The sequence below is a fragment of the Pristiophorus japonicus genome, chromosome 3 (assembly GCF_044704955.1).
Source record: "Pristiophorus japonicus isolate sPriJap1 chromosome 3, sPriJap1.hap1, whole genome shotgun sequence".
Lineage (NCBI taxonomy): Eukaryota > Metazoa > Chordata > Chondrichthyes > Pristiophoridae > Pristiophorus > Pristiophorus japonicus.
The window spans coordinates 37,746,050-38,314,326 of NC_091979.1; the positions used below are offsets into that span (position 1 = coordinate 37,746,050).

The window sequence follows — 568,277 nt, forward strand, 5'->3', positions numbered from 1 at the left end:
GAGAGAGTGAGTGAGTGAGTGGGGGAGAGGAGAGAGAGTGAGTGAAGTGAGTGGGGGAGAGGAGAGAGAGTGAGTGAGTGAGTGGGGGAGAGGAGAGAGAGTGAGTGAGTGAGTGGGGGAGAGGAGAGAGAGTGAGTGAGTGAGTGGGGGAGAGGAGAGAGAGTGAGTGAGTGAGTGGGGGAGAGGAGAGAGAGTGAGTGAGTGAGTGGGGGAGAGGAGAGAGAGTGAGTGAGTGAGTGGGGGAGAGGAGAGAGAGTGAGTGAGTGAGTGGGGGAGAGGAGAGAGAGTGAGTGAGTGAGTGGGGGAGAGGAGAGAGAGTGAGTGAGTGAGTGGGGGAGAGGAGAGAGAGTGAGTGAGTGAGTGGGGGAGAGGAGAGAGAGTGAGTGAGTGAGTGGGGGAGAGGAGAGAGAGTGAGTGAGTGAGTGGGGGAGAGGAGAGAGTGAGTGAGGGGGGAGAGAGAGAGTGGGGGAGGGGGAGAGGAGGGGCGAGAGAGAGTGGGGGAGGGGGAGAGGAGGGGCGCGAGGAGAGTGGGGGGGGGGAGAGGAGGGGGCCGAGAGAGTGGGGGGGGGGCGAGAGAGTGGGGGAGGGGGAGAGGAGGGGCGAGAGAGTGGGGGAGAGGAGGGGGCGAGAGTGGGGGAGGGGCGGGGCGAGAGTGGGGGAGGGGCGCGAGAGTGGGGGAGGGGCGAGAGAGTGGGGGAGGGGGAGAGGAGGGGCGAGAGAGTGGGGGAGGGGGAGAGGAGGGGCGAGAGAGTGGGGGAGGGGGAGAGGAGGGGCGAGAGAGTGGGGGAGGGGGAGAGAGAGTGGGGGAGGGGAGAGTGAACGGTGGGGTGGGGGGGAGGGGAGCGAGAGTGAAGGGTGGGGGAGGGGGAGCGAGAGTGAAGGGTGGGGGGAGGGGAGCGAGAGTGAAGGGTGGGGGGGAGGGAGAGTGGAGGGGGGAGAGTGAAGGGTGGGGGTATGAAGGGGGAGAGTGAAGGGTGAGAGGGGAGAGTGAAGGGTGGGGGGGGTGAGGGGGGAGATTGAAGGGTGGGGGGGGGTGAGGGGATAGAGTGAAGGGTGTGGGGGTGAGGGGGGAGAGTGAAGGGGGTGAGGGGGGAGAGTGAAGGGTGTGGGGGTGAGGGGGGAGAGTGAAGGGTGTGGGGGGAGAGAGTGAAGGGTGGGGTGGTGGGGGGGAGTGAAGGGTGGGGTGGTGGGGGGGGAGTGAAGGGGGGGGTGGGGGGTGTGAAGGGTGGGGGAGGAGTGGGGATAGTGAAGCGTGGGGGGGCAGGCTGGGTGGTTGAGCGGGGAGGGTGAGGTGGTTGTGGGGGGAGGGTGGGTGGTGGGGTTTGAAAGGTGGGGCGGGGGGGAGTGAAGGGTGTGGGGGGTGGGGGGAGTGAAGGGTGGGGGGGATGAAGGGTGGGGGTGGAGGTGGAGGAGTGAAGGGAAGGGTGGGGGGGAGAGTGAAGGGAGGGGGGGGGGGGAGAGTGAAAGGTGGGGGGGGGAGGGTGGAGAGTGAAGGGTGGGGGGGAGGGGGGAGGGTGGGTGGTTGTGGGGGGGAGGGTGGGTGGGTTGTGGGGGGAAGGTGGTTGTGGGGGGAGGGTGGGTGGGGGTGGAGAGTGGAGGGTGGGTGGTTGTGGGGAGAGAGTGAAGGGTGGGGGCGGGAGAGGGGAGAGTGAAGGGTGGGGGGGGGAGAGGGGAGAGTGAAGGGTGGGGGGGGAGGGTGGGTGGTTGTGGGGGGAGGGGAGAGGGTGGGTGGGCGGTAGAGGGAGGGTGAGGTGGGGTGGGTGAAGGGGGAGAGTGGAGGGGGTGGAGTGAGAGTGGGGTTGAGGCGAGGGGGTGGAGTGAGAGTGGAGTTGAGGGGGTGGAGTGAGAGAGTGGAGGGGAGGGAGGGGAGTGAGTGTGGAGGGGAATGCGTGGAGTGGAGCGGGAGTGAGGGAATGAGGGGGGAGTGAGAGTGAGCGGGGGGTGAAGAGTGAGGGAATGAGGCGGGAGGGAGAGTAAGTAAGTGAGTGAGGAGAGAGTTGCAATGTGGGCTGGCCCGTGCTGCCCCAGATTCACGCCTCTCCTGGGCCCCAGATTCACGCCTCTCCTGGGCCCCAGATTCACGCCTCTCCTGGGCCCCAGATTCACGCCTCTCCTGGGCCCCAGATTCACGCCTCTCCTGGGCCCCAGATTCACGCCTCTCCTGGGCCCCGGTCACTTTCCTCTACAAACTCCAGCCGCTCCTTTGCCCCTCCTGCTGTGCCATCCCGCACTGCAATCAGCGACCTGACTTTGCAGCCGTCGCCCTCCTGCAGCAGCTTGGTCTGTGTAGCAGAGCTGGTCTACAGTTAGTCTTGGGTAATCCTGCCACTGGACCAAGACCTAGCTCTGTCAAACCCGTGTGGTGGCTGGTGTGTAACGGCCACCCCATGTTTTAAAAAAAAAATCCAAGCACAGGCATCTTCCACCCTTCACGATATAGTTCGGGACCTGGAATGAAACACCCGTGAACTCATCCCTTTTTGATGTGGATGCAAGTCATCCTCGCTTTGAGGACTGCCTATGATGATGATGATGATGAGGAGAGAGTAAGTGAGGAGGGAGTCTGAGCTCAAGCTGCAGCTGCTCCCCAGGCCCTGGGGGAATCATTCATTCATTGGATATGGGTGTCACTGGCAAGGCTGGCATTTATTGCCCATCCCTAATTGCCCTTGAGTGATGGTGAGCCGCCGCCTTGAACCGTGAAGGTACTCCTACAGTGCTGTTCAGGTGTCGTGTCGGAAGGCGGTGTCAGGTGCACCGTCTGGTTTTATTATAGCGGTTTATTACAACTGAGTGGCTTGCTAGGCCATTTCAGTGGGCAATTAAGGGTCAACCACATTGCTGTGTGTCTGGAGTCACATATAGGCCAACTGGGTAAGGACGGCAGATTTCCTTCCCTGAAGGGCATTAGTGAACCAGATGGGTTTTTATGACAATCTGGTAGTTTAATGGTCACCATTACTGATACTAGCTTTTTAATTCCAGATTTATGTAATTAACTGATTTTAATTTCCCCAGCTGCCGTGGTGGGATTATGAATCGGATTATTAGTCCAGGCCGCTGGGTTACTAGTCCAGTAACATGACCACTATGCTACTGTACCTGGAGTGCATGCCCCCAGACCTGGGGACCATAAGAGCCTCAGCTCCAGCCCTGCAAGGTTTCCAGGAGTGCATTTCATCTCCACAAGCTCCCCCACATTTTTGCAATGCGGCTTTGTACTGGGTCTGATGCATGCTGCAGATTCAATGGAGGAAAAGAAGGACCTGCATTACTGTGGCTCCTTTCACATCCCAAAACGTTTTACAGACAATTAACTACCTTTTTTTTAAAAAGTTGTAATGTGGGAAATGTGGCGGCCAATTTGCGCATAGCAAGCTCCCACGAACAGCAATGCAATAAAGACCAGGGTTTTCTTTGTGATGTTGACTGAGGGATAAATATTGGCCAGGATACTAGGAATAACTCCCCTTCTCTTCAAAATAGTGTGACTACACTTCAAAGGTGCTTCATTGGCTGTAAAGAGCTGTGGGACGTCGGTGATGGTGAAAGGCGCTATATAAATGCAAGTCTTTCTGGTGTCATGGGATCTGTAACGTCCACCCGAGAGAGCAAACGGCCTCGATTTAACGTCTCATCTAAAAGACGGCACCTCCGATAGTACTGCACTAGAGTGTCGGCCTAGAGTTTTGTGCTCGGGTCTCTGAAGTGGGACTTGAACCCACAACCTTCTGACTCAGGCGAGTGTGCCACCCACTGAGCCACAGCTAACAATGATACTGGGGCGTAAAGGTTTAAATTATTAGGACAGTTTGCAGTGACTAGATTTGTATCCCCTTGAGGTTAGAAGATTGAGGAGTGATCTGCTCGAGGTGTTTCAGATGTTAAAAGGAGATTTGATAGGGTACAACTGGAGAAACTATCTCCTCGACATTGCTGCAGATGCTGGAAATCTGAAATCAAAAGGTGCTGGAAACACTGAGCAGGTCAGGCAGCATCTGTGGCGAGAGAAACAGAGTTAAAGTTTCAGGTCGAGATGACCTTTTGTCAGAAATGGATGCTGACTGGCCTGCTGAGTACTCCCAGCATTTTCTGTTTTAATCTATTTCCTCTAGTGGAGGAATCAAAAACATAAGAACATAAGAAGTAGGAACAGGAGTAGGCCATACGGCCCGTCAAGCCTGCTCCACCATTCAATAAGATCATGGCTGATCTGATCATGGACTCAGCTCCACTTCCCTGCCTGCTCCCTGTAACTCCTTATCCCCTTATCGTTTAAGAAACTGTCTATTTCTGTCTTAAATTTATTCAATGTCCCAACTTCCACAGCTCTGAGGCAGCGAATTCCACAGATTTACAACCTTCGGAGAAGAAATTTCTCCTCATCTCTGTTTTAAATGGGCGGCCCCTTATTCTAAGATCATGCTCTCTAGTTCTAGTCTTCCCCATCAGTGGAAACATCCTCTCTGCATCCACCCTGTTAAGCCCCTTCGTGATCTTATATGTTTCAATAAGATCATCTCTCTTCTGAATTCCAATGAGTAGAGGCCCAATCTACTCAACCTTTCCTCATAAGTCAATCTCCGGAATCAAGCTAGTGAACCTTCTCTGAACTGCCTCCAAAGCAAGTATATCCTTTCGTAAATATGGAAGCCAAAACTGCATGCAGTATTCCAGGTGTGGCCTCACCAATACCCTGTATAGCTGTAGCAAGACTTCCCTGCTTTTATATTCCATCCCCTTTGCAATAAAGGCCAATATTCCATTGGCCTTCTTGACCACTTGCTTTACCTGCATACTATCCTTTTGTGTTTCATGCACAAGTACCCCCAGGTCCCGCAGTACTGCAGCACTTTGCAATCTTTCTCCATTTAAATAATAACTTGCCGATTGATTTTTTTTCTGCCAAAGTGCATGACCTCACACTTTCTGACATTATACTCCATCTGCTAAATATTTGCCCACTCACTTAGCCTGTCTATGTCCTTTTGCAGATTTTTTGTGTCGTCCTCACACATTGCTTTTCCTCCCATCTTTGTAGCGTCAGCAAATTTGGCTACGTTACACTCAGTCCCTTCTTCCAAGTCGTTAATAAGATTGTAAATAATCGGGGTCCCAGCACTGATCCCTGTGGCACCTCACTAGTTACTGGTTACCAACCAGAAAATGAACCATTTATCCCGACTCTGTTGTCTGTTAGTTAGCCAATCTTCTATCCATGCTAATATATTACCCCCAACCCCGTGAACTTTTATCTTGTGCAGTAACCTTTTATGTGGTACCTTGTCAAAAACGAGGGGACATCATTTTAAAATGAGATTGAGGCAATTTAGGACTGAAATTGGGAGGGTTTGTTTCCCCCACACACCAGGGGTAATATAAATCTGGAAAACTCTCCTGCAAAAGGTTGTGTAGCTGTGCAATTGGAGCTTTCACGACTGAGATTGATGGACTGTTGGGTAAGGGAATCAAGGGATATGAAGGAAAGGCAGGTAAATGCAGTTGAGGTGCAGATCAGCCATTTAATGGTGGAACAGGCTCAAGGACTGAATGTTCCTGACGTTCCTAACTCCAAGTGGTGTGAGACCCCTTTTGGAAGGGTTCTTGCATATCTTGGCCTTACTGTGCTGAGCGGTCAGAGCAGGACCTGAATTCTCAATGTTTTTTTTGTATTAATTCAGATCCGAAAATGCACTCTCAAAAAAAAAGTGACAGCTTAAGGTTGTATTTATGCAGCAATTTTAGCATCACTGCAAATTTGTAGCTAAATACACAGGTGAGCAACCTAACTCTGAATTGTATATGGATCTGGAAAGTGAGACCCACAGCAGCAATGTGGGAGGGGTGGTTTCAAACCCGATCTGCAGATCTGTAACCACCACCTTCTCTAGGGCAATTGGGGATGGACAATGGATGGTCTCCTTATCTAAGGAAGGAAATACTTGCCTTGGAGGCTGTGCAATGAAAGTTCACTAGATTGATTCCTGGGATGAGAGGGCTGTCCTATGATGAGAGATTGTGGAGAATGGACCTATACTCTCTGGAGTTTAGAAGAATGAGAAGGTGATCTCATTGAAACATACCAGATTCTGAAAGGGATGCTGAGAGATAGTTTCCCCTGGGCTGGAGTGTCTTGGAACTCGGAGGCACAGTCTCAGGATAAGGGGTCGGCCATTTATGACAGAGATGAGAAATTTCTTCACTCAGATGGTTGTCAATCTTTCGAATTCTCTGTCTCAGAGGGCTGTGGCTGCTGAGTCGCTGAGTATATTCAAGGCTGAGATAGATAGATTTTTGGCGTCTAGGGGAATCAAAGGATATGGAGATCGGGCAGGAAAGTGTGGTTGAGGTCAGTGATCAGCCATGATCTTATTGAATGAAGGAGCAGGTTTGAGGGGTCGTTTGGCCTACACCTGCTTCTATTTCTTATGTTCTGAAAACTGCTGGCCTTGCCAGCAATTCCCACATACGGTGAATGAATACATTTTTAAAAAGGCAGTCTTGTAACATCATGGTGCATGAAAACCATCTTTAGAAAAATGGATGCGTTTTGAAGACACAGTAAGTTGGCACTCCAACTACGCAGCACACTTGAATGCAATGCATTCTCAACTCACTGCACAGTTTAAATGCACCCTGACCGCACCCTTGCGGGCTGTTCAGTCTACACAGTTCAGTGTCTAAGGGATTGGTTATTCTATAGATAATAGTTTCCATTCAATTCAATGTCTGTGTTGTCGAGCTGGCACACCCCAGTTCTCGTCCCCCTAGTCCTCAGTTACATGTTAGAGCTGTGAAACCATCTGACAACTTTTTATCTTGACTTCTCACTAAGCTATAGTTTCATCCAAGTGGTGTAGGACCATCCCATTGAGATGGCTTCCTACAACTTGGCTTTAGTGAGCTTGCTTTGACAAATATGCTCGACAAAGAACTGGCAGTACCAGAAATCACTTCACAGTTCCCTTTGTGCAAATGTGATAACATCACTGCCCGATTATGGTACAGTTATACTGCTGGTACTAGTGTGGCACCATTTGTGCAGAAGTGCAAGTTGACCGTGCCAAGTTATATCGGCCCCTGGCAAAGCTTTGCTCGGGGAAAGCAGAGTTCCGTATATATTTGTGTCGTTGAATATATGCACCGAATTCTATTCAATGGCCTCCACATACCACTGACAGCTTTGAGTTGTTGACTTTTGTTCTAATGTTATGTTCTTCAAAACTGCACCGAACTGGATGAAGTTACTGCAAGGAATGTAAAACCAGACATTTTGTGAGGATATTTATCCACACACCACTATGGAAAAAAATGGCAAATCAGTGGCAGTTTGTGGAAGTCGAACTGTAGTCATATTGCTCATCGTTCTTTGCATCGATTGAACAAGAAAAATGGTTGCATCATCTTGTTTAAATAATGGAGAAGAAAATTCAATTGATAGAGCTTCCAAATTATGACTCCCTTCCGCTGATCACTCCGAGCATTTCACTGATGTAGCTCAAATGAACTTTAATTAAGAGTCAGAAGCGCTATCAAAGTGAGTTATTTTCCAAAATGACTGAAAGCTATACAGGTAGGAAAGACATGTTTGTAAAGAGCAGGAAGGTGTTTAATTTGGAATAACTTCATTTTATTTCCCCGAGTGTAATGGTTTTGAGTTTTTACTTTTATATTTACAGTATTTGGTTTACTCAATAGCCCCTGTCTGAATATTATGTTTTATTTTACAGATAGACCAAGCGATTGGTGATGGCAAGTCGATTTGTTCGGAAACTTACTGTATTTGCCAGCAAACATCGAATAAAGTTGTTGGCTGTTTCCTGTGGCGGGCTATTTGTCGCCAATGCCTTCTGCCACGTTTTCCCTCAGCGGACGTATGGAAAGTTGTACCAAGCTTGGTCCAGAGGAGACCCTGCTCAGCTATCGGACAAGTTGCAGGCCACTTTTCAAGAGGTGCTCAAAGATGCCGGAGTGGGTTCGGCACAGAATTATACAGCGTTTGCTGCCTTCAGCTTTCAGCCGGTGAGTGCAGGAGTTCCTTGGTTACCCAGCGGGGCCCTCATTGGCATCCCGGTCAACTTCAATAGCACAGACGACGAGGGGCAAGGGATAACCAATCGGATTGTCATGATCAACGGCAGAGACGTCAAGTGGGACAGCGAGGTGGGGAAAGCCCTGAGAGAATCCCTCACCTTTTCATCTAACGCACAGAAGTTTGCCATTGCAAGAGAGGTTATGTATTTGCAGAGTCACAGCCCCATCATTCATTCACTGATCGGATCAGCCTGTTTAGCGGGCACGTACATGATTGGGTTAGCGGCAAAGCAAGCCCTCGGCCTTTACTCCGGCCCTGTATTGCTGCGCGGCTTTTGCAACCTGGCCGTCGCAGCAATGGGACTCGTGGGTTACTTTCTTGTTTCCGATGCAGTTAGTCACTGGCTTGACTACAGATCAGACCATCGCACAGCTACGATATCAAAGAATTATGCCAAGGGAGGCATTGAGTTTTATGATAAAGTTCTTGCGCGGAACAGAACTTTCCGTTCCCTGCTGGGCAAAAAGGGAGTGGAAATGTACGCAATGAATGGAAACCTATTCCCAAAGCACTGGTTCCGACTAAAACATGCTCCCTACACCTCCAGAAAAGAGATGATCGAAAATACCCTGAAAGACTGCTGGATGTAAAATTGATCTGATGGTATATATTTGCACAGTGTGTCAGTGAATTCTCTTCAGTTCCACTTTGCCCTCTTCCGTCTTTCTGAACCAGTTTTACCTTCTCCCCTGTTTACCCGGCTTTCCTGTGGGAGGGGGAAAGCAACTCCATGCCACCTCCCAGCATCACCAAAACAAACTCTCAAAACTCTGTCCCAGCACTTTTACGACGAGGCGCGACAGTGCAGTAATTCATAGTGACGTCAAACGCGGTAGTGTTCTTAACTTGCTCCTTTCAACCAGTTGTGTTTCTAAGCTCTGCCTTTTTTCTTGATTGGGAGACGACTCACTTTCTTATTGCAGAGCTGAATTCACATTAATAGAGAAGAGGCACATAATCGGCCCTTTGATTTCATGAAATTCAGACACAAAGTATACGGGAAGCAAGAAAGTGACAGACTGGTATCCTGAAGTTTTTCTTTTTGTTCAATTACCTTTGGTGATCTGGAAGAAATTTCAGAGTTTCTTAATCTTTGATTTTTCGTGGTAACCAAGTCCATGAACGTGAAGATTTTGCATGGTCTGTTGGAAGGTGTAAACTTGATAAGTCGGTACAGTTTTTTTCATCATATTTTCTTATGTTGGCCAGTGAGGGGAAAGTTTTCGTTGGCAGTAATGGGGAAGATCCAGCGGAGATTGACAATTGCTGGGTTAAATCTGAGTTTAAAAACAAACATAACTAGGAGAGCTGAATTTGAATGCCAGCCTTAATTGATACTCACACTTGAACCTGCCCAGTAGGGTGAATTTCCTCTGACAAAGAAAGCCAAGCAGCAGCTCTACCCACGTTGAAGTATCTAGAGTGAAGAGAGACATGACGTCCGTGGGGTGAACTGCCCCTGTTGTCACTATCAAAGCTGCATAGATAACTTGGATATGGGAAATTAATGTGGATGGGAACATTGTAAAGTATTAACTTTCACACTTTTCCATGGTATTTGAAATTTTAACGGGATTATGAAATCGATCAGGAATGTTCAATCGGTGCCTGTGGATCAGGGATGTACATGCCGAACGAGCAAATAAATTGGTTGTATTGTTGGTTGAGACTATAGAAAAGTAATGGGTTGCAAATAATAGGTGCTCTCATTAAACAAAGGGCCAGTGTGTAAGTGTGCTCGGAGGCTGAATGGGCACATGCTGTAAAACCTCTGATAATGTGCAGAAAGAGCCTCTAACTTGATTGATTTGCATGGTGTTTTCCTTGTTCCCACTACTAGTTCTCATTGTGATCATTGGTGCAGGCTTCGTGGGCATGTGCACATGTCCTTCCTTTTTAAAGGTGCTATACATCACCGTTAAAATCATTAAAGCTTTGGTAATGCTGAATCCTACCTGAATAATCTGTGTTTCAAAAAAGGTTAGAGCTTGGTGATGCTTCCCCGGGGCTGGCTCTTTCACTCTTGTTGCGCTCTTTATTTGCTTAAGTTAAAACTGACTAACCTCCGTAACTTATTTGATACAAACCCTTTACAGTCAGCATATAAGGAAGTATTTCTTCTAGCACTCTGGACTGTATTTGTTCCCACGTCTCAGTTGAAAGGCCAGTGTGTTTAACCACCAAAACTCAGTGGCCCAGGAAATAACAGTCGGGATGACGGCAAATGCCGTTGATACTGACCGTAACTTCGGGATTTGGTACAAGTGCATGTGGACATACAGAACTTGCGGTCTGTCTGGGAAACTGGCTGTTGAGTCTCCCTCTCCCCCGCTCCGGGACTGGCCGCGCCGTGCCCCTCCCCCGCTCCGGGACTGGCCGCGCCGTGCCCCTCCCCCGCTCCGGGACTGGCCGCGCCGTGCCCCTCCCCTGCTCCGGGACTGGCCACGCCGTGCCCCCCCCTTCCCCTGCTCCGGGACTGGCCGCGCCGTGCCCCCCCCCTTCCCCCGCTCCGGGACTGGCCGCGCCGTGCCCCTCCCCCGCTCCGGGACTGGCCGCGCCGTGCCCCTCCCCTGCTCCGGGACTGGCCGCGCCGTGCCCCCCCCCTTCCCCTGCTCCGGGACTGGCCGCGCCGTGCCCCCCCCCTTCCCCCGCTCCGGGACTGGCCGCGCCGTGCCCCCCCCTTCCCCTGCTCCGGGACTGGCCGCGCCGTGCCCCTCCCCCGCTCCGGGACTGGCCACGCCGTGCCCCCCCCCCCTTCCCCCGCTCCGGGACTGGCCGTGCCGTGCCCCCGCTCCGGGACTGGCCGCGCCGTGCCCCCCCCTTCCCCTGCTCCGGGACTGGCCGCGCCGTGCCCCCTTCCCCCGCTCCGGGACTGGCCGCGCCGTGCCCCTCCCCCGCTCCGGGACTGGCCACGCCGTGCCCCCTTCCCCCGCTCCAGGACTGGCCACGCCATGCCCCCCCCTTCCCCTGCTCCGGGACTGGCCGCGCCGTGCCCCCTTCCCCCGCTCCAGGACTGGTCGTGCCATGCCCCCCCCCTTCCCCTGCTCCGGGACTGGCCGCGCCGTGCCCCCTTCCCCCGCTCCGGGACTGGCCGCGCCGTGCCCCCTTCCCCCGCTCCAGGACTGGTCGCGCCATGCCCCCCCCCCTTCCCCTGCTCTGGGACTGGCCGCGCCGTGCCCCCTTCCCCCGCTCCGGGACTGGCCGCGCCGTGCCCCCTTCCCCCGCTCCAGGACTGGTCGCGCCATGCCCCCCCCCCTTCCCCTGCTCTGGGACTGGCCGCGCCGTGCCCCCCCCCCTTCCCCCGCTCCGGGACTGGCCGCGCCGTGCCCCCCCCCTTCCCCTGCTCCGGGACTGGCCGTGCCGTGCCCCCCCCCTTCCCCTGCTCCGGGACTGGCCGCGCCGTGCCCCCCCCCTTCCCCTGTTCCGGGACTGGCCGCGCCGTGCCCCCCCTTCCCCCGCTCCGGGACTGGCCGCGCCGTGCCCCCCCCCCCCCCTTCCCCTGCTCCGGGACTGGCCGTGCCCCCCCCCTCCCCCGCTCCGGGATTGGCCACGCCGTGCCCCCGCTCCGGGACTGGCCGCACTGTGTGCCCTCCCGCCCCCAAACGGATTAGCTGTAACTGAACAGGGATGTTAACAGCATAATGAGTGCTAAATAAATGTTAAATGCCTGAAAAAATAATTTAAATTTTGCGCAGTGTGAAATTTGTCCATTTTAATAAAAATTAAAATTTTAACAAACCTTAAAAAAAAAAAGTTTCATTTTTAAGTTTGTCCATTTTTATTTCAGGTTTGGCCTTTCCCCATGTGAGAGCCCCAACCTTTCTTTTGCTCTCAACTATTTTTAAAAAGTTAGAATTTTAAGTGCTTACTCATGTACTTGTTTGCTGTCTGTGAGTATTCTGCCTTTTGATTGGCTGCTTAGATAGGCTGTTAATGTCACAGCAGTTCGCACAAGGGGATCCTCATTAAGTTACATTGAATTGAAATCGGGTCGGAAAATGTGAAGTTCCCGACACCAGGATTGCAAGATCCTTGTGCGCAGTGCACTTCGGGGCCAGTAGCGAGCATCTTCGCTTCACTGCTGATCACAAATTCCGAGCCATTATGTAGAAAATCCTGGATAGGAAATTAGTTATGCCGCAAGATGATGTAGCGCTTAAGCTAGACCAGCAGACTGTTTTGAAAAGGGACACTGCCGTTAAGCATTCTTATCAAAACAAACATCTAAAGTACTACAAACTGGAAGATGGACCATCTATATTTATGTATTGTTCTGTCTCTGACGACGGTGCACTTGGCCAAGATTGTAGTACCTGAAATTCCACACTGAGTTGTGCCCTCTGTGGAGCTGAAACTGCCAGAAATTTGTGGGCTAGTTCATTTGCTTCACCATTGTAGATGGAGTGCAGAGCTTGTGTAGAACTGAAGTAATTGGCTACGGTGGTTGGAAATTCGAGTCTAGCTGTAAATAAGCCAAGTCTGAAGATTACTCAGGAGGAGCAGGGTGAGTAGCAAAGTCAATGGTTCAATGCCAGGTCATGGTACTGGATGGCTCGTGTCATTTTATCTTGCTTTTCAAGCCTTTCATTGGAGCACCGAGCACAGATGGCTGAAGAAGTGACCAGGGCATTGCATGCAGGAACAGAAGAGCTCACACTTTTAATTCATTCCAGAAGGCATTTGAGAAGGTGCCAGATAAAAGTTTACGTGGTTGGGGGTAATATATTAGCATGGATAACTAACAGACTAACTAACTAATTGGCTAACTAACAGAAAATAGAGTGGGGATAAATGGTTCATTCTCGGGTTGGCAACCAGTAACTAGTGGGGTGCCGCAGGGATCAGTGCTGGGACCCCCAACTATTTACAATCTATATTAACGACTTGGATGAAGGGACCGAGAGTAACGTAACCAAGTTTGCTGATGATACAAAGATAAAAGCAATGTGTGAGGAGGACACAAAAAAAACCTGCAAAAGGACATAGGCTAGGTGGCATTGGCAGATGGAGTATAATGTTGGAAAGTGTGAGGTTATGCACTTAGGCAGAAAAAATTGAGGAGGAAGTTATTATTTAAATGGAGAAAAATTGCAAAGTGCTGCAGTACAATGGGACCTGGGTGTCCTGGTGCATTAAACACAAAAGGTTACCATGCAGGTACAGCAAGTGATCAGGAAGGCCAATGGAATCTTGGTCTTTATTGCAAAGGGGATGGAGTATAAAAGTAGGAAAGTCTTGCTACAGTTATACAGGGTATTGGTGAGGCCACACCTAGAATACTGTGTGCAGTTTTGTTTTCCATATTTAAGAAAGGATATACTTGCTTTGGAGGCAGTTCAGAGAAGGTTCACTAGGTTGATTCTGCCGATGAGGGGATTGACTTACGAGGCAAGGTTGGGCCTCTACTCATTGGAGTTCAGAAGAATGAGAGGTGATCTTATTGAAACATATAAGATTATGAGGGGGCTTGACAAGGTGAATGCAGAGAGGATGTTTCCACTGATGGGGGAGACTAAAACTAGTGGGCATGATCTTAGAATAAGGGGCTGCCCATTCAGAACTGAGATGAGAAATTTCTCTGAGGGTTGTAAATCTGTGAAATTCGCTGCCTCAAAGAGCTGTGGAAGCTGGAACATTGAATACATTTAAGACCGAGATTGACAGTTTCTTAACCGATAAGGGGTTATGGGGAGCGGACAGGGAAGTGGAGCCGAGCCCAGGATTAGATCAGCCATGATATTGAATGGCGGAGCAGGCTCGAGGGGCCGTATGGCCTACTCCTGTTCCTATTTCTTATGTTCTTATTCTCTGGGTGTGGGTGACACTGGCAAGACTGTTCATCCCTCGTAGCCCTGACAACTGAGTGGCTTACTGAGCCATTTCAGAGGACAGTTAAGAATCAACTGCTTTGGTGTGGAACTAGAGTCCCATATGGGCCAGATCGGGTAAGGACAGTAGTTTCTTTTCCCTAAAAGTACATTAGTGAACCAATTGGGCTTTTACAACAATCCAGTAGCTCAAAGGTCACTTTTACTGATACCACCTTTTTACTTCCAGATATTTTTTGTAACCAGTCAAACTGCTGCAGTGGGATTTAAACTCGAATTCTCTAGATTATTAGTCCAAGCCTCTGGGAGTTAAGGCACTGGTGACAAAGCTAGGCGAAAATAGAAGACTTTGGTGATCCTCTGATGCCGTGCCTTCAGCTTGAGGCACTGGAATCCCATCCTTAAACTTCTCTGACAAATGTATGGTATTCCTGCCCTTGAGGTGCTCTTGCTGTGCATGGGAAGGGATTCTAAATTCCTGGTGGGTCTTGCATGTCCACATGCAGTCCGAACGAAGTCCAAGACTGAGCCCAAAGTTAGCACTCCGAACAAATTGTTCCCAGCTGCAGTAATCACCACTAAAACTTACAGCAATCTTCAAACTCAGAAACTCCTCACTTCTGGCCACCTGATCCTGGCAACAACAACACCTTGTATTTCTCATAACATCTCCCTAGTGCTTTACTGGAGTAAGACCTGCAAATTCATGGCTGCAGTGCCACTGGCCTTATTTAATGTATGTTAATTGCGTGAGTGGGAACCGGCAAGTGAACCACAGAAAGCTCCATAAAAACCTGTAGAAATTTGGTGGAGGAGGGGTGGGGTTGATGTTGGCACAGAAAACTGGCTAAGGTGGCATTGCCCCATTTTGCTCGCAGAAAAGTACTTGCCCCAGCAATTCCAGGCCATAGTCTTTTATCACTGGTATAGGGCCTTAGTGAGGTCTCACCTGGAATATTGTGTTCAGTTTTGGTCTCCTAATCTGAGGAAAGACGTTCTTGCTATTGAGGGAGTGCAGTGAAGGTTCACCAGACTGATTCTCGGGATGGCAGGACTGATATATGAGGAGAAACTGGATCGACTGGGCCTGTATTCACTGGAGTTTAGAAGGATGAGAGGGGATCTCATAGAAACATAAAATTCTGACGGTACTGGACAGGTTAGATGCAGGAAGAATGTTCCCGATGTTGGGGAAGTCCAGAACCAGGGGATAAGGATAAGGGGTAAGCCATTTTGGACTGAGATGAGGAGAAACTTCTTCACTCAGAGAGTTGTTAACCTGTGCAATTCTCTACCGCAGAGAGTTGTTGATGCCAGTTCATTGGATATATTCAAGAGGGAGTTAGCTATGGCCTTTACGGTTAAAGGGATCAAGGGGTATGGAGAGAAAGCGGGAAAGGGGTACTGAGGTGAATGATCAGCCATGAACTTATTGAATGGTGGTGCAGGCTCGAAGGGCCGAATGGCCTACTGCATCTATTTTCTGCGTTTCTACATAAACCGACCTTTTGCCCTAGCAACATTTTTGATCTTTTCTTCTACCACCAAGTGGTGCTGGTGTGCTTTTTGACCCATCGTATCCAAGAGACTTGCACCATTTTGGATTGGCACAATTGCAGCATTTGGTTCGTTAACACCGTTATTCAGGCTTGCCCCATCATTTCCTGGGACTTTCGGCAATACCCTCGCTGAAATGGTGCAACATTGATTATCATAGCTCCGGCTCCTGCTCAAGTCCGATAAGGGGTTATGGGGAGCGGGCATGATCGTATTAAATGGCGGAGCAAGCTCGAGGGACCGTATTGCCTACTCCTGCTCCTAATTCTTATGTTCCTACGTTCTTAAGTCAATGACGATCGCAAATTTCCTGGATTTACGCAGTTGTTTTGCCACAGCCCCTTCGCCTGAAAAGGAATGGCGCAGGTGAATGTTTCAACCTATGAGTTCAAAGTAATTGATTGAAGTAAAATAAAAATTTCAGCAGAATTTTAAATTCCGAGCTAAAACCTATTAAATTTTGCCAGTGTATGCTAGGTTTAGTACACAAACTATAGGCACTAAACTGCCTGCACATGCCATTGAGATTTGAGGAGAAATTCATTTTGGGACCCGAAATGGATAACAGGTTCGCAGCATGTCCCAGAATCCATAGGCTCGAGGATCCTTTGAAATTGGTCCTCAGGCCTCATCTGAATAGTTACGACAAGCTCCGTGGGCCTATTGGGCCTCCTAAAGCAACTTGTCTGTTTCCTCTGAACTAATTTGGACTGGCTGCAGCGCCAATAGAGGCAGTCACATAGGTTCTGGAGGGGAGGCTAGGGGCACGAGTGTGGGCCAGCAGCTGCCTACAGTTGTGCTGTAGAGCCTGGAGAAACACTCGTGCTCCTGACTCCACAAAAGGTAGAAGAAAGATCTTGCATTTCTGTAGCACCTTTCTCAACCTCAGGACATCCCAAAGCACTTTACAGCCAATGAAGTATTTTTGAAATGTAGTCACTGTTTTATTGTAAGAAACATGACAGCCAATTTGGACAAAGTGAGGTCCCACAAACAACACTGTGATCATGACCAGATAATCTGTTTTAGTGATGCTGGTGTATGGATAAATATTGGCCAGGATACCGGCGAGAACTTCTTTGCTCTTCTTTTCAATGGCACCACAGGATCTTTTACGGCCATCTGAGAAGTCATTAATGTCTCATCTGAAACACGGCACCTCTGACAGTGTAGCACTCAACCGACAACATTCTGACTCAGGCGAGAATACTACCATTGAGCCATGGCTAATACAAATTAAAATTTGTACTTGGGTTTTTCAATGTGTGCCGTAGCTTGTGTTTTGTGTTCAGAAAATGTAGTAAGCTGAGAAAATGATCGTGTCTTTCCTCATCCTAACTTGAGTTCATTTTTTCAAAAGATAAATTTTGAAGCAAACGGAAAGCCTATAATTATCTCGGCAAAGGAGGTGTGTTTGAAGTAAGTGATGGTGAAAGTTGATGGCTGTAGGCCCCATTTTCTGCATAACTTCCACCAGAGTGCAACCTGCAGCAGTTGGTGGTTCCTTCCCCTATCACACCACACCGCTTCCACCCAAAAGGATAGAGAGAGAAGCAATGAGGGATATGGGAGTACAGGGGAGAGAGAAACAAGTGAGGTGACAGAAGCAAGCAGAAAGGGGGAGACCAAGAAGGAAACAGAAACAAAGACTACAGAGACAAGTAAGCAAGCGACATGGGTAGATCTCCGTCTTCACTTCCTGGCAGTAATCTGACATAGTGGATCTCCCATCCACTATACAACAAGCCTGGTTTTCATTCCACACAGGGTTTGTATATAGAAGAGAAAGCTCAGCAAGTAATCCGAGAAAGGAATTGGAAAAATGACACTAAATCAGAGAAGAGATGGTGATCTGAAAGGAACTGAAAAGTTGGAAAAGGTGTACCCTGTGAAAATGTAACTCAAGTGCTAGGACTTTCTGTGGCAATTCTAAACAAATTTGATATAAAAGCATGGGTGAGTTTAGCGTTGCTTTAACCGTTTGTTTTTAAATCTGTGTGTAAGGATTAGTTTTTACTGTAAAAACACAATTGCAAATCGTCCTGGCTTAGTTGACAATTCGGTGAGTTCCAGCTGGCTCCAATGCAGATCTTGTCTTCAATGTTTGATACGATAGAGTAAATGTGTATCAGAGATTTTTTGAAATGTGAACAACTGCCGATATCCATCAAATGACTTCAGAATTATTAGTTTTATATCATTGGGATCTGTACTGAGCAGTTTTTATTTATGGAATATATTATATTCTGACCTGTATATTTTGGATGTATTGTATTTAATAATTTATGTGTATGAATTGTATGCAGAAAAAATTATATCCCGGTGATCTAAAAACTTGATAATACCTGCACCACATTCTGAGAAAATAATCCTTATTTTATACGACCTTTTGTAGGTATAAGTTCACTCCCTAATTGGATTTCCCATTCTAAATTGCTGGAATGGTGTGTTTCAAATCAGCCCAGCATCTTCTTATAGGCACACCCTCCCCGTCTATACTAAAACAAGTGATGGAAGAGCATCAAGGGACAGAAAGTATAATACAAATAATCAATATGGATTCCAAAAGGCTAAGTCATGCTTAACTAACCTAATAGAACTCTTTGAAGAGGTGACGGGAAGTGTAGACAAAGGTAATGCAGTAGATACCATATACTTAGATTTTCCAATAGGCTCATGACAAAGGTTAGGATCATGTGGAGTCAGGGAATAAATAGCTGAATGGATAGCAAATTTGCTATAAAAAAATAGAAAGCAGAGAGTAGGGGTAAAGGGTAGTTATTCCGATTGAGGGAAAATAGAATGTGATGGTCCACAAGGATCAGTGCTGGGACCACTGTTATTCATAATATACATTAATTATTTGGACTTGGGGATAAGTAACTCACTATCAAAATTTGCAGATGATACCAAACTGGGGAGTCTAGCAAACACTGAGGAAGAATGAAGCAATACAAGAAGGCATTGGAAAACTTGCAGACTGGGCATTTAAGTGGCAAGTGAACTTTAACATAGATAAATGTAGGTGATGCACTTTGGTAGGAAAAACAGAAACATCACCTACACCTTTTAAGAAACTGGGGTAGAAGAGCAAAGGAAACAGGTGAACAAAACATCGCAGGTCTGCAACGCAATTAAAAATGCTAACAGCACTGGGATTTATTTCTTTGGGTGTAGAATTGAAAAGTAAGTAAATTATGTAAAACTTGTATAGGACCTTGGTCAGAGCACACTTAGAGTACTGTGCACAGTTCTGGTCTCCATTATATTAAAAATACATCTAATTACTTGAGAGAGTGCAAAACAAATTTACAAGGATAGTACCAGAATTGAGATTGAGCTATTGGAAAAGATTGAATCAGTTGGAACTTTTTTCTTTAGAAAACAGGAGACCTGTTAGAGGTCTTTAAAAATTATGAATGTGTTGGACAGGGTAGATATGGAGAGACTGTTTCAAGTTCTGGGAGAATCCAAAACTAAGGGCGATAAATACAAAATCGTTACTAGCACATTAAATAGGGAAATAGAGACTACTATACTCAGTGGCTAGAATGTGGAGCTTGCTATCACAGTGGTTGAGGCAAACGGCTTGGATATCCTCAAAAGGAAAGCAGATGAGTAAACGAGAAAAGAGAATAGAAAGATGATGAAGTAGCTGGAATGGGAGGAGGCTCGTGTGGAGTATAAACACCAGACAGACTAGTTAGGCCGAATGGCCTATTTCTGTGCTGTATATTGTATGTAATCTATGTCCCCTTCCATAGTTGCTGCGTTCCTCCATACTGCCTAGTATATGAGCATTTAAAATTTTTGTTGTAATAAGTGTGTGTGTTGGTATGAAAACTGATTGAGAAATGAGAGCTGCTTAGCAGTGTAAATGGGACATACCCAGTTTATCCACTTAGCCGCTTCTGTTGCTGAGCCTGATAGAGTCTAACTGTGGCATAAAGTCTCTCACTTTACGGCTGTAGTTGATGTAAAACAGATCGGTTGCACATCAACAGTTGAAAGTAAATTCCCGATCTAACTGTCCGATATACTAAATCCCAAAATTCTGAGATTCTCCTCCTTAGGAGGCCATTGCAAATTTGCATGAGATGTGGCATAACTCCAATCTGAAGCAAACCCTCGGCATTTGGCAAATTTAATTTTCAATGGTTTTAATGTTGAGACAAAGTAGATGCTCCCACCCATTCTCTGCTCAGCCAGCTGGGTAGCAGAGGTTTGTATGTCTACCAAAGTTGATGTGCCCACAGCTCCTTTTGAGCTATGCTGTGGCGGACTGCTGTGATGTACAGTCAGCAGTATAATTCTGGTCTGCCTACTCCACACTCAGATATTGAGCTGAGAGCAGTCGCTTTAATATAACGGCACTGCTAAGAATCGCCTTTGTTTTATGCATGATACTTTTTAAGGGGCTTCAAAGGGGGCATTTGAAATCTCACCGGGGATGGAAAGGGAGTGGCAGTGGCTCAACCATTATACACCACTCTTGATTTTCCTTTCCATTGACATTAATGGAACTGAAGTCAGGCAGCCAATCCGCTACTGCCTGTTTTCTGCCAATGCAAAAATTTAAAATTGGCCCCATTGTGCTGTATTTATATAGAGCAGGCTGCAGACACATTATGTTGACAAGCAATGCAAAAAATACATGGGTGCTTCAAATTAATTTTATTTCTAGACTACACCACATCGAGAAGCTGGACTGTATTGTACCAGAAACTGGTGTCATAAAAGAGCATTTTCATTTTAAAGTGACACTAGTATTTCATCTGCGATTTCTTGTCTTCACGGCGGCAATACATATCGACGGGTCTGACCATGAGAGTAACATTTTTACAGTTCTTGCAAAACGGTTCCCAGTGAATGTTCTCTTTTTGGGTCAACATAGCAAAAGGGTTTGGAGTAGAGCAAGATTTAAACCACCACCCACCACCATATTTCAATGCACAGTTAGCTTCATCAGAATCATGGTCCTCATCTCTTGAACTAAATGGTAAATTATCAACCATGTTCATAGGAATTGCCAAAGAATCACCAGCATTGCCATTGTATGCACCAAGATGCAGCCTATAGTTTGACTGCTTATTAGCTATCCGGAACATGGCATACTCTGCATATCTCTGACCACCTGTCGTCTCCTCGATAACTATTCTTGCTTTATACCACTTCTGGTTGGTTATGAAATGCATGTATTCATTGCCAATATAGTGGTCACCCAGAATGTTGCCAAACCCATACTTGTATGTGGTCCATGTCTCGTTCCATGTCATTTCACTCTGCTTGGTGTTCTGCTGCAGTATGGTCCATCCACCACATTCGTATCCCATCTGACAGTTGACCACGATTATGGGTGCACCTGGATTCGGTTCTGGCTGGATCACATACAGGCCATTGTTGGTTTCACCTTGTTCAAAGAGTTCTCTGCAATCTTTCGAGTAATGCGCTGCAACAACAAGCATTTAATTTCATGTTGCTGCATAATTTAATCTATGTTTGCATGAAAATAGCCTTGCATGATTTACCTTGTGTCTTAAATACACTCTATAGCAGTTTAAGAAGTTGGTACTAAGTTATGAATAAACAATGAAACCCAAGGTAAAATAATGTAATTTAAAAAAAATCTATTTCTACTTAAGCTTGTTATTTAGTTAATGCTATTTGTAGATCGCTTTTATTTTCTATTGTACTGTAGTTTAATTTGGAGAAGTTCTTTGCCTTTCATTTTAACAATTACTGGTAGATCTCCTGTGGTGTTGCTCAGGATAAACTGCAGAATATATTATTTTCATGAGGACAGGAGCGTTAAACCATTGATACAACAGCATGATTTTTCTGCTACCCAGGGTACTCTGTAAACTGGCATGTCCCTTTAAGGCCACAGGATTTAATTGCTGTCCATAGGTACAACCTGAGGTCAACTAGATATGATCAATATGGCTCAGTTGATGTCACTCCCCTCTGAAGATGTGGGTCCAAGCTCCAATCCATAAGCTAGGTTGACAGCTCAATTTAATATTGATTTGAGTGGGTGCAACGTCCGAGGTGTTTGTCTTTTTGATGAAACCTGAACAGGAAGATAGGCCTTGGCTAAAAATCCATGTGAAAATCCCTTGGTGCTATTCCCACTCTTATTCCCCCAAACTAACAGCACTAGCCATTTATCTGATCAGCTGTTTGTGGGGTCTTGCTATGCACAAGTCAGCTGTTGCATTTTCCAAAAAAATACCTGGTGACTACACTTCAACTGTAACTCGTTATCTGTGAAACGCTTTGAGCCACCCTGGGGATGTGAAAAGCATTACAGTCTCGGTTCAATTAGTGACGAACTACCGGGGAAGTTTCTTTGTAGGTTGCCAGATGCTTGTATTCCCTCTGCTTCTACACAAAGGGGCAAGCTTGCTTTCTCTTGTTAATACTTTTCTTTTAATGCGAGACAGAAACTTACACTTGTAGCAACTAAAATGTCACTGCATGTATGGTAACATTGACGCAATACCTTGCCCCCCATGAATATCAGAAAATTGTACGCACCACGGCCATAATTTTCTTGCACTTTCAACAGCCGAGGACTGGGAAAGTCTACCTCTGGTATGTTGTAATTTTATATCTGTGCTAACAGGGTTGCAGTGTAAAGCAACATTTTGTAATTTGTTCTTTATTCGTTAACCACTTTACACAGGAGTAGGCCATTGGGCCTTGGAACATAAGAAATAGGAGCAGGAGTAGGCCATTTGGCCACTTGAGCCTGCTCCGCCATTCAATAAGATCATGGCTGATCTGATCTTGGCCTCAACTTCACTTCCCTGCCCGCTCCCCATAACCCTTGACTCCCTTATCATTCAAAAATCTGTCTTATCTTCACCTTAAATATATTCAATGACCCAGCCTTCACAGCTTTCTGGAGATGAGAATTCCAAAGATTCATGACCCTCTGAAAGAGGAAATACCTCCTCATCTCAGTTTTAAATGGGCGACCGCTTATTCTGAAATTATGTCCCCTAGTTCTAGATTCCCCCACGAGGGGAAACATCCTCTCTGCATCTACCCTGTCAAGCCCCCTCAGAATCTTGTAAGTTTCAATAAGATCACCTCTCATTCTTCTAAACTTCAATGAGTATCAGCCCAACTTGCTCAACCTTTCTTCATAAGAAAACCCCATCATCTCAGGAATCTTCGAGCCTACCTATCGAATCTCTATCGATATCCTGGATTAAATTTGAAATTTAATAACCTCAATCTCTGTATTTACAGGGGCCATTTACAGAACTCTTTTTAAATATTTTTTCCATTTGGGAAATTTTGTAACAAAGGAAAAGTAATTTCAAACTGGGACAGAACGAACTAAAATTACACAATTTGCATAATGCATGGTGATGTGATTTGTGTCCCAGTGCTCGCCAGTTACTAACCAAATCCTTAATTGAGTTATTGGTCAGTGCCACCAGTGGGTTATCATTGTATTCTCCAAACAGCTCTTCCATCTATTCTGTTCATACCATACTTCAGATAAGTAGTTAAAATGAAAAACAGTTAGTTTTATTTTCATTTCAAATTGGAACCACAGAGATGTTCAGATCACATAATGACACTTTAAAACAAAACCACTGCTTGTTCTCAATTGTAATATCTCCTTGAAAACGAAACAAAGTGAAGCTGTGTCATTACATATGTACAGTAGTTGTCTATCATGATGCAACCAAAATATCAGTAGTTTTGTTATCTCACAAAGGGAAATCATGTTTACTGGAGTTCTTTGAGGATGTAACGAGCAGGGTGGATAAGGGGGAACGAGTGGATGTGGTGTATTTGGATTTCCAGAAGGCATTCAATAAGGTGCCACATAAAAGGTTACTGCACAAGATAAAAGTTCATGGGGTTGGGGGTAATATATTCGCATGGATAAAGTATTGGCTAACTAACGGAAAACAGAGAGTCAGGATAAATGGGTCATTTTCCAGTTGGCAAACTATAACTAGTGAGGTGCCGCAGGGATCGGTGCTGGGACCTCAACTATTTACAATCTATATTAATGACTTGGATAAAGGGACTGAGTGTAATGTAGCCAAGTTTACTGATGATACAAAGATGGGTGGGAAAGCAAATTGTGAGGAGGACACAAAAAATCTGCAAAAGGATATAGACAGGCTAAGTGAGTGGGCAAAAATTTGGCAGATGGAGTATAATGTGGGAAAATATGAGGTTATCCACTTTGGCAGAAAAAATAGAAAAGAAAATTATCATTTAAATGAAGAAAAATTGCAAAGTGCTGCAGTACAGAGGGACCTGGGGGTCCTTGTGCATGAAACACAAAAAGTTAGTGTGCAGGTACAGCAAGTAATCAGGGAGGCAAATGGAATGTTGGCCTTTATTGCAAGGGGGATAAAGTATGAAAGCAGAGAAGTCCTGCTACAACCATACAGGGTATTGGTGAGACCATACCTAGTGTACTGTGTACAGTTTTGGTCTCCATATTTAAGAAAGGATATACTTGCATTGGAGGCTGTTCAGAGTAGGTTCACTCGGTTGATTCTGGAGATGAAGGGGGTTGACTTAGGAAGATAGGTTGAGTAGCTTGGGCCTATACTCATTGGAGTTCAGAAGAATGAGATGATCTTATCGAATCATATAAAATAATGAGGGGGCTCGACAAGGTGGATGCAGAGAGGATAGTTCCACTCATAGAGGAAACTAAGACTAGGGGGCATAGTCTCAGAATAAAGATCCGCCCATTTAAAACTGAGATGAGGAGGAATTTCTTCTCTGAGGGTTGTAAATCTATGGAATTCTCTGCCCCAGAGAGCTGTGGAGGCCGGGTAATTGAATATATTTAAGGTGGAGATAGACAGATTTTTGAGCAATAAGGGAATAAATTGTTACGAGGAGTGGGCAGGGAAGTGGAGCTGAGTCCATGATCAGATCAGCCCTGACATTAAATGGCGGAGCAGGCTCGAGGGGCCAAATGGCCTACTCCTGCTCCTATTTATGTTCTTAAATTATCTTTACAAATTTGTAAAAGTAATTTGTGACAGTTAACAAAAGAGCACTAAATTAGCAATTTTTTTGAAAGACCTTAAAGAGTCTTACATGGAAAATGTATACTTTTGCAGTAATGAGTGCTCTTCTGATCTGATTAAGACAGAACATAGAAAGCTCTACTCCATAGCTGGCTGCACCATTCCACACATTGGAATGCTTGATGGCAGCTCTGAGTGATAAAAGTGTAATGTTGCCCCTTATTGAGCGCAATTGTTTTAATCGAAGTATAATAAAGTTAGAAGGGAAAACTCAATTATTTTCAAAGCTTTGAGAATATTCTTATTGAAATAGCTTACCTTTTTTCAAAAGTAGATCTCTCACATTTATGATCTCGTCCACTTTGTCTGCAGGTACCATATCAGCGTTAGCTACCTTAAGTTTCAAGCCTTTGTAGGTCAGTGTACTTCCAGCTGCCTCAGTAAAGCTTTGGGCAGACAGCAGAATAATTGTGAAAGCCAATAACTGTTTGTGGACATCCATGATTGAAAACCTGCAAGAGGATAAAGCACATAAGTTAATCTTTTAAATTTAATTTTAAATTTGCAGCAACTTTCTCCAAACTTACTGAGAGTCTTGCTGGGAGAAGATTAATCAGCAAATAAATTATAGGATTCACTGTTCGCTTTTATACATGAGATCTGAATTTAAGTCATCACAGGCCATTAAAAATTAACTATCAGTTCCTAGATAATGAAGTTTATATTGAACATGTCCTGAATATGTAGTAAAAGCCTTAACAGCTGGAACATGTTGTAGGGACTATTTGTTCTTATCTTTCATCTGTAGGTAAATGGTATACCACTCATCTAAAAATTAGCACATATGTTTACAGAAGCCAAATTAAATGCATCATGGGTGTTATTTTAGCTTTTTTTATATAGAATAATTTTCTCTAAACTGTTCCTATTAGTGGACCTTGTCCTCTATAATTCAGAAAGCTACTTTTTACTGTAATCTGGCCTTGCAGAGTTGTATTACCTGAGGGTTAACAATTACCCTTACCAGCAATAATCTGCTTACTGGAATGTATGTGGTTTAATGTTACACGATCAGTCTCACTTTTTGGAATGACTGATATTCAACTTAAGACTACAATAACTAATGCAAAATAGGAAGCCCAACAATGTCAAAACTGCTAACAGCACAATCTAAGCATACATAAAGTGAGAAAAAGTCTGTAATGGGTTCATGTATTCAGATAGAAACATAACCATAACCAGTTCTTTTGGTTTGGTTTTCTCACTATCAGGATCACTGCACCATCTTTTTCAATCGGAGTTAAAAGTGAACCTTCCCTCTGATCTATCACCAGAAGTTGAAAGAATCACCAGCACTTTTCAGTGTCCTGGTTTTAATGGGTATCTGAGCCAATCATTTTGGGAAATCTCTCATCAATACCTTTCCTAGAATAAATCAAAGGATAATTCAAAAATACTGGAGGTGGTTTGTAAGTAATTTCCTGGTTGTAGTGCATTAATATTGCAATTGTTACATACATATGAAGTTATATGCAACTAAGATATTGAATGCAATTCTCGCATCCAGATCAGGAGCTTCCCTTTTGGTCTGAATGTTCACTTAAGTTTGGTCCGGTAGTGTCCGGGCTATGGTACGAGACTAACGGTATGTTGTGAAATTTAATTCAATAACTTTTAACAGTTTATGGTCTGGCACCAGAAACAAATGACCATGAAGCTCCCATCCCTACCTGCTCTGGTCCATATGACTCCAACCTCAAACTATAGGGTTGACTCGTAATGCTATTTGAAGTACATAGAAAACCACTCTCTTGTAAAAATACTACATGAGGTCTACCACCACCTAGGGCTGGGGTGGACAATAAATGCAGCCTTGCCAATGTTGCCCACATCTTTGATCGGCCATATTGGATTCTTAATTAAAGATGAACTGAGAAAAATGCTCACTTTTGTAACATTACAGTAACTTAAGTTCAAATGCAATTGAGCCACTTAAAGGCAAGAAGGATTATACAGCACTGCCAATCTTCCTAGCAAAATTCACTATCAACTTGCATGAATAAGTCCATTTTAATTTAATAAAAAGTCCCCAAGGTGCTTCACAGAGGAAATAATTGATGCTGAGTAGAAATAGGGGAAATATTTAATTTAGATGACGAAGTATGGTCGTGGAGATGAATCTCGAAGAGGCTTTTGAAGATGGAGGAAGAATGTTTCAGAAAGCTGAAGGTTGTCACATGAAGATATGGAAGTGGAACAGAGATGCAAAGGGGCTATACTTGGAAAAGTGGAGGGTGGTGCCTGGCACATAGGACTTGAAGAGTGTGGCGGGGTTAGTAAAATGAGGGTAGGGATTTTGAGCTGACTGCATTGAGTCAGTCAAGCAATCTTATCAGCACAGTCTTAGTCATGGAGTTGATGTTGGTGATAGAAAGGTAGTGTCATCTCTATACATCAGAAACTGACTCAATGCCTATGGATAATGTCAGAGGGACAGCATGTAGATGAGGAATAGGAGGTGGCTGAGGGTGATACCTTGGGAGACTCTTGAATTGACTGTGCAGGGATAGAGGGAGATGCCTGTAAAGGAGGTGTGCTGGCTGCATCAGGACAGGTAGGAATGAAAACAACAGAAGTTTAATCAATGGAGATGAACAATACAGAAGAGGCAGTTGACCAAGATGAACCCGTCAACTCTGTTGCCCATTACCGAGAGGTCAAGGAGAACAAGAAGGGATAGCACAATGGGTTCATGGTCACTAACCGTGTCATTGGTGACTTTGACCAAGGTGGTCTTGGTGCTCCATGAAGATCAGAAACCAAACTATAAGGATTTGAACAAGGAATGACAGGAGAGATGAGAGTGCAACTGGGTGATGATGATCAGTTCAAGATCCCTGGACAGGAAAAAGATTAGCGGGAGGGTACTGGTTCAAGAGATAGGGGGATCAAGGCTAGATTTTTTGAGGAAGGGTGACATTGGCAGTTTTAAGGGCAAGAGATTCGAGCCCAAGGAAAGGAAGTTGTTGATGCCCTCCAGCATGAAACCAATTGGATAAATACTTGAGGGAGAAAAAAATTGCAGGAATAAGTGGATTGCTCTCCAAAAGAGCTGGCACAGACTCAATAGGCAGAATGGTCTCCTTCTGTGCTTACTATTCTATTATTCTAACCTGATAGGTTGGGGGAAAAAAACTTGGTCTTGGGTAGATGATGGTTGAAGGGAATTTGGATCCTGTAGTTGGACTGCAGGTCCTGGTAGGCTGACAATTGCGGCATGGGCTTCTGGATTGCTGGCTAGAAGTTGTGATCCAGAGCCCAACTGATAGTATAGTTCTAGAGCCTGATGGGCAGACAGTCAGTGTCTGGGACCTGATTTACGGGTGCATTTGGAGCCTGGTTGGAGCTCGGGGTCCAGTCATGCGTGGCAGTTCAAATTGTTGGTTGGTTCAGGCTTAGTTAGTAAGCTTGAGTTTGTGGTCTGAGGTGTGACTGATATGATTAGTTTGAGAGTCTCGCTAATGGGCTCCAAATCCTGGCTGATGGTGTCAATGATCTGGCTCGCTGGTGGGCTTCAAGTCTGTGCACGTGAAAATCTAAGGTGAGCCTGTGGTCAAAGTTCACACTCTCCCCTCGATCATATTCCCTTTTTTAAGAGTTCTTTTGCAACATCCAGTTCTTTTAAGGCACTTGAATCTATAAAGCACCTTGTACATCCTCAAAGCACTTTCAACCAATGCATTACTTTTGAACAATCACTGTTATATAAGTAAATGTGGCAACCAATCTATGCACAGCAAGGTCCCACAAGCAACAAGTGAATGAATGGCCAGATAATCCATTTTAATAGTGTTGGTTGAGGGAGGAATGTTGGCCAGGACCCCAGGAGAACGTCATGATCTTTGTCAAATAATTACATATTATTACATAGTAGTTACAGCACAGAAACAAGCTATACAGCCCAAAAGGTCCATGCCGGTGTTTACGCTCTATACAAGCCACCTCCCGTCCTTCTTCATCTAACCCCATCAGCATATCCTTTTATTCTTTTCTCGCTCTTGTATTTATCTAGTTTCCTCTTACATGTATCTATGCTATTCGCCTCAACTACTTGTGATTTCGCCTCAACTACTTGTGGTAGCAAGTTCCACATTCTCACCACTTTCTGGGGAAAGACGTTCCTCTTGAATTCCCTACTGGATTTATTAGTGACTATCTTATATTTATGGTCCCTAGTTCTGATCTCGCCTATAAGTGGAATCATCTTCTCTACATCTACCCTATCAAACCCCGTCATAATCTTAAAGACCTCTAACGAGCCCCAGCCCGTTCAAGTTTTTCTGATAGGTGTAACCTCTCAGTCTGGTATCTCAGTAATGCCATGGGATCTTTCATATCCACATGAGAAGATATATTAGTGCCTCAGTTTAACAACTCCAGCAATGGCGTACTGCTTAAGTAGTATACTGAAGTATCAGCCTGGATTATGTGCTTAAATCTGTAATGGTATTTATGTTCTGGTTCGGAGGCATGAGTGCTACCAACTGAGTCAAACTGACACAATAAACGCAGAGTGAAACATTGTTATCTCAATCCTGAGGTGTGTTACTGCCAGAAAACAATCTCCGTTGCATGCAACCTGTATAATATGGGGAAATTTAATGATTTTTTCTAAAACTCGAATTACTGTTTCTGTTTTTTCTGTCCTTAATGCTATTATTGCAGACAGCCAAAAGCATGCTGCAACTTGTGTACAATGTCATTTGTCCAGAAAGTTATATTGGGATTTAATTTCATGATTAATATTGAGGACTATATCAACTGTTGCAATATTGTAATATTTTAACACATTGGAAATAAAGAAAGAATGCTTGCGTCTTTCACAACCTTAGGCTGTCCCAAAGTGCTTCACTGCCAATGAACCACTTTTGAAATGTAGTCACTTGTAGGCAAAAGGAGTACAGATATACAAAAATATTCACAATTATTAGTATCTTATTATTTCAGTATTCGTTGCATTGAAACATAATTCAAACACATGCTCTGTTGCCGAGCTCTTAATTTGCAAGCAGACTCTTGTAGATTTTAATTGTCTATCTTAAAATAGTAAAACAGTGTAAAACAAAAACAAATTGAAGACAAGGTAATAGCATCATAAACCATTTTAATGATTAAAATTGTATAAATTGTGGCAATGTTCAGCTGTACATGAGTTGCGTGTTGGAATTTGATGCTAGTCATTTATTTTTAACATTACTAATGCAATCCTCGTTTACAGCCTGACAAACAGTATAATTAAGCATTTGGTCAATGCTGCTTAAAAGTCATTTGTCAATGATTGTCTTTGATTGTGATCATTACTTTCTTGCAAATATTTGAACACTTCAGCTACCTTATGTGCAATTCATTTTCATAAAACTTTTATACCAAATTGATTAAATTTATTCTATTCACCTGCTGGTTTTACTAACCCTCAATTATGTACATAAAAACATGGCTTGCAGTGATATGTAAATATTTGACTGGAGGACATCCTCTCTAAGCACTCAAATACCATGACCTGAAAATTCCACAGGACCAATGATGCCATTTTTGTGCCACAGAACTGGGATTTACACTTACCATTGCTCTGCAGTGCTATGCCTGTCCTAATGTGTGGGGTCAGCTCATTTAAATATCCACTGGCAGACACTCTCCGTGCAAATCTTGTGTAAAAAGAGGAACACGATGCTGGGAAATTAGCGTGCAGCCTTTTAAAAAGCCAGCTGTAGCAGTAGCTGGTTGTGGGGAGCATACGAACAATGACAGACAGGTAAAGACCATTTGGTCCATCAAGCCTGTCCCAAACAATTGCAATACCTTGTGTATTACAGCATATACACTCCACCCACCCGAAACCATGGCACTGAAATCCCAGTTCTCTGATTCCCGCGGGCGCTCAGCAGAAAATGGTAAAAAAAGATGCGCACCTACCTTATCCTGCTGTGCCCACCAGCGATTCCGATCCTGAAGCCTCCTCTCCCTGCGCATCGGAGCGCGTGCACATCGGGACATCCGTATGCTGGAGCTGGAGTTACATGGCACTGGGCAGCCAATCCAGGTACAGTATTTTCTCATTTATAATAATGGGAACTCACACCCCCACAAACACCAAAACACAAATGAAAAAATAGAAAAAATACATCACATATTTAAGATTAATTTAAATTAAAATTAATAAATGTCTTAGGAAAAATACATCTTCCGATTTTTTTTAAAAGTTCTTTAATTATGGTTTAAAATAAACTTACCTTAGTGGGCAAGGTTTTTAACATGAAAATGTGCTTTTTAAATTTTATTTTACTGTGTTTTTGTATGTTTTAAAACTCTTACACTGGTAAAAGTAGGCTATGCGCCTGCTTTTACTAGGCGCAAGAGTTTCCAGGACATTCGTTGGGAAAGATATGGGTAAATACTGCAATCTCATGCGAATGTGAGGATGGGGAGGATCTGTCAAGCCAGAACTTGACAGATTGGAAAAGCCGGTTTTCGGTGCATGCACATTGCCACCCCCCAGCCCTTCCATGCCCCTCCACTTGCTTAAAAATCTGTCACATCTCTAACTTTTTCCCGTTCTGACGAAGGGTCATCGACCTGAAACATTAACTCTGTTTCTCTCTCTACAGATGCTGCCTGGCCCGCTGAGATTTCCAGCATTTTCTGTTTTTATTTCAAGTTTCCAGCCTCTGCAGTATTTTGCTTTTGTACTTGTCCTTTAATCTCATCACCTGCTTTTTCACTTCTGTGAACCACTTCAGATAATTTTGCGTGGGGGTAATTAGATTGTGTTGGTGAGGACGGGGCACGAGATGATTAACAGGGCGTGAAGGAACCTGGGGAGTGGGTGGAATCTGCAAACTTTCCAGCGGAGGCTGCGGAGAAAACTGTCCATGGCTTCCAAATCTAGGACGTGGATCATATAGGTTCTCGCCTCTTGCCTGAAAAGAAAAATCACACCTCCATTGAGACTCCATTGATAGTCTTTAAGTGTGAACGCAATTAATATTTGTGACCCTGAAAGAAAGAAAAGAAAGACTTGCATTTATATAATACCTTTCACGACCACCGGATGTTGCAAAACGCCTTACAGCCAATGAAGTACTTTTGGAATATAGTCACTGTTGTAATTTGGGAAACTCGGCAGCTAACTCACGCACAGCAAACTCGCACAAACAGCAATGTGATAAAAACCAGATCATCTGTTTTTGTTATGTTGATTGAGGGATAAATATTGGCCAGGATACTGGGGATAACTCCCCTGCTCTTCTATGAAATAGTGCCATGGGATCTTTTACGTCCACTTGAGAGAGCAGATGGGGCCTTGGATTAATGTCTCATTTGAATGACGGCATCACCTCTGACAGTGCAGCACTCCCAGTGCAGCCTGGCTTTATGTGCTCAAGTTCTTGGAGTTAGACTCGAACCCACAACCTTCTGACTTGGAGGCATCTAGAGTCCTCGTGGGAACATCAGGCAAGCTTTTTCTTTATTGCAGGCATCAATGGAGCATGTGGCAACCTTTGACTTGCTTCAGATTGCTTGTGGGACTGCGAGACCACTGGATATTTTTCCCCTCCTACACAGTGCGATCTTCTTGAGCAGGTATGTGATTCCTGATGGGCCTTCCTCTCTCTGCCATTATCATGGAGCAGAAGGAGCAGCAGAGGATGGAGGAAAAGACCGTGAGGTATTATTTGAGGAGGGAGCACTCTTTCGTTCCAAAGAATATGTAGGCAGTGTGGTTCACAGACCTTAGTGAGGACCAGTGTATTGGAAGAGTTAGCTTCACCAAGAGGCAATAGGGAACTGTGCATGAAAACCTGCAGTCATGCTCATGTGCCTGGAACACTCTGTGGCTGTGAATTGTCACAATCGCACAAAACCAAGCTATTTTAGGCAGCTAGGGCACTGTCCAGGTATTTATTCATCAAATAACTGAGACGTTTTTGCAGAGAGCTGGTGAATTCATCCAGTTTGGCGTCAAAGCAAAGGGAGCAGTGTGATAGGGTCTCCATGTTTTATGAGGTTACTGATATTTCCAAGCTCCAGGGTGCAATAGATGCTAACCACGTTTTGTGAGCTCCAGCAGTCAATCCTGTTAATTTCCCCGAATGTACTGATTGTGTGATAACAAGCAAAGGATGTGAAAATAAGATTTGCTGCCAGCTGTCACTATGCCTCCATCCTTTGAAATTCACCCTCCTTGAGCTCTTCTAAATGGCCTATTCCTGCTTCTATTTCTTATAGTTACATAGAAACATAGAAAATAGGTGCAGGAGTAAGCCATTCAGCCCTTCGAGCCTGCACCACCATTCAATAAGATCATGGCTGATCATTCCCTCAGTACCACATTTCTGCTTTCTCTCCATATCTCTTGATCCCTTTAGCGGTAAGGGCCATATGTAACTCCCTCTTGAATATATCTAACGAACTGGCATCAACAACTCTCTGTGGTAGTGAATTCCACAGGTTGACAACTCTCTGAGTAAAGGGAGTTTCTCCTCATTTCGGTCCTAAATGGCTTACCCCTTATGGTTCTGATTTCCCCAACATCGGGAACATTCTTCCTGCATCTAACCTGTCCAGTCCCGTCAGAATTTTATATGTTTCTATGTGATCCCCTCTCATTCTTCTAAACTCCAGTGAATACAGGCCCAATCGATCCAGTCTCTCCTCATATGTCAGTCCTGCCATCCTGGGAATCAATCAATAGCAAGAATGTCCTTCCTCAGATTAGGAGACCAAAACCAAGGTGTGGCCTCACCAAGGCCCTGTACAATTGCAGTAAGACCTCCCTGCTCCTATACTCAAATCCCCTAGCTATGAAGGCCAACATACAATTTGTCTTCTTCACAGCCTGCTGTACCTGCATGCCAACTTTCAATGACTGATGTACAATGACACCCAGGTCTCGTTGCACCTTCTCTTTTCCTAATCTGCCACCATACTGAAGTTGCATGATCAGCCATGATCATATTGAATGGTGGTGCAAACTTGAAGGGCAGAATGACCTACTCCTGCACCTACTTTCTATGTTCCTATGTTTCTATCTCCTTTAATGCAACAAACTCTAAAATTAACAAAAACCAAACAGATTTCTCCTTAAACTGTGCTTCCCCTGTTTACATATGCCTTTCTTTCAGCTGTTTTAGTGCTTCTCCTAGGTAAAACTTGAGGGCCAATATTATGGGAGTTTTTTGGCTCTCCTGCCCTACCGAGGTCCTGGGACTGAGGTGGTCTTCCTCTTATGGCAGTCTGCTCTTGGGAGTAAGCCACTGCTTTGGGACTTGTGTCTGGAAAGCCTGACATGGTGTTCTTCCTGATAGACCGGATGCCTGGTGTGTGTTGCTGTTCTGAGAAACAGCAGCCTCAGAAGTGTCTACTGTCACTGGAGAAGATGCGACAAAGATTTACAAGGAAGTGGGAGGTTATAACTATCAATGAAGATTGAACAGGCTTGAGCTCTCTTCTTTGGAAAAGAGAAGGCTGAGGAATGACCAAATAGAGGTCTTTAAAATTATGAAAGGGTTTGGTGGGGTAGACGTAGAGAAGATGGTTCCATTTGTGGGGAGTACAAAATGAGGGTTATAAATATAAAAGTCACTAATAAATCCAATAAATAATTCAGAAGACACTTCTTTACACAGAGAATGGTAAGAAAGTGGAACTTTCTACCACATGGAGTAGTTGAGGTGAATAACTTAGATGCATTTAAGGGGAAGCTAGACAAGTTCATGAGGGAGAAATGATTAGGTTATATTGATTGGTTTAAATGAAGTAGGGTGGGAGGTGGCTTGTATAGAGCATAAACAACAGCGTAGACCAGTTGGGTCGAATGGCCTGTGCTGTAAATTCGATGTAATTCTATGTATTTCAACTGCCGCTAGTCCATTGGGCCTTGGATCTTGGTCCTCGCCGATCAGCGGTATGACGGGTCGCATCGGATCCTTAAAGCCCCGAGAGAAAGCGGCGTGCATCTAAGCTGCCATGATCTGGGATTTGGTTCCCAGGGTAATGTCTAATCTGTCCCTGTTACCACCAGAGCTGCTAATTGTGCTATTGTGGTGGAGGAGAAACCACCGACTGGTCCTGGGCTAATTCCAAGGTGGGGATCTGCTGCAGATTACAATGAGGCTGGCACACGGTCCACTGATGCCTCAACAGAGTAAAAACTTCCCTGATGTTGGCACAAATGTTGGCAGAGTCCCAGCTCTCATTTGGTAAACATCCTCATAGGCTGACCTTAGAGCCTGCACGTAGTTGGGATGTTCCTCAACCATCCTTTTCAGGCGAGTATCCATAAGACCTGGATCTACTGACTCCAAGGCCAGGGGCAGCTTACTTCTCGGTTGGGTTGGTCGCACATTTTCACACACTCTTCTAGCTCCCTCATGGTATGTGAACCACCTGGTCCCACATCCTCTCTAAGACCATTTAAGACCACAGCTGTGGCTCAGTGGGCAGCATACTCGCCTCTGAGTCAGAAGGTTGTGGGTTCAAGTCCCACTCCAGGAAAGTGAGCACAAAAATCAAGGCTGACACTGCAGTGCTGAGGGTGAGCTGCACTGTTGGAGGTACCGTCTTTCAGATGAGACATTAAATCGAGGCCCTGTCTACCCTCAGGTGGACATAAAATATCCCATGGCACCATTTTGAAGAAGAGCAGGGGAGTTATCCCTGGTGTCCTGGCCAATATTTATCCCTCACTCAACATAACAAAAAAACAGATTATCTGACCATGATCACATTGCTGTTTGTGGGAGCTTGCTGTGTTCAAATTGGCTGCCATGATTCCTACATTACAACAGTGACTATACTTCAAAAGTACTTAACTGGCTGTAAAGCGCTTTGAGACATCCGGTTGTCGTGAAAGGTGCTATATAAGTGCATGCCTTTCTTTCTATCTTTATTTATTTAATTCCCCTCGTGTGAAAGTATCTGAGCTGGTGTGTAGAAGTGAAAAAGCAAAGGATACTTTAGGTAGGGCGAGATCGAAGAGGTTGTCGCAGAGGAAAATAGGGCAGGAACGAGGTCTTGAGACTCGTGGATGGGTTTAAACCTCATCTCTCCCTCATCGTCATTGTCAACAATATCTATGAAGTTGATTTTTCTGCTCTCCTGCTACTCTTCCTCCTGCATCTCCTCCTCATCTTCCTCAGCTGCTTCATCCTCTCTCCTCTTGCTCTCATTCCCATTGCTATGATGGTTTTGTGGGAAAGGAGAAACAGAGCTAAGAATAGGTGAGAGTAAACATAGAAACATAGAAAATAGGTGCAGGAGCAGGCCATTCGGCCCTTCGAGCCTGCACCACCATTCAATAAGATCATGGCTGATCATTCACCTTTCTCTCCATACCCCTTGATCCCTTTAGCCAGAAAGGCCATATCTAACTCCCTCTTGAATATATCCAATGAACTTGCATCAACAACTCTCTGCGGCAGGGAATTCCACAGGTTAACAACTCTCTGAGTGAAGAAGTTTCTCCTCATCTCAGTCCTAAATGGCTTACCCCTTATCCTTAGACTGTGTCCTCTGGTTCTGGACTTCCCCAACATCGGGAACATTCTTCCTGCATCTAATCTCATGATTAAGGAGACAGAGAAGGGTCTGGAAGACTGTGCCTTGGTGCTGCTTCATAGGGATTCCAAAGCAATTGAGTAGCTGATTCCAGCACTGTGGCATTAACCTCACGATCCTTCCCATTCACACCATGACCTGGCCTCCCTTTCTCCATACTTTAGAAACATAGAAACTAGGTGCAGGAGTAGGCCATTCGGCCCTTCTAGCCTGCACCACCATTCAATGAGTTCATGGCTGAACTTTCAGGGAGTAAGCTTCTAATGTCAGCGACGCCTCCTCCTGTGCCCTGCCTCTCACAGGATTTGTGCACAAATTTCTCTCACAACATAATTGGGAGAATTAGGTAAAGTTGGCGTCCCGCAACTGATGTGAGGGAATTGGTGGAGGAAGTGATATTTAATTCTATGTGTCTGTAATGGTTGTTAAATCCTGATCTAGGGTCCCCTGAACCAGACTGCAGTCTGAAGGGTTAGTTGTATAGCATTGATTTTAACAGAGTGAAGAGTGTCGGTACCCAGAGTTCATTTAGAAAGGCACGTTTTAATCAAGACACTCAGCTTGGCTTTGTTAAGGGAAGGTCCTGTCTGACTAACTTGATTGAATTTTTTGAGGAGGTACCAAAGAGGGTCAATGAGGGTAGTGCATTTGATGTAGTGTATATGGATTTTAGCAAGGTTTTCGATAAGGTCCCACATGGCCGACTGGTCATGAAAGTAAAAGTCCATGGAAACTAGGGCAAAGTGGCAAATTGCATCCAAACCCGAAAGCTGTATCCAGTGGGGTTCTGCAGAGCTCGGTGCTGGGTCTCTTGCTTTTTGTGGTATATACCAATGACCTGGACTTGAATGTAGGGAGTATGATTAAGACGTATGCAGATGATACTAAAATCGACTGTGTGGTTGATTATGAAGAAGAAAGCTGTGGACTGCAGGAAGATATCAATGTACTGGTCAAGTGGGCAGAACAGTAGCAAATGGAATTTAATCTGGACAAGTGTGAGGTAATGCATTTGGGGAGGGTTAAAAAGGCTAGGGAATACATATTAAATGATAGGACACTGAGAAGTGTAGAGGAACAAAGGGACCTTGGAGTGCATGTCCACAATTCCATGAAGATAGCAAGACAGGTAGATAAAGTGGTGAAGAAGGTATATGGAATACTTGCCTTTGTTAGCCGAGGCATAGAATACAAGAGCAGGGATGTTATGTTTGAACTCTATAAAACACTAGTTAAGCCACAGCTAGAGTGCAGTTCTGGTCAATACATTACAGGAAAGACCTGATTGCACTAGAAAGGGTACAGAGGAGATTTATGAGGATGTTGCATACACTGAGGAACTTTAGCTATGAGGAAAGATTGGATAGGCGGGAGTTGTTTTCTTTGGAACAGAGGAGGCTGAGGGGAGACCTTATTGCGATTTATAAAATTATGAGGGGCCTAGATAGAGTGTGTTATGCTCATAATAAAGTAATGCAACTGAGTACTGTAGACAATGAGTAAGTGTGACCTTAGCTCCTTTATTCGGACTCCAAAGTGCTGGTACAGCATGGGAGGCCTGCTTATATGCAGTGCTCCCTCTGGTGGCGGTATTATACAGGTTGCCTGGGGTTGCAAACATAACACCACTCCTTCCCAAAGTCAATAGTACTCTTATTTACAGGGTGAGACAATCTGGGGCTCTTCGCTCCCTTGTCGATCGTCTTAGTACAAATGCAGGTGTGGGTGAGTTGGTTGGTTCTTCGCTGGGCTGCTGGCCTTGCCGGGCTGCTGGGGATGGTGAGTTCAGTTTTGTGGTCAACCGTGATGTCAGTTGCCACTTGTGTGTATGTTGGAGGGCCGAAGTTGGTGGTGTCCTCATCGGGTTGCCTCGTGGCTGTTTATGAATCGCAGTTTAGTTTGGTCCAAATGCTTTCTGCAAGTTAGTCCATTGGCAAGTTTGACCTGAAACACCCTACTCTCTTCTTTGGCTATGATAGTGCCAGCAAGCCATTTGGGACCATGTCCATAATTGAGTACAAATACAGGGTCATTGACTTCAATGTCACATGACAAGTTTGCACGATCATGGTGCATGCTTTGTTGATGCTGCCTGCCCTCGACGTGATCATGGAGATCAAGGTGGACAAGAGAGGGCCTTGTTTTGAGCGCCCTTTTCATGAGAAGCTCGGCTGGGGGAACCCCGATGAGCGAGTGGGTCTGGTGCGGTAGCTGAGCAGGACTTGGGACAGGCGGGTCTGCAGGGAGCCTTCCGACACACTTTTCAAGCTTTACTTGATAGTCTGGACTACCCGTTCTGCCTGACCGTTGCATGCAGGCTTGAACGGGGCAGATGTGATGTGCTTGATCCCATTGCGGGTCATGAATTCCTTGAATTCAGCACTGGTGAAGCACGGCCCATTGTTGCTGACAAGGACATTGGGCAGGCCGTGCGTGGCAAACATGGTTCGTAGGCTTTCGATGGTGGCAGTGGACGTGCTTACAGACATTATTACACATTCAATCCATTTTGAATAAGCATCCACAACAACCAAAAACATTTTGCCTAGGAACAGGCCTGCAAAGTCAACGTGAATCCTCGAACACGGTTTGGAGGGCCATGACCATAAACCTAGCGGTGCCTCTCTGGGTGCATTGCTCAGTTGAGAGCAAGTGTTGCATTGGCGCACGCACGACTCTAAGTCTGAGTCAATGTCAGGACACCACACATGGGATCTGGCTATAGCTTTCATCATTACTACGCCTGGGTGGGTACTGTGTAGGTCGCGTATGAACGTTTTCCTGCCTTTCTTAGGCAAAATCATGCGATTACCCAACAAAAGACAGTCCGCCTGTATGGACATTTCGTCTTTGCGCCGCTGGAATGGCTTGATCTCTTCATGCATCTCCGCTGGGATGCTGGACCAACTCCCATGGAGGACACAGTTTTTTACAAGGGACAGTAAAGGATCCTGGCTGATCCAGGTCCTGAACTGGCAGGCCATAACGGGTGACTTTTCGTTTTCGAATGCATCCATCACCAAGAGCAAGTCTGCAGGCTGTGCCATTTCCACTCCGGTGGTGGGCAATGGTAGCCGACTGAGTGCATCAGCGCAGTTCTCTGTGCCTGGTCTGTGACGGATTACATAGTTGTATGCAGCCAGCGTGAGCGCCTATCTTTGGATGCGGGCAGAGGCATTGGTATTAATCCCTTTGCTCTCTGAGAATAGCGATGAGCAGCTTACGGTCAGTTTCTAGCTCAAACTTGAGACCAAACAGATAGTGGTGCATTTTTTTCACCCCATAAATGCATTCCAGAGCTTCTTTTTCAATCATGCTGGACAAACTCCTGGACGCATAGGCGACCGGTTGCAATGGTCCCTTTGCGTTAGCTTGTTGTAACACACATCCGACCCCGTATGAAGACGCATCACAAGCTAGCACTAAACATTTACATGGGTTATACAAGACAAGCAGTTTGTTGGAACATAACAGATTTCTGGTTTTCTCAAAAGCAGTCTATTGTGATTTCCCCCATACCCAGTCGTCTCCCTTGCGTAGCAACACGTAGGGGATCTAGCAAGGTGTTTAACCCGGGTAGGAAATTACTGAAATAATTGAGGAGACCCAGGAACGACTGCAGCTCTGTCACGTTATGTGATCTCGACACGTTCTTGATGGCCTCCATCTTGGCGTCGGTGGGTCTGATGCCGTCTGCCGCGATTCTTTTCCCGAAGAACTCGATCTCTGGTGCCAGGAAAACACACTTCGAGCGTTTCAACCTGAGTCCCACGCGATCTAGCCAACTCAGAACCTCTTCCAGGTTCTTCAAGTGTTCGATGGTGTCCCGACCTGTGACCAGTATATCGTCCTGGAAAACCATGGTGCGCGGAACCGACTTTATCAGACTCTCCATGTTCCTTTGGAAAATTGCCGCGGCCGATCGAATCCCAAACGGGCATCAATTGTAGACCTTTGTGCGTGTTGATGCAGGTGAGGCCTTTCGAAGATTCCGCCAGCTCCTGCGTCTTTTAGGCTGAGGTCAGGTCCAACTTGGTGAATGTCTTTCCTCCAGCCAGGGTCGCAAATAGGTTGTCTGCCTTGGGTAGCGGGTAGTGGTCTTTAGCGAAAAACGGTTAATCGTTACTTTATAGTCCCCACAAATTCTGACCGTGCCGTCGCCTTTGAGAACAGGAACAATCAGACTGGCTCATTCGTTGAACTCCACCGGCGCGATGATGCCTTCTCACTGCAGCATGTCCAGCTCAATTTCCACTTTCTCTCGCATCATATGTGGTACCGCCCGTGCCTTGTGGTGGATGGGTCGTGTACAGGGAACCAAGTGGATCTGTACCTTTGCCCCTGAGAAACTTCCGATGCCTGGCTCAAACAATGATGGGAATTTGTTAAGAACCTGGGCACATGAGGCATCGTCAACGGACGAGAGCGCTCGGATGTCGTCCCAGTTCCAGCGGATTTTTCCCAGCCAGCTTCTGCCGAACAGTGTGGGGCCATCTCCCGGTACAATCCATAGTGGGAGTTCATGCACTGCTCCATCATAGGAGACTTTTACTGCTGCGCTGCCAATTACAGGGATCACCTCTTTGGTGTAAGTTCTTAGCATGGTATGAATGGGGCTAAGCTTGGGCCTGTGTGCCTTGTTGCACCACAGCCTGTCGAAGGCCTTTTTGCCCATGAGAGACTGACTCGCACCCGTGTCCAGTTCCATAGATACTGGAATTCCATCCAGTTCGACTTTTAGCACGATCGGTGGCCATTTCATGGTGAAGGTATGTACCCCGTACACTTCTGTCTCCTCGGTTCAAGTCTCTAGTTCAGCCTGATCCTCCATGGATCTGTTCTCTGCTGCAACTTGGTGGTTTGCAGGATTTGCAGCTCGTCTGCACATTCGCTGGAGGTGTCCCATTGTTCCACAGCCTTTGCACACATAGTGTTTGAAACGGCATTGATGGGCTCGATGATCACCTCCACAGCGCCAATAAAGTGTTAACTGCCTCGCATTCACAATTGATGGCGGACTCTGGGTCATCTGAGGTCATGCAGCTGCCAGCGTGTACGTTCTGCCTTATGCATTCCTGTGTTACTTTGTGTGCAGTACTTGCCGAAACCTCTTTATGTTGCAAATTTATTTGGTGTTATTGCTGGTGGACATAAATGCCTGAGCTATCATTGTGGCTTTGCTCAGATTTGGTGTTTCAACAGTCAATAGTTTCCGAAGGATAACCTCATGGCGAATGGCAAGCACAAAAAAGTCTCTTAGCATTTGCTCAAGGAATCCATCGAATTCGCAATGTCCTGCAAGGCGCCTTAGTTCGGCGAAGTAGCTTGCCACTTCCTGGCCTTCAGACCACTGACATGTGTAGAATCAATACCTTGCCATCAGAACGCTTTTCTTTGGATTTAGGTGCTCCTGGACCAGTGTACACAGTTCTTCATATGATTTGGTTGTTGGTTTCACCGGAGCGAGAAGATTCTTCATGAGGCCATAGGTTGTTGCCCCACAGACAGAGAGGAGGATCGCCCTTCGTTTGGCAGCATTCTCATCCCCTTCCAGCTCGTTGGCCACGAAGTATTGGTCGAGTCGCTCCACGAAGGCTTCCCAATCATCCCCTTCTGAGAATTTCTCCAGGATACCAACAGTTCTCTGCATTTTCGCAAGGTTGTTCATTATCTCATCGCCAATTGTTATGCTCATAATAAAGTAATGCAACCGAGTACTGTGGACAATGAGTAAGTGTGACCTTAGCTCCTTTATTCAGACTCCAGAGTGCTGGTACAGCGTGGGAGGCCTGCTTAAATACAGTGCTGCCAAGGGATGCTGGGACCCCTTGGGACTTCAACAGGTAAGCCCCCTGGTGGTGGTATTATACAGGTTGCCTGGGGATGCATACATAACAGATTGGATAGGAAGGACCTATTTACCTTAACAGATGATATAGATTGTAAATGTCCTGCACTGATCCCTGCGGCACCCCACTAGTTACTGATTGCCAACCCAAGAATGAACCATTTATTCCGACTCTCTGTTTTCTGTTAGTTAGTCAATCCTCTATCCATGTTAATATATTACCCCCAACCTCGTGAACTTTTATCTTGTCAGTAACCTTTTACGTGGCACTTTGTCAAATGCCTTCTGGAAGTCCAAATACACCACATCCACCGGTTCCCCTTTATCCACCCTGTTTGTTACATCCTCAAAGAATTCCAGCAAATTTGTCAAACATGACTTTCCCTTCATAAAGCCATGCTGACTCTGCCTGATTAAATTATGGTTTTCCAAATGTCCTGCTACTATTTCTTTAATAATGGACTCCAACATTTTCCCAACCACAAATATTAGGCTAACTGGTCTATAGTTTCCTGCTTTTTGTCTGCCTCCTTTTTTAAATAGGGGCGTTACATTTGCAGTTTTACAATCTGCTGGGACCTCCCTAGAATCCAGGGAATTTTGATAAATTACAACCAATCCATCCACTATCCCTACCGCTACTTCGCTTAAGACCCTAGGATGCAAGCCATCAGGTCCAGGGGATTTATCCACTTTTAGTCCCATTATCTTACAGAGAGTGGTGAACCTGTGGAATTCTCTGCCACAGAAAGTTGTTGAGGCTAATTCACTAAATATATTCAAAAAGGAGTGAGATGTAGTCCTTACTACTAGGGGGATCAAGGGGTATGGCGAAAAAGCAGGAATGGGGTACTGAAGTTGCATGTTCAGCCATGAATTCATTGAATGGCGGTGCAGGCTCGAAGGGCCGAATGGCCTACTCCTGCACCTATTTTCTATGTTTCTATGTTTCTATGTTTCTATGTTAATACCACCTCCTTAGTGATTGTGATTATGTTAAATTATTCCCCCGCTATAGCCCCTTGACTATCCACTATTGGGATATTGTTAGTGTCCTCTACCATAAAGACTGATACAAAATATTTGTTCAGAGTTTCAACCATCTCCATGTTACCCATTACTGATCCCCCAGTCTCGTCCTCTAAGGGCCCAACATTCACTTTAGCCACTCTTTTCCTTTTTATATACCTATAGAAACTCTTGCTATCTGTTTTTATATTTTGGGCTAGTTTACTTTAGTCTATCTTCCCTTTCTTAATCACTTTTTTAGTCATTCTTTGCTGGCTTTTAAAAGCTTCCCAATCTCCCGTCCTCCCACTAGTTTGACCACTTTGTATGCCTTTGTTTTTAATTAGATACCGTCCTTTATTTTTTAGTTAGCCATGGATGGCTATCTTTTCTTGACACCATCCAGGACAAAGCAGTCTGCTTGATTGGCACCCCCTCCACCACCTTAAACATTCACTCCCTCCCATGAATGAATAACTAAAAAAAAATGTCTCACCTCAATTTCCCTTTCACCAATGCAACAAGTGCAGCTCCATTTGTCAGTCAAATCTCGACAAAAGTATATGGTCAAACTGAGGGGTCAACAACCAGGGAGCATAGATTTATTATAATTGGAAGGAGGTTTAGAGGAGATTTGAGGGGAAATTTCTTCACCCAGAGGGTGGTGGGGGTCTGGAGCTTACTGCTTCAAAAGGGTGGTAGAAGTAGAAACCCTCACAAATTTTAAAAAGAACTTGGATGTGCACTTGAAGTGCCTTAACCTGCAGGGCTATGGACCAAGAGCTGGAAAGTGGGATGAGGCTAGATAGCCCTTTGTCGGCCGGCGAAGACACGATGGGCTGAACTGGCCTTCTTCCATGCTGTAAATTTCTATGATTCTAGGTCACATCTGCTGCAATCTTGCAGACAGAGGAAAGGGTTACTGAGGAATTGATAACCTGGTAAGAAAATAAGAACATAAGAAATAGGAGTAGGGTAGGCCATTTGGCCCATCGAGCCTGCTCCATCATTCAATAAGATCATGGCTGATCTGATCCTGGCCTCAACTCCACTTCCCTGCTCGCTCCCCATAACCCTTGACTCTCTTATCAGTCAAAACTTTGTCTATCTCCTTCTTAAATATATTCAAAGACCCAGCCTTCACAGATCTCTGGGGTCGACAATTCCAAAGGTTCACGACCCTCTGAGAGAAGAAATTCTTTCTCATTTCTGTTTTTAAATGGGTGACCCCTTATTATGAAACTATGCCCCCTAGTTCCAGATTCCACCATGAGGGGAAACATCCTCTCTGCATCTATCCTGTCAAACCCCCTCATAATCTTATATGTTTCAAAAAGATCACCACTCATTGTTTTAAACTCTGATGAGTATAGGCCCAACCTGCTCAATCTTTTTTCATATGACAACCCCTTCACCTCAGGAGTCAATCAGTGAACCTTCTCTGAACTTCCTCCAATGCAAATATATTCTTCCTTAAATAAGGAGACCAAAACTATACACAGTACTCCAGGTGTGGTCTTACCAACGCCCTGTACAGTTGGAGCAGCACTTCCCTACTTTTATACTCCATCCCCCTTGCAATAAAGGCCAACATTCCATTTGCCTTCCTGATTACTTGCTGTACATGCATGATAACTTTTTGCATTTCATGTACAAGAACCACCAGATCCCTCTGTACTGCAGCATTTTGTAATTGATCCCCATTTAAATAATAATTTGCTTTTTTATTTTTCCTAACAAAGTGGATAACCTCACATTTTCCCACATTATAGTCCATCTGCCAAATTTTTGCCCACTCACTGAGTCTACCTATATCCCTTTGTAGATTCTTTGCGTCCTCCTCACAATTTCCTTTCCCATCTATCTTTGTATCATCAGCAAATTTGGCTACATTACAATCGGTCCCTTCATCCAAGTTATTAATATAAATTGTAAATAGTTGAGGCCCCAGCACTGATCCCTGTGGCACCCTGCTACTTACAGTTTGCCAACCTGAAAATGACCCATTTATCCCAACTCTATGTTCTGTGTTAGTTAGCCAACCCTCTATCCATGCTAATATATTACATAGAAACATAGAAAATAGGTGCAAGAGTAGGCCATTCGGCTCTTCGAGCCTGCATCACCATTCAATAAGATCATGGCTGATCATTCCTTCAGTACCCCTTTCCTGCTTTCTCTCCATATCCCTTGATCCCCTTAGTCGTAGTTACATATAGAATCCAAAGGTTTTTGTGAATTTTCAGTCTTTCACAAGTATCGAAGAGCAGCTATTACGCACTTGTTGAGGTTAAACACAATTAAAAAGTTCCCATTGTAAGATACGCAAAAATAAAAAGTGGCATCAAGTAGAAAAGATTTTGGATGGTTTGTGCAGTTGTTTCAAAAATTGAAAATAATTTGACTCAACTTTTTTCCTCTTAACTCCCTCTTGAATATATCCAATGAACTGGCATCAACAACTCTCTGCGGCAGGGAATTCCACAGGTTACCAACTCTCTGAGTGAAGAAGTTTCTCCTCATCTCAGTCCTAGATGGCCTACCCCTCATCCTAAGACTGTGTCCCCTGGTTCTGGACTTCCCCAACATCGGGAACATTCTACCCGCATCTAACCTGTCCCGTCCCGTCAGAATCTTATATGTTTCTATGAGATCCCCTCTCATCCTTCTAAACTCCAATGTATAAAGGCCCAGTTGATCCAGTCTCTCCTCATATGTCAGTCCTGACATCCCGGGAATCAGTCTGGTGAACCTTCGCTGCACTCCCTCAATAGCAAGAACGTCCTTCCTCAGATTAGGAGACAAAAACTGAACACAATATCCCAGGTGAGGCCTCACCAAGGCTGTGTACAACTGCAGTAAGACCTCCCTGCTCCTATACTCAAATCCCCTAGCTATGAAGGTCAACATACCATTTGTCTTCTTCACCACCTGCTGTATGCCAACTTTCAATGACTGATGAACCATGACACCCAGGTCTCATTGCACCTCCCCTTTTCCTAATCTGCCGCCATTCAGATAATATTCTGTCTTCGTGTTTTTGCCCCCAAAGTGGATAACCTCATATTTATCCATATTATACTGCATCAGCCATGCATTTGCCCACTCACCTAATCTGTCCAAGTCACCCTGCAGCCTCCTAGTCTCCCCCTCACAGCTCACACCGCCACCCAGTTTAGTGTCATCTGTAAACTTGGAGATATTACACTCAATTCCTTCATCCAAATCATTGATATATATTGTAAAGAGCTGGGGTCCCAGCACTGAGCCCTGCGGCACTCCACTAGTCACTGCCTGCCATTCTGAAAAGGACCCATTTATCCCAACTCTCAGCTTCCTGTCTGCCAACCAGTTCTCTATCCATGTCAGTATATTACCCCCAATACCATGTGCATTGATTTTGCACAACAATCTCTTGTGTGGGACCTTGTCAAAAGCCTTTTGAAAGTCCAAATACACCACATCCACTGGTTCTCCCTTGCCCACTCTACTAGTTACATCCTCAAAAAATTCCAGAAGATTTGTCAAGCATGATTTCCCCTTCATAAATCCATGCTGACTTGGATCGATCCTGTCACTGCTTTCCAAATGCTCTGTTATTTCATCCTTAATAATTGATTCCAACATTTTCCCCACTACTGATGTCAGGCTAACTGGTCTACAATTACCCGCTTTCTCTCTCCCTCCCTTTTTAAAAAGTGGTGTTACATTAGCTACCCTCCAGTCCATAGGAACTGATCCTGAGTCGATAGACTGTTGGAAAATGATCACCAATGTATCCACTATTTCTAGGGCCACTTCCTTATTACTCTGGGATGCAGACTATCAGGCCCCGGGGATTTATCGGCCTTCAATCCCATCAATTTCCCTAACACAATTTCCCGCCTAATAAGGATATCCTTCAGTTCCTCCTTCTCGCTAGACCTTTGGTCCACTAGTACATCGGAAAGGTTATTTGTGTCTTCCTTCATGAAGACAGAACCAAAGTATTTGTTCAATTGGTCTGCCATTTCTTTGTTCCCCATTATAAATTCACCTGAGTCTGACTGCAAGGGACCTATGTTTGTCTTCACTAATCTTTTTCTCTTCACATATCTATAGAAGCTTTTGCAGTCAGCTTTTCTGTTCCCAGGAAGCTTCTTCTCGTACTCTATTTTCCCCTTCTTAATTAAATCCTTTGTCCTCCTCTGCTGAATTCTAAATTTCTCCCAGTCCTCAGGTTTGTTGCATTTTCTGGCCAATTTATATGCCTCTTCCTTGAATTTAACACTATCCTTAATTTCTCGTTAGCCACGGTTGAGCCACCTTCCCCTTTTTATTTTTACTCCAGACAGGGATGTACAATTGCTGAAGTTCATCCATGTGATCTTTAAATATTTGCCATTGCCTATCCACCGTCAACCCTTTAAGTATCATTTGCCAGTCTATTCTAGCCAACTCATGCCTCAAACCATCGGAGTTACCATTCATTAAGTTCAGGACCCTAGTTGGGGTTACCCCCAACCCCAAGAGCTCTTATCTTGTGCAGTAACCTTTTATGTGGCACGTTATCGAATGCCTTCTGGAAATCCAAATACACAACATCCACTGGTTCCCCTTTATCCACTCTACTCGTTACATCCTCAAAGAACGCCAGCAAATTTGTCAAACATGATTTCCCTTTCATAAAACCATGTTGATTCTGCTTGATTGCATTATGATTTTCTATATGTCCTGCTACTACTTCCTTAATGATGGACTCCAGCATTTTCCCAATGACAGATGTTAGGCTAACTGATCTATAATTTCCTGCTTTCTGTCTCCCTCCTTTCTTAAATAGGGGTGTTACTTTTGCGGTTTTCCAGTCCACTGGGACCTCTCCAGAATTCAAGGAATTTTAGTAGATTACAACCAATGCATCCACTATCTCTGTAGCCATTTCTTTTAAGACCCTAGGATGCAGGCCATCAGAACCAGGGGACATCCACTTTTAGTCCCATTGGTTTGTCTAGTACTTTTTCTCTAGTGAAAGTGATTGTTTTAAGTCCCCCCCCCCCAAAAAAAAAGCTCCTTGATTATTGGGATGTTTTTAGTGTCTTCTACCATGAAGACCGATACAAAATACTTGTTCAAAGTCTTTGCCATTTCCCTGTTTCCATTATTAATTCCCCAGTGTCATCCCTCTAAGGAACCAACGTTTACTTTAGTTACTCGCTTCCTATTGCCTGTTTTTATATTTCTTGCTCGTTTCATCTCATAAGCTATCTTTTCTGTTTTTATCATTTTTTTAGTCGTCCTTTGCTGATTTCTAAAAGTTTCCCAATCCTCTGGCCTTCCATGTTTTTCGCAACATTGTATGCCTTTGTTTTCAATTTGATACCATCCTTTATTTCCTTATTTAGCCAGGGATGGTTCATCCTTGTCTTAGAATCTTTTTTCTCACTGGAATAAATCTTTGCTGAGAGTTATGAAATATCTCCTTAAATGTTTGCCATTGCATTTCTACAGTCTTGCCCTTTAATACATGTTCCCAGTCCACTTTAACTAACTCTGCCTTCATATCTTTGTAATTACCTTTATTTAAGTTTAAGACCGTGGTTTGTGACCTAGCTTTCTCACCCTCAAACTGAATTTGAAATTCTAACATGCTATGATCACTTTTCCCAAGAGGATCCTTCATTACAAGATAATTAATTAATCCAGACTCGTAACACATTACTAGATCTAAAATAGCCTGCTCCCTGGTTGGTTCCACAACATATTGTTCTAAGAAACCATCCCACATACACTCTATGAACTCTTCCTCAAGGCTACCTTTGCCAATTTGATTTGTCCAATCAATATGAAGATTAAAATCGACCATGATTATTGCGAACCTTTCTTACTAGCCTCCATTATTTCTTGATTTATACTCTGTCCTACAGTGTGGCTACTGTTTGGGGGCCTGTAGACCACTTCCACCAGTGACTTCTTTCTCTTATTATTTCTTATCTCAACCCAAACTGATTCTACATCTTGATCTTCTGAGCGAATATTATTTCTCACTACTGCACTGATCTCATCCTTTAATAACAGAGTTACCCCACCTCCTTTTCCTTTCTGCCTATCCTTACGAAATGGCAAATAACCCTGAATATTTAGTTCCCAGCCTTGGTCACCTTGCAACCACGTTTCTGTAATGGCTATCAGATCATACCCATTTATTTCTATTTGTGCCGTCAACTCATCTATCTTGTCATGTATGCTTCGTGCATTCAGATAAAAAGCTTTTAATTTTGTCTTATGTGTATACGTTCTGTCCCTTCTTGTCACACTCCTGTTATCATTACCCCTATCGCTACCCTGCACTTTTGCCTTCTCCTTTCTCTTTGACTTTTATAATTTCAGCTCACTGGATCCTTCCCCTCCACTATTTAGTTTAAAGCCCTATCTACAGCCATAGTTATTCGATTTGCCAGGACACGAGCCTCAGCCTGGTTTAAGTGAAGTCCGTCCCGACGGAACAGCTCCCTCCTATCCCAGTACTGGTGTCAGTGCCCCATGAATTGAAACCCATTCCTCTCACACCAATCTTTGAGCCACGCGTTCATCGCTCTGATCCTATTTACCCTATACAAATTTGCTCGTGGCTCAGGTAGTAATCCAGATGCCAGGGGCCTTCGATCAAATGGAAAGTGAGTTTACAGTTTTGCTACAAACAGCAAAATGATGAAATGTTCTATGTTCAGTGACTCAATAGATGATGATAACATTTGCAGTTTATCGAACAAAACCTTCCACATTACTCCATCGTTATCATATTGATCATTCGTGCTAGATGGTCACGAGATGCCAATTTTCCAAAAATAGTCAAAGCTTGTGAAGCACTGCCTCATAAGTCAACACCGTTATCACCAGGATGAAGCTGAATCACTTTTTATGGGACTGACAATGTTTTGTGCCAAAGAATACTAAAGGGCATAATTATAAAGTGAAACAAACATGGCACCATGCTAAAAGGTTACATTTTACTCAACATTTCTGCTTATTTTGCCCTTTTCAAGTCCTGATGAGCTTTTGGTATGCACTGTTTAGTAACTTACAAAATGTGGTAACTTTCATTCATCAATTTTTCATTGATGGTAAGGCCATCACTATCTCTGCTAAGACTAAGGGCTCACTTTTGCCCAAGCCTGTTTTCTGGTATATTGCCAGAGTTACGTCTGTTTTTCTAGGCCAGAAATGGGCCAGAAATATTTTGCCAAAGTTTCTCCGATGTATAATTCAAATTTGTCACCGCGCAGCGTGTCCAATCGCCTCGGGGGGTAGAGCTTGCTGTCTGTGCTGAAAAAAACGATGCCGCACTTTCTGCGCACGCGCGACAAAAAAACTGATGTTATATCAATGGACACGCATGTGCAGTACAGCTCCGGGTTGACAGTCGGCCATTTTTAAAGAGCCAGTTGTGTTTGGGAGAAGGAGTGCTGTGTGAGAGCGTTGGAAAAATCAGATCTGCAGCAATACAAGATGCAACACGGTGCAAGGACCAAAAATTTCTTACAGGATGAAGTGGAGGCACCAGTTACTGTGATTGAGAGCAGATGTCAGGAGCTGGACACCAGCAGAGGTCACATAAAAGCTCCACCAAAAGAAATTAAGAAACGCTGGAACCAAGTTGCAGAAGATTATTGCGCAGTGGTAACCACCACGGGATCTGGAGGCTTGTGTAAAAAGAAGTGGCAGGACCATGGTCAAGTAGTTAGTGTAAGTAATATTTTCATTTATTCAATGGAATTGCAATTGTAAATGTGACCAGCTGTATATGTCCCACCCAGCAGAAAGCCATCCTTTCGAAAAAGTTGCATTTTCATCTTTGCAGAGGAAGGTGACACATTATAAAAGGGAAAGAACTCGAACAGGAGGAGGCCCGGCAAATCTGCACCCACTGACACCCTTGGAAGAGAGCATCACTGCTTTGATGGGTCCTGCCTGGAGAAAAGCAACCACCACTACACAAGCTGGGCCCACACTTGAGGAAGAGGGTAAGTCCTGCAAATTCCACAGTTTGGCTCTGCTAAATGTTAAGTACTGCGCGAGTTAGCCATGCTTCAGTTCCTGGGGATGTCTCCAGCAGCTACGCTTCGGTTGATGCAATGTGCTATCATTCATCGTGGTTCATCAAATCAGCCTGATGCCTGCGCTGTATGAGCCTACTCATGCCACCCATCCTGCCCCCTCCTCTGCTGCGAACCATTTGTCTGTTGTGTTATATTTTGCAGAACTTGAGGCCAACCCTGACGATGCAGAAGAAGATTCAGACGAAGACGAGCCTGAAGAGGAGAACATCTTCCAATCCCACCCTCCAGACCAAGAGCATGTGGGTGAGAGGGAGGGGGAGGGGATGGAGATAGCTGAACCCCTCACTGTTTTACTGACTTTGGTGGAGGTGCAGGTGCCGCCCATTGAGGTGCCAGCCCCTTCCATGACTAGTGGCTTGAATGTTGGTGGGACATTCCGTGGTTTCCTGACGTCTGAGGCTGTGGGTCCCAGTGGTAGGGTGCAGCGAGGCACACCCATGGCCCCACCTTCCGAGGCTGCGGGTTCCAGTGGTGTGGTGCAGCGAGGCACACCCAGGGCCCCACCTTCCAAGGCTGCAGGTCCCAGTGGTGGGGTGCGAGCCACACCTGTGGGGAGGAGGTGAAGGAGAGCTCAACCGCGGTCTCCTGAGGTGCAGGATCCAACAAATGTGGTTCAGACGATGGCAATGAGTGCGGAGAGCATTGACCTTACTCAGTCACTCCTGGACACAAGCAATGGGGTGGGTGGTGAGGTATCGGGACTGTCGGGAGAAGTAACAGCAATCTCACGAGAAATGGGAACGATGTCCTGGACCATGAGTGAGGGAATATCTCAGTCAGCTGAAACCATGTCAGTGAACATGAGGAAGGGAATGTCATAGGTAGTTGACATAGTTTTTCTCAACATGAGTGGGGGAGGGAATGTTGCAGGTCGTTGAGACACTGTCAAGGCGCATGAGGGACGGCATGTTGGAGTTAGCTGCTGCAATAAGGGAACACACCCAGACCCCGCGCCCATTGACAGAATCAATGACCACTCCCACTCCAATCCCCACACCAGCCTCTGAAGAGCCTCCAAGCCAGGCCCCCCACATTGCCACCTGTCCCCGCCCCCCCCCCCCATCCTCCCCCAACAGGTGCGCACTACCCGAGATCTTAGAAAGAATAAGCTTGGTACCAATCCCAGAAACACTGCGCCACCGCCTGCGGGCAGGGGTGGTGGAGTCACCAAGAACAAGCGCGGCGGGCAGTCTTAGAATAAGGTGGAGGAGAGATGGGTACAGCCTTTCCTTGCTGCAGTTGTTGTTGTTACTATTATTGTTACTGTTGTAACTGTTGTTCTCAATTTAAAAGATTTTTGTAAGTTATGTAAATTTATAAGTTTAAAAGTTAGTAAGGGATCTTAAAGTTTTTAAGTGATCCTCCATTTCAGATGCCCCCAAAAGGTCATCAACATGCTCCGCCTGCTCCATGACAATATGCAGGCCGTGATCCTTACCAACGGATCCATTACAGACCCAATCCAAGTCAGGATCGGGGTCAAACAGGGCTGCGTTATCGCTCCAATCCTCTTCTCAATCTTTCCGCCGCCATGTTCCACCTCACAAGCTCCCCGCTGAAGTGGAATTAAACTACAGAACCAGTGGGAACCTGTTCAACCTTCACCGTCTCCAGGCCAGGTCCAAGACCACCCCAACCTCTGTCGTCGAGCTACAATACGCGGTCGATGCCTGTGCCTACGCACATACAAAGGCTGAACTCCAGGACATAGCCGACGTATTTACTGAGGTGTACGAAAGCATGGGCCTCAAGCTAAACATCCGTAAGACAAAGGTCCTCCACCAACCCTGTCCTCGCTGCACAGCACTGCCCACCAGTCATCAAGATCCATGGTGCGCCCCTGGACAACGTGGACCATTCCCCATACCTCGGGAGCCTCTTATCAACAAGAGTAAACATTGATGACGAGATTCAATACCGTCTCCAGTGCGCCTTCAGCCGCCTGAGGAAAAGAGTGTTCGAAGACCAGGCCCTCAAAACTGCCACCAAGCTCATGGTCTACAGGGCTGTAGTAATACCCGCCCTCCTGTATGGCTTAGAGCTCAATAAGAACAGCGCCTTGGCCGCGCTGCTATAAAACATCTTGGGACTACCAGGGATAGGGGTAGGGATTTGGGTAGGGGCAAGGCCAAGGGCAACAATGGACGAGGGGGGGGAGGTTCAAATTAGTGGGAGGGGGGGTATAAAAGTGGCTGCAGTTGAAGGATGTTTGGTGCAAGGGTTGTCATTTTGTTGTTCTTTTGTTGTTTTGATGTTATTTAAGTAAAGTTTACATTTCTAAAATTTTAACATTCAAAAATTTTATTGAAGTTAATAAATTAACATTTATAAAGTGTCATTAATGTATAACTGTACAAATGTTTAATACATTTAAATATATTTTTTCACCTAAACCAAATGTGCAGTTTCATTTGCAGAATAACAGGGGGAAATAGTCAACATGGTGGGATAGAGTGGACAGTCAATGATGAAAGTGCCATTCAGCCGTCATGCAAAGCGTCCAATTATCAGCTGCTGACGTAAGGCTTTTGCAGTGGGAAAAGCTCCATGAGGCCTCCTCTCCTGTCATCGTGGGGGTGGTGGTGGCATAGGTTCCTCATCCTCGTCCTCTTCCTCCTCCTCCTCCGCCTCTCTCTCCTCAGGTGGTTCTGCAATCCCCAATGGCAAATCCTGTCCTCTCATGATGGCTAAGTTGTGTAGCATGCAGCACACCACAGTGAACTCACCGACCTGCTGAGGGGAGTATTACACGGAGTCTCCAGAGTGATCCAGGCATTGGACTCCAATTGTCTTTTCGACGATGTTGCGTGTGGCTATATGGCTGTTATTATAGCGATGCTCGCCTTCTGTCTGAGGGTTGCTGTTGTATATGCAATAACTGTTAGACTGAGTACTGTTTAACTCCAAGAGGTATGACCTTGGTTCTGCTTTATTAAGGCCCAAAGTGACTAATATACAAAATGGCTGGCCTAATATACAAAATGCGTGCAGCCCAATGGCCTCCAATAGTGACGCCATCTAGTGGCTAGTGATTCCAAAAGCACATACATGACAGTTGCGGAGGTGTGTCATGAGCCAGGTGGCGAGCCCGTAACCTTTATCCCCCCCAGCATCCAGCTCTGGCCTTCTGGCTTAAACAGCTGTGAGACATTGCTCTCATGCAAGATGAAAGCATCATGGATGCTCCCTGGAAATTGTGCATTTGCTGCCATGATGCACTGAGTATGGTCACAGATGACCTATATGTTCAGGGAGTGGAATCCCTTTCAGTTTCAGTAAACCTCTGGATCCTCAGAAGATGCTCACAGGGCGATGTGTGTACAGTCAATGGCAGCCTGTACCTTGGGGATGTCAGCAATTCATGCAAAGCCTAGAGCACTCTCATTCTGTGCCTCCCTGGTCATTGGTAAGCTTATGAAGTCCTTCCTGTGTGCAAACAGTGCAGTAATCACCTGGCAAATGCAGCAACATGTAGAGAACTGCGAGATGCAGCATATGTCCCCCGCTGATGCCTGAAAAGAGCCAGAGGCAGAGAAAGCAAGTGACACAGCCACCTTCACCTCGACGGGCAGTGCAGTACTCCTCACGCATGTAGGCTGTATGTCTGCCTGTATGAGCTGGCACATCTCTGTGACCACCTCTTTTCAAAAGCGCAGCCTTCTAACGCACTGTGCCTCAGAGAGCTGCAGGTGTGAGCGATGTTCCCTGTAAACTCGTGGGGGGTAAGGCCTCCTCCCCATAAATCTGCGAGCTCTGTTGAATAATGTTGAATAAGCCTTCTTCCAGATTTCTGCTCCATAGAAAAAGCAGCCAGCAATAATGGCAGAGATTGCATTCTTTTTAAGGTCCTTAAATGTCCTTAAAAATGACGTATAAACTTACAAAAAGCTCAAAGTGTAAAACGCAGCCTTCCCTCCAAATGCTTTCATTCACTGAATTATAGCTCCGTTTTTCAAGATGGTGCTGTCAGCGCCGGTTTCTTCGTGAATCCGACCCGATAAGACTTGCATTATTTGGGGGGTATTTTTCGCAGAATTTAAAAATGACGGTTATTGGCCAATTTTTCAAAAACGCCGATATCGGAGCGTTCAATGCCAAGTGACATCACAAAAGTGGTCCAAAAAAAAGGCAGATGGTATTTTTTACCAGTGGCGGTAAACTGCTGACCAATATAGCAAAATGATGGAAAAATATTTTCGCCCAAAAAACACACTTTTACTATGAAAAATGGCGATAAAATGGGCGCAAGCCTGGCCAATTTCTAGCCCTGGACCTCTATTAATAAAGTCAAGGATTCCATATGCTTTTTTAACAGCCTTCTGAACTTGTCCTGCCACCTTCAAAGACTTGAGTACGCAAACCCACAGGTCTCTCTGTTCCTGCAACCCTTTTAAAATTGTACCATTTAGTTTACATCACTTTGTATTTCTCTGCATTAAATTTCATCTGCCATGTGCCTGCCCATTTCACAGTCTCTCTATTTCCGCCTGAATCTGCTACTATCTTCCTCACTGTTTACTACATTTCCGAGTTTTGTGTCATCTGCAAACTTTGAAATTATATCCTGTATACCTAAGTCCAGTTCATTACCATATATCAAAAAGAGCAGTAGTCCTAATACTGACCTATGTACACCACTGTATACTTCCCTCCAATTCACCATTCCTCTCTGCTTTCTGTCCCTCAGTCAATTTCATATCCACACTGCCACGGCCCCTTTAATCCCCTGGACTTCAATTGTGCTTACAAGTCTATTCTGTGGTACTTAATCAAACACCTTTTGAAAGTCTAGATACACAACACCAACCGCACTACCCTCTTCAAGCTTATCCATTAATTCAACAAAGTACTACTTCATCAAAGTACTTAATCAAGTTTGTTGGACATGATTTGCCTTTAATAAATCCGTGCTGGCTGTCATTTTATCAACCTATGTCTTTCCAACTGGCAAATAATTTTGTCCTGGACTACTGTCTCTAAAAATTCCCCATCACTGACATTAAGCTGACTGGCCTGTAGTTGCCATGTTTATCCCTCTCCCCGTTTCTGAACAGGGACTTGTTTAATTTTAATTCCAATGGCCTAGAAATTCAGATCATTTACGCTTCCCATTAGCAACGTGTAGTAATGGGGCGCAAACGACTTTTCGCCCGGGTACGTCACCGCTAACGACTCCCGCTAAACACTGCAGCGACGCTAACCCATAGCGCCCCGTCCTGCTGCGTCGGCGATGAAAACGTCATCATTGTGCGCAGCCCCCCGTTATTGCCCCGGACCCTAAATTGGGTATCACCCCCTGAAGCTGCACCGAGCGTTGCCAGCAACAGCTTCAGGGGACTTGAATCGAGCGGGGCGATAGTTAAAGGGGAGATGGTGGTCACTGAAAAACGAATGTTGCCAGTCTTTTTGCCGTTTTGATCGTCAGGGGTCCATGCCGCGATCAGTCAGCTGGCACTCTGCGTGAGTGCTGGGCTGTTGGCACCATATCCCCGTTCCCCGGTGGTCCAGGGAGGCCCATTTCATCAGTGCAGAGTTTGCAGCTTGGGCCCTTCCCTTTAATGAAGCTAGCGTCCACTCCATTAGCACCCCAGAAAGGAAATGGAGCACGTCCTTTCGGGGATGGTAACCCGAAGTTCGCGAGCGGCGCAAGACACCCACATCTGGTGCAAAAATGGCCCGCCTCCTGGATGTTACCACCCCCAAACAGGCCCCAACGGAATTTTTCCCCCAATACCTTCAGTCATCCAGGGAGCTCTAGCTTTGAATGCCTTTCCTTTCCCCTTCATAGGAATGTGTCTGGTCTGTACCCGAACTATTTCCTCTTTGAAGGCTACAACTGCGTACAGTTTTGGTCTCCTTATTTAAGGAGGGATATCTTTGCATTGGAGGCAGTTCAGAGAAGGTTCACTAGGTTGAATCCTGAGATGAAGGGGTTGTCTTATGCAGAAAGGTTGAGTAGGTTGGGCCTATACTCATTTGGAGTTTGGAAGAATGAGAGGTGACCTTATTGAAACATTTCAGATTCTGAGGGGGCTTGACAGGGTAGATGCAGAGAGGATGTTTCCCCTCGTGGGAGAATCTAGAACTAAGGGGCATAGTTTAAGAATATGGGGTCGCCATTTAAAACGGAGATGAGGAGGAACTTCTTCTCTCAGAGGGTAGTGAATCTTTGGAATTCTCTGCTCCAGAGAGCTGTGGAGGTTGGATCATTGAATATATTTAAGGTGGAAATAGACAAATCTTTGAACTATAGGGGAGTCAAGGGTTATGGGGAGCGGGCAGGGAAGTGGAGTTGAGACCAAGATCATATCAGCTACGATCTTATTGCATTGGCGGAGCAGGCACGAGGGGCCAGATGGCCTATTCCTGCTCCTATTTCTTATGTTCTTATGTTTGTATTGCTCATTTACTGCTTTACCTGCTAATCTTTGTTTCCATTGCACTTGTGCCAGATCCCTTTCCAGCTCATTAAAAGTAGCTCTCTTCCAGTTTAAGTATCTTCACCTTTGATTATTCCTTGTCCCTTTCCATAACTACTCTAAACTTTATGATATTGTGTTTCCCAAATGTTCTCCTGCTGAAAAATGCTCCACTTGCCCCATTACTTCCATGCTCATTGGGCTGGAAACACAATGATCGAGAAAGTTCGCCTGAACACATTCAGGAATTTCTCCCCCTCCTTGCCTTTTACACTGTCTTTATCCCAGTCTATATAGAAACATCGAAACATAGAAAATAGGTGCAGGAGTAGGCCATTCAGCCCTTCAAGTCTGCACCACCATTCAATATGATTATGGTTGATCATGCAACTTCAGTACCCCATTCCTACTTTCTCTCCATACCCCTTGATCCCTTTCGTCGTAAGGGCCACATCTAACTCCTTTTTGAATATATCTAACGAACTGGCCTCAACAACTTTCTGTGATAGAGAATTCCACAGGTTCACCACTCTCTGAGTGAAGAAGTTTCTCCTCATCTCGGTCCTAAATGGCTTACCCCTTATCCTTAGACTGTGACCCCTGGTTCTGGACTTCCCCAACATCGGGAACATTCTTCCTGCATCTAACCTGTCTGAACCCATCAGAATTTTAAACGTTTCTATGAGGTCCCCTCTCATTCTTCTTATTAGGATAACTGAAGTCCCCTGTTATCATGATTCTGCTGTTCTTACATTTTTCCAAAATCTGCTTACAAATTTGCTCCTACATCTCCTTCCCACTATTTGGTTGCCATTCATGTACACCCAGCAGTGTAACAATTCCTATTTTGGTATGGCTATTGCTTTTGAGATCTTAGTTTTAAAATTGTTTAATCTCTATAGTTTGGAATTTTTTGAACTCAAGGAACTCGTATTTTATATTACAGGATATAGGCATAATTTATCAGTAACTATTCTCAAGCTGTTAAGGTGTGTACTTGACAATAAAATTTGCAGATGCTCAATATAACTTATGTAAATATTCAATATGTTAATGATTTTACATCCGACATGACACAGGTATAAAATGTAGGAAGCACTCAGTGCTTCATATCTTTTCCATCACCCACTTCACAAAGGAATTGCCTTTCGTAAGTCTTAGCTTTGGTTAAGTTGAAATAAGAACTAAACATTGAATTGCTTAATCAAAAGTATTTTCATCTTTTTCAGAGTCTGAAGCATGTTTTGCCACAGATCATTGAGTTTTCTGGTTCTTGCTGTCTTTGTGATCGAGAAGTGTTCTTCCTTGAGTATTAATCCCGAATTTAGGAACTTCCTCAAAAGAATTAAGAATGTAGATATATTGACCGAGGAGCAAAAGCAGAGAATTGTGAACGTCAAACCAAACACAGATGGAAAAGGTAAATGATTACAAAAGGCTTTGGTTATAACGCATGCATTTTTACATCTTAACTCTTAACTTAACTAAGTAATCGTCTTATCAGCAAGGCTGCAGATGTACTGAAATTTCTGTGTCAAATCCAAGCATTTCTAATTGTTCATTGAGACAAAAATGGGTAATGTAAAGTGCAAAGTCAGAACCTGATCTAAAGCCAAGCAGTGTGAGATCCCTTTTAGGAGGGTCTCTCACAGATCCTGGGCAACACATGGAGTGGAATCTAACTCCAATTTAAGAGGCTGTTTTTTTTTTATTAAAGAGCTGAACTAAATGATATTTAGGGCATTTTACTTGTCTTGGCGACAATGCACGGTGACCAAATTAGTAGGATAGTCTTGATACCAATAAGGAATCATGCAGGAGGCAGTGTATATGTCATGTTGACGTTTCAGGGATAGATCTGATTTTTCTCCTCATGTTACACTGGGCTAGAAAAAAAACATAAGCCATTTGTCTGGGTTGAATCTGAACCAGAGTAGACGTGAGAGGATATTTCTGTGGTACTATGAAAATCATCTGCTCCTTTTTCAAAATGGACATTTTTTTCAATGTTATCTATGCAAGTAGTATTTTGCACCTTTTTGTAACCAATCGGGGGCGGGGAATGGGAATGACCTGAGTATTTGAAAATATATTAAAATGAATACTTTTTAGAAGTGTAAAATATAACCATTACCCACATTGTGGAAAATTTGTGGAATTCGCTGCCTCAGAGAGCTGTGGAAGCTGGGTCATTGAATAAATTTAAGACAGAGATAGACAGTTTCTTAACCGATAAGGGAATAAGGGGTTATGGGGAGCGGGCGGGGAAGTGGAGCTGAGTCCATGATCTGCTCAGCCATGATTGTATTAAATGGCGGAGCAGGCTCAAGGGGCCGTGTGGCCTACTCCTGCTCCTATTTCTTATGTTTGTATGTTCTTATTGGTTAAGATCTCGCATTTTAATCTCAAACAATCAGTGACACAAAAGTGATGTGCATGAGCAACCGTTGATGGTTTTTAATTGTGACAATTTTTAAATAGACTTAACTCTCGTAATCATCATTGATTTTACAGTGCATCTTCACCGAGACTGCAAGGCACTGAACCGTTTCAGACCTATGCCCAGTGGTATCTACGTTATCCAACCCAAAGGCAGTCCTCCTTTAGCAGTCTACTGCGACATGAATACTCCAGGCGGTGGCTGGGTGGTACTGCAAAAGATCACGAAGAACAGTAAAGTTTCTTTTGCAGAAAAGTGGTCTACTTACCAGGGTACCTTTGGCGATGTTGAAAACGATTACTGGCTGGGAAATGACTACATTCATCTCATCACAAAGCAGGCCCATTATGAAGTGAAATTTGTCCTTCAGAACAATAATAAGAAAATAGAGATTGATTACGCTAGCTTTAAAGTTGCGGGTGCAAAAGATAATTACACACTGAGTCTGGGCTCTCCCATTGGTGATAAGTCTCATGATGATTTGATCAAAGTGGATCAAAATGGCAGTAATGATAACATGATGTTTTCGACCATAGATCATGATAATGATAATGACAGCACAAAGAATTGTGCAGAGCAAGCTGGAGGGGGATGGTGGTTCGATCACTGCTCGTCCGTAATACTCAACAGCAAACAAATTCACTGGCCGGATGTTTGTGACGACTGCCAATCTGCCACCATTTTAATCAAGCCTAGCTTTGAAAATTGCTAGTAATTTCTCTATCAAACAGGTAACATGTCACTGAATGAAAAAGCGCATGTTGAGCTCTTGATTTGCTGTTAACTGTAACAAACAATTGCTTGATGCAGTTCTGTAGTATAGTAATAAACTTATCAAAACAATAAACACACCTGTTTCTTGTTTGAATGACTGAAATAATTTAAAAAAAATATTCTGATTGCACATTGAAAACACTGAGCTAGTGTGAACAACATGAATTTTTTTAGACTTTTCTTAAAAAGACCTGCATAAATATGGATACCTTATTCTCCTTAACATGTTTAAACTCCGGCCAGTAGCATAAAACATAGATAAATATGAAGGAATGCATTACTGCAAGCTTTCCCAAAACATTGCTGGAGAATTATTTGTTCTTTTTAATAATAAAAGACAAAAAAGAAAGATTTGAATTTATATAGCACTGGACGTACCATATCTTTTGGAGTGTAGTCACTGTTGTAATGTAGGAAATGTGGCAGCTAATTTGCACACAGCAAGCTCCCACAAATAGCAATGTGATAATGAGCAGATAATTTGTTTTTGTTATGTTGATTGAAGGATAAATATTGGCCAGGACACTGGGAATAACTCCCCTGTTCTTCTTCAAATAGTGCCATGGGATCTTTTACATTCACTTGAGAGACCAGACGGGGCCTCGCTTTAATGTCTCATTTGAAAGATGGCACCTCCGACAGTGCAGGAGTCCCTCAGCACTGCACTGGAGTGTCAGCCTAGATTTTTTTGTGCTCAAGTCCCTGGAGTGGGCCTTAAACCCACAACCTTCTGACTCAGAGGCTACCCACTGAGCTACAGCTGACAATAATGAATAGTACACAGGTTTATTCTCTACTTTGCCTAATATTCAAAAGTTTTTCTAAATAAACAAATAATAAATAGAATTTTGCTAAATAAAATTAATGGGCCATAGTTTGCTGTAGCAGGGCATCTGATGACGTCTTACCCTTGCACAATTGGGCTTAATTTTTTTTTTGCGTGGCAAGTTGCTGAACGTCGAACTGATAATGCGCAGCGAGGGTAAATGGGCACCTGGAACCTGAGCGAACAGGGCAAACAACAGGGTATCTCCTTAACCAATCAGATCAAAGGATTATCAAAGGATTATCAGATTATCAAATCAAAGGGTTAACAGTGCAAGCACTGAGAAGGAAGTGTCAATTCGAGTGCGTGAATTCAATGTCAAATCAGGTCCAGAACGAGAAATAATGAGAGGGAAAGAATGATTACATTAAGGGAGAGAGAAAAAAGAGACAGGAAAGAAGAGGTTTTTTTTAAGACTACATTTTAAATTTGACATTTTAAAAATTTCCAACATACCTGAAGGAATAAGGCATCATAATTGTGATAGTTAACTTTCAGTGCAAGAGAGATTGATTGGCAGTTAACACTTAGCACATTGTTAAAAGGGTACTTAAACTGGAATGACAAGACTTAATTTTCTGTATGGATGCAGAAAGGGTATTTCCACTCATAGAGGAAACTAAAACTAGGGGACATAGTCTCAGAATAAGGGGCCGCCCATTTAAAACTGAGACGAGGAGGAATTTCTTCTCTCAGAGGGTTGTAAATCTATGGAATTCTTTGCCCCAGAGAGCTGTGAAGGCTGGGTCATTGAATATAGTTAAGGCGGCGATAGACAGATTTTTGAACGATAAAGGAGTAAAGGGTTATGGGGAGTGGAACTGAGTTCATGATCAGATCAGCCATGATCTTATTAAATGGCGGAGCAGGCTCGATGGGCCAAATGACCTAATTCTGCTCCTATTTCTTATGTTATGTGTCGAGTTCACATCTATCGCGCAAATACAGCAACTTCACAAAATTCAATACATTGCAATGGCGAGGTGGACAGTGAGGTGCCGTTGTCATGATGCTAATAACAGAGTAGCACAACTCGGTCAGCAACATTTGGATGCGCATCTGCCCCTTGCCTGAAGTTGCTGCACCATTTACCCATAAATTGCAATGAGGGCTATTAGCCTCACCAGTATTTACATGACAAATTTTGGCCCGTCAGCGCACGATTGCCACCCCAAAAAACTCTAAGGCTGGGAAGATTATCGCCGGCGAAAACTTCCCGAAAATTTTTTTTTTAAATCAACACAGCGAAAAATATGGGCCTCGCACCCCGAATCTGGGCATGAATGTGCAATTTCAGCTAGATTGGGCGATGCCTAAAAAAAATGGGCGATAAATTTTAAAAACCTATAAAAATTTATCTCGAGGCTGCAGGTTGGGCCTAACACGAGAAAAAGAATAAAAATAATTTTTTTAAAAACCTAATTGAAAAATCAAAAAAACATTCCCAACACACTTAAATTAAATCACCCCAACAGATTTTGAAAAGAAATAATAAAAAACCAATCACTTACCTTTCTCTTGCAGACCGACTTACCTACCACCCAGCTCTGATGATCCTTGTAGGCGCTTTTAAAAAATTGTTTTTAATACTTACCTACAGGTCCCTGCTCAGCCAAAGATCTGTGGACGGTGCACGCCGGCAGTCCAATCCCCAGCGGTACTTTGAAACCGTCGGCGTGCCTCAGCTGGGGAATTTTCCGCCGACCCGGTTTTCACCCAAAACGGCCATATCGCCGACAAACCGGGCGATGAAACAGTGCAATTTCTAGCCCTTTCTCATTTGAAAATTATAGGTTTATAAAACTCTTAGTGGTATGCTCATACAGTTGTGCGCTTTGGTTCAGTAACTGTAACTTTCCTTTCAAAAGCTGACTGACTCCAGTGCATTTTTCTGTTGTTATAATAAGTGGAATATACTATTTATGTTATGACAGTGCTGTGAAATATTAGCGCTTTCATCGCATAAAGCTGATTTCCATATTTCTTTACAAAGTTTTCAGTGTGACTGTATACTTTTGTCAAGACGTGACTGACAAATGGAGTTGCATTGCATTGAGGGGAGATTTTTTTTTTATTCGTTCATGGGATGTGGGCATCGCTGGAAAGGCCAGCATTTATTGCCCATCGCTAATTGCCCTCGAGATGCTGCTGGTGAGCTGCCTTCTTGAACTGCTGCAGTCCGTGGGTGAAGGTGCTCCCACAGTGTTTTTGGGGAGCGAGTTCCAGGATTTTGACCCAGCGACGATGAAGGAACGGCGATATCCTTCCAAGTCAGGATGGTGTATGACTTGGAGGGGCACTTGGAGGTGATGGTGTTCCCATGTGCCTGTTATCCTTGTCCTTCTAGGTGGTAGAGGTCATGGGTTTGGGAGGTGCTGCTGAACAAGCCTTGGCGAGTTGCTGCAGTGCATCTTGTAGATTGTACCCACTGTAGCCATGGTGTGCCAGTGGTGGAAGGAATGAATGTTTAAGAAGGTGGATGGGGTGCCAATCAAGCAGGCTGCTTTGTCCTGGATGGTGTTGAGCTTCTTGAGTGTTCTTGAAGCTGCACTCATCCAGGAAAGTGGAGAATATTCCATCAGACTCCTGACTTGCATCTTGTAGTAGTGGAAAGGCTATGGGGAGTCAGGAGATGATGCACTCAACACAGAATACGCAGCCTCTGACCTGCTCTTGTAGCTACAGTATTTATGTGGCCGGTCCAGTTAAGTTTCTGGTCAATGGTACCCCCAGGACGTTACTGGTGGGGGATTAGGTGATGGTAATACTGTTGAATATCAAGGAGAGGTCGTTAGACTCACTCTTTTTGGAGATAGTCATTGCCTGGCACTTGTGTGGTGCAACTGTTACTTGTCACTTATCAACCCAAGCCTGAATGTTGTCCAGGTCTTGTTGCATGCGGGCACGGACTGCTTCATTATCTGAGGAGTTGCGAATGGCACTGAACACTGTGCAATCATCAGCGAACGTCCCCACATCTGACCCTATGATGGAGGGAAGGTCATTGATGAAGCAGCTGAAGATGGTTGGGCCTAGAACGCTGCCCTGAAGAAATCCTGCAGCGAAGTCCTGGGGCTGAGATGATTGATCTCCAACAACTAACTTTGTGCTCGGCATGACTCCAGCCAGTGGAGAGTTTTTCCCTGATTCCCATTGACTTCAATTTTACTAGGGCTCCTTGATGCCACACTCAGTCAAATGCTGCCTTGATGTCAAGGGCAGCCACTCTCATCTTACCTCCGGAATTCAGCTCTTTTGCCCATGTTTGTACGAAGGCTGGAGCCGAGCGTTCGTCGCGGAACCCTAACTGAGCATCAGAGAGCAGGTTATTGGTGAGTAAGTGCTGCTTGATAGCACTGTTGATGACACCTTCCATCACTTTGCTGATGATTGAGAGTAGACTGATGGGGCGGTAATTGGTCGGATTGGATTTGTCCTGTTACAATCACAGCAAAGTAAATTCTGCATTGGCCCAAAGAAAATGCAATTATAATGGGGAAAACTAAGTATAGTTCAAAATATCATGTGCTTGACCGAGTAAGACAAAATTATTGCAATAAAGAACTGTAAAATAGCTCAGTGGTATTGAGGAAAGTGGCTGGCTCACTGAATTGACCATCAGATAGCTGGAGTGGATAGCTCATGTGTGATTTTATCCCAGGTATGGAGAATTTAGCAGAGGCAAATTTGACGGGATTGGGTCATTTCAAAGATGTGGCAGTGGCCCAGAACCAGTGCCAGTAAATGTTCAATGACTTGACTAGAGTAGGCAAGATAACACACAGCTACTCTCCTTTTCTCTTCCATGGGTATAGAATCATAGAATCATAGAAATTTACAGCTTCGAAGGAGGCCATTTCGGCCCATTGTGTCCTGCCAGCCGACTAAGAACTATCCATCCTAATAGAAACATAGAAACATAGAAATTAGGTGCAGGAATAGGCCATTCGGCCTTTGAGCCTGCACCACCATTCAATAAGATCATAGCTGATCATTCAACCTCAGTACCCCTTTCCTGCTTTCTCTCCATATCCCTTGATCCCTTTGGCCGTAAGGGCCATATCTAACTCCCTTTTGAATATATCTAACAAACTGGCCTCAACAACTTTCTGCGGGAGAGAATTTCACAGGTTAACCACTCTCTGAGTGAAGAAGTTTTTCCTCACCTCGGTCCTAAATGGCTTACCCCTTATTCTTAGACTGTGACCCCTGGGTCTGGAACTCCCCAGCAACGGGAACATTCTTCCTGCCTCTAACCTGTCCAATCCCGTCAGAATTTTATATGTTTCGATGAGATCCCCTCTCATTCTTACAAGCCCAGTTGATCCAGTCTCTCCTCATATATCAGTTCTGCCATCCCGGGAATCAATCTGGTGAACCTTCGCTGTACTCACTCAACATCCTTCCTCAGATTAGGAGACCAAAACTGTACACATTATTCCAGGTGTGGCCGCACCAAGGCTCTGTACAACTGCAGTAAGACCTCCCTGCTCCTATACTCAAATCCCCTAGCTATGAAGGTCAATATGCGATTTGCCACCTTCACTGCCTGTTATACCAGCATGCTAAACTTCAATGACTGATGTACCATGACACCCAGGTCTCTTTGCACCTCCCCTTTTCCTAATCTGTCACTATTCAGATAATAGTCTGCCTTCCTGTTTTTGCCTCTAAATTGGATAATGTCACATTCATCCACATATACTGCATCTGCCATGCATTTGCCCACTCACCTAACCTGTCCAAGTCACCCTGCAACCTCTTGGCATCCTCCTCACAGCTCACACCACCACCCAACTTAGTGCCATCTGCAAACTTGGAGATATTACATTCAATTCCTTCATCTAAATCATTGATGTATATTGTAAATAGCTGAGGTCCCAGCACTGAACCCTGCGGCACCCCACTGGTCACTGCCTGCCATTCTGAAAAGGACACATTTATTCCAACTCTCTGCTTCCTGTCTGCCAACCAGTTCTCTATCCACGTCAATACATTACCCCCAATACCATGTGCTTTAATTTTGCACACTAACCTCTTGTGTGGGACCTTGTCAAAAGCCTTTTGAAAGTCCAAATACACCACATCTACTGCTTCTCCCTTATCCACTCTATTAGTTACATCCTCAAAAAATTCTAGAAGATTTGTCAAGCATGATTTCTCTTTCATAAATCCATGCTGGCTTGGACCGATCCTGTCACTGCTTTCCAAATGCGTTGCTATTTCATCTTTAATAATTGATTCCAACATTTTCCCCAACACCGATGTCAGGCTAACCAGTCTATAATTCCCTGTTTTTTCTCTCCCTCCTTTTTAAAAAAGTGGTGTTACATTAGCTGCCCTCCAGTCCATAGGAACTGATGCAGAGTCAATAGAATGTTGGAAAATGATCACCAATGCATCCACTATTTCTAGGGCCACCTCCTTAAGTACTCTGGGATGCAGACTATCAGGCCCTGGGGATTTATCGACTTTTAATCCCATCAATTTCCGTAACACAATTTCCTGACGAATAAGGATTTCCTTCAGTTCCTCCTTTTCGCTAGACCCTCAAACCCCTAGTATTTCCAGAAGGTTATTTGTGTCTACCTTAATGAAGACATACCCAAAGTATTTGTTCAATTGGTATGCCATTTCTTTGTACCCCATTATAAAGTCACCTGATTCTGACTGCAAAGGACCTACATTGGTCTTCACTAATCTTTTTCTCTTCACATATCTATAGAAGCTTTTGCAGTCAGTTTTTATGTTCCCTGCAAGCTTCCTCTCATACTTTATTTCCCCCCTCCTAATTAGACCCTTTGTCCTCCTCTGCTGAATTCTAAATTTCTCCCAATCCTCAGGTTTGCTGCTTTTTCCGGTTAATTTATATGCTTCTTCCTTGGATTTAACACTATCTCTAATTTCCCTTGTTAGCCACGGTTGAGGTACATTCCCCTTTTAATTTTTAGTCCAGACAGGGATGTATAATTGTTGAAGTTCATCCATGTAATCTATAAATGTTTGCCATTGTCTATCCACTGTCAACCCTTTAAGTATCATTTGCCAGTCTATCCTAGCCAATTCACGTCTCATATCATCGAAGTTACCTTTCCTTAAGTTCAGGACCCTAGTCTCTGAATTAACACTGTCACTCTCCATCTTAATAAAGAATTCTACCATATTATGGTCACTCTTCCTTAGGAGGCCTCGCACAACAAGATTGTTAATTAGTCCTCTCTCATTACACAAAACCCAGTCTAGGATGGCCAGCTCTCTAGTTGGTTACATAGAAACATAGAAAATAGGTGCAGGAGTAGGCCATCCGGCCCTTCGAGCCTGCACCATCATTCAATAAGATCATGGCTGATCATTTCTTCAGTATCCCGTTCCTGCTTTCTCTCCATATCCCTTGATCCCTTTAGCCGCAAGGGCCACATCTAGCTCCCTCTTGAATATATCCAATGAACTGGCATCAACAACATTCTGTGGTAGGGAATTCCATAGGTTAACAACTCTCTGAGTGAAGAAGTTTCTCCTCATCTCAGTCCTAAATGGCTTACTCCTTATCCTAAGACTATGTCCCCTGGTTCTGGACTTCCCCAACATCGGGAACATTCTTCCTGCATCTAACCTGTCCAGTCCCATCAGAATTTTATATGTTTCCATGAGATCCCCTCTCATCCTTCTAAACTCCAGTGAATACAGGCCCAGTCGATCCAGTCTCTCCTCATATATCAGTCCTGCCATCCCAGGAATCAGTCTGGTGAACCTTCGCTGCATTCCCTCAATAGCAAGACTGTCCTTCCTCAGATGAGGAGACCAAAACTGAACACAATATTCCAGGTGGGGCCTCACCAAGGCCCTATACAACTGCAGTGAGACTTCCCTGCTCCTATATTCAAATCCCCTTGCAATGAAGGCCAACATACCATTTGCCTTCTTCACCGCCTGCTGTACCTGCCTGCCAACGTTCAATGACTGATGAATCATGACACCCAGGTCTCGCTGCACCTCCCCTTTTCCTAATCTGCCGCCATTCAGATAATAGTCTGCCTTCGTGTTTTTGCCCCAAAGTGGATAACCTCATATTTATCCACATTATACTGCATCTGCCATGTATTTGCCCACTCACCTAACCTGTCCAAATCACCCTGCAGCCTCTTAGCGTCCTCCTCACAGCTCACACCGCCACCCAGTTTAGTGTCATCTGCAAACTTGGAGATATTACACTCAATTGCATCGTCCAAATCATTAATATATATTGTAAAGAGCTGGGGTCCCAGCACTGAGCCCTGCGGCACTCCACTGGTCACTGCCTGCCATTCTGAAAAGGACCCGTTAATCCCATAAGAACATAAGAAAATAAGAATTAGGAACTGGAGTAGGCCATCTAGCCCCTCGAGCCTGCTCCGCCATTCAACAAGATCATGGCTGATCTGGCGTGGACTCAGCTCCACTTACCCGCCTGCTCCCCGTAACCCTTAATTCCCTTATTGGTTAAAAATCTATCTATCTGTGACTTGAATACATTCAATGAGCTAGCCTCAACTGCTTCCTTGGGCAGAGAATTCCACAGATTCACAACCCTCTGGGAGAAGAAATTCCTTCTCAACTCGGTTTTAAATTGGCACCCCCGTATTTTGAGGCTGTGCCCCCTAGTTCTAGTCTCCCCGACCAGTGGAAAAAACCTCTCTGCCTCTATCTTGTCTATCCCTTTCATTATTTTAAATGTTTCTATAAGATCACCCCTCATCCTTCTGAACTCCAAGGAGTAAAGACCCAGTCTACTCAATCTATCATCATAAGGTAACCCCCTCATCTCTGGAATCAGCCTAGTGAATCATCTCTGTACCCCCTCCAAGGCTAGTATATCCTTCCTTAAGTAAGGTGACCAAAACTGCACGCAGTACTCCAGGTGTGGCCTCACCAATACCCTATACAGTTGCAGCAGGACCTCCCTGCTTTTGTACTCCATCCCTCTCGCAATGAAGGCCAACATTCCATTCGCCTTCCTGATTACCTGCTGAACCTGCAAACTAACTTTTTGGGATTCATGCACAAGGACACCCAGGTCCCTATGCACCGCAGCATGTTGTAATTTCTCCCCATTCAAATAATATTCCCTTTTACTGTTTTTTTTCCCCAAGGTGGATGACCTCACACTTTCCGACATTGTATTCCATCTGCCAAACCTTAGCCCATTCTCTTAACCTATCTAAATCTCTTTGCAGCCTCTCTGTGTCCTCTACACAACCCTCTTTCCCACTAATCTTTGTGTCATCTGCAAATTTTGTTACACTACACTCTGTCCCCTCGTCCAGGTCATCTATGTATATTGTAAATCCCGACTCTCTGCTTCCTGTCTGCCAACCAGTTCTCTATCCACGTCAGTACATTACCCCCAATACCATGTGCTTTGATTTTGCACACCAATCTCTTGTGTGGTACCTTGTCAAAAGCCTTTTGAAAGTCCAAATACACCACATCCACTGGTTCACCCCTGTCCACTCTACTAGTTACATCCTCAAAAAATTCCAGAAGATTTGTCAAGCATGATTTCCCCTTCATAAATCCATGCTGACTTGGACCAATCCTATCACTGCTTTCCAAATGTGCTGCTATTTCATCCTTAATAATTGATTCCAACATTTTCCCCACTACTAATGTCAGGCTAACTGGTCAATAATTACCCGTTTTCTCTCTCCCTCCTTTTTTAAAAAGTGGTGTTACATTCGCAACCCTCCAGTCCATAGGAACTGATCCAGAGTCGATAGACTGTTGGAAAATTATCACCAATGCATCCACTATTTCTAGGGCCACTTCCTTAATTACTCTGGGATGTAGACTATCAGGCCCTGGGGATTTATCGGCCTTCAATCCCGTCAACTTCCCTAACACAATTTCCCGCCTAATAAGGATAACCTTCAGTTCCTTCTTCTCGCTAGACCTTCGGACCCCTAGTACATCGGGAAGGTTATTTGTGTCTTCCTTTGTGAAGACAGAACCAAAGTACTTTTTCAATTCGTCTGCCATTTCTTTGTTCCCCATTATAAATTCACCCGAATCCGACTGCAAGGGACCAACGTTTGTCTTCACTAATCTTTTTCTCTTCACATATCTATAGAAGCTTTTGCAGTCATTTTTTTATGTTTCTGGCAAGCTTGCTCGACATATTGGTCTAGAAAGCCATCCCTAATACACTCCAGGAAATCCTCCTCCACCGCATTGCTACCAGCTTGGTTAGCCCAATCTATATGTAGATTAAAGTCGCCCATAAAAACTGCTGTACCTTTATTGCACGCATCCCTAATTTCTTGTTTGATGCCATCCCCAACCTCACTACTACTGTTTGGTGGTCTGTACACAACTCCCACTAACGTTTTTTGCCCTTTGGTATTCCACAGCTCTACCCAAACAGATTCCACATCATCCAAGCTAATGTCCTTTCTTACTATTGCATTTATTTCCTCTTTAACCAGCAACGCTACCCCACCTCCTTTTCCTTTCTGTCTATTCTTCCTGAATGTTGAATACCCCTGGATGTTGAGTTCCCAGCCTTGGACACCCTGGAGCCATGTCTCCGCAATCCCAATTCTTTCATAATCGTTAATAGGTGCCTGCGCAGATCCCACTTTCCAGCTCTTGGTCCATTGCCCATAGTTCACAGCACTTCAAGTGCACATCTAAGCACTTTTTAAATGTGGTGAGGGTTTCTGCCTCTTCCACCCTTTCAGGTCGTGACTTCCAGACCTCCACCAGCCTCTGGGTGAAGAAATTTCCCATCAAATCTCCTCTAAACTTCTAACCAGTTACTTTCAATCTATGCCCCCTGGTTGTTGTCCCTCTGCTGAGGGAAACAGGTCCTTCCTATCCACTCTATCTAGGCCTCGCATAATTTTATACACCTCAATAAGATCTCCCTTCAACCTCCTCTGTTCCAATGAAAACAAACCCAGCCTATCCAGTCTTTTCTCAAAGCTTATATTCTCCCATCCAGGCAACATCCTCGTAAATCTCCTTTGTACCCTCTCTAGTGCAATCACAATTTTTCTGTAATGTGGTGACCAGAACTGCACACAGTACTCTAGCTGTGGCCTAACTAGTGTTTTATAGATTTCAAGCATAACCTCCCTGCTCTAATATTCTATGCGACGGCTAATAAAGACAAGTATAGCGTATGTCTTCTGTAAGATTTCTAAATCTCTGGCTGTAATTTGACAGCAAAACTGATTATTTTAAAACAATTTGGAATAGTTTATTAAACACACACACACACGCGCATCTATCAGCAGTCGTCAGCTACCCTATGGATCTACTTAGTTACAACAGATACAATGATATTACAATAATGATTTATACAAAGGTATACGTCACTTCCCTCTGGCAAAGCACATGGCCTGCTTCTTTGTCTGCAGAGGAAGGTCTTGCTTTTGCAGTGTGCTTAAGAAAAGAAGAGACCCAGTAATATTTGGCTTGATTTATTATACCCCTTAAGGCCATTGTTTCTCAGGAAGCCTCAGGAGGGAAGGAGCTGATTGGTGAGTAGCTGGGGAATGTTTTTTTTATGTTTTAAGTTTATTTATTTTTTTTAGTTCTTAGTCTATTAAATAGAGGCATGGCAGGGCAACTCAGTCCCATGGAGTGCACATCCTGTGCAATGTGGGAAGTCCTGGATGCTTCTCGTGGCCTAAATGACCACATGTGCAGGAAATGCCACCAGCTACAGCAGCTCGAGATCCATGTTTTGGAGCTTGAGCGATGACTAGAGTCACTGTGGTGCATCCGCGAGGCTGAGAACTTCTTGGATAGCATGTTTCTAGAGATGGTCACCTCACAGCTTAAGAGTGTGCAGGCAGAGAGGGAATGGGTGATTGCCAGACAGAAGAGGAGGACCAGGTAGGTAGTGCAGGAGTCCCCAGAGTGCATCTCGCTCTCCAACCAGTATTCTGTTCTGAGTACTGGTGAGGACGATGGTGCCTCTGGGGAATGCAGCCAGAGCCAAGTCCACAGAACCATGGGTGACTCAGCTGCACAGTGGGGGAGGAAGAAGAGTGGAAGAGCAATAGTGGTAGGGGATTCGATCGTCAGGGGAGCAGACAAGCGTTTCTGCGGCCATAGATCTGATTCCAGGATGGTATGTTGCCTCCCTGGTGCCAGGGTCAAGGATGTCACCAAGCAGCTGCAGGGCATTCTTGGGGGAGAGGGTGAACAGCCAGAGGTCATGGTCCATATTATTACCAATGACATAGGTAGAAAGAAGGATGAGGTCCTGCAGGCAGAGTTTAGGGAGCTAGGAGATAGATTAAGCAGCAGGATCTCAAAGATAGTAATCTCCGGAGGCATTGGGACCATTTCTGGGGGAGGTCGGACCTGTACAAGCCGGACAGGTTGCATCTCAACAAAGCCGGGACCAATAACCTTGCGGGGGGGGGGGGGGTGGGTGGTTTGCTACTGCTGTTAGGGAGGGTTAAAACCAGCTAGCAGGGGGATGGGAACCTGAGAATAGGTTCAGAAGGGAGAGAAACAAAGCTGAAAATGTAAAGCAAAAAAAGTAGAAAGTGAATTTCGAAGACAGAGGAAACAAGGGCTAGAAAATAGACAACTAGGGAGTTTGGCAGTGCTAAATGGTATATACTTCAATGCAAGGAGTACAGGGAATAAGGCAGATGAGCTGAGAGAACAGATAGACACATGGGAGTATGATATTATAGCTATTACTGAGACATGGCTGAAAGACGGACAGGTATGGCAGCTGAACATTACTGGTTACAGGGTTTTCAGATGGGATAGAGAGGGGTCAAAAAGGAGGGGGGGTCGCAGTATTAATTAAAGAAACAATTACAGCTGTGAGGAGGGATGATATGTTAGAAGGATCATCAAATTAAGCCATATTGTTGAATTGAAGAACAAAAAGGGGCGATCACACTGCTGGGAGTGTACAGCAGGCGGTGAAGAAGGCAAATGGCATGTTGGCCTTCAAAGCTAGGGTATTTGCGTATAGGAACAGGGAGGTCTTACTGCAGTTGTACAGGGCCTTGGTGAGGCCTCACCTGGAATATTGTGTTCAGTTTTGGTCTCCTAATCTGAGGAAGGACGTTCTTGCTATTGAGGGAGTGCAGTGAAGGTTCACCAGACTGATTCCCGGGATGGCAGGACTGACATATGAGGAAAGACTGGATCGACTGGGCCTGTATTCACTGGAGTTTAGAAGGATGAGAGGAGATCTCATAGACACATATAAAATTTTGACATGACTGGACAGGTTAGATGCAGGAAGAATGTTCCCGATGTTGGGGAAGTCCAGAACTAGGGGACACAGTCTAAGGATAAGGGGTAAGCCATTTAGGACTGAGATGAGGAGAAACTTCTTCACTCAGAGAGTTGTTAACCTGTGGAATTCTCTACCGCAGAGAGTTGTTGATGTCAGTTCGTTGGATATATTCAAGAGGGAGTTAGATATGGCCCTTACGGCTGAAGGGATCAAAGGGTATGGAGAGAAAGCAGGAAAGGGGTACTGAGGTGATGATCAGCCATGATCTTATTGAATGGTGGTGCAGGCTCAAAGGGCCGAATGGCCTACTCCTGCACCTATTTTCTATGTTTCTATGTTTCTATAAACCTACAAACAGTCAGAGGGAGATAGAAGAGAAAATATGTTGGCAAATTTCTGAGAAGTGCAAAAACTATAGGGCAGTAATAGTAGGGGATTTCAACTACCCTAATATCAACTGGGATAAAATTAGTGTGAATGTTATAAAGGGTGCGGAATTCCTAAAATGCATTCAGGAGAACTTTTTTAGCCAGTATGTAACAAGTCCAACAAGGGGTGGGGGGTCGGTTCTGGACTTAGTTTTAGGGAATTAAGTTGGGCAGGTGAAAGGGGTATTAGTCGGAGAACATTTTGGTGTTAGTGATCATAATTCAGTTAGATTTAGGGTCGTCATGGGAAAGGACAAGGATAGACCAGGAATAAAAGTCTTCAATTGGGGAAAAGCCAATTTTGCTAAGCTGAGTTGGGATATAGCCAAAGTGGGCTAGAAACAGCGACGTGAAGGTAAATCAGTGTCAGAACAGTGTGAGGCATTCAAGGAGGAGATCCTGCGGGTTCAGAGCAAGTATGTTCCCTGAAAGAAAAAGTTGAGACTAACAAATCAAAGAGTCAAGCGACATACAGGGTTGGATAAAGAAAAAAAGGGAGGCTATTGACAGATACTGAGGGCTTAATACTGCAGAAACTCTAGAGGAGTATAGAAAGTGCAGGGGTACAATTAAAAAGGAAATTAGGAAAGCAAAGAGAGAGCATGTTAAAATGTTGGCAAGTAAAATCAAGGGAAACCCAAAAATCTTTTATAAATACATTAAGAGCAAGAGGAAAGTTAAAGAAAGAGTAGGGCCTATTAGAGACCATAAAGGTAATGTGTGTGGAGGCGGAAGACGTGGGCATGGTTCTTAATGAATACTTTGCATCTGTTTTCACAAAAAAGAGGGGTGATGCAGACGTTGCAATTAGAGAGGAGGAGTGTGAAATATTAAATGAAATAAACTTAGTGAGAGAGGAAGTATAAGTAGCTTAGCAGCTTTGAAAGTGGATAAATCCCCAGGCCCGGATGACTGCTAACATTGTACCTTTGTAAGGGAGAAAGGGATAGACCAAGCAATTACAGGCCAGTCAGCCTAACCTCGTTGATGGGAAAATTATTAGAAAAAATTCAGAGCAACAGGATAAATCTTCATTTAGAAAGACACAGATTAATCAAAGAGAGTCAGCCCGGATTTGTTAAGGCAAGGTCGTGTCTAACTACCTCAATTTAATTTTTTGAGGAGGCTTCAGAGGTCGGAAGCAAAGGGTAATGGTTGATGGATGTTTTTGTAACTGGAAGGCTGTTTCCAGTGGGATTCCGTGGTGTACATCAATGATCTAGACCTGAACATAGGGGGTATGATTAAGAAGTTTGCAGATGATACTAAAATCGGCTGTGTGGTTGATAATGAAGAAGAAAGCTGTAGACTGCAGGAAACATAGAAAACATAGAAAATAGGTGCAGGAGTAGGCCATTCGGCGCTTCGAGCCTGCACCGCCATTCAATGAGTTCATGGCTGAACATGCAACTTCAGTACCCCATTCCTGCTTTCTCGCCATAACCCTTGATCCCCCTAGTAGTAAGGACTATATCTAACTCCTTTTTGAATATATTTAGTGAATTGGCCTCAACAACTTTCTGTGGTAGAGAATTCCACAGGTTCACCACTCTCTGGGTGAAGAAGTTTCTCCTCATCTTGGTCCTAAATGGCTTACCCCTTATCCTTAGACTGTGTCCCCTGGTTTTGGACTTCCCCAACATTGGGAACATTCTTCCTGCATCTAACCTGTCTAAACCCATCAGAATTTTAAACGTTTCTATGAGATCCCCTCTCATTCTTCTGAACTCCAGTGAATACAAGCCCAGTTGATCCAGTCTTTCTTGATACGTCAGTCCCGCCATCCTGGGAATCAGTCTGGTGAACCTTCGCTGCACTCCCTCAATAGCAAGAATGTCCTTCCTCAAGTTAGGAGACCAAAACTGTACACAATACTCCAGGTGTGGCCTCACCAAGGCCCTGTACAACTGTAGTAGCACCTCCCTGCCCCTGTACTCAAATCCCCTCGCTATGAAGGCCAACATGCCATTTGCTTTCTTAACCGCCTGCTGTACCTGCATACCAACCTTCAATGACTGATGTACCATGACACACAGGTTGCACCTCCCCTTTTCCTAATCTGTCACCATTCAGATAATAGTCTGTGTCTCTGTTTTACCACCAAAGTGGATAACCTCACATTTATCCACATTATACTTCATCTGCCATGCATTTGCCCACTCACCTAACCTATCCAAGTCACTCTGCAGCCTCATAGCATCCTCCTCGCAGCTCACACTGCCACCCAACTTAGTGTCATCCGCAAATTTGGAGATACTACATTTGATCCCCTCGTCTAAATCATTAATGTACAATGTAAACAGCTGGGCCCCAGCACAGAACCTTGCGGTACCCCACTAATCACTGTCTGCCATTCTGAAAAGTACCCATTTACTCCTACTCTTTGCTTCCTGTCTGCCAACCAGTTCTCAATCCACGTCAGGAAGATAACAATGAACTGGTCAGGTGGGCAGAACAATGGCAAATGGAATTCAATCTGGAGAAGTGTGAGGTAATGCATTTGGGGAGGGCTAACAAGGCAAGGGAATACACATTAAATGGTAGGACACTAAGAGGAACAAATGGACCTTGGAGTGCATGTCCACAGATCCCTGAAGGTAGCAGGCCAGGTAGATAAGGTGGTTAAGAAGTGTAAGAATAAAAGTGTTTAGTAATGATAAAATTGATTCTGTATAAATATAAATGTTAAAAGTGTATGGAAAGGTTGCAGTGTTAAAAGAAACAAAATGGATGACTTCCCTAAGTTCATGTCAGCGTGGCTTTGAAACTCACTGAACGAGGAAAGATGTTAATTGGAAAGCCATTAACCTAACCAAGGAATGGCACCAGCCCTCCAGACAGACACATGTATGAGGAGAAGCCAGTCAGGAGCAGCCCTGGAAATAATACCCAATCGTGAGGCTTTCTGAGGAACAATGGCCGTAAGGGATATAATAATCCAAGCAAACATTTCTGGGTCTCGCTTCTCCTTAGCACACGGCAAAAGCAGGAACCTCCCTCCACACCAGAAGTAAGGATGAACGCCATCTGCTTGTGCTTTACCAGAGGGAAGTAAAGTAAACCTTTTTTATTGCAACATCATTGTATCTGTTGTAACTAAGCAGATCCGTAGGATAGCTGAGGACTGCTGTTTCTCTGATAGATATGCATGTGTGTGTGTTTAATAAACTATTCCAAATTGTTTTAAACAAATTGGTCTCACTGTCAATTTAATGCCAGAGGTTTAGAAATCTTACACAAAGCCACACGCAACCTCATCCTGATGTGCCACGCATCACATCCCCGTCACTCTGCCTTCCCTACCATACTCCTGCACATCCTTACTCACACCAACTTACCTTGCACCTCCACCCATCCCTCTCCCTCTATCTACATTATCACATCCCCAAATCACTAGCCACCCCTCACACTCGCATTCATCTTGTCCAGTCATACGAATTAACAACACACAAGGGTAGGCACGTGAGTCTTTTAGCCAATGTTTATGTGAAGTTTCTGTTAATGTGTTATCAAACATTGAAATCTTTATTTTCAACACTTTGCCTTCTTGGACAGATTTGTGTGCACTTTTGGAAGTGGCTTAGTGAGTTGTAGTGAATGGTGAGTCATAACGGTACCATCCGCAATGGTCATGAGTATGAATGGAATGGTTTGGGCATTGCGGGGATGCTTTATGGAGCTGGTGTGGGATAGTTTCAATCTGGTGCATTATGTGGCAGCCAGGGTCTACAGAGTCAAGTGAAGTAAATCTGACCATGATGAGGCCATCCCTGGCGTCCCGGGCAGCAATGTGGCCGGGTGCTGAAGCCCTGTGTCCTGTGCTGCATCAGCTGTTTGCAGAGAAGGTTGGTGGTGTTGTTGGTGCTGCTCATGTGCCTGGTGATGCTAGTGTTGAGGCTGATCATGGTGGGATTCTATGGACCAAAGTCAGATTTTTGTCAAGGACATCGATGCTGATGGAATAGATGGCAGCTGAGGTTCAGATGACAAAAGTGATCTGTCAATGGAGGTGACAGTGGATATATAGTTTACTCAAAGCACTTCCAATCTCCATAATGCTGAAAAGTATATTGCAAATCCTGAAGGCTCCAGCTTCTAAGGTTGGAAAGTGAACAGCTGTGAAATGGTAGCTTTTATACCACTTTTGATGCTGTCAACTATTCAGAAGAATGTACTCATTGAAAACCCAACCTACTTACCTGACGTGATCCTGAGCGCCGTGAACCTCATCAAAAAGCTGGAAAAATGGTAACAACATGGTAACATGCTGTTTAAGTACCTTTTAACAAGCTGTTGGTGTCAGGTTTGTAAAGCACTGACAGACCCGACACTTGGGAAATTAACGTGGTTGCAGGTTGACAGGGGGCAGTCGACCTACTGTCAATCTTTTATATTTTGACAGCGGATCCACCTCTAAACCCATCCTCTTAGCATCGGGAAAATTCCAGTTTTAATTTTTTTTTAAATAAATTTACATATTTCAAATGTGCTACCTTAGTGCACAGGGTTTTTAATGCTTAAATGAGTGATTAAATTTTATTTTTATATTTTTTTAAACTCTTACTCTGGTAACGCCTGCTTTTACCAGGCGTAAGAATTTCACGGCCATTCGCTGGACAGATGTTGGGCAAATAGCCCAACTCTCCGCCCGTGAATGCCCTTTTCCCATGCATTGGATCTGTCAGGAAATACTTGACAGATTGCAAATTTTGGGCACTTTTGCACAAACACTTCACACGCAAAAATCCAGAAGGTACGTGGCCCTTACGGGTGGGTGCACAACCCATAGGCACCCGTAGGGGCTGCAAATTACGGCCCATTGAAAATGCTGCCTGCCAACATTCCTGCTCAGCTGCGCAGCCATGCAGCGGTCTGGAGGTCCCGCGCAGGCCGCTCACCATATTTTCAATGCAAGAAATTGCGTAAGCGCGGAAATTTGAATGGGCCAGTTAGCGGGACCGCGCATCAAAAAGATTAGAGGGAACATTGCTGGCTGCTATTTTTAGGAGCACAGCTAACAGCCCACTTCCACACCTACCTTATGAACTGCCATTTGATTATATCATACTACAACACCTTTATATCAAGGATCATGCAGCAATTTTAACCATTAAACCGACCCGGCATATAGAACCATGAAGATGTAATAGTCCGGAATTTCCTGGCACCATCTTATCAGCACATAAACAGCATGTGCCAATATTCCAGCATAGGAGTTCCAAGAAATAATGGCCTGAGTTATGCCATAAATTACACTGCCACCATAATTTGTGTAATGTCTGTAAGTTTGTTTGTAGCTCCACACTGTGGATGTGGACGTATTGTGTACTGCAACTGCATAGTTAATAATAAACAGAACGAGGCAGATTCCGGAGGCTTCCAAGAGAGCTACCTGCCATGTTAGGAGCTGTGTGTGCTGTGCTCTGTGAATATATCACATTTTGGCAGCGAGATGGGATTTTTCAGATGATTTAAAGCTTAAATTTTGTCGGTGAAAGATTTAGCCAGCCAACAGAGAGACTTTGGAAGTTTCTGTCTTTGGGAAAAAGCTACAAAATCCGAGGTAAAATACAGCACACAGTGTGAACAGCTAGAGATTAAAATGGCAGGCATAATGGGACATTTGGAGGAATATAGATATGACCGGGAATGTTTTAAAGCGTATGTGGATCGGCTAGAAATGTATTTCACTGCAAATAACATAATCGAAGTTCCAGACAATGCAGTCCAGAACCGGGCTGTGTTGGAACGTAAGAAAGCGATCTTCTTATCGGTGGCGGGTCCAACATTGTACGAGACCTTTGTAAATCTGTTTGTGCCTGACGAGCCAAAGGACACAATGCTTAAAGAGATTTTAACAAAGCTGGAGCAGCACTATAACCCCAAACTGTTAGAAATTGCTGAAAGCTATCGTTTTGGGATTCAGAATCAAAAGGTCGATGAAAGTATCAGTGATTACATCGTAGCATTAAAAACGTTATCGATGCACTGTAATTTTGGAAACTTTCAAAACCGAGCATTACGGGATCATTTTGATTGTGGGGTGAAAAATGATGCGATCAGAAGGAAGTTATTGACAACGGATGACTTGACTTTTGAGATTGCTTGTCAGACAGCGAGGTCAATGGGCATGGCCAAACAATATTCCCGAGAATTAAATAATGATTACGGTCGTCAGTCAACCGAGATAAATCACCTGCAGGTTCAAAGTAAAAGACGGTGGGGGCCCAAAGTCTCAGAAACTGGAAATTCTACCAGAGCATCGAAGTCATGCTATAGGTGCCTGGGACAACATATTGCTCAAAGTTGTCCATACGTGAAGGTAGAGTGTTTCTTCTGCAGAAAGACTGGGCATCTTGCGAAGGCATGCCGACTGAAGGGTAAACCAGCTAGCAAAGCTATGAGTCCAGCGTTCAAAGCTATGAGTAGAAATCCCAAGAGACTACATAGCATGGAAGAACAACAACAGGACAAGGAAATGTTAGAGTTACACGTCATCAGGAGCACGAGGTTAACGGACAGCGATTCGGAAAGCATCAAAATCCACATAGATGTTGCGGGATTCAAGATACCAATGGAAATTGACACGGGTGCATCCGTGAGTGTAGAACCGGAGTCGCTATACCTCGACAAATTGCGTGATTTTCAACTGGAGAAATCCAAGATAGAGCTGCGACGCTACTCAGAAGAGAAAATTCCTGTGGTAGGTCATATCACCGTACTGGTGAAATATAAAGATCAATTTCAGAACACGCCTCGAATAGTAGTGAAAGGAGACAAGCCTGCCTTAATAGGAAGAAATTGGTTGAGCTCACTGAAGCTGGATTGGAGTAAGATTTTCTGTGTGGAAGCGAGATTTTCATCAACGGATGAGGTTATCAAGAAGTATCCGAAGGTGTTCTGTGAAACGGATAGTCCGATCCAAGGCTTCAAGGCGAGTGTCAGGGTACAGAAGGACGCTAGATCGGTTTACTACAAGCCACGTTCCGTACCATATGCACTCAAGGAGAAAGTTGAGCAAGAACTCAAAAGACTGGAGACTGAGAACATTATTTGTAAGATAGATCGATGTAATTGGGTTACACCCATTGTTGTTGTACCTAAGTCCGATGGTAAGGTAAGATTGTGTGGTGATTATAAAGTAATCGTAAACCAGGTTCTAGAGGGTAATGTCCCCAATACATTGCTGAATATAGAAGATTTGTTCACAACACTGACAGATGGTCAGATCTTCTCAAAACTGGATCTTACGAATGCCTATTTACAGCTTGAACTAGATGAGAAATCCAAGTCATGTTTGACTATAAATATTCATCTAGGCCTATATCAATTTAATAGGCTGCTGTTTGGAGTATCTTACGCTCCTGCCATATTCCAAGGGGTGATGAACCAGATTTTGCAAGGTATTGAAGGGGTAGTATGTTATTTGGATGACATGCTAATTTCAGCACCAAATAGGCAAATTCATAATAAAATATTGAATGAAGTCCTCAAACAGCTAGAGAAGCACAGAGTACGAGTGTCTGCTCGTAAGTGTGAGTTATTTAAAAGCTCAGTGGAGTACTTAGGGTGCAGAGTAGACAAAGATGGTTTACATCCAACCATGGAAAAATTGGATGAAATTAGAAATGCACCGACTCTCAGGAATGTCACTGAACTTCGTTCATTCTTGGGTCTTTTGAACTATTATGGGAAGTTCCTACCAAATTTGGCTACAGTATTACATTCACTGAATGGACTTTTGAAAAAACAGGTCCATTGGAAGTGGTCAAAAGAATGCGATACAGCATTCAAGGAGTGTAAAAGCAAATTGGTAGAGAGCACCATATTAGTTCACTATGACATATCTAAGGAGATTAAGCTAGCATGTGATGCCTCTCCGTATGGAGTTGGGGCAGTAATCTCTCATGTATCACGTAGTGGGGAGGAGAGACCAATTGCTTTTGCTTCACGCACTCTCAGTGCCAGTGAGAGTAATTATGCGCAAATTGAAAGGGAAGCTTTGGCATTAATTTTTGGGGTCAAGAAGTTTCACAAATACTTGTATGATCGTAAGTTTGCCATCGTTACGGACCATAGGCCTCTAACAGCAATCCTCCATCCAAAGTCCCCAGTTCCAACATTAGCTGCAGCCTGAATGCAGAGATGGGCTTTGATTTTGTCAGCATATGCATAAGATATTGAATACAGACAATCAGCTGATCACAGTAATGCTGATTCAATGTCTAGATTGCCTTCCCCATCACAAGTTACATCCGTTGGGAAGAAGTGTTTTATTTTTCATACATTGATTTTTCAGTCACAGCTGAAGAGATTGGTAGAGCAACCAAACGTGACCCAGTGATGTCAAAGGTGTATGAGTATATTGCAAATGTTTGGCCAAACCAGGTAACAGACAAAGATACACACCCATTCTTCATTTGTAGGAATGAATTATCAGTCGATAAAGATTGTATCATGTAGGGTGCAAGAGTGGTTATACCAAATAAATTCAGGTCCAAATTATGACCAGCACCTGGGAATGTGCTTGACCAAGAGTTTTGCATGCAGTTATTTATGGTGGCCAGGTCTTGATAAAGATATAGAGTACATCATGAGTCAGTGTACGACATGTCAATTGGTAAGCAAGCAACCACCACCAGTACCATTACAGACATGGATTTGGCCTCCCAGGGTGTGGCAAAGGCTACATATTGATTTTGCTGCGTTAGAAGGACAACAATTGTTCATTGTGATTGATAGCCATTCGAAGTGGAGTGAGGTGTTTCCAATGTGGAAAATAACAACAAGTAAAACATTGGACATTTTATGAAAATTGTTTTCTTCATTTGGCCTCCCTGAAGAGATTGTTTCGGATAATGGACCACAATTTCATTCAAAAGAATTTGCACAATTCACGAGCAAAAATGGTGTGAAACATACCAAGGTTCCACCATACCATCCTGCTTCGAATGGTGCAGCAGAGCGCACGGTACAAATTATAAAACGTGCCCTCATAAAACAAATGTTAGATCCAAATCCAAGGAAACGACAGTTGTCATTGGATCACAAATTTGCTAATTTTTTGATTACATATCAAAATACTCCTCATACAACTACTGGTAGAACACCAGCAGAGTTGTTTCTCAAACAACAGCCACGAACCAGATTCTCGTTGTTAAAACCAAATTTGGCACAGTCCGTAGAAGAGACACAATTAAGACAGAAAGAGAATCATGATAGAGGTAGAATAAAAGAGAGAAGTGTGAAATTAAACCAGAAGGTGAGAGTGAAGAACCATTACCATAAATGGTTAAAGTGGTTACCAGGAAGAGTGGTGAAGATATGTGGTCCTCGCACATATTTGGTAAAGATGTTTGATAATGGACAGGTGAGGTTTGTTCATATTGATCATATTTTACCTACAGACATGGAAGGAGTTGAAGGTGAGAATGCTTCAATTATTTCTGACTCATCAGATAGTTTTGATACACCAGTAGCAAATCCTAAATCCAATGTACTAGAAACAAATCCAGGAGAGAATCAGAATGAGAGTCTGAGTCCGAGTCAGGAAAACAAAGAGTCTGAAGTTAGAGTGAGTTCAAATGAAAATCAAGGAAATTCCGTGGAGAAAAACGTTCCTCAGGATGAGCCTCGAATGAGTTTAGATTCAACACCATGTTTGGAAGGTTCTGTTCGAGAGCAAAGGTATCCTCTTCGAAACAGAAAACAAGTGGTAAAGTTAAATTTGTAAATATGGAAAAAAATAAGTCTATATCCTGTGTTATGTATAAACATGAAAGTTATGTATGATGTTTGTTATAATAACTTCTTCATTAAGGAGGGAGAAGTGTAATGTCTGTAAGCTTGTAATGTTTGTAGCTCCACACTGTGGATGTGGACGTATTGTGTACTGCAACTGTATAGTTAATAATAAACAGAACCAGGCAGATTCCGGAGGCTTCCGGGAGAGCTGCCTGCCATGTTAGGAGCTGTGTGTGCTGTGTTGTGTGAATATATCACAATTTGCCGAGACTTTTGCACTTCCACTGATACCCTCACCGAAACCGAGAAAAGTTTATTCTTGCACTTCTGCCCAGTGTTGCAGTCACTGGCAATCATGAATTTCCTGGATTTACACCCGTTTTATCGCTGCAGCCACTTAGACTGAAAAATAATGGTGCAGGTGACCTTGCATTGACGTGATTTATGGCCCTCACATGATTGTCACTTTAGGGAGGTCAACAAATGGAATATTAAAGCTGTGGAGCCTCTTCCCTGCAGGCTGGAAATTGTTCTTGGATTCTCTTCACTGATTCTCTCAGTTTGACAGTCTTGCCAATTTTGCCATCCAGAGTTCTGTGAGTGTCTGAAGGCAATACCTTCAGGACCCCAACCACTCTTTATGTGTTAAAAAGGTTAAAGGATGGCAATGGACTATCCACTGGGCATTCCCATGATTACCATGGATGACCTGCAGGATGAATGGAAAGAGGAGGCGTGGCACATGAGTCACCATGGCACCATTTTATTGGAAGAAAACACTGAGGTCTGAAATCTTGGAAACCCCAAAGGCTTACCTTGCTTATTCTGGTCAGGTCATTGTCTGATACTGGTTCCCCAAAATATGGAATCACTCAGAGCCTTGGATACCTCCCTCCATGCCACCTCTTTCATGTTCAGGGGAGCCCTCCATCCTGGTGTCCCTAGTAGCCTGTCTCATCTCTACTCCACCTCATCAAGGCGGGCGCACATGACCTCATCCCTGAAGTTCGTGGCCCTTTTCTTGCTTATTCTTCACTCTGTGACATATCTGTGGAAAGGGAGAAGTACAGACACAGGAAATTACTTTATAGAGTGTTTTGAAACCATTTTCAATTAAAATTAACTTTTAAAAATTAATTCAAGATGATTTTAGAAGAGATAGCTCAGATACCTCCCAATACCAAACCTCACTCTAAGTTATGGCATCTGTTATGGTTCCACATGATAGTAGATTGGTAAACCATTGGATGTGGTGTAAACAAGGTACCTGAATCTTCACTGAGCTCGCTGTGCCAGCGTCTGATGGATACTCCAAGAAATTCTGGCATAGCATCCCCCCATCTCCGCCCCTGCCTCAGCTCATCTATTGAGGAATCCCTCATCCATGTCTTTGTTACCTCTAGACAACTAGCTGGCCTCCCACATTCTACCTTATGTAAACATGAGGTCATCCAAAATTCAGCTGGCCATGTCCTAACTTAAAGTAAGTCCTGTTCACCCATCACCGCTGTGCTCGCTGACCTACATTGGCTGCCGGTTAAGCAACGCCTCGATTTCAAAATTCTCATCCTTGTTTTCAAATCCCACCATGGCCTCACTCTTCCATATCTCTGTAATCTTCTCCAGCCCTATAACCCCGCAAGATATCTGCGCTCATCTAATTCTGCCCTCTTGAGCATCCCTGATTATAATCGCTCAACCATTGATGGCCATGCCGTCAGCTGCCTAGGCCCCAAGCTCTGGAATTCCCTCCCTAAACCTCTCCACCTCTTTACCTCACTTTCTCCTGGTTAAGACGCTCCTTAAAACCTATCTCTTTCATCTGCCCTAATTTCTCCTTATGTGGCTCAGTGTCAAATCTTTGACAAAATACTCCTGTGAAGCGCCTTGGGATGTTTTACTACGTTAAAGGCGCTATATAAATATAAGTTGTTGTTGTTGCCAGTATATTCCAAGAAAGTCACAGAACATAACTAATTTACTGTGAGTGTCATATATCGTGCCATTCCAGGAAATTCCAGGTCCATGACCTACCACTCTGAACCACAATATATTGGTATATTCTAAATTAAAGGCGCTATATAAATTTAAGTTTTTGTTGCAATGGACTCTTCCCGAAATCGACACCTAAATTGGTGTGTTTAGATGGATTTTCTATTGTGCAATTTCTATCCACCAGCACCCCTGACCTTGGGAGTCTCCCAAGGTTCCATCCTTGGATTCTTCATCTACATGCTTCTTCTTGGTGATATCTTCCACAGACATGGGGTCAGCTTCCACATACATGGAGCTCTACATCTCCACCGCCTTTTTGAATGCTTGTCCGACATCCAGTCTTGAATGAGGCTCAGTTGCCTCCAGCTTATTATTAGAAAGGCTGAAGCCATCATCGTCAGCCCCCACTACAAACCTTGTAGCCTCCCTACCAACTCCATTTCCCTTCCTAGCCACGATCTCAGCCTGAACCATAATGTTCATAATGTCAATATTCCATTGAATCCCAAGCTCAGCTTCTATCCTCATATCTTATCCATTACACAGGCTGCTTACTCCACCTCCATAAATCAACTCACTCCAAACCCTAATTCTTTCATCCATGCCTATGTCACCTCCAGATTAAACTATTCGATTGGAACTATTGTATTGTTCTCCTGGCTATCTTCCCTCTGCCCTCCATAAACTTCACCTTATCTAAAAATCTTCTTCCCACGTCTTATCCCACACCACATCCTGCTCACCCATTACCCCTGTCCTCCCTGATCTACATTGGCTCCTGGTCCCACAATGTCTCAAATTTAAGATTCTCATCTTTGTGTTTAAATCCCTCCAGGTCCTTGTCTCTCCCTATCTCTGTAACCTTCTCCAGTCCAACAACTCCCCAGCTCCCCCCCCCCCACCCCCACACAAACTCTCTGTTCCTCTGACTCTGTCCTCTTGTGCATGCAGCACCCTCTCTCCATCCCACTATTGGCTGCCATGCCTTCAGCCGCCACTCTGAAATTCCCTCCCAAACCATCCACCTCTCCATCTCCTCCTTTAAGATCCTCCTGAAAACTACCTATTCACATTGTTGTTGATGTATTTTTTTTAAATCCATCATATTTGAGCTCAATTGGAGCTAGAGTATTTCTACATTTTTATTCATGAGACATCTTATATATGGTTGGAAAAATGTGTAACAGTAGTTTTGGCCTCAGTACTGTCCCATCATTGTCAAGGCTTTAAATCAGACTTGATTAACGTAGCAACCTTGAATTATCTTTGTAGCACTGTTCACATTGGCTTGCTGCAGTTTAATGAATAGGCCTGATTACAATATATTAATGTTGGCTTTTAGTGAAATAGTTCAGGTAAATGGTGCCACCTGGTGGAGCATGTGTCTCAGGGCCATGCCACCTTATCATTTTGTTCTTGTGTTCATTAAATACTGCATAATACTGTATGATAAATGTAGACTAGAAATATAGAAACATAGAAACATAGAAAATAGGTGCAAGAGTAGACCATTCAGCCTGCACCACCATTCAATATGATCATGGCTGATCATGCAACTTCAGTACCCCATTCCTGCTTTCTCTCCATACCCCTTGATCCTTTTAGCCGTTAGGGCCACATCTAACTCCCTTTTGAATATATCTAAGAACTGGCCACAACAACTTTCTGTGGTAGAGAATTCCATAGGTTCACAATTCTCTGAGTGAAGAAGTTTCTCCTCATCTCGGTCCTAAATGGCTTACCCCTTATCCTTAGACTGTGACCCCTGGTTCTGGACTTCCCCAACATCGGGAACATTCTTCCTGCATCTAACCTGTCCAATCCCGTCAGAATTTTATAGGTTTCTATGAGATCCCCTCTCATTCTTCTAAATTCCAATGAATATAAGCCTAGTCGATCCAGTCTTTCTTCATATGTCAGTCCTGCCATCCCGGGAATCAGTCTGGTGAATCTTCACTGCACTCCCTCAATAGCAAGAATGTCCTTCCTCAGATTAGGAGACCAACACTACACACAATACTCAAGGTGTGGTTTCACCAAGGCCCTGTACAACTGCAGTAAGACCTCCCTGCTCTTATACTCAAATCCACTCGCTATGAAGGCCAGCATGCCATTTGCTTTCTTTACTGCCTGCTGTACCTGCATGCCTACCTTCAATGACACCCAAGTCTCGTTGCACCTCCCCTTTTACTAATCTATCACCATTCAGATAATAATCTGCCTTTCTGTTTTTGCCACCGAAGTGGATAATCTCACACTTATCCACATTATACTGCATCTGCCATGCATTTGCCCATTCACCTAACCTGTTCAAGTCACCCTGCAGCCTCCTAACAACCTCCTCGCAGCTTGCACTGCCACCCAGCTTGGTGTCATCTGGAAACTTGGAGATATTACATTCAATTCCTTCGTCTAAATCACTAATATATATTATAAATTGCTGGAGTCCCAGCACTGAACCCTGCGGCACCACACTAATCACTGCCTGCCATTCTGAAAAGGACCCGTTTATTCCTACTCTTTGCTTCCTGTCTGCCAACCAGTTATCTATCCACGTCAATACATTACCCCCAATACCATGCGCCTTAATTTTGCACACTAATCTCTTGTGTGGGACCTTGTCAAAAGCCTTTTGAAAGTCCAAATACACCACATCCACAGGTTCTCCCTTATCCTCTCTACTAGTTACATCCTCAAAAAACTCTAGAAGATTTGTCAAGCATGATTTCCCTTTCATAAATCCATGCTGACTTGGACCGAACCTGTCACTGCTTTCCAAATGTGCTGCTATTACATCTTTAATAATTGATTCGAGCATTTTCCCCACCATTGACGTCAGGCTAACCGGTCTATAATTCCCTGTTTTCTCTCTCCCTCTTTTTTTAAAAAGTGGGGTTACATTCGCTACCCTCCAGTCCATAGGAACTGAACCAGAGTCCATGGAATGTTGGAAAATGACCACCAGTGCATCTACTATGTCTAGGGCCACTTCTTTAAGTACTCACCCCACCCTCCCTTAAGTACTCTAATCCAAGAGGCCCCTCCCCATAGACATCTTTAACCCATCTCTGATTATTTATTATTTTGTCGATAAAGGCCCAATTTTACACATGCTTACCCCACCCTCCCATATCAAACAAAACTTAGAGATCAAGTGGTAAATATCTGGGGGCTGATAATAAGGTCCAATAGCAGAGTGATCACTGCTCTTAATAAGAACATAAGAAATAGGAACAGGAGTAAGCTACACAGTTCCTCGAGCCTGCTCCGCCATTCAATAAGATCATGGCTGATCTGATCATGGACTCAACTTTACTTCCCCGCCCATTCCCCATAACCCCTTATCCCCTTATCATTTAAGAAACTGTCTATTTCTGTCTTAAATTTATTCAATGTTCCAGCTTCCACAGCTCTCTGAGGCAGTGAATTCCACAGATTTACAACCCTCTGAGAGAAAAAATTTCTCCTCATCTCTGTTTTAAATGGGCGGCCCCTTATTCTAAGATCATGCCCTCTAGTTCTAATCTCTCCCATCAGTGGAAACATCCTCTCTGCATCCACATTGTCAAGCCCCCTCACAATCTTATACATTTCGATAAGATCACCCCTCATTCTTCTGAATTCCAATGAGTAGAAGCCTAATCTACTCAACCTTTCCTCATATGTCAACCCCTTCATCCCCGGAATCAACCTAGTGAACCTTCTCTGAACTGCCTCCAAAGCAAGTATATCCTTTCGTAAATATGGAAACCAAAACTGCACGCAGTATTCCAGGTGTGGCCTCATCAATACCTTATATAGCTGTAGCAAGACTTCCCTGCTTTTATACTCCATCCCCTTTGCAATAAAGGCCAAGATACCATTCCTGATCACTTGATGTACCATGCATACTATCCTTTTGTGTTTCATACACAAGTACCCCCAGATCCCGCTGTACTGCAGCACTTTGCAATCTTTCTACATTTAAGTAATAACTTGCTCTTTGATTTTTTCTCCCAAAGTGCATGACCTCACACTTTCCAACATTATACTCCATCTGCCAAATTTTTGCTCACTCACTTAGCCTGTCTATGTCCTTGTGCAGATTTTATGTATCCTCCTCACACATTGCTTTTCCTCCCATCTTTGTATCGTCAGCAAATTTGGCTACGTTACACTCAGTTCCTTCTTCCAAGTCGTTAATATAGACTGTAAATAGATGGGGTCCCAGCACTGATCCCTGCGGCACCCCACTGGTTACTGGTTGCCAACCAGAGAATGAACCATTTATCCCGACTCTCTGTAAATGTGTCCGCAGTGCACTGAGTTGACCTCTTGCTTTAATGTAAGATCAGCTCATTCACATATTATTACAGCAAAAGTAGTGTGGGAAGTACAGAGGTTGTGGTCAAGAGGTGGGATATTTGGACTAAAGACTGCCTTAATACTGGGCTGCTGAGGGGAAGAAATGACTGCAGCAAGGACTAGTAGTTTGATGGCATTTCTACATGCATCTGGAAAGGGCTTGCTGCAGGAATTATTGGCCAGGAAGGTAGTCCCTTTTGGTGAGAGGCATCAGCCAAAGCTTCTTCGGCAGCACCTTCCAAACCTGCGACCTCGACCACCGAGAAGGACAAGTGCAGCAGGCGCATGGGAACACCACCCCCTCCAAGTCACACGCCATCCTGACTTGGGAGTATATCGTCGTTCCTTCATCATCGCTGGGTCCAAATTTTGGAACTCCCTTCCAAACAGCACTGTGGGAGTACATTCACCACATGGACTGCAGCGGTTCAAGAAGGTGGCTCACCACCACCTTCTCAAGGGCAATTAGGAATGGGCAATAAATGCTGATCGTGCCAGCGACGCCCACATCCCAGGAACAAATTTTTTAAAAGATAGAGGCGGAAAAAAGGGTCAATGGAAAGTGCAAGCACACTACCAACACAAGCTGTCTGCATACAGTGTGCTGAATGAGGCTACTACTGCTCTCATAAGTCCTCCATCCAGAAGAAGCAAGAAAGACACGAAACATAGAAACATAGAAACATAGAAAATAGGTGCAGGAGTAGACCATTCGGCCCTTCTAGCCTGCACCGCCATTCAATGAGTTCATGGCTGAACATGCAACTTCAGTACCCCATTCCTGCTTTCTCGTCATACCCCTTGATCCCCTAGTAGTAAGAACTTCATGTATAATAAGAGATACCTATCCAAAGGGTTGTAAGGCAACTACAGTGTAGAGGCGGTGATCTGGAAACTCAAAACACCCCTGGAAATCCAGACAGCAAAAGATCTTATGATCTAGTGAGCTGCAGCTGAGAGCCCCATTTTATAGTGCTTCAGAAGCTCTCCAACACCAATCCTGCTAGATCTTGCTGGCAGGTCTGAGAGTTGGTGGAACGCCTGCCAATGGGAATTAAAATGCAGTGGTGATTTTGACCTTTAAGTTAGGACCCCACTTTCATGGCATGAACACCTGACATGCAGCCGCAAACAGGTCAGTTAAAATGATGATGGGCAGGAATGGTGTGGGTAGGATGCGGACACAGACACGACTGTAACCCCTTGCGTGCACTGTTTCCATAGGTGGGGTTAAAATCGTTGCTCTGCCCTCTGCTGCTGACCTGTCGCATTATATATTAACCGAGTGATGCTTGATGCCGGAGCTGGGTGATAAAAGGGGAAAATTGTTTCTTCCACTGGTTATTGATAACCCTCCACTCCTGAAGCACAGAAACTGACACAGGCACGTTGGACCGAATGCCCTCCTACTGTGCTGTATCATTCTATGATTCACCTCAAAAAGAGGGAAGAAGTTGCCAAGTGAATTGTCTTGCTTTGAAACAATTTAATGAAGTTCATAAATTTTACCTAGACTGTATTCTTTCACTATGGACTGGGAGAGAAAGCGAGAGAGAGAGAGAGAGAATTATCTGTAGAAGCAATCTAATTTGCTAATGGATGACATGGCCAGCAAACTCACAGTGTGGAATGAATTAGTGTGAGTTATGTTGCTTGCCAATGGTATTGAAAGAGTGTGGGGCTGCACACTGATAGAGGCTTTATTTAACACCACCAAGGAGAGCAGTTTGTTGACTGTAAGCTTTTTGCAGTTTGTCTACACCAGTTTGACTGGTGCAAGTTATTTTACTAAAACATATAATAATCCTTCATGTTAATGACAACTAATAATACCCAACATTTTTTACTTTTTATTTGGCCTGACCCACTAGGATTTCCAGCATTTTGTGTTTTTATTACATTTTTAAGGTCAGCTCCCCACTTTCCCACAATGTATAAGACATTGTATTCATGCAGCTATTTTGGGTTTATTTTTTCCTAGATTGCAAAATCTTCCTTATTTTCTATAACAAAATGAGCACTGCACACAAATGATAAAAAACACTTTTTTAAAAAGGAGGCTTTCATTTTTTTTAACTTGGAAAGAAATGACACTCAATGAAAGAACGGAAAAGATCTTTCTTCTGGAACTGAGTATGTGAGGAATGCTTGACAAAGTACACAAGTAAAATATGAACACCAGCTCCAAGAAACGATGGTATGAACTAGCTGAGCTAATATATAACTCATATGTAGCACAAGAACTGAAGCTGATAGAGTTAACTGAGTGAGAATCCCAAGAATCAAAGTAAAAGGATCTGGCATGAAGTCAATGATGAAGTAGGACGTTCCAATGAAAAAGAAAGCACAAGTCTGGAGTGTGATGGAACACTCTCTACTTGCCTGGATGAATGCAGTTCCAACAACACTCAAGAAGCTCGACATCATCCAGAACAAGACAGCCTGCTTGATTGGCACCCGATCCACCACCTTAAACATTCACTCCCTCCACCACCGGTGCACCGGGGCTGCAATAATAACAACAACAACTTGTATTTATTTAGCGCCTTTAATGTAGTGCAACGCCCCGAGGCACTTCACAGGAGTATTCTAAGATGAAAAATTTGACACCGAGCTGCATAAGGAGAAATTAGGGCAGGTGACCAAAAGCTTGGTCAAAGAGGTAGGTTTTAAGGAGCGCCTTGAAGGAGGAAAGAGAGGTAGAGAGGCAGAGAGGTTTAGGGAGAGAATTCCAGAGCTTGGGGCCCAGGCAACAGAAGGCGATTATAATCAGGGATGCTCAAGAGGGCAGAATGAGAGGCGTGCAGACATTTCAAGGGGTTGTGGGGCTGAAAGGAGATTACAGAGATAGGGAGGGATGAGGCCATGGAGGGATTTGAAACCAAGAATGAGAATTTTTGAAATCAAGGCATTGCTTAACTGGGAGCCAATGTAGGTCAGGAAGCAGAAGAGTGCTGAGTGAGTGGGACTTGGTGTGAGTTAAAACACAGGCAGCTGGATTTTGGATCACATCTAGTTTTCATAGGGTAGAATGTGGGAGGCCAGCCAAGAGTGCATTGGAATAGTCAAGTCCAGAGATAACGAAGGCATGGATGAGGGATTCAGCAGTGAATGAGTTGCGGCAAGGGCGGAGACGGACGATGTTATGGAGGTGGAAATAGGCGTCTCAGTTATACAGTGTGTACTATCTACAAGTTGCACTGCAGCAACTTGCCAAGGCTTCTTCGACAGCACCTCCAGAGCCCACAACCTCTAGTTCCTAGAAGGACAAGGGCAGCAAGCACATGGGAACACCATCACCTCCATGTTCCCCTCCAAGTCACACACCATTCTGACTTGGAAATATATCGCTGTTCTTTTATCGTCGCTGGGTCAAAATCTTGGAATTCCCTCCCGAACAGCACTATGGATTGACTACAGCGGTTCAAGAAGGCGGCTCACCACCACCTTCTCAAGAGCAATTAGGAATGGGCAATAAATGCTGGCTTTGTCAGCGGTGCCCACATCCCAGGAATGATTAAAAAAAAGAAACTTTGAGTGAAAGCAAAAAGATCTTGGAACTAATCGACAAATGCCTCAAATATTTCTGGGGTCTGCTGATTCTAGAATCAACAACTTCACTGCCATCTTTCCCTGCTGGGCTAATAGAAGTTTGCCATTGGTACAGACCCAGAATCACTGCACAAAATAATTCAAACCACTGAAAATGAAAGTGCCGCGACAGTTTATTTTAAAGCTCCAAACTCTTGAAGTGCAGCACAGAGGGTATTTTGTATAAAACACTTTGCAATACAAGACAAATGTATGTAGTTAATGACAATAAAACAACAAGAGAAAACTGAACTCGTCGGCACAGTCTCATGACCAAAGATCGAGAACTTGCATTTCCATGTGTAGAATAATTAGTCTCTTGCCAATAGTGACCAATGTGTATAAAGGTGTTCTACTGAGTAAATTCTGCCAAATTTAGATGGGCAGAAGAAACAACCAGATGTTCTGAGCAAATTTACAAGCTTTGTTTCCTCTGAAATAATTAACCAAATATTGTACATCCACTCAATGCCATTCATCAACTTCAAGACTATTGAATAAATTAGAGAAGGATTTTACAACTGTGAAACACTATTGCATCCAACTTAGCATGCTTAAGTTCAACAAACTCAAAGAGCTCAGTCTTTGCAGATGACAGCTAACCAATTAATTCCAGGTCATAAATGCTATACTTCAGGGAAACAAATTGGCCCCATTCACTTTTATTACTGTAACTGACTACTTCTTGTACAAATTTGGATTTCTATCCTACATTCGTAGATTCAGGAGGTAATAATGCTGCCAAAATCTCAACACCGCCTAACCTTTGCTAATGACATAATTTAATTTGATAGCAACACAGAGAGATCCCAAGGACTGATTAATTTTTAACCCTTAATACTGAGAGGATTGAGAGAATGCATAGCAAACTATCTCAGGTCAAGAGTTGAATTATCACAAGATACCCTTTGCTTAGCCTTCATTCATTTAAATGGAAAAACTAGGAAATGCAGTGCAAGTGCACTATAAATGTCTGGTTGTGAAACATGGCCACCAACACAATTCTCATCAAAATACTTTGGATTTCTCGTATTTAAAACATTATGCAAATTAGACATAATTTACAGATCTTATGTCGGTTCATTAGAAAATAGATTTTCTATCATAAATCAAATAATACAAATGCTAACTTTATAAAACATTGGGGTAGATTTTCGCTTTCGGTGGTGGCGTTAAACGGACAGCAGTTGATCGTCCGTCCATTATACACAACGCCTGGTTTTCTTTTCCATTGAAGATTATTCCAAAATCGCAATGGTTGAATTGGGCTTTTTAACCTCAATAGTTGTTAATTTTCTGTGTCTGGAATTGTCTTAGTTGACACAAGTTGTTTACCGGTTTTTAGTACCTCGTAGCTATCTCTCAGATTAAGTTGATACATTCACCCAAAGAAAACTTCCGCCATTTGTTGGCAGCCCACATAATATCAAAGGCACCGTGGCTGACGGCCCACACGCTGCACACTAATCTGGTCTCAGCTTTAATACAACTGCAGCAACAGCAGGAAGAGGCCTGAAGCGCCCTTCTGCTATTAATGAAAATGCTGCTGATCGTCATTCTGTAACTGTGAGATGTACAGTTACAGCCAGCAGATTCATTTACATAATTCTTTTAAGCAAGTCTGACTGGTGACCTAACAGACCTTCCAACTTAAAATTGCAAAGTCACCGGGAATCTTGAATCACTGCAGTGCGCCCTGCCGTACAATTGCAGTGCCATATGGTCTTTTAAATCGCCACTGGTTGTTCTCCAAGAGATCCACAGCTTGCTGACTGTGAAAATGTTGTAATGTGCTCATGCCAGCAAAATGTCCTTACTTCCAAGTAGAGTTAGTGCTCTGATTGGATGGTAGCTGAGAGGGCAGTCATCACATTCAACCCCTACCCTAGTTGGCATCCTTCACCTTGATACGGACAAAAAGAATATAAGAATTAAAATCTGTCTTTCGGATGAAACGTTAAATCGAGATCCGATCTGACTGCCCAGGTGCAAGTAAAAGATCCTAGGGCACTATTTCAAAGAAGAATAGGAGATTTTCCCGGTGGCCTGACCAGTTTTTATCTCTCAACTAACACCACTAAATCAGATAGCTTTTCATTTATCTTATTGTTGTTTTTGGCATACTGCATGTGCAAATTGACTACAAAACTGCAACTATACTTAAAATAAATTATTGATTGTGAAACATATTGAGACATCCGGAGGATATGAAAGCCGTTGTATAAATACAAGTCCATTCTTTCTGAAAAGAATTGAGGGTCTCATTCACTCAACTGGATTGTTTATATTGAGTTCCTTCAAGTTTCAGGGGCCGAAATTGCCCCTTTGCACAGGGTCAGTTAACGCTGTCGGCCGGTACCACCAGAGCGTTAATACGTTAGCGGCGGCCACGTCGACCTGTGCAGATTTGCCTCTGGGGACTCTGCCAGCGAAAAGTGGTTTGCACCTCGCCCTGCGATTATAAGAACATAAGAACATAAGAACATAAGAATTAGGAACAGGAGTAGGCCATCTAGCCCCTCGAGCCTGCTCCGCCATTCAACAAGATCATGGCTGATCTGGCCGTGGACTCAGCTCCACTGACCCGCCCGCTCCCCGTAACCCTTAATTCCCTTATTGGTTAAAAATCTATCTATCTGTGACTTAAATACATTCAATGAGCTAGCCTCAACTGCTTCCTTGGGCAGAGAATTCCACAGATTCACAACCCTCTGGGAGAAGAAATTCCTTCTCAACTCGGTTTTAAATTGGCTCTCCCGTATTTTGAGGCTGTGCCCCCCTAGTTCTAGTCTCCCCGACCAGTGGAAACAACCTCTCTGCCTCTATCTTGTCTATCCATTTCATTATTTTAAATGTTTCTATAAGATCACCCCTCATCCTTCTGAACTCCAACGAGTAAAGACCCAGTCTACTCAATCTATCATCATAAGGTAACCCCCTCATCTCCAGAATCAGCCTAGTGAATCGTCTCTGTACTCCCTCCAAAGCCAGTATATCCTTCCTTAAGTAAGGTGACCAAAACTGCATGCAGTACTCCAGGTGCGGCCTCACCAATACCCTATACTGTTGCAGCAGGACCTCCCTGCTTTTGTACTCCATCCCTCTCGCAATGAAGGCCAACATTCCATTCGCCTTCCTGATTACCTGCTGCATCTGCAAACTAACTTTTTGGGATTCATGCACAAGGACCCCCAGGTCCCTCTGCACCTCAGCATGTTGTAATTTCTCCCCATTCAAATAATATTCCCTTTTACTGTTTTTTTTCCCAAGGTGGATGACCTCACACTTTCCGACATTGTATTCTATCTGCCAAACATTAGCCCATTCGCTTAACCTATCCAAATCTCTTTGCAGCCTCTCTGTGTCCTCTACACAACCTGCTTTCCCACTAATCTTAGTGTCATCTGCAAATTTTGTTACAGTACACTCTGTCCCCTCTTCCAGGTCATCTATGTATATTGTAAACAGTTGTGGTCCCAGCACCGATCCCTGTGGCACACCACTAACCACCGATTTCCAACCCGAAAAGGACCCATTTATCCCGACTCTCTGCTTTTTGTTCGCCAGCCAATTCTCTATCCATGCTAATACATTTCCTCTGACTCCGCATACCTCTATCTTCTGCAGTAACCTTTTGTGTGGCACCTTGTCAAATGCCTTTTGGAAATCGAAATACACCACATCCATCGGTACACCTCTATCCACCATGCTCACTATATCCTCAAAGAATTCTAGTAAATTAGTTAAACATGATTTCCCTTTCATGAATCCATGCTGCGTCTGCTTGATTGCACTATTCCTATCTAGATGTCCCGCTTTTTCTTCCTTAATGATAGTTTCAAGCATTTTCCCCACTACAGATGTTAAACTAACCGGCCTATAGTTACCTGCCTTTTGTCTGCCCCCTTTTTTAAACAGAGGCGTTACATTAGCTGCTTTCCAATCCGCTGGTACCTCCCCAGAGTCCAGAGAATTTTGGTAGATTATAACGAATGCATCTGCTATAACTTCCGCCATCTCTTTTAATACCCTGGGATGCATTTCATTAGGACCAGGGGACTTGTTTACCTTGAGTCCCATTAGCCTGTCCAGCACTACCCCCCTAGTGATAGTGATTGTCTCAAGGTCCTCCCTTCCCACATTCCTGTGACTAGCAATTTTTGGCATGGTTTTTGTGTCTTCCACTGTGAAGACCGAAGCAAAATAATTGTTTAAGGTCTCAGCCATTTCCACATTTCCCATTATTAAATCCCCCTTCTCATCTTCTAAGGGACCAACATTTACTTTAGTCACTCTTTTCCATTTTATGTATCGGTAAAAGCTTTTACTGTCTGTTTTTATGTTTTGCGCAAGTTTACCTTCGTAATCTATCTTTCCTTTCTTTATTGCTTTTTTAGTCATTCTTTGCTGTTGTTTAAAATTTTCCCAATCTTCTAGTTTCCCACTAACCTTGGCACCGCGAGCGCCGTGCAAACGCTGATGGAATGCCGGGTGAGCGCAGTCAACATTTTCTTTGCACAAAGAGCCCAAATCCGCGCCAGCGCAAAAAAATCTCCATCAGAGAAATGACCACCTCAAACCCAGTGCAGAGCAATTTCGGCTCCTTAGTTTTTGTTTTCCTGTAGTATTATTTACACAATTCTCTCTCTCTCTCTAAAAAAATACATTTATATAACACCTTATCACAACTTTCAGAAATATATATATTTTAATTTGTATGCAGTACATTACTGGGAAGACCGAAGCTATTATCTTTGGTCCCCGCCACAAACTCTGCTCCCTAACCACTGACTGCATCCTTCTCCCTAGCATCAATCTGAGGGTGAACAAGATTGAGTTTCTAGCCACATATCCGTGACATAACTAAAACCGCCTTTTTCTACCTCCGTAACATTGCCTGCTTCCGCCCCTGCCTCAGATCTTCTGCTGCTGAAACCCTCATTCATGCCTTTGTTACCTCTAGACTTGACTACTCCAACTCACTCCTGGCTGGCCTCCCACATTTTATACTATGTAAACTTGAGGTCATCCAACACTCAGCAGCCTGTGTCCTAACCCACACCAAGTTACGATCACCCATCACCCCTGTGCTTTCTGACCTACATTGGCTCCCAGTTAAACAACGCCTCGATTTCAAAATTCTCATCCTTGTTTACAAATCACTCCATGGCCTCGCCCCTTCTGATCTCTGTTATCTTTTTCAGCCTCACAGCCCCACAAGATGTCTGCGCTCATCAAATTCTGCCCTCTTAAACATCCCTCATTATAACTGCTCAAACATCTGTGGCTGTACCTTCAGCTATATGGGCCCTAAGCTCTGGAACTCCCTCCCTAAACCTCTTCACCTCGATACCTCTCTTTTCTCCTTGAAGACGCTCCTTAAAACTGATCTCTTTAACCAAGCTTTTGTTCATCTGCCTTAATTTCACCTTTTGTAGCTTGATGTCAAATGTATCTGTTTTGTCTTGTAACACTGTTGTGAAGCGCCTTGAGATGTTTTACTACGTTAAAGGCGCTATTTAAATAAGTTATAATTATTATTTTTGAATTGCAATGATGGTTCTGGAATGGGAGGGTAAGCAGCCAGAGGTTGTCATTATTATGGTAACCAATGACATAGATAGGAGTAGGTGTGAGGCTCTGCAAAGGGATTTCAAAGAGTTAAATTCTAGATTAAAGAACAGAACCACCAAGTAGTAATTTCTCGATTACTCCCACTGCCATGTGCTAGACCAGTCTGGGAGAGAAAGATTAGGATTGTCAATGAGTGGCTGGAAGAATGATGTAAAAGGGTTTCAGATTCCTGATTTTGACAGTTGTGCTGCCAGTGTTCTACAGCATTGAGGTGCTGCAAACACTGACAAGCACTGCACAGAGGTACACATCTGCACCCAGGCTCTACCATGACTCCCTCAATATACTTATGGAGAGGATCCCAACAGACAGGGAGGTTCTCTTCCCTTCCAATAGGTGGAAAGACCTCCTCAGGAGACCAACTGGGAACTCAACATCCAGGGATATTCAATATTCAGGAAGGATAGCCAGAAAGGAAAAGGAGGTGGAGTCGGGTTACTGGTTAAAGAGGACATTAACGCAATAGTAAGGAAGGACATTAGCTTGGACGATGTGTGATCTATATGGGTAGAGCTGCAAAACACCAAAGGGCAGAAAACATTAGTTGGAGTTGTGTACAGACTACCAAACAGTAGTACTGAGGTTGGGGATGGCATCAAACAGGAAATTAGGGATGTGTGCAATAAAGGTACAGCAGTTATTATGGGTGACTTTAATCTATATATAGATTGGGCTAACCAAACTGGTAGCAATACTGTGGAGGAGGATTTCCTGAAGTGTATAAGGGATGGTTTTCTAGACCAATATGTCGAGGAACCAACTAGAGAGCAGGCCATCCTAGACTGGGACTTGTGTAATGAGAGAGGATTAATTAGCAATCTTGTCCCCCTTGGGGAAGAGTGACCATAATATGGTAGAATTCTTCATTAAGATGGAGAGTGACACAGTTAATTCAGAGACTAGGCTCCTGAACTTAAAGAAAGGTAACTTCGATAGTATGAGACGTGAATTAGCTAGGATAAACTGGCGAATGATACTTAAAGGGTTGACGGTAGATAGGCAATGGCAGACATTTAAAGATCACATGGATGAACTTCAACAATTATACATCTCTGTCTGGCATAAAAATAAAACAGGGAAGGTGGCTCAACCGTGGCTAACAAGGGAAATTAGGGACAGTGTTAAATCCAAGGAAGAGGCATATAAATTGGCCAGAAAAAGCAGCAAACCTGAGGACTGGGAGAAATTTAGAATTCAGCAGAGGAGGACTAAGGGTTTAATTATGAGGGGGGAAATAGAGTATGAGAGTAAGCTTGCAGGGAACATAAAAACTGACTGCAAAAGCTTCTACAGATATGTGAAGAGAAAAAGAATAGTGAAGACTAATGTAGGTCCCTTGCAGTCAGAATCAGGTGAATTCATAATGGGGAACAAGGAAATGGCAGACCAATTGAACAAATACTTTGGTTCTGTCTTCACCAAGGAAGACATGAACAACCTCCCAAAAATACTAGGGGACCGAGGGTCCAGGAGAAGGAGGATCGGAGGGAACTGAGGGAAATCCTTATTAGTCAGGAAATTGTGTTCGGGAAATTGATGGGATTGAAGGGCCTGAGTACTTAAGGAAGTGGCCCCAGAAATAGTAGATGCATTGTTGGTCATTTTCCAACATTCCATGGACTCTGGATCAATTCCTATGGATTGGAGGGTAGTTAATGTAATCCCACTTTTTACAAAAGGAGGGAGAGAGAAAACAGGAAATTATAGACCAATTAGCCTGACATCAGTAGTGGGGAAAATGCTGGAATCAATTATTAAAGATGTAATAGCAGCGCATTTGGAAAGCAGTGACAGGATCAGTCCAAGTCAGCGTGGATTTATGAAAGGGAAATCATGCTTGACAAATCTTCTAGAATTTTTTGAGGATGTAACTAGTAGAGTGGATAAGGGAGAACCAGTGGATGTGGTGTATTTGGACTTTCAAAAGGCTTTTGACAAGGTCCCACACAAGAGATTAGTGTGCAAAATTAAGGCACATGGGATTGGGGCTAATGTATTGATGTGGATAGAGAACTGGTTGGCAGACAGGAAGCAAAGAGTAGGAATAAACTGGTCCTTTTTCAGAATTACAGGCAGTGACTATTGGGGTACCGCAAGGTTCAGTGCTGGGACACCAGCTATTTACAAAATATATAAATGATTTAGACAAAGGAATTGAATGTAATATTTCCAAGTTTGCAGATGACACTAAGCTGGGTGGCAGTGTGAACTGTGAGGAAGATGCTAAGAGGCTGCAGGGTTACTTGGACAGGTTAGGTGAGTGGGCAAATGCATGGCAGATGCAGTATAATGCGGATTAACGTGAGGTTATCCACTTTGGTGGCAAAAACAGGAAGGCAGATTATTATTTGAATGGTGACAGATTAGTAAAAGGGGGGTGCAATGAAACCTGGGTGTCATGGTACATCAGTTATTGAAAGTAGGCATGCAGGTACAGCAGACAGTAAAGAAAGCAAATGGCATGTTGGCCTTCATAGCGAGAGTAGTTGAGTATAGGAGCAGGGAGGTCCTAATCTGAGGAAGGACATTCTTGCTATTGAGGGAGTGCAGCGAAGGTTCACCAGATTGATTCCAGCTATGGCAGGACTGACATATGAAGAAAGACTGGATCGACTAGGCTTATATTCACTGGAATTTAGAAGAATGAGAGAGGATCTTATAGAAGCATATAAAATTCTAACAGGATTGGATAGGTTAGGTGCAGGAAGAATGTTCCCGATGTTGGGGAAGTCCAGAACCAGGGGTCACAGTCTAAGGATAAGAGGTAAGCCATCTAGGACTGAGATGAGGAGAAACATTTTCACTCAGAGAATTGTGAACCTATGGAATTCTTTACCACAGAAAGTTGTTGAGTCCAGTTCGTTGGATATATTCAAAAGGGAGTTAGATGTGGCCCTTACTGCTATCAAAAGGGAGTTAGATGTGGCCCTTACGGCTAAAGGGATCAGGGGGTATGGAGAGAAGGCTGGAGTGGGGTACTGAAGTTGCATGATCAGCCATGATCATATTGAATGGTGGGGCCAAATGGCCTGCTCCTTCACCTATTTTCTATGTTTTGATGGATTAATGTTTGAGGTCACTAGACACCAGGGGGCGCCACTATCGAAGGTCATCGGGCTATATGCGCGTGTGTGTAGGCCCTGGTATATAAGTGCTGATATCATGTCTTGTGGTCACTTTGGGTGCGAATAAAGTGGACTAGGTTTACACCTGAGTGAGTTTACACTAACAAGTCTTTTGAGTAATTATACACTTAATATTTGGCGACGAGGTAACTTAAGAACCTTCGCATGCACAATGGGCACCATTGGGATTCTGGAGAGATTCATGGATAGCGAGGATTGGGCGGATTTTATCGACCGCCTGGGTCAGTATTTTGTGGCCAACAACATGGCGGGAGACGATGACGCAGTTAGGCTCTGGGTGGTTTTCCTCACTGTTTGTGGTTCAAGAATATATGGCCTCATGAAGAATCTGCTCTCGCCTGCATGTCCTATGGACAAAGAATACAAGGATTTGTGTGCTTTGGTACATGACCATCTCAAGCCAAACGAGGGGATCACGGTATCGCTTCTACACAAATGTTCGTGTTGAGGGCCAGGATGTGTCGGGATTTGTTGCTGACCTGCGACGTCTTGCTGAGTCGTGTAAGTTCGAGACCGTGTTGGAAGACATGCTGCGAGATTTCTTCGACCATAATGTGATTCTCCGGAAGTTATTGGCTGCAGAGACGCTGGATTTGAGCAAGGCCATCACGACTGCCCAGGCATGCATGACGACTGATGATAATTTGAGGCAGATATGATCCAAAAGTCGGAGCTCCATAGCAAGTACTGTAAACAAGATTGTGTCGTCGTCTGGCAGAGCTGCTTATGGCAGGACCTACTCAACTGCTTAAGTGAAACCTGTAGCTGCTTAAAATCCGCCAACTGGTACGAATCCTATTTCACCCTGTTGATGTTGTTGGGGCAATCATTGGCCTCATCAGTGTTGGTTTAGGCAGCACATCTGTAACAGCTGTTCCAAAATGGGGCATCTTCAAAGAATGTGCCCACAACTGAGCAAGCGTACTGCCGCTCATCACATTGGTGGCCCTGATGCACAACCCGAGGAGGAAGTGTATGGTGTGTATTCGTTCTTGGGAAAGAGCCAGACGATAATGGTTAACGTGAAACTGAATGGCGTGCCGGTAGCGATAAAGCTGGACACAGTTACGAGTCAGTCGATAATGAGCCAAAGGATATTCGACAAGCTGTGGGACTCTGAGGCGGTGAAGCCTAAGCTGAGTCCAGTCAATGCCAAGTTGCGTACTTACACTAAGGATCTCATACCGGTGATTGGCAGTGCAGTCGTCAAGGTGTCATATGATGGTGTGGTTCATGATCTTCCGTTATGGATCATCCCAGGCAATGGTCCAACGCTGTTTGGCAGGAATTGGCTCGTGAAAATCAAGTGGAATTGGAACGATATCAAAGCGTTGTCATCGGTGGATGACACCATGTGCTCAAGTGTTGAAGAAGTTTCCTTCTTTGTTTGAACCGGGCATTGGAAATTTTACGGGAGCCAAGGTACAGATTCATCTGGATTCTGATGCAAGGCCTGTCTATCATAAAGCTCGTTCTGTTCCCTATATGATGAGGGAGAAGGTTGAAATTGAGCTTGACAGACTCCAACGTGAAGGGGTCATATCATCGGTTGAGTTTAACGAGTGGGCCAGTCCTATTGTTCCTGCGTTGAAGAGTGATGGCACTGTCAGGATTTGTGGAGACTACAAGGTTACGATTAACCGATTTTCAAAACAGGATCTGTATCCGTTACCGAGAGCTGATGACCTATTCACCATGCTAGCTGGTGGAAAGTCGTTCACTAAACTGGATCTGATGTCGGCCTATATGACACAGGAGCTTGTCGACACTGCGAAGAAACTTACCTTCATCAACACCCATAAAGGACTGTCTGTCTACAACTGGTGTCCTTTTGGAATTAGTTCAGCTGCAGCCATATTTCAGAGGAATATGAAAAGTCTATTGAAATCTGTCCCTAGAATTGTCGTGTTTCAAGGTGACATTCTGGTTACAGGTTGCGACACTGTTGAACATCTGAACAACCTTGAGCAAGTTCTACATCGACTGGACAAAGTGGGACTCAGGCTGAAACGTTCGAAGTGTGTCTTCATGGCACCTATGTTGAATTCCTAGGGAAGAAGATTGCTGCTGATGGCATCAGGCCTACGGATTCAAAAACCAAGGCCATCAAAAATGCACCCAGGTCTCAGAATGTGACAGAGCTACATTCATTCCTTGGGCTACTCAACTACTTGGGTAATTTCTTACCCAGATTGAGCACTTTATTAGAGCCACTGCACATGCTGCTCAGAAAAGATGACAACTGGATCTGGGGTGTATCTCAAGATGGAACTTTTGAGAAAGCTAAGATCTGCTCTGTTCAAACAAGCTGCTGGTTCACTATGATCCGTGTAAGCGTCTTGTATTGGCCTGTGATGCTTCATCATATGGGGTTGGCTGTGTACAACGGTAAAATTCCGGCCTAGGGATAGAGTTAAGGAACAGGGAAGAATGCAAGTCTTCCTAATTACTTGCTGTACCTGCATGCTAACTTTTTGTGTTTCATGTACGAGGACATCCAGCTCCCTCGGTACTGCAGCATTCTGTAGTCTCTCTCCATTTAAATAAAATTTTGCTTTTCTATTCTTCCTATCAAAGTGGATAACCTCACATTGTCCCACTCCATCTGCCAAATTTTTGTCTACTCACTTAACCTATCTATATTCCTTTGCAGACTCTTGTGTCCTCCTCACAACTTGCTTTCCCACCTATCTTTGTATCGGCAGCAAATTTGGCTACAGTACACTTGGTCCTTTCATCCAAGTCATTAATATAGATAGTTGAGGCCCCAGTGGCCTGTGGCACTCCACTAGTTACATAAGAAATCGGAGCAAGAGTGGGCCATTTGGCCCCTCGAGCCTGCTCCGCCATTCAATAAGATCATGGCTGATCTGATCATGGCCTCAACTCCACTTTCCTGCCTATTCCCCATAACCCTTATCTCCCCTATAGTTCGAGTATCTGTCTTTCTCAGCCTTAAATATATTCAATTACCCAGCCTCCTCAGCTCTCTGGGGCAGAGAACTCCACAGATTTACAACTCTCTGAGAGAAGAAATTCCTTCTCATTTCAGTTTTAAATGGGCGACCCCATATTCTTAAACTATGCTGCCTAGTTCTAGATTCCCCCATGAGCGGAAACATCCTCTCTGCATCATTGTCGAGTCCCCTCATTATCTTATATGTCTCCATAAGATCACCTCTCATTCTTCTGAACTCCAATGAGCACAGGCCCAATCTGCTCAATCTTTCTTCATAAGTCAACCCCTTCATCTCAGGAATCAACCGTGAACCTTCTCTGAACTGCCTCCAATGCAAGTATATCCCTCCTTAAATAAGGAGACCAAAACTGGCCTCATCAATACCCTGTACAGTTGTAGCAGGACTTCTTTGCTTTTATACTCCATCCCCCTTCCAATAAAGGCCAACATTCCATTTGCCTTCCTGATTACTTGCTGTACCTGCACACTAACTTTTTGTATTTCATGCACAAGGACCCCAGGTCCCTCTGTACTGCAGCATTTTGTAATTTTTCTCCATTTAAATAATAATTTGTTTTTTTATTTTTCCTGCCAAAAGTGGATAGCCTTTCACATTATACTCCATCTGCCAAACCTTTGCCCACTCACTTAGCCTGTCTATATCCCTTTGCAGATTTTTTGTGTTTTTCTCCCAACTTGCTTTCCCATCCATCTTTGTATCATCAGTAAACTTGGCTACATAACACTCGGTCCCTTCATCCAAATCATTAATATGGATTGTAAATAGTTGAGGCCCCAGCTAAAGTTTGCCAACCTGAAAATGACCTATTTATCCCGACTCTCTGTTTTCTATTAGTTAGCCAATCCTCTATCCATGTTAACCCTGTTCATTACATTCTCAAAGAACTCGAATAAATTTGTCAAACATGATTTCCCTTTCATAAAACCATGTTGACTCTGCTTTGATTGTATTATGATTTTCTAAAGGTCTTGCTGCTACTTCCTTAATAATCGATTCCAGTATTTTCCCAGTGACAGATGTTACGGTAACTGGCCTATAGTTTCCTGCTTTCTGTCTCCCTCCTTTCTTGAATAGGGGCGTTACATTTGCGGTTTTCCAATCAGCTAGGATCGTTCCAGACTCTAGGAAATTTTGGAAGATTACAATCATAGCATCCACTATCTCTGCAGCCACTTCAGAAGAATGGAGAGTTCTGGGAGGGTTGTAGGGCTGGAGTAGGTTACAGAGCTAGAGAGGGGCAAACCCATGAAAGGAATTTAGACTTGAGATGATAATTTTAAATTGGAGTTGTAGGAGGACTGGGGGCCAATGTAGGTCAGCAAGGACATGGGTGATAAGTGAGCGGGTGCCTATTACAGGATAGAATACCGGCAGCAGAGTTTTGGATGAGTAAAATTTTGCAGATAGTGGAGGATGGGAGGTTGGTGGAAGTAGGTATTCTTAGTGGTGGAGAGTATATGGGGTCAGAAGCTCAGTTCAGGGAGAAACAGAACATCAAGATTGTGAACAGTCAGGTTCAGCCTAAGACAGTGGCCAGGGAAGGGGATAGAATTTGGCTTCAGTTGTCACAATGTTTAACTGGAGGAAATAACGGCTTACCCTTGACTGGATATTAGACAAGCATTCTGACAAAGCAGAGGCATTGAAGAGCTTGAGAAAGGAGAGGAGGGGTAGAGCTGGCTGTCATTAGCATACATGTGGAAGCTGACCCCATGACATCACCAAAAGGCAGCATGTAGTTAAAGAGGGAGTCAAGGATAGATCCTTGTGAGACTCTTCAGGGTAATAGTGCACGGCTGGGAACAGAAGCCATTGTTGGAGATGCTCTTTTGATCAGAGAGGACAAAATTGGCCAGACTGGTTAATTTTCAGTGACTTCTGTTAGAATTATGTGTAAGTGTTGAGCGAAGACAAAATTTGTTATGTATGCAACACCTTGTAACCAGCATTCTACCGCCACCAGAGGGCTCATCTGTTGGAGTCCCAAGAGATCCCAGCATCCCTTGGGAGCACTGCATATAAGCAGGCCTCCCATACTGTGCCAGCACTCTGGAGTTAGAATAAAGAGACTAAGGTCACACTTAATCAAGCCAACCGTACTCAGTCACATTGTTTTATTTGAGACGTAACAACTGGCAACGAGTAATAGATAACGAACTATCACACGAAAATGCAGAGAACTGTTGGTATCCTGGAGAAATTCTCAGAAGGTGACGATTGGGAAGCCTTCATGGAGCGACTCGACCAATATTTCGTGGCCAACGAACTGGAAGGGAATGAGAACGCTGCCAAACGAAGGGCAATCCTCCTCATCATCTGCAGGGCAACAACCTATGGCCTCATGAAGAATCTTCTTGCTCCCCTGAAACCCTAACCCTAACCCTAACCCTAACCAAGTCATATGAAGAACTGTGTACGCTGGTCCGGGAACACCTAAATCTAAAGGAGAGCATTTTGATGGCAAAGTATCAATTTTATACATGTCAACGGTCTGAAGGCCAGGAAGTGGCGAGCTACGTCGCCGAACTAGCGCGACTTGCAGGACATTGCGAATTCGGTGGATTCCTGGAGCAAATGCTAAGAGATTTTTTTGTGTTTGGCATTGGCCATGAGGCTATCCTTCGCAAACAGTTGACTGTTGAAACACCGAACCTGAGCAAAGCCATAACGATAGCCCAGGCATTTATGTCCACCAGCGATAACACCAAACAAATTTCGCAGCATAAAGATTTGGCAAGTACTGTACATAAAGTAATGTCGTTTTCAGGCGGGAATGCATATGGCAGAACCTACACGCCTGCAGCTGCACGACCTCAGATGACTCAGAGTCCGCCATCATGCGTGAATGCGAGGCAATTAACACCTTGTTGGCGCTGCGGAGGTGATCATTGAGCTGCTTCAAACACAATGCACTCAAAGGCTGTGGAACAATGGGACACCTCCAGCGAATGTGCAGATGAGCTGCAAACCCTGCAAACTATCACATTGCAGAGGAAGACCGATCCATGGCAGATCAAACTGAACTAGAGACTCGAACCGAGGAGGCAGAAGTGTATGGGGTACACACCTTCACCACGAAATGTCCACCGATCATGTTAAAAGTTGAACTGAACAGAATTCCTGTATCCATGGAATTGGACACGGGTGCGAGTCAGTCTATCATGAGCAAAAAGGCCTTCGAGAGGCTGTGGTACAACAAGGCATAAAGGCCCAAGCTGAGCCCGATTCACACCAAGCTGAGAACTTACAGTAAAGAGCTGATCCTTGTAATTGGCAGTGCAGCAGTAAAAGTCTCCAATGATAGAGTGATGCACGAACTACCACTATGGATTGTACCAGGAGATGGTCCCACACTGTTCGGCAGAAGCTGGCTGGGAAAAATCCACTGGAACTGGGATGACATCCGAGCACTTTTGTCCGTCGACGACGCCTCATGTGCCCAGGTTTTGAGCAAGTTCCCGTCGTTGTTTGAGCCAGGCATCGGAAATTTCTCTGGGGCGAAGGTGCAGATCCACTTGGTTCCCGGTACACAACCCATCCACCCACCCAGCACAAGGCACGTGCGGTGCCATACATGATGTGAGAGAAAATGGAGATTGAGCTGGACAGACTGCAACGAGAGGGCATCATCACACTGGTGGAGTTCAACGAATGGGCCAGTCCGATTGTTCTAGTTCTCAAGGGCGATGGCACGGTCAGAATTTGTGGGGACTATAAAGTAACGATTAACCGTTTCTCGCTGCAGGACCAGTACCCGCTACCCAAGGCAGACGACTTATTTGCAACGCTGGCAGGAGGGAAGACGTTCACCAAGTTGGACTTGACCTCGGCCTACATGACGCAGGAGCTGATGGAATCTTTGAAAGGCCTCACCTGCATCAACACGCACAAAGGTCTGTTCATCAATAGATGCCCGTTTGGGATTCGATCGGCTGCGGCTATTTTTCAAAGAGTCTGCTAAAGTTGGTTCCGTGCACCGTGGTATTCCAGGACAACATATTGATCACAGTTCGGGACACCATCGAACACTTGCAGAACCTGGAAGAGGTTCTAAGTCGGCTAGATTGTGTGAGACTCAGGTTGAAACGCTCGAAGTGTGTTTTTCTGGTGCCAGAGGTTGAGGTCTTAGGGAGAATAATCACGGCAGACGGCATCAGACCCACCGACGCCAAGACGGAGGCCATCAAGAACGCGCCGAGACCACAAAACCTGAAGGAGCTGCGGTCGTTCCTGGGACCCAATTATTTTGGTAATTTCCTACATGGGTTAAGCACCTTGCTAGAGCCTCTTCATGTGTTGCTACGCAAGGGAGATGACTGGGTATGAGGGAAATCACAAGAGAATGCTTTTGAGAAATCTGTTATGTTCCATAAGACTGCTTGTTCTGTATGACCCATGTAAACGGTTAGTGCTAGCTTGCGATGTGTCTTCATACAGGGTCGGGTGTGTGTTACAACAAGCAAACGAATCGGGAACATTGCAAACAGTTGCTTATATGTCCAGGAGTTTGTCCAAGGCCGAAAGGCCCTACAGCATGATTGAAAAAGAAGTTCTGGCACGCGTTTACGGGGTGAAAAAAATGCACCAGTATCTGTTTGGGCTTAAGTTCAAGTTAGAAACTGACCATAAGCCGCTCATATCGCTATTCTCAGAGAGCAAAGGTATTAATACCAATGCCTGTGCTCGCATCCAAAGATGGGCGCTCACACTGTCTGCATATAACTATGTAATTCGCCACAGGCCAGGCACAGAGAACTGCGCTGATGCTCTCAGTCGGCTACCATTGCCCAGCATCGGGGTGGAAATGGCACAGCCTGCAGACTTGCTCTTGGTGATGGATGCACTTGAAAACGAAAAGTCACCTGTTACGGCCCGTGAGATCAGGACCTGGACCAGCCAGGATCCTTTACTGTCCATTGTAAAAAACTGTGTCCTCCATGGGAGCTGGTCCAGCCTCCCAGCGGAGATGCATGAAGAGATCAAGCTGTTCCAGCGGCGCAAAGATGAAATGTCCATACTGTCCTTTGTGGGGTAATCGCGTGGTTTTGCCTAAGAAAGGCAGGGAAACGTTCATACGTGACCTGCACAGTACCCACCCAGGCATATTAATGATGAAAGCTATAGCCAGATCCCATGTGTGGTGGCCCGGCATCGACTCAGATTTGGAGTCTTGCGTGCGCCAATGCAACACTTGCTCTCAACTGAGCAATGCACCCGGGGCGGCACCGCTAAGTTTGTAGTCATGGCCCTCCAAACCATGGTCTAGGATCCATGTTGACTTCGCTGGCCCATTTGGAGGCAAAATGTTTTTGGTTGTTGTCGATGCTTATTAAAAATGGATTGAGTGTGTAATAATGGGCCCAAGTTTCCACATGATTCGCGCCTGATTTTTAGGAGCAACTGGTGGAGAACGGACTATTTTAGAAATCGCAATTCTCCACATTTTTTTTTCTGCAGTTCTAGTCAGGTAGAACAGTTCTAGTTTAGAACAGAATTTTTTCTTCAAAAGGGGGCGTGTCCGGTCACTGACGCCTGATTTGAAAGTTTCCACAGTGAAAATGTACTCCAAACTAAAGTAGAATGGAGCCAGTCAAGATTTTTGTAGAACTGAAAAAACCTGTTCTACACATTAAAAAATCAGGCGCAGGTTACAAATTAGGCGTCCAGAACGAGGTGGGGGGGAGGGCGGGGGAAGGGAACTCATTAAATTCGACAATAAATCCTTATTTATACTTCTACAAATATTATACAAATAGATCCAACCTGAATAAACATTTATAAGCCAAGAAAAGATTAAATAAACCATCTTCCTACCTGTGTGAAAGTGCTTCAGCCAGGGAGAATTCTGCAGCCGTTCGTGCCGCTGAGCGGGAGGGGGAGAGAGAGAGAGAGAGAGAGGGAGGGAGAGGGAGAGGGGGAGGGGGAGAGAGGGGGGGAGGGAGGTGAGGAGAGCGAGCGGGGGGGGTGAGGAGAGAGAGCGGGGGGGGGGGGGTCGGGTCGGGGAACAGGAGCGCGGGTCGGGTCAGTCTGGCCGTGGGAGGAGCCTCATTGACGCAGCCCCAGTGAGGCCATTCAGCCAGGGCTAGGGGCTGCGTGCTTTTGGCCCCTCCCACACAGTTCGGCGCCTGGAGCTACTGCACTTGCGTGCCGACTGTAGCGCGCATGTGCAGAGGTCCCGGCACTGTTTTCAGCGCCGGGACCTGGCTCCGCCCCCCACACAGCTCGTGCTGGCTGCGCCGAGTGCCAGAAGACCTGTAAGTAGGTGGAGAATACCGAGGATTTTTTTAGGCGGCGTTTTAGGCACGAAAAACGGGCGCCCAGCTCGGAGGGGCGCCCGTTTTTTTTCTTGTGGAAACTTGGGCCCATAGTCTGTAAACACGTCTACTACCACCGTTGAAAGCCTATGAGCCATGTTTGCCACGCATGGCCTGCCTCGGATGTCCTTGTCAACAAGGAATTCATGACCTGCAATGGGATCAAGCACATCACATCTGCCCCGTTCAAGCCCGCATCTAATGGCCAGGCAGAACGGGCAGTCCAAACCATCAAGCAAAGCTTGAAACATGTGTCGGAAGGCTCCCTGCAGACCCGCCTGTCCCGAGTCCTGCTCAGCTACCGCACAAGACCCCATTCGCTCACCGGGGTTCCCCTGCCAAACTGCTTATTAAAAGGGCACTCAAGACAGGGCTCTCTCTAGTCCACCCTGATCCCCATGATCATGGTGAGGGCAGGCGGCATCAACAAAGCATGTACCATGATCAAGCAAATTTGTCACGCGATATTGAAGTCAATGACCCTGTATTTTTACTCAGTTATGGACATGGTCCCAAAATGCTTGCTGACACTGTCATAGCCAAAGAAGAGAGTAGGGTGTTTAAGGTCAAACTTGAAAATGGACTAACTTGCAGAAAGCATTTGGACCAAACCAAACTGCGATTCACAGACAGCCACGAGCAACCTGAAGAGTTCATTGGATATATTCAAGAGGGAGTTAGATATGGCCCTTACGGCTAACGGGATTAAGGAGTATGGAGAGAAAGCAGAAAAGGGGTACTGAGGGAATGATCAGCCATGATCTTCTTGAATGGTGGTGCAGGCTCGAAGGGCCAAACAGCCTAATCCTGCACCTATTTTCGATGTTTCTACCACCAACTTCGACCCCCCCGATACACACACAAGTGGCAACTGACATCACGGTCGACCACGAAGCTGAACTCATCATCCCCAGCATCCCAGCGAGGCCAGTTGGGCAGCAGCCCAGCGAGGGCCCAACCAACTCACCTGCACCTGTGTTTGTACCGAGACGATCGACTATGGAGCAGAAAGCCCTAGATCATCTCACCCTGTAAACAAGTGTACTATTGACTTTGGGGGGGAGTGAAGTTATGTATGCAACACCTTGTAACCAGCATTCTACCTCCACCAGAGGGCGCATCTGTTTGAGTCCCAACGGATCCTAGCATCCCTTGGGAGCACTGCATATAAGCAGGTCTCCCATGCTGTGCCGGCACTCTGGAGTCAGAATAAAGAGACTAAGGTCACACTTACTCAAGTCTACAGTAGTCAGTCACATTGCTTTATTTGAGACATAACAGAATTGGTCTTGGCTATGCTTACTTTCATGGTTAGATAGGTTCCCGAAACTCATGATCATGCCTCAGACATGAATAATGGACATTTACATGACCATCAGACAATCATCATCACATCTGGGGCTGGGAGTAGTGTAGAAAATTGGAAAAGAAAATAATGCTGTAACAAGCCAGTGAAAAAGGAAGTAAACCAACAACATAAATTCAACCAGAGAACGAGATATACCTTGCAGATTTACAAGCTGTAATTTTCCAGGTTTATTGGTATTTTCCAGGTTTTTTTGAGCCTTGCAGAAGCTGGATTGAAAATCAAGGCCTTTTTTTTGTAGAGATGTGCTATTTGTACCACTGGGTGGTGCTGTTACAAGCAGCTGCATCTAGGATTTACTTCGCTGGTCTAATGTGAAATAATAGGCAATAGTGCAAGCTCATAAATCAGAGCACATGATGCAGGCCCTTGAGTTTGGATACCATGCCAATTGTTGGTCCAAAGGGCATGAATGCAAGAAGCTTAGTACTGAGTCCTGATACTCTGCAGTAATCAGCAGTCGACATTTAACCTGAAAACATTTGGAAACATTTCTTTTTGGACAATGCTAGTCTTGTTTTTTTTTCAGATCACAAAATAAGAAAAAAATGAACTCGCAATCATTATTTGCTTCTCTTTTTCTCACACATTATTTCTGATTTTTTTAATAAATATATTTTGAATGAATACTGGAGAATAAGGTCATTGCAGGGCCTTATTATGGAAGTTTCATTTATGATACATTGTATACATTCCAATGCTCTCCTGACTGGCATCCCACCTTGCACTATCCACAAACCTGAGCTCATCCAAAACTCTGCTGCCCGTATCCTAACTCGCACCAAGTCCCGTTCACCCATCACGGCTGTGCTTGCTGATCTACACTGGCTTCCAATCCTGCAACGCCTCAATTTTAAAATGATCATCTTTGTTTTCAAATCCTTCCATGGCCTCGCCCCACCCTATCTCTGTAACCTCCTCCAATTCTACAACCCACCAAAGATCTCTGCGCATCCTCAATTTTCATTGCTCCACCACTGGCAGTAGGAGTTAAATATGGCCCTTACGGCTAAAGAGATCAAGGGGTATGAAGAGAAAGCAGGAAAGGGGTACTGAGGTGATGATCAGCCATGATCTTATTGAATGGCGGTGCAGGCTCGAAGTGCCGAATGGCCTACTCCTGCACCTATTTTCTAAGTTTCTAAGTTTAGCTACCTAGGCCCTAAGCTTTGGATTCCCTCCCTAGACCTTTCCGCCTCTCCATCCTCCTTTAAGTTGCTCCTTAAAGCCTACCTGCCATCTCCTTATGTGGCTCAGTGTCAAATTTTGTTTGATAACGGTCCTGTGAAGCGCCTTGGGACATTTTACTACATTAAAGGCCCTATATAAATGCAAGTTGCTGTTGTTATACATTCACATGCCGGACCTTGTAGCCATACATGTATTAGACAATCAGAGTACCAGCAGTGTGGCTAGGTGAAGTGAGGGATGGAAGCAATTCCCATTATGAGTTTGGCTGTCAATTTATTCCAGCAATGTCCAGATGATCCTCAGGTGACCATCTACTTCTTGAGGAAGGAATTGTTGATTCAAGTGCAGGTTAACATTTAGAAATTTCAGGCTTGTATTATGACACATGGTGGTCAGATTACTGGGTGTTTCTAACAGGCTGTGGCATTTTAGAATAAATGTATTCTTTTCTACAATTCATTAGCTGATACAAATTGGAAGCAGTGGCGGGAAGCAGTCAATAGCTAACAGATCATAAACCAGAACCAACCATCCTTCCATTATATGGATTCAGTGGTATTCTTAGTAACAGTCTGCTGGCCTTTGAGATAAATATTTTATGAAGAATCGTCAATTTAAAAAGTGTGCTCGCGTCTCTCTAAGCTAACAGTTTAAAATGAAATGAAAAAGAACAATATATTAAATATATTAAAATCTCACTCTGTCAAGGGAGAAAATATGCAATGTGTGGTGATAATTAGATCAATTATTAAAATACATTTATTCAGCACTTTTAATGTCATCCTCCCTCAAAGTGCAAATGATCGCTATTTCTTGCAAACTTCAAGAAACTGTGACCTAGGGTGTTCAATATCAGGGAAATGTTCGAAGTGGCATTCATGATCTGTAAATTATTTGAAAACATAAAACCAGGTTTGTTTTGCAGTGAAACATGTCAGGATAAGTTGTCCAAAAGAGCGAATGTCATGTCTACAGATCTGTTAAGATCAAGAAACAATTCGAAATGAGGTTTTTGATCAAAAAAAGTGACCACATATCCATTTAACTGAGCTTGTGTTTATTTTTAAGAATGAAATACATCAAAGACTGAGCACTGAGAGTTCTACACCCAAAGGGTGACACTTGGCAGGTCAGGGATCCTTTGATTGACTGGGTTAGAAACCCAGTGTCACCAACCAAAACACTGGGGGAGAAAGGAATAGAAGGATATGCTGAATGAAGTAGGGTGGGAGGATAAACTCGGGCATAGACCATTTGGGCCGTATAGCCTGTTTCTGCGCTGTACACTCGATGTGTCACCCTTTTAAAGAGTACAACTAATAAAGAAATTGACCACAAAACCAAAGGAAACAATAATGTATTACTATTATAAAAGCAAAATACTGCGGATGCTGAAAATCTGAAATAAAAACAGAAAATGCTGAAAATACTCAGCAGGCCAGGAAGCATCTGTGGAGCGAGAAAGAGGGTTAATGTTTCACGTCAATGACCTTTCATCAGACCAGGAAGTAGTTAGAGATGTAACAGGTTTTAAGCAAGTGAAGGGGCAGTGTAAGGGGAGGAAAGAACAAAAGGAAAGGTCTGTGATAGGGTGGAACGAAGGAGAGATTAAATGACAAAAGGAATGATGGTGCAAAGCGAAACGAGATGGTTATGGGTCAAGTATCCACTGTGCACTCCAGTCCCTATGATGCCCACTGGAAGGCCTCAAGCGTACCGGAGGACACCGCGTGCTCCTTCTTCAGGGAAGAAGAGCGGGGGAGTTATCACCAGTGTCCTGGCCAATATTTATCCCTCAATCAACATTACTAAAAATAGGTGATGTGTTCATTATCACATTGCTGCTTGTGAAAGTTTGCTGTGTGCAATTTGGCTGTTGCGTTTCCGACAATTATTTTTCTTTAGTAAAACAATAAATCAAGTGCCCCGTTAAACCGACAAATTAAACTTTGAACTTAAAACAGTCAAATTAAAATTTGGTTGCCAGGGGTGATGATGCACTCCGGTCCATGTTTCCTACAACAGTGACTGCACTTCAGAGAGTACTTCATTGGCTGTAAAGCGCTCTGGGATGTCTGGTGGCCGTTGGAAAGGCGCTATATAAATGCACGCATTACTTTTTTTCTTTCGGGGCCAGACATAGGCCCCCGCCCCACCTGCAGATTGCCACCGAGGCCACCAGGCCCAGGGATTGACTTGTATTTGGGAAGATCCACCTTTACAAAGATGGCCGCCACGTGGCTTCAAATACAGATCACGTGCGCTAGCTTTTTATTGGGGGGGGGGGGGCACCGCCCCTTCCCCAAGCCTCGCTTTCACCGCACCGAAGACGGACGCCGCGATTGGAGAGCTGCGCGCACGCGCCCTCCACCGCTGAAACAACTCGGGCTGGAGCCTGGCAGCGAGTGGCGTTGGGATCGTTTTAGGCCGAGTTCAACCCGGAGCAGCGGCAGCGAGCCAGCCTCCCGAGTAACACACACCTTGCTGCTGCATCCTCCCCTTTCCCCCACCCCATCCTCTCCAACTAACCGGCAGTGCGGGAGCCATGATGTAAAAGTGAAAACAGTCTAGTGGTGGTGGTGGAGGAGGAGGAGGAGGAGGAGGAGGAGGAGGACGACGACAACGACCGGACGGAGAGTGGGCGAGAAATCAACCAGGTATCTGAAGGAGGAAAGGGATAGTGAGAGCGCGAGCGAGCGAGCGAACGAACGAAGCGCGCGGTGGCTCAGCCCCCAACGGTTCCCTCTGGGGGCTCGAGGGAGGGGGAGCGCGAGCGAGCCAGCCAGCCAGCCAACGGCTCAACCTATTGGATCCGCGGGGCTCCAGGCAACACACAGAAGGGAAAGGGGGCGGGGCGTGGGGGGGAGCGCGCGCGCGCGCGGCGGTTGAGCCCCGCGCATCCGCGGGGTTCCAGGCGGCGGCAGCAGCAGCAGCAGCGCGAGGGTGGGTTGAGCGTGCGTGCGCGAGCGGAGCGGCTCAACCCAGCCCATCCGCGGGGGCTCGAGGCGGCAACAGAGGGTGAGCGCGAGAGCTTTGCACGGGGCTGGGTGCCGGGGCAAATATGGCTCGCAGCCTTGCTGGCTGGAGGAGTGCAAGTTAGCAGAGTCAACATTATTCTTAGTGTTAACTGCATGCTTAAAAGTGTAAGAGGAGGGAAAAGAGAGAGAGAGAGAGCAAATGAGTTAGACAGCCCAAGCTGAGGCACGGATTAAAATGTGGGTGTGCGTGTTATATATAAAGGGATCAAGGAGTATGGAGAGAAAGTCAAATGGCCTACTCCTGCACCTATTTTCTATGTTTCTATGGATGGTACTTTGAAAACAAAATAGCGCTTGTGCAGCAAAATGCATTTCAAAGGGTGAAAATGGTTTGCATTGCAACCAGCAAAGAGTTAATGGTGCAGTGTGGAGATAATAGGTCAAAACTGGTTAATGATTCTTAAAAAAAAATGTGTATGATATTATTGCACATGTTCAGAATGTGTAGTATTAAATATGTTGCAGTATCGTGAGGTGAGCGAGAGAATCACAGACTTGAATACAAAATAAGTGAATGAGATCATGTTGATACTATTCACAGCAGGAATAATGGTGCAGTGGAAGAGAGTACAGGTTATGAATTTTTTTTTTGGGGGGAGGGGAAGAATGCAGTGTTAAAATGTAATTTTTTTTTTCCAACGGGAATGTAGCAATGGTGAGGAGGAAAATGTAAAATGCATCTGAGTGGTACTTTGCTAGCAACAGGAGAGAGGGTGGTGCAGTAGGACAAGACCTGCAGTGTGCTACAGAAGCTGTCATATGTACGAGAACAACTGTATAGGTATGAATTAGTGGTGATGTGTAATGACATTGGCAGTAGCAGAAGAAAAGAGTGTGCAAAATTGATGGTTTATTAAAACAATTCCAGTGAGGTGCCGAATTGAATAAAGCTGGAAATAAGCGTACATGAGATAATTGAACATAGTGACCTCAGTGAAGTTGGAAACGTGCAGCGACAATTCTGGAATGGATGAATGAAAGATTAGGTGATGTAGTGGCTATGCCAACAGTGGTGCAGTAAAGTCGTTGCAGCGTATGGAGCAAATTTCTGGATTTTTAAAACAAAGCAGCAATAGGGCAATGATGTAAAGGAAAATGGAGAGGCTGTGTGGCTACAAAGATTCTGATGGCAGCAGTGGGATTAATAGGGAGGAAGCGATTGGAAATGTATGAATGAGAGTGGGAGGTACTGGCAGAAATTGCTAGTACAGAGGAAAAAAACTACACCCGAGCCATGGGGGAAGGGAGATGCAATGGGAGGGATGTTGCTGCGTGGGATTTGGAGCAGGAGCCAGCTTGTATGTAGTACAAGCAGGAATACTGCGATGGAGAAATGCTGAGGAAGGAAACTGGAAGTGCACGAACTGAAGTGTACGTGCAATAGAATCAAGAATATTGCTGCAGTAAGGGGGCAGAGAGAGCGAGCGTGGCAAAGCAAAAATGGTGTGTGATTAAACGTACAAGAAGGATACAATAGGAACTGCAGCCTTGGAAGGACTGATGCTGGGAGGGAACATGGGCAGTGGAAATTGTATGAATGAAAGGGATAGTATTCTGAATGGAACAGTGAGATGACAGTGGATATTAATGAAAAGGGAGAAAGTAAGGTTAAAAATCAGGAAGAACAAAATATTGATGTGCTTTTTGCAAATGAACAGCAGAGATAACCTACAGGCAGTAGGGCTGTGGATTTAAAAGGATTTTTTTTGAACACTGGTAAGGCACCAGTGGACAAGCGGAAGAGAAATGCAGGCAAGCAGTATTGTCTAGCATATTTAAAGGAAATGGAGATGAGCAGAACTTTGCTGGCAGTGGAAATGGGGTAAGTTGAAGCTTTTAGGAACAAGAATGATCTTATAATTGAGCCAGTTATGAGAGTAGATGGCTAGGAAGACTAGAGGGTAGTTGTTCTAATTTTTGTTCTTTAGTTTCTATGTTTTTTTTTAAGTGAAATTTGATTCATTTGCTGGTGACCTTGAGGCCTCCGATTAGACCATGAAAAATATCTGACCTTTTGATTCCTGCGTTTCAAAATGTGTCTCTGTATTTTGAATAGGGGCACACATTTCAGACTTGAACTTTTTTTTTTGTGCTGGAGTATATAATGTGATTCCCTCACAACATTGTACAAATTCTTAACGAATGAGTTTCTTTACGTGACTTCCCCTCTCCCCTGCTCCTAGCCATGTCTCCAAATCATTGAAAACTAAAAGAGGGTCAGGGAAACAGTGCTGGTAATTAAGATTGTGGTGCTTGCCCGAGACTAGTATGGTTTGTGTGAGTTTAACCCGTCTCTGCTTCATACTTTGCAGGCTTCCAATGTAAGGTGCAGTATGTAAATTTGTAGTTTCTGTCTATTGTGTTTCAACCCTAGGAAGAGTGCAAAGACTTTTTGTGAGGGTCTATTAGAGTGGAGACAGAGAATAAAAAGTCAGACATATAGATGTTGGTGATGGGTGAAATGAAAGCAGAGGGAAAATGGATACTTGTGAATATACAAAAAAAATTCTGGAAGATTGGATGACAGCTTCACCTCATAAGTTTTACCTAGGTTCAACCCATCCGAGCCAGTGGGATGAAAGTATCTTTTCCAGCTGCAAGAGCCCTTTGTGAAACGAGCCTCAGCCCAGTTCCTCGTTGATATGGGATAATAACACGGAACTGTCTAACAGTACAAATTGTCATTCTTCCCTCAGCGGAGATCTACAGATGATGGAACTCGGAGAATTAAGCCTGGTGTAAGAGCAGGCACTTTACTAAGATGGAGATTAAAGCAAAACGTTGGAGCAAAATTGAGTGAACTTTACATTTGATTGCACTGCCATTCTCCCAGGAGTGCTTATTCCCCAGCACCGATCCTTCACCTTGATGAGTTTTTTTTTAACTTGCAAAAATGATGTTCCAAAGGTAGAAGAATGTTGAGCTTTCATGCTCTATTTTAAAGGAGAACTTAATACTACTGAACCCTTTTTAATTCTGAATTTTTATTAGAGCTGATAATCCTAGCCTTGTTTTGAATATTGTTCAAAAGGTTTTAATAGTTCACCTCAACTGATGAATCATGGAAATGTAAAAGGGCAAGAACAGTGCCAGTGGATGGAGACCGTACTTGTGTGAGTCACTGCCATGACTTTGTCCTGATAAATTGCCACTTTTCCAATAGAGACAAAAAAAAGAAGCAAAGGGAATTTGATATGCTGGCCTTTGTACCTCCCTGGCAGCTATAGAGCGACATTTGCACATGTTTGCAAACAGGCTGCATACCTGTTGTCTTTGTTTGGGAAGAGTGCAGGTGAGAGTGAGAATAATGAACCCACATAATTCAGAAATCACCATGTACATGCATACAATAAAAAGTATTAAAATGGTAAAGTGTAAAAAATGCTGCAATTGGAGTACCGTAGTCAAATTTTAGTAGTATCTCATGCTGGTCTGCCTTGAAGATCAAGACTTGCCTCCAGTGACAAACTTTGTCAACGAGCCATGTCATTTTGGATGGTATGAATAGAAATTGAGCTTGAGGCTGTAACAGTAGATGACGTGCGAGCATGATTTCAGTAATTTTTCAGGTTGAGGGCAAATAAAAACGGGCAGCTGAATGCATGATTGTTCGTTCAGCTCATTGAGAATCCTGCATTGTAAAAAGTGGGGAGTCAAGTAGACAATTTTCTGTTGAACAATGAGACTCTTGAGTACTGTGTTGTATGCTGAAGGGAAGAAAGTGGATGTAGGAGAACATTTATTTGTCCTAGTGGGTAGAGCTAGGGTGGGCTGTTAATTCAAACAAAGTCAATCTTTCTAAAATGAGAGGGAAATGATTTGGCAAAGCCTTTTGGCAATATTTCATTGTAGTAACTGGTCATGAGATTTTCTCAGTTGGAATTTAAAAAAATCTTAATTGTTTTGTAATGGAAGCTGTTCAAGTAGAGAAACCACTGTAATGTTGTGTTGGTTTGGGCTGGATTGTGCCACCTACCAAAATCTGAACTGGAATACTTTGTAGCAGATGTTTTCTGAACCCGGAGCTGTGTAATAAGGTTCCTTTTCAAAGGACTTAATTGACAGCTCCTGGGAATAAATGAAGAAGTTGTAGTTTAGTAGTGAAATGTCTGGGTAAGAAATAGAGTATCAGTGACCGTTCTAATTGGGTAGTGGTGACTGGTCTGTCACTGGGACCTCTGCTTGCAATATTTCTCATTTATAGTTTAACAAGAAACTGTTAATTTGTGGATGTCATTGAATGGGAAACCAGGATGCTCTGAGGAGAGAGAAAATTCAAGGAGCTATAAACTTATCTGACTGAATAAATATTGCAATTTAAAAAATAAAAATGTCGAGTTCATAAGTGCACAGTGTAGTAGATCAGACATTGAAAGCATCATTTGTGCGAAAACAATTATCTCTAAGTTTAAAGAAGAGATACGGGTGCTGTTGTAAGTGTTAGACCATACTTGGAGCATTGACACTATATATGCCTCAGAAAAGAGAAAGGTAGCAAGAATGACCTAAAAAGCTGAAACATTGAGGAAATTAAAGAAGGTAATTATCACTTCTGCAGGCTCTGTAAATGCTCAATGTTCAAGTAAGGTTTAGTGGTGGGGCCTGATATTGATGGAATGTATTGCATGCTGGAAAGAGTGCATAATTTCTAAAGGAAAATGAATAGGATAAACATAAAATGGGTTAATCTGTAACATTGCAAATGGAACAGTAGCTAGAAAGGTTGACTTTCAAACTGCCAGCTATGGCACTTCCCCATATCTGGAGCATGCAATGGAGCTGAAGTATGGATTTTGTTTCTGCACAACAGCCAGAACATTTTAATATACTTAAACATTTTAAAATAAAATCTGGTCACCTAAGCTTAAACATTTTCTGTAGCTCCTTGAATCAATGCTAATTCAGTTTGTGTCAGAGAAGTTGGCTTCTGCTAGATTCCACTCCAGCGTTCTATCTAGGATAATCCGAACCCATTGAGCTTTCCTTCCATAACAGTTGACTTAAGGAGAAGGATAACTAAATTGTTGGTGTCATGGCTGATATATGCCAGTGCCCTGTGTGTTTCATGTCAATTGTGTGATCACATTCACACTGATGGATTGATGTGATTTAGTCACTAAGTTTGAGTGATTTATGGTTGATTACTAGCAATAGTGAATATATTAAAGTAAATCTGGCTTTATGTGACTGCTACGAACTTCCCAAGCTTCAAACTCATTTGATAATACAGGTTGAACCTCTCTGGTCTGGAAACATCTGTGGTTCGGCGTCCCTACAGGAAATGCCACTTTCCTGGGCTTGGAGCTCACTGTTAAGGCCGCTCCCATGATGCTCAGTATCTCGCTGCTTCATTGTGGGACTTGACAGTGCAGTGAAGGGGCGTCAGACCCGAGACAGACAGACAGACAGACAGAAATGACCAACATTCCCCGCCTCTTCTCCCTCACTCGGCGATCACCAGCACTGACCTCCCGTGGTTTGGAAAATTCTTTGTTTCGGCACCGGTCAGGTCCCGAGGGTGCCAGACCAGAGAGGTTCAACTTGTACTGCTAGACTTATCACTCTAATGCGTCCATTATCCTCCAAGTGACCACTGACATTATGACAAGTGTAGTTTTAATAATTGCTTTCTGCTTACCATAATCAGTGCATTAAATAGTCTATAACTTCACAAATAATTATTTCTTGGCTCTGAATAAATACTCCTGTCTTCACACACCTTCCAATCTCTTAATTTTATCTTTTGTGTAAAATGACTCAGAATTTGGAGAAGCTGAGTCTATCAACAACTATAGCTTTCATTTTCATTGCACCTTTTTTAAAACAAAGCAACAGCCCAACCAAGGCACTTCAACTATGCTTGAAAACTGACCAAGCCCTGTTGAACCAATAGGTGTGGCTGATGTTTTTAAGGGAGAAGAAAGATGTAGAGGGGTTTAGGAAGCACCCTCTGGAGAGTAGCAGCAGCTGGAAAACTATACCACCAGTGGTTGGGCAGGAGGAGAGGTGTGGTACAGAGCATTGAGTGTCTTTTGAGGCAGATGGCTTTTGAAGGGCTGAGGTGAAGTGCCTGAGGGAAAAGAACCATTGAAATTGGCTAATGAGCTGAGTTGAGTGGAGCAGAGATGGGTTTAATAGACGATTAGCTTGGAGGGGGTGGGAGATGGCTGAGAGGCTGAGGGGAATAGATAGGCGTTTCTGCGGACGCAACCGAGACTCCAGGATGGTATGTTGCCTCCCTGGTGCAAGGGTCAAGGATGTCTCGGAGCGGGTGCAGGACATTCTGAAATGGGAGGGAGAACAGCCAGTTGTCGTGGTGCACATTGGTACCAACGACATAGGTTAAAAAAAGGGATGAGGTCCTACGAAAAGAATTTAAGGAGCTAGGAGCTAAATTAAAAAGTAGGACCTCAAAAGTAGTAATCTCGGGATTGCTACCAGTGCCACGTGCTAGTCAGAGTAGGAATCGCAGGATAGCGCAGATGAATACATGGCTTGAGCAGTGGTGCAGCAGGGAGGGATTCAAATTCTTGGGGCATTGGAACCGGTTCTGGGGGAGGTGGGACCAGTACAAACCGGACGGTCTGCACCTGGGCAGGTCCGGAACCAATGTCCTAGGGGGAGTGTTTGCTAGTGCTGTTGGGGAGGAGTTAAACTAATATTGCAGGGGGATGGGAACCTATACAGGGAGACAGAGGGAGACAAAAAGGAGGCAAAAGCAAAAGACAGAAAGGAGATGAGGAAAAGTGGAGGGCAGAGAAACCCAAGGCAAAGAACAAAAAGGGCCACTGTACAGCAAAATTCTAAAAGGACAAAGGGTGTTAAAAAAGCAAGCCTGAAGGCTTTGTGTCTTAATGCAAGGAGTATCCGCAATAAGGTGGATGAATTAACTGTGCAAATAGATGTTAACAAATATGATGTGATTGGGATTACGGAGACGTGGCTCCAGGATGATCAGGGCTGGGAACTCAACATCCAGGGGTATTCAACATTCAGGAAGGATAGAATAAAAGGAAAAGGAGGTGGGGTAGCATTGCTGGTTAAAGAGGAGATTAATGCAATAGTTAGGAAAGACATTAGCTTGGATGATGTGGAATCTATATGGGTAGAGCTGCAGAACACTAAAGGGCAAAAATCGTTAGTGGGAGTTGTGTACAGACCTCCAAACAGTAGTAGTGATGTTGGGGAGGGCATCAAACAGGAAATTAGGAGTGCATGCAATAAAGGTGCAGCAGTTATAATGGGTGACTTTAATATGCACATAGATTGGGCTAGCCAAACTGGAAACAATACGGTGGAGGAGGATTTCCTGGAATGCATAAGGGATGGTTTTCTAGACCAATATGTCGAGGAACCAACTAGGGGGGAGGCCATCTTAGACTGGGTGTTGTGTAATGAGAGAGGATTAATTAGCAATCTCATTGTGCGAGGCCCCTTGGGGAAGAGTGACCATAATATGGTGGAATTCTGCATTAGGATGGAGAATGAAACAGTTAATTCAGAGACCATGGTCCAGAACTTAAAGAAGGGTAACTTTGAAGGTATGAGGCATGAATTGGCTAAGATAGATTGGCTAATGATACTTAAGGGGTTGACTGTGGATGGGCAATGGCAGACATTTAGAGAACGCATGGATGAATTACAACAATTGTACATTCCTGTCTGGCGTAAAAATAAAAAAGGGAAGATGGCTCAACCGTGGCTATCTAGGGAAATCAGGGATAGTATTAAAGCCAAGGAAGTGGCATACAAATTGGCCAGAAATAGCAGCGAACCTGGGGACTGGGAGAAATTTAGAACTCAGCAGAGGAGGACAAAGGGTTTGATTAGGGCAGGGAAAATGGAGTACGAGAAGAAGCTTGCAGGGAACATTAAGGCGGATTGCAAAAGTTTCTATAGGTATGTAAAGAGAAAGAGGTTAGTAAAGACAAACGTAGGTCCCCTGCAGTCAGAATCAGGGGAAGTCATAACGGGGAACAAAGAAATGGCAGACCAATTGAACAAGTACTTTGGTTCAGTATTCACTAAGGAGGACACAAACAACCTTCCGGATATAAAAGTGGTCAGAGGGTCTATTAAGGAGGAGGAACTGAGGGAAATCTTTATTAGTCGGGAAATTGTGTTGGGGAAATTGATGGGATTGAAGGCCGATAAATCCCCAGGGCCTGATGGACTGCATCCCAGAGTACTTAAGGAGGTGGCCTTGGAAATAGCGGATGCATTGACAGTCATTTTCCAACATTCCATTGACTCTGGATCAGTTCCTATCGAGTGGAGGGTAGCCAATGTAACCCCACTTTTTAAAAAAGGAGGGAGAGAGAAAGCAGGGAATTATAGACCGGTCAGCCTGACCTCAGTAGTGGGTAAAATGATGGAATCAATTATTAAGGATGTCATAGCAGCGCATTTGGAAAATGGTGACATGATAGGTCCAAGTCAGCATGGATTTGTAAAAGGGAGATCATGCTTGACAAATCTTCTGGAATTTTTTGAGGATGTTTCCAATAAAGTGGACAAAGGAGTACCAGTTGATGTGGTATATTTGGACTTTCAGAAGGCTTTCGACAAGGTCCCACACAGGAGATTAATGTGCAAAGTTAAAGCACATGGGATTGGGGGTAGTGTGCTGACGTGGATTGAGAACTGGTTGTCAGACAGGAAGCAAAGAGTAGGAGTAAATGGGTACTTTTCGGAATGGCAGGCAGTGACTAGTGGGGTACCGCAGGGTTCTGTGCTGGGGCCCCAGCTGTTTACATTGTACATTAATGATTTAGACGAGGGGATTAAATGTAGTATCTCCAAATTTGCGGATGACACTAAGTTGGGTGGCAGTGTGAGCTGCGAGGAGGATGCTATGAGGCTACAGAGTGACTTGGATAGGTTAGGTGAGTGGGCAAATGCGTGGCAGATGAAGTATAATGTGGATAAATGTGAGGTTATCCACTTTGGTGGTAAAAACAGAGAGACAGACTATTATCTGAATGGTGACAGATTAGGAAAAGGGAAGGTGCAACGAGACCTGGGTGTCATGGTACATCAGTCATTGAAGGTTGGCATGCAGGTACAGCAGGCGGTTAAGAAAGCAAATGGCATGTTGGCCTTCATAGCGAGGGGATTTGAGTACAGGGGCAGGGAGGTGTTGCTACAGTTGTACAGGGCCTTGGTGAGGCCACACCTGGAGTATTGTGTACAGTTTTGGTCTCCTAACTTGAGGAAGGACATATTTGCTGTTGAGGGAGTGCAGCGAAGATTCACCAGACTGATTCCCGGGATGGTGGGACTGACCTATCAAGAAAGACTGAATCAACTGGGCTTGTATTCACTGGAGTTCAGAAGAGTGAGAGGGGACCTCATAGAAACGTTTAAAATTCTGACGGGTTTGGACAGGTTGGATGCAGGAAGAATGTTTCCAATGTTGGGGAAGTCCAGAACCAGGGGTCACAGTCTAAGGATAAGGGGTAAGCCATTTAGGACCGAGATAAGGAGAAACTTCTTCACCCAGAGAGTGGTGAACCTGTGGAATTCTCTACCACAGGAAGTAGTTGAGGCCAATTCACTAAATATATTCAAAAGGGAGTTAGATGAAGTCCTTACTACTCGGGGGATCAAGGGGTATGGCGTGAAAGCAGGAAGTGGGTACTGAAGTTTCATGTTCAGCCATGAACTCGTTGAATGGTGGTGCAGGCTAGAAGGGCTGAATGGCCTGCTCCTGCACCTATTTTCTATGTTTCTATGTTTTTCTAACAGGCAGGGATTCTGGACTAGAATGATGAGGGGGCTGGGGTGGTGGTGATGGGAGGCAAGTGGACGATGTGGCAGAGGCAGCTGCAGTTATCATTTCTATTTTGGAGACAGAAATCCATGCACTTTTGATGTTTTGAGGTGAGGTTATAAAAGGCAGAAGAGAGGTTCAAGGAACTGGTTGATTGTGGAGAAAAGGAGTCTGGGGCTGTCCTTGTCCTCTGGGATCCTGAAGTAAAAATTGATTTTGGCCAAGAGTAAACCATATGGTCCCTCGAGCCTTCTCCGCCATTCATTAGATCATAGCTGATCTTTGACCTCAACTCCACTTTCCTGCTCCATCCCCATATCCCTTGATTCCCCTGGAGTCCAAAAATCTATCTAACTTGGCTTTGAATATACTCCGACTCCGCATTCTCAGGCCTTTGCGGTAGAGAATTCCAAAATATCACTTCCTCAATTTTGCATTACAATCCCCTTGAGATAAAGGCAGGCATTCAATTAGCCTTTTTAATTACTTTTTGTGCCTGTGCATTGGTTTTTAGTGATTTGTGTGCATGGACACCTAAATCCCTTTACCATTCCACAGCACCTAGTATCTCACCATTCAGAAAACATTCCGATTTGTATTTCACAGATCCAAAGTGGATGACATTGCACTTCAACATAATAACATAAGAAATAGGAACAGGAGTAGGCCATTTGGCCCCTCGAGCCTGCTCTGCCATTCAATAAGATCATGGCTGATCTGATCATGGACTCAGCTCCACTTCCCTGCTCCCCATAACCATTTATTCCCCTAGCGCTTAAAAATCTGTCTATCTCCACCTTAAATATATTCAATGATCCAGCCTCCACAGCTCTCTGGGGCAGAGAATTCCATAGATTTACAACCATCAGAAGAAATTTCTCCTCATCTGTTTTAAATGAACGGCCCATTATTCTAAGACTATGTCCCCTAGTTCTAGTCTCCCCCATCAGTGGAAATATCCTCTCTGCATCCACCTTGTCGAGCCCTCTCATTATCTTATGTTTCAATAAGATCACCTCTCATTCTTCTGAACTCCAATGTGTATAGGCTCAACCTATCCTCTATAAGTCAACCCCTCATCTCCGGAATCAACTTAGTGAACCTTCTCAACAGCCTCCAATGCAAATATATCCTTCCTTACATACGGAGACCAAAACTGTACGCACTACTCCAGGTGTGGCCTCACCAATACCCTGTACAGTTGTAATGCATTGAACTCCATGTGCCATAGTTTCCCCCACTCATTTAGTCTATCTATACCCCTTTGTATCATCCGCCTCCCATCCACACAACTTTCTGTGTCTCCTAATTTAATGAAGCACAGTAAACTCATGTGGTCAAGCCGGATATGGCGATTGATGACTGAGCCAGCTGTGCACCAGGTACACTTGAGTTTGCATCCTCCTGACTTGAGGAAGATGGGTGCTATAGACCAGGGAGACAGATTTAATTGGCTGGTAACAAGGGTGCCAGCAGTGAGGGTTGTTAACAGGTCAACAGTGTCAGGTGCAGTGAAAGGCTGAAGGAAATCTGAGTCAGTTCCAGCATGTTTTTCATTGAAAAGTTTGGCCATCTTTCATTCTGATCATCTATATCTGCTCTCCAGCTGCACTCTAACCTGAGTGAAATGTAGAGTGGATTGTAGGGAGTTGCCCTGACTTGTAACAATCTTAGATTGTGGAGGTAGCACCTGCTCCATAATTACCCAGGGTTAGAGCTCCAAATGCACTGCAGAATGGCCTGTAGCCGGACTGACGGTTAATAATACATGTGGTATAAGAACATAAATAGGAACAGGAATAGGCCATATGGCCCCTCGAGCCTGCTCCGCCATTCAATAAGATCATGGCTGATCTGATCATGGACTCCGCTCCATTTCCCTGCCCGCTCCCCATAACCCCTTATCGTTTAAGAAACTATTTCTGTCTTAAATTTATTCAGTGTCCCAGCTTCCACAGCTCTCTGAGGCAGCGAATTCCACAGATTTATAACCCTCAGTAGAAATTTCTCCTCATCTCTGTTTTAAATGGGTGGCCCCTTATTCTAAGATCATGCAATCTAATTCTAGTCTCTCCCATCCTCTCTGCATCCACCTTGTCAAGCCCCCTCATAATATACGTTTCAATAAGATCACCTCTCATTCTTCTGAATTCCAATGAGTAGAGGCCTAACCTACTCGGCCTTTCCTCATAAGTCAACCCCCTCATTCCCAGAATCAACCTAGTGAACCTTCTCTGAACTGCCTCCAAAGCAAGTATATCCTTTTTGTAAATATGGAAACCATAGAGCTGTGCTTTCTGTTTTTCCGTCCCTTCATCTTGTAATACAGCTGGAGCCACACCAGTTGAATAGAATGCCTGTTTGCATAGAAACATAGAAAATAAGTGCAGGAGTAGGCCATTCGAGCCTGAACCACCATTCAATAAGATCATGGCTGATCATTCACCTCAGTGCCCCTTTCCTGCTTTCTCTCCATACCCCTCGATCCCTTTAGCTGTAAGGGCCACATCTAACTCCCTCTTGAATATATCCAATGAACTGGCATCAACAACTCTCTGCGGCAAGGAATTCCAAGGTTAGCATATCCAGTGATCTGTTAGTGGAAGGCTCAAAAGAATAATCTGGAAATATATACTGGGAGCTTTTAAAATGCAGTACAGTTAATAGGTGATTTAGGGGAATATATTTATCCTGAGAAAATGGATTCTGTTCAACCAAGATGAGTAGAATGTCAACAGTTCAAATTGTTCCAACTAATTCTCAGTGTTGTAAGAAAAATGGCCTTCCAGAGTTTCTGGAAGCCAAGTGCAATTTGTGTACCTAAATATTTAAAGGCAGACTTGGAATGAAGATTCTGAATGGCAAGAATGTATCGGGGCCCCAAATCATGGCCTCCAACTTGACGGAGCCCTTGGAGAACTATAATGCTCAATATTGTCCATGATCGCAGGGAGGGAATCGGGTGAGGGTCCAAGAGATCCTGTATTATAAGACAACATCTGCACATAAAAGGATCTTTACACTCTCCCTTTCCTTGAACATCCTGAGCAACTTATTTCAGGTGCACTTTACCTGGGGTAAAGTGATCTTATTATAATTCCTTGAATGTCCAGAGGCTCATTTCTTGGCGACAAGAGAAATGATGAAATAGAGATAAACATATCAAATAAAGGTCTTGTTTGAAATGACAACTGCTTAGAAAAAAAAATCTCTGCATTTGATCAAGGCCTTTGCTTTAAGAAAAGAAACTACCAATGCATCCTTGTTAGTCTGATCTATATGAATGATAAAACCAGGAGATACTGTAAATTACATAAATTTCTCCCCCAAGCAGCCCTTTTAATACTCATTAAAATGCACCTTTTTCTTGACAGCAGTCTTAAGTGGAATATCGTGGCTGACCAAGATTAGAATAAATATCTCTAGTGGTGAGGTTGACTGTCAGCCACTCGTGACTTACCTTGGCCAGCCACACTTGCTGAGGGATGCATCATAATCACATGGCTGGTCACGACATGTCTATTTCTGTGAAATGGGAAGAACATCTGAGCTGGTTGGACCTGCACAGCATAGCTGCATCATACATTTGTCAAATATAAGTGCTATACTTTGTGCTATTTATAAGCAATTGGTGTATAAATGGGACCCAATGTTCATTGGTCATCAACCTACTGTAAGTTATACTTTTATATACTAGGTTTTACAATGTATATTGGGGGGAAAAAGTGCTACTGCAAATCTAATTTAAGACGATTAGCATACTTGGTGTTTTGGGTGTGGGCATTCTTATGGGGACTGCCTGGTTTTATTTGCTGAGTGAAGTGAGATAAGCATCAGCAGCTTCCCCAAACGAAAGACGCTCATGACTTTTTAATGCAGCTGGTGCAAGACTAATAATGATCCTTGTAGACTAGTTTTGTAAGATGTATATTTTTGCAGGTTTTTAAAAAAAAATCCTGCAAAACTGATTTAAAAAAAAAAAATCATCAGTTAACACCGAAGGTACTTAAATCAGTAATGTTGTAGGCATTGCTTGTCCGAATATGGGTGTTGTAATCTGAACCTTTTGCACATGTCAAAGCTCTTGGTATGTTTTTTTTGGTCTAAACGTTATTCAAATTTGACGCCTTTTTTTATTTTCAGGTTTCTTTTTGGTCATAAAGTTGAGATCATTGTTGAAATGAATATTTTCCATCTTTCCAACCGATTGGTAGCATTGAGCACTGCAAGGAGACAAAGTGTAGGACAACCAGATTGTTACAAACACTCTGTCAAACATTCAGTCCCAACAATATGCCTCTGGGTGGTCTTGCATTAGACGTGTACAGCTGCTGCCAGATGTTGTACTTCCTGTGTTGGCAACACTTCTAAATATAATCGACCTGACCTGCAGAAAATTGGCAGCTTTGGGTGTACAAATCTGCCATGCGATCAAGTGCCATTGTGCAAGATAAACAGTGATAGTCGCACATGGCCTTGTAATCTGGTCCCTGTTTACTAATGAAGCCCAGCTATGGTGACTGGTATCAGTGAATCTAACTAAGAGTGTGATGTACCAGGGTGGTAGAATACACCAGCTAACCTTAGTGACTGAATCAACCATGCCACTTATTGCCTGCTACAGACATGAAAAACATGCTGGACTTCAACATGGGTTGGTAAGATCTGGAGTCTTGTGTTTCCAACCTGAGAGCTTTAGATAATGATGGAATGGATTGCAGAAAGGGACAGGGTGTCTGAAGATTTCTAGGTGGAATTAAGAATTTAACTTGTGCGTTTTTTTTCCCCCTTCAAATCCCAATTGGCCCCTAGTCCACTCCTAAAACCCATGCTTTGCAGTATCATGTTTCTACATCCCCCCCCCCCCTTAGTTACTCGCTATTGTGTATAGAAAATGAAAGCTTCTGATTTGAAAGCTGCTATCAGATTCTTTTACTTCAAAACATTTTTCTTGCACAAATCATCGTGCTTTTCTTTTGTCCTTCCTATTAGCAATGGGTGGGAGGAGAGTCTGAATCTTCCTGTGAATCACTAGTATGTTGGACTTCCAAGGACTATCTCTTGCTAGTGTGGACCTTCAAAAGGAAAGTCTTTGACCTCAGACCAGCAAAGATTTGTGTGTTACAAATGATGATCAAATTAATTATTCACCAGTGGCAAAGACAGGCTTCTCAGAGATTTGCTTCCTTTCTAATAGGAAAAATATATTGGTTCCACACTGCTTTCACACCACAGATTACTTTCAAATCAAGCCATAATAATCTGTATTTAATTTCATGTAAATTATATTCCTGGGGCATGTAGACATTCCTAAATGAACCTGGATGCAGAATATGTGTTGCATAGGGGTGGGGTACCACATTAAATGTCAGATAGTATTTTTACGATCTGCTATTTAGATTGTTTCATACCCTTTGCAGTGGTAAACCATAGCCGTAGGCAATCAAAACCACAAATGAGATGAATGTTATGTCTTAATGCATAAAACGTAACTATTTCAACTATAATTTTTCCTTAAGGTGGGGAATCTATTGCACAATGTTTATCTGGGATCAAAGTAGTTGGAAGTTGCAGGTGGTTTGGAAAACCAGAAGTTTGTTTCAATGTATTTACTTTTATTTAAAAAAAAATGTACTTTGAAGTTTGGGTGACTCAGTGGGTTAGCACATATTCCTCTCTACTCAGTGCTGAGCTTGGGCTATGGGACTATCCAGATTTGGTAGAAACATAGAAAATAGGTGCAGAAGTAGGCCATTTGGCCCTTTGAACCTGCACCACCATTTAATAAGATCATGGTACATAAGGTCCATTGGCTACATGTCTGATATGTAAACATAAGCCATAAGTACTATACTCTCTGGGGAAAAATATAATTACATTTTTTTTAAGAATATTTTAATGCATTTAATTTTATTAAATTGAACTGACTTTTGTGGGGAGGAAGGGATGGTTCAGACTGAGACTGCCAACAGATTTGCAGAAGATGTAGTTAGCTGGTGAAGTAAAGGACCTTCTCTTCCCTGCTAATCCAGACAAGGTAGACAAGAACAACCACCTGAGGAAAGCCTGAACATGCATGACAGAACTCGGGAGGGAGTGTTGGTCCATAGTGTAAAATCCTTTTACTGCTGCCTCCTGAAATATGTTGGTGCCTGGGGAAAGAATGAGTTGCAGTAGAGGACACTGTCAGAACAATGGCTTCAGTTATGAAAAGAATATTCAGTTATTGTAGAGACTTAGGTGAGCATTGAGGAGGAATGAAAGAGGAAACCAAAGTATTTGGAGGCAGCTTTAGTAATGGAGAAGTTGGAGTTCCATTTCAGGTCAGAGAAGTTGGTGAGGAATGATGAATTTTACAGAATAATGCAGCACTTAGTAAATTTCCTCTGCCGTATCTGGAACAGATTCTGATCACTCCCCTTGTGTAATTGTGATAAATAGTAAGTCCTTTTTTGTAAATCTAGTGACCTGGGATACAGATATTTCTGACACTTTGCCAGCAGTATATTTGGATCAGAAACTGATTAGATTTACTGTGCAACTGCATTATCCTAAACTTGGTTTTGTCTTTTAGGAGGTATGAAAATGCTTCTGAATAAAAGTTATACTTTCTACACAAGCTACTTGTTGCATAATTTTACAGCCATAGTAATGTTTAATTTGATAAGTATTTGCAGGAAATGCTTTACATATCATGAAATGTGAGGGGTTGATGGGAAGACATCATGATGCCACCTTTTTCATTGCTAGCATCAGTGATCTGCACCTGGAATAATTTGGAATAAACTAGTTAAATTGCCACCACTACATTGTACTTGGGTTCTTTTGATCATGGGATGGGGAGTTGCTGGCAAAGCCAGCATTTATTGCCCTTGATGATTTGGTGGTGAGCCGCCGCCTTGAACCGTTGCAGTCCGTGAGGTGAAGGTGCTCCCACAGTGCTGTTAGAGAGGGAGTTCCATGATTTTGATCCTGCCTTGATGCAGGAAGGGTGATGTATTTCCAAGTCAGGATGGTGTGTGACTTGGAGGTGATGGTGTTCCCTTGTGCCTACTTCCCTTGTTCTTCTAGGTGGTAGAGGTTGCGAGTTTGGAAAGAACCTTGACGAGTTGCTGCAGTGCAACTTTTACATGGTACAAACTGCAGCCACGGTGAACTGGTGGTGGAGGGATTGAGTGTTTATGATGACTGACAGCCAATCAAACGGGCTGCTTTGCCTGGATGGTGTCTAGCTTCTTGAATGTTGAATGCAGTGCTTGGTAAAAAGGAAGTTGACAGTTCATTAGAACATTTGGCTTGCATCAGCTACATTTTTGGGTACTAATTGGTTGATAGCATCACTGAGCATCTTTGTTTAATGGCAGTGAATTAATAATTGGGACAGTTTTAACTGGTTGTTTGAATTGTTGGGTTTCATCGCTATCTGAAGTTTTAAAGCTCTTGTCTACTGTTCAGGGATTGGATTGAAAGCAGCTCAAAGCACCAGAGTAGCCCAAGGTTCCACATAATTGACTCTTATAAACTGAACAGTCCTGTAAATGAGCAGCACATGGGCAAATTGAATCGTTAAATGTGGCAGCTCAATTAGATATGGTCATTTTTAAAAAGGCTTTGTATCTACAAGTATAAATGTAAAAGCAAGAGATACTGGTTTCAGCCTTAGCTTAGTGGCTGCACTTTTGCTTCAGTCAGAAAGTTGTGGGTTCATGCCCCAGGTGCAAGTCTTTGGATTTGAACAGATAATCTAGATTGATACCAGTGCAGTACTGAAGGAGTGCTGCATTGTTCTGTTTTTCAGATGAGATGTTAAACTATGGACATAATAGATCCCATGGAAGTGTTAAAAGAGCAGGAGAGTTTTCTTCATTCTCTGGCCAACGTCATTACAGCAGATAATCTGGTAATTTATCACATTGTTGGAAAGACATTATAGGAACGATCTACAAGCAATGGAAATGGTTGACTCGGACATTACGAAGGATGGAAAAAGATTATGTAGTCGTATTTGAGAGTTCAATTCCATTCATGGCAAGTTGTGGGACCTTACAATGTGCAAATTGATTGTCCTGTTTTCCCACATTACAACAGTGACTAAACTTCAAAAGTAGTTACATTGGCTGTAAAGCTCTTTGGAATATCCTGAGGTTGTTGTAAAAGGTGCTATATAGATTTAAGTTCTTTAATGTTAAACTTGCACAAGACCTTATTTAAGTTGCAGTTGGCATATTATCTAAATAAGTGACTACACTTCAGAAGTAATTCAGTGATTGTAAAAAGTTTTCAGATTTCCCGAGGATGTAAAAGGTGCTATTTAAATACATTTATTTCCTCCTGTTGCATACAGTTTTAGATAGACATTATAGGAAAGATATACAACCAATGGAAAAGGTGTAGCATGGATTCACTAGGATGTTACGAATGATGGGAAAAGATTATGTAGCATTGTAGTTGAGTTCGATTCCAAGTTGTGAAATTGAATTCAATAAAACTGGGGATTTGTGGGCTAGTAGCAGAAGAAAAAGTGGCCATTAAAGCTTCTAGATTATTTTAAGAACCTGACTGTTTCTTTTAAGGAAGGGAATTTGCCATTTCTATCCAGTCTCATCATAGGCAGTCTCTCGGAATTGAGGAAGACTTGCTTCAACTCCTAAAGTGAGTTCTTTGGTGGCTGATCAGTCCAATATGAAAGCCACAAACCCTGTCACAGGTGGGGCAGACATTTGTCGGGGTGGGGGGTTGCCACACGCTCCTTCCACTGCCTGCGCCTGACCTCTTCACGCTCGCAGCGTTGAGATTTGAAGAGTTCAGCATCCTCCCGGATGCACTTTCTTCACCTAGAGCGGTCTTTGGCCAGGGTCTCCCAGACGTCAGTGGTGATGTCGCACTTCACCAGAAAGGCTTTGAGGGTGTCCTTGTAACGTTTCTGCTGCCCACCTTTGGCTCATTTGCCATGAAGGAGCTCCGCATAGAGCAGTTGCTTGGGGAGTCTCGTGTCTGGCTTGTGAACTAAGTGGCCTGCCCAGCAAAGCTGATCGAGTGTGGTTAGTGCTTCAATGCTGGGGATGTTGGCCTGGGCGAGGACACTGATGTTGGTGCATCTGTCCTCCCAGGGGATTTGCAGGATCTTGCGGAGACATCGTTGGTGATCTATCGTCAGCAACTTGATGTGTCTTCTGGAAGTCGTCCATGCCTCTGATCCATACAGGAGGGTGGGTATTATTACAGCCTTGTAGACCATGAGCTTGGTGGTAGGTTTGAGGGCCTGGTCTTCGAACATTCTTTTCCTCAGGCGGCTGAAGGCTGCACTGGAGGCAATGTTGAATCTCCGCATCAATGTCTGCCTTTGTTGACAGGAGGAGTCTTCAACAGTCTTCTCCCTGTGGCCGAGTCACCCGGAGTCACAGTACGGATTTCGGCCCCTACGGGGAACAACGGACATGATCTTTGCAGCATGACAACTGCAGGAAAAATGCAGGGAGCAGCATCAGCCCTTGTACATGGCCTTTTTCGATCTTACAAAGGCGTTTGACGCTGTCGACCGTGAGGACCTATGGAGCGTCCTCTTCCGTTTTGGGTGCCCCAAAAAATTTGTCAACATCCTTCGCCTACTCCGCGACGACATGCAGGCCATGATCCTTACCAGCGGATCCGTTACAGACCCATTCCACGTCCGGACCGGGGTCAAATAGGGCTGCGTCATTGCTCCAACCCTCTTAATCTTCCTCGCTGCCATGCTCCACCTCACTGTCAACTAGCTCCCCGCTGGAGTGGAACTAAACTCGAGAACTAGTGGGAAACTGTTTAACCTACGCGCCTCCAGGCCAGGTCCAAGACCACCCAAACTTCTGTTGTTGAGCTGTAGTACGCGGATGACGCCTGCGTCTGCGCACATTCTGAGGCTGAACTTCAGGATATAGTCAATATATTCACCAAGGCATATGAAAGCATGGGCTTTGCGCTTAACATCCGTAAGACAAAGATCCTCCACCAGCCTGTCCTTGCCGCACAGCACTGCCCCTCCCAGTCATCAAGATTCACGGCGCGGCCCTCAACAATGTGGACCACTTCCCATATCTCGGGAGCCTCTTATCAACAAAGGCAGACATTATCCAGTCTGGCCTACATGTGACTCCAGTCTCTCCCTGCATGATTGACTCCTGCCTGACGTCTGATGTGGCCCAGCAAGCACTGGAGCCAAGAAGGTTGAAGTGGGACCTTGCGAGGTCTTTAAGATTATGATGGGATAAATAGTAGTTTGCTTCCATTGGCTGGTGAAACTATAATGAGGACCCAAATTTAACATCGCAAAAAGAATAAAAAGGGAGGTTAGAACAAAATCCTTACAGGGCAGTTAGAATGTGCCACACACTGTTGTTGAAGTATTTTCAAAAGTTAATTAACTAGCTGCTTGAAAAAAGAGGCATGTTAAAGGATATGGAAGTGAACAGAATTTTAGACTACATGAAAAACACCAATACAGAAAAGATGAGTCAAATTGCTAGTGTTTCTGCTGTGATGTTGTGTGATTTCTAAATGCCTGTCCTTGGCAGCAAGATTGTAAATCTGAACTTTCTATAGTGGATTTTTTAAAAAGGGGTTTGTGGTCCTGACTGCTTGCAAGGAGTGTTCCTCTTCACTCAAATTCCACCCAATGCAAACTAGAAGGGTTGTGTTATTTATTTTGAGCATAATTGCACATGATTGCAGGGTTGAAGTGAAGACCAAGAGTGACTAAATGTTTAAGAAGTTTGCCTTTGCCTTGGTTTATGTTTTGCTGGGTGGTTTTCTTTGTAAATCTGAACTTTTGTCATGCTATTTTTTTTTACTGTACTTATTATGCATTATTTTGTTTTTCAGTGTTTAACCTGTCTCCTCATCTTTATTTTTTTTTGATGGACTCTTCATTTTTTTTCTGGCTCTACCCTTTGTTTAAACCCTTAACTTTAGTTTTTCAGCTCTCCCCATGTACATTGGAAGGCGAATTTGTTAAATTTCATCCGTTTGTATGTGAGCTAATAGGGCAGCTGGCAAAGTCCTGTCACAGATTTTCAACTCGATGAAGCCACCCAGAGACGATGGGTGCAGTCATACTTCGATAGAACTCGGCAATTGATTCTCTAAAATTTAATCTGAAATTGTAGGGCGTCCTCGGATATCATGATGTAACAACACAACAGCAGCTTGCATTTATGTAGTGCCTTTAACATAGAAAAATATGTTCAGGAGCTCAATAGTCTGAACAGACAAATATTGGCAGCAAGCCAATGAATGCGATATCTGGTGGGGTGACTCAGCTTAGTCAGAGGTAGATTTTAAGGAGAGTCTTAATGGAGTGCAGAGATGATTAAGAAAGGAATTCCAGAGCTAGAAGGTTGAAGTCACAGCTGTCAAAGGTGGGGCAAAGGGAATTGTGGATGCACAAAAGGCCTAAATTAGAGGAATGCAGAGTTCTCGAAGGGTTGTACAGGGAAGGACGAGATTGGAACGCGAGCATGAGAATTGGAAATTGGAGGCATTGGGGAACTGGGAGCTAATGTAGGTCAGCAAGCACACGGGTAATGGGTGTGCGGGCCTTGATGTGCATTAAGATACAGGCAGCATTGTTTTGGATGAGCTAAGGTTTATGAAGGGTGACGGTTGGAGGCTGACCACGGGAGCATTGGAATAGTCGAGTCTTGTGGTGACAAAAACATGGATGATGGTTTAGCCAGCAGATGGGCAGAGACAGGGGTGAGATGGGTAATGGTATGGAGGTGGAAGTAGGCAGTCTTTGTGATGGAGAGGAAATGGGATCAAATAGGATGGCAAGGGTGTGAACAGTTTTAACCTAGGACATTAGCCAGGGAATAGGATGGGTACGGTGGTGAGAGCTTGAAGTTTGTGGTTAGGACCTAAGAATGGCTTGGGGCTGCCCAGTGTTTAACTGAAGGAAATTTCAACTCATTTTGGAGTGGATGTCTGGCATTTTAGAGCTGCAGCAGGAGCAGATTCACACATGGAGTTACATAACGTAAGAAATAGGAGCAGGAGTAGGCCACCTGATCTCGAACCTGCTCCACCATTCAATAAGATCATGGCTGATTTGATCATGGACTCTGCTGCACTTCCCTGCCCGCTCCTCATAACCCTGTATTCCCCTATCGCTCAAAAATCTGGCTTTCTCCGCCTTAAATATATTCAATGACCCAGCCTCCACAGCTCTCTCGGGCAGAGAATTCCATAGATTTACAACCCTCAGAAAAAATTCCTCCATCTCAGTTATAAATGGGTGGCCCCTTATGTCCCCTAGTTTTAGTTTCCCCTATGAGTGGAAATATCCTTTCTGCATCCACTTTGTTTAGTCCCCTCTATCTTATGTTTTGAGAAGATCACCTCTCATTCTTCTGAACTCCAATGTGTATAGGCTCAACCTATCTTCATAAGTCAACCCCCTCATCTCCGCAATCAACCTCGTGACTCTTCTCTGAACAGCCTCCAAAGCAAAGTATATCCTGAAATATGGAGACCAAAACTGTACGCAGTACTCTAGGTGTGGTCTCACCAATACCCTGTACAGTTGTAGCAGGACTTCCCTGCTTTTATACTCTATCCCCCTTGCAATAAAGGCCAACATTCCACCTGATTACTTGCTGTACCTGCATACTAATTTTGTGTGTTTCATGCAGAAGGGCCCCCAGGTCCCTCCGTAGTGCAGCACTTAGCAATTTTTCTCCATTTAAATTAAAATTTGCAGAAAAGATGGGCATGGATCTGGGAGTTGACAACCCATTGAAGGACTTTGGAGAGGAAGAGGAGGTTGAAGATGTGGCAGCAGTTTGCAAGGACAGATGAGTCAAGGTGGGTTTTGTGAGGAGGGGGATTTGAAAGGAAAGGAGAGAGTTCCTGAGAGACAACCATTACAATGCCAGCTAGCATGAGCTCCAGGAAGGGAAGCTGGATGGTCAGCACTTTAGCGAGAATGGGGTTGAACGAGCAGGAAGTGGTTCTCATTTACAGGATGAACTTGGAGAGAGCATGTGGGAAAATGGGAGAGTAGCTAGAGAAAAACATGATTTCAAGACTAGGGCAGGAGGAATCTTTGGGGAAGTTGATTCTTGGTGGGGTGGGGGTGGGGGGATGCTGTAGAGGCAGCTGAATGAACGATCTTAGTGACAAGTCCATGAGGTGGAGTCGAGAGCAGTGGTGAGGGAGGGCTAAGTGTCGTCAGAGTACATATGGAATCCGACATGTCTTTGGATGATTTTGTCAAGGAGCAGCATGTAGCTGAGAAATGGGGAGATGCATGACATTGCACTCTGCTTTATTATATATTTGCTTGTCACTTAATTTCTGATTTCTTCAAAATAGCTTAATCATTTTTATTGTACATCGAAATATCTGGGATTGACCTATCTTACCCGCCAATCATAAACGTTTTGCAGAATTTAATTTTTTTTACTTTTTTTATACGAGTGAATTAAATTTTTCTAATTTTCTAAAATTCAGATGGCATTCATTAGCTCTCATTCTTGTAGTTTATGATGCCATTTACATCCCTTCAGCTGTGCTACATCAATGATGTTGCGAAGTTGCAAACTGTAAAGTAAAGTAATTTAGTGGCCAAACAATTCACAATCATCACCAGTGTGACTAATACAAAAGCCATATAGGAGGGCGGGTATCACTACTGCCCTGTAGACCATAAGCTTGGTGCTAGATTTGAGGTCCTGGTCTTCCAACACTCTCTTCCTCAGGCGACTGAAGGCTGCGCTGCCACATTGGAGGTGTTGTACCTCGTCATCGATGTCTGCCCTTGCTGATAGGCTCCTGAGGTATGGAAAGTGGTCCATGTTGTCCAAGGCTGTGCCATGGATTTTGATGTCCATGGGGCAGTGCTGTGTGGCAGGGTCAAGTTGGTGGAGGACCTTTTTGTCTTAAGGATATTTAGTGTAAGAACATAAGAATTTGGAACAGGAGTAGGCCATCTAGCCTCTCAAGCCTGCTCCGCTATTCAACAAGATCATGGCTGATCTGGTAGTGGACTCAGTTCCACTTACCCGCTCGCTCCCCATAACCCTTAATTTCCTTATTGGTTAAAAATCTATCTGTGATTTGAATACATTCAATGAGCTAGCCTCAACTACTTCCTTGGGCAGAGAATTCCACAGATTCACAACCCTCTGGGAGAAGAAATTCCTTCTCAACTCGGTTTTAAATTGGCTCCCCTGTATTTTGAGGCTTTGCCCCCTAGTTCTAGTCTCCCCGACCAGTGGAAACAACCTCTCTGCCTCTATCTTGTCTATCCCTTTCATTATTTTAAATGTTTCTATAAGATCACCCCTCATCCTTCTGAACTCCAACGAGTAAAGACCCAGTCTACTCAATCTATCACCATAAGGTAACCCTCTTAAGGCGCATGCTTTTGTACGCCTCCGTGAAGATGTTGACGATGGTGTGGAGTTCAGCTCTGCAGACACGTCCGCATCCTGTAGTTCGATGACAGAGGATGGGACGACTTTGGATCTAGCCTAAAGACGACGAAGGTTGAACAGGTTCCCATTGGTTCTATAGTTTAGTTCCACTCCAGTGGGGAGCTTGTTGAAAGGGAGATGGTGCATTGCAGCAAGGAAGATCGAAGAGCATTGTCGTGATGATGCCAGCCCTGCTTGACCCTGGTGCGGACGTAGATTGGGTCTGTGGTGGATCTGTTGGTCAGGATCACGGCTTGTATGTCGTCGTGGAGCAGGCGGAGGATGGTGCCCAGAGACGTGGACCATATACAGTGGATATCTCATAGCGCTGGAGAAATATCAGCAGCGCTGCCTCTGCAAGATCCTGCAAATCCACTGGGAGAATAGACGCACCAACGTCAGTGTTCTCGATCGGCCCAGCATCGAAGCACTGACCACACTCCACCAGCTCTGTTGGGTGGGCCACATCGTCCGCATGCCCGACACAAGACTCCCAAAGCAAGCGCTCTACTCGGAGCTCCTACGCGGCAGATGAGTCCAAGCTGGGCAGAGGAAATGTTTTGAAGGGCACCCTCAAAGCCTCCTTGATAAAGTGCAACATCCCCACCGGCACCTGGGAATCCATGACCCAAGACTGCCCGAAGTGGAGGAAGAACATCCAGGAGAGCGCTGAGCACTTCGAGTCTCGTTGCCGAGAGCATGCAGAAACCAAGCGCATAGCAAAAGGAGCGTGTGGCAAACCAGACTCCCCACCCACCCTTCAACGACTGTCACAGGTGGGACAGACAGACTGTAATTCCTGTATTGCACTGTGGAGTCACCTGAGAACTCACTTTTAGAGTGGAAGCAAGTCTCTCTTTCGAGGGACTGCCTACGATAATACAAAAGCAAAATACTGCAGATGCTGGAAATCAGAGAAAATGCTGGAAATATTCAGCAGGTTGGGCAGCATCTGTGGAGAGAAAGAGTTAATGTTTCAGATTCTGTTGAATGGTCATCTGTTTTTATACCAGTGTGACTAAGTTGGCTGAGCCACAAGTAACTATCTTTTACAATTTAAGGGATATGTTGTACAAAGTCATGTTGTTTTTCTATTTTCTTTGCAGCAAGAGGTTGTGGTTTGGTACTACAGATTAGACCTCTCTGGTCTGGCATCCTTGGGACCTGACTGGTGCCTGAACAGAGAAGTTGCCGAACCACGCTGATCCCAGGCTTACCGATACCTGATGACAGCGCTCGGGCTCCTGAACGCCTCCGATACGCTCCGGCTGTGCAACTCTGGCCTCGTGCTCGCTCTCTCCCCGTGCTGGTTTGCTGTACTTGTGGTTTTTTTTAAGGTTATGTCTTTCTCTCCTCCACCCTGTCACCCCTCCTCTGTACTACCCCTGCACCCGCTGCCGGACCTGCACCCACCGCCACTCCTCCTCTGCATCCGCCACACCCCCCACCCTCCCACCTCCGGTGCCGGACCCGCACTCACTTCTGCCGCTGATCACACTCCAGGCAAGGGACGGACCATGGTTGGTTCCGGCTCAGAGTCCCGGACTGGAGAGATACAACCTGTATTAGTGATATACTTTATACTCTGCTGTGGGAGAATAGAGAATGAGAGCCTATGTTGGTGGCCTGTGTGTGTATCTAACTTAACCCATAGGACCGCAGTGGCCAAGGGCAAGTATAATTGAACAGTGGCAGGTGATCAAGGCCATCGGTGTTTTAGTGTGTTAGAATTGTATCAGAGGGTGGGGTGGCCCCCTCTGCTAGGGTGGATGCAAACCTCAATGTGACTAAGTAGTTTGCATTTCTGCTAAACACTCTGCTTGAGTCTACAGTATTGTTCATGCCTTCAGCACTCCCTTTTTGAGTGCAGTCTATTTGTGTGCAGTTTGTTTTCTGACCCAACAAGAATATTAATTTGTCTCACGAGTGTGCTCATTATGGACTGTTAAGTTTTTTTTTCACTAAGCGTCCCAGGAGAGCACACCTATGGCCCAACAACCCCTGCCCCCATTTACCTCTGTTGCTGCTGCTGTGTCAAATCAAAATCTGTGGACTTGCTTGTAAGGGGTTTTCTCAGGAAGTGTTGTTGTGCCTTGGGTGTGTCTCTCTGGGCTTCTGCCCTCACAGCTTATGCCTGGCCTGTGAGGTATCCTGAGTGCTGCAAGAGCACCCCTGGAGAGACTGTGTCCACAGCTTATGAAGGGGGTTTTGAGACTCGAGCGTCCCCACAGCTTATGCCTAGCCTGAGTGTCAAACCCCTTCTTCCCTAGCCTGTGACACACAGTTGAGCGTTTTCGAGGCGCTCCTAGCTTCCCTTACACTGTTCTGACATAAGACTCACGATCAGGCGATGTAATACAATAGAACTGAGACAAGGTGATTCCAAGAGGAACTTTAGGCTTCCAATTTATTTGACAAGGTGTATCTCAACAAACAGCAATACACCAACAAAACAATCCCACTAAACGGACACAATGAAAATCTTTACACAAGTTTAGCAGTACAATGCCCAACCTCTCACCTTTCCTGGCCTAACTGAGTTGGGAGTTCTGGGGACCAGAGGTTATACTCACTACTGTGCCTTCTGCAGTCTAGTGGTTTGTTTCTTCTATCTTTGGTGTCTTCGGACACTGGTTTTCCTTCAGTGTCGAGAGTCTTGCTGGTTGTGGTTGTTGGATGACGAGGGCAGGGAAAACCACCCACACTGCGTCAGAAACCCCTTTTTATAGCCAGATTATCCAGTCCGCCTCCTGCTGAAGTCGATTCTTCTCATTGGTGGACTTTGTGATTTTGAAAAATGCAGCAGTTTTAGATTATTGCGGGTTTTTTTCCACTGATGTTAACCTACTCAAGGTTTGAGTGGGTGTTGATTGCATTGGCCTCCTGTAGCCATTGTATAGGCCCTTGGGTTGTTTTGGGTTCCCTGGTTTCTAAGGTCTGCATAATTTTCCTCCAATTCAGTTTTTCTAACCTACTCGAGGTTTAAGTAGGTGTTAGTTGGGTTGGCCTCTTGTAGCCATTGTGTAGGTCCTTGGTTTGTTTTGGGTTCTCTAGTTTTCTGAAGATCTGCATAATTTCCTTCCATAGTGTAAACATGGGGAAGACAATAGTCCGATAATGGCTGTGAGTCAATCCCAGTTTTCGAGCAAGTGCAAGTGCATTGAAAGCCCCATGCTTCGGGCTGACTCTGTCTCACCATTGGCCCTCCGGTGTCCTCCCCCGTCCAATCACTGCTCTGCCAAGGTCAAACTGTTATCGGTTTCAATTCACAGCACAGACTGATCCCACAGCCCTTTTCCTTCTGGGTAAAATGAGGGGTTTTCGTCCTCTCCTACAGCTGATGACCAGTAGTATGACTTTTTTTTTATAAAGAGATTTCTAACTTTGTACTGGAACCTGCTGACTGCTCTCAACATAAAAATGCCTCAAGATTAGACTTGCACAGTATAGATTTTAAAGGGAAAATCACTGTTTTGAAATGTACCAGAGGATTTGGAGGCAATGAAACATTTCCCTTCGAGTGTCTGTCTTCCCTTCTACTCAGTCTTTGCTCAAATAACAAAAGTGGTCAATGCATCAACAAACTGAATTTGCTATAGTCGGTCAACGTAGGCTGCCTGCCGTTAGATTTGCCCTTGCCCGTTTAATCTCCATGGTATTTTGTGCTGGAAGAGAGATGGAAATGGGGCATCTGGGGGCGGAGTGAAAAGGCCAAAAACAATCAGATTAAAGGATAGCGCAAGGACTGAGAAGGGATTTGTAAGCAAGAGTACAGAAAGAGAAATGGAGAAGGAAAGATTGGATGAAGAGAATGAGAAAAGAGACAAAGATAAAGTACAGGCGCAGCGTCAAGAAATCCAGAGTTCCGGAATCGGGACTACGGACCGATCTGTGGCAGGGTCGTCCGGAATCTGGACCAGACAGCCCTGCTGACCGAGGGGGAGGGGGGGAGCTGCTGCCCAACTTCAGGCCTCGCCCCTCCGCTCACTCTCCTCACCCCGCTCGCCTCACTGCCGCCCTTGTCTTTGGACCTCCCCGATGGGGCATGCCCAACGGACCGAACAGCTCCTCGGCGGGAAACGCCCGCCCTTCTGACGTTCCAAAATTTGGAAATACCCAAACCTGGGTTCGGGGTGTTTCTGGATTAGTGACATTAAAGAAAATCGAAAGCCCGGAATCCGGAAACCCTTGGGCCGACTTTCATGAATTTCTGGATTTCAGAGCATTACATCTGACTGCCCGAATCCGGCAATCTCAAGGCCGGGCTGTGCCGTGCTGCGTATTTTTTTATATTCATGCTTGGAAAAAGGTATGTACAGCTTAAAAGTCCGTTTTTTGGGAAATATGTCCGGATTCTGGACAACGACTCTTGCAATCTGCACAGTTTTCGGTTTTCGGTTTTTAGAACTCCGAAGTTCGGACGTTCTACCTGTAGTTAGTTTTCAGTGACAGAGGTTGACTGATGGTGATTAACACTTATCACATCGTTAAAAGGGTACCTAGACTTGAAATGGCTTGACTTAATTTTGTGGCGTTTAATGCCTATGTACCATGCAAATACAGGAAATTCAACCTGTTCAATACATTTTAATGGTGAGGCAGGCAGCAAGATCTCGTTTTTGCGAAGCTTATGGTGGAGAGGCACATCTCTGGCAGAAAAATTTGGATTTCTGTGTTTGACTGGAACTTGCCCTTGCCTGAGGTTTGCTGTGCGTTTTGCGCGTAAGTAATGGTGAGTACCGTTGGCCTCACCGTTATTTTGACAGGAAATTCTTGGCTTTAAAATTGGTTGTATTAAGATTATATTCTCATGAAACATTTTACCTTGTCAGTCGAAAGGTGAAATTTTGCCACTATGTGCTGTACTTGGTTTGAAACATTGATGGTTTCTGCTGTTACATGTGTATAATACTTAGTGTAATGTGAACTTGCAGCACCTAACATTACAACACTTGAGCTTTTCAGTAAAGGCTCTCGGTATCTGAAATTGCCTGAAATCATGTGAAGAAAACAATGACACTATCTTGACGGTAAAAGAAAATCCTATTGGAGGGGCCCTCCCAGAATTCAATTCAGTATAGCTACCCAAAGCAGCCACGTTGTGTTAAACTAACTGCACATTACATTTAGCTTACAAAGTTCCATGTCTTCGTGGAGAATCTGTACTGCTGTATACTAATGTGGAGGGTTGAGAGTTTTGTGGAAGAAACAACAGGAAATGGAAACCAGTGAGAATGTGACCATAAACAAAAAGTAGAAACCGCAGTAAGAACCATGTCTAAATGAAGACTAATAAATGATGTTGTGTTTATATTTCTATTTATGATAAAATACATGCAATTTTTCAGGGCAAAAATGTGCTTTTGTGTAAACTATTTTTCTTAACTAATGCTGAAATTAAGGGCCCAAGTTTCGAGCTGCACCTAGAACGGCGCAGTCCAGACCTGTGCGCCTAAAAAAAACCTCCGTATTCTCCACCCTCCTGCAGGTCCTCTGGCCCTCGGCACAGCGCAGCAGGAGCTGTAGGGGGCGGAGCCAGATCCCTGCGCCGAAAACAGTGCCGGGACCTCTGCACATGCGCGCTACAGTGGGCACGTAAGTGCAGTAGCTCCAGGCGCCCGAAACTGTGTGGGAGGGGCTCGAAACACGCAGCCCCTAGCCCTGGCCGAATGGCCTCACTGGGGCTGTGTGAATAAGGCTCCTCCCACGGCCAGCTCCTGCTTCCTCCCGACCCGACTCGACTCCTGCTTCCCGCCCCCGGACCGGACCCGACACCCGCTCTCTTTTTCCCCCCTGCCTCCGGACTGGATCTGACCTGACCTCCCTCCCCCCGATTTGACCTCCCTCCCTCCTCCCCGACCCGAACCGACCTCCCTCCCACCACCACCCACGACCCGACCAATACCACTTACCTGTAAATCTGGTGCTGGGGACGGGCCCTGCCCGAAGTCTTGGGCCCGGCCTGTTCAGCCTTTCTCCTTCTTTCTCCCCCCCACCCCTCCCACCCATCATCTCCTTTCTCCCCCCCTCCCCCCCCTCTCAGAAAGAGAATGAGACACAGACAAAGATAGAGACACACTGAGGGGTGGGGGGCATCCCAGCATGCTGTTGGAGGGCTCCCGGTGCTGCAGTCGGTAAGTAGAAAATGTTTTATTTATTGATAAAATCAAATTTATTTCTTATTAATTTTTTTTGATTTATTGATGTATTTATCATTTATTATTGATGGCTCTTTATTTGTAAAACTGAAGTGTTTAATGTTTGTAAACTTCCCTTTAAACCCCCCCCCCCCCCCACCATTCCCTACACCTGATTTGTAACCTACGCCTGATTTTCTAAAGTGTAGACAAGGTTTTTTCGAGCGTACAAAAATCTTCACTTACTCCATTCTAAGTTAGTTTGGAGTAAGTTTTCACTCACGAAACTTTGAAATCAGGCGTAAGTGGTCGGACACGCCCCCTTATGGAAAAAAAAGATTCTGTTCCAAAGTGAAACTGTTCTAACTGACTAGAACTGGAGCAAACAAAATGACGAGAATTCCGATTTCTAGGATACTCCGTTCTACACCAGTTGCTCCTAAAAATCAGGAGCAAATCATGTGGAAACTTGGGGCCTAAGTTTTAAGTTTAGTAAAGCAGCCATTTTGATCAATTTTGGGGGGGAATCAAGATAAATCCAACTGAAGCAAAATATCGAATATAACTTGTACTGTTCTGGTTTTTGATATTGCCTGCTCAGTGTTCCATGCTGCTTTTGAAATATTTTCACACCTGATTTATGGGTGCTTTTTGTAACTACAGACTACAGTAATCTTTTCAAAAAAATCTATAAATATGTCCATCTGTGGCTCTTTGATATTGGAATGTGGCTTTGAATCCAGCCAAGATAAATGGAATGAAAGTCTGCCATCTGTAAGGATCCTAAGTAAAATATGTTTGAGAAGCTTTAGTCCATTTCCTTGCGGTGTGAGCACAACACAACTTGGAACTGAATTGTTAATTGTGCTGAATGTGACAAAGCTGGCTGCTTGCTGGTGAAAATGCCACATTGATGCGTTGCAATGCCTGCCTCTGGCTTTATAGTAGGATTGAGATGCATTGTTTGGGAAATGTAGAGGCAGTTTTACAGTGAATCAACCTATAGATGTGCTTCGGTGAAAGAGTGCTTGTTGTTGACACAGGGTGCCAAAGTGGCCAAGTATACCATTACATCACTTGGATTTTGTCACCTCCGCTTCCCCATCAACGGCAACTGAGAATTATTTGATCATGGATGACTGCTATAACGAGCTGTTGTCTTGTGTGGTCCAAATATTGCAACTTCGTGGTCACTTGCTCGAGGAACAATAATTTACTGTTCTAGCCCTCAGTCATTATTTGCATGCAACATTAGTACTATAACCTGGGCATTGAAGTAAGTGCATGACTACTTTATAGTCTGAATACTGTTTATAATTTCTTTTTATTGTACCTGTGAGATAAATATTATTCAAATGAGAAGCTATTGATTTTGTGACCTCTTCCGCCCACTTATTTTAGAAGGCCAATAATTTCAGTTTCTTAATTTTCAAATAAAATTCCATGTGGAGTTCTAATTTACATAACATTTATATTTAACTTAAAAATGGCATCACTTAACTTCCTTCTGTGAGCAGACAAGGCTCTTGAATGGTGAAAATGAGATGACATGTCTGCTCCGAATGTCAGTTGATGATTTGAAAAGTGAAGTAGCTATAATATATATCGCTAATCTATAAAATGCTAGGGCTGACACCTCTGGCATGTTTGTTCCAATGATGATTTTGTTCTACCCCGAAAGGTTTCTGCACTCATTCCAGTACGGTACTTTAACCATGGGACAGAAAAATGAGAGGTGCTCCCCTACACTAGGTATGTGCCTTTTGATGCCCGCTTGCATAAGAAAGGGGTCTTATGAGGGTGGGATGCCATTCAAAAGTGTGCAAGTTTTATTTTGAACAGTTAATGTAACATTTTTAGCTTTTCTATTGGGGTTGATTCAGGAGCTGTATTACTAGTAAACTGATACTTTGCAGAGTATTTGATGTTCTTCAGGAACAATTGCTGTGAAATAACTCGACATTAATGAGATGCTGACACATTTATTTTCAGTGTTCTCCACAAGTACTTTAGCACGGGTGTTGTTTAATTTACAGAGCCAAGCCTAAAATTGAGGAAGATTATAACTGTTCAGTTTTAAAATACCGACATTCAAAATCTGTTAACGTTGCCTCGGATGAGACTTAACATTTCTCGTGTGTACAGTGGAGAATCTGAGACTACAATGTATTCAGCTTGTCATTTAGGGTGGGAAGGAATGCAACTCGAGCAGTGTTTGAACTTGGGTATGCATGAGTGCTTAAATGGCTTTAAATTAATTGCCAGTCGTGTGTCAGTTTAGCAACAATTGCATGTTCTGTTGCAAATCAGGAATGTATGTACATTTATTGCTACTTTTCAAAATGTTCTTGAATAGAATCTGGTCTTTTTGCTTCTATGATCTCCCTTCAAATGTAGCTGTCTTTTCCCTGCAGTCTCATAAGGGTTCTGTGCAAAGAGCATGGCCAATTCCAGTCACTAGGCAATGTTTCTTTTTTAATTCAGAGACTATAATAAAGAGCCAAGACCCCATCGTGCCACAAGTTGAAAAGTGTAAAAAGAGAATGCTAGGTAAATTGGGAAGAAGTGATTAGGTGATGCCAAAGTTGGGTTTTGGCATGAACTTTGTAGGAGGAGGCGGGGAAGCCAATAAGGTAAATAATTTCCCAATTTTGAAGTTCTCTGAAGGAATTAATTTAATTAGGAGACGTGAATTAGAACTAAACCATTTAGCGGTGAAATTAGGAAGTACATTTTCACAAAGGGTCGTGGAAATCTGGAACTCCCAAAAGGCTATGGCTGCTCGGCCTATTGAAATTTTCAATACTGATATCAATAGATTCTTGGGTAATTGAGATCAAGGGATACGAATTAAAGGTAAATGTTGAGATACATGATCTTATTAAATGGTGGAGGAGGCTGGAGGACCTGAATTGACTACTACTGTTCTTATCAAACTAATTAGCAGTTTCACTGAGAATCTAGAGAGTGGCACGTGCTATTGGTACTGTTTTTGAGCTAGTGGTGCATTGTTGGAAAGTGTAGAGACAAGTGTTACTCAATATCTATCCTCCACTTTGCCGAACGGCCAGTGTTTATTGCTGACATCAGTTCAAAGTGCTAACATCCCTTACCTTCACAATCTCAAACTTCACAGCTCCATCAAATCTCATGCCTTCAACAAATGTATCTCCTAATAAGGTATGATACCAGTTGTTGGTTAGCTGCTGGTCAGCATGGAAATAGTGGGCTGCAAACATTACCAAAAGTAAACTTCACAATTTGAACCAATATATGGTTAGAAACATAGAAAATAGGTGCAGGAGTAGGCCATTCGGCCCTTCGAGCCTGCACCGCCATTCAATGAGTTCATGGCTGAACATGCAACTTCAGTACCCCATTCCTGCTTTCTCGCCATACCCGTTGATCCCCCTAATAGTAAGGACTACATCTAATGCCTTTTTGAATATATTTAGTGAATTGGCCTCAACAACTTCCTGTGGTAGAGAATTCCACAGGTTCACCACTCTCTGGGTGAAGAAGTTTCTCATCTCAGTCCTAAATGGCTTACCCCTTATCCTTAGACTGTGACCCCTGGTTCTGGACTTCCCCAGCATTGGGAACATTCTTCCTGCATCTAACCTGTCTAACCTGTCAGAACTTTAAGCGTTTCTATGAGATGCCCTCTCATTCTTCTGAACTCTAGTGAATACAAGCCCAGTTGATCCAGTCTTTCTTGATATGTCAGTCCTGCCATCTCAGGAATCAGTCTGGTGAACCTTCGCTGCACTCCCTCCAATAGCAAGAATGTCCTTCCTCAAGTTAGGAGACCAAAACTGTACACAATACTCCAGATGTGGCCTCACCAAGGCCCTGTACAACTGTAGTAACACCTCCCTGCCCCTGTACTCTCATCCCCTTGCTATGAAGGCCAACATGCCATTTGCTTTCTTAACCGCCTGCTGTACCTGCATGCCAACCTTCAATGACTGATGTACCATGCCCCCCAGGTCTCGTTGCACCTCCCCTTTTCCTAATCTGTCACCATTCAGATAATAGTCTGTCTTTTTACCACCAAAGTGGATAACCTCACATTTATCCACATTATACTTCATCTGCCAAGCATTTGCCCACTCACCTAACCTATCCAAGTCACTCTGCAGCCTCATAGCATCCTCCTCGCAGCTCACACTGGTACCCAACTTAGTGTCATCTGCAAATTTGGAGATACTACATTTAATCCCCTCGTTTAAATCATTAATGTACAATATACACAGCTGGGGCCCCAGCACAGAACCTTGCGGCACCCCACGAGTCACTGCCTGCCATTCTGAAAAGTACCCATTTACTCCTACTCTTTGCTTCCTGTCTGCCAACCAGTTCTCAATCCACGTCAGCACACTACCTCCAATCCCATGTGCTCTAACTTTGCACATTAATCTCTTGTGTGGGACCTTGTTGAAAGCCTTCTGAAAGTCCAAATACACCACATCAACTGGTTCTCCCTTGTCCACTCTACTGGAAACATCCTCAAAAAATTCCAGAAGATTTGTCAAGCATGATTTCCCCATCACAAATCCATGCTGACTTGGACCTATCATGTCACCTCTTTCCAAATGCGCTGCTATGACATCCTTAATAATTGATTTCATCATTTTACCCACTACCGATGTCAGGCTGACCGGTCTATAATTCCCCGTTTTCTCTCTTTTTTTTTTCCCCCCCCCCCCTTTTTAAAAAAAGTGGGGTTACATTGGCTACCCTCCACTTGATAGGAACTGATCGAGTCTATGGAATGTTGGAAAATGACTGTCAATGCATCCGCTATTTCCAAGGCCACCTTAAGTACTCTGGGATGCAGTCCATCAGGCCCTGGGGATTTATTGGCCTTCAATCCCATCAATTTCCCCAACACAATTTCCTGACTAATAAGGATTTCCCTCAGTTCCTCCTCCTTACTAGACCCTCTGACCCCTTTTATATCTGGAAGGTTGTTTGTGTCCTCCTTAGTGAATACTGAACCAAAGTACTTGTTCAATTGGTCTGCCATTTCTTTGTTCCCTGTTATGACTTCCCCTGATTCTGACTGCAGAGGACCTATGTTTGTCTTTACTAACCTTTTTCTCTTTACATATCGATAGAAGCTTTTGCAGTCCGTCTTAATGTTCCCTGCAAGCTTCCTCTCGTACTCTTTTCCCTGCCCCCTGCCCTAATCAAACCCTTTGTCCTCCTCTGCTGAGTTCTAAATGTCTCGGGTTGTTTATAAGAAGTCAGTTTAAGAGGATCCTTGCTTATGCAGATAGAATTGGTATTGCTATGCGATTGTTGTCCAGTTGGCCTTCAAGTTGGCTGCTCAATAAATTGTTTGTCTATTGGATCGCTGTTAATATTGAGATTATTTTTCTTCTAAGTCTGGCATTTTATACCATGGTGTTTTAGCATCTTGCATACATTGTTTCCCCCCCCCTCCTTGGCAGGAAATCAGAAAACTCGGTTCAGTTTTTGACAAGGAGAACAAGATGTAAGATCTCGAGTTTAATAGCCAGAATTCAGATATGCTGCAGGTCATTTTGTAAAATTGGCTTGAAGTTTTAGGACAGGGAAGAAAATGTGTGATTACATTTCTTCATTCTACTGTGGAAAATGTGTTTCCCTAAACTTTAAGGGGTTGACTGTGTATGTAAGCCTAATGTTACAGCATTCAGTCATCATGGTCCAGTATTGTGGATTTTATTTTAATGCTTACCATCCTTGCTACCTCTCCATTTTCAGATGCCTTTTCCAAATCTACCTCTTCGCCTTAAGTCATTCCTCCTAACTCTTGCTTGGTATTCTGTTTCTAAAAAAAATTCCTTAGATGTGGGTGTCACAGGCAAGACTGATATTTATTACATATCCCTAGCAGCAATAAGGTGGTGGTAGCGAGTCACTGCCTTGAACCAGTGTGGTTTGTGTGATAATGGTGCTTCCACAATGATAGGATTTTGACCCAGCGACGATGAAGCAACAGCGCTATATGTCCAGGCCAAAATGGTGTGTGACTTGGAGGTAACCCTAAATGCACCTGCTGCTCTCGTCCTAATGGGTGATGGAGGTCGTGGAATTGGGAGGCGCAGCTGAAGAAGCCTTGGCGAGTTGCTGCAGTGTATTCTGTAACCCGAACACACTGCAGCAACGGTATGCCAGTGGTGGAGGGTGTGGATGTTTAGGCTTGTGGATGTTTAGGCTTGTGGATGTTTAGGCTTGTGGATGAGGTGCTGATCAAATGGATTGCTTGTCCTGTACGGTATTGCACTTGTGTTGCAGTTGCACTCATCAGGCCAGTGGAGAAAATGTCATCCCATTTATGACTTGTCAATGGTGCAGAATCTTTAGGGAGTCAGGAAGTGAGTCACATGCAGAATACTCAGCCACTAACCATGACAATATGGCTGGTCCAGTTAAGTGTCTGGTAAAAGCTAACTCTCAGGATGTTAATGGTGGGGATCTTGATGAATGTCAGGGGTCAGTGGTTAGACTTTCTCTTGTTGGAGATGGTCATTGTCTGGCACTTGTGTGGTGTGAATATTACATGCCGCTTTATCAACCCAGGGCTGGATGTTGTTCGGATCTTGCTGCATGCAGGCATTCATTATCTAAGGAATTGTGATTGGAACTGAAACTGTGCAATAATCAATGAAATAGTATCACTTCTGACCATCTTCTGATGAAGGGAAGATCATTAATGAAGCAGCTGAAGATAGTTGTGGAAGTGCTTTGGGACACTTGCTTTTTTTAAGTGCATTTAGTGAGCTATTTTCTGGCCTTGGTTTGTGTTGAATTGTTAATATATTCTGATTTCTAGATTTTCCTTTTTGGTCCTCTCTCTCTTGTAGACAGTCAAGTTTCAGTCTACTCTTGTTGCAGATGATATGATCACACTTTTTAAAAATAACAAAACAAATGCTTGGAATTAGTTATCTAAGATTTCCAGTGCACTGGTCACAATTCAAAAGTATGTTTTATTCAAAACATTGATATCCAGTACGTTGAATGCAAAATACAGACAATGGATGTTCTACACCCAATCCATGCATAACTGTTCAATACAGACATCTTGATTTTAAGCATTTTTTTTGTTCATTTGTGCTGTGCCCATTTTTTATGTCTGTCTGCTGTCTCATTTTCAACTGGACACAACGATCCTTTGAATGTAAAATCTGTTGTTGCTTCTGTTTACATTTTTTAAAAAAAATAATGATTTGACTCATTCCAGATTTAATGTTTTTCCTGCGTGTCTGGTCAAATGATTGTTGGTTGGTGTTCTGTTATCTGTGGCAGATCCAGAAAGGAGTTGCTTCTGCATGGAGAGAAAATAAAAACGTCAACTGATTGCTCTTGGATTCCTCCTAATGGTGGGTTGCAGAGCAGTAAAAGCAGAGGCCTAAGAGCAGGTGGCAAGTCTGCTTTCTCTATACATGGCATGGAAAGGGAGGGGGTGGGGTAAGGGGAAAGGGAGGTTACCAAAAGAAATAGATTATGTTTTTTCATTGACTGCCGGTTAAATAGAATGAGATGTAAATGTAATGAATAGCTAACTTATTTAAATATAGTTGGGAAATTCCTGATCCGAGCAAAAAAAAAACTTGGCCAAATAATAGTGTGTTTATCAGGATTCTCCTGCATGACAGCTGGTGTTTAAAACGCACTCCACAGGACAAATGCTTATTAGACAGGGTGTGGAGGATCTGGAGGCCTGTAATGCACTACTATAGATGCTCCTTCAGGGTAATTTGTGTGGTTATTTTTTTTAAATGCGGGTGCCTATTCTGTCAGTAGCTACATTTTTGTTTGTTTATTTCTAAAATGTTCCCTTCTGGGAAAAGTCCCACAACGTTTAAAAGTTAATCAGTTGCTCAGTAACTGGCCTTGACATTTATCAGTGGTTTACTGATTCGCTGTTGTGTTGCTGGCTGTCTGCAGTAGGATTTGTGTGTTTCCTGGATTGTGCATCTGACAAACAACTCGCGCAAGAGTGTTGGGAGTTCTGGGTGATGTAAACTGAAGCACTTGCTCCATAATTTCACCAGTGGAAGGGTTTTGTTATTTAAGTCAAGGATATTAATTGTGCATTCTGTCATACATTTATAGAACTGAAATAAATTGTGATCAGATTACAATTTAGTGCACAAGATTATTTTTACTTTCTGCAGAAAGGGAGTATATTTCCAAAGTAAATTAAACTGAAAAGACTTTCATTTATATAGTGCCTTTCACAACTACCAGTTGTTCCAAAGTGCTTTGCAGCCAATTAAGTACTTTTTGAAGTGGTTACTTTTGAAATGTAGGAAATGCAGCAGCTAATTTGCGCACAGCAAGCTCCCACAACCAGCATGTAATGACCAGATAATCTGTTTTTAGTGATGTTGTTTGAGGAATACACATTGGCCAGGATGACAGTGCAGCACTTCCTCAGTACTGCTCCTCTGACAGTGCAGCACTTCCTCAGTACTGCTCCTCTGACAGTGCAGCACTCCCTCGGTGCTCCTCTGACAGTGCAGCACTCCCTCGGTACTGCACTGGAGTGTCAGACTGGAGTGCTTTGACTCCGAAGTGAGCATGCTACCAACTGAGCCATGGCTGACAGTGAGCTTACAGTATGACTGGAACTGGGGAGAAATACAAGCTATGAATCTGCAATTATTGGCAAGAATGGAAACTGGCTTAATATGTCCAGTAAATAACCATTGAGAACCTGTTTTTAATTTCTGATTTAACAGATGCTTTGAATCAACCTGCATTGTTAATGAGGATTTTTTGTTGGATTGCATCAAAAAAATTGCACTTGAAGCTGGTTGAGAAGCAGCTCTGGCACCTGGATTTGAACTAAATGGTATATAGGCTGTTTGTTTCTTAACCAATATAAATTGCATAAGGAACATCTTAATTCTGAAGATTTACATTGTGTATTTAACTGATGCCAATGTAAAATCAGTATTAATAATTCATCTGGCTTCTAGCTGCATGGCAGTTTTATAGTAATCTCTGCAAGCTAGTAAATGAGTCGGTTTATTTTGTGACTACACCTAGCTGCAAATTGCTATATTCCTAATGCTTGCATAGTTTGCTGTCACTAGCCATTCTGTTGGATGCTATAGTGCAAGTGTGGCACCTTTTTAAATTTTGCTCGTTAATCTGGAGCGATTTTAAGTAATTGCCTCAGGTATCAGTGTAAATTGGAAGAAAATTCTCCTCCCTGGGGTTCTAAAGTGCTGGTTTAAAGGTGCCATATGTGGAAAATACTTACTACAAGTTGTCCTGCCAGTGCATTCTTGTGTTGTGACTCAAATGGAGGTTTTAGTTTTGCATACATGTCCAGGTTTGGCATGATTGTTTGGTAGACATGCTCTGTACTACAGTGTAAACTGAGAGTGGTTTCAATTTAACCTGAGATCAGCAGCTGTTTTGATCAGAGTGCTGAAAGTTTTCCGTAAACATAGCGCCTGATCAGATTCCTGGCTCCACTTCAGCCCCAGCATGCATCACAGTGTACCTGCTGGGCAGTAATTTGATGCTATCTTGGCTCGGGGGAACTGTTAGCATAATTATCAGGAAGACTCTCATCTGCTGCGAATGAGTCCTTTTTCTTGCTTTGTATATTGTAGTCTGTAGTGAGTTTTGTTACAGCAGTGGTTCCCAAACACACTCCACTGAGCCCCCTTCTGAGGTCAATTCCCCATTCACGCCCATCCTTTTTTCGAAAACAATATTTTGTAGCCCTCCAAGAAAGTTGCATCATTCAATCCTGTTGGTTTCAGAAATGGAAGAAACAAATTGAGCAGTTCGAAATGCTCACCTGGCCTTCAATCTAGCAGAGATTATGTGCCTCAAATGGCCAGCTGCTTTAAGGATCTCTACTTTCATGGCACAGAAATGTCTTTCATTAATTTATATCCTTGCATAGGGATAAAGTGGGTTATGGGACAATCTTAGCACAGCACAGAATGTTAAAATCCCCCAAACTTCTAGAAGTGGGAATTGGACCTATGAGTGCATGTTATCAATGGGGGTAATGTGCTAGAAAACCTAACCATTGCCTGTGTATTTTGCACAGGTAGCATGGACTGCTCACCATGCATTCTGTCCATTCTAGAAAGTAGGAAACGTCATGTCAGTTCGTATCATTCAGGCGAAAAGAATTAATTACATTTGTTTACAAGTATAATTGTACAGAAGCAAAAGTATACAACAATTAATTAGCGATACAAATTGGTTGCCATGATTAGTCACGATTCCATTGTTGTATCAAGCGACTACCAGGATGGTTGAAGGTAAACTAGGTGGACCTTAGACTTTTATCGTCTAGCAGTTCCTATGTGCAAATATTTATAAAACTACATAAAACAAATCAATCCCAGAGTTTAAATATTTTAAGATTATATTTCTCAGTTCAACAATCTGCAGGACTGTTGCAGACATCCTGATGTTTATATGCGAGTGAAGTGATATTTCCATTCTGGTGCATGGAGTTCAGCTGCCAGTTTACACAACTCTGATGACTCTTGATGGACCAGATTAGAAATAACACATCCATCTCTCGCCTCATTATTTGGCACTTGTCAGCATTCAGAACTATTCTCTATCTGGGGAAACTACAAATAAAGAGAGAATCAACAATTTGTTTAGCTTTAAGTTCCCAGAACAACATTTAAGAATTCTGACAGTGGTATGTGAATTTTGCATGAATTTAACTTCTCAAAGACCTGTGGTACTAGCCCAACCTCATTTGATTACATTTTGATACAATTCCGTTAACAAAGGTTATATCCTGAATGTACTTGTATATTGATTTCCCCCTCCCCCTCGTTTAAAAAAAAAAATTAAATCTGGTTAACATAAGGCTAGTTTAAATTCCCAATATTTTGAACTAACTAAAACTTCATATAAAAATAGATGCTATTTTTGATTGAAGCAAGACCCAAGCTCGTCCTATGATGGGGTCCAGATTTAATTCTACCTCGAGCTTGCAGCATAATGGGGACATAGTGGGGCATATAAATGCTCTTTCATACCTTGCTTTGGTAAAACGGTTGAGCTCCATCCTATCTCGACGAATTTTCCCCCATTATTTGTGTCTGCTAATGTTGCTACTTAACATTCAATGTTAAGGTTGTGCCTGGTGAAGGAAATTATATCATATTTTTGTCGAGCTTTTCATGGACTGTAGTGTTTGTTTGAGCAATAAGTGGAGGAAGCATTCTTTCACCAGCTGGGGGTTCTGCTCATAGTCCAAGTTCAGTGCGTTGCTGTATAGCATATTCACAAAGCTGGTAGCGTTTTTAAAATTGGGAGTGATGTAGGTGCTGAACAAGGGCATTAATTCAATTGTACAATTTTATTATTGGACTGACTCAAGTATTTGTGCTTTGCTTTTTTTTAAAAAAAAATGTTGAGCACATTGAGGCAGTTTCATAATTGTGGTTGAAAGAAGAAAAGAGCTTGTGTAGAATCTTGCAATGAGGAAGTACTTCACTTCAATACAGATAACCATTTCCTTGAATCGATCTAGATTGGTCACTTACTTTCCCTGAACAATCGAAGGTGGAAATTATTTATTTTTGAGTTCTGTTATTTGAAAATGTATTGAACAACTTGGTTGTAAATTCTGCACACCCATGTGCTCAAAGATTTTAAATGTTCAGTACCACCTGTTGTAGCATTATTCTATTAATGCAAGCATTAGTAAAAAGCTTTAGTTGGTGATATGACCATTGCTTAGAATTGACATGTTTAATGGGAAATCCATGGGACCTCTTTTTGTATGAACCAAAGTACAGATCTGTTGGATGAGTTCAAATCACTAACTTGGCTTTGATAACTGTTGGAAATCAAAATTGGAATTGTGATTGCATAACTGCCAAATTCAGTTACTTGTTTTGCGTGCGCACCCTTTCCCACCCAAAAATAGTGTAACTGAGGTTAGTTCATGCTATATAGTGTGTGAAATAACATTTGTCACAAACCTGACTTCACTTCAATGCATCCAGTATGGAATTTGTACATGGGAGGAAAGACACTCATATCTTGCAGTTGCTGCATATCTTGGTTGCGAAGCTTCAAGTTTCATCTAGCAAGTTTCAGCAGGGAACTTGGCACATATGGGGCAAGTTCTTTTCAGATCATTGGCTGTAAGTGGAATTTACTTTTGAGCAAGTTAGCATTTAACATTTTTTATATCACATTTTAACTGCTGGGTACAGATTGCATTTCAGATTATAAGTGCAACAAATGAGTGCAGTTGCATGAATGGCCCTTAAGCTGATAGTTCATCTGGTATTTTAGTGTAAATATTGGCACTAAAATTATACTGCTGCATCTGGTGCAGTTAGTATTTGGTGAGCTCTGGTTTGAATCCTAGATCACTTCTCAAAATAAAATCAATTTATTTACAAAATTGAGGATTTTGAGTGTTCAGTCTAAAGGTAAATAAATCGGCTTTTCAGCACTGCATACAAGTATTTTAAGATTTCTGTGCCTACTTTTTGGATTGTAATTAAAAACTACTGTGTTCCATCGTCGGCTGTTCCATAAAACCCTACTGTGAGTGAAGTTGTTGCAACTTTTACATTGCAAACCTTAGTTTTCCAGTATAATGTTTCTGACTTACTATTATTTAAGTAGGTTGAGCTGCAAAGAAACAGTTATGCATTTATTGGTTTTTACTAAATTGGGTTGAAAATTGATCAAATGCAAAGCTCCCAATGCTCTTTTTAATAGTGTAGTAGTATTTTGTGTAATAGGTTTTGCATTTTGTTTTTAAAGTCTAGTTGGCACCTACTTTGGCTTGGTGTCAATTTTAGTTGTCTCATAGCTTCTGTGAAGCACCTTGTGGTGGTTTCCTACATTAAAGATGCTATATAAATGCAAGTTAATTGTCAGTGAGCAAGACTGTCTTGTTGATCAGTAAAGCAACATTACTGAATGTAATCAACCCTGTCTCCTTCCTGCAGATGGTCACTTTCAGACGACTTAAAGAATATGGGAAGGGGGGGGGGGGGGGGGGGGCTGGGGGGTGGTGACGAGTCGTGTTTGCACAAAACATCAGCTACAAAGTCCCTTCAAAAACTGAACATTTTGCTTTCAAGGTGAGGATAGTAGGTCCTTTGCATTTCCTTCTGAATTATTTTATCTGTTTCCTTCTAGTCCAGTCTTCAAATATTCCAGTCATTGGAAGTGATCCTGTCAAGAAATGACATAAAATGTTAATCCACTTTGAGTTTTATGTAATTTTGTAATAATACACCACATACTGATTTGGCTATTGCTCACTCACAAGTAACTTGCATTTATGTAGCACCTTTTAATGTAGGAAAACAACACAAGGTGCTTCACAGAAGCTATAAGACGACTAAAATTGACACCAAGCAAAAGTAGATGTTCGGACAGGTAACTAAAATCTCTAGCTGCAAGTTTTAACAAAATTGAATGTTGGAAGCTAATAAACTTCTTTCATTGTTAAGTGGTTATGGACTGTGGGGGAATACATTTTGTTTTTGAGCTGATTGCTGTGGTTCAAGCTAATATTTTTGAAACGGTTTTCCTTTTTTTTTCCAGTAACAGGAATGTAGATTAAGCTGTATTTGATGTATCACAAATTGTACAAGACTTCATCCTGCAAGTGAGTTTTCAGACCAAAATGTGAAGAGCATTTGTGACAAAAAGTTAGTAGTTGTAAGGGAATTTTAACTATTGATCAGATAACTGGAAGGAGAGACCATTGGCTTTCACAATGGATGCATCTTTATAAAAGCACCTTGCATGAGGGCCATAAGATGTTGCTGTTGATGATTTGGATGAAGTTGTTGGTGCTGAATAAACCTGGAATACCACACTGGAGTCAGCTCATTGAACAGCAAGGTGTCTGACAATTTGCCTTCCGTCCTACATACTCTAGCCTCCTGAGCATTCCCAATTTTAATCACTCCATTATTGGTGGCCGTGCCTTCAGTTGCCAAGGCCCTAAGCTCCGGAATTGCCTCCCTCAGCCTCTTTGCCTCTCAACCTCCTTTGAGATGCTCCTTAAAAGCTACCTCTTTGATCAAGCTTTTGGTCATCTGCCCTAATATCTCCTTATGTGGCTCAGTGTCAAATTTTGTTTTATAATGCTCCTGTGAAGCACCTTGAGACGTTTTATTATGTTAAAGGCTCTATATAAATACTTGTAGGTGTAGGACCTTCCAACAAACTTAAAAAAAAAAATTGTTCATGGGATGTAGGTGTCGCTAGCAAGGCCAGCATTTATTTGATTCCTAATTGCCCTTGAGAAGGTAGTGGTGAGCTGCCGCCTTGAACTGCTACAGTCTGTGAGGTGAAGGTACTCAGTGCAGTTAGGGAGGGAGTTTCAGGATTTTGACCCAGTGATGAAGGAACAGCGATTATATTTCCAAGTCTGGATGGTGTGGAACTTGGAGGTGGTAAAGTTCCTATGTGCCTGCTGCCCTTGACCTTTGAGGGAGCTGCTGTCAAAGAACTTGAAGCAGGTGTCTGTCGTACAGCTAATGAAACTGAGATTTGGGTCATCGGTTGCTTTTAAGGTGTTTCCTGGATGCCAGCTTTGAGCACACTGCTGTGCAGAGTTTGTTCTATAACATGATCATGTTGCAGACAGGCAAGCAGTTGTGCACCTCTAGCTGATTGGATCACTGTTTTGGATGTATTGTGTGTCTGTGCTGTGATCAGAAGGATGGTGGCAATGCACTCAACATTTTATGGTGCATTCTGCTGCTCCCCATGCCACTTTGGAGGAGTTCCTCTTGCCGACCTAATGAGGGCTCAAACTGTGCCTGTGTTTCTGTTTTATGGTTGTCCTTGTGGTGGTGAGGGGGAGCAGTCTTTTTAGGGCCAAGTTGGTTCCTAACTAGTATGGCTAGCAGCGAGACTTTGGAAGAGACTGATCTCTTGTGGCACACTAAAATCTGAAACTCTGCAGGCAGGTTCGCAGTACTTAAGGGCACTTTATACCTCTGGATTTATTTGGGAGCCCCCTGAGGAAAGTGAGGTGTGCACTCAGCAAATTGAGATCTCAATTTCTCTGTGGTTTGGTTTGAAGATTCTTGAGCATGGCGATTGATAGCTTTCTGTGCCTGTCAGAGTAAAGTAAAATCCTCGTACTGATGCGAGATGGGAAGTCCAACTGGCCTATCAACTTTGACTCCTTTAACATGGCAGTGCAATTCTGACATTTTGCACCATTGGATGGATTGACAGCCCCACTACACCCAGTTTAGTAGATTTTTTTTTTTAAATGGGGCAATAAGAATTGAATTAATTCTAAAACCAATGCCTTAGAAAATGACTAGTTCAGTCAGCATTATCATCGAAGCATTTAATGTGATCTGCTAAGTTTTAAAATTTGTGCAAGATCTTGTGGAAGTTATGTATTTTCCCCTGGTTCCCGATCTCTACTGTATCGTGCCATTTTGGACTGCTTATCTATCCAGTGACTGAAATGTCACACGTGTGCTGCCAGGTTAAAGTTGTTGAAGCTGATGTGGCATTTAAACTTGTTAGAGAAATTGATCAAAGGCCAACCCAATGAAAGGGCTCCCTGGTGTTGGCTGCTAAGGATTGTGCTGGCCTCCTGTCAGTGCCTTATGATTGACATGCAAATTCAACCCATGCTACTGTGGAACTTGTGTGTTCTACCACCTTTTAAATTATCAAATGCTGCAACTGAGAACTTTTTAATTGATTTGCATATTGTCCTATTCAGTTCTGTCGGTCCATTTAATCAACAGCTAATTGTGTATACGTTTGATGTACTACTGCTGCCTCTTTTGCTAACCTTTGTGTGGGTGCCTCCCCAGACTCCATTAGAGTCTCAAAGTGCAAAGGCAACCCAAGGGCAATTTACCTTCCTCTAAATTTAAAAAAAAAGCAGCAGGTCTCCACTCTCTGCTTCCCTACAGTTCAGAGAATTGTCACTTAGCGGGTGGGGGGAAGAGGTTGCAAACTAACCACTCTAGTGCTGTGCACTGGTGTTCCATCATTGTGACTTATGGGTGCTCCAGTGACCATGATTTTTACCCCTCTCCACCCATTCTATAGCTAGAAAGACTGTTGACTTATTTCCAACCTGTTAGTGTCACTATTGAATCTTGAGCCAACCGCAGATATAATGCAAGATGTTTTTAAATCCCGTATTCTTCTCCGAAGGGGAGGCAGTGTGCTGATTTTAAGTTAGTTTTCCCGTCTGCTCGATGACATGGTTCCATGATGTAGCTGCTGTTGGGTTTTGTTTAGTGAGTAATGGCCCAGAAATCGGGGTGGTCCCAGCCTGCAAGACCATCAGCAGGCCGGGGCCATTACAGGGAGCATCGTGCGGCGGCCTGGCCAGGAAATTGGCACGTTCCCGGCCTGCAAGATCATCAGCATTACAGGGAGAAGCGTGTGGCGGCGGCATACCACTGCAGGGAGCAGCACGTGCTGCTGCAGGAGGGCGACGGCTGCGAAGCCAGTTCGCTGATTGCATTGCAGGCAGGCACAGCAGGAGGGATGAAGGAGCGGCAAGAGTTTGTAAATGGAAGTGACCGAGGCCCAGGAGAGGCGAGAGTTTGGGGCTCCGAAGAGGTGAGGGCCCAGGGGCAGCACGGGCCAGCCCACACTGCGATTTGTGTGCGCGCTAGGTCCATGCAGCAGAGCAGGTCTCCAGTCATGAGCGCAATCCTTGCCACATTGGCCAAGATCTGGCTCTGTCAAGCCTGTGTGGTGGCTGGTGTGCAACGGCCACCACGTTAAAAGAAAATCCACGCACAGGCATCTTCCACTCCAAGATGTAGTTCGGGATCTGGAATATTGAAACACCTGTGAACTTATTCCTTTTTGGCGTGGAAGTAAGTCATCCTCTCTGAGGGACTGCCTATTATGATGATGCTGTTGGGAACCTTCGATGACCCATTATATCCTTTTTCAGCCCCTGTATGATGTCTGGCTAACAAAACAATTGTTTAGTCAACAAAAAAAGGTATGCTGATAAATAACCCATTATTTTTTTAAGCTACTGCTTTGAATTGTAAAATATATTTTATTCACTTAGAATAACTGCATAATGTGCGATCTGTGACTAGTTTGTCTCCGACAGCTGCTGATTTGTGATGGAAATGAGGGGAAGTTGTGCAGCTGTACATATATTAAAAAAATTGCAAGGCGCTCGGAGGAAAAAAAGGGTTAGCTGCGCTCAAACTTCACTGCCAAGGCTTTCTGTGGCTTGCAGACACGGTGCAGTGTCCCATTATATCCTTGACCAAGTCTTGGGAATATGACTACCGATAATACAAATGCTGCTTTCAGGTTAGGACTGTAAAAGAGCTTTAGTGCTTCTGAAGTTCTCCTCCCACACTTTGACTTTCCTTTGATACTTGTCAGGTTTGAAGCCTATTTACTGACCTTACTCCTGCCTCCTTAGCCGAATTATCATGCAACGTAGTTCCGAACTTGAGATATAAAATGCTTCAAATGTTCAGTGTATCCTGTGCTTCAAAGCTTCCGCGTAGGATGTGTCTAAAGTCTTTGAGCCTTCATTATACTTCTTTCACGCTAATATAAATTTTTGTTCTGGATTATCTTGTTCACACAGCATTGAGATTATGTTGATTTAATGTTATGACAGTTATGCTGTGGATCCCAGAACAATTTCCAGGCTAATAATACCCAGTGCAGCAGCAGGTACACTTTGTCTGGACATAGAGCCCTGTTGATAAACCTACGAAGAAGTAAGCCATTCATACTAAAGTGATTATGAATAAGAGTCCCTTTTTCCTTTTTTTTTCACATCTGTTGGTGGTATTCTTGTCAGTCTTTTACTTTGGAAATTGTAAGAAAATGATGCAGTTTGAGATTAAATTGAGTAACATTGGACCCAAATTTCGAGCCGGGGCTAGAACGGCGCAGTCCCGACCTGGACGCCTGTTTTTCGCGCCACAAAGTGCGCCTAAAAAAAACTTCCAGATTTTCCAGCTCCCTGCAGGTCGTTTGCAGCTGGGCGCATCACAGCACAAGCTGTAGGGGGCGGAGCCAGATCCCTGCGCTGAAAACAGTGCCAGGACCTCTGCACATGCGCGCTACAGTGGGCCTGCATGTGCAGTAACTCCAGGTGCCCAAAACTGTGGTGGAGGGGCCGAAGCACGCAGACCCTAGCCCTGGCCGAATGGCCTCACTGGGGCTGCGTGAATAAGGCTCCTCCCACGCCCAGCTCCTGCTTCTTCCCGAATCGACTCGACTCACGCCCCCAGACCCGACCCGACCCCCCGGACTGGACCCGAAACGACTCCCGCTTCCTCCCCCCCCTCCGCCCCAGACCCGACCTGACCCCTCTCTCCCTCCCTCCCCCCGATCTGAACCGACCTCCGACCCGCGATCCCGAACCGACCCAACGCCACCTACCTGTAAATCTGGTGCTGGGGACGGGCCCTACCCGAAGTCTTGGGCCCTGCCCGAAGCCTCGGGGCCCCGCCCGTTCAGCCTCCCTCCCCCATCTCCTTCCCTCCTCTCCTTTCCCTCCGCTCCCCCATCCCCTTCCCATCCCCCCCCGCATCACCTTCCCTTCCCGCCCCCATCACCTTCCCTTCCCGCCCCCCCATCACCTTCCCTTCCCGCCCCCCCATCACCTTCCCTTCCCGCCCCCCCATCACCTTCCCTTCCCGCCCCCCCATCACCTTCCCTTCCCGCCCCCCCATCACCTTCCCTTCCCGCCCCCCCATCACCTTCCCTTCCCGCCCCCCCATCACCTTCCCTTCCCGCCCCCCCATCACCTTCCCTTCCCGCCCCCCCATCACCTTCCCTTCCCGCCCCCCCATCACCTTCCCTTCCCGCCCCCCCATCACCTTCCCTTCCCGCCCCCCCATCACCTTCCCTTCCCGCCCCCCCATCACCTTCCCTTCCCGCCCCCCCATCACCTTCCCTTCCCGCCCCCCCATCACCTTCCCTTCCCGCCCCCCCATCACCTTCCCTTCCCGCCCCCCCATCACCTTCCCTTCCCGCCCCCCCATCACCTTCCCTTCCTGCCCCCCCATCACCTTCCCTTCCCGCCCCCCCATCACCTTCCCTTCCCGCCCCCCCATCACCTTCCCTTTTCCCCCCCATCACCTTCCCTTTTCCCCCCCATCACCTTCCCTTTTCCCCCCCATCACCTTCCCTTTTCCCCCCCATCACCTTCCCTTTTCCCCCCCATCACCTTCCCTTTTCCCCCCATCCCCTTCCCTTTTCCCCCCCATCACCTTCCCTTTTCCCCCCATCACCTTCCCTTTTCCCCCCATCACCTTCCCTTTTCCCCCCATCACCTTCCCTTTTCCCCCCATCACCTTCCCTTTTCCCCCCATCACCTTCCCTTTTCCCCCCATCACCTTCCCTTTTCCCCCCCATCCCCTTCCCTTCCCCCCCCCCCATCACCTTCCCTTCCCCCCCAATCTCCATCCCCCTCCTCCCGCTTCTCCCCCTTCCCCCTCCCCCCCCATCTCCTTCCTTCTCCCGCTTCTCCCCCTTCCCTCCCTTGCTCCTCCCCCTCCCCTCGCTGTCAGAAACAGACACTGAAAGACAGAGAATGAGACACACAGACAGAGATAGAGACACGCTTTGGGGGTGGGGAGGGGGGCATCCCAGCACGCTTTTGGAAGGCTCCCGGTGCTGCAGTCAGTAAGTAGAAAATGTTTGTTTTTTAATTTTTTTTTTTGATTTATTGATGTTTTTATCATTTATTATTGATGATGGCTCTTTATTTGTAAAACTGAAGTGTTTAATGTTTGTAAACTTCCCTTTAAACCCTCCCCCCCCCCCCCCAATTCCCTACGCCTGTTTTGTAACTTACGCCTGATTTTCTAAAGTGTAGACAAGGTTTTTTTGAGCGTACAAAAATCTTCACTTACCCCATTCTAAGTTAGTTTGGAGTAAGTTTTCACTGCCGAAACTTTGAAAACAAGTGTAAGTGGCCAGACATGCCCCCTTTTGGGAAAAAAAAATTCTGTTCCAAAGTGAAACTGTTCTAACTGACTAGAACTGGAGCAAACTAAATGGCGAGAATTCCGATTTCTAAGATACTCCGTTCTACACCAGTTGTTCCTAAAAAATCAGGAGCAAATCATGGCGAAACTTGGGGCCATTCACACTGTTTCAAAAAAAAATTAGTATGATGTGTGTGAATTGTCAAAGTACTGTAAATTTGTTTTGTATTTAGCTCCTAATGTTACTGCTTGATCTAACTTGCTGCTTTATGTTGATCAGTGCCTGTTGATACGATAAGAACGCTTTGTGGTATTTCTTGATTAGATACATGCCAAAATTGCACAGTAACATTTCAGATACTGCAATTCTGAAGTCGTTTCATCTTTTCAATTTGGCAAACGCTTTTTAAACTCTTCAACTTTGAGTTGTGTTTCCAGTCTGTTGCACTGCAGTTATGAGAAACACTTTCTGAATGAAAATTGCACCTGTCAAATATTGCATCTAGAAATTTACTCAAAATGCCAAGTTCAGTTGTTTCAGGGTATAAACCGGTAGGCAGCTACCTGTACTACATATTATTCATGCCCCTAAAACCAATCGGGTTGTACAACTGGCCAGTTGATTGTGTGCTCCATTGGGGGTGAGCATTCCACTCAGTCAATAGTAGTCACGTTATTCCACTGGGGTGCTTTTTCAAAGCAAAACCAGATTGGGGGAAGGGCATGGCGGATTTAGATAAATAAATAAAACTACCTGCAGGATTGGGAAAGTGGAACAGAGCTAGGTGCATGCAGGTGAAGATGATGTTGGTACTAGCCAGTTGGTTGGCGTGGGATATGTGGAACAGAGTCGCAGCACTTGAGACTAATAACCCACTGCCCTAAATAATCATGTAACAAATTACATGATGCCCACATTTAACAAAGCGAAGTACATTACTCGTTTTACTGGAGGCTGTTCAGAGCAGGTTCACTAGGTTGATTCCGGAGATGAGGGGGTTGACTTATGGGATAGGTTGAGTAGGTTGGGCCTATACACATTGGAGTTCAGAACAATGAGAGGTGATCTTATTGAAACGTATAAGATAATGAGGAGGCTCGACAGGGTGGATGCAGAGATGATATTTCCACTCATAGGGGAAACTAAAACTAGGGGACATAGTCTTCAAATAAGGGGCGGCCCATTTAAAGCTGAGATGAGAAATTTCCTGAGGAATTCTCTGCCCCAGAGAGCTGTGGAGGGTAGGTCATTTACTACATTTAAGGCAGAGACACAGATTTTTGAGCAATAAGGAAATAAAGGGTTATGGAAGTGGGCAGGGAAGTGGAGCTGAGTCCATGATTAGATCAACCATGATCTTGGGTGGCGGAGCAGGCTCGAGAGACCAAATGGCCTACTCCTCCTCCTGTTATGTTCTTTACCTTTCTAATCAGGGGGCTTCAATGATTTGGGATAATATAAGAAATAGGAGCAGGATTAGGCCATTCGGCCCCTTGAGCCTGCTCCACTGTTCAATGAGAGATCATGGTTGATCTACCTCGATTCCACTTGCCTGCACTATCCCCATATCCCTTGATTCCCTTAACATCCAAAAATCTATTGATCTCTGTCTTGAATACAATCAGTGACTGAGCTTCCACAGCCCTCTGGGTAGAGAATTCCAAAGATTCGCCAGAAGAAATTTCTCCTTATCTCAGTCCTTAAATGGCTAACCCCTTATTCTGAGACTGAGCCCCTGGTTTTAGACTCCCCAGCCAGGGGAAACATCCTCCCTTCATCTACCCTATCAAGCCCTGTAATAATTTTGTATGTTTCAATGAGATCACCTTAATTCTTCCAGGCCTAGTCTACACAATCTCTCCTCAGGACAATATTTGCCCCTCCCCATCCCAGGAATCAGTCTGATGAACCTTCATTGAACTCCTTCTATGGCAAGTATATCCTTCCTTGCGTAAGGAGACCAAAACTGTACACAATACTTCAAATGTGTTCTCACCAGGCCTCTATATATAATTGCAGTGACGTCTTTACTCTTGTACTCTACTCCTTGTTTTAAAAAAAAAGACAAAAAGGGATGGAGGAATGAACAGGCTAGAAAAAAAGATTCCTAATATGGTAATGGTAGTTGTCATTATCTATATTCAGAAATTTTAAATCGCTTGAAATTGTGGCCTGCTGCAGAGAAAAACTCTTCCACATGTTCTATGACCACAACCAGTACTGTCTACGGTTTGTCTGAACAGAGACTGTACGATACGAGTGAAGTCATTGTTATATCATTGTCATATATAGCATCACTTTTTTTTAGTTTCCACAAGTAGCATGAAATTGACCAGAATTTAGCCTCAGTGCATGCACATGTTCCTTTCTACAAGATGCATTTGTATCCTGCACAAGTGCTGATCAGCTGAAATTGGGATTAAAAGCCATATTTGAAGTGTGGAGCTCTAGCCTAACTAAGTAGAAGACGCATGGTTGAGACCAATTCTACTTTAAGCAGAGGCCATTTATAAAAAGCAATAAAGGAAGTGACCGTGAAGTACAAGATTAAACCCTTCTGAGAACATGTGCATCTGCTTCCTTGAATCAGATTGTGGGAAATTGATTTTTTTTTGTCTGCAGAAGGAGTCGTGGGATTCATTCCTTCAGTAGTTATAGTAATTCTTTAAGTTTGTGTTCGTCCATTGAGGATCTTCAGTTTGATTCAGGACTTGGAGTTTACATTTCAGACTGTTTTTTCCATCTTTTGTATTCGAATGCTTGAAGTGGCTCAGTGGAGTTTCTTTACTTTAATACTGGTGGGTACTTTTGTACTTGATTTCAAATCTGTCTATACTCCTGTTTCACAATTGATGGAATGTGAATGGGATATGTATCAGACAGCAATACAAACAAATAACGCAATGATGAAGATTGGATGTGCATCTATCAGTTTGGAGCAGCTGTGATCTGTGTGCATCCGAACAGACAGCAGTGAGAGACTTGCCCCATTTGATGAATCGGTTTGATGCTGATATTAATTCAGATTTGTAATGTTAAGTGCCGATTCAATGTCAGACAATGTAAATTTCCTTTTGCCATTTATTATGTGATGTTGGATACTGAGTGCAGGGGGATGTATTTGGAAAAGCTGTCCATGCATTATGGAGTGATACAGAGCAGGTTCTTGCCTTCTGTTCTCATGATCGATCTACTTCTATTCACTCGGCTCTGGCTGGCACCCTCTTTCCCCCACCCCTTTTTCAGTGAAAGTAAGGCTGCTATTCTCATGTCCTTTACTGGTTAAAGCTTCAGATATTTGTGTGCAGGTTGTCTGCCTATCTCCTGGTTGGAAAATGCTAAGTGTTGGGGGAGTTATCTGCAAATAACTCCCCCATCATCCGATGTGAAATATTTGCCATTGCACGATGAGCATAACATTTTGTTCACTAAAAATAACAGTTAAATCATTAGCACTGTGGATTAGCATTATGTAGTGAAGTGTTCAATTAAAGCTGTGGGTTGCTACAGCTGCTACTTGATGTTTGCTCTACCCTTTGTGCTTTTGGTTTTGATGCTTTGAAAATTATTTTGCACAATAATTAAATAACTAGAGCAAAGTTAATAATCATTCTTTTCCATTGAATGCACTGCAGCTTATTAAAGGCTCTGTGGAAACAGCCTGCCTTTACTTTGACATACAACAGAACTACTGATCAGATCAGTATATTTAGCTATGCTAAAGATGAATAGATTAAAACTGCCATTGTAACAATTTGTATGTGGTGTATTCTTTTGATTTTTAGATAGTGGGATCTTCATTTTTGTTTATTTGTGAAGATTATGCCTCTTCAATATCCAGAAATTGTCTTCAATTTGAATCTGCTTTGGGTCATATTGCATTGAAACTTGTGGGTACAGCATTGCAATAAGATGACCAAAGCAGAATAGGCCTTCAGTGGAGCAGAATGCTTTGTTTCATTTGTAAGATCCAAATGCAACTCTTGGTAAAAGATCTAAATATACAACAAAATAGCCGTAAACCATTTCTTCAAAATGAGTTGTATTTCCAAACATCTCTCATTATCCTTCTCTTGTATTCAACATTTGTTTGATAAAGACAACAAAACAGGCTATACAGCATTTATTAAATAACTTTTATTTGTATAGCACCTTTAAAGTAGTAAAACGTCCCAGAATTTGAGGAGCGCAGACATCTTGTGGGGTTGAGGCTGAAAAAGATTAGAGAAGGGGAGGGGCCAGGCCATGGAGTGATTTGTAAACCAGGATGAGAATTTTGAAATCGCGGCGTTGCTTAACTTGGAGCCAATGTAGGTCAGAAGGCACAGGGGTGATGGGTGATCATGACTTGGTCCAAGTTAAGACACGGGCTGCTGAGTTTTGGATTACAAGTTTACGTAGTGAGTTGGAGTAGTCAAGTCTAGAGGTAACAAAGGCATGAATGAGGGTTTCAGCAGCAGAAGACGTGAGGCAGGGGCAGAGGTGGGCAATATTATGGTGTGTCTCTGAACTAATCCAAGGGAGGAAGACTGGAACCCAGAATGCTCGCGGAGTAAGCTTTGTGTAATCTATAATATGAACCTTGTTCTAAAAGATTTGGTTGTGCAATAACTATTTTAAATAGATAAATCTTGATGCTGTTGGCTAATGTAGTTCCGTTTTTATATTGCTGATCTTTTTGGCAGACTTGATGGTAGATCAGTCCAAGCTTCACCTTTTTTGTTTTGGCCATCTGGGAAAATGGTCGACGTAATGGCTGTTGAACAAATCGGATTTAATACAGACGACCAGAGGCCACTGGCTTGAACACAACATTGGAAAACGTTTCAGTGAAGGATTACGAGCCACTTGTATTTCCTCTGGAAATTTTTTAATGTTACTTTTTTTTACACAAAATGGAAGTTTTGTTTACTTGACTTGTTTATTTTGATATGTGAGACACAATTTTTTCCATATGTTGTCAAAAATAATGTACCATATGTTTGCAATAATAAAATGCAAATGGATGCATGAAAAGCAAATACTGGGTTAACTGGTCAAAGACCTCATGACCATTACATTTAAATTAATTTGTTGATGACAATAATTAGTTAGCATTATTGAATCTCCACATCAAGAGTTTGACCTTGGCTTTTTCATGAAATGTGGTTGATGTAAGGCTGAGTCAGCACAATTCACTCTCAATATTCCTGGGGTGTGGTCAAAGACCGGTGACTGTGCCTTTACAATGATGAGTGGCATGGGAGAGGGGGATGTGAGGGGTGGACATGAGATAAACAATCATTTTTTTAGTACAAAATTTTACAAGAAATATGGCTTATAAATATTCAGAGGCTGCTTCTTAATGCTTTTCAATCAAGCATGCTTGACCTTTTGTTACAAGTCTGAGATGAATTTGTTTTACCAGTATGACTAATATCTTAAAGTTGGCACAGTCAAACACTAATGTAATTCTGTTTTTGAATCAGTTTGTAGAATAAGCAATGCCAGTATCATTACAGCTTTGAAAAATAGAGCATTTACCAAAATGCATGTTCAGAAGTGTAATTGAATTTTTTGTAAATGTGAATTTTTTTGGGGGCTTTTCATTTGTGACCACTCTTCCAAATCTGTGGTCACAGCCAAAGCGGGAGGTGGTTTGGGGTAATGGTGCACTTGGCTGCTAGGTTTCCTTTTCACGCACTAATGAACAGGCATCTGGCTGTTGGTTTGTTTCAGCACATTGACCCATCCTGTAGGAAGCGAACGTACAGTGTGTGACTGGGAACTCCTGCCAATTGATTTTCTTTTCTCTCTCAAGCATGAGGCTTTGTAATTTTGGAGCTGCTGTGGAGCTTCTGCAGGATACTAATTAAATAGCTCATTGAAACACGCTTCTTTTGAGGCACACAACGGGATATTGTACTTTGGACACTGAGGCTATACAATGGATTCAGTTCAGCAGTGTGTCAGAAGTCAGGGCCGAAACTTTGAAAGCCATTTTGAAGCCCGAGTGCATTTTTTTTTTAAAGAAGCATTCCATGTCTTTGGCAGTATTTTCATGTTTCCACATAGGTTTCTTTTAATGGAAGCCAGCAATTCCTTTGTTTAATAAAACTGTAAATTTTCCCATAACAATCCAGCTGAGGAATTTATATTCAAGATAATATCAAAACGTTAAGACCACATCGCAACAACTGTAAAGCAGGCATGTTGGATCACGCTTAAATGTGGCCTTGGGCACAAATGTTTTTGTCTTCTGTATGAGTGTCCCATGCTAAAATTTGGTGAGATTGGTACAAAATGAGCTGAAGAGATCTTTGTATACTTAAGGTCTTGTGGTTGCCTAAAGCAAAGCAAAATGAAATGAAGTTCAAAAGAGATCATTTGCTACCCTTTTCAAGCAAAGGGATTTGATGTGTATAGTTTGTGGCTTTTAGTGTGTAAAGTCAAATGCATCTCGTTTGATTTTTTTCTTCTGTATTGTATGGAATAGTTTGGGAAGGAGAGGATAAAACGGTACAAATTATCTCTGTTCTATTTTTACAGCCTGGAACAGCCAGTAGTCCAGAAAGGTGAATTTAGCTTGGATAATGTATATTATGGAGAAACACTTCAAAGTTATTCAATCAACTTCATATGGAAACTAAAGACATTTAGTAAGCAGTCCATTTGTACAGTTGAAAAACTATTTTAAAGTTAACAGATTGAATTATCTGAATTGTCATTGTTAACTATGTTGAATGATGTTTTCAGTCAAGCTTTCTGCATTTAATCTCTAACCCTGACTCTCATTTTAATTGCATCATGCTAGTAAACATTTCCTGTGTTTTTTACAGGGAAGGCATTGAGGGATGCGTAGGCTTGGTATAGTTTTCAGGACAGTCAAATCCAGTGATTGTGTTTACTGTTTGGGGAGGAAGAGGGTGCGAGAAAGGAAAAAAAAAAGGATTGCATGATCGCTTGTTCTGACTTTTTTGCTCCTAATGCAGAAAAAAAGGTGGCCTGATGAGACAAATGTACATTAAATAGTGCTGCTTCTATGCTTGATGAGCTCTAGTGTCACATGTCTGTTGCACGCTGGTTTCTTAAGCGCAGGTCACTGAGTATGCATCATGTTATGCAGTAGATACACTAGTTGTAAATTCAGCTTAAATATCCAGGTATAACGAGGGCATATGTAATGAGCTTAAGTGGTTCACTTAAGTTGCCAAACAGCTTCCTCGATGGTTCACTGAATAAAGGCAGCATTTAACTTAGCCATACAGACTAGAGGATTTTTAGTTCAGTTGATGTATGATGCATTAGGAACAGGAGTGGACCTAGAGCTTGTTCGACCATTCAGTTAGATCATGACTTCTTAACTTCATCGACGAGCCTCGGTTATATATCCCTAGCAAAGATCTATCGATCCCCGTTTTGAAATTTTCAATTGACCCAACATCGTTTTTTTGGGGGGGCGTGGGTGGGAAGAGTGGCGAAAAAGAGCTGCAGTTTCTAGAAGCTGGGTATTCTACTCTGACTCACTAAAGCCTTTCCACCATCAACAAGGCATGTCAGGAATGTGATGGAATACTCTCCACTTGCCTGGATGAGTGCAGCTCCAACAACACTCAAAGCTTGACACCATCCAGGACAAAGCAGTCCGGTTGATTGGTACCTTAAATATTCATCCCTCCACCACCAGCACAATGTGTCTGCAGTGTGTACCATCTACAAGATGCAACTCTCCAAGGCTTCTCCGGCAGCACCTCCCACACCTGTGACTTCTTCCACCTAGAAGGACAAGGGCAGCAGGCTCATGGGAACACCATCACTTACAAGTTACCCACCATTCTGACTTGGAAATATTTTGATTTTTCTTCATTGTTGCTGGGAAAAAAAATCCTGGAACTCTCTCCCTAACAGCACCGTGGGAGTACCTTCACCACAAGGCCTGCAGTGGTTCAAGAAGGTGGTTCACCACCACCATCTTAAGGGCAATTAGGGATGGACAATAAATACTTGCCAGTTACACCCACATCCCATGGAAAAAGTGATTCCTGAGATCACCCCTGAACAGCCTAGCTCAAATTTCGAGGTTATACCCCCTTATTCTCTCTCTCTCTCTCACTCTCTCTCTCTCTCTCTCTCTCTCTCTCTCTCTCTCTCTCTCTCTCACTCTCTCTCTCTCTCATTATCCTTCACCTCACTTAGCTTACCCCTTAAACTTCTATACACAAGGAAATACAAGCCTAGTCTAATGATTTTACCCTTTAAACCCCAGTATCATTCTGGTGATTCTGCACTGCGCCCCTTCCTGAGGTGCAGTGCCAAGAACTGAATGCAGTACTCGAGATGTGGTCTAACCAGAGGTTTATACAACTGTAGCCGAACTTGCACCCTTGTATTCCAAAGCCCTTGCAATAAAGAGGAACATTCCATTAGCCTTGTAAATTATTTGTTGAACTTGTCCACTAGCTTTGTGATTTTTGTACATGGACTCTTTTTAAATTTTCTCTGCTTTTCCATAGTTTCGAGCAGCTCACCATTTAGAAAATTCTCTGGTCTATTTTTCTTGGGTCCAAGGTGGATGACCACATACTTCCCCACATTGAACTCCATCTGCCATAGTTTTGTCAACTCACTTAATCTGTCAATGTTCCTTAATTTTCTTCTATCTATGCTACTTACTATGCCACCTAACTTAGTGCCGTTACCAAATGTGTATATACGGCTCTCTTCCTTTCATCGCATACATTGTATATGATGAAAGGCTGAGGCCCCAGTACATATCCCGGGGCAATACCACAAGTCAACATCTTACCAATTGGAGTGCATACCCATTATCCCTACTCGTAAACAATTCCCTACCCATGCCAATAGGTTGTCTCCAATACCATGCACTTTAATTTTTACTAAATCTCAAGTGGAACCTTATCAAATGACTTCTGGAAGTTCATATAAAATCCATAGGCATTCCCATATCTACCACACTGTAACCTCCTCAAATAGATTAGATAGGCATGGATTTCACTTTTTATAAATCCATGCTGGCTCTCTGATCAGTTCATATTTGACCAAGTGCTCAGGCACTCTGTCCCTAACAGGTACTAGTAACTCGAAGTAGGACTAATGGGCATTTAATTTCCTAATTTAACTCTCCCATCTTTGTCACATAATGGAGTGACATTGACAATTTTCCACTCCAAGGGAACAATTCCTGAATCAAGAGTTTGCAAGATCATGACTAACTCTAGTAAGTTCCTCCCCATTATTTATTTTTGTTTTTCCTCATTATCTGATCTTATCTGGAGTGGCAGCAGAAGTGTTATGATTGGCCTCCGTACCCACCAGTGGAGTTGATGGATGGGAAATCAGGCAGAGTACTTTACTGATTGGAGTCCATTGACATGAGAGAGATGGTGAATTTGTAAGTTGGCCCTGCTAAAGAACTTGCAGTTGATGTGTAATTTTATAAAAATGCCAGGTGATCTGCCATGAGTGCAGGGAGGTCTTACTGCAGTTGTACAGGGCCTTGGTAAGTCCACACCTTGAATAAATATTGTGTACAGTTTTGGTCTCCTAATCTGAGGAAGGACGTTCTTGCTATTGAGGGAGTGCAGCGAAGGTTCACCAGACTGATTCTCGGGATGGCAGGACTGACATGAAAGACTGGATCGACTCGGCTTATAGGGCCCAAGTTTCCACACGATTTAAAAAAACAGGCGCCCCTCCGAGCTGGGTGCCCGTTTTTCGCGCCTAAAACAGCACTGGAAAAAAAACGCGCGATTCTGGAGCGCCCTGCAGCGCCTTGTCTGTTTGACGTGGCGCCCAGGGGGGCGGAGCCTACACTCGCGCCGATTTTGTAAGTGGGAGGGGGCGGGTACCATTTAAATTAGTTTTTTTTCCTGCCGCAACGCTGCGCGTGCGCGTTGGAGCATTCGCGCACGCGCAGTGTGAAGGAAACATTGGCACTCGGCCATTTTTGTAGCTGTTTAATTTTTGAACATTTTTTAATAAAAGCACATTGCCATCAGCACATCAGCACTGAGAAGGCTGCAGGAAGCCTCAAAGTTGAGGCAGCCGTTTCCCTCCCCCTCCCCCTCCCCCTCCCCGCTCACCGTCGGGAACAAACGGCTGCCTCCTCTTTTCCCCCCACCCCCCCCGGGAACGAACGGCTTTCCCCCCCGCGGGAATGAACGCCTTTCTCCCTCCCCCAGCCCGCCGCAGGAACGAACGGCTTTCTCCTCCCCCCCCCCCCCCCCCCCTCCCCCGCCGCGGGAACGAACGCCTGCAGCATTCTCCCTGGCTGAAGCACTTTCACACAGGTAGGAAGATGGTTTATTTAATGTTTTCTTTGCTTATAAATGTTTATTCAGGTTGGATTTATTTGTATAATATTTGTAGAAGTATAAATAAGGATTTATTATAGAATTTAATGACTTTCCTTTCTTCCCCCCCCCCCCCCCCCCCCCCCTCCCCACCTCGTTCTGGATGCCTAATTTGTAACCTGCGCCTGATTTTTTTAATGTGTAGACAAGGTTTTTTTCAGTTCTACAAAAATCTTCACTTGCTCCATTCTAAGTTAGTTTGGAGTACGTTTTCACTGTGGATACTTTGAAATCAGGCGTCAGTGGCCGGACACACCCCCTTTTGAAGAAAAAATTCTGTTCCAAAGTGGAACTGTTCTAACTGACTAGAACTGCAGAAAAAAAAATGTGGAAAATTGCAATTTCTAAGATAGTCCGTTCTCCACCAGTTGCTCCTAAAAATCAGGTGCAAATCATGTGGAAACTTGGGCCCATAGTCACTAGAATTTAGAAGAATGAGGGGGGATCTAATTGAAACATATAAAATTCTGACGGGATTCGACAGGTTAGATGCAGGAAGAATGTTATGGATGTTGGGGAAGTCCAGAACCAGGGGTCACAGTAAGGGTAAGGGGTGTAAGCCATTTAGGACTGAGATGAGGAGAAACTTCTTCACTCAGAGAATTGTGAACCTGTGGAATTCTCTTACCACAAAGTTGTTGAGGCCAGTTTTTTTAGATATATTCAAAAGGTAGTTAGATGTGATCCTTACAGCTAAAGGGAACAAAGGGTATGGAGAGAAAGCAGGAATGGGGTATTGAAGTTGCATGATTAGCCATGATCATATTTAATGGTGCAGGCTCAAAGGGCCGAATGGTCTACTCCTGCACCTATATTCTATGTTTCTATGTCTGTGCTAATACATAAAGAATGGAAACTTGGACTCGGTACTGAGGGCAGCTAATGGGAATTTCTTTCCACTCCCACCCCATTTTTTTTTTGTATCGTTTATGTCTCCTGGTCCAAATCTAGAAATATCCCAGTTCTATACCCCAACTCTTTGTGTTTCCACTTCTACAATCCTACAGTTTTTTAAAACTTGGAACTTGGCATTCCTTAACCACCATGACCATTTTGTTGGTGCTCCTCTAATTCTGCCCTCTTGAGTATCCCTGATAATCGCTCAACCATTGGTGACTGTGCCTTCTGTTGCCTCTGCCCTAAGCTCTGGAATTCCCTGCCTAAATCTCTACCCCTTTCTTCCTTTTAAGACGCTCCTTAAAATTACCTCTGACCAAGCCTGCCCTAATTTCTACTTGTGCAGCTCGGTTTTAACTTTTTTGTCTCAATACTCCTGTGAAGTGCCTTGGGAGGTTTCACTACGTTAAAGGCGCTATATAAATACAAGTTGTTTTGTCTCTTTCGGCTCATTTCAGTCTTGGACATTTAAATTTGCCTATTAGCTTATTTTGCTCAATACAGAAGAAGCCATTAGTGTTTAATGTATACTTAATTTTCAAGAACATGCTTCCTCTCCCATAGAAGTTGATACAGCATTAGTTGGCCACTTGAAATTCGTATTTGTCATACCAAGAGCCATTTAAAATTGGCATATTTGGAATTGGCCGATGTTCTGTTGAACAATTGTAATTAGACATGTCTTAATAGCTTGTTCCACTGTTTCTCAGAGGTGTCCCGAGGCAGGCAAACAAATGTGCACTACAGCATCTGTTTTTGTTTGTATTTTGAGGGACGTTAGTAAGTTGGTAAAGCAGGTAGCAATAAGCATTTGGCTGTTTTTGGCCTGCTGATGGCATGTACTTCACACCATTTTTATTGGTTTGAGATAATTGAGTGTGCTGTGTGTTTGGCATTCTTGCTCTTGATTGAAAAAATATGCATTAATTTACTAAAGTTCTCTTAGTGAGCAGCCTCTGTTCAGCACTAGACGCTCAAGTAGGAGAAATTGGTTGGGACAAGAGTTTACTAGCCATTAAATCAAGTGTATGCTGTGTATGAGTCGCATCCACTAATTCCCAGATCTGCTTTTGCTGATGCCTGTAATTCATTGGGGTTAAAATTCCAGTCTCGCTGGGTCTGTACGAAGTGCGCACGTACCCGGCAAGGCCTCAAAAGCTGGTTTTCGGGATGCCATTCGCTGAATACTGGCTTTTCCGATCTGTCGATTTCTCTTGACAGATCCTCCGCATCCCCGGGAGAAGGACATTCGCACGGGAGAGATTGGGCTATTTGCCCAAGTCCTGCCCAGCGCAAGTCCTTCAAACTCTTAGACTTGGTGAAAGCAGGCGCATAGCCTAATTTTACCAGCATAAGAGTTTTGAAAACATATAAAATTTAAATACACCTTTTTTTTAACAGTAAAAACCCTGTCCATTAAAGTAAGTTTATTTTTAACACTATTACAACACATTAAAACAAATTACCCCAAAAATGTTTTTTCCTAAAACATTTAATTGCATTTAATTTCAATTAATTTTAAATGTGAGGTGTTTTTTATTTTATTTATTTATTTGTTTGGTTGTTTTAGGGGGTTTTCTCATTGATAGTAATGGAAACTCTCTCAAACGAACTCTGGAACCAACAGGCAGATTTTTTTTTCGGGTCGGAGGCGTTTATACAAAGGAAGCCTCCGACCTCAATTTTAGGCCCATTAACTTGTGCAATAATTCCAACTGCTGTCAAATGCACTGCCACCATAGAAATTAATCTTGTAACATCCAGTTCTATCCTTCCTTGGAGTATGAATTATTTTGGTTTTGCCTTGGAATCACCAGCGCAGTCTCCTTTGTGTCTGAAAATGTTAAAATAAAAGCCCGTTCATTTACTGTCTGCCTTTTATTGACGTTTATCGCCCTCCTATATTTGCATTTCTTAAAGGTTCAGATTGGGAAGTCATGAATGGACATAGGAACGTATAGGATTGGAAGATTCTGCAGTCCATCTGGCCAATCCCAAAAACTAATGATGCTCAGTCACCTATTCGGAGTGTCTAAGGCGAGGATGAAGAGAGGTTTTGAGAACTAAGATTTCTAAATCTTTGGCATTAAATTGACAGCGATACGATTCTCAACAATTCTAAACAGTTTATTAAACATACACTTATCAGCAGTCGTCGTTGCCCTACAGCTGTTTCTTAGTTACAACAAATACAATGCTACAATAATTTTATAAAAAGGTATACATTCACTTTCCTCTGGCTGAACACATGGATTACTGTTTCAACTGGTCTTCAGCAGGAGGTCTGCCATGTGTTCAAGAGAAAAGGAGAAAAAAGCAGTCTGTCCTTGGGTTTTTATATCCCATAGTTCCATTGTGCCCAAGTTTCGAGCCGCGCCTAGAACGGCGCAGTCCCGACCTGGACGCCCGTTTTTCGCGCCACAAAGTGCGCCTAAAAAAACCCCTCCAGATTCTCCACCTCCCTGCTGGCCCTCGGCGCAGCGCAGCAGGAGCTGTAGGGGGCGGAGCCAGGTCCCTGCGCTGAAAACAGTGACGGGACCTCTGCACATGCGCGCTATAGTGGCCGCGCAAGTGCAGTAGCTCCAGGCGCCCGAAACTGTGGAAGAGGCCCAAAGCACGCAGCCCCTAGCCCTGGCCGAATGGCCTCACTGGGGCTGCGTGAATAAGGCTCCTCCCACGGCCAGCTCCTGCTTCTCAACCCCTCCCGACTCCCGACACCCCCCCCCGGACCGGACCCGACACCCACTTCCCCCGCCCCCGGAACGGACCTGACCTCCCTCCCCCCGACCTGACCTCCCTCTCCCCTCCCCCCGACCCGAACCGACCGACCCAACGCCACCTACCTGTTGATCTGGTGCTGGGGACGAGCCCGGCCTGTTCAACCTCCCTCCCCCTTCTCCTTCTCCTTCTCTTCTCCCCCCCCCCCCCCCCCCAATCTCCTTTCTTCTCCCCCATCCCTCCCTGTCAGAAACACAGACACTGACAGAGAATGAGACACACACTGAGGGGGGCATCCCAGCGCTGCAGTCGGTAAGTAGAAAATGTTTTATTTATTGATTTTTTTAAAAATTACTAATTTTTTTGATTGATTTATTGGTTGATTTATTGATGTCTTTATCATTTATTATTGATGATGGCTCTTTATTTGTAAAACTGAAGTGTTTAATGTTTGTAAACTTCCCTTTAAACACCCCCCCCCCCCCCACCATTCCCTACGCCTGATTTGTAACCTACGCCTGATTTTCTCTAAAGTGTAGACAAGGTTTTTTTCGAGCGTACAAAAATCTTCATTTACTCCATTCTAAGTTAGTTTGGAGTAAGTTTTTACTCATGAAACTTTGAAAACAGGCGTAAGTGGCTGGACGCGCCCCCTTTTGAAAAAAAAATTCTGTTCCAAAGTGAAACTGTTCTAACTGACTAGAACTGGAGCAAACTAAATGATGAGAATTCCGATTTCTAAGATACCCCGTTCTACACCAGTTGCTCCTAAAAAATCAGGAGCAAATCATGTGAAAACTTGGGGCCATTGTTCCTCCAAAAGCCTCTGGATTGGACCTTGGTTCCAGGGCAGTTCCTTATTGGCTCTCCTCACTCATGTCTGCTGGACTGGCCCAGCCATCCCTTGATTTGATTTAATGGGTTTCCAGTTAAGACAATACACAACCACCATCTAAGAGGTCTGTGAGCTTCCATTTTGAATCTTTCAGAACTGTTTTTGTATAGTCTATACTTTCAACATTTATACATACACAATCAATTTTATTCTTGCAGGACTTTTTTTAAGTTTGAGAGCTGCAGATGCAGGGAGATCCAAAGCAGCTGGGTTACTATCTGTTCATATAGTTTGGAAGTTGCATTTTAATTTGTGTCCTCACTGCAGTACATATGACTTGTTCATATTTAACAAGGGAACACTCAAAATTATTTATAGCCATTTGGCTAAATAGGATATTGTGCGTAACACTGCTGGTTGGTCAAGAGGTTTGTGCATTTTTTGACATCTTTAATAGTATATGTACTATAGCGGAATAATTTCCATATACCTTAATGTTAAAACTTGTTTTTCTTATTTTATTCCTAGTTATGCTCCCTTTAAAGTTGCTTCTACAAAAAATGTTTCAGTCTCTGGTGGCTACTTGGATTTCTGTTCTGTTGTCTGACAGACTTTATGTAGTTGAAGTGACCATTTGTTAACATGAGGATTTTTTGCATTTGATTTCTTCATTTTTAAACAATCTTTTATTAAAAAATATATATATATTTCTCCGTTTAACAGCTTTTTTTTATATGTATCGTAATCTGAAAATAGCATGCACACAATGTCACCAGGAATATTTTGCAATGTATTGATCTAAATCTATTTTTTCCCCTGAGTTGGCTTCTTGCTGGTTCTTTTTTGTTACTTTTTTCATGAGTTTTGACTGGTGCCAAGTTTGGTTCTCAATCAGGAATCTCAAACACTAGTTAGGCCATGGCTAGACTGCTGCGTACAATTCTGGTTACTTCACAGGAAAGATGTGATTGCACTAGAGAGGGAACAGAGGAGATTCATAAGTATGTTGCCAGGACTGGAGAATTTTAGCTATAAGGAAAGATTGGATAGGCTGGGGTTGTTTTCTCTGGAACAAAGGAGACTGAGGGGAGACTTAATAGAGGTATATAAAATTGAGGCCTAGATAGGGTGGATAGGAAGAAGCTTAGGTCAATAACCAAGGGGCATGGATTTAAAGTAACTGGTAGAAACATTGGGGCCAAGTTTCGGCCTGAGTTGCTCCTTTTTTTTTTGGAGTATCTTAGAAATTGCAATTCTCGGCATTTAGTTTGCTCCAGTTCTAGTCAGTTAGAACAGTTTGTTTGGAACAGATTTTTTTTCAAAGGGGGGGCGTGTCTGGCCACTTATGCCTGTTTTGAAAGTTTAGGCAGTGAAAACATACTCCAAACTAACTTTAGATTGGAGTAAGTGTAGATTTTTGTACGCTCAGAAAAACCTTGTCTACACTTAGAAAATCAGGCATAGGTTACAAATCAGATGTAGGGAATGGCGGGGGGGGGGGGGGGGGGTTTAAAGGGAAGTTTACAAACATTAAACGCTTCAGTTTTACAAATAAAGAGCCATCATCAATAATAAATGATAAATACATCAATAAATCAACCAATAAATCAAAAAAAAATTAGTAAATAAAAAAAATTTAAAAATCAATAAATAAAACATTTTCTACTTACTGACTGCAGAACCGGGAGACCTCCAACAGTGTGCTGGGACGGCCCCCCCCAGTGTGTGTCTATCTGTGTGTGTGTGTCTCACTCTGTCAGTGTCTGTTTCTGACAACGTGGGGGGGGGAAGGAAGGTGAGGGGGGCGGGGGGGAGGGAGAAAGGTCGGGTCCGGTCGGGAGGTGAGCCTTATCCACGCAGCCCCGGTGAGGCCATTTGGCCACGGCTAGGGGCTGCGTGCTTCGGGCCCCTCCCACAGTTGGGCGCCTGGAACTACTGCACATGCGCGCGCCCACTGTAGCGCACATGTGCAGAGGTCCCGGCACTGTTTTCAGCGCAGGGACCTGGCTCCGCCCCCCACAGCTCATGCTGCGCCGCGCCCAGCCCCAGAGGACCTGCAGGGAGTCGGAGGATAGGTGAGTTTTTTTTTTAGACGCGGCCCGAAACTTGGGGCCCATTAGAGGGGAGTAGAGGAGAATTGTTTTCACCCAGAGGGTGATGGGGGTCTGGACCTCGCTGATTGTCCATGTTCTAAATTGCACCAAGTTCCGTTCACCCCTCTCCCCTGTGCTCGCTGACCTACAGTGGCTCCCAGTTAAGCAACGCCTCAATTTTCAAAATTTCCATCATTGATTTCAAATCCCGCTAATGCCTTACTACTCCCTATCTCTCAATCTCCTCCAGCCCCCCCCCCCCCCCCCCAATTATAATCACTCAACCATTGGTGGCCATGCCTTCTGTTGCCTTGGAACTAAGCTCTGGAATTGCCTGCCTAAACCTCTCTGCCTCTCTCTCTCATTCCTCCTTCAAAACGCTCCTTAAAACCTACCTCTTTGACCAAGCTTTTGGTCACCTGTCCTGATTTCTCCTTGTGTGGCTCATTCAAATGTTTTGTCTTCTAATATTCCTATGAAACACCTTTGGACGTTTCATTACGTTAACGACGCTATATAAATACAAGCTGTTGTTGCCTGAAAGAGTGTTAGAGGCAGAAACAGTCATTGCATTTAAAAAGTACTTGGATATGCACTTGAAGTGCTGTAACCTATAAGGCTACGAGCAAGAGCTGGGATAGGCTGGATAGCTCTTTTTTTGGCTGGCACAGACATGATGGGCCGAATGACGACGACCTGTGCCGTAAAATATCGATGATTCTAACCTGGGATCTCTGTGGCTCTGCCACAAGTTGGTGCATTTACCTTTTAAACAATCAGGAGAACCAAAGTATATATTTCTAGCGGCAAAAATGTATTGACACAGAAATAGTACTTTTTTTAAATTACCACCTTGTTGGTTTAACTTCAAAGTATTGGCAACCATTAGAAGAATTGATGCAGAGGCATTTTGCCTAAATGCAGTGTGATCTTGTTTTCCCATGTGCACCGTTGTCACTTAATAACTCCAATAGCGGTCATAGTCCAAGGATAAGGGGTAAGCCATTTAGGACTGATGAGGAGAAACTTCTTCACCGAGAGTGGTGAACCTGTGGTGAATTCTCTACCACAGAAAGTTGTTGAGGCCAATTCACTAAATATATTCAAAAAGGAGTTAGATGTAGTCCTTACTACTAGGGGGATCAAGGGGTATGGGGTACTGAAGTTGCACGTTCAGCCATGAACTCATTGAATGGCGGTGCAGACTCGAAGGGCCTACTCCTGCACCTATTTTTCTATGTTTCTATTGTATTGTGGTTGGCAGGAATATTTGTATCATAATTTATTTCAGACAAGTAACTGATTTTGGTGAATTCATTTAGAACTATCGCTAATCCTAAAATTAATTTTCTGAAAGAATCTGAAAAATGTCCATGTATTAAACGCTAATGTTTTTTTTGTAGACCCCGTGTGGACAGTAATGACATCGCGCTTCCGGTTGCCAGCTGGCAGGACTTACAATGTACGAGCATCAGAACTGGCTAGAGACAGACAACACACAGAAGTGGTGTGCAACATACTTCTCCTGGATAACACTGTTCAAGCTTTCAAGATTAATGTAAGTTGATATAAAATCTTTTGAATGTGAGACAATCTTTTACTCTTTACTTCCATCCAATGGTGTTGTCAAAACTTGTGAAAAAGAGAAGGTAACAAATGGTGATGCTGAAAAGATTGGTTCTTTGGAAGAAAAAATATGTACTCTAGTTCTGTCCATTTTATTTTTTAGTTTCACTATTTTGATGCAGTGCTCTAATTTCAGGAAATGAAAAACACTTTTTTGAAGTATAGGAGAAAGAGTTGATGGAAAACAGCACTTGTGAGCGAAGAAACTGCAGTAGGCTGGACCAGCCTGTACTACATGCTGGAGGAGAATAGTGTATTGAGAACGAGTAATAATGTTTCAGTCTTCGGTGCTAAAACTAGTGCCAAATCTGACTCACTTTAAAAATAATGAAATGTCCTTGTACATTACCAGATGGATGTGTAACTCCTGTAGCTGATCATTAAAATTAATTATGCTTTCCTTGTTTCTATTTGGAGAAGGCTATATGCATGAGGAGGAAGCGATAGCACAGTGACTGAGCAATTTTGACTAAAGAATGGATGTGTTTTCCTTGTATCTCTTTCCTCCCCCCCACCCCCATCATGGCATCAGATGCTAGTGCTCTGGAGGGTGAAGAGGTTTTCACATTCTATATAGCGTACTCCAATATAATTACAGCAGCTCATGCTCCTCTCAGGATATGAACTGTTTTCCTCTTTAGTTCCTCCTCTTTACTCCGTTCCCTAGCCACTGACCCCATCCCTCTCCCCAACTTAGGCTGAACTACACTGTTCACAACCTTGATGTCATATTTGACCCTGAAATGAGCTTCCAACCATATATCATCTGAGGCTGAAGCCCTCATCCATGCCTTTGTTACCTTTAGACTTGACTGTTGCAAAGCACTCCTAGCAGGCCTCCCAATATTCTACCCTATGTAAACTAGAGGTGATCCAAAACTCGGCTGCCCATGTCCTAACTCGCACCAAGTCCTGCTCACCCATCACCCCTGTGCTTGCTGACCTACATTGCCTCCCAGTTAAGCAACGCTTCGAATTCAAAATACTCATCCTTGTTTTCAAATCCCTCCACTACCTGTTAACCTGTGGAATTCCCGACCGCAGAGTTGTTGATGCCAGTTCATTGGATATATTCAAGAGGGAGTTAGATATGGCCCTTACGGCTAAAGGGATCAAGGGTATGGAGAGAAAGCAGGAAAGGGGTACTGAGGTGAATGATCAGCCATGATCTTATTGAATGGCCTACTCCTGCACCTATTTTCTATGTTTCTGTGTTTACCTCGCCCCTGCCTATCTCTCATCTCCTTCAGCCCCACAACTCCCCGAGATATCTACATTCCTCTAATTCTGCCCTCTTAAGCATCCCTAATTATAATTGTTCAGCCATCGGCCTGAGCTTTGGAATTCCCTGCCTAATCCTCTCCGTCTCTACTCCTCTTTCCTCCTTTTATGACGCTCCTTGAAACCTACCTCTTTGACCAAGCTTTTGGTCACTGCCCTAATTTCTCCTACATTAAAGGTGCTATAGAAATACAAGTAGTTTATAAATTTTCGGGATAATCTGGCATCTCGATAGATTTTTATTAAAGAAAAACAATGCCATTTAAATTCAATTTGAAGCTAACAGAATTAGTTCTTCAGTGGTTTGCCATATTATTGTTTTATTGTTCCAAAAAGCAAGAGTTGTACCAAAGTGGTGGTCCAGAAGCGTGCTACAAATCGCTAGCAGTGACCAGTGCACTGTAATGCATAAATGGTAATTTGTGGTACAGGTTAAGCATCCAAAGTCCGGAGTTCCGGAATCCGTAAAATGTTCCAGAATCCGGACCTGCTGACCTAGAGGTCCCCGCTGCCCAACCTCGGGCCTTGCCTAACCGTCACTGCCCTTACCTCTGCCTCCTTGCCGGCCCGCCTGAACACCACCTTCACGATGGGGCTCAACCAGCTCTTCGGCGGGGCCTGCCTGAGCACCTCCTTGGCGGCGGGGCCCGCCCGAACCGACGTTCTGAAATCCGGAAATACCCGAACCTGGGGGCGTTTCCGGATTTGTGATGTCAGAAAGAAGTTCCAAAATCAGGAATGCTCGAGCGCTCCGGATTCGGGGCACTGCACCTGTAATCGCTTCTGAAATCCCATTTCCACCATCACTTTATCCTTGCCCCTTGCTACATTTCTTTCCATTACTGCTGCTACTTTCTGCTAACTTGAGCAATGATAGAATGCTGATATCTGCTGTGGTGACAATAAATGGTTGTTTTATCATTGTTAGAACAGTGTGGGGATGTTCCTGCCCCTTGCAGTGTTTACTGGTGCTAGGAAAGTAAAGACATTGGTTGTAAAAACGGAAGGAAAATGACGAGTCAAGGGAAGTGTTTCATTCTCATTTATTGTATATTTTTCTATTTCGCTTGTCTTTTGAACTTGAGTGTTCTTGACCATAGTATGTTATAAATCTAGAAATCTAAACTTCATCTGTGCATTTCTTCAAAAGAATTTATGTGGAGCAGTATGAATTCTGAGGGATGTACAAGTGGGTATTCTTTGGCTTAGTGTTTTGTGCACTTTACATCATAGCCAGGAACTTTTCAGCATATTCTTTTGATACCTTGTATATTTGGGGTTGCTTTCAAGAAAGATTTGAAGTTAGTCTTGGGATTTCAATTTGATTCAAAAGTTATTGTTTTATAAATGTGGTGTGTAAGGCTTCCTGGGAAATCTTAGTTTATACCAGTAGTAATAAAGTAGAATTAAACTCTGCATTCCCTTTTCTAACGAGAATTAACCGATGCTTTGGTTAAACTGCTTTGGTGTTTGTCCCACCTCCCCCACTGTTAATATTTTCCACAATTCCATCACCTTCTTACTAAAACCTGCCAAATTTCTTACTCTCTTGATACCCTTAACTTTAAACTGTGTCCCAGAATTCTCTAATCTTGTGCCCAGATTGTGGATCCCAAATGTTCCCTATTTTGAAGACAGTTTAGCCTGTAAGATACTGAACCATACAGACCAGGAAAGGTCTGCCTTACAGGAACTCTGCTGTGCTGGCATTGGATATGCTGTAGTTAACCTAAAAGGCCCGAGGTCAGGAAGGGGAAAAACTATTAGGATTCCCGTTCTAGGTTACCGTACAGTGACCCCTGTCAGAATTGCGAATGTGTGGACATTGAGTGAAGATAGAATTAGGATTGTCTGTGACATGCCTACAATTGTATAGCCAGTTGACATTCATCGTTCAAGATCAAACATGAACAGTGACCACCTAATGGGACCTTAGAGGGTGACTAAATTAGTCTCCCTGCAAGGCATCAATGTTTTTAAGTGAGGGGGCGGGGCGGGGGGGGGGGGCACCAATTGGCTGAAACACTAGGAAGGGGGTGGCGCAAGTGTAGCACTGTTGTTGTGTGTCTTGTGTGACCTTGAGGTAAAAGCCTAGTTTTGGACATAATTGTGTTGAGAACACACTTTCTGTGTTGCAATGGAATATGATCACAAAAAGGAAGGAAAAAACTACAGCTGCATAAATGATTCAGTTTATAAAAATCTAACCAAGCTTCAGTCTCCCAAGAGTCTCTCGCATTCATCATCTATTAGTCTCACTATCAGGGGCCCAGGGTATTGAAATCATTTTGTTCTGTCTAATTTTGACACTATTTAAGCAGTATGGTCCTGGCTCATAGGTTAGCCAAATTGCATGTGGAAATTGGTTGCACTAGTATTGAATTGTCCATGGGCTCATGGTGGTATCTAATGCTTTTTCATCGCAATCCAACTCAGTAATTTCCTGCCCTGCTAGAATATCTGTGCTTGCTGTTTAGACAAAATATTCAAAAGTTGTTAGAATAAAGAATAAAAAGGATTAGTTCTTGCAACTATTTGATTTTTGAAAAGTTCCTCTTTTTAAAATCCAGTGTCATTTTACAGTTGTAATTTATTTCCTGATCATTATTCCTCCACTATGCACCCTCATTATGATGGTCGTCGTCGTCTTTCGTATGGTAGTAGCAAATCAAATGTCAGTATCTAAGTTGGTTATCCAGGCCAAAGCTTCCGGTGTAACAGCGTGTATATCTTGTAGGCTACCTGTGAATTTCCTCAGAGGGCAGTGCTCTGATGTGCTCCAGGGTCTGATTAGGAGCTCCACAGTCACATGATGGGGTGCTTTAATCTCCCCCCTATGGAGAAGGTGGCAGCATCTAACATGACCAGTTCTGAGGCAGTTGATTATCCACTGTTTGCCAGGAAGCTTTGATCCTTCAGGTAGTACTGTGGGGTCCTCTAAGGAATCCATTCCGTATGTCGCAGTTCTTCCAAGCATTTTGCCATCGGTCATCAAGGCTGAGAGGAGACTGCTGAAGGGCTTTGGTGATGGTCCAAAATGGCTTTCTAGATTTGAAATGTGTTAGCGGTGGATTGGCATGTCTTTGCTGGTGTAGCGGTTGTATTATCTGGAGACTGCATATTTGAGGTGTGGCGGTGCGATGTTTGCAAGCACGGCCAGCCAAGGTGTTGGTATCGATAAAAGCATACCGGTGATAATTCTCATAATAGAATACAGCTGGATGTCAACGGATTTGACGTGGACTTGATAGCCATGCCGGAGAACAGTATTCCACTGTAGAGTACATGAGAGCAAGTGCTGCCGTAAGGAGTGTTTGAGCATCTGCTCCCCATGTGGATTCAGTTTCTGGATCAAGTTACCCGACTCTCGTTACTTCCCAAAGTTTTGGAGATGTTTGATATGACCTGGTGCAGTCAAGCATGACTCCTAAATAGGAGGGTTTTCTGCTGCAAACAGACTTTTAAAGCTTGGTTTGCTTGATGAGTGTGTCGAGGTAACAGTCTTCTGCAGGTTTGGCCGAAGTCTCCATCGGCAGAAGTAGGCCTACATCCTCTGTAAATCACTGGTCAGGGTCTCTTCAGTGATGGACAGATTCATATTTTGCGTGGCCAAGGCAGTGGCATCAGCTTATACGATGATCACCTATTCCTGCTCCTTCCCTATCTCTAACCTTTATTCCTAAACTCTCCATTTCATTGATTCCAGTCTTGTGCAATCTGACCTGAGCCAACTCAATTTCCCTAAAAATATTTCATTCAGTTACATGTATCCATGCTGTCATTGGGTATTCTGATGTACCAGTGGATAAATATGGTCACCCTGATTATCGCTGGTCACACATGTCATCTGTGTCTTAGACTTGTCCTTTAGGCCAATATGTGAATCTACAAAATTTCTGTCCTAGATTCAAGAAGTTTTAGAGTCTTGAAAGAATTGAGTACTACATACTATCCATGATGATTATAGTACAGGAAGGGCATTCTTTAAGGAGCATGGAGGGATGACTAGTGCCAAAAAGAACATTGTACTTTGCCGAAATGTTTTCTCCATGCTAATCAGATATTTTCTGAGCTTTCCTGCACTATAATAATATAATAATATTCTGATTCCTATTCTTTTGTTTTCCACATACACCTTCTTTCGAAGCAATATTTTGTGTTGGTTGAAATGGGTGCCAGGAAATCTGGGAATGGAATACTTTTCCCCCTCTCCTTCTCACCCCCCATTTCTTTCTCCCCCCCCCCCCCACCCCCTCCTTTCTTTCTTTCTTTCTTTCTTTCTTTCTTTCTCCCCCGTCCCTCCCCCTCCTTTCTTTCTTTCTCCCCCGTCCCTCCCCCTCCTTTCTTTCTTTCTCCCCCGTCCCTCCCCCTCCTTTCTTTCTTTCTCCCCCCACCCCCTCCTTTCTTTCTTTCTTTCTCCCCCCACCCCCTCCTTTCTTTCTTTCTTTCTCCCCCCACCCCCTCCTTTCTTTCTTTCTTTCTCCCCCCACCCCCTCCTTTCTTTCTTTCTTTCTCCCCCCACCCCCTCCTTTCTTTCTTTCTTTCTCCCCCCACCCCCTCCTTTCTTTCTTTCTTTCTTTCTCCCCCACCCCCTCCTTTCTTTCTTTCTTTCTTTCTCCCCCCACCCCCTCCTTTCTTTCTTTCTTTCTTTCTCCCCCCACCCCCCTCCTTTCTTTCTTTCTTTCTTTCTCCCCCCACCCCCTCCTTTCTTTCTTTCTTTCTTTCTTTCTCCCCCCACCCCCTCCTTTCTTTCTTTCTTTCTTTCTCCCCCCACCCCCTCCTTTCTTTCTTTCTTTCTTTCTTTCTTTCTCCCCCCACCCCCTCCTTTCTTTCTTTCTTTCTTTCTCCCCCCACCCCCTCCTTTCTTTCTTTCTTTCTTTCTTTCTCCCCCGTCCCTCCCCCTCCTTTCTTTCTTTCTCCCCCGTCCCTCCCCCTCCTTTCTTTCTTTCTCCCCCGTCCCTCCCCCTCCTTTCTTTCTTTCTCCCCCGTCCCTCCCCCTCCTTTCTTTCTTTCTCCCCCCACCCCCTCCTTTCTTTCTCCCCCGTCCCTCCCCCTCCTTCCTTTCTCTTTCTCGTCCCTCCCCCTCCTTCCTTTCTCTTTCTCGTCCCTCCCCCTCCTCCCTTTCTCTTTCTCGTCCCTCCCCCTCCTCCCTTTCTCTTTCTCGTCCCTCCCCCTCCTCCCTTTCTCTTTCTCGTCCCTCCCCCTCCTCCCTTTCTCTTTCTCGTCCCTCCCCCTCCTCCCTTTCTCTTTCTCGTCCCTCCCCCTCCTCCCTTTCTCTTTCTCGTCCCTCCCCCTCCTCCCTTTCTCTTTCTCGTCCCTCCCCCTCCTCCCTTTCTCTTTCTCGTCCCTCCCCCTCCTCACTCTGACAGTACCTTAACCCAAAGCTCACAGGAGCAGCTAGCTCCACCACACCATGGTATTGTCTGCTTCTGAGATGATGCCAAATAGTGATAAATTCTGTCGTGGGCCCGCATCCACTAGAACGGGAAATTTTGGGGGCATTTCGAGGTTTTTTTTCCATCCCATAAGCTTGTGCTGGAATTGAACACGGGACTCCAGGTGAAAGGACTGTGTCCAAACACACTCGTGAAAGATTATCATAGTGCAAAATGTGTTCCTCGTGAGAGCATTTTGCGTTCCAACTAAAACCAAATGTTTTGCTGTGCACTGCATCACATGTCTTCGTGGAAGTCTGCCATCTGTTTTCCTTTAATGTTGAATATTGTTTTGGTGTATAACTGGTATGAACAAAAACACTAGGAGCCTGTTTGATGTAATGTATGATAATCCACTGCATGTTTTATTACCTTGGGGGGTGGGGGGGGGGGGGGGGGGCGCGCGGAGGGGAGAGAGGGCAGTTTTCGAATGAATTTTTCGCATGCAAGATAATAGCACTTGTGCAATTCAAGTTCACTGCATGTTTAATGGTAAATGTAATAGAGATGGCTCTGGGTTTTATTGGATTGATTGGCTGCGCAAGGCATATTTTTGGTAAGCTCTGCTTGCTAATCGACTGAGTTTGAAACAATTACTCAGTACTCGTTTGGTACCTGAACTGTTGACACTTTTTTTCCATTTCCCCAAAAAGTGTGATTTCATTCTAATTGAGAGGAAGTTGTGTGATTTTGTTTTGGCAAGTCTCCCCAATTTGATGGGGAGGGGGGCGTTTGTCTTGTAAATGGGTTCTAGCTGTTGAGTTTGTGTTTTCCCATTTTATACTGAACTTTCCTCCCAACATTCCCCTCTGTTTCCTATTTGCTCCTAACTTTTCTGTGTTATCAATGCCGTTGTGTTTTTCTGTATAGTCTTTCAACTGCACTGCTACATTTTGAGATATTTCAGTGTTCTCAAATGCATAATTTTAAATAGTCCCCCCTCCTCTGTTTCATTCTTTCCTCATGGCACCTTATCCATAGTCTGGTTTTGACCATGCTTGTGCAGTTGATTCTGAGATTGAACATTGTATTGAGGGGAAAAAAAACATTAAAATGAGGGCTCCGTCACTGGCATGCCAACCTCAAATTAGCAAAAGCTGACCAGTGTTAGAGAGTGTTAAGACAGTATTAAGGTTTCAAGGTGGATATAAGCAGTCCTGGGATGGGAATCCGTTTTTAAAGTTTAAAAAAAAAATCTGAGCTTTTTGCTGTGGTGAATTTAAGATTTGGAAGACATTGAAGGTGCAAAACATATTCACAAGTTGGGAGTTGGGACATGCTACTCTCCATCCATTTTCAAAACTGCACATTTTCTGATATCTGGTGGATAGAAACCAGAGCTAGGCTGTAGAATAATGAGGGTGTACTTGCCTCACAGAATCATACTTGCCAGCCTCAAGTGGCAGCTCCAAGGCGAGTTGGTGATTGCTGGCACACTTTTCCAAAATCTTTGCCATTTTATTCCCCTTCCTCACCCTACCCTGGCACTGAATAAGAATGAAATGTTCATGGTGGGCATATATGATTCACTTCCTTGATTGTGCACTTTCTCTCCCTCTCCAGTATATTTTGCATCAGTCTCTGCCATATCAACAGATTTTACATCAGTTAACCATCTCTGCAGCATCGAAAGTTTGAAGTACTCACTGCTGTGTGCTATTTCATCCTGTCGGTTTGGTAGCTACCTGTTTGGTTATTCAAGCATCCAAGTTCCACACATGTGCAGAGAATTTTCTGATGGAACATTCTGGGGCAATCTTGAGGCAGCGTGGGGAGATGAAATCCCATGCTTATTTTTGTTGGTCAATGCTGACACGAAGGTACAACCCATTAAATGCTGTTGATTGGCATGTACGAATCCAAGCTCAATACTTATTGGCTTGGATGGACTATCATTTTTAGATCTGCGGATCCCTGGGGCCCCGGAGAGACTTCCCGGGGGTCCGCGACCGGAGCTAATTTCAAGCCGCCTACTCTATAAAACCAACAGAGTCAGTTCTTGCGAATTATTTTTAATGCCTGTACCCACCTTTTCTCAGGAAGAAGAACATAAGAAATAGGAGCAGGAGTAGGCCATTTGGCCCCTTGAGCCTGCTCCGCCATTCAATAAGATCATGGCTGATCTGATCCTGGCCTCAACTTTACTTCCCCGCACACTCCCCATAACCCTTGACTCCCTCATCATTCAAAAATCTGTATCACCAACTTAAATATATTCAATGACCCAGCCTTCACTGCTCCCTGGGGGTAGAGAATTCCAAAGATTCACTATCCTCTGAAGAAATTTCTCCTCATTTCTTTCTTAAATGCGCAACCCATTATTCTGAAACTATGCCCCCTAATTCTAGATTCCCTCATGAGGGGAAACATCCTCTCTGCATCTACCCTGTCAATACCCCTCAGAATAAGATCACCTCTCATTCTTCTCAACTCCAATGAGTACAGGCCCAACCTGCTCAACCTTTCTTATGACAAATCTCAGGAATCAACCTCGTGAACCTTCACTGAACTTCTTCCAAGACAAGTATATCCTTCCTCAAATAAGGAGACCAAAGCTGTATGCAGTATGCCAGGTGTGGTCTTACCAATACCATGTGCAGTTGTAGCAGGATTCTCTGCTTTTATACTCCAACCCCTTGCAATAATGGCCAACATTCCATTTGCCTTCCTGATTATTTGCTATACCTGCATGCTAACTTTTTCTGTTTCATGTACAAGAACTCCCAGATCCCTTGTACCTGAAGCATTTTGTAATCTTTCCCAATTTAAATAGCACATTCCTCTCAATCACTTTGCAACGAGCATTCCCTGCCAGTTGAACCGATTCCTCTCCCTGGCGCCGCGACCCTGTGCCATCCTCCCGGCATGAGGTCGGAGCGTGTGGGGGGGCCCTTCAAACACGTGTGTAAACAGGAACAATGCAGCTGTTGCAGAGCATGGCAGTGGGACAGTATCGTGGGGTGTCATGTTTCCAGCAGCAGCCCAGCATGTGCATGGGTTCTCGTGCCCTCACTCACCTTGGCCAGCCTGCTGACGGTTTTAAAAATTGTCCAGCACTAAGAGGCTAATAGCAGCCATCTGTTGCTCCGGAGTACCCAAAATTCGTGAGAAGCAGGCACACACATTTCAAATCGAAGTAAATACCTGCTTTCTTAAAAGCATTATTAAAGCACTCTTTACAAGCTGCACTTTCATATTATGAGTATTGTATACAATGTTCCCTGTTAGCTGGCATAGCTTCAGGGGTCCCGCGCATCTGGCTTGCCGGCTTTTCATTAGAAACGGGGCCATGTGGCCCGAAAATAAATTCCAGGGAACATTGATCATCTATTATAATTTAGTTGGGGGTGGGGGAGGGTGGCCCGTGGTTACTAATCTCTTTGAAAAGGGGTCCTTTAACCAAAAAGTTTGCGAACCACTGTTTTAGATGTTTAGGTTACGGTTGCCAACCATCTCTAGCGGCTTACTCGGGGAAGCAGATTCTTAGGCTTGTATCCTGACTTAACTTGTGTGACTTCTGCTTGGATATTGCCTAGCAATGGCTTATTAATTTTTTATCTTTTTTAACCATTGCCATCATCACAACTGTTTAACCATCTTTCCTTTAAAGCTCTTTGTAAACTCAGTAGAAATTTAATATCAGGTCAACTGATGTGGCAGATAAGTTGTTTCCTCAACATCCTGCTGTGCCTTCTTGGATTTTCACTTCTGAGAACTTGGTGCCTGCGGAGTGTTGATCGCATTTGATGCTTCACCAAATAATTTTTATTCACCAATTTGAGATATTTATGGAACAATGACATCTTTTTACTACAGCCAATTAACCTAGCCATCAATAACTTGTATTGTATAGAGCCTTTAACATAGTGAAACATCCCAAGGTGCTGCGCAGGAGTATTGAGGCCAAAAAATTGACACCAAGCCACAAGGAGATATTAGGGCAGATGACCAAAAGCTTGGTCAAAGAGGTAGGTTTTAAGAAGCATCTTGAAGGAGGATAGAGAGGTTTAGGCAGGGAGTTCGAGCTTTGGGGCCGAGACAACAGAAGGCACGGCCACCAATGGTTGAGTGATTATGATCAGTGCTGCTCAAGAAGGTAGAATTAGAGGAGCGCAAACATCTCTGGGGTGGGGGCGTAGTGGGACTGGCGGAGATTAGAGATGGGAAGGGGCGAGGCCATGGAGAGATTTGAAAACTAGGATGAGAATTTTGAAATTAAGGCGTTGCTTAACCGGGAGCCAATGTAGGTCAGCGAGCACAGGGGTGATGGGTGAGTGGGACTTGGTGCGTGATATGACATGGGCAGCCGAGTTTTGGATCACCTCTAGTTTACATAGGGTAGAATGTGGAAGGCCAGCCAGGAGTGCGATGGAATAGTCAAGTCTATGGGTAGCAAAGGCTTCAGCAGTGGATGAGCTGAGGCAGGGGTGGAGACGAGCGATGTTAGAGGTGGAAATCCATCTAGCTAGATGTGCTTGTATCTGTTTTTGACTTATTATTTTTTTTCTATTTTGGAAAGCAGCATTGCTTTTGGATTTTTGATCAACTTGGTTCCAGATTGCTCTTTAATCAGATGTGTGTTGGGTGGTCCTTTGGCATAAGCCTGAATTCCTCCAGAGATTATCACTGACTGGAAAATCTATAACTGTAGAATTTCTGCACTTCATGCATAACCTCCCTAGCTTTAAAGGCTTTCTTCAGATTTTATGTCGGCTGTACCAAATCCTGCCAGCCTCCTGTGATGAAGCAGCAGTAGGCCATTGATCACGGGACACCGAATTTCTAAACAGATTATTCCTGTTTTCTACTAGACCATAGTTTTCATTGAGATTGGTGGTTCTTGGAACTGACCTATCACAAAATATTTTTTAATGCACTGAAGTTTTTAATATAATGCTTTGTTTGAAGTACGAGAGTTGAGATTGTGCACTTTTCAATTTTTGGATCCATGCAATTACACTTTTAAAATCTTGCATGTGTGGAAATCTCTCCTTGTGGAGAAAATGAAGGATGTTGAGTTGAGGTTTCTTTTTGGATATTTCAGGACTTTGAGCTAGTTTGCAGTTTCATGCTAGTCCTGGACCAGTAAGGCCGACCAGCTATTTTCACTCCAGTTTATGTTGCCGATGAAAAGCATCTACTTTTATATTGTCAAGTGATTATGCTTGCATTGTGATGAGTGGATATACTTTAATAGAATCAAATACTTGGTGCCATTTGTATGTTTATTTTACTAATGTGAATTATTACACTTTTGCAATTTTATGAACGTTCAATTTAATTTTAAACAAATTAATATCTGGGTTAGAACTTTAATATATATATCTACATTTCCACTTTGGGCGCAATAGTCAATCCAGGTGTAAATTACACTCCAATTGCACTGGTTTTCAGAAGTTTTTGTTTTGCTCAAGTTTCTGCTCATTTGCATATCACCAAATGTTAAACCTGCCATGGACCTGCATTTTAGAACTTAATTTTTTTTTGACAGAAAACACAAGAATTTCATTTATATAGTGCTTTAAAACCAATGAAGGGCAGTCACTTATAATGTAGGAAATGCAGCAGTCAATTGCACACCGTAAGCTCCCACAAATAGCAATATGGTAAATCAGTTAATCTGTTTGTAATGTTGATTTGAGAGATAAATATTGGTTAGGACATGGGATAACACCCCTGCTCCTCTTCGAAATGTGCCATGGGATCTTTTACGTACACTTAAGAGCAGACGGGGCTTCGGTTTAACATCTCATCCGAAAGACGACACCTCTGACAGTGCAGTATTCCCTCAGTACTGCTGTGGTGTGTTAGCCTAATTCTTTGCGCTCAAATCTCTGGAGTGGAACTTGAACCCACAACCTTCTGACTTGGGCGAGAGTGTGCTACCCACTGAGCCACAGCTGACACTTTTTTGCATCAAAAATATTCCTTGGTGTATTTAAGTGGGAACATAACATAAGAAATAGGAACTGGAGAAGGCCATACGGTCCCTCAAGACTGTTCTGCCAGTCAGTAAGATCATGGCTGATCTTCGACCTCAACTCCACTTTCCCGTCCTAATCCCATATCCCTTAAATCCTCGAGTCCAAAAAATCTATCTATCTCGGCCTTGAATATGTTCAATGACTGAGCATCCACAGCCCTTTGGGGGTAGAGAATTCCAAAGATTCACAACCCTCCAAGTGAATAAATTTCTCCACATCTCAGTCTTAAAAGGCAAACCCCTTATCTGGAGACTCTGCTCCCTAGTTCTTGACTCTCCAGCCAGGGAAAACAACCTTTTAGCATCTACCCTGTTGATCTTAATTTATTTCAATGAGATCACTTCTCATTCTAAACTCGAGTATAGGCCTAGTCATCTCTCATCATAGGACAACACGCTCATCCCAGGAATCAATCTAGTGAACCTTTGTTGTATTGCCTCCAAGGCAAGTATAACCCTTCCTTGGATAACTCGACCAAAATTGTACAAGGTACTCTAGGTGTGGTCTCACCAAAGCCCTGTACAATTGTAGCAAGACTTCCTTAATCTTGTGCAGGTGCGGCACCTAAAGTCAGGACTGAGGCCGTTCCAGATTCCGGATGTTCAATTTACTTTCGGACATCATGAATCCGAAACACACAAGCCCAGATTCGGGTATTTTCGGATTCTGGAACATCAAAGGGGGTGGGGGTTCCCCGTCGAAGAGATCATCAGGCGAGGCCCCACTGAAGAGCTGTTTGGGCCGTCCGGCCCTGCCGAGGAGGCCCAGAGGCAAGGGCGGCGGTGAGGCTCAAGGTCAGGCAGTGGCGGGGCCCCCAAGGTAGGCGGGTCCAGATTCCAAAAGATTCTGGACAACCCTGCCACCGATTGTTTCGGAATGTTCTGGAACGCCAGATTCTTGACACTGCACCTGTACTCCAAACCCCTAAGCCATTTACCTTCCTAATTGCTTGCTGTACTTACATGCTAACATTTGGTGTTTCCTTTACAAGGTCCCCTAAATCTTTCTGAACAGCAACATAGTTAATACTTTCTCATCACTTAATATTCTGTTTTTCTATTCTTCCTACCAAAGTGAATAACTTCATATTTCCCCACATTATATTCTGCCTTATTGCCCACTCACTTAACTTGTCTAAATCCCTTCGCAGACTGTGTCCTCCTCACAACTAACTTACTTTACAACTAGCTTTGTATCATCAACAAACTTGGAAACATTGCACTCGGTCCCTTCATCTAAGTCATTAATATAGATTGTCAATAGCTGAGGCCCCTGCACTGATCCTTGTAGCATCCCACTAGTTACAGCGTGCCAATCTGATAATGACTCGTTTATCCATACTCTTTTCTGTCTGTTAACCAATTCTCTATCTATGCTAGTACATTGTCCCCAATCCCGTGAGCCCAGAGCTCAAGTAACCTGGTGCAGTTTTATTAATACAGGTGCAACATCGTGAATCCGGAACTACGAAAACCGGAATTGTCCGAAAACCGGAAATTTTGCACATAGCTGGTGGAGTTGTCTGGAATTATTGTCCGAAAACCGAACATTTTTGTGGCGAAAACCCAAAATCCTGCCTGGATTAGGTAGAGGATTCCGGATTTCAGACTATTGATTTTCTTGTCTGAAATCTGGAAAAATCCAAAAACCGGGATGGACGTTCTTCCGAGGAGTCAGGATTTCGGACGTTGTACTTATCCATCTGAAATTGGGTTTATCACATTTTTAATGCATTTTTAATCCATGTCTAGACCAAAGCTTGATTGATCTGATTTTAAATATCAATGTTTTTTAAAAAAACTATACTGCAGTTCCAGAACAAAGTGGCACGTTGGATCCAAAATTGACTTCAAGATGGGAAGCAAAGGTTGATGTTTGTGACTGGAAGGATGTTTCCAGTGGGGTTCTACAGGGCTCAGTACTGGGTCTCTTGCTTTTTGTGGTGAATATCAATGTTCTAGATTTGAATATAGGGAGTATGATTAAGAAGTTTGCAGATGACGCTAAAATTGGCGCTGTGGTTGATGAAGAGGAAAGTCATGAACTGCAGGAGGATATCGATCGACTGGTCAGGTGGGCAGAACAGTGACAAATGGAATTTAATTCGGAGACGTGTGATGTAATGCACTTGGGGAGGACTAATAAGGAAAGGGTATACACATTGAATGGTAGACCACTTAGAAGTGTAGATGAACAAAGGGACCTTGGAGTGCTTGTCCACAGATCCCTGAAAGTAGCAGACCAGGTTGATAAGTTGGTTAAGAAGGCATTCGGAATACTTTCCTTTAGTGGCCGAGGCATAGAATAAGAGCAGGGAGGTTATGCTTAAATTGTATAATACTCTGGTTAGACCACAGCTGGAGTACTGCGTGCAGTTCTGGTCACCGTATTAGAGGAAGGATGTGATTGCACTGGAGAGGGTGCAGAGGCGATTTACGAGGATGTGCCTAGAATGGAGAATCTTAGTGAAGAGGCCAGATTGGATAGGCTGGGTTTGTTCTCCTTGGAACAAAGGAAGCTGAGAGGAGACCTCAATGAGGTGTATAAAATTTTGAGGGGCCTGGATATAGTGGATAGCAAGGGATTATTTCCCTTGGAGGGGTCAATTACGAGAGGGCATAGTTTTAAAGTGGCTGGTGGAAGGTTTAGAGGTGATTGGAGGGGGGGAAGCTGCTTCACGCAGAGGACTGTGGGGGTCTGGAACTCATTGCCTGGAAAGGTGGTGGAGGCAGAGACCCTCACATTTAAAAGGTGCTTGGATGGGCACTTGAAGTGCCATAACTTGCAGGGTTACAGATCTAGAGCTGGTAATTGGGATTAGACTGGATAACTTCTTGTTGGCTGGCATCAGATATGATGGTAAGTAGTTCAAGGAATCAAATATGGCCAGAGTGGTGGTCTGGACTAGTTTTGATCGCCAGGATGGGTCGGAGAGGGATTTTCTCGTTTCCCCCCCCCCCCCCCCCCATTGGCCTGGGTTTTTGTGGGGGTTTTTTGCGCCTCCCAGGATATCGCATGGCTCTGCGTATGTGGAGTGGGGTATCGCAGTTGTGTGGGGCGGACTGGTTGGGCCGGATGTTCTTTACCTTTCCGCCATTGTTCATTGTTGGTGGGTTTATATGTAACCTTCAGAACTGGTGAGCGAGGGCTGTGTGGCTCCTTGTCGGCCGGTGTGGGCGAAATGGCCCATTGCTATGTTCCTTGTTTGTACACCAATGTATCTAGTAAATGGTTCTGTAGTCAGTTTCTCAGTAAATTAAAAATAGTACATTTTTAAAAGGTGCCTATTAGTGTCCTTGTGCCAACACCTTAAAATTAAGAGCCACCTCGAAGGCCTACAAACAGGCGCAATTTGTAGTAACTCACCATGGTGATTCATTCGATCTGGGCGCGAGGCCGACTTGCAGCACTTTTTTTTAAAACCAGCACAAAAGATTGCGGAATATCTTTGCGCTGGACATAATTAACGCTCAAAATTTCTCCATCTTTTGCACTGATTTGGCCGATTTCCGACGAATTGTGTTGTAAAAAAAAAACCCAGCACAATCTACTGGAAATTCCAGGCTCAGGTTTTTTTTCTTCCTCCCATCAATTTTATTGATTTCCACTCCAAAAAGTATTGACTCCTCACTAGGGTTCAGTTCCATAGCTGATGGATGCACTCTTGCTTGGCTGAAGTGGCCATTATTTGTGATGAAAATACCAGCATGCCATTCAACTGTGTGCATCATGCTGCTTTCATTTGATGTTTGTGCATGTTTTTTAGTTGGGAATGTTGACTTGCAGGTGGGAGCAAGAACTCTGATTTGGGGAGGGGGAAAGCCCCCAGGATGTTGAGGTAGATAGGAGCATCCTTCCTGAATTTCTGTCAGAGCTAGCAACACAGACTGGAGATCAAACGCTAATTTTTTTTTTTAAGTGCTTACAAACTCGAAGGTTAGATTCAGTCACTTCAGTTCACTGTTCACAATGGGTGTTTCCATGTATGTGCAAACACAAGTGTGACTTGTCAATTATCTCTCTCTGGCTGCTCACTTAACATTCATCACAAGCTTCGGGCCATCCTTGTTCACATGGCTCAACTTGCTGAGACGCTAGAGAGCTTGTATCATTGTTTTAGATTAAATTTGATACATGCAATTTATCAACTTTTATGCAGCAGATAAGATCTAGTAACATTTGGTGCTGACCTTTACAATTCTTCGCAAATGCAATGCTTCAAAAGTAACTTATTTTGCATCAGTTTTCGTTATTGGCGCGAAAGGAAGTAACTCTGGAATTCCACCACTGGTTAATTTTGCTGCTGTTTCCCCGTCACATGGCGTTAAATGCAAAAAAAAACACTTCATGCTTTGTAAATACAGTTTGGTAATTGTCCTGCCTGATTTTAGGTTACATGTTGCGAGAGCATTACTGATCTTTTTGGTTTAGATATTTATCAGATACTTTGTGCCCCATGACTTTCCACTCACTGAGGGAAATTCTAGAGGGGAAATTGGTTAGAGATTTCTTTTTTTTTAAAAAGGTGGCATTCAACGGCTTCCTATTTACTTCCTGCAATGTTGTAATTGTCCAGGTTATGTGTGAAGATTGAAACTTTCAAGATATACTGTTAACTAAATTAGGACATTTTCAACCCAGTCAGATTTTTTTTCCGACTTCTAATTTATGTAGTGATGGATATTTTGATTGGGTACCTTCCTCGAAGAAATGCTGTTAATGCACTGCAGAAGAAAACAACGGCGTAGCAGTGAAGAGATCCAGCAAGAGAAATGTAATTAGATGCTGTGGTTCTTTTTTGCCTACGGTGTTAAACATGTAGCCTAAGTACATTGATATGACAGATGCAAGAGCCTTTGCTGACATATCTCTGAATATTCCTCTTTGAAGCTCCGATAACAGTACTTGAAAGATGAGTATTGATTTAATACTGCTTTTACGCCAGAACACCTGAGAAAACATTTCACTTGATTGCTGGTAAATATTTCCAGAAAGGTGAAATGTAACAGTCATTGTCAGTATAAGGCTTTAAGCAGCCTTATTGGATACTTGCTGAAGTTGCTTTGCCAAGCTCTGGGTCATCCATTATTTTTTCCACATATTCCAACTCCTGTAGAGATTTAATTTATTTTGGTGGGTGCTGGGAATCAGTGTACCTAACCTGTATACTGCATTGTCATCGTGACATTGCAGGTGGTCATTGCTGCACATGGCTTCCTAATCTCACCTCAAAACCCTAGGACCTGAACCATTGGTTTTCTACAGGTAAAGGTTATTTTGCATCTTGCTACAAGTATCAAAGTTTGGAATAAAGTTTCTAAACTCGATAGGAGGAGGTTAGATTAGTCAGACACTGGAGAATCAAACACTTAGATGCTACTACCATGTGAAAGAAGAGACTAAGTCAGATATCCAGGCCAAAGCGTGGATATCTTGTAGGCTGCCTGCAAATTTCCTCTGAGGGCAGTGCTCAATGATGCGCTCCAGGATCTGATTAGGAGCATGTTGCATGATGGCAATGCTTTAATCTTCCATCTATGGAGAAGGTGGCAGCATCTACCATGACCAGTTCTGAGGCGTTGATGGTTGTCCACTGTTTGCGAGGAAGAATTGATCCTTCAGGTTGTACTCTGGGGTCCTTTATAAGGAATCCATTCCGTATGTCTCAGTTCTTGCAAGCATTTCGCCATCGGTCATCAAAGTTGAGGGGAGATCGCTGAAGGGCTTCAGCGATGGTCCAAAATGGCCGTGTAGATTTGAGACATGTTGATCAAGTTGGCCTGGATCGGCATGTCTTTGGTGTAGTGGTTGTATTCTCTGGAGACTGCATATTCGTAGCATAGATATGGTGGTGTGATATTTGCAAGCATGGACAGTCAAGGTGTTGGTGGTGGTAAAAAGCATACCTGTGATAATTCTCAAGAGTTCAGCTGAACACCAACGGATTGGCATGCAGACTCGATAGCTGTGCTGTAGAGTAGACCAGGCGAGTGCTGCCGTATGGAGGGTTGGAGCGTTTGCTCCCCATGTGGATCCGGCGAGTTTCTGGATTAAGTTGACCATACTCTTTAGGTCTTTCGAAAGTTTTGGAGATGCTGCCTATGTTTTTCAGTGTCCTATATGTGCTCATCTGGGAGCCAATGTGCACACGAAAGCATCGGTTGAAAAGCTGGATCATTGTTCTGCAGGATAAAATGGTAGAGCTTGAAAAGCAGTCCATGCTTCTATACTGTGTCATACGCTACTGACATTTCCACGAGTGCTTCGGTGGTCTTGAGCTGGCACTGGAAGCCTGCTTCGATGTGCGTTGTTAAAGCTACCACTTGATCGCAGCAGTTACGACTGCTCTAGAAGCCTACATGCTCCTTGGAGATGGTTGACTTGATAGCGGCTAGTCTGTGGAGTAGTAGCCTCTGCAGCACTTTATAACAAGTGCAAAGTAAGGTGATCGGGCAGTAGCTGGAGGCTTCACAAGCATTCTTCCCCTGCTTCAGGAGTACAATTAATTAATTTCACTTGGTTAATTTCATCAGCTATCTAGGTTTGTGTTTCTCTTTCAGGTGGCTACGGTATCGGTACCAGATAATGAACCTCCAGAAAATCTAATACTAGATTGTTCTCTTCAGGAGCAATAGCCAAAGGGAAAAAATGGATTTTGCACACAGTACAGCGCATGCACCAGCTGGCCTATGGTCATATATCTGCATCAAAAATAAACTAAGTCCCTCCATAGTTTTGTCAGCAGGTGTGCACCAGTATTGGATGAGTTTTAAGTAGTGGAAACATCAATACTCTACTTGCAGTTGCTAATGCACATGATTGTTGCATAAAATGGCTTTCATTGTATTGTACCAGACAGGTATGGATGTGTCCAATGTGTTCCATGAGAGCTACAGCAGCAGTTACTTAAACTACCCTTTGGGTATTTTGGGGAGAAAGGTAGAAACTGCTGGAATATTTTATTTGAGAAAAAAACCCAGCAGAGCATATGATAGAAATTACTATGAAATGCATGATTCCTTTTAAGAGCAGTCAGTGCTCCTGCACCAAATTGTGGCAGGCTTTTTATGGGACTGTATAAACGTGTGGCCTTCAATCCCCACAGCAACTCTTGCTTTTGAATAATATCCATGATCGGAATCTCTCATCAGGGATTGCTTCATGCATCGGGCTATCTCGAGCTTTGTATTCATGACTTATAAGAACATAAGAAATAGGAACAGGAGTAGGCCATACCAGCCCTTGAGCCTGCTCTGTCATTCAATAAGGTCATGGCTGATCTGATCATGGACTCAGCTCCACTTCCCTGCCTGCTCCCCATAACCCCATATCATTTAAGAAACTGACTATTTCTGTCTTAAATGTATTCAATGTCCCAGCTTCCACAGCTCTCTGAGGCAGTGAATTCCATAGATTTACAACCCTCAGAAGAAATTTCTCCTCATCTGTTTTAAATGGGTGGCCCCTTATTTTAAGATCATGCCCTCTAGTTCTAGTCTCCGCCATCAGTAGAAACATCCTCTCTGCATCCACCTTGTCAAGCCCCCTCATAATCTTATACGCTTCGATAAGATCACCTCTCATTCTTCTGAAATCCATGAGTAGAGGCCCAACCTCCTCCCCCAACCTTTCCACATAAGTCAACCCCTTCATCTCCGAAATCAACCCAGTGAGCCTTCTCTGAACTGCCTCCAAAGCAAGTATATCCTTTTGTAAATATGGAAACTAAAACTGCATGCAGTATACCAGGTGTGGCCTCACCAATACCCTGCATAGCTGTAGCAAGACTTCCCTGCTTTTATACTCCATCCCCTTTGCAATAAAGGCCAAAATTCCATTGGCCTTCCTGATCACTTGCTGTACCTGCATATTATCCTTTTGTATTTCATGCACAAGTACACCCCAGGACCTGTTATACTGCAGCACTTTGCAATCTTCATTTAAATAATAACTTGCTCTTTGATTTTTTTTTTCTGCCTCACACTTTACAACATTATCCTCCATCTGCCAAATTTTTGTTCACTCACTTAGCCTGTCCTTTTGCAGATTTTTTTTGTGTCGTCCTCACATTGCTTTTCCTCTCATCTTTGTATCATCAGCAAACTTGACTACGTTACACTCAGTCCCTTCTTCCAAGTCATTAATATAGATTGTAAATAGTTGGGATCCCAGCAAGGATCCCTGCGGCACCCCACTAGTTGCTGATTGCCAACCAGAGAATGAACCATTTATCCCGACTCTTTTTTTTCTGTTAGTTAGCCAATCCTTTATCCATGCTAATATATTACCCCCAACCCCGTGAACTTTTATCTTGTGCAGTAACCCTTTATGTGGCACCTTGTCAAATGCCTTCTGGAAGTCCAAATACATCACATCCACTGGTTCCCCTTGGCCTTGACTGATATCCCAGCCCCTCATGCGTAATAGGCTACTTGCAGGTGTTTGCATCTAAATGGGGAAGAATTGCTAAGGATCTTGGAGATTATGAGAGAAGGTTACTGCTCCTATTCCATGAGCACTTCTGAGGTTTGATGGAATGATCTGATCTTATGCTGGCAGTGAAAATACTTATGGTAATATTTTCCAGCACCCATGGTGTCTACCTGTCTTTCTTCCACCTCACTCCCTGGCCATTGTTGCCTTGTGTTTTGCCAAATTTTCTGGTCACACATCCTCTGGGTCCCCAGATACATCTTTGGTTTATCCAATTTCTTTATTGCCTGCTTGTCTCGCACCATTATCACTCCTGCTATTTAACCATCTCGTGTCCTCCACTTGATCTCAAACCATTCTTTTTTCTTCTCGTCTCAATTTTACTTGCTGTTCCTCCTTGTAAACTATTTGTTTGTATCTTCCAGTGCTAACGAAAGGTTATCAACCTGAAACATTAACCCCACCTTCCTTTCTCCACAGATGCAGCATGACTTGCCAAGTGTTTCCAGCATTTTCTGTTTTTATTTTTCCTTGGGCTCCACCTTATGTTTGATCCTCTGTTCCCCAGCTAATTCCTAAAAGAAAGATTCAGTTTGCTGCACATTATTCACAAAGCCCAAATTGGCAGGTGTCTTAACAATAAAAGTGGATATTGACTGCTCATTATCAGATTTTAAACTACTTTTCCACATTGTATAAATGGAAGTATTTTATGTTAAAAGAACTTCTCTCCTTCCCCCAACCTCATGCTTTTCTTAGTGTCAGCACCAGCTCTTGAAATCCATTACAAAGAATTATGGTCAACTGAAATGTGAGTATTCAGTAGAATCTTTAAATAGTTCTGTTTATAAACAGAACTAATGACTTGGTGAGTTCATGAACCTATGGTAAGGAAGCTCAGAATTGTCTACAGCTGCTGCTAATGAGGATTGCTTCAGCTTCAATACGTTTTGCCTCTTTTTATATTGTCCAGCTGAGTAACACTTGGAAGCTGGTTCTCAGTACTGTGAACAAAAGTTGAATAAAATACAGGGAAAAAAAGACTAGTAAAATGATGCACAATTTAACATGGTCAGCTTGATATTTAATAGGAAGAGACTGTTGCTGATAGAAAACAAAGAAATTTACAGCGCAGAAGGAGGCCATTGTGTCTGTGCCGGTCGACAAAGAGCCACACGGCCCTCAGTCAGCAGCCCTGCAGGATATGGTACTTCCAAGTGCGCATCAAGCACCTTTTAAATGTGGTGAGGGTTTCTGCCTCTGCTGCCTTTCCAGGCAGTGAGTTCCAGAGCCCCACAACCCTCCATGAAAAAGCTTCCCCTCAAATCCCCTCTAAATCTTCCACCAACCACCTTAAACCTATGCCCCCTTGTAATTGACCCCTCCACCAAGGGGAAATAGGTCCTTGCTATCCACTGTGTATAAAATTTTGAGGGGCCTGTACAATGAGATCTCCCCTCAGTCTGCTCTGTTCCAGGGAGAGCAAACCCAACCTATCCAATCTGTCCTCATAGCTAAGATTCTCCATTCTAGGCAGCATCCTCGTAAATCTCCTCTGCACCCTCTCCAATGCAATCATGTCCTTCCTATAATATGACGACCAGAACTGCATGCAGTATTCCAGCTGTGGCCTAACCAGTGTATTATACAAGTTAAGCATAACCTTTTTCTTCTATGCCTCAGCCAATAAAGGCAAGTATTCCATATGCCTCCTTAACCATCTTATCCACCTGGCCTACTTTCAGGGATCTGTGAACAAGCATTCCAAGGTCCCTTTGTTCATCTACACTATTAAGTGGCCTACCATTTAATGTGTACTCTTTCCTTCTTAGCCCTCACACTTCTCCGAAATAAATTCCATTTGCCACTGTTTTGCCCACCTGACCAGTATATTGATAGCCTCCTACAGTCCATGACTTTCTTCATTATCAACCACACAGCCAATTTTAGTGTCATCTGCTAACTTCTTAATCATACCCCCATATTCAAATCTAGATCATTGATGTATACCACAAAAAGCAAGTACTGACCCCTGCGGAAGCTCACTGGAAACATCCTTCCAGTCACACAAACATCCATCAACCATTACCATTTGCTTCCTACCTCTAAGCCAATTTTGGATCCAACTTGCTACTTTGCAGTGTATCCCATGGGCGGAGGGTGGAAGAGGAGGAGAAGACTCTTTCCTAGTGTTCTTCGTCCGTCTGGTGGTCACCCATTTCCCCTCTACCTGCATGCTTTTAAGCTGCAGTGTTACCACCACCTGAAACGTGCTATCCACGTCGTTCTCAGCCTCGCGAATGCACCGTAGTGACTAGCTGCTGCTCAAACTCTGAAATGCAGAGCTCGAGTAGTTGAAGCTGGAGACACCACCTGCACACGTTGTCTAGGTTGTGCGAAGCGTCCAGGACTTCCAACATGCCGCAGGGCATGCATTCCACAGGACTGAGCTATCCTGCCATCCCTCTAATTAGACTTGTTATAAAAGAGAAAGAGGGATACTTAGCAATCGCTTACCTGCCCGGACGAGGGCTGTGAGTGGACAGAGGTCGAAAATACAGTTTGGAGTCGAATGGTAATGATTTTTAAAACGGGTGAGGAAAGCACGCAAGGTATTTTTATGCTTTAGGCCACCCAAGCTCTTAATTAGATAGAACAGAAACACTGAAAAAGAAAATCATTCCTTTTTCTTCAAAAAAAAATTACAATCTCTATTGGATTGCTGGAATGTTTTTTTGTCTCTGGCTCAGCCTTGTCAGATATTCTGAGTACAATTTTTCTATACTTATCTGCTTTGTAAGTTCTTTGCTGGGATGTTTGGCTCATTTGTTTGCGCTCTTGCCTTTGAGTTAGAAAAGCCATGGGTTCTAGCTCCACTCTTGAGTTCAGCACATCATCTACATAACACAAGAACATAAGAAATAAGAACAGGAGTAGGCCATTTGGCCCCTCAAACCTGCTCTGCCATTAAGTAAGATCATGGCAATAGAGCAGGGTAGCATTGGAGGAAACAAAAACCAGAGCGTGACAGGAAGGAACAGAATCTATAAACGTGTGTATCAGGAATTGGGGCCATAGCAGGAGAAAATGGTAAGAAAACGCATTTAAAAGTTATATCTGAATGCACGCTTCATTCGTAACAAATTAGATAAGCTGCCGGCACAAATAGTTACAAAAGGGTATGATCAAGTAGCCATCAGAGATGTGGTTGTAAGGTGACCAGGACTGGGAACTAAATATTCAGGAGTACTTGACAATTAGGAACGACAGACAGAAAGGAAAAGGAGGTGGGATAGCTCTGTTGCTAAAGGATGGAATCACTGCAGTAGTGAGAAACGATATTGGCTCAAATGATCAGAATGTTGAAACAGGGTGGGGATGAGAAATAATAAGGGGAAAAAGTCAGTGGGTGGGCGTAGTCTATAGGCACCTTAACATAGAAACATAGAAAATAGGTGCAGGAGGAGGACATTTGGCCCTTCGAGCCTGCACCACCATTCAACATGATCATGGCTGACCATCTTTGCAACTTTAGTACCCCATTCCTGCTTTCTCTCCATGCCCCTTGATCCCTTTAGCCGTAAAGGCCACATCTAACTCCCTTTTGAATATATCTAACGAACTAGCCTCAACAACTTTCTGTGGTAGAGAATTCCACAGGTTCACAATTCTGACTGAAGAAGTTTCTCCTCATCTCGGTCCTAAATGGCGTACCTCTTACCTTAGACTGTGACTCCTTGTTCTGACTTCCCCAACACCGGGAGCATTCTTCCTGCATTTAACCTGCCCAATCCCATCAGAATTTTATGTTTCTGATATCCCTTCATTCATCTAAATTACAGTGAATATAAGCCGAGTAGATCCAGTCTTTCTTCATATGTCAGTCCTGCCATCCCTTGAACCTTTGCTGCACTCTCAACAGATTAGGAGACCAAAACTGTATACAATATTCAAGGTGTGGCCTCACCAAGGCCCTGTACAACTGCAATAAGACCACCCTGCTCCAATACTGAAATCCTCTCGCTATGAAGGCCAACATGCCATGTGCCGCTTTCACCGCCTGTTGTACCTGCATGCCTACTTTCAATGACTGATGTACCATGACACCCAGGTCTCGTTGCATCTCCCCTTTTCCTAATCTGTCACCATTCGGATAAAATCTGCCTTCCTGTTTTTGCCACCAAAGTGGATAAACCTCACATTTATCTACATTATATTGCATCTGCCATGCATTTGCCCACTCACCTAACCTGTCCCAAGTCACCATGCAGCCTCTTAACATCCTCCTCACAGCTCCCACTGCTTAGTGTCATCTCCAAGCTTGAAGACATTACATTCAATTCCTTCGTCTAAATCATTAATGTAAATTGTAAATAGCTGGGGTTCCAGCACTGAACCTTGCAGTACCCCACTAGTTACTGCCTGCCATTCTGAAAAGGACCCGTTTATTCCTACTCTTTGCTTCCTGTCTGCCAACCAGTTCTCGATCCACGTCAATACAATACCCCCAATACCATGTACCTTAATTTTGCACACTAATCTCATGTGTGGGATCTTGTCAAAAGTATTTTGAAAGTCCAAATACACCATATCCACTGTTTCTCCCTTGTCCACTCTACTAGAATTTTTTTGAGGATGTAACTAGAAGATTTGTCAAGCATGATTTCCCTTTCATAAATCCATGCTGACTTGGACCGATCCTGTCACTGCTTTCCAAATGTGCTATTACATCTTTAATAATTGATTCCAACATTTTCCCCACTACAGATGTCAGGCTAAACAGTCTATAATTAGAAACATAGAAAGAAACATAGAAAATAGGTGCAGGAGCAGCCATTCGGCCCTTGTAGCCTGCACCGCCATTCAATGAGTTCATGGCTGAACATGCAACTTCAGTACACCATTCCTGCTTTCTCACCATACCCCTTGATCCCCTTAGTAGTAAGGACTACATCTAACTCCTTTGAATATATTTAGTGAATTGGCCTCTACAACTTTCTGTGGTAGAGAATTCCACAGGTTCACCACTCTCTGGGTGAAGAAGTTCCTCCTCATCTCGGTCCTAAATGGCTTACCCCTTATCCTTAGACTGAGACCTCTGGTTCTGGACTTCCCCAACATTGGGAACATTCTTCCTGCATCTAACATGTCTGAACCCGTCAGAATTTTAAATGTTTCTATGAGGTCCCCTCTCATTCTTCTGAACTCCAGTGACTACAAGCCCAGTTGATCCAGTCTTTCTTGATAGGTCAGTCCTGCTATCCGGGAATCAGTCTGGTGAACCTTCGCTGCACTCCCTCAATAGCAAGAATGTCCTTCCTCAGGTTAGGAGACCAAAACTACACAATACTCCAGGTGTGGCCTCACCAATGCCCTGTATAACTGTAGCAACTCCTCCCTGCCCCTGCACTCAAATCCCCTCGCTATGAAGGCCAACATGCCATTTGCTTTCTTAACCGCCTGCTGTACCTGCATGCCAACCTTCAATGACTAATGTACCATGACACCCAGGTCTCGTTGCACCTCCCCTTTTCCTAATCTGTCACCATTCAGATAATAGTCTGTCTCTCTGTTTTTACCACCAAAGTGGATAACCACACATTTATCCACATTATACTTCATCTCCCATGCATTTGCCCACTCACCGAACCTATCCAAGTCGTTCTGCAGCCTCATAGCATCATCCTCGCAGCTCACACTGCCACCTAACTTAGTGTCATCCGCAAATTTGGAGATACTACATTTAATCCCCTCGTCTAAATCATTAATGTACAGTGTAAACAGCTGGGGCCCCAGCACAGAACCTTACGGTACCCCACTAGTCACCGCCTGCCATTCTGAAAAGTCCCCATTTACTCCTACTCTTTGCTTCCTGTCTGACAACCAGTTCTCAATCCATGTCAGCACACTACCCCCAATCCCATGTGCTTTAACTTTTCACGTTAATCTCTTGTGTGGGACCTTGTCGAAAGCCTTCTGAAAGTCCAAATATACCACATCAACTGGTTCTCCCTTGTCCACTCTACTGGAAACATCCTCAAAAAATTCCAGAAGATTTGTCAAGCATGATTTCCCTTTCACAAATCCATGCTGACTTGGACCTATCATGTCACCTCTTTCCAAAAGCGCTGCTATGACATCCTTAATAATTGATTCCATCATCTTACCCACTACTGATGTCCGTCTGACCGGTCTATAATTCCCTCCTCCCTCCTTTTTTTAAAAAGTGAGGTTACACTGGCTACCCTCCACTCAATAGGAACTGATCCAGAATCAATGGAATGTTGGAAAATGACTGTCAATGCATCTGATATTTCCAAGGCCACCTCCTTAAGTACTCTGGGATGCAGTCCATCAGGCCCTGGGGATTTATCGGCCTTCAATCCCATTAATTTCCCCAACACAATTTCCCGACTAATAAGGATTTTCCTCAGTTCCTCCTCCTTACTCGACCCTCTGACCCCTCTTATATCCGGAAGGTTGTTAATGTCCTCCTTAGTGAATACCGAACCAAAGTACTTGTTCAATTGGTCCGCCATTTCTTTGTTCCCCGTTATGACTTCCCCTGATTCTGACTGCAGAGGACCTACGTTTGTTTTTACTAACCTTTTTCTCTTTACATATCTATAGAAACTTTTGCAATCCGTCTTAATGTTCCCTGCAAGCTGCTTCTCGTACTCCATTTTCCCTGCCCTAATCAAACCCTTTGTCCTCCTCTGCTGAGTTCTAAATTTCTCCCAGTCTCTGGGTTCGCTGCTATTTCTGGCCAATTTGTATGCCAATTCCTTGGCTTTAATACTATCCTTGATTTCCCTTATTAGCCACGGTTGAGCCACCTTCCCTTTTTTATTTTTACGACAGACAGGAATGTACAATTGTTGTAGTTCATCCATGCGGTCTCTAAATGTCTGCCATTGCCCATCCACAGTCAACCCCTTAAGTATCATTCGCCAATCAATCCTAGCCAATTCACGCCTCATACCTTCAAAGTTATCCTTCTTTCAGTTCTGGACATTGGTCTCTGAATTAACTGTTTCATTCTCCATCCTAATGCAGAATTCCACCATATTATGGTCACTCTTCCCCAAGGGGCCTCGCACAACGGGATTGCTAATTAATCCTCTCTCATTACACAACACCCAGTCTAAGATGGCCTCCCCCCTAGTTGGTTCCTCGACATATTGGTCTAGAAAACCATCCCTTATGCATTCCAGGAAATCCTCCTCCACCGTATTGCTTCCAGTTTGGTTAGCCCAATCTATGTGCATATTAAAGTCACCCATTATAACTGCTGCACCCTTATTGCATGCACCCCTAATTTCCTGTTTGATGCCCTCCCCAACATCACTACTACTGTTTGGAGGACTGTATACAACTCCTAATAAAATTTTTTGCCCTTTGGTGTTCTGCAGCTCTACCCATATAGATTCCACATCATCCAAGCTAATGTCCATTCTAACTATTGCATTAATCTCCTCTTTAACCAGCAATGCTACTCCACCTCCTTTTCCTTTTATTCTATCCTTCCTGAATGTTGAATACCCTTGGATGTTGAGTTCCCAGCCCTGATCATCCTGGAGCCATGTCTCCGTAATCCCAATCACATCATATTTGTTAACATCTATTTGCACAGTTAATTCATCCACCTTATTACGGATATTCCTTGCATTAAGACACAAAGCCTTCAGGCTTGTTTTTTTAACAGCCTTTGTCCTTTTAGAATTTTGCTGTACAGTTGCCCTTTTTGTTTTTTGTCTTGGGTTTCTCTGCCCTCCACTTTGCCTCATCTCCTTTCTGTCTTTTGTTTTTGTCTCCTTTTTGTTTCCCTCTGTCTCCCTGCATTGGCTCCCATCCCCCTGCCATATTAGTTTAACTCCTCCCCAACAGCACTAGCAAACACTCCCCCTAGGACATTGGTTCCGGTTCTGCCCAGGTGCAGACTGTCCGGTTTGTACTGGTCCCACCTCCCCCAGAACCGGTTCCAATGCCCCAGGAATTTGAATCCCTCCCTGCTGCATCACTGTTCACAATTCCCTGTTTTCTCTCTCCCTGCTTTTTAAAAAAAAAGTGGGGTTACATTAGCTACCCTCCAATCCATAGGAACTGATCTGGAGTCTATAGACTGTTGGAAAATGACCACCAATGCATCCACTATTTCTAGGGCCATTTCCTTAACTCTGGGATGCAGACTCTCAGGCCCTGAGGATTGTTGGCCTTCAATCCCATCAATTTAACAAACACAATTTCCTGACTAATAAGGATTTCCTTCAGTTCTTCCTTCTCGCTAGACCCTCGGTCCCCTAGTATTTCCGGAAGGTTATTCGTGCCTTCCTTAGTGAAGACAGAACCAAAGTATTTGTTCAATTGGTCTGCCATTTCTTTGTTCCCCATTATAAATTCACCTGATTCTGACTGCAAGGGACCTACGTTTGTCTTCACTAATCTTTTTTTCTTCACATATTTATAGAAGCTTTTGCAGTCAGTTTTTATGTTCCCTGCAAGCTTACACTCATACTCTATTTTCCCCCTCCTAATTAAACCCTTTATCCTCCTCTGCTGAATTCTAAATTTCTCCCAGTCCTCAGGTTTGCTGCTTTTTTCTAGCCAATTTATATGCCTCTTGCTTGGATTTAACACTATCCCTAATTTCCCTTGTTGACCACGGTTGAGCCACCTTCCCTGTTTTATTTTTACGCCAGACAAGGATGTACAATTGTTGAAGTTCATCCATGTAGCAACTCTGTTGATCGGAGTATAAACCAAGAAATAGTGGAGACTTGTAAAAAGGAACAGCAATATTCTTGGGTGATTTTAACCTCCATATTGATTGGACAAATCAAATTGGTCAGGGTAGCCTTGAAGAAGAGTTCATAGAGTGCATAAGGGACGGGTTCTTTGAGCAGTATGTAATGGAACCAACCAGGGGGCAGGCTATCTTAGATCCGGTCCTGTGTAATGAGGCAGGATTAATAAACAATCCTCTAGTAAAGGATCCCCTTGGAATGAGTGATCATAGCATGATTGAATTTCAAATTCAGATGGAGGGTGAGAAAGTTGGATCTCAAACCAGCATAATAAGCTTAAATAAAGGAGACTACAAAGATATGAGGGCAGAGTTGGCTCAAGTGGATGGGAAAATAGATTAAAGTGTAGGATGGTTGATGAATAGTGGTGTACATTTAAGGAGATATTTAATAACTCAAGAAAAATATATTCCAGTGAGGAGGAAAGGGGGTAAAAGAAAAGATAGCCATCCGTGGCTAACTAAAGAAATAAAGGATGGTATCCAATTAAAAACAAGGGCATACAAAGTGGCCAAAATTAGTGGGAGGACAGAAATTGGGAAGCTTTTAAAAGCCAGCAAAGAACGACTAAAAAAAAATGATTAAGGGAAGATAGACTATGAAAGTAAACTAGCACGAAATATAGAAACAGATAGCAAGAGTTTCTACAGGTATATAAAAAGGAAAAGAGTGGCTAAAGTAAATGTTGGCCCCTTAGAGCAATTAGTAATGGGGAACATGGAGATGGTAGAAACTCTGAACAAATACTTTGTATCTGTCTTTACGGTAGAGGACACTAAAAATATCTCAATAGTGAATAGTCAAGGGACTATAGGGGGGGAGGAACTTAACACAATTACAATCACTAAGGAGGCAATACTCAGTCAGATAATGGGACTAAAGGCGAATAAATCCCCTGGACCTGATGGCTTGCGTCCTAGGGTCTTAAGAGAAGTAGCGGCAGGGATAGTGGATGGATTGGTTATAATTTACCAAAATTCCCTGGATTCTGGGGAGGTCCCAGCAGATTGGAAAACTGCAAATGTAACACTCCTATTCAAAAAAGGAGGCAGACAAAAAGCAGGAAACTAGACCAGTTAGCCTAACATCTGTGGTTGGGAAAATGTTGGAGTCTATTATTAAAGAAGCAGTAGCAAGACATTTAGAAAAACATAATTCAGTCAGACTGAGTCAGCATGGATTTATGAAGGGGATGTCATGTTTGACAAATTTTCTGGAATTCTTTGAGGATATAACGAACTGGGTGGATAAAGGGGAACCAGTGGATGTGATGTATTTGGAATTTCAGAAGGCATTTGACAAGGTGCCACATAAAAGGTTACTATACAAGATAAAAGTTCATAGGGTTGGGGGTAATATATTAGCATGGATAGAGGATTGGCTAACTGCCAACCCGCGAATGAACCATTTATCCCGACTCTTTTGTTAATCAGTAATTAGTGGGGTGCCGCAGGGATCAGTGCTGGGATCCCAGCTATTTACAATCTATAATGACTTGGATGAAGAGACCGACTGTAACGTAGCCAAGTTTGCTGACCAAGATGTGAGGAGACATTAAAAAAAAACCTGCAAAAGGACATAGACAGGCTAAGTGAGTGGGCAAAAATTTGGCAGATGGAGTATAATGTTGGAAAGTGTGAGGTTATGCATTTTGACAGAAAAAAAAAATCAAAGAGCAAGTTATTATTTAAATGGAGAAAAATTGCCAAGTGCTACAGTACAGTGGGACCTGGGGTTACCTGTGCATGAAACACAAAGTTAGTATGCAGCGACAGCAAGTGATCAGGAAGGCGAATGGAATCTTGGCCTTTGTTCCAAAGGGGATGGAGTATAAAAGCAGGGAAGTCTTGCTACAGTTGTACAGGGTATTGTACAATACAGGTGAGTTCACACCTGGAATACTGTGTGCAGTTTTGGTTTCCATATTTACAAAAGGATATACTTGCTTTGGAGGCAGTTCAGAGAAGGTTCACTGGGTTGATTCTGGAGATGAGGGGGTTGACTTATGAGGAAAGGTTGAGGAGGTTGGGCCTCTACTCATTGGAGTTCAGAACAATGAGAGGTGATCTTATCGAAACTTATAAGATTGAGGGAGCTTCACAAGGTGGATGTAGAGAGGGTGTTTCCACTGATGGGTGAGACTAGAACTAGGGGGCACGATCTTAGAATAAGTGGTTGCCCATTTAATACTGAGATGAGGAGAAATTTATTTTCTGAGGGTTGTAAATCTGTGCAATTTGCTGCCTCTAGAGAGCTGTGGAAGCTGGGACATTGAATGAATTTAAGATGGAGATAGACAGTTTCTTAACCGATGAGGGGTTATGGGGAGCGGGCAGGAAAGTGGACCCGAGTCCATGATCGGATCAGCCTTGATCGTATTAAATGGCGGAGCAGGCTCGAGGGGCTGCTATTTCTTATGGTCTTATGGCTGATCTGATCTTGGCCTCAACTCCACTTTCCTGCCTGCTTCCCATAACCCTCGACTCCCTTGTCATTCAAAAATCTGCCCAACTCCACCTTAAATATACTCAATAACCCATCCTCCACTGCTCTCTGGTAGAGAATTCCACAGATTCATGATCCTCAGAAGAAATTCCTCCTCATTTCTGTTTTAAATGGGCGACCCCTTATTCTGAAAAGGCTTACGTTTCAGTACAGTACTGAGCGCTACATTTTAATAGGTGTGTGTAATAGATTTCGACAATATTTGAGGAACAGGTAGTTCTCCTGATGTTCAGGCCAAATTCTTCTTGCATCCAACTTCACCGAAGCAAAATGATCTTATTTATTGTTTATGGGACCTCTCTGCAAATTGGCTGTTGTGTGCGCCTACAAAACAGCGGTGACTACACTTCAAATATAATCCATTGGCTGTGAAGTGCTTTGAAGCTTCCTGAGGATATGAACGATGCTATACAAATAAAGTTTGTTATTCCTTCCCAATTTCTTCCTTCCTTTTCCTTTTGTGGTTATATTTGGCCATGAGTTGTTGCTTTTTCTCATATATTCTAGTGTATTCAGATTTTTCAGTAACCCTCAATTGCTTTTCCATTTTGGAGGTCAACAAAGATTGCTCTTTGCTCAGAACCAACTCATGTTGCAACAAGTCTTTTAAATTAAATGGAGTTAAATTAAATGGGTTGGAAGGTAGCAGTGGCATAGCTGCTTCAGTGCAATAATGACATGCTGGCCAATAGAAACATCTGGGATTTTTCAAACGGGGTGTGTTGCTGAGTTACTAGCATTCAAGGACCACATATTTGCATGAATACCACAAATAACCAGCTGGGGAATGTTCAACATAATTCAGTCAGGTATCGCCCAGTGTTTTCACATTTAACGTTCAAAGTTCTGTGACCATTTAATATTTACATTTTTAACGGCGTTTTATAGCTCAACCACTGTTGAAGTTCAACAATTTTAAGATGGGCGTAAACAGTAGCAAATCACTGGAAATGCCGAAAGAGGAAATGAATTTTTACACTGCATGAAAAATAAACCTGAATTAGTTGGGGTCCAAGGAAGAACCTCTCTGTGTATGTGAGGACCATTTGGTGCTGTCGTGTTCTTCAGACTTGCATTGTATAGCACAATAAGCTTGTATTCTCTGATTTTATTAAATCATGTTGATCAAATTAACTGGCATTCAACGGTGAATATTTTAGGGGCACACCTTTGTTGCAATAAATTTACTGTTATTTTCAGGTCTTGAATAATGCAATAATGCCAACCGAACTGTCATCTCATATGATTTGGTAAGAAATCCTTAGTGGCTTTATTTACACAGACTATAATGCTACATCTGAAAATGCTTTACAAAAAAACTTTCAAAAATATCCTACCCACTATCGCCACGCTTCCATGCATCTCTGTTTAAGGTTACAATGACTAATATAAATTAGTTATATAATTAAGCATATATATTGATGGCTTGGGCCACCTGTCAGCAGGAAGAAGCGAGTATTACGCCCACTGTCCGCCTGTTTGCTGCCTGATAAAATCCAGCCTCAACACTCCTGTGAACCAAAACCTATGCTGTTATACACGCTGTGTCTGAGATAGTCCAGAAATAGCAACACATTTTATTGTTATTTATGGCCACCACCATAAACTCTGCTGCTTGTCACTGACTCCATCCCCCTCCCCTCATTCAGGCTGATCCAGACAGTGCATGACCTTGACCTATGTTTGATCTCGAGCTGAGCTCCAAACACCACAACTACTTGTTTCCATCTCTGCAGCACGGTCTGTTTCTGCTCGTATCTCAACTCCTGCACTGCTGAAACTCTTTATCCATGCTTTTGTCACAGAATATTTTTCTCTCATGCTCTTTCTGCTTCTGACTCCTACCTGCAAAATTTCTGACTTGTCCAAAACTTAGCCCCTCTTGTGCTTTTCTGCATTCAGTCCTGTTCACCCATTATCCCCATTTTCACAAACTAGATTTGGCTCTGTGTCCCCAATACTTGTTAAATTTGAATCTTTGTCGCTATGTTCAAATCCTTTCACGACCTCACCAACTTTCTGCAACCTCTTCCAGTTTTACACTTCATCCTTTAGCCTTTTGACTCTGGGCTTTTGTGCGTTCCCAGTCCCTTTGCCTCACCATTGGTGACAGAACCTTTAATTGCTTCATCTCTGTCTCTGGAACTCCCTCTCTCAACCCCTCCACCGCTTGCTGCTTCTCTCCATCTTGAAAAACCAGCACCATACACTGCAATTTTACCCAAAATAACAAAGACAATTTAAGAAAATTAATTGTGATGCCTTTGAATTGAGATTCCACATTCAAATTTTTCAATATTTCTTGTACACACGTGTCTTTGTGCAGGATTTAGTGTTCATGTTTCCTACATCTACCTCCATCAACTGTGCCCTTTTTGCTGCAACTCCCCTCGCAGCTTAGTTGCTGGATTGTACACATGGATTAAAGGAAGCCTTCTGTTACGCACCTCATAGTTTTGAACCATAAAGAACTGATTTAACACCCATCTTATATGCCCATATTTAACCCGCATTGCAAACTTGCTATCTTATAAGAAAGATCCAAATTTCCTTTTAATCGTTGCAAATTATTGCTCCGTTCCTTGTCCCGTTCCCACCGGGGTGAGCTGTAGGCACTGGACGCGCTGTAGAAGTCGCTGAATCTCTGTCCTGCTGCATCCATCCGGTCGAGCTCGGGTGCCCGAAGCAGCCCGGTTCCCCGTACCTGAGGTCATTGGCCAAGACCAGCATTGAAAAGTTGCTATCATATGAACAAAACTCCTCAACTAGCAGACAAGCCGTTAGCCTTGTCCCCTCTTTCTCTCTTCACCTTCTTGCAGGGTCAATCAGTCAGTGTCTTACTGGTACGGTCACGGCTCCATTGTGTTTCGCGACGATTCCCTCAAAACACAACTGTCGATCAATCAGTGTCCCAGTCCCCTTTTGGAATTGGAACAATAGATATCGACTAGAGGTGCGTGTGGCATGCAGGTAGAGTTCGTTTTTTTTTCTTTACAGAAGTTCTGGTTTGCAATTAATCAGCTGTTCAACTCCAGTTTTCCGAGTTAAATCGTGAGTTGGGGGGGATTTTCATTTAATGCCAACCTATTTTTATAGCTGGCTGTCAAAATCTGAACCAGCATGAATGCAAGATTTCCAAATAGATGCTTGTACTCTTATATAGTTGCTGAATCATTCATGTGTGGAATATTTGAGCATAGCATGACTATATAATTGGGAGTTTGTTGTAGTTCTTTCAGACGTCGCTCTTGCTTTGGATTCCAGTCGGATTTCCTGCTATTTAATTTTCTTGACTGTGATCACTGCATATTCACAAACTAATAGGTAATTTGATCTCCTTTTCAATAATTGTGTTCTCCAGCACATCTTCTGATGGTTCATCCAATGTAAGCTCTGACAATATATACACACTACTTTCTGCCCAAAGGTTCTGAGAGTTTTCCCTTTGGGCCTCAATTGTAAGTAGAAAAGCTTGAAAATATACATGCTTGTTTGTGTATTACATCAGATTTGGTCTCCAGTTTTGGTGCAATTATCCTGGGATGTTGGCCTAAGTGCGGAGTTCTCAAATTTCTATTTCCCTGGATGACTGCACGTATTATCTTTTTACAGTGATGATTGCTCTGGGTCAGAAAAAATGCATAGTAACTACCAGCTCGAGGTCATGGATTTATTGATTGTCAATCAAGTAAGCAAGCTCCTTTTAGTTTAGGAAGAGTCTGGTTTCATTAAGTCTGGAAGATCATTGTTTTATGTGCCGTTGTTTTGTGCTGTTGTATCGAAAGCTGTACGTGATCCCAATTGGTGGCTTCTATGTTTGGATTTGCCAGACTGGGATATTGTCCTAGGCCTCCTTTGCACTCTGATTCTAAGTGTAGATTGTTTGTAGTTCATTTCAAGGCTGTAATTATGATGTGAATAGATTCTTTTTTAAAATTTAAGACTTCTATCTGTAATTTGTGGACTGCTTGTTGTCCAGGAGCCGGTTTATAATTAATCAGTCTGGAACTTGAACTTACTAATGAAACAGATGATTGGTGTTAATTGAATCTCAGCCAATGCAACAAGCACTTGACATACTACGGCTAAACATTGCTTTAATATTCTGAACACTTGTTTGATCATTTATGCTTTTTCCTTGGGATACGACAGTGACACCAAATTGGCTGTCAAATTTCAATTTGTCATGCAGCTGATCATTTTGCATGGGTACAGTCTTAAAATGTCAGGTGTTTGGCTGGATAAGATGGAAACTATCTTTAAAGCAAAAATGTTGGCTCATACTTCGTCAAGTTAATCTAGCTCATTTTGAAATATTTGTACTTTGATCATGAACTGACTTAAATATTTGGATAAAGCAGCCAATTCCCATGGTGAAAGAAAGACTTGCATTGTGGTTGGGAAAATGTTGGAGTCCATTATTAAAGAAGCAGTGGCAGGACATTTGGAAAAGCAAAATTCGGTCAGGCAGAGTCAGCATGGAAGTCATGTTTGACAAATTTGCTGGAGTTCTTTGAGGATGTAACGAACAGGATGGATAAAGGGGAACCAGTGAATGTGTATTTGGACTTCCAGAAGGCATTTGACAAGATGCCACATAAAAGGTTATTGCACAAGGTAAAAGTTTTCGGGGTTGGGGGTAATATATTATCATGGATAGAGGATTGGCTAACTAACTAACAGAAAAGAGAGTTGGGATAAATGGCTCATTCTCTGGTTGGCAACCAGTAACTAGTGGGATGCCACAGGGATCAGTGCTGGGACCCCAACTATTTACAATCTATATTAACGACTTGGAAGAAGGGATTGAGTGTAACGTAGCCAAGTTTGCCAACGATACAAAACTGGGAGGAAAAGCAATGTGTGAGGAGGACACACAAAACCTGCAAAAGGACATAGGCAGGCTAAGTGGGCAAAAATTTGGCAGATGGATTATAATGTTGGAAAGTGTGAGGTCATGCACTTTGGCAAAAAAAAATCAAAGAGCAAATTACTATTTAAATGGAGAAAGATTGCAAAGTGCTGCAGTACAGTGGGACCTGTGGGTACTTGTGCATGAAAACACACAAGGATAGTATGCAGGTACAGCAAGTGATCAAGAAGGCCAATGGAATCTTGGCCTTTGTTGCAGAGGGGATGGAGTATAAAAGCAGGGAAGTCTTGCTGCAGCTATACAGGTATTGGTGAGGCCACACCTGGAATACTGCGTGCAGTTTTGGTTTCCATATTTACAAAAGGATATACTTGCTTTGGAGTCAGTTCAGAGAAGGTTCACTAGGTTGATTCCAAAGATGAGGGGGTTGCCTTATGAGAAAAGGTTGAGTAGGTTGGGCCTCTACTCATTGGAATTCAGAAGAATGAGGGGTGATCTTATCGAACCGTATATTATGAGGGGGCTTGACAAGGTGGATGCAGAGAGGATGTTTCCACTAGAGATTAGAATTAGAGGGAATGATCTTAGAATAAGGGGCCGCCCATTTAAAACACGAGAAATTTCTTCTGAGGGTTGTATATCTGTGGAATTTGTTGCCTCAGTGAGCTGTGGAAGCTGGGACATTATGAAACTGTCTTTCTTTCTGCCTTAAATTTATTCAAACGATAAGGGGTTATAGGGAGCGGGCTGGGAGGTGGAGCTGAGTCCATGATCAGATCAATCATGATCTTATTGAATGGCGGAGCAGGCTCGAGGGGTCGTATGACCTACTCCTGTTCCTATTTCTTGTTTATATAGTCCCTTTCATGACCTCCGGATGTACCAAAGTGCTTTACAGCCAATGAAGTACTTTTTGAAGTGTGGTCACTGTTTTAATGTAGGAAACACAGCAGTCAGCTTGCGCACAGCAAGTTCCCAAAAATAGCAATGTGATAACCAGATAATTTGTTTTAGTGATGTTGGTTGAGGGTTAAGTTATTGGCCAGGACACCAAGGATAACTCCCCTGCTCTTTGAAATAATAGCATGGATCCTTTATGACCGACCCGAAAGAGCAGACAGAGCCTCGGTTTAAAGCCTCATCCAAAAGGCGGCACCTTCAACAGCGCACTCTCTCAGCACAACACTGGAGTGTCAGACTAGATTTTTGTGCTCAAATCTCTGGAATGGGACTTAAACCCACAACCTTCTGATTCAAAGGAGAAAGTGACACGGAATGAAGGGGAATAGGTGAGTGAGCATGTGGGGAAGTTGGTCAGGTCAAATTCGAATGGTAGCAGAAAAAATCTGAAATTTGTAGGGGGAAGAGCAAAACTACATGAGAGAATACAAGAATTTTGGGTGGAAGATAAAGTGACATGTTTTTGTAAATAATAGGAATCTGCATGTGCACATTGGATTTCACTATAGGCAAACAAACCGGGATCATAGGCCAGGTAACATTTCTGGCAACAAGAAACTAGCTCCATGTGCCAGAGACATAGGTAGGTGACTGGAAAGAAACATGATGTCGGCATGCAGAATCCACAAAGGAAATAAATGGGTAATTTTGATGGTTTTAGTCATGTTCAGCTGGGACAGAAGTACCATTGGCACCTGGAATCATTGAAGAAAACAACAGTGCGATTGATTGAAATTGAAAGTTGGTTTTCTGTCGTCTTTTTCAGCAAAACCGTATGGTTCAACTTTACCAATGAGAAGCATGACACATTGTTTCTCCTGTAGGCTTTGTATGTTTCACACATGTCATTATATATTTTTGAATGCAAAATTAAGTTTTCTTGTAACCGGTTTGGAAAATGTAAGTGACATTTTTCTTCCATGCATGGATGACTCATTTACAATATTGCAGGATTGGTAGTCTGGTTCTGAGTTGAGGTTTCATATAAATTAAAATAATTGTATGATCTGTCTGGGTATCTGCTTTTAAAGTGATGTATGCTTTACATGTGATAGATACTATGTAACCTGAAAGGCTTGCTGTAAAGTGTTTTCAGTACATTCTCGGTGAGAAAACAGGCAAGTCCAACTGTCTCAACAGGTAAACGTCAGTGTCCTTTGTCTATCGTTTTCATACTGGTGCAACGTAAATGTAAAAATGCAGTTTGATGCATTTTTGCATCAGAAGGAAGTAAGAGCAAAATTGCATTTCACATTGAGACATAAATTAAAGTGCTTCATAGTTGAATTCTTTTTTAAGGTGAAATCACTTGCCTTGCAGGCAAATATGACCGCCAACTTGTGGACCACAATGCACCACAACAGCAAATAAGATAAATTGCCAGTTAATGTCTTAGTGATGTTCCCTGGCTTGCACTGTGTAGCATCCAAGTTTTCTGCTCTGAGGATCACCTCCGCTGGCGCACTATCTTTGCTTACATGCAGTTGGGCTTTGGGGCATATTAATCCAAGGTGAATATAAACATCCCAAAATTTTTTACAGGGTTTGAAAAGGTAGATGCAGGGAGGATGTTTCCTCTGGCTGAGTAGTTTAGAACCAGGGGTCACAGTCTCAGAATAGGAGTCGGCCATTTAGGATGAGATGAGGCGAAACTTTTTCACTCAGAGGGTCGTGAATCTCTGGCATTCTCTACCCCAGAGGGCCATAAAGGCTCAGTCATTGAGTGTATTCAAGACAGATCGATAGATTTTTGGATATTAAGGGAATCAAGGGATATGGGGATAGTACAGGAAAGTGACGTCGAGATAAAATATCAGCCATTATCATATTGAATGGCAGAGCAGGCTTGAGGGTCCTAATTTTGATCTTATTTGAGTACACTAAAATTCTTGTGGCCAAAGAATAGGCATCAGTTGCCACAGCTGAGTGCAGGATATGTATCCTTCCCACAGAAGAAAATTCTAAATCAGATTTATTTCAGTTTGCTGGTGGGTTATTTTGTCCTTAATTTGTGGTAATTTTTATTGAGCATTCAAATGTGATGCACTCTTTCCTAATAACCAAAGTGGTTAGCCAGGGTTGATATAACACAAGCATGTTCATTGAAAACATAGAATGGCTACAGCATGGAAGAAGGCCCATGCCGGCTCTCTGCAAGAGCACCTCAGCTAGTCCTACTCTCCTGTCCTTTCCCCTTTGTATCTGAGTGCATTAACAATAGAGGAAGAAGTTTAAGGTAAAAAGTGTTAAAACCTAATATGGGCTGGAATAGAATTTTGTATTTGTGCTTTTCGGGGTACAGCAACTCTAAGCAAGTTGGAATGGTCACATTTGATTTGCCATTTTTTTTATAATACTTGAATTTATGTGGCTTTATAGTGAAGCTTCACACTCTGGATTACATTTGGACTAGATTGATTGTTCTGCAGGAGAATGTTACATAAGACCATAAGAAATAGGAGCAGGAGTAGGCCATACGGCCCCTCGAGCCTGCTCCGCCATTCAATTCTATCATGGCTGATCTGATCATGGACTCTGGTCCACCTCCTTGCCTGCTCCACATAGCCCCTTATTCCCTTATCGTTTAAGAAACTGTCTATCTCTGACTTCAATTTATTCAATGTCCCAGCTTCCACAGCTCTCTGAGGCAGTGAGTTCCACAGATCCACAACCATCTGAGAAAATAAATTTCTCCTCATTTCAGTTTTAAATTGACGGCCCCTTATTCTAAGATATTGCCCTCTCGTTCTAGTCCCCCCCCTATCAGTGGAAACATCCTCTCTGCATCCACCTTGCCAAGCCCCCTCATAATCTTATCCGTTTTGATAAGATCACCCCTCATTCTTCTGAATTCCATTGAGAGGCCCAACCTACTCAACCCCCTTATCTCCGGAATCAAACTTGTGAACCTTCTCTGATCTGCCTCCAAAGCAAGTATATCCTTTCGTAAATATGAAAACCTAAACTGCACACTGTATTCCAGGTGTGGCCTCACCAATACCCTGTACAACTGTAGCAAGACTTCCCTGCTTTTATACTCCATCCCCTTTGTGATAAAGGCCAGGATTCCATTGACCTTCCTGATCACTTGCTGTACCTGCATACTAACCTTTTGTGTTTCTTGCACAAGTACCCCCAGGTCCTGCTGTACTACAGCACTTTCTCTCCATTTAAATAATAATGCTTGGATTTTTTTTCTGCCAAAGTGCATAACCTCACACTTTTCAACATTATACTCCATCTGCCAAATTTTTGCCCACTCACTTAGCCTATCTATGTCCATTTGCAGATGTTTTGTGTCCTCCTCACACTGCTTTACCTCCCATCTTTGTAGCGTCAGCAAACTTGGCTACGTGACATTCGGTTGCTTCTTCCAAGTCGTTAATATAGATTGTAAATAGTTGGGGTCCCAACACTGATCCCTGCGGCACGCCAATAGTTACTAATTGCCAATCCGAGAATGAGCCATTTATTCCGACTCTCTGTTTTCTGTTATATTAGCATGGATAGAGGATTGGCTAACTATTACACCCAACCCCGTGAACGTTTATCTTGTGCAGTAACCTTTTGTGTGGCACCTTGTCAAATGCTTTCTTGAAGTCCAAATGCACCGCATCCACTGGTTCCCCTTTATTCACCCTGTTCATTACATCCTCGAAGAACTTCAGCAAATTTGTCAAACATGACTTCCCCTTCATAAATCCATGCTGACTCTGCCTGACATTTTGCTTTTCCAAATGTCCTGCTACTGCTTCTTTAATAATGAACTCCAACATTTTCCCAACCACAGATGTTAGGCTAACTGGTCTATAGTTTCCTGCTTTTTGTCTGCTTCCTTTTTTAAATAGGGGCGTTACATTTGCTGGAACCTCTCCAGAACCCAGGGAATTTTGGTAAATTACAACCAATGCATCCACACAATCCCTGCTGCTACTTCTCAAGACCCTAGGATGCAAGCTATCAGGGGATTTATCTGCCTTTAGTCCTATTATCTTACTAAGTACCACCACCTCTGACGTAGATGTCTGTACCACTCGTCTTCATTTTATGTTCTTGCCTGTCAAATGAATTGGCCTTTAGGTTTTTGTTGGCATCCAGTTTACGCTCGGCTATGCCCACAGGAATACACTTCCTTTCCGCATCCCATATCTAGACTGAGATATTAAACCGATCATTCCCCACTTCTGTCTGTATTGGAGATGCTGCGAACAATCAAATCCATTCAGGTCTCCTTTTAATGTGTTCAGTATGCACTGCAGCACCTCTAGCAGTCCAGGTTTCTGATGGCAGTCTGTTGATGCCAGTTTATCACTGCTCATGTAAAGCCATTGACATTGTTGAATGCTTTGTTTACAATTCGATCGGTGACTTGGAATTCACAGATTATGCTTCCTGGTGTAGCCAAATCAATGTTGCAAGAGCAAGTGAGCTGCTTAATGAGCAAAATTCAGTTACTGTGGAAAGCAACTGGAGTGCTGTCCAGTTGGGGATGCTATCTTTCAGGTAAGACATTAAACTGAAACCCTGTCTATATTCCTAGGTGGACGTAAAAAAAATCTCATACTAGTGAGAGCAAGAGAGTTCTGCGTTCTGGCTAATGTTTATCCTTCAATCAACATTACTAAAACAGATTATCAAGTCATCCAGCTGTGTGCAAATTGCTACTTTTGCTGACATTAGAACCAATTAAGTACTTTATTGAAGTATAGTCATTGTGGTAAAATGTTTAGGGGCATCCTGATGAGATGAAAGATGCTATACAAGTCTCTTCCTTAAAGTCCTGTCAGTCAGACATGAATGTATTTCAGCGGTAATCATCATATTGGGGTTTCATTATTTTAATTGTGCCTCTAACCAACCCATCCAATGTTGCTGAATTTCACCATCCTCCTGTTTGTATTCTGATCTGAAGAAAACTGTCAACGAGTACAGTAACCAGTTGAACATTTATGCACTTTGCTAAATAACACTCTGTGCATGAAACTTCAAGAAATCTATTCCTACTTTGTATTTCCCAAATGTGCAGTCTTCTGGCCTCTGAACTCAAGCTGAGCAATCTCCTCCCAAAGTGAGAAATTCAAAAAGATCACACTACCTTCAATTATTCAAACAAGTCAGTTAGCCTAGGATGGAATGTGACATCAGTGGTGATACTTTATGTCTGAGGTGACTCTGCCTGGTGTAGAGCAATGATGAATAGAGCATGGGGAGAGGAGCCTGGAGAATTGTCCAACTCATTGTCCTCACTTTCAGATAATTGAGTCTCCTAATAGCCATTGAAAATACCACGTGGAACCTTTCCAGGAAACTTCTAAGCTATCTATAAATTGCATTGGTCAACCACAACAGTTAGCCTGGAATTTAATATGGGCAGACTTTAAACACCCCAGGGCCATCAAAGTCTACAGTGCAGGAAGTCAGGAGACACATTAAAGTAAGAACAAGATTCCCTGGACATCCAGAAGCAGCTGGCATTCTTTGAGCAGCCAAATTAAAGTCAGCCTCACAACTAGGAGGCTGATGATGGCAGCCATCCTTGTCTCAGATGTTGGCTCCTTCAGATGCTTGTAACTGAATCTTTTGGCACAGGTCATTACCCAAGTTTCATTCACATCTCAGCTGTTAGGGATAGATAATAAATTCACACGGTATTTCTCATTGGTGGGCAGATTGCACCAGTGTAATAAAGCTGTCCAAGTATTGGTCACTGTCACTAATCGCATAAAATGTGTTGACACCAGATCATGACCTATTCCTTCCTTAACTTTATACGAAAAGGTCATTACAGGCTGCCGTTGCCTAATGTTACTTATGTCCCCAATCAGCTGTGCACAGATTCATTAAACAAGTCATAGATGCATTGTTTATCAGAGCAAGTAATTTTGTCTCCTTCCTCATGGGCAACTAACAGCAGCAAGATGGGGTAATGCTGTGACAGGATTCCTGAAGGTCCAAAGAGTCCTAGACTTGGTCTTCAAAGCTTCCTTGATCAAAAATGATTCCTGTTTCTCCACGTGCAGCTTTTTATCATCATCATAGGCGGTCCCTCGAACGAGGATGACTTGCTTCCACATGAGTTCACAGATGTTTCAATGAAGGACCCAATGTTCTGAACTCCAGTTGAAGGGGTGGAAGATGTCTGTGTGTGGATTTTTTTTTAACATGTGACTTGCACATGAGCCACCACAAGGGCTTGACAGAGCTAGGCCTTTATCCAGTGGCAAGGGTTAACCAGGACGACTGGAGACAAGCTCTGCTATAAAGCTAAGTGGGCCCCATGAACATAAGTAGGAGCAGGAGCCAACCATTTGGCCCCCCAAGCCTGCCGCGCCACCCAACAAGATCATGGCCAATCTTCAACCTCAACTCCACCTTCCCACAATATTCCCCAAAATCTTATCGATCTCAGTCTCAATTACCCAACGACTGAGCCTCTACAACCCTCTGGTGCAGAGAATTCCAAAGATTCACCATCCTCCAAGTGAAGAAGTCCCTCCCCATCCCAGTCCCAAATAAGTGACCTGCAGAACCACATCTTGGAATTGAATACTTGCTTCTCTGGGAGTTGCTATGATGCCTGCAGCCCACTGCGTGGTACTTTGATCCAAAAGGGTATGTCTGGTTGTCCTCGACACCATCCTCTGCAGCTGTCTCATGATCTCCAATTTCCATGGGCGTGAGCTGAGCATTGGCACAATGAGGTCAATTCATGCACCAACAACTTGCATTTTATATAGCCCCTTTAACATAAGAAACTGTCCCAAGGAGATTCACAAATAGCTGTAAGAATTGACTCCCACAGGTACTAAGGCAATCATCCGAACAGCATGTAGCAGGCAGCCCATTACCAACTGCAAGAGATTTGTACCACTCTTGTTCAAGGCATCTTTTTTACATAACATAAGAACTAGGAACAGGAGTAGGCCATCTAGCCCCTCGAGCCTGCTTCGCCATTCAACAAGATCATGGCTGATCTGGCCGTGAACTCAGCTCCACTTACCCGCCTGCTCCCCGTGACTACTGTATCTAGCCAGTGCATTATTGTGCACATCTTCCTCCTCCCTGCATAAATATATCATTCACAGACTCTTCTCTCTGTGCAACAACTCACAAAGCTCCCATTCATGTCCACTAAAGAAAGCTACTTTTGTACCTTTCCAAGATCGATCAGAGCATGCACAACCTCACTGCTGCCAAAATGTTATTTGAAACCCTTTGTGGGAGGAAGGGTTTTGAGCTTCATACCACTGTGCTTCCTTTTGATGCCAGTTTGTGATGTGTACTGCTCCCCCAGGTACCCAAGTGGCAGCATACTTGGTGGCTGGTACTGATTCCAATAGCAGCCTATTGGGACTGAGGTGTGTGGGAGGGGTGTGTGTGTGGAGGGGGGGGGGGGCGTGTGTGGAGGGGTGTGGGCAGGGGGGGGCGCGCGTGTGGGGAGGGGGGACTGTGTGCATGTGGGGGGGCGGCGGGTCAGTCAGTCATGGGACAATGGCTTAAAAGGTGATGGTGAGGGAGTCAGTTAACAGTGACAGCTACAGAGGTAACTGACTTGGAGAAAGTGGGGTTGGAAAGTGATAGGATGATGTGGCTGGTGAGAGATGCAAGGAAGCCGTCAGACAGCCTTGTCTCTGATTAAGATCTCTGGTAGAGGTTGTGTGATACATGGTTGAGGCAATGGCTGTGAATAATATGGTGGGAGAGATTTAGGGAGGACAGGAGGTGAAATGAGCAAGGAGGCAAGTTGAGATGGAGATTTGAAGAGTTGTTCAATACATAGAAACATAGAAATTTACGACACAGAAGGAGGCCATTTCGTGTCCGCGCTGGCCAACAAAGAGCCACGTGGCCCTCGGCCTGCAGCTCTGAAGGTTACATATAAACCTATGAACAATGGCAGATAGGTAAAGAGCATCCAGCCCAACCAGTTCGTCCCACACAACTGTGAAGCACCATTTTACACTCCACCCCATCTGGAGCCATGCAATCACCTGGGAGATGCAAAAAAAACAGATAAAAACCCAGGCCAATTGGGAAAAAATCTGGGAAAATACCTCCATCCCATCCAGTCGATCAAAACTAGTCCAGGAGACCACTTTGGCCGTATTAGATTCCTTGAAGTACTTACCATCGTATCTGCACCAGCCAACACTAGGTTATCCAGTTTAATCCCACTTACCAGCTCTAGGTCCGTAACCCTGCAGGTTACGTCATTTCAAGTGCCCATCCAAACACCTTTTTAAATGTGGTGAGGGTTTCTGCCTCTACCACTTCTAGGCAGTGAGTTCCAATCCCCTCTACACCTTACAGCAACCACCTTTAAATCTATGCCCCCTCATAATTGACCCCTCCACCAAGAGAAATAGGCCCTTGTTATCCACTATATCCAGGCCTTTCAAAATTTTATTCACCTCAATGAGGTCTCCCCTCAGCCTCCCCTCTCCCAAGGTGAAGAAACCCAGCCTATCCAATCTGTCCTCGTAGCTAAGATTCTCCGTTCAGGGCAGCATCCTCGTAAATCTCCTCTACACCTCTCCAGTGCAATCACATCCTTCCTATAATACGGCGACCAGAACTACACACAGTATTCCAGCTGTGGCCTAACTGCTCTTGTATTCTATACCTCGGCCAATAAAGGCAAGGATTTCACATGCCTTCTTAACCACCTTATCCATCTGGCCTACTTTCAGCGATCTGTGGACAAGCACTCTAAGGTCCCTTTGTTCATCTACACTTCTATGTGGCCTAACATTTAATGTGTATACCCATTCCTTATTAGCCCTCCCCAAATGCATTACCTCACACTTCTCTGAATTAAATTCCATTTGCCACTGTTCTGCTCACCTGACCAGTATATTGATATCCTCCTACAGTCCATGACTTTCCTCTTCATTATCAACCACACAGCCAATTTTAGTGTCATCTGCTAACTTCTTAATCATACTCCCTATATTCAAATCTCATCATAGGCAGTCCCTCTTGCTTCCATTCTTAGCATGAGTTCTTAGGTGCCTGTAGAGTCCAATACGACAACCACAGTCTCTTGTCACAGTTGGGACAGACAGTAGTTGAAGGAACGGGTGGGTGGGGAGCCTGGTTTGCTGTATGCTCCATCCGCTGCCTGCACTTGATTTCTGCATGCTCTCGGCGACGAGACTCTAGGAGCTCAGCGCCCTCCCGGATGCATTTACTCCACTTAGGGTGGTCTTTGGCCAAGGATTCCCAGGTGTCACTCGGGATGTCGCACTTTACCGCTTTGAGGGTGTCCTTGTAACGTTTCCGCTGCCCACCGTGGCTCGTTTGCCGTGCGCGAGTTCCGCGTAGACCGCTTGCTTTGGGAGTCTCGTGACTGGCATGCAAACTATGTGGCCTGCCCAGCGGAGCAGATCAAGTGTGGTTAGTGCTTCAATGCTGGGAATGTTGGTCTGGACGAGGACACTAACATTGGTGCGTCTGTCCTCCCAGGGGATTTGTAGGATCTTGTGGAGACATCATTGGTATTTCTCCATTCTAGATCATTGATGTGTACCACAAAAAGCAAGGGACCCAGTACTGACTTCTGTGGAACCCCACTGAATACATCCTTCCAGTCACACAAACCTCCATCAACCATTTCCCATTACTTCCTATCTCTAAGCCAATTTTGGATCCAACTTGCCACTTTGCTCTGGATCCCATAGGCTTTTACCTTAGTGGCCATTCTGCCAAAAGCTTTGCTAAAGTCCATATACACTACATCGTATACACTACCCTCATCAACCCTCCTGGTTACCGCCTCTCAAAATTCAATCGGATTAGTCAAACACTATCTTCCCTTAACAAATCAGTGCTGACTGTCCCTGATTACTACTTGCCTTTCTAAATGTAGATTTATCCTGTCCTTCAGCATTTTTTCCAATAATTTTCCCACCATGGAGGTTAGGCTGATAGGCCTGTAATTACTCGGCCTATCCCTTTCTCCCTTCTTAAACAAGGGTACCACATTAGCAGTCCTCCGGCACCATGCCTGAATCCAAAGAGGAGTGGAAAATGATGGTCAAGGCCTCTGCTATTTCCTCTTTTGCTTCACTCAACATCTTGGATGCATTTCATCTGGGCCTGGAGACTTGGCCACTTTCAAAGCTGCTAAATCCCTTAATACCTCCTCTCTCTCTCTTTATTTCATCCAGAATTTCACACTCCTTGATAGCAGTATCTGCATTGCCCCTTTCCTTTGTGAAAACAGATGCAAAGTATTCATTAAGAACCATACCCACTTCTTCTGCCTCCCCACACAGATTGCCCTCATGGTCTCTAATAGGCCCTACCCTTTCTTTAGTTATCCTCTTGCTCTTAATATATTTATAGAACATCTTTGGGTTTTCCTTGATTTTACTTGCCAAGAATTTTTCATGCTCTCAGCATTCCTAATATCCTTTTTAATTTCACCTCTGAACTTTCTATATTCCACCACAGATTCTACAGTATTTAGCTGTCTGTATATGACACATGTTTCCCTTTTTTTCTTTATCCTCCCCTGTAAGTCTCTAAACATCCAGGGGGCTCTAGAATTGTTGTTCCCATCCTTTTTCTTTAAGGGCACATGTTTTGCCTGAGCCCTCTTTGAATGCCTCCCACTGTTCTGACACTAATTTACCTTCAAGTAGCTGTTTCCAGTCCACTGTGACCAGATCAGTTCTCAACTTGGCAAAGTTAGCTTTTCCTCCATTTGAGACTTTTATTCCTGGTCTGTCCTTGTCCTTCTCCATAACTACCTTGAATCTGACTGAATTATGGTCTCTGGCACCCAAGTGCTCTCCCATTGATAACCTTTCCACCTGCCCAACTTCATTCCCCAAAACAAAATCCAGAACCGCCCCCTCTTGTGTTGGGCTTGTTACATACTGACTAAAAAAGTTCTCTTGAAGGCATTTTGGGAATTCTGCACCCTCTATACCCTTCACACTATATTTGTGCCAATCAAAATTAGGATAGTTGAAATCCCCTACTATTACTGCCCTATGGTTTTTGGACTTCACAGAAATTTGCCTACGTATTTGCTCTTCTATCTTCCTCCCACTGTTTGGGGGTCTATAATACATGCCCAGCACTGTGATCGCCCCTTTTTTATTTTTCACTTTGACCCATATGGCCTCATTTGATCCCTCTAACATATACCTCCTTACAGTTGTAATAGTTTCTTTAATCAACACCACGACACCCCCGCTTTTTACCCCCCTCTTTTTATCCCCCTCTCTGTCCTGTATAAATATCCTATAACCAGGAATATTGAACTGCCAAACCTGCCCCTCTTTGAGCCATGTCTCTGTAATGGCTATAATGTCATACTCCCAAGTATCTACCTGTGCTCTCAGCTCATCTGCCTTATTCGCTATACTCCTTGCATTGAAGTATATACCATTTAGCACAGGAAGACCTCCTTGATTACTACTTACTAACCTTTGTTTTCTCTGTCTTACAGATTCACTTTCTACATTCTTGATTTCCACTTTTAGCTTTACTTCCTTCCCTATTGAATTGTTCTCTGGTTCCCAACCCGCTGCCCAGCTCGTTTAAACTCTCCCTAACAGCACTAGCAAAACTTCCCGTGAGGACATTAGTCCCGACGCTGTTGAGGTGCAACCCCGTCCGCTTGTACAGGTCCCATCTTCCCCCCCCAGAGGCAATCCCAATGCCTCAGGAATTTAAAGCCCTCCATCCTGCAACAACTCTCCAACCACGCATTCATCCTCTCTATCCTTATATTGTACTCCTTAGCACGTGGCACCGTTAGTAATCCGGAGATTACTAGCTTTGAGGCCCTACCCTTTTTAATTTTTCTCCAAGCTCCCTAAATTCTGCCTGCAGGACTTCATCCCCCTTTCTACCTGTGTTATTTGTCCCGATTATGGACCACAACCCCCCTGGCTGTTCACCCTCTTCTCCCCCCCCCCCCCCCCACCACCCCCCCACCCAGAATGCCCTGCATCCGCTCTGAGACATCCTTGACCGTGGCATCAGGGAGGCACTATACTATCCTGGAGTCATGTCTACGGCTGCAAAATTGCCTCTTTATTCCCCTAACTATTGAATCCTCTACCACTAAAGCTCTTTTATGCTTTGTCCCACCCCCATGTGCAGCTGAGCCACCTGTGGTGCCTTGGACTTGGCTCTGGCTGCACTCTCCAGATGCACCATCACCCTCACTGGTGCTCAGAAGAATATATCGGTTGGAAAGCAAGATGGACTCGGGGATACTGCTGCGTCACCTGCCTAGTATTCTTCCTTCATCTGGTGGTCACCCACTACCCCTCTGCGCGCATGCTTTTAAGCTGCGGGGTGACCACCTCCTAAAACATGCTATCCACGTAGCTCTCAGCCCCGCGGATGCACCGTAGTGACTCCAGCCGCTGCTCAAGCTCCGAAACGCGGAGCTCGAGTAGTTGAAGCTGGAGGCACCTCCTGCACACATGGTTGTCTAGGCTGCGCAAAGCATCCAGAACTTTCCACATCCGCAGGACATGCACTCCACAGGACTGAGCAGCCCTGCCATCCCTCTAATTAAACTTATCTGATTGGTAAGTATCTCTCTTTCTCTTTTATAATCACTTAACCTGCTCAGACGAGGGCTGTGAGCGGGCAGAGGTCGAAAACTCAGTTTGGAGCCGAATCCGAAATCGGCAGGGCACAAGGGACAGCTCACTCGGTAGCGGGAAGTTTCTGCAGGGAGGAACTTCCACCTGTCCTGGACCCAACAGGAAAACAGGAAACATAAGCTGTGGGCGACTAGCTCAAAGAGAATCATGAGATGGGATTTGGATGGTAGAGAATGAGGAGTTTAAAGGAAGCAACAGGGTGGGACAAGTTGACTTGCTCGCAGGAGAAGGTGGCAAGGAGTAGGGGAAGAAGAGACTACGGTGTGGTTTGGTGATGAGGGCCACACTGCAGGGCAGGTGGGGGAAAGAATATAATTGTATCTTTTCCCTTCAGAACAAGAAGGTGGACTTCATTTCATAACATTGCTTTGCTTTTAGAATCATGCAAGTGGTTTAGAAAACCTTCACTTCGCATGGGATCCAAGTCTGGTCTAATGTAAGTTACTACTATCCTCCCTCTGAACTATGAATTTGTGTTATTGGAAAGCTGCCATTTTGATGCTCTGGTGTCTGCCAGGAGAATGAGAGATTTTCATGTCTCCGTAATTGAACATTCCAGCCGGATTTGGCAGAGCTATATGTGGACCACCTCCTAAACTCTAATGCAGAGAGATAATGTGTTTATGGTTATATAAATTAAGCAGTATGTTTGCACAATCCAATAAATGCAGTTATTTGGAAAAAAAGAACTATTTGTGGTCCTTGATCTCGATTGATTTATAGTAGGTCTTTAACTGCTACCAAGAACAACTAGTACAATAGGCTTGTTCTAACAAGGTACAATAATATGCCATCTGTTGTTGTACATGACGTGTGAACTGTTGAGTGAAGTGTTTCAGATTCAGTTTTCCAACAGTAACGGTGCATTATACACGATTGATTGGCGGCTCGAGAGAACTATATAGTCTTCAAGTTGCATTGTAATTTAGCTGTTGCAAATTAATTTACAATGTGACACAAAATAATTTGAGAGATATACTTATGGCAGTTCTATTTTTGCTTTCCAGAAACACGATCAGGGACATATCCTATTGGATTTAGTCTTCAGACACCTTGATCTGACTGAGCGAGACTACTTTGGTTTACAACTGGCAGATGATACAACAGACAGCCCTGTGAGTATTGCTTTCAGTCTCCCTTCTTGGAGTAAATTCACAAGCTCTGTAATTTACCAGTAAATAAAATGAAAAATATATTCTCATGTGGGTTTGCAACTTCAGTTTAATGTTAACCATTCCAAGATGTGGTTTTTCATTAAAAATGAGCTGATTGCATTTATTTAAACTTCAGGCATGCCGCTGCAATAACATAGCGATATGTTTTTGCTGCCAATGCATATCTAGACTGTAGGCTTCCTTGGCGAGAGTAATCTTTTTTTTAAATAAAAGGACATTTATATAGTACCTGTGTTGTGCGAACTTGATGTCATATTTGGCAGATCTTTGTGACTTGGCAATTCTGAAGGTGTAATATAAAGAAGTTCATCATGAGTTTGAGGAAGTAGTCACTTAACTGTTTGTCTATTTTGCACTGATGGATATGTTCCTGTAATAGATTGAACTTCCCTCATCCAGCACCATTCCCAGGTGGCACACGTGCAGAACTCCAACATGAACAAATTGAAGTCCTTGCTCGCTGCCGTCTCCCACAATCGCTGACTTGACCCCGCCCCACGATCCACCACCCCCATCTTTCTACTCCTGTTTCTCTTCCCCCCCCCCCCCCCCCCCAAATGACTATCTCTCTGCTGCACTCCTAGCCCCAAGCCAGAAATCCCCTTGCTCAGTACCTATACCATCCAATTTAACGTGACCTCCCCTTATCCGACACAGGCCAGGTCCCGAGGGTGCCGGATAAGAGATTCAACCTGTACTAACTACTGTCACATTGAGTATTTTGTGCTGCCTGCTTTGATCCTTGTCCAACCAGAAATGTGTGTGAGACTCTTGTAGCTCATTTCCTCCCCCTGATGTGTACACTGGAATCAACCATAAACTTGCACTACTGAGATACTTGTAGCTAGGTTCATGGTGATCTAAATATATAAAACAATGAAAACATTTTATTATTTTGGGGGATGTGGGCATAGCCGATCAAGCGGTCTGCTGGATGTGTTGAATGTTGTATTCAGTCAGGTGTTGGAGAGGCTTTGGGAAATCCGGTGATGAGACTCTCTACAGAAAATCCAGCCTCTGACTTGGTCTTGCAGCAATGGCATTTATTTTCTGGCTCAGTTAAGTTTCTGGTTAATGGTAAGCCCCAGGATGTTAATGGTGGGGTACTCGGCAATGGTAATACCATTGAATTTCAAATGAAGGTGGTTCGGCTCTTGTAGATAGATGGTCATTGCCTGACACTTGTGTGGCGCGAATGTTACATGCCACTTTTCAGCCCAAGCTTGGATGTCGTTTAGGTCTTGTCTTGCTACATGCGGGCATGGACTGCTTTATTACCTGAGGAATTGTGACTGGAGCTGAATACTGCAATCATCAGCAAACAGCCACACTTCTGACCTTTATGATTTGATTAAGTAGCTGAAGATAGTATGGCTTCGGATGCTGGGCTGAGATGATTTGACCTCCAACAACCGCACCCATCTTCCTTTGTGAAAGTTATCACTCCAGCCACTGGAGAGTCTTTCTCTGCCATCAGGCCCCACAATTCCTGTTGATTTCAGTATTACTCGGCCTCCTTGGTGCCACATTCGGTCAAATGATGCCTTGATGCTAAAGGCAGCCAATTTTCTCCTCACTTCTGGAATTCCGCACCTGTGTCCATGTTTGGACCAAGACTAATGAGGTCTGAAGCGAAGTTGTCCTGGCAGATTCCAAACTGAGCATCAGTGAGCAGTTATTGGTGAATAAGTGCTGCTGGATAGCACTGTTAATGACTCCTGCCATCACTTTGTTACTGATTGGAAGTAGGCTAATACAATGGTAATTGGATGGGCTGGATTTGTCCTGCTGAGAACATACCTGAGCATTTATCCATCACTTCTGGTAGATGTCAGTGTTTAGCTGTAATTAAACAGCTTCGGTAGGGACACAGCAAATTCTGGAGCACAGGTCTTCAGCACTACATTTACTGCTCTTGAAAACAGAAGTCTGAGGAGTGACCTAATAGAACTCTTAAAATTATGAAAAGTTTTGATAGAGTAGACACAGAGGCCCCAAGTTTCCACATGATTTGCTCCTGATTTTTAGGAGCAACTGGTGTCGAACGGAGTATCTTAGAAATCGGAATTCTCGTCATTTAGTTTGCTCCAGTTCTAGTCAGTTAGAACAGTTTCACTTTGGAACAGAATTTTTTTTTCAAAAGGGGGCGTGTCCAGCCACTTACACCTGATTTCAAAGTTTCGTGAGTGAAAACTTACTCCAAACTAACTTAGAATGGAGTAAGTGAAGATTTTTGTACGCTCAAACCTTGTCTACACTTTAGAAAATCAGGCGTAAGTTACAAATCAGGCATAGGGAATGGTGGGGGGGGGGGTGTTTAAAGGGAAGTTTACAAACATTAAACACTTCAGTTTTACAAATAAAGAGCCATCAATAATAAATGATAAATCAACCAATAAATCAATCAAAAAAAATTAATAATTTTTTTTTAAATCAATAAATAAAACATTTTCTACTTACCGGCAGCACCGGGAGCCCTCCAACAGCGTGCTGCGATGCCCCCCTCAGTGTGTCTCTGTCAGTGTCTCTATCTCTGTCTGTCTGTGTGTCTCTCATTCTCTGTCCGTCAGTGTCTGTGTTTCTGACAGCGAGGGGGGGGGAGGAGGAGATTGAGGGGGGGGGAGAAAAGGAGATTGGGGGGGCGGAGGGAAGGAGATTGGGGAGGGGGGTTGAACGGGCCGGGCCCGAGACTTCGGGTAGGGCCCGTCCCCAGCACCAGATTTACAGGTAGGTGGCGTTGGGTCGGGGGGGTGGTGGGAGGGAGGTCGGGTCGGATCGTCCGGAGGCGGAGGGGGTGAGTGGGTGTCGGGTCCGGGGGGGGGAGGGGAGAGAGCAGGTGTCGGGTCAGGGTCCGGGAGCGGGTGTCTGGTCCGGTCCAGGGGCGGGAAGCGGGAGTCGGGTCAGGAGGTGGGAGGAGCCTTATTCACGGAGCCCCAGTGAGGCCATTCGGCCAGGGCTAGGGGCTGCGTGCTTCGGGCCCCTCCCACACAGTTTTGGGTGCCTGGAGCTACTGCACTTGCGTGCCCACTGTAGCGCGCATGTGCAGAGGTCCCGGCACTGTTTTCAGCGCAGGGACCTGGCTCCGCCCCCTACAGCTCCTGCTGCGCTGCGCCGAGGGCCAGAGGACCTGCAGGGAGGTGGAGAATACGGAGGTTTTTTTGTGGCGCGAAAAACGGGCGTCCAGGTCGGGACTGCGCCGTTCTAGGCGCGGCTCGAAACTTGGGCCCGGAGATTGTTTCCACTTGTGGGTAAGAGCAAAACTAGAGACCATCAATATGAGATAGTCACCAAGAAATCAAATAGGAATTCAGAAGAAACTTCTTTACCCAGAGTGTGGTGAGAATGTGGATTTTGCTGCTACAGGGAGTAGTTGAGGCAAATGGTATTGATGCATTTAAGGGGGAGCTATATAAACATACGAGGGAGAAGGGTTCGAAGATTATGCTGATACAATTGCGACGTCCGGAATCTGGAATTATTGTCTTAAAAACGGACATTTTGCGCATTCCAGATGGAGTTGTCTGGCATTATTGTCTGAAAACCAGACATTTTTGAGGCGGCAAAGATGGGGATGAGGAAACCGGTGAAAAGCGAGGGGCCGCGGCGGCGGGAATGGGCGAGGAGTGATGTGACTAAGGTGTAGAGGAGATGAGCGAGTGATGGAAATTCAGCACCTCACCCACCCTCTGGCACCCCGCCAAGAGTCCACACCCACCCACGGGCCTGCTCGTCAATGACCAACCACTGGACTCTCGGACCCTACCTGGAGGGGTTGAGCCATCACTGGGGTCAGGAATCCTTCCCCTCGGCTCCGGAGAGCCCTGAGCACCAGTGCGAGGTCCGAAATCCAGAAAAACCCGAAATCCAGCATGGATTCGGTCAAGGATTCCAAATTTCAGACTTTATTTTCTTGTCTGAAATCTGGAAAAAAACAAAATTCGGCACAGACTCCATCCCAAGGTTTCTGTATTTTGGACATTGTACCTGTAGTTAGATGAGGAAGGATGGAACGAGGCTTGAGTCGAGCATAATTGCCAGCATAGACTGGTTGGGCTGAATGGCCTGTTTCTGTGCTGCATATTCTATGTGATATGTAATGCATCCAGGATGATTGCGTCCATAGCCTTTGCTGTGTCCAGTTACAGATTGTGATAGGAAACAATTCTGTTGCTGCTGATAGCCTTGTGGACGCCTAGTTTTGAGCTGCTCAATGTCGTAATGAACTCCAAGAGGTAGCCGAGTTGAAGGCATTGCATGAAATGATATTCGAACAGGTGACCAAATACTTCAATGCCAGAGGTTGGGGCCTGGACACCAATGGTGCAGTGAAAAAAAATGGGGATGTACAAGAGGCCAGAGTTGGAGAAAGAGTTCTGAGGGTTGAAGGTGATTACAGAGATAGAGAGGAATGAGGGGCCTTGGAAGGATTGGGACATTAAGATGCAAATTTTAAAATCGAGGCATTGTTGGACTGGGAGCCAATCTAGGTCACGAGCATGGGGCGATGGGTAAATGGGACGGTGCGAGTTAGAATATGTGCAGCAGCATTTTAGATGAGCTCAAGTTTATTTAGCGTGGAAGATGGGAGGCTGGTCAGGAGAGCATTGGAATAGTGGAGGTCACAAAAGGAAGGAATGAAACTACGGGACATGTTGACTAGTAAATGATAAAATGTATCAGGAAATTCTTTAAAGAGTGATCAATGTATGGAATAAACTTCCAGATAGAGTGGTGGAGGTAAAAACCCTAGACAGTTTAAGAAACAAATTGGATGCTACAGTGGGAGAATGATGTTTTTGCCTCTTCGGGTGAGTGAAGGAAGATTGGCCAAGTGCCTTCCTTGTCTGTAAATTAGCTTGTTAGTGCTCTGATTTGGTGCTCCCTCTGGTCAAGAAACTTTAAAATGAAGCCTTCTATACAAGCAAGTGTGATTATCATCTGAGCAAAATGGCAACATTATGCTGCAAATTTTTTAAAGGCATGGTAATTAGTGGGGTGCTCCAGGGATCACTGCTGGGACCCCAACTATTTACAATCTATATTAGCGACTTGGAAGAAGGGACCGAGTGTAACGTAGCCAAATTTGCTGATGCTGCAAATATGCGAGGAAAAGCAATGTGTGAGGAGGTCACCAAAAATCTGCAAAAGGACAGACAGGCTAAGTGAGTGGGCAAAAATTTGGCAGGTGGAGTATAATGTTGGAAAGTGTGAGGTTATGCACTTTGGCAGAAAAAAAAAATCAAAGAGCAAGTTATTATTGAAATGGAGAAAGATTGCAAAGTGATGCAGTACAGTGGGACCTGGGGGGTACTTGTGCATGAAACACAAAAGGATAGTATGCAGGTACAGCAAGTGATCAGGAAGGCCAATGGAATCTTGGCCTTTATTGCAAAGGGGATGGAGTATAAAAGCAGTGAAGTCTTGCTACAGCTATGCAGGGTATTGGTGAGACTGCACCTGGAATACTGTGTGCAGTTTTGGTTTCCATATTTACGAAAGGTGGTAGTTCAGAGAAGGTTCACTAGGTTGATTCCGGGGATGAGGGGGTTGACTTATGAGGAAAGGTTGAGTAGGTTGGGCCTCTACTCATTGGAATTTAGAAGGATGAGAGGTGATCTCTTATCGCAACGTATAAGATTATGAGGGGGCTTGACAAGGTGGATGCGGAGAGGATGTTTCCACTGATGAACGAGACTAGAACTAGAGGACGTAATCTTAGAATAAGGGGCCGCCCATTTAAAACTGAGATGAGGAGGAATTTCTTCTGAGGGTTGTGAATCTGGAATTCGCTGCCTCCGAGAGCTGTGGAAGCTGGGACGTTGAATAAATTTAAGACAGAGATAGACAGTTTCTTAAATGATAAGGGAATACGGGGTTATGGGGAGCGGGCAGGGAAGTGGACCCGAGTCCATGATCGGATCAGCCATGATCGTATTAAATGGCGGAGCAGGCTCGAGGGGCCGTATGGCCTACTCCTGCTCCTAATATGTTCATTGCAATTCTTGAAAAATACTGGCTTGAAGCTATATGCCTCTTGTAGGGACAAATCAGACTAATTTATTTTGAAAAGGGGTTGGAAACGTGCCACTGTATTTTTAGGCTGAGAAAAGTACATGTTTCTATACTGTGGAGAAATGGTACATATTACAAAAAATGTAGAATATTTTTTTGAAGAATTTAAATTGTAATCTACCAGAAACTTTTAAATACAGATGCTAGTCATAAAAATAAATTGGAAAATAGCATTATAGTTGCACATGCTATTTTAATAGTATTTCAAGATTAAATCTTACACTGCAGAGTGAATTTTATTTTAAACCATGGGAAGTTTTTTAATATAGCTTATCTTAAAATGCAGTTTATCGTTTTGCACTTTTCCTTTTCCCTATTCCTCAAACATTTCGAGACAGCAGAGGAAAAAATTATGGTGGTTGTATTTAGCTTGAGCACAAAATATTGGTCTCTGCCCCAGCACCACTTCACTTGGTTCTTTTTCAAATGCCACTGGTGAACCATTTGCAAAACAAATTACTTTAGAGATATCGGCTTACTCAACAATTTGCACAAGGTTACACCATTTTTTTTTTAAACTACACAAGAATTTGCATTAAAAAACTGTTTTATATTCTGTCATTGTACTTTACAGTAGTGATGGCATATGTTTTTTGTCTTTTTTTATTGAGACCGTTTTGAGTGCAGTCTGGTTTCCACAAGCTTCAGTTTTGCAGGTGGATTTTTGTAAGCCAAACTCTGGAGGAAATTATTGCATTGAACCATTTCAGGTTGTGATTTTTTTAAATGTTTTACAGCGATGGTTAGATCCAAACAAATCCGTCAGAAAGCAGCTAAAAAGTAAGTAACATTTCGAATGTTCGTAAAACCATTGACTCGTACTGCTGGAAATCACTTGTTCAAGCCTGTAATTCTGGAGTCAAATGCTGTTTTTTTTTTATTGTAGGAGGATCCCCATATAACTTGAATTTTAGAGTCAAATTTTTTGTGACCGATCTCATTAAGCTACAAGAGGAATACACAAGGTGGGTGCTGAAAATAAGTAAAAAGGGAGATGGTGGGGTGGGGAGGACGAGAGGGTTAAGAGTCTAAGATTAATGACCAGGACCGTTTAATTGTAATTGGTCGTCATTTCAGTTTGTTCACAATGTTCCACCGAATACCACCCATGACTTTTAGACCCATCGGATGCAGGGATCTACTCTTAGTTATTTCTCTGCATAAAGTTGTTTTTTTGACTGTTATATTGAGAATCCCCCAAGTGGGGAGTTGGCTTTAATGTAAGTTGCTGCAACATCAAAGGTGAGATCTTGCTGCTGATCATGGAGCAAATAGAAACAGGATAGTCAAGTTTTGATCGTTCGTTTTCCATTTGAGAAAAAATTGTGTGGGGATTGCATTTGAAGACTGTTCCTGTCTTACAGCAAATTGCAGAATTATTCTTTTTATATATAAAGGAATGATTTTATGTTGTGCCTTTTGCATCCTCAAGGCATTCCGAGGTGCTTCATAACCAATTATTTTGAAGTGTAGTCACTATTATGTAGGCACATGTGGGAGCTAATTTATACACAGCAAGGATCAGCAAATGTCAATGAGATAAATGAACAGTTAATCTGTTTTGGAGGTGGTTGAGAAAAAATATTGGCCTGCATACTGGAAAACCCTGTGCTGCTCTTGGAATAGTGACATGGGAATCATCCACCTGAACAGACAGGTAGGGTCACGGTGTAACATCTCATCCAAAAGACTGCAATCCCACTGATGTCGCACCCGCCTCAGTGCTATGCTGAGTGTCTGCCCAGACTATGTGCTGAAGTCTTTGCAATGGGGGTTGAGCCCATGATTGTTGCAAGATTTATACTTCACGATGTGTATAGTGGGACTGGAATGCTTTTTCTGGGCACCTATTGTAAGTGGAAATATTCCCTCCAGGTTAGCCTAATCAGAGAGACAGGTTAAATCCACTTTCCCAACAATTTGTCTTGAGCACAAACTTCGAGCCTTCCAACCTCCTATTTACCACGTGCTCGTGCTGTTGTGAGGAATTGTCAATTCAGTGTAATAATCTACTGAATCATGGACACTCGCACTCATCCCTAGCTAGTTTCAGGTCGTTTACATTTATTTCGCATCGATCTCTTTTGGCTGTAAACAGAGGAGGACTCAAGTCAGTAGTGATGGATTGATGAGATGTGAAAGGACAATGATCGATTTTGCTGCATTATCTCGCTCCCCCTAAATTTGAAGTAACTGTCAATCTGTTAAAACTCTGTCATTGAATGTGTCCAAAGTCACCAGTTGTTTGAAGTGCTTTTTATTTGGAATTAAGATTTTCTTTTCTATATACAGAGCCTCGATCAGACCCTATCTGGAGTACTGTATTAGTTTTGGGCACCGCACCTCAGGATGGATATATTGGCCGTGGAGGGGCTGTAGTGCAGATTTACCAGCATGATACCAGGGCTTAAAGAATTAATTTATGAGGACAAGTTGCATAAACTTGGCTTGTAATCGTGATTTTAGGCAAGCTAAATGTCACACCCTTTCAAATACAGCAAGTCCTGATATTTACATTGTGCAAGCATCAGCAATTTAAATTTTCAAACTAATTTCGGATCCTTTGAGGTCAAGGAAATGTACTTGGATCATAAGCTTAGCAACAGGTAATGACATAAGAGTGGGTTACTGAAATAGGCAGTGACTGACCTACGATGATAATACCTTTTGTAAATGCAGACTGCAAGTATACCATTTAGTTGTTTCATATCAGTAGTTGTAAAGGCTCTAATTGTAAAGTGGATTTTCTGCCAAAAGCAGTTCATGCAAACGTAAAAACGTCATGTTGAAGTGGTGGTATTTTAGTAAAGTTTAACTGACAGTTTCAATTGATTAACAGAGCAGTGTTTTTATTCTGTGTAGGGTTCCTCTCCTTGTTACGTATCAGATTTTGTTTTGATAGTTTGACAAAGACAAATCTGGGTCCGGTAACACATACTTTTGTTTTCTTTCATGAGTGCTTATGCCACCAGGTGACCAGCAAGAGGAACAGCAAGTATAAGTCACTAACTACAGTGAAGGAACTGCATTAGTGCTGGTGATTTTCTGTGTTCTCACAATGATTTTGAAGGCCTTTTATGTAAATAAAAGTTTGTCAGTCAGTAAAATTTTCCATATTCTGTGTATTTTCATAGTCTAAATGCACTTTTCTGAAGCCATTTTTTCCTGCACCTGAGGAGAATTTATTACTTTTCAGTAGCAAATAACCATAAGTCTTGGTATCCATGTTGGCAAAAGAACCAGAGGTGACATAAGGAAAAACATTTTTACACAGCGAGTTATGATTTGGAATGTATTGCTTGAAAGGATGGTTGAACCGGATTCAATAATAACTTTCAAAAGGGAATTGGAGAAGGAGAAAAATGTGCAGGACTATGGAGAAACTAGTAGGGAAGTGGGACTAACTGGATAGTTTTTTCAAAGAGCTGGCACAGGCACAATGTGCCGAATGGCCTCCTGTGCTGTATCATCCAATGATTCTACACCTGAATGTTGTGTAAGCAGAAATTAGTGGGTTTTACTGTTGATGTCTACTGAGTTAATGCATGTAATGTTCTTTGGGATGCATTGGGAGCCGGCTGGGTAGCTGGATTGCTTTCTAATGACTGGTCTGACTGATGTGAAAAATGTGTTAGAGAATTTGGGCTCAATTTACTCCAATGCTGTTTTTTTGGTCTTAAGTTTTTCAAAAAAATTACAATTTTCCGGAATCATTGTGTGCCAGTGTAACTCGATTACAATTTTTTTAGGTTAGTTTTTTTTTTGAGTCATAGGGGGCGTAACCTGCCACTCGCAACAATTCTGGCCATTTAGACAAGTTTGGCCAGCTACGATTTACACCAATTCTTAGGCCGGTGTAAGTATCCTCTGTAGAAAAACTTTCGGGTGGAGTTTAGAAAATCGGCACAGGTAAATAAATCAGCGTGGAAGATGCCCGGACAGCAGCAGCAGGAGAGGTAAGAGAGAATGGGGGGAGGAGGAAGTCTTTCGGGCATAGTTAGGAGCAGAGACCGGGAGGGAGGAGCCCATTTGGCCAGAGATAGGTGCGGAGACCGGCATTAGGAGGCCATTCAGCCAGGGATAGGTGCGGCGACCAGCACTGGGAGGCTGTTCAGCAGGGACCGGGAGGGAGGAGGCCATTTGGCCTGGGATAGGAGCTGGCACGGGGGGGGGGGGATTTTAATAATTTAATTGAGGTAAGTTGCTGCAATGTTTAATGTGCTTGTGCAGGTTGCTGTGAGCTGGCTGTATCTTTTTGGTGCAGATCTTGGGCTTCACCCCCAAAACTAAGCGGTACCAAAATGAAGAACTCAAATGGGGAAACTTGGATGATTTTTTTTGGGGGGGAGGCGGGCAAAAAAACGGGCGTAACTCTTCAAGTATGCCAAAAAACAGCTTTGGGGTGAATTGAGCCCTTTGTTAGGACAGTAGGCCAATTAAGTAGAAAATATGAATGACTTATGTATGATAACTGAAAACTGGAGGTCTACATCCTCTCTTTCTCTGCAATCCCACCACTACTTTTGGGGCAAATGCCACAAAGCAACACTTGTTAAACTAGTGTGCTACTTATAATTTTCACATTGTTCTGGAAAGCCCATTATTGGAAGGATTTTGGAGCTGTGGGAAAAATACAGTAACATCATTGAATGCATCACTTAAATGATGCTGTGAATGAGAAATTATAGTTTGTGAAGCATCGTTCAAAATTGGGAATTTTCACACTGGAACAGAGGTTATGGAGGAACCGAATGGAGATTTTCAAGATTGAAAGATTTTGTAAATGATTGGCAAAAATGAAACATTGTTGTTTCTCATTTAGTATGGTGTTGGCTTTATTAATTCTATCTCTGTATATAAAGGGTTTAGAAATCAACAATCATGCCCCAGTTCAAATTGATACCGTTGTTACTGAATTACTTAAGTTGAAGAGCTAACCTCCCAGTCCAGGCATGATTTAATTCTGTATTGTAATGTTTCTAGTGCACTTAAGTCCTATTTAGCTATGGATGAAAATAAACATTGATCATTACCTGTGTGGAAAGTTCTTGCTTTTGTATCTTGCACTATATATCATGACCTAAAATATGCATTTTTATTTTTCATCAGGTACCAATACTTTCTGCAACTTAAACAAGATATTCTTAGTGGCCGGTGAGTATCATTATTGTAACTTTGGAAAAATGTATGTTAGCAGCCAATCCTGTTGCCCAAAGAGCTGACATGTACAGCCTAGAGGAAACCTTCTCCATTTTAATATGGACTCCAAATGTATAATGAAACCGATTTTATGGTTTAACCAGGAGGCTCCCTTCCAAGACACTGCCTCTCTCCTTTTAAAAATCAGTTAAAACCTATATTTTCTCCCAGGCCTTCAATCATCCCTCCTAAACACATGCTCCGGGTTCTTGCTTCTATTCCTTGTGCAGTTACTCTAAAATCCCTTGGGGCATCATGTACATTTAAGGTCTTCTTAAAAATGCGTGTTGTAGTAAATCATAGCCTCCTGATGCAAATGTTCTTTTCTCAGCATTCTGTCACTCAGCAGTGCTCTGGTCAATAATAGTCCACAACTGCAAACTGTGCTCTGTATAATTTGATTTCTTGTATATGTAATTGATTTAGAGTTCTGTAGTAGAATTCTGCAGTACCTAGAAGTCAATTTCTGCAGCAACATCACCTAGATTCTGAGGCATGAGATTGTAGATTTTACAGCAAGTCTGTCAAGCATTTAGGAATATTTCAATTATTTTTATAGTACTGCACAAAAGCTATGCCAAACTATGGCTAGGGAACAGAAGTGCATCTTAAATTGATCAAAAGCAGTTTACCAAGCTTGGTTTCTGAGTTCCCAGTAAAGCGGTCGGTCACTTAACATCGAGCTATATCACCCGACTTTTCTTCCATTGAAATTCAAGACAGTTGAGTGCTGAGTAGCTGGGTGGTCAGGCAATCAATACCTGATGTATTGATACCTGGTGTCACGAGAATGGTGTCCATTGAATTGCGTACGGTGAAATGCATGGGAATTGTGGAGCTGCATATCAAAGCAGGTTAGAAAATTGGTGTTGCCTGACAGTGGATGGAAATGGGTGGTTTTGCTATCGAGGTTAAGATTTGATGGTCAGAATAGGGTCGACAATACAGTTACCGTGAGGAAAAGGAAAGAGCATGGGAAAACTCACTAGAGAGAAAATCCCAGAACGAATGGTAACTCATTTTTATATTTGTTGTGTTTTCACTTTCATTCACTGTTTTGTTAACTTAAAAAAAAGCTTAATTGATAACAGAAAAATTGCTCGTCTTATGATTCCACCATTGAAATTTTATTATGTGGAAGGTGTGGTCGGAGCTTCCCTCATGTTGTTCCAAGACTGGCTGTTTGCATGTGGGAAAGCTAAGCAGACTGTGGCTGCACATTTTTCACTTCCTCCATTCTACCTGCAACATGGCCCTGAACTCCAGTCTGTGTGCTGCATTAACACCTGATTGACTTACTGTCGCATGCATTTCTGTAAAGTTCACCCGTTGCCCAGTATTTCATTGTAATAGCATCAAAAATCCGCCATCGGCACAGTGAGTTTTTCCAGTGATCAGCTGAGCTCCACAGACCAAAAAGGTCCCAGGTTTGATCTCCTGTCTGTTGCTGCGTTAACTGATCTCAGCAGCTGTGTTACAGTCCTCGGGAAGGGAAAATCGGTCTAGGTTCTCACTCCTGATAACTGTTCAGTGTCGTGGAGGTGCATGTATCTGAACATTAAAGTCTTATAGACAGTTCAATAGTGAATTATAGCCAATTGAACATGATAACTGACCCTTGTGAACCAATTTCCGAGCAAGCATTTCACCTCTTCAACAAGGAGAAAATTGGGGAAGAGGGACGACAAATAAAATACCCATTAAATGATTTTTCACAGTAATTTACAATGTTCTGCAATTAGTGACACAACATCAATTGTAAATCCTCACTAAAAGTGAGGAGTGTTCAGGAAAAATGTTTCTGCAGAGTGTTGGAGCATGGAATGCATTGTCACAGAGTAGTTGAGGCAGAGACTATTGCATTATTTAAAAAAGTGGATAAATGTGATGCAGAGAAAATTGTGTGGAATTGGTTTTGGATTGTTCGAGCAAAGAGCCGGCATAGACATGATGAACCCAATGACCTCCTCATACCCTGTCAGCTTCTTTGGCTCTAGTTCATTTGGTAAACAATTGCAGAGGTCATGTGTAACATAAAACCAGTTTAAAAACAATGAAATTATTTATACTTCAGTATCCATTATGATTAGAAACTTGCAGGAAATTGTCCAACAATCAATTGTCAGTGTCAGCTGTGGCTCAGTGGGTAGTACACTCACCTCTGAGTCGGAAGGTTTACTTGAGTCAACAATTTAAGCAGAAAATCTGAGCTGACACTCCAGGGCAGTGCCGAGGGAGTTCTGCACTGTCGGAGGTGCCACCTTTTGGAGGAGACGTTGAACCAAGGCCCCGTTTGCTCTCGGGTGGATGTAAAAGATCCCATGACACTATTTCGAAGAGGAGCAGGGGAGTTATCCCCGGTGTCCTGGCCAATATTTATCCCTTAATCAACATAACAAACAGTTTATCTGGTCATTAACACATTGCTGTTTGTGGAAGCTTATTTGCACAAATTGGCTGCCACGTTTCCCACATTACAGCAGTGACTACACTTTAAAAGTACTTCATTGGCTGTAAAGCACTTTGAGATGTCCAGTGATAGTGAAAGGCACTATATAAATGCAAGTCTTTTAACGAGCCATTTTTGTGAATTCCTGAAAAGTTAATAAGATTTAGTGGTAAAAAGGGCTTAACAAATTTCTAAATTAATTTTTTTGATCAAATGGGCATTTGATGTACACAAACTCATCAAAAACATTGTCTCCAATTCAGAGTACTCTGTAATCAACATGTGACTGCTAGGTTTCTATTTACCCAATATGTAGTGCACACTCTCCACAAAGGGTCACATCTCCCATGTCTAAATCCAGCACTGTGGTTCATGGTGTTTATTATAGTACATACAAAGGGCCCAAGTTTCCACATGATTTGCGCTTGATTTTTAGGAGCAACTGGTGGAGAACGGACTATCTTAGAAATCGCAATTCTCCACATTTTTTTTTCTGCAGTTCTTGTCAGGTAGAACAGTTCTAGTTTGGAACAGAATTTTTTCTTCAAAAGGGGGCGTGTCCGGCCACTGATGCCTGATTTGAAAGTTTCCACAGTGAAAATGTACTCCAAACTAAAGTAGAATGGAGCAAGTGAAGATTTTTGTAGAACTGAAAAAACCTGTTCTACACTAAAAAATCAGGCGCAGGTTACAAATCAGGCGTCCAGAACGAGGTGGGGGGGAGGGGAACTCATTAAATTCTACAATAAATCCTTATTTATACTTATACAATTATTATACACATAAATCCAACCTGAATAAACATTTATAAGCAAAGAAAAGATTAAATAAACCATCTTCCTACCTGTGTGAAAGTGCTTCAGCCACGGAGAATGCTGCAGCAAGCGTCACAAAACGAGGCAGCCGTTACCCAACGCGGGCGGGAGGGAAGGAGGGAGCCGACCGAACGCGGGCGGTGGGGGGGGGGGTGGGGAGCCGACCAAACGCGGGGGGGGGCGGGAGGGGAGCCGACCGAACGTGGGAGGGAGAGAGCCGACCGAACGCGTTGGGGGGGGGGGTGGGTGGGGGGAAGGAATGGGAGCCAACCGAACGCGGGAGGGAGAGAGCCGACCGAACGCGCGGGGGGGGTGGGGTTGGGGGGGTGGTGGTGGTGAGGGAAGGGAGCCGACCGAACGTGGGAGGGAGAGAGCCAACCGACCGCGGGGTAGGGGGAAAGAGGAGGGAAGGGAGCTGACCGAACGCGGGAGGGAGGGAGCCGACCGAACGCGGGGGGGGGGAAAGAAGAGAGAAGGCTGCAGGAAGCCTCAAAAATTGAGGAGCCATTTCCCGACGGCAAAAGGGGGAGGTCGTCGGGAAACGGCTGGCTCAACTTTGAGGCTTCCTGCACCCTTCTCACTGCTACAAGAAGCCTCAGTGCTGATGTGCTGATGGCAATGCACTTTTATAAAAAAAAATGTTCAAAAACTAAACAGCTACAAAGAACTGCAAAAATGGCCGAGTGCCAATGTTTTTTTCACACTGCGCGTGCGCCAACGCGCACGTGCAGCGTTGCCGGCAGGAAAAAACTAATTTAAATAGTACCCGCCCCCTCGCACTTACAAAATCGGCGCGAGTGTAGGCTTCGCCCCCCTGGACGCCGCGCCAGGCAGACAAGGAGCTGCAAAGCGCTCGAGAATCGCGAGGTTTTTTTTTGGCGCGAAAAACGGGCGCCCAACTCAGAGGGGCGCCCGTTTTTTTTCGTGTGGAAACTTGGGCCCAAAATGAGTTTACCTTACTTTGTTACAGTTTTGAGTCATAAAAATAGTATAATGCCTGAATGTTCAAATACTGTAATGGTCTTTTCTATCTTCCTATTTTAACAATTGTAGGGTGTACAGGGAAGAGTATACTAAAAGGAATGCTTACAAATCATTGCTGGGAAGTGGCTTTGGTTTTGTAAATTGCATGGGATTAACCAGATTATATTTAAGTATACTCCTTTTTGAAGTACAATAAATTTTATCAAGCGAAACCTTACTGAATTACTCTTTTGGGGATAAAACTTAATTCAAACAGAATTGTTCTCAAAAACAAAGGAACTGTGATTAACATTAACAGTTTTTAGAACTGATTTGAGGCCAGTTTTTTTTTTAAATGGTATTGGGCGGGTAATGTTCAACTGCAGAGGGTCCCAAACTGGGTTTGGTGGGTGGGTGGGGGGGGGTGCAGGGTGCTAAATCTATCATGGGGCTGCAAGGAGGATGGGCTGGCCAAGAACGAGAGCCACCGCTATGGCATCGCATACTCAGCAGATCTGTATTATAGGGCAATCTCAGTACCGTGAGATGTTTGAATCCCTGCCAATTTTTAGCATTCCCCTCATAATGTCCTTTTGCTGACTATGCAAGGCTGCGTTAATTAAAGTGAAAGATCTATCTGTGGCATCTCCGAATTACTGCAGAAAAAGTAGAGATCCTTGAGGCATGTGATTCCTACATCATGAAGGCAGGGTGAGTATTTTGAAGTATTTCCACTTCCCCCCCCCCCCCCCCCACCGCCATTCCCCTTCACACAGGCACAGTTTTTGAAATTAATGGGATTGCCACCTCCTTGGGGACTACAAAATATAAAGGGTGTGTGAATGGGACATTAATCTCTGAACAGGGTTAGGTAAATTTGGGAACTTCTGTCCTCCTATAAGGGTGTTCAAATGTCCAAGCAGTCATAATTGCTGTGGATTAACTGCCAATTGTCCCCTTTTCCAGGTTGCCTTGTCCATACAACATTGCTGCCCTTCTGGCCTCTTACTCTGTTCAGTGTAAGTATATGCTTAACAAATTCTGTTTCTTGTGGAAGACTATTTTACTTTCCTCTGTTGTGACTTCATTTGCCCCTTTGAATTTTCCTTTACTGTTCAACATCCTATGCAGCTGCGCTTTTGCTTTGTGTCTTTCCCCACCACTCCACTGCCAACAACCCTGTTGACCAGCCTGTCCTCCTTCAGCATCTTTTTTCTGCATTCCACCTCTATCATTATTCTCTGCTTCCACTCATACCTGTCATAATGTAGGCACTCTGTTGGCTCAACGGCTTTTCTACATGTGCGGTCACCTCAGATGTACTCTTGCTCTCAACTTTTCACCATTTACATGCTATCCCTTTACGATATCCTTTGGAAACATTGTGTCAGCTTTCATATGTATGCTGACGACAGCATATTGATTCCAAAGTTGTTACGCTCTCTAAGTGCCTGTCCAACATCAAAACCTGGTTGAGCCAAAATTTCCTCCAGCTTAATGTTAATGAAACCAAAGCCATCCTTTTTTCCCCCTGCTAGTGCCGACATAACTCTGACCTTAACTTTTATCAAGCTCCCAGCTGCCACTTGAGGCTGAATTAAGAAGTGCATATTGCTTGATCCAACCACCGCTTCCCACCTCCAACATCTGCTCTAGTACAAAGACCACTTTTCTCCAACTCTCTAATTCATGCCTTCATCACTTTGTGGATCAACTTCTGTAACTCTCCTAGCTGGTCCCTGCCTCATCCTCTACAACCTTGAACTCATCCAAAATGCTCAACTCGCATCCTGACCCTCACAAATTCCTGCATTCTCATCAGCCGTGCACTCTTCAAGCTCCATTCGTTCTCCGCGTGCCAGGTAGTTGATTTCAGATTCTTTTTACCCTTGCTTCAAATCCTCCATAGCTTTGTTCCACCTCACCTTCATGATTTCCTCCTACCTTACATCTATAAACTCAGCGCTATGCCTCTAACACTTCACTTTGACCCCAGTTTCCTCTGTTCATTGCCTTTACAGCTGCTATGCTCCTACTTGCTGTACACTGATCACCTCCATGTGAAACAATTTTCAATGCTTGCTGCACATCAAGAACTATAGCAATGTAAGCTGTTGTTAACCCAGCCCCGTCTCTAAAGGGATTTATTAAAATACCGATATCAAAATGTTTGCTGGTATTCATTGTACTGCATAAATTGGAAATTGTCGATATTTTCATCGTTGGTGAATACTTTAAATAGTTATTTTATCGTCTCTTAATCCTGAAGTTCTCCCATCTTTCTCCTCATTCTAATTCCTCCCTGGCCATTCTTGTACTACTGGGGAAAAAAATGCTTAACATCTCTCATGTTCATCTCGAAGGCCCTATTTGCATGCTAATAATACCTTTCCTCCTTCTGTTCACATTGTTCAAAGTTCTCCCTCTTTTTATAATCCCCCATTATGCATTTTTTTTTAGTTATTTCATCTCTTTTGAAGTTTTGCTTATTTTTCTTGGATACATCTTCATCTTACACTTTAAAACATTTTCCATTTCGTCCTCCACTGAAATCTCAGTAAAACTTTCCACTTGTTTTTTTGTTAATTCCTTGTTCTATTGTAGTTTCTTTAAAAAATAAATCATGTTCGTCCTGCTCCTTACTAGTACCAATTGTGAAAGATTTCAAATTTATGCATAGTGTGGTCACTTGATCCCAGAAGTTCCAAAATTTGTATATTGGGAATACAGGATTTGTAAGGTGTAGATGCAAGCTCCCTTTAATGTGGCTAAAGTTATGTATTTTCTTGGGATACCCTTAATTTCTTGTGTAAAATATTATCTATTTCATCTGCCCTGAGGGTCCCTAACAGACCCATATTTTTAACATTGTCCTCTGCCTACTTATTAGCTCGATGGGCTTTTATTTCTTCTCTCGATCTCATTTCAGTCCTTCATTTTTACATTTTCAAGAAACATGTTAAACAAGAAATAGAGCGTTGAGTGCTTCAGGTGAAGCAGCAAATTATTGATGTGTGTATTGCACGATGTATTTATGGATCACCTCTCAACAAAGTTCCCCTCATTCAAAGGAAAGGGAATGCTGTCCCTATTTATCTATTTGGAGCAAATGACTTGCATGAGCAAATCTGCATGTTGATAAATTTTATTTTAAACATCTGTTAACCTCGACAGAAGTTAATTGTTCAATTCATATCCACTGAAAATGAACGACGACTCTTCCTCTCTACGCGCCCCCCCACACACACACCTTAATTCTGCATGACATTTTTTAAATAGGTGGTACATTCTAATGTCTCTCTTCCCTATTTCCATATCCCTACGGTCGTTGTCTCTACACAGTATTTTTGAGAGTATTCAAGTACATATTCTATTAATTATTACTGATCCCAAACACCATACCATTTAAACCCTTCCTTTGTTAGATTACACAATCGTAACACATACTTTAAAGCCTAAATATTAGTGGTATGATGACATTGTTCTTAGCACTATTCTGCAATGGCTTTGAGTGGAAGGCGGTGGCATTGATCTTCCATTCTGTTCAGTTCCCAAAGTGAGCCATGCCAAGTAGGGAGGCAGAAATTAATCTGCCCTTCCAGATATTTGCAATAAGTGTGAGGAGTACCAGTGAACATCTGAAAAATAAAATACTTTGTCATTATTTCCGTTCAAAAGTTATAAATGGGTTATATTGTGTAGTATTTTCAAGTTTAACACTAATCATTTGTTCTCGCTTGAGTTGTCCAGTCAGCTCCATTCATTCGGTGTTGATTCCATCACACTGTTTTTGTCCTCTCCAGCCATCGGTAGTTGCCACCTGCATCTTCTGCACTTAGTCTGACCAGACTTAAACTGTAAAATATAACGTGAAATGGATTTCATAAGATTTGTTCGAGCAATATTCTAAAGTCCAATTACCTAGACTGTCTTTATTAATGTTCAAACTGGAAACAGCTTTTCAAAATGACAGACAAACATTCTCACCAAAGAATAAAAGCTTGAACACTATTTAAAAACTGTAACTTGTCCTTGGTGGGTCAGTGGGTTTACACAAAGACTAGCTGAACCATATACCAAGAAGTCTCCAATTTCAGTCGCTGATCTGCACTGAATTAGTGCAGTGAGTGCTCTATAACTGGCTCAAGTCATCCTGGATTCCTGTTCCTGACCCCCTGCTAGAAAGTGTGTCTTGTTTGTGTGTGATGAGGACAAGGTTTGTTTACCCAGTGATGCTCCCATGATAAAATAGCCTGCTAAATCTCACCGATGAAGAGAAGTCTCTTTAGCAAGATTTCTAGGGTGCCCAGTGTCCGTGGAAGGGGGCAAAGAGAGTTGGAGGGAAAAAAGTATTACCTAAATGTTTCCAACATTAAAACTATTGCGTTCAGAACAAGCATGCCAATTTGCTTCTAACTCTTGCAATTTAATTTGTTTTAAAGCTGAACTGGGAGACTACAACAATTCAGAGCACTTGCCCGGCTACCTCGCCGATTATTCTTTTATCTCCAACCAGCCTCAAGACTTTGAAAAAGAAATAGCAAAATTGCATCAGCAGCATAAGTGAGTTATTCCCATATGTATTCTATTTATTTCAAGCTGTATATATTCTATTTTTGATGCTTTAAAATATTGGAAGTATTACATGTGGTGTTTCACTGCTTAATTTAAATGTGTTTTTTTAAAACAGAGGACTCGCTCCCGCAGAATCCGAATTAAATTACTTAAATACAGCACGCAGCTTAGAACTATATGGAGTCGAATTGCACTATGCAAGGGTAAGTAAATCTGGCTCTTGTCACATGGCTTCAAGATTTACCCATTGAGGAAACTTGAGCTTATCTTTGCTCCTGTATGTACAGTTTATGTAAAATGTTATGGTTTATCAAGTATTTTTTAAATATAATTTGTGCCTAAATTTTCACATGCTCACCAAAGGTCATGAGATCATAAATGGAATTCAAGGAGCTTTGTTTATTTTTCTCCTAATTTCAGACAACATGAATGGGGGATGGTATATGATATACTTGCTGTGATGGTTGGGGGAGGGATGACAAATTCAAATTGGTGAATTAATCATCTAGGTTGATCTATTTTGGTCTTCCTTTATATTGGACCACAGAACAGTAAGTCAGTAATTATCCAAGCAGTGAATTTTTAGTTAGGCCAGTGTTGTCCAATATAAATTGCTGACTAGCCACGGGTGTGGCTACACATGTAAATATACTTCACTTACAAATATCTAACACCATTCAGTAACCTTGGAAGTAAAACACTCGCAGTGATCAAAAACACTCGTACACGCTTGCTTTTTGCCTTTCCATTTCGAACATAAGAATTGGGAGCAGGAGTAGGCCCTGCGAGCCTGCTCCACCATTCAGTAAGATCATTGCTGATCTTCTACCTCAACTCCACTTTCCTGCACTATCCCCATATTATTTGATTCCCTTAATATCCAAAAATCGATTTCTGTTTTAATATACTCAAAGACTGAGGCAGAGAATTCCAAAGATTCACCACCCTCCGAGTGAAGACGTTTCTCCTCATCTCAGTCCTAAATGGCCAACCCCTTATTCTGAGACTGTGACCCCTAGTTCTAGACTCCCCAGCCAAAGAAAACATCCTCCCTGCATCCACCCAGTCAAGCCCTGTAAGAATGTTGTATGTTTCCATGAGATCACCTCTAATTCTTCTAAACTTAACATTGACCTAGTCTACTCTCTCTCTCCTCATAGGACAATTCCCCCCCCGCCCCGCCCTCCCCAAATCGCAGGAATCAGTCTGGTGAACCTTTGTTGCACACCCTCTATAGCAAGTATATCCTTTGATGAGACCAAAACTGTACACAGTCCTCCAGGTACGGTCTCACCAGGGCCCTATATAATTGCAGTCTTAATATGTCTTTAGTCTAAAGATGTCTTTAGTCTTGTACTTAAATCCTCTTGTAATAAATGCCAACATACCATTTGCTTTCTTAACATGCAGGTACAGCAAGCAATTAACTTTGTGATCTGTGTACAAGGACACAGAAACATAGAAAATAGGTGCAGGAGTAGGCCATCCGGCCCTTCGAGCCTGCACCACCATTCAATAAGATCATGGCTGATCATTCCTTCAGTACCCCGTTCCTGCTTTCTCTCCATACCCCTTGATCCCTTTAGCCGTAAGGGCCATATCTAACTCCCTTTTGAATATATCCAATGAACTGGCATCAACAACTCTGCGGCAGGGAATTGCATACGTTAACAACTCGGTGAGTGAAGAAATTCCTCCTCATCTCAGTCCTAAATGGCTTTTACCCCTTATCCTATGACTCTGTCCCCTGGTTCTGGACTTCCCCAACATTGGGAACATTCTTCCTGCATCTAACCTGTCCAGTCCGTCAGAATTTTATGTTTCTATCAGATCCCCTCATCCTTCTAAACTCCAGTGAATACAGGCCCAGTCGATCCAGTGTCTTCTCATATGTCAGTCCTGCCATCCCAGGAATCAGTCTGGTGAACCTTCGCTGCGCTCCCTCAATAGCAAGAATGTCCTTCCTCAGATTAGACCAAAACTGAACACAATATTCCAGGTGGGGCCTCACCAAGGCCCTGTACAACTGCAGTAAGACCTCCCTGCTCCTATACTCAAATCCCCTTGCTATGAAGGCCAACATACCATTTGTCGTCTTCACCACCTGCTGTACCTGCATGCCACCCTTCAATGACTTATGAATCATGACACCCCCAGGTCTCGCTGCACCTCCCCTTTTCCTAATCTGCCGCCATTCAGATAATCTGCCTTTGTGTTTATGCCCCCAAAGTGGATAACCTCACATTTATCCACATTATACTGCATCTGCCATGTATTTGCCCACTCACCTAACCTGTCCAAATCATCCTGCAGCCTCTTAGTGACCACCTCACAGCTCACACCGCCACCCCGTTTAGTGTCACCTGCAAACTTGGAAATATTACACTCAATTCCATCATCCAAATCATTACAATATATATTGTAAAGAGTTGGGGTCCCAGCACCGAGCCCTGCGGCACTCCACTAGTCACTACCTGCCATTCTGAAAGGACTCGTTAATCCTGACCCTCTGCTTCCTGTCTGCCAACCAGTTCTCTATCCATGTCAGTACATTACCCCCAATACTTTGATTTTGCACACCAATCTCTTATGTGGGACCTTGTCAAAAGCCTTTTGAAAGTTCAAATACACCACATCCACTGATTCTCCCTTGTCCACTCTACTAGTTACATCCTCAAAAAATTCCAGAAAATTTGTCAAGCATGATTTCCCCATCGTAAATCCATGCTGACTTGGACCATTCCTATCACTGCTTTCCAAATGTAATGCTATTTCATTTTTTAATGATTGATTCCAACATTTTCCCCACTACTGATGTCAGGCTAACTGGTCTGTAATTACCCATTTTCTCTCCTTTTTTTTTTAAAAAGTGGTGTTACATTAGCAAACCTCCATAGGAACTGATCCAGAGTCGATAGACTGTTGAAAAATTATCACCAATGCATCCACTATTTCTAGGGCCACTTCCTTAATTACTCTGGGATGTAAACCATCAGGCCCTGGGGATTTATCGGCCTTCAATCTCGTCAATTTCCCTAACACAATTTCCTTCCTAATAAGGATATCCTTCAGTTCCTCCTTCTCACGAGACCTTCGGACCCCTAGTACATCCAGAAAGTTATTTGTGTCTTCCTTTGTGAAGACAGAACAAAAGTACTACTTCAATTGGTCTGCCATTTCTTTGTTCGCCATTATAAATTCACCCGAATCCGACCGCAAGGGACCTACATTTGTCTTCACTAATCTTTTTCTCTTCACATATCTATAGAAGCTTTTGCAGTCATTTTTTATGTTTCCGGCAAGCTTCCTCTCGTACTCTATTTTCCCCCTCTTAATTAATCCCTTTGTCCTCCTCTGCTGTATTCTAAATCTCTCCCAGTCCTCTGGCTTGCTACTTAATCTGGCTAATTCGTATGCATCTTCCTTAGATTTAACACTATCCTTAATTTCCCTTGTTGGCCACAGTTAAGCCACCTTCCCCGTTTTATTTTTACTCCAGACAGGGATGTACAATTGTTGAAGCTCGTCCATATGATCTTTAAAGGTTTGCCATTGCCTATCCACCGTCAACCCTTTAAGTATCATTCACCAGTCTAATCTAGCCAATTTGGGCCTCATACCACCAAAGTTACCTTTCCTTAAGTTCAGGACCCTAGTTTCTGAATTAACTTTGTCACTGTCCATCTTAATAAAGAATTCTACCATATTATGGTCACTCTTTCTCCAAGGGGCCTTGCACAACAAGATTGCTAATTAGTCCCTTCTCATTACACATCACCCAGTCTAGGATGGCCAGCTCTCTGGTTGGTTCCTCGACATATTGGTCTGGAAAACCATCCCTAATACACTACAGGAAATCCTCCTCCAGTGCATTGCTACCAGTTAGGTTAACCCAATCAATATGTAGATTAAAGTTGCCCATGATTACTGCTGTATCTTTTATTGCACACATCCCTTATTTCTTGTTTGGTGCTGTCCCCAACCTCACTACTACTACTACTTGGTGGCCTGTACATAACTCCCACTAATGTTTTGGTATTCCACCCATACCAATTCCACATCATCCAAGCTAATGTCCTTCCTTACAATTGCATTAATTTCCTCTTTAACCAGCAATGCCACGCCACCTCCTTTTCCTTGCTGTCTATCCTTCCTAAATGTTGAATACCCCTGGATGTTGAGTTCCCAGCCTTGTCTCCGTGATGCCAATCACATCATACCCGTTAACTGCTATCTGCGCAGTTACTTCACCCACCTTATTCCGAATACTCCTTGCATTGAGGCACAGAGCCTTCAGGCTTGTCTTTTTAACACACTTTGACCCTTTAGAATTCTGCTGTAAAGTGGCCCTTTTTGTTTTTTGCCTTGGGTTTCTCTGCCCTCCACTTTTACTATTCTCCTTTCTAACTTTTGCTTCTGTCTCCCTTTTATTTCCCCCCCCCCCCCCCACCCATTCTCCTGCCATATTAGTTTAACTCCTCCCAAACAGCACTAGCAAACACTCCCCCTAGGACATTGGTTCTGGCCCTGCCCAGCTGCAGACCGTCTGGTTTGTACTGGTCCCACCTCCCCCAGAACCGGTTCCAATGTCCCAGGAATTTGAATCCCTCCCTTCTGCACCACTGGTTAAGCCACATATTCATCTGAGCTATCCTGTGATTCCTACTCTGACTAGCATGTGGTACTAGTAGCAATCCTGAGATTACTACTTTTGAGGTCCTACTTTTTAATTTAACTCCTAGCTCCCTAAATTCGTCTTGTAGGACCTCATCCCGTTTTTTTACCTGCATCGTTGGTACCTGTATGCACCACGACAATTGGCTGTACACCCTCTCTTTTCAGAATGTCTTGCACCCGCTCTGAGACATCCTTGACCCTTGCACCTGGGAGGCAACATACTATCCTGGAGTCTCGGTTGTGGCCACAGAAACGCCTATCTATTCCCCTTACAATCGAAACCCCTATCACTATCGCTCTCCCACTTTTTTTCCTGCCCTCCTGTGCAGCAGAGCCACCCACGGTGCCATGAACCTGGCTGCTGCTGCTGCTCTCCCCTGATGAGTCATCCCCCTCAACAGTACCCAAAGCGGTGTATCTGTTTTGCAGGGGGATGACCGCAGGGACCCCTGCTCTACCTTCCTTGCACTGCTCTTCCTGTTGGTCTTCCATTCCCTATCTGGCTGTGGACCCTTTACCTGCGGTAAGACCAACTCACTAAATGTGCTATTCACATCATTCTCAGTATCGTGCGTGCTCCTGAGTGAATCCACCCGCAGCTCCAGTTCCGCAATGCGGTCAGTCAGGAACTGGAGGCGGATACACTTCCCGCACATGTAGTCGTCAGGGACACCGGAGGCGTCCCTGATTTCCCACATGGTACAGGAGGAGCATAACATGTGTCCGAGCTGTCCTGCCATGACTTAACCCCTCGATTAACTTAATTTGGCAACAACAATGCTAAATGTTACTTTCTGAAATAGAAATGAAATAGAAAAGCTACTTACCAATCACTTGCCCCCTTGGCTATGACGTCACCTTTCGATTTCTTTCTACTTTTTTGCTTCCCTGCTGCAGCTGCACAAGCTAGCCTCTCCAACGAACTCCCCGAACTGCCGCCGCATTGGGCCTTTTATAGGCCTGCCTTAGCGATCTCCCGCCTCTCCAACGAACTCTGGTCCCTCTGAACACCAACATTTCCCAATCTCTCATCATTTTAAAAATACTCTTTTTTTTTTCTTCTATTTTTCCTATCAAAGTGGATAACTTCACATCTCTCCACATTATATTCCATTTGTCATGTTCTTGCCCACTCACTTAGCCTGTCTATATCCCCTTGAAGCCTCTTTGCATCCTACTCGCAACTTGCATTCCCAATGAACTTAGTATAATCAGCAAAAGTGGATATATAACATTTGGTCCCCTCATCCAAATCATTGATATAGATTGTGAATAGCTGAGGCCTAAGCACTGATCCTTGCGGTACCCCACTAGTTACCGTCTGTAAACCCGAAAAGGACCCGTTTATTCCTACTCTGTTTTCTGTCTGTTAACCAATCCTCAATCCATGCTAGTATATTGCCCCCAATCCCATGAACCTTAATTTTGTTTAATAACCTCTTGTGTGGCACCTTATTGAATGCCTTCTGAACATCCAAATACACCACATCCACTGGTTCCCCCTTATCTATTCTGCTAGTTATAATCTCAAAAAACTCTGATTCGTCAAAAATGAATTCCCTTTTATAAATCTGTGTGGACTGTGCCCAATCCTATTACTATTTTCTAAGTGCCCTGTTACCACATCCTTAATAATAGATTCTAGCATTTTCCCTACTACTGATGTCAGGCTAAGTGGTCTGTAGTTCCCCGTTTACACTCCCTCCTTTCTTAAATAACATTTGCTACCTTCCAATCTGCAGGAACCATTTTCGAATCTATGGAATTTAGAAGATGACAACCAAATGCATCCACTATTTCTATAACCTCTTTCAAAACCGTAGGATGTAGGCTATCTGGTCCAGGGGATTTATCGGCTTTCAGTCCCATTAATTTCTCCAGTATTTCTTTTACTAATACTAACTTCTTTCAGTTCCTCATTCTCTCGAGCCTTGGTTCTCCATTATTTCTGGGAGGTTTTCTGCATCATCTTCCGTGAAGACACAGACACAGTATTTGTTTAATTCTCCGCCATTTCCTTAATCCCCATTATAATTTCTCCTGTCTCATTTTCGCTAATCTTTTTCTTTTTACATATCTGTAAAAGCTTTTATAGTCTGTTTTTGTGTCTCACTAGTTTACTCTTTTTTTCCCTTTCGTTATCAATTTCTTGGTCCTCTGTTGCTGAATTCTAAACCCCCCCCCCCCCCCCCCCCAATCCTCGGGCTTACTGCTCTTTTTGACATTATAAGCCTCTTCCTTTTGATCTAATGCTATCTTTAACTTCTCGTTAGCCACAGTTGGACCACTTTTCCTGTGGGGTTTTTGTACCTTAAGAGTATATATAAATAGGGATGGACTTCATTCTGCCAGCTTGGTCTTAATTTGATGCAAATTTGGATTGGTAATGACATCTCGCAGGGGTGCAGCATGTTGCAACAGGTATCCTGAACAGGGGCAAAGATAGCAAGTTTGAGACTCCTTGTAAAAGTAGTTTGATGCATTATTCAGAGACCGCATTATCTCTAACCTCAAAAAAAAACACGAGGTTACTGCAGATTCCATGACAAAGCCAATGGCAGCCATCCAGTCCTCTGGGTGGAGGGAGGAAGATAGGATAGCTACTGTCTACCTTTATTCCACTTGCCCGGAGTTCTCAAAGTACAGATTCTGCAAAATATTATAGTACTCTTTTGTAAAATATACCTGATGAAACTAGAATAAAGCACTATTCCTTCTATTGAAAAATGAGCCTCTATCTCTGCAATCAAGGGAAGTAGGTAGCCTTCCCCATCAACTAATTTATTTGGTTGTGATATGGAATGCCAAATAATCCCACCCTTTTTCAAATAAAACCCAAAATGATTTAAGTTTGCACAAGTTGCAAATGCCGCAATGAATGTGAGCAATCCAGCGTGTTGCCCACTAACTGAAGTATGGTACAGTTCTAACTTTGCTACAGTTCCAACTTGCTTTAGGTTAAGTTGCTGTTTATAATTTTGATGATCGTATGATTTTGTAAGTATGGGAATGAAGGATAATTCATGTGGAGGTAAAAGAGTTAAAGGCAAAGTCTATACATTTATCCCTTCAATCTTTGCCAGCAATTATAACATTAAATTATATCTCCTTTTTTTTTTTAGGATCAAAGTAACACAGAAATTATGATCGGTGTGCTGTCAAGTGGGATTGTAATTTACAAGAGCAGGGTACGAATTAACTACTTTCCATGGTAAGAGCTCTCTGCCTCACATCTTTTGAGACCTTCTTAAAACTCACCTTTGACCAAGCTTTTTGATCACCCTTCCTAATCTTCATTTTTCCTTATGCCTCTCTAAAGCACCTTGGGACATGTTTGTGCATTTAAAGGCATTATATCAAAGAAAGTTGTTGGTTTTAAGTTTCTTTAAAATAATCATGTTTGTTTTCCTTTTGTAAACTTCTGTTGGAGGATTTGCAAAGAATCCAAAAAGAATCAGTTTGAAAGTCGACAGCCCTAAATTATCAGATAATTTATATGCGATGCTTAATTTATAGCATTTTCTAGCAAGTAACCAGAATTAATGTATTTTTACCTAGATCTCAAAATGTAATAAGCATTCAGTGGTCTTATTGCATTAGGTTAGCATTACATTTCACAAGATAATTATGGATGAAAAAGGCTAATCAGAGTTCAACTATCCAGAAGCCCCTCAAGTTCACCCATTGCAGCATTCAGTTATTAAATGTTTTTATGGCTTTCGCCTCCTGTGCTCTCTCTGGTAATCCATTCCATATATTGATTGCTCTGCCTGAAAAACTATTTGCTAATATCAATCCTAAATTTGCCTTTTGCTATTTTGAATCTGTCCATTCTCTCCTACATTCAATTTAGTTTAGTTTAAAGTAATTTTCTAATTTTCCTTTTCAATTCCATATCTACTCTTATATGCTTAAAAGATAATCTCAAACATGTCCTTTCAAGGCTGAAGAGCTCAAGTATCCTTTTCTTTGTAACCCTGGCCTCGGAGCACTGGAAAACAACTTTCTGGCTCTCTGCACTGCTTCCACAACTTGAATTTCTCCAGTGCGTCTCTGTGATCATAACTGGACACAATTCTTGAGGTGTTTTAAGAATTTTTGTTGCCTTGGGGCATTTTACTACATTAACAACGCTATAAAGCAAGTTGTTGTGTGATCTTACCAGAGCACAATAAAGGTTGAGCATGAGTTCCTCTGACTTCTACTGATTTGGCTATGTAGTTAAGCATTATGTATTGGTGTGAGTGTATATATCTGTGTGTGTGTACACAGTATATAATAGATATATATGATATACATATGCACACGCATGTATCTAAGTGCAGATAGCTAATAGATTTAACCATTTTGATGGCACACTGGCTCAGAGTTTTGTATTTTTATGTAAAATCTTCACCGCCAGTATCAAAGTGGATAAATCTCTTGGCTACGTGTGTGTGTGTGTGTGTATATATATATATATATTTATATATATTATATATATATATATATATATATATATATATATATATATATATATATATATTTATTTATTTATATATTATATATATATATAATAGACAATAATAAACATACTATATAATGGGGCACTCTGGTATTTGAGGAGCTATATTTCTGTAAAAAGAAAAATTAAGTAGCACACTTAATGTACCGAGTGGTCGCGCATAAAAAATTAACGGAATCTTAAAGCATTTCTTTGCACAGCGTGGTTAGAATGTAAAATTTTCTGCTGCAAACATTTTGTTAAAGCAGAGACTATTTGTTCTGTAATAATTGTGTTAAACAGGAACATTTAAAAAGAAACAAAGCAAACCGTGGGATTAAGAGTTGACTTGTGCACAGTTGATGGGCCAAATGGCCTCTTTCTGCACTGTAACGTTCTATGATTAAAATTCAGCATTTGGTTCAGAACTGTGAACTCAAAATGTAACTTCTGTTGTTACTGCCCATTTTGTCAAATGCTATTTTTAATTGGTGATAAACTAAATAGACATGCAAGCTGCACCATGGAGATAAAAGGACACTTCTATCCTCTCCCCACCCCACTCGATGATTCAATGTTTTTTTTAACTAGCAGAAATGTTGTTTTTATTTCCAAATGGTTGATTTGATCCTAATTTGTAGCTTTGGCTCAGTCACCACAACTCGGTCAAAAAAAGTTCAACATTAATGTATACAGGTATATGCTTCAATACATTTTTAGTTGAAAACTCGGACGATGAGTCATGCGGCCTTTCTAACATCCACCAGTTTCAGTGTCACAAATATTAAGTACAGATGAAGACCATAGTCAGTATAGCTCAGCTTTCTATCAAAATTTGTGCCCCCTCCACCGCATCTAACGCCCTCCATTACTCTCTGAAAGACCATTCCAGATATTAATCATTTTGTGTGGTGTTTCTTGACTTCCAGACATCCCTCCTGAGCTTGCAGTTTTCTAGTTTGTACCTATGGCATCTTGAGCAGACGTAATTTAATTTGAAGGATTTCTGTTGTTTACCTCCCAATTCCTCTACGGATCAAGGAGAGGACTCATAATGTCGTCTTCAGACAGTAGAGCTTACCTTGTGGCTCTTTTCTGTCCCAGTCCAGGACTAAGGTGTTTACCTTCTGCCTTAATAACCAACTGAATCCGATAATCAAAATTAGCCTGAGCAAAGCACGATACAGTTTTAGCAGCAGTGCTTCAGACATGCCCTCTACAGATGTGATGTTCCAGCTCGGGTCTCTGTTTCCTTTAGGAGTCAGCCATTTAGCCCCTTAAGCCTGTTCTTCCATTCAATTACATCATGGCTGATCTGTGCTGTAACTCCATATACTTTGTTGTTTGTTGCTCTTCAGTGATTGGATTTCATAGAATCATAGAATGATACAGCACAGAAAGTGTCTATTCATCCCATTGTGCCTGTGCCAACTCTTTGAAAGAGCTATCCCATTAGTCCCACTTGCCTGCATTTTCCCCATTGCCCTTCAAATTTTCCCCCTTCAAGTATTTATCCAATTCCCTTTTGAAAGTTACTATTGAATCTGCTTCCACCACACTTTCAAGCAATGCATTCCCAATCATCATAACTCACTAAGTATACTAGTATTGATACAAGAACATAAGAATTAGGAGCAGGAGTAGGCCATATGGATCCTCGAGCCTGCTCTGCTAGTCAATAAGATTATGGCTGATCTACAATCACAACTCAACTTACCTGCCCGATACCCATATTCCTTGATTCCCTACGAGTCCAAAAATTTATCTCAGCCTTGAATATACTCAATGTTTCAGCATCAGAAGCCCTTTGGGGTAAAACATTCCAAAGATTCACAACCCTTAGTGAAAAGATGTGCTTTGATCTTCCTGCAGCTTTTCATCGTTATGGAAGTTATACATTTGCTTGAAATCACTTATTCCTTTCAATGGGCCGGAATTATTTTTTTATCGGGTTTGAGTACGCCTCCGACCCAATTTTTTTTTAAATCTGCTCCCGGAGTTTGGGCTTTCAGGCGTATGTATGGCTGCGTAAAGGACCATGGATCCCAGGGCCACAGGCGGTTCAGAAGCAAAGAGCCCAAGTCTGCGCCAGCAAAAGTGAATTTTGAGTTGGTGCGGATGATCTGTCAAGGCGGAACTTGCGGGGCCTTTCATTGGGAGCGCAAAATCCGGGCCATAGTTTCTTGATAGCTACCCATATCAACATTGCAAATTGGTTCTTTAGTGTCCTCTACCAAAGCCTCAAAGAATTTTGGTTCTGTTCCTTCATTCTCAGCAATGATTTTTATAGACCCGAGACAACTCTGACTGGAAGATTTCCATTTATTGGATATCTACTTGTTTGACTTTGTGCCTGATATGTTGGCTGGAAGTACATTTATCTTCCAAGTACCTGTAAATTCTCCCTAGTTGTCGTAACTCGTCATCCTCTTCCTTGGACCATATTGAATTGGCTTTGGGCTGCTTCTTGCGGTCCGCCTTCTCAATTCTCTTTTATTACAATGGATAGGATGTTTATACCTTAAATACCGGACAAATCAAATGTTATTAATAAAAGACTTTGAGCAAACTTGGTGGAGAATGCTTCTGTTGATCTCGCTACAGGACCGGTGTGCATTTAGTATAACGCTAGGCCGTTGATTGATAACCACCTATTTTACCACTTTTAGCACAAATAATTATAAAACTGAAGTGTGCCATGACTTCCTCTAAGATGCTGCCTAACTGTGGTCACGATACATTTCATCACAATCCTGCCAATAAAGACAATCCACTGGATATTCAATTGATGTTCCACAATGGATTTTATCACCCTTGGAGAAATGAGTATGTTGTTGATGTGTATTTAATCTATCCCATCTAAAAACTACCTGCTGCTGTTGTCCTCGAACATTACTGTCATCCCCTGGAATTATATTTCAGAATTGGCATAACCTAGGATTTTTTGTTGCCTTTCTTATTTCCTGTTGAACTCTGCCTGTATTCATTAACTCGCCCATGATGACTATCAGCACTTTGTAGATTGAGCACTTCACCTCACTTAGCACCCTTGTATATAGTGGACCGAAAATTCCGGTCTTGTCGGGTCCAGCGAAAGCCGTTTTCGGGTTGCAATGCGAATGCGGCGAAAACCGACTTTTCCGATTTGTCATGATTTCTCCGTACAGCTCCTCTGCATCCATGGGAGAAGGACATTCGCATGGGAGAGTTTGGGCTATTTGCCCAATTCATGCCCAACGAATGTCCTTCAAACTTTTACGCCTGGAAAAGGCAGGCGCATAGCTTACTTTTACCAGTGTAACACTTTTAAAACATATAAAAATTCTATTTAAACACATTTTTATATTTAAAAATCCTGTCCATTAAGGTAAGTTTATTTTTAACCCGTGGATGTGGTGTATTTGGACTTTCAAAAGGCCTTTGACAAGACACCACATAAGAGATTGGTGTACAAGGTCAAGGCACATGGTATTGGGGGTAATGTACTAGCGTGGATAGAGAATTGGTTGGCAAGCAGGAAGCAGAGAGTCGGGATAAATGGGTCCTTTTCAGGTTGGAAATTGGTGGTTAATGGTGTGCCACAGGGATCGGTGCTGGGACCACAACTGTTTACAATATACATCGATGATCTGGAAGGGGACAAGAGTGTAGTGTACCAAAATTTGCAGATGACACTAAGATTAGTGGGAAAGCAGGTTGTGTAGAGGACACAGAGGCTGCAAAGAGATTTAGATAGGTTAAGCGAATGGGCTAAGGTTTGGCAGATGGAATACAATGTCGGAAAATGCGAGGTCATCCACCTTGGGTGGGGGGGTAGGTAAAGAGAAACAGTAAAAGGGAATATTTGAATGGGGAGAAATTACAACATGCTGCGGTGCAGAGGGACCTGGGGGTCCTTGTGCATGAAACTCTTTTTGGATCCTTGTGCATGAATCCCAAAAAGTTAGTTTGCAGGTGCAGCAGGTAATCAGGAAGGCGAATGGAATGTTGGCCTTCATTGCGAGAGGAATGGAGCACAAAAGCAGGGAGATCCTGCGGCAACTGTACAGGGTATTGGTGAGGCCGCACCTGGAGTACTGCGTGCAGTTTTGGTCACCTTACTTAAGGAAGGATATACTAGCTTTGGAAGGGGTACAGAGACGATTCACTAGGCTGATTCCGGAGATGAGGGAGTTACCTTATGATGATAGATTGAGTAGACTGGGTCTTTACTTGTTGGAGTTCAGAAGGATGAGGGGTGATCTTATAGAAACATTTAAAATAATGAAAGGAATAGACAAGATAGAGGCAGAGAGGTTGTTTCCACTGGTCGGGAAGACTAGAACTAGGGGGCACAGCCTCAAAATACAGGGGAGCCAATTTAAAACTGAGTTGAGAAGGAATTTTTTCTCTGAGGGTTGTGAATCTGGAATTCTCTGCCCAAGGAAGCAGTTGAGGCTAGCTCATTGAATGTATTCAAATCACAGATAGATAGATTTTTAACCAATAAGGGAATTAAGGGTTATGGGGAGCGGGCGGGTAAGTGGAGCTGAGTCCACGGCCAGATCAGCCATGATCTTGTTGAATGGCGGAGCGGGCTAGATGGCCTACTCCTGTTCCTAATTCTTATGTTCTTACAGGGCCTTGGTGAGGCCTCACCTGGAATATTGTGTTCAGTTTTGGTCTCCTAATCCAAGGAAGGACGTTCTTGCTATTGAGGGAGTGCAGCGACGGTTCAACCAGACTGATTCCAGGGATGGCTGGACTGACATATGAGGAGAGACTGGATCAACTGGGCCTTTATACACTGGAGTTTAGAAGGATGAGAGGGGATCTCATAGAAACTTATAAGATTCTGACAGGACAGGACAGATTAGATGCAAGAAGAATGTTCCCAAGTTCAGAACCAGGGGACACAGTCTAAGGATAAGGGGTAAGCCATTTAGGACACAGAGAGGAGGAGAAACTTCTTCACTCCGAGAATTGTGAACCTGTGGAATTCTCTACCACAGAAAGTTGTTGAGGCCAGTTCGTTAGATATATTCAAAAGGGAATTACATGTGGCCCTTACGGCTAAAGGGATCAAGGGGTATGGAGAGAAAGTGGGAAAAGGGTACTGAAGTGAATGAGCAGCCATGATCATATTGAATGGTGGTGCAGGCTCGAAGGGCCGAATGGCCTACTCCTGCATCTATTTTCTATGTTTCTATGTTAACCCTATTAAAACACATTTAAAAAAAAAAAAATTCCAAAAAATAATTTTTTTTCTAAAACATTTAATTACATTTAATTTCAATTCATTTTAAATGAGGTGTTTTGTTCGTTATGCTGTGTTTGAGTGTTTTAGGAGGTTATTTTCATTGATTGTAATGGCAACTCGTACAAATGGAGTTCCCATTTTTATCAGAGAATAACTGCATAGTGATTGATGGTCCAGGCCCATGTGACTCCAGCATGTACATACCTGAGAGACATTTTCCCATGCGTAGCGAGCCTAGGCCTCCAACCGGCTCCTACGTTGCTCCGGGACCACCAGGTACTTTTGGAGATTTCTTTTGGGGTTGGTGGCATTCATGCGAAGGAAGCCTCCGACCGCAATTTTCCTCCCAGTTGTCTGTTGCTCGGTATTTATTGGTTTTGTGCCCTTTAAACCTGTCTGGGGTTACTGTTATTTATTTTAAAAAAAACAACTTTGGGATGCATGTGAGTCTTGGCTCTCAAAGACTTGTGAAAGGCTAAAATGCTTATACGTGACTCCTGAAAACAGAATGCAAAATAGGTTTGCCAGATGTACCTCTGCTCAACACAATAGTCACGTTTAGAGCTTTTTGCCTATTTACTTTAGATGAATTTTGGATTAATTTAGGTTAAGATGGTGACTTAAATTTAGTGCATGAGGAGTTAACTCCCCACAAAAGCTATCTGGGAATGCGGATTCGATCTAGTAGCTGAATCAAGAAGAAATGGCCAACTCCGTTGTTTCTCGCGTAGCATATTTGCTTAAGACAATGGGGTTATTAATACATTGAGCTCAGCATGAATCGTAGCTGGTCAGGTGATGTAGCTTCTGTTGAAGGGGGGGATTGAGAAGCTAACTCTTTTGCAATGTTTGGTAGTGTAAAAATCTAATTCCCAACATAGAGCTGGAAGTTTTAGTCTTCCTCTCCAGTTGGAAAGAAAGTCAATTAGTCTGAAGTCTTAAGTGGGGAGCAATCTAACGGGGAGAATACTTGCTTCCCAAGTTTCCTGCCATCTAGTTTCAGTTATTACTAGTCTGCAAATTGAATCAAACCCATGAACAGGAGCCAGAGTAGCATGTGTTTTCTATATTACAAGGAGTGATCTAGAATGGACTGAATTTCAATGGAGAAAAATATTCAGCCCTGTATTTTGTACAAAATAAACCAGTTTTCTGGTTTACAGTTGGATTTATCTCAATAGTATTTATCAGTCCACATTCTGAAAGATAAGGAGAAACTCGTGGTCACAAGATATGCAGTACACAACAACAAGGGTCTTATTGTTACATCCTCTGGGCATCGTATCGTGTACTAGATAGTGAAAGAAAACTTGAATGCACTTCCCCAGAACACTTTACTAGACTATTGTACTTTTATTATGCAGTTCTTTCCAACTTCTTTATGATCTTAAAATAGTTTAAGAAAAGATGTTAATCTGTTATGTAATACTTTCCTGAAATTCTCGGGTGGCATTTATGATTTTCTTTTTTAGAAAAATTAATTTAAAAATCTATTCATGTGAAGTCAGTAGTGACTCAATTATCCTTTCAAGATTAAACATGCACTTGAATATAGGCTTAAGTCAACGATAGTATACTTATGACATCTCATCACATAGTGCATTCACTTTTATAATATCCTTTCAGCTTAACTGCACTTGCTTTGTTTCATTTGTTCTGTCGCGAATATAAGAGCCATGAATTGCCTGGGGATTTTGGAAGCCTTTTCATTATCATACAGCTCAAGTTATTAGTTTTATGTTGAACTCTTTGTTTTCCTGATATGTCTTGAGGCTTGATCTTTTGTCATCCTATTAATGACATGTCAGTGTGACTTCTTTCCTTCTGGGCATAATGCATTCCATCCCACCTCGTGTCAGAACAGCATAATTGCCACCCAAGAATTGGACTTGCTCACTGTTTTTGTAAATCTGTGGGAAGCTGAATCAATGGTCAATTTAGCATGTTGCCTTGTATTCACTTTATTTTTTTAACTATTGTATGCAAATTACAGTGCATTATTTGAGGTTCAGAAAATAAATTTCTAAAGACTCTTGTAAAATTGTTGCTGGGCATGCAAGTATTCAGCTGCTGCTTCTGTTTTTTATTTTATAGCCCGATCTGCGGAGGTGTTCTCTTGCGGGTCGGGGGCCACGATGTTCCAGGCCCGCCGCTCCAACTCTTTGGGCCCAAGTTTCGGCCTCAGTTGCTCCTGATTTTTTGGAGCAACTGGTATAGAACGGAGTATCTTAGAAATTCAAATTCTTGGCACTTAGTTTGCTCCAGTTCTAGTCAGTTAGAACAGTTTCACTTTGGAACAGAATTTTTTTCAAAAGGGGGTGTGTCCGGCCACTTATGCCTGTTTTCAAAGTTTCGGCAGTGAAAACTTACTCCACACTAACTTAGAATGGAGTAAGTGAAGATTTTTGTTCGCTCAAAAACCTTGTCTACACCTTAGAAAATCAGGCGTAGGTTACAAATCAGGCGTAGAGAATGGGGGGGGGGGGGGGTTAAAGGGAAGTTTACAAACATTAAACACTTCAGTTTTACAAATAAAGAGCCGTCATCAATAATAATTGATAAAAACATCAATAAATCAACCAATAAATCAATCAAAAAAAATTAATAAATAAAACATTTTTTACTTACTGACTGCAGCACCGGGAGCCCTCAAACAGCGTGCTGGGATGCCCCCCCCAAACCCCACAGTGTGTCTGTCAGTGTCTCTATCTCTGTCTGTCTGTGTGTGTGTCTCTCACTCTGTCTGTCAGTGTCTGTGTTTCTGACAGTGAGGGGTGGGGGGGGGGGGGGGAGGCTGAACGGGCCGGGCCCGGCGGCCGGGCCCAAGACTTCGGGCAGGGCCCGTCCCCAGCGCCAGATTTACAGGTAGGTGGCATTGGGTCGGGTTGGGTCCGGGGTCGGTCGGGGGGAGTGCAGGGTAGGTGGCGTTGGGTCGGGTCGGGGGGAGTGCAGGTCGGGAGCGCGGGTCGAATCGGGTCGGGGCCGGTCCGGGGGGGGGGGGGGGCGGGGCAGAGGGGGGTCGGTTCGGGGTGGGGGGGAGGGAGGTCAGGTCGGGTCTGGTCCGGGGGAGGGGGGTGGGGGGAGGAGAGGAGCACTGGTCGGGTCCGGTCAGGGGGTGGGGAGGGAAGCGGGAGTTGGGTTGGTGTCGCGGTCAGGACCGGTCCGGGGGGAGCGGGAGTCGAGTCAGGTCGGGAGGAAGCAGGAGCTGGGCGTGGGAGGCAGCCTTATGCACGCAGCCCCAGTGAGGCCATTCGGCCAGGGCTAGGGGCTGCGTGCTTCCGGCCCCTCTCCCACAGTTTTGGGCGCCTGGAGCTACTGCACATGCATGCGCATGTGCAGAGGTCCCGGCACTGTTTTCAGCACCGGGATCTAGCTCCGCCTCCCCCACACAGCTCTTGCTGCGCCGCGCCAAGGGCCAGAGGACCTGCAGGGAGCCGGAGAATCTGGATGTTTTTTTTAGGCGCACTTTGTGGCGCGAAAAACAGGCGTACAGGTCGGGGCTGCGCCATTCTAGGCACGGCCCGAAACTTGGGCCCTTTGAGTCCAACATGGAACATCATGGCCCCCCGACCTGCGAGAGAACACCTCCGCAGGTCAGAGTATAAAAGAGCATACCACTACAACTTCCAGCGCGAGCCGTTCCAGTGTGAGATGATTTCGAGCTGGGCGATGTCATCGAAACCCAGGTCGCTGTTTGGAGCGTGGGCAGGAACATCAGAGGGGCCCAGGTACAGCGGAGGAACAGGAAGGTAGTGGTGAAGGTGCAGCGAGTGATTGAGGTGAAGGAGGGTACGGAGCCCAGAGGCAGCACGGGCCAGCCCACACTGCGATATGTGTGCACACTAGGTCCGTGCAGCAGAGCAGGTCTCCAGTCATCCTGGTTAACCCTTGCCACTGGATAAAGACCTAGCTCTGTCGAGCCCATGTGGCGGCTGATGTGCAACAGCCACCACACTTTTTTTTTAAATACCACGGACAGGCATCTTCCACCCCTGGAGTTCAGGACTGGAATATTGGGTCCTTCATTGAAACATCTGTGAACTCATCCCTTTTGGTGTGCAAGCAAGTCATCCTCATTCAAAGGACCGCCTATGGTGATGCTGCTTTTGTAAGCAGGCAGCAGCATAAAGTATTAAAATATATTACATTTCAAGCTGATCTGTACTCTTCATATTCCATTCTCCAAATCCAAGAAAAATTAAAGTCCAAGAGGAGATAGGACAAGAATCCCAATTCAGAAAATCTCTTCAATTTGTACTGTGTAGTAGCTCTTCAGGTTTTTGAGTGGCAGATAAGTAATTGGTGAAGTTATGAATTCAGTGCAAGGGAGATTGCAATTTCCAAGATGTCAATTCTTCCAGTAGACTAACTGGTAGTTTTGAAAGCCCAGCTCAAATGTTACGATCATGTAAAAGTCTAATTCCCAACATAGAGCTGGAAGTTTTTTGCTTCCTCTCGTTGGAAAGAAAGTCAGTTAGTCTGAAGTCTTAAATGGGGAGCAATCTAACAGAGTACTTCCTAAGTTTCCTGCCATCTAGTTTCCGTGATTGCTAGTCTGTAAATTGAATCAAACCCATGAACAGGAGTAGAGTTACGATTTGTACTGGAAGGCTCTAATTTGCTTAAGAGTCTTGGTAGCTGTTGTAACTTGTATAAAAGTGTTGGTGAATAATGTGGGTTGGGAAAAAACTTGTATTCTAAATTGTTGTCTAACATTTTGGTATAAATGAAACTACTTTCCTGAAAACAGTTGGCACTTGTACATTTTTAATATCCTCATACAGGCTTATTAAAGTTTTAGAATAAATGCTTGCTAATATCTTTTGAGCAATAATTACATTGGAGGATGAAGGCTATCCAATGGATCAGATTACATGGATTTTCATCAGATGTTTAATGAGATTTTTCAACTGAAGCTTATTAAAATAATAAATTGCCATGGATTTGAGGGCACATTATCAACATTGAAAATGGTTTGGCAGTAGAAAGGAGATGGTGAAATGGCAGTAGTCTGAGGAGAGGTGTAGAGGGAAAGGACATTTGCTAATAAATTTCCAATATTCATCCCCTTGCTACTTGCATTATTTAGAATTGATATGGAAGGGAGTACTTTTAATACCAGGTATGTTGTCAGGTAACTGAAATTTCTACACAAATTCAGTAGATCAGGTAAGCGAAAGAATGCCAAATGGAATTTACCATGGTGGAATACAAAATAAGGGACTTTCATACAGAAGGTATAAAATATGTATGCAATGGATAGAGGTTCAGAAGTGTAAAGAGACACTACGGTTATCAACTAATCCCCTTAATACATTCTTTAAGTATCAAGTACTGAAGTATATTTGATTTTTTTAAAATTTAAATAAAAATGGATATAACCGTGAATAATTGGTACAGCCATATTTGGACTATTTGTGCAATTCTGCTGACAATCCAACTACATTGGACTGTTTAGTCACCTGAGAATTCACTTTTGGAGTGGAAGCGGGACTGCCGAAGGTGATGATTTGTAATGGAGAAGGCACAGAGGAGAATGGCCAGAATTATTCTGGGATTTAAATTTATAAGTTGGAAGGAAAGATTCATGGAATTTAAACTTTCATTGGGGGGAAAAAAGATAAGGGGCCTGATTCAGGTGTTCAAAATACTATAAGATATTAAGCTGATCACAGAAGTCCATGTTTTTTCAGCATTTAAATATGAAATGTAAATTAGATATCTATCAAAAGTAATTGTAATCTAACTTTTTTCAAAAAAAGGACTTGGAAAAAATATCTGGTTAAGGAAGGGATTAACTCTGGAGGTGGATAAATGCAGTTATAGATGACCAAATACTTTTGGGATCAGAAATGTTTTTCTAAAAGTGTCACTGTGATTAACTTACCTCACTGAAGAGTGAGTAAGATGGAGATCAACATTGACCGTGCAACTTGTGATGGGTCATTGGGAGGCATATGGCCTTTCTTCTGCACTTTGTTTTTATTCTATACTAGCTGACGACCTGTGGAATTGCACGCAAAAGTCTAGATCCAGTCAAGTGAGATTAGGGGATGGGGATAATTGGACCAGGTTGCACAGATTTAATTCAGTCCCCATTTTAAAGCTCTGCATTCTGCCCTTGCTTTATATAATAGCTTTGATTTTGTTTAATCATATTTAGAGTTCAAAACTTGCAGCATTGGAAAGCAGAGGGACTGGGGTTGGAGCATAGGAATTTCTCTGCAATATAGCCCAACTTGCTGTGAAATACAAAACTGAGGTGCCACAGTGCCATTACTGGTGGAAGAGTTTATTTACAGAATGTTAATATAAGCAATTTCGATTATAAATGTAGAATTAGGAATTTATAATATAAAAAGTTGGCACAAAAGTGCGACAAAAATGTGATGGTGGCAAGTAAGGTTTTGTAGTCGGGAAGTGTGCACAATTTTTAAAAAATTGTTACACTGTTGATATTCATTATCAGGGTTACAGTTTGTGTATGGGTAGTAAAACGATGTGGAGTGTCACAGTTCAAGACTCATCTGTTGTTTTCCATGAATGGAGCCAAGACATAGCTGTTTTAAAATGCATTTTGGGTAAAGGTTTACCTCAGAGGCAGTAGCTTCATCACTGCCAACCTAAAATGGGACTATCAGTAGGCAGACAAGAGGTGATTTGAATACAGGATGGGCATTTGTTGTGCACAGATTGCAAACATTGGCTCATTTGTTAGCAATATCTAGTTATTCAGGGGACATCCACCACCTTCATGTTGACTATTTATTTTTGATCTCTGTTAGTCTTTGAAAGGGAGCTTTTTAAGTTGATGCAGACATTGTAGTGTTCAAAATCATGCAAGGTTTTGATAGAATAAATAACGAAAAACTGTTACCAATGGCAGAAGGATTGGTAACCAGAGAGCACAGATTGAAAGTAATTGGCAAAAGAACCAGAGGCGATGTAAGGAAAAACATTTATGCAGCGGGTTATGACCTGGAATGCAGTGTCTGAGCGGGTGATGGAAGCAGATTCAATAGTAACTTTCAAAAGGAAATTGGATAAATACTTATAAAGGAAAGAATTCCAGGGGTATAGGGAGTGGGGCTAATTTTGACCTGTGCTGGCTTAAAAGAGCTATCCAATGTGCTGAATAGCCTCTTTCCATGCTGTACCGTTCTAATTTTTATGGCACACCAAGTTAGCCAGACAGTTGCAAACATTGAACCTCTGTCCTGCTCAGAGTTCATGTTTTTTACATTAAGAAAAAATACCTCCCTGAAGTGGTCTAGCATATGCGTATGTTATTTTTGTAACAGTACATGAACATGAGTTGATCTGATTGTGCCAAGTGATTTTCATTATACAGGTACAATGTCCCAATACCAGAAACCTCGGGATGGAGGCCGTTCCGGTTTTTTCCGGATTTCGGAGAAGAAATCCGACGTCCCAAATCCGGAAACCCCTGGGCTGAGTTTCGGGTATTTCCGGATTTCAGAGAAGAAAAACTGATGTCCCGAATCCGGCAATCTCGTAGATGATTTTTGGGTATTTCCAGATTTCTGAGACAATCCGACCTCCCAAATCCGGAAACCCATGGGCCGAGTTTCGGGTGTTTCCAGATTTCGGAGCATTAAATCAGACAGCCCGAATCTGGGCTGCGCCGGCTTGCGTATTTTTTTGGATTCCTGTTTGAAAAAGGTATGTACAGTTTAAAAGTCTGGTTATCAGGAAATATTTCCAGATTCCGGGCAATGACTCTTGCAATCTGCACAATATCCGGTTTTCGGACAATTCCGGTTTTTAGAATTCCGGATGTTGTACCTGTACACTGTTCTGTATGTTTTACCTACTGTGGGTTAAAACACTGAGATTCAATTCAAATCAGAATGTTATACCACTGTTCTTCCAGATCTTCCTACTGTACCTGCAGAAATAGGGCAGTGGGATTCAATCTCTAAAATCAGGCAACCAGACCGTCTGAGGGATTGACTGATGCAACTGAACCAGAGTAGATACCTGTGGTAGGACCGAATTTATAACATGCAGGTTGATATTGAACTATGCAGTATCGGTAATGAATATGTAATGCCTCTATGAAATTCCTTTGTTTGCTATATAATCGGTGACAACTTATTAGAAACATGGAAAATAGGTGCAGGAGTAGGCCATTACAATCAATGAAAATAACCCCCTAAAATACCCAAACACAGCATAATGAACAAAACACCTCATTTAAAATTAATTGAAATTAAATGTAATTAAATGTTTTAGAAAAAAAAAATATTTTTTGGAATTTTTTTTTAATGTGTTTTAATAGGGTTAACATAGAAACATAGAAAATAGATGCAGGAGTAGGCTATTCGGCCCTTCGAGCCTGTGCCACCATTCAATATGATCATGGCTGATCATTCACCTCAGTACCCTTTTCCCACTTTCTCTCCATACCCCTTGATCCCTTTACCCGTAAGGGCCACATCTAACTCCCTTTTGAATATATCTAACGAACTGGCCTCAACAACTTTCTGTGTTAGAGAATTCCACAGGTTCACAATTCTCTGAGTGAAGAAGTTTCTCCTCATCTCTGTGTCCTAAATGGCTTACCCCTTATCCTTAGACTGTGACCCCTGGTTCTGAACTTCCCCAACATGGGAACATTCTTCCTGCATCTAATCTGTCCAATCCCATCAGAATTTTATATATTTCTGAGCTCCCCTAAGTCGATTCAGTCTTTCTTCATATGTCAGTCCTGCCATCCTGGGAATCAGTCTAATGAACCTTCGGTGCACTCACTCAATAGCAAAAATGTCCTTCCTCAGATTGGATTATTAAATTTAAATCGATTAATGTCTTTGTTAAAGTGGCAAAAAATATGAATATTTTAATAGTTTCGTTACTAACATTGCGATTTAACTGTTTTGGAATGCTAATGCACTGAGATGTGAACCAGTGTGACAGATGAAGATAGCTATGATCCCCAAGCAGAGCACATTCCTGCTCTCTACTATTTGAGATGCCATGTGGCAATAATATACTTCTATACATGGAGGGGAAATTAGAGGAATAATCATGAGTCCCTCGTATGTACATTCTTGTGGCTGATTTGGGAAGCAGAATACTACTTGGAGGAACTCATCACGAAGTCTTTGGGCTAGAAATTCGGTTTTTGGTCATGGTGGTGGTTTTTCACCAAAAATATCGTTAATCACACCATTATAATTTCGAGACCTAACATTCGGGGGAAAAATGCACCCAGCAGTAAAAATTGATGCACGAAGATTCGCTGCGCAAACCACAAATTTTCTGGAACTTTTCTCCGAGGCCGATACCGCTGCGAGTTGGGTCTAGGGAGAAGGGAAAACACTCACCAAAAAATTTCCAAAAAATAAAAAATCACAAGACCCTTTTCTAGCGAATTGCTGCAAAAAAATTAAAAAATAAAAACTTTCTTACCTTTTTGCAGATCTTCATACTTACCGCCGTTCCAAGGGCTGCAAGGTTTTTCCCAGTGTTTTTTTGGTCCCATCTACGGGTCACTGCTGAGCCAAATATCGGGCAAAAGCACTTTTTCCAGTCTTGCATGTCGGCGGTCTGCTCCAGAGCAGTATTTCAAAACCACTGGTGCACCACTTCAGGGAATTCCCCCACCCCACACCAATTTCCACCAAAAATGGCGGCACCGCCGAAAAACTTGGCGCAAGGTTGGGGAGTTTCCAGCCCTTAGTGTGGCTTACTGAATGAAGAATCAAGATATGAATTCTTAAATTTAGCATTTCCATCAAACGATTTACGCAATCTCTCGTACCTCTTTCTGTAATAAAATGTAAAATGTTACTTTTCTCTTTCAAGACCAGGATTGCAATAATGTAATCTAGAACCAATTCCAAATAAGCAAGCAGTGTTGTAGGCTTATGCCTCTTGGCAGTGGAATTAGACTATTCAGTGTTCCTGGCACTGTATCCTGTTGCCTGATGGGTGGGTTGGGGGCAGGGGAAAGAAAGTAGAGATTATCTGTGTAGTACTGTAATGCCAGCATCCTTCATGGCAGGAATCCAACCTTATTATGCAGAAGTTGAGCTATTTTTATGTCTGAATGAGGAGTCCCATATTTATATAGGGGAACAGATAATGAACAAGGTGTCAAAAGGAAAGTAATATTTTCAAATAATTCTGATGTAAATTGAGGGTGAAAACAGTCATTGGAACTGCCACCCTAAATTCACTGCCAAGCCTTTTTGTTCTTAAGCTCTCAACTCCATTAAGCCATCAATATACTTCATGTGGTAAAGGCAGGATGGTACAGATGAAAGATTAATAGATGCCATTGAAGTTGATAGGTTATGATGTACTTCAGCTGACATGCCAAGTTGTAGTGTTGCCAGGATATGTACAATGCAACTTAAAACAGACTTTGTGAATGTTTGCAACAGTCATAGATATTTTTAGGACATCATGTGAAGAAGCAAGATATTTTGACTTGCTGACTAATTATAGTGGGACTGTTTCACAAGGAAAGTGAAGGAGAATAATGACCAGCAGAAGAAGTAATGTGGGATAATTGTTGACCAGAAATTGTTTTGAAAAAAATACGCACAACACAAACTGAATTAGGCACTTTGCCCTGAATAGTATGCACCCTAGACTTAAAGAAGTTAAAAGGAGATAGCAGAGGACCACAGTTTCTTTCAATTTCCTGAAATAGGCAAATTGTTCCACTGGCTTCTCGTAGCCAATGGTAACCCTTTTGTTCAAGAAGGGAGAGATGGATAAACAAGATAACTATAGTCAGTTAGTCTGATGTTGATTGTGGGCAAACTCATTCAAATGCATAAATTCAGATCAAATAAGTGAAAATTTAGAAATGTGCAGGTTAATCAAGAGCAGCCAGCACAGATTTGTTCAAGGCAAGTCATGTTTGACACAGTTGAGGTTTTATTGTTTAGCGACTGGATAGATGTAGTGTCTGCATTTTCAGAAAGTGTTTGAAGAAGTGCTTTCTGAGGCTAGTTTTTTTTTTAAAACAGGACTATGATACAAGAGAAAATTTAACAAGATCTTGACATTTTTCTCCATAACTAATTTCTATATTCTAACATAAGGGTTGAAACAAATTAAAACGCTAAAATATGTTTCGCAATAACATGATTACATTTATCTGTTGAATTGTCTTTTGCGTCTTTTTAATACCTGAAGTTTTTACTTGGAAGCCTGAACCTCTTCCAAAAGCCTGGGTTTGAATGTGATATTTTTATCTAAAACAGTTGGTTGAATTAACAAGTGCAGGGCACCGTTTCCCAAGATGCATCAATACCATTCAGTCAGCTGAATTGCTGAAGTATTTTTCTTCAGCTTCGAGCAGTTTCTGATATGTTTTTTAAAATTTATGCACCATTGAGTGCTATTTTGTATGGGTGTATGTGTAAAACACCTTTTTTGTGCTCTATAAGCTTTAGAAAAACACTTAATCTAAAATGTCCAATGTTGGAACCAGCAACATGGGAAAATACAGGGAGGAGGTTCTGCTAAGAGAATATCAGGAGCTAAATTCTTACCGGAGCCACGTGCAAATTGCCAGAGGGATAAACTGATCAGGAAGGTGGCTGAAAGGCTGGTTTGGGAAAGAGGGGCTTCATTTCTGGCATCATTGCTACGGCAGACTGCACCTGAACCAGGCTAGGACCATGGTCTTAGCTGAAAAGATAAATAGGGCTGTCGGTAAACGTAGAAAATAGGTGCAGGAGTAGGCCATTCGGCCCTTCAAGCCTGCTACACCATTCAATATGATCATGGCTGATCGTGCACTTCAGTATCCCATTCCTGCTTTCTCTCCATACCCCTTGATCCCTTTAGCTGCAAGGGCCACATCTAACTCCCGTTTGAATATATCTAATGAACTGACCTCAACAATTTTCTGTGGTAGAGAATTCCACATGCTCACAACTGAATGAAGAAGTTTCTCCTCATCTTGGTCCTAAATGGCTTACCCCTTATCCTTAGACTGTGATCCCTGGTTCTGGACTTTCCCAACATGCGAACATTCTTCCTGCATCTAATCTGTCCAATCCCATCAGAATTTTATATATTTCTGAGATCCCCCCTCATTCTTCTAAATTTCAGTGAATATAAGCCTAGTTGATCCAGTTTTTCTTCATATGTCAGTCATGTCATCCTGGGAATCAGTCTGGTGAGCCTTCACTGCACTCCCTCAATAGCAAGAATGACCTTCCTCAGATTAAGAGACCAAAACTGCACACTATATTCAAAGTGTGGCCTCACCAAGACCCTGTACAACTGTAGTAAGACCTCCCTGCTCCTATACTCCAATCCTCTCGCTATGAAGGCCAATATGCCATTTGCCGCCTTCATCGCCTGCTGTACCTGTGTGCCAATTTTCAATGACTGATGTACCATGACACCCAGGTCTCATTGCACCTCCCTTTTTACTAATCTGTCACCATTCAGATAATCTGCCGCCTTGTTTTTACCACCAAAGTGGATAACTTCACATTTATCTACATTATACCGCATCTACCATGTATTTACCCACTCAACCTAACCTGACCAAGTCACCCTGCAGTCTCTTAGCAGCATCCTCACAGCTCGCACTGCCACCCAGCTTAGTGTCATCTGCAAACTTTGAGATATTACATTCAATTTCTTCGTCTAAATCATTAATGTATATTGTAAATAGCTGGGGTCCCAGCACTGAACCTTGAGGTACCCCACTAGTCACTGCCTGTCATTTTGAAAAGAACCTGTTTATTCCTACTCTTTGCTTTCTGTCAGCCAACCAGTTCTCTATCCACGTCAGAACATTACCCCCAATACCATGTGCTTTAATTTTGCACACTAATCTCTTGAGTGGGACCTTGTCAAAAGCCTTTTGAAAGTCTAAATACACCACATCCACTGGCTCCCCCTTGTCCACTCTACTAGAATTTTTTGAGGATGCAACTCGAAGATTTGTCAAGCATGATTTCCCTTTCATAAATCCATGCTGACTTGGACCGATTCTGTCACTGCTTTCCAAATGTGCTGCTATTACATCTTTAATAATTGATTCCAACATTTTCCCCACCACCGATGTCAAGCTGACCAATCTATAATTCCCTGTTTTCTCTCTCCCTCTTTTTAAAAAGTGGTGTTACATTAGCTACCCTCCAGTCCATAGGAACTGACCCAGAGTCTATAGAATGACCACCAATGCATCCATTATTTCTAGGGCCTCTTAGTCTGCATCCCAGAGTACTTATCAGGCCCTGGGGATTTATCTGCCTTCAATTCCATCAATTTTCCTAACACAATTTCCTTTAGTTCCTCCTCGCTAGATCCGGAAGGTTATTTGTGTCTTCCTTAATGAAGACAGAACCTAAGTATTTGTTCAATTGGCCTGCCATTTCTTTGTTCCCCATTATAAATTTGCCTAATTCTGACTGTAAGGGACCCACATTTGTCTTCACTAATCTTTTTCTCTTCACATATCTGTAGAAGCTTTTGCAGTCAGTTTTTATGTTCCCTGCAAGCTTACTCTCTCCTATTTTCCCCTTCCTAATTAAACCCTTCGTCGTCCTCTGTTGTTGAATTCTAAATTTCTCCCAGTCCTCAGGTTTGTTTTTTTTCGCAATTTTATATGCCTCTTGCTTGGATTTAACACTATCCCTAATTTCCCTTGTTAGCCACGGTTGAGCCACCTTCCCCGTTTTATTTTTACGCCAGACAAGAATGTACAATTGATGGAAGTTCATCCATGTGATCTTTGAATGTCTGCCATTGCCTAACCACCATCATCCCTTTAAGTATCATTCGCCAGTCTATCCTAGCCAATTCATGTCTCATACCGTCGAAGTTACCTTTCTTTAAGTTCAGGACCCGAGTCTCTGAATTAACTGTGTCACTCTCCATCTTAATGAAGAATTCTACATATTATGGTCACTCTGCCCCAATGGGCCTCGCACAACAAGATTGCTAATTAATCCCCTCATTACACAACACCCAGTCTAGGATGGCCAGCACTGTAGTTGGTTCCTCAACATACTGGTCTAGAAAACCATCCCTTATAAACGTCGGGAAATCCTCCTCCACCATATTGCTACCAGTTTTAGCCCAATCTATATGTAAATTAAAGTCACCCATGATTACTGCTGTACCTTTATTGCACACATCCCTAATTTCTTGTTAGATGCCATCCCCAACTTCACTATGACTGGTGGTATGTACACAACTCCCACTGGCGTTTTCTGCCCTTTGGTGTTCCGCAGCTCGACCATACAGATTCCAACTCATGCACGCTAATGTCCTTCCTTACTATTGCGTTAATCTCCTCGCTAACCAGCAACGCTACACCATCTCCATTTCCTTTCAGTCTATCTTTCCTGAATATTGAATACCCTTGGATGTTGAGTTCCCAGCCTTGGCCATTCTGGAGCCATGTCTCCGTAATCCCAATTTCATCATATCCGTTTACTGCTATCTGCGCAGTTAATTCATCCACCTTATTACGAATGCTCCTCGCATTGAGACACACAGCCTTCAGGCTTGTTTTTTTAACACTTTGTCCTTTTTAGAATTATGTTGTAATGTGGCCCCTTTTGATTTTTGCCTTTGATTTTTATGTCCTCCACTTCTACTTTTCTCCTTTATACCTTTTGCTTCTGACCCCATTTTACTTCCCTCTGTCTCCCTGCATAGGTTCCCATCCCCCTGCCCTATTAGTTTAAACCCTCCCCAACAGTACTAGCAAACACTCCCCCTCGGACATTGGTTCCGGTCCTGCCCAGGTGCAGACCTTCCGGTTTGTACTGGTCCCACCTCCCTGAGAACCGGTTCCAATGTCCCAGGAATTTGAAGCCATTCCTCAAGCCATGTATTCATCCTAACTATCCTATTTCTACTCTGACTAGCACGTGGCACTGGCAGCAAGCCTTGGAAACAATAAGAGGGGGGATGAGGAGATGGAGGATTTGGCTAGAAATAATGGGAAAAATGATGTGCAAAAAGAAATATATATTAAAGTTCAGATAATATAGCAATTAATAATATACATGATATAATAGTTCTCTATGCAAATACACATAGCATAAGGAATGAAACGAGCACATATTCAGCTCCTAGGGTATGACATAGCCATTGCAGAGGCCTGGCTACAAACTAGGCATGAATAGGAGCTGCTTAATCCAAGTTATAAGGTATTTTAGAAAGGACTAGGAAATGGGGGAAACAGGAGGAGTTGCAATATTCCTAGAAAGTTGAAGCACAGCAGTTAAAGGAAAGTACATCAGTAAGGGTGAGCACGCAGTGGAAACACTGAGTAGAATTCAAAAACAGCAAAGGATGCAAGACACTTGTCAGGTCGTCTGTGGACAATTCCCAACAGTGACGCAGTAGTGGGATGTATAAATATGGAGATCGGAGAGCATAGAGCAAAGGCAAAGTGGCTATAATGGGAGATTTTACTTTTAACATAAGCTGATGGATGCAAAACAGCTCACGTCGTAAAGGCAATGAATTTCTCGGGAGTATCCATGATAGTTTTCTGAAACAATACGTTTTAGAACTGACAAGGCCATACTAGATTTAGTAATGAGTAATAATAAATTAATAATATGACTAAGGGAGCATTTTGAAAAACAATTGCCATAACATGTGGCATTAAGTTTGAGAAGGAATAAGATCCCAACAAACTTAAGGTTTTAAACTGGAGTACGGCTGACTTTGATCAATAAGTTGTAAGGTGCACACATTATACTGACTGAGCTATCGACAGATAAACCTACAGAAAAACAGCGGGAGGTATTCAGATAACTATTTATTACAATACACGACCAATACATACCCCTCAAGAGCAAAAAATCCACTTTTACTGTCAAGCAACCATGGTCAACATATGTGGTAGGTCACAGTATAAAACGAAATGAAGTGACTTTGACAAATGCCAAGAAAAGAGGACAGAAAAAAAACTGCAGGGTTACAGTTTTTACAGAAGGGCAGGGGACTGGAACGAGTTGAGGAGTTCTTGCCGCGAGCCGACATGGGCTTGATGGGCCGAATGGCCTTGCGTGCTGTAACCATTCTATGATTCTATGACAGAAATATAGAAAACAAAAGGACACAAATTAAGAGCTGCAACAAGTTAATTTGAAGGGGGGAAAAAAAAACAAGTAATATAATGGCTAATACTAAAAGTTTTTGTAATGTATTAACGGGAAAGAGAGTGGCTATGGAAAGATGTGTTCCCATAAAGACACATGCGGTTGATATGGTGATAGCAAAGTAATGGCAGATTCATTTAAAGTGATTTGTAGCTGTTCTCACATAGGAAAAAATAGCGATGGAAGCAAAACTAAAAATAAATCAAGGGAGGAACTTACTGGATTCATTTTTTTAAATGGCAATGGAGAAAATAATGGGACTTGAGAGAGAGAGAGAGAGAGAGAGAGAGAGAGAAAGAAAAATCTCCAGAACCTGTTGGTTTCTATCCCAGGATATTAAAAGAAGTAGGTGAGGAAATTGCAAATTCATCCATGCTAATCATTGAAAGCTCTCTTGATTCAGGAATTGTGTGTTAGACTGGAAAATTGCTAATGTCACTCCTATTATTTAAGGAGGAACATCAGTTGTGGAAAAGCTATTAGAATCTGTCATTAGGGATAGAGTGACTGAGCACGAACAAATGAGCTGATCAGAAGAGAGCCAGCGTGGCTTTAAATGTACATCATATCTGACCCCCAAGTTGAATTTTTTGAGGAGGTCACCTAATAAGGTAGACAAGGGAGTGTCTATGGACGTTCTCTATTGACTTCCAGATGGCATTTGATGAGGTTCCACACAAAATGAGCAGCAAAAATTAGGACATAATGAATTGGAGGTCGCTTTTTGACTTGGGTTGGAAATTGGTTGGGAGATAGAGATCGTGAAGATAAAGGGTATGAACTCTGATTAGCAATGTGGTGTTCCTTATGGGGCCTCAACTTTTCACCATATTAATGACTTGGATGAAGGAGTGTAGAGTTGTATATCTGAGTTTGCAGATGGCAATAAGCTAGGAGGGGTGGCAAGTAGTGCAGATGGGAGCAGGAAGTTGCAGTGGGTCATAGACGGATTAAGTGAGTTGGCAACATTACGGCAAATGGAGTTCAATGTAGGCAAGTTTGAGGTCATCCACTTTGGACACAAGAAAGATACTTTCAAAAACAGTTTCCAGGTACAAAAAGCAACCAAAAAGCCTAGTGGAATGTTGGCCTTCAAGAGCTACAATACAAAAGGGAAGAAGTTATGCTTCGGTTGTATAGAGCCTTGGTCAGACCCCATCTGCAATACTGCGTTCAGTTTTGGACACTGCACCTCAGGAAGGACATATTGGCCTTGGAGCGGGTACAGCGCAGATTCACCAGCATGATGATGGAGCCCAGAGGATTAAATTTATGCAACCTGTCCTCAACTTAAATTTTATTGCCTTAATTATAGAAGAAGGAGGGGTTATCTGATCGAGATGTTAAACAGATTAAATAGTGTAGTTAGAGAAACAATTCCTTTGGTGGCGGAATCTAGAATGAGTGGACAATCTTAAAATTCGGGCTCAGCCATTTAGGAGTGAAGTTGGGAAACCTTTTCACAGAATAGTCAATCTGGAATTCTTCCCGAAAAAGGCAATGACTGCTGAGACAGTTGGCCCTTTCAAAAAGGAATTAGATATAGTCCTTACTACTCGGATCAAGGGGTATGGCGAGAAAGCAGGAATGGGGTACTGAAGTTGCATGTTCAGCCATGAACTCATTGAATGGCGGTGCAGGCTCGAAGGGCCGAATGGCCTACTCTTGCACCTATTTTCTATGTTTCGAGACAGGTTGATTTGATTTCTGATAGGTAAGGGTATCAAGGTATATGGATGTAAGTGGAGTTGAGATACGGATCAGCCATGATCTAAATGAAAAGCGCAACTGGCTCAAGGGTCTGAATGGCCTCCTCCTGTTCCTATGTTCCTAAAATATCTTCATCCTAATTATAGTTCCTTTTTTCAAAAAAGCACCAGCCTCTAATTGTCTCATCTGTTTTTATTGGCAGAACATGTAAGCATTTTAATTATTGACAGTGGAACACTCAATTAGATTTTGAAAGCAAGCAAAGCCGCTGAGGAAATTAATGGGAAGAGAAGAGGTAAACCGGGTGGGAGGCTTCTGCCATCTTGCTAGCAGCTCTTGCAGGAAACGAGTGTGTGAGCGCAGCAGTGGATGGAGCGTCACAGGTGAAGTGATTGACAGCAGAATGATGGGAATTGGAGGATAAATGGCTTAACTGGATAGTTCAATGGGGGAAGCAATTGAAGTAGTAAGCGAAGGGGATAAAGGGGTAGCAGTCATATGGGAGCAAGGGGTTTGGAGGAAGCACGAGTGATTATGGAGAGGATGAGAGCTGCTGGGATGCACATTTTCCTTCCAACGCACCACTGGCAAATGCAAACTGCAACTATCAGTGGTTCTTTTCCCTTCCATGCCATTGACCACTTCTCACCTTTTTAAAGAAAGGAAGAGGAAAGCAAAAGAGGACAGAAGCAAAAAGACAATGGAAGAAGAGCAGAGGTAGATAGCAATAGCATTGAGAACAACAAACTGAAGAGTGGGACCATATTCTCGGTGCTGTATGGAACACCACGGCAGATTTACCAGCTTGTATAAATTAGAAGTTGCAGCAAACGAAGGAAGAAGGCAGGTGACTGCAGGATGACCTGGACAGATGCAGTTCAAAATCGAGAAATGTGAAGTCGTACATTTTGGGACAAGAAAGGAAATTCAGACTACTCTCGTTTCGACCGAAGTAGCACATAAATATCATCCATTGAACATGCTTTCAAAATGTATTACTGAATTGATACCTCAGTTCAAATTGTCTAATTTGAATCTGAATTCCCACTGCAAATGAATCCTGAGGAGCAGAATCTATTGCTTAATTTGAATTTGAATCTCCATAATCAACAGAGTAGCTAACCTTTCAGGGCTACCCAAGCTTGTCTTGCTACAAAAGAGGAATGAATTTGCTGAAGAATTCAGAATGAACCCTGTGGATCAGCCACTTCAAAAACAGACATGTAGTCAAGTCCAGCTCCACACCTGCCGGGGAGGAGGAGGAGGGGGGAGCAAGCCCAACCTTCCCAGAGAAAGTATAAACACAGGTGTGCAATAAAATTCCTGATAATTTCAGCATTACCATTTGGAAGACCTAGTTAATGCCAAGGTTGCTGGCCTTTTTTACATGCAGCCAAGCAGAATGATAGTTTTCATCGCCAAAATTGTTCAGATTGCGGGGGGGGGGGGGGGAGGAAAGAAAGAGAGGGAACACTAAAGTTAATTAGCAATATTGCAGTGTGCTGGCATAACCCCAGGAGAAGAAAGCTGCTAGTCATTGAGATCTCCAGGCCTCCTCTCTACCCCCACAGAGTTTTTCAGCATGTTAAGAATTTTTGTAACCTGTAGAAACATAGAAAATAGGTGCAGGAGTAGCCCATTCGGCTCTTCTAGCCTGCACCGCCATTCAATGAGTTCATGGCTGAACATGCAACTTCAGTACCCCATTCCTGCTTTCTCGCTATACCCCTTGATCCCCCTAGTAGTAAGGACTTCATCTAACTCAGTTTTGAATATATTTAGTGAATTGGCCTCAACAACTTTCTGTGGTAGAGAATTCCACAGGTTCACCACTCTCTGGGTGAAGAAGTTCCTCCTCATCTCGGTCCTAAATGGCTTACCCCTTATCCTTAGACTGTGTCCCCTGGTTTTGGACTTCCCCAACATTGGGAACATTCTTCCTGCATCTAACCTGTCTAAACCCATCAGAATTTTAAACGTTTGAGGTCCCCTCTCATTCTTCTGAACTCCAGTGAATACAAGCCCAGTTGATCCAGTCTTTCTTGATAGGTCAGTCCCGCGATCCCAGGAATCAGTCTGGTGAACCTTCGCTGCACTCCCTCAATAGCAAGAATGTCCTTCCTCAGGTTAGGAGACCAAAACTGTACACAATACTCCAGGTGTGGCCTCACCAAGGCCCTGTACAACTGTAGCAATACCTCCCTGCCCCTGTACTCAAATCCCCTCGCTATGAAGGCCAACATGCCATTTGCTTTCTTAACCGCCTGCTACACCTGCATGCCAACCTTCAATGACTGATGTACCATGACACTCAGGTCTCGTTGCACCTCCCCTTTCCTAATCTGTCACCATTCAGATAATAGTCTGTCTCTCTGTTTTTACCACCAAAGTGGATAACCTCACATTTATCCACATTATACTTCATCTGCCATGCATTTGCCCACTCACTTAACCTATCCAAGTCACTCTGCAGCCTCATAGCATCCTCCTCGCAGCTCACACTGCCACCCAACTTAGTGTCATCCGCAAATTTGGAGATACTACATTTAATCCCCTCGTCTAAATCATTAATGTACAGTGTAAACAGCTGGGGCCCCAGCACAGAACCTTGCGGTACCCCACTAGTCACTGCCTGCTATTCTGAAAAGTCCCCATTTACTCCTACTCTTTGCTTCCTGTCTGACAACCAGTTCTCAATCCACTACCCCCAATCCCATGTGCTTTAACTTTGCACATTAATCTCTTGTGTGGGAAGCAACTAAAAGGCATGGATAACTAGTGCTGTTTTGGAGGAATGGCTGTATCACTTTGAACAAAGTATGGCATCCCAAGGCAGAAAAGTTGCCTTGATAGTTGACATCAGTGGCATTTACGTGAAATGCCTGCATCCAAATGCAGAATTCATTACCAACTGCTGTTGGCACTGTAAGCTCTCCTATGAACAGAGGAAGCAACTGCACAACTGACAATCAAGGATTCGGCACCAGCGGCCATCTCTGAAGCAGTGAAATTCTGAATGCTTAAGTATGCTGTAGCGACTGCCAGCACACTTGAGCTTTGAATCTATTGTTGATGAGGAAATCCTGATGTTCGAATTGGTGATCACACAAATTATTAATGCTGTGCAGGAGCATACTGTTGCTTGTGGGAGTCGGGAAGAAGCCCAAGCAAGCAAGGATGGGTTGAGAAACCAGCCTCCACCAGCTAAGACGTCCAAATATTGCAGTTTCTGGGAAGTGGTCGATGAATGAGCCAGAGTACAATTGACAGTTTTGTAGAGAAATGTGCTGTTGGAACGTAGCAAGCCACAATCTGTATTTTATGTTGTGCAGCTTGTACTGTGCTTTGGTGTGTTACTAAAATTTGGTTAATTCGCTCTACTGGATAATTCATTTTTTTTTGTTGAGCAAAACCGAGGCAAAGACAGAATCCCCGAACTAGTAAGATTCTGACGAGGAGAGGAAGAGAGTTCAGGTACACACCAACATGGTAAACATATATTCAACATGATTTTGTATGTGTACAGTAGAATATTATGAATGATTACTTTGGCAATGTACCTCTGAATTGGGGTTTTGAATACTGAAATGTTGCAAACCTGACCACAACTGAGTCAGAACTATAGGCCTAAATTTGGCCCACCTATTTTATTTTTCGGCGCACTCACCAGAGATGCGCCGACTTCCTAGGGTGAAAATGGCGCCGAATAGATCTTCCTGGATTCTGGCCGCTCTGTGGCCTCTCCTATGGCTTGGCGCGACGTGGTCTGTCCATTAGGGGGCGGAGCTAGGGCCCTGCGCGAAAAACAGTGCCAGCAGCTCAACGCATGTGCACTGGAGGTTTCGCGCATGCGCAGTAGCTCCTGCCCCCAGCCGGGGCGTCCTTCCTCCCCTGGCCGAAGGGCTGGCCGGTGCGTGCTCATGCTGGTGAGTTCTCCCGCCCCTATCCCCAGCCGAGTGGCCTCCCACACCGGCCGGCGTGGCAACTGACTTCCCGGGCTGATTTATGAAGGTAGGACTTGAGCTTTTTTATTTATTTTATTTATTATTGATGGTTTTTATGCTTCTTGAATGTTGTTGTGAAGTTGTTTAGTGCTTTGCAAGGTCCTCTTGCTTCCCTCTTTCCTTTTTTCCCCCCCAAATCTCTGGCTACCTGCGCTGATTTCTTAACTCTCCAAGGGTTTTCTGTGCAGCCACTAATGGCCACATACGCTGGCCTAAGTTAGTTTGGAGCAACTATTAGCTTAATGGCCAAAACAGGCATAGGTGACTGAAAAAAAACTCAACTAAAAAAAATCCTAACTAACTTACTTATACTGGCGCAAGTGCAGAATGGGGATTTTTAAGAGACTCCTGAAAAATCACTTTGCTCCAAAAAAAACGGAGTAACTCCTGGGCAAACTTGGGCCCTATGAATGGGAATGGGGGTGTGTCTGGGGGAAGAGAAGGAAAGTCATTGCCTGTCTTTTGATGGACAGTGAATTGATGGCGGTTAATCTTTGCACATGTGCTGTGTTCGGAGAACCTTTTAAAGATAGAAACTAACAGTCCAAAATTTGCTGTCAAAATAATGGCGAGGACAGATGCTCAATTAAACACAGAAATCAGAGTTGCTGTCGGAGATGTGCTGTTTCACGAAAACGGCATCTTGCTGACTGGCTCCCATTCAAATCCACTGATCCATGTGAAGTTCCTGTACTTGCATGGTAGATATGAAGTAAGCTTGCCACAAAGTTAAGTCTAGTCATTTCAAGTCTTAAGTACCCTTTTAATCTGATAAGTGCTAATTACTGCCAGTCAGCACCTGGTACTGAAAATTAACTATCAAGTGTGGAGTCTAATTCCTTCAGGTTTTAATTGTTATATTTTTTACTTTTTCTTTTGTTTTTCTCTAAATCCAATCTTTCTTTCCCTTCTTTTTCTGTAGCTGATTTGACATTGATTGTACCCACTCTAATTTACACTTCCTTCTCCATCCTTATGCTGTTAATTTCACAATTCTTCAATCTGATTGTTTTAAGGTGATATCAAGATGATTAAATTGGCACGGCCAAGTCTAACTATCAGCAGCCAATATTGGGCTATTGTGTAAAACGCCTTTCTCATTTATGTAAACTAGATAAAGTTCCATCTTAAAAAGCCTTTAGGTTTACTTCTATTTGGTTATAGTTCCTCTGCGCCACATGACTTTTGTTAGCTTCTCGAGAATAAACTAGAATAACTGTTTTAGCTTGATATTTCATGACGCTGCCTTTAGTGCCTGCTATATGGCCAAGTAAATTGCATAGTCACAGTCCTTCATCCCAATATATATGCATTTGGCACATGAACTACATAAATTTGCATAGGGTGCATTGGCTTTTTCAGGGTTTAAGCTTTAATTTGCCGATTCGCAGTTTTAACCCTTTGTTATATTTCAATTTCTTGTGCTGTAATCAGAGGTTTCTTGCTTATTCAGCAGTCATTCATACTAGGGGGGCAGGCCATCTTAGACTGGGTGTTGTGTAATGAGAGAGGATTAATTAGCAATCTCGTTGTGCAAGGCCTCTTGGGGAAGAGTGACCATAATATGGTGGAATTCTACATTAGGATGGAGAATGAAACAGTTAATTCAGAGACCATGGTCCAGAACTTAAAGAAGGGTAACTTTGAAGGTATGAGGTGTGAATTGGCTAGGATAGATTGGCGAATGATACTTAAGGAGTTGACAGTGGATGGGCAATGGCAGACATTTAGAGGCCGCATGGAACTACAACAATTGTACATCCCTTCTGGTGCAAAAATAAAAAAGGGAAGGTGGCTCAACCGTGGCTATCAAGGGAAATCAGGGATAGTATTAAAGCCAAGGAGGTGGCATACAAATTGGCCAGAAATAGCAGCGAACCCGGGGACTGGGAGAAATTTAGAACTCGGCAGAGGAGGACAAAGGGTTTGATTAGGGCAGGGAAAATAGAGTATGAGAGGAAGCTTCCAAGGAACATTAAGACGGATTGCAAAAGCTTCGATAGACATGTAAAGACAAAAAGGTTAGTAAAGACAAACATAGGTCCCCTGCAGTCAGAATCAGGGGAAGTCATAACGGGGAACAAAGAATGGCAGACCAATTGAAAAAGTACTTTGGTTCGGTATTCACTAAGGAGGACACAAACAACCTTCCGGATATAAAAGGGATCAGAGGGCCTAGTAAGAAGGAGAAACTGAGGGAAATCCTTATTAGTCGGGAAATTGTGTTGGGGAAATTGATGGGATTGAAGGCCGATTAAATCCCCATGGCCTGATGGTCTGCATCCCAGAGTACTTAAGGAGGTGGCCTTGGAAATAGCGGATGCATTGACAGTCATTTTCCAACATTCCATAGACTTTGGATCAGTTCCTATGGATTGGAGAGTAGCCAATGTAACCCCACTTTTTAAAAAAGAAGGGAGAGAAAACGGGGAATTATAGACTGGTCAGCCTGACATCGGTAGTGGGTAAAATGATGGAATCAATTATTAAGGATATCAGAGCAGCGCATTTGGAAAGAGGTGACATGATGGGTCCAAGTCAGCATGAATTTGTGAAAGGGAAATCATGCTTGACAAATCTTCTGGAATTTTTTGAGGATGTTTCTAGTAGAGAGAACCAGTTGATGTGGTGTATTTGGACTTTCAGAAGGCTTTCGACAAGGTCCCACACAAGAGATTAATATGCAAAGTTAAAGCACATGGGATTGGGGGTAGTGTGCTGATGTGGATTGAGAACTTGTTGGCAGACAGGAAGCGAAGAGTAGGAGTAAATGGATATTTTTCAGAATGGCAGGCAGTTACTAGTGGGGTACCGCAAGGTTCTGTGCTGGGGCCCCAGCTGTTTACATTGTACATTAATGATTTAGACGAGGGGATTAAATGTCGTATCTCCAAATTTGCGGATGACACTAAGTTGGGTGGCAGTGTGAGCTGCGAGGAGGATGCTAATGAGGCTGCAGAGTGACTTGGATAGGTTAGGTGGGTGGGCAAATGCATGGCAGATGAAGTATAATGTGGATAAATGTGAGGTTATCCACTTTGGTGGTAAAAACAGAGAGACAGACTATTATCTGAATGGTGACAGATTAGGAAAAGGGGAGGTGCAACGAGACCGGAGTGTCATGGTACATCAGTCATTGAAGGTTGGCATGCAGGTGCAGCAGGCGGTTAAGAAAGCAAATGGCATGTTGGCCTTCATAGCGAGGGCATTTGAGTACAGAGGCAGGGAGGTGTTACTACAGTTGTGCAGGGAATCGGTGATGCCACACCTGGAGTATTGTGTACAGTTTTTGGTCTCCTAACTTGAGGAAAGACATTCTTGCTATTGAGGGAGTGCAGCGAAGGTTCACCAGACTGATTCCCGGGATGGCGGGACTGATATCAAGAAAGACTGGATCAACTGGGCTTGTATTCACTGGAGTTCAGAAGAATGAGAGGGGGTCTCATAGAAACGTTTAAAATTCTGACGGGTTTAGACAGGTTAGATGTAGGAAGAATGTTCCCAATGTTGGGGAAGTCCAGAACCAGAGGTCACAGTCTAAGGATATGGGGTAAGCCATTTAGGACCGAGATGAGGAGGAACTTCTTCACCCAGAGAGTGGTGAACCTGTGGAATTCTCTACCACAGAAAGTTGTTGAGGCCAATTCACTAAATATATTCAAAAAGGAGTTAGATGTCGTCCTTACTACTAGGGGGATCAAGGGGTATGGTGAGAAAGCAGGAATGGAGTACTGAAGTTGCATGTTCAGCCATGAACTCATTGAATGGCGGTGCAGGCTCGAAGGGCCGAATGGCCTACTCTTGCACCTATTTTCTGTTTCTGTGACTTCTATGACCCATTCTGAAAACTACTTGAAACCACACTATTATTGAATTAGTGGTTTCATCACAACTTAAGCAAACAGTATGGATCATAAAATAATTCCTGTCGTATTAAGTGCAAATGAGCAGTACAGTTGCAAAAAACCTGGTTATCAATTAACCATTTCCCATACATCGGGGGCCTCCTATCAACAAGGGCAGACATTGATGATGAGGTTCAACACTGCTTCCAGTGTGCAAGTGCAGCCTTTGGCCGCCTGAGGAAAAGTGTTCGAAGACTAGGCTCTCAAACATGCCACCAAGCTCATGGTCCACAGGGCTGTAGTAATACCTACCCTCCTGTTTTGCTCCGATACGTGGACCATGTACAGTAGACACAAGTTGCTGGAGAAATACCACCAACGATGTCTCCAAGATCCTGCAAATCCCCTGGGACGACCGATGCACCAACGTTGGCGTCCTCGACCAGGCCAACATCCCCAGCATCGAAGCAGTGACCACACTCTATCAGCTCCGCTGGGCAGGCCACATCATCCGCATGCCTGACACGGAACTCCCAAAGCAAGCGCTCTTCTCGGAGCCTCGACACGGCAAGCAAGCCCCAGGTGGGAAGAGAAAACGTTTCAAGGACACTCTCAAAGCCTCCTTGATAAAGTGCAACATCCCCACCGACACCTGGGAGTCCCTGGCCAAAGACCGTCCCAACTGGAAGAAGTGCATCCGGGAAGGCGCTGAGCACCTCGAGTCTCATCACCGAGAGCAGAAATCAAGCGCAGGCAGCGGAAAGAGCATGCGGCAAACCAGTCCCACCCACCCTTTCCCTCAACGACTATCTGTCCCACCTGTGACCGGGACTGTGGTTCTCGTATTGGACTGTACAGTCACCTAAGAACTCATTTTTAGAGTGGAAGCAAGTCTTCCTTGATTCCGTGGGACTGCCTATGAAGAAACACTACTTGGTACACCAGGATTTTACAATAAATGGGTACAGGTTAAAAGGAATCAAATGCAAATTTAGAGCAGATGTCATTTCTAACCTCTTGGTTCTTAAGTTTTTCCAATCAATAACCTGCCTGATTATGCAGCCTTACTTGGACTGGCTGCCTTGCAGATTTCTGTTTCAAAAATCTGACTGACTGCCTATGTCTCTCTCTAACTTCCTCAGTGCACAGCCAGAAAGGGATCAAAGACTTTCCAACAGAATGGTTGAGAGGTATTTTCCAATTGCCTAGTCGAAATAACAAATTGCGTATTAATAGTTTATGGAAGAGCAACATCAAAGCTAGCTCATTAGCATCATTGCTTACTTAGCTGAGGGATTTGGTAAAAACTTGCATGAAATACATGGTTTTAAAATGCATCCAAAGGTGACTTTTTCTGCCCAAAATAAAATCTTCTGCCACAGGAAGAATCGGAGGATCCTGAAATATAACGTGAGCTAATGGTGGTAACACATTTTATTTCTCTGATGCAATACAGTTGAGGTCCCACAAGTTTGGCAGCAAAGTTTAATATTTTGCTGGAGCAGGATATCTCGTGGCATGTCTTATATTTATTTGTGCGCATTTAGGTTTTTAAAAAAAAAAAAGTGCAAGCTGATTGTGGCACAGTGAGGGCAACAGGACATCTGGGACTTTGGTGAACGACAGGACCAACAGTCTCTCTTTTTAACCAATGAGATTAAAGGATTGAGAAATAAATAGTAAGGAGAAGGATAAATTAGAGTGGGTCCATTCAATGTAAAATCAGGTACAGAAAGAGAAATAGAGGGGGAAAGAAAGGAAAATAAAAATTTTTTTTTTACATTTTAAGTTTGACATTTTTAAAATCTCCTAAAACTATTCACAATCTGAAGGAATGAAACTACACACTTATAATTGTTTACTTTCTGGGCAAGAAAACTAAAGGTCCTGTTACAGACTGGTCAATCTCTGCTAATGTGTCCAGGCTAGAATTCAGACGACTTTTAAATGGGAGTCAAACACTCCAGAGCAGGAGCGATTAGAAATGTAATGTTGTATGGGTAGTTATGCTGCAAATTACTTAGACTTAACTTTCTCTGGCGAGTTTAATGGACAATTAATGTGCAAATGCAGCAACTTCATGAAAAGCATGGGGTGATTAAACACGCAATGACATTTTCGGCCAGCAATTTGTGGCGATTCGTACTTCATGGGGTATCTCTTGCTCATTACAAGTTGCTGGCTGACTTGCATAATAATGGTTTTAAACATCGTTCAGTCACCATTACCTTTTCAGCAAAATTTAGCCCACTATATGATTCCAACATTCACATTTTTAACAGTTTTGTAGTCATTTCTACTAGATCGTAGATGGAATAATTCAACTCAGCAGACTGGATTTGCCGTATAAGCACCTCTTTTCAAATTTGGTTTTATTCTACTTCTTTCCATTACCTCATTTATTTTACTTGCACCTATTCTCTCCACCCCTGCCCCCCCACCCCCCCTTCAAAAAAAACCTCCCCTCAAGTCCTTGTTTTGACTCGACAGTTGTGAAAACTAACAGTCCTATTACAGACTGATCAATCTCTGCTAATGTGTCCAGGCTAGAATTCAGACTTCTTTTAGATGGGAGTCAAACACTCCAGAGCAGGAACTATTAGAAATGTAATCTTTTACTTTAAAAATGTACATGTACTAAAGCAGAGGGCCTTGTAGGCATCCATAGGATTTTGCTTTCATTTACTCCAGAGACTTGAACACACAAATCTAGGCTGACACTCCAGTGCAGTACCAAGGGAGTGTTGTACTGTCGAAGGTGCCATCTTTCAGATGGAACATTAAACCAAAATCCTGCCTGCTCTCAGGTGGATGTAAAAGATCCTGTGACACTATTTTGAAGAGCAGGGGAATTATCCTTGGTATATTTATCCCTCAATCAACATCACTAAAACAGATTATCTGGCCATTATCACATTGCTGTTTGTGGGAGCTTGCTGTGTGCAAGTTTGCTGCTTTTCCTACATTACAACAGTGACTACAATTCCAAAAAGTACTTCATTGGCAGTAGAATGCTTTGGGACTTCCGGTGGTCGTGAAAGGCTTTCTTTCAGTGTGTGTAACTGTAATACATTAAGTCATCCTGTGAATGTTTATTTCAATTATAGAACATTGTACAGATTATAGAAATGTATTGAACCACAACAGTTTCTTCAAAGTTTGTATTAGTGTCCAACTTAAATGTATTTAATAATTGAGACATGCTTAGGCAGGTTAAAACTGTTTTAATTATGTGAAAATGTTAATTTGCAGACTTGTGGTTTCACGCCAATAACTACACTCCTAAATATAAATGACCCAAATTGTGTACAATCAACTACAGCATAAAGCCTCTATCACGAGTTTTGCCATCTTCCCAACCAAATAAACATGAGTTGATTCTGTGCATCGTCTCAGTCATGATGTAAATATACACAACTGACTCCATCTTCATTCTCGGGCCTGCTGCATGCAGATGCTGATTATGAATACTAATCAATTACATGCTGCCACTGAATGTGTGTCTTTTCTAAATTAATTTACATTGCATCGCTAAAGATTCCACATCCATTCTAGGCATTGTCATTTTCCAATATCAGATCCTTTGTGCATGCACAGTAAAATTATGTTTAATGTATACTTTCAACTCCAAACATGTACATTTGCAGCCAAGTCTAAATCAGATGTTAATATCAGATCACTCATGACTTCGATTGAGGTGTAAAAATGCCTTTTTAAAAAAGTGTACAGTATTAGTTCCCTTGTCCACATATTGCAAAGAATTCTAATTACATCCTGATTTGCTTAGTTGTTTCTGCGAGATAGAAAAAAAAGTTATGTTGATATCATTGGGTGAAACTGGGCTGAATTACCAACGGGAGCTGAATTAATGAATTAATCATTAAACCAAAGCACTGCAGTGTTCATGTTAATTCATTTTTCCCCTTGGTAATTTTTACCATGGCTGCTCTGATAGTTTGTTTTTAAAGCAGTTTTCAAAATTAATCCAACATTTGTCAGTGGTAGCATTCTCACCTCTAACTCAGAAGGCCATGCGTTCAAGCCCCACTCCAGGACTTGAGCACATATCTCGGCTGATCTACATTGCGGCACTGGAGGAACACTGAACTGTTGGAGGTGCCATTTTTCAGGTGAGTTCACGGTCCTGTCTGGCCTCTCGGATGTAAAAGATCCCATGGCCAATGTTCCCTTTTAAGCTGTGCGGCTGTCTGGAGCTCTCGTGCAGGCCGCTTGCCGGCTTTAAAATAGGAAAAACCCGGGCACCTGAGGAAATTTGAATGTGCAGCGCAGCCTGTTAAAATAGCCACACAAAGAAAGATTAAAGCGTACATTCCCTGTGGCACTATTCAAAGAAGAGCAGGAGAGTCCTCAGTGTCCTGGCCAACATTTTTCCTTTTAACCAATGCAACTAAAATGGTTTAATGAGTCACTTGTGGGACCTTGCAAATTGACTTCCACGTTTTCCTACATTTTACAACATTGATTGCATTTCAAAAGTAATTAATTGACTGCGAAGCACTTTGGGATATCCAGCAGTTGTAAAAGGTGCTATATAAATGCACCTTTTTTCTTTTTTTAAGGAGTAATACTCCTTGAGACATTATTTGTTGAAATATTGCTAATGCTAAATATTTCCTTTCTCACAGGTTGAAGATTGTAAAAATATCATTTAAATGCAAACAGTTCTTCATTCAACTTAGAAGAGAATTGGTAAGTAACCTCTTTGTACTTTGTACTGTATCTAGCCTGAAATGGCTTCAAGGAGGAATCAAAGATGAGTAGTAGATCTTAATGTGTGTTACTGATTACCCTGTGCACACTTGAATACAAATCTGTGTGTAGTCATATATTGCGTTATACTTCAAACTGGTTTAGAACTGCTTTGTGAGTTTTAATGCTCACTAGACGTCCAATAGCTAAATGGATGTAAATGTGAGCATTTGAGGGGGACATATGGCCCTCAATACTATGCATGAAACGAAGCTATGCAAAAACATTGGACAGGATGCAGTTATAATGCCTTGTGCATCATGATAAGAGACTCCTTACACACTAGGTGCCATGTAGTCGTCTTGGAGAGGCGAAATAACAGATCAAAAACTCAAATAGGGAAAAGAAAGCCCCCCTCCAATCTCTAGGTAATCAACATGAGTCCAGGGCATCACATTGACCATGATTTATTATTTGATCATCATAGGCAATCCCTCGGGGTCGAGGAAGACTTGCTTCCACTCTTAGCATGAGTTCTTAGGTGGCTGTACAGTCCAATACGAGAACCACAGTTTCTGTCACAGGTGGGACAGATAGCCGTTGAGGGAAAAGGTGGGCAGGGAGCCTGGTTCGCCGCACGCTCCTTCTGCCTGCGCTTGATTTCTGCATGTTCTCGGCGACGATACTCGAAGAGCTCAGCGCCCTCCTGAATGCACTTCCTCCACTTCGGGTGGTCTATGGCCAAGGACTCCCAGGTATCATTGGGGATGTCGCACTTTATCAGGGAGGCTTTGAGGGTATCCTTGTAATGTTTCCTCTGCCCGCCTTTGGCTCGTTTGCTGTGGACGAGTTCAGAGTAGAGCGCTTGCTTTGGGAGTCTCGTGTCTGGCATGTGAACTATGTGGCCTGCCCAGCGGAGCTGATCAAGTGTTGTCAGTGCTTCAATGCTGCGGATGTTGGCCTGGACGAGGACGCTAATGTTTGTGCGTCAGTCCTCCCAGGGGATTTGCAGGATCTTGCAGAGACATCGCTGGTGGTATTTCTCCAGCGACTTGAGGTGTCTTGCTGTACATGGTCCATGTTTCTGAGCCATACAGGAGGGTGGGTATTACTACAGCCCTGTAGACCATGAGTTTGGTGACAGTTTTGAGGGACTGTTCTTCAAACACACTTCCTCGGGCAGCCGAAGGCTGCACTGGCGCACTGGAGGTGATGTTGAATCTCATCAATGCCTGCTCTTGTTGATGGGAGGCTCCTGAGATGGGGGAAGTGGTCCACCTTGTACAGGGCCACGCCATGGATCTTGATGTTTGGGGGGGCAGTGCTGTGCGGCAAGGTCAGGCTGGTGTAGGACCTTTGTCTTACTAATGTTTAGTGGAAGGCCCATGCTTTCATACACCTCGGTAAAAACGTCGACTATGTCCTGGAGTTCAGCCTCTCTGTGCACAGACGCAGGCGTCGTCCGCGTACTGTAGCTCGACGAACCACTGGGAAAGTCGTCGCTAGAGTCGTCCTCAATCGTCTTCTCCCCGTGGCCGAGGAGCTTCTCCCAGAGTTGCAGTGCGGATTTCGTCCCCTCTGGGACACAACGGACATGATTTTTGCAGCAAGGCAGCTGCAGGAAAAATGCAGGGAGCAGCGCCAGCCCTGATACATGGCTGCCTTTGACTTTACAAAAGCCTTTAACACTGTCAACCGCGATGGTCTATGGCGCGTCCTCCTCCGTTTCGGATGCCCCCAAAAGTATGTCGCCATACTCCGCCTGTTCCACGGCAACATTCAAGCCGTGATCCTTAACAACGGATCCATCACAGACCCAATTTTTGTCCGGACCAGGGTCAAGCAGGGCTTCGTCATTGCCCCAACCCTCTTCTCAATCTTCCTCGCTGCCATGCTCCACCTCACAGTTGATAAGCTCCCCGCTGGAGTGGAGCTAAACTACAGAACCAGTGGGAAGCTGTTCAACCTTCGCCGTCTCCAGGCCAAGTCCAAGACCACTCCAACCTCTGTCGTCGAGCTACAGTATTATTTGATACCTACCTCTTGTATGATGCAATCTCTGCCCCAGACAGGAACGGATCCACATTAGTCTTGAAGGAATACATTTAATCAACATTATCGGCACAAGTCAGCAACTTATTCCATAGCTCTTTCATGCTATTCTCTGGGAGAAAAACCACCGGGTAACATCTAACCTATTCCTTCCTTTGCAAAATTGATGCGCGGAAACCCTGGTCCTCCCCAAACTGCCTCATTGTGTGTGCGCTGAAAAATTGTCAATCTCGTTCTTTCAATTTTTTTATAGACTTCAGTCAAACTTCCCCTGAGTTTACGCTTCTCTAGTATATGGACCCAGCATTTTAAGCCTATCTGGGGCGTGAAGGTGTTTTAACCTGTGAATCATTCTCAGATTCTTCTGAAACTTATCCAAAGCCTCACTATCACCCACCATATGAGGGGACCAAAACTGGACACCGTGTTCTAAATGAGTCTTAGCCAAGGTATAGAAATGAATAATCTTGGACATTAGAAAACATACGTATGGCCTGGGTTTTTTGCTTGCCAAGTCTGTACTATTCTACTCATTCACTTTAATGGACAGAAAATCTGAGTGTAGAAGCAGAAAACCCTGACCAATATGTCCAAAATACACGTAAGTGGAACACCTAGCTATTTGAGGGTATGACTTAAATTAATAAAATGAGTTTGAATATCAATTATGGGCTTTGTGTGTTGTCTTGCTAAAAGATGAGGTATTTAACCTTTCACTTTCAATTATTTATACTGCTGTTGTGCAGTTGACTGCACAAACCAGACTCCGTATTGATGGGCAGTAGAGAAGTGATTTAGGAGGCACACAAGAAGAATTGATGTGTAATATGAGATACCAAACTACAGAAAACAAAATGCAAGATACTTTATCCATGTATACACTTGAAGAATTGTATCTCTGCAAATTGAATATTTGTGTAGCTGAATGCATCATACAAGAGCATTATTTTCGGGCAGAGTTTTAGTACTGTTGGGCTGTGTGTATGTTTGTTGGTGTTATTTGTATTGTGCTTTAAAGTGGTTCACAACATTTTTGGCAACCTTGATTTGAAGTGGGTAAAACTAAAATGCACTTGTTTACACTGAACAAACCCACTTTGGCACCAATTTTGCTACTTGAATGCTAAGACCATTTACAGGTTGACCCACTCTTATCCGGCACACTCTTGTCCGGCACCATTCATGGTGCATGAGCATTTAATTTTTTTTCGTACTCCAATATTCTCTGCTCTCCTGAAGACGGAGACTCCTTCCTCGGTCTGATTCTGAAGGCACTGATTGCCTAAGTGACCTTGAGGGTAGGTATTAAAGTTGGTTGGGGGGGGGGGGGAGGGGAAGAGAGAGAGAGAGGTTCATATATATATATATGTTAAGTTATTTTATTTCCTGCTGCTGTCGACGCTCCCTCTGGGGGCTGGCCGTGTCCTCGGGCTGGCCGCTCCTCCCCCTCCCCTCCCCACTACCCTTGGCGCTCTGCCAAACAAAAAGAAAATACCTCCATTACTTGGAGATCGTGGTGATGGGGGGGGTGGGCAGTGGATCACGGGGTCAGGGATATCTGTATCGGGGCTGGCTGGTTGGGGGCTGGCAGTTGTAAAAGCCGGTAGAACATGTGACCTCCCCTCGTCCAGCAAAATCCCTTATCCGGCACAGGCCAGGTCCTGAGAGTCGGATAAGGGAGGTTCAACCTGTAATTGTATTAAGAGTACATTAACTGTAAAATTCGTGTTTGGCATGATTATTTGATCAAATGTTGCAAAAGCTTTTTAAGTGTTGCCATTTTCTGGTTCTAGTTGGTGACTAGAGAAATATGATGGCTCTGCAAATGTTAGTCTTCCGAAATAATTGCTGTACCGTATAGAATGGAAGCAATCTTAAAAATATATATTTCTGCTAATTGCAATTAAATATTTCTGGCAGCAGTAACAGTCTTTTTTGATTCCTTAATGAATTGGAGAGAATTTTCCCCTTGTGCCTTGTACTACATTGTTGAGTAGTAGGTCTGTGATGCTCAAACTGGAGGTTCTCCACGTATGCTCCAAATCTCAGTTGGAAAATTAAAATAGCTCACATGGCATTGCTGAACTGCAATCATTTCCAGGGCCCAGTCTCTGTCAAAAGGTTGTATGCACCTAGAAGAATTGAAGACTGGGAAGAAATTGCATGAAAAATAGGGTAAAATAAAATGTTTTATTTAAACCAATTTATCTGATCAAATCCCAGTTGGAATAGTGAACGATACTGTGCATGATTTGATTTTGAAGAACAATTCAGTATCAAGCCCCACTGAGTCACTAGATGGCATTGTGCCTTTATCAAAACAATAACCAAATTCTTGAAATATCTTGCTGAGTGAGATTTGTTCACCTTGTGTTGTCATGTGCAGGGTGATGCATCATTATGTAATCTATAAATGGGAATAGCCATCAGCCAATTTAAGTTGTACGACATTCTAGCCTGTAGATGAAGGCTGCGCTCTGAGACTAAAATCTATAGCACTGCTCAACTTTAATGTGTTATAACCAGAAACTCGGCAAATCTTATTTTACAATTAGAGCTAATACATGTCCAACACCAGTAATTTCTTGTGAAATTCAATCACTTAATAATGAATATTGCAGATTTAAGATAATTTGGTAACTGTTGATGACCATTGTATTTTGATAGAACATTAATTTTGCTCTGTGATCTATTGAATTGTTTTCTAATCTAATAGTTTATACATCATTATAATTGAAACATGATGTTTCACGCGGGGCTATTATCAGTAATTGATTGGCATGCACTAGTGTCGGAATTATGAGCTGTGCATGTTAATACACTGATGGTGAGGCCTTGCTTGCTTGGCCTGTGTCCTATGAATATGATGCTGAATTGGCAGCAGTTGTAATGGATCTGTTGTAATTTGTTCTATACAAATCCACACACCAAGATCTATGTTGGTGACGTACTTAGTTTGGTGAGATTTATAGTTTTTCTTTTAAAAGGTAGTCCTTGAAGAAATTCTACAATCATTTTCTTTAAAACGCTTATTTTTTACAAAGCATCATGCAAATTGTGACCAGATATGACTACATCTGCAGAGTATGATCTGACCAATTTAAAATTTTAATCATCTTTAGATTTTGTTCAATAATGCTATTGCATGCCTAAAGTATTATAGTTTTTTTTTTACAAAGCAAAGTATGGGAATGAATACCAAAAACTATAAGCACATCCCTAGATAAAGTACAGCACTTAGTACTGAAACAATTCAATTTTAATATTTTAATGTCCCTGTGTTGGCCCATTTCAAAGGGCTAACTGTACTTGAGTGATTGCTGGGTGTATATCCCTCTGTAATCTATTTAAAGACTCCGCATATGTAATGCCAGTTTTTTGGGGCAGAGGCATTCGAATCTGGCAAGCACTCTGAGAAGAGATGGACAGAAAGCCGATAGACAATCTTTGGTCATAGAGAGTGCATCAACAAATCTATTTTCTAGAACAAGCATGCTGCCATGGATCAATCCCCTATCGTGTTGGATCCACATGTTCACTACTTTGTGTAACCTTTTTATTCACTTCAAACGATCTCTGGAACTAAGCATTTCATTTCAGAGATAGAGATTATTTTTATTTTTATTCGTTCATGGGATGTGGATGTCGCTGGTGAGGCCAGTATTTATTGCCTAATTGCCCTCGAGAAGATGGTGTACTGGAACAGCTTGGCTAAAGGCACGGCTAGTTCTGGAGCTCAAGTCTTCAGCACGACAGCCGAGATGCTGCAGTCCATGTGGTGAAGGTCTCCTCTCTGCTGTTAGGGAGGGAGTTCCAGGATTTTGACCCAGCGACGACGATATATTTCCAAGTCAGGATGGGGTATGACTTGGAGGAGAACATGAATGCTGGAAATACACAGCAGGTTCATCAGTATTTCGTGATATCAAGAAACAGCTGAGTGCACTGGATACAGAAAAGGCTATGGGCCCTGACAACATATCAGCTGTCATGCTGAAGACTTGTGCTCCAGAACTGCGCCTCTAACCAAGCTGTTCCAGTATAGCTACAACACTTGCATCTATCCAACAATGTGGAAAACTGCCCTAGTATGTCCTGTCCACAAAAAGCAGGACAAATCCAATCCGGCCAATGACCGCCCCATCAATCTACTCAATCAACAACAAAGTGATGGAAGGTGTCGTCGACAGTGCTATCAAATATCACTTATTCACCAATAACCTGCTCACCAATGCTCAGTTTGGGTTCCGCCAGGACCACTCAACTCCAGACCTCATTACAGCTTTGATCCAAACATGGACAAAAGAGCTGAATTGGTGAGGTGAGAGTGACTGCCCTTGACATCAAGGCAGCATTTGACCAAGTGTGGCACCAAGGAGCCCCAGTAAAACTGAAGTTAATGGGAATCAAAGGGGAAAACTCTTGACTGGCTGGAGTCATACCTAGCACGAAGGAAGATGGTTGGAGGTCAATCATCACGGCCCTCGGACATTGCTGCAGGAGTTTCTCAGGGCAGTGTCCTAGACCCAGTCATCTTCAGATGCTTCATCAAGGTCAGAAGTGGGGATGTTCGCTGATGACTGTACGGTGTTCAGTGCTATTCACAACTCCTCAAATAATGAAGCAGTCCATGCCTGCATGCAGCAAGACCTGGGATGCCATTCAGGCTTGGGCTGATAAGTGGCAAGTAACATTCGTGCCAGGTAATGACTATCCAACAAGCAGGAATCTAACCATTGCCAAATCCCCCACCATCAACATCCATTGACCAGAAACTTAACTGGACCAGCCACATAAATACTGTGGCAACAAGAGCAGGTCAGAGGCTGTGTATTTCACAGCTTGTACCTTCCCCAAAGCCTTTCCACCATCTACAAGGCACAAGTCAGGAGTGTGATGGAATATTCTTCACTTGCCTAGATGAGTGCAGCTCCAACAACACTCGAAGCTCGACATCATCCAGGACAAAGCAGCATGCTTGATTGGCACTCCCTCCATCACCGGCATACCGTGGCTGCAGTGTGTACCATCTATAAGATGCACTGCAGTAGCTCGCCAAGACGACTTCGGCAGCAACTCCCAATCCCGCAACCTCTAACACCTGGAAGGACAAGGGCAGCAGGTGCATGGGAACACCACCACCTCCACGTCCCTCCAAGAGTCTCTCCATCCTGACTTGGAGTTTATTGCTGTTCCTTCATTGTCGCTGGGTCAAAGTCCTGGAAATTCTCTTTCTTGCCCACCCCCCCTTAACAGCACTGTGGGAGTACCTTCACCACACGGACTGCAGTGGTTCAAGAAGGCGGCTCATCATCTCACAAGCAATTGGGGTGGGCAATAAATGCTGGCCTTGCCAGTGATACCCGCATCCCATGAATTAATTTTTTTTTAAGTATTTGCAAGAGACGGGTCAACATGTTGGCTGCAAGTTTCCTTTTAGTTAATTACAGCTAGCTAGACGGATGCTAATAAGCTTGAAGTTACTAAAGGAAAAGTACTTGCTTCCGAGGTAAACTTAACGACAGCTTCCGATGTGCTGGTCATTATCCTGGCCCCGTATCCCTCAATTCCCCACGCCCTCGTGTGCATCAAGCAAATAGCCTTGATACATTTAAAGGGGATGCTTGAAGCAGACAGGAGCGAGAAGGGAATAATGGGCATGGGGACAGGATGGGAAAAGGTGATTAGAGTGGGAGGAGGTTTGTGTGAAATGTAAACTTGCGATGATCAGTTGGGCCAAAAGACCGGTTTCACTGTTGGAGATGCTATGTAATTAGCTGCTTTAATATTGTTTGATGATGCACTGGTTGCTGATAGTGGGACTCGAGCAACACCAAAGTAAACCTGCCATATTCCCTGAAGCTGATGGGTCTTGCTGGTGGCCAGCCTGAGCCAATCGAACATGTTTACTTTAAGGTAGATGCCGACTGCACAAGACCAGTGCATTGGGAGCTGCTGGCACTAACACACTAAATCAATAAACTAGCTAATGTTGGGTTCTAGCCTTGTCCAGCATTATAGCCATGAGATTGGAGAATCTTAATGTTAAGGTGTTTTGCATTCTACACTGATGCCTGAAGTATACATTTATGAATACTTTTCAATTGATCTGTGCTCAAAACCCCAGAGTACTAATACTTTATTTGAGAGGGAGTGTAATTGGCCATTTACTACACAACTTTGTTGACTAATCATATTGCATCAGTGGAACTTTGTAAAAGAAAATTAAACACGTCTTTTCGGTTTCATGACATTGCTAACCAAACTGAACAGAGATGCTAAAGAAATATTTGTACTTGGTCACTTAACATTCTTAACTTTTTCCCTATCAGCATGACTCAAGAGAAACATTACTAGGGTTTAATATGGGGAACTACCGAGCTTGTAAGAATTTGTGGAAGGCTTGTGTGGAGCATCATACATTCTTCCGGCTAGAAAGACCAGTACCTCCACAGAAGAACTTTTTTGCACATTACTTTACATTGGGGTCAAAGTTCCGATACTGGTAAGTGCTAAAGATTTGTCACTTTTATTAGTTACAGGCAAAGCCATTAAGTTATACAGTAACGTGCAATGATTTTAGCTTTTATTTGGATTCACCATTTTTCAATTCATGAAACATATTGTTACGGTTTTTATTGCACAATAAAGCTTACTGGCAAAGCCTCTTGTCAGGTTATGGTCTTGCCTGGAGATATTTGCTGAAGCAAGTATTTCTTTATACTAATCAATGCTTTTAATTTCTTTGGGGTAGCTCAGCTCTTATTGCAACAGGTTGGGATCCTAATTGATTTTTTTGTGCTACATTTTTTTTTTAAATGGCGCTTCCTTTGCCACTCAAAAACCTGACCGGTCACACACACCAACTATAAAGCACGGTTCTCTTGTGGCTTAAATATTTTACAACTGTGTTCTCTCCTACACTTGCATCTAAATTTGTGCCCATGAACTTCAGTAAGACTGTTGAGAAGTTCAGAATTCCCTGCTGTATCAAGCAGTATGACTGCGCTGGGTGATGCAATCTTGTGTTTTATCAGCAAGCAATTGCTCCTTTCATGTCAGTATCTTGGATATCAAGGGATATGGGGATAGTGCAAGAAAGTAACGTTGAAGTCGATCATCAGCCAGGGGTACTGAGGTTGCATGTTCAGCCATGAACTCATTGAATGGCGGTGCAGGTTCGAATGGCCTACTCCTGCACCTATTTTCTATGTTTCTATGATATTGAATGGCAGAGCAGGCTCGAGGCAAGAATGATATACTCCTGCTCCTAATTCTTATGTTATGTTCTTAGCAAACCCAATCCAAGAAACTACATTGTGCATTTTTAGCATCTGACCATCTCAACATTTTATTTATGTCACAGTTGAACCCCTATATTAAAAGTTGTAGTTGTCCACTGCTGATAACCTTTGCTCCCCAAATTATAATGAACTAAGATATCCGTGTCTCAAGTTTTCAATTTGTATCTAATTGGATGATATTTTAACATTGACCAGTGTGTTGAATTATAAAAAAATTAAACCTTCCCACATAAACAGATGAACAAATACAATAGGCAGTGTTACGAGCAATGATGGCGCATCTGCATACTGGGATGTGGGGGGAGAGGGGAGAAAGGGAAGGGAAAGATTATGAAATCTGGATGCAAAATGTATAACAGCAGCAACAGCTTTGTTGCACTATAAGGGTAAGTTTTTAAATTATTCTTGTTTAATATAAACCCAAATTCCCAAAATAACAAAAGATTTTGGAATTGGTGGAGTGCCTGTTGCTGATTAATTGTTACAGAAACTATTACATTTTGAAAATGTCTATCCAAGTTTGTTTTCCAAATCATGCAATCATAGAAATTTATGGCACAGAAGGAGGCCATTCGACCCATGTCTGCTCCGGCTGAAAAAGAGCTAGTCAGCCAATTCCCACCTTTCAACTCTTGGTCTGTAGTCTTGTAGGTTACGGCACTTCAAGTGCATATCCAAGTACTTTTTAAATGTGATGAGCATTTCTGCCTCTACCACTCTTTCAGGCAGTGAGTTCCAGACCTCCTCACCACCCTCTGGGTGGAAGTCAATTAGTACTGCAAATTGCTCCACATGGTAGGAAACTAACTTTTATCTACTATTGGATCCAAGCTAGTGTTTAAACTTTCCATATATTCTATCAGTTCACAACCCAGTCTTCCATAAATTTTTACTGCATAATTTTACTGCAACTCAAATGTTAGATTGAAATATCCAGAGCTTTGTGGAGCAAAGCAGATCCTGAGAGAGGCCAACAGTATAGTCATGGTACAGATGCAACGTCGAGAATCTGGAATCCGGACCCACTGACACTACCCACCTCAGGCTAACGCCTACGACCTTGGGCCTCGCCTCTCCGCCGCTGCCCTTACCTCGGGGCCTCCTCGCCAGCTCACCCGAACACCACCTGGACGGACAGCTCCTCGGTGGGGACCCATCTCCCCGCCTCTTTTCTCCCCCCGCCCCCCCCCCCCCCCCCGACTTTGGCGTTCCGAAATCCGAAAATACCTGAATCTGGGCTCTGATTTCTGGATTCGTGACGATCGAAAGCCCGGGAATCCAGAATGGCCTCGGTCCCACTGTACTTGTGTCACTATTTAGTACTAAGTGCAATTCTTCTGCATACTGTTGACATGAATGTTTAGAAGTGGGACATTGTAAAATTCGTAAGTGCATCTTGCGTTTTCTTCTGGTATGACTAAGTTACAATAAAACTTGGAACATTAAAGCTTTGTCACAGCATTGTATTTTGAAGTGAGTTCAGTATATTAAGAAAAAATTGAATTTGATTTTTGTTTGCAGTGGGAGGACAGAAGTCCAGTCTGTGCAATATGGAAAAGAGAAAGCAAACAAAGACAGGGTATTTGCAAGGTATGATGTGACGTTTATTATTGTTTGTAATGGAATTTGGTTTTATTAAATAACGGAATGCTTATTAAATATTGGCATTGTAAGAGATCTGCATAAAAAAATATGTAATTGCTGCATAATTCGGATAATACTGTGCTGATGTCTGCATTAGAAATCTTTTGCATGGATTTGCTTATTTTATTTGGTAAAATGACAATCTAGTCAGTTGGTATGCCTGCTTTTCTTTTTTTTGTTACTGGAGATTAAATGGCCTGTGGTTCTTTTGCAAGCACATTTTTCAAATGAGCTAAAAATTCCTGGTTACAAAATCTTCAGAAGAGATAGTGGTCCAAAAAGCCGTGATACAAAAGGATGATATGGGAAATGATGCAAAAGCTGAATAGATTCTGTTAGAGCCTATTTCCATCTCTGGAATATTGCCTGTCACCGCCCCTGCCTCAGCTCATCTGCTGCTGAGACCTTCATTCATGTCTTTGTTACCTTGAGCCTCGACTATTTCAGCGCAGTCCTGGCCAGCCTAAAACATTCTACCATCCTTGAGGTTATCCAAAACTCTGCTGCCCTAAGTTGCACCATGTCCCGCTCATCCATCACCCCTGTGCGCTGACCTAAATTGACTCCGGGTTAAGCAACGCCTCAATTTTTAAAATTCTCATCCTTGTTTTCAAATCCCTCCATGGCCTCACCCTTCCCTATCTCTAATTTCCTTCAGTCCCACCAACCGTCCGAGGTATCTTCGCTCCTCTAATTCTGATCTCTTGAGCATTCCCGATTTATAATTGTTCTGGGGGAGGTGGGACCAGTACAAACCGGACAGTCTGCACCTGGGCAGGACCGGAACCAATGTCCTCGGCGGAATGTTTGCTAGTGTTGTTGGGGAGGAGTTAAACTAATATGACAGGGGTTGGGAACCTATGCAGAGAGACAGAGGGAAATAAAATGGGGGCAGAAGCAAAAGATATAAAAAGAAAAGTAAAAGTGGAGAGCAGAGAAACCCAAGGCAAAAAGGGCCACATTAGAGCAAAATTCTAAAAGAGCAAAGTGTGTTTAAAAAGTCAAGCATGCAGACTCTGTGCCTCAATGCAAGGAGTATTCGGAATAAGGTGGACGAATTAACTGCGCAGATAGCAGTTAACAGATATGATGTAATTGGCATGACCGAGACATGGCTCCAGGGTGACCAAGGCTGGGAACTCAACATCCAGGGGTATTCAACATTTAGGAACGATGGACAGAAAGGAAAAGGAGGTGGGGTGGCATTGCTGGTTAAAGAGGAAATTAATGCAATCGTAAGAAAGGACATTAACTTGGATGATGTGGAATCTGTATGAGTGGAGCTATGGAATACCAAAGGGCAGAAAACGCTAGTGGGAGTAGTGTACAGACCACCAAACAGTAGTAGTGAGGTTGGGGATAGCATTAAACAAGAAATTAGGGATGCGTGCAATAAAGGTACAGCAGTTACCATGGGTGACGTTAATCTACATATTGATTGGGCTCACCAAACTGGTAGCAATGCGGTGGAGGAGGATTTCCTGGAGTGTATTAGGGATGGTTTTCTAGACCAAAGTGTTGAGGAACCAACTAGAGGGCTAGCCATCCTAGACTGGGTGATGTGTAATAAGAAAGGACTCATTAGCAATTTTGTGCGTGGCACCTTGGAGAAGAGTGACCATAATATGGTAGAATTCTTTATTAAGCTGGAGAGTGACAGTTAATTCAGAGACTAGGGTCCTGAACTTAAGGAAAGGTAACTTCGATGGTATGAGATGTGAATTGGCTAGAATACACTGGCGAGTGATACTTAAAGGGTTGACGGTGGATAGGCAATGGCAAACATTTAAAGATCACATGGATGTACTTCAACAATTGTACATCCTTGTCTGGAGTAAAAAATAAAACTGGGAAGGTGGCTCAACCGTGGCTAACAAGCGAAGTTAGGATAGTGTTAAATCCAAGGAAGAGGCATATAAATTGGCCAGAAAAAGCAGCAAACCTGAGGAGGAGGACAAAAGGTTTAATTAGGAGGGGGAAAATAGAGTATGAGAGGATGCTTGCTGGGAACATAAAATCTGACTGCAAAAGCTTCTATAGATATGTGAAGAGAAAAAGATTAATGAAAACAAACGTAGGTCCCTTACAGTCAGATTCAGGTGAATTTATAATGGGGAACAAAGAAATGACGGACCAGTTAAACAAATACCTTCCGGAAATATTAGGGAACCAAGGGTCTCGTGAGAGGGAGGAACTAAAGGAAATCCTTATTAGGCAGGAAATTGTGTTAGGGAAATTGATGGGATTGAAGGCCGATAAATCCCCGGGGCCTGATAGTCTGCATCCCAGAGTATTTAAGGAGGTAGCCCTAGAAATAGTGGATGCATTGATGATGATCGACTCTGGATCGGTTCCTATGGACTGGAGGGTAGCTAATGTAACACCACTTTTTAAGAAAGGAGGGAGAGAGAAAATGGGTAATTAGAGACCGGTTAACCTGACATCAGTAGTGAGGAAAATGTTGGAATCAATTATTAAAGATGAAATAGCAGCACATTTGGAAAGCAGTGACTGGATCGGTCCAAGTCAGCATGGATTTATGAAAGGGGAATCATGCTTGACAAATCTTCCAGAATATTTTGAGGATATAACTGGTAGAGTGGACAAGGGAGAACCAGTGGATGTGGTGTATTTGGACTTTCAAAAGGCTTTTGACAAGGTCCCACACAAGAGATTGGTGTGCAAAATTAAAGCACGTGGTATTGGGGGTAATGTACTGACGTGGATAGAAAACTGGTTGGCAGACAGGAAGCAGAGAGTTGGGATAAACGGGTCCTTTTCAGAATGGCAGGTAGTGACTAGTGGGGTGCTGCAGGGCTTAGTGCTGGGACCCCAGCTATTTACAATATAAATTAATGATTTGGATGAGGGAATTGAGTGTAATATCTCCAAGTTTGCAGATGACACTAAGCTGGGTGGCGGTGTGAGCTTTGAGGAGGATGCTAAGAGGCTGCAGGGTGACTTGGATAGGTTAGCTGAGTGGGCAAACGCATGGCAGATGCAGGATAATGTGGATAAATGTGAGGTTATCCACTTTGGTGGCAAAAACACGAAGGCAGAATATTATCTGAATGGCGGCAGATTAGGAAAAGGGGAGGTGCAGCGAGACCTGGGTGTCATGGTACATCAGTCATTGAAAGTTGACATGCAGGTACAGCAGGCGGTGAAGAAGGCAAATGGGGATTTGAGTATAGGAGCAGGGAGGTCTTACTGCAGTTGTACAGAGCCTTAGTGAGGCCTCACCTGGAATATTGTGTTCAGTTTTGGTCCCTTAATCTGAGGAAGGGTGTTCTTGCTATTGAGGGAGTGCAGCGAAGGTTCACCCGACTGATTCTTGGGATGGCAGGACTGACCTATGAGGAGAGACTGGATCGACTGGGCCTGTATTCACTGGAGTTTAGAAGGATGAGGGGGGATCTCATCGAAACATTTTAAATTCTGACGGGACTGGACAGGTTAGATGCAGGAAGAATGCTCCCGATGTTGGGGAAGTCCAGAACTAGGGAACATAGTCTAAGGATAAGGGGTAAGCCATTTAGGACTGAGATGAGGAGAAACTTCTTCACTCAGAGTTGTTAACCGGTGGAATTCCCTACCGCAGAGAGTTGTAGATGCCAGTTCATTGGATATATTCAAAAGGGAGCTAGATGTGGCCCTTACGGCTAATGAGATCAAGGGAAATGGAGAGAAAGCAGGAAAGGGGTACTGAGGTGAATGATCAGCCATGATCTTATTGAATGGTGGTGCAGGCTCAAAGGGTCGAATGGCCTATTCCTGCACTTATTTTCTATTTCTATGTTCAACCATTGGTGGCCATGCCTTCAGCTGCCTAGGGCCTAGGCTCTGGAATTACCTCCTTAAATCTCTCCGCCTCTCTACCTCACTATCATCCTCCAAGACACTCCTTAAAATCTACCTCTGACCAAGCTTGTGGTCATCTGCCCTAATATCTCCCAATGTGACTCGGTGTCAAATTTTGTTTTATAATGCTCCTGTGCAGCGCCTTGGGACGTTTTACTATAAATACAAGTTGTTGAGTTAAAGAATTAGAATGGAGATGTTGCTCTACTGGGTGTGTGTTCTGTACCTCTGAACAAAGGAGACGGAGGAAGGGATGTGTAGACAAATTAGAGGCAAATCTAGAAGAAACTGGTCTGTACAAATGGGTGACTTTAATAATTGAACATGGACATAGGTGAAAGCAATGTAAGTTACTAAAAGGGAGGAGTTTCTATAATCTGTGGGGGCATCACATCTGTCCTCTCATGACATTCACATGCACACTCTACAGCTGGCTGGAAAGCAGTCAACAGCTGAAATCCTGGCTGACTTTTTCACCTCCCTAACCTGAATGCCAACCAAGAAGTCAACCTGAACCATTCCCAGTCTATATGGCACACTGCTGCACAAGGAGGTGCATTAAACCACAGAGTCATCAGAGCATCCCTCAGAAGTTCCTATTAATACTCCCAAAGTCTGCTAAACAACAGAAAGGAGAGGGGGAAGGATGTGTCAATAAATTGCAAAAATTGGGCCAAAGTTACGTCTTTAATTATCTAGAGATAGACGAGTGAAATCAATGTAAGTGGAAAGATGGGGTCGGTTTCTATAATGTCAGGATTGCTTTCTAGATCAGTTATTATCATAGGCAGTCCCTCGAACCGAGGATGACTTGCTTCCATGTCAAAATGTTCACAGGTGTTTCAATGATGGACCTAACATTCTAGGTCCGGACTAAATACTGAAGGGTGGAAGATGCCTGTGCTTGAATTTTTTTTAACATGTGGTGACCGTTGCACATCAGCCACCACACGGGCTTGACAGAGCTAGGTCTTGGTCCAGTAGCAAGGATTAATCAAGACGACTGGAGACCTGCTCTGCCGCACAGACCAAGTGCGCGCACATATCGCAGTGTGTGGGCTGGCCCGTGCGGCCCCGAACTCTCGCCTCTCCTGGGCCCCGATCACATCCCTCTTCAGTCTCTTGCCACTCCTGATGTACCTGCCCATGCTCCAATCACCGACCTGGAACTTGGTGACGTCCCTTTTCACTGCCGTTGCTCTCCTGCTCTACACGTGCTGCTCCTTGGAGTAGTATGCTGCTCCTTCTGCTCCCTGTCCTGCTCCCATGGTGCTCGCAGGCCGAGGGCCGCACAGATTGCTGGGCTAGACTGCCACGCTGCTCCTTCTGCTTCCCGGCCTGCTCTGATGGTGCAGTGCAGTATGTGATAACTTGTCTGCAGATGGGCGTTTGTGGCCTTGGTAAAAGGCCAAGCAAACATAAAACTAGGCCTGAGGGGATTGCCAAAGCCATATGGCCTCACAAACCATAATCTAAGAGGTCTGAAGGCATGGGCAGGAAGTCGTGTGTGTGTCTGTCTGCAGCACTGGCAGCACTTCCCTGTTTTGGAGTAGTTCAGTTTCTATTCTGAAATCCAGTCAAGTTCTGAGAGATTTTTGACTGATTTTGGAGAGTTTTCCAATGTTCAAAATGTTGGATAGTACTGGAACAGTAAGTTGGGTGAGCCTCTCACCATTGTATTTAAATAATAGCAGAAGAGCTTCCCTTTCTATAACTGCCTTCATGTCTTCAAGACAACTGAAAGCATTTCCAAACCAATGAATTACTTTTGAAGTGTAGTCACTGTTATGTAACCAAACATAACAGACAGTTTGCACACAAGCAGGTCCCATAACCAGCAATGAGCTAAATAACGAGATGAATGTTGGTGAGGACATTTCTCTCCCGCCCCACAGTTCTTCTTGGAATAGTGCCATGGAATGTTTTACATCCACTTCAATTAGAAAAGGGAACTTCAGATTATTGCCTCTTTTCAAAAATGTCAACCCTGACAATGCAGTACTCCCACAGTTTTGTATTTAAGTGTAAGTTATGTGCTAAAGTCTTGGAGTGGGACGTAAGACCATGACCACCTGACTCAGGTGAGAAAGCTACCTCTAAGCCAAGCTGGCACTTAATGCTGGTATACAATAAGGATCTTATCTGGTCAAAATCTTAATGAAGGGACATTATTTATTTATTTCTTATCCATAAGTAAAAAAGGAATTGCCCTGGTTGATACAGGATATCCTAGTTTGTTGAATAAGGAAATGAAAATCATCTCTTCAGTTCCACATCTAGCTAGTTGTAATTTCTGTCAAGTTTGTGCCTTCGTTGAGAGCATTTGCATTTTGTTAAAATGATGAAGAAATGATGCTTGATACCATATTTGTCCTTTAAATTGCATAATTTCAGTGTTGCTATATTTTGATCATTGGCAACCAAATCTGGAAAAAATGTAAATAAACATTTTTATTAAACATAAGGCCCGTAATTTACAGTCAGTGGCAAAACAAAGGTGCTCGCTGCTGGCCTTGAAAGGTGCCCACGGAGATCTCGTGATCTCTGGCGAGAAGTTTGCCTTTTTCGACATTCAATTGATTGCAGCACTCTTTCATGGGGATTCCCAGTGCAGTGCTGCAATGATATCAACAAGCTGTCTAAGCACATTAAAGAATTCTGTCAGGAAATGAAAAGCTGATTTTATCCAGACTTTTTAAAAATGTTAGAAAGTGAAATAAAGATTGGGACTTTCCCATGGGGATAAGGTAGAAGCTGAAAATGAACAATCTTTAAGTTTTAAGTTTTTTTTAATTGACATTTTTATTATAATGGAGAAATTTGACACTTCACACATCAAAGTTAGTTTTTCTGGCCCATAACGTTTGTTTATCAGTCAATATGCTGTCTGGAACAGTAGCGTAGTGGTTATTGTAATCCAGAGGGCTGAACTAATGATCCAGAGAAGCGAGTTCAAATCCCAATTTAAATTCAGTTAATTAAATAAATCTGGAATAAAAAGCTAGAATCACGAACGGAGACCGTGAAAGTATCGGATTGTTGTTAAAAACCCATCTGATTCACTAATGTCCTTACCTGGTCTGGCCTATATGTGACTCCAGACCCACAGCAATGTGCTTGATTCTTAACTGCCTTCTGAAATGGCCCAGCAAGCCACTCGGTTGTACACAACCACTACGAAAACCAATAAGAAAATCAGACAGACCACCTGGCACCAGCTATAACAACAGCACATCCAACCCAGTCGACCCTGTGAAGTCTTGTGCCAGAATTGTGCCACAGACTAGTCTCAGAATCATACCTTGCAGCCAATGTCCCAGGCACCTCCATCATCTTCCACTGGCAGGACAGACCCACCAGAGGTGGTGGCACAGTCGTATATAGTCGAAAGGTCAGCAGTGGGGATGTTCGCTGATGTTCAGTGCCATTCTCGACGACTCATATAATGCATCAGTCCATGCCTGCATGCAGCAAGACCTGGACAACATTCAAGCTTGGGTTGATGAGTGTCAAGTAACATCTGCACCACACAAGTGCCAAGCTGTCACTATCTCTAACAAGCGAGTGTCTAACCACTGCCCCTTGACATTCAACGGTATTACCATCGCCGAATCCCTTACCATCGCCGAATCCCCCACCATCAACACCCTGGCAGTCACCATTTACCATTTTGAGGATGTTTCCAGTAGAGTGGACAAGGGAGAACCAGTTGATGTGGTGTATTTGGACTTTCAGAAGGCTTTCGACAAGGTCCCACACAAGAGATTAATGTGCAAAGTTAAAGCACATGAGATTGGGGGTAGTGTGCTAATGTGGATTGAGAACTGGTTGGCAGACAGGAAGCAAAGAGTAGGAGTAAATGGGTACTTTTCAGGGTGGCAGGCAGTGACTAGTGGGGTACCGCAAGGTTCTGTGCTGGGGTCCCAGCTGTTTACATTGTACATTAATGATTTAGACGAGGAGATTAAATGTAGTATCTCCCAATTTGCAGATGACACTAAGTTGGGTGGCAGTGTGAGCTGCGAGGAGGATGCTATGAGGCTGCAGTCACTTGGATAGGTTAGATGAGTGGGCAAATACATGGCAGATGAAGTATAATGTGGATAAATGTGAGGTTATCCACTTTGGTGGTTAAAAACAGAGACACAGACTATTATCTGAATGATGATAGATTAGGAAAAGGGGAGGTGCAACGAGACCTGGGTGTCATGGTACATCAGTCATTGAAGGTTGGCATGCAGGTACAGCAGGCGGTTAAGAAAGCAAATGGCATGTTGGCCTTCATAGCGAAGGGATTTGAGTACAGGGGCAGGGAGGTGTTGCTACAGTTGTACAGGGCCTTGGTGAGGCCACACCTGGAGTATTGTGTACAGTTTTGGTCTCCTAACTTGAGGAAGGACATTCTTGCTATTGAGGGAGTGCAGCGAAATTCACCAGACTGATTCCCGGGATGGCGGGACTGACATATCAAGAAAGACTGGATCAACTGGGCTTGTATTCACTGGAGTTCAGAAGAATGAGAGGGGATCTCATAGAAACGTTTAATATTCTGACTGGTTTAGACAGGTTAGATGCAGGAAGAATGTTCCCAATGTTGGGGAAGTCCAGAACCAGGGGTCACAGTCTAAGGATCAGGGGTAAGCCATTTAGGACAGAGATGAGGAGAAACTTCTTCACCCAGAGAGTGGTGAACCTGTGGAATTCTCTACCACAGAAAGTTGTTGAGGCCAATTCACTAAATATATTCAAAAAGGAGTTAGATGTAGTCCTTACAAGGGGGATCAAGGGGTATGGCAAGAAAGCAGGAATGGGGTACTGAAGTTGCATGTTCAGCCATGAACTCATTGAATGGCAATGCAGGCTCGAAGAGCCGAATGGCCTACTCCTGCGTCTATTTTCTCTGTTTCTATGTTTACCAGAAACTCAACTGGACCGGCCACACAAATACCATGGCAACAAGAGCAGGTCAGAGGTTGGGTATTCTGCGACGAGTGTCTTACCTCTTGACTCCCCAAAGCACAAGTCTGGCGTGTGATGGAATACTCTCCACTTGCCTGGATGAATGCAGCTCCAACAACACAAGAAGCTCGACACTCTCCAGGACAAAGCAGCCTGCTTGATTGGCACCCCATCCACCACCTTCAGCGTTCACTCACTCCACCTCTGGCCTACCGTGGCTGCAGTGTGTACCATCTACAAGATGCACTGCAGCAACTTGCCAAGGCTTCTTTGGCAGCACTTCCCAAACCTGTGACCTCTACCACCTAGAAGGACATGGGCAGCAGGCGCATGTGAACACTATCATCTGCAAGTTTCCCTCCAAGTTGCACACCATCCTGACTTGGAGATATATCGCTGTTCCTTCATCGTCGCAGGGTCAAAATCCTGGAACTCCCTCTGTAACAGCACTGTGTGGGAATACCCTCACCACACGGACTGCAGCGGTTCAAGAAGGCGGCTCATCGCCCCCTTGAGCGCAATTAGCAATGGGCAATAAATACTGACCTTATAAGCGATACCCTCAACCCATGAACAAAAAAATAAAAAACCCAGTTACACCTATTCAAACATTTAATGGGGTATTTAACATCGCTATTATCATGGAAAATCCTACATTTTCTTCCGACTACACTGATCGTTGGGTGCAAGAGGTGGTGGTCAACAGCGCAGTGAATGACACTGCAACTTCAGGATTTCCACGTTTAGATGCGCAAGTGTTAAATCCTGAAGTTGTAATCCATTTCAGAGCAGTAATGAAGGTGAACGCTGGTAGTTCGCTGTCATTACCCACTGCAAATTCCAGGTCAAAATAGTGGAATAAACCTTTTGTTTTTTCCAATCTAAGATCTGACACACTAATTCACTGCAGCTCAAATTGCAACACACTGAAGCCACTCCAAAAGAAATGAATGAACTATCTTTAAGTGTGGCTTGATTTAGGTTGTGTACAAAATGCTCCTTAAAGAAAACTGCTTTCAGTGAAAGTGTTTAGATGTAAATGTTCACCTTGCAGCTGCCTAGGCCTTGAGCTCTGGAATTCCCTCTTTAAAAACCTCTGCCTCCCCACCTGTGTCTCCTTTTAAGACTCCTTCAAACCCACCTGAGACCAAGTTTTTAGTCACCCCTCATAGGGTCCAAGTTTCCACATGATTTGCACCTGATTTTTAGGAGCAACTGGTGGAGAACGGACTATCTTAGAAATCGCAATTCTCCTCATTTTTTTTTCTGCAGTTCTAGTCAGGTAGAACAGTTCTACTTTGGAACAGAATTTTTTCTTCAAAAGGGGGCGTGTCCGGCCACTGACGCCTGATTTCAAAGTTTCCACAGTGCAAACGTACTCCAAACTAACTTAGAATGGAGCAAAAATCTGTTCTACACATTAAAAAATCAGGCGCAGGTTACAAATTAGGCGTCCAGAATGAGGTGGGGGGGGGGAAAGGAAGTCATTAAATTCTACAATAAATCCTTATTTATACTTCTACAAATATTATACAAATAAATCCAACCTGAATAAACATTTATAAGCCAAGAAAAGATTAAATAAACCATCTTCCTATCTCTGTGAAAGTGCTTCAGCCAGCCTCACAAGTTCGTTCCCGACGGCGGGAGGGAGGGAGGGAGTGCGGGCCCGCCTGCCCGAACGCAGCGGGGGGGTGGGGGGAAGGGGAAGGAAGACGTTCCCGACGGAGGGAGGGAGGGAGTGCGGGCCTGCCTGCACGAACGTAGCGGGGGGGGGGGGGGGAGGAAAACGTTCCCGACGGCGGGAGGGACGGAGTGCGGGCCCGCCCGAACGCAGCGGGGGGGTGGGAGAGAAAGACGTTCCCGACGGCGGGAGGGAGGGAGTGCTGGCCCGCCCGAACGCAGCGAGGGGTGGGTGGGGGGAGGAGACAGTGAGAAGGCTGCAGGAAGCCTCAGTGCTGATGGCAATGTGCTTTTATTAAAAAATGTTCAAAAATTAAACAGCTGCAAAGAACTACAAAAATGGCCGAGTGCCAGTGTTTCCTTCACACTGCGCGTGCGCGAACGCTCCAACGCGCACGCGCAGCGTTGCCGGCAGGAAAAAAACTAATTTAAATAGTACCCGCCCCCTCCCACTTACAAAATCGGCGCGAGTGTAGGCTCCGCCCCCCTGGGCACCGCGCCAAACAGACAAGGAGCTGCAGGGCTCTCCAGAATCGCGAGTTTTTTTTCCTGCGCCGTTTTAGGCGCGAAAAACGGGCGCCCAGCTCTGAGGGCCGCCCGTTTTTTATCGTGTGGAAACTTGGGCCCATAATATCTCCTTTGTTGGCTAGCTACCAATTTTTGTGTGACTATGCTCGGAATGCTTTGGGGTGTCTTCCTACATTAGATGCTCCTGTTACGGGTCACTTCATCACCAAATTCAGATAGTGGGTGAAAGAATGATTACGATGCAGATTCAAAGTTTTAAAACATTTGTGCAAGTTTTCAGAAGAGTAACCAGCTACGTAGTTACTAGTCGTGTTTAGATATATTGGAGCATAAAACAAGATTAAAATGTGGGAGAGGGTGTTGAAAAGGAATGGAGAGAAGTAATTTTGTGCAGCGTTTTCACCAGAGTTTAGTTGGTACATTTTCCATGTGACACTAGAAATGGCAGTGCAGATACAACCATGGTGGTCAGAAAAACCACAGCTGAGAACAGCTCGCTGATGCAATGTGGTTACGTTTTCTGCGAAATTTCCAAAGTGCACAGGAAATTTGTCAAACCAGTCAGAGTAGGTGGGACTTAGAAGTTAAAACTGTTGAAATATTTTTCCTTCAGTTGGAAAATACACAACAAAACTACAGTCTGCTTTTTGTTTCTGATGGCAGTATTCTTTACAAGGAGCGAGATTAAATATATTTAATATGCATGTATCGCAGGTAACTCTTTAAAACATAGTCTAAATATACAAATCTAGTTCATTGAAGGAGTTGAGTAGGCAGATAGAGGTGTGCATTAATCAGCACAAGATTTTCCATTTACTGCTCTGTCGGAAAACTAAAGGGTATAAATTTTCAGATCTGCTTAAACATTGTTAAATGTCTGAAAAGGAACGAGCCATGGTGAGGCTATGGAAATGTAGTATGTGTTTTACTGTTTTGTTTTACTTGCAATTCGTATTCTAGTTTTAAGCTGTTCCATTTACAACAAAAATGGTACCTAATGGCAACTTAGTTTGAGGCTTGGTAAGGTGAGGATCATGTGTTTAATCGCGCACAGTAATCATGAACTAAATTACGATTACTAAAATCAATGGTTAATCATGTGAATGTGTTTCTAAATGACCTCCAGCGTTTTTAGCTTATGATAGAGAAAATTGCTCATAGTATTTTGCTATTTTAAGCTGCGTTCGATGGTGATATAGAAGATTAGAGAGATGGTGCTTAAAACAATTTACATTTACTTTACAATGTAGCTTTAGGCTTGTCTTTTACCCAAGTTATGCATTTGTTGTTTCAACATCGTGTTGAGACCTAATTGCTTTGATAACATTCCCTCCACTTGAAGCCTAATTTTTAAAAACTGGCCAATTTTTTTTTTTGTCCCTTTTTAACGATTCAGATCACCCAGTAAACCATTGACGAGAAAGATGATGAGCGGGATGAACTGGGAATTGGTAAGCAGGAATTCACTGTCAGATGACCGACTTGAAACACAAAGTCTACCTTCACGTTCTCCGCCTGGGACCCCAAATCAGTGAGTAACAAATGCAAACTTTTATTTAAGAGGCAGGATAATGATGGAGAGATTTTAATTGCACTATTTGTATTGCAAATATTTTCTGTTTCCTTTATTATCTGCCTGTGTGCGTGTGTGTGTGTTCCTCTTTGTCTTGTGCACTTTACCTCTCCCCCCCCCAAACCAAAGAGCTTCATAGGAACATAGTTTTAAAAAGATGACATGTTGATCTTTGTGGGGGGAATAGTGCATCTGCATAATCTCATATGAACTCTTAACTTTTTACAGTAAGTAATGTAAAATTAGTGTTTCTGTTGCATTTATGAGACTAGTCACTGCAGCACTTTCACTGCCAATTCATTTTGACAACATTAATCCATTTGGTTGAAAACATCAGTCACTTGACTTTATTCCTGGTGAAAGTGAAAATATCTGGCACAAACCATTGTATGCCACAGCATATATTGGTTGTATGTAGTTGAGTAATTTTAATTTTCAGTACATTCTAGTGCTCAATGTGGGCAGATGCATAAAAGTACTGTTGGCATAGTCCAGCTGTGTAGAATGTGGATCCTGTCACATGAACAGCTCACACTGATTTGTGGTCTTTGATTAATATCAACTATCAGGAGCAATATTTTAAAGTAAATGCTTAATTGTCAGTGTTTATAAGACCGATGCGACAAATGTGTTGGATCATGACATAATCGGCCGTTGAATGCTTGACTGTAAATGATCCCTCATCAGTTATTCAAGAGACTTTGATGATCTCAGCCAGAGTCTAAAAGAGATGCAGGAGTGAGAGGGGTATCACAGAGCATGCACTTGTGGCATTCTCTTGTGCATTCTAACAGTCAAGCTGGTTCAGTAGCTAATATGAAGAGGCCAGTGTATGCCTCTGGTCGAAAACTATGAAAATAACTTTAAAAGTTATGAAGTGGAGAAAGGAGACATTAAATACCCCCAATATGAGGGGCAAAGAACAAACTAATGAATGCATCATTTGACTAATTTGCCAGTAAAATTAACACAGTTCACATGACTTTTTGGGAGCTCAATTGTTGCATTTCTGGAAGTCAGAGCTGCCAAACCCGGATTCAAACTTCTTTCTCACTATCATAAAATCTGCCAATGGTGAAAGTGAAGTCAACAATATATGGATGCTAAAACAAAAGCAAAATACTGCAGATGCTGGAAATCTCAAATTCCTGGAACCGATCAACAGGTCAGGCAGCATCTATGGAGAGAGAAACAGTTATCGTTTTAGGTCGATGACCTTTCATCAGAACTGGATGTTGACAGTACAAAGCCATACTACTTTTAATCCTTCGTTGATTCTCTGTTACTGACCATTTTTAAAGTTGCAGGTAGTGCAGTGACGTTCCCCTCATTGGCGTGGTGTCTATTCCAGTAGTTGTTTTCAATAAGTAAATTGTGACAGAAATGCCTGTGACAGTCATGTTTTTTCTGTTTTTGCTCAAGTTGTCCAACATCTGTACTATAAATACCAACAGCAGAGCAAAATCTTAAATGTGCAGAACGGCATTTGGAAGTGACTTTGCAGAATGTAAATGGGGTGTGGCAGTGTATGCCAGATAGAGTCCCTTTTGTGCAGATTAGTCATATAGGTAGCTAAATTATTTAGCTTGCCACTTTCAAAGTATTCTACTTCAGCACTGAGTAAGCTAATGTGATTGTAATATTGATGGGCAGGCTGACTAAATATCTGTAGAGCCTGCTGACAAGACATTAAAGGGGAAGAAATTGTCCCTTTCGATAAGGTCTCTAGCCACTGGAAAGCGGCCATACTGAATAGACGCCGACTCTCTGCGCAGCAGCCACCATTTTCAACATTCCCTTCCTCAGGGTCGAAGCAGTGTAGGGGACCCCACTGCTCGTTTTACCGCCATGGTGTGCACTCGCCAACCCCTTAGCGACTGGCGGCGACCCTTCCTGAAATTGCTCCACGGGAAATATCCCTTTTGCGGAATTGGCCTGTGGGAGCGGCGTCACCACCGGTCGGTGCCCCTGACAGCTTTTTCTGTCGGTGCACTTGGTCGGTGGCGCGGCCGCCTTTAATGGGGAGGTGGTGCTGCCAGTGGTGCCATTTTATTTTTTATTGTCTGCCAACTGCCAGGTGGGCCCGACAATTATGCCCCTGGGTTCAGCCGGGCCACCAACAGGCAGCCTGGCACGCCATCTTGGGGACCAGGCTGCTGGCCCGCCCAAAATCCTCCTTGGTAGCCCAGTGTTTGACAGAAGAGGCTGTAGAGCTTGCAGCGGCTCTCCTTTAACTGAAGGGGAGAGATGTTGTGATGTGCCATTGCGAGACGGCACGTCCGCATCACGCTGACGACTGGTCGGGGCGGCAGACCCACTGCAGGGGCACTTCCGCCCTTGGCCGACGCAACATCCGCCCCGAACAGGGAAAAAAGCTTAAGTGCCAAATTTCAATGGCATCTCCGCCACATGGGTTGCAGCGGAGAACAGCTTTTTAAACCCAGAGAGTGCGCCCTGTTTCAGGCAGTGGGCAATTTCAGCCCCAAAATATTAACATTTTCAGGAGTATTTAAAAGAAAAAAGCATAAGTAAACAGTAGAAACATTTCTGATCTCCAATCGTGAAGAATTCTTGCTCCATACAAGAACATAAGAAATAGGAGCAGGAGTAGGCCATTTGGTCACTCGAGCCTGTTCTGCCATTCAATAAGATCATGACTGAGCTGATTTTGGCTTCGACTCCACTTTCTTGCCTGTTTTCCATAAACGCTTGGCTCCCCTATTCATAAACCTGTCTATCTCCATTTTCAATATATTCAATGACTCAGCCTCCAAAGCTCTGAGGTAGAGAATGCCAAAGATCAAGGGGCAGTGGTTAAACTCTTGCTTGTTGGAGATAGTCATTGCTTTGCACTTGTGGCGTGAATGTTACTTGCCGCTTATCAGCCCAAGCCTGACTGTTGTCCAGGCCTTGCTGCATGCAGGCATGGACTGACCAGCTGTGATCTTATTGAATGGCGGTGCGGGCTTGAGGGGCCGAATGGCCTACTCCCGCATCTATGTTCTATGATTTATGATCTGTGGAGTTGCGAATGGCACTGAATACTGTGCAGTCATCAACGAACATCCCCAATTCTGATCTTATGAAGGGAATGTTATTGATAAAGCAGCTGAAGATGGTTGGGCCTAGCGCACTGCCCTGAGGAATTCCTGCAGCAGTGTCCTAGGGCTGTGTCGATTGACCTCCAACCACCACAATCATCTTCCTTTGTGTTTGGTATCACTAAAGCCAGTGGAGAGTTTTCCCTGAATCCAATTGACTTCAGTTTTATTAGGGCTTCTAGATGCCACACTTGGTCGAATGCTGCCTTGATGTCAAGAGCAGTCATTCTCAACTCACCTCTGGAATTCAACTCTTTTTTTTTGTGCATGTTTGGACCAAGGCTGTAATGAGGTCTGAAGCCGTGTGGTCCTGGCGGAACCCAAATTAGACATCAGTGAGCAGGTTATTGGTGAGCTTGATATCACCAAAGTGATCAACTGTGCTATGAGGGACTATCTAAGAAGAAGAGAAGAATTGACCAAATTGGATTTGACCTTTTTGTGGATAGGGCATGCCTAGGCAGTTTTCCACATTATCGGATAGATGCCAGTGTTGTAGCTGTACTTGGAACAGCTTGGCTAGAGGCGCAGCTAGTTCTGGAACACATCTTCAGCATGACAGCTGGGATGTTGTCGGGGCCCAAAGACTTTGCTATATCCAGAGCGCTCAGCTGTTTCTTGATATATGGAGTAAATGGAATTGGCTGAAGACTGGCTTCTGTGTTAGTGGGTCCCCAGGAGGAGGCCGATATGGATCATCCACTTGGCACTTCTGGCTGAAGATGGCTGCAAATGCTTCAGCCTTGACTTTTGCAACCATGTGCTGGACTCTGCCATCATTGAGGATGGGGATATTCACGGAGCCTTCTCCTCCAATTAGTTGTTTAATGATCCACCACCCTTCATAATTGGATGTGGCATGTAGGATTTGGCCGATGCCAACATCAGTGTTTGTATGGGCCGGAAAGATTTTTGCACTTTTAAAATGGATCTGTACCCTTTTAAAATGGAGATGCATGGGCTGCATTTCAAAATGGAGTTTGGACTTCAGTCCTTTAAAAGGACTGATTTTTGGTTTCTGTGAAGTATAGCAGGAGCTGTCTGTCTTTTGGGTTGCCATGGGACCAGTCTCAACGCTGACATCATGAAAGGCAGAGAGGCCTTTTCATTTCAAACTTTGTGTGATTTGTGGAAAAACACCTTTTGTCCATGGAGCCGGGATGTCTGGATGGACAATGAGGTTTGCAGGCCAAAAGTAACACCTCTGGACTCTTTCAATGAAAGAGCAGTCAACAACGCAACAAAGAATTAGCACTTCTGTTATGTATGTAAACATTACCAATGTGTAAGAATTATCATTCGGGGGCACACCTGTGGGAGACCCAAGGGTCACCTGCACACCCTGGGCAAGCAAGTAGAGACATAAAAAATAGGTGCAGGACAAGGCCATTCGGCCCTTTGAGCCTGCACCACCATTCAATAAGATCATGGCTGATCCTTCACCTCAGTACCCCTTTCCTGCTCTCCATTAACCCTTGATCCCTTTAGCCATAAGGGCCATGTCCAACTCCCTCTTGAATATATCTTAACGAACTGGTATCAACAGCTCTCATTCTTCTAAACTCCAGTGAATACAGGCCCAGTCGATCCAGTCTTTCCTGGGATGGCGGGACTGACATATGAGGAATCAGTCTGGTGAACCTTCGCTGCACTCCCTCAATAGCAAGAACGTCCTTCCTCAGATTAGGAGACCAAAACTGAACACAGTATTCCAGGTGAGGCCTCACTAAGGCCCTGTACAGATGCAGCAAGACCTCCCTGCTCCTATACTCAAATCCCCTAGCTATGAAGGGCAACATGCCATTTGCTACCTGCTGCACCTGCATGCCAACATTCAATGACTGATGTACCATGACACCTCCTCTTTTCCTAATCTGCTGCCATTCAGATAATCTGCCTTCATGTTTTTGCCACCAAAGTGGATAACCTCCCATTTATCCACATTATTCTGCATCTGCCATGCATTTGCCCACTCACCGAACTTGTCCAAGTCACACTGCAGCCTCTTAGCATCCTCCTCGTAGCGCTCACTGCCACCCAGCTTAGTGTCATCTGCAAACTTGGAGATATTACACTCCATTTCTTCATCTAAGGCAGTCTACCATACTGTCTCCTCACTCTGGAGTTACAATAAAGAGACCAAGGTCACAACTATAAAGTCCTGACACAATACCACAAATCCACACGAGACACATTCTATGGACAAGGTCACTCCATGACCTGAACCTTTATTCACAGGACCAAGAAGTGATGACCTTGCATGGGACCTCCCTTTATATACCTGGATGACCAGGTGAGGAGTGTCTCCCAAACGTTCACCCCCTGTGGTCAAGGTGTGCATTTCTTGCGTATATACAGTATTGCAGTGTTACATAAAGGTTACATACATGACATCACCTCCCCCTCAACATCTTATTGGGATCATAGGTTAAGTGTCTCGGGTGGTCTGCGCTCTCGTGGAGCGCCACAATTGGGGATCTGGTTGTTGAGCCTTGGTATGCGTGTCTGTCACCTGTGGTGATTCCGGGCTGGCCGCAGGGACTGTGCATGCTGCTGAATGTTCTTGTTGCTCTTTCATTGGCGGTGGTGTGAATACCATCTCATGATCTTCCTCAGTGCTGAGCCTTTTTTTTTTTACTTGGTCCAGATGCTTGCGGCATATGTGCCCGTTGTTAAGTTTAACCACTATGACCCTATTCCACTCTGTCTTTTACAGTACCCTCAAGCCATTTGGGCCCCAAAGCGAGATTGAGAGCAAATATGGGGTCAGCAATTTCTATACATCTCCCCCTTGAATTTCGGTCATGGTACTCGTTTTGGGACTGGCGCTTGCCCTCAACAATGTCGGACAGGACTGGATGAATGAAGGACAGCCGAGTTTTGACTGTCCGTTTCATGAGTAACTCCGCTGGTGGGATCCCCATGAGTGAGTGTAGTCGGGACCTATAGGCCAGCAGGAGGCGCGATAGGCAGCATTGACTGGAGGGTCCTTCAATCCGGAGCATGCCTTGCTTTATGATTTGGACCGCACGTTCCGCCTGGCCATTGGAGGCCGGCTTGAACGGTGTTGTCCTGACGTGGTTAATGCCATTACCCGACATGAACTCCCAGAATTCGTAGCTTGTGAAACATGGGTCATTATCGCTAACAAGGATGTCCGGCAAGCCATGGGTCGCAAAGACCACGCGCAGACTCTCCACGGTGGTGGATGTCGTGCACGAATTCAAAATTATGCACTCGATCCATTTTAAGTACGCATCAACCACAATGAGAAACATTTTTCCCATGAACGGGCCCGCGTAGTCTACGTGAATACGTGACCATGGCCTGGTGGGTCAGGGCCACTGGCTGAGCGGGGCCTCCCTGGGGGCATTACCTAGCTGGGCACACGTCGTGCACCTGCGAACACAGTGTTCCAGGTCTGAATCAATTCCCGGCCACCACACATGTGACCGAGCAATGGCCTTCATCAGCACAATGCCTGGGTGCTTGCTGTGGAGTTCCCTGATGAATGCTTCCCTGCCCCTCTGGGGCATGACTACCTGGTTGCCCCATAGTAGGCAGTCGGCTTGGATGGAGAGCTCATCCATCCACCTGTGGAACGGTCTGACCTTCTCAGGGCATGCTCCATGTGCGGGCGCCCAATCCCCAGTCTGGAACATTTCTTAATCAAGGATAGGAGGGGATCTCTGTTGGTCCAGATTTTGATCTGGTGGGCTGTGATGGGGGAGCCTGCGCTGTCAAAGGCATCGACAGCTATGACCATCTCAGCGCTTTGCTCCGCTACCCCCTCGGTGGTGGCCAGTGGAAGATGCTGAGCGCGTGAGCGCAATTTTTGGTGCCATGCCGGATAGTGTAGTCATACGCAGCCAGCATGAGCCCATCGCTGTAGTGATGCTTATCACGACTTTGGTACCTTTGAACGTCCCGACGCCAGGTTGAAATAGTGACTCAAATTGCTGTAAGACCTGTGATAATGAACTTTGCTCCACAGATGACATGGCATGCACATCCCCCCCATCCCCACGCCCCCCCCCCCCCCCCCCCCCCATTTCCAGTTCATCTCAGCTAACCAGCTCCACGCCAACAGTGCAGGACCATTGCCCGGGACAATTCAGAGCGGCAGCCAGTTCACCGATCCATTGTGTGTGACCGCCAACATTGCACTGCCTAGCACTGGAATGATTTCTTTGGTGTACGTCTGTAATTGCATCTCAATGCATTCTAGTTTGGGTCTGCTGGTTTTGAGTGGCCGCAGCTTTTTGAATTGTTGAACACTCATGAGTGGCTGGCTGGCCCCCTTGTCCAGCTCCATGTGTACAGGGATGCCGTTTAATAAGACTTTCATCATCATGGGTGGTGTTTTGGTATATGAGCTGTGAATGTTTGCCACATGAACCCACTGAACTTCAGTGTCCATTGATTTGCCCCAAGCGTCATCCTGCCTCGCAGAACCCTCATCTGGTTCATCCGCCTCGTATATGAGCCTGGTTACAGGCTTTCTGCACATTCTGGCTAAATGGTCACTGAGGTTACAGGTGTGTGTGTGTTTCCAAGTGTGGGTTCTGACCAAATGGAGAGGGTTTGCGTTAGAAGTGTTTCCATTATCTAGGCTTAGATTCTGGGTTAATTCGGCGTAACCGACAGGGTGGGGTATTTAGTCTAAGGTTTTTAAACTAGTGTCCACAGTCACCTACTCTTTAAGCAATAAGCAAGAGGAGTAGGGGTTATTGTTTTGTGAATGTGATAAAAAGGAATCGATCTTTGACCAACCTGTTTCGTTTTGTCTGTCAATTATAATTTATCCACAGTACTCCTTGTGTCTGAACTTGGGGATTGTGAGGCTTGTGGTTCGCAGTATAATTCGGAAGACCAACCGGGTGGCATCCGCTCACGGCCGGGTTACACAGTAATCTCGCTGGGGAAGCTGCGCATTGGGCATAGGAGAAGACCTATCTGACCTTGGTATCTCTCTCTCTCTCTCTCTCTCTCTCTCTCTCTCTCTCTCTCTCTCTCTCTCTCTCTCTCGGATTACTCGCTAATTGATGGGCTGGGCAGGAACTATTGGCAAAAGCTCCTGTCGTCCATAGGGAAACAACCCACACCGGGGAGTTTTAAAGCACTGGTCGACTCATGGGAGAGTCATAGAGATACGGAGCACACTAAACACCCTACAACAAGACTGCAGAGCTTTGATCGCTCAGCCCCGTCTATGGCATGCTGCTTCTGCTGTTTAGCATGCATGTGGTCCTGAAGGTTCACCGGACTGACATATGAGGAGAGACTGGATCAACTGGAATTCCCTACCGCAGAGAGTTGTTGATGCCAGTTCGTTGGATATATTCAAGAAGGAGTTGGATATGGCCCTTACTGCTAAAGGGATCAAGGGGTATGGAGAGAAAGTAGGAAAGGGGTGCTGAGGGAATGATTAGCCATGATCTTATAGAATGGTGGCACAGGCCTACTCGTGCACCTATTTTCTATGTTTTCATGTATTGCAGCTTCCCCAGGTGGGCACCTAATTTTCAGGTACGCCTGGTGCTGCTCCTGACGTGATTCTCTTTTTTTAAAGTTTTGCATCTTATAAGAACATAAGAAATAGGAGTAGGAGTAGGCCATAGGGCCCCTCGAGCCTGCTCTGCCATTTAATACGATCATGGCTGACCCGATCATGGACTCGGTCCACTTCCCTGCCCGCTCCCCTTAATCCCTTATCTGTTAAGAAACTGTCTTATCTCTGTCTTAAATTTATTCAATGTCCCAGCATCCACAGCTCTCTGAGGCAGCGAAGTCCACAGATTTACAACCCTCAGAGAAGAAATCCCTCCTCATCTCAGTTTTAAATGGGCGGCCCTTATTCTAAGATTATGCCCCCTAGTTCAAGTCTGCCCTATCAGTGGAAACATCCTCTCTCCATCCACCTTGTCAAGCCCCCTCATAATCTTATACGTTTCAATAAGATCACACCTCATTCTTCTGAATTCCAATGAGCAGAGGCCCAACCTACTCAACCTTTCCTCATAAGTCAACCCCCTCATCTCTGGAATCAACCTAATGAACTTTCTCTGAACTGCCTCCAAAGCAATTATATCCTTTCGTAAATATGGAAACCAAAACTGTACGCAGTATTCCAGGTGTGGCCTCACCAATACCCTGTATAACTGTAGCAAGTCTTCCCTGCTTTTATACACCATTCCCTTTGCAATAAAGGCCAAGATTCCATTGGCCTTCCTGATCACTTGCTGTACCTACATACTAACCTTTTGTGTTCATGCACAAGTACCCCCAGGTCCCATTGTGCTGCAGCACTTTGCAATTTTTCTCCATTTAAATAATAACTTGCTCTTTGATTTTTTTTTTCTGCCAAAGTCACTTTCCAACATTTATACCCCATCTGCCAAATTTTTGCCCACTCACTTAACCTGTATGTCCTTTTGCAGATTTTTTGTGTCCTCCTCACACATTGCTTTTCCTCTCATCTTTGTATCATCAGCAAACTTGGCTACGTTACATTTGTCCTTTCTTCCAAGTTGTTAACATAGATTGTGAATATTTGGGGTCCCAGCACTGATCCCTGTGGCACCCCACTAGTTACTGATTGCCAATCCGAGAATGAGTCTTGGGTTTAGTTGTCAAATTTCATCCAAAGGACGTTCCAATTACAAGTCTAATTTTCTTGTGTAAACATTAATTCTTGTGTTATAGAATCATAGAAATTTACAACACTGAAGGAGGCCAATTCGGCCCTTCGTGACCATGCCAGCCGACCAAGAGATATGCAGCCAAATCCCACTTTTCTGCTCTTGGTCCATAGCCCTGTTGTAGGTTATTGCACTTCAAGTGCATATCCAAGTATTTTTTTAATGTGAAGGTTTCTGCCTCTAAGACCCTTTCCGGCAGTGAGTTCCAGACCCCACCACCTTCTGGGTGAAGAAATTTCCCCTCCTATCTCCTCTAAACTCCCCCCCTGCCCCCCCCCCCCCCCCAATTACCTTAAATCTATGCCCCCTGATTGCTGACCCCTCTGCCAAGGGAAACGGGTCCTTCCTATCCACTCTATCCAGATCCCTCATAATTTTATACACATCAATCAGGTCTCCCCTTAGCCTCCTCTGTTCCAAAGAAAACAGACCCAGCATCTCCAATCGTTCCTCATAGCCAAAATTCTTGTCCAGGCAACACTTTTGTAAATCACCTCTGCACCCTTTCCAGTGCAATCGCATCTTTCCTGTATGCTTTTGGTTTAGCTTCAGATTGTGCCATACACTATACCTATTTGCTGTAAATTGAAATTATGACCGAAGGATTTTTTTTGCCATGCTGCTCTTGATTCTTTTTGTAATTTCTCTAAACCATGTGGAAAATAAAATGTATCCTGCTTTGTCACACCTCTGCATATTTTTAGGGCTATTTTGAAGAAAAAAGTAAAGTGAAAGCATAACTTATCACAGGAGACTTTGATAGAGACCACATGATATAGAATCAGAATCTAGGTAAAAGAAAAAAAAATGAAATGGGTTGCATTTATATACAGGTGCAGCGTCGGAGATCCGGATACCGGACCGATCAGTAGAAAAATCATCCAGAATCTGTAAAATGTTCCGGAATCCGCTCCCTGCCGACCTCGAGGTCCCGCTGCCCAGCCGTGGGCCTCGCCTCACCGCCCCTTGTACCGCTCACCACCGTTGCCCTTACCTCGGTGCCTCCTCGCTGGCCTGCCCAAGCACCACCTCGGCGGCAGGGCCCGCCCAACCCGAACACCCCCTCAGTGGGGGCGCCCACGCCCTTTCTGACGTTCCGAAATCCAGCAATACCCGAACCTGGGCTCGGGTGTTTCCGGATTCGTGATGTCAGAAAGACGATCGAAAGCAGAGAACCCAGAATGGCCTCGGTCCCGAGAGCTCCGGATTCTCGAAGCTGCACCTGTAGCGCCTTTCACGACGTCACTTTTGAAGTGTAGTCACTGTTGTAATGTAGATAATGTAACAGCCAATTTGCACACACAGGTCCCACAAACAGCAAGGTGATAATGATCAGAGTCTGTTTTAATAATGATGTTTGAGGGAAACTCCTACCTTTCTGATCAAGCTTTTAATCACGCCCTGTTAATATCTTCTGGTTTGGTTCGTTATCAATTTTGTGAAGCACCTAGAGAAATTTTCCTACGCTAAAGGCATTATATAAATGGAAGTTGTCGATGACTGCTTAACCTACTTTACAAAGTTCTGTACTTTGGTTTAATGTATTTTTGTACTTCAATATTGCTTGAATTATTCCTAGAAATGGCCACATTAATTTTACTGCTACTGTGGCCCACCATCAGTGAATAATTGAAACACTGGAATCAAGAATTCACAGTTGTGGTTGTGGAGTCATGTGGTAGATTTGCTTTTCTTTCTTGCTCCCGCTCTTCGCTTTCTTTCACTTCATTTCCTCTCGCTATTTCTCTCCTCACTTTCTCTCACTCCCTCTTTGTTTACTGGAGGACTTGGTCAGCAGCCTTTGGGATTAGTTCCAAATGTTTTTTAAATACCACCTTAACCTATGCATTTGATTGGACTGCATTAGATTAGAGTAAGGTAACCCTCGACCTCATTTCCCCTGCCACCCCACAAATACCATGGCAATTCTAACATCTGAAATGCAATGGCATTCCTGACACCGTGTTGTTTGGGTGTAGAGGCCAGGAAATAGATTATATGACATCCAATATTTTGCATCTAATTTGGGGTGGATATATTCAACGGGCCGAATTTGTGGCTCCTACGGGCATGTACAAGGTGCCCATGCGCCCCGCAAGTTGTGGGTTTAGGCATGCGCCTAAACCAGAACTTGCAATCTGTCAAGAATCCTCTTGACAGATTATGTGTATCTGTTAGAAATGAGCATTCGCTGACAGAGAGTTGGGCTATTTGCCCATTCCTGCCCAGCGAATGCACTGATCAAAGCAGGTCAGTCGTAAGACTTTTAAAGGACAAAAAAAAACTTGTTAAAATAATTTAAACATTTAACAACCTGTGAAATAGGTAAGTTTATTTTTAGACACTTTAAATAATGTAAATTTATTTTTCAAAAATTTACATTTGTTTTAAATAAATCCATTTTGATTTTTGAAATGTGATGTTTTAAAAAAAAAATATATATATTTTAAGTGTTTGTGTATTTTTGGAGGTATTCCCATTCATACCTATGGTGATTCCATACATACGGAACTCACCATAAGTATGAATGGGAATACCCCTACTTGGATTGCTTGGGCCAGCCCACGTGATCCCAGGAACGCCTGCGAAACGCCTACATCCCTGGGATACGTGCACCTCTACGCAGACTTTCGTTTGAAGGGTAGGACCGCAAGTCTCCGAACCTCCTGGACCACCAGGTAAGTTTGTAGATATTTTTCAGGTCGGAGGAATCCCTCCGCGGGAAGCCTCCGACCGCAATTTCTGCATGCCTGTGTCCTGTCACTTCTCGTGGAAAATCCCAGTAGTGGAAGGGAGCCAGCGGCATAGCTCCAAAATAATTTCCAGTCCACATCTGTAGGCAAGACTACATCACTCCAGCCGAAAATTCTGTACTCGCGCAGTTCTAGAGGGAAGCTGGCACCCATGAAACCAGCAAGAGCCGATGCCTTGAGATGGGAGAAAATGAGTTAAATCCTCAACTGGTTTTCATCTCCCCTCTCTTCCGCCTCATCTCGCCTCTCCCCTGCCCCACCTCCTCTGCTCTGCCTGAATGAAAAATTGTTTTTGGATGCGTGTTGGATCCAGTGGTAATTGCTTCAGGCTCAGGAAATACATTTTATATTCCTGTTGCAGTGCTTTAGATTCCTGTGTTTTGTACTGGGTCATGATTCTGTGGAGAACTTGGCTTAGATCCCTTGTGACATAGCTTTGTTAATAAATAATGGGAGACCTATTTCTACTTTAACAACTACATAAGATAACTTTGGTATTTACTGATCCAGTGGTAATCAGCATTGCAGTCTGGTTAATTGAAATATTGTTGATATCCAGTTATATGATCAGTCTCCTCTTCCAGATGTAGCTCTACACCTCATAGCCAAGGCAGACAAATTTGCGGAGCAGTTTTTCGTGAATTCTACAGGAGTTGAAGCTACGTGCCCTCTCTTCATTCAGACATGCTCTTGCTTGTTTTAGTTTAATCAATTCTATTTGTGTCTCTATGGGGTCAAGTTTCTGCCTGAGTTGCTCCGATTTTTTTGGAGCAACTGGTTTCGAATGGAGTATCTTAGAAATTGCAATTCTCGGCATTTAGTTTGCTCCAGTTCTAGTCAGTTAGAACAGTTTCATTTTGGAACAGATTTTTTTTTTCAAAAGGGGCCGTGTCTGGCCACTTACGCCTGTTTTGAAAGTTTTAGGCAGTTAAACCTTACTCCAAACTAATTTAGAATGGAGTAAGTGTAGATTTTTGTACGCTCAAAAAAAAACCTTGGCTACACTTTAGAAATCAGGCGTAGTTTACAAATCAGGCATAGGGAACGGGGTGGGGAGGAGAAGTAATTAAATTCTACAAGCATTCAACAGTCTTTCTTATACAAATAAAGAGCCATCCTGAATAAAAAATTATAAAAGTAAATACAAAATATTGAATATTCCTACCTGTATGAAGCAGCAGCAGCCTTCGAGCTGCGGTGCTTCAGGCAGGTCTTCCATGTAGGAGACGGGCGGCGTCAGTGACTTGACGGCAGCCCAACAACGGCAGCAAGCAACCTTCGAGCTGCGGTGCTTCAGGCAGGCCTTCCTTCCAAGTAGGAGACAGGGCGGCGTCAGTGGCTCGACAGCAGCCAAAGAAACAGCAAGCAGCCTTCGAGCTGAGGGAAGCTGAGGCCATTCAGCTATGGGATGGGGTGGCGGCAGCAGCTGACTGCAGCCAAAGACACAGCAAGTAGCCTTCGCGCTGCTGATTGTCAAAAGACTGCGTTTCCACAGAGAAGTTGTCGTTGAGATCTATGATATGCTGAGAGCAGATTTGCAGCCGAGAAGCAGAACGCCAACTGCCTTGTCTGTTGAAGTGAAGGTAACAGCTGCACTTGCCTTCTATGCCTCAGGATCGTTTCAGGCTACAACTGGAGATGTGTGCGCCAGCTCTCAACGTGCAATACATGCCTGCGTTTACCAGGTCACGGCTGCACTGTCTGCGCAGAGGAATGACTTCTTCAATTTCCCAATGACTGCACAAGCGATCCATGAGGGCTGTGTGCTTCTTCAGGATTGCTGGCTTCCCAAAGGTACAGGGCTGCATTGATTGTACCCAAATCGCCTTTATAAGAAACATAAACATAAGAATTAGGAACAGGAGTAGGCCATCTAGCCCCTCGAGCCTGCTCCACCATTCAATAAGATCATGGCTGATCTGGCCGTGGACTCAGCCCACTTACCCGCCCGCTCCCTGTAACCCTTAATTCCCGTATTGGTTAAAAATCTATCTATCTGACTTGAATACATTCAATGAGCTAGCCTCAACTGCTTCCTTGGGCAGAGAATTCCACAGATTCACAGCCCTCTGGGAGAAGAAATTCCTTCTCAACTCGGTTATAAATTGGCTCCCCCGTATTTTGAGGCTGTGCCCCCTAGTTCTAGTCTCCCCGACCAGTGGAAACAACCTCTCCGCCTCTATCTTGTCTCTCCCTTTCATTATTTTAAATGTTTCTATAAGATCACCCCTCATCCTACTGAACTCCCAACGAGTAAAGACCCTGTCTACTCAATCTATCATCATAAGGTAACCCCCTCATCTCCGGAATCAGCCTAGTGAATCGTCTCTGTACCCCCTCTAAAGCCAGTATATCCTTCCTGAAGTAAGGTGACCAAAACTGCACGCAGTACTCCAGGTGCGGCCTTACCAATACCCTATACAGTTGCAGCAGGACCTCCCTGCTTTTGTACTCCATCCCTCTCGCAATGAAGGCCAACATTCCATTCGCCTTCCTGATTACCTGCTGCACCTGCAAACTAACTTTTTGGGATTCATGCACAAGGACCCCCAGGTCCCTCTGCACCTCAGCATGTTGTAATTTCTCCCCATTCAAATAATATTCCCTTTTACTGTTTTTTTTCCCCCAAGGTGGATGATCTCACACTTTCCGACATTGTATTCCATCTGCCAAAGCTTAGCATTTGCTTAACCTATCCAAATCTCTTTGCAGCCTCTCTGTCCTCTACACAACCCGCTTTCCCACTAATCTTAGTGTTATCTGCAAATTTTGTTACACTACACTCTGTCCCCTCTTCCAGGTCATCTGTATATTGTAAACAGTTGTGGTCCCAGCACCGATCCCTGTGGCACACCACTAACCACCGATTTCCAACCTGAAAAGGACCCATTTATCCTGACTCTCTGCTTTCTGTTCGCCAGCCAATTCTCTATCCATGCTAATACATTTCCTCTGACTCCGTATAACTCTATCTTCTGCAGTAACCTTTTGTGTGGCACCTTATCGAATGCCTTTTGGAAATCGAAATACACCACATCCATCGGTACACCTCTATCCACCATGCTCGTTATATCCTCAAAGAATTCCAGTAAATTAGTTAAACATGATTTCCCCTTCATGAATCCATGCTGCGTCTGCTTGATTGCACTATTCCTATCTAGATGTACCGCTATTTCTTCCTTAATAGTTTCAAGCATTTTCCCCACTACAGATGATAAACTAACCGGCCTATAGTTACCTGCCTTTTGTCTGCCCCCTTTTTTAAACAGAGGCGTTACATTAGCTGCTTTCCAATCTGCTGGTACCTCCCCAGAGTCCAGAGAATTTTGGTAGATTATAACGAATGCATCTGCTATAACTTCCGCCATCTCTTTTATTACCCTGGGATGCATTTCATCAGGACCAGGGGACTTGTCTACCTTGAGTCCCATTAGCCTGTCCAGCATTACCCCACCTAGTGATAGTGATTGTCTCAAGGTCCTACCTTCCCACATTCCTGTGACCAGCAATTTTTGGCATGGTTTTTGTGTTTTCCACTGTGAAGACCGAAGCAAAATAATTGTTTAAGGTCTCAGCCATTTCCACATTTCCCATTATTAAATCCCCCTTCTCATCTTCTAAGGGACCAACATTTACTTTAGTCACTTTTTTCCGTTTTATATATCTGTAAAAGCTTTTACTTTCTTTTTATGTTTTGTGCGAGTTTACCTTCGTAATCTATCTTTCCTTTCTTTATTGCTTATTTAGTCATTCTTTGCTGTTGTTTAAAATTTTCCCAATCTTCTAGTTTGCCAGTAACCTTGGCCACCTTATACGCATTGGTCTTTGATTTGATACTCTCCTTTATTTCCTTGGTTATCCACGGCTGGTTATCCCTTCTCTTGCCGCCCTTCTTTTTCACTGGAATATATTTTTGTTGCGCACTATAAAGAGCTCCTTCAAGGTCCTCCACTGTTCCTCAATTGTGCCACCGTTTAGTCTGTGTTTCCAGTCTACTTTAGCCAACTCTGCCCTCATCCCACTGTGGTCCCCTTTGTTTAAGCATAGTACGCTCTTTTCTGACACTACTTCCTCACCCACAGGGCAGTAGTGGTAACCGCCCTCCTAATGGCTGAGACATGGGCTATATACAGCAGACTCCTCAAAACGCTGGAGAAGTACCACCAGCACTGCCTCCGCAAGATCCTGCAAATCCATTGGCAGAATGGACACCAATATCTGTCTTCGTGCTGGCCAATGTCCCCAGCATAGAAGCATTAACCACGCTTGATCAGCTCCGTTGGGCAGGCAACATCGTCTGCATGCCCGACACTAAACTCCCAAAGCAAGCGCTGTACTCTGAGCTTCAACATGGCAAGCGAACCCAGAGGTAGGCAGAGGAAATGCTTCAAGGACACCCTCAAAGCCTCCTTGATAAAGTGCAACATCCGCATCGACACCTAGGAATCCCTGGCCCAAGACTGCCCAAAGTGGAGGAAGAGCATCCAGAGGACGCTGAGCACCTAGAGTCTCATCGCCAAGAGCATGCAGAAACCAAGCGTAGACAGCGGAAGGGGCGTGCGTCAACTCAGTCTCCCCACCCACCCTTTCCATCAACCACTGTCTGCCCCACCTGTGACGGAGACTGTAGGTCCCGCATTGGACTCTTCAGTTACCTGAGAACTCAGAATGGAAGCAAGTCATCCTCGACTCCGAGGGACTGTCTATGATGATGACATTGAATAAGCTATTCAAACTTACACTTCCTGATTCAGACTCTATGTGCCTATTGGTAAAGATTCTTCAATCTGATGAGTTAAGATGATGCACGGTTGCTTGTCCTGTTCACACAGGTCCAAGATCCCCCGTAGAGGGCTCCACCCTGAAATGGGTTTCTAATTGAGTGGAGCATAAATGCCAGGATGGGCTGGTTGGGCCGGATGGCCTGTTTCTGTGCTGTATATTATTCTATGTAATCACCGTAAGTTCCAGTGCAAAAGCCCATAGAAAGTCTGTGGGCAAGTGTACTTGTAGTGAACAGCTGGCACCGTTAGTTCACTGCTGACCGCAAAATCTGAGCCAATATGCTTGAGCTTTGCTAGCTCCTTGTACAGTACAAAATGATGTAGTTTGCAATTCCAGTGCAAAAGTGAGAATTAATTTTTCTCAATAAATTCCCCCACAAAAGTATCCAGAGCCAGTTGTTTAAATTGATGTTTAATTCAAAAAGTTGCCAATCAAAAACAAATCTAAACTAAACAGCATGTTGTATTTAAATTGGTTTGCCCGTAGCAATTTGCTTTAGGGAGGAGCCAAACCACAATCAATCAATCATCACATTGTATCAACATAAACTGGAGCACGTTTTTTTTAATCCTGCAGATACTGTAATAATTAAAGGAGCCAATATTTGAGCTTAAAACCGTGATCAAAATACTTCATTTTTGTCAATATTAGTTTTCTATATGTGATGGTGTGTAGGTTCCTTTTTAAATATAGGAAAGATGGAGACCATGTAGCAGACAACAAAATAATTTCTGGGCTCCAATTTTAAACCTCTTCACAGTACATATATGGTAGGTAATGCTATTGTCATCAATGTGCAGAAGGGAGTGTTGTGTGATGTGTTAGGCTGGTGTGACACAAAGGATCCTTCGCACATCTGTTAGTGGGCAAATGTATGGCAGATGAAGTATAATGTGGATAAATGTGAGGTTATCCACTTTGGTGGTAAAAACAGAGACAGACTATTTGAATGGTGACGGATTAGGAAAAGGGGAGGTGCAACGAGATCTGGGTGTCATGGTACATCAGTCATTGAAGGTTGGTATGTAGGTACAGCAGGCGGTTAAGAAAGCAAATGGCATGTTGGTCTTCATAGCGAGGGGATTTGAGTACAGGGGCAGGGAGGTGTTGCTACAGTTGTACAGGGCCTTGGTGAGGCCACACCTGGAGTTATTGTGTACAGTTTTGGTCTCCTAACTTGAAGGACATTCTTGCTATTGAGGGAGTGCAGTGAAGGTTCACCAGACTGATTCTCGGGATGGCGGGACTGACATATCAAAGACTGGATCAACTGGGCTTGTATTCACTGGAGTTCAGAAGAATGCGAGGGGATCTCATAGAAATGTTTAAAATTCGGACTGGTTTAGACAGGTTAGATGCAGGAAGAATGTTCCCAATGTTGGGGAAGTCCAGAACCAGAGGTCACAGTCTAAGGATAAGGGGTAAGCCATTTAGGACCGAGATGAGAAACTTCTTCACCCAGAGAGTGGTGAACATGTGGAATTCTCTGCCACAGAAAGTTGTTGAGGCCAATTCACTAAATATATTCAAAAAGGAGTTGGATGTAGTCACTACAACTAGGGGGATCAAGGGGTACGGCGAGAAAGCAGGAATGGGGTACTGAAGTTGCATGTTCAGCCATGAACTCATTGAATGGTGGTGCAGGCTCAAAGGGCCGAATGGCCTACTCCTGCACCTATTTTCTATGTTAGTCCTGTGTGTGTGGAAAACAATTAATTGCTGGAGATTAATCTGCTACACTGTGCAGCTATGCTTTGTGAATGGATCCCTTGGCTTATACATTCAAAATGAAAATATAGCCAGGAAGATGTCGAAGATATTATCTGCTCTGAAGTCTAAGTTTTACGTAAAGTTCAGAGGAGTCTTCATGACTGCTTTGAACCAAATTGACCCCTGATCAAAAAAGTGTGCTTAAGATAACTTTTTTTGAGTCTATGCAGTTATGTATTTATAGGTAGGTAATTTTTTCCCAAATTTTTCTCCTCTATGATCTCTACCAGCTATTTCCCAGCTAAGCGATTTTAAAAAGACAGTTTGCTCCCAAGGTGATCCCGCCATGAGGAGCAGCTGGTTTAAAAAATTTCCATTTTTGCATCCTACCCTCCTGATTCCAAAAAAATATTTAGGCCTGAAATGACTATTGAAAGGGTAATGAGAAGACCACCACCTAGCACCTTTCTGATTCTGCCTTTGCTTTTCCCACTTCATTGGCATCAAGACAAAGGTCAGTGATCGAATGTCAGGATGATGACAGGAAGGCTTTGTTTGTGTTGTATGCTCCAAAATATCTAGCTTGTTGGGCTATTCTTCTTTCTGGTCTATGGACTGCATGTTATCATTGAAGGTTTGTGTGCAAAAGTTAAGTCTCATCTATTGCATTCCCCTAAGAAAGATCAAGGTGCATAATTATCAAACTCCAAATAGTTATTAGCATGGAACCCTAACTGTCAAATTGCACCTTCAATATCAATCCCATTTCTTCTCGCACTCTCCCTCCATAGCTTGATTTTTGAAAGGATGTGGAGGCGATGTGCCCTTGATGTTCCGTGTAGTGTCTTATTCTTAACGAGGCGTGGGTATTAACCAAGTCGGCAAATCACGGATGGAACACATCAAATGGACCATTTACCACTTATGTAAATGAGAGTAGATCATCTTTCTACAAAATATTATAAATATCAAACTTCATGTTGGCTAGTTCTATCCATTGACAAGAAATTATGCTGAATGGCTGCAAAGACAGGGTCAGTACCAAAATGATTGGCATCAAACAAGAGAGGAGACTTACAACTTTGAAGATTAATGAGTGGGTGTGTGCAGTAAATAGGCAAGGGAGGCTGAAGCAGTCTGTCATCAGATGAGGTTATTTTTATTGTCATGGCACTGATCCATTTATTAATACAGGCATGTTATGGAAAATGAAAGTTGAATGTTATTTTTGGCTCTGGTGCTATCTGTCAAAGGCATTTCTTTCCATGGCAGCAGGAATCGATTGCTAACTTTGAAGGCCAGCGCACTATATTCAGTGTATGTGTGATGACATTCTTACTGAAGCATTAAATTTGTAATGTCATTTCTACAGTATTATATAAAATCAATTTGTAGTGGTTTGTGGCTTACTGCAAAAAGCAAGCACTATGCATTTGCTTTTTACAATAATGACTACACTTCAAAAGTAATTAATTGGTGGTGAAGTGTTTTGGCACACTTTGGAGGAAAAAGATGCTATATAAATTCAAGTTCTTTGTGTAAAGTTATTGTGAATATGCTATTTTTTTTTGAAGAGGCGAGTTGTGTGGAGTTTAGGAAGTGTTACAATACTGCCATAGTTGAGAACTAGTAAAATGCATGTTGATAGCCTTGTGATTGTATATGTCTAATTTGTTTTTGTTCTCCTTTTTGTCTTTGCAACTGAAACTGCCAAATAAATTCTTGGAATAAAGTCGGAACTCCACATTCACTCAGGAAGGAAGCCGACTGAGACCTTCATCTGTAGGACACTTGGTTGACCACATAGTACATGTTTCGTCAAGTGAAGTCTTCGCTAACCACAAATCTCCTTCCTCCACACAAGCAAACAGTATTATTCTGGAGTCATCTCCGTAAGTTTCCCATGCTGTTATTGAACACATGTTCAGGAGATTTATCTGTCTTGTGTTTGGGTGTTTAAGTTGTTTGGGTTTGGAGCTTAACATAGTGGTTGGGTAGGAGGAAAAATGGTTTTCTGCACTCATCCTGGTTTTTAACTTGCCTTTTCTCATTTATCGAGACCCACTGACATCAATTCCATATAAAAATGTTATAATGTAGAATTTTCTACAAACAAATCTAAATTGTTTTGCATGAAACTTGCAATGATCCTGCAACGTGGGTGTCATTGGTTATGTCGTGTCTATTCGCACATCGCAGCACCACAGAAGATAGGCTCAAATAGGAATAATACATTTCTCCAAAGTTCCCCCTCATGTTGTGCACAGACCATTCAAATTTTCGTGTGTGCGTGGTTTCTTCCATTGAAAAGCTGGCGAGCGGCCTGCGTCAGACCTGTAGATCGCTGCAGGCATGTTGCTTTTCTCGCCAAAATAATGGCAGTGATCAGTCCAGGGTTCTGTCTGTGATTGTGACAAACAGGATTTTGTCATGTGTCGAATTATAAAATATTTATTTAATATATCTTTTGAATTGTAGCTGGATTTGAGGTGAGAAGCCATAATTGCAGCTATTTCTTCAGTATTTAAATTGCAACTTGTGCAAAGCATGTGAGGCTTGAAATGGTCTAACTCTAGCTAAATTCGATTTGGGTAACTTCGTCCCTGAGGTACACTTCATTGATGTGAAGCTGAAACTACTTTGTATCAACACAAATTACAAGTAGCCTATTTTGATTTATCGTGTGTTTAAAAAAAAAATTAGCTTTGATTAGAATTAGCAGATGACTCATTTCCAGCCAACTTAATCTGATTTTTATTTTCTTTGACATTGGAGATCTTATACATTTTGTGAAAAGATAATTCAAATTTATGTTTTATTCATGATCACACACTGCAAAATATCAACATATTCCTTTTGGAAAGAAAAACAAACATGCCCAGTTCGGATAATGCAGCCCACTGCACAGTGTACATCATTAAGCACATTGCCTGGGGCTACAGCATAGAATATGGTTTCTAGACTGCAAAATAATCTGCTTTTATCTAACCATTCATAATGAATCTCAGACTTGGCTGGATAAACACAAAGCCATGCAGTCTTTGGTTAAACTTTGATTCTTGAAGCTCTCGGCTTGTTGTACTAATATGAAGGGTGCACTGTTTCTTAATGGACTTCAGAGCAAGTAATGACCTTTTCAAAGAGTGCAACTGTGCAATACAAGTAGCAAAATCATTCACCTTTTGTGGCTTAACACCTTTCTTTGCCTGTTGTAAGATGGGATTTAACCTAGGTTGACCTGTTTTGAAGAACTGCTGTGTCAGTCCTAACAATCAAAAGCTACAATGATTGTTGTTGAACAGATATAATCGTTTCACTTAAGTTCAAAAATATCTAGTTTGATTTAACGCAAGCAGTTGAAGAAAAGTCTTGCAATACATTTTGTTCAAAGTATTTCTCATTTTTATATTGAGAAGGGACAAAAGTTGTAAGTGTGAGTTTGGTGTGTTAAAATAAAATTTTCACTTCAACAGAGTCCCGTCATATCCGCTATATTTCCTGTTGGGCTTTCCAGAAGCAGCTCCACTGAATGAAGTGTCACATGCAACTTAGAACTGATTTAGATTCCAGGTGTGCCTGACCCAGGGAAAAAGCACCAGCAGCTGGGTGTGCATCTTGCATTCAATAGAGATGTATGCAATGCCTCTTCACTGGTGACGTGTCTTAGCATCTCTGTCTGTAATCAAATAATCCATTGAACCAGATTGTATCCAATATCCTTTTCTGCAAAATGGAGGTATTAATCCATTTAGTTTAATTGGGCCAACACCTTCGTATGGTAGCAGACAGACCTATGCTGTTTTTTTGTTCCTGGGATGTGGGCAACACTGCAAACCAGTATTTATTGCTCATCCGTAGTTGTTCTGAGGATATTGAGTCAACCATGTATCATGGGTCTAGACTCGGGTGTTGTTCAGACCTCTTGGGGATGACCGATTCCCTTCATCCAGGCTTTTCTTACCTTGGGACTCAACTATTCAAATGCTCTCCTAAACTCCTCCGCCACTCCACATCCCTCTCCTCCTTTTAAGATTCCTTAAAACCCATGTTTTTGGCCAAGCTTTTGGTCATCCTTGTTAAAATTTCTAACATTGGCTCATAACATAAGAAATAGGAGCAGGACCATTAGGCCCCTCGAGCCTGCTCCACCATTTAATATCGTGGCTGATCTGATCATGGACTCGGATCCACTTCCCTGCCTGCTCCCCATAACCCTTTATTCCCTTTTCTCAAAAATCTGTCTATCTCCGCCTTAAATATATTCAGTGACCCAGCCTCCACAGCTCTCTGGGGCAGAGAATTCCATAGATTTACAACCCTTAGAGAAGAAATTCCTCCTCATCTCAGTTTTAAATGGGTGGCCCCTTATTCTGAGACATGTCCCCTAGTTTTAGTTTCCCCTATGAGTGGAAATATCCTCTCTGCATTCATCTTGTTGAGCTCCCTCATTATCTTGTATGTTTCAATAAGATCTCCTCTCATTCTTCTGAATTCCAATGAGTAGAGGCCCAACCTATTCAACTTATCATAATTCAAACCCCTCCTCTCCAGATTCAACCTAGTGAACCTTCTCTGAACTGCCTCCAAAGCAAGTATATCCTTTCGTAAATATGGAAACCAAAACTGCACGGAGTATTCCAGGTGTGGCCTCACCAATACCATGTATAACTGTAGCAATACTTCCTTAAATTTTATACACCATATTCCTTTGCACTAAAGGCCAAGATTCCATTGGCCTTTCTGATCACTTGCTGTACCTGCATACTAACCTTTTGTGTTTCATACACAAGTACCCCCAGGTTCCGCTGTGCTGCAGCACTTTGCAATTTTTCTCCATTTAAATAATTTTTTTCTGCCAACGTGCATGACCTCCCACTTTCCAACATTATACTCCGTCTGCCAAATTTTTTCCCCCTCACTTAGCCTGTCTATATCCTTTTGCCGATTTTTTGTGTCCTCCTCACACATTGCTTTTCTTCCCATCTTTGTATAGTCAGTAAACTTAGCTATGTTACACTTGGTCCCTTCTTCCAAGTCGTTAATATAGATTGTAAATCGTTGGGGTCCCAGCACTGATCCTTGCGGCACCCCACTAGTTACTGATTGCCAACCCAAGAATTAACCATTTATCCCGACTCTGTTTTCTGTTAGTTAGCCAATCCTCTATCCATGCTAATATATTACCCCCAACCCCTTGAACTTTTATCTTTTGTAGTAACCCTTTATGTGGCACCTTGTCAAATGCCTCCTGGAAGTCCAAATGCACCACATCCACTGGTTCCCCTTTATCCACCCTGTTCGTTACATCCTCACAGAATTCCAGCAAATTTGTCAAACATGACTTCCCCTTCATAAATCCATGCTGACTCTGCCTGACCGAATTTTGCTTTTCCAAATGTCCTGCTACTACTACTTTAATAATGGACTCCAACATTTTCCCAACCACAGATGTTAAGCTAACTGGTCTATAGTTTCCTGCTTTTTGTCTGCCTCCCAGATCTTGGCCACATTATATGTCCTTATTTTCAATTTGATGCCATCCCTTATTTCCTTAGTTAGCCACGGATGGTTACCCTTTTTCTTAGTTTTTCTTTCTCATTGGGCTCGTTATCCATTTTTTTCCTAACCTCTTTGTGAAGACCTTCAGGTCTCTTTTTCTACATTATAGGCACTCTATAAAGATTGTTGATGATGATCCTGTCAATCTGATGATCAAGTAATATATTTGGTTTAAAAGAAAAAAGAATAATGTTTTTCATCAATTTACTGAAGTATTCCCTGTTAAGTTGAATATAAATGGATTAAGAGTATAGTGGTTGGTGGTAAACTTATCTGGTTTAGTACACAACTTGGCTTCTGTATTGCAGTTACTAAATCAAAATTGGGAGCTCCTGGTTATTTTTTTGACAGCATTTTAAAGAACTTTAGGGGATTTTAAACATGCCTACCTTTCTCATTCCCCCTACTCCAGCAAGTCAATGTTTTTACTAACGCTACTAAAAATGTACAAACTCATTAATAAATGGTTGATCAAGTATGTCTTTTTAGAAAGGAAGCAAATATTTTAAATCAAATTGTTTTCCAAGTGGGGCATAAAAAGGAAAAAAATAAATACATGTTTAAGGAACTTTTTTTGCACAGCTTTTAAATGCCAAGTGAAATTAATTGTTCGAGTACAAAGTGACTAGGTTAGGGAAGAAGAATAAACATTGGTCCCTGGAGTTTCCACTAGGACATGCTGGTAATCCTAGCGCAATTCAACCAAACCAGCGCAGAAGCTTGGAATTTGAAGCGCAAATTGAAGCGGCATAAATCAATTTTTTGCGATCGTTTTTTAAAATCACGCTGGAAGCCAGCCTTGCCCACAAAACTGGCCACACCCCTAGATGGAATTAATCGCCATAGCAGTTTTCGGCTAACTGCACTCGTTTGTGGGCCTTTGAAGAGGCTCTTAAAATTAAGCTTTTTTTTTAGGCACAAGGACACTGAGGCAGCTTTTTAAAAGCTTTGAAATGTATTTTTAATTAATTAAAACTGACTACTGTACACCAATGTAACTTGTAAATGATTCTGTAAAGTTTTTCAAAGTGATTCAGTTATTTAAAATCAGGTTACTCAGGTGGCAGACTCTGATTAAAAATGCTTTTTTTTTTAGATAAACCCATTTTCAGCTGTATTAATAAAACTGCACCAGGTTACCACTCTTAAATATATCAACTATTTTTATTTAAATTACATTGAGATGCTGCCCGATTGCGCTGATTCATGGACGATTTTACGTTTGCCGATATGCAAATTAGTTTGAGCGGAAACTTGAGCAAACAAACTTCTGAAAACTAGCGCAATTTGCACCCAGATCACCGATTGCGTCCAAAGCGGAAACTGTTGGCCTGGAACTATAAAATGAATGGTGTTAGTCTACAGAATGCAGCACAAGATTAAGATTTTTGGGGTATTAGTTGGCGAATCGTTGAAACTGTTCACGGTAAATAAGGCCAATAGTTTCTTGGGTTGTATGGTGCATGGAATAAAACTCCCATCACAGGATGTGAAACTGAGCCCACAGGACGTTAGTTCATCCCCATTTGGAATACTGTGCAGTTGTGGTCGCCATATTACAGGAAGAACATCACTGCACTGGAAAAGATGCAGCAAAGAGCTACAGATTGACACCTGGCCTCAGACACCTAAACTACAATGTGTCCCATTTCTTTCAGCTCGGTGTTGACAAAGCCATCCCTTTCGTCTCCTGTCTACATTGCATTTGTTTGATTCAGACACCAGCAACCTTTCTGACTATCTGCTCAAGTTGCATCAGGTGGTGCAAATCCTTGGCGTGTAGTTTGGAACTGGGCTGAGCTTTTTACTCTATCCACACAATCACCAAAGGGGCTTTCTGCCATCTCCAGAATGTGCCCTATTATGCTTCTACTTTTGTCCACCACTGTTGAAGCTCAAACAAAAACGAAAAATGCTGGAAACCCCAAGTAGATTGATCGGTCGTCATCTTTGAAGAAAACTGACAACTTACCATTTCAGTTGCAGATCCTTCATCATCAATGCTGACTGACCTGAGAGTTTCCCGCGTTTTTCTGTTTTCATTTCAAATTTCCAGAATCTGCACTTTTTTTGTCTTTAATGTTGAAGCCCTCCTGCATGAGCACCGCTGATGCATCCCTCCTGTTTATGCTTAGTGTCCATCTCTCCTTGTAAAGCACTCATAGTTTTTTTTGTACAAGTTCTATTGAAATGTATGAAGTCATCTGTTTGAAGTCGTAAATTTGTAACTTTCTTTTTAGTTGTCAGGAGACAGCTGGAGAAGGACAGCCACCTGCATTGCCGCCAAAACAGAAAAAAAATACGATAACACAGTCTCAACAATCTAACTTCTGCCAGCAGGAACTGGACCCCCACTTCCAAGACCTATTGGACGTCCCAATAACATCAGAAAAATCTACAGTAAGTTATTGTCCAGTTGAATAATTTTAGAATGTTTGAGGGATAAAGTCAGTCATCTGAACTGACTTAATAGTATATCAGATATACAGTGGCTCGAGGAACAGCACCTCTTTCGATTAGGCACTTTACAGTTTTCCGGACTCAACATTGAGTTCAACCATTTCAGATCATAACCTCTGCCACCATTTTTTGGATGGCAGCTGTTGTTTCTGCTATTCCCATTTATACCTCTTCTAGACACATTTTTTTTTACTTGTCCCATTACCATCTCCTTTTGCTTGCACCATCATTTTGTCATTTAATCTCTCCTGCCTATCTCAGATCTTCCCTTTTGTTCTTTCCTCACTTTCCCAGCCTCTGTACTTGCTTAAAACTTGTTACATTTCTAACTTTTTCCAGCAGGCAGGAGGAAAGGTCATCGACCTGAAACGTTAACTCTGCTTCTCTCTCCACAAATGCTGCCTGACCTGCTGAGTATTTCCAACATTTTTTGTTTTTACACAGTAATCAGTGTCTGCTTCACTTTAGATGTAGATTTAAAAGTAGCTGGAAAATGCTGTGTATATGGTCACAAATCATTTACAAAAAGTGGCTATTAAATTTTTGAGCCATACATTAAAAACTTGATTGTACAGTATTCTGCATGCAGTTTCTACACTAGTATAATAAAGCTGTATGTTTGACCTTGCATTACGTTCTTTAATGTACTCTGAAATTGCGCAAATGAACTTTAGGCTGATGCAATTCACAGAATTGATCAGTTTCCGATGGTGGGAAATTCTTTCATAATTATGAAACAAAGTTGCAGACTTGAGGAAATCAAACTACTAACATGCATGAAACCCATAATACACACAAGAATGAAAATGTATTTCTGATTGACTTTAATATCATAGAATGGTTACAGCATAGAAGGAGGCCATTCGGCCTGTTAAGCCCATGCCGGCTCTCTGCAAGAGCACGTCAGCTAGTCCCACTCCACTGCCCTTTCCCTGTAGACCTGCAAAAAAAATTCTTCAAGTACTTATCCAATTCCCTTTTGAAAGCCACGATTGAATCTGCCTTCGCCACCCATTCAGGCAGTGCATTCCAGATTCTAACCACTCGCTGCGTGAAAAAGTTTTTCCTCGTGTCACCTTTGGTTCTTTTGCCAATCACCTTAAATCTGTGTTCTCTGGTTCTCAACCCTTCTGCCAATGGGAATAGTTTCTATCTACTCTGTCTAGTTCCCTCTGTTCTAAGGAGAACAACCTCAGCTTCTCCAGTCTATCCCTGTAATTGAAGTCCCGCAACCCTGGAGCCATTCTTGTAAATCTTTTCTGCACCTTCTCTAAGGCCTTCACATCCTTCCTAAAGTGCGGTGCTCAGAATTGGACACAGTACTCCAATTGAGGTTGTACCAATGTTTTATAAAGGTTCATCATAACTTTAAGTTGTACTCTATGCTTCTATTATTAAGGCCAAGATCCCGTGTGCTTTCTTAACCAATTTCTCAACCTGTCCTGCCACCTTCAACGATTTGTGCACCTGTACCCCCGGGTGTCTCTGTTCAAGCACCCACTTTAGGATTGTAACCTTTAGTTTATATTGCCTCTTGTTCTTCCGACCAAGAAAAGCAGTGGTCCTAGTACCTAGGTTTAACCTTATAAATCAGTGAAAGTAGTCATTTGGTCCTAACGTGGCTATATTCTGTGGACCAAGTGCTGAATTCAACAGAAGTATAGGGCCGAAGTTTCGGCCTCAGTTGCTCCTGATTTTTTGGAGCAACTGGTGTAGAACGGAGTATCTTTGAAATTCAAATTCTTGGCATTTAGTTTGTTCCATTTCTAGTCAGTTAGAACAGTTTCACTTTGGAACAGAATATTTTTTTCAAAAGGGGGCGTGTCCGGCCACTTACGCCTGTTTTCAAAGTTTCGGCAGTGAAAACTTACTCCAAACTAATTTAGAATGGAGTAAGTGAAGATTTTTGTACACTCAAAAAAAAACCTTGTCTACACTTTAGAAAATCAGGCGTAGGGAATGGGGGGGGGGTGGTTTAAAGAGAAGTTTACAAACATTAAACACTTCAGTTTTACAAATAAAGAGCCATCATTAATAAATGATAAAAACATCAATAAATCAACCAATAAATCAATCAAAAAAAATTAATAAATTTATTTTTTAAATCAATAAATAAAACATTTTCTACTTACTGACTGCAGCACCGGGAACCCTCCAACAGCGTGCTGGGATTGGGGGGGAGGGGGGGGGGTGGAGGGAGGAGGAGGAGAAGGGGGGGGGGCGAGGGGGGAAAAGGAGAAGAGGGGGGGGGGAAAGGAGGGGGCGGGGAAGGCTGAACGGGCCGGGTCCAAGACTTCGGGCCGGGCCCGGTCCCCAGCACCAGATTTACAGGTAGGTGGCGTTGGGTCGGGTCGGGGTTCGGGTCCTGTCCGGGGGCGGGGAGTGGGGGGAAGCGGGAGTCGAGTCGGGTCGGGAGGAAGCAGGAGCTGGGTGTGAGAGGAGCCTTATTCACGCAGCCCCAGTGAGGCCATTCGGCCAGAGCTAGGGGCTGCGTGCTTCGGGCCCCTCCCACACAGTTTTGGGTGCCTGGAGCTACTGCACATGTGCGCCCACTGTAGCGCGCATGTGCAGAGGTCCCGGTACTGTTTTCAGCGCAAGGACCTAGCTCCGCCCTCCACAGCTCGTGCTGCGCCGCGCCCGGCCCAAGAGGACCAGCAGGGAGCCGGAGAATCTGGAAGTTTTTTTTAGGCACACTTTGTGGCGCGAATAACGGGCATCCAGGTCGGGGCTACGTCGTTCTAGGCGTGGCCTGAAACTTGGGCCCTTAAAGGGGGAAGAAAATTGTGCTAAGATGGGAATGACTTTGCAGACTCTTGTTGCTACAGAAGGATTGATTCAGTTTCTGAATTAGCCAATGACATCCACAACCTGCAAGTCATGGCATTACTGCAGTACATCATCATCATCATAGGCAGTCCCTCAGAATCTAGGAAGACTTGCTTCCACATGAGTCCTTAGGTGGCTATACAGTCCAAAACGAGAACCACAGTCTGTCACAGGTGGGACGGATAGTCGTTGAGGGAAGGGGTGGGTGGACTGGTTTGCCGTAAGCTCTTTCATCTACCTGGGCTTGACTTCTGCATGCTCTCGACGACGAGACTCAAGGTGCTCAGCGCCCTCCCGGATGCACTTCTTCCACTTAGGGCAGTCTTTGGCCAGAGACTCCCAGGTGTCAGTGGGGATGTTGCACTTTATCAGGGAGGCTTTGAGGGTATCCTTGTAACGTTTCCGCTGCCCACCTTTGGCTCGTTTACGAGTAGAGCGCTTGCTTTGCGAGTCTCGTATCTGGCATGCGAACTATTGTGGCCTGCCCAGCGAAGCTGTTCACGTGTGGTCAGTGCTTCAATGCTGGGGATGTTGGCCTGGTCGAACCCGCTAACGGTGCGTCTGTCCTCCCAGAGGAATTGTAAGATCTTGCAGAGACATCGTTGGTGATATTTCTCCAGCAACTTGAGGTGTCTACTGTACATGGTCCATGTTTCTGAGCCATACAGGAGGGCAGGTATTACTGCAGCCTTGTAGACCATGAGCTTGGTGGCAGTTTTGAGGGCTTGGTCTTCAAACACACTTTTCCACAGGCGACCGAAGGCTGCATTGGAGGTGGTGTTGGATCTCGTCGTCAATGCCTGCTCTTGTTGATGGGAGGCTCCTGAGATAAGGAAAAGTGGTCCACATTGTCCCGGGCCACGTCGTGGATCTTGATGACTAAGGGGGCAGTGCTATGCGACGAGGACAGGCTGGTGGAGGACCTTTGTCTTACTGATGTTTAGATTAAGGCCCATGCTTTCATACGCCTCCGGTAAATACGTTGACTGTGTCCTGGAGTTCAGCCTCTGCATGTGCGCAGACTGTCATCCATGTATTGTAGCTCGACGACAGAGGTTGGGGTGGTCTTGGACCTGGCCTGGAGACGGCAAAGGTTGAACAGGTTCTGTAGTTTAGTTCCACTCCAGCGGGGGGGGAGCTTGTCGACTGTGAGATGAAGCATGGCAGTGCGGAAGATTGAGAAGAGGGTTGGGGCGGATGTGGATTGGGTCTGTGATGGATCCGTTAGTAAGGATCACAGCCTGCATGTTGTCTTGGAGCAGGTCTGGAAAATCACATCTATGTGCTTACAAAACTGGCCTGTAGATTGTAGGAGGATGGGGAAACTGAGGGAGGTTGCTTTCATTTCATTTCACAGAAAAGGTGAGAAAGGATCTCAAATGAACAATCATTCGCTTTAAATGGTAATTGGTTAACTTGTGCCTCATTTCTTGAAAATTGACCTCGAGGGTTGAATGTTAATAGCTCATGTTGCGCCATTACCTCTTAATTTGTAACCTTTCAGAAGAATCTCCAATCTGTTCAGTACATATGACTTTTAATATCTTGTTTCTGCTTTCTTCAGCCAAATGGTATCGTTCCTCATGACAATCTAGTTCTGATAAGAATGAATGCAGATGCGAATGGGAGATTCGGTTTCAATGTTAAGGTAGGACATCTTGCTCATATTTACAAACTCTTATGCATGTGCATCAACTATTCTGAATTTAAGTACATTTAGTCTTGGCAAAAGCATATTTAGCCACAAATAAGGATTTTTCTGACCATTTTCTATAGGGATTATTTAAAAAGGTACCTAGATAAAAGGCGGTTGCAGAAAGCTAAATGTTTTCCACAGGGACTAAACGATGAGCAATCTATTAGTTTGTATGGTAAACACCTCACACCCATTGTGTTGGAAAATCCTTTGATCCCAACTGCTGAGGGAGGTAAAAAATGAGACACGTTATAAAAACAAAATTTGACACTGAGCCACAAGATATTAGGACGGATGGTCAAAGAGAGAGGTTTTAAAGAGTGTCTTAAAGGGAAAATGAGAGCTTTCGGGAGGGAATTCCAGAGCTTTAGGGTCTTGGCAGCTGATGGTACGGCTATCAATGATTGAGCAATTCAAATCAGGGATGCTTAAGAGGCCAGAATTAGAGGAGTGCAGCTATCTTGAGGGGAAGGGATGGGGTGGTTGTGGACTGGAGGAGATTACAGAGCTAGGTAGGGGCGAGCCCATAGAGGGATTTGAAAACCAGGATGATTATTTTAAATTCGAAGCATTAACTAACCAGGAGCCAATGTAGGTCAAAGCACGGTTGAGCAGGACTTGGTGCGAGTTAGGACACGTGCAGCCGAGTTTTGGATGACCTTAAGTTTACGTAGGGTAGAACATGGGCAGCCAGCCAGGAGTGCATTGGAATAGAGAAGTCTAAAGGCACAACGGCATGGATAAGGGCTTCAGCAGCAGATGAGCTGAGGCAGGGGCAAGTCGGACGATGTTACGGAAGTGGAAATAGGTGTTTTTAGTTATGGCGTGGATATGTGATCGAAAGCGCATTTCTGTCAAATATGACACCCAGGTTGCAACCAGTCTGGTTCAGCTTCAGGCTGATACTAGGGAGAGGGATAGTCTGTGTAAGCTGATGTGGGCTAGTAGGGGGTTTCTTTTATCTTGTATTACGTGAAAATGAATGAAACAGATTGAATTGAGTGAGTCCAGTCATAATAGCAGTTCTGTATATGTACATTGCTGTGAAATATAATGGCTTAACAATTTGTGTCTGGCCTTGACACAATGTTTGCTCGGTCTGCCTTCAGAGAGATGGAACAAATACCTATGTAGAAAAACACTGATATGAGTCCGGTTACATGGGGTTATTTTTGCTACACCCTCGGATACACTATCGTTCAAGTGGATATAGGGCAGTGTGACTCCCATTTAAAAAGTCCGTGCTCATGCTGCCACTGTAATGCTCGTCATCAGCTTGGTTTGGGCAACAGAAATTGGTACAGGTACAACGTCTGAAATTTGGAATTCTTGGGACCGAATCCGTGCCGGATTTCGGGTTTTGCCAGATTTCGGATCTTGCCGATCGCCGAAATGTCCGGTTTTCGGACAATTCCCATTTTCGGAATTCAGGATTCAGGACGTTGCACCTGTATATTTAAAATGAACATTTCTGCGCACACATATCTCGTATTGGTTGTGGTCAATAATTTTTTTTAAAGCAGTATGTTGCACCTTGTATTCTAATTGACTGTTGGGAGCCTGTTCTAGCATGTCATGCTAAATTGCTCATTATGTTAAAAAAAAATTACTATTTAGTGTAATAGTCAGTTCTGTTTCATTTTTACAGGGGGGTATTGATCAGAAAATGCCAGTAATAGTATCACGAGTGGCACCTGGAACACCAGTGAGTAGCTGTCTACAAAGTTCTATATGAAGTAATATTTTCTCAGCAATGCATGACACATTAGGAATCATTAAAATTGGCATTAATTGAGTTTTCGAGGATGTCCCAGATGCAGTGGTTCTGAACCTGATTTTTGCCAGGGAAAAACAGGCTTTGCAGTTTTTTTTGAAAGGGACCCGGATATTGTAATAACACCTCAAGCTGCAGTACTCTCTGTAAATATACATAAAACTATTCCTATAGCTCAGTGAGAAAAACATTTGCAATTTAAAAAAAAAAGTAAACTCTTCATTTATCCCTGTAGAGTATTACATCCTTCTAATTTCATGTGATTTCAGTCTGATTTGAAAGAATGTGGGGATTGTATTTTAATGTCATTATCTGGACACCAAAAGCTATATATTAATAACTTCAATTTCACTGACAATCTGCAAAGCCAGCAAAATGAAAAATCTAAAAGAAATGCATGATTTTTCTCTGAATTTACTTGGCTTTTTGGGGGTACCATTTTCCCTTGATTTTTTGCCTGCTTTTTGATGCTAAAAGAGCCTTTAAGAAGCCTAGGTTTTTAAATAACCAAAAAATAATAACTTTCATGATCCTAAAAAACAGAATGCAGATCTGCCTGCCCAGTAATATTCCCTTGTGTATTGTGGCATCTGGGTTTTAGAAGAATGACTTTCTGGCATGACTTTTTCTGTTGCAAGTGAGGCACGTTTCAATACACCTCATCTATAAGCATGAATGGTTACGTAGCATCTTGCCCCATTTAACAAACCTCTTGCAGCTTATGAAGCTTTCTACCTTCAATACTTTTTGGAAAATTTGACACACAATTTTTATTCGCTAAATGTCAAACTGTGAAGCTAGTGAAATATGTAGAGAGGCCAGAGAAAAGTGAAGTTTAACTAGTTCAGTAAAAGATAAGGGAGTCGAGGGTTATGGAGATAGGGGGGAGAAGTGGAGATGAGGCCAAGATCAGATCAGCCATGATCTTATTGAATGGAGGAGCAGGCTCGATGGGCCAGATGGCCTACTCCTGCTCCTATTATTATTAACTTCAGCTGGTGTTCAACCTAGAGGGTTTGCTGCCAGCAGGCATTCAGACTAACACGACATTTTTTAAGTTGAACACAAAGCAATTGGTAGTGTAGGTAACCTTTGAGTGTGATATATAGGATATAATGGCTCATCGGTGTATCCTGGAACAACACCAGGTTATTTCTTTAAGCCACATTATTAGGACTTGAGCATATAATCTAGGGTGATACTTCAGTGCAGTACTGAGGGACTGTTGCATTGTCAGTTAGTATATTTCATAGAGAAATGAAAGAGGTATGTCTGCCTTTTCAAGTGGACTGAAAAGATTCCATTTTATAAATGAGATCCTTCATTCAACACCACCTAACTATACTTATCAGGTCATTTATCTCACTGCTATTTGTTGGCCTTTGCTGTGGGCAAATTGGCTACTATATTTGCTTACAAAAGTTATTCATTAGCCATGAAGTACTTTGGAACATCAGTATGTAGAAATATTTTTAACTATCTGGGAATTTGAGCCAATATTAAGGTATTGTTAGGTGTAATGTTAATATCCAGTGGTGGTCCATAATTGTTTTTTTCTTGTTTTTTTTCGCCTTTCGGTAGGACCTTTCTGGTTCAGTAATTTTGCAAGAACTGAGTAGAATTGCTTGAATGCATAGATGTTGCTGAAATTAACCTCTACTATAAAATTTATGTAACTTTTAAGTGTGACAATCATTTTAAAAGTCTGATTTAAATGGCTATGAACATTTAAGACATCTTCTGTTCTCTCAATGTGTAGGCTGATACTTGCGTTCCACGACTCAATGAAGGCGATCAGGTTGTACTGATCAATGGTCGGGACATATCAGAGTACACACACGACCAGGTTGTCATGTTCATCAAAGCCAGCTGTGAGATTCACTCCGAAGAACTAATACTATTGGTTCGGCCCAATGGTAAGTATGGGTCTTTAAAAGTGAAACTGATGCTTTGTAAATAGCGAAGTAACTTACTCAAGCTCAAAAGCTTTCTTGTATCTAGCATGTGTAACTGAACTATCTAAACCCAATTTCCCGAGTGTGGTATACTGCATTCCTTTTAAGTACATTCTACAATTGTGTGAATTTTTTTTTTGTCTTCTCAAGCTGTTTATGATGTTGTAGAAGAGAAGGCAGAAAGTGAACCTGATTTTCAGTACATTCCAGAGAAATCTCCTCTGGATGTAACCCACCAGGATGACGATGCCTTAAGCGACTCAATGATACATTTACGAGATGGTCTGGAGACGGGAACTATTCTTGCACAGTTTGATGTGAGTATCTTATTATCTTGTATTTTTGTTAACCGTGTGAAAGTGCATAATTTAATCATTTTTCAGACTTGCATTTACTTGAATAAAAAAAATAGCATTGAGCAAGTAATACAGTATCCACTAATCAAAATCTGAGCACGATACTCATTATCGTACAAGACCTATGTTACCTTTATATGCGGTGTGGGTAAAAAAATAAACTATTCCTTGGCTCCGTGTCACAATTGCAGCTCGCTTACTTCAGTGCCCAATACCTAGAAAGAAAATAGTTATGTCGTGCCTTATCGCTCATTTTCTTGTAGAATTTCCCCCGACTCATTACTTTTTTGGACTTGAATGACTTTTAATGTAAACAAATGCAGCATCCATTCTATAGGAACAATGTCTCACGAACAGCAATGAAGTGAATAACCAACGAATCCATTTTTACGGTGACATTGGCTGAATGAGAAACACCAGGAGAATCCTCTGTTCTTCAAATTGTACCATGGGATCGTTAACATCCACCTGAACAGGCAGACAGGACCATAATATCCCATCCAGAAGTCATCACTTTGGAAAATGCAGAACTTCCTCAAGATGCTTGAAAAAGGGGGAAACTATTATTAAAAAAAAATATTATTCCGGTTTAAAAAGCAATTTAAGGAGTATTCACTGGGGAGTTGAATGAGATGAGCTAACACAGCCGCTAGTTGAATTGGATTAAAAGCTATTGATAACTAAATATGCATGTTTGAGTCCAAGTAAGCGTTGTATTTTTGAAACAATGAAGCTGATTTTAGTTGAAAGTTAACGTGTATGATTAGTCAACAACTCCATTATCGCTGGATCAGGATGGTAGAAGGTGAACTAGATGAACCTTGATCTTTTTTCATCTAGCAATTCCTGTGTTCCTATGTCATCTTCGCTGAAGGTAAAACTGTTCTTTTTTTCTTCTTAGCAACTGTATAGAAAAAAGCCTGGTATGACAATGTCATGTGCCAAGTTACCTCTCAATATTTCCAAAAACAGATACAGAGACATCTCACCTTGTAAGTAAAGTTTGCTTTAATTTTCATTTTATGCCATCAGTACAGCCAAGGAATTTATAATCAGCAAGATCTTGCAACAGAGAAGCCTTTCTGTTTGGGAATTGTACCACAATCTGTGTTTATTTTGTAATCTCCAAAGAAAACAAAGGACTTCTGTTCTGAAACCTGTCTGTTAACCTCTTCAAAAATCTTGCAGAATTTCTGATCCCAGCACGATTTACGTAAGGGAACCTCATTCTCCTAAGTACAAGTGCTTCATTGAAAATAGGGTGTACATTGTGTGTTCTATTAACTAAAGTTACAGTACCCCATTTGCAATGTGAAATGTTACTAAATTTGAGTGAACAAAGCTGTTTCCCAGTATTTCGTTATTGTTCTAGATTAGTATTTCGTAGGGCAAACCTTTAGTTTAGAAAAATTGGTCCATCTCTTTCTTGTGATAGTTCCTGATTCTATCATTCATAGGATCACACAGAAACAGGCCATTTGGCCCAACTGGTCTGTACCGCTGTTTATGCTCCACATGAGCCTCCTCTCACCCATCCTCCTTTTCTGTTCTCCTTTATGTATTTACCTAGCTGCCCCTTAAATGTGTCTTTGCTATTTGCATTAACTACTCAATGTGCTGGCAAGTTCCACATTCTAACCACTCTCTGGGTAAAAAAGTTTCTCCTGAATTCCTTATGGATTTATTAATGTTTATCTTGTATTTATGGCTCCTAGTTTTGGTCTCCACCACAAGTGGAAACATCTGTCTACCCTGTCATAATTTTAAAGAACTCTTAACAGGCCACCTCTCGGCCTTCTCCTTTCTAGAGAAAAGATCCTCAGCCTGTTAAGTATTTCCTGATAGCTATAACTTCTCAGTTCTGGTATCATCCTTGTAAATCCTTTTTTGCACATTCTTCAATGCCTCTGTATCCTTTTTGTAATACGGAGACCAGAACTGTTCACAGTACTCTGAAGTGTAATCTAAGCACAGTTCGATACAAGTTTAATGTAACTTCTCTGCTTTTCAATTCTATTTCTCTAGAAATGAACCCCAGTGCTTTGCTTGCATTTTTATGGCCTTGTTGACCTGGGTTGCTACTTTTAATGATTTGTGAATCTGTAACCTCTGATGCCTTTGCTCCTCTACCTCATTTAGACTTATTTTCCAAGGAATACGTAGCCTCCTTATTCCTCCTTAAAATCCACCATCTCGCACTTATCTATATTGAAATAAATTTGCCATTTACATGCCCATTCTGCAAATTTATTAATATAATTTTGTCTCGCTCTTCCTCAATAGTAAGTATTCCTCCTTCCCCCCCCCCCCCCCCCCACCCCAATTTGGTGGTGGTCAATTAAGAGCATGCGTTCGACCAAAAAAAAACTACATAAATACTAATTGGAAATAAAAGTGCATGTTGCAAAATATATACAACTTGAACATTTAATATGCTATTGTGTTTTTCGAAGTTGAATGTAACTTCAGAAATTAAATATTACTGCTGATTTAATAAAATATGTTCTAATCCATTCTAATGTTAATTAAAATGAAATGAATTGCAGGAATCCTTTTGTGGTTGATAGAAAATATTGTGTTTAAGCTGTAAAATGCTGAATGGTGGTTGAAAGTCTTCAAATGCACACTTTTGCCTTAAAATAGTCAGAGAATACAATGTGCAGGAAAAAAGTTTTTATTGAAGTTAATCTGAAAATGTACAGGATGAATTGTCTGCGTGCTGAAGTGAAGTTGTATTTTGACTTTTTAACATTACATTGTGGTTCCTGTCTCTGGAATCATGGTACAGCACCTTGTGATTCTTTTTTCTCTAACCTTCTTTATCTCTTCTCCACCCAAAAACTGCTTGTATTCTATATTGTGAAAAGGTGCTAAAAACCTGTGCATTCTCCACACAACTGTTCTTTAACCTACTGTTTAAGTAATTAATATTTGTTTACAGTATCCCTATCCACTGCTTTATAAATTCACCTTAAGCACATGGATCAAGCATGTCTTGTTACTCTTATTATTTGGTAATGTTTTGTTACTCCTGTTGTTATTTGGTCATGTCCACACTTTTTTTGCTAATCCCTGCCACATTTTTTCCCATTCATAACCTTCAACTAGGCTTCCACTGATCTTTTTGTAGAGAAACTTAATTCAGTCCCACGATTATAATTTTTCTGCTCCAGTGTAATATTAGAAACTCTTTGCCGCAGTGAAATTCATTGCAATGTGACTTGAAAGAAAAATCTGTGGTGCAGTCATCTTGTGTGCATCCTTACATTGTAGATCAGTCTAAATTGAACATATTGCCTATTTGACAGTCAAGGATTGCAACTGCAGCAATCTTAATACCAGAATGCTGTATTTTTACCCATCTGTGATTGCATTCTGTAGTGTTAACATGACATCCTATCTTATTGTAATGTGAAACCCTCCAGCCTGTGGCATAAGCATGTTGTATTTTCCGATCGCATTGTTGGATTCTTTTCCTGCATTAGGCGTAACTGTCCCATTGTGTGAACTTAACAACCTTCCTGCTCTTCTTACAGATGATGCAACACGGGTTATTCTAAAGGGTACAGATGACTACATCAATGCAAATTATATAAATGTGAGTAGCATAGTGTGCTTTTGAAATTGTGTACCACATGACGTTCAGCTATGTGTGAAGAGACTATATGCAAAATGTAATGCCAATAAAGTAACCCATTTGTAAATTATACATGATTTAACAACTTGACCATAAAGATCCAAAAAAAAGTCCGATGGTAGCTCACTGAGGAATATATCAGTGTGCTATAATTGTCCACTTAGTGCTACATGAATCATATAAAAACTCTTGCTAAAGTTGTGCCACAAGTATGAAATTCAATATTGGGCTGGATTTTCGTCATTTTTTCGATCATTTACCACCGAAAGTATGACCGGTGGTAAATGCATCGCAGGTTACCACCGAAATACTGCCAATTTAATAATTTAGCCCCGAAATACCACCGGTGGTTTTAAAAAAAAAAAACTACCGATCTTATTTTTTGGCTGTTTTAATGACCTCATTAAGTGACTGCTTGCTGCCTTAATTTTGCATTTTTTTTAAATGCAAAAAAAAATAATTTCTGCATTTCCAGATTTATTAAAACTCATTGCCATTTTTCTTCAAGATGATCAAACTGTCACTGTCTGAAATATTGCTGGGGCTGTCCTGAGTGACGCTCTAAATTCAAAGGACTTGCTAAATATTTATATTTTAACCTTGGGGGTCAGAGTGTACTTTGACTCTGCATTATGTTTTCCTTATATGAAATAAAAATTAATGAAAGTAAAACTAACCAGGCTTTGGCACTTTGTCACAAAACCTTTGGTCTCATCAGTGAATATTTTTATTTGATGATTGGGGGTTGAGGGGGTGGCTTCAACAATAGAATATTTATTGCCAACTCTACAGAACAGACAACTTGTGGTTCAAAAGTAAGATTGGAACAGACACCAGAATCCTGAGCAATATGGGATTTACGACTACTGTTCATGTGGAGGCTAAACACCAACATGGACTGTTTGAGCTGAACAGCCTATTTCCGTATTATAATCTCTGTTATCTTTTAAATTCCTTATTCATTATTTCTCCTAAACATTTTATTAAAATTAGCTTCCTTCATGATTTGGTTTCTTGGAGTACAAGCCGGTTTTATATGTTACGCCACTAATTTCCTTCAGTGATCAGAGTTATATCAGTCCGTGCAATTTGTGATCATTGCATGGCTCCAACATACTGATCCAAGAGAGATGGGGCATTGCCATCTCTGCTAAAAATTAACTTAAGGCAACTGACTGTTTAATATTGGATTGGACCTTAGAGTATTCTGTTAGCAGTACAGCTTTAATAACAAGAAAATGCTTAATTTGCTGATTTGGCTTTAATTATAGATTTCTTTATTGTAGCGTCAGCCATGGCTCAGTTCTGTTCAGCACTCTCGCCTTTGAGTCAGAAGGTGGTGGGTTCAAGTCCCACTCCAGCGATTTGAGCACCACAATTTAGGCTGTTACTCCAGGGCAGTACTGAGGGAGTACTGCATTGTCAGAGGTGCCATTGTTCGGATGAGACATTAAACCAAGTGGGCGTAAAAGATCCCATGGCACTGTTTCAAAGAAAAGCAAAAAAAAAGTTATTCCCGGTGTCCTGGCCAATATTCTTCAATCAGCATCACTAAAAAGCAGATTGTGGTCATTATAGTTGAGTATTTAAAATAAACACTTGAGACCAGGTCTGTGTTGTTCTCAACTGCCTATTAAGCGATCTAAAAGCTGACCACTGCAAACAGTTCATTTGAGCCCCGAGACCCCTTCTTAACCCTATAATTATAGCAGAGCTCGAAATCCCCAATTCAGTCCCCCTTTTTGATACCCAGCCCAAGAATACCAACCGAATTCTGCTCCATCCTGTGTCCCCTGCTCCATTCTATGGTGATCAGCCACGCGGTTTGGGGGACCCGGGATGTAACCTACGTCTCAGAATATTTCTGGATGCTTGGCAAGTAATTTTTCCTGTTTCCTAATTAAAGCCTTTGCTTTCCTTCTCCGTTGCCTCTTTCTGCATGCCATGCATAACCCAATTCCCCATCCAATAGCTAGCCCTAACTGTATGACCACCAATGAGAGGCTACATGAATCCATAGATGGATATTAACATTCACTCCCCAATTCCATACATGTTCCCACCACTGAGTGTCCTTCTGGATTTCCTCAGTGTCCTTTGAATGCTGTATAATATTTTCCAAAATCTAATGATGTCCTTTTACTTTCTCAGTATCCTTTTTCAATTGCGTCAAATGTTCTTCGAGACGGGAAATATTTTGCCAACTTGGTGTATCATTGTTCCATTTCATCATCCCATCTCGGGTTGTTTAAAGTGATCTTTTTGACATGTTCCTCTCTTTATGGGAATAGGTATCCAAGACCTATTTTGACCACAGTTTTAGGCGTAAAACAGAAATTAGGTTGTGGGATCGCACATATGACATTATCATGCTCGTACTCTTTTTCCTTGGCAGATATGCAGTACGTCCCATCATCCCAGACTGCCACCTCAGTCCCTCCCTGACTAAGGGGGCTGATTTCCAACGTGCAATTAACCGTCTGAGTGAACCCACACGCGATACATTGCCTTCCTTCGATGGGGTGTGCGCACACTATCACACCCAAATATTGCATGCCGCCATCGATGTGCACCCCTTGCAATGGGCCACTTAGTTTCACCGCAAAGGGGGGCATATCGTGGAATAAAACCTGGGATTGACCTTGTGTATCTCCTGTGTTCTGTACTGTGCGTAAAACATAAAAACAGATAGTAAAAGCTTTTACTGACATATAAAACGGAAAAGAGTGACTAAAGTAAATGTTGGTCCCTTAGAAGATGAGAAGGAGGATTTAATAATGGGAAATGTGGAAATGGCTGAGACCTTAATTATTTTGTTTCGGTCTTCACAGTGGAAGACACAAAAACCATGCCAAAAATTGCTGGTAACGGGAATGTGGGAAGGGAGGACCTTGAGATAATCACTATCACTAGGGGGGTAGGGCTGAACAGGCTAATGGGACTCGTGGTAGACAAGTCCCCTGGTCCTGATGAAATGTATCCCAGGGTATTAAGAGATGGCAGAAGTTATAGCAGATGCATTCGTTATAATCTACCAAAATTCTCTGGGCTCTGGGAAGGTACCAGTGGATTGGAAAGCAGCTAATGTAACGCCTCTGTTTTTAAAAAAAAAGGGGGCAGACAAAAGACAGGTAACTATAGACCGTTTAGTTTAACATCTGTAGTGGGGAAAATGCTTGAAGCTATCATTAAGGAAGAAATAGCGGGACATCTAGATAGGAATAGTGCAATCAAGCAGACGCAACATGGATTCATGAAGGGGAAATCATGTTTAACTAATTTACTGGAATTCTTTGAGGATATAACGAGCATGGTGGATAGAGGTGTACCGATGGATCTGGTGTATTTAGATTTCCAAAAGGCATTCGATAAGGTGCCACACAAAAGGTTACTGCAGAAGATAAAGGTACGCGGAGTCAGAGGAAATGTATTAGCATGGATAGAGAATTGGCTGGCGAACAGAAAGCAGAGAGTCGGGATAAATGGGTCCTTTTCGGGTTGGAAATCGGTGGTTAGTAGTGTGCCACAGGGATCGGTGCTGGGACCACAACTGTTTACAATATACATAGATGACCTGGAAGAGGGGACAGAGTGTAGTGTAACAAAATTTTCAGCTGTCGCAAAGATTAGTGGGAAAGCAGGTTGTGTCGAGGACACAGGCTGCAAAGAGATTTAGATAGGTTAAGCGAATGGGCTAAGGTTTGGCAGATGGAATACAATGTCGAAAATATGAGGTCATCCACCTTGGGGGGGGGGGGGGGGGGGGGGAGAGAGAAACAGTAAAAGGGAATATTATTTGAATGGGGAGAAATTACAACATGCTGCAGTGCAGAGGGACCTGGGGGTCCTTGTGCATGAATCCCAAAAAGTTAGTTTGCAGGTAATCAGGAAGGCGAATGGAATGTTGGCCTTCATTGCGAGAGGGATGGAGTACAAAAGCAGGGAGGTCCTGCTGCAACTGTAGAGGGTATTGGTGAGGCCGCACCTGGAGTACTGCGTGCAGTTTTGGTCACCTTACTTAAGGAAGGATATACTAGCTTTGGAGGGTGTACAGAGACGATTCACTAGGCTGATACCGGAGATGAGGGGGTTACCTTATGATGATAGATTGAGTAGACTGGGTCTTTACTCGTTGGAGTTCAGAAGGATGAGGGGTGATCTTCTAGAAACATTTAAAATAATGAAAGGGATAGACAAGATAGAGGTAGAGAGGTTGTTTCCACTGGTCGGCGAGACGAGAACTAGGGGGCACAGCCTCAAAATACGGCGGAGCCAATTTAAAACCGAGTTGAGAAGGAATTTCTTCTCCCAGAGGGTTGTGAATCTGTGGAATTCTCTGCCCAAGGAAGCGGTTGAGGCTAGCTCATTGAATGTATTCAAGTCACAGAGATAGATTTTTAACCAATAAGGGAATTAAGGGTTATGGGGAGCGGGCAGGTAAGTGGAGCTGAGTCCACGGCCAGATCAGCCATGATCTTGTTGAATGGCGGAGCAGGCTCGAGGGGCTAGATAGCCTACTCCTGTTCCTAATTCTTATGTTCTTGTGTTCTGTCCAGAGGGTTGGCTTCTGCGCCCTCTATCTGTGGGATAGCTAGGACCATAATGTATCAATTTCACTTCTCTGCTAATACAATTACTTGGGGACAAGAACACTTGTGTTGTCTTGCGAACATCACAGAGGATAATACCGTCCTTAGTCCATTTGGACAACTACTCATTACTTATCCAATCAGGTATTTTTCCTTGTTTCATCTGGTTTACATTGTATCGGATGTTCCCTAGTAACCATGTATCATACATTGCACATACAAGTTCTTTGTGTTTCTTGGGTTAGATCATTTAGTCGCACACTTATCTTGTTAGTTTGGGCATGAGGCTCTCGAATATCCTCAACTTGCAGCATTTGCCTGGTGACCTCATCCCCTATTTCTGACAACTGAGATACTTGAGGGGAAATTTCTTCATCCTTAGCCCAACGCCCGAGAACTCTTTTACTAAGTCTTGGACCTCTTGGTCTATACTGGAACATGTCAAATGTGTTAATAGTTGCCACCCCCACCGCATACTGATAGTGTGTGTCGGTTGTTGTTAGACAATAGATAACATGAAAACTACACATCATCTCGTGGTTCATTGTCAGACTGTCTCAATCATATGTACCATAAGTAACACCTCAGCATCTAGCCGCTGTGACCCCCTGTTCCCCATTTCACTTAATGCCCATTGTACTTGGTCCTCAATTGGCCCAATTGACTATCCAAATTCATTATACCTTCTCTTTGGCAGTTACACTTTTAACTCCTTTCTTAGTGATATTTACTTGCCTACACAAATAAATAAATTCTTAATGAAACCCGCGCCCCAAGTCTCAGTTTGGACTGGGGTAAAACAAACATTCCCGTCCCAATGGGACAAGTCAAGTTGGTACCGTACTGGTATTCCCGGTGTATAGTGCTGACATAATATTCACCCTTCCCTCTTAATACAGATCGTACAGGAAAATGCTGACCCGCAATTACCTTCATGCTGCAACTCCATGTTATCCCATTGCAATTAAACCCGCATGCAGAGGCTGCATGTTCTACCACGTTGTAGAGGCAAATGAACATGTCCTGAGCTTGAGCACACCCGCTTGGGTTACATTTCTGTTGTTTATTGTATCCTACCAAATTTTCTCAGGCATGATTGGGTAATGCCATATATCTCTTAACAAGGTGATGTCATTCTGTTCCTGTAAATGACATTTGTGCCACCAGATATACCTGTACCAACCTTCTGACTTGGCAGAGAGTCTTAGTAAGTTGATAAGTGGACATCGCCCTAGGTCTCAAATAGTTACCCAGGATGAGAGCTTTCCCTCCAATATGCTGCAGGTTTCCTTGGGCGTGTTCCACTAACCAAGATCCATACGTTACTTCGAGCCATTTCGTTGAAGACTATTTGTTCCCTTTCTATAATCTGGTTTACACCTTTTTTAGCATTAAACCAGTTGCAACATATTAATCAGGCCTCACCGCCTTCTGTTATGATTCTCCCCAATAGTCTCGGCACCATTCTTGTCCAGGTACGATCAAGCCCATCACTCTCCCTGAATTCAGTGCAGGTTGTGCCAAAATCCCTTGATCATTCTCCCATGTAGCCGTGCTGTTTTAGGCTTGCACCACCCAGATGGTCCCACTTTGGTCAGATTCAATATTGCAGGTACCACTTCGTGATGCACATCATGTTATAGTATCATCTGAGTTGGGATTACCATTAGTCCATTTGTTGGCCCTGGGATGTGTTTATGACAATTCGCTCTTCCCACAAATCTGTTTATTGATTGGAGAAGAAGCCTTTGGATGAGTTTTTTTTAATCTCTGCTTGTACAACCGTGCTCCCGTCCTTGCACCCCTTGATGTAATGGACAGTTACAGTGGTATGATTACCATGCCACTGGTAATGTACCCCTATCCTATACTCTCGGCCATCCCTACTTCTACCATTCACGATATGTCTCTTACTACAATGTGAGATTGGCGGGGTTTGCGAGGCATGTGTGTGGACAGGAGGTGGTTCCAGATCTGGGACCTGAGGAGATTCTTCCAGCTCCCATGTCCTGTCCACTTTCATTTGGATCATACTGTACCTGATTAGGTGGGGGTATCCCATTAGGCATCCCTTCTTCCTCATCCCCCTGGAGAGGACTAATCCAGCTCCCCATGTTCATAACTGTTTCTTCTTGTCTCGGTACCTGCTGGTGAACTGAAAAAACGTAATCATTTAATTTTCCTAGGTAACCGGGCTGTATATACCATGAGACTAGCTTTATCAACGATATTATACGGTCCCTTACACTGGAGTTCAAAACTTCCCCCCCAGGCATAGTTTTGTTCCATTACCTCCCACTCCTGAGATTTACTCGGCTAGATGTAGTCGGTTATGGTGGCGTGCTGTCCTGATCCCTCGGGCACAATCCACTAACCCCTTTAAACAACATCGCCTCTTCCCGATGGTCACCTACTTAAAACAAAGGAAACAAAGAATCTCCGGTGATTTTCTTTGAATTAAGAACATTTCTAATTTTCAAAAGGTATCGCCCACTGAATTAAAACAGAGTTCACAGCTGCCTGGGAAAGAGTTAACTTCCTTTGTTTTGAAAGCCGGCAAGAACACATACCATCAATCAATGTCCACTTCCGTTCCACAGCTCGCAGTCTTTTCAGTCTAATTCTTAGTTAAAAATCTTTTCCTTTTGTAAAGTCTCTGTGCTTTTACACTTAAAATAAACATTCAAAAAAACAACTTCACGCACAGTACCATTTCATCCTTTTCTCCCCAGTTACACATTGGTCAGAATTATTTTTAAACCATACCAATTATTAATGTGAAATGCCTTGTGTCCAGAACTTAAAGGCTCTCCACACCATTTACACCAGCCAGAATTTTATCATGGCCGTAATAAAAAGTCTGATTTTTAATAGGTTAATTAACCTCAGTAATTCCAATCTTAAACTTCCCAATAGCACTTGGAAAAGGGGGAGGAGCCACACAAAGGAATATACCTTCCCAAAAACTTTAACCACCAAAGAAAATCACCAGAACAGTAAGAAAGAAACATGATCGTCCCTTTTCTCCTTTTTATTGAGTCATAACCATCCACTATTCCTTAAACCAGTTTCAATTTCTGATCCCCGTGCGCACTTTGTGCACATCCCAAGTATATTTTAAATCAGATGAGGGTTTCTGTCTCTACCACCCTTTTCAGGCAGCGAGTTCCTGACGCCATCACCCTCTGGGTGAAGAGGTCTTTTTTAAACCTCCCCCCAATTACTTTAAACCTACGTCCCCTACAGGTTTTAGCACTTTTCTCTGCTAGATGCCTCCAATTTCATGGTTTCAATTCCCACTGAACATTTTTTTAAAGATTCCTTCCTGCTTTTTTAAACGGTCACCATAGCAACTAACTTCGACCCTTATCTCTTGCAGCACAAAGGGCCCCCTCTCTTTCCACATTCCACACATCATTTTGTCCGAGTTTGTTGCAGTTATAACAGACTTTCGGTTTTCCTACCACCCCCACTGTTTCTAATTAATAAGGGCTGCTGGCAGTTGTTTCTCATGGGGGGGGGGGGTGGTATGTCTCACCCGTGGCATTGGTTGTAATCAGCTGCCTTTTCTGCCTAAGATCAGCCCCCCACCCCAGTCTATATATCATTGTCCTTTTCGCGTGTCATGACTGGTGCTGTTGCCATCACGCCTACTGTCAGTTTATCACTATTTCGTCGCTTTTCAATCAATAGTCATGTCCGTCTACTTACTTCATAATACGCGTGAGTAACTAAAACGAGGCATTCTCCTCCTTTTTGTTTCTTTTCTGACTCCCACCATTTTCTTTGTTCAGTGGATGGGGTGTCTGGTTTCTAATGTTATTTAATCATTATTTCAATTAGTTTTCTATTTTTGTCTGCTGGGTACTGTCAGAGAACCCTCTGGTCCCCACTCTAGTTTCTCACTTCCCGTGGCTATTGGTTGTCAGCGGTACGTCCCTTACTTACTCATCCTGAGTGAGACCGTTACTTGCAACCCATTGGTTCAGTGGTACGTCCCTTACTTACTACTCACGAGTGAGACCGTTACTTGCAGCCTATACCAATTATCAATCGCAACGTTACAAAAGACACACTTCTATATAACTGATCGCAATTGTTTAACCTGGGATCTTCTGCTGACTACTTGAAATCTCGGCCAGGCCTGCAGATTCAAATTTCTCAGGCAACTTACACCAAACAGATTTCTGCCCTCGTCCTAACTGCGTGATAATTAAAACGTGATATGGCTTCCATCTGCTGGTGTCCGCCGCCCGCTTGAAATCCTGCCAACTACGCCAATAGTGGTGGAGTATTTAATATAAATACTAGACATCAGGTCTGTGTTTGAAGATTCTAGCAGTCTTTATTCGCACCTGTGGGGAGGTGACCTGCTATGGATCTAGCCAGGTCACTGTCCAAAGATACGTAGTTTCAAACTACCTTTTATACAATTTGATTAGTTTAAAGCCCGCGTGCACCGTGGTCAATTTCCTTCCGCGTCACATCACTAGCCTCTGTTTTCTGCCGAGCTCGCGTATCATTAAGGTACTGCCTTCATAACCGGAAGAAGGTATGACTGATGTGACCACAATCTGTTGCTACCATGAACCTTGCTCAGACCAGGTAGCATCCTGTTAATGGTTCACGTGTGCCCCATTGTTCTGCTTTTCTACCCTCCTAGGCCCCTTGTGTTCCATTTCTAAGTCATGCAGCTTATCTCAGTTAGTTCTTGCAAAATCAACATGTTATTCTCAACTGCCTATTAAGCGAACTAAAAGCTGACCACTGCAAGCAGCCTGTTAGTTCATTTGAACCCCAAGACCCCTTCTTAACCTATAATAGCAGAGCTCGAAATCCCCACTTCAGTCATTTATCGCATTACTATTTGTGGGCGCTTACTGTGGGCTGCTGAGTTTCTGACAACAGTGACTGCACTCCAAAGGTATTGCTTTGGGATGTCCTGAAATCAAGAAAGGCATTTTCTAAATGCAAGCCTTATTGCTTTGTGCTGATAAAACTCTCCTTTTCTTCACATAGTTAAATATGCACTTGCTATACTTTCATATACAGTTAGTTGGAAGCTGGATAAACCTATTGGCTGTTGTACCTTAAAGCTTGAAGTGCCCCTACATTGTCATTTTTAGAGACCAGACATTAATACCATATTAATGGTATTCACAAGTGTTTTTTCTGCTTTATAAGGTTTTTAATTTTTATTTATTTTAAGCAGCCAATAATTTAAAGACTGGCTGTGATCACACTTGGTTGTGCTCCATTTATCATTGTTCCAGTTGTACAGCAATTTAAGGGCTATTTGAGGAGTGGGAAGTACAGCTATAAATTGAAGCTATTGCTGTTTGCTGTACTGCTGATAAGTTTCACAGCAGGTGGCATGATTTTCCTTCGATTTCTAGATGATTAAATATTTGTATAATCATGGTAGCGTCTATAATCCTTGAAAGGTAACTGGCCAGGTGGATATTATGGTTAAGGCGGCGTACGGAATACTTGCCTTTATTAGCCAAGGCATAGAATATATGAGCAGGGAGGTTATACTTGAACTGTATAAAACACTAGTTAGGCCACAGCGAGAGTACTGCGTGCAGTTCTGGCCACCACATTACAGGAAAGATGCGATTGCACTAGAGAGGGTACAGAGGAGATTTACGAGGATGTTGTCTGGACTGGAGAATTTTAGCTATGAGGAAAGATTAGATAGGCTAATTTGTTTGTTTTCTTTGGAACAATGAGGAGACCTTATTGTGGTGTATAAAATTATGTGGGACCTAAATAGAGTGGCTAGGAAGGACCTATTTCCCTTAGCAGAAGGGTCAACAACCAGGGAGCATAGATTTAAAGTAATTGGTATGAGGTTTAGAGGGGATTTGAGGGGAAATGTTGGTGGGGGGGGTCTGGAACTCACTGCCTGAAAGGATGGTAGAGGCAGAAACCCTCATAGCATTTAAAAAGTACTTGGATGTGCACTTGAAGTACCGTAACCTACAAAGCTACAGACCAAGAGCTTGTGGAATTAGGCTGGATAACGGTTTGTCGGCCGACGCGGACACAATGGGCCGAAATGGCCTCCTTCCGTGATGCAAGTTTCTATGATTTCTATGAAAATGAGCAATTCAGCTTTTTAAGTTACATCTTCAGCAATTTTTGGAACATGGGGACAACCTTTTGATTTTGCGACTGAAGGTTTTTTAATTTTATGCCTTCCATTTTTCTCTTGGAATGAGATTTATTTTTCCTGACGCCCCCTGCCCCGCCTTGAACTCCCCAAACTGTTCTCTTTCCCCAGCGAAGAAGGCAGATGGTCTGCTCCAAAGGCTGTGCCTGTAACCACCCACTCTCTGACTAATGGTCTGAGAGTCAGATATATCTAAGACCAGGAGCCACACAGTCTTAATAACCACCTTAATTGGAAATCAACACACTAGAATATACAATGTTTTGTAGATTAAAATTATAGGTGCTGGTCTTGCATGACTTTCCACTTTGGAGCTTGGTTTGGAACTATACAATCCTCTGATAGGCAATGCCACGTTGGTGAATTTGCATACTGAACTAACGGTTATTTCTGGCTCTCTGGAATGAAGCAAATTTGACCCTAGTGTCCCTTAAATGATTGTGTAATAGCAATAATAAAAACAGAAAATGCTGGAAATAGGGCAGGCAGCATCTGTGGAGAGAGAGAAACAGAGTTAACGTTTTGGGTCGATGGCCTTTCTTTAGAACAGTGTGCTTTGCATTTGCTAAAGCAGAGATTAAATTAAGCAGCCACAGAACAGAATTAATTATATTTAGGAAGCAGTCAAAACTTGCATGACTTAGAAGCTACACATGGAAGTTACAGTTTTTTCAATTTTGAATCTTGAATTGACAAATTTGAGCTCTAGGTTCATAAAATCACAAAGTGAAGCTATCTTAAAAGATAGAAAGACTTACATTTTTATATAGCACCTTTCACGGCCATCAGACGTCTCAAAGCGCTTTCCAGCCAATTAAGTACTTTGAGTGTAGTCACTGTTGTAATGTGGGAAACGCAGCAGCCAATTTGTGCACAGCAAACTCTCACAAATAGCAATGTGATAATGACCAGATAATCTGTTTTTGTTATGTTGATTGATGGATGAATATTGGCCAGGACACCGGGGATAACTCCCCTGCTCCTCTTCGAAATAGTGTTATGGGATCTTTTGCGTCCACCTGAGAGCAGACAAGGGCTCTATTTAACATCTCATCCGAAAGACGGCACCTCTGACAGTGCAGTGCTCCCTCAGTACTGTACTGCAGTGTCAACCTAGATTTATGTGCTCAAGTCCCTGGAGTGGGACTTGAAACCACAACCTTCTGACTCGGATGCGAGTGCTACCCAATGAGCCACAGCTGACAGTGTGGGCACTAAGCAAGGAGTCCTAGGCTGGAGAGGTTCAAAGACTATAGTCAGCTGTAATTTTTTTTCCTTAATTTTACAGATGGAAATCCCTTCCTCCAGTATAATAAATCGGTACATTGCTTGTCAGGGGCCTTTGCCCAGCACTTGTCCAGATTTTTGGCAGATGACTTGGGAGCAAGGATCCTCACTAGTTGTCATGCTGACCACCCAAGTGGAGAGAGGCAGGGTAAGTAAAATGAATGAGGATTGTTTTTGTACTAAATGAAAGTTGTAATTTGTGTGGTCCTGTATAATCTTACTAAAAATCTTATGAAGTTGACATTTTTTCCAAAGGTTAATTTTGTCCCGGGTGTCCATTAGAAGGATATGTTGATAGAGTGAGATGAAGTAAAGTGGGAGGTGGCTGGTGTGGAGTATGAACACCAGCAAATGTTGGGCTAAATGGCCTGTTTCCATGCTGTAAAATTCTATATCGTTTAGTTCTGATAAATGTTGGTTATTTTCAGTGCTGTATTATTTAATTAGTGAGTGTTGAGGGAAAGATTCAGTTCTAATTAGATTTGATGGAACGTATCAGGACAACAGTTTAAATGTTTGTGCATAATTAATATCCTTACCTATGTCCACGGAATTGTGATAGTCTTAGATTTCATTTGATCTAAATTTGTAGATGTTTGTAATTCAGAAACGCAAGGTCTGTGTGCTGTGATGTAAATTGCCAGTGCAAATTTATTACTGTTTTATTTAAATGCATCAGTGTACCAGCAGTTTATTTGCAGCTGTTGTCACTAAAGTGACTTCCGATTGATACCACAAAGCGGCAGCTCAAATTTCATGCTGTTCTTCTGCTCCCAGCAAACGAAAATAGAACATGATCTATAATAGTACTACTTCTGGTGGTATTCATATAATGGTACTTGTATTGGGGGATGGAAGAGAAGAAATCATTTATACTTGGGCTCATGTAGGTGGAATATTTGACTTTGGATTTGGTTACTTTTTTTAAATCACTTTCACTAGTTTAACGTTTAGCCTCATTGACCTTGGATCGATGTTTTAAATCTGTTAATATTCCCCAAACTGAATTTAAAGAGGAGCATAATTCTGCCCATGTCCCTCTGAATTGAGGAAGACTTGCTTCCACTTTAAAAATGAGTCTTTGAGCGTGTCCTTGTAATGTTTCCTCTGCCCACCTTTAGCTCGTTTGCTGTGAAGGAGCTCTGCAAAGAGCACTTGCTTTGGGAGTCTCGTGTCTGGCATGCGAACTATGTGGCCTGCTCAGCGAAGCTGATCGAGTGTGGTCAGTGCTTCAATGCTGGGGATGTTCGCCTGGACGAGGACACGAACGTTGGTGCGTCTGTCCTCCCAGGGGATTTGTAGGATCGTGCGGAGACATCATTGGTGGTATTTCTCCAGCGACTTGGGGTGTCTACTGTACATGGTCCATGTCTCTGAGTTATACAGGAGGGTGGGTATTACTACAGCCCTGCAGACCATGAGCTTGGTTTGTTCCTATGGGTATGATTTGGAGGATTTTCTTGAAACGAATTCAATTTTAATGCTAAGAGTCATCTGTAATTGGAAAGAACAAAAATATAGCATCCAATTTCTAGATTTTATACATCAAGCAAAGATTAGGAGTAAATGGGTACTTTTCAGAATGGCAGACAGTGACTAGTCGGGTACCGCAAGGTTCTGTGCTGGGGCCCCAGCTGTTTACATTGTACATTAATGATTTAGACGAGGGGATTAAATGTAGTATCTCCAAATTTGCGGATGTCACTAAGTTGGGTGGCAGTGTGAGCTGCAAGGAGGATGCTATGAGGCTGCAGAGTGACTTGGATAGGTTAGGTGAGTGGGCAAATGCATGGCAGATGAAGTATAATGTGGATAAATGTGAGGTTATCCACTTTGGTGGTTAAAAACAGAGACAGACTATTATCTGAATGGTGACAGATTAGGAAAAGGGGAGGTGCAACGAGACCTGGGTGTCATGATGCACCAGTCATTGAAGGTTGGCATGCAGGCGGTTAAGAAAGCAAATGGCATGTTGGCCTTCATAGCGAGGGGATTTGAGTACAGGGGCAGGGAGGTGTTGCTACAGTTGTAAAGGGCCTTGGTGAGGCCACACCTGGAGTATTGTGTACAGTTTTGGTCTCCTAACTTGAGGAAGAACATTCTTGCTATTGAGGGAGTGCAGCGAAGGTTCATCAAACTGATTCCCGGGATGGCGGGATTGACATATCAGGAAAGACTGGATCAACTGGGCTTGTTATTCACGAGTTCAGAAGAATGAGAGGGGATCTCATAGAAATGTTTAAAATTCTGACGGGTTTAGACAGGTTAGATGCAGGAAGAATGTTCCCAATGTTGGGGAAGTCCAGAACCAAGGGTCGCAGTCTAAGGATAAGGGGTAAGCCATTTAGGACTGAGATGAGGAGAAACTTCTTCACCCAGAGAGTGGTGAACCTGTGGAATTCTCTACCACAGAAAGTTGTTTGAGGCCAATTCACTAAATATATTCAAAAAGGAGTTAGATGTAGTCCTTACTACTAGGGGGATCAAGGGGTATGGCGAGAAAGCAGAAATGGGGTACTGAAGTTGCATGTTCAGCCATGAATTCATTGAATGGCGTTGCAGGCACAAAGGGCTGAATGGCCTACTCCTGCGCCTATTTTCTATGTTTAACACGTTTTGGCCCCAAATTGATTCAACATGCAATAGAAAATAGAACAAGAATGGCTATTCTATTTAAATTCTTAAAATTACCTCAATCTCTGCATTTTTTCCAGTTATGCAATAGATTGCCTCAAGGGAAAATTAACCATGTTTTTAACTTACTGGAGCAACATTAAAGTTTGTTCTCTCTTCGCTACTTGTTTTATAGTACACCCGTTATAACATGGGAATCCCTTCATATCTGATTATTTATTTTTCCCATTTAACCTTGTCCTTGTCTGTGTTTAATGAATCTCCCTTGTAATGTTTATTTCAGTATGTCTTTAGGTAAATGCATAAACCTTTAATTTTGTGATGGCATTAGGATGCATCTATACTGTATTTAAATGTGCAGTTAGTTTTTTTTGAATGCTTTCTGAAATCTCTACTTTGGTTCCCTCTGTGGTAATATTGAAATGCAGTATGGTTAACGATTTATACTTTTGTGTATGGGGTTCCTGACTAGGGCAGGAGGTGCCAATTTGTACAGTAAGTTAAATTTGAAAGTAGTTTTCTCCTTATTGAAAATAATTAAATTGTATTTACATCAGTTAACTTTCTCTACTTAGGTCAAGTGTCACCAGTATTGGCCTGAGCCTGCTGAAAATGCATCATACGGGAATTTCGAGATTGATTGTCACTCAGAAGAGGGGAACCCTGCGTACGTCTTCAGAGAGTTGACTTTAACTAATTTAGAGGTAAGGTGACTGTTGAGAAAGGTCACTGTGAATGCTCTTCCCTGTGTGATCTGCAAACATACCTGGTACACATCCCTCTCCAGCACCTGCCTGCCACCTGGCCATGCAGGCCTGGTACTTGTGCTATATGTTGCCCAGCTCAGTACCGCTGGCAGAATGATTGCTAATAGTGCCATTGGGAATATAACCACTGCATGCCCTGCAGTAATCATTGACTGTTAAACTTGTCTAAACATATTTTATCTGCCTCAGTGTCTCTGGTATGGATGAAGTATCTTAATTGCAAACACTGGATCGTCTGAGGTCAGTCATAATGACATGGTTGGTTGTAATTGAGTGGGCAGAAACTGTAAAATGTATTTCTTTTTTAAAAAAAAAAAAGCCTTTTGTTGTAAGGTACCGGTACCAAATCACGGAACAGAATTTACATCACTGGTGTCAGTTGGAATGCAGAACAACCTGTGTAGAAAGTACTTATGAGCCATGCTAATTGTCTTTCATACTAAACTTAAATTTTATTTAAATCTAGGGATTTTCAGTGAGTTTATCCATTGATTAGCTGAGTCATTTGGACCAAGAAAGCCCTAGGTCCACTCCATGTTCTATGTTGTTAGCTGATCTTGGCAAGGAACTGCAACCAATTGCTTTTTTTCTTCAGTGCACTACAATTGACCTCCGTGCCGCTCGGGTATGAGAAGGCAAACTAACCATGCTTCCCACTTCTGATTACTATCTAACCACCTCTGATGGAAGACTGGATATGTGGAAGTTCAGTGAGGAGAGGATCAGACTCTGATGCCACTCCTCTTGATTAAACAGGGGGCATTGGAGGGTCACCAGTGCCTGTGGAACTGTACTCCAATAAGGAGTCGGCACCCTTGAGAGGAGGGGAGAAAATGAGCAGAAATCTTTGTTCATGCAGTGTCTGGCATGTTTTGTGGATTGATATTAAACAGTTTTTAACATCAAAAATGTCTGCTGTAAGAAAAGCCTAGTTATTTGTTGCATCGCTTTCCAGGCATTACTGAGGTGTTTCTCCCATAAAATTCTATTTTCAAGTCCAACTGCAGGACTTGCGAAGCTTTAGTGTGATGAATGGGGTGTTGCTTATCTTTGATGTGTGATTAGATTTGTAATGTATGTCCAAAGTATTTGGACTTTCAGAAGGCTTTCGACAAGGTCCCACAAGAGATTAATGTGCAAAGTTAAAGCACATGGGATTGGGGGTAGTGTGCTGACGTGGATTGAGAACTGGTTGGCAGACAGGAAGCAAAGAGTAGGAGTAAATGGGTACTTTTCATAATGGCAGGCAGTGACTAGTGGGGTACCGCAAGGTTCTGTGCTGGGGCCCCAGCTGTTTACACTGTACATTAATGATTTAGACGAGGGGATTAAATGTAGTATCTCCAAATTTGCGGATGACACTAAGTTGGGTGGCAGTGTGAGCTGCGAGGAGGATGCTATGAGGCTGCAGAGCGACTTGGATAGGTTAGGTGAGTGGGCAAATGCATGGCAGATGAAGTATAATGTGGATAAATGTGAGGTTATCCACTTTGGTGGTAAAAACAGAGACAGACTATTATCTGAATGGTGACAGATTAGGAAAAGGGGAGGTGCAAAGAGATCTGGGTGTCATGGTACATCAGTCATTGAAGGTTGACATGCAGGTACAGCAGGCGGTTAAGAAAGCAAATGGCATGTTGGCCTTCATAGCGAGGGGATTTGAGTACAGGGGCAGGGAGGTGTTGCTACAATTGTACAGGGCCTTGGTGAGGCCACACCTGGAGTATTGTGTACAGTTTTGGTCTCCTAACCTGAGGAAGGACATTCTTGCTATTGAGGGAGTGTAGCGAAGGTTCACCAGACTGATTCCCGGGATGGCGGGACTGACCTATCAAGAAAGACTGGATCAACTGGGCTTGTATTCACTGGAGTTCAGAAGAATGAGAGGGGACCTCATAGAAACGTTTAAAATTCTGACGTGGTTCGACAGGTTAGATGCAGGAAGAATGTTCCCAATGTTGGGGAAGTCCAGAACCAGGGGACACAGTCTAAGGATAAGGGGGAAGCCATTTAGGACCGAGATGAGGAGGAATTTCTTCACCCAGAGAGTGGTGAACCTGTGGAATTCTCTACCACAGAAAGTTGTTGAGGCCAATTCACTAAATATATTCAAAAAGGAGTTAGATGAAGTCCTTACTACTAGGGGAATCAAGGGGTATGGTGAGAAAGCAGGAATGGGGTACTGAAGTTGCATGTTCAGCCATGAACTCAGTGAATGGCGGTGCAGGCTAGAAGGGCCGAATGGCCTACTCCTGCACCTATTTTCTATGTTTCTATGTTTACATTGTACATTAATGATTTAGACGAGGGGATTAAATGTAGTATCTCCAAATTTGCGGATGACACTAAGTTGGGTGGCAGTGTGAGCTGCGAGGAGGATGCTATGAGGCTGCAGAGTGACTTGGTTAGGTGAGTGGGCAAATGCATGGCAGATGAAGTATAATGTGGATAAATGTGAGGTTATCCACTTTGGTGGTTAAAAACAGAGATAGACTATTATCTGAATGGTGACAGATTAGGAAAAGGGGAGGTGCAACGAGACCTGGGTGTCACGATACATCAGTCATTGAAGGTTGGCATGCAGGTTAAGAAAGCAAATGGCATGTTGGCCTTCATAATGAGGGGATTTGAGTATAGGGCAGGGGAGGTGTTACTACAGTTGTACAGGGCCTTGGTGTGGCCACACCTGGAGTATTGTGTACAGTTTTGGTCTCCTAACTTGAGGAAGGACATTCTTGCTATTGAGGGAGTGCAGCAAAGGTTCACCAAACTGATTCCCGGGATGGTGGGACTGACATATCACGAAAGACTGCATCAACTGGGCTTGTATTCACTGGAGTTCAGAAGAATGAGAGGGGATCTCATAGAAATGTTTAAAATTCTGACGGGTTTAGACAGGTTAGATGCAGGAAGAATGTTCCCAATGTTGGGGAAGTCCAGAACCAGGGGCCACAGTTGAAAGATAAGGGATAAGCCATTTAAAACCGAGAATTCCGCAGGTTCACCCAGAGAGTGGTGAACCTGTGGAATTCTCGACTACAGAAAGTTGTTGAGGCCAATTCACGAAATATATTCAAAAAGGAGTTCGATATAGTCCTTACTACAAGGGGGATCAAGGGGTATGGCGAGAAAACAGGAATGGGGTACTGAAGTTGCATGTTCAACCATGAACTCATTGAATGGCGGTGCGGGCTCGAGGGGCCAAATGGCTTACTCCTGCACCTATTTTCTATGTCAACATTTTAAGAAACCCTTCGGGGGAGGTTTTGGCAAAGGGCTTTTTGTCATACAGGCTTTGAAACTTTTTTCCCCCCTTTCAGCAGTCTGTACTTTGTTGTAAATCTATAATTCACACCTTATAATACAAAGAAAAAGCACAAGTGCTAGAAGTCCAAATTAAAAACAGGAAATGCAATGCATTTCAGGTGCTGGCTGACTTTCTCTACATTTTATGTTTTTATTTAATTTGCTGTTCGTACACCTTTTGCTGCTTTTGTACAATGCAGCTAATGGTAGTGGCCAGGACGACCCTTTTTTTTCCCCCCAAACAGTCTTTCTGGTAGTCGCCTTTAATGAATGTATCCAGCATATGTAATGCTCGTGCATTGGAAACTAGCAGTGCAAGTATGTGCCCCACAACATTTTTTTTTTTAAAAAGGTAGTTAATATGTATTGTACAGACATCCTCTTTCTCCCCTTCCCCTTCTATCAGAATATAAATTAAGCCTTGCAGTTGATCTTTTTCCCCTCAATTTAATGTTTGGTTAATAATTAGGATCTAGAGCTGTAATCTGTGCTCATCATTAAAAGTTTCAAGAAGCAACCTATACACAAATTAGAGCCAGAACTTTCAGGTGTGAAGTTAGGAAACACTTCCACACACACGATGGTAGAAGTTTGGAACTCTCTTCCGCCAACGGCAATTGAAGCTAGATTTTAAATTCTGTTAACCAAATGTATTAAGGGATATGGGCCAAAGGTGGGTATATGGAATTAGGTTGCAGATCAGTCGTGATCTCATTGAATAGCGGAGCAGGCTCGAGGGGCTGAATGGTTTACTCCTGTTCCCATATACTGTGAGGCAGCCCTGTTAACCACAAAGCATCAAGAATAGACTATCATCCCTTTTGGTCTGTTAGTTTCTCCCCTTGTACTTTTTTCTATCCTGCTACAGGAATCCTAAAATTTAACAAAATACTAAACCAAACTGAAGTATTTCAAATTTATTTTTTTTTAAACGTCCTTTGCACACTGCTCTTTGCCTTTTGTTTTACCAGGCTGCTAGACACCGGTATTGGTATTTGGGGAATATTAACAGATTTAAAACATTGATTCAAGGTCAGTGAGGCTAAAAGTTAAACTGGTGAAAGTGATTAAAGAAAGTAACCATATCCAAAGTCCAATTTGAATTGGTAAGGAACCACTGAGCAGAGGAAACTTTGCAGACGACTCCACTCCCATTGTATTGGCAGCATTGTCTGCATTCAAGTGGGCCATCTGATGAAATCTGCTTCTGAAATGCTGATCCAAATACTGGTTCAACTATAAGATAGTTCTGTTTTTCTTATTACAATCTAATTTTGATTTGTTTCATTCAATAAATCATGTCCAAGATACTCTACCCCCATCTGAAATATCTCTAATGCATTTCCAGACCTCCAGCTGTGATTCTGTTTGTGAATGCTTGCAGCAGTAATCATAATGCAAGTTGACTCTTGCTCACTTTTTCTCACAGATGAACTGGGGAAGCTCTCCTCAGTAATCCTGAAGTGCAAATATGAGACTGGATTCAAAGTCAAATCTCCTGATTAAGATTTGAGTGGTTTCAAAAGCTTTTAAACTACCAAATGCACTTTGAGTGAGATTAATATATCTATCTGACCTAGATTATGAGCTCAACCACTAGGCATGAGCCTCAAACTCTCAATCTTTAAACGTGAGGCAAGTTGAGGCAGATTAAATAAAATGGCAGCCATTTGTAGTCATGAACCTGCTCCTACACACATTCTATTTTGAGAAAATAAACTTGAAGGAACTACAAACGCATCTGGTTTGTCAAGTTCGTAAATTGTAATCTTTTGCAACTTCACAGAAAAATGAGTCTCGTCCACTCACCCAGATCCAATATATTGCATGGCCTGACCATGGTGTTCCTGATGATTCGAGTGATTTCCTGAAGTTTGTGTTGCTTGTTCGAGAAACACGAGTTGGCAAAGATGAACCAGTTGTTGTACACTGCAGGTAAATGTTTAGCTGTTTACAAACTAATCAAAAGAACAGTGCTTAGTGATGAATCTAACTGAGTAGTCAGATCCAAACTGAGAAATTGGGCCCCTGCTAGAGGAGAAACTTCAAATACTTTTGGAATCCTATTTGTTATGCATTTTTCTACAGTTTGCAATTTTTAAATGTTTAAAATTGTATGATAAATGAGAACCTGCTGCAGATTTTATTTGAGTATCTGTTTATGTTCCAGCTTTATGAAAGTGGCTTATCATTTTGGGTTACCTTTGGTGTCTACTTTATTTTTTAATTGATTTTAAAAAGCCTAGTTTAGCTCTGGAGAATGCTAATTATAATTATTATATATCATGTTGGTTACAAGGCAATAAGTTTATCCAAGTTTTATACATTACTAATTATTAAGTAGCTATTGCATAGTATTTACAGCACAGAAACTGATCATTCTGCCCAACAGGTCCATGCTGCTGTTTGCTTTTCTAATTAACTTGTGTTTTCCTGAAGAAATTTCAGTGGAGAAGTTTCACTACCTAATGTGGAACTGAGCCATACTAATAAAGAGGATACCACCTTGGTCACCAGTCTATACTGAGATAGCTGATCTCAGCCAGAAAAGTATAAGGGCTACAATTGGGCTAAACAATTCTTGGCTAGGAATGGGGGAGGAAATCAACCGAAGTGTCTCTTCCTCATCCAGTGACTGCAGCTGGAAAATAGGCCTGTGTGCAAATGTCAGATGAGGTCAGGTTTAAATAAGGCTGTGATGATGGGCAGTTCAACAATGGAGGACAACACTCCATGTGTGGCCTTATACAGTGGTCACTTCAAAGTACTGAGCAGTGATCATCTATGCAATCGTAACATGACACGAGATGGGACTATCAGGTGAGATGATGAGGATGGGGAGAAACTGAAGTGGGCAAAACCAGAGTGGAAGGGTGGGGAGGGGAAGGTTTACAATATAAGATTTGGTAGTAACACTGGAAAGTGGCTATTATGAAGTGAGACATATTTAATTATGTTTATTACTGGCATGGTTCACGATTGTTGGATTGAAGGGGCAGCTTTCCATCCAAAAAGTGTTAGAAACAATAGAACTTGTTTGGCTTGCATCCCAAAAAGGAAGTGACCTGGTTGTCGGTGGTTCATCCATACTAATAGGCAGCCCCACAGCTGCTCTATTTCTAAATGAAGCCATAGTTCCAGTTTTAAATGTTGGCAGTGGAAATGAGAAATTCACGGTCTCTCTCTGATCACATACTACACAAGACCCTAATGGAGAAGATCAAGGAATATGGAATAAAAGGGAGTACACCAAATTGGATTTAAAAGCTGATTAGAAGCAAGAAAACGCGAGGAGTTGAGGGCAGCTCCTCAGTGATTGGAAGCGTGTCCCGCAGAGTTCTGTCTTAGAGCCACTTTTGTTCACTTTATTTAAAGATGATTTGGATATAGGGCTAGAGTATTGTTCAAAACTTGCAGATAATTCAAAAATAAGAGGCATGGTAAATAATTGAGGACCAAAGGAAGCTGCAAGGGGATGGTGATATGTTGGAATGGAAAAAATGTGGCAGATGGAATTCTATGTTGGTAAATGTGAGGTGGTACATTTTTTTAAGTAATAATTAGAATTTGAGGGAGAGCTAGGTAATGTGGAAGAGCTTTGGGATTTCATAGGATCATCAAAGTTTATGGCGCAGAAGGAGGCCGTTCGGCCCATCGTGTCTGTGCCTTGGGTAAGGGACCTCAAGTGGATAAGGCCATGAAAAGCAAATGAAATACTGGATTTTATGGGATGTAGTACAGTTCCGACCTCCCAATTCCGAAGTTCCAAAATCCGGAATGTTCTGAAATCAGGACATTCGAAATCCGTAAAAAAAAATGTTCAGAGATCCAGACATTTTTTCACAACAGTAAATAATCTCTTTCTCCCCCCCATCCCCACCCCACACACGGACAGACGCACACCAAAAAAACATTGCAAAAAATTAAAAATCACAAAGCATTCACAAGACACTTAACTATCAAATTGCTGCAAAAAAATTAAAACTTTAACTTGTCTTTTTTGCAGGTCTTCATACCTACTGCTGTCCCAAGGGCTGCAATGCAGTTTTTTTTCCCGGGCAGTTTGTTTCTTACTAACTATAGGTCACCACTGAGCCAAATAGGTTTCTGGATTCGGGACGTCTGATTTCGTCTCTGAAATCCGGAAATACCGGAACTGTGGCCCGGGCATTTCCGGATTCGGGATGTCGGAAATATGTTTTGAAATCTGGAAATACCTGAAATCCAGAACAGCCTCGATTCTGAGGTTTCTGGATTTGGGAGGTTGAACCTGTATATAATCTAAAAGTCAAAATATAATGGTGAATCTTTTTTTTTAAAACCTTAAGATCACAGTTGGGGAACTGAGTGCAATTTTGGGTTCCGTAGGGAGGATGTTGAACCAATACAAAGGTTTACAGTACAGAATCACCAGGATATTTAATACAAAAAAAGACAAATATGAAAAAACACTTGGAAAAATTAGGGCAGCTTTTATTGCAACAGGAGATTAAGGGGATTTTCGTTGTCCCACCCTGATGGTGTTGAAAATTATGAAGGGATGCAACAGAATTGATAGAAATAGACTGTTTCCAGTGATTGAAGGGAAGTAGATATAAGATTAAATGCAAGCGATTTAAGACAAGAGAGCAGGAAAGGTGTTTTTCCACAGTGGGGATGTGGATGCACTATGGGTCTGCACCACGATTCAGTGCATTCAGGACAGGGGTGGAGAAAAATGTTCGGGAGTCTGGGTAGACACACAAAATGAAGAACTAAAAAGTGGTTTTAATCTTTTTAGTAAAGGACTATACATTTTCAATGGCAAAACAACTCAGCAGGTTAGACTGTAGTGAACTGCAGACATTATTTTTAAAAATGATTGATCCCTAATTGCTTAGCAAGTGAAAGGTGCTGCCTATGGAGCAATCATGCAGACAAAGAAGATCCCCTGAAAAACAAGGGGTGGGGGTAAATCGCCAGGGTTTCCGTTGCTGATTGCTATCCATTGATTCCTGCTGGAAGTCTGCATATGTAGAATTCAAGTGGAACAGGATTGGGCTCATCTGTGGTACCCTTCATGGCCAAGTAACCTCACTGGCTAGGCTCACATATGATGATTTATTATAAATGCATCAGAGTACAAGAGTGAAGAAGTCATGCTGCAATTATATAGAGCACTGGTGAGACCACACCTGGAGTACTGTGTACAGTTTTGGTCTCCTTACCCTAGAGAGTGCAATGCAGACTGATTCCAGGGATGAGGGTATTGTCCCATGAGGAGAGATTGAATAGACTGGGCCAATATTTCATAGAATTTAGAAGAATGTGAGGTATTCTCATTGAAACATACTAAATTCTTAAGGGTCTTGACCTGGTAAATGCTGGGAGGATGATTCCCCTGGCTGGGGAGTCTAGAACCAGGGGTCACAGTCTCAGAATAAGGTGACGGCTATTTAGGACCGATGAGAAATTTCTTCACTCAGAGGGTGGTGAATCTTTGAAATTCTCTACCACAGAGGGTTGTAGATGCTCAGTCCTTGAGTAGAATAAAGACAGAGATAGATAGATTTTTGGATACTAAGGGAATCAAGGAATATGGGGATCGAGTGGGAAGGTGGAGTTGAGGTAGATGATCAGCCATGATCATTTTGGATGACCGAACAGGCTTGAAGGGCTGTTTGGCCTACTCTTGCTCCTGTTTCAAGTTCTTATTCACTTAGGTAAGGTAACAGAGGGTTGCTGGTGTCTGTGGAATAAATGCTTGCATAAATCACTGAGAATATGTGGGGGGTGGGGGGAAGGAAGTTAATCTAAAGAGTGTAGTCAGTATTTGCTATTGAAGTTGTCCAAATATGTAATTCCCATTTCTTTTTATGTGAACTTGACCAAGATGCAAGAATGGTGCATTAGTATTATAATATTTGAAGACAAATTGTTCAAGGGTTTATTTTCATAACCCAGTAAATTCCCCCAATTATGATGTTCAATATTGGTGCATCTATGTTAAAAAATAATTGAGTGCAGCCTTTAATCAGGATACAGATTCCAGTACAACTTATTTGAAGCCCACTATGTGTTTTGCAGTGCTGGGATAGGTCGGACAGGAGTTCTTATTACTATGGAGACAGCAATGTGTCTAATCGAGTGCAATCAGCCAGTGTATCCATTGGACATTGTGAGAACAATGCGAGACCAGAGAGCCATGATGATTCAAACACCAGTGAGTATTGATTACTTTTTTTCACCTGTCATCACAGTTGTCTCCATTGGTAAAAGCTTGAGGCAATTCAGGGAATGGAATCAGATGGTTCTTCAGTTCTGGTTGAGTTGGTGCACTGCTGAAAAGGAGTACTTCACACAGTTTGTATTCAGATAATGACTTGGAGTTTAGTGTAGAGCAGGATAGCATTGACTGTTCGGTTCCCCTGATTGTCACTTGTCATCTTCATTCAGCAGGTTGTTTTGAGGTAAGTTTCCCCATGCTAAATACAATTGTCCACCCAGGAATTCAAGCGAGCAGTCAGACTTCTGCTGATGCCTACTTATAATCCTCCTTGAGAATGCCCACCAATGTTCCCTGTAAGCTGCGCGGTCGTGCAGCGCTCCAGAGAACCCGCGCAGCCGGCTTTTCAATACAGAAACTGCACGCACGTGGTATTTTGAATGGTCCGTGTAGCTCCTTAAAGGGGCCGCCCAGGCCCAAACAAAATTAGAGGGAACATTGGTGCCCACTGGACACCCATTCATTTTCTCTCCTGTGAGTATCACGTAGCCTTTTGTTGTCCCACCCTGATGGAATAACTTATAGCTATCGCAACCTCACATTTTTGTTGCCCAAAACTATAGCACAGTACTGTGGAGCAGTAATGCATTGCAGGATCAATTCATCATCACTGTTGTTCCCTTTGCACCAATAGAATCATTACCAGTCCATCCCTGAAAACTAATATTCTATCCATTCACCAGAATTTTCACACCCCATCCCATTATATTAAAACAGTAATGAGGGCTAGAGGATGAATCTAAGGAACGAGCAACATACCGATAGCCTGTGCACGAGGCCATTTCTCATGTTTGACAAACAGCTACTCACCAAGAGGGAGGCATCACACCCGAAGATCCTTTTGTCCTTGCTCAGTGGCCACATGTGATTGCCTCCAACAGGAATCATCAAATAGAAATTGGGAGACGAGGGCAAATTGCGCTTTCAAACTGCGTAAATTAATCTGCCCTCTTAATTTGATCTTGCAAGTAGGCAAATTTAGAGCGATCATATCTCATTTACGAATCTGTAATAAGTGATTTTATAGCTTAAAATTCATAACTGACTTGTATTTTTTTCAAACTTGATATGTAATTTTATGGTCTTTGGTATTGTGAAAAACAGAATTTTTGGAATCATTTATTTGTTGGAGTGCACTTCTGCAAACTTTCTTTACATAAGAATTAGGAACAGGAGTAGGCCATCTAGCTCCTCGAGCCTGCTCCACCATTCAACAAGATCATGGCTGATCTGGCCGTGGACTCAGCTCCACTTAACCACCCGCTCCCCGTAACCCTTAATTCCCTTATTGGTTAAAAATCTATCTCTGTGACTTGAATACATTCAATGAGCTAGCCTCAACTGCTTCCTTGGGCAGAGAATTCCACAGATTCACAACCCTCTGGGAGAAGAAATTCCTTCTCAACTCGGTTTTAAATTGGCTCCCCCATATTTTGAGGCTGTGCCCCCTAGTTCTAGTCTCCCTGACCAGTGGAAACAACCTCTCTGCCTCTATCTTGTCTATCCCTTTCATTATTTTAAATGTTTCTATAAGATCACCCCTCACCCTTCTGAACTCCCAACGAGTAAAGACCCAGTCTACTCAATCTATCATCATAAGGTAACCCCCACATCTCCGGAATTAGCCTAGTGAATCGTCTCTGTACCCCCTCCAAAGCCAGTATATCCTTCCTTAAGTAAGGTGAACAAAACTGCATGCACTACTCCAGGTGCGGCCTCACCAATACCCTATACAGTTGCAGAAGGGCCTCCCTGCTTTTGTACTCCATCCCTCTCGCAATGAAGGCCAACATTCCATTCACCTTCCTGATTACCTGCTGCACCTGCAAACTAACTTTTTGGGATTCATGCACAAGGACCCCCAGGTCCCTCTGCACCTCAGCATGTTGTAATTTCTCCCCATTCAAATAATATTCCCTTTTACTGTTTTTTTTTTTTCCCCCCCAAGGTGGATGACCTCACACTTTCCGACATTGTATTCCACCTGCCAAACCTTAGCCCATTTGTTTAACCTATCCAAATCTCTTTGCAGCCTCTCTGCGTCCTCTACACAACCCGCTTTCCCACTAATCTTTGTGTCATCTGCAAATTTTGTTACACTACACTCTGTCCCCTCTTCCAGGTCATCTATGTATATTGTAAACAGTTGTAGAAACATAGAAAATAGGTGCATGAATTCAATGAGTTCATGGCTGAACATGCAACTTCAGTACCCCCTTCCTGCTTTCTCGCATATCCCTTGATAGAAACATGGTCCCAGCATTGATCCCTGTGGCACACCACTAACCACCGATTTCCAACCCGAAAAGGGCCCATTTATCCCGACTCTGCTTTCTGTTCGCCAGCCAATTCTCTATCCGTGCTAATACATTTCCTCTGACTCCGCATACCTCTATCTTCTGCAGTAACCTTTTGTGTGGCACCTTATCGAATGCCTCTTGGAAATCTAAATACACCACATCCATCGGTACACCTCTATCCACCATGCTCATTATATCCTCAAAGAATTCCAGTAAATTAGTTAAACATGATTTCCCCTTCATGAATCCATGCTGCGTCTGCTTGATTGCACTATTCCTATCTAGATGTCCCGCTATTTCTTCCTTAATAGTTTCAAACATTTTCCCCACTACAGATGTTAAACTAACCGGCCTATAGTTACCTGCCTTTTGTCTGCCCCCTTTTTTAAACAGAGGCGTTACATTAGCTGCTTTCCAATCCGCTGGTACCTCCCCAGAGTCCAGAGAATTTTGGTAGATTATAACGAATGCATCTGCTATAACTTCCGCCATCTCTTTTAATACCCTGGGATGCATTTCATCAGGAACAGGGGACTTGTCTACCTTGAGTCCCATTAGCCTGTCCAGCACTACCCTCCTAGTGATAGTGATTGTCTAAAGGTCCTCCCTTCCCACATTCCTGTGACCAGCAATTTTTGGCATGGTTTTTGTGTCTTCCACTGTGAAGACTGAAGCAAAATAATTGTTTAAGGTCTCAGCCATTTCCACATTTCCCATTATTAAATCCCCCTTCTCATCTTCTAATGGACCAACATTTACTTTTGTCACTTTTTTCCATTTTATATATCTGTAAAAGCTTTTACTATCTGTTTTTATGTTTTGCGCAAGTTTACCTTCGTAATCTATCTTTCCTTTCTTTATTGCTTTTTTAGTCATTCTTCGCTGTTTTTTAAAATTTTCCCAATCCTCTAGTTTCCCACTAACCTTGGCCACCTTATACGCATTGGTCTTTAATTTGATACTCTCCTTTATTTCCTTAGTTATCCACGGCTGGTTATCCCTTCTTTGTTGTGCACTATGAAAGAGCTCCTTAAAAGTCCTCCACTGTTCCTCAATTGTGCCACTGTTTAGTCTGTGTTTCCAGTCTACTTTAGCCAACTCTGCCCTCATCCCACTTAGTCACCTTTGTTTAAGCATAGTACGCTCGTTTCTGACACAACTTCCTCACCCTCAATCTGTATTACAAATTCAACCATACTGTGATCACTCATTCCGAGAGGATCTTTTACTAGATCGTTTATTTTTCCTGTCTCATTACACAGGACCAGATCTAAAATACTGGAACAGTAACTTACTCCCTCAATTTTAAAAGCTTTTATTCACTGTTCAAATGTAGTGGAATTTTGTGCTGATGCTGTTATTTGCTTTTGGTGCCCTGTAAGGTATTTGTGTACAGATAAACTTGTAACCTGAATGTTAAATACTTTGATACAATCCACACTTTCTTCTTGAACCAAAAGGCTGTTAATTAATTCTCCACTAGGAGGGACCCTAGAGCAATACAGGTTGATTGTGCCTTGCATGTAGAATTTTAAATGAAGAAAGAGATTTGAAAGAAATTAACCCATCACTTGCTGAACCAGGATTGCTAAAACATATACATTAGGCTGGTAGAAATTTGCTGCCCCTCTACAGTAGTTTCAGGTCTTTGTGCTTCCAGAATCCACTTGTGTAAATTGTGAGAGACACCTACCCTTGTTCCAGTTGCGCCTTGTTATGCCACCTAAAATGCAGGAAAAAGGTCATTCATTATTGAGGGAGTGAGAGTTAGGTGTAGGAATCAAGAATGATGGTGAGGACAGGAGGGGATAGAGAGATTGGATTCGAAGCTTTGGTAATGATGAATTGGGTCTCGAGATTAAACGGATGCAAATTGGATTGCAAACTAACTTTATGGCTGAGTTATGCAAATCATTGCATAGAGGGATCAAAGTGATGGTTGAGTTTCTTAAAATAGTCCTTTTGGAAAAGCAGACTTGCTTGTTCTACCCACAAATGGTTTAGCATTGAACTTTAAATAGCATTTTCCTTTTAATTTATTCATGCAAAGCAATCATATTTACATACATTTGCATCTGTCGCCTTTTGTTTATAATATGTCTGCTTTACCAATGTTTCCCACGTCCCAAGACCAAACGTTTAAAATAAATAAATGTGGGATCTTCATGCTCTGTGACTCTGCCATATTTACCATTGAATGGGTGGGAGTAGTTTTTAACTTTTGCTCAGCAAGGTGAGTGATGGTGCTGGGGAGTGGATTTCTTTTCCATAAAGTTCTGAATTGAGATCTCCAGATATAATAGAGTAAATTTTCCCTTTTCCTGTCCCAACAATTTCCCTAAACCAACTCTCAAGAGGTCCTGCTACTGCACCTGTGTAATATTTCTTTCCTAGACTGGGCACCCTTTCCACAATGTTGTTCATCTCAAATTGAGAGTAGTTTTGTGCCTTGCAGGTTTCGACTATATGTTGTCTGCATTTTAAGTACAGTTGTGTCCTGATTAATACAAATCTAGTTTGGCAATCTATTCAATGCTCAGATTTGTACTTGAATCAGGTTTCCTAGAACAATTGGAATTTTGCTTAGATTGAATGTGTATTTGTACTGCACCTTTTTCTGTTTTGATATTAGTATATTGTCAGCTGCCTGTATTTGGATTGTAAACAAAGATAAATGTACCTTAACGGGACTGCAGATAGAACAGAAGAACATCTGCATCTCTGTGCTGTAACCATTCCATGATTCTATACACTTATAGAAAAAAAAATGAAAAGGTAGAGCATCTGAAAGTACATTTCCTTTCCTCTTTCCTCCACTTCCTCCTCCTCAAAAAAAAAGTCTGTGTATGGAGGGGTAAAAAAGTGAGGTAACTTTTCTTATTTAAAGCAGTCAACATTCCTTTGCCCCAGGGAACTGTTTCAAGGATGTGAATTGTAGAAATGACTGGGAGCAATTCCAGGGAAAAATAAAACCTAGCAGTTGACATCTGGGATCAGTCTCAATTGCCAAAAGTCTGTCCTGGCTTTCGAGGGACAGAATTATCACTGAAAACTGCAAAGTACTCCGCTACAAATAAAAACAGAAAATGATGGAACTACTCAGCAGGTCAGGAGGCATCTGTGCAGAGAGAAACAGAGTTAACGTTTCAGAGAGTACTCCTCTAAACTGTCTTTAAACATAGCTCGACATATATGTTAAATAAAGATTAACATGGGTGAGACTGCCATCTGGTGATCTGCAAGCTGCATGCGCACATTAACTCAACTTCAAATCTTAATTTTGATTATTGATCATAGTTGTTTACTGGGTTTTAACACTAGTGCTAACTTAACTTCAACAACAACTTGTATGTATACACAGTAGCACCTGTAATGTAGTCCCAAGGCACTTCACAGGAGTATTATACAATAAATTTCACTCTTCACGTTTATTATAAATTGTGTTAGTTCCCTTGTACCACAATATGAAGGGAGCACAAAAAGACTACAATCTTTTGAACAGTCAAAAGAATGTGCCAGTACTTTCCTTTTTGCTTGAATGAAGTGGCATACCTGCTTGCTCTCAACAAAAGGTCAGGGTGGCATCTGGAAGGTAAGCCATCATGGGGAAAGGAGGAGTGTGTAAAGAATTAAAACAACAATTTTCATTTATATAGTGCCTTTAATGTCGATTTAAAATGTCCAAAGACCCTTCACAGATGTTCAAGGAATGATGAACACCAAGCCAAAGGAGGAGATGTTAGGAGGGCTGATTGAAAGTTTGGTTGAAGAGGCAGGTTAGAAGGAGGTGCAGAGCCAGAGTGGTTTATAGTGAAAATTCCAGAACATTGGGCATAGAGAGCTGGCAGTAGTTGGGGGAGGGAGAGGAGGAGAGAGAGAGATGAACAAGACTCTCGCATCAGACGAAGTGTGTGTTCGGGGAGTGAGTTTTAGGGTTGGGGGAGGTTACAAACTTCGCTCAGGGCCAAATAGAACCCCGAGGTTGCAAACAGCTTGGTTCAGCTTGAGATACTGGTCAGAGAGGGGGATGAAATTGGTGGTAAAAGTACAGAGTTTGTTCTAGAGGCAGAAAACTGTGGTTTGGTCTTCCCAGTGTTTAATTGCACGAAATTGTGACTCATCCGGACAGGATGTCTGTCGAGCAGTCTGATAACACAGGCAGTGGGGGAGGGTCACGAGAAGTGAAGAGGTAGTGCAGGATGTCGTCAGCATCTGAGCCAAGTTGCACATGTGATGTTGCCATGGGGCAGCATGTTGATGAGGAAGAGGAGAGGCCAAGGATAGATTGTTGTGGAACTCGAGTTGCTGGGTGGGAAGATTCTGCTGTACTTGTTACTGAATTAGAGCAATGGTGTAATTTAACAATAATAGTGAGTGGGCAAAAATTTGGCAGATGGAGTATAATGTGGGAAAATGTGAGGTTATCCACTTTGGCAGAAAAAAATAGAAAAGCAAATTTTATTTAAATGGAGAAAAATTGCAAGCTGCTGCAGTACAGAGGGACCTGTGGATCCTTGTACATGAAACACAAAGTTGCTATGCAGGTACAGCAAGTAATCAGGAAGGAAAATGGAATGTTGGCCTTTATTGTAAAGGGGATGGAGTATAAAAGCAGAGAAGTCCTGCTACAACTGTACAGGTATTGGTGAGGCCACATCTGGTGTACTGCGTACAGTTTTGGGCCTCTATTTAAGGAAGGATATACTTGCATTGGAGGCTGTTCAGAGAAGGTTCACTAGGTTGATTCCAGAGATGAGGGGGATTGACTTATGAAAGGTTTAGATTGGGCCTGTACTCATTGGAGTTCAGAAGGATGAGAGCTGATCTTATCGAAACATACAAGATAATGAAGGAGCTTGACAAGGTGGATGCAGAAAGGATATTTCCACTCACACGGGAAACTGGAACTAGGGGACATAGTCCATTTAACATAGAAACATAAAAAAAAGGTGCAGGAGTAAACCATTCGGCCCTTCGCGCCTGCACCACCATTCAATCAGATCATGACTGGTCATTCATCTCAGTGCCCCTTTCCTGCTTTCTCTCCATACCCCTTGACCCCTTTAGCCGTAAGGGCTATATCTAACTCCCTCTTGAATATATCTAACGAACTGGCATCAACAACTCTCTGCGGTAGAGAATTCCACAGGTTAACAACTTTTGAGTGAAGAAGTTTCTCCTCATCTTGGTCCTAAATGGCTTACCCCTAGACTGTAACCCCTGGTTCTGGACTTCCCTAAAATCGGAAACATTCTTCCTGCCTCTAATCTGTCCAATCCCCTCAGAATTTTATGTTTCTATGAGATCCCCTCATTCTTTTAAACTCCAGTGAATACAAGCCCAGTTGATCCAGTCTCTGATGTCCGTCCCGCCATCCCGGGAATCGGTCTGGTGAACCTTTGCTGCACTCATTCAATAGCAAGAATGTCCTTCCTCAGATTAGGAGACCAAAACTGAACACAGTATTCCAGGTGAGGCCTCACCAAGGCCCTGTCCAACTGCAGTAAGACCTCCCTGCTCATATACTTAAATCCCCTAGCTATGAAGGCCAACATGCCATTTGCCGCCTTCACCGCCTGCTGTACCTGCATGCCAACTTTCAATGACTGATGTACCATGACACCCAGGTCTCGTTGCACCTCCCCTTTTCCTAATCTGTTGCCATTCAGATAATCTGCCTTCCTGTTTTTGCCACCAAAGTGGATAACCTCACATTTATCCACATTATACTGCATCTGCCATACATTTACTCACTCACCTAACCTGTCCAAGTCATTCTGTAGCCTCTTAGTATCCTCACAGCTCACACCGCCACCCAGCTTAGTGTCATCTGCAAACTTGGAGATATTACACTCAATTCCTTCATCTAAATCATTGATGTATATTGTAAATAGCTGGGGTCCCAGCACTGAACCCTGCGGCACCCCACTAGTCACTGCCTGCCATTCTGAAAAGGACCTGTTTATCCTGACTCTCTGCTTCCTATCTGCCAACCAGTTCTCTATCCACGTCAATACATTACCCCCAATACCACATGCTTTAATTTTGCACACCAATCTCTTGTGTGGGACCTTGTCAAAAGCCTTTTGAAAGTCCAAATACACCACATCCACTGGTTCTCCCTTATCCACTCTACTAGTTACATCCTCAAAAAATTCTAGAAGAAAATCATTTAAAACTGAGATGAGGAGAAATTACTTCTGAGGGTTGTAAATCTGTGGAATTCTCTGCCCCAGAGAGCTGTGGAGGCTGGGTCATTGAATACATTTAAGGCGGACATGGACAGATCTTTGAGTGATAAGGGAATAAAGGGTTATGGGGAGCGGTCAGGGTCATGGGTGGTGAGGTTATGATCAGATCAGCCATGATCTTATTAAACGGTGGAGCAGGCTTGAGGGGCCAAATGGCCTGTTCCTATTATGTTATGATATACGAACGGTTTGTCATAGACTTGTGTGAAATAGATTGTGTTCTGTTGACTGTGAATTTGATGAAAATAAGCAACTGACATTTTCCTTCCTTTCTTCCTTCCCGCAGAGTCAATACAAGTTTGTTTGTGAAGCTATTATGAGGGTGTACGAAGAAGGCATTGTGAAACCATTGCAGTCAACACTGTACAATTAGCCTGAGGATAAGGCCTTTGCTTATTATTGAAACTGGTTTGCTGGGGGCGTTTACAGTGTCATAATGTGCTTGCACAACATGCTGCCCTGATGTGAGTTTGAGGATTGGAAGATCGGCAAACTGGAGCATGGACTATGAGAACCTAAGCACTGTTGCACTTTATGTTCAAAAGAAAAAAAATAAGAGTTTCTGCGTGTGTGATCAGACTGACGACAATTACGATGATCACAGTTGCCCTCAGTTCTGAAATGCCGTGTCCTCTGCTCTGGTTTTGTTCAGGGAAATTGTCGGCTTTTGGATTCCTCTGTAGTGCCAAATGGGAGAACTACCTACATAACGTTTCCCTCACCTGCCTATGAATTTGTCCTCTTCCTTGCTGGTTTAACTGAGGGAGTTTATTCAAAAGGACCACCTTTAACGCATTATACATTTTCTGTTCATGAGATTGACTTAACCACCTTTACTTGATCCTTTGCAGTGGCATCCATGAACTTGAAAGTGAAAGTGTGCGCTGCGGTGGAATTACTGTTTGTTTTTATTAACAAGTGTTTTCACGCTGCCTTTGACTAACGTACAGATAAAACTCTCATCCCTAGGTTGTTTTCTTTAATATAGAATATATTCAAAATTAAGGTTCAGTGAGCACTTATTAGTCAAATTGACCCAAATTGTCTCACTTTCAGATTTTGATGTGCAGCTGTTTAACCTATGATGAACCTACAGCAGTCACTCAGTACATATTCTCCTCTGTTCCCTGATCAAAGATCTTACTTTTTCCTGCACTTGCGTGCCAATATTGCTGAATTCGTATGGACAGCTAGAAGTGTTCTTTTATATATTAAAAAAAATAATAATTTACAGAGAAAATAAATGGTAATTTTTCTCTGAAGTCCAACCAACAGTAACATCTAGTGATTTCTGGGCTTGACTTAAGCTTTGGAGCCTAAAATGTAAATAATTATATTAGTAAATTTAGCCTTAAGCACCCATTTCCTAGCAGGATATTGGAATCTGGTTGCTGGTTAGCTACATTATACATTGGCTAGGACAATCTACTCCAAAGGCATCCAACGCAGGTGGCGAAATTTTACCTGACTTGTCTTTAAAGGATCACCAAATATATTAAGCTCTCCTTCTCCACAGGTCTGATCCTGCAGTGTACCATGCCATGGGGAAAGGTGTGTGCCTGCAGTTATTTTTCCAATTTGTTTCCTAGGCACTTCCTGATGGGTGCACACCTCCCCTATTGATGCCACATATAAGCTTGCCTTACTGTGTGCCATTTTAATTTTAATTCAGTTATCAGCACTAGTCTTGCACCCAAAGAACTGCACAGGAGAGGTGCTGTAAGGTAATTTTTATAGTGAGACACTAAATCAAAGTACTGAAGGGTACAAAGCACAAAGAGGGTTGTAAATTTAATGATCGCTAACTTATGAAATGTTAATGGATGTTGCGGTTTTGCTGGTCAATATTCCAGCAATCGCTTACAGAGCTCTTGACTCCATTTATTAGTATAAATGAACATAGTCTCACTGCACGCATCCTAAATCATGCCTTGTTTTGGAGGGGAAGCTTCAACGCGTGGAAAAAGAAAATGTTGATATTGTCAGGTGCAGCGAATAGCTAAAATATGCTGCCTGTGAACGATTAAAATGAAACTTTTGAAAAATACGGAGATATATATATGGTAGGATATGAAAGATCAGCACAAAATCAATTTTATGATACTGGAACCCTGTGTTAATAACTGATGTGATGTGTGTTTCTGCACAGAACTAGGAAGATATTTAATAGAAATTTTTAATAGTTTAGATTAATTCAACACACCACTACTTATATCTCATTGTTAAACCTTGCACACTATTTTAGTTTAAAAAAAAACGTTTAAGGCATAAAGTGAAAAGTAAGACACTTAGATGGGTTCTTTAAAAAAAAATGAAAGATGAATATATATTTTTGACTCTGCAGGATCCAGAGGAGATTGGGACCTCTAAAAACATACTCTGTGAACAGTATGAATTCCATTGAAACCAAACATTTGCCAGAGAATAAAAATGAATGAGTGACTGTTTAATTTATCCCTGTCTAAATATCTGCACATCTGTACTCGTGTGTATTAACGTGTTGTACTCTGTGCAACTGTAAATATTGCTGTCAAGTTGAGTGCCATTCATACCATCAGCGCAATGCGATCCCATTCACCTGGTCAGGATTGGAGAAGCAAGCTAGCAATCGGGATGGTGAGAACAAAGGGTTAAGCTACGCACAACCAACAAATGGTAGTACTGAACCACCTTTACTTCCCTTTTATTTCCTTTGGTCTCCTTGGTTGTGCATAACTGCAGTGTTATTTTTATTGGATTTACCTGAGGAAGGAGGCATGTGAATTGGTCCCGTTTTATTCTTTGTCATGCTGTATAATGAACGTGAATGTATCTATCAACCATGCAAAATTGCAAGCGGTAGAGTAATGACTGTTGGATTTTAAGGATAAATATTTTTCATACCATTTGTATAAAAAAATTAAAAATTAAAAAGTTTGTAACATTTCCATTAAAAATAAAAAAAATTGCAGGTTAAAGAGTGTTTAAATTGTAAATAAGAGCAATACTATTGAAACTGTCAGTTCAGTGCCAATTCATGCTGTACAGGTTGATTTCTCTATCGCTTACTGACGCAGGTTTAGTGTTTGGATTGTTTTCCATTTTGTTTAGAAATTTGGAAGTAATTTACAAATTTCCTTTTCTGAAGTCATATTAAGGGCACTTTATATTACAATATACTACTGACTTATCAAGTGATTTGATTTCATACATAGACGCTGAGCCTCCACGTCTTTGCTTTGTGTATGGAGCTTATAAGAATGCACACTGGTTGATCTGATTTATCTTTGGATTGGGCTGTTGGATCTTAGGACGTTTTTTTTCCAAAAAACGCATCTGGCTAAGCTACTATCTACACTTATTTAATATTTGATACTAAAAAAGGGTAGTCTACCCATCTGCACCCAACGTCCAAATTCTAGGGTTCTCACAGCTAATAGAACATTTCAGTGTGGTTTGAAAGCTTTGTCATTTCAGCATAATTTGGGGGCAGTAATGCCCATCAGCCAGTATTCACCACCAGTCTTTCCGCTCTAAATCCCATCTGATTTCTGCCCTTTACTTTCAATACTGTTAATTGCAGCTGTAGATCAGGCCATTTGATTGGGCACAAGGTTAATGTATATTTTTAAGATTTTTTTTTTGAAGAATACAATAAATATTGCAGAACTAATCTAAACTTTAGTTCGTGTTGATGTTTTTTTTAGTAGCAGAACTTTTAAGAGTATTACATCTTAGCAAAGCAGGATCTATAAAGATAGGATTATATAACCCGCCCATGTCTGGGCTCCTACGTATAAAAGTAAGAAAATAACAATGTGGGGAGGGGGGGCGGATCTCTAGTGCAAAGTTTAAAATGACGAGTCTCTTACTATCTTACTATTCTGGACAACTTATTTACTAGAGTGGGCTATTTGAGTTTGATTAATTTGAGAATTATTTATTTGAAACCTGCTCTTCGAGCTCCTGGTTAAGAAGTTGAAATTTGTAGCAAAGACTAATAACGCTGCCAAGTATTGAATATATGCCTAAGGAATGGTTGAAGTAAATGATTGAGGACAGCTTTTCCCATTGTAACCGATTGCATAAAATAAAGTTTGAGTCATTCCTACTGCTGTGATTTGTTGTCCTACAGTTCAGACAAAACACTCCAAACTACCTAAAAGGGAAAAGAATGCTTTCTAGGTTTACTTTACATCTCGTAAATATGTAATTAATTTATTTGATTTTATTATGCTTAATCTTTGACCTTCAAAAATGTTGTTTTTAAAAAAAAACAAGACAAACCCAGGACGACCAATTGTGATAAAGCTGCAGATTAGTGATATAATAAATATGCATAACGATGTCAGTTGTATGCTTTTTCTAAATGAAACTAAAACCTTGTGCCTGATCCTGCAATCTGAACTGTACACGTTTTTATAATCTCTTCAGTAAAATCTTCTCATTACAATTTTTCTGACTGATTTTAATTTGATTAATTTGCTGCTTTCAAGCTGCCTAAGTACTGTTGGTACTGTACAGATTTAATTAAGGAATGCTTCTTTTCCTTTTTCATTGGCTTTTATTGCCATCACTTGAATTTTATCGACACTGGAAAAAATGTGAAAAGGAGTTGAGGGTTTACAGTTTCTTACTGTATGCTTTAAGAGAAAGCCTTATTCATTTCAATCCTCAATTAAAAGATGCCTTTGTTGCTGATTCCCAACAATAATACTAGCTCGTGGGATATCAGCAGGTGAAGGGTTGACTAATGCAGTACCAACTTCGTACAAGCGATCAGTCACGTGGGGTGGGGGGGGGAGGAGAAGGGTGGGGCGTGAATTACAAATATTCTATGTATGACTCGCTCCCTTCCAAATTTTTTGTGGTTATGTATTTAATTTCACTTGACCAGAATTGTCTCGTTTAGGTACGAACTTAATAGTTTATTTGTGACTCTTAATTGCTCTGTTACAAAAATAAAGAAAATGTGCTTACGTAATTTAAAGTGTAGCACCTGTGAGTTTATTTTTGGAGGGGCAGCTGTAACTATATGTACTTAAATTTAATAATTTTGTAAATATTTAATTTCTCAAATTTCAGTTTTAGCTGGTACTTAGATTTGTTTCGAGATATTTTTCTGTACATTTTAATGAGGTTTGATTTGATCCTGTACATAGTGATCCAGTTACAGCGTGTACAGTTAATCTTATGCTTTGTTTATAATAGTAAAAACCTGGTTTTAACAGCAATCTGCAGTTTTGTTGCTATTTTGTTTCAGCTGGCTAAGACCTGTGTCTGCTCTCTTATTTCTACATAGAAAGACTTGCATTTATATAGCGCCTTTCACGACCACTGGATGTCTCAAAGTGCTTTACAATTAAGTACTTTTGGAGGGATAAATATTGGCCAGGATACCGGGGGTAACTCCCTTGCTCCTCTTAATAGTGCCATGGGATCTTTTACATCCACCTGGGATAACAAACGGGGCCTCGCTTTAACGTCTTATCCAAAACACAGCACCTCCGACAGTGCAGCGCTCCCTCAGCACTACCTAGATTTATGTGCTCAAGTTCCTGGAGTGGGACTTGAGCCCACCACCTTCTAACTCAGAAGCGAGTGTGCTACCTACTGAGCCACAGCTGACACACAATGCATAATGTGAGAAGAGAGAGGCTACACTTTAGCAGCCATGTAGAGTGTGCCATCGTTTGCTAAAAGGACTTCAGTTTGTTTTAAAATGAATTGACATATGGAACAATCTTCTGATATATGCATTCAGGTGGGGATATATTGGTGTTCTCTCTCTATCCCCCTCTCTCTCCCTCTCTCTCTCTCTCTCTCTCTCTCTCTCTCTCTCTCTCTCACACACACATCAGGAACCAGAAACTGAAGGGCTTTGTGTAACACAGGTAGGGTGTCCGAAATCCAGAAACCTCTGGACCGAGGCCGTTCTGGATTTCGGGTATTTCGGAATATCTTTCCGACGTCCCAAATCCAGAAATGCCTGGGTTGAGGTGAGGTGGGGTGGCCCGGTGGGGGAAGGTGAGTCTGGCAGCCCGGCGGGGGAAATCAGGCAGCGGGTCCAGATGTTGGAACATTTTCCAGATTCTGGACAACCCCGCCACGGATCGGTCCGGATTCAGGAAAATTTCGGACATTCAACCTGTAACTATTTAAGGAACCATCCTGGTATAGAGGCAGTTTTTAGAGGAAGTTATAACTGATCTCTGCAGTTCCTTTTGTATAGTCATCTTAAAACATTGAAATTATGAAAATCTTGCACTTCTACAAGAAAATATTTCTAGACATAAGTAGAGCTACTTGTGAAAATCTCGGGGAATTTGACCTGTTCCAGTTCGATATATAGGCCTATATTTTAGTTTTATTAGAATGAGAGGTAATCTCATGGAAATATACAAAATTCTTACAGGGCTTGACAGGATGGCTGAAGGGAGAATGTTTCCTCTGGCTGAGGAGACTAGAACCAAGGGTCACAGACTCCGAATAAAGGACTGAGATGGGAAGAAGTTTCTTCAGAGGGTGGATCATATTTGGAATTCTCTACCCCAGACGGGTGTGACACTCTGTCGTTAAGTATATGGAAGACCGAGATCGATAGATTTTTGATTAACTAAATCAAGGGATGATGGGGATAGTGCAAGCAAGTGGAGTTGTGGTATTAGATCAGCCATGATCTTACTGAAGTGTAGAGCAGGTTCAAGGAGCCAAATGGCCTACTCCTCCATTTCTTGTTAGATATGATGTATTTTATTGCACAAAACTTGGCAGCATAGTAAATAGTGAGCAAGATAGTAGCAGACTTCAAGAGGACATAGACTGGTCAAGAGTTTGTCATCCGGTAAAAGTTAAAAGAACAGACCCGGAAAGGATGTTTCCACTGATAGGGAGACTATGGAGAATGTACCCTTACGCTTGTTACAAATATTGTATCTGCTCTCGATATCTTTTCTGGTTCTACATTCTGGGGTACTCCCGTAAACAGACTTTGTGTCCCCTACAATCTAGAGTACTTATATTACCCAGTATCTAGTGAGATGATATTTTGTCCTCGGGTTGTGTATACTGGATATTCCTGAATGCCCATACACTACCATGTGTTACAGCACAGGAGGAGGCCATTTGGCCTGTCGTGCCTATGCTGGCTATTTGAAAGAGCTGTCCAATTAAGACCCATACCCCAGCTTTCTTCCCATAACTGCAAATTAGTCCTAGTCAAGTACATGTCCAATTGCCTTTTGAAAGTTCTCATGGAATCTGAATCAGCCACTCTTTTTCAGGTAGTGCATTACATATATTATTAACCCTCTGTCGCAGGGAGAAAAAACTCCTAATTTCCCCTCTAGTTCTTTTGCCAGTGATTTTAAACCTATGACTCTCGTTACCAACTTACTGCCAGAGGAAACAATTTCTCCCTATTTGCTCTATCAAAACTCATTATTTTGATGCAAAAGTTTCTATAGATATGTGAAGAGAAAAAGATTAGTGAAGACCAACGTAGGTCCTTTGCAGACAGAATCAGGTGAATTTATAATGGGGAACAAAGAAATGGCAGACCAATTGAACAAATACTTTGGTTCTGTCTTCACGAAGGAAGACAGAAATAAGCTTTCGGAAATACTAGGAGTTCGAGGGTGTAACGAAAAGGAGGAACTGAAGGAAATCCTTATTAGTCAGGAAATTGTGTTAGGGAAATTGATGGGATTGAAGCCGATAAATCCCCAGGGTCTGATAGTCTGCATCCCAGAGTACTTAAGGAACTGGCCCTAGAAATAATGGATGCATTGGTGATCATTTTCCAACATTCTATTGACTCTGGATCAGTTCCTATGGACTGGAGGGTAGCTAATATAACACCACTTTTTTAAAAAGGAGGGAGAGAAGACCGGTTAGCCTGACATCAGTGGTGGAGAAAATGTTGGAATCAATTATTAAAGATGAAATAGCGCATTTGGAAAGCAGTGACAGGATTGGTCCAAGTCAGCATGGATTTATGAAAGGGAAATCATGCTTGACAAATCTTGAATTTTTTTTTGAGCATGTAACTAGTAGAGTGGATAAGGGAGAACCAGTGGATGTGGTGTATTTGGACTTTCAAAAGGCTTTTGACAAGGTCCCACCCAAGAGATTAGTGTGCAGAATTAAAGCACATTGTATTGGGGGTAATGTATTGACATGGACAGAGAACTGGTTGGCAGACAGGAAGCAGAGAGTCAGAATAAACGGGTCCTTTTCAGAATGACAGGCAGTGACTAGTGGGGTGCCGCAGGGTTCAGTGCTGGGACTCCAGCTATTTACAATATACATTAATGATTTAGATGAAGGAATTGAATGTAATATCTCCAAGTTTGCAGTTAACACTTAAGCTGGGTGGTGGTGTGAGCTGTGAGGAGGATGCTAAATGACTGCTGGGTGACTTGGACAGGTTAGGTGAGTGGGCAAATGCATGGCAGATGCAGTATAATGTGGATAAATGTGAGGTTATCCACTTTGGTGGCAAAAGCAGGAAGACCATATTATCTGAATGGTGACAGATTAGGAAAAGGGGAGGTGCAACGAGACCTGGGTATCATGGTACATCAGTCATTGAAGTTTGGCATGCAGGTACAGCAGGCGGTGAAGGCAGCAAATGGCATGTTGGCCTTCATAGCAAGGGGATTTGAGTATAGGAGCAGGGAGGACTTACTGCAGTTGTACAGAGCCTTGGTGAGGCCACACCTGGAATATTGCGTTCAGTTTTAGTCCCCTAATCTTAGGGAGGATGTTTTTACTTTTGAGGGAGTACAGCAAAGGTTCGGCAGATTGATTCCCGGGATGGCAGAACTGACATATGAGGAGAGACTGGATCAACTGAGCTTGTATTCACTGGAGTTTAGAAGAATGGGAGGGAATCTCATAGAAACATATAAAATTCTGATGGGATTAGACAGGTTAGAGACAGGAAGAATGTTCCCGTTGCTGGAGAGTTCCAGAACCAGGAGTCACAGTCTAAGAATAAGGGGTAAGCCATTTAGGACTGAGATGAGGAGAAGCTTCTTCACTGAGTGATTAACCTGTGAAATTCTCTACTGCAGAAAGTTGTTGAGGCCAGTTCATTAGATATATTCAAATGGGAGTTAGATATGGCCCTTATGGCCAAAAGAATCAAAGGGTATGGAGAGAAAGCAGGGCAGGGGTACTGAGGCTGAATGATCAGCCATGATCTTATTGAATGGTGGTGCAGGCTCAAAGGGCCGAATGGCCTGCTCCTGCACCTAATTTCTATGTTTCTATGAATACCTCTTTTAGGTCTCCCCTGATCTTCTCTGCTCTTAGACTAATCCTGTCGTCTCCAATCTCCATAACTGAAGTCCTCATTTCTGGTAAACCTCTATACCGTCTCGAGGCCTTGACCTCGTTCCTAAAGTGTGATGCCCAGAATTGTACATAATACTCCAGCTGAGACCTAACCAGAGATTTGTAACGGTTTAGCATGACTTCCTTGTTTTTTTTTTTATTCAATGCTCCCATTTACAAAGCCAAGTATCCCATGCGCTTTCTTAATGGCCTGATCAACTTGACCTGTCTCCTTCATAAATTTGTTAATATGCAACCCAGGTCCTTTTATTTTTGCACCCCCTCAAAATAGTACTGTTTAGATTATACTGCTTCTCCATGTTGTTCCTCCCAAAGTGCATCACTTCACTTATCTACATTCAATAGCATCTGCCCATTTCACTGGTCTATGTCCTCTTGAAGTTGGAACAGAGAAGATTAAGAGGTGACCTAATAGAGGTTTTCAAGATGTTGAGAGGTTTTACTAGAGTAGATGGAGAAAAAATATTCCCACTGGTGAGTGGGTCAATAATTAATTAGAGGCCATAGATTTGAAATCATTGGCAACAGACCTAGAGGGGAGATGAGGATAAATTTTTTACTGATCGTTGTTGGGCTCTGGAATGCTCTACCTGAAAAGATAGTGGAAGCTGATTCCATAAACACAAGAACATAAGAAATAGGAGCAGGAGTAGGCCATTTTGGCCCTACGAGCCTGCTCTGCCATTCAGTAAGATCATGACTGATCATCTACCTCAATTCCGCTTTCCTACCCTATCCCCATATCTCTTGATGCCCTTAATATCTAAAAATCTATCGATGTCTGCCTTGAATTTACTGAATGAGCATCAGCAGCCCTCTTGGATAGAGAATTCCAAAGATTTACCACCCACTTGAGTGAAGAAATTTCTCCTTACCTCCGTCCTAAATGGCTGACCCCTTATTCTGAGAAGGACCCCTGGTTCTCGACTCCCCAACCAGCGGAAACGTAAAAGAAAGTGCTTAACCTCACACTTTCCAACATTATACTCCATCTGCCAAATTTTTGCCCACTCACTTAGCCTGTCTATGTCCTTTTGCAGATTTATTGTGTCGTCCTCGCACATTATTTTTCCTCCCATCTGCATTGCTATGTTGCCTTTCATGACCACCGGATGTTCAAAGTGCTTTACAGCCAATAAGAACATAAGAAATAGGAGCAGGAATAGGCCATACGGACCCTCGAGCCTCCTCCGCCATTTAATACGATCATGGCTGATCCGATCATGGACTCTGGTCCATTTCCCTGTCCACTCCCCATAACCCCTTATTCTATTATCGGTTAAGAAACTGTTTATATCTGTCTTAAATGTATTCAATGACCCAGCCTCCGCAGCTCTGAGGCAGTGAATTCCACAGATTTACAACCCTCTGAGAAGAAATTCCTCCATCAGTTTTAAATGGGTGGCCCCTTATTCTAAGATTATGCCGCCTAGTTTTAGTCTCCCTTATCAGTGGAAACATCCTTTTTTCATCCACCTTGTCAAGCTCCCTTATAATCTTATACATTTTGATGAGATCACCTCTCATTCTTCTGAATTCCAATGAGTGGAGGCCCAACCTACTCACCCTTTCCTCATAAGTCAACCCCCTCATCTCCGGAATCAATCTCGTGAACCTTCTCTGAACTGCCTCCAAAGCAAGTATATCCTTTCGTAAATATGGAAACCAAAACTGTACACAGTATTTCAGTTGTGGCCTCACCAATACACTGTATAACTGTAGCAAGACTTCCTTGCTTTTGTTCTCCATCCCCTTTGCAATAAATGCCAAGATTCCATTGGCCTTCCTGATCACTTGCTGTACCTGCATACTAACTTTGTGTTTTATGTACAAGTACCCCCAGATCCTGCTGTACTGCAGCACTTTGCAATTTTTCTCCATTTAATTAATAACTTGTTTTTTGATTTGTTTTCTGCCAAAGTGCTTAACCTCACATTTTCCAACATTATACTCCATCTGCCAAATTTTTGCCCACTCACTTAGCCTGTCTGTCCTTTTGCAGATTTATTGTGTCCTCCTCACACATTATTTTTCCTCCCATCTTTGTATTGTCAACAAACTTGGCTACGTTACACTCTGTCCCTTCTTCCAAGTCATTAAAATAGATTGTAAATAGTTGGGGTCCCAGCACTGATCCCTGCGGCACCCCACTGATTGCCAACCCAAGAAGGAACCATTTATCCCGACTCTGTTTTCTGTTAGTACTTTTCAATGAAGTACTTTTGGACTGTAGTCACTTGTAATGTGGGAAACATCCTCCCTGCATCTACCCTGTCAAACCCTGTAAGAATTTTGTGTGTTTCAATGAGATCACCTCTCATTCTTCTAAACTCTAGAGAATGTAGGCCTAGTCTACTCAATCTCTCATAGGACAATCCTCTCATCCCAGGAGTCAGTCTGGTGAACTTCTATTGGACTCCCCCTATGGAAATATATCCTTCCTTGGGTAAGGAGACCAAAATTGTACACAATACTCGAGGTACAGTCTCACCAGTCCCTATACAATTGCAGTAAGACATCTTTGCTCTTGTATTCAAATCCTGTTGAAATAAAGGCCAATATACCATTTTCTTTCCTAATTGCTTGTGCCTGCATGTTAACTTTCAGTGATTTGTGTACAAGGACACCCAGATCAGTCTGAACATCTATATTTCCCAATCTCTCACCATTTTAAAAAATACTCTGCTTTACTATTTTTCTTACCAAAGTGGATAACTCACATTTCTCCACATTATATTCCATTTGCCATGTTCTTGCCCACTCACTTAGCTGTCCATATCCCCTTGCAGCCTCTTTGTATCCTCCTCACAACTTATGTTCTCGCTTAGCTTTGTATCATCCGCAAACTTGGATATATTACATTTGGTCCCCTCATCCAAATCATTGATACAAATTGTAAATAGCTAAGGCCCAAGCACTGATCCTTGTACTACTCCATTAGTTACAGCCTGCCAACCTGAAAATGACCCGTTTATTCCTACTCTGAATAATTTTAAAAGGGAGTTGGACAGGTTGAGGATGAAGAACTTGAGAGGATTATGGATAAAAGATAGGGATGTGGGATTAAGCATTAATGCTTTTTTAAAGAGCTGGAACAGGTACGACGGGCAGAATGGCTTCCTTCTGTGCTGTAAGTTTCCATGAGACTATTAATTATGCAAAATCCAGGACAGAAATCCATGCTCCCATCTCCACAATATAACCATCTCCACCCACCCCCCTCTTCTCCCTCCAACCCACACCCCAAGAAATATTCACCTGGCCTTAGCAGTACATAACATAATAATTAGGAGCAGACGTAAGCCATTCAGCCCCTTGAACCTGCTCCGCCATTCAATAAGATCATGGCTGATCTTCTACCTCAACTCCACTTTTCCACACTGTCCCCATATCCCTTGATTCCCTTAATATTCAAAACTCTTATCGATCACTGTCTTGAATATACTCAAAGACTGAGCATCCACAGTACAGGAACTATATTATTACCATTCCCAATGCAAACCAGGTACTTATTGAATTTTAGGACTGGCTGGATGAACTACAATATTCACTTCTGTGCCTCTTTATTTTGATGGCTCTTATTAAGGGAGTTTTTAAAGGAGATAACACTACCTTTCACTGGATGCCTGTTCCAACCATCCAGTGCTATGTTGTAAAATAGTTTCTTCAAACCTCCAGTCTTGCTTAACTTTTAACCAAACTAGGAACAGCCACTCGGTATCTTGTGGAAGTGGAGTGTAACTGTAAGCTGAAGCTGAATTTCAAACCTATGTCTGTTTGTCGCACAGTTCAATAATACACTACCCGAGATAGCCCCTCATCTTCGCAGAATGTCATTTAACATCAGTCCAGTGTTGTTACTCCAGAGAAAACTCCAGAAGATGGTGTTTTATTTTATTGGAGCTGTTCAAAATAGATCAAGATATAGCAAGTGGCATCACAATGAATGTAGGAAATTAGTTACTTTGCTGGCTGTTAAAGCCCCAACTGAAAGTAGCTTGTAGCGTCGTAAAGTCAGTTTAAGGAGTAACCAACGATGCACAACCAGACAGGATATCGAGAGCAAGCCCGATATTTGTAACAGAAGCAAGGGTCCAGTCTCCATGTTTAAGTCTCTTAATAACCTTATGACAAAGCATGCCCTTTCTACGAACATTTTGTTAGCTTTGGCTCAGTTTAGCTTTTGCAAGTTCAAGCCCCACTCCAGAGATTTGAGTACATAATCCAGACTGACACTTCATAAGAAATAGGAGCAGGAGTAGGCCATACGGCCCCTCGAGCCTGATTCGCCATTCAATAAGATCATGGCTGATCATCGATCTCAACTCCACTTTCCCGCCCCATCTCCATATCCCTTGATTCCCCTATACCCCAAAAACCTATTTCAGCCTTGAATATATTCAGAGACTCAGCATCCACAGCCCTCTGGGGTAGGGAATTCCAAAGGCTCACAACCCGAGTGAAAAAATTCCTCATCATCTCTGTCTTAAATGACCGACCCCTTATCCTGAGACTGTGACTCCTAGTTCTAGACACTCCAGCCAGGGGGAAACAATCTCTCAGCATCTACCCTGTCAATCCCCTTCAGAATCTTGTATGTTTCAATGAGATCACCTCTCATTCTTCGAAACTTCAGCGAGAATAGACTCTACGCAATCTCTTATCATAAGACAGCCCTCTCATCCCAGGAATTAATCTAGTGAACCTCCATTGCACTGCTTCCAAGGCAAGTATATCCTTCCTTGGATAAGGAGACCAAAACTGTGCACAGTACTCCAGGTGTAGTCTCACTAAGGCCCTATGAAATTGTAGTAAGACTTTCTTACTCTTATACGCTAACCCCCTTGCAATAAAGGACAACATGCTAGTGCAGCACCGAGGGCGTGCTGCACTATAGAAGCTGCTACCTTTCAGATGAGACGTTAACCCATCTATCTACCCTCTTAGGTGGTCGTAAAAGATCCTGGCCAATATTCATCCCTCAACCACGATCAGTAAAAAAAAAAAATGATCTGGTCATTACTGTTTGTGAGATCTTGTGTACAAATTGACTGCTACATTTCCTACATTACAATAGCAACTACACGACAAAAGTACTTCATTGGCTGTGAAGCACTTTGGGATGTTTTGAGGTTGTGAATGGCGCCATATAAATGCATATATTTTCCTTTTCCCTCTCTTAGCCAATCAGCTCCCAAAACCTCTCTCTCTCTCCCCACCATAAATTGTGCAATTTTATTAAGCCCTGAGGGGAGCAAGAGTCCACCCAGTACTTTCTGTTCCCTTCTAAAGCAATATTTTCATGTACTTCCTATTCTGCCCAAGGCAAAATGTACTCTCTTCTCTCAGTGGGAATGGCTGCACTGATTTTTGCTTTACTGATGGAAGTTATTTGAAATTGGCCAAGTTTTCAAAACACACCTGATTTAGTTTAAACCTTGGGGGCTTTGTGTGACTGCAGAATTCATAGATGCCTTTGTCTATTCCCCATCCTATGCTAATGCCTCTGAGTCAAATTATTGCTGATTCTGAAACAAGATACTGTGAATTCGGGTCAAGGGTAGCAAATGGAGACGGCACCTCTGATAGTGCAGCACTCCCTTAGTACTGTACAGAAGTGTCAGGATTATTTGCCCAAGTCTCGAGTGGGGCTTGAATTCATAGTTTTTGGCGAGGGTGCTACCACTCCTAATACCTGTAGGAGTGTTGGTGGAAAGGACTTTCTGGAAGGAGGCAGCATATATGTAAACTAGCTAACTAAAGATGGGGAATTTTAATGGAGATTGCAAAAAAATTAATAGAAGTTCTCATTTTGAAGGGACTGGCTTCAGACCCAGATGTGAAAGGTCAAAAGAAATCTGAATCTGTGGTTAGAATTAAGGCAGTGTGTGGGCATGTTGCACAGCTCGGCTGTTAATGTATCGTGAATATTCTTTCATGAGGGGTTTCAGCAGGTCAATTTTTGGCGGGAAAAGCCTTTTCTATATAAACCATGAAACAGAAAATGTAGCCTATTGTAAATGATTGAAAAGCCAGATATTGTAAAGATATAACGCACTATTTTTTGAATTTCCTCAATAACATTGTCTTCCAACTTGAAAATGAACTGAAGCCTGCCTTTATCTAAAGAAAGAAGAAACTAACAACCTTATGTTGGTATAGCGTCTTTCATGTCCTCGGGACATTTCAAAGCGCTTCACAGCCAATGAGTTATTTTGATAGTACTGTCACTGTTATTTTGTAGGCAAGTCAATTTGCACACAGCAAGGACCGATAAACAGCAATGGGATAAATGGACAATTAATCTGTTTTGCTGGCGTTGGTTAAGCCAGGACACACAGCTCGTTAAATAGTGCAATCTAATCTGCAATTCTCTCAATTTTAAAATCACCATCATACTTTCTTTTTGAACCGGTCTGAATTAGAATCTGTTATTGCCCTTTAGTTATACCAAAAAGGACCAAAAATATGAGAGATGTTTCTTTATGTTCCTGGCAATTTTTCTCTGCTTTTCTTCCTAGTAGCTTCTCTGATCCAGTTCTGTGATGCTCGATGCCACCAGGTGTTTCATCCAAGTGACTCTTCTTAGGAACATGGGAACAGGAGGAGGCCTGTTCTACCGTTCAATGAGACCATGGCTGATCTGCAACCCAACTCCATATATCTGCCTTTGGCCCATATCCCTTAATGCCTTTAACAAAAAGCTATGAATCTCCGATTTAAAATTACCAATTGATCTAGCATCAATTGCCGCTTGCGGAAGAGAGTTCCAAACTTCTACCACCCTTTGTGTGTGTGTGTGTGTGTGTGTGTGTATAGAAGTGTTTCCTAATTTCACTCCTGAAAGATCTGATGGTTCTTCTTTTTCTTTTAGTTTGTCACTGAAGCAGAGTCCATCGATTTCTTTTAAAAATAAATTAGATAGTTGCTTCAAAAAGAGAAATATTAAGTATTAGGAGCAAACAGGAGAGTGGGATTAGATGAGGTGGCTTGTGTCAGGAGATACATCCAACTAGACTTGATGGACCGAATGGCCTGTTTCTGTCCTGTAAGATTCTATAATCCTATGAACTGGTAATATACTATTGAGTTCTGACGAAAGGCCATCGACCTGAAACATTAACTCTGCTTCTTTCTCCACAGATACTGCCTGACCTGCTGAGTGTTTCCCAGAATTTTCTATTTTTATTTTATATTCATTATATTGGAGATCCTGGTTTGGAAGCTGAATTACTGCAATAGTAAACCAGAATGCTCTTGTAAATTTGTCATTTAAACTGTATAATCATCCAACTTTGTCATTCTGTTTGGCTTAGTGTGACGATGTGATTGGCGATATTTCAAATAACAGTGTCGATATTTGATGTCTCCAAGATAAGAGGAGACTAATTGATGTCCTGTTACTGACTGCTCCATTTTTGATCGGGGCCCAGAAGAGGCGAGGGCTTAGGGGCAGCAAGGGCCAGCCCACACTGTGAACTATGGATATTGGGAGCAGGTGTGCGCACTAGGTCCGTGCAGCAGAGCTTGGTCTCCAGTCATCTTGGTTAACCCTTGCCACTGGATCAAGACCGAGCTCTATCAAGCCCGTGTGGTGGCTGGTGTGCAAAGGCTACCCCACGTTAAAAGAATCCATGCACAGGCATCTTCACCCTTCAATATGTAGTTTGGGATCTGGGATGTCAGGTCCCTCATTGAAACACTTGTGAACTCATCTCTTTTTGGTGTGGAAACGGGTCATCCGTGATACGAGGTACTGCTTAATACTATACTATACTATTAAAGAAAAGAAAAATTACAATTCCTACATTCGGTTTGAATAGTGACCCTGAACCATTCTTTAGCTGCAGGGATTTGTGTTTAATCAGGAGCGAGCACGTATGAGTGCACTATACTCGGATGGTCTGTTGCAGCTGCGGTGTCCTGCTGGTAATGGTTATTAAGTGTTCTTTCCTATTGGTGGCGCTAACCTCACATTACTGAATGCACCAACATGCTCAAAGAAGCGGAATTTAAATGGAGAAGAACTGAACTTGCACAATTTAAATTCCACTGTTGTGTATCAGTCACAGAATAAATATATTAAAGCCACAATACTTCATAGTTGTCTCTATTTTTCTACTGTGCAATCAATAAAGCAAGGTAACAAGTTATCCTTTATGATAATACTCCACTATCTGTAACAGAACTCAGCTTCAGACATGGCTAGTTTATATACTCACCAATGATCTTTGCTCTTTGCCCCATGGATCTTGCCTATCATAGACACAGAGCCCAGGAGTGAAAGTCAAAGGTCAGTGGCTTGAGAACATAAACCAAATGCTGGGGAAACTGACCTCAGCTGAGAACATTTTGTAATGGATAGATTTCCCTAGGTACTAAAAACAAACTTTACAAAAAAGAGAGGGGAAAAAAAATCTCCTTTTCCCTTCTCTATGCTGCCAAAGTTAAATAAATGATAAAGTGGACAAGTGCAGATACTACACCTTTTAACTCCAGTGAGTTAGAGGTGCTTGCTTGTTTGTTTTGTTAAAATTGTCTGTAATGATCTAAACCTTGGCATGCTACATCAATACTTCCGTAATCATAGAAATTTTACAGCACAGAAGGAGGCCATTTTGGCCCATCGTGTCTACGCTGGCAGACCAAGAGCTATCCAGCCTAATCCCACTTTCCAGCTCTTGGTCCATATCCCTGTAGGTTACGGCACTTCAAATGCACATCCAAGTACTTTTTAAAATGTGATGAGGGTTTCTGCCTCTACCACCCTTTCAGACAGTGAGCTCTCGACTCCCACCACCCTCTGGGTGAAGACATTTCCCCTTTAATCAGAATATATGCATAATGTTGTTCAAGTGAGTAAATATGCTGTTGTGTGTGGTTTTCAGCCATACAGATCTAGAAGATAGTCTGTGCTGAGTTACCTGATCTCCGCTTTGGCACCTCTGGTTTCTGAGGATATTACAATTGGTCTTTGCACCCCTAAGGTCAGTATGGGGCAAAAGTCACCCAAAGTTCCCACTCTTAATTGCCAACTAGTGGGCATAAGTGCATGTGTCCGGTTGCCAGTGGAGGAGTGGATGAAGGCTTGTCTGCGGACAGCCTACCAGCACTTTGTGTCTGGACTCGCACATGAACAATGGCCACTTGGGCAAGGTACACAAGGGCTGCCGGTATCTATGGAAGCAGTTTCAGGAGAGCGGGTGTAGTGAGGGGAATGGATAAGTATACATAGTGGGAATATCACACTCTGTGGAACAAGATGCAAGATTGCAAAGTGCCGCAGTAGTGGGAGTACTTGTGCATGAAACACAAAAGGATAGTATGTAGGTACAGCAAGTGATCAGGAAGGCCAATGAAATCTTAGCCTTTATTGCAAAGGGGATGGAGTATAAAAGCAGGCAAGTCTTGCTACAGCTATGTAAGGTATTGCTGAGGCCACAATTGGAATACTGCGTGCAGTTTTGGTTTCCATATTTACGAAAGGATATACTTGCTTTGGAGGCAGTTCAGAGAAGGTTCACTAGGTTGATTCTGGAGATGAGGGGGTTGACTTATAAGGAAAGGTTGAGTAGGTTGGGCCTCTACTCACTGGAATTCAGAAGAATGAGAGGTGATCTTATCGAAACGTATAAGATTATGAGGTGACTTGACAAGGTGGATGCAGAGAGGATGTTTCCACTGATGGGGGAGACTAGAACTGGAAGGTATGATCTTAGAATAAGGGGCCGCCCATTTAAAACAGAGATGAGAAATTTCTTCTCGGAGGGTTGTAAATCTGTGGAATTCGCTGCCTCAGAGAGCTGTGGAAACTGGGACATTGAATAAATTTAAGACAGAAATAGACAGTTTCTTAAACGATAAGGGGATAAAGGGTTATGGGGAGCGGGCGGGGAAGTGGAGCTGTGTCCATGATATTGAATGGCGGAGCAGGCTCAACAGACAGTATGGCCTACTCCTGTTCCTATTTCTTAAGTTCTTATTTAAGATGCTGCCTGAGCTTCTGAGCCCATGGAAATGTTATGCCAAAAAAGGCAATTGGTCCAAGATATATGATATTGGACAGATATTCTGGATCTTTGCATGATATACCTATAAAGAAACAGGGAGAAACTTTGCCAAACCTTATCTCAGCAGACATAAGTATGTTAAGTATTGTCTATAATGGATCTTCATTGAAAAGAAAGACTTGCATTTATATAGCACCTTTCATGACTACTGGACGTCCCAAAGCACTTTTCAGCCAATTAAGTACTTTTGGAGTGTAGTCACTGTTGTAATGTAGATAACGCAGCAGCCAATTTGCGCACAAGCAATCTCCCACAAAACAGCAACGTGACCATAATCTGTTTTTGTTATGTTGATTGAGGGATAAATATTGGCCAGGACACCGGGGATAACTCCCCTGCTCATCTTCAAAATAGTGCCATGGGATCTTTTATGTTCCACTTGAGAGAGTAGACGGGGCCTCGGTTTAACATCTCATCCGAAAGATGGCACCTCCAACAGTGCAGGAGTCCCTCAGCACTGCACTGGAGTGTTAGCCTAGGTTTTTTTGTGCTCAAGTCCCTGGAGTGGATTGGTTGAGTTGGTTTGATGACCTGACTGGCCTTTTGTCATTCCCTGCCTTGTCTTCTTCCTCCAAGCATTTTGTTCCTTAATTATCACATTGATCTCTTCCTGCAATATAAATTATGATCATCCCCTTCTTGAGTGAATTAGGATAAGAACATATTAATTCATAAGTTGAAATCCTTTTTTCAACTTAAAGCCATATTAATACCATTCATGCTAATACAAAGTTGACAACACAGAAAAAAATCATGCCGCCCTCTCATAGTTGAGATTTTTTGGTAACCATATAACATGACCAAAAAAAAACAAAGCACAAGTTAATAATTATTAAATATTTTGTTGAAACCTCTGGTTGCAAACAGAGCTCTATGTTCTAGAATTCCCTCCTTAAACTTTTCTGACTCTCTACCTCTCTCTCTGCCTATAAGCCAGTCCTTAAACCCTACTACTTCCCTGTCTTAATATCACTTATGTAGCTCTGTATCAAATTTTGTTTGATATCGCTCCTGTGAAGCGCCTTGGGATGTTTTGTTACGTTATTATTTAAAATGTTGCCACTTAATAAATTGTTTCCAATAAGGAATAAAAGAAAGTAGCCTGAGGGCTGGTATGGTGGCATGGCACATTGTGTGCCAATGTACTCTGCCACAGTAATCAGGTTCCAGTTCAGCCCTACCACGCACCATGCTGTGCATTCCCAATTTTTGAAAGCTCCATGAGGAAGATGCCAAATGGAAGTGAGAAGCTTTTTGGGAGAAGGAGGGAAAATTGGAGTGACCCTAGACCAATCCTTCTGGCACCTACGCAATGACAGTGTTGGCAGAGGCTCGACAAGACTAAAATAAGAACATTAGAAATAGGAGCAGGAGTAGGCCGTATGACCCATCAAGCCTGCTCCGCCATTCAATAAGATCATGGCTGATCATCGACCTTAACACTTTCCCGCCCGATCTCCATATCCCTTGATTCCCCTCGACTCCAAAAATCTACCTATCTCCGCCTTGAATATATTCAGAGACTCAGCATCCACAGCCCTGTGGGGCAGAGAATTCCAAAGATTCACAACCCTCTGAGTGAAGAAATTCGTCCTCATCTCTGTCTTAAATGGCCGACCCCTTATCCTGAGACTGTGCCCCCTCGTTCCAGACACTCCAGCCAGGGGGAACAACCTCTCAGCATCGACCTGTCAATCCCCTTCAGAATCTTGTATGTTTCAATGAGATCACCTCTCATTCTTCTAAACTCCAGAGAGTAAAGGCCCATTCTACACAATCTCTCATCATAAGATAGCCCTCTCATCCCATGAATCAATCTAGTGAACCTTCGTTACACAGCCTCCAAGGCAAGTATATCCTTCCTTAGATAAGAAGACCAAAACATAACTGAAAATATAACTCATGGACAGGATACAAGAAAATGCTGCTTCTGCAATAGACCTCTACCTCCTCTCTGCTCAAATCTTTCTTGGGCTAGAAATTATAGTTGGTGGTATTCACAATTAAATATTTAACATGTTTTTGTAAAATTCTTCTGTTCCCTTTTTTAATGCATTGTCTGATTTTGGTCCAATACAAAGGATTGTCAGTTTGGCTTGGGAGATTCTGCATACCAATAGAAAGGTCTTTGTGATCTACACGATGAGAGTCATCGAGTTAAGCTCTTGTAGCTAAGGATCTAAATCTACAAGGCTGTCTCAGTGTTTCCATTGATGGTACTTGTCTGATCGCAGGACCCGTTGTTGCGAAGGGTGGAGTCAAGAAACTGCTAACAAGATAATGATGCAGCCAATTCCAGCAGAACTGGACCCAGGAGCATGATGTACGGGCCTATGTGTCAGAGTCTGCGCGCACCAATATAAAAGCAGTGGAAAAGAACACTTGCTTTGTCAGAATCAATCTGAGCCTGGGTAACTGTGATAAAGTAAATAAATGCTTTCACTGGCAAGAGGGATGGTAACTAGAGGACACGGGGCATAATTGGCAAAAGAACCAGAGGGGGGATGAGGTGAATGTTTTTTTACGCAGCGAGTTGTTTTGATCTGGAATGCACCGCCTGAAAGGGCGGTGGAAGCAGATTCAATAATAACTTTCAAAAGGGAATTGGATATATACTTGAAAAGGAACAATTTTCAGGGATATGGGGAAAGAACATCGGACCAATTGGATAGCTCTTTCAAAGAGCCGGCACAGGCACGATGGGCCAAATGGCCTCCTCCTGTGATAATATTGCCTTAGACATAGGTACAGGCCACTGGATGGCATGGGGTCCTTTGTCACATGCTTTAGTAGCTTAGTGAAGAAAAGGCTATCCCTTTGATTTTCCCAGCTGGTTCAGCTCCTTACCCAGTACATGGATGATAAACCCGGAATATTGTCTTGAATTCAACATTCTTATGTTCTGTGAACGTGCAGCTGGATTGTTCTGGTTTAAGGGGGGTACAGTAGTGTAGTGGTTTTGTTACTGGACTGCGAATCTAGAGTCAGAAGTTCAAATCCTTGAATATTTCGATCAGCAATGGTCTTATTGAATGGCGGAGCAGACTCGAAGGGCCAAAAGGCCTGCTCCTCCTATTTCTTATATTCTTGTGTTCTTATGAAGTGAAAGTGCTACTGATGTCACTTTAACCATTAACAAAGGAAAAGGTTACAGACAAGAGAAAAGATCAGAGATGAGAGAACTGTTCTCAGAGATAGAATACACAAGGAAAGACATCAAAAAGAATCTAGATCAATTAATATAAATATGAGCTCTTGTGGTGTATTTCACAGTTTGTCAGTTCTTGTCTGAAATCCAGCTATAGTCCCCACCAGTTACACCATCCACACTTCCCACGGCCAGACCCTAAATCCAGCAAATGGCACTAACCAATTACGATTCGATTACAACGGACCACTTGTAACATATTAGGCACGCCAGCTATTTCTGACAGTTCTTTGCACCTTGTTAACCACTGTACAGCATTAATCTGCTCTACAGCATTAATCCCCCCTGCAGCATTAATCCCCTCTATAGTATTAATCCCATCTACAATATTAATCCCCACTACAGTATTAATATCTCTACAGCTATAGATATGTGAAGAGAAAAAGATTAGTGAAGACAAACGTAGGTCCCTTGCAGTCAGATTCAAGTGAATTTATAATGGGGAACAAAAAAATGGCAGACCAGTAAAATGAATACTTTGGTTCTGTCTTCACAAAGGAAGACACAAATAACCCTCCGGAAATACTAGAGGACCGAGGGTCTAGTGAGAAGGAGGAACTGAAGGAAATCCTTATTAGGCGAAAAATTGTGTTAGGGAAATTGATGGGATTGAAGGCTGATAAATCCCCAGGGCCTGATGGTCTGCATCCCAGAGTACTTAAGGAAGTGGCCCTAGAAATAGTGGATGCATTGGTGATCATTTTCCAACAGTCTATCGATTCTGGATCAGTTCCTATGGACTGGAGGGTAGCTAATGTAGCACCACTTTAAGAAAGGAGGAAGAGAGAAAATGGGTAATTATAGATCAGTTAGCCTGACATCAGTAGTGGGGAAAATGTTGGAATCAATTATTAAAGGTGAAATAGCAGCGCATTTGGAAAACAGTGACAGGATCGGTCCAAGTCAGCATGGATTTATGAAAGGGAATCATGCTTGATAAATCTAGAATTTTTTGAGGATATAACTGGTAGAGTGGACAAGGGAGAACCAGTGGATGTGGTGTATTTGGACTTTCAAAAGGCTTTTGACAAGGTCCTACACAAGAGATTGGTGTGCAAAATTAAAGCACATGGTATTGGGGGTAATGTACTGATCTGGATAGAGAACTGGTTGGCAGACAGGAAGCAGAGAGTCGGGATAAACGGGTCCTTTTCAGAATGGCAGATGGTGACTAGTGGGGTGCTGCAGGGCTTAGTGCTGGGACCCCAACTATTTGCAATATTAATGATTTAGATGAAGGAATTAAGTGTAATATCTTCAAGTTTGCAGATGACATAAGCGGGGTGGTGGTGTGAGCTGTGAGGAGAACGCTAAGAGGCTGCAGGGTGACTTGGACAGGTTAGGTGAGTGGGCAAACGCATGGCAGATGCAGTATAATGTGGATAAATGTGAGATTATCCACTTTGGTGACAAAAACACGAAGGCAGAATATTATCTGAATGGCGGCAGATTAGGAAAAGGGGAGGTGCAACGAGACCTGGTTGTCATGGTACATCATTCATTGAAAGTTGGCATGCAGATACAGCAGGCGGTGAAGAAGGCAAATGGCATGTTGGCCTTCATAGCTAGGGGATTTGAGTATAGGAGCAGGGAGGTGTTACTGCAGTTGTACAGGGCCTTAGTGAGGCCTCACCTGGAATATTATGTTCAGTTTTGGTCTCCTAATCTGAGGAAGGACGTTCTTGCTATTGAGAGAGTGCAGCGAAGGTTCACCAGACTAATTCCTGGGATGGCAGGACTGACATATGAGGAGAGACTGGATCAACTGGGCCTGTATTCACTGGAGTTTAGAAGGATGAGAGGGGATCTCAGAAACATATAAAATTCTGACAGGACTGGACAGGTTAGATGCAGGAAGAATGCTCCCCATGTTGGGGAAGTCCAGAACCAGGGGACATAGTCTAAGGATAAAGGGTAAGCCATTTAGAACTGAGATGAGGAGAAACTTCTTCACTCAGAGAGTTGTTAACCTGTGGAATTCCCTACCGCAGAGAGTTGTTGATGCCAGTTCATTGGATATTTTCAAGAGGGAGTTAGATATGGCCCTTATGGCTAAAGGGATCAAGGGGTATGGAGAGAAAGCAGGAAAGGGGTACTGAGGTGAATGATCAGCCGAATGACCTACTCCTGCCCCTATTTTCTATGTTTCTATGTTTACAGCATTAATCCCCTCTACAGCATTAATCCCCTCTACAGTATTTAGTGGAGATTGGCTATACTGTCCACCACTTATAGCGGGTACATTGCATTAAAACCAACCTGCCCGCTACGTGGTGAGAGCTGTTATAAAATATCATTTTAAAATGGGGACAAGTACCAAAAATTAAAGGAGTTTTTTTGTATTTGCCTTTGCTGATATTAGGTTGTTAGTGAGTAAAGTGCATTTCTTTGTTTGATCAATGGGATCAGATTGTTCAAGTCTGTAGTGATATGTAGGACAAAGGTACACAGTAAAAGATAAGAGCTTAGTATTGATTTAGGTTGATAAAGTATTATTAATAACTGGTGATAAAAGTCTTTGTACTGTAATAAAATGTAAGAGAGCCTTACTCTAGCTCCAATGGGAATACTTGTCAGTGTAGCTATGTAGCACAGATAGATTTATTTCACTATCCACTCTCTGAGGCTTATTCAATGGTCCAGCAAGATTATCCAGTGTGTAACTGAACCACAGACCAGGAAGGACCCTGGTTCATTCCTAGATCTGTGCTGAGTTTGCAAATCTCACTTGAGGTGGCGTAATGGGTGCTACAACTGGTTTCATTCATTGCTGGGCTAGGGAGGGGAAAATTGGCCAGTTGTTGGTCACTATCCAGCAACCCCTTTTGGACAGTATGGGTGACGGAAGGATGGGGCCTGGCTGTGGTGCTCCCTGTAGTTGAATAGCTTGTTGACACAAACACGTGAATAATGGTCACTTTGTTAAGATATCAAAGGGCAGGGAAGTGGAGTTGAGGCCAGGATCCAAGGATCTGTACCTCAGCAAGGGTTCAGCACCGTCAGGAGTGGAGGACAGTTGAGAAAACTGGTGAGGAAATAAGTTCTATCTCCAATTAAGTAGTCCCGAAATGGGTAAATATTAGATGCACAATTATGTCATATTTGATTTTATTACCAAGAAGTTAAAATCATAGAACAGTTACATAAGAACATAAGAAATAGGAGCAGGAGTAGGCCATTTGGCCCCTTGAGTCTGATCCTCCATTCAATAAGATCATGGCTGATCTGATCCTGGCCTCAACTCCACTTCCCTGCCCACTCCCGATAACCCTTGACTCCCCTAATGTTCAAAAATATGTCTATCTCTACCTTAATAACCCAGGCTCAACAGCTCTCTGGGGTAGAGAATTCCAAAGATTCATGACCCTCAGAGAAGAAATTCCTCCTCATTTCCGTTTTAAATCGGCGACCCCTTATTCTGAAATTATGCCCCCTAGTGCTAGATTCCCTCTCGAGGGGAAACATCCTTTCTCCATCTAACCTGTCAAGCCCTCTCATGATCTTATACATTTGAATAAGATCACCTCATTCTTCTAAACTCCAATGAGTCTAGGCTCAACCTGCTCAACCTTTCTTCATAAGACAACCTCTTCATCTCAGGAATCAACCTAGTGAACCTTCTCTGAACTGCCTCCAATGCAAATATATCCCTCCTTAACTAAGACCAAAACTGCACGCAGTACTCCAGGTGTGGTCTCACCAACACCCTATACAGTTGTAGCAAGACTTCCCTACTTTTATACTCCATCCCCCTTGCAATAAAGGCCAACATTCCATTTGCCTTCTTAATTACTTGCTGTATGTGCATGCTAACTTTGTGTTTAAGGTACGAGGACCCCCCAGATCCCTCTGTACCTCAGCATTTTGTAATCTCTCTCTCTTAAACCTGTAAATACGTTGTGTAGCCACCAGAGGGCTCATCCCCTGGAGTCCCAAGGGATCACACAATCCCTTGGAAGCACAGGTACTTAAGGAGGCCTCACAGGCTGGAGATGCACTCTGGAGACCTACAATAAAAGACTACAGTCACACTTTACTTTGAGCTCACAGTATCCAGTCACACTCTTTATTCATACATAACAATGAGATACAGATGACAAACCCAACGATGCAGAGAACAGTGGGCGTCCTGGAGAAATTCTCGGAGGGAGATGATTGGGAAACCTTCAAGGAGCGACTCGACCAATACTTCGTGGCCAACGAGCTGGAAGGAGAAGCGAACGCTGCCAAACGAAGGGCGATTCTCCTCACCGTCTGCAGGGCACCAACGTATGGCCTCATGAAAAATCTGCTTGCTCTAGCGAAACCCACAGAGAAATCATACGATGATTTGTGCACACTGGTCCGGGAGCATCTGAACTCGAAGGAAAGCGTTCTGATGGCGAGGTGTCAGTTTTACACCTACAAAATGTCTGAAGGCCAAGAAGTGGCGAGTTATGTCGCCGAGCTAAGACGCCTTGCAAGACAATGCGAATTTGAAGGACATTTGGAGCAGATGCTCAGAGACTTCTTCATACTTGGCATTGGCCATGAAGTGATACTTCGCAAACTTTTGACTGTAGAGACCCCAACCTTGAATAAAGTTTTAGCGATAGCCCAGGTGTTTGTTGCTACCAGTGACAATACGGAGCAAATCTCTCAGCTACAGGTACTATGAACAAAGTGATGTTATTTTCAAATTGCAACGTCCAGAGCAGGCTCCACATGCCTGCAGCTGCACGTCCACAGATGTCTCAGAGTCCACCATCAAGGGTGATGAATGCAAGGCCATTAACACCTTGTTGGCGCTGTGGGGGTAATCATCGTTTCTATTCATCCCGCTTCAAAGGATACGTTTGCAAGGGCTGTGGAACAATGGGAAATGTCCAACATATGTGTTGGTGAGCTGCAAACCCTGTTAATCCTGCAAACCACCATGTTGCAAAGGAGGACAGATACACGGCGGATCACGACGAACCAGAGCCTCGGACCGAGGAGGCAGAGGTATACGGGGTGCACACATTTGCTACAAAGTGTCCCCCGATAATGCTGAAGGTTACATAGAAACATAGAAAATAGGTGCATGAGTAGGCCATTCGGCCCTTCGAGCCTGCACCGCCATTCAATGAGTTCATGGATTAACATGCAACTTCAGTACCTCATTCCTGCTTTCTCAACATACCCCTTGATCCCCCTAGTAGTAAGGACTACATCTAACTCCTTTTTGAATATATTTAGTGAATTGGCCTCAACAACTTTCTGTGGTAGAGAATTCCACAGGTTCACCACTCTCCGGGTGAAGAAGTTTCTCCTCATCTCGGTCCTAAATGGCTTACCCCTTATCCTTCGGCTGTGACCCCTGGTTCTGGACTTCCCCAACATTGGGAACATTCTTCCTGCATCTACCCTGTCTAAACCCGTCAGAATTTTAAATGTTTCTATGAGGTCCCCTCTCATTCTTCTGAACTCCAGTGAATACAAGCCCAGTTGATCCAGTCTTTCTTGATATGTCAGTCCTGCCATCCCAGGAATTAGTCTGGTGAACCTTCGCTGCACTCCCTCAATTGCAAGAACGTCCTTCCTCAAGTTAGGAGACCAAAACTGTACACAATACTTCAGGTGTGGCCTCACCAAGGCCCTGTACAACTGTAGTAACACGTCCCTGCCCCTGTACTCAAATCCCTTTGCTATAAAGGCCAACATGCCATTTGCTTTCTTAACCGCCTGCTGTACCTGCATGCCAACCTTCAATGACTGATGTACCATGACACCCAGGTCTCGTTGCACCTCCCCTTTTCCTAATCTGTCACCATTCAGATAATAGTCTGTCTCTCTGTTTGTACCACCAAAGTGAATAACCTCACATTTATCCACATTATACTTCATCTGCCAAGCATTTGCCCACTCAACTAACCTATCCAAGTCACTCTGCAGCCTCATAGCATCCTCCTCGCAGCTCACACTGCCACCCAACTTAGTGTCATCTGCAAATTTGGAGATACTACATTTAATCCCCTCGCCTAAATCATTAATGTACAATGTAAACAGCTGGGGCCCCAGCACAGAACCTTGCGGTACCCCACTAGTCACTGCCTGTCATTCTGAAAAGTACCCATTTACTCCTACTCTTTGCTTCCTGTCTGCCAACCAGTTCTCAATCCACATCAGCACACTACCCCCAATCCCACGTGCTTTTAACTTTGCACATTAATCTCTTGTGTGGGACCTTGTCGAAAGCCTTCTGAAAGTCCAAATACACCACATCAACTGGTTCTCCCTTGTCCGCTCTGCTGGAAACATCCTCAAAAAATTCCAGAAGATTTGTCAAGCATGATTTCCCTTTCACAAATCCATGCTGACTTGGACCTATCATGTCATCTCTTTCCAAATGCACTGCTATGACATCCTTAATAATTGATTCCATCATTTTATCCACTACCGATGTCAGGCTGACCGGTCTATAATTCCCTGTTTTCTCTCTCCCTCCTTTTTTAAAAAGTGGGGTTACATTGGCTACCCTCCACTCCATAGGAACTGATCCAGAGTCCATGGAATGTTGGAAAATGACTGTCAATGCATCCGCTATTTCCAAGACCACCTCTTTACGTACTCTGAGATGCAGACCATCAGGCCCTGGGGATTTATCGGCCTTCAATCCCATCAATTTCCCCAACACAATTTCCCGACTAATAAGGATTTCCATCAGTTCCTCCATCTTACTAGACCCTCTGACCCCTTTTATATCCAGAAGGTTATTTGTATCTTCCTTAGTGAATACCGAACCAAAGTCTTGTTCAATTGGTCTGCCATTTCTTTGTTCCCAGTTATGACTTCCCCTGATTCTGACTGCAGGGGACCTATGTTTGTCTTTACTAACCTTTTTCTCTTTACATATCTATAGAAGCTTTTGCAGTCCGTCTTAATGTTCCCTGCAAGCTTCCTCTTGTACTCTATTTTCCCTGCCCTAATCAAACCCTTTGTCCTCCTCTGCTGGGTTCTAAATTTCTCCCAGTCCCCGGGTTCGCTGCTATTTCTGGCCAATTTGTATGCCACTTCCTTGGCTTTAATACTATCCCTGATTTCCCTTGATATCCACGGTTGAGCCACCTTCCCTTTTTTATTTATACGCCAGACAGATGTACAATTGTTGTAGTTCATCCATGCGGTCTCTAAATGTCTGCCATTGCCCATCCACTGTCAACCCCTTAAGCATCATTCGCCAATTTATCCTAGCCAATTCACGCCTCATATTTTCAACGTTACCCTTCTTTAAGTTCTGGACCATGGTCTCTGAATTAACTGTTTCATTCTCCATCCTAATGTAGAATTCCACCATTTTATGGTCACTCTTCCCCAAGGGGCCTCGCACAACGAGATTACTAATTAATCCTCTCTCATTACACAACACCCAGTCTAAGATGGCCTCCCCCCTAGTTGGTTCCTCGACATATTGGTCTAGAAAACCATCCCTTATGCACTCCAGGAAATCCTCCTCCTCCTTATTGTTTCCAGTTTGGTTAGTCCAATCTACATGCATATTAAAGTCACCCATGATAACTGCTGCACCTTTATTGCATGCACACCAAATTTCATGTTTGATGCCTTCCCCAACATCACTACTACTGTTTGGAGGTCTGTACACAACTCCCACTAGTGTTTTCTGCCCCTTGGTATTCCGTAGCTCCACCCATACCGATTCCACACCATCCAAGCTAATGTCTTTCCTTACAATTGCATTAATTTCCTCTTTAACCAGCAACACCACCCCGCCTCCTTTTCCTTTCTGTCTATCCTTCCTGAATGTTGAATACCCTTGGATGTTGAGTTCCCAGCCTTGGTCACCCTGGAGCCATGTCTCCGTGATGCCAACCACATCGTATCCATTAACTGCTATCTGCACAGTTAATTCATCCACCTTATTCCGAATACTCCTCGCATTGAGGCACAGAGCCTTCAGGCTTGCCTTTTTAACACACTTCGACCCTTTAGAATTTTGCTGCAAAGTGGCCCTTTTTTGTTTTTTGCCTTTTGTTTCTCTGCCCTCCACTTTTACTCATCTACTTTCTGTCTTTTGCTTCTGTCTCCATTTTGTTTCCCTCTGTCTCCCTCCATTGGTTCCCATCCCCCTGTCATATTAATTTAACTCCTCCCCAACAGCACTAGTAAACACTCCTCCTAGGACATTGGTTCCGGTCCTGCCTAGGTGTAGACCGTCCGGTTTGTACTGGTCCCACCTCCCCCAGAACCAGTTTCAATGCCCCAGGAATTTGAATCCCTCCCTGCTGCACCACTGCTCAAGCCACGTATTCATCTGAGCTATCCTGCGATTCCTACTCTGACTAGCACGTGGTACTGGTAGCAATCCCGAGATCACTACTTTTGAGGTCCTACTTTTTTATTTAGCTCCTAGGTCCCTAAATTTGTCTCGTAGGACCACATCCCGTTTTTTACCTATATCATTGGTACCAATGTGCACCACGACAACTGGCTGTTCACCCTCCCTTTTCAGAATGTCCTGCACCTGCTCCGAGACATCCATGACCCTTGCACCAGGGAGGCAACATACCATCCTGGAGTCTCGGTTGCGGCCACAGAATTGCCTATCTATTCCCCTTACAATTGAATCCCCTATCACTATCGCTCTCCCACTCTTTTTCCTGCCCTCCTGTGCAGCAGAGCCAGCCATGGTGCCATGAACTTGGCTGCTGCTGCTCCCCCCTGATGAGTCATCCCCTCAACAGGTTGAATTAAATGGACTCCCGGTGTCAATGGAGCTGGACACGGACGTGAGCCAGTCCATTATGAGCAAAAAGACTTCCGAAAAATTGTGGTGCTGCAAGGTCTCAAGGCCAGTCTTGACTCCCATTCGCACGAAACTGAGAAGTTACACAAAGGAACTGATTTCCGTAATCGGTAGTGCTACTGTAAAGGTCTCCTATGATAGAGCAATGCATAAGCTACCACTCTGGGTGGTACCGGGTGATGGTCCCACGCTGCTCGGCAGGAGCTGGCTGGGAAAGATACGCAGGAACTGGGACGACGTCTGAGTGCTCTCGTTCGCTGACGACACTTCATGTGCCCAGGTCTTAAACAAGTTCCCCTCGCTGTTCGAACCAGGCATCGGGAAGTTCCAAGGAGCAAAAGTGCAGATCCATCTAATTTCGGGGGCGCGACCCATCCATCACAAGGCGCGAGCAGTACCGTACGTGATGGGAGAAAGGGTAGAGTTCGAGCTGGATCAGCTGCAACGAGAGAGCACAATTTCGCCGATCGAATTCAACGAGTGGGCCAGTCCGATTATTCTCATCCTTATGGCCTACTCCTGCATCTATTTTCTATGTTTCTATGTTAAGGGAGATGGCACTGTCAGAATCTGTGATGATTATAAAGTAACTCAATCGTTTCTCCCTGCAGGATCAATACCCACTACCAAAGGCTGACGACATTTTTGCAACGCTGGCGGGAGGAAAGACGTTCACAAAGCTGGACTTGACCTTGGCCTACATGACGCAGGAGCTGGAGGAATCATCGAAGGGCCTCACCTGCATCAACACACACAAAGGTCTCTCCATTTACAACAGATGCCCATTTGGGATACAATCAGCCGCGGCGATATTCCAGAGAAACATAGAAAGCTTACTGAAGTCGGTCCCATACACGGTGGTCTTCCAGGATGATATCTTGGTTACAGGTCAGACACCGTCGAGCATCTGCAGAACCTGGAGGAGGTTCTTAGTCGACTCAACCCCGTGGGGCTCAGGTTAAAAAGCTTGAAGTGCGTTTTCCTGGCACCTGAAGTGGAGTTCCTGGGGAGAAGAATCGTGGCGGATGGCATTAGGCCCACCAATTCGAAGACCGAGGCCACAGAACGTGACGGAACTGCGGTCGTTTCTAGGACTTCTGAACTACTTTGGTAACTTCTTACCGGGTCTCAGCACACTGTTAGAACCACTGCACGCCTTACTGCGTAAAGGAGACAAATGGGTATGGGGCAAAAGCCAAGAAAATGCCTTTGTAAAAACTAGAAAATTGTTATGCCCAAACAAATTGCTTGTGTTGTATGATCCATGTAAGCATTTGGTACTAGCACGTGAAGCGTCGTCATCCACCCAGAATGCAAAGAACAGTGCAGGCAGCTCCTTCTCACACACACACGGCTCCCAGTTCTGGTCTCACTTTCGCTTGTGCGGACGATCGAGCCATGTTCTGTGATTCCCAACTTTTACACAGTTTGAGCTGGAATGTGTCACCATTATAGAGTTAGTGGGAATTGATTGCCGTCCGAGGAGCGGGAGTCCAGGGAGTCGGAGGCCTATGAAAGGCCCAACAGTCGAGGCAGCGGGAGATCGAGGACCGAGAGTCCGCGAGTTGGAGGCCTATAAAAGGCCGAACAGTCGAGAGGTCAGCTGGTGCAGCTGCAGCAGGAGCAGAAGGTAAACAAAGAAGTAGAAAGAATTTGAAAGGTAACGTCACAGCCAAGGGAGTAAATGATTGGCTGGTGATTGGTGAGTAGTTTTTCTTTTTCTTTTCCTTTATCAGTAGGTAACCTTTATCATTGTTGCCAAATTAAGTTAATCTAGGGGTTAAGTCATGGCAGGAGAGCTCGGACACGTGTCCTGCTCCTCCTGTGCTATGTGGGAACTCGGGGACGCTTCCAGTGTCTCTGACGACTACATGTGCAGGAAGTGTATCCTGTTGCAGCTCCTGACAGACCGTATTGCGGCACTGGCGCTGTGGGTGGATCCTCTCTGGAGCATCCGCGATGCTGAGAATGCCATGAATAGCACGGTTAGTGAGTTCGTCATACCGCACATAAAGGTTACACCAGAGATAGGGAATGGATAACTAACAAGAAAAGTAGTGCATAGGTCCCCTGCGGTCATCCCCCTCCAAAACAGATACAGCATTTTGGGTACTGCTGGGGGGGGAATGACTCATCAGGGGAGGGCAGCAGCAGCCAAGTCCATGGCATCATGGGTGGCTCTGCTGCACAGGAGGGCAGGAAAAAGAGTGGGAGAGCTATAGTGGTGGGGGATTCTATTGTAAGGGGAATAGATAGACGTTTCTGCGGCCGCAATCGAGAATCCAGGATGGTACGTTGCCTCCCTGGTGCAAGGGTCAAGGATGTCTCGGAGCAGTTGCAGGACATTTTTGAGGGGGAGGGTGAACAGCCAGTTGTCGTGGTGCATATAGGTACCAAGGATATAGGTAAAAACAGGATGAGGTTCTACAAGCTGAATTTAGGGAGCTAGGAGCTAAATTAAAAAATAGGACCTCAAAGGTAGTAATCTCAGGATTGCTACCAGTGCCATGTGCTAGTCAGAGTAGGAACGCAGGATAGCTCAGAAGAATATGTGGCTTGAGGAATGGTGCAGAAGGGAGGGATTCAAATTCCTGGGACATTGGAACGGATTCTGGGGGAGGTGGGACCAGTACAAACCGAACAGTCTGCACCTGGGCAGGAGCGGAACCAATGTCCTAGGGGGAGTGTTTGCTAGTGCTGTTGGGAAGGGGTTAAACTAAAAAAAGCCGTGGGAAGGGAACCAATGCAGGGAGACAGAGGGAAGTAGAATGGGGACAGAAGCAAAAGATAGAAAGATGAAAAGTAACAGTGGAGGGCAGAGAAACCCAAGGCAAAAATCAAAAAGGGCCATATTACAGCAAAATTCTAAAGAGGCAAAGTGTGTTCAAAAGACAAGCCTGTGAAGGCTCTGTGCCTCAATTCGAGGAGTATTCGTAATAAGGTAGATGAATTAACTGCATAAGCAGAAATTAATGAATATGATATAATTGGCAACACGGAGACATGGCACCAGGGTGACCAAGGCTGGGAACTCAACATCCAGGGGTATTCAACATTCAGGAAGGATAGACAGAAAGGAAAAGGAGGTGGGGTAGCTTTGCTGGTTAAAGAGGAAATTAACGCAATAGTAAGGAAGGACATTAGCTTGGATGATGTGGAATCTGTATGGGTGGAGCTACGAAATACCAAAGGGCAGAAAACGCTGGTGGGAGTTGTGCACAGACCACCAAACAGTAGTAGTGAGATTGGAGACAGCATCAAACAAGAAATTAGGGATGCGTGCAATAAAGGTACAGCAGTTATCATGGGCGATTTTAATCTACATATAGATTGGGCTAACCAAACTGGTAGCAATACGGTGGAGGAGGATTTCCTGGAGTGTATTAAGGATGGTTTTCTAGACCAATATGTTGAGGAACCAACTAGAGGGCTGACCATCCGAGACTGGGTGATGGAGTTCAGAAGAATGAGAGGGGACCTCATAGAAACATATAAAATTCTGACGGGGTTAGACAGGTTAGATGCAGGAAGAATGTTCCCAATGTTGGGGAAGTCCAGAACCAGGGGTCACAGTCTAAGGATAAGGGGTAAGCCATTTAGGACCGAGATGCGGAGGAACTTCTTCACCCAGAGAGTGGTGAACCTGTGGAATTCTCTACCACAGAAAGTTGTTGAGGCCAATTCACTAAATATATTCAAAAAGGAGTTAGATGAGGTCCTTACTGCTAGGGGGATCAAGGGGTATGGCGAGAAAGCAGGAATGGGGTACTGAAGTTGAATGTTCAGCCATGAACTCATTGAATGGCGGTGCAGGCTAGAAGGGCCGAATGGCCTACTCCTGCACCTATTTTCTATGTTTCTATGTTTCTATAAGAACATAAGAATTAGGAACAGGAGTAGGCCATCTAGCCCCTCGAGCCTGCTCCGCCATTCAATAAGATCATGGCTGATCTGGTCGTGGACTCAGCTCCACTTACCCGCCCTCTCCCCATAACCCTTAATTCCCTTATTGGTTAAAAATTTATCTATCTTTGACTTGAAAACATTCAATGAGCAAGCCTCAACTGCTTCCTTGGGCAGAGAATTCCACAGATTCACAACCCTCTGGGAGAAGAAATTCCTTCTCAACTCGGTTTTAAATTGGCTCCTCCGTATTTTGAGGCTATGCCCCCTAGTTCTAGTCTCCCCTACCAATGGAAACAACCTCTCTATCTCTATCTTGTCTATCCCTTTCATGATTTTAAATGTTTCTATAAGATCACCCCTCATCCTTCTGAACTCCAACGAGTAAAGACCCAGTCTACTCAATCTATCATCATAAGGTAACCCCCTCATTTCTGGAATCAGCCTAGTGAATCATCTCTGTACCCCTTCCAAAGCTAGTATATCCTTCCTTAAGTAAGGTGACCAAAACTGCACGCAGTACTCCAGGTGCAGCCTTACCAATACCTTATACAGTTGCAGCAAGACCTCCCTGCTTTTATACTCCATCCCTCTCGCAATGAAGGCCAACATTCCATTTGCCTTCCTGATTACCTGCTGCACCTGCAAACTAACCTTTTGGGATTCATGCACAAGGACCCCCAGGTCCCTCTGCACCACAGCATGTTGTAATTTCTCCCCATTCAAATAATATTCCCTTTTACTGTTTTTTTTTCCCAAGGTGGATGACCTCACACTTTCCGACATTGTATTACATCTGCCAAACCTTAGCCCATTCGCTTAACCTATCCAAATCTCTTTGCAGCCTCTCTGTGTCCTCTACACAACCCGCTTTCCCACTAATTTTAGTGTCATCTGCATATTTTGTTGCACTAGACTCTGTCCCCTCTTCCAGGTCATCTATGTATATTGTAAACAGTTGTGGTCCCAGCACCGATCCTTGTGGCACACCACTAACCACCGATTTCCAACACGAAAATGACCCATTTATCCCGACTCTCTGCTTTCTGTTCGCCAGCCAATTCTCTATCCATGCTAATATATTTCCTCTGACTCCGCTTCTGCAGTAACCTTTTGTGTGGCACCTTATCGAATGCCTTTTGGAAATCTAAATACACCACATCCATCGGTACACCTCTATCCACTATGCTCGTTATATCCTCAAAGAATTCCAGTAAGTTAGTTAAACATAATTTCTCTTTCATGAATCCATGCTGCGTCTGCTTGATTGCACTATTCCTATCTAGATGTCCTGCTATTTCTTCCTTAATGATAGTTTCAAGCATTTTCCCCACTACAGATGTTAAACTAACCGGCCTATAGTTACCTGACTTTTGCCTGCCCCCTTTTTTAAACAGAGGCGTTACATTAGCTGCTTTCCAATCCGCTGGTACCTCCCCAGAGTCCAGAGAATTTTGGTAGATTATAACGAATGCATCTGCTATAACTTCCGCCATCTCTTTTATTACCCTGGGATGCATTTCATCAGGACCAGGGGACTTCTCTACCTTGAGTCCCATTAGCCTGTCCAGCACTACCCCCCTAGTGATAAAGATTGTCTCCAGGTCCTCTCTTCCCACATTCCTATGGCCTGCAAATTTTGGCATAGTTTTTGTGTCTTCCACTGTGAAGATGGAAGCAAAATAATTGTTTAAGGTCTCAGCCATTTCCACATTTCCCATTATTAAATCCCCCTTTTCATCTTCTAAGGGACCAACATTTACTTTAGTCACTCTTTTCCGTTTTATATATCTGTAAAAGCTTTAACTATCTGTTTTTATGTTTTGTGCAAGTTTACCTTCGTAATCTATCTTCCCTTTCTTTATTGCTTTTTTAGTCATTCTTTGCTGTTGCTTAAAATTTTCCCAATCCTCTAGTTTCCCACTAACCTTGGCCACCTTATACGCATTGGTCTTTGATTTGATACTTTCCTTTATTTCCTTGGTTATCCACGGCTGGTTATCCCTTCTTTTGCCGCCCTTCTTTTTCACTGGAATATATTTTTGTTGCGCACTATGAAAGAGCTCCTTAAAAGTCCTCCGCTGTTCCTCAATTGTGCCACCATTTAGTCCTTGTTTCCAGTCTACTTTAGCCAACTTTGCCCTCATCCCACTGTAGTCCCCTTTGTTTAAGCATAGTACGCTCGTTTCTGACATAACTTCCTCATCCTCAATCTGTATTGCAAATTCAACCATATTGTGATCACTCATTCCGAGAGGATCTTTTACGAGGAGATCGTTTATTTTTCCTGTCTCATTACACAGGACCAGATCTAAGATGGCTTGCTCCCTTGTAGGTTCTGTTATATACTGTTCTAAGAAACAATCCCGTATGCATTCTATGAATTCCTCCTCCAGGCTACCCCGTGCGATTTGATTTGACCAATCGATATGTAGGTTAAAATCCCCCATGACTACTGCCGTTCCTTTTTCACATGCCTCCATTATTCCCTTGGTTATTGCCCGCCCCACCGTGAAGTTATTATTTGGGGGCCTATAAACTACGCCGACCAGTGACTTTTTCCCCTTACTATCTCTAATCTCCACCCACAATGATTCAACATTTTGTTCATTGGACCCAATATCATCCCTCACAACTGCCCTGATATCATCTTTTATTAACAGAGCTACCCTACCTCCTTTCCCTTCTTGCCTATCTTTCTGAATCGTCAGATACCCCTGTATGTTTAATTCCTAGTCTTGGCCACCTTGCAACCATGTTTCTGTAATGGCCACCAAATCATACCCATTTGTAATGATTTGTGCCGTCAACTCATTTACTTTATTTCGAATGCTGCGTGCATTTTGGTAGAGTGTTTTCATCCTAGTTTTTAAACCATGATTTTTAGTTTTGACCCCTCCTGCAGCCCTTTTATATTCAGTGGCCCTTTTTGTTTCTTGCCTTTGGTTTCTCTGCCCTCCACTTTTACTCATCTCTTTTCTGTCTTTTGTTTTTGTCTCCTTTTTGATTCCCTCTGTCTCCCTGTATTGGTTCCCATCCCAATGAGAAAGGACTAATTAGCAATCTTGCTATGCGAGGCCCCCTGGGGCTGAGTGACCATAATATGGTAGAATTCTTTATTAAGATGGAGAGTGACACAGTTAATTCAGAGACTAGGGTCCTGAACTTAAGGAAAGGTAACTTCGATGGTATGAGACGTGAATTGGCTAGAATAGACTGGCAAATGATACTTAAAGGGTTGACGGTGGATAGGCAATGGCAAACATTTAAAGATCACATGGATGAACTTCAACAATTGTACATCCCTGTCTGGAGTAAAAATAAAACGGAGAATGTGGCTCAACTGTGGCTAACAAGGGAAATAAAATATAGTGTTAAATTCCCAGAAAAAACAGCAAACCTGAGGACTGGGAGAAAGTTAGAATTCAGCAGAGAAGGACAAAGGGTTTAATTAGGAGGGGAATAATAGAGTATGAGAGGAAGCTTGCCGGGAACATAAAAACTGACTGCAAAAGCTTCTATGGATATGTGAATCGAGAAAGAATGTGAAGACAAACATAGGTCCCTTGCAGTCAGATTCAGGTGAATTTATAATGGGGAACAAAGAAATGGCAGACCAGTAAAATAAATACTTTGGTTCTATCTTCACGAAGGAAACAAATAACCTTCCGGAAATACTAGGGGACCAAGGGTCTAGTGAGAAGGAGGAACTGAAGGAAATCCTTATTAGGCAAAAAATTGTGTTAGGGAAATTGATGGGATTGAAGGCTGATAATTCCCCGGGGCCTGATGGTCTGCATCCCAGAGTACTTAAGGAAGTGGCCCTAGAAATAGTGGATGCATTGGTGATCATTTTCCAACAGTCTATCGATTCTGGATCAGTTCCTATGGACTGGAGGTTAGCTAATGTAACACCACTTTTTAAGAAAGGAAGAAGAGAGAAAATGGGTAATTATAGACCGGCTAGCCTGACATCAATAGTGGGGAAAATGTTGGAATCAATTATTAAAGATGAAATAGCAGTGCATTTGGAAAGCAGTGACAGGATCGGTCCAAGTCAGCATGGATTTATGAAAGGGAAATCGTGCTTGATAAATCTTCTGGAATTATTTGAGGATGTAACTAGTAGGGTGGACAAGGGAGAACCAGTGCATGTGGTGTATTTGGACTTTCAAAAGGCTTTTGACAAGGTCCCACACAAGAGATTGGTGTGCAAAATTAAAGCACATGGTATTGGGGGTAATGTACTGATGTGGATAAAGAACTGGTTGGCAGACAGGAAGCAGAGAGTCAGAATAAACGGGTCCTTTTCAGAATGGCAGGCAGTGACTAGTGGGGTGCTGCAGGGCTCAGTGCTGGGACCCCAGCTATTTACAATATACATTAATGATTTAGAAGAAGAAATTACATGTAATATCTCCAAGTTTGCAGATGACTAAGCTGGGTTGCGGTGTGAGCTGTGAGGAGGACGCTAAGAGGCTGCAGGGTGATTTGGACAGGTTAGGTGAGTGGGCAAATGCATGGCAGATGCAGTATAATGTGGATAAATGTGAGGTTATCCACTTTGGTGGCAAAAACATGAAGGCAGAATATTATCTGAATGGCGGCAGATTAGGAAAAGGGGAGGTGCAACGAGACTGGGTGTCATGTTACATCAGTCATTGAAAGTTGGCATGCAGGTACAGCAGGCGGTGAAGAAGACAAATGGTATGTTGACCTTAGCTAGGGGATTTGAGTATATGAGCAGGGAGGTCTTACTGCAGTTCTACAGGACCTTGGTGAGGCCTCACCTGTAATATTGTGTTCAGTTTGCTCTCCTAATCTGAGGAAGGACAATCTTGCTATTGAGGAAGTGCACGAAGGTTCACCAGACTGATTCCCAGGATGGCAGGACTGACATATGAGGAGAGACTGGATCGACTGTGCCTGTATTCACTGGATTTTAGAAGGATGAGAGGGGATCTCATAGAAACATATAAAATTCTGACGGGACTGGACAGGTGAGATGCAAGAAGAATGTTCCCCATGTTGGGGAAGTCCAGAACCAGGGGATACAGTCTAAGGATAAGGGGTAAGCCATTTGGGACTGAGATGAGGAGAAATTTCTTCACTTGGAGAGTTGCTAACCTGTGGAATGCCATACTGCAGAGAGTTGTTGATGCCAGATCATTGGATATATTCAAGAGGGAGTTAGATATGGCCCTTACGGCTAAAGGGATCAAGTGGTATGGAGAGAAAGCAGGAAAGGAGTACTGAGGTGAATGATCAGCCATGATCTTATTGAATGGTGGTGCAGGCTCGAAGGGCCGAATGGCCTACTCCTGCACCTATTTTCTATGTATGGCGTCGGGTGTGTATTGCAACAAGCTAATGAAGCTGGGAAATTGCAACTGGTTGCTTATGTATTCAGAAGTCTGTCTAAGGCTGAGAGCGTACAGCATGATTGGAAAAGAAGCGTTAGCGTGTGTTTATGGGGTAAAGAAAATGCATCAATACCTGTTTGGGCTCAAATTTGAATTGGAAACTGACCATAAGCCACTGATATCCCATTTTTCTGTAAGTAAGGGGATAAATACGAATGCATCGGCCCGCATCTAGAGATGGGCACTCACGTTGTCCGCGTACAACTACGCCATCCGCCACAGGCCAAGAGCAGAAAACTGTGCTGATGCTCTCAGCAGGCTGCCATTGCCCACCACGGGGGTGGAAATGGCACAGCCCGCAGATTTAGTCATGGTTATGGAAGCATTCGAGAGTGAACAATCACCCATCACAGCCCGACAGATTCGAACCTGGACGAGCCAGGATCCCTTACTGTCCCGAGTAAAAAATTGTGTGCTTCACAATAAAGCCATATCAGCAGCGCAAAGATGAAATGTCTATACAGGCAGACTGCCTTCTGTGGGTAATCGGGTAGTGGTCCCCAAGAAGGGCAGGGACGCTTTGAACAGTGACCTCCACAGTACTCACCCAGGCATTTTAATGGTGAAAGCGATAGCCAGATCCCACGTGTGGTGGCCCAGTATCGATGCAGAGTTAGAGTCCTGCGTGCACAGATGTAACACATGCTCGCAGTTAAGCAATGCTCCCAGGGAGGCGCCACTAAGTTTATGGTCATAGCCCTCCAAACCGTGGTCCAGGGTCCATGTTGACTATGGAGAACCATTTTTGGGTAAAATGTTCCTTGTGGTTGTAGATGCGTACTCCAAATGGATTGAATGTGAGATAATGTCGGCAAGCTCTTCCGCTATCGGCACGGAAAGCCTGCGGGCCATGTTTTCCACACATGGACTGCCTGATGTCCTTGTGAGTGACAATGGGCCATGTTTCACCAGTGCCGAGTTCAAAGAGTTCATGACGCGTAATGGGATCAAACATGTTACATCTGCCCCGTTCAAACCAGCATCCAATGGTCAGGCAGAGAGAGCAGTGCAAACTATCAAACAGGGCTTGAAGAGGGTAACTGAAGGCTCACTGCTGACTCGCCTATCCCGAGTCCTGCTTAGCTACCACACGAGACCCCACTCGCTCACTGGGATCCCACCCGTTGAACTGCTCAAGAAAGGAGCATTTAAGACAAGGCTCTCATTAGTTCACCCTGATCTACATGAACAGGTAGAGAGCAGGTGGCTTCAACAAAGTACATATGATAGCACAAATGTGTCACGCGAAATTGAAATCAATGATCCTGTATTTGTGTTGAACTATGGACAAGGTCCAAGTGGCTTCCCGGCTCTGTTGTGGCTAAAGAGTGGAGCAGGGTGTTTCGGGTCAAATTTTAAATGGATTCATTCACCGGAAACACTTGGACCAAATCAAACTCAGATTCACGGACTATCCAGAACAACCCACTTTGGACCCTATGTTCTTTGACCACCCAACACACACACCAGTGACAGCCGGCACCGCGGTTGGCCACGAAGCAGAACCCATCACCCGCAACAGCCCAGCAGGACTCACCACATCAGGCAGCCCAGCGAGGGCCCAACAAATGATTTACCAAAACCACCATTTGCACCGAGACGATCAACCAGGGAAAGAAAGGCCCCAAATCGACTCACCTTGTAAATAGTTACACTTTGACTTTGGGGGGGGGGGGAGTGTTGTTATATATGTAAACCTGTATATACCTTGTGTAGCCACCGAAGGGCTCATCCCCTGGAGTCCCCAGAGATCCCACAATCCCTTGGGAGCATCTGTACTTAAGGAGGCCTCACAGGTTGGAGAGGCACTCTAGAGACCTGCAATAAAAGACTAAAGTCACACTTTACTTGGAGCTCACAGTATCCAGCCAGACTCTTTATTCATACATAACACTCTCCATAATAATAATTTGCTTTTTGATTCTTCCTACTAAAGTGGATAACCTCACATTTTCCCACAAATTGGATAACCCCACATTATACTCCATCTGACAAATGTTATCATGTCAACGGACATGATTTTTACAGCGCGACAGCTGCAAGTGAAATGCAGGGAACAGCACCAACCCTTGTACTTTGCCTTCTTTGACCTTACAAAGGCCTTTGAGACTGTCAACTGCGAGTGACTATGGAGCGTCGTCCTCCGTTTCGGCTGCTCCCAAAGGTTCGTCACCATCCTCCACCTGCTCCCCAGCTGTGATCCCCAGGGTCAAGCAAGGCTGTTCCATCGCACCAATCCTCTTCTCGATCTTCCTCGCTGCCATGCTCCACCTCACACTCAACAAGCTCCCCGCTGGAGTGGAACTAAACTACAGAACCAGTGGGAACCTGTTCAAACTTCGTCATCTCCAGACCAGATCCAAGACCGTCCCAACCTCTGTCGTCGAACTACAGTATGTGGACGACGCTTGCGTCTGCGCACATTCAGAGACTGAACTCCAAGTCATCGTCAACATCTTCACTGAGGCGTATGAAAGCATAGGCCTTGCACTAAATATCCGTAAGACAAAGGTCCTCCACCAATCTGACCCCGCCACACAGCGCTGCCCCCCAGTCATCAAGATCCACACCGCGGCCCTGGACAACGTGGAACACTTTCCATACCTTGGGAGCCTATTATCAGCAAGGGCAGACATCGATGACGAGATTCAACACCGCCTCCAGTGCGCCAGCGCAGCCTTCGGTCGCCTGAGGAAAGGAGTGTTCGAAGATCAAGCCATCAAATCTGCCACCAAGCTCATGGTCTACAGGGCTGTAGTAATACCCGCCCTCCTGTTGTGGGGTGATGGGCAGGGCTACAAGACTGGGTGGGCTCCTTGTCCACCAAGGGGGATGAGGGTCAGGTCATCCCAGGGTTTGCCAGGGAAGCTGGAGGGTATTGGCCTCATGCTTCTGGTGTTGGCCGTGTGGGCCAGGGGCTGTAGGGCTGGTCTGGTGCCAGTGGTGGCTGGGCTGCCCATTGACCACTGTCCCTGTAGTGGGTCTGCTCCCACTGCCTGTGTGTGTGTCCCGCAAGGGGCATCACATTCGTTCCAAAGGTCCAGGCTACATGGTCAGGTAGCCTGCTGGACCTGGGGGTCTCCCACAGGGGGATTCCATTGGCATTAGCATGGTCCCTGTAGGACCCAATGTCCTTTGGCAGTGTCCTACTGGTATACATGACACCTTGGCTCTGATCACACATAGTCGAGCCTGCATTATACATTCTAGCACTTGCATCACTTTTGGGTGTCCTGGTTTCAACAGACATGGTTACATTAGGCATTTCACGACTCTATCATTATTGTTAAGCATAATAAACTTGTTCTTAACCTTACTGACACCTGCATTCATCTCATTAGTCACATTAGTTAAACCAGCATCACAATTCTTGGTTGCATTGCATACATTTTCATACTTGCACCCTTTAATTGCATCTTTAGCTTTAAAGTCCGTGTACTCAAATAGTTGGAACTTCCCCTTTAATTTTTTTGGTTACCGGTCTCCTTTTAAAGGAGCTTTCAAATCGATTGGCTGCTCGATGTCACATGATGCTCCTCCATGTTGGCTCGTGGCATGGAGGAGGCCATTTTGAATGCAGGTCTACTGCTTCTGGTGCTGCAGCCATTTTGGAGTGCTCTTTTCTTCCACATGTTTGTGGTACTGCAGCCATTCTGTGGTCTTGCTGCAGGCAGGCTGTGGTGCTCTTTTCTTCCACAGCACCACTTCGCCTGATGTGGACCCGGATCATTCAATTCCTGCCCAGCAGCGTGGGACCGTCGCCGGCTACAATCCACAGGGGGAGTTTATGCAGCACGCCGCTCTGGAAGATCTGGATGTCTACACTGCCAACGATTTGGATTTTACCTTTGGTATAGGTGAGCAGCTTTGCCTGGACAGGAGACAGTTTTGGTCAAGTGGGAGGATTCCTCCAAATTTTTTCAAAGGTCTTTTGGCTCATCACAGACAGTCTCCATGGAGACTGGGACCCCGTCGATGTCCACTTCCATCATCCACAGAGAACTTCCGGTGGAGCAGGTAAAGATTCCATACTCCTCTCCCAGGGTTAGAGCAGTTTCATCTTCATCTGTGTCGGAGCCCCGGTGATCAGCCAAATCATCAGAGACACAGTGAGTACAGCCTTTTCTGCACATTCTCTGAAGGTGTCCTTTTTCTTTGCAGCCTTTGCATGCATAGTCTTTGTAGCGGCACTGGTAGGCCTTGTAGTTTCCTCCACAGCGCCAGTACGGGGCCATCCGGTTTGCCCCATGTGGCGGACTCAGGGTTGCGGGACTTGGGGCAGCATTTCTGCCTTTAGAAGTGTCCATGCAGTACACTGCTCTCGCCGGTTTAGAGTCCTGGGTCAGTATTCACCTGGAGTCGCTGGCCGAAACCATGTAGGCCTGGCTCACTTGAATTGCTTTCTGCAGGGTGACCGTGATGTCAGCCGAGAGCAATTTGTGTAGGACGCCTTCGTGACCGATTCCGATGACAAATATGTCCCTTAGTGCTTCTTTAAGGTGATCACCAAACTCACACGGTGCAGCTAATCTTCTTAAGTGTGCGGCATACTTGGCAATTTCTTGGCCCTCAGGTCGCTGGTAAGTGTAGAACCGGTGTCTGGCTGTGAGGATGCTTTCTTTCGGTTTTCGTTGTTCCTGTATGATTGCTACAAGTTCCTCATAGTCCTTGGTGATTGTCTTCTCCGGGTCTAGTAAGTCCCTGACGAGACCGTAGATGGTGGCTCCACAACTGCTAAGAAGGATGGCCCTGCGTTTGTTCGGTAGTGTGGCCAATGTGACCCCATCCAGGTCGTTGGCTATAAAGAAGTGGTTCAATCGTTCCACAAAGGCATCCCTGTCATTCCCCTCTGTAAAATGCTGAAAGTTGCTGAGGTTAGACATGTTGAGCATGTAGTTCGTGACCCCATCCTCGTCACCAGTTGTGGTGTAGTAGGCACCTTTAGTAATGACTTCATGAGGCAGGGTATGGTACTTAAACTGTGCAGACCTGCAGTCCTTTATTAGCAGCTCCTGAGTGCTCTCAACAAGCTGTGTGTTCCTTTTTATACTGGGTTACCTGCCGTGTGCAGGCAACCCCTGGATCTCCAGCAACAGCACCCTCTAGTGTACCGGTAAGGTGTGTACAGTACAAGGATACATTCAATGTTGCATGACAGTGTTACAGACATCACACAGTGAACAGGCATGCCTACACAACAGACTATGTACAGTAGACACCTCAAATCGTTGGAGAAATACCACCAACAATGTCTCCGCAAATCCCCTGGGAGGACAGACGCACCAACGTTAGCGTCCTCGACCAGACCAACATCGCCAGCATCGAAGCACTGACCACACGCGACCGGCTCCATTGGGCGGACCACATTGTTCGCATGCCTGACACATGACTTCCAAAGCAAGTGCTCTACTCGGAACTCTAAGGGAGCCCAAGATGGGTAGAGGAAACGTTTCAAGGACACCCCCAATGCCTCCTTGATAAAATGCAACATCCCCATCGACACCTGGGAGTCCCTGGCCAAAGACCACCCTAAGTATAGGAAGAGCATTTGGGAGGGCGCTGAGCACCTCGAGTCTCGTCGCCGAAAGCATGCAGAAACCATGTGCAGGCAGCGGAAGGAGAGTGCGGCAAACCAGTCCCACCCACCCTTTCCTTCAACTGCTGTCTTTCCCACCTGTGACAGAGACTGGAATTCCCGTATTGGATTGTTCAATCACCTAAGAACTCACTTTGAGTGGCTGCAAGTCTTCCTCGATTTCAAGGGACTGACTATGATATACTCCAAATTTTAGCCCACTCACTTAGCCTGTCTATATCCCTCTGCAGATTCTGTGTCCTCCTCACAATTTGCTTTCCCACCTATTTTTGTATCATCAGCAAATTTGGCTACAGTACACTCGCCCCCTTCATCCAAGTCATTAATATAGATTTTAAATAGTTGAGGCCCCAGCACTGATCCCTGAGGCGCCCCACTAGTTTGTCAACCTAAAAATTACCTATTTATCCGGACTCCGTTTTCTGTTCATTAGCCAATGCTTTACCCATGCTAATATATTTCCCCCCAACCCCATGGGCTCTTATCTTGTATGGCACCTTATTGAATGTCTTCTGGAAATCCAAATATACTACATCAACTGGTTTCACCTTTATCCACCCTGCTCAAACTCAAATAAACTTGTCAAACGTGATTTCCCTTTCATACAATCAAGCAGAGTCAACATGGTTTTATTATGATTTAGAACTCAGCAAAGGAGGACAAAGGGTTTGATTAGGGCAGGGAAAATAGAGTACGAGAGGAAGCTTGCAGGGAACATTAAGACGGACTGCAAAAGCTTCTCTTGATATGTAAAGAGAAAAAGGTTAGTAAAGACAAACGTAGGTCCCCTGCAGTCAGAATCAGGGGAAGTCATAACTGGGAACAAAGAAATGGCAGACCAATTGAACAAGACTTTGGTTCGGTATTCACTAAGGAAGACACAAATAACCTTCTGGATATAAAAGGGGTCAGAGGGTCTAGTAAGATGGAGGAACTGATGGAAATCCTTATTAGTCGGGAAATTGTGTTGGGGAAATTGATGGGATTGAAGGCCGATAAATCCCCAGGGCCTGATGGTCTGCATCCCAGAGTACGTAAAGAGGTGGTCTTGGAAATAGCGGATGCATTGACAGTCATTTTCCAACATTCCATAGACTCTGGATCAGTTCCTATGGAGTGGAGGGTAGCCAATGTAACCCCACTTTTTAAAAAAGGAGGGAGAGAGAAAACAGGGAATTATAGACCGGTCAGCCTGACATCAGTAGTGGGTAAAATGATGGAATCAATTATTAAGGATGTCATAGCAGCGCATTTGGAAAGAGGTGACATGATAGGTCCAAGTCAGCATGGATTTGTGAAAGGGAAATCATGCTTGACAAATCTTCTGGAATTTTTTGAGGATGTTTCCAGCAGAGCGGACAAGGGAGAACCAGTTGATGTGATGTATTTGGACTTTTAGAAGGCTTTCGACAAGGTCCCACACAAGAGATTAATGTGCAAAGTTAAAAGCACGTGGGATTGGGGGTAGTGTGCTGACGTGGATTGAGAACTGGTTGGCAGACAGGAAGCAAAGAGTAGGAGTAAATTTCAGAATGGCAGGCAGTGATTAGTGGGGTACCGCAAGGTTTTGTGCTGGGGCCCCAGCTGTTTACATTGTACATTAATGATTTAGACGAGGGGATTAAATGTAGTATCTCCAAATTTGCAGATGACACTAAGTTGGGTGGCAGTGTGAGCTGCGAGGAGGATGCTATGAGGCTGCAGAGTGACTTGGATAGGTTAGGTGAGTGGGCAAATGCTTGGCAGATGAAGTATAATGTGGATAAATGTGAGGTTATTCACTTTGGTGATAAAAACAGAGAGACAGACTATTATCTGAATGGTGACAGATTAGGAAAAGGGGAGGTGCAACGAGACCTGGGTGTCATGGTACATCAGTCATTGAAGGTTGGCATGCAGGTACAGCAGGCGGTTAAGAAAGCAAATGGCATGTTGGCCTTCATAGCGAAGGGATTTGAGTACAGGGGCAGGGACGTGTTACTACAGTTGTACAGGGCCTTGGTGAGGCCACACCTGGAGTATTGTGTACAGTTTTGGTCTCCTAATTTGAGGAAGGACATTCTTGCTATTGAAGGAGTGCAGCGAAGGTTCACCAGACTGATTCCCGGGATGGCGGGACTGACGTACAAGAAAGATTGGATCAACTGGGCTTGTATTCACTGGAGTTCAGAAGAATGAGAGGGGATCTCATAGAAACGTTTAAAATTCTGACGGGTTTAGACAGGTTAGATGCAGGAAGAATGTTCCCAATGTTGGGGAAGTCCAGAACCAGGGGTCACAGTCTAAGGATAAGGGGTAAGCCATTTAGGACTGAGATGAGAAGAAACCTCTTACCCAGAGAGTGGTGAACCTGTGGAATTCTCTACCACAGAAAGTTGTTGAGGCCAATTCACTAAATATATTCAAAAAGGAGTTAGATGTAGTCCTTACTACTAGGGGGATCAAGGGGTATGGTGAGAAAGCAGGAATGGGGTACTGAAGTTGCATGTTCAGCCATGAACTCATTGAATGACGGTGCAGGCTCAAAGGGCCGAATGGCGTACTCCTGCACCTATTTTCTATGTTTCTATGTTTCTAAATGTCCTGCTATTACTTCCTTAATAATGAATTCCAGCATTTTCTCAATGACAGATGTTAGATTATCTGGTCTATAGTTTCCTGCTTTCTGTTTCTCTCCTTTCTTGAATATAGGTATTACATTTGCGGTTTTCCATTCCGCAGTGACCACTCCAAAATCCAGGGAATTTGTTACCTGGTTGTGGTGCTCCCTGTAGTTGAATAGCTTGCTGACACATACACGTGAATAATGGTGACTTTGTTAAGATATCAAAGAGCAACCAGCATCCAAGGAACTGTACGTCAGCAAGGGTTCAACACCTTCAGGTGTGGAGGGCAGTTGAATAAATTCTCTCTCCAAATAAGTAGTCCCTATGTGGGTAAATATTAGATGCACAATTATGTCAGATTTGATTTTATCACGAAGAAGTTAAAATCATGGAATGGTTACAGCACAGAAGGAGGCCATTCGGCCCGTCGAGCTCGTGCCAGCTCTCTGCAAGAGCACTTCAGCTAGTCCCACTCACTCACCCTTTCTCCGTAGCCCTGCACATTTTTTCCTTCAGGTACTTATCCAACTCTCTTTTGAAAGCCATGATTGAGCCTGCCTTCACCACCCTTTCAGCCAGAGCATTCCAGATCCTAATCATTCGCTGCATGAAAAAGTTTTTCCCTAATGTCACCTTTGGCCATTCTGCCAATCACCTTAAATCTGTGTCCTCTGGTTCTTGACCTTTCTGGCAGTGGGAACAATCTCTCTCTTATCTACTCTGTCCAGAACCCTCATGATTTTGAATCTCGTAAATAAGAAATATATTTTGCTGCGGTGAAGGGAACGATATACATTTGATCACTAAAGGTACAGTCTGATCTCCTCTACCCTTGGCAGATGCCGAGCTGGCCCTCTGCGCTCTTCCATATCTGCCATGCATAATTCCATCTATTTCTTCATCTTCTCATCGAGGGATATGGGGATAGTGTGGGCAAGTGGAGCTGTGATAGAAGATCAGCCATGATCTCATTGAATGGCGGAGCAGGCTCGAGGGACCAAATGGCCTACTCCTGCTCCTATTTCTTATGTTCTTATGTTCTCCTCAATGATCAAGACTAGCCAGAAAGTTGTCTCAGTTACTCCCTCCTCCATCCACCGTAGTCATGGGCACTGTTTCCCTTCCCTATTCTCCAACCACCTACCCATAACGAAGCATTAAAAAAAAGCATTATTTTTAATTTTCTCCTCTCTTGAGGGTGTTGACTCCCCGACTAGTGTATTGTTCCATGGGCTGTGGTCACCATCGAGTAGCTCACCCAAGTAGCCATTATTCACCATGTGATCAATAAGATTATCAACTGTAAAAGAGATCACAGCTGAGCTGAAGCCTATCCTGGCCCAGGACCCATGCATGAATATTTCTAACAAGGGGTTGCTGTATGAGTGATCAAGACTTAGAATCCTGCCTGACCTTTCTTTTCTGTAATCCAGTGACAACGTGGACAATTAGAATGCTTCTACCACACCAGCACAGACTGGGCATTGAATCTGAGACAAACTCTGTTCCCCAGCCACTGACTCCATCCCTCTCCCCAACTTCTGTCTGAGCCACACTGTTCGCAACCTTGGTGCCATATTTGACCCTGAAATGAGCTTTCGACCACATATCCGCTGCATTACTAAGACCGTCTATTTCCACCTCCACAACATCGCCCATTTTCGCCCTTGCCTCAGCTCATCCACTGCTGAAGCCCTCATCCATGTCGTTGTTATCTCTAGACTTAACTATTCCAACGCACTCCTGACTGGCATCCCACATTCTGCCCTATGTAGATCCAAAACTTGGCTGCCCGTGTCCAAACTCGCACCAAGTCCCGCTGACCCATCACCCCTGTGCTCACTAACCTACATGGGCTCCCGGTTAAGCACCGCTTCGATTTCAAAATTTCCATTTTTCTTTCCAAGTCCCTCCATGGCCTCGCCCCTCTCTATCTCTGTAATCTCCTCCAGCCCCACAACCCCCTGAGATGTCTGCGCTCCTTTAATTCTGCCCTCTTGAGCATTCCTGGTTATAATCGCTCAACCATTGGTGGGCGTGCCTTCTGTTGCCTGGGCCCCAAGCTCTGAAACTCCCTGCCTAAACCTCTCTGCCTCTTGATCTCTCTCTCTTCCTTCAAGACGCTCCTTAAAACCTACCTCTTTGACCAAGTTTTTGGTCACCTGCCCTAATTTCTGCTTATGTGGCTCGGTGCCAAACTTTTTTATCTCCTAATACTTCTGTGAAGCGCCTTGGGACATTTCGCTACATTAAAGGCGCTATATACATATAAGATGTTGTTGAGTCCTTCTTGATCTGTTTGGTTCAGAGATGGAGAATTTATCTCTAAGCCCTTTGGCTGGGCTTATATTTCTATGATTTTGACATGAACCGTTCCTCCCACTATCGACAATATCAGCATGGCACTGATGTCACGTCACAAGACCATGAGGTGTCACACAATCATTTCTGTAACCTTGGCCCCCCCTACTGATTCTAATCAGTTCTCGATCAGGCTAACATCCCCAGCATCGAAGCATTGACCAAGCACGACTACCCTCCATTGGGCGGGCCACATCGTCTGCATGCTCGACATAAGACTGCCAAAGCAAGCGTTCTACTCGGAAGTCCTACACGGCAAGTGAGCCCCAGGTGGGCAGAGAAAACGTTTCAAGGACACCCACAAAGCCTCCTTGATAAAGTGCAACATCCCCACCGACACCTGGGAATCCCTGGCCCAAGACCGCCCAAAATGGAGGAAGAGCACCTCGAGTCTCATCGTCAGAAAACAAGCGCAGACAGCGGAAGAAGCGTGCGGCAAACCAGACGCCCCATCCACCCTTTCCATCAATCACTGTCTGCCCCACCTGTTACAGAGACTGTAATTAGAAACACAGAAACATAGAAATTAGGTGCAGGAGTAGGCCATTCGGCCCTTCGAGCCTGCACCGCCATTCAATAAGATCATGATTGATCATTTAACCTCAGTACCCCTTTCCTGCTTTCTCTCCATACCCATTGATCCCTTTGGCCGTAAGGGCCATATCTAACTCCCTTTTGAATATATCTAACAAACTGGCCTCAACAACTTTCTGCGGTAGAGAATTCCACAGGTTAACCACTCTCTGAGTGAAGAAGTTTCTCCTCATCTCAGTCCTAAATGGCTTACCACTTATTCTTAGACTGTGACCCTTGGTTCTGGAATTCCCCAGCAATGGAAACATTCTTCCTGCCTCTAACCTGTCCAATCCCATCAGAATTTTATATGTTTCTTTGAGATCCCCTCTCATTCTTCTAAACTCCAGTGAATACAAGCCCAGTTGATCCAGTCTCTCCTTATATGTCAGTCTTGCCATCCCGGGAATCAATCTGATGAACCTTCGCTGTACTCACTCAATAGCAAGAACATCCTTCCTCAGATTAGGGGACCAAAACTGAACACAATATTCCAGGTGTGGTCTCACCAAGACTCTGTACAACTGCAGTAAGACCTCCCTGCTCCTATACTCAAATCCTCTCGCTGTGAAGGCCAACATGTCATTTGCCGCCTTCACCGCCTGCTGTACCTGCATGCCAAACTTCAATGACTGATGTACCATGACACCCAGGTCTCATTGCACCTCCCCTTTTCCTAATCTGTCTCCATTTAGATAATATTCTGTCTTCCTGTTTTTGCCTCACGTTTATCCACATTATACTGCATTTGCCATGCATTTGCTCACTCACCTAACCTGTTCAAGTCACCCTGCAGTCTCTTTGCATCCTCCTCACAGCTCACACCACCACCCAGCTTAGTGTCATCTGCAAACTTGGAGATATTACATTTAATTCCTTCATCTAAATCATTGATGCATATTGTAAATAGTTGGGGTCCCAACACTGAACCCTGCGGCACCCCACTGGCCACTGCGTGCCATTCTGAAAAGGACCCTTTTATTCCGACTCTCTGCTTCCTGTCTGCCAACCAGTTCTCTATCCATGTCAATACATTACCCCAGTACCATGTGCTTTGATTTTACACACCAATCTCTTGTGTGGGACCTTGTCAAAAGCCTTTTGAAAGTCCAAACACACCACATCCACTGGTTCTCCCTTGTCCACTCTGCTAGTTACATACTCAAAAAATTCTAGAAAGTTGGTCAAGCATTGAACTGTACAACAGTATTGGACTGTACAGCCATCTGAGAATTCATTTTTAGAGTGGAAACAAGTCTTCCTTGATTTCAATGATGATGATGATGATGATGACTGATTCTAATCAGTTACAAACATCGCCCACACAGAAAAGGAAAACAGAAATGAGTGGAAACCAAATTAAAACTGCTACCAAGGATTCAGCTGAGAAAGGCATTGTCCACTGCGAAATGAGTCAGATTTAATCACTGATCTCTGCCGAGTGAGTTGATCTCAACCGATCACTCCTGATCTGTTAACCGATAGCTGGAAAGTGAGTAGGTGTGACAGCTTCACACCAATTATGTCAAGTCTTAAAAAATTTGAATAAGGTAGATCCTGAACTTTGAAATACGGCAGCAGTGTAGATCCAGAGGTCATAAAGTTTGAACCAGTTATAGAACTTAGAACCTGCTAGGCCATTTCAGAGGGCAACTAAGAATCAACCACATTGCTGACAGTCTGGAGTCACCTATAGGCCAGACCAGGTAAGGACGGCAGATTTCCTTCCCTAAAAGAAACCTTTCCATTAGTGAACCGGTGGACATTAGTGAACTAGAAGGGTTTTTACAAAAATCCAGTAGTTTTATGGCCATCATTACTGATACAGGTTGGACCTCCCTTACCCGGACCCCTTGGGACCTGGCCTGTTCTGGATAAGGAATTTTTTCCAGACGAGGGGTGGTCATGTTAAATTGGATGGTACAGGTACTGAGCAAGGGGATATCGGGGCTGACTGGCTTGGGGCTGGGAGTGCGGCAGAGAGATCATTGGGGGGGGGGGGGCAGTGGATTGCGGGGTCAGGCCAGCGATTGCGGGAGACGGCAGCGAGGACAGACTTCAATTTGTTCATGTCGGAGTTCTCCACATGCTCCACCCGCTGGCCGGGAATGGTTCTGGACGAGGAGTGGTTCTGGATAAGGGAGTTCTGGATAAGGGAGGTTCAACCTGTACTAGCTTTTTATTCCAGATTAATGTAATTAAATTAATTTAAATTCCCCCGCTGCCGTGGTGGGATTTGAGCTCACGTCTCCGGATCATTAGTCCAGGCCTCTGGATTACTAATCCAGTAACATAATAACAATCCCCCCACAAAGTGCACACGCACGCAATATCTCTTGTCTCTTACAAAGAAATAATGCATCTGATTGGTGTGAATGCCAAAATGAGCCATAAATTATTCATATACTTTGAGCCAAGATTACAAAATTCCCACTGCAAACAAAGCAAGTCTTAACTCACAAATTATTGTGTGCAATGTAGAACTATTTCAAATTGATCTCTACACCCAATCACTGGGTGGGATCCATACCACGTTTGAATTATGATCAAATGTTTTGAATTCCAAAGACTGAAAGCACCCGGGCTCAAACTAAGTAAAAAATATATCTCGAGGGTTAGATGGGGCAGCATTCCAACTGTTTTAATTTAATTAATTTTTGCAGTTTATAGTTTGAACACTAATACAATACAACTCGCTTAGGTATAGAAAAATATATCCTAACACATCAATCAACGTAAAATCTAAAATTACATAAATTTATTAAAAAAACAATTCGGGAAATTGTATTCTACTTGCATAAAACATAAAGATAATGAGAGATGAATCTTAGCAGCAACAACAACATGTATTTATATAGCACCTTTAACATAGTAAAACATCCCAAGGCACTTCACAGGAGCATTATCAAACAAAATTTGGCACCAAGCCACATAAGGAGAAATTAGGGCAGGTGACCAAAAGCCTGGTCAAAGAGGTACGTTTTTAAGGAGTGTCTTAAAGGAGGAAACAGAGGTAGAGAAGCGGAGAGGTTTAGAGATGAAATCCAGAGCTCAGGCCTCGGTAGCTGAAGGCACGGCCACCAATGGCTGAGCGATTAAAATCAAGGATGCTCAAGAGGCCAGAATTAGAGGAGAGCAGATATCTGGGAGGGTAGTGGGGCTGGAGGAGATTAGAGATAGGAAGAGGATTTGAAAACAAGGATGAGAATTTTCAAATCGCGGCATTGCTTAACCAGGAGCCAATGTAGGTCAACGAACACGGGTGATATGTGAACAGGACTTGGTGCGAGTTAGGACATGGGTAGTCAAGTTTTGGATGCCCTCAAGTTTACATGGGGTACAATGTGGGAGATCAGCAGGAGTGTGTTGGAATAGTCAAATCTAGAGGTAACAAAGATATGGTTGAGGGTTTCAGCAGCAGATGAGCTGAGGCAGGGGTGGAGATGGGCGATGTTACGGAGGTAGAAATAGGCTTTTTTAGTTATGATGCGTGTTATGTATGCAACCCTAGGTAACCTGTATCATACCGCCACCAGAGGGCATACCTGTTGGACCCCAGCATCCCTTGGGAGCACTGTATATAAGCAGGCCTCCCATGTTGTACCAGCACTCTGGAGGTTGAATAAAGGAGCTACGGTCACACTTACTCATATCTACAGTACTCAGTTACATTACTTTATTATAAGCATAACAACTGGCGACGAGATAATGAACAATCACGTGAAAATGCAGAGAACTGTTAGTATCCTGGAGAAATTCTCAGAAGGGGATGATTGGGAGGCCTTCGTGGAGCGACTCGACCAATACTTCGTGGCCAACGAGCTGGAAGGGGATGAGAACGCTGCCGAACGATGGGCGATCCTCCTCACCGTCTCTGGGGCAACAACCTATGGCCTCATGAAGAATCTTCGAGCTCCAGTAAAAGCAACAACCAAATCGTATGAAGAACTGTGTACTCTGGTCCGGGAGCACCTAAATCCAAAGGAAAGCGTTCTGATGGCAAGGTATCGATTTTACACGTGTCAACGGTCTGAAGGCGAGGAAGTGGCGAGCTACGTCGCCGAACTAAGGCACCTTGCAGGACATTGCGAATTCGATGATTTCTTGAGCAATGCCAAGAGACTTCTTTGTGCTTGGCATTGGCCATGAGGTTATCCTTCACAAACTATTGACTGTTGAAACACCGAACCTGAGCAAAGCCATAACGATAGCCCAGGCATTTATGTCCACCAGTGATAACACCAAACAAATTTCACAGCATAAAGAGGTTTTGGCAAGTACTGTACACAAAGTAACGTCATTTTCTATGTTTTCTATGTTTCTATGTTTCAGGCAGGAACGTACACGCCTGCAGCTGCACAACCTCGGATGACCCAGAGTCCGCCATCAAATGTGAATGCGAGGCAGTTAACACCTTGTTGGCGCTACGGAGGTGATCATCGAGCCCATCAATGCTGCTTCAAACACTGTGTGCAAAGGCTGTAGAACAGTGGGACACCTCCAGTGAATGTGCAGACGAGCTGCAAACCCTGCAAACCACCACGTTGCAGAGGAAGATTGATCCATGACGGATCAGGTTGAACTAGAGACGCGAACCGAGGAGGCAGAAGTGTACGGGGTACACACCTTCACCATGAAATGTCCACCGATCATGCTAAAAGTCGAACTGAACGGAATTCCAGTATCCATTGAACTGGACACGGGTGCGAGTCAGTCTATCATGAGCAAAAAGGCCTTCTACAGGCTGTGGTGCAACAAGGCACACAGGCCCAAGCTTAGCCCCATTCATAACAAGCTAAGAACTTACACTAAACAGCTGATCCCTGTAATTGGCAGCACAGCAGTAAAAGTCTCCTATGATGGAGCAATGCACGAACTCCCACTATGGATTGTACCAGGAGATGGCCCCACACTGTTCGGCAGAAGCTGGCTGGGAAAAATCCACTGGAACTGGGACGACATCCGAGCGCTTTCGTCCATCGACAACATCTCATGTGCCCAGATTCTGAGCAAGTTCCCGTCGTTGTTTGAGTCAGGCATCAGAAGTTTCTCGGGGGCGAAGATGCAGATCCACTTGGTTCCCGGTACACGACCCATCCACCACAAGGCACAGGCGGTGCCATATATGATGCGAGATAAAGTGGAAATTGAGCTGGACAGGCTGCAGTGAGAAGGCATGATCATGCCGGTGGAGTTCAACGAGTGGACCAGTCCGATTGTTCTGGTCCTCAAAGGCGATGGCACGGTCAGAATTTGTGGGGACTATAAAGTAAAGTTTTTTGCTACAGGACCAATACCCGCTACCCAAGGCAGACGACCTCTTTGCGACCCTGGCTGGAAGAAAGATGTTCACCAAGTTGGACCTGACCTCGGCCTACATGACGCAGGAGCTGGCAGAATTTTCGAAAGGCCTCACCTGCATCAACGCACACAAAGGTCTGCTCATCTACAATAGATGCCCGTTTGGGATTCGATCGGCTGCGGCAATCTTTCAAAGGAACATGGAGAGCCTGCTAAAGTCAGTTCCGTGCACCGTGGTTTTCCAGGACAACATACTGGTCACAGGTTGGGACACCATCGAACACTTGAAGAACCTGGAAGAGGCTCTAAGTCGGCTAGATCATGTGGGACTCAGGTTGAAATGCTCGAAGTATGTTTTCCTGGCACCAGAGTTCTTGGGGAGAAGAATCTCGGCAGATGGCATCAGACTCACCGACGCCAAGACGGAGGCCATCAAGAACGCGCCGAGACCACAGAACGTGGACGGAGCTGCGGTCGTTCCTGGGACTCCAACTATTTTGGTAATTTCTTACCCGGGTTAAGCACCTTGCTAGAACCCCTACATGTGCTGCTACGCAAGGGAGCTGACTGGGTATGGGGGAAATCACAATCGGCTGCTTTTGAGAAAGCCAGAAATCTGTTGTATTCCAACAAATTGCTTGTTCTGTATAACCCATGTAAACGTTTAGTGCTACCTGGCGATGCGTCTTCGTACAGGGTCGGGTGTGTGTTACAACAAGCAAACAAATCAGGAACATTGTAACCGGTCGCCTATGCGTCCAGGAGTTTGTCCAGGGCCGAAAGGGCCTACAGCATGATTGAAAAAAAAGCTTGGGGATGTGTTTACGGGGTGAAAAAAATGCACCAGTACCTGTTTGGTCTCAAGTTTGAGTTAGAAACTGACCATAAGCTGCTCATATCACTATTCTCAGAGAGCAAAGGGATTAATACCAATGCCTCTGCCCGCATCCAAAGATGGGCGCTCACGCTGTCTGCATATAACTATGTAATCCGCCACAGACCGGGCACAGAGAACTTTGCTGATTCTCTCAGTCGGCTACCATTGCCCACCACCGGGGTGGAAATGGCACAGCCTGAAGACTTGCTCTTGGTGATGGATGCATTTGAAAATGAAAAGTCACCCGTTACGGCCTGCTAAATCAGGACCTAGACCAGCCAGGATCATTTACTGTCCCTTGTAAAAAAAACTGTGTCCTCCATGGGAGCTGGTCCAGCGTCCCAGCGGAGATGCATGAGATCAAGAGGTTCCAGCGGCGCAAAGACAAAATGTCCATACAGGCGGACTGTCTTTTGTGGGGTAATCACGTGGTTTTGCCTAAGAAAGGCAGGGAAACGTTCATACGCGACCTACACAGTACCCACCCAGGCATAGTAATGATGAAAGCTATAGCCAGATCCCATGTGTGGTAGCCCGGCATCGACTCAGATTTGGAGTTGTGCGTGCACCAGTGCAACACTTGCTCTCAACTAAGCAATGCACCCAGAGAGGCACCATTAGGTTTGTGGTCATGGCCCTCCAAACCGTGGTCGAGGATCCACGTGGACTTTGCGGGCCCATTTCTAGGCAAAATGTTTTTGCTTGTTGTGGATGCTTATTCAAAATGGATTGAGTGTGTAATAATGTTGTTATATATGTGGACTTGTATTTACTCTGTACAGCCATCAGAGGGCTCATTCCACGGAGTCCCAAGGGATCCCATAATCCCTTGAGAGCACAGGTATTTAAGAAGGCTTCACAGGTTGGAGAGGCACTCTGGAGACCTGCAATAAAAGATTACGGTCACACTTTACTTTGAGCTCACAGTGTTCAGTTTGACTCTTTCTCCACACACTACAACGAGATACTGATAGCGAACCCAAAGATGCAGAGAACAGTGGGCATCCTGGATAAATTTTCAGAGGGAGATGATTGGGAAACTTTTGTGGAGTGAGTCGACCAATACCTTGTGGCCAACGAGCTAGATGGGGAAGAGAGCGCTGCCAAACGTAGAGCGATCCTCCTCACCGTCTGTGTGGCGCCAACGTATGGCCTCATGAAGAATCTGCTCACTCCAGCGAAACCCACAGAGAAATCGTTCGACGATTTGTGCACACTGGTTCGAGAGCATTTGAACCCGAAGGAAAGCGTTCTGATGGCGAGGTACCGGTTCTACACCAACAAAAGGTCTGAAGGCCAGATAATGGCGAGTTCTGTCGCCGAGCTAAGACACCTTGCAGGACATTGCGAATTTGGAGCACATGCAGAGATTTTTTCGTACTTCGCATTGGCCATGAAACCATACTTCACAAACTTTTGACTGTAGAGACCCCAACCTTGAGTAAGGCCATAGCGATAGCCCAGATGTTCATTGCCACCAATGACAATACTAAGCAAGTCTCTCAACACACAAGTGCTGCTACAAGTACTGTGAACAAAGTGATGTTGTTTTTGAATCGTAACGTACAGGGCAGGTCACACATACCTGCAGTTACATGTCCACAGATGTCTAAGTCCACCATCAAGGGTGATGAATGCAAGGCCATGTTGGTGCTGCGGGGGTGATCATCGTTTCCATTCATGCCAATTCAAAGGATACGTTTGCAAGGGCTGTGGAACAATGGGACAACTCCAACGAGTGTGCAGGTGAGCTGCTAAGCCTGTTAAACCTGAAAACCACCATGTGGTAGAAGAGGATCACGACGAAAGAAAGCCTCAGATAGAGGAGAGGTACATGGGGTGCACACATTCACCACGAATTGTCCCCCGATAATGCTGAATGTTGAACTAAATGAACTCACGGTGTCAATGGAGCTGGTCACTGGCGCAAGATTTTTGAAAGGTTGTAGTGCAACAAGGCCTCAAGGCCAGTCTTAACTCCAATTCGCACGAAACTAAGAACTTACACAAAAGAATTACCGTAAAGGTCTACGATGGAGCGGTGCACAAGCTACCACTCTGGGTCCCATGCTGCTCAGCAGGAGCTGGCTGGCAAAGATACGCTGGAACTGGGACAACATCTGAGCGCTATCGCCCACTGACGACACTTCGAGTGCCCAGGTCTTAAACAAATTTCCTTCGCTGTTCGAACCATGCATCAGGAAATTCCAAGGAGCAAAAGTGCAGACCCACCTAACTCTGGGCACACGACCCATCCATCACAAGGCGAGAGCAGAACCGTACATGATGAGAGAAAGGGTAGAGATCGAGCTAGACCGGCTGCAACGAGAGGGCATCATTACGCCGATAAAGTTCAGCGAGTGGACCAGTCCTATTGTCCCAGTCCTCAAGGAAGACGGCACCGTCAGAATCTGTGGCGATTACAAAGTAACTATCAATCGTTTCTCCCTGCAGGACCAATACCCACTACCAAAAGTCGACGACCACTTTGCAACGCTGACGGGCGGAAAGACGTTCACGAAGCTGGATCTGACTTCAGCCGACATGATGCAGGAACTGGAGGAATCATTGTAGGCCCTCACCTGCATCAACACACACAAAGGTCTTTTTGTTAATAACAGATGCCCGTTTGGAATCCAATCAGCGGCAGCGATATTCCAGAGAAACATGGAAAGTTTACTGAAGTCGGTCCCGCACACCGTGGCCTTCCAGGACGACATCTTGGTTACAGGTTGGAACACAGTCGAGCATCTGCAGAACCTGGAGGAGGTTCTTAGTCGACTCAACCGTGTGGGGCTCAGGTTAAAATGCTCGAAGTGCCTTTTCCTGGCACCTGAAGTGGAGCTCCTGGGAAGGAGGATTGCGGCAGACGGCATCAGGCCCACCAATGTGAAGACGGAGGCAATCAAGAACGCACCGAGGCCACAGAACATGATGGAGCTGCGGTCGTTTCTGGGACTCTTGAACTACTTTGGTAACTTCTTACTGGTCTCAGCACCCTGCTCGAACCACTACGAAAAGGGGACAAATGGGTTTGGAGCAAAAGCCAAGAAAAAATGCCTTTGTAAAAGCGAGAAAATTGTTATGCTCAAACAAATTGCTTGTGTTGTATGATACATGTTAGCATTTGGTACAAGCATGTGATGCATCGTCATATGGCGTCGGGTGTGTATTGCAACGTGCTAATGATTTCGGGAAACTGCAATCGGTTGCTTATGCATCCAGGAATCTGTCTAAGGCTGAGAGAGCCTACAGCATGGTCAAGGATGTCTCAGAGCGGGTGCAGGACATTCTGAAAAGGAAGGGTGAACAGTCAGTTGTCGTAGTGCATATAGGTACCAAGGGTATAGGTAAAAAAACGGGATGAGGTCCTACGAGACGAATTTAGGGAGCTAGGAGCTAAATTAAAAAGTAGGACCTCAAAAGTAGTAATCTCAGGATTGCTACCAATGCCACGTGCTAGTCAGAGTAGGAATCACAGGATAGCTCAGATGAATACATGGCTTGAGGATTGCTGCAGAAGGGAGGGATTCAAATTTCTGGGACATTGGAACCGGGTCTGGGGGAGGTGGGACCAGTACAATCGGACGGTCTGCACCTGGGCAGGACCGGAACCAATGTCCTAGGGGGAGTGTTTGCTAGTGCTGTTGGGGAGGAGTTAAACTAATATGGCAGGGGGGTGGGAACCTATGCGGGGAGGCAGAGGGAAATAAAAGTGAGACAGAGGCAAAAGATAGAAAGGAGAATAGTAAAAGTGGAGGGCAGAGAAACCCAAGGCAAAAAACAAAAAGGTCCACATTACAGCAAAATTCTGAAGGGGCAAAGTGTGTTAAAAATACAAGCCTGAAGGCTCCATGTTTCAATGCGAGCAGTATTCGGAATAAGGTGGACGAATTAACTGCGCAGATAGCAGTTAATGGATATGATGTTGGCATCACGGAGACATGGCTCCAGGGTGACCAAGGCTGGGAACTCAACATCCAAGGGTATTCAACATTTAGGAAGGATAGTCAGAAAGGAAAAGGAGGCGGGGTGGCGTTGCTGGTCAAAGAGGAAATTAATGCAATAATAAGGAAGGACATTGGTTTGGATGATGTGGAATCGGTATGGGTGGAGCTAAAGAATACCAAAGGGCAGAAAGACGCTGGTGGGAGTTGTGTACAGGCCACCAAACAGTAGTAGTGAGGTTGGGGACAGCATCAAACAAGAAATAACGAATGTGTGCAATAAAGGTACAGCAGTTATCATGGGCGACTTCAATTTACATATAGATTGGGCTAACCAAACTGGTAGCAATGCGGTGGAGGAGGATTTCCTGGAGTGAATTAGGGATGGTTTTCTTGACCAATATGTCGAGGAACCAACTAGAGAGCTGGCCATCCTAGACTTGGTGACGTGTAATGAGAAGGGACTAATTAGCAATCTTGTGCGAGGCCCCTTGGGGAAGAGTGACCATACTATGGTAGAATTCTTTATTAAGATGGAGAGTGACACAGTTAAATCAGAAACTAGGGTTCTGAACTTAAGGAAAGCTAACTTCGACGGCATGAGGTGTGAATTGGCTAGAATAGACTGGAAAGTGATACTTAAAGGGTTGACGGTGGATAGGCAATGGCAAACATTTAAAGATCATATGGATGAACGTCAACAATTGTACATCCCTCTCTGGAGTAAAAATGAAACAGGGAAGGTGGCTCAACTGTGGCTAACAAGGGAAATTAAGGAGAGTGTTAGATCCAAAGAAGAGGCATATAAATTGGCCAGAAAAAGCAGCAAACCAGAGGATTGGGAGAAATTTAGAATTCAGCAGAGGAGGACAAAGGGTTTAATTAGGAGGGGGAAAATAGAGTACGAGAGGAAGCTTGCCGGGAACATAAAAACGGATAGCAAAAGCTTCTATAGATATGTGAAGAGAAAAAGAGCAGTGAAGAGAAATGTAGGTCCATTGCAGTCGGACTCGGGTGAATTTATAAAGGGGAACAAAGAAATGGCAGACCAATTGAACAAATACTTTAGTTCTGTCTTCACAAAGGAAGACACAAATAACCTTCCGGATGTACAAGGAGACTGAGGGCCGAGAGAGAACGAGGAATTGAAGGATATCCTAATTAGGAGGGAAATTGTTTTGCGGAAATTGATGTGATTGAAGGTCAATAAATCCCTGGGGCCTGATAGTCTGCATCCCAGAGTACTTAAGGAAGTGGCCCTAGAAATAGTGGATGCATTGGTGATCTTTTTCCAACCGTCTATCGACTCTGGATCAGTTCCTATAGACTGGAGGGTAGCTAATGCAACACCACTTTTTGAAAAAGTAGGGAGAGAGAAAATGGGTAATTATAGACCGGTTAGCCTGACATCAGTAGTGGGGAAAATGTTGGAATCAATCATTAAGGATGAAATAGCAGCGCATTTGGAAAGCAGTGACAGGATCGGACCAAGTCAGCATGGATTTATGAAGGGGAAATCATGCTTGATGAATCTTCTGGAATTTTTTGAGGATATAACTGGTAGAGTCCTTTTCGGAATGGGAGGCAGTGACTAGTGGAGTGTCACAGGGCTCAGTGCTGGGACCCCAACTCTTTACAATATACATCAATGATTTGGATGAAGGAATTGAGTGTAATATCTCCAAGTTTGCAGATGACACTAAACTGGGTGGCGGTGTGAGCTGTGAGGAGGATGCTAAGAGGCTGCAGGGTGAGTTGGACAGGGTTAGACGAGTGGGCAAATGTATGGCAGATGCAGTATAATGTGGATAAATGTGAGGTTATCCACTTTGGTGGCAAAAACACGAAGGCAGAATATTACCTGAATGGCAGCAGATTAGGAAAAGGCGAGGTGCAACGAGACCTGGGTGACATGGTTCATCAGTCATTGAAAGTTGGCATGCAGGTACAGCAGGTGGTAAAGAAGGCAAATGGTATGTTGGCCTTCATAGCTAGGGGATTTGAGTATAGGAGCAGGGAGGTCTTACTGCAGTTGTACAGGGCCTTGGTGAGGCCTCACCTAGAATCTTGTGTTCAGTTTTGGTGTCCTATTCTGAGGAAGGATGTTCTTGCTATTGAGGGAGTGCAGCAAAGGTTCACTAGACTGATTCCAGGGATGGCTGGACTGACATATAAGGAGAGACTGGATCAACTGGGCCTTTATACACTGGAATTTAGAAGGATGAGAGGGGATCTCATAGAAACGTATAAGATTCTGACGGGACGGGACAGGTTAGATGCGAGAAGAATGTTTCCGATGTTGGGGAAGTCCAGAACCAGGGGACACAGTCTAAGGATAAGGGGTAGGCCATTTAGGAATGAGATGAGGAGAAACTTCTTCACTCAGAGACTTGTTAACCTGTGGAATTCCCTGCCGCAGAGAGTTGTTGATGCCAGGTCATTGGATGTATTCAAAGGGAGTTAGATATGGCCCTTATGGCTAATGGGATCAAGGGCTATGGAGAGAAAGCGGGAAAGGGGTACTGAGGTGAAGGATCAGCCATGATCTTATTGAATGGCGGTGCAGGCTCGAAGGGCTGAATGGCCTACTCCTGCACCTATTTTCTATGTTTCTAAAAAGAAGCGTTAGCGTGTGTCTATGGGGTAAAGAAAATGCATCAATACCTGTTTGGGCTAAAATTCGAATTGGAAACTGACCATAAGCCACTTATATCCCTGTTTTCCGAGAGTAAAGGGATAAATACCAATGCATCGACCCGCATCCAGAGATGGGTGCTCACGTTGTCCACATACAGCTACGCCATCTGCCACAGGCCAGGCACAGAAAACTCTGCCGATGCTCTCAGTAGGCTGCCTTGCCCACCACGGGGGTGGAAATGGTGCAACTCGCAGATCTAGCCATGGTTATGGAAGCATTTGAGAGTGAGCAATCACCCGTCACTGCCCGGCAGATCAAAATCTGGACAAGCCTGGACCCCTTATTATCTCTAGTCAAAAGCTGTCTGCTTAACGGGAGCTGGTCCAGTGTCCCAGTGGAAATGCAGGAAGAGATAAAGCTGTTCCAGCGGCGCAAAGATGAAATATCTATACAGGCAGACTGCTTTCTGTGGGGCAATCGAGTAGTGGTCCCCAAGAAGGGCAGAGACACCTTCATCAATGACCTCCACAGTACCCACCCAGGCATCGTAATGATGAAAGCGATAGCCAGATCCCACGTGTGGTGGCCCGGTATCAATGCGGACTTAGAGTCCTGCGTTCACACATGTAATACATGCTCGCGGTTAAGCAATGTACCCAGGGAGGCGCCGCTAAGTTTATGGTCTTGGCCCTCCAAACCATGGTCTAGGGTACACGTCGACTATGCAGGCCCGTTCTTGGGTAAACTGTTTTAGTCGCGTACTCCAAGTGGATTGAATATGAGATAATGCCGGCTAGCACGTCCGCTGCATATAATGAAAGCCTGCGGGCCATGTTTGCCACACACGGCTTACCCGATGTCCTGGTGAGCGACAATAGGCCATGTGTTACCAGTGCTGAGTTCAAAGAATTCATGACCCGTAACGAGATCAAACATGTCACATCTGCCCCGTTTAAACCAGCGTCCAATGGTCAGACAGAGGGAGCAGTACAAGCCATCAAGCAAGGCTTGAAGAGGGTAACTGAAGGCTCACTGCAGACTCGCCTATCCCGAGTCCTGCTTAGCTACCACACGAGACCCCACTCACTCACTGGGATCCCACCTGCTGAGCTGCTCATGAAAAGAGCACTCAAGACAAGGCTCTCGTTAGTTCACCCTGATGTACAAGAACAGATAGAGAGCAGGAATCTTCAACAAAGTGCATACCATGATAGCGCAAATGTGTCACGTGAGATTTAAATCAATGATCCTGTATTTGTTTTAAATTATGGGCAAGGTCCCAAGTGGCCTTGAGGGGAGCAGGGTGTTTTGGGTCAAACTTTCAAATGGACTCATTCACCGGAAGCACTTGGACCAAATCAAACTCAGATTCACGGACTACCCTGAGCAACCCACCTTGGACCCTACCTTTTTTGATTCCCCAACATACACACCAGTGACAAACGACACCACGGTTGACCACGAAGCAGAACCCTTCTGACATCAGTAGTGGGGAAAATGTTGGAATCAATCATTAAGGATGAAATAGCAGCGCATTTGGAAAGCAGTGACTGGATCAGACCAAGTCAGCATGGATTTATGAAAGGGAAATCATGCTTGACGAATCTTCTGGAATTTTTTGAGGATGTAACTAGCAGAGTGGACAGGGGAGAACCAGTGGATGTGGTGTATTTGGACTTTCAAAAGGCTTTTGACAAGGTCCCGCGCAAAAGATTGGTGTGCAAAATCAAAGCGCATGGTATTGGGGGTAATGTACTGACGTGGATAGAGAACTGGTTGGTAGACAGGAAGCAGAGAGTTGGGATAAACTGATCCTTTTCAGAATGGCAGGCAGTGACTAGTGGAGTGCCGCAGGGCTCAGTGCTGGGACCCCAGCTCTTTACAATTTACATTAACGATTTTGATGAAGAAATTGAGTGTAATATCTCCAAGTTTGCGGATGACACTAAACTGGATGGCGGTGTGAGCTGTGAGGAGGACGCTAAGAGGCTGCAGGGTGACTTGGACAGGTTAGGTGAGTGGGCAAATGCCTGGCAAATGCAGTATAATGTGGATAAATGTGAGGTTATCCACTTTGGTGGCAAAAACACGAAGGCAGAATATTATCTGGATGGCAGCAGATTAGGAAAAGGGGAGGTGCAATGAGCCCTGGGTGTCATGATACATCAGTGACTGAAAGTGGGCATGCAGGTACAGCAGGCGGTGAAGAAGGCAAATGGTATGTTGGCCTTCATAGCGAGGGGATTTGAGTATAGGAGCAAGGAGGTCTTACTGCAGTTGTACAGGGCCTTAGTGAGACCTCACCTGGATATTGTGTACAGTTTTGGTCTCCTAATCTGAGGAAGGACGTTCTTGCTATTGAGGGAGTGCAGCGAAGGTTCACCAGACTGATTCCAGGGCTGGCTGGACTGTCATATGAGGAGAGACTGGATTAACTGGGCCTTTATTCACTGGAGTTTAGAAGGATGAGAGGCGATCTCATAGAAACGTGTAAGATTCTGACGGGACTGGACAGGTTAGATGCGGGAAGAATGTTCCCGATGTTAGGGAAGTCCAGAACCAGGGGACATAGTCTTAGGATAAGGGGTAGGCCATTTGGGAATGAGATGAGGAGAAATTCTTCACTCAGAGAGTTGTTAACCTGTGGAATTCCCTGCCACAGAGAATTGCTGATGCCAGTTCATTGGATATATTCAAGAGGGAGTTAGATATGGCCCTTACGGCTAAGGGGGTCAAAGGGTATGGAGAGAAAGCAGTAAATGATCAGCCATGATCTTATTGAATGGCGGTGCAGGCTCGAAGGGTCGAATGACCTACTTCTGCACCTATTTTCTAAGTTTCTGTGTTTCATCTATGGCAGCCCTGCAGGGCCAGCTGCACAGCAGCTCAGCGAGGCCCCAATAAATGATTAAACAACACCAACTTTCACACCGAGACGATCAACCAGGGCAAGAAGTGCCCCAGATCAACTCACCTTGCAAATAGTTACAATATTCGCTATTGAATGTTGTTATATATGTGGACTTGTATTTACTCTGTACAGCCACCAGAGGGCTCATTCCCATAATCCCTTGGGCGCAAAGGTATTTAATTAGGCTTCACAGGTTGGAGAGGCATTCTGGAGACCTGCAATAAAAGACTAAGGTCACCCTTTACTTTGAGCTCACAGTGCTCAGTCTGACTCTTTCTCCACACACTACAAATGTCTGTAAGCACGTCCACTGCCACCATCGAAAGCCTACGAGCCATGTTCACCACGCACGGCCTGTCTGATATCCTTGTTAGCGACAATGGGCCATGCTTTACCAGTGTTGAGTTCAAGGAATTCATGACCCGCAATGGGATGAAGCACGTCACATCTGCCCCATTCAAGCCCGCATCCAACGGCCAGGCAGAACGGACAGTCCAAACTATCAAGCAAAGCTTGAAATGTGTATCGGAAGACTCTCTTCAAACCCAGTTGTCCCGAGTCCTGCTCAGCTACTGCACCAGCCCCCACTCGCTCACCGGGGTTCCCCCAGCCGAGCAATCATGAAAAGGGTGCTCAAAACAAGGCTCTCTCTTGTCCACCCTGATCGCCATGTTCACGTCGAGGGCAGGCGGCATCAACAAAGCATGTACCATGATCACGCAAACTTGTCACGCGATATTGAAGTCAATGACCCTGTACTTGTACTCAGCTATGGACATGGTCCCAAATGGCTTGCTGGCACCGTCATAGCCAAAGAAGGGAGTACGGTGTTTCAGGTCAAACTTGCTAATGGACTAACTTGCAGAAAGCATTTGCACCAAACCAAACTGATTCAAAAACAGCCACGAGCAACCCGATGAGGACACACCAACTTCGACCCTCCAACACACACACAAGTGGCAACCGACATCATGGTCGACCATGAAGCTTGAACACTCACCATCCCTAGCTGCCCGGCAAGGCCAGCTGCGCAGCAGCCCACGAAGAACCAACCAACCATTTGTACCGAGACGATTGACAAGGGAACGAAAAGCCCCAGATCGTCTCACTCTGTAAATAAGTGTACTATTGACTTTGTGAGGGAATTATGTTATGTGTGCAATCCTAGGTAACCTGTATCATACCGCCACCAGTGGGCATACCTGTTGGAGTCCCAAGGGATCCCAGCATCCCTTGGGAGCCCTGTATATAAGCAGGCCTCCCATGCTGTACCAACACTCTGAATAAAGGAGCTAAGGTCACACTTACTCATGTCTACAGTACTCAGTTACATTACTTTAGTATGAGCATAACAATGTGGATATGTTATCGGAAGCTCTTTTCAGGGTCAAATATGACACCGAGGTTGCGAACAGTGTGGTTCAGCCTCAGACAGATGCTAGAGAAAGGGGTGGAGTCGGCGGCTAGGGAACGGGGTTTGTGGCGGGGTCCAATGACAATAACTTCGGTCTTCCCAATATTTAGTTGGAGGAAATTTCTGCTCATCCAGGACTGGATGTCGGACAAGCAGTCTGACAATTTCGAGACCGTGGAGATGTTGAGATAAGTGGTAGTGAGGTAGAGCTGGGTGTCATCAGCGTACATGTGGAAACTGATGCTGTGTTTTTGGATGATGTCACCAAGGAGCAGCATGCTGTTGAGAAATAGGAGGGGCTGAGGATAGTTCCTTGGGGAACACCAGAGGTAATGATGCTGGGGCAGGAAGAGATCCCATGGGATGGGATTCCCTGGCTACGATTGGATAGATAAGAATGGAACCAGGCGAGTGCAGTCCCACCCAGCTGGACGACAGTAGAGAGGTGTTGGAGGAGGATTGAGTAGTTAACAGTGTCATAGGCTGCAGACGGGTCGAGAAGGACGAGGAGGGATAGTTTACTTTTGTCACAGTTACATAGGATGTCATTTGTGACTTTGATAAGAGATATTTCGGTACTGTGGCAGGGCAGAAACTGGATTGGAAGGATTCAGACATGGAGTTCCGGGAAAGATGGGCACGCATTTGGGAGGCGACAACATGTTCAAGGACTTTGGAAAGGAAATGGAGGTTGGAGATGGGTCGGTAGTTTACGGGGACGAAGAGATCAAAAGTTGTTTTTTGAGGAGAGGTGTGATGATGGCAGGTTTGAAGGAGAAGGGGGCAGTACCTGAGAGGAGAGAACTGTTAACAATGTCAGCTAACATGGGAGCCAGAAAAGGAAGTTAGGTGGTCAGCAGTTTAGTGGGAATAGGGTCGAGGGAGCAGGAAGTGGGTCTCAAGGACAAGATGAGCTCTGAGAGGTCATGAGGAGAGATAGGAGAGAAATTAGAGAAAGGTGCAAGTTCAAGTACTCATCACTGGTAGGTACTGGAGTTCCTCTGGCCTGCAACCATTTATTTCCCAATTACTTTCATTTCCATCTCCTGTAAGCAAGGAGCCTTGAAAATAAATTGGGCCCTTTTCGATACCCTTGAGGGTGAAGCCACAAACTGTTGTAGGACTGAACCATACAATTCAGAGGATTCCAGGGCTTGATTCCTGATTGGTCACGGTCGTTGTTGAGTTAGCATGATCTCAGTTGGTGCTGTGGTAATACTTTTAGGCACGGCAAGGGAAAGATCAGCCGAGATGGAAGTGCACGTGTGGGAGTTGGGTAAGGTTCAGGTGCAGTTGTTAAGCTCTCCATGATTGAATTGCATTTCTACAGCACATTTTACAACCTCAGGAGGCCATAAAGTATTTTATAGTCAATTAAGTGCTTTTTTTGGAGTGTAATGTAGGAAACGCGGTATCCAATTTGCGTACAGCAAGCTACCACAAACAGCAATGAGTTAAATGACGAGATTATCTGTTTTAACGATATTGGTTGAGGGATAAATAGTGGCCATGACACAGGTGAGAACTCCCCTGCTCCTCTTCAAAATAGTGCCAAGGGATCTTTTACGTTCACCTGAGAGGGTAGATGGGACCTTAGCTCAATGTCTCATTCGACTCCCTCACTACTGCACTGGCAGTGTCAGCATAGATTTTGTGCTCAGGTCTCTGGAGTGGGCCTTGAACTCACGACTATATAACTGAGAGGCAAACATGCTACCACTGAGCCACAGACGACACTATGGCTTTATAACTAGAATGCATAATCTTAGAATAAGGGGCCGCCCATTTAAAACTGAGATGAGGAGAAATTTCTTCTCTCAGATGGTTGTAAATCTGTAGAATTCGCTGCCTCAGAGAGCTGTGGAAGCTGGGACATTGAATAAATTTAAGACAGAGATAGACAGTTTCTTAAACGATAAGGGGTTATGGGGAGTGGGCAGGGAAGTGGACCTGAGTCCATGATCGGATCAGCCATGATCGTATTAAATGGCGGAGCAGGCTCGAGGGGCAGTATGGCCCACTCCTGCTCCTATTTCTTATGTTCTTATGTTCTTATAACCCGCCATCTAGACTCATGCACAAAGAATGGCCACTTGGACAAGGTATTGGTGGGCTGCTGCCACCCATGGAACTGTGCCCCAGCAAAGAGTTAGTACCGACAGGAGAAGGAAAAGAGGAAAGAACTCGCATTTATATACCTTATCACATCCTGAGGGGCATCCCAAAGTGGTGCACAACCAATGGATTACTGTTGAAGCATCGCATTTGTTGTTGTGCAGGCAAAGCAGCAGCCAGTTTACACACAGATAGGTTCCACAAATCATCACCAAATGAATGAGCAGAGAAGCTGTTGTGGTGGTGTTTGATCAGGGATAAATGCTGATCAGAGCACCGGGAGAACTCTGCGCTCTTCTTCGAATCGTGCGAGGGGCTCTCTTACGTGCCCTTGAACAGGCAGGCCAGACTGGTTCAATAAATCTCATTTCAGATAAAACTAACTCAGGACTGCACTGAAGTGGCAGCCTGGATTATGTGCTCAAGTCTGAGGTGAACTCCCAACCCCCCCGACTTGGAGGTGAGAATGTTACCAACCGAGCCAAGGGAAGAAAACTGTTGAAAATCCAAATTACAGTGGTGACTATCACCATCGTCATCATCATAGACAGTCCCTCGAAATCGAGGAAGACTTGCTTCCAGTCTAAAAGTGAGTTCTCAGGTGACTGAACAGTCCAATACAGGAATTACAGTCTCTGTCACAGGTGGGACAGACAGTCGTTGAAGGAAAGGATGGGTGGGGAGTCTGGTTTGCCGTACGCTCCTTCCGCTGTCTGCGCTTGATTTCTGCATGCTCTCGGCGACGAGACTCGAGGTGCTCAGTGCCCTCCCGGATACACTTCCTCTACTTAGGGTGGTCTTTGGCCAGGGACTCACAGGTGTCAGTGGGGATATTGCATTTTACCAAGGAGGTTTTGAGTGTGTCCTTGAAACGTTTCCTCTGCCCACCTGGAGCTCGCTTGCCGTGTAGGAGTTCCGAATAGAGCGCTGGCTTTGGGAGTCCTGTGTCGGGCATGCGAACAATGTGGCCCGCCCAACGGAGCTGGTCGAGTGTGGTCAGTGCTTCGATGTTGGAGATGTTGGCCTGTGCTGACAGGAGTCTACCTGACATCCCAGGGGTCTGCTGAAGTTAACAGAGTTATGAAGGAATGCAGTGCACTGGAGCACCAATAGGAGGTGCCACAGTAGTGGCAGCATGCAGTTTCAATGTTCCACTCCAGTGTTTTTGATCTTGGATTTCTTTGGCGGGTCTATCTTTGTAAGACTCACACAACAGAGCACCAGGAAGCTACATATAAAGTTTACATCTATTTATTTTCATATATCCCAAGTTGCTACTGTTTGCTGTTCTGATTTAAGATTTAGCTATCAATAGGAGCAAAGGCATGAGTCGTTCCGCCACTCAATTAAGACCATGGCTGAGCGGTACGTGAACCCCATTTACCCGCCCTTTGTCCCGATCCCTTGGCACCCTTACCCAACAAAAAAACAATTAATCTCCATCTCGGAAGCTTCAGCTGACCATGTAATCACAGCCTTTTGGGGAATCAGTTTCCACATGTACGCTGATGACACACAGCTCTACCTCACTACCACTTCTCTCAATCGCTCCACCGTCTCCAAATTGTCAGACTGCTTGTCCGACATCCAGTTCTGGATGAGCAGAAATTTTCTCCAGTTGAATATTGGGAAGCCCGAAGCCATTGTTTTCAGTTCCCGCCACAAACTCCGTTCCCTAGCCACCGACTCCATCCCTCTCCCCAACTTCCGCCTGAGGCTGAACCACACTGTTTGCAAGCTTGGTGTCATATTTGACCTTGAACTGAGCCGTTGACCAAATATCTGCAGCATAACTAAGACCGCCCATTTCCACCTCCGTAACATCAAACCATTTCCGCCCTTGCCTCAGCTCATCTGCTGCTGAAGCCCTCATCCATGCCTTTGTTACCTCTAGACTTGACTATTCCAACGCACTCCTGGCTGGCCTCCCACATTCTACCCTACATAAACTTAGAGGTGATCCAAAACTCGGCTGCCCGTGTCCTAACTCGCACCAAGTCCCGTTCACTCATCACCCCTGTGCTCGCTGACCTACATTGGCTCCCGGTTAAGCAACGCTTCGATTTCAAAATTCTCATTCTTGTTTTTAAAACCCTCCATGGCCTCACCCCTCCCTATCTCTGTAATCTCCTCCAGCCCCACAACCGCTCCCCGCCCTCTAATTCTGCCCTCTTGAGCATCCCTGATTATAATCGCTCAAATATTAGGCTGTGCCTTCAGCTGCCTGGGCCCTAAGCTCTGCAACTCCCTGCCTAACTCTCTCCCCCTCTCCCCCTCTCTACCTCTCTTGCCTCCTTCAAGACGCTCCTTAAAACCTACATCTTTGACCAAGCTTTTGGTCACCTGCCATAATTTCTTCTTATATGTCCCGGTGTCAAATCTTTTGTCTTATTATACTCCTGTGAAGGGCCTTAGGACGTTTCACTACATTAAAGGCGCTATATAACTTGTGTTGTTGTTGTTGAGAGAGTTCCAGATCTCTACTACCCTCTGTGGCACATGAGGCATTAAAATGACAGTTTTCAAAAAGAAATACTGTATAAGCGCAAATAAGACTGAATTGCCTGGGCTTTCAGGGCTGAGTTTGGAGACACATCTGGACCAAAGGCTGAAGGCCCAATACTCCAGGTCTATGCGAAGATGCTGAGCGGAGCCCATGGAGAAGGGACATGGAATGAAGAGTCTCCAATGGGTAACCTCAGAGTGTCTGGTAAAGAGAGACATTGACAGTGGTGTTGCGGAGGTCACCCATCCTGTCCTGAGTCAACCACAACTACAACAACAACAACATCTGAAAGCATTTCACAGAGTATGATGATGAGAAAACAAAATGGACGCTCAGAGGGGCGTGACTCAGAATCAGGTCAAAGGTGGGTTTTAAGGATGGTCTTAAAGGAAGACAGGGAGATAGAGAGGCTGAAGGGTTGAGGGAGGGAATTCCAAAGGCTGAAGTCACGGCTGCCATTGGTGGGCAAATGCAGAGTAGGCCAGAGTCAGAGGATCAGAATGTCTTGGGACAGTTATAGGGCTGTCAGAAGTTACAGAGGTTGGGAGGGGTGAGGCCATGAAGGGATTTGAACATAATAATGGGATCCGTCACAGTAGCTTTGTGGTTGAAAGAGGAGGGTGATGGGAGAAGGTAACATACCCCAGAAACAAACTAAAATAGCAGATTAAATTATTTAAGCTCTCCCCCTCCCGACACTCGATTGCTCCATAGGTAAATTTATGGCTTGGTGCGACTCGCAGCAGAGGTCAGGATGGCACTGTGAGTGAGGCAGTAGCTGCTTTTATGTTGGGTTTAGTGTCAGCCGTGGCTCAGTGGGCAGCACACTCGCCTCAGAGTCAGAAGGTTGTGAGTTCAAGTCCCACTCCAGAGACTTGAGCACATAATTTAGACTGACACTCCAGTGCAGTGCTGAGGGAGTGCATAGTCGACGTATTTACTGAGGCATACGAAAGCATGGCCTTCTGCTAAACATCCGTAAGACAAAGGTCCTCCACCAGCCTGTCCTGGCCGCACAGCACTGCCCCCCAGTCATCAAGATCCATGGGGCGGCCCTGGACAACGTGGACCATTTCCCATACATCGGGAGCCTCTTATCAACAAAAGCAGACATTGATCAGGAGATTCAACACCGCCTCCAGTGCGCCAGCGCAATCTTCAGCCGCCTGAGCAAAAGAGTGTTCGAAGACTAGGCCCTCAAATCTCATGGTGTACAGGGATGTAATAATACCTGCCCTCCTGTATGGCTCAGAAACATGGACCATGTATAGTAGACAGCTCAAGTCGCTGGAGAAATACCACCAACGATGTCTCCGCAAGATCCTACAAATCCCCTGGGAGGACAGACGAACCAACATTAGTGTCCTCGACCAGGCCAGCATCCCCAGCATTGAAGCACTGACCACACTTGATCAGCTCCGCTGGGCAGGCCACGTTGTCCGTATGCCAGACACGAGACTCCCAAAGCAAGCGCTCTACTCGGAGCTCCTTCATGGCAAACGAGCCAATGGTGGACAGAGGAACCAGGACACCCTCAAAGCCTCCCTGATAAAGTGCAACATCCCTGTTATGTATGAATAAAGAGTCTGACTGGATTCTGTGAGCTCAAAGTAGAGTGTGACCGTAGTCTTTTATTGCAGGTCTCCAGAGTGCCTCTTCAGCCTGTGAGGCGTCCTTAAGTACCTGTGCTCCCAAGGGATTGTGGGATCCCTTGGGACTCCAGGGAATGAGCCCTCTGGTGGCTATACAAGGTATATACAGGTTTACATTTGTAACAACAGTCCCACCCCCCCCCCAAAGTCAATAGAGTAACTATTTACAAGGTGAGTCGATCTGGGGCCTTTCTTTCCCTGGTTGATCATCTCAGTGCAAATGCTGGTTTTGATGAATCATTTGTTGAGCCCTTGCTGGGCTGCTGTGCAGCTGGCCTTGCTGGGCTGTCTGGTGTGGTGAGTCCTACTGGGCTGCTGTGGGTGATGGGCTCTGCTGCATGGCCAACTGCTGTGTCGGTTGCCACTGGTGTGTTTGTTGGGGGGTCAAAGAAGATAGGGTCCAATGTGGGTTGCTCTGGATAGTCCGTGAATCTGAGTTTGATTTGGTCCAAGTGTATCCGGTGAATGAGTCCATTTGAAAGTTTGACCCAAAACACCCTGCTCCCCTCTTTGGCCACATTAGTGCCGGGAAGCCACTTGGGACCTTGTCCATAGTTCAACACAAATACAGGATCATTGATTTCAATTCCGCATGACACATTTGTGCTATCATGATATGTACTTTGTTGAAGCCGCCTGCTCTCTACCTGTTCATGTAGATCAGGGTGAACTAACGAGAGTCTTGTCTTAAGTGCCCTTTTCACGAGCAGTTCAGCGGGTGGAATCCCAGTGAGCGAGTGGGGTCTCCTGCGGTAGCTAAGCAGGACTCGGGATAGGCAGGTCTGCAGTGAGCCTTCAGTTACCCTCTTCAAGCCCTGCTTGATAGTTTGCACTGCTCTCTCTGCCTGACCATTGGATACTGGTTTAAATGGGCAGATGTAACATGTTTGATTCCGTTACAGGTCATAAACTCTTTGAACCTGGCACTGGTGAAACATGGCCCGTTGTCGCTCACAAGGACATCAGGCAGGCCGTGCGTGGCAAACATGGCCCGCAGGCTTTCAGTGGTGGCTGCGGACGTGCTTGCCGACATTATCTCGCATTTAATCCATTTGGAGTACGCATCTACAACCACAAGGAACATTTTACCCATAAACGGGCCTGCATGGTCGACATGGAACCTGGACTACGGTTTGGAGGGCCATGACCATAAACTTAGTGGCGCCTCCCTGGGCGCATTGCTTAACTGCGAGCATGTGTTACATCTGTGCACGCAGGAAAGTCTGCATCGATACCGGGCCATCACACGTGGGATCTGGCTATCGCTTTCATCATTACGATGCCTGGGTGGGTACTGTGGAGGTCAGTGATGAAGGTGTCTCTGCCCTTCTTGGGGACCACTACCCGATTTCCCCACAGAAGGCAGTCGGCCTGTATAGACATTTCAACTTTGCGCCGCTGGTACCGCTTTATCTCTTCCTGCATTTCCACTGGGACACTGGACCAGCTCCCGTGAAGCACACTATTTTTTACTAGGGACAGTAAGGGATCCTGGCTTGTCCAGGTTCTAATCTGTCGGGCTGTGACGGGTGATTGCTCACTCTCGAATGCTTCCATAATCATGACTAAATCTGCAGGCTGTGCCATTTCCACCCTCGTGGTGGGCAATGGCAGCCTACTGAGATCATCGGCAGTTTTCTGTGCCTGGCCTGTGGTGGATGACATGGCAATGTATGTGGACAATGTGAGCGCGCATCTCTGGATGCGGGCCGATGCATTCGTATTTATCCCCTTACTTGCGGAAAAATGGGATATTAGTGGCTTATGGTCAATTTCCAATTCAAATTTGAGCCCAAACCGATATTGATGCATTTTCTTTACCCTATAAACACACGCTAACGATTCTTTTTCAATCATGCTGTAGGCTCAGTCAGCCTTAGACAGACTTCTGGATGCATAAGCAACTGGTTGCAATTTCCCAGATTCATTAGCTTGTTGCAATACACACCCGACACTGTACGACGACGCATCACATGCTCATACCAAACGCTTACATGGATCATACAACACGAGCAATTTGTTTGAGCATAACAATTTCTAGCTTTTACAAAGGCATTTTCTTGACTATTGCCCCATACCCATTTATCTCCTTTACACAGTAAGACATGCAGTGGTCCTAACAGTGTGCTGAGACCTGGTAAGAGGTTACCAAAGTAGTTCAAGAGTCCTAGAAACGACCGCAGCTCCGTCACGTTCTGTGGCCTCGGTGCATTCTCGATTGCCTCCATCATCGAATCGGTGGGTTTGATGCCGTCCGCCGCGATTCTTCTCCCCAGGAACTCCACTTCAGGCGCCAGGAAAACACACTTCGAGCATTTTAACCTGAGCCCCACGGGGTTGAGTCGACTAAAAACCTCCTCCAGGTTCTGCAGATGCTCAATTGTGTCCCGACCTGTAACCAAGATGTCGTCCTGGAAAACCACCGTGCGCGGGACCGATTTCAGTAAGCTTTCCATGTTTCTCTGGAATATCGTCGCGGCTGATCGAATTCCAAACGGGGAGCTGGTATAAATGAAGAGACCTTTGTGCGTGTTGATGCAGGTGAGGCCCTTCGATGAATCTTCCAGCTCCTGCGTCATGTAGGCCGAGGTCAAGTCCAGCTTCGTGAACGTCTTTCCTCCCGCCAGCGTAGCAAAAAGGTCGTCAATCTTTGGTAGTGGGTATTGATCCTGCAGGGAGAAACTATTGATAGTTTCTTTGTAATCACCACATATTCTGACGGTGCCGTCTCCCTTGAGGACTGAAGCAATCGGACTGGCCCAGTCGTTGAATTCGATCGGCGAAATTATGCCCTCTCGTTGCAGCCAGTCTAGCTCGATCTCTACCCTTTCTCTCATCATGTACGGTACTGCTCTCACCTTGTGATGGATGGGTCCGCCCCCGGAATTAGGTGGATCTGCATTTTTGCTCCTTGGAACTACCCGATGCCTGGTTCGAACAATGAAGGGAACTTGTTTAAGACCTGGGCACACGAAGTGTCGTCAGCGGACGAGAGCACTCGAACGTCGTCCCAGTTCCAGCGTATCTTTCCCAGCCAGCTCCTGCCGAGCAGCGTGGGACCATCGCCCGGTACCACACAGAGTGGTAGCTTGTGCACCACTCCATCATAGAAGACCTTTACAGTAGCACTGCCGATTATGGCAATCAGTTCCTTTGTGTAACTTCTCAGTTTCGTGCGAATGGGAGTCAAGACTGGCCTTGAGGCTTTGCTGCACCACAATTTTTCGGAAGTCTTTTTGCTCATAATGGATTGGCTCGCGCCCGTGTCCAACTCCATGGACACCAGGAGTCCATTTAACTCAACCTTCAGCATTATCGGGGGACACTTTGTGGTAACGTGTGTACCCCATATACCTTTGCCTCCTCGGTCTGAGGCTCTGGTTCATCGTGATCCGATGTGGATCAGTCCTCCTCTGCAACATGATGGTTTGCAGCTAACCTGTACATACGTTGGAGGTGTCCCATTGTTCCACAGCCCTTGAAAATGTACCTTTTGAAGCGGCATGAATGGAAATGATGATCACCCCCACAACGCCAACAAGGTGTTAATGGCCTTGCATTCATCACCCTTGATGGTGGACTCTGAGACATCTGCAGACGTGCAACTGCAGGCATGTGGGGCCTGCCCTGTACATTGCTATTTGAAAACAACATCACTTTGTTCACAGTACTTGTAGCAGCACTTGTGTGCTGAGAGATTTGCTTAGTATTTTCACTGGTGGAAATGAACGCCTGGGCTATCGCTATGGCTTTACTCAAGGTTGGGGTCTCTACAGTCAAAAGTTTGCGAAGTATCACTTCATGGCCAATGCCAAGTACGAAAAAGTCTCTGAGCATGTGCTCCAAATGTCCTTCAAATTCACAATGTCCTGCAAGGCGTTTCAGCTTGGTGACATAACTCGCCACTTCCTGGCCTTCAGACCTTTTGTAGGTGTAGAACCGGTACCCCTCCATCAGATCGCTTTCCTTCGGGTTCAGATGCTCCCGGACCAGTGTGCACAAATCATCGTACGGTTTTTCTGTGGGTTTCGCTGGAACAAGTAGATTTTTCATGAGGCCATACGTTGGTGCCCCGCAGACATTGAGGAGAATCGCCCTTCATCTGGCAGCGTTCGCTTCCCCTTCCAGATTGTTGGCCATGAAGTATTGGTCGAGTCGCTCCACGAAGATTTCCCAATCATCTCCCGCTGAGATTTTCTCCAGGATGCCCACTGTTCTCTGTATTGTTGGGTTCATCATCTGTATCTCGTCGCCAGTTGTTATGTATGAATAAAGAGTCTGACTGGATACTGTGAGCTCAAAGTAGAGTGTGACCTTAGTCTTTTATTGCAGATCTCCAGAGTGCCTCTCCAGCCTGTGAGACCTCCTTAAGTACCTGTGCTCCCAAGATATTGTGGGTTCCCTTAGGACTCCAGGGGATGAGCCCTCTGGTGGCCATACAAGATATATAGAGGTTTACAGATATAACAACCCCCACCGACACCTGGGAGTTCCTGGCCAAAGACTGCCCTACGTGGAGGAATTGCAAGCGGGGAGGCATGGAGAGCTTCGAGTCTCATCGCCGAGAGCGTGCAGAAAACAAGTGCAGGCAGCGGAAAGAACGCGTGGCAAACCTGTCCCACCCTCCCTTACCCTCAACGACTGTCTGTCCCATCTGTGGCAGAGAATGTGGTTCTCATATTGGACTGTTCAGCCACCGAAGGACTCATTCTAAGAATGGAAGCAAGCCTTCCTTGATTCTGAGGGACTGCCTATGATGATGATGATGATGAGGGAGTGCTGCACTGTCGGAGGTCCCGTCATTCAGATGAGACATTAAATTGAAGCCCCGTCTGCTTTCTCAAGTGGACGTAAAAGATCCCATGGCACTATTTCGAAGAAGAGCAGGGGAGTTATCCCCGGTGTCCTGGCCAATATTTATCCTGCAATCAACATAACAAAAACTGATTATCTGGTCATTATCACATTGCTGTTTGTGGGGCCTTGCTGTGCACAAATTGGCTGCTGCGTTTCCTACATTGCGACAGTGACCACACTTCAAGATGTACTTCATTGGCTGTAGAGCGCATTGGGATGCCCAGTGGTCGTGAAAGGCGCTATATAAATATAAGTCTTTCTTTCTTTGGGTTTAATGGTATGCACGAGTGTCCCAGCCCTCAACTCATCAATCACATACAACGGATGGAAACCTCAAAGTAAATTTGCTCAGTCGACAGCTGGAAAGGCCTGGTGCAAAATGGATCTTCCTGACCACTGGCCTCGGTGAATCTGGCTGTGCATGACCAGCCCGTCGAGAGCTGCCAGTCCCTGCGCAACCCCACACCCAGCAAGTCAGTGTTACATTTCTGTGTCATCTTGTTTCAATGCATTGAGTGGGGAGGACCAGAGGGTATCAGTAACAAGAAACACTTGAACACTGTCAATGTTGGCGAGGGTTGATTTGCAGCAATGTTTTTGCGGCTCAGACAGCTTGCTGCTGTGGGTGTGTGGGATTTTGCTTTTATTTTGCTTGCATTCCAATTAGGTTTGCTGCTGGTGTGTGGTATTTTGAAAAAGAAATTTGATCGCATGTTATAATTATACAACCTAGTGAGGTATTATTTACAGTACACACTAAAAGTAGCAGTTTAGAATGTCAAGTCTGGAAAGTGCTCAGTTGTCTGTGAAAAGGAGGTAACAAAGCAATAGAACATGCTGGAGAAGCACGGCAGGTACTGGCCTTGTTTTACATTGGATTGTGGCAGAATGGCAGCTCTGAGCTATCTCTCCACATTTGCACTGCTGAAACCTTATTCCCGCAGGATCCTGCTGTCGGAGCTAATTGAAACAGTGTGAATGTGGAAAGCCGATGTATGGACACCACTTCAACAAACGGAACTAAACAAGCTCCAATGTTAAAGTGCCCCCTGAGAGTTCGGACAAATTGTTCACATTTTTCTCAATGGTGAGAAAGAAAGAAAGACTTGCATTTATATAGTGCCTTTCACAATCACTGGACGTCCCAAATCGCTTTACAGCCAATGAAGTACTTTTGGAGTGTAGTCACTGCTGTCATGTGGGAAACGCGGCAGCCAATTTGGGCACAGCACCCTCCCACAAACAGTAATGAGATAATGACCAGATAATCTGTTTTTGTTATGTTGAATGAGGGATAAATATTGGCCAAGACACCAGGGATAACTCCCCTGTTCTTCTTCGAAATAGTGCCATGGGATCTTCAACATCCACCTGAGAAAGCAGACAGGGCCTCGGTTTAACATCTCATCTGAAAGACAGCACCTCCGACAGTGCAGTGCTCCCTGGAGTGTCAGCCTAGATTTATGTGCTCAAGTCCCTGGAGTGGGACTTGAACCCACACCTTTCTGACTCAGGGGTGAGTGTGCTACCCACTGAGCCACAGCTGACACTCTAGGAACTGAAGATAGGAACCATGTAGGAGCAGAGAGATTTAGGGGTCCATGTACAGAGATCACTAGAAACTGATGGACTGGTAGAAAACATAATTTAAAAAGCGAATGGAATGTTAGTCTTTATCTCAAGGGGGCTGGAATACAAAGGATGTGGAAGTTATGCTCCAGTTGTATAAAGCTCTGGTTAGATTGTATCAGGAGCACTGCGTTCAGTTCTGGACACCACATCACAGGAAGGATACACTGGCATTGAAGGAAGTGCTGTGCAGATTCGCCAAAATGATACTGGAGGTAAAAGGGTTAAGTTATGAGGAAAGGTTGCATAGACTTGGCTTGTACTCCCTCGAGTATAGAAGACTGGGGGTGATATATTTGAGGTGTTTAAGATGATTAAAGGGTTTGATCGGGTAGCGAGAGAGAAACTATTACCTCTGGCAGAGGAGACCAGTACAAACAGGCATAACCTTAAAATTATAGCTCAGCCATTCAGGAGTAATGTCAGAAGCACTTCCTCACACAAAGGGTAGTGGAAATCCAGAACTCTCTCCCCCAAAGAGCTGTTGAGCCTAGGTCTATTGAACATTTCAGAACTGAGATTGATCGACCTCAGGGAGATGGAGAGACAGAAGGGTTGAGGGAGGGAATTCCAGAGGCTGAAGTCACGGCTGCCATAGGCAAGGGTATTAAGGGATGATGAAATCGAGATGGGTAAATGGAGTTAAAATCCAGATTAGCCTTGATATAATTAAATCGTGAAATGCCCTACTTCTGTTCCTATGTTCCTCCTCACAATGTTCAACTGTATTTTCTGTTTTTGGTACCTAAATTTCCAGCATTTTCTTTTTGCTTCTACTGGGAGATTGAAGTGTTAATACCGAATAGCTTATTAGCTGCCATCATCTTCAGCCTCTGCCACAAACTCTGTACCCTTGGCACCGACGATACCCCCACTCCTCCACTCCATTTAAGTCTGGCCCCACACTTTGGAATTCCCTCCTTAAACTTTCCAATTTCTTCAGCCACAAAGCTACTGTGACGGGTCCCATTCTTATGTTGAAATCCCTTCATGGCCTCACACCTCCCCACTTCTGTAATTTCCATCAGCCCTATTAACTGTCCCAAAACTTTCTGATGCTCTGACTCTGGCCTACTCTGCATTCGCCCACCATTGGCAGCCGTGACTTCAGCCTCTGGAATTCCCTCCCGCAACCCTTCTGCCTCTCCATCTCCCTGTCTTCCTTTAAGACCCCCCTTAAAGCTCACCTCTTTGGTCACCCTTCTTAATATCTCCTTCTTTGGTTCGACCTTTCATTTTGTCTTTACGCTTCTGTGAAGTGCCTTGGGGTGCTTTTTCTACATTAAAGATGCTATGTAAATACAAGTTTTTGTTGTTAACTGCAACAAATTGCATAATTGGTGTTGGATGGGATGTCAAATGTCAACAAATTGTCTTGACACTGGTCTAAGAGAGGACCAACCTGTCGCTGCACTTTTCCCCTCTACTCCAACAAACCCATCATGTTTTCAGTGAGGGACCAACTTTGCTGTAACCTTCAATGGGTCTAAAGCCACCATCACCATTTTAAAGCAGCCAATCAGATAATCAGTTTTTAGTGATGTTGATTGAGGGATGAATATTGGCCAGGTCACCAAGGATAACTCCCCTGTTCTTCAAAATAGTGCCATGGAATCTTTTACATCCACTTGAGAGAACAGACAGGGCCTCGGTTTAACATCTCATCCAAAAGACAGCACCTCCGACAGTGCAGCACTCCCTCAGCACTGCACTGGAGTGTCAGCCTAGACTTATGTGCTCAAGTCCCAGAAGTGGACTTGAACCCACAATCTTTTGACCCAGAGGAGCATGTGCTACCCACTGCTCATCGTACAAGGGAGCAATGATGCCCTGTATGGACATTTCCCTGACATCAGAGAAGATACATTGATCGGTAACCTAAAATCACAAACGCAGCTTGGAAGTGTTATGTGTGCATGTTAATGTATGTACTGTAACACTAGACCACTGAATGTACCCTCACCCTGTATACACAATACCTGTACATCAGAGGCTGCTGGAGACCTAAGGGTCACCTGTTCACTGCAGGTAACCAAGTATAAAAGGGAGCTCACCTCTTGGTGTCCTCACTCTAGATGCTGCAATAAAGGACTAAGGTCAATGCAGTTCAAGTGCTATACCCTTACCTCGTGGAGTCGTTACTACAGAGTGCTTGCATCACTTTATGATCCCTCTAACATCATCCCTCTCACAACTGTAATTGTTTATTTAATTAATACTGCAACCCTCCTCCTTTTGTTACCCCTCTCTATCCCAACTGAAAACCCTATAATCAGAAATGTTGAGCTGCCATACCTGTCTTTCTTTCAGCCATGTCTCAGTAATAGCAGAGTGCTTGCATACACTTTAACTGTATGTGCACCTGCGGGGGATCAGCAAGCTTGGCTGCTTTAAAATGGTGATGGTGGCTTTAGACCCATTGAAGGTTACAGCAAAGTTGGTCCCTCACTGAAAACAGCTCTTGGTCCGTAGCCCTGTAGGTTACATCACTTCAGGTGCATATTCAACTACTTTTTAAATGTGGTGAGAGTTTCTGCCTCTACCACCCTTTCAGGCAGTGAGTTCCAGACCCCACTACCTCTGGGTGAAAACATTTCCCCTCAAATCCCCTCTAAATCTCCTACCAATTACTTTAAATCTATGCCCCCCTGGTTGTTGACCCCTCTGCTAGGAAACAAGTCCTTCCTATCCACCCTATCTATGCCCCTCATAATTTTTTACACCTCAATAAGGCTTCCCCTCAGCCTCCTCTGTTTTCTCCACTGCTGTGAACAGCGCTGAAGAAAAATCATAGGGTCATTAAAAAAAATTGTGTGTTTAAAAAAAAAAAATTCTCTCTTTATATCTGCCGCACTTGGAAACCATCTCTTCGCTTAGGAGCCTCCAAACCAAATTACAGGTAGTTTCCACGTGCCTGATGAGCAGTTGAACATTCAAGGAGCCATGCTAACTGATCAATCATTAACGGCACTACAGATATGCCTGGATCAGGCATCAGATTACCAAGTCTGCTGCAGATGATTCATTTCATTGCCTTGTCCCATCATCAGGCCTGTCCAAAACTCTGCCCATATTTTGTTACTTTTCCTCCTTTTTATTTTTTTCTCTGTTTCCCACGGCAGCTAATAATTATTCCGCCATTCACGCCCTATCTGGACTCATCTTTTGTTTCCTAACTTGTGCCATTTCTGTTATATATGTGGACTTGTATTTACTCTGTACAGCCACCAGAGGGCTCATCCCCTGGAGTCCCAAGGGATCCCATAATCCCTTGGGAGCACAGGTATTTAAGGAGGCTTCACAGGTTGGAGAGGCACTCTGGAGACCTGCAATAAAAGACTAAGATCACACTTTACTTTAAGCTCACAGTGTTCAGTCTGACTCTTTCTCCATACACAACAATTACCATCTCAATTTGGCCCACCATCCCTTTTGCCTCTCAAATCTCTCCTGCCTTCCACCCTATCACAGACCTTCCCTTTTGTTCTTTCCTCCCCTCCCCCTTTCAGTGCCCCTTGCACTTCCTTAAAAATTGTTTACATCGTGAACTTTTGCCAGTTCTGACGAAGAGTCACTGACCCGAAAGTTAGCTCTGTTTCTCTCCACAGATGCTGCCTGACCCGCTGAAATTTCCAGCATCTTCTGTTTTTATTTCTGTCCAATTATAGTCGGCTCGATCCCAAAGAGACCTCCATCTAGCAGCCAAGGAAGATAGCCACAGTCATTAGACATATGAGTATTGGAGCCTTCCCTCGACAGGCATCAGTACCAAAGAACTCCTGAATGGCATGGCGAGCTGAACAAGTCATCAACCCAACTGTTTGCCCCTCCCCCCAGAAGTTCTGGGAGAAAACAGCTCCCTAGGTGAGTCTCTGCGTTTTGCAATATGATTTCAATACAGCCGACAGCCAGGGTTACCACCCCTCCAGGATTGGCCCGGAGTCTTGAGGATTTGAAGATTAATCTCCACAATACCGCTGCGAGCAGCCCTGGCAAAAATCGTAGGGGCATTAAACGAAAATTGTATGCTTAAAAAAAAAAATTCTTTGAGCACTTCTGTTTAATAGTCATGAACATGTTGGAGATGGAAAAAAGGTTGTTTGATTGAAAGACAAGAATCATCCAATCAGGTAATGAAGAGTCTGTTCGCTTTCCAATTGGAGTGGGATGGAGATGTGCCGTGAGGATGGACATGTTGAGTGACCAATGGCAGAGTGGGGTCATGTGATGAAACCTCTGCGAATACTGAGATTGATAAGATTTCCATTAACCAAAGGTATCAAGGGATACAGGGGTATATGGACTTAGATAGCAGATCAGCCATGATCTGATTAAATGGTGGAGCAGGCTCGAGGGGCTCAATGGCCTACTTCCTGCTCCTATATTCCTCATACATTCAACCAGACTTGGCAATTCTACTGACAGCCAATGAAGTGTGACCTGGGAAAGCTGTGGGCTGGTGGCCATAATGAAGAAGGGTTGCAGCTCCTTGATGCAGTTCTCTCTAACGAGACATTGTATAACAGCCTTGAACCCTGATACCCAAAACCCTGGATGTACAGTAATATGAATTTCCTAAATGGAGATTAAATGAACATATTGGGAGCAGAGATGGGGAGGGCATGAAAACCGAGGCTGAAAATATCATTGCAGCCAATTTATAAGCTTTAATCATTCATTAATAGGCGGTCCCTCAAACGAGGATGACTTGCTTTCATGAGTTCGGAGATGTTTCGATGAAGGACCCGATGTTCCAGTCCTGAACTCCAATTGAGGGGTGGAAAATGCCTATGCGTGCTTGACAGAGCTAGGTCTTGGTCCAGTGGCAAGGGTTACCTAAGGTCTTGGTTAAGCTTTAATATGCTATTAATGGAAAACGGGGGGAGGGGGGGAGGAGGAGGGAGACTGGAGTGTGTTTCTCATTGTGAATTATTCAGATATTTAGCATTCAAATTGTGCACCGCTCTAAATTTGTAGTTATAGCCCCCAAAAGAATCTAGCAATAAGGTTGCAAACTCATTTGGCAACAGTGTTTATTCTTCAGATAGACATGCCCCAAATGTGTTACCTCCTGTAACATTACAACCAATGATTATCGTGGCCGATGACAGTAACACTTACGGCGGACTCTCGGGCGTCGTACCGTGCACCAACACAAAACCCTTGTCAAATCGCAGAAGGTCCCTCAAGCGCGAAATCGACTGATAACGAACCAGAAATAAAATTGCAGAGAAAACACACACACATTCAAACCCTGGATATGGCACTTTAGGACCATAGAGCACTTAAGCCTTGAAGTCTAGTAGCCCCTGGGTTATATTACGGCGCTTCTTGACATCTTGCTGACCGGCTCAATGTTGGGCTGGAATAGAGAGGAGTTGTGCTGTTGCACTAAAGAAATCCCTTCTTGTATCCCTCAATCCTGACGCCATTTCCTGGGCTGGATCCACGCATGCTCGTAGCTGGGGAAGGATTTGGTGAATTTCGGTGCAGGGAAGCTCCATGTGTGTGTGTGTTGAGCAGCCCTGCTCTCTCTGTGTACAGTTTCCTGTCGGTTTCCTGCAATTGACCACCGCCGCCTGCTCCCGCTACTTGGTATCTTTCGCCGGTTACCTTTTATCTCTCTTGTCTTGTCTCTCTCTCTCTCCTCCAACGCGATCAGGAGGAGGAGGAGAAGGAGGAGGAGATGTTGGGCTTCTTACGGCGGACTCTCGGGCGCCGCACCGTGCGCCGACACGCCGATAAGGAGAAGCAGAGAGAAGCGCAGCGATCGGGAACCCACATCCCAGCGGCCGGGGACTGCAGGTCCATCATCACCTGCAGGGTCTCCTTGCTGGACGGCAGCGATGTCAGCGTCGACTTGCCGGTAGGAGAAATGCTTTCTGTTTGTGCTTTCATTTATATTCAGTATAATTCCACTGCGATCTTATACCTCTTGGATATTTGAGTGATCTACCATTGAGGGTGGCAGGGTCTCTCAAAATTAATCCTGGGCTTGTTTTTTGTGCGGGGTGGCAGGAGGCGAGAGAAAGATTTATTTGAGCCTCTTTCCAGTGCTCCAGACATTGGTGTAAATTCAATTGACTCGTCTGAAAATTCCTATGTTTAAAGATTTCAAGTATTGCGAGCAATGTATGTGTGTGTGTGTGTTTTATTAACTTAGGCAAATAATTCGTGTCTTGGACACACTTGGCAGCATTTTTCCCCCAACCTGCTTATTCCGCCCCCCACACACACGATAAGCCAGAGGAAGCTTTCGATTGGCGCAAGTGATTTCGTGCAGACATTGCTGAACAGCTACACGTCTCTGCAATTTCTCCTCTTGCGCCCATGTAGTGAGATTCCTTGCCCCCAGGATCTAATTTTTTGCATTTGGGGGAAAAAAATCCCAGAGGCATAGAAATGCTGGGCTCTGAGCCCTGTCAAATGAATTGCCTATCTACATACTCATTAATACCATGGCAACTATGATAATAGAGGGGCAGGTCCTCCTGGTATTTTGGCCATCTGCGTTTCTGTTGCAGACTGCACTAGTCACTGGTGGACCAAGTGTTCATCAAAAAATAAAATAAAATCGTGTGAATACTGGAAATGTGAAATCGGAACAGAAAATGTTGGAGATACCCAAAAATATCTGTATCTGAAAGAAAAGATAGGCTTACATTTGGGGTTGAGACTGGTCAGTTCTAGTGGTGTTTGATCAAATGCATCATCATCCATCATAGGCAGTCCCTCGAAGCGAGGATGACTTGCTTCCACGCCAAAAAGGGATGAGTTCACAGGTGTTTCAATGAAGGACCTAATATTCCAGGTCCCGAACTATATCCTGAAGGGTGGAAGATGTCTGTGCGTAGATTTTTTTAACGTGGGATGGCCGTTGCACACCAGCCACCACACGGGCTTGACAGAGCTGGGTCTTGGTCCAGTGGCAAGGGTTACCCAAGACTAACTGGAGATCAGCTCTGCCGCACAGACCGAGTGCGCGCACATATCGCAGTGTGGGCTGGCCCGTGCGGCCCCTGGGCCCTCGCCTCTTTTGGGCCCCAGATTCATACCTCTCCTGGGCCCCGGTCACTTCCCTCTACGGACTCTTGCCCTTCCTGCTGTGCCTGGCTTCGCAGCCGTCGCCCTCCTGCAGCAGCACGCTGCTCCCTGCAGTGCACCCAAAGGCATCTCTATCTCTTAGAGTAAACTTTCTTTTTGCTGTTTATTTAAAAAAAATCGAGGCTGACACCCCAGTGCAGTGCTGAGGGAGGGCTGCACTGTTGGAGGTACCGTCTTTTGGATGAGACGTTAAACTGAGGCACCGTCTGCTCTCTCAGGTGGATGTAAAAGATCCCAACGCTCTATTTCAAAGAAGAGCAGGGGAGTTATCCCTAATGTCCTGGCCAATATTTATCCCATAACATAACAGAAAATATGTCGTGATTAATATTCATCTCCATCAACATAGCAGCAAAAAAGATTATCTGGTCATTATCACATTGCTGTTTGTGGGAGCTTGCTCGTGCACAAATTGGCTGGCAAGTTTCCTACATTCCAACAGTGACTACACTTCAAAAGTACTTCTGTACCACTGGCTGTAAAGCGCTTTGAGATGTCCGGTGGTCATGAAAGGGGCTATATAAATCCAAGTCTGTCTTTTTTCTTTTTTGTGTAGTAAAATCCCTGTGTTTTCGCTAAATCCTTACTCTGGGGTTTACATGGACGAAGCAATATGACTTGTTCCAAACAAGTCTAGGCACTCAGTTGAGTGTGCTACGATGCAGGTTTATTTTCTCACCACTTCAGATCTAAATGTGCTTGGTCACGGTACATAAACTCATATTTTAATACATTAACTGCTATAACCAGGCTGGCCAAAGGACCTTTGTACCAATCGCACCCTTGAGCCGCAAGGTTTCAGGTTTCAGCACATAATGTCAGCTGACATTTCAATGTCGCACAGAGGGAGAGCTACATTGTTGGAGGTGCTATCTTTTGGATGGGTGGTTAAATTTCAGCCCCATCTGCATGGTCAGGTGGTGGAAAATATCCCATATTATTTGAAAGAAAGACTTGCATTTATATACCGTTGTTTATGACCACCGGACATCTCGAAGCGCTTTACAGCCAATGTGTGCAAATTGGCTGCCGTGTTTCCTACATTACAACAGTGACTACACTCCACAAGTACTACATTGGCTGTAAAGTGCTTTGAGACGTCTGGTGATCATGGAAGGTGCTATATAAGTGCAAGTCTTTCTTTCATTTAAAAAAAAATGTACAGTCCAGAACGAGGCCATTTGGTCCACCATGTCTGTGCTGGCACCTGGCTGGATAATCCATAACTAATCTGTTCCCCTGCTCTCTCCCCCGTTGCCCTGTATATTCCTCTGCATCAAATGGTTATCTACTCTCTCATTAAAGTATGCAATGGTCTCTACTTCAGCTACTTTCTGTGGACGAGCATTCCATGCTCCAACATTGCTGCATAATTACATTTCTCATAACCGTGCTCTATTTTGACAACTTTAAATCGATGACTCCCTTATCGCTAGCTCTTCAACCAAAGGATTTAGTCTTTATTCATCCTATCAAAACCCTTTGTAATCTTCAATCCTCTCTCGGCCCTCTCTGCTCAGTTGGAAATAGTCGCAGTATCTCCAGTATTTCCTCCTAACTATAGTCCCGCATCCCTGATATCGTCCCGGCGAATCGATGTGCTCAATGCATTTAATGTCATTTCTGTAAACTACACATGTTAACTCACCTCTGAGTCAGAAGGTTGTGAGTTCAAGTCCCATTCCATGGACTTGAGCACATAAATCTAGGCTGACACTCTAGTGCGGTGCTGAGGGAGTGCTGCACTGTTGGAGGTGCCGTCTTTTGGATGAGAAGTTAAAACGAGGCCCCCTCTGCTCTTTCAGGTGGCTGTAAAAGATCTCATGGCACTATTTCAAAGAAGCGCAGGGGAATTATCCCTGGTGTCCTGGCCAATATTTATCCCTCAACCAACATCACTAAAATCAGATTATCTGGCCATTATCACATTGCTGTTTGTGGGAGCTTGTTGTGCACAAATTGGCTGTCGCGTTTTCCACATTACAACAGTGACTACACTTCAAAAGTACTTCATTGACTGTAAAGTGCTTTGAGACATCAGGTGGTTGTGAAAGTCTCCATATAAATACAACTCTTTCTTTTTTAAACCTTGGTCTAACCATGATCTGCTCATTCATTTTGCTGTGTGTGGGACCTTGCTCAGTGCAAATTGTGACTGCTTCAAAAGTAATTCATTGGGTTTAAGTGTTTTGGTATGTCTTGAGGACGTAATAAGGTACAATATAAATGCAAGCGCTTTCATTTTACCCGCATGTATCTGCCTGTTGCCATTCCAGTCGGATCTTCCGGCACACAGTCCCACCATCTCCGCTTTTTTTCCACTTTGCCATTCAGAGCAAAGACCTAAATATGTCAGCACATCTCAGTCATGGTCACATTAGTGATGAATCCAAGCCCCATGTTCCCATCTCTTGGTCATCTGTTGAATTCACTTTGGTTGGATTTAGCTCTGCTATTATTAATTGCTTAACTATTTGCCTCTTGAGATCCTAGATGCCTGCTTGATATATCCTGTACATGTGTAGCTATTTTGTGGTGCTCGCTCCCTGACCTCAATTCATAAATACACAGAGTTGCTTTCTAGACCTGTAGTTAATCATATCAATAAATTGACTAGCTGTCTCACTCACGACCGGTGCAATAAATTCACGATTAATTACGTTTGTTTCCTTTAACTTAAAGGCCATAAATATTCAACAATCGATTTGTTATATGTTGAGGCAATAAATTACTTTACATCATCATCATAGGCAGTCCCTCGGAATTGAGGAGGACTTTCTTCCACTCCCAAAGTGAGTTCTTTGATGGCTGAACAGTCCGATAAGAGAGCCACAGACCCTGTTACAGGTGGGACAGACATTCATCGAGGGAAGGGGTCGGTGAGGCTGGTTTGCCACGCGCTCCTTCCGCTGCCTGCACTTGGCCTCTTCATGCGCTTTGCGTTGAGACTCGAAGAGCTCGACGCCCTCCCGGATGTACTTTCTCCACCTCGGGCGGTCTGCGGCAAGGGTCTCCCAGGTGTCAGTGGTGATATCGCACTTTACCAGGGAGGCTTTGAGGGTGTCCTTATAACGTTTCCGCTGTCCTCCTTTGGCTCATTTACCATGAATGAGCTCCGCATAAAGCATTTGCTTCGGGAGTCTCGTATCTGGCATGCGAACTATGTGGCCTGCCCAGCGAAGCTGATCGAGTGTGGTCAGTGCTTCAATACTGGGGATGTTAGCCTGGTCGAGGACACTGATGTTGGTGCGCCTGCCCTCCCAGGGGATTTGCAGGATCTTGCGGAGACATCGTTGGTGATATATCTCCAGAGACTTGAGGTATCTTCTATACAATTGGGCTCAAGATTATCAAAGGATTGCCATTGCTAATTAATCAGATTACCGATTTAGTTTGTGTTTTTAAAAAAAAAAATTAAATTGTAATTTTATCATCATGGAGAAATTTGACATTCCACAAATACAAAAATTAGTTTTTCATGGCCAGAATGGTTGTTTGCCAGTCAGTATGCTATTAAAACCCCGGTTATAACAAGTCCAACAAGGCGTTACATTTAATAGGGTATTACAGCGATATTACCATGGAAACGCTCAGTTTTCATCAGTTCGACTGATTTCATAGATTGGTGGGAGTAGGGTGGGACGGTGGGTAGGGCGTGGGGTGGGGACGGTGGGGGGGGGGGTGGCTGGGGGGCGGGGGGGGAGGGGGGGGAGGGGGGGTTCCACGGTGCACTCAGTGTCAGAGAAGTGAATGATTGACCGCAGCTTCAGCATTTGTGTGTTTAGCTGCGCATGTGCTACATCCTGAAGTTGTGGTGAGTTTCAGAGGGGTAATGACAGCGAATGCTGATTGTTTGTTTGTTTGTTTGTTTGTTTGTTTGTTGTCATTAGCAACACAAAATCTGGGCCATCAAGTTGTCTCTCTTTGTCACTTGCCTCTCTCCCTGTACCTTTTCTGCTTCCGTGAGCTAATGCCCCAAATTTAGTACCACCTTGCACTGTCTAGTGTTCTGATCTGTCTGCAGTATTTTCAGACAAGTTTGCACTACTTGGGTGCCAGTCTTGGCTCGGTGTTAGCAGTGTCCGTTCTGTCAGAAGGTTGTGGGTTCAAGCCCCACTGCAGGACTTGGAAGAATCACAGAATGGTTACAGCACGGAAGAAGGCTGTCTAGCCCGTGCTGACTTTCTGCAAGAGCACCTCAGCTAGTCCCACTCCCCCACCTTTTCCCCTTAGCCCTGCAAATTCTTTTCCTTCAGGTGCTTATCCAACTCCCTTTTGAAAGCCGTGATTGAGTCTGCCTCCACCACCTAATCAACATGAGCACATAATTTAGGTTGACACATCAGTGCAGTACTGAGGGAGTGCTGTATTGTCGGAAGTGTTGGACGAGATGTTAAACTGAGGGCCATGTCTGTTCTTTCAGGTGGACACAAAAGCTTCTATTGGAAGAAGAGCAGGGGTGTTCACTCCAGTGTCCTGGTCAATATTTAACACTCAAGCAACATCACTAAAACTGATTAACTGGTTATTTGTCTCAGTTGTTTGCCATTTGTGGGACTTTGCTGTGTGTCAATTTGTTGCAGCACTTGAGATATCCTTTTTGTACTGCGGTGACCAGAACTGTACACAATATTCTAAGTGCACTTACGCAAATGCTTTATAAAGTTCCAAGATTACCTCATTATTTCAGCTCAATATTGACCCTTTAACACCTCCCAACATCTCATTTGTTTTATTCATTGCAATCGAACATTGTTGCGATAATGTCACAATTTATTGTCGAATCAATCAGGACCTCCAGGTCTCTTTCATTTTCATAGAGACATAGAAATTTACTGTGCAGAAGGAGGCCATTTTGGCCCATTGTGTCCGCGCCGGCCGACAAAGAGCCACACGACCCTTGGTCAGCAGCCCTGAACAATGGCGGCAGTTAAAGAGCATCCGGCCCAACCATTCCGCCCCCACAACTGCGACACCCCTTACACTGAAACATTCTACCCCAACCGGAGCCACGTGATCTCCTGGGAGAGGCAAAAACCAGATTAAAAACCCAGGCCAATTGGGGGGGAAAAAATCTGGGAAAATTCCTCTCCGACCCATCCAGGCGATCTAAACTAGTCTAGGGAATCATCTTGGTCGTATTCGATTCCATACAGTACTTATTGTAATTGCGCCAGCCAACAAGAGGTTATCCAGTCTAATCCCATTTACCAGTTCTAGGTCTGTAACCCTGCAGGTTATGGCACTTTAAGTGCCCATCCATGCAAATTATTTTCTTTCCATTTAAGTAATTATCCCCATGTGAAGCATTTTGCGTTTCCCTACATTGAATTTCATCTGCCACCTGTCTGCCCAATTCCCAAGTATATTCAAATCCTCCTGTAACTTATCCTGATAATCTTTGAAGTCTATCACCTTCGTTAGTTTTGCTCCCAGTCCGGAAATGCCTCTTTTAAAAAATTTCTCATCCTTGTTTTCAAATCCCTCCATGGCCTCCCACCTCCCTATCTCTGTAACCAAGCGGTTAAAAAAGCATATGGGATCCTGGGCTTTATAACTAGAAAGCAAAGAAGTTATGATGAACCTTTATGAAACAGTGGTTCGGCCTCAACTGGAGTACTTTGTCCAATTCTGGGCACCGCACTTTAGAAAGGATGTGAAGGCCTTGGAGAGGGTACAGAAAAGATTTATAAGAATGGTTCCGGGGATGAGGGACTTCAGTTAAGTGGATAGACTGCAGAAGCTGGGGTGGTTCTCCTTAGAGCAGAGAAGGTTGAGAGGAGATTTGTTAGAGGTGTCACAGTCATGAGGGGTCTGGACAGAGTAGATAAAGAGAAACTATTCCCATTGGTGGAAGGATCGAGAACCAGAGGACACAGATTTAAGATGATTGGCAGAAGAACCAAAGGCAACATAAGGAAAAACATTTTTACACAGCGAGTGATTAGGACCTGGAATGCACTACCTGAAAGGGTGGTGGAGGCAGACGCAATTGTGGCTTTCAAAAGGGAATTGAATGAAGGAAAAGAAAATTGCAGGGCTACGGTGAAAGGGCGGGGAATGGGACTAGCTGAAGTGCTCTTGCAGAGAGCCGACACGGGCTCGATGGGATGAACGGCCTCCTTCTGTGCTGTAACCATTCTATGATTCTATCCTCCGAGATCTCTGCCCACTTGAGCATTCCAGATTTTTATTATTCCACCATTGGCAGCAATGCCTTCAGCTGCCTCGGCCCTAAGCTCTGGAATTACCTCGCTAAACTTTTCTGCCTGTACACCTCCTTTTAAAACTTTCATTAAAACCTACCTCTTTGACCAAGATTTTTGTCTACCTGCCCTAATATCTCTGTGGCTCGGTGTCAAATTTTGTTTGATAACATTTCTGTGAAGCACCTTGGGATGTTTCACTGTGTTAAAGGTGCTATATAAAGAAAAGTTATTACTGTATCAGCAAATTTAGTCACTGTGCTTGTGACTCTTGGCTCCAGATTATTTATGAAGATATACGAAAGAGGTCCCAAATCTGACCGCAAAAGAACTCTTTGGTAACCTGATGACCGGTGACTGGTAACTTATTTGATCTGGTAAGAGAATTAGAGCACATCAGAGCGGGGTTGTGACACTATTCACATTACTACAAGCATCTTGCCACACTAGTCACCTTTCTGCCAGCACAGTGATGAACAGATTTGCAACCTAAGGCAAATGAATTTGAGAGGCTGGATAAGATGCATCCAAGGTGATTCTTCAGGAGATAAGGGAGCAAATTGCAGGAACTCTGGTACAAATCTTCCAGAAATCAATGAACATTGAAGAGGTGCTCGAGAACAGGAGGAAAGCTAATCCCTGTACCACCACTCTCTGGGTTCCCTCAGTCAACACATTACGCATCCATTGTAAAATATTTCCATTGATTCCCATTTTCTTTATTTTCATTTCCAGCCTTTTCAGAGGAACTGTATCAAAGGCCTTGCTGAAATCCAGAGTGAGGCTGCACCTGGAGTACTGCGTGCAGTTTTGGTCGCCTTGCTTAAGGAAGGATATACTAGCCTTGGAGGGGGTACAGAGATGATTCACTTGGCTGATTCCGGAGATGAGGGGGTTACCTTATGATGATAGATTGAGTAGACTGGGTCTTTACTCGTTGGAGTTCAGAAGGATGAGGGGTGATCTTATAGAAACATTTAAAATAATGAAAGGGATAGACAAGATAGAGGCAGAGAGGTTGTTTCCACTGGTCGGGGAGACTAGAACTAGGGGGCACAGCCTCAAAATACGGGGGAGCCAATTGAAAACCGAGTTGAGAAGGAATTTCTTCTCCCAGAGGGTTGTGAATCTGTGGAATTCTCTGCTCAAGGAAGCAGTTGAGGCTAGCTCATTGAATGTATTCAAATCACAGATAGACAGATTTTTAACCAATAAGGGAATTAAGGGTTATGGGGAGTGGGCGGGTAAGTGGAGCTGAGTCCACGGCCAGATCAGCCATGATCTTTTTGAATGGCGGAGCAGGCTCAAGGGGCTAGATGGCCTACTCCTGTTCCTAATTCTTATGTTTTTATGTTTTTATGTTCTTATATCACACCCACTGCCTTGCTTCTAACCGGCCCCTTTGTGACATCCTTAAAGAAAATCAATAACTTGGATTGGCAATTCATGAACCCACATTGGTGACCTTTTATGATATATTGGGCCCAAGTTTCAGATCCCCGGTAGAACGGCGCACCTCGGAGAGGCCCGCCTAATTTCTAGAACTCAAAAAGCGGCAAATACTTAGCTCGTGATTCTCCAATCTATAGGCCCGTTTGTAGCTCAGCACAGCGCAGCAGGAGCTGCTGGGGGCGGAGCAAACACGTTCTGACCAAGCACTGCCGGCAGGGGGCGGGGCTAGGGCCCAACGTCAGTTTGAGTGCCGGCAGCGTTGCGCATGCGTGCAAGCACGATGGCACACAAACATTGGCAATTGGCCATCTTTAAAGGGACATGCAGAAAAGTGATTTTTGGGTGTGTGGAGCTGTGCAAAGCCTTCTGACTGATTTTTTGTGCTTGAAGGAGTGCTGTTAGCAGTACTGTGGAAGAAATCAGCTGCTGGAATCAGTGAGTGCTGTTTGTTGCTGCTAAACTTCCAGAACAAGTGCATACAAAATAAGGACTGTGTGTTTTGATAAATCACTGAGTGTCAATTCAATACAGCAATGGAACAACGTCCACCAAGAACGAAGAATTTCTTGCATGAGGAAGTGGAGACATTAGTTAATGTCATTGAGCAGAGATGGCAGGAGCTGGATACCAGCAACAGAGGTCGCACAAAAGTGCCACCCAAAGAAATGAAGAAACGCTGGAACCTAGTTGCAGAAGATTACTGCACAGTAGTGAATACAGCAGATCTGAAAGTCAGTGTAAAAGGAAATGGCACGACCTTGGTCAAGTAGTTAGTGTAAGTAATATTTTCATTTTTCAATGGCATCTCAATTGTAAATGTGACCATCTGTATATGTCCCACCCTGCAGAAAGATGCACTTTGTAAAAAGTTATATTTTAATCTTTGCAGAAGAAATTGGCCCACAACAAAAGGGAAAGAACTCGAACAGCAGGAGGCCCGCCAAATCTGCATCCACTGACACCCTTGGAACAGAGGGTCGCTGCTTTGATGAGTCATACATGGAGTAAAGCAATCAGTTCTGAACAAGCTAGGCCCACATGCGAGGGAGAGGGTAAGTCCTGAAAATGCATCGTGGCCCTTCAAATCAACCTGCTGCCTGGCCTGCTATGTGTGGGACTACCATGCCACCCATCCTATACCCTTCTGTGCTGCTAACCATTTGACTGTTCTGTTATATTTTGCAGAAGATGATGCCAATCCTGAAGATACAGAAGAAGAACCAGATGCAGACGATCCAGACCAAGGGTGGCTGCAGGGGTTGACTGAAATGTCTTCAGGAGAGACTTTTGAACTTAATATGTATCAGCCCACATTAACGGACATCAGTCTTTCAAACACTTGCATAGGTTCAGGTCCGCCATTCTATGGTTTCACAGATTCCGATGTTGCGGGTCCCAGTGGTGGTGGTGGTGTAATGCAATATTTTACAGCCAGTGTCCCACCGGCCCAGCCTGCGCCTCCCACTGGAGTAGTGCTGCCTGCAACACCCAGGGCCCCACCGTCCCAGCCTGCGCCTCCCACTGGACTGGTGCCGCGAGGCAGACCCAGGCAGAGGAGAAGGAGATTGGAAACACGCTCTCCTGAGATGCAGCGTGCAACAGATGCGGCTCAGGTTGTGGCATTGGGTGTGGAGAGCAGTGAGCTTACCCGAACACCCGTGGGCCGCATCAGTGCAGTGGGTGAAGAGGTAATGGTACTGACGGGAGAAATAGCAGTAATGACACGGGAAATGAGGAAGGGAATGTCAGAGGGAGTGCAAGCGATGGCACAGGCCGTCAGGGAGGATCTTGGTGAGGTAGCTGCTGCAATAAGGGCACACAGCCCGGCCAATCAAATGACACCCCCATGAAGAAGTGAACATTCACCGAGATGTGGATGAGAGATGGTTGCAGCCTTTCTTTGCTGCTTTTGTTCTTGCTCTTGATGTAACTGTTGCAACTTTTTTCAAATTGAAATTGTTTTGTAACTTTTGTAACTTTACAACTTATAAGTGATCTTAGGGTTTTTAAGTGATCTTAAAGAGTCCTATTAAAGTAAAGTTTGATGCAACAAATATTTTATTGCACTAACGTGCAGTACATTGTGAACTTTTCAATAAAATACTTCTTACATTAAAACTGAATCATGTTCCATCAACACAACATAGGAATAACTCCAAAAAATAAACATTTCCATGCGGAATAGTTGTCGCAGAGCCCTCAGGCATCAGTAATCGAAGCGTTCGCGGATGAGCTGCTGGCGCAGTGCTCGAGCAATCGTTAAAAGGGCACGATGGACCGCCCTCCTCCGTCATCGTGCTCCGGCATCAGGCACTTGCATATCGTCATCATCCTCATCCTGCTCTTCCAAATTACTATCATCAGGCACTCTCACCTCACTGTGGCTCTTCTGGTTCCACTACCAGCTCCTGCTGCCTCATGAACTGACTGACAACCTCAGGCGAGTATTGCAAGTGGCCTCCGGAATGGTCCAGGCATCGGAAATGCTGTTTCAAGATGCCAATGGTCCTCTCAATGATGCTGCGAGTCGTAATGTGAAACGTAGAAACATAGAAAATGCTCCATGTTGTATTGACGTGTCACGCGTAGGGGCGTCATGAGCCAGGTGGCCAGGCCGTACCCTTTGTCTCCCAGTAGCCAGCTCTGCCCTTCTGGCTGCTGCTGAAACATGTCAGATATAACGCTGGCGCATAGGATGAACGCATCATGGGTGCTGCCAGGGTATCTCGCATCGACTGACATGATGCGCTGCTTGTTGTCACACACGAACTGCACATTGATGGAGTGGAAACATTTTCTATTCCTGTACTGCTCAGATTCCTCCACGGGTGCTGGCAAGGCGATGTGGGTACAATCAATGCAGCCCTGTACCTTTGGGAAGCCAGCAATCTTTGGGAACCCCACAGCCATGTCATGCATTGCTTGGCCGGTCATTGGGAACTTGATGAAGTCATTCCTCCGTGCATACAACGCAGCCGTGACCTGGTGAATGCAGGCATGTATTGCATGTTAAGATATGGCACACACATCTCCAGTTGTAGCTTGAAATGATCCCGAAACATAGAAGGAAAATGCAGTTGTAACCACCTTCAACAGACAAGGCAGTTGGCTTTCTGCTTCTCGGCTGTAAATCTGCTCTCAGCACATCACAGATCTCAACAACAACAACTCTGCGGAAACGCAGCCTTTTGACACAATCAACCTCGCTCATGTCCAGGTACGAACGCCTGGCTCGATATTGCCGACGTGGGTAAGGCCTCCTGCCCATCAGCCTACGGGCTATGATGTTCCTGGTGCGGTGAGCTCTAATCAATTCTCTCCTATTTAGCGAATTGATGGAGAACCATTGCATAATCCGCGATGTTTATAATGCAGCACCCATACTTGAAGTAAAAATTAAACTTTCAAAGATGCGTGCTGGCTCTCCGCCTCCCCCCCCCGCCGGTGTTTTTCAGGCCTCCCCTATCTCCTGGCCGAACGGCCGAAAGATCGCAGCTCAGTGCCTGCTGCCGCTGCTTCAATGGAGAGGTAGGAAAATGTAATTTTGAATTTTTTGATTTATTTTCATTTATTATTGATGGTGGCTCTTTATTGGTAAAAGTGAAGTGTTTAATGCTTTGTAAAATCCTCTAACTTCCCTTTCCCCCCGCCCCCAATCTCTCGCTACCTGCGCCTAATTTCTAAAATGTTGGCAAGGTTTTTCTGAGCGTATAAAATCGACACTTACTCCGTTTTAAGTTAGTTTGGAATAACTTTTCGCTGCCTAAACTTGCAAAACAGGCGTAAGTGGCTTGGAAAAAAATTGATGAAAAAAAAACTACTAAAACAAAACTATTCAAACTAACTAGAACAGGAGCAAACTAAATGCCGAGAATTGCAATTTCTAAGATGCTCCATACTAAACTAGTTGCTCCCAAAAAATAGGAGCAACTCGAGCTGAAACTTGGGCCCGATTTTTATTTCTATCCAGATGCTCCATGATCATATCTTTTTTTTTAATAAGGGTTTCTATAACTTTATCCACAATGGACGTCAGCTCTCTGGTCTGTAGTTTCCAGGGTCACTTTTGCTACATTTTTTAAAAATGGGAGTAACGACTACCTTCCTCCTTCTCGGACACCTCACCAATGTTCATTGGTGGACGCATGCAAATCTTTGAGGGTGGCAGGACAAGTTGAGAAGGCTGTTCAAAATGCATTGAGGACCTTTGGCTTTATAAACCGAGACGTAGAGTATAAAAGCAAGGACGTTATGATAAACCTTTTTAACAACAATTTGTATTTATATAGTGTCTTGGGACATTTTACTTTTTTGTCATAGAAACATAGAAAATAGGTGCAGGTGTAGGCCATTTGGCCCTTCTAGCCTGCACCACCATTCAATGAGTTCATGGCTGAACATGCAACTTCAGTACCCCATTCCTGCTTTCTCACCATACCCCTTGATCCCTCTAGTAGTAAGGACTACATCTAACTCCTTTTTGAATATATTTAGTGAATTGGCCTCAACAACTTCCTATGGTAGAGAATTCCACAGGTTCACCACTCTCTGGGTGAAGCAGTTTCTCCTCATCTCGGTCCTAAATGGCTTACCCCTTATCCTTAGACTGTGACCCCTGGTTCTGGACTTCCCCAACATTGGGAACATTCTTCCTGCATCTAACCTGTCTAAACCCATCAGAATTTTAAACGTTTCTATGAGGTCCCCTCTCATTCTTCTGAACTCCAGTGAATACAAGCCCAGTTGATCCAGTCTTTCTTGATGGGTCAGTCCCGCCAGTCCCGCCATCATAGCACATTGGTACCAGCATATTAAACATATCTAGTGGCAACGCTACAATAACAAAAAAAACCTGCCTAATAATTGTACAGGGATGAGAATGTATCCTTAAATCTCTCTTTGCTAATACCCAGAGCCCCATTTAAAATAATGGAAAGGCTTACTTTTGGTTTGCTCCACTTGTATTGAATCCCTTTGTTCTTATCACCCCAAGTTTACTGTTGCTCCACAATGATGCCCCAAGTTTCCACATGATTTGCTCCTGATTTTTAGGAGCAACTGGTGTAGAACGGAGTAACTTAGAAATCGGAATTCTCCACATTTAGTTTGCTCCAGTTCTAGTCAGGTAGAACAGTTTCACTTTGGAACAGAATTTTTTTTTCAAAAGGGGGCGTGTCTGGCCACTGACGCCTGATTTCAAAGTTTCCACAGTGAAAACGTACTCCAAACTAACTTAGAATGGAGTAAGTGAAGATTTTTGTACGCTTGAAAAAACCTTGTCTACACTTTAAAAATCAGGCGCAGGTTACAAATCAGGCGTAGGGAATGGTGGGGCGGGGGGTGTTTAAAGGGAAGTTTACAAACATTAAACACTTCAGTTTTACAAATAAAGAGCCATCATCAATAATAAATGATAAATACATCAATAAATCAACCAATAAATCAATCAAAAAAATTAATAAGAAATAATTGTTTTTTTAAAATCAATAAATAAAACATTTTCTACTTACCGACTGCAGCACCGGGAGCTTGGGAGGGTGGGGGGGAAGGAGAAGGGGGAGGGAGGCTGAACGGGCCGGGCTCGAGACTTCGGGCAGGGCCCGTCCCCAGCACCAGATTTCCAGGTAGGTAACGTTGGGTTGGGTTGGGTTGGGTCGGGGGGGTGGTGGGAGGGAGGTCGGTTCGGGTCGGGGGGAGGGGAGGGGAGGGGAGGGAGGTCAGGTCAGATCCAGTCCGGAGGCGGGGGAGGGGAGCGGCCGTCGGGTTGGGTCCGGTCCCGGGGGGAGCGGGTGTCGGGTCCGGTCCCGGGGGCGGGCGGGGGAAGCGGGAGTTGAGTCGGGCGCGGGGGGGGGGGGGGGGGGGAACCGGGAGTCGGGTCGGGCCCGGAGGGTGGGGGGGGGCAGGGGAAGCGAGGGTCGGGTCAGGTCTGGAGGCGGGGGCGGGGGAAGCGGGAGTCGGGTCGGGCCCGGAGGAGGGGGGGGGGGGGGGCAGGGGAAGCGAGGGTCGGGTCAGGTCTGGAGGCGGGGGCGGGGGAAGCGGGAGTCGGGTCGGGCCCGGAGGCGGCGGGGGTGGGGGGGGGGGGGGAAGCGGGAGTCGGGTCGGGCCCGGAGGCGCGGGGGGGGGAGGTGAAGCGGGAGTCGGGTCGGGCCTGGGGGGGGGGGCGGGGAAGCGGGAGTCGGGTCCGGTCCGGGGGGGGGGGGGGGCGGAGCGGGTGTCGGGTCGGGTCCGGTCTGGAGGCGGGGGGCGGGAAGCAGGAGTCGAGTCGGGTCGGGAGGAAGTAGGAGCTGGCCGTGGGAGGAGCATTATTCACGCAGCCCCAGTGAGGCCATTTGGCCAGGGCTAGGGACTGCGTGCTTCGGGCCCCTCCCACACAGTTTCGGACGCCTGGAGCTACTGCACTTGCGCACCCACTGTAGCGCGCATGTGCAGAGGTCCCGGCACTGTTTTCAGCGCAGGGACCTGGCTCCGCCCCCCCCCACAGCTCCTGCTGCGCCGCGCCGAGGGCCAGAGGACCTGCAGGGTGGTGGAGAATACCAAGGTTTTTTTTCGGCGTGAAAAACAGGCGCCCAGCTCTGAGGGGCGCCTTTTTCGCCGCGTGTGGAAACTTGGGGCCTAAATGTGGGACAGTCAAATTGAAGCAAAGGTTGTACAATTCCAAGTAAATGTGAATAAATCCCTTTGCAACACCATGGATAATTGATTGCTATAGTCGGATTATTGTATCCAGTTCTGCTGGACCTGTCTGCTTCTGCTGAAACCTAAAGGGATTAGTGCTTTTAATATTGCGTCCCATTTATATATTTAAAAAAGCACACATCCCTACCCCTGAGAGCTGAGGTGGCATTTCTTGCAGTAACCAGTGGGATCAATTTTTTGGAAGACTTGGTCATTAAGTTTGGGATTTTCTTGCTGTGAATTTCCAGTTTCACATTCATTTGTGATGATTACAAATCCTCCCACAGCAGAGAATATGCTCGAGCCTGCATGTCTGCACATGTGCAGTCCAACAATGATGTTGCATGCAATTATCTAAAAGCACGCCGCATTTTGAAAATAATTCTTTTGAAAGAAAGCCTTGCGCTTGTATAGCAAACATCTTGAGGAGCTTCAAATACAACGAATGTGATTGCTTTGCAGGCAGGCTCCGCACCATGTTTAACACAGCAAGATCCCACAAATGGGTGTTGATCAGGAGCGCAGGCTTTTCCCACAGAATGCCCAGTTCTGTTGCATCCGTTGGTTTCTTGTCAAGAGTTTTGTGTCTGCTGCGCCCAAGTGCGTACAGTTTTGGTCTCCTTATTTAAGGTGGGATGTACTTGCATTGGAGGCAGTTCAGAGAAGGTTCACGAGGTTGAATCCTGAGATGAAGGGGTTGTTTTATGAGGAAAGGTTGAGCAGGTTTGAGCCTATAATTAGAGATTTGAAGAATGAGAGGTGATCTTATTGAAACTAGAACTAGGGGGCATAGTTTCAGAATAAGGGGTCGCTCATTTAAAACGGAGATGAGGAGGAATTTTTATCTCTGCGAGGGTCGTAAATTTTTGGAATTCTCTACCCCAGAGAGCTGTGGAGGCTGGGTCATTGAATATATTTAAGGTGGAGATAGACAGATTTTTGAATAATACGGGTGTCAAAGATTATGGGGAATGGGCAGGGAAGTGGCATTGAGGCCAAGATCAGATCAGCCATGATCTTATTGAATGGTGGAGCAGGCTCGAGGGGCCAAATGGCCTACCCCTGCTCCAATTTTTTAAATGCTACCGTGCATAATTCTGCTGATATTGCACACTTCATTAGGAATGGAGAAAGCTGTCATTTCCATCGTGCAAAATTTTTCAAGTTCTAAAGCTTTAGTCCTGCTTTGTGTCCTGACTGCTGCAACACAATCCCTTGTGAAAGGGGCCAATGACCTGCAACATATTGAAGGAAAGGCATGATTTGACCTGGTTGGAGTAGTTTGCCCCACCCAGTGATGCTCCTGTCATGCCATTCTTTAACACGGCTGGCACAGCGATCTCACCATAGCCGGGAGAGGACTGTCTGGCCCGCTTACACCTGTACTGTGGCGCAGGCTTCCCTCCGGTTTGCCAGGGGCAAGAGCACGAGTGTATGTTCCTGAACATAGCTGCAGGTCTTTCCTGGGGCCTTATGAAGAGGTGTGTAATGAGAATGGTCATGTGGCATTTGCCTCTATGTTGTGCCAGAGGTTTTAGCGGGAGGGTTGGGGCTCCACAACAGTGATTTCCTGAAATTTGGTATCCCTGCGCTAGTGCTTTGGGAGACATAGCCGATCGATTTTTTTTGGAGAGTTGGGCGGAGCCATCTCTGACTCCTTGGCCACATTCCTTCCCAGAGGAACCTTGTAATGTGCATCCTGAGGTCCCAGAAGTGTTGTGTGGGGTGTAAATTGACAGCGTCTGGTGCTTTTGGGGGAAGTGGTGGGGCAGGTGGGGGGAGCGGTGGTGGGAGGGAGGGAGGGAGGGGCCCCGTGGTGGGAGGGAGGGGGCTGACACGGTTCCTGCTACTATCCAGGATCCAAATTCGAGTAGCAAGTAGTGACGTGTGGGCCCAGCCCTGGACCTATCGCACAAGCCTCACTTCATTAACTGCCTGAAGGCAGTACTTGTTCAGCTGCTTGGATTGAACTTAACATTTTAAAGATCTTTCCTTGGGGAGAATTTAACTTTTTAAACTTGGTTCTCCTTGTCCCGGTTCACAAGGGATTGTAGAGCGAGTATTTGCATCTCAAAATGATCCAACACATATTTGTGGCTATCGGATTATTGAAACTTTGTATGCGCGAGGATCATTTTCTGAAAATAATTCCTTGCTTAATCAATCCCCACTTGATTACTTTTAATTGGAATTGTCATGCGGTGTGTCACATGATTTTTGTAAAGCTGGGTGTGTGAAGATGGCAGCATTTGGTGCCTTCACAGGCTGTGTGCCTCTGTTGATTTAAAACAAGAGAATTTCAACAATGTGTGTACTGTGCAGATCAAACTGCTTTCCATCGGAATCAAAGGTTTAGTGTGGCCTTTTCTAGGAATTGGGCTTTCCTGGAAAGAAACAAGAAAAACCTCTTTTTAAGGAATAGCAAGTCCTGGAATGCAAAGGCCAGTGAACTTCTCTGGGTGCAGCCAAGTTTGTTTAAGTGGCACCTTGGTTCAGTTAGTAGCACTCCGGCCTCTGAGTTCAGAAGGTTTGGCTCCAAGCCACTTAAGTGCAGCATTACTGGAGGGGCCCTCCTTCGGATGAGATGTTAATCCGAGGCCCCAGCTACCTGTTGTAGTGGATGGAAACGATCCCATGGCATCATTCGAAGAAGGGAACTTTTTCTCTGTGTCCTCTCTCAATCAAAACCAAGTCATTCATCTCACTTACTGTTGGAAGGAACTTGCTGTGCACAATTTGACTGCCTCTTTTGCCTACACAAGACTGTCAAAAAGTAATGAATTGATTTTGAAACAATCTTGGATGTCCTGGGGATGTGATGAGTCACAATATAAATACAACTTCTCTTTCTTCTTTTGTCGATCAGTGTAGCCTCCGAGCAGCTCATTGAATTGAAAAGTCTGTGATTAGATTTTAAGGCTGTTTTTGTTTCAGGGCACAGCAACATGCTGCTCTATGCAGATGTGCTTTTCCTTAGATTCACATTGCCCTGTCTTAAGTCGCACTTTTACACCAGCAGTGGGTGTCGTGTTGGATTGTTAAATCATTAACGATCAGTGTGTCCTCAATGGCCGTTTGTTGTGCGGGTATCTGAGGAATTAAATTGTTTTGTCCTCCAAAAAGCCCTATTTTTAAACCACTGTTATTGTCTGCTAAATGAAAATGATGTGAGTTGATTTGTGTGTGTGCTTAAATTGATGCTTTGGGCTGCAAGATGTTTCAGCTATGGGTTGAGCGCACACAATACCCTGCAGATTCATCCAAACATTTGGCACCATGACATTTAACCGGGTTGCGTAATTTCCAAATCTGAAATATTTACGCTCTAACAATAAAAACTTGTATTTATATAGCACCTTTAATGCAGTGAAATGTCCCGAGGCGTTTCACAGGAGTATTATGAGATTTAAAAATTTGACACCGAGCCATATAAGGAGAAATTAGGACAGGTGATCAAAAGCTTGGTCAAAGAGAGAGGTTTTAAGGAGCGTCTTGAAGGAGAAAAGAGAGGTAGGGAGGCTGAGAGGTTTAGGCAGGGAGTTCCAGAGTTTAGGGCTTAGGCAACAGAAGGCGCGGCCACCAATGGTTGAGTGACTTATAATCGGAGATGCTCGAGGGTAGAATTAGAGGAGCACAGACATCAGACAACAACCCTGAGGACTGATTAAGAACATAAGAAATAGGAGGAGGAGTAGGCCATTTGGCCCCTCGAGCCTGCTCTGCCATTCAATAAGATCATGGCTGATCTGATCATGGGCTCAGCTCCACTTCCCTGCCCGTTCCCCATAACCCTTTATTCCCTTATCGCTCAAAAATCTGCCTGTCTCCGTCTTAAATTATATTCAATGATCCAGCCTCCACAGCTCTCTGGGGCAGAGAATTCCACAGATTTACAATCCTCTGAGAGAAGAAATTCCTCCTCATCTCAGTTTTAAATGGGTGTCCTCTTATTCTAAAACTATGCCTCCTAGACCTATCTCAGGAATCAACCTAGTGAACCTTCTCTAAACTGCCTCCAATGCAAGCATATCCCTCCTTAAATAAGGAGACCAAAACTGTACACAGTACTCCAGGTTTGGTCTCACCAATACCTTGTACAGGTGTAGCAGGACTTCCCTGCTTTTATACTCCATCCCCCTTGCAATAAAGGCCAACATTCCTTTTGCCTGCCTGATTACTTGCTGTACCTGCATACTAACTTTTTGTGTTTCATGCACAAGGACCCCCAGGTCCCTCTGTACTGTAGCATTTTGTAATTTTTCTCCATTTAAATAATAATTTGCTTTTTTATTTTTCCTGCCAAAGTGGAGAACCTCACACTTTCCCACATTATACTCCATCTGCCAAATTTTTGCCCACTCAATTAGCCTGTCTATATCCCTTTGCAGAATTTTTGTGTCCTCACAACTTGCTTTCCCACCCATCTTTGTATCATCAGCAAACTTGGCTACATTACATCGGTCCCTTTATCCAAGTCATTAATATAGATTGTAAATAGTTGAGGCCCCATCACCGATCCCTGTGGCACCCCACTAGTTACTGTTTGCCAACCGGAAAATGACCCATTTATCCCAACTCTCGGTTTCTGTTAGTTAGCCAATCCTCTATCCATGCTAATATATTACCCCCAACCCTGTGAACTTTCATCTTGTGCAGTAACCTTTTATGTAGCACCTTGTCAAATGCCTTCTGGAAATCCAGATGCACCACATCCACTGGTTCCCCTTTATCCACCCTGCTCATTACATCCTCAAAGAACTCCAGCAAATTTGTCAAACATGATTTCCCTTTCATAAAACCATGCTGACTCTGCTTGCCTAAATTATGCTTTTCCAAATGTCCTGCTACTGCTTCCTTAATAATGGACTCCAGCATTTTCCCAATGACAGATGTTAGCTGACTGGTCTATAGTTTCCTGCTTTCTGTCTGCCTCCTTTTTTAAATAGGGGCATTACATTTGCAGTTTTCTAATCCAGGGAATTTTGGTAGATTACAACCAATGCATCCACTATCTCTGCAGCCACTTCTTTCAAGACTTCTTCAGTAAATGTAATATTAGATTATTCTGCATAGTGATGAAAGTGAAATGAGCTTGGCTTGTCTGATGAATTATATTTGCGTCCAACCGAATCGCCACAGTAGGAATTTTCAGACCATTTTGTTAAAATGAAAAGGACGAATCACACAAGAGCTCATCTGCTGCTGAAGCCCTCGTCTATGCCTTTGTTACCCGCGGACTTGACCACCCAATGCACTCCCGGCCGGCCTCCCATCTTCCACCCTCCTATAAGCTTAAGGTCATCCAAAACTTTGCAGCCTGCATCCTAAAGCCATGTCCCGTTCACCTATCCACCCCTGTGCTCGCTGACCTACTTTGGCTCCCATTTAAGCAACGCCTCAACTTTAAAATTATCATCCTTGTTGTCAAATCTCTCCACGGCCTTGCCCCATCCATTCTCTGTAACCTTCTCCAGCCCTCCAAAATACCTGCACTCTTCCAATTCTGGCCTCTCGTGCATCCCCGATTTGAATCGCACCACCATTGGCAGCTGTGCCTCCAGCCGTGTCCCAAGCTCTGGAATTGCCGCCTTAAACCTCTCTACCTCTCTTCCCTTCTTTAAGGCTCTCATTATAAGCTATCTCTTCGATCAAACTTTTGGTCATCTGTGCTAATATCTTATGTGACTCTGTCAAATTTTCTTTTTGCGAATGCTCTCGTGAAGCGCCTAGAGATGTTTTGTTAAAGGCACTGAATAAATATTTTGTTTGACGATGTCTCAGCAAATTTACAGCAACCTTGGAAGGTCTGTGTGTATGTGGTTGTGTGTTACACTTTTATCATATGGGGCTGGAATTTAGTGGCAAACCGCCGCCACTGGGTTACCACTGAAAAAAACCGCTATGATTTTTAATTAAGATCGGCAGAAAATTAATCAACACATTTTTAAAAATCCGCCTGGTGGGAAAAATCGGTGTTCAACGTGGATTTTCGGCGGATAATGCAATCCTGGTCAAATTCAGTCATCTGTTAGAAAAACTTAGACTGAGGCTCCGAGTTGGGCCTAGGAGTGGGGCGGGAGACGGTGGCGACGGGGGGGGAGCACACACAATGTTTTTCAAAAAAAAAATCGGTAACATTCACAGGGCCCTTCTGCACTGAATCGCTGCAAAAGAATTTGAAAAAAACCTTTAACTTACCTTTTATTTGCAGGGTTTCATACCTACCGCCGATCGAACTGCTGCCCCGGCTGGTTTCTCATGGGGGTTATTTCCCCCCCTTCACCCATGGGTCACCGCTACCAGCAAACTTGGGCGCAGGCGGTTTTTTAGTGTTGCACGGTGGCAGTCCGCTCCCCTACGGTATTTTGAAACCGCCGGTGGTACACTTTCATCAAACCTGCAGGGGGGTGGTGTTTCACTGAAAAATATGAATAGCACCAAAAAGGCCGGTGGAAATGATGACCAAATTCCAGCCCGTGGTGCTTAGTGAAAATAAATCTCTCTAAATATAAGCTAGGCTTTTCTATGATCGTTTTACTGTGACTTCATTCTCATGGAATGTAAACTATCCATAAGGGTGTCACCAACAGGAAAAAAAAAATTATACTTGTGTGGTCTTTTTTTAAGAAGCATATCTCATAAAGGAACTTGATCATAAAATGTACGTTCAACGAAACAAAAGGAAACTTGTAAATAATATTATTGCCTGAGTCGATAAGGCACTCCCATTTCTTGTGGTGCCCATGGATGTTCTCGCTCGTACACCGATCGCTTGCTCTCTTGTGTTTGAAGCATCTTTATTCACTTAGAAATGACAGCGTGGAAACCGGTCATTTGGCCCAACCAGCTTCTGTAGGTGTTTATCCTCAGCACGAGCCTGGAGTGTTTCCTTATACACGGCTGCCGATCAAGTCACAAGTTCGAACCTGCACTTGGTATGATTTCCCCAGTAATCTGCTGAGCACAAAGCTTTTGCTGTACCACAGTGCCTTGCCACATGATGCTGTGTAGGTCAAAACATCACCAGCCACTTTGCATCAGTGCCCCCACCTCCGGATCACACCACATGCATCAACTTGATCCGACCTCTGCCGAGAAACCGATACTCAACCGAATTAGTTGTCATGTCAGTGGACACCCCACTTATTTGGCAGAAAAATTCAAAGAGCAAGTTATTATTTAAATGGAGAAAGATTGCAAAGTGCTGCAGTACCCTGGGACCTGGGGGTACTTGTGCATGAAACACAAAAGGATAGTATGCAGGTACAGCAAGTGATCAGGAAGGCCAGTGGAATCTTGGCCTTTATTGCAAAGGGGATGGAGTATAAAAGCAGGGATGTCTTGCTACAGCTATGTAAGGTATTGATGAGGCCACACCTGGAATACTGCATGCAGTTTTGGTTTCCATATTTACAAAAGGATATACTTGCTTTGGAGGCAGTTCAGAGAAGGTTCACTCGGTTGATTCCAGAAATGAGGGGGTTGACTTATGAGGAAAGGTTGAGTAGGTTGGGCCTCATTGGAATTCGGAAGAATGAGATGTGATCTTATTGAAATGTATATTATGAGGGGGCTTGACAAGGTGGATGCAGAGAGGATGTTTCCACTGATGGGGGAGACTAGAACTAGAGGGCATGATCTTAGAATAAGGGGCCACCCATTTAAAATTGAGATGAGGAGAAATTTCTTCTCTGAGGGTTGCAAATCTGTGCAATTCGCTGCCTCAGAGAGTTGTGGAAGCTGGAACATTGAATAAATTTAAGACAGAAATAGACAGTTTCTTAATCGATAAGGGGATAAGGGTTATGGGGAACGGGCGGGGAAGTGGAGCTGAGTCCATGATCAGATCAGCCATGATCATATTAAATGGCAGAGCAGGCTCGAGGGGCCGTATGGCCTACTCCTGTTCCTATTTCTTATGTTGTTATGTTTAGTCACTCATTACAAGGTGTTTCTCCTGCTATTTAAAAAAAAAAGCCTAGAATCTAAACCCACTGCACTGATACAGAGCCAGCAGCAACAGTCGACTTCTGTAAGTGAGTGAACATCCGAAAGTTCGGGGAAGACAATAATTCAATCTCTGCGCAAAGCTGTTTTTATAACCCCAGTGAGCATTTCTCCCCTCTTTTTGACTTACTTGGCTTTTACTGTCGTTTGCCTCCCTCCCCCAGTGTAGCTGGTAAGAAACGAGATTCCAAAGTTACTCACCTACACATAACAATCTTCTTAACGTTGCTCCATGCCATGAATCCAAAACATTGTATCATTGTTTTCCAGCCTGAACAAGTCTTTGCAACCTACTGCCATCATGTTTATTGATTTTGTTGCATTTGTTCCTTGATTCTATTCAGTACTCTGTACTTCTATTCTGCACAATAATGGAGAGGGTCCCCTGTCACTGGATAATGGAAATTGGTGAACAATCTGGAGTTCCCAACCCTCTGGCATTGCACACAGTATAATAGTGTTACACTGGGGAAGAGAATGATGACTAGAGCGATAGAAATAACACAAAGTGCTCAATTTTCCCTGGTGATTTGCGCCGTTTTTTTGGCACGCGCCGCTTTTTTTGGCCTAAATTTCTAAAATCCAAGTTTCCCCAATCTTTGTACGCCAGCGTAACTCAGATAGTTACGTTTTTTTTAGGTTAGTTTTTTTTTGCGTCATGGTGGGTGTAACCTGATGTCTGCGCCAGTTTTTCACAATTATGGAAGTTTGGCCAATTTAAATTTATCCTAGGATGGCAAAAGTGACCACTCCCGAAAAACCACCTGGATACTTAAAAAAACCCAGCACACATTAAAAAGTTGACACAGAAAGACGCCATTGTTTATATGTAAAGTTTTGGAGGGAGTCAAGAACACATAAATATCCATAAGCAAGCTTAAATTTTTAAAACTTAAAATGCAGGAAATGGAAATTTAATGGAATTCATTAAGTTTTGATTTAAAAAAAAAACTGATGCTTCCAAACGAACATCTCCAAACCGGGCTCAAGGGTCGGAGCGTGGGCTGACAGAATCGGTTCCTCGCCCGGACGTGGGCTCGGCTTCAAAAGAAGCCCGGGGTGAGGTTGGGGGTCTGTGGAAGGCGAACGAAAGGCAAGAGAAACCTACACTATGAATCAAATGAAGCCCGGGGGCAGGGGGGGGGGGGTTCCCGATCATTGCTTCTGCTCAGACCTGGGTGTGGTCCATACTAGGGCATCGTACTTGGGGAGAGAGAAGAAAGAACCTTGTCCTGCCCGCCGTTTTGAGCTTCTTGCAAAGGTACAATTTAATCATGGGGGCAATACTGACAATACCATATCTGTGCAAGCCTTCTGCATGGTGGTGCTGCGGAGGAGACAATTGATTCAACGTCATCGCATGTGGAAGCTCAGATCCCTTAGGGTGATGGACAGGAGGCCTTACCCACGTCGGGTATATCGAGACAGGCATTCATATCTGCACCTGAGTGATGCAGACTGCGTCAGAAGGCTGTGTTTCTGCAAAGAAGTTGTAATTGAGATCTGTGAGTTAGTAAAAGTTGACCTGCAACTTAGAAGCATCAGGAGAACTGCTTTGTCATTGGAAGTGAAGGTTACAACTGCACTTTCATTCTATGCATCTGGATAGTTCCAGGCTACAACCGGGGATGTGTGCACTATTTCTCAACATGCAACATATATCTGCATTCAGCAGGTGACTGCTGCACTATATGTCTGGAGGAATGACTACGTAAAGTTTCTGATGACTGGCCAGGCAATGCGTGAAAGGGCTTTGGGCTTCTGCAGAATTGCTGGCTTCCCAAAGGTATAGGGCTGCATTACCTTGCGAGCACCTTTGGAGGATTCCGAGATGTACAGGAACAGAAAAGGCTTCCACTCCATTAACGTACAGCTCATGTGTGACGACATGCATCGCATCATGTCAGTCGATGCACCCATGATGCATTTGTCCTATGCGAGAGCGTTATATCTGTCATGTTTCAGCAGCAGCCAGAAGGGCAGAGCTGGCTACTGGGAGACAAAGGGCACGGCCTCGCCACCTGGCTCATGACGCCCCTCCGCGTAACCCGGACGGAAGCTGACCGGTAATACATGTCGCTCAATGCGATGCGCAGCATAATGGAGAGGACCATTATAGCGTTTCCGATGCCTGGACCATTCTGAAGGCTACTTGCAATACTCCCCTGAGATTGTCAGTCAGTTCACTGTTGCATGCTGCATGCTGCATAACTTAGCCATCATGAGGCAGCAGCATAATTTAAAATATATTTTATTCAAAATTTTTACACTTGTTTATACTAACCTTTGAACTTTAATAAAAATATTCTTGTATCAAACTTTAATCGTTTCAGTTACGATCACTTACAAACTTCTAAACTTGTAAATTTCCATTACTTACAAAAAACGTTTATTTTGAGAACAGTTACAACAATAACAATAATATTATTATTGACAACGAAGAAAGGCTGCTCCCATCTCCTCCACCTTATTCTAAGACCGCCCGCTGCGCTTGGTCTAGGTGACTCCACCCCTGCCCGCAGGCAGTGGCGCAGCGTTTCTCGGGTTGGTACCAAGCTTATTATTAACAGGCACCAGTTCAAACTGTCACAGGAGCATCCAGTCGTGCCCCGGTAACTGCCCCCAAGGGAAGTGGAGTGTGGGTAATTGCACTCTGCATCCATTGAGGGGTGGTAAGGCCAATTCTGCGACGGGAGCAGGATTTCCACGCTGGGGGCTAAAATTCCCTGCCCCAGAAGGTTACCGCCCCCAAGATGGGAGCCTGTGCGGGGATGCAGAGGGAAGTTGAGGGGAGACGGGGGCGGGGGATGGAGGGGAGAGTGGTGGAGGTGGGGGGCGGAGAAACCCAGGGTGGGGGACAGGAGGGGCCACATTGCAGCGAGGGTCTGGGGGGGCGAAGTGTGTTGGAGGGGCGGGCCTGGGGGCTCTGTGCCTCGGTGCAGGGAGTGTTCAGAGTGGGGTGGATGGGTTGACTGCGCAGATGGCGGTTGGTGGATGTGGTGTGGTTGGCGTCGCGGGGGCGTGGCTCCGGGGTGGCCGGGGCTGGGGGCTCGACATCCGGGGGTGTTCGGCCTTTGGGAAGGATTCTGACGGCTCGGGGCGGGGGGAGTGTTCCCGGTGTTGGGTGGGTCCGGAGCCGGGGGGGTGGCACGCTCTTGGGATGGGGGGTGGGCTGTTTGGGGCTGGGATTGGAAGAGACTTCTTCACTCGGGGAGTTGTTGGCCTGTGGGGTTCCCTGCCGCGGAGAGTTGTTGATGCCAGTTCATTGGATGTGTTCGGGACGGAGTTGGATGTGGTCCTTGCAGCTGGGGGGGGGTCGGAGGGTGTGGAGGGGGCATGGGGGGGAGGTGCCGGGGTGAATGATCAGCCGTGATCTTGTTGAATGGCGGTGCAGGCTCGAAGGGCCGAATGGCCTACTCCTGCACCTATTTTCTATGTTTCTATTATTTCGAACATCTCAGGTAATGTGCTCTTCTTGATGGTGGGTGGGGACGGGGGCAGGCGGTAATGTGGAGGGCCCGGCTTGGGCCTCATCAGAGGCTTGTCTGGGGATTGGAGTGTGAATGGCAGTTGATTCTGTTAATCAGCGTGGGGTCTGGGCGTGTTCCCTTATTGCAGCAGCTAACTCCAACATTCCCCCTCTCATGTGCCTTGACAGTATCTCAGCTGCCTGTGACATGCCCTCCCTCGTGTTGCGCAACAGTGTTTGAACTACCTGAAACATTCCCTCCCTCATGTTCACTGACAGCGCATCAGCTACCTGTGACATTCCCTCCCTCATGTGCACCGACATTGTATCAGCTGACTGAGACATTCCCTCCATGTTCCCGGACAGTGTTCCCATTTCTTGTGAGAGTGTTGTTACTTCTCCCGACAGTCCTGATACCTTAGTGCCCATCCCACTGATGGTGTCCAGGAGTGATCGTGTAAGGTCAATGCTCTCCACACTCATTGCCATCATCTGAACCACATCTGTTACACCCTGCTGTCGAGCTCTCCTTCCCCTCCTCACCCTAGGTGTGGCTCGCTGCATTCCAGTGGGATTCGCAGTCTCGGACGGTGGGAAACCATGGAATGTCCCACCAGCACTCAGGGAAGGGGCTGGCACCTCAATGGGCGGCACCTGCACCTCATCCAGAGTGAGTACAACAGTGGGGGCTTCATCCATCACCTCCCCCTCCCCCTCCCCCTCCCCCTCACCCCCATGCTCTTGATTTGGAAGGTGTGATTGGAAGATATTCTCTTCAGGCTCGTCCGTGTTTGAATCATCTTCTACATCGGCTTCAGCCTCATCAGGGTTGGCCTCAAGTTCTGCAAAATATAACAAAACAGACAAATGGCTAGCAGCAGAGGAGGGGGCAGGGTGGGTGGTATGCGTAGGCTCACACAGCGCAGGCAGCAGGCTGATTTGAAGGACCACGATGAATGGTAGCACATTGCATCAACCCAAGCGTAGCTGATGGAGACATCCCCATGAACCGAAGCATGGCTAGCCCGCGCAGTACTTAACATTTAGCAAAGACAAATTGTGGAATTTGCAGGACTTGCCCTCTCCCTCGAGTGTGGGCCCAGCTTGTGCAGTGGTGGTTGCTTTTCTCCAGGCAGGACCCATCAAAGCAGCGACCCCCTCTTCCAAGGATGTCGATGGGTGCAGATTTGCAGGGCCTCCTCCTGCTCGAGTTCTTTCTCGTTTATTGTGTGCCACCTTCCTCTGCAAAGATGAAAGTATAACTTTTTAGAAAGGACGTCTCTCTGCTGTGTGGGACATATACAGATGGTCACATTTACAATTGCAATTCCATTGAATAAATGAAAATATTACTTACGCTAACTACTTGACCAAGCTCCTGACACATTTTGCACTGGCCTCCAGACCTCGGGGTGGTCACCATTGCACCATAATCTTCAAGTTGGTTCCAGCGTTTCTTCATTTAGAAACAAAGAAATATAGAAACATAGAAACATAGAAAATAGGTGCAGGAGTAGGCCATTTGGACCTTCTAGCCTGCACCGCCATTCAATGAGTTCATGGCTGAACATGCAAATTCAGTACCCCCTTCCCACTTTCTCGCCATACCCCTTGATCCCCCTAGTAGTAAGGACTTCATCTAACTCCCTTTTGAATATATTTAGTGAATTGGCCTCAACTACTTTCTGTGGTAGAGAATTCACAGGTTCACCACTCTCTGAGTGAAGAAGTTTCTCCTCATCTTGGTCCTAAATGGCTTACCCCTTATCCTGTGACTGTGACCCCTGGTTCTGGACTTCCCCAACATTGGGAACATTCTTCCTGCATCCAACCTGTCTAAACCCGTCAGAATTTTAAACGTTTCTATGAGGTCCCCTCTCATTCTTCTGAACTCCAGTGAATCCAAGCCCAGTTGATCCAGTCTTTCTTGATACGTTAGTCCCACCATCCCGGGAATCAGTCTGGTGAACCTTCGCTGCACTCCCTCAATAGCAAGAATGTCCTTCCTCAAGTTAGCAGACCAAAACTGTACACAATACTCCAGGTGTGGCCTCACCAAGGCCCTGTACAACTGTAGCAACACCTCCCTGCCCCTGTACTCAAATCCCCTCGCTATGAAGGCCAACATGCCATTTGCTTTCTTAACCGCCTGCTGTACCTGCATGCCAACCTTCAATGACTGATGTACCATGACACCCAGGTCTTGTTGCACCTCTCCTTTTCCTAATCTGTCACCATTCAGATAATAGTCTGTCTCTCTGTTTTTACCACCAAAGTGGATAACCTCACATTTATCCACATTATACTTCATCTGCCATGCATTTGCCCACTCACCTAACCTATCCAAGTCACTCTGCAGCCTCATAGCATCCTCCTCACAGCTCACACTGCCACCCAACTTAGTGTCATCCGCAAATTTGGAGTCACTACATTTAATCCCCTCGTCTAAATCATTAATGTACAGTGTAAACAGCTGGGGCCCCAGCACAGAACCTTGCGGTACCCCACTAGTCACTGCCTGCCATTCTGAAAAGTACCCATTTACTCCTACTCTTTGCTTCCTGTCTGACAACCAGTTCTCAATCTATGTCAGCACACTACCCCCAATCCCATGTGCTTTAACTTTGCACATTAATCTCTTGTGTGGGACCTTGTCGAAAGCCTTCTGAAAGTCCAAATATACCACATCAACTGGTTCTCCCTTGTCCACTCTACTGGAAACATCCTCAAAAAATTCCAGAAGATTTGTCAAGCATGATTTCCCTTTCACAAATCCATGCTGACTTGGACCTATCATGTCACCTCTTTCCAAATGCGCTGCTATGACATCCTTAATAATTGATTCCATCATTTTACCCACTACGGAGGTCAGGCTGACTGGTCTATAATTCCCTGTTTTCTCTCTCCCTCCTTTTTTAAAAAGTGGGGTTACATTGGCTACCCTCCACTCGATAGGAACTGATCCAGAGTCAATGGAATGTTGGAAAATGACTGTCAATGCATCCGCTATTTCCAAGGCCACCTCCTTAAGTACTCTGGGATGCAGTCCATCAGGCCCTGGGGATTTATCGGCCTTCAATTCCATCAATTTCCCCAACACAATTTCCCGACTAATAAGGATTTCCCTCAGTTCCTCCATCTTACTAGACCCTCTGACCCCTTTTATATCCGGAAGGTTGTTTGTGTCCTCCTTAGTGAATACCGAACCAAAGTACTTGTTCAATTGGTCTGCCATTTCTTTGTTCCCAGTTATGACTTCCCCTGATTCTGACTGCAGGGGACCTACGTTTGTCTTTACTAACCTTTTTCTCTTTACATATCTATAGAAACTTTTGCAATCCGTCTTAATGTTCCCTGCAAGCTTCTTCTCGTACTCCATTTTCCCTGCCCTAATCAAACCCTTTGTCTTCCTCTTTGGGTGGAACTTTTATGTGAACTCTGCTGGTGTCCAGCTCCTGCCATCTGTCCTCAGTCACAGTAACTAGTGCCTCCACTTCATCCTGTAAGAAATTCTTGGTCCTTGCACCACGTTGCATCTTGTACTGCAACTCCGATTTTCCCGAAAGAAATGAAAGTTCTCACACACAACTGGCTCTTTAAAAATAGCCCATTGCAGACCGGGAGCTGTACTGAGCATGCACGCCCATTGGAATCCTGTCAAAAACGTTTTGTTATTCCCTGCACATGTGCAGAAGGGGCGGCATCGTTTTTTCGGCGGAGACATTAGGCTTCACCCCCCGAGGCTACAAGAGAGGCTGCGCGGTGCCAATTTTCAAAAAATAGTACGGGGAAACTTGCTACTTTTTTTTTTGGAGTAGTCGGGGCCAAGAAAAACGGGCGTAACTCTGGCAATACGCAAAAAAATGGCATTGGGGAAAATTGAGCCCAATGTATGCAGGTTTATTCACTGGGAAAACCTAAGTAGCTAAAGAAACATTTTGACGTTCAAGCATCTCTGGAGAATGGTCACCAAAATTTTGTCAGATGATCGGGAATGTGGATATCGAGCTTGGCTAGTGGAGGGTCTATTGTACTTAAAATGAAAAAACAAAATTGCCTCATTGTGTAGACCTCACCTATGTACTGGTTTGACTTGCTTAGCGAAATGTTTTTAACATTGCAATGTTTCAGTTTCCAATTCATTTTCTCTGCAGTGAATTGTTTTGTGTTTCACTGCAGTGTGTTCTCGATTCCGGTTGAATGGGATCCTTTGAAGATCTGAAGGATATAGTTTTGGGGGAGGGATTTTCAGTTACAACATAATAAGAACATAAGAATTAGGAGCAAGTATAGGCCATTCGGCCCCTCGAGCCTGCTCTGCCATTCAGTGAGATCGTGGCTGATCTTCTACCTCAACTCCACTTTCTTGCACTATCCCCATATCCCTTGATTTCCTTAATATCTCAAAATCTATTAATTGCTGTCCTGAATCTACTCAAAGACTGAGCCTCCACAGCCCTCTGGGGTAGAGAATTCCAGACAGTCACCACCCTCTGAGTGAAGAAGTTTCTCCTCATCTCAGTCCTAAATGGCCGACCCCTTATTCTGAGACTTTGACCCCTGGTTCTAGACTCCCCAGCCAGAGGAAACATCTTCCCTCATCTACTCTGTCAAGCCTTGTAAGAATTTTGTATGTTTCAATGAGATCACCTCTCATTCTTCTAAACTCTAGAGAATATAGGCCTAGTCTACTCCATCTCTCCTCATAGGACAATCCCCCCATCCCAGGAATCAGTCTGGTGAACTTTTGTTGCACTCCCTCTATAGCAAGTATATCTTTCCTTAGGTAAGGAGACCAAAACTGTACACAATATTCTAGGTGCGGTCTCACCAGGACCCTATATAATTTCAGTAAGACGGCTTTTCTCTTGTACTCAAATCCTTCTGTAATAAAGGCCAACTTACCATTTGCTTTCTTAATTGCTTGCTGAACCTGCATGTTGACTTTCAATGATTCATGTACAAGTACACCCTCGTCCCTCTGAAAACCAACTTTTCCCAATCTCTCGCCATTTAAAAAATACACTTTTTCTATTTTTCCTACTAAAGTGGATAACTTCACATTCCTCTACATTATATTCCATTTGCCATGTTCTTGCCTATTCATGTAGCCTGTCTACATCCCCTAGAAGTCTCTTTGCATCCTCCTCACAACTTACATTCCCACCTAGCTTTGTATCATCAGCAAACTTGGATATATTACATTTGGTCCCCTCATCCAAATCATTGATATAGATTGTGAATAGCTGGGCTCCAAGCACCGATCCTTGTGGCACCCCACTAGTTACAGCCTGCCAACCCGAAAATGACCCGTTTATTCCTACTCTCGGTTTTCTGTCCATTAACCAATCCTCAATCCATGCTAGTATATTACCCCCACTTCAATGAGCCCTCATTTTGTTCAATAACCTTCTGTGTGGCACCTTATCGAATGCCTTCTGAACATCCAAATACATCACATCCACTGATCGCCTCCTTATCTATTCTGCTAGTTACAACCTCAAAAAACTCTTCACGGATTTGTCAAACATGATTTCCCTTTCATAAATCCATGTTTACTGTGCTGAATCCTATTATTATTTGCTAAGTGTCCTGTTACCACATTCTTAATAATAGATTCAAGCATTTTCCCTATTACTGATGTCAGGCTAACTTGTCTGTAGTTCCCCGTTTTCTCTCTCCCTCCTTTCTTGAATAACGGGGTTACATTAGCTACCTTTCAATCTGCGGGAACCGTTCTAGAATCTATGGAAATTTCGGAGGTGACAACTAATGCATCTGCAATCTCTATATCCACCTCTTTCAAAACCCTTGGATGTAGGCCATCAGGTCCAGGGAATTTATTGACTTTCAATTGCATTAATTTCTCCAGTACCATTTTGTTACTACTAATAATTTCTTTCAGTTTCTCATTCTCACTGCACTATTTCTGGGAGGTTTTTCGTGTCTTCCATGAAGACAGATACAACGTGTTTATTTAATTTCTCTGACATTTCCTTATTCCCCATTATAATTCCTCCTGTCTCAGCCAATAGGGGACCCACATTTACCTTCGCTAATATTTTTCTTTTTACATACCTATAGAAGCTTTTACAGTCTGTTTTTATATATCTCGCAATGTTTGCTCTCATATTCTATTTTCCCTTTCTTTATCAATTTCTTGGCCCTCCTTTGCTGAATTCTAAAACCCTCCCAATCCTCAGGCTTACTGCTCCTTTTAGCAACATTATAAGCCTCTTCCTTTGATCTAATACTATCTTTAACTTCACTTGTTGGCCAGGGTTGGATCATTTTTCAGTTCTCAGGAACCTGACCTCAAATAGTACTGTAGTGAGTTGACAACCTGAATGCCTGGGAACACCTGCCCTGTAACATGTTGTACACTTTGTGTGACAGTTTTTTGGATTTGATGTCAATTTTTATATATTTAATCAATTTGGTTTCTGACTGGAAACATCCCTTCAGAAAAATAAAGCGTGTGAGAGGACATTTGTCTATCAAAGCAAATCACTCCAGTTTGGCATGGAGTTGTATTTTGAATAACAATTAATGCTTTTAATGGGCACTAAGATTGATGGACTATTCAAAATTTTTCTCACTCTTTGAAGAAATTGTGCCTCAGCACTGTTTTACATAAGAACATAAGAAATAGGAGCAGGAGTAGGCCATTTGGCCCCTAGAGCCTGCATCACCATTCAATAAGATCATGGTTGATCTGATCTTGGCCTCAACTCCACTTCCCCTCCCGCTCCCCATAACTCTTGACTCCCTTATGATTCAAAAATCTGTCTAGCTCCATCTTAAATATATTCAATGACCGAGCTTCCACAGCTCTCTGGGGTCGAGAATTCCAAAGATTCACGATCCTCTGAAAGAAGGAATTCCTCCTCATTTCTGTTTTATATGGGCAACCCCTTATTCTGAAACTATATCCCCTAGTTATAGATTCCCCCACGAGGGGAAACATCCTCTCTGCATCTACCCTGTCAAGCCCCCTCAGAATCTTATACGTTTCAATAAGATCACCTCTCATTCTTCTAAACTCCAATGAGTATAGGCCCAACCAATTTTTAAATTTACTTCTTACTCATTTTTATTTGTGTCCTCTGGTCCTACTTTCAAGTTAGGATATGGTCACTGCACACACTACAACCCCTTGTGCCTACTTTATTCAGTGTCACCTCGTGTCAGTAGCCCAGGTATAACCTGGGCAACCCTGGTCAAATGGCACTTCACCAAAATATGTCTCTCGCAATGTTTCCTTTAAGCTGCATGGCAGCACAATGCTCCAAGGGTCCTGCGCAGCCGGTGAGCGGGCCTTTAACTTGAAAAAAAAATGCACATGCGTGGACTTTTGCCTGTTAAGGGGGCTGCGCGGCCCAAATAAAATTACAGGGAACGTTGGTCTCTTGCCTCTTGAAATCCAGTGTTGGTTAAGGACGGGATTATTGTACTATAATCTTGGTATATTTTTGTAGGAAGAATAAGGAAGCCACATACTCCTTCAAAAATAAGTGTCTAAATGGGGGTAGAAAAGCAGAGGGATCTGGGGTACATAAACACAAATAACCAGAAGTCGTGACATAGGTTAATAAGGCCAAAAAGCAAACACAGCACTAGGGTTCATTTCTAGAGGGATAGAATTGAAAAGCGGCAAAGTTATGTTAAACTTGTATAGAACCTTGGTTAGACCACACTGGAAGTGCAGTGAACAGTTCTGGTCTCCATATTATTATAAAAAGATATAGAGGCACTGGAAACGATGCAAAAAATATTTACTTTGAATGATAGGCAGAACCTCTCAGTTCTGGTATCAGGAAAGATTGAACTGGCTGGGACTCTTTTTGCCAGAAAAGAGAAGACTGAGGGGTGACCTGATAGAGGTCTTTTAATATTATGAAAGGGTTTCATAGGGTAGATGTATCAAAGATATTTCCACTTGTGGGAGAGACCAGAACTCGGCCATTAATATAAGATAGTCACTAATAAATCCAATAGGGAATTCGGGAGAAACTTATTTACCCAAAGAGTGGTTAGAATGTGGAAGTCATTACCGGAGTAGTTGAGATGAATAGCATAGATGCATTCAAGGTGAAGTTAGATAAGCATATGAGGGAGAAAGGAATAGAAGGATATGTTGATGGGGTTAGATGAAGAAGGGTGGGAGGAGTTTCATGTGGGGCATAAACACCGGCATAGACCTATTGGGCCAAATGGCTTGTTTTTCTGCTGTACATAACATACTTTAACTTTTCGAACAGATTCTGTGATGCTCCATTGCTAACATGGAGCCACGGGAGTACAGGTTGGCTATTTGGCCATGGAGTTCATCATGGTGCACGTGACGCTCTGGTCATTCATTTTAATCACTGGAAAATGGGGAGCGCTGGGAATTGAACATGTTAACTACCACAATCCACACTCCCATCCAACAAGGCTCCATGCTGAAAAGTCTCTCAAAAATGACACTATAGTGTGCAACATTTGACATTGAAAAATTAGCTTGAAACTTGGGACCTCTGCGATGTTTTCTTTCTCCTGAGGAAACTTGGCATATATTTCCCTCTTGTCTGGTGGGGAAAACGCAGCACGTGATGTCGTATGACGGCCAGACCCAAGATCTGAGATTCAATCTTTGGTCTATGCTGAATTTTTAAAAAAAGACTTGCATTTAAATAGCACCATCACTGGATGTCACAAAGGGCTTTACAGCCAATGAAGTACTGTTTTTTTGGAAGTGTAGTCACTGTTGTGATGTGGGAAATGCAGCAATTTGCACACAGCAAGCTCTCACAAACAGCAGTGGGATAATGACCACATAATCTGTTTTTGTTATGTTGATTGAAGGATAAATGTTGGCAGGGGACCGGGGATAACTCCCCTGCTCTTCTTTGAAATAGTGCCATGGGTTCTTTCACATCTGTGAGAGAAGTCAGGGTCTCGGTTTAATGTCTCATCTGAAAGACGGCACCTCTGACAGTGCAGCATTTCCTCAGCACTGCACTGGAGTGTCACCCTAGATTTTTGTACTCCAGTCTCTGGAGTGGGACTTGAACCCTCAACCTTCTGACTCTGAGGCGAGGGTCACGGTTGATCTCAACTGGGGGCAGAAGTTTGGATGTTGACCTCAGTCATTTTTGGGCTGTGGCGAGGACAAATCAGACCAGCTTCTTGTTGCTGATTGCTATCCTGTGACTTGTGCTGGAACGTGCATGTGTGAAGATAGGACTGGAGTGAATTGTGATGCCTTGTATAAATAACTGACCCTGCTTCTGTAGCCACTCGGTAAAAAAGTCATCAGTGCCCGTGGATCTCATCCCATCAACACCTTTAGTTGCGAAGGCTAGACAATTCGGAAAAATAATGGGCCAAAAATTGCGTTCAGAGGCTTCCCGTGGGCGGATGCCTTCGACCAAAAAAAAAAGTACCTGGTGGTCCTGCTCCAATGAGCACTTGTCTGAGGCTTAGCTGCGTAGCCCAGCGCAGAGGCCCACATTGTGATTGGTGCATCCCAGGGGCATAAGCGCCAATCAAAATCCACAGATTGCAAATGTCGGGTTCAGGCGCACGCACTTCGCGCGCCTAAACCTGAAACTTGCGGGGCGTCTTCGGGCGCGTGCGCACAGAGGCCGCAATTTCAGGGTCAAATACTATAATAGTTGGAAACTGCATTATACGAGAAAATCGGGGCAATTATGTTTTCTTCATTTCTGCATATATTGTAATTCAGTGGCTGCTGACACTATAGAGATAATGAGTAAATAAATCTGTTAAATACCTCGGCTCTGGTTTAATTGAGCCTCGATAAGCATTTGATTAGTATGTTGGCTGACAGGTGATGGTATGGAATGATCTGGGTACCTGCCAGCTCTGTGCTGGAGCGAGTTTTCCGATTAAAGTACTGCTGTTCCTTGAAGAGCAAATTGCTTCCTCTCCGTAGTGTGGCTGATCTCCCAGTCCTTAAACACTGCCTCCATGAGGTTCTTGCCGTGCGTTTGCAGTTGCATTCCATCTTGTCACGAGAGTTTTAGCGAAGTGTAATGGTGGCTGGATGAAATTGGCTCCGTCAATGTTGTTTAAACCACCTGGCCATTGCAGTTTTTCCTTCCAAACTTGTGTTCATCCGGAGACTGCCTTTTGCGCTGCATAGTGCTTAACTGGTTACAGGTCTGTCGCTGTTGGTGGTAGCAGCAATACGAAGGTGATAAATGAACTGTGCTGCTTAATCTTAATTGGTTGAAGTGCAACTTTGCCTCTAGTGTATTTGCATCAATAGGTGAGTTGCAACACCAATTCATTTTTTTTTCATGGATAAGTTCGAGTCACATTCTGGTGCTGTTTTCCTGCTCTGGGGCTAAGGTTCAAATCTGGTCTAAGTTGAGGTGTCAAGGGTTACAAGTGAATTGATTTTTGGCAGTCGGGATAGCATTCCCAGCGGGCAGTAATCCGCAGCCTGGCCCTGTTGCAATCAGCAATAATTCCGCACAGTATCAATGGGCTAGGATAATTACAATCATTATAAAATACTGGATAGTGCAGCGCACAGTAGTGTTTTGTTCAGTACAGCGTTAAAATGTTCCGAGATGAAAGAGGTGCTTCTGTTTGTGTTTGGTTGACCTTGTTAATCAGAAAACCTGTCCAGAACATTCAGTTCTACTTTACTAGCTCTGGCCTTGTCAAAGAAAATTGGAGCTCTTTTCTGTGAGACTGTAAGTAACAGTGACGTACTGTAGAAATCATTTGTGCTCTCTCTCAAATATTTAATTTGTAGCTTTCGAATGTAATTGTTACAGACAGCACAAGGAGTTTATTTTTTTTTAAAGAAAAATGTAGCCTTGGTCTGTGTTCCACCTTACTGAGAGTGGGAATCTGTAAACAGCAATTTGCATTTATATAATGCCTTTAACGTAGTAAAATGTCCCAAGGCGTAAATCAAACATAAACTGACACCAAGCCAAAATATTGGGACCAGTGACTAAAGCTCAGTCAAAGAGAGAGGTTTTAAAGAGCACCTTGAAGGAAGAGAGAGAGGTGGTGAGGCAGAGAGGTTCAGGGAGGGAATTCCAGAGCTCAGGGCTTAGGTGGCCGAGGAAAGAAAAAGTTGATTTATATTTAATGCTCTGTTACATCTCTCAAACATTTCACATTGTGGAATGAACTGCACAGGAGGCCGCCATTCGGGCCATTGCTCTTTGGTCAAGCTATCCAACTAGCCCCGCTCTCTCCCCATTGCCCTTCAAATGTTTTCCTTCAAGTATCTATCCAATTCCCTTTTCAAAGTTACTGTTGAATCTACTTCTGCCATCCCTTCAGGCAGTTCTTTCCAGATCATAACAATTCACTGGCTTGAAAAGAAAATATTACCTCTTCTCATTCTTCCTACCAAGATGTATCACTTCACACTTCTCTGCGACAAATTTCATCTACCATGTGTCTGCCCATTTTACCAGTCTATGTCCTCCTGACGTCTTGCTACTCTCCTCCTCATTGTTTGCTAAATTTCCGAGTTTCATGTCATCTGCAAGCTTTGAAATGATACCCTGCATACCCAAGTCCAGATCATTAATATTTAGCCAGGTTCTAATCCTGACTCCTGGGGAACACCACTGTATGCTTCCCTCGTCTGTAAAACAACCGTTCCCCACTACTCTCTGCTTTCTGTCCCATAGCATCTTTTGTATCCACACTGCCACTGTCCCTTTAATTTTAAAAGTCCCTAAATGGCTTTAATTTTATTTACCAGTCTGATATATGGTACTTTGTCAAAGCTTTTTGATAGTCTATATACACTATCCTCATCAACCCTCTCCGTTACTTCATCAAAGAATTCAATCAAGATTTCCTTTAGAAATCCGTACTAACTTACATTTAATAGCCATTACTTTTCTAAGTGCTAATTAATTTAAATTATTGTCGCTAAAAGTTTCCCCACTACTGATGTTGGGCTGACTGGCCTGTCGTTGCCAGGTTTATCACTCTCCCCTATTTTGAACAGGGGTATAAATTTTGCAATCCTCCAGTCCTCTGGCACTACCCCCATATCTAAGGCAGATTGGAAGATTGTGACCAGAGCCATTGCAATTTTCAGCCTTACTTCTCTCAGTAACTGAGGTTGCATCCCATCCAGACCAGGTGGCGTGTCTACTTTGAGGACCGCCAACCTTTTAAGTACCTCCTCTCTACCTATTTTTATCCTATCTAATATTGCTACAACCTCCTTCTTTACTGCTACATTGGCAGCATTCTCTTCGCAAGCAAAGACCGATGCAAAGAACTCATTTAGCACCTCACCCATACCCTCTGCCTCCACAAGAAGATCTGTTTGGTCCCAAATCGGCCCATCCTTCCTTTGACTATCTGTTTATTAATTATATGGTTATAAAAAACTTTTGGGCTCCCTTTTATGTGAGCTACTAATCTATTCTCATTCTCTCTCTTTGCCCCTCTTCCCTTTTTTAGATCTCCTCTGTACTTTCTATATTCATTTTGGTTCCCTACTGTATTTTATTAACCTTACATTTGTCATAAGCCGCCTTCATCTGTTTCATTTTAATCTCTATATCTTCAGTTATTCAGGGAGCTCGAGCTTTGGATCCATTTCCTTTCCCTCTCTTGGAAATATGTCTACTCTTTAATATCTCGTCTTTGAAGGCCTCCCAGACTGATTCCCTGGATTGCAGGACTGACCTATGAGGAGAGACTGGATCAACTGGGCCTTTATACATTGAACATAAGAACATAAGAAATAGGAACAGGAGTAGGCCATCTAGCCCCTTGAGGCTGCTCCGCCATTCAACAAGATCATGGCTGATCTGGCCGTGGACTCAGCTCCACTTACCCGCCCGCTCCCCATAACCCTTAATTCCATTATTGGTTAAAAATCTATCTATCTGTGATTTGAATACATTCAATGAGCTAGCCTCAACTGCTTCCTTGGGCAGAGAATTCCACAGATTCACAACCCTCTGGGAGAAGAAATTCCTTCTCAACTCGGTTTTAAATTGGCTCCCCTGTATTTTGAGGCTGTGCCCCCTAGTTCTAGTCTCCCCGACCAGTGGAAACGACCTCTCCGCCTCTACCTTGTCTATCCCTTTCATTATTTTAAATGTTTCTACAAGATCACCCCTCATCCTTCTGCACTCCAACGAGTAAAGACCCAGTCTACTCAATCTATCATCATAAGGTAACCCGCTCATCTCCGGAATCAGCCTAATGAATCGTCTCTGTATCCTCTCCAAAGCTAGTATATCCTTCTTTAAGTAAGGTGACCAAAACTGCACGCAGTACTCCAGGTGCAGCCTCACCAATACCCTGTACAGTTGCAGCAGGACCTCCCTGCTTTTGTACTCCATCTCTCTCGCAATGAAGGCCAACATTCCATTCGCCTTCCTGATAACCTGCTGCACCTGCAAACTAACTTTTTGGGATTCATGCACAAGGACCCCCAGGTCCCTCTGCACCACAGCACGTTGTAATTTTCCCCATTCAAATAATAATCCCTTTAACTGTTTGTTTTTCCAAGGTGGATGACCTCACATTTTCCGACATTGTATTCCATCTGCCAAACCTTAGCCCATTCGCTTAACCTATCTAAATCTATTTGCAGCCTCTCTGTGTCCTCTACACAACCCGCTTTCCCACTAACCTTTGTGTCATCTGCAAATTTTGTTACACTACACTCTGTCCCCTCTTCCAGGTCATCTGTGTATATTGTAAACAGTTGTGGTCCCAGCACCGATCCCTGTGGCACACCACTAACCACTGATTTCCAACCCGAAAAGGACCCATTTATCCCGACTCTGCTTTCTGTTAGCCAGCCAATTCTCGATCCATGCTATTACATTTCCTCTGACTCCGCGTACCTTTATCTTATGCAGTAACCTTTTGTGTGGCACCTTATCGAATGCCATTTGGAAATCTAAATACACCACATCCATCGGTACACCTCTATCCACCATGCTCGTTATATCCTCAAAGAATTCCAGTAAATTAGTTCAACATGATTTCCCCTTCATGAATCCATGTTGCGTCTGCTTGATTGCACTATTCTTATCTAGATGTCCCGCTATTTCTTCCTTAATGATAGCTTCAAGCATTTTCCCCACTGCAGATGTTAAACTAACCGGCTTATAGTTACCTGCCTTTTGTCTGCCCCCTTTTTTAAACAGAGGCATTACATTAGCTGCTTTCCAATCCGCTGATACCTCCCCAGAGTCCAGAGAATTTTGGTAGATTATAACGAATACATCTGCTATAACTTCCACCATCTCTTTTAATACCCTGGGATGCATTTCATCAGGACCAGGGGCCTTGTCTACCTTGAGTCCCATTAGCCTGTCCAGCACTACCTCCCTCGTGATAGTGATTATCTCAAGGTCCTCCCTTCCCACATTCCCGTGACCAGCAATTTTTGGCATGGTTTTTGTGTTCTCCACTGTGAAGACCGAAGCAAAATAATTATTTAAGGTCTCAACCATTTCCACATTTCCCATTATTAAATCCCCCTTCTCATCTTCTAAGGGATCAACATTTACTTTAGTCACTCTTTTCCGTTTTATATATCGGTAAAAGCTTATACTATCTGTTTTTATGTTTTGCGCAAGTTTACTTTCGTAATCTATCTTTCCTTTCTTTATTGCTTACTTAGTCATTCTTTGCTGTTGTTTAAAATTTTCCCAATCTTCTACTTTCCCACTAAGCTTGGCCACCTTATACGCATTGGTTTTTAATTTGATACTCTCCTTTATTTCCTTGGTTATCCATGGCTGGTTATCCCTTCTCTTACCGCCTTTCTTTTTCACTGGAATATATTTTTGTTGAGCACTATGAAAGAGCTCCTTAAAAGTCCTCCACTGTTCCTCAATTGTGCCACCATTTAGTCTGTGTTTCCAGTCTACTTTAGCCAACTCTGCCCTCATCCCACTGTAGTCCCCTTTGTTTAAGCATAGTACGCTCGTTTGAGACACTACTTCCTCACCCTCAAACTGTATTACAAATTCAACCATACTGTGATCACTCATTCCGAGAGGATCTTTTACTAGGAGATCGTTTATTATTCCTGTCTCATTATACAGGACCAGATCTAAGATAACTTGTTCCCTTGTAGGTTCTGTAACATACTGTTCTAAGAAACAATCCTGTATGCATTCTATGAATTCCTCCTCAAGGCTACCCCATGCGATTTGATTTGACCAATCGATATGTAGGTTAAAATCCCCCATGATTACTGCCATTCCTTTTTCACATGCCTCCATTATTCCCTTGATTATTGTCCGCCCTACCGTGAAGTTATTATTTGGGGGCCTATAAACTACACCCACCAGTGACTTTTTCCCCTTACTATCTCTGATCTCCACCCACAATGATTCAACATTTTGTTCATTAGAGCCAATATCGTCTCTCACAACTGCCCTGATATCATCCTTTATTAACAGAGTTACCCCATCTCCTTTCCCTTCTTGTCTATCTTTCCGAATTGTCAGATACCCCTGTATGTTTAATTCCCAGTCTTGGCCACCCTGCAACCACGTTTCTGTAATGGCCACCAAATCCTACCCATTTGTCATGATTTGTGCCGTCATCTCATTTACTTTATTTCGAATGCTGCGTACATTTAGGTAGAGTGTTTTAATACTAGTTTTTAAACCATGATTTTTAGTTTTGACCCTTCCTGTAGCCCTTTTATATTCATACATATTGTCCCTTCCTATCACCTTGTGGTTTACACTTACCCCAGTGCTACTCTGCTCTGTTGCCTCCTGCCTTTTGCATTCTTTCTTGGGGTCCTGTTCATCTGAGCTCTAACTAGCTCAGAGCCCTCTCCTGGGTTCTGAATACTCCTCACATCGAGGCACCGAGCTTTCAGGCTTGCCTTTTTATTACACTTTGGCCCTTTAGAATTTTGCTGTACAGTGGCCCTTTTTGTTTCTTGCCTTGGGTTTCTCTGCCCTCCACTTTTCCTCATCTCCTTTCTGTCTTTTGCTTCTGTCTCCATTTTGTTTCCCTCTGTCTCCCTGCATTGGTTCCCATCCCCCTGCCATATTAGTTTAACTCCTCCCCAACATCACTAGCAAACACTCCCCCTAGGACATTGGTTCCGATCCTGCCTAAGTGCAGACCGTCCGGTTTGTACTGGTTCCACCTCCCCCAGAACCGGTTCCAATGCTTGAGGAATTTGAATCCCTCCCTGCTGCACCACTGCTCAAGCCACGTATTCATCTGAGCTATCCTGCGATTCCTACTCTGACTATCACGTGGCACTGGTAGCAATCCCGAGATTACTACTTTTGAGGTCCTACTTTTTAATTTAGCTTCTAGCTCCTTAAATTCATCTCGTAGGACCTCATCCCAAGCTGGACCTTGCAGCGACTGCCACCCCCAGGTTTCGGGCTCTCTTCAACTGCCTTCAAGCCTGGGCTCCAACCACCATCTCGATCTAGATGTCTTTGAATGGCAACAGGCTATGGATCTTGTTCAGCACCCACAATAAGCTCAGTCACAGACGCGCATACTTGCGCATAAGTTACTATTTGCACATGTAAATTCAAGGCACTTCTCTATGTTCACTCCATGGTCATTTTGTCTGCTACCCTGGACCCGAACCGCGCCCCCACCCTTCCACCTTAGCCCCCATCATCAATCACCTCCCATTTCTCATATGGCCACAGCCATTTGCCGCTACTCTCGTGCTGACCCGCTCTCCCGCCATCGACTCCGGACTGAGCCCTCAGTTTCCCTCTGCTCTGCTTTTACTCTAAGCCTCCTAGCCACACCCTAAATGGCTCCCGCCACTGGCTTAAAGCAGCAGCCCACACTGCCTCATTCCACAAATGGTCTCAAAGGCCAGCTGTCTCTTCCTCTGGGAACACATCCTGCCATTCTTCCCCTTGTTCCCCTCTCCTATTCACCCACTCTGCCGAGCCCTGTACAATGTCTGCTCCATTGCTTTCATGCTTCCTGCTCCTACATCTTATCATGTTACCCAGAGGAGTCTGTTGAATGAAATGGGCCATGTTGGCTCAGTTGGTGGCACTTTTTTCTGTTGGCCAGAAGGTTGTGGCTTCCAGTTCTTTTCCAGGAGTTTGACCTCATAGTGCGAGCTGACTTTCTGGTGCAGTGCTGAGAAAGAGCCACAAAGGGGTACTTGAGCTTGTTTTTTTCTTTCGTGTTCACCCCTCCTTTCTTGGATCTTGCTTTCTGTTTTTCATTTGTCTACAATCTCATTTCTCTCTCCACTCTTTTCAGTCAAAGATGGGCCCAAGAGCCTCTTTATACGGCAGATCAGATTCAAGAACTTCTGTAGTGTCACACAAAGCTCCCATTATTGTATAATTTCCCCCCTTTTTATTTTGCAGTGTGGATTCCACAGCACTGAACCAAATATGCAGTTGTCATAGGAACAGGAGTAAGCCCTTCAGCCCAGCCCTGTCATTTTATCAGATCACGGCTGATCTCTACCTCAACTCCATTTACCTACCTTTGATCCATATCCCTTGATGGCCTTACCTAGTATAAATCTGTCGTTCTCAATCTTGAACATTTTGATTGACCCGGCAACCACAGCGTTTTGGGGGACATTTTGCAGACTTCCACAACCCTTTGTGTGAAGGGAAGTCGAGGTGTTCTTCCAGATATATTGGATATATTTAAGATGGAGATAGATAGAGTCTTGAACAATAAGGGAGTCCAGGGTTATGGGGAGCGGGCAGGGAAGTGGAGTTGAGGCCAAGATCAGATCAGCCATAATCTTATTGAATGGCGGAGCAGGCTCGAGGGGCCAAATGGCCTATTCCTGCTCCTATTTCTATTTCTTAAGTTCTTTTCAGACCTTTCCTGATATTGTTTGTCTGTATGGACTCAGCACTCAGTCCACTGATGGCTAGACAAGAGGGTGATTTCTCACTCCAGGGGCAGTGTTTATATCTTCAGCCTGGAGCACTGTTACCTTTGGAGGTCCCGGCATATTATTCCTTTGGTGGGGGTCTCCGGGGACACTGGTGCTGCCTCGTTTACCTTTCAGTGCTGCTGCTGAAGTCAGGCATGCTGTGCCGTGCTACTAACAAAGGGTTGGAATTGCAGATCTCTGTATTAATGCACTCTAATCCTGTGCCAGACCTACCATCTGTCGCTTATTTTGGCTGACAGATGCGACCCATTTTGATGCAGGCCACTCCGACTCAAAATAAGCCCAGCTGCATCAGTTTAAATGGCTTTTGCAATCTGTGGCAATCTTGCTAATCATAATTACAATATGAAACTATGAATTTCCCTGACGTCACAGCTTTGCCTGGTACAAGGTAATAGACTAGGGTTTCTTCCAAAGTATTGTACTGTGTCTAAGTGCCAGCCATGGCTCAGTGGACAACACTCGCGCGCCTTTGAGTCAGAAGGTTGTGGGTTCAAGTCCCACCCCAAGAGTTGTGCACTAAATCCAGGCTGAAACTCCAGTGCATTTTTCAGATCAGGTGCTAAACTGAGCCCCCTCCCTCTCTGAAGCATCCCAAGGCATTATTTTGTCTGTTTCTGGGTGGGCTGGGTAGTATTTGCAAAATGCATTGGTCCAGAAGTCCAGACCGCCTCGGGTCTGTACGGAGTTTCTACGGACCCGGGAAGGCATCGCAAAAGCTGTTTTTCAGCGCACAATGCGCATGCGCTGAAAATCGTTGTTTCTGATCTGTCAAGCTCCACCTTGACAGATCCTCCGCATCTTGGGAGCCAGGACATTCGCATGGACAAGATTGTGGTATTTACCCATATCTTGCCCAGCAAATGCCCTGAAAACTCTTGCGCCTGATAAAAGCAGGCACATAGCCTACTTTTACAGGTATAAGAGTTTTAAAACACACAAAAACATAATAAAATAACATTTAAAAAAACACATTTTATTGTTTAAAAACCCTGCCCACTGCGCTAAGTTTATTTTAAACAATTTTTTTTTTAAATCGCAATTTTTATTTTCTACGACATTTATTCACTTTAATTTCAATTAATTTTAATCATGTGAGGTGTGTTTTTTATTTTTTATGGTGGTTAGTGTGTTTGTTTTTTTTTCATTAATAGCAATGAGAACTGGTAGATACGGAGTTCCATTGCTATTAATGGGAAAGCTGTGGAATACTGTACCTGATTGGCTGAGCAGTCACACGTGACTGCACCTTCTGCGTGGGAACCTGGAGGACGGGAGCGCGCTTCGCAGCGCGGGAAGAGAAGGCCTTCCCACCGGAATCGCAGGCACATCCGGGACCACCAGGTACTTTCGTAAAAATTCTCTGGTCAGAGGCGTTCGTCCGAAAGAAGCCTCCGACCAGAATTTCAGGGTCATTGAGTCGGCATCTGATAAACATTATGGGCTCAATTTTCCCCGCTTATTTGTGCCGTTTTTTTTCGTGCTCGCTGCTTTTTTTGGTGTAAGTTTTTAAATTAAAATTTTCCAAGGAATCTGCGCCAGCGTTACTGAGTTACTTACGATTTTTTTAGGTTTGTTTTATTTTGACGTCGCATGTCTGCGCCAGTTTTTATCATTTTTCAAAGTTTACCCAAAAGAAATTTCTCCTAGGTCGGAGCATCTGGCCACTCCTGAAAAACCTGCCGGTGAGTTCAGAAAAAGCAGCACACATTAAGAAATCAGCGCAGAAAGACGCCATTGTTTCTCATCGAAGTTTTGAAGGGAATCAAGAACACTTTAAATATGCCTAATAAAGATTAGATTTTTTTACCTTACAACGGAGTAGATGGAAGTTTGATGGAATCCTCTGTGCTTGGTTGGGCCTGCCCAAACATCATCTCGGCGGGACCCCGACCCTCTTTCTCCTCGGCAGCCCCCCCCAATTCCCCTTTTCTGATGTTCAGAAATACCCGAACCTGGGCTCGGGTGTTTCTGGATTTGTGACATCAGGAAGACGATCGAAAACCCGGAATCCGGAACAGCCTTGGTCCCGATGGTTTCAGATTCTCACGCTCCACCTGTACTTACATAGATGTCTAATGATGGATCCTGTACCTGCGTTAATTGAATAACCACTTCTGCGTTCTGCAAAACATTGTCCAGAACTACGGAGAAATGGAGCAGCAAAGGACCCCACTGAAAATATGCTGTGAATAAGAGACATTATTACGGAGGTAGAGGGAAAAGAAGCCGTAAAATTTCTAATGTTGGCACAATCTGAGTGTGGTGATGTCTGGATGATATTTGAGGAATTCAATGGCAAATGAGCCACTGGCCTTTCCCACAATAAAACCCAAATTATCAGATTTTTTAAAAAACTTATTTTTAGTACAATGCAAAAGGTGATATCAGTACAATTATAAATATTGTGTTATAATCTCTATGGGGTTAGACTATTTTTTCAGATTACTCACAGATCCCATTGGGGTGGAACCCTGAGGGGATTTGTGTTTGGCTTAATAAAATTGCCAAGAACCAACTTTTCTGATCTGTCAACATTTCTTTAGACAGATTCTCCGCATCCCCGCAGGAAGGACATCCGCGTGGCAGAGATTGGGCTATTTACCCAACTCCTGCCCAGCGAATGTTCTTCAAACTTTTACGCCTGGTAAAAGCAGGTGCATAGCTTACTTTTACCAGCGTAACCCTTTTAAAACATAGAAAAATTAAATTTATTCATTCATTTTTATATTAAAAACCCTGTCCATTAAGGCAAGTTTATTTTATAATCCTATTAAAACACAAAAAAAATTCCAAAAGATATATTTTTTTCTAAAACATTCAATAACATTTAATTTCAATTAATTTTACATATGTGAGGTGTTTTTTAAATTTAATGTGCTGTGTTTCTTGTTTTACAAACGGAGCTCCCGTTATTATCAATGAGAATATTGGATAGTGATTGGTGGCCCAGGCCCACATGATGTGTTTGTACGTGGAAGACATCGTCCCGTGTGCTGTGCAACATCAGACCGGAATCCGATGTTCCTCTGGGACCAACAGGTGGTTTCGTAGATTTTTTTCGGGTCAGAGACGTTCGTCCAAAGGAAGCCTCCAATCGCAATTTTCGACCCACTATGTCTGTGTCGTAATATCAGGAGCTTACTATTTAAATCGAGGCCGTCGGTTGTTATAAACTTCACCTCAGTTTTTCCTCATGAGTTCTTGACAATATGGGCCCAATTATGAACACTTTTCAAGACCACTTATATTGTTGGGCATTTTACTTGTGTTGTTAAAATATTGTTAGCTTGGCTCACTTGCCTCTGGGTCAGAAGGTCAGGGGGTTGAAGCTCCAGAGCACACAAGCTGACACTACAGTGCAGTACTGAGGGAGTGCTACATTGTTGGAGGTGCCGTATTTCTGATAAAACATTAAACTGAGGTTCTGCCTGCCTGTTCAGGTGGTTAGTGTCTATTAATGTTGGGAATCTTCCCAGTATCTGGTTTTGCAATAGAACTGCAGGGGGAGAAATTGGGTACATTGAGGCTACCCGTTCGCCTCACTTGATTAGCACTCCACTTCCTGGGACGTTAAAGCCAATTTTTTGAAAGCTGGGAAGCTGGGTGCTAAGTTTCCTGGCTTTCAAAAGTTACTGCCCCCAAATGGGACGATAATTAATTTCATCCCCTAAAGTAAGCAAGGGCAGTGTGCCTGTTAGATAATTCCATATGTGCCTGTCTCCTTCTCCCCACTCCAATTTTAATTCCTTTTTTCTCTCGAGGGCAGTGATTCATGCTGGGATACAGTGTCCTAGGCGGTACAGTTCTCTGGCACCTTCCCCCAGTGGTCATTCTTCTTGTGTTAGCCTAAACAGTGATAGTGAGTGGCAACAGGCTGTTTGACTCACTTGATGGCTGCACAATAACTTTCTAGTACAAGTTACTGGAGAGTGATCAGGAGTGGTAATCCTGACTGTTTTCCCTTCCCTCAAGCCCAGGGAGACTGAAAAGAAAGACTTTCATTTCTACAGCACATTTCATGACTCGGGATTCCCAAAGGGCTTTGCAGCCAACTTTTGGAGTGTAGTCACTGTTGTAATATAGGAAATGCGGCAGCCAATTTGTGCACAGCAAGCTCTCACAAACAGCGATGTGATAATGACCAGATAATCTGAGGTTTTTTTTGTGATGTTGATTGAGGGATAAATATTGGGCCAGGACACCGGGGATAACTCCCCTGCTCTTCTTTAAAATAATGTCATGTGATCTTGTACATTCACTAAAGAGAGCAGATGGGGCCTCGGTGATGGTTAGATGAAAGACAGGAGCAGGCTCGAGTGGAGCATAAACGCCGGCATGGATGGACTGATTGGGCTGAATGGCCTGTTTCTGTGCCGTATATCCTACGTACTATTCCTTGTTGTTGTTGAAGCCTCTTGTGCTGTGCACATTGAAACCCAGTTGAGAAAACTTGCCATAAGTGTATAGCTAACTGGACATTGGATTGCAGTGACATGCCTATCTCTGTGGAACCCCTTCGATGAGTTTTATCATATGCGACATTTTCAACGGGTTATTGTCCTTTTTCTCCCCCCTCCCACGGGGAAAATTCTTCCTGCCTGCATCAATCGTGGTTTGTCTCTCAAACCCTTTGGCTACAAACATTCTACTGTACTGAGCAGAATGGTCACTTCTGTGTTTGACCCTTTCCTGATGAAACATTGATTGGAGTGATTCAAGGATCCTTAGAACAATCAATTCATCCTGTGCGGCGCAGCCCAGTGGCTTTTTATCTAATAATGCACTTGCAACGTAGGAATTGCTGGATGAAAAAAAGACCACAGTCCGTCTAGTTCACCTTCTACCATCCTGGTAGTCGCTGGATACAATGTTAATAGAAAAAGAAAGACTGGCTTGCATTTAAATAGCGCCTTTCACAACCACCGGACATCTCAAAGTATTTACAGCCAATGCAGTACTTTTCTGTTGTAATGTGGGAAACACAGCAATCAGTTGGCACACAGCAAGCTCCCACAAGCAGCAATGTGATAATGACCAGATAATCTGTTTTTTTATGTTGATTGAGGGGTAAATTTACAGTGATTATGTGCACGGACATTTTTGTGTCCTTCTGTGCATGTGCGCCGTGGACCCCGCCCCTTTTTGAGCATGCGCGCTCGATTCGGTCGCCCATGCGTACTACGATATATTAGGAAGCCGGAAGTGGGGCTGAATCACGTTGCCAAGCTTGGAGCTTGAGCCTGAGCCTGCTACTGGGGCTTTGGGGTCAACAATCAAAAATCACTGACTATAATAAAGGAACTTCCAGGACTTTTGCCCAGAATATCACTGTGATTATCTACACAAACATTTTTGCAGCCTTCTGAAAGAGAGAAAAAATCAGAGGTGAGAGAGAGAGAGTCACAGTCAATGTGGTGATGACCAGAGAATCTGTTTTGTTATGTTTGAGATGCATATTGGCCAGGACACTGGGGATAACTCCCCTGCTCTTCTTCAAAAAAGTGCCATGGGATCTGTTACATCCACCTGAGAGGCTCTCGGGTTAACGTCTCATCTGAAAGACGGTGTAGCACTCCCTCAGCACTGCACTGGAGTGTCAGCCTAGATTTATGAGCTCCTGACTCCGAGGCGAGAGTGCTACCCATTGTGCCTCAGCTGACACAATCGCACGTTCTCTTCTCCTTGGATGCTTATTACGTGATGAATTACTTTGGCAGTGGATATGGCCCTTACGGCTAAAGGGATCAAGGGGTATGGAGAGAAAGCAGGAAAGGGCTATTGAGGTGGATGATCAGCCATGATTATATTGAATAGTGGTGCAGGCTCGAAGGGTCGAATGGCCTACTCCTGCACCTATTTTCTATGTTTCTATACTTCTATGTACACTTGTAGGGCAACCAATTTGCAAATAGCGAAGTTCCATAAACATCATCATCATCATAGGCTGTCCCTCGGAATCGAAAAAGACTTGCTTCCACTCCTGAAGTGAATTCTTTGGTGGCTACAGACTCTATCACAGATGGGACAAATAGTCGTTGAGGGAAGGGGTGGGTGGGACTGGTTGCCGCACGCTCTTTCCGCTGCCTGCGCTTGATTTCTGCATGCTCTCGGCGTTGAGACTTGAAGTGCTCAACGCCCTCCCGGATGCACTTTCTCCACATAGGGCGATCTTTGGCTAGGGACTCCCAGGTGTCAGTGGTGATGTCGCACTTTATCAGGGAGGCTTTGAGGGTGTGCTTGTAACATTTCCGTTGCCCGCCTTTGGCTCGTTTGCCGTGAAGGAGCTCCGCATAGAGCACTTGCTTTGTAAATCTCGTGTCTGGCATGCGGACTATGTGACCTGCCCAGCGAAGCTGATCGAATGTGGTCAGTGCTTCAATGCTGGGGATGTTAACCTGGATGAGGATGCTAACGTTGGTTCGCCTGTCCTCCCACGGGATTTGTAGGTTCTTGCGAAGACATCGTTGGTGACTCATAAACAGCAATGAGTTAAATGACTGGTTAGTCTGATTTTGGTGGTGTTAAACATAAGAACATAAGAAATAGAAGCAGGAGCAGGCCATTTAGCTCCTTGAGCCTGCTCCGCCATTCAATAAGATCATGGCTGATCTGATCCTGGCCTCAACTCCACTTCCCCGCCCACTGCCCATAACCCTGGACTTGCTTATCGTTCAAAAATCTGTCTATCTCCACCATCAACACAGTTCTCATTTCATTTTTAAATATCTTTTAATTGGTCTGACTCATCCCCAATATATCAGACATCAAACCAATTTTGGAGTGTGCACAAACTTAACTGTAGGTATATTTTCTCCAAGTTGCTAGCAAACAAAAAAAGTTGTCAAAACATTAGCGAAAACTGCACCTGACCTGGTCTTACATTTTTTTCTTGGGAGGTGGTGTGGTTACTGAACTTTACAACACTGTGTGCATAGCCCTAGAGGAGGTTACAGCTGCCTCATTTATAACCCTGCATCAAACATTAATATAATTTAACCAAAAAAAAAATAATCTGGGCAATGCAGCATTTGGGTGCTTCCGATATGCGGTGTTAAGATGAATACAGAAGGCTCCTGATCTGAACCATTAGTTCTGGGGAAATGGCCCTGTGGATCCCATGCATTTACCTAGGGATTGAAAAAGAAGCAATCACCCAGAGCCATTCTTAATATCCACTGTCCCCCCCTCCACTTTATGGTTTGATCTAGCAGAGACCTTGGAGTAGGTTCCTCAACTATCCTCTTGGCCAGACACAGCAGAAAATATTTTTTTAATAAACAGCCAACAGACTAGGAGATAACATGTCATTTTTGGGAAGGAGAGAATTCACTTAAAAAATCATTTCTTTTTAAATATACTGTTCCCAAAGGAGCATTAAACAGCAAGTATTAATTGAAATCAAACCTCAAATCTTCTATCCCACCTTCGCCCTCCTAAGATTTTACGGCAATAATTTCAGCAGCAAAAAAAGCCGGTGTTTAAATTTAAATCAGCTATTCTGATTAGGAGATTGGTCCAGAACCAAGTCAGAAAAGAGTCACTTAAAAAAAAATCATTGCACGAACGTGAAGTCACATCCAATAGTCAAACCAGAAGATATTTTCAAACCTCTGCATACATGCTCTGCAGCAAGGTGCTGAAAACTTAATTTAAAAAGCAGCTTAGTGCAACCTCTCAGTTATTGGCACGATGCTAAAACGTAATAATACAGCCTGAGGACTGGACTAACAGAATGCTGCTTGAATCGAACATGTTGGTTGTAAATGTAAAATTGGAGAGTTCTCTAAACAAACCAAGCTTTGTATTATAATGCATTTTGCGGCATGTTAGAAGCCTTTGAGAATGAGCTGGAGCGAAGGACCTGTGTTGACCTTCAGTGTTGAAGGTGATGAGCTGTTGGTTTTATTGCAGCCTCTGAAAGGTGATAAATTCTGATCCCAAAATGCAAAAAAAAACTTTAATAAAAGGCCGGTGGAATGGACCGACACGTGGCAGATGCAATTTAATACAGAAAAGTGCGAAGTGATACATTTTGGACGAAAGAATGAAGAGAGGAAATATAAATTAACGGGTACAAACCTAAAGGGGGTGCATGAACAGAGAGACCTGGAGATATATGTGCATAAATCGTTGAAAGTGGCAGCGCAGATTGAGAAAGTGGTTTTAAAAAAAGAAACTGACTGGATCCTGGGCTTCATGAAGAGGTATAGAGTATAAAAGGAAATTATGATGAACCTCTATAAAACACTGGTTTGGCCTCAACTGGAGGCGCAGAAGCAAGAGTTAGGAAAAATATCATCGACTCCGCCCCCCCCCCCCCCCATTCCCAGCGCAATTTACCCTTTTCTGCGCAAGCGTCCAACACCACGTTGCCTCCGATCCATCCAGCAGCAGCCGAACGCATCCTCTGAGCCTCCCACAGCACCAGAGAGAGAGAGAGCCTGGTGGGGAGAGAGAGAGCGCGAGAGCTTGGGGAGAGAGAGTGAGAGTGAGCTGGGGGAGGTGGGGGGAAGGAGACAGACACAGGTGGGGGTCATATAAGAGGGGAGAGAGGGAACTCCAGAGAAGATGGATCACGTTCTTCCTACTCCCTGGTGCGTGCAAGCTTGGTGCATGTGTTATACAGGAGATCGTGTTGGGGTGGATGAATCCAGAAGTCACGACACTCTCACTATTCACTTCATACCCAATAAACCTGTTAACAATCCGCACACAATGCCCCATCTATGGGAGGGGGTAAGATCTTGCGCTTGGGCAAGGGACTTCGGCTGGGGGAGGGATGCACTTGCGCTGGGGTAAGACATTTCGGCTGGAACTTGGCTGTGGGAGGCAGCACATGTGCTGGGGTAAGGGTCTTCGGCTGGGGGAAGGATGTACTTGGGCTGGGGTAATGGACTTCGGCTGGAACTTGGTAACTTTTGGGGAGATCTATCCTCTGTGGATTCTGAAGTCAAAATGGATCGAATTACAAATTGTAAAGTCACTCAGAACCTTGGGCTGGGCGGTTCCAGTTATACATTCCAGAGGAACTTCAGGGCGTGGCTGGTCCCCTTGGAGGATAAATCAGCAACAGGTCACGTGAAAATGGCGAGCCAATCAGAGAAACTGCTGCATTTCAGTTAGTTCAAATGGACGCAGCCTTTAAATAGAGAAACCACACATGCGCAGAATTCTGAATGGCCGTTTTTAAAGGGGCTGCACGGGCCAAAATAAAATGAGGGAACATCGGATGTCAGCAGTAAAGATGATTACAAGAAATTTAAGTCATCTCTCTGCAGTTTTCATACGAACAACCCCCCAGGATGTCTGCGCTCCTCTAATTCTGCTCTCCTGAGCATCCCTGATTATAAAAGCTCAACCATTGGTCGACTTCTGTTACCTAGGCCCCAAGCTCTGGAACTCCGTGCCTAAACCTTTCCACCTCTCTACTTCTCTTTCCACCTTCAAGTCACTCCTTAAAACTTACCTCTTTGACCAAGCTTTTGATCACCTGCCCTAATTTCTACTTATGCAGTCAAATTTTTTATTTCATAATACTCCTGTGAAGCGCCTTGGGACGTTTATATTAAAGGCGCTGTATAAGTGCAAGTTGTTTTTGTTGTTGTAGCTGAACCTCTCGCATTACGTTAATGATGATGTGCTTTCAAATTAACTTGGTCGAGTCAAAGAGTTGTGATTGTTTTCAAAACCCAGTATAGTATTGGGTAAGTTAAACATTGACTTGCTGTATTTTTTCCTTCTGTGTAATTATAATTCCTGCACCTAAATATAACAATTGGTTTTAGCCTGAATGCTACAGTCTGTCAGTGTGATATTTTCTAACTTTTGAAGTGGTCGGGACGTAGTGAGCAGTCCGCACAATCTCCATTGCGAAGCATTGTTCAAAAATAAAAGGGGGGGGAATTGTTAGTCCTGTGGCCAGCTGTTCTCCTCACGTCCTGGAGTAAGTTTCAAGTTTCAGATCACAGCGGTCTGCTTACAGAAAACTTCATTGTTGCCTTGACGACAAAGGAGAATTGGCCGAGACTAATTGTAACGCGTAAGTTTAACGTATGTCACTCTTTTTATTTGAGGATTAGATTCGAAGCTTGTAATGTGCAGAGAGATATGTGTGGCATAGATGCCATTGCATCTTGTGTCTGTATTTTTGCAAGGAATTGCGGCTTTCTCAATGCAAAGATCTAGACTTGAGGTACAGGTCGGTCAGGGTCTATTTGAATGGCGGAGCAGGCTCGGGGGGCTGAATGGCCTACTCCTGTTCCTGTGTTCCAGTGGAGCTGGAAGAGGGTGAGCAAATGCAGATGATGAAGATGTGCTTATTTCTTCGAAATGAAAAAAGCTTCTCAGTGAGCAACATGGCATTTTGTTTGAATGATATATTCCAGGAACCCTCTAATCATTGATACCACCCCTTGGAAAGTACACAGCCTGTGGATTTATGGAGCTACAGTTGCCATCCAAGTAACCATTTCAGTGCGTCCAACTTACTGAATCTGAGACTTGGCCTAGTTGTACCCCTGCATTTATAGACCAGTATAAAGATACTGAAGAAAGGATGAGTTGTGCATTGGTTTTAAAATAATCAACGCTACTGAAAAACTGGGATCCAAATTTAGAAATTGCAGTTAGTTTGGTGGAATTCGAAGCACGCACTGACCTATCAACTTCACTTTCCACTGACAGTTAGCAGTGCATGCCCACCCCAGAGCTACTGAGTAGACAATTTCGGTTTATGGGGAATATAGTGGTACAGAGTAGTTATATCACCATTCTAGTTTTCTTTTGCTGCTTTATCTATGCAGTAGACAAAAATGTTGGTATTTTTACACCACTATTTTTAGCTGATTTTACATGACCTCAAGTTTTCTTTAGAATAAAAGGTTTTCTTTATAAAGAAGGGCGACCACATCACTTCCTTTTTTTTAATTTGTTCTGGGATGTGGGCGTCGATAGCAAGGCCAGCATTTATTGCCCATCTCGAATTCCGCTCGAGAAGGGGGTGGTGAGCTGCCACCTTGAACCACTGCAGTCCGTGTGGTGAAGGTACTGTGATGGTGCTGTTAGGGAGGGAGTACCCGGATTTTGACCCAGCGACAATGAAGGAACAACGATATATTTCCAAGTCAGGGTGGTTTGTGACTTGGAGCTGGTGGTGTTCCCATGCATCTGCTGCCCTGGTCCTTCTATGTGGTAGAGGTCACGGGCTTGGAGGTGCTGCCGAAGAAGCCTTGGCGAGTGGCTGCAGTGCATCTTGTAGATGGTACACACTGCAGCCACGGTGCGTCGGTGGTGGAGGGAGTGAATATTTAAGATGGTGGATGGGGTGCCAATCAAGTGGGCTGCTTTGTTCTGGTTGGAGTCAAGTTTCTTGAGTGTTGTTGGAGCTGCACTCATCCAGGCAAGTGAAGATTATTCCATCACACTCCTGACTTGTGCCCTGTAGATGGTGGAAAGGCTTTGGGGAGTCAGGAGGTGAGAAACACTTGGAATGTTTATGGTTTTTTTTTTGACGCTATTCAATTTTATAAAAATCATTTTTTGCTATTTTAAAAAAGAACAATGTTTTTTAATGAGGTAACAGAGAGGGTTGATGTGGTTCACGTGGTGTACATGGATTGATAAAGGCATTTGATTAAGTGCCACATAATAGGCTTGCTAGCAAAGTTGGCACAGTGACAGCATGGATAGGAAACTGGCTAAGTGACAGGAAACAGAATAGTGAACAGTTGTTCATCGAACTGGAAGAAGATGTACAGTGGTGTTCCCCAGGGGTCGGTTCTGGGACCACTGCTTTTCTTGATGAATATTAATGATTTGGATGTGGGTGTACAGGGCACAATTTCAAAATTTTCAGATGACATATCTCTAAGGTAAAAACAAAGGTATAGTGAACAGTGAAGAGGATAATGATGGACTTCAAGAGGACATAGACAGGCTGCTGGAATGGGCGGACACGTAGCAGATGAAATTTAACGCAGAAAAGTGTGAAGTGATACATTTAGGTATAAAGAATGAGGAGAGGAAATATAAACTAAAGGTTACAATTCTAAAGGGGGTACATGAACAGGGAGACCTGAGGGTATATGTGCACAACTCGTTAAAGGTGGTAGGGCATGTTGAGAAAGCGGTTATAAAAGCTTATGGGATCCTGGGCTTCTTGAATAGAGGTATCGAGTACAAAAGCGTGAAAATTAGAATGAACCTGTATAAAATACTGGTTTGGCTTCAACTGGAGTATTGTGTCCAATTCTGGGCACCACACTTTAGGAAGGATGTGAAGGCCTTAGAGAGGGTGCAGAAAAGATTGACAAGAATAGTTCCAGGGATGAGGGACTTCAGTTATGTGGATAGACTGGAGAAGCTGGGGCCGCTCTCCTTAGAGCAGAGAAAGTTGAGAGGAGATTTGATGGAGGTGTTCAAAATCATGAGGGGTCTGGACAGAATAGATGGAGACAAACTGTTCCCATTGGAGGAAGGGTTGAGAACCAGAGGACTGGCAAAAGAATCAAAGGCGACATAAGAAAAAATGTTTTTATGCAGCGAGTTACTAGGATCTGGAATGCACTGTCTGAAAGGGTGGTGGAGGCAGACTCAATCACGGATTTCAAGAGGGAGTTGCATAAGTACCTGAAAGAAAGAACATTGCAGAGCTTACCGGTAAAGGGTGAGGGAGTGGGACTAGCTGAAGTGCTCTTGCGAAGAGCTAGCACGGGCTCGACAGGCCAAATGGCCTCTTCTGTGCTGTAACCATTCTATGATTCTATAATACAGCACCTTTCATGACCTCAGGATGTCCCAAAGCGCCTTGCAGCCAATGAAGTACTTTTTGAAGTGTAGTCACTGTTGTAATGTAGGCAGATGCTGCAGCCCATTTGTGCAATGCAAGCTCCCACAAGCAGCAATGCAATAATGACCAGATAGTCTGTTTTTAATTCTGTTAGTTGAGGGATAAATATCGGCCAGGACATCAGGGAGAACTTCCCTGCATTTATTCACAACAGTGCTATGGGATCTTTTATATCCACCCGAGAGCGCAGACGGGGCCTCGGTTTAACTTCCCATTTCAGAGACGGCATCTCAGACAGTGCAACACTCCCTCAGTACTGTACTGGAGTGTCCGTTTACATTTTGCACTCAAGTTTCTGGAGTGGGGCTTAAAACCCAAACCTTCTGACTCAGAGGTGAGAGTGCTACCCACTGAGCGAAGGCAGACACTAAAGAATGGCTAAAAGAATTGTTCTAAGCGGTGACTACTCATTTGATATTTGAAGTGTGTGTTCATGGAATTTTACAGTTATGCCACTCTTTATACTTTGTATTAATGTCATTCAGTAAGTTATTTCCTATGTAAAGGACGAAGGATTTGCAGATTCTGGATGAAATTCAGCAGCAGGCTAAATTGGCTTTAACTGAAAGTTGTCCTGAAATACCGCTCCTCTGTCATTTTTGCCGAAGTTTCACTCGTATCATTTAAGGGAATGCAAAATATTTCCCCTCTGGTGCTGTTGAGCTACTCCAGCATCCACCTCCAGGGACTGACTGCTATTTATCCAAGCTGCCAATCCCCACAATTTCAGGACTAGTTGAATTCATCATCCCAATGGATCTCCTTCGTGTCATAGATTTGATTTATGGCCAGGCTCCATGAAACTGCATTGTGATTGTCAAAACCAGTACCACCTAGCCCTTTTCTCTCTCTCTCTCTCTCTCTCTCTCTCTTTTGCCCTCCTCTGACTCTCTCTCGCCCTCTGTCTCGTTCTTTCTCGCCCTCTGTCTTGTTCTCTCTGGCCCCCCCCGTCTCACTCACTGGCCCCCCCCCCCCCCGTCTCGCTTTCTCTGGCCCCCCCCCCCCCCCCGTCTCGCTCTCTCTGCCCCCCCCCCCCCGTCTCGCTCTCTCTCGCGCCCCCCCCCCCCGTCTCGCTCTCTCTCGCTCCCCCCGTCTCGCCCCCCGCCGTCTCGCCCCCCCCCCCCCACCGGCTCGGCTCCCCCCTGTCTCGCCCCTCCCCCCAGTCTCGCCTCCCCCGTCTCACCCCCTCTCGCTCGCTCTCTCTCGCCCCACCCCCCCCGTCTCACACTCTCTCGTCCCCCCCGTCTCACTCTCTCGTCCTCTCACTCACTCACTCACTCTCATACGTTCGCTTTAAAATTTTAAAATGAATGGAGATTTTAATAGTTTGCTTTTTACGCTTCCTTTAAATTAAATTAACAGAAAGTTTAATTTATTAGGTGCCCACTGATATGAAATCTGCTTGAGATGGTGTTTGCACAGTTGACACCATTTCCTCCTCCATGCTGCCTTAAGCTGTAACCGAGAGTGATGATGGTTGCAGCATAATACAGGAATGTTAATCGGCCTGCTATCTTGACTGATCTTGGACATCGATGTTGCCTGCTACATACCAAGACTCCTTATATCTGTATTTGCCTGTCCTTGCTGACTGTAGGATTCCTTTCTCCAGGGAGGTCATCAGGATTAAAAACATTCATGGGGAATCAAATATACTTTGAAGGAAAAGAAACCCAATACTGGAAATAAAGTGTTGGCTGTGAGCGTTGAATCGATTTGACTCAGTACCTTGTGTGATTGGTCTTGGAACAGCATAACTTCGAGAGAACAAGAGATGGGATAGAGATCTGTTTGTTTGTCTACTTTCTAATAAAAATCAGAGGAATGAGCAGAAATTGGGAGCTGCTTTTCATGAATTCTGAACTGAAGCACATGAAGAATAGCCACTTGCATGTGGTACTGGAGAAACCATACGCCAACACGGAGTCAATGGCTTCAGGGGAGAGGGAACATTGTCGAAGGAAATGAAGGAATGATGGCCTTTTGGGGATGTGGGGGTTTGGGGGGCTGTGATTCAAGCCTTGGAATTGATTTCCACAATCACTGGATGGGCCATTGGAATAGTTGCCAACCTTCACGAATGTAAAAATCTTTTTCAGTGTGGTTTTCGCCAAACAGTTTTATTTTTGGCTTAGAAATAATCCGTGATGCAATGGCTTTGTTGTGTGTCTTGTTTACAAACCCCTGATAAAATGACATCCAGTCATTGTAATAGGACAATGATGCTCCTGTGGTTATGATCCATTCGTACATGCAACAAAAACTTGCATTTATATACTGCCGCTTAAACCTCAAGATGCTTCATAGGAGTGTTATCTATCAAAGGTTGACCCTGAGCCACATGAGATCTTGGGACAGGTGACCAAAAGCTTGGTCAAAGAGATTTTAAAAATTCATTCATGGGATATGGGCGTCGCTGACAAGGCCAGCATTTATTGCTCATCCCTAATTGCCCTTGAGAAGCGGGTGGTGAGCCGCTGTCTTGAACCGCTGCAGTACGTGTGGTAAAGGTACTTCCACAGTGCTGTTAGGGAGGGAGTTCCAGAATTTTGACTCAGCGATGATGAAGGCGATATATTTCCAAGTCAGGAAAGTGTGTGGCTTGGAGGGGAACTTGGAGGTGATGGTGTTCCCATGCATCTGCTGCCCTCGTCCTTTTAGGTGGTAGAGATCGCGGGTTTGGGAGGTGCTGCCGAAGAAGTATTGGTGAGTTGCTGCAGTGCATCTTGTAGATGGTACACACTGCAGCCACGGTGCGCTGGTGTGGAGGGAGTGGATGTTTAAGGTGGTGAATCGAGTGCCCATCAAGGGGCTGCTTTGTCCTGGATGGTGTCGAGCTTCTTAAGTGTTTTTGGAGCTGCACTCATCCAGGCAAGTGGAGATTATTCCATCACACACCTCACTTGTGCCTTGTAGATGGTGGAAAGGCTTTGGGGAGTCAGGAGGTGAGACACTCGCCACAGAATACCCAGCCTCTGATCCGCTCTTGTAGCCACAGTATTTATGTGGCTGGTCCAGTTAAGGGAGAGAGAGGCGGAGAGGTTTAGGATTATTACAGCCTTTCCTATATTGATGGAGTCAATTTGTTGGTATGATGGGGCTCCTTGGGCATCGATTGTCTTTGTGTACCTCACCCGAGTGGCTGTTGTTCTTGTGTGAGCCTTGATGGTGAGAATTGGCAGATTACTGACCCAAGGGATTGGAGCTGGATGCCTGCAGCTGTGGACATAGACCGTGTCCAAATTTGCAGGGAAAGGGATCATTAACATGTTTCAGGTATGATGGCTGTAAAAGTGCCTCATCCTGTCGGAGGCCTGGAATATTGGAGTGACTCCATGCTGCTCTGATGTAGAAGAGGATCTCAAAGAAGGGTCTCGCAAAAGAATCGCTGGAATGTCTTCAGCCCCCAAAGGAGCAATCCATCCATCTTTGCAAAATAATCAGCCTGCAATGACAGCAACTTGCATTTATATAGCGCCTTTAATGTATTGAAACATCCCAAAATGCTTCATAAGAGTGGAATCAGACAAAAATTGGCACCAAGCCAAAGAAGGTTAGAGCTTTGTCAGAGAGGTAGGTTTAAGGTGCGGAGAGGTTTTTGCAGGGAATTCGAGTAATTATCATTTCCCTCAGGCACGCAAGGGATTTTGGAAGGCCCATAAATGAACCTATGCTTGGTGTTGGGAGGTGTGGGTGCTGTTGGGTTTATCGGAGTAATCTGGAAACTTTACCCAGACACCCCAAAAATGTTGACGTGGGTCGCACTTTGAAGAGCTCCCCCCCCCACAATGAAAATTTCCCTACCTCCTCTCCACTGGACAAGATCCTGATAATACCAGTTCCAGTTCCTGACCCATTTTCTGGCCCTCCTTGCTGAAGATGTCCCCAGGGCCAGGCTGGGATTTCAGACCGGAGGCTTTGAATGATTGAATGAACCATGGTTTTACTTAGCTTCCTTGAAGCCTGGGAAGAGGTAAAGATTTAGTGTTGCAACTATTGGATTGAAGAAACTTAAAATTGGGATCACTGAGGTCATGTGATCAGAAGGGGACTGAATGTAAAAAGATATTTGCATTTATATAGCACTTTATTATATCATCAGAACGTTCAAAAGCACATCATATCCAATGGCTGAGTCTTGAAGTGTAGATACTGTGGTGCAGGTAATTGCAGCGGACAATTTGTGCACAGCATGATCTCTCAAGCAGAGAATGTAACAAATGACTAGTGAATCTGGTTTTGATGAGGGAGGAACATTGGTAAGTACCCTGGAAGAACGCTGTCTCACTCTCCTTCAAATAGAGCCATGGGATCTTTTACTTTCATCTAAACGGGTGAGTAAACTCTAGTTTTAACATCTTGTCCTAAAGAACATAAGAATTAGGAGCAGGAGTAGACCATACGGCCCTTTGAGCCTGCTTCGCCATTCGATAAGATCTTGGCTGATCTTTGACCTCAACTCCACTTTCCTGCCCGATCCTTATATCGCTTGATGCTCCTAGAGTCCAAAAATCTTATCGATCTCAACATTGAATATACTCAACGACTCAGCCCTCTGGGGTAGAGAATTTCAAAGATTCACAATCCTCTGGGTGAAGAAATTTCTCCTGTTAAGACTGATCTGTGACCCCTAGTTCTAGACTTTCCAACCAGGGGAACCAACCTCTCAGCATCTACCCTGTAAATCCCCCTCAGAATCTCAATGGGATCACCTCTCATTCTTCTAAACTTGAGATTATAGGCTCAATCTCTCTTCATAGGACAACCCTTTTATCCCAGGGATCCATCTAGTGAACCTTTGTTGCACCGCCTCTAAAGCAAGTATGTCCTTTCTCAGATAAGGAGACCAAAACTGTGCACAGTACTCCAGGTGTGGTCTCACCAAAGCCCTGTACAATTGTAGTGAGACTTCCTTACTCTTGTATTCCAACCCCATTGCAATAAAGGCCAACATGCCATTTGCCCTCTTCATTGATTGTTGTCCCTGTATGCTAACTTTCTGTGTTTCCTGTAAGCGGACACCAAATCTCTCTGAACACCAACATTTAATAGTTTCTCACAATTTAAAAAAAATATTTTGTTTATCTATTCTTCCTACCAAAGTGAATAACCTCACATTTCCCCACATTATACTCCATCACCCACCTTATTCTCACTTAACCTGTCTTTGCAGACTCTTTGTGTCCTCCTCACAGTTTACTTGCCCACCTAGCTTTGTATCGTCAGCAAACTCGGAGACATTGCACTCGTCCCTTCATCTAAGTCATTAATATAGATTGTCAATAGCTGAGGCCCAAGCACTGATCTTTGCGTCACCCTACTAGTAGTTACAGTCTGCCAACTGGAAAATGACCCATTTATCCCTACACTCTGTTTTCTGTCCGTGAAAATCCTCTATCCATGTTAATATATTACCCCCAACCCCATGAGCCCTTATCCTGCATCACAATCTTTAATGTGGCACCTTATCAAATGCCTTTTGGAAATCCATATATACTACATCCACTGGTTCCCCTTTATCTGCCCTGCTAGTTATATCCTCAAAAAGCTCTAATATCCTTTGATAAAATCATGTTGACTCTGCATAATCATGTTATGATTTTCTAAGTGCCCTGTTACAACTACCTTAATAATGGATTCCAACATTTTCCGGTCAACTGATGTCAGGCTAACTGGCCTATAGTTCCCTGTTTTCTCTCTCCCTCCTTTCTTGAATAGGTGGGTTATATTTTCTACCTTCCAATCTGCTGGGAATGTTCTAGAATCTACAGAATTTTGGAAGATCACAACCAATGCATCCAGTATTTCTGCAGCCACATCTTTTAGAACCTTAGGATGTAGGCCATCAGGTCCAGGGGGTTTGTTGCTTTTTAGTCCCACTAGTTTCTCTCATACTTTTTCTCTACTGATATTAATTACGTTATGTTCATCACACTTATTAGCCCTTTGGTTCCCCAGTATCTTTGTGTGAAGACAGATACAAAATATTTGTTTAAAGTCTCTGCCATTTCTTTATTCCCCATTATAATTTCACCTGTCTCAGCCTCTCAGGGACCAACGCTTACTTTTGCTACTGTCTTCCATACTTGTAGAAGCTCTTGCAATCTGTTTTTGTATTTCTTTCTAGTTCACTCTCGGGCCTTGCCTCACCGCTGCCCGACCTCGGGCCTCGCCTCACCGTCCCTCGCCTCACCTGACCTTGGGCCTTGCCTCGCCGCCACTGCCCTTACCTCGAGGCCTCCTTGCCCGCCCGCCCGAACACCACCTCCGCGATGGGGCCGCATGACCAGCTCTTCGGTGGGCCCCACCTGAACACCTCCTTGACGGCGAGCCCTGCCCGAACAAACTCTTCCCTGGCAGCGGGGCCCGCCCAAACACTTCTCCAGCAGGGGGGTGTTCGGGCGAACACCACCTCCGACGACCTCATCGCCCGGCGAACACCCCCCTGCTGACGTTCCGAAATCCGGAAATACCTGAACCTGGGCTCAGGTTTTTCCGGATTTGTGACATCAGAAAGACGTTACAAAATCCGGCAAAACACAAAATCCGGAATAGCCTCAGTCCCGAGGGTTCTGGATTCGGGGTGCTGCACCTGTCATGACACCGCTATTGCTGGTCAGAATGTAGAGGATTGTGGAATTCCCATGTCAATCACCCCTGCTGTAATCGACTGGGATTGATCTTTTGCAAATAATTTCCATGCAACTGTTCCTCCACATAATGCATTTTACTGGAGAAATCACTGCTTATATTGGGAGAAATTGGTGCCGTTTTGGTCATGGGTTCTATTTGCTGCAGACTTTTTAAAAATAGACTCAGTAAATAGACTGTTTGCTTTGCTGTTTGCTGAGTAAATAGATTTTGCTTGCTGTAAAATACATTGTTTGCTGTACATGCTGCTCTGCCTTCAGCACATTGGCTTACAGTAGTTCATAGACAGTCCGAAACAGTATTGCACTGATGTCTCCGCTTAAATAATGTGCTCAAGTCCTGAAGTGAGGCTTTGACCTACAACCTTCTGATGGTGAGCCAAGCTATCACTGGGCTTGACCATTGAACAGAAGAGTGGAGACATCAGAGAAGTCTACAGGGCTGGATGATGCCCAATGAACGTAATTGATATGAAAAACAAAGAAGACAAGACCTGAGTTCATTGTAAATGAGTCCGAGAGGAAACTGAACATGTACGAGGCTGATCTCGGGGCAGTATTTGACAAAGAATTGGCACTCATGATGTAATGGCCTGCAATTCTCCTTGAACTACCACTGCCAAAAATCCACTAACTGGTCACTCACGTTATTGATGTTTGTGGGCTGCCGTGTTTACCCACACAACGGCCACTGAATTTTAAAATACAATCATTCTTTGCCTACAAAGTGCTTTGAGACACAGTAGAGTCGTAATAAGGTGCTTTATAAATCATGGAATCATAGAAAAGTACTGCACAGAAGGAGGCCATTTGGCCCATCGAGACTGCACCGGCTCTTTTGAAGAGCATTCCAGTTAGTCCCACTCCCCGCTCTTTCCCCGTATCGCTGCGGTTTTTTTCTCAAAGAATTTATCCAATTGTCCATAAAAGGCTACTTTTGAATCTGTATCCACCACCCCGTCAGGCAATGCATTCGCAATCCTAACCACTCATTGCGTAACAAAATGTCTCCTCATGTCGCCTCTGATTCTTTGTCAATCGCCTTACAACAGTGTCCTCTAGTTACAGACCCTTCTACCACTGGAAACAGACTTCTCTTTTATTTACTCTATCAAAACCATTGATTATTTTAAAACCCTCTATCAAATCTCCTCTTCACCTTCTCTGCTCCGAGGAGAACAACGCCAGCTTTTCCTGTTTATCCACGTAACTGTAACATCTCGTCCCTGGACCCATTCTCGTAAATCTCTTCTGTACCCTCCCCAAAGCCTTTGTTTTTTTTTCTTTTAAATTTTATTAAAAGAGGATGGTGCCAAACCCTGTGAAAAATTTTGGAGATGTCCAGGGCAATTGCAGCTGATTCACCAAATTGTTCAAGAATATGTTCCAGAGGTGTACAGCATCCTAACTAATGAAGCAGGCTAAAAACCATTGTGATGTTGATGGATTAGGCCAGTACTTTAAAAGTGATGCATCATTTGAGTGTCAACAGCTGCTTCTGATGTTAAGAGCAGTAAGTGGTAGTTTGAATGGTAATATGGTCTACTTTTAGGGTCTACTTTTAGGGATATGGTGAATAGGTGCAAATTTCCCAGAAAAAGGAAGGGTCGATTGGGTATAGGAAAAATTGAAGAGACTACAAAGAGCAGGAATAAGTTTGGAGTCTCACATCCTGAGGATGAAGGCAGGGCCAGAAGTCTTAATGAAAGATCTGACAAATCAGCAGGTCAAACAGATTGGAGCAAAGGAGTATTATGCTGGGACCACAACTGTTTACAATATACATAGATGACCTACACAGATTGTAGTGTAACAAAATTTGCAGATGACATAAAGATTAGTGGGAAAGCAGGTTGTGTAGAGGACACAGAGAGGCTGCAAAGAGATTTAGATAGGTTAAGCGAATGGGCTAAGGTTTGGCAGATGGAATACAATGTCGGAAAATGTGAGGTCATCCACCTTGGGGGGGAAAAAAAACAGTAAAAGGGAATATTATGTAAATGGGGAGAAATTACAACATGCTGCAGTGCAGAGGGACCTGGGTGTCCTTGTGCATGAATCCCAAAAAGTTAGTTTGCAGGTGCAGCAGGTAATCAGGAAGGCGAATGGAATGTTGGCCTTCATTGCGAGAGGGATGGAGTACAAAAGCAGGGAGGTCCTGCTGCAACTGTACAGGGTATTGGTGAGGCCGCACCTTGAGTACTGCGTGCAGTTTTGGTCACCTTACTTAAGGAAGGATATACTAGCCTTGGAGGGGGTACAGAGATGATTCACTAGGCTGATTCCAGAGATGAGGGGGTTACCTTATGATGATAGATTGAGTAGACTGGGTCTTTACTCATTGGAGTTCAGAAGGATGAGGGGTGATCTTATAGAAACATTCAAAATAATGAAAGGGATAGACAAGATAGAGGCAGAGAGGTTGTTTCCACTGGTCGGGGAGACTAGAACTAGGGGGCACAGCCTCAAAATACGGGGGAGCCACTTTAAAACCGAGCAGAAAAGGAATTTCTTCTCCCAGAGGGTTGTGAATCTGTGGAATTCTCTGCCCAAGGAAGCAGTTGAGGCTAGTTCATTGAATGTATTCAAATCACAGATAGATAGATTTTTAACTAATAAGGAAATTAAGGGTTATGGGGAGCGGGCGGGTAAGTGGAGCTGAGTCCACGGCCAGATCAGCCATGATCTTTTTGAATGGCGGAGCAGGCTCGAGGGGCTAGATGGCCTACTCCTGTTCCAAATTCTTATGTTCTTATGTTCACCGAGATCATTGAGATTGGAATCACAGAATGGTTACAGCACAGAAGGAGGCCATTCGGCCTGTCGAGCCCATGCCGGCTCTCTGCAAGAGCACCTCAGCTAGTCCCACTCCCCCACCCTTTCCCTGTAGCCCTGCAATTTTTTTCCCTTCAGGTACTTATTGAATTTCCTTTTGAAAGCCACGATTGAATCTGCCTCCATCACCCTTTTAGGCAGTGCATTCCAGATCCTAACCACTCACTGTGAAAATGTTTCCTCATGTCACCTTTGGTTCTTTTGCCAGTCATCTTAAATCTGTGTCCTCTGGTTCTCGATCCTTCTGCCAGTGGGAACAGTTTCTCTCTCTCTACTCTGCCTAGACCCTCATGATTTTGAATACCTCGATCAAATCTCCTCTCAACCTTCTCTGCTCTAAGGAGTACAACCCCAGCTTCTCCAGTCTATCCACGTAACTGAAGTCCCTCATCCCTGGAATCATTCTTGTAAATCTTTTCAGCAGCCTCTCTGAGGCCTTCACATCTTCCTAAAGTGCAGTGCCCAGAATTGAACACACTATTCCAGTTGAGGCTGAACCAGTGTTTTCTAAAGGTTCATCATAACCTCCTTGCTCTTGTACTATATGCCTCTATTTATGAAGTCCAGTAAGCTTTTTTAACTGCTTTCCCAACCTGCCCTGCCACCTTCAATGATTTGTGTACGAGTTGGAAGGAGAAAGAGAACCAAAGAGATCCGCTTTCTCACAACAAATCAGCTTTCTGATTGGGGCATATCGGGGATATAGTGAAGTTGCAGGCCGAGATCCATGTGGTTGGCATTGCTTCGGACTCGAGATGCTGGGTCCAATAGGTAGAAATATAATTGAATGCAATATAATTTAACCAAATATGAAAGAAGGAAAACTGGGATATGATGCCCTCAATGCCAGCGAGAATAGCATCAGTTACATCACTGATGGAGATGGGCCAGAAGAATGAAAGCAGCTAAGAATTCTTGAACATTAGAGAAACCATGTCAATGACAATTATATTGCATTTTTGTTGCTTCGCTTCATCTGAATTCAAGAAATGTTGGAGCATTTTCTAGCGAGGATACATTAAAATTTCCTTCCGGGATTAATGCGATTAGCATAACTGATAGCGTTGTCAGGACCATTAGTGTCACCTCTCTGCTAGGCCGTCTCCACTTTCTTCCTTTCTTCATCTATCAGTATCAGCCGAGAGCAAGGGAGCTCTTGCCTCCATTATACTATGGTAACATTCGATTTGGTGTTATTGTGAGTGTAGTCCCACCTGCAGTCACACCTTTCCTGTACTCGGCAGGAGTGTGGAGTAAGTTGCAATGGAGCCAATCGAACGCTAACAACACCTTCCCTGCGTGCGCCTCACGTTATGATTGCAGTCGAGCCCCCCCCGATGACATCAGCATTACCCGATCTGCATTTTTAAAGAAGCACCCCGGTACCTTCTATCGGGTGTCCCTCTCGCCTGCGCGAAAGAGCAGATTACAAGTGCAAATCGCAGGAAGACAGTGGGAGCGGAGATGGGGGTAAGGCACAGCGGTCATTTTAACTTCAATTACCATATTTTCTAAACTAAATCTGGGGTGGCTAGGAGCCCAGCAAAGTAGCCAGGACAGAAACAGTGTAGTGTTGTAAATTATTTTAGCAGCCTATATTTTATAAAACCACAAATTCAAAACAAATGTGCACATAATTACTAAGGCTGTGGTGTCACTCTTTTGAAGCGCATTCAGACACCGTTTATCAATAACTACTTGTATTTATATAGCGACTTTAGCCGAGTGAAACATCCCAAGTTGCTTCACAGGAGTATTATGCGATAAAGAAATTTGACACCGAGCCGCCTAAGTAGAAATTAGCGCAGGTGACCAAAAGCTTGGTCAAAGAGGTAGGTATTAAGGAGAACCTTGAAGGAGGATAGAGAGGCGGAGAGGTTTAGGCAGGGAGTTCCAGAGCTTAGGGCCTAGGCAACAGAAGGCACGGCCACCAATGGTTGAGCGATTTATAATCGGGGATGCTCAAGAGGGCTGAATTAGAGGAGCGCAGACGTCTCGAGGGTGGGAGTTGTGGGGCTGGGGGAGATTATAGAGATAGGGAGAGGTGAGGCCATGGAGGGATTTGAAAATAAGGTTGAGAATTTTGAAATTGGGGCGTTGCTTAACCGGAAGCCAATGTAGGTCGGCGAGCACAGTGGTGATGGATGAGCGGGACTTAGTGCGAGTTACAACACGGGCAGCCGAGTTATTATTATAATACAATAACGCTGTTCAGGAAGGTCAGTTTTTCGTACCCACTGCCTACACTGCTGCAGGCTCTTGCTGACATCTGGCCTTCTGCCTCCGTTGCACTTGAGCATTACGGACCGTTTGTTTTCCTCAAAAATACACGTCACATATTAACGGAATCAGTGGGTGTAACTGTCACCGACCAACCAAGTTCCAAATTGCGACCATTTTGAATTATGGGGGGGCCGGGGGAGGGGGGAAGGAGATGACAAAATCCGAAGCCCACTGACCAATCGGCTCGTGATGGCCTGTGATTAAAACTGGCATATCCCATAGTGAGGGAAGGGGGAAAAGTGGTGGTTTGGTTGTGAAGTGAGGCTGGGTCGAGAGAGTGCTGAACTCGCTGTCGGCGCTTGATTGATGTGGACGTGAACCATTCGACCAGCCCCATACACCGCTGAGCCTGGCCTCCCAAATAGTCGGCGCTCACAGTGGGCGCGATTGACGGATAATGCCCGAGAAGGGAGCATGTAATCAGATTAGGGTGAACGGTTGTGTGTGTGTGTGTGTGTGTGTGCGTTGTATATCACATTCCAACTCGAGAAATTAAACGGTAGGGTAGTCGGGGAGTTTTGTGAATCTGGAGCTTTTCTGGGGACATTGTTTGCCCGAGTACATAGTACCTCTTCTGTGCACTGTCCCTGGATAACGGGTACGTGTGGTGACCCTATTTTAACTACCCTCCCGTCCAGTTGCTGCTGGGCGGGCAGGATTAAAATCAGCCCTCTAGTCTTCTACCCTCCTGCTAACGTACTGCTGTGAAATCTCCATTGCAATGTGAGAGTCTGAATATGACCCAAATTCATGGTTTATTTTGGACAAAGCAGATTCAGTATGGGGGAATTGTACAATATATCCGCCTCTCCCCCCCCCCCCCCCCGCCCCCCCCATTCAAAAATCTAAGTAACAAAGGTGTTGAGGTGGTTGATGTGAAGGTGAGAACTGTAGAGTTGTCTCCAACTCCATTGCGTCTGCGCACATTCAGAGGCTGAACTCCAAGTCATAGTCAACATCTTCACTGAGGCGTACGAAAGCATGGGCCTTACACCAAATATCCGTAAGACAAAGATCCTCCGCCAGACTGTCCCCGCCACACAGCACTGTCCCCAGTCATCAAGATACAAGGCGCGGCCCTGGAGAACGTGGACCTTTTCCCATACCTCGGGAGCCTCTTATCGACAAGGGCAGACATTGACGACGAGATTCAACGCCGCCTCCAGTGCGCCAGCATGGCCTTCGGTCACCTGAGGAAAAGAGTGTTCAAAGACCAGGCCCTCAAAACTGCTACCAAGCTCATGGTCGAAGGGGAAAATGCACAGGGCAGGCAGGCAGTCAGCATCAGGAACAGTTAACATTTTGAGTGTCACCGTTCATCAGAAAGCACTTTATGTAAAAACAGATTGACTGATGATTTAACATGAATGCTGCAAATCTGAAATCAACAAAACAATTTTGTGTTGGAAATGCACAATACGTCAGTCAGAGAATTCATCATCATCGGAATCGAGGAAGACTTGCTTCCACTCTTAGAATGAGTCCTTAGGTGGCTGAACAGTCCAATACGAGAGCCACAGTCCCTGCTACAGGTGGGACAGACAGTTGTTGAGGGTAAGGGAGGGTGGGACAGTTTTGCCACGCATTCCTTCCGCTGCCTGCGCTTGTTTTCTGCATGCACTCGTTTTCTGCATGCACTCGGCGATGAGACTCGAGATGCTCAGTGCCCTCCCGGATGCACTTCCTCCATTCGGGGCGGTCTTTGGCCAGGGACTCCCAGGTGTCTGTGGGGATGCCGCACTTTATCAGGGACGCTTTGAGGGTGTCCTTGTAACGTTTCCTCTGCCTACTCTTGGCTCGTTTGCCATGAAGGAGTTCCGAGTAGAGCGTTTGCTTTGGGAGTCTCTTGTCTGGCATGCGGACAACGTGGCCTGCCCAGCAGAGCTGATCAAGTGTGGTCAGTGTTTCAATGCTGGGGATGTTGGCCTGGTCGAGGACACCAATATTGGTGCGTCTGTCCTCCCAGGGGATTTGTAGGATCTTGCGGAGACATCGTTGATGGTATTTCTCCAGCGACTTGAGGTGTCTACTGTACATGGTCCATGTCTCTGAACCATACAGAAGGGTGGGTATTACTACAGCCCTGTAGACCATGAGCTTGGTGGTAGATTTGAGGGCCTAGTCTTCGAACACTCTTTTCCTCAGGTGGCCGAAGGCTGCACTGGCGCCTGATCAATGTCTGCTTTTGTTGATAAAGAGGCTCCCGATGTATGGGAAATGGTCCACGTTGTCCAGGGCCGCCCCATGGATCTTGATGACTGGGGGGCAGTGCTGTGCGGACAGGACAGGCTGGTGGAGGACCTTGTCTTACGGATGTTTAGCGTAAGGCCTATGCTTTCGTATGCCTCAGTAAATACGTCGACTATGCACTCCCTCAGCACTGCACTGGAGTGTCAGTCTAAATTATGTGCTCAAGTCTCTGGAGTGGGACTTGAACTCACAACCTTCTGACTCTGAGGCGAGTGTGCTGCCCACTGAGCCACGGCTGACACTAAACCCAACATAAAAGCAGCTACTGCCTCACTCACAGTGCCATCCTGACCTCTGCTGCGAGTCGCACCAAGCCATAAATTTACCTATGGAGCAATCGAGTGTCGGGAGGGGGAGAGCTTAAATAATTTAATCTTCTATTTTAGTTTGTTTCTGGGGTATGTTACCTTCTCCCATCACCCTCCTCTTTCAGCCACAAAGCTACTGTGACGGATCCCATTATTATGTTTAAATCCCTTCATGGCCTCACCCCTCCCCACCTCTGTAACTTCTGACAGCCCTATAACTGTCCCAAGACATTCTGATCCTCTGACTCTGGCCTACTCTGCATTTGCCCACCAATGGCAGCCGTGACTTCAGCCTTTGGAATTCCCTCCCTCAACCCTTCAGCCTCTCTATCTCCCTGTCTTCCTTTAAGACCATCCTTAAAACCCACCTTTGACCTGATTCTGAGTCACGCCCCTCTGAGCGTCCATTTTGTTTTCTCATCATCATACTCTGTGAAATGCTTTCAGATGTTGTTGTTGTTGTGGTTGTGGTTGACTCAGGACAGGATGGGTGACCTCCGCAACACCACTGTCAATGTCTCTCTTTACCAGACACTCTGAGGTTACCCATTGGAGACTCTTCATTCCATGTCCCTTCTCCATGGGCTCCGCTCAGCATCTTCGCATAGACCTGGAGTATTGGGCCTTCAGCCTTTGGTCCAGATGTGTCTCCAAACTCAGCCCTGAAAGCCCAGGCAATTCAGTCTTATTTGCGCTTATACAGTATTTCTTTTTGAAAATTGTCATTTTAATGCCTCATGTGCCACAGAGGGTAGTAGAGATCTGGAACTCTCTCAACAACAACAACACAAGTTATATAGCGCCTTTAATGTAGTGAAACGTCCTAAGGCCCTTCACAGGAGTATAATAAGACAAAAGATTTGACACCGGGACATATAAGAAGAAATTATGGCAGGTGACCAAAAGCTTGGTCAAAGAGGTAGGTTTTAAGGAGCGTCTTGAAGGAGGCAAGAGAGGTAGAGAGGGGGAGAGGGGGAGAGAGTTAGGCAGGGAGTTGCAGAGCTTAGGGCCCAGGCAGCTGAAGGCACAGCCTAATATTTGAGCGATTATAATCAGGGATGCTCAAGAGGGCAGAATTAGAGGAGCGCAGGCATCTCGGGGCGGGGAGCGGTTGTGGGGCTGGAGGAGATTACAGAGATAGGGAGGGGTGAGGCTATGGAGGGATTTGAAAATAAGGATGAGAATTTTGAAATCGAGGCATTGCTTAACCTCGTGCAATGTTGGGGTTTCACTGAGGTGGTGGCGGGTCATATGTTGTGGGATGGAGTCGAGAACATTCGAGTCAAAGGCAGATTCTCAATTGAGGAGATCTTCGAAGTCTTCCTTCCAGCGGGCCCTGACTGCCTCGGTGTCCTTGATGAGTGTATCCCCATTCTTGGCCAGCAGTGGGGTGGGATCTTGGGAGTTTGGACCGTAGGTGGCCTTGACTGCGATGAAGAATCCTTGCACATCATGGCTGTTGGCCAGTTGTTGTATCTCTTATCTTTCTCCATCCACCACCTGTTGTTTAGGTCCCGGGTTTTTTGTTGGACCTCAGCCTTGAGCCGGCTTTAATGTTACTTTGTTGCTCCAGAGTTGGGTTGTTGCTTGAGGCACAGAAATGCTCTGTGCTTGCGATCTATTAGTTCTTGGATCTACTGATCATTCTCATCAAACCAGTCCTGGTGTTTTCTGGTTGAGTGACCAAATGTCTCTTCTTCTTGGTTATAGAGGCCTGGAGGGCAGACCAAGCACTGTGGGCATTCTGCATCTCAGGGTCATCAAGGCACGCCAGATTGGCTGTGAGGCACTGGCTGTATAGGGCTCTCTTAGCTGGGTCTTTAAGCGCCCTGGCATTCATTTTTTTGCGGCACTGCTTCTGCTGTCCCCTCTGCTTTGGGGCTATGTTGACGTTGATGACGGATCGGATTAAGCAATGGTCTGTCCAGCAATCGTCAGCTCCTGTCATGCGATCCCTGGCTCGGACGATGCCATAGTCCAGCAGGTGCCAGTGTTTGGAGCAAGGGTGTTGCCATGATGCCTTATATTTGTCCCCCTGGCGGAACAGGGTGTTGGTGATGAGAAGTTCATGTTCTAGGCAGGAGTAGGGTACCGCTGGAGTTGGCTTTTCCTACCCCCTCTCTGCCAATCACGCCTCCCCAAAGGGCTGTGTCTTTGCCGACCCTGCTGAAGTCACCTAGGAGCATCAATTTGTCACCCGTGGGGACGCGGGACAGGGATGTTTTGAGGTTGGAATAAAAACCCTCTTTGGTTTCATCCGTTGCACTGAGTGTTGGGGTGTTCGCACTGATGACTGTCGCGCATTGGTTCCGGGATAGGGTGAGTCGAAGAGTCATGAGGTGTTCGTTAACCCCGCAGGGGGTGTCTCTGAGACGGTCGACCAGCTCATTTTTGATGGCGAAGCCAATTCCGTGAAGGCGGCATTCTTCCTCTGGTTTCCCTTTTGCAGAAAAAGGTGTAACCTCCACTTTGTTCCTTGAGCTGGCCTTCCCCTGCCCACTGGGTCTCGCTTAGGGCGGCGATGTCAAAACGTCCAAGTTTCCGGACAACTATGGCGGTGTGGCGTTCCGGTCTGTCGCTGTTGGAGTTGTCCATGAGGGTCCTGACATTCCAGGTCCCGAACTTCATGTTAATGGAGTGGAAGATGCCTGTGTGTGAGTTCCTTTAACGTGGGGTGGTCGTTGCACACTGGCAACCACACGGGCTTAGCTGAGCGAGGTTTGGTCCAGTGGCAAGGGGGTCCAAGACAACTGGAGACCAGGCACAGCTGTATGAGCCTAATTGCCTACGGCGAGATGTTGGCCGCAAGCTGAGCGCCGAGTAGTGCCCTTGATGGTGGGTGGTCTGAGGCTTGGTTGGGGGCAGGCATTAGGAGGGTCAGTTGTCCGCTGGACTTCCGGGTGGGAGGTCAGCAAGAAGTGGAAGGGTGGAAGAGTCATAGCCGTGATGGAGGGATGAAGGCCCGCCGTTGGAGGGATGTGATGATCCGGTCGCCTGGTTGGATGCTCTCGTGCTCGCCGGGCGTCGTCTTGAGTAATCAGGTTTCAAATGGCTGAAAACAATGCTAATAAAACACACCAAACTATTTTCTAGTTAGATTGGGGTACAGTATTCAATTCCTTAGTAAATAATTTTTTAAAAAACAATAATTCATAAAAGTTCCTCCATGTTGTTTAAAAGTTACTCCCGAAGATTTAAAAGTTTCCCAAGTTGTTTAAAAGTTTAAAATGAAAGTTAACGGTAAGTTACTTCCTTTGGTATTGTTCCATGGGTGCTGCTAGCCCTCTGTAGCTGTACAAAGCCCTGGTTAGGCCACACCTGGAGTACTGTGGGGAAGTAGAGGCCCAGTCGTCTCTGAAGGAGGGGGAAAGGCCAGCTGCCATTGTGGAAGAGGAGGAGGCCCAAACGCCATCGAGGAGGAGAGGCACAGCTGTTGCCGCTGGAGGGGATGCGGTCGCCGCTGGAGAGGCCTGAATACCGCTGGGGGCCCGAACGCCTGGTCGCCGCTGGAGAGGCCTGAATACCGCTGGGGGCCCGAACGCCTGGTCGCCGCTGGAGAGGCCTGAATACCGCTGGGGGCCCGAACGCCTGGTCGCCGCTGGAGAGGCCTGAATACCGCTGGGGGCCCGAACGCCTGCCGACCGTCAGCCTGGGCCTGTTTCCACGAAAAAGACCCATGGCTGCAAATTCGAGACCTGTTGTTTCTTAGTCCATGCATCATCATAGGCAGTCCCTCTTAGCATGAGTTCTTCGGTGGCTGAACAGTCCAATACGAGAACCACAGTCTCTGTCACAGGTGGGACAGACAGTCGTTGAAGGAAAGGGTGGGCGGGGAGCCTGGTTTGCCGCACGCTCCTTCCGCTGCCTGCGCTTGATTTCCGCATGCTCTCGGCGACGATACTCGAGGAGCTCAGCGCCCTCCCGAATGCACTTCCTCCAATTAGGGCGGTCTATGGCCAGGGACTCCCAGGTGTCAGTTGGGATGTCGCACTTTATCAGGGAGGCTTTGAGGGTGTCCTTTTAACGTTTCCTCTGCTCGCCTTTGGCTTGTTTTCCGTGGACGAGTTCCGAGTAGAGCGCTTGCTTTGGGAGTCTCGTGTCTGGCATGCAAACTATGTGGCCTGCCCAGCGGAGCTGATCAAGTGTGGTCAGTGCTTCAATGCTGGGAATGTTGGCCTGGACGAGGACACTAATGTTTGTGAGTCCGTCCTCCCAGGGGATTTGCAGGATCTTGCGGAGAGACATCGCTGGTGGTCATTTCTCCAGCGACTTGAAGTGTGTACTGTACATGGTCCACGTCTCTGAGCCATACAGGAGGGCGGGTATTACTACCGCACAGCTGCAGCGAACCATCGATCCGCACAGCAGCTCAGGCAACACACGGCCAGCCAATTCTCATTCTCAGTCAGCGAATTAAATGCTTACTGGTTGCTTGCTTGTCGAGCAATCCAAAATACATTTTTTTTTAACGATTTGATAGTGAATCGTGAATATATCAACAAAGTTTTTGCATTTGTATTAACTTTGTACGCCATTATTGTGGGAAAACCATTATGTCCGAGGTGGTTTTAAAAAGAAACTTGCCTTTACGTAACAGTTTTGAAACATCTCGAAGCACTTCACACACCGTTAATGAGTGAGGTGACCATTGTGTAGGCAATCCCACATCCATTCTGTGCCAGGAATGTTGGATGGTATTGCTTCAGGGAGGAAAGTTGGCCCGGACACTGGGAGATCTCACTTCAGATTAAAAGCAACAACTTGTATCTATATAGCACCTTTAACGTAACAAAACATCCCAAGGCGTTTCACAGGAGTATTATGAGATACAAAATTTCACACTGGGACGCATATGTAGAAATTAGGGCAGGTGCTCAAAATCTTGGTCAAATAGGAATGTTTTAAGGAGCATGTTGAAGGAGGGTAGCGAGGTGGAGAGGTTTAGGCAGGGAGTTCCAGATGCTCAAGAGGGCAGAATTAGAGGAGCGCAGATATCTCGGGAGGTGGGGTTATGGGGCTGGAGGAGATTAGAGATAGGGAGGGGTGAGGCCATGGAGGGATTTGAAAATAAGGATGAGAATTTTGAAATCGAGGCATTGCTTAACCGGAAACCAATGTAGGTCAGCGAGCACAGGGGTCTCAAGTCGCTGGAGAAATACCACCAGCGATGTCTCCGCAAGATCCTGCAAATCCCCTGGGAGGACAGATGCACAAACATTAGTGTCCTCGTCCAGGCCAACATCCCCACCATTGAAGCACTGACCACACTTGATCAGCTCCGCTGGGCAGGCCACATAATTCACATGCCAGACACGAGACTCCCAAAGCAAGCGCTCTACTTGGAACTCGTCCACAGCAAACGAGCCAAAGGTTGGCAGAGGAAACGTTACAAGGACACCCTCAAAGCCTTCCTGATAAAGTGTGACATCCCCACTGACACCTGGAGTACCTGGCCATAGACTGCCTTAAGTGGAGGAAGTGCATTAGGGAGAGCGCTGAGCTCCTCGAGTATCGTCGCCGAGAGCATGCAGAAATCCAGCGCAGGCAGCGGAAGGAGCGTACGGCAAACCAGGCCCATTCTTTCCCTCAACGACTATCTGTCTCACCTGTGACAGAGACTGTGGTTCTCGTATTGGACTATACAGCCACCTAAGAACTCATGCTAAGAGTGGAAGCAAGTCTTCCTCGATTCCGAGGGACTGCCTATGATTATGATGATGATGATGGGTGAGCGGGAGTTGGTGCGAGTTAGGACACCGGCAGCCGAGTTTTGGATCGCCTCTAGTTTACGTAGAGTAGAATGTTGGAGGCCAGCCGGGAGTGCGGTGGAATAGTCCAGTCTAGAGGTAACAAAAGGCATGGATGAGGGCCTCAGCAGCGGATGAGCTGAAGCAAGGGAACTCCCAATGATCAGGTATTCAGGATTTCAGTTTAATACCTCAGCCAGAGGAATGCATCTCTGACCATGCAGCACTCCCTCAGTACTGCACTGGAGTACTGGAGATTAGATTATGCGGTAACCATGCTGGAGCAGAGTTTAAAGCCACAAGCCCCTGGCTCGGAGGCTAGAGTGATACCAAACTGACACCAACTTCTGAAAATTTAACGCAGTTTCTATAGGGAGAAAGTGGTTAGTACAGTTAATTTGATTATTCGTTAATTAAGTTGGAGTGTGTTGCGAAAGTGTTAATTCATGATTCTGTACAGAAAGATCAATCAAACAAGTAAATGAATAAACAAGAGTTTTAACCATATTTTCACAATACCAGTCCAGGACTTATTTTTTTCTTGGACTTGATAGTATTTTATACTTCTGGATACAGTGTAGAATATAAAATCAACTTGTTTGAAGATGCTACTGAGCTGTGTCGCTGTCTGGCCAATTAGGTCTTTACATTTGTGGCAAAATGCACCAAAAATGTTTAAAATGTCTCTGTCTCGGTCTCCTCTCCCATCCTTCCGCTCTTGATCTCCCCTCTTTACCCCTTCTCGCCCCACCTTTCCCTTTTCCCCCCCCTCTCATTCTCTCCCCCCTCCTTTCTCTCTCCCCCCACCTCGTTTTCCTCCCCTCTCTCGCGTTCCCCTCCTTTCTTCCTCCTTTCCCTCCCCCCCCCTCTCTCTCCCCCCACTTTCCCTCCCCATCTCTCTCTCGCATCCTCTCCCCTCCTTTCACTCCCCTCCTTTCTGTGAGGAGGATGCTAAGAGGCTGCAGGGTGACTTGGACAGGTTCAGTGAGTGGGCAAATACATGGCAGATGCAGTATAATGTGGATAAATGTGAGGTTATCCACTTTGGGGCAAAAACACGAAGGCAGAATATTATCTGAATGGTGGCAGATTGGGAAAAGGGGAGGTACAACGAGACCTGGGTGTCATGGTTCATCAGTCATTGAAAGTTGGCATGCAGGTACAGCAGGCGGTGAAGAAGGCAAATGGTATGTTGGCCTTCATAGCTAGAGGATTTGAGTACAGGGGCAGGGAGGTCTTACTGCAGTTGTACAGGGCCTTGGTGAGGCCCCACCTAGAATATTGTGTTCAGTTTTGGTCTCCTAATCTGAGGAAGGACGTTATTGCTATTGAAAGAGTGCAGCGAAGGTTCACCAGACTGATTCCCGGGATAGCTGGACTGACATATGAGGAGAGACTGGATCAATTTGGCCTGTATTCACTGGAGTTTAGAAGAATGAGAGGGGATCTCATAGAAACAAAAAAGATTCTGACTGGACTGGACTGGACAGGTTAGATGCGGGAAGAATGTTCCCGATGTTGGGGAAGTCCAGAATCAGGGGACACAGTCTTGGGATAAGGGGCAGGCCGTTTAGGACTGAGATGAGGAGAAACTTCTTCACTCAGAGAGTTGTTAACCTGTGGAATTCCCTGCTGCAGAGGGTTGTTGATGCCAGTTCATTGGATATATTCAAGAGGGAGTTAGATATAGCCCTTACGGCTAAAGGGATCAAGGGGTATGGAGAGAAAGCAGGAAAGGGGTACTGAAGGAATAATCAGCCATTATATTGAATGGTGGTGCAGGCTCGAAGGGCTGAATGGCCTACTCCTGCACCTATTTTCTATGTTTCTCTCCCCTCCTTTCTCCCCCCCTCTCGCTTCCCCCCTCCCCTGCTCGCTCTCTCTCTTTCCCCCTCTCTCGCTCTCTCTCTTTCCCCCTCTCTCGCTCTCTCTCTTTCCCCCTCTCTCGCTCTCTCTCACCCCCCCCCCGCTCGCTCTCTCCCACCCGCCCCGCTTGCTCTCTCCCACCCCCCCCCGGTCGCTCTCTCCAACCCCCCCGGTCTCTCTCCAACCCCCCCCCGGTCTCTCTCCCACCCCCCCGCTCTCTCCCACCCCCCCCCGGTCTCTCCCACCCCCCCGCTCTCTCCCACCCCCCCCGGTCTCTCTCCCACCCCTCCCACCCCCCCGCTCTCTCCCACCCCCCCCGCTCTCTCCCACCCCCCCCGCTCTCTCCCACCCCCCCCGGTCTCTCTCCCACCCCTCCCACCCCCCCGCTCTCTCCCACCCCCCCCGCTCTCTCCCACCCCCCCCGCTCTCTCCCACCCCCCCGCTCTCTCCCACCCCCCCCGCTCTCTCCCACCCCCCCGCTCTCTCCCACCCCCCCCGCTCTCTCCCACCCCCCCGCTCTCTCCCACCCCCCCGCTCTCTCCCACCCCCCCGCTCTCTCCCACTCCCCCGCTCTCTCCCACTCCCCCGCTCTCTCCCACCCCCCGCTCTCTCCCACCCCCCGCTCTCTCCCACCCCCCGCTCTCTCCCACCCCCCCGCTCTCTCCCACCCCCCCGCTCTCTCCCACCCCCCCGCTCTCTCCCACCCCCCCGCTCTCTCCCACCCCCCCCGCTCTCTCCCACCCCCCCGCTCTCTCCCACCCCCCCGCTCTCTCCCACCCCCCCGCTCTCTCCCACCCCCCCGCTCTCTCCCACCGCTCTCTCCCCCCCGCTCTCTCCCACCCCCCCGCTCTCTCCCACCCCCCCGCTCTCTCCCACCCCCCCGCTCTCTCCCACCCCCCCGCTCTCTCCCACCCCCCCGCTCTCTCCCACCCCCCGCTCTCTCCCACCCCCCCGCTCTCTCCCACCCCCCGCTCTCTCCCACCCCCCCGCTCCTCTCTCCCACCCCCCCCGGCTCGTCTCCTCTCCCACCCCCCCGCTCTCTCCCACCCCCGCCCGCTCGCTCTCTTCCACCCCGCCCGCTCGCTCTCTCCCACCCCCCCCGCTCGCTCTCTCCCACCCCCCCCCGCTCG

The 568,277-nt window shown here is 44.0% G+C and overlaps 5 protein-coding genes across 11 annotated transcripts in view; 4 read left to right on the forward strand and 1 right to left on the reverse strand.

Annotated features, from left to right (window-relative positions):
• tmem177 (transmembrane protein 177) overlaps positions 1-9,883 on the forward strand; it is a 10,951-nt gene extending 1,068 nt beyond the window's left edge. Inside the window, exon 2 of the mRNA XM_070874357.1 lies at positions 7,731-9,883. Coding sequence (XP_070730458.1) covers positions 7,750-8,685 — 936 coding nt within the window. The 5' untranslated portion in view covers positions 7,731-7,749 and the 3' untranslated portion in view covers positions 8,686-9,883. The remainder of the gene's footprint in view (positions 1-7,730) is intronic.
• Positions 9,884-20,243: 10,360 nt separating this feature from the next.
• On the reverse strand, positions 20,244-30,530 carry LOC139253748 (fibrinogen-like protein 1-like protein). The gene is made up of 4 exons (XM_070873545.1): positions 30,474-30,530; positions 25,921-25,925; positions 24,819-25,012; positions 20,244-20,929 (listed from the first exon to the last, which is right to left on the reverse strand). Exons 1-4 carry the CDS (start codon positions 30,528-30,530, stop codon positions 20,244-20,246), a joined length of 942 nt encoding a protein of 313 aa, XP_070729646.1.
• Positions 30,531-58,726: 28,196 nt separating this feature from the next.
• Positions 58,727-60,639, forward strand: LOC139256981 (fibrinogen-like protein 1-like protein). The gene is made up of 2 exons (XM_070874358.1): positions 58,727-58,907; positions 60,002-60,639. The coding sequence occupies exons 1-2, from the start codon at positions 58,727-58,729 to the stop codon at positions 60,637-60,639; spliced, it is 819 nt and encodes a 272-aa protein (XP_070730459.1).
• A 56,465-nt stretch (positions 60,640-117,104) lies between these two features.
• Positions 117,105-404,596, forward strand: ptpn4a (protein tyrosine phosphatase non-receptor type 4a). 6 transcript variants are annotated; one of them, XM_070875277.1, is made up of 28 exons: positions 117,105-117,171; positions 149,593-149,663; positions 186,163-186,317; positions 238,303-238,410; positions 245,280-245,322; positions 245,429-245,507; positions 249,652-249,696; positions 254,935-254,987; positions 258,411-258,531; positions 258,659-258,746; positions 266,343-266,431; positions 303,278-303,341; positions 311,726-311,898; positions 314,219-314,287; positions 326,769-326,903; positions 347,729-347,887; positions 353,795-353,954; positions 358,405-358,488; positions 360,185-360,241; positions 362,070-362,226; positions 362,416-362,582; positions 363,523-363,613; positions 366,158-366,219; positions 378,311-378,457; positions 381,519-381,647; positions 386,803-386,951; positions 391,083-391,218; positions 400,119-404,596. In XM_070875277.1, exons 2-28 carry the CDS (start codon positions 149,627-149,629, stop codon positions 400,203-400,205), a joined length of 2,844 nt encoding a protein of 947 aa, XP_070731378.1. In that variant the 5' UTR covers positions 117,105-117,171; positions 149,593-149,626; the 3' UTR covers positions 400,206-404,596. The 6 variants fall into 6 exon arrangements, with proteins under 6 accessions (XP_070731378.1, XP_070731380.1, XP_070731383.1 ...); XM_070875282.1 differs by lacking the exon at positions 149,593-149,663 and adding an exon at positions 174,393-174,502 and having other exon boundaries at positions 117,137-117,171; XM_070875281.1 differs by lacking the exons at positions 117,105-117,171; positions 149,593-149,663 and adding exons at positions 117,453-117,532; positions 174,393-174,502.
• Positions 404,597-487,105: 82,509 nt separating this feature from the next.
• Positions 487,106-568,277, forward strand: part of epb41l5 (erythrocyte membrane protein band 4.1 like 5) — a 208,827-nt gene continuing 127,655 nt past the window's right edge. For both annotated transcript variants that reach the window (XM_070874359.1, XM_070874360.1), the window contains exon 1: positions 487,106-487,406. In XM_070874359.1, coding sequence (XP_070730460.1) covers positions 487,227-487,406 — 180 coding nt within the window. In that variant the 5' untranslated portion in view covers positions 487,106-487,226. The remainder of the gene's footprint in view (positions 487,407-568,277) is intronic.

Bases quoted from the DNA above. Each gene is read 5' to 3' on its own strand.
- LOC139253748 (XM_070873545.1), bottom strand. From the start codon at position 30,530: ATGCGCAGGGAGAGGAGGCTTCAGGATCGGAATCGCTGGTGGGCACAG. The intron at 20,930-24,818 runs GTAAGCTATTTC...TTGTTGTTGCAG, and splicing joins AGATCTACTTTTGAAAAAAG to CGCATTACTCGAAAGATTGC.
- LOC139256981 (XM_070874358.1), top strand. From the start codon at position 58,727: ATGTTTTGCCACAGATCATTGAGTTTTCTGGTTCTTGCTGTCTTTGTG. The intron at 58,908-60,001 runs GTAAATGATTAC...TTGATTTTACAG, and splicing joins ACCAAACACAGATGGAAAAG to TGCATCTTCACCGAGACTGC.
- ptpn4a (XM_070875277.1), top strand. From the start codon at position 149,627: ATGGGACAGAAAAATGAGAGGTGCTCCCCTACACTAG. The intron at 362,227-362,415 runs GTAAGTATGGGT...TGTCTTCTCAAG, and splicing joins ACTATTGGTTCGGCCCAATG to CTGTTTATGATGTTGTAGAA. The intron at 386,952-391,082 runs GTAAATGTTTAG...TGTGTTTTGCAG, and splicing joins CCAGTTGTTGTACACTGCAG to TGCTGGGATAGGTCGGACAG.